Raw genomic sequence first — 484363 nt, forward strand, 5'->3', positions numbered from 1 at the left:
AAAGAAAGTTACGTTCCTTTGAAAGAATGTTGTAAGTGAATGTACAATTGTAACATTTATCCTGATTATAATATTAATATTATTATATTTATCATAATTATCATATTATTATTATTATAAATTATTATATCATTGTTATACACTGTTACTATAGTCATTATTGTATATGTAATATATTCATAGATATACATATTGCATTTCTATATGTATATGTACATATTTACGCGCACATACCTAGTAAGAAAAATGCGCGCAATATGAGCAACACATTTATTCATGTCAGGGGTTGCTAACGAATCCGGCATCAGTTTATATCAGTCTGCATGAGGCTTATGATCTGCCTATTCACAGGATCTGACAGCAGATTGATCGGATCAAAAATCAAGCAGGATCAGTTAAAATATATAACTTGGCGTGCCATACGTTATTATTTTATTTAAATGGCTAAGAGATGAAGATGCTATTCGGTTTCTGCTGCCAATCTGCAATCAGATTGCGCGCATGCAGATCCTGCTCGGTTTCTGCCAAATTCAATTTACCAACTTAATCAGTAATAACAGCTCTTTTACCAAATTTGTAGCCTTTTTACGGACAACAATTTGTAGCAAGCACTTGGCAAGACCTGCCTTCGATAGACTTGGCTACCTGGGTATATATATATATATATATATATATATATATATATATATATATATATACACATTTTTGCATACAATATAAGGCGAGCGATGACGATCTCGTCTAGGCATTAGCATTTCTACCTGATATATACATAATACAACCTAGGTAACTTTGGCAGTATGGACGAGTAAAGAAATTTTTGGAAAAAAAATAGTTATTCGGCGTTCCTATATACGAGCGAAATTACCTAATTATCATGTATTTTTGTTTGTGCTTGTAATATTTGTAACATACGGTTATATATTAGAGAAAGAAAAGAGACGAAACAAAGAGTTACAAATCAGCAAGTTTTTATAGAACACAAATATGGGAAGAGAAAACATATATTTAAAAATATGTTTTATTTACTTCGAATAAACGTCGAAGTTTCGTACATCCAGCTGAAATTATCTCTCGAGAAATGCGCGAACGTCGTATATCTAGGAAATCTAATTTATTTCAAACCTAATATTTAAGAATTAATTGATCTAAATGTCGATCTTGTGTGATGTGAATTTTAGCAAAATATTGAACTAAGCAAGTGTAATTTTAACAAATAATTACCTTCGCACGTATAGCGAAACTGCGCAATAATTGCACTTATAATTAATCAACTATTGATATCGTTATGCGATCAATGGGAAAAATGGAATCAAGTTCTTAATATGTATCATTAAATCTAAATAAATTCATTATCTAAGTATTGTTTTATTAAACTCGAATAATACCAAAATATTTATTATGATAGAATATTTATTATATATTAGTGTATGTATATATATATATATATATATATATATATATATATATATATATATATATATAGTTACCCAGACAGCATAAAAAAACTAAAAAACATCTTAATAATATCTAAAGAATAAGAAGTCTTTAAGTCGTATTTTAGATATCTTGTAGAGGGGTGCTGTCTGGATATAGTTTTTTATGTAAGTCTCTTTTAGTTAATGATTTTTTTACTTTTATTAGAATTTTAAAATCAGAATTATGTTTTTTAATTAAATGATTTTATTAATATTTTATTAATATTTTATCCAGTAATAATTAGAGTATTGTACTCCAGAAAGTATTCACAAGAAATTCAATGATATTTGCAACATACTTGGTCCCATTCTTCTTTAGTTGAATTTAAGATTACATTCCCGATTATAAACAAAAAATGCGACAGCTAGATTTTGATTGTGTATTCAAAAATTAATTTTAATCTCGACCGAACCATTGAACTCTGTGTTATACTAGAGCTAGGGAAGGGGAGGGAGGGGGCTTCTCCTATCCTGCAAAAAATCGGAGCCAGAATTAGAAAGGGACATGTATATTCTTGAATGGATCTCTATCTTTTTTTACATTTTATATCATATGAATTAAAAATATTTCTCACAAGATATTTAGTAATAAAAGTGATACAACGGTACATAGGACTGGAAATCTTTAGGAAATGTTTGCGTTCTATTTATGAATTCAGATAATAAAATTGGAAACGATTGTAAATCATTCATTTTTCTTTCAATATTTTTCTTTCAATTCATAAAATGCATATGATGACAATATTTTTGACTATGATGATTTTGACTATGTATATCAATCAATCAGCGAATTCCTGACAAAGATCCATTCAGCGTGCATGTATTTTTTTTCTACGAATGAAGTGAGTTGCTCCTCTTAATAGCTCGCTCCAGTATGTTACAGAGCTCAATGAGCCGGAAGCATAAAGCTCGCTATATCGCTCTTTCCGACTATGCTGTATTTTATCGCTATGTTTCAGGCAGATCCGCGACAAAACGATCGAATAAACGCGACCCCATACAACAAATCGTTGAATCGAAAAGTTTCGAGAAAAAAATCATTCTTCACAAATTTAGGCTCACATTTCCAAATTTTAAATCGGCGAAGGAAGACAATTTCTTTCCTCTGGAAAGAATATGAAAATTTTCAGATCAATATTTATTTTCAAAGACAGATCCGACGTTCAATGTCATGGAAATTATAATTTATTTCGATCCTCTTTTAATTCACCAATTTCTTGCAGGGATCGCATTTAGTTACAAGAATAAAAAATTATTGATTTTCTCTGCTTTCTCTCTCTCTCTCTCTCTCTCTCTCTCTCTTTCTATCTCTTTCTTTCTCTCTCTGTCTCTCTCTCTCTCTCTCTTTCTTTCTCTCTCTGTCTCTCTCTCTCTCTCTCTCTCTCTCTCTCTCTCCTCTCTCTCTCTCTCTCTCTCTCTCTCTCTCTCTCTCTCTCTCACACACACATCTCGGTATATCTATATAATACTAAATATTATTAGATATTATTGAATCTACGGATAAATAAATAAAAGATTGATCACAGTTTTGTCCTAATGTTCATAGAGAAATAAAAACAAAGAAAATATATACACATAAGCACGTACAGCTGCCCATAGTCGAACTATACACGTTTCGCGCACCATGTCGATCGAAGATTTTCGATTATTATTTATTATTATCATTGTCTGCCTGTTTCGAAACTATATGGAAATTAAAATTATATAATCACTAATATCATTATTAATAAATTTATCTAAATGGTAATAAAAATTTCAATTCTTGCTCAAGATTTGAATTTTTTTCTATTTCCTCGATTTAAAATACACAATGATGTGGATTAAAAAATCTACCATATACAGATTCATACCGACAAGATATTATTTTAGTTTAGAATATAATACATATATTATTCTTAAATTATTCAATTTTTTATATATCAATTTTTCAATACAGCACAGAGAACATTGTAGCAATATTGCGACAACACATAGTAACATTGCCATATAATTTAGTGTAACATTGCAACATTAGAACAATATTGCTGCAATGTTCTTTGCTGTATGGATGCTTAGGCTTTATATATATTTGAAATTCCCTTGGAGATTCTTAGTTGTAGAAAAAAAGTTTCTAGCTATGACGAGATCAGCTTTCCAAATTATTTAGGATAAGATATATGAGATATATGCTTCATCTCAATCAAATTTTGGATATATTTTACATATTAATTGACAATGCTCTTCGATAATCCTCCCCTTATCAACGATTGAGCCCCAGCATGATTAATAATAACAATTTATTAAAACAAAATTGCGCATTCTACTGACGTATATGCGTATTATAGACGTATTATAGTCGATTTATGAACGGAGATTTATATTCAACAAAGATTCTTATAATATGTGCGTTTAATAAAATTTAAATTAAGAGACAATGTTTGTGTACTGAGAATTTTTAGGATAAAAAAGGTCAAAGACCATTGATAAAATTTCATCGATGTCTTGATACCCAGACAGCACAAGAAACTCAGAAGACATCATAAAGATCTAAAGAACAATAAGACGTTTAAATCGTCTTTTAGACGTCTTTTAGGAGGATGTGCTGTTTGAGGTAGATTACAATTAATCGTCTTAAGCGTTATCAAGGATAATTCAGACATAACTTGTAAATGCGCGATCCTTTTGTACATTTCTAAGACAATCGTTACAGTCCTTATATCTATAATTCTTATATGATTATTTATAATATTAGTATTATATAAAATAATTTTTTTAAATATTATTTTATTATTATGCTATGCATCATTTAGATTTTTAATTTTATTACATGTACATTTTTTTATATTAAATCAGATTGTTATTTTAAATATTATGTATATATTATATATATTTTTTTTTCCCAGTAAAGAGTATAAGTGCTTCTTTCATATCGTTAATTGGAAATATTGATCCGTGAAATCAAGAACTATAATATATTGTTATGCAATTATTGGGTGATTTAATTTTACAATGCAAATAAAGAAATTATCGCATTCGAAAAATTCAACAATCCAAATTTTTGAACTATAATTTAATCGCATTGCGCATTATATTTGTCATTATTTTTTAGAATTTATTGCAAAAATTCTAACAGATATCAAATTATTAGCGCATGGACAAAAAGGATCGACGCCGATGGGATTCAATAATAATTCTTCTCTATGCGTTCGTTTATACTTTTATTATATAAACAAACTCTTCTTGATAATACATAATTGTAAAGATATGTCGTTAACTCTTACGTGTGTAAGAAAATGTTCGTCTAATAACTGCTTTACCAATATGACTATATTAAAATTGCACAAGCGAAAGATAATACTACTACTATGAGATGTGTGCGGCGTAACGGTTATCAATCGTCACTCTCTAGTATTCTCAATATTTCTCATAAATCTGCCTCAAACCTCAAATAAATACAATTACTATTATTATTATTGCTTTAACTTAAAGACCTGATATAAAGGCACCTGTTACAGCTAGCCTTATAATAGAGATTTTTTTTAATGTTCTTTTAATGTTAATCGCATTGTCCTTTTCTAATATATATAGAATTAAATTGTATTGCCGATTTCATTTCTTATTATTCTTTAAATTTCATCAATAAATTGTAAATAATTTACATAATGAAAAGTTGACCATGCGATTTACAAAATATTTGTGCCAGCAGTAAAAAAAAAAGAAACATCCTTCTTGAGCATTGAGCTACAATCCAATACTATGTATTCTTTTTCTTGAGCATGAAATATAATTCTACAAAATTTTACGAAATAATATTTTATTTCCGATATATAATAAACATTCATAAAATTATAATTAAAATAAATGATAACGTCTATATATATGAGATATTATATAAAAACTTAAAATCTTAATAGTTTCTAATTGCACGAGAATCTATTTTTTCCTTTCTATCTCAAGAATATCAACATAAGGTCGTATTGTTCTTCTGTTTAAATTACTATTTTTCTTACATCATAATAATACATGATAAAATGAGCATATGCGAACAAAAGTTTTTTTTTTTAATCTTTGATTAGCATATTAATTTTGCACCGTTTCTTATTTTATTAGAAACAACCACTTTGTAAAATATACGAGATGATAATAATATAAATTGTTTAATAAGTAACACTCTCATTGGGATTAACGCGTATTGCAATAATCATAATGTTAAATATAAAAGTACAGTAAAATTCTGTACAGCAAATTCTTTTTTTCAACACATTAAACAATATGAATTCACTATAAATTCCATGTAAGATATTGCACATAAGATAGCAAAAAAATAATGTAGAATTCGGTATTTAAAAATAGAGTGTACCAGCAAAAAAGTTTATCCTAATTTAGTGCATTATTATAAATTATGTACAAATATCTGGCGATGTTTGCAAAGCGACATCAGATATCTTATCGATATATCGATATTGAAATTCGACATTAAAAAATTAGATTTTATATATATGTCATGTCTTTTCAAGCCAATCAAAATAAAACATTCAATGGTTGATTCGATCGATTAAGAATTATCGTAGTCACAATTTCCCAACTGATGTACAAGTTTTATTTATATTATAAGTTAGCACACGCACACACACACACGCATTGATAATATCGTTCAAGGTTTAGTTACTTCGTACTTCGCTGTTCCGTCTTCTGTTGCGGCTTCGACCTACAAAATAATCGATATTGCGCAATTTTGTTATATAAATAAACAAACAACAGAATGTCATTTTCTTATATATATTTAATAATGTTTATGTGTTTTCTATTTGTCGGATATAAACACACAAACAAAAATACATAATCGTAATTTTGAATGTTATAGTTTTAAAACGAGAAAATTATATAATTATTTCTTTTATTATTTAATTGTTTTATCTTCAATTTTGAGTTTGTAGCTTAAGAAAAAATTTCAAAAATTAGATCAAATTATTTGAGATACAAAAGCATAATTAAACATCAAATATTGTTTGTGCTTATATCTGTGTGCTTGCGCGCGTATTTATTAATGTGCGTGCGTGTACACACATTTTATATGCTATAAAAATATGAATAAATCAAGCAGCATCATCTGCATACAGTAAATAACAAAATATAAAAAAAAAAAACAAATGTACTTATTCTTGATGTGTATCCCACACATAAATAAATCAAAATTAATGACTAGTCACTATATTCTCCTCTTGTCAATTGGATAAATATATATCCAATGCATTCAGAATCGTGATAAATAAGCTTTTCATTATCCAATACAAATCATCATGTATTTTAATACTTGCGCACAACAATGGAAAACTCCGATATTTTTATATCTGATTTAATTTATCTTATGTATTCCACATATTATTATAGCAAACTATTGCACACACAAAAAGATCTTCAGGATATTCTATTATAAATTTTCACTACCTCTGCGTATTTGATTAAGGCATGCCAACATTCTGATCATAAAAACCGCAGGTACAGTTATTGTGTCTTTGGTTTCTTCCAACATAACGGCATTTCTCTTTTTCAACTGAAAATAAAATAAACGTATAAAATATCATGTCTATTTCAACTTTTTTTATAAGAAAGCCATATGTATGCTTTTCTTTATTTAAAATATACTATTACTTACATCTTCTGCAAACTTCTCGTCAAAATTCGACTCATCATTGATTGGCGCCCACAATTTCACATCATAATCAATGCCAGAAGTGGCTAACATTGGGAGATACGGATGTGGTTGTAGACAATTTACTACATGTTGATCCGCTTCCAATAGCATACAGAGTCTCGCCGTATCCCTCTCCCACACAAATACGTGACCGCAGTCACTACCCGACATGACGAAATTGTCGCCCCAAAAATTTGCTTCCTTAATCATAGTCCTAAAGAAACTAGAGTCAAAAGTGGAGGAAAGGCGAACAATCAGAGATAATTTGGCGGCATTAATATCGTACAGTCCGCCCAGTCCGCTCGGAGGCTTTTTCGGAACTACATGAGTCAATAATTTGGCGTCCGATCCGTCAGATATTATATGTTGATACATTTTAATTAAACGAAATCAAAGTTATCGTTATTCAAGGTAGCAACACTCAAACTTACCAAATAAATTTGACGTGTATATGACTATGAATTATTAATATAATCCGAATTATAAAAACATTCCTTCGTGCTTTGTTTTTTTCAGCTTCTTGATTTAATTATTTTAATATCTTGTTAATCTAATAATTAAAACTAATAGTTTCAATCTTTTAGAGTTCCTATTTCTTTACTGCAGCCATATTAAACTATGACATTACAAACGAAAAATCATATAAAATATTTTGTTTATAAAATATGTCGAAATTATTTCATATACCACTACTTGTATGTGATAGTAAATTGGTAAAAAATACCGAAAATTTCCTTTCTTTTTATCTTGCATTAAGTGCAGAATTCAAAAATAAAACATTACTTGTAATGCTCATTATCATTACAATCATAATTTTTTGGGATAACTGTATCGCTAAAGGCGTTATAAATAATTTCGTTTGTAATAAAAATAATTAACTTCGAGACATTTTTCGCTAGCAAGTATGAAATTTAGAATTTTTTTATTGTTATTTTTCAAACCTGCACATAATTTTCATGCAAACAAACAGACATAACAAACATTAAATTCTTTTTAAAATTAATAAACAAGTAATTTATATGATTTCTCGTTCTTGATAACCTATAATGTCGATATAAAATCAGAAACCTTAAAAAAATTTTGTACAAACTATCCACTCGAATTTAGAAACATATACATGGGCTATTCAGAAATCTCCGATAAGCTTGTAAAATAAAACAAGAAATAAGAAAAACATTTTATTAACTCAAAAGTTACTTATGTATATATATATATATATATATATATATATATATATATATATATACACTATTTTTCCAAATAATCATCATTTTAAGCATTTCTAACATGATATAATTTATATGCCCTCATCAAAATACAGTAGTGTCGATTTCAAATTGAAATCTCAGCCAACTCCTAGCACTGCTCATCAGCTTCTCGTTGTCCTCGAATCAATGTGTTCCTAATCCCTAGCTACACTTTCATGTGTAAACAAATAAAAATCACTCAATGCAAGATTCAGGCTGTAAAATTCCTATCGGAACTTCTAAAGCAGTACAATGAGAGTTCGAACACCCATCATATAGTGTAGGCCTTGCAAAGAGTAATTTTCATCCATTCACACACATGAAAATGTGGCTAAAAACGCAACGATTCAAAAGCAATGAAAAACTAATAAGTAATACTAAGAATTGACTAAGATTCCAGTTTGGTGGCACTGTGCTCTGATGAGAGCATATAAAAAATTGTGTTACGACAAGTGCCTCAATTCGAATGGCATTATGTCAAAAAATAATGTATATATGTAAATAACTTTCATTTATAATAAAATTTTTTTCTGTTTCTTCATTTGAGCGTAACGAAGATTGATTTCTGAATAGCCCTCATACTTCATACATCATTCTTACTATTGGTTGAATTATTATTTGATAAATATTATTAGGATAGAATCAAAAATAGATCATACCTTGCGTTTCTATGACCCATGTACTTTTGTTTCACACAAAGTTCCGTCAAATACGCATCATCAAACGCTTCGTGTTCTTGCGATGAACGAACATTAGCAATCGCTTCATCCATCTCTGCTTCAATTGGATTCAATAATCTGCAAATAATTACTAAAGATAAAAAAAAGATGTCAATTCTAACAACTCAAATAAACAAGTCTATCAAAAACAGATCTTTCCAATTATCTGCTATAAATTGTTATTAGTAAAAAAACAACAAATTATCAATAAAAAAGCTACAAATTTGGTACAAAACAGGGTTGTGCCATAGATTTCAAATTACGTTTACGTAAATTATTTACATGAGCTTTACAGAGATTTTCATGTAAACTGTGTTAATTATAAAATAAAATATCAAAATATGTAAGAGAAATAGTAAGTCGACAAATTGACGACAAAAATCGAGCAAGATCTACGCGCATGCAATTAATAGATTTGCAATAAAAACGAATAAAAACGAGTAAAATTAGTAAAGTATTTGTTTCTTTTAACTTAATTTCTTTCTTGATTTCTAATATAATTCCAACTATTTAAATAATCTCTATCATAACATTTCAACAAACCTTTCATCTGATTGGACATCTTCATCATCACTGTCAATACATGTAGCTTCTTCAAATTCTGCAAAAATATGCAGAGTATACTATATTAAAATCTATAAAACAATTAACGAAAGTAAACAATAATGATATGTACTTTCTCTAACATCGTTGTAGTGATAGTTGCAATTATTGCTAGGACCTGCATCAACAGTACCATCATTATTACTTCCAGAAGGTCCTGGGAAAATAAACTGTTGTAGTAAAGTCAATGTATAAATACAATATCTAAAATTTTAAAAATCTTTGAAATACTCACCTGGATGACAACTGTCACGAGTCATTTCATCACCAACATCAAGCGATATTGTGGCATTGGTTGAACTTTTATCAGAATATATTAAACTCACAGCAGGTTCACTACCATGTCTATACATTTAATTATATATATTAATTTTTTATGTCTATTTTCACATATTTAATTTTTGCACAGTCAATTATATATATACATTAAAATTTCAATGAAAAAAATATTTTAAAATTATCTTAATAAGAAAAAAATTTTTTAAACATTACCTTTCAAGAAAATCATCTCTCATTGTCGTTAATCTATCCTGAAGATTCTCCATCATATTCTCCTGTTTGCTAGTTATATTAGCACATGAACCTTCATCCTTATTTCTGTTTTGATCATATACATTATTATGCTCGTTTCTGTCATGACTACTTTTAGATTCCGTGAAAGCAATTTGCGATTGCCTAATTTGACTAGATTCAGTTTTAGAAATATCATCGTTTACATTCGATGTATTCAGCAATACTGACTGGTTACATCCTTGTGGTTCTTCAATTTCTCTTGCTTGAAGTTTCTCAGTATTAGTCGTGCAGTTCGTATTTGTACTTTCGATTCTATTACTGTGCAAGCTTGTATTTTCTAAAAATAATACATTAATAGAATCAAACATCAAAATAAAATACTTAAGTAATCTAATTTTGTTACCAGTTGTTCTCAGATGATCACTCTGCTCTATATTCGATTCAACTGATTCATTACTTCTCTCCGCATTTAATTCGGGATTATTCTCAATATTTCGAAAACCTTCTTGTTGTTCAATAACATCTTCTAAACTGTCTTCACCACCACCACTCAAAGCAGCACGAGTGGCTGGATCATTCAACATCCTGCTAAGCACATCCGTCATTCTTTGCATCAGAGATGTATGCAAAATTGGTCTTGCCTGAGCGATTTCTAATAAATAATATACACAAGTGATATTGAAATTACTCAAATAATATATATATATATATATATATATATATATATATATATATATAGTGTATATGTATATGTATGTATATTAATATTATATAAGTATAAAAAAATTAGATATATCATAAAGTCGAAGTGATATGATATATGTCCATAAAGATGGTGTTAAATTAAGAATAAAGAGTTAATACAAAAAAAAATTGACACTGTTATGGCACAATTTTCACATATTATATTGTATTTGAATTATTTAATATCTAAATATTAATTTTTCTTCATTATGGCAAGCAAAACGTTGATTTTCAATTTTATTAGCAACAGCAAATATTTTTACATTAAATGTTTACATTTAATTAACTTTAATATATAAGTTTACCTGTACCACTGCGACGTCCTCCTTCTCTTTCTGGACGCGCATCAGGACCGGTATCAGACCAATCACCGCGAAGTCTTAAGCGACGAACTGGTTGAGACGACCTAACTGGATGTTTTTTTCCTTTTCCTTTTCCCATTGTCCCATCTTTTCGCAATTGCAAGCTGCCTTGATCCTGAATAATTAATTTTAAAAATAAATAATACAATATCAGGAATAAGTATTAATATATATCTTGGAAACAAATACATATTTAAATAAAATGGAACCAACATTGAAAAATAAATGTAAATAAATGTAATAAATGAAGTAAGTAAATGTTATTCCAAAATTATTAACACGTTACTTTGATACTGAATAAGTAGAGATGGTCGCTGCTATAGCTAACAAGAACATCTTGTCCATCCGGGCTATAACTGAGCGACGTAATTCTGTAAGAACTACCTTCAAATTCTGGGACAGTAAAGCTGCAAAGCGGTCTCACTAATTTTTCCGCGTCTTTCCAATCTGGAGAATATGCATACTACTGACTCTGCACCATTTTATAACGTATGTTATATTTCATATATTTAAAAATATAAAATTTACCGGTAGCTGATGTACTTAGAGTTCTTCTATCAAATATTCTTACAGTACTATCAGAACAACCAATCGCTATATGATGAGGCATTACAGGATTCACAGACAAAGCAGTCACAGCTCTTTGACATGAGATTAGCACATCCTAAAATAAAAATTTTATTAAAATAATTAATTTTATTAAAAATTAAAAATATTTCTGAATAGTATAATATAAAAATTGTAGCAAATAATACTTGCCTCTCTACATCTTACAGTGCTACATTTATCCTTCACTCTGAGATCAAACCATCTTACTGTCCCATCCTCTCCACAGCTTAGAAAACTATGTGGTTCATCAGGTATTGTCGCTATCTCATAAGTAGTACCAGTATGACAAGTAAATTGATTATGAAATGTTTCTTTTGTTCTCATCAGATCTGCAAAATATTGACAATTAAAAAAGATAATATATTTGCTCTCATTATCTAATTTACAATCGTACTTTATTAACTTTTACCTGTATACAAAATAATACCATCTCCACTACAAGAAACAATACAATGATCTCCACTATTAGGCAAAAACTTCGCGCTAAAAATATTTGCTCTGTGACTGGTTTTGTAAGCTGTTAATACCTTAAAAAGAAAAAAATTAAAAAATTAACACAGACACACAGTATTATCTCATGTCAAGTTCAAGAGCAACATCAGTAAAGCACCTTATACATATATATATGCGAGTCGGATAGTTGAGAGCACCTTAGATTATCAGACTTCTATAATGGCTAAATCAAGTAAATTCTTAATAGACTTAATCAATAATTTAAATCTCAATTATATAAAGTATAAAGAAAATGTCTTTATTTTTGCTCTAATGTAAGTATTCTATATATAATATGTGCTACCTACTTCTCTTTGACGCAATACTTTATAAAAAAATTTATTATTTTATATAGCAAAGTACATATATAATAATATACAATATATACATGTGTATATAAAATAACGAAAACATTTTCTTAAAATATTAGTTAAAGAAACAATAATTTTATCTAAATAATAATAATTTTAATCTGAATAATAATTATCTGAATAAATCTGAATAATAATTTTAACTAAAAATAAATTAAATGTTATTAATCAATAATTATCAAAATTGAAATTTGAAAAATCTAAATAAAATCTGAAAAAACTAAATAAAATACAAGGAAAAAATACATAAAGATACATAAAGATACAAAAATACATAAAGAAATTTTTTATTTTTCTATAAATATTGCATAATAAATTATGATATAATTGTTTCACTATTTCATATAAATATATTTTATGTTCAGAACTTAGTCAAAGAAAAAAAATTATTGTGAGGATTATCAAGCATAATTACATTATGGAACAGATGATTTTCAAGGGTAAAATTAAAAATAATCTTGGCACAATCTTCTTTAACAGTATCCATAAATAACAAGTTAAGAAAAGTAACAGAATTACTTCAGCAACAATATATGTATGAATTATTAACTGTACAGTAATACTCTAAAATTAAATTTGCATCATATGTATTACTTGCACTTCTATCAAGACAATTGGTACACATTAATGAAATCATTCTAAATATGAGTAAACGCAAAACATCTTTCTAATCTTTAAATCTTGTCAACCACATATAGGCTATGTTCCAAAATTCACTGCCAATACTGGAAATATATAGTTCACATAATGTATATTATAGATTTCCAGTATTGGCAGTGTATTTTGGAACACAGCCATAATAGAATATTTTTACATACCTCATATTTATGTGCATTAGTTAAAACAAGATGCTGATCATCACTCCCAGATAGTATCAATTCTCCACTACCATTCCAGCAAATAGAATTTACACAACCATTGTGGACTTTTAGTCTTTTCAGCAATGACATACGCTGTATCATCTGTAAACTAGCTGTAAAATTATAAGTCAGTGATACTTTTCCAAATACAATAACTCTAATAATGCATAATTTAATATGTTACAGACACAAAATTTTGATTTAACATGATAAAGTGTACAAACATATAATTATTTGTCAAATTCTTTTTTACAATTTCAAATAAATAATAACTAATACTTCAGTTTATGTTTATAACATAAAAAGACATTGTGTATAATTTTCTTTATAAAAATTATCGCGTACTACTACTATCTATGCATATTAAATTAAAGGATTACCTTTGCTGCTAGAATAAAGCTTTAACCTTGTACAATCATCATAGGGCTGATAATAGATATCGCGAAAGATGTTGGAGCGCATCTTGCTCATAGCTGGATCCTGATTGAATGTCTTCGAAAAAAATCTTATGATGTTACAAATCCTCTGGCTCGACCAGACAATATTCAACGGCTAAATCACACAACAGAATTATTGTCAAGATGACAAAATTCATATGAGATTCTCAATTTTTCAGAAATTTTATAGCGGAGCAATTACGCAGCAAAAGTTACGCCTCGATGCGACATGGCACACACAATACTAAAAATAAACATGGTAATACACGATAGTAAATTTACACGATATCATTCCGACCACTAATGTTCATCTAAAATCTCTCGATTTCCTTCAGGCACGGTATATATAGTACCGCAATTCTCTCGTCGGCACCTTTCATGAGTTTCACGTTGACGTATGCAAAAATGAACTGCACATGCGCGGATTTGAGGTAACCAATCATGCTAATATTTTCCATCTCACTACTCTTCCTTTCATAATTTCCTCTCCCTTTCTAACTTATTACATATAAACTACACACAAGTATACAGGATGAAGCATCTGACATTAGAACGTATATTATACAGGGTGAGATATTTGAAATATCTCTGTTACTTTTGAGAATACAAAAAATTTCTAAAAAGAAAAAAATATTTACTTAATCGAAAACCACTACATGTCATCTCACGCTTTCTATTATTCTGTTATGTTATCCCCTCTACTACGATTTAGTGTGCGGTGCGTCCCGAATCTGACATTAGTGTTTGAGTGCCTCCATCGGCATCGCTGCATTTGTTGGTATCTCTGCCCGGTGATCCTTGAAAAAAATGGCTTTATGGAATCGAGTGCTATCCGGATTCGACGCTGACGATGAAACCATTAATTTCGGCGCACGGATAATCACGGAAAACAATGGTTCGCTATACGAAGCGTGTACCGTAGCAACGATTCAATCTCGCGAAAAGGTATTCTGTTGTCACATTGTTTCAATGGGTGCATTCAAGAAACACAACCGTTAGCAATCGTGCGTGATTGGTTCTTACTTCTAGAACCAACAAATCAACGTTGAGTGTTAACAAGACGATGGCTCAACGATTGTGTCTTCTGAACGCACCTAATGTTCTCAGATGTACCGGGTTTTTTTGCGCTCTATCAATTTGACAGTTACACAATTATTCTCTTTTCCAAAAAAAACAACAACGAAACAATATAATTATTCATTAAATTAAGATGAACAAATCAAAATACTTTGCAGCAAAACTTTAACAAGTCATTTTGGTTAATATATAACGCAGTTTCATTTATAATATATATTTTTCCTACAATATTTAAATTTATGTAAAGTGCGCATGCGTTAATTTGTATCACTATGGCGCGTATTTTAAACTGTACTAACCAATTCTCTTATACTATATTATCAAACTGTACTAATCAATTTATTTATATATAGGTATATGTATTAATCGTTATATATAAATTATAATTATTTAAAAAATATATATTATAATATTTTACTATATTAAAGATTATATGTTAATCAACATGTTTTTGTTTAAGGTTGATCAAAAACCAAGTGTTTTAGCATCTCTTCAATATTCTAAACTTTGTATAGCAATTGATAAATCTATTACAATATTTGAAGATGAGATGTGCAATAAAATATTATTCAATATTAATTTTCCTTCCATGATAGTCCGTTATTGCATTTCCAAAGACGGTTCCTTTTTATTTGTGGTACTTGCTACTAGAATTTTATATTGTTTGCATTTATCAGATGGAAAAAAAATTTTTACAAAGTAAGTATCTCTAAATAACTTTTTTAATAAATAATATTTCATCATATACTTAAAAACAAACTCATTGTATATATATTAGAAATATAATTTCAGTCTGTATGAAATAATTTCTGATTGCAGACCTATACCTGATGATAATCAGGATAATGTAATACAGATATTTGTGAAAGCGCAAAGTGAAGAAGCCCTTATAATTCTTGTTATGGATACTGGAGTTATTTACAGGTATTGTATATTTAGAGTTATTTATTAAATTTATATTCTTTTATATTTTAATTCAGAAAAAGTGTATAATTATTTAAAAAATTTTAGCTTCTCCAAGTTTTATCCCAAAACTTTAGAAATTGCATTAACTAATGATGATAAAGCTATGATTGCAGAACATATAACAAATATTCAATGCTCTCAGCTATTCAAGGGACTTACATCTGAAAAGGTAATGTATAATTTCTTTTTAATTACTTATATATTTATATGGTATTTATAGACATATGATTTACACTTAAAGTAAAATTTGTATATATGTAAATTTTTTGTTTTTTCTGTTTTCTATATTACTTTATTATGAATTTATTGTAGTTTCTTAATGCTACGATAAATGAATTGTCAGACAAATTATCAATAACTATGGTTGGAATAAATTCGATATTTATCTGGCCTAACGAACAGTACAATAACTTTTATAATGTATTTTCATTTGGATATAAAAAGATACAATTATTATATAACAGCAAGTAAGTAATTTTTAAACTATACCAAGATAAAATAAAAGATTTTATATTTTTAAGTTATTTATTCTCTTCATTAAGATTGCATGTTATGTAAAAGTTATTTTGTTTTAGTAAAATGCTTTGTCTGCGTACAGATTATACATTAAGTATTGTATGTCCAGACACATTACTTGGGTTGAAAATATATGATGGCCCAGTGTTTGACTTTACAGTAATACAACACAATAATGTCAATCATTGCGAAATTTTATTTTTAACACAATCTAAACAGAATCCCGCTATGTATGTATTACGTCTTATTTCTTATCCAGGTAAATTATATTAATTTATACAGAATAATTTATCTTTTATATTACATATAATATATTAATATATATATATATATATATATATATATATATATATATATATATTTTTAGATTTTGAACAGAGATTGGAAATTACTGTTCCTACTACTATTTATTTATTGGAAGTTTTATATGCTTCTAATAATATATTTTATATAGAAGGTATTTCTACTGATAATGAAGTTATTAATGAATTTAGAGTGAAAACGATATTGGAAAGTATTCCTGAAATGCGTTTAGCGAGATTATTAAGAAAAAAGCAATTTGATGCAGCTGAAGTTTTTGCAGAAAAATCAGGTCTTTCCTTAGAATCTATTTATTGTTCTAAAGCAGCATCATTTATAGAACAATTTGGTTTCTGGGCAAAATCTACTCCTGATTTAATTAGCATAGAGGCACTAATAAATATTCTAGATAAAATACAAAATGTGCAATATGTGACTGAATGTTGTAGCAAACTTCTTATTTCTGACTATATACAAATGAGACAAATATATTTATATGCTCGACAAAGGATAGTGCAAAATATGAAGGTATTTTATATTAATAGTATATAAATAGTAATCAATATAATATATAAACGGGATAAATAAACTAATATTTGATTTATTATTTATAGAATGAAAATATGAATGATTCATTAAATACCAATTTGTCTTTGATAAACGATAGTTTATATAGACTTGAGACTTTCCAGATGATCCAATATACTGGAGAAAATACATTATTAAATTATGGTACAGATATGAAAGAATGGATACGATTTTTGCAAGCAAATTTATTAGAGGAATGTACTACTTATTTATGCATGGTACTGTATAATTATATATATATATATATATATATATATATATATATATATATATATATATATATATAATGCAATCTAAACAAAAAAGTATATTTTTTTGTTATATATTTAATGGTTTTATAGGGTCATTTAAAATCTGCTACTTTAATTTGGACGAGACATTTTCCTGATATAATGAAACATGTATCTAGGAAAACTGTACAAAATATTTTTGCGACCTTACCTGAAGATATATCTCCATCATGTTTATGGCCATGGCTTACTCATTTTATACCTACGTTATTATCTTTACTACCCGATGCAATAGATGAAATTATATCTTGGGGTTTAAAGAAATTAAAACATCTTGAAGTATCTTATTGTACATGGCCAGAAATCGGTACAGACTTTGCTAAGAAGTTTATAAAGTTGCTTAAATTTGAAGATGGTCAACAATCTATATATTTTCACCAAGAATACAGATATCAGAATTCTCTATTGAAGCAGTTTACGTGTTTGCTTCAAGCTTTATCCGATATTCAACAATTGAAGAATGTTTACAGGTCAGTAGTATTATAATTTTAAACAATTCATATAAAAATTAATATTAAATATTCCTAAAATTATGCTACAGATTGAGAGTACCTCTTGATATATACATTGACTTACCTATAGAAGCAATGCATATGTTATTAGATAAAATACAACTTGACCAAATCTCAGATTTTGTAAATACATTTCTTAAACAATATGTACTTAATAATAATTTACAAAACGATGCTGTTCTCTGTACATATATACAGGTTGGTATAATTTTCTTGTTACGTGACATTTTATTTAAATTTTTAGATAAATATAATTAAATATATTTTTTAATAATTTTTTTGTTAAGTAATATAAAATATCTAATATTTTTAGAAAACCATAAAGAATGCAAATAGTTGGTGGTTCAATGAAGAAGCTGCATGGGAGAAAAGAGTTACTATCATAATAGACTTTATACATAATATAGAAGTAAATATTATATATATATATATGTATATATATATATATATATATATATATATATATATATATATATACTGTTCTCACATCATATATTTTTTATATATTATAAGCTAAAATTTTATTTTATTTCATATTTTAATTGTATAGGATCGATTGAAGCAAACTTTGGCAGTTTTAAGAAGAGCACCAGTACCCTGGAGCTCAACTATGATCAGTTTATCAGAAACAAGCAGTAACTTTGATCATGAGTTATCTTTTGAAATTAAAATTGAATGTGAATATGTTCCGATAAAACTCGTCTTAAAAAAGTATGGATATGCAACAATTGGCGTAAATAATGTTAGTATGAATAACATAGCATTATGTTTCTGAGATCTTTATGTATTACATATTAACAAATTATTTATTTTTAGAAATTAATATCACGGATAATAAAAGAAAATCGTGACTCTGTTATTAATGATATAGATATACTAACTAAAAAAGATCAGCAATTAAGACAAGATGCATTTTGTCGATACATAAGTTTTCAATTAAATATAGGGTATTGTATCATGTTTATCTATGTAGTTTAAACAGAAAATAATCTTGCACACAAATAAGATAACTTATTTGATCTATTATTAAACATTGGTTTAGAAATTTGCAGAAAATAATGGATGCAGTATATTTCTTAGAAAATAATATCACTGATGTTTTATATTGCTATGAAGGGATTATTAATTACATTGTTGCAGTTTCTTCTTTTCAGGTAACGAACTTTGATGATATAATACTAAATCAATGAAGAAATAGAAGAGATTTCTTTATTATAATTAATTATATTTAATATTTGTTTTTTTTTTTTTAGAATGTGGCAACATCTTTGACTTGTCACATGAAAATATTGGGTTGTTTAGAATTCAAAATACATGATTTATTAGCACAATCAAATATTTGTCCTTTTCGTTATAACAATATCATCAAAATGATAAAGGATTTAAAATCATTGTATATATTAAAGGAAAATTATAAAATTGATATTTTATTGAAGGATTATCATATGCAGAAGACAATTATACTACAGAACTATATCACAAAATTGCTTTCAAGTAAAACTTTTTGAAAATTTAATTTCTCAATAACTAAATTTTATATACATATTGGAAAATTTTCAATTTATTTTGGTATATTAATTTAATAGGTACAGAGGAGAATGATTTATCGATAATACACAGAAAAGTTGTTAAAGTTGCTGAATTGTTAGGATTAGAAAAATTGTATGCAACTTTATCTTTATTAGAACGGACAAAAAATGTAAATGTATTGCTACAATTTGTTGGGTAAGGATGGATTTTATATACAATATATATGTATATAGAAGTGTGATATATATTTATTTTTATATGCACTTTGTTTTACAGTCATGATGATGATTTAAATGTATTGGATAAATTTAAATATATATATAAAATATGCTTATTAGCATTACAACATGCTGCTGTAAATACAGATACTGTAAAAGTTATCAAAAACTTAAGTGCTTCAATATTAAATATTTGTCAAGACAGTATGTATCAAATCTATATTGATAATTGAAATAGCAATAAATAATCGCAAACTAATATTTCAGGTGACTTAGAATCTGCAGTAATATTATATACTTGTATCAGTGTATGTCCAAGTCTTTTTATTCAATATTGTTCTAATATAAAACAAGAAATTGGGCCACATTCTGGTTGGAAATTATATACAATATATAAATCTCAGGCAATATCTTTAGATGAAAGATTATTGTTTCTATTCAATGATACAATGTCTCTTCATGATTACTTATATTGTTCGAATCAAGTTGATAATAATGAAATTACAAATTACAATGTATGTATTTTTATATATGTGTGCATGGATATGTGTGTTATGCTATTTATAAAAATAGTTAGTAATATATCTAATTATTATTTATTTATGCATATAGGAGCAAATGGATCAATTATTAAATAACTTTTTGGAAAATGTAAAAAAGATGCAACATCAACATAACGATTACTCTTTATTGCAAATTTTCAAGACATTTTTTTTTATGTACTGTAGCATATCAGTAAAAAACGAAACTATATTAATGGAAATGAAATCTCTATTATCGCAATTATTGATGAATTTACTAAAAAAGCTATGTATTGAACGATCGTTTGATCTTCAGTTAGGACTATCTTGTCTCTTTATGTTATCTGAATTGGAGGCGTGCTCCTGGCTTTCTACAACTTGCACATTGTAAGAAAATTAAATAATTTTTTGATAATTAATACTAATAATATATAAAATGTCATAATTAATGATATAACTAATAAAATATATAATTAAAAATATATGATAATCTGATAATAACTAATAATATATAAAAATCTAAAAAAAAATTACAGTTTTTTTCAATCTGATCATATTCGGCATTGTACGATTTCAACTCTGGGATATGAATATTCGCGCTTGGGACAAAATCAATCGTTAATACAGATGTTTGAGGATTACAAGTTACTACATATCTGGGCAAAACAATTGTCACATTATTCAATAGCTTATAAAGGTATGTTCATGCATCAATGAATCTAAATTTTGTATTAAACAAAAATTTTATTTATATACATATATGTTAATGTTTCCCTAATATATAGTATATATAATTTACAGATGTTTTAATAAATGATGCTTCAAGCAAAAGAGAAATTTTAATGCAGATTGTGAATAATAATGCAGATTGTAATAGGGAAAACATAATTCCCTTACTAAAAGACTATTGCTGTAGCTTTGGTTTTAATTTCAATGATTGTCTTTTACTTTACTTGCAAATATTGTTAAAAACATGGAATCCAACAATAATCATTTCAAATAAGAATATAGATAAAGGTAAATAAAAAAAAATGAATAAAAAGGTATATATAAAAATATATATATGTATTTTTATGTGATACATGATAATCTATATTTACATGTCAAAATATTTTTATATGCATATTATATATAATATTGTTTACAAAAATTTGTTACATTTTATGATCGAATATATGATATTTTATATTTTACAGAATTACTTATTTGTAAAAACGAAGTAGATGAATTAAGAAAGAAATGTAACAAAATTGTTGCCGAATTAAAAGATGAATTTATGTTAAAGCAATGCATCTCTACATTATGGGAACAGGTAAGTTAAAAGAATAAATAAAATGTTGATAGAGCTCTTCTTTCTTATGAGATATAAATTTTATATTTAAATTTAGATTACTTTTTATCATTATGAAGTGTTTATCATACTAATGGATCTCGTAGGAGATAAAGATATGAAAAAGAGGAATTATCTCTATTTTTTGCAAAATTACATTCGGAATGGGTAAGTACAAATTACAATTTTTGCGTGAATAAATTTTGACTTTATCGCTCATCTATGCTAGGTCACCTACTCAAATAGAACATGATGAATGGATACAGCTTAATCCAGGACATAGCACATTACCGCCAATAGCCCAATGGAGACTTCCATTTTTGCTTAAAATCGACATTTGGAAAATTATTAGTACGTTTATTTAACTACTTATAAATAAATAATAATTATTTTATTTTATATACTTTTTATATTATATATATTCATTTCTAGCTCCTGAATTGAACTTAAGAACGTACGATAAATGGCTTGATATTGCACCCATACTTAAATTAGAAACGCATCTCATATGTACATTAGCTATTAAGGGTGAAGTGATTCGTGTGTGGAAAAATGATTCTACTAAATCGGAAAAAGCTACATGGTCTCTTTACTCGAAGAATACAACACTGCTCAAAGATATAAAGAAATGTATACAACGCATTACTGATTCAGATGGATTTTATTACGGCACTGCGGCATTATATTATGTTTTAAATCATACCCCTCCTGGTGCCGATTGCGTTGCTGCCGCGAAAGAATGTTATGAATATGCTCAATTGGCGGCGCAAAATTCTACTAAATTTAAGAAAGAAATGTTGGAGGTACGATAATCTCCGATGAATTATACATGTTGTTCAAAAAATGATGTTAATTTCTGTATTCTCTGCATTTATTTTCAGAAAATTAAATACAAATATTTGAGATTCACGTCCGAGCATATTTTACGTACATATGGATTAGAAAAGGATAAATATCTTGCTTTGATCGAAAACCCATGCAAACTGGTACACGAATTATATAATGATGAAAGCATACCGTTACGATATCGAATTACAACCAATCACAGACCCGATATTAATGCTGCAGTCAATGAACTTGGCAAACTATTTTCATTGAATATAATAAAATTGCGCCTAGACTTATTGCAAGAATGGTTACAATCCGATGTTAGATATACTGAGTTATGCCAAAGTTTTACGGAGACAATGTTTCTAACATTGAAAGAATCTGATAAGAACACAGATTATGAAGACAATTTATTTAGGTACACATTTATTATGTTTGTGTTTTTTTTATATTATTTATCTCTAAATTACTAATTTTAGTCTTGCAATTTATTTATAGGACATGTTATATGCTTGAATATGGAGATGTGGAATTGTTTGCACAATTTCTTATAAATATAGGCTTTGGCGATCAATGCGGTCAGACTGAATACAATTATAACATACAATATCGAGCATTACGAGTTTTACAGAATATTGTTGATACTACTACTTTAGAGGAGTTAACTAAACAAGACATATGTACCTTTAGGTATATAAACAGAGATTATAATATATTATTATTTATGGTAATATAGATGAATTATCCTATATTGAAAAAATAATTTTATTTTTTTTATATTTCAGAAAGTATATAAAATCATTACAATATGTTAGTCAATTAGAATCTTTGGGATTATGTTATAGCGTTAATTCGTTTGAAACATGTTCTAAACAAGAGCTTGTTCAAATATTGTTGAAAAATCAGCGCCATTCATCTTATGCTCTCTCTATTATAGCACAGATTTGCATCGAATTTAAGATACATGACATTTTACTTTGGGATGATATTTTGAGTCACATGACAAAGTTACGAATGGTATATAGACTATAATTCATCATGTATTGCCTAAAATTATTCCTCAAGAAACTTTATATTAAAAGAAACTTTATATTAAAACATATATATATATATATATATATATATATATATATATATATATATTTAGGTGAACGAATTGAAAAAAGTTTTATTGCAATCACGAAGCGATAACGTCATCATAAATTCTAATGGCTACAAAATGGGATGGCAATTGATTATCTCCGAACCATTTAGAGAGATCGATGAAAATCCGAATCTGCAACAAATTGACAGTTGCATAGAGGCAATCTGTCTATTATATTCATGTCCTGTAATACATGAATTAAATTTCATCACTATTGTGAGAAATTGTTTCGAATGTAAACAGGCATCTTTGGCCGCGGCATTCTTACCATTTTTAGATGAACCCGAAAAAAAATTTGTTTTGGAGGTACAATTATTATTTTAGATTTATACAATCTGTTCAGATAGATATTATAAAACATTAATTTTTTTTAGATGATTAATCAAAAGTACCAAATGACAGAACTCATGGAAGAGTTAAATCATTTTTCTTCTAAAGGAATACTTACGGTTGCACATGTAAGTTGTAATATATTTATCACAACATCACATGTATACATATATTTTATATACTCTCATTCTTCTCTCTTTTTTCTCCCCTTTCTCTCTTCTTCTCTCTCTCGGAACCGTTTTGATTAAATTTCATTGACAGCTATTCCCAGTGATCAGTACTTGGAATTTTTCCATTGCACCAACCAATCAGAAGATCTTGCATTGAATTAATCACATGAGCAATCGAGCCATTCTTCTCTTTCTTTCCTTCTTTTTTTTTCCTTTTTCTTCTTTTCTTCTTTTCATAGATGTAGGAAGTATTTCCTACATCCTTTTCTTCTTTTACCTCTTTCTTTTCTCTCTCTCCCTTTCTACAATAAATATAAAATAAAAAATACTATTAAAATACTATTAAAATTTAATACACATCTAGAAAATATTTTTCACTTTTATAAACATTATTTTATTCTTATATTTATAGAGTCTTACTATTCTACAAAAATCTGTGTTACAAGGATAAAAACAAGAAGAAAATTTTGTTAATATTAAAAAAATAATCTTAAAAATTAATCTGTTAAAATAAATTGTAATTATAATTTGCAAATTAAAAAAATTAAATTTTTTTATATTATTTTATCTTATATTATTTTCTCTCCTCCCACTACGTAAAATTGTAACAGGAATATTTGCTTGTGTGCGCACGTTATCTCCTCCACTACAATTGCGTGTTGCTAGAGTCTCTCCATTCATCTGGCATCTGGATTAAATCTGCTGTCATACAAGTGAAATGTTGCTAACATTTTGCTAGGTAACTTTATTACTTACCACAATAACACTTACCTATAATATTCTGCTTTATTATACTTATATAATTAATACTGTTTACTGGGATCGAATCAAATATTAAAAACATTTTTACAAATAACACTTTAAATTAATATTAAAAAGGCTAAAAACAACAGATTCTATTCAGTTCTTACCGTCAATCTCCTATCAGATTCTGTCGGCAACAAATCTAATATGAACACAGATGATTGCCAATTTACTGTAAATTTCTGATTAAATTTGTTATCAATTTGCTGGCATATTATATGCAGATTGCTCATATTGGATAGTTTAAACCAGCTGATTAACTTACGCCTTCAACATATGATTTATCTAAATTAATCAACAAAATTCATTAAGTCTTTTAACAAAATGATAACAATTACGTTTACTTCTGTCACATACGATATTAAGATAAGATTTACTTTAACAAACGATCAATTTTCTATTCATTATAATAACATGTCGATCATAATTAAAAATGAAACAATTTAAAAAAAATTGATAATTTTGATTTTTTTTAAAGTTCTGTAATTCTGTATTGTAATAATAACGTTAATAAGGTCTTAGGATATTAATATAAACATATATTTATATAAACATTTTGCTTCTTTTTTTAAGACTTAATTATCTTTCTGCTCAGGTCTTGAATCGCTTGGCATACATATTATATGCAAACTATTACATCCTCTATGTATATAATTGATTTAAATTGTGTTATTATTATTATATTGCGATTTACAGTGACGTTGTAATTATCATTCGGCTTATGTATTCAGTAAAATTTTGAATACAATAGTAATTGAGCGTCGATCAACCAGAAATCATCGTACGCGCGATTCGCTATTTTTAATATCAAAAAATTACAATCAAGAATTAATCTAATTTTCATACTAATTTATGAATTATAATTTATAATGTCCAATAATAGTTCTAAATCATTTTGTATTTATATAGATTTATATTTAATTTATAAGTATTTAACTATAAATATTATTAACTAATCTATCACATGTATAAATTATAGAAAGTAAAAATGATCTTATACACAAGCTTTGGTCAATCATATCGATTAATTATCAAATAACTCTTGATCAATTTTTATTTGCAAGAGGATTAAAAAAGCAAAAGAATTAAAAATGCAAATCGATTTAAGCATATTCCAAAATATTCTAGAATGAAGCTAATACTTTCACTTTGGTTATTATCAATATCCCTTTTTAGATTTCGGTCTACGCCTTTGCGCGATTTACGATTTCAAATTCGTTTTACATTTTTAGTAGACAAGTCGTGTCAACGGCTATATAGACGTTCAGCTTGTCAGTCATTTATCAAAGAATCAAAGTTAAACATAATATCATATTCTAAAAGCGCTACAATATAATATTTCGATAACGATGATCCAAATATCATATATATCTTTTTACGCGATGTTCTTTTTCCAATAAAAATGTTAAAAATATGATTTGATGACAAAACATGAAAACGTTGTTCTGCATTCATGAATGAAGGAAGCTTTTACATTATGACACATGCATTTGATATTTCGGTGTATAAGAAGTCTCAATCATTTTCAATAACTTAATTTAAAAATCTCATATTCACTGTCGTCACTTATGAATATCTATATATATATATATATATATACGTTACACAAATCGCGCATACGTAAAAATTTACAATGCGATGTTATTACAATGAAATTGTGTGTATAACGATAAACATCACATTGATATTTTTTTCTTCACGGCTTCCTCAGCATTTCTTACGTGCAACAAACAACAACAGATTACACGTGATAGTGCCAAGGACGCAGCAAACGACGTTAGACACTGTCTGGGCTGCTGGTCTCTTGGCAGTCTTGTTCAGGTTCCTCCATCTCGTCGCTCTCGTTCAATGGACTTGGTTCTTCCAAATGATACTGATTAAAGCCGCGTGTTAACGCATGATCCGTGTGTAATAGATCATGATGATAGCAATGGCGATCAATGGCATCAATTACACATTGCGGTGGCAGTTCGTCGATTGGTATGCCTCGTGATCGTCGTCGTAGTCTTCGATGGCAGATCAAACAAAACATCAGGATGATTAGGATGCTGCCAACTGCGTAGGCTATCGGTAATGCGTAATTATCTGCTGGTATCGCCGCAATACCTGCAATTCGCGTTAGATATATTGAAGAAACGCTACTCACCGAATTATTATAAGATAATGGTAACTAAAATGTAAACTCTTAATAATGTAACATAAAAAAATTAACATTAACAGGCTAATAAGAGCCAGGAGCACCGTATAACAAGCGCAAATAAAAAGTTTCCGATTAAAAATCTATATAAATATAATATTTATTATATATATATATATATATATATATATATATATATATATATATATATATATATATATACATATCAGTCCTCTTCCGGCCACTTTCAGTCACTGTAAATTATATAAAATGAAATATAAAAACAATGCAATAAGAGCAAAAGAGAAGTAGAACAAAATCATAAAATATTTTATTTGATGCTTATTAGCGGGTACCTGGCTCTTGTTAGTCCGTATCGCTGATGTTAATTTTTTATGTTATTTCATAAAATGTTACAAATTAATTCGCAGATTTTTGAAATTATGATCGTTATTTATTAACTTATATTTTATATAAATTAAAAAATATAACAACTATGTGAGAAAAGAGATAAACAGTTTAAAGAGGAAATGTGTAAAATTTAAGAATAGAAATAGAAATAGAAAATCGCATGCAATCAAATAATTAGAGTAGAGACATATATTGAATTGTACTTCTTTTCGGCATACTTTACGTTTCGTTTTAATATTACTTGTATTTTCGATTAAAATAATATGTATTTCGGTTCTTGATATAATAACTGGGATAATTTCAAATGTCATGTATAAAATTAACTTAATCTTCAAAATTCTCCAGTCATACTCTCTTAACCATATATATATTCCAATTTTAGAAATAAAATTTAAACTATTACGAATTAGTTTTTGACTTTGATATCTGTAAAATAATAACAAGGATGTAATATAAGCATATATCCTATTCAATCCTACTTACAAAGAAAGGATCAGCACTATCCGATTTTGATGGACTTTGGACTTATGTTGTATAGTAATTAAAAATAAGAAATATGTATTTTTATAACAACATTCTAGCACGTTTAGGGATTAAAACAACCCTTTGAAGTTAAAACTTGATATATATAATTTCAATGGAATATCATAAAAACTATACGATATGTAAAAAAATATTTCATTGTCAGACAAAAGTTTTGTGACAATTTTATATATTTCATAGCTACATATTTAGATTTTTTTTTAATATAATAATTTTTAGTTACTTTTCTTACTCCATATTATTTTTACATATTTTATAATTTATATTAAAAAAAAACAAAGAGCATTGAACGTCAAATTCATTCATGTATGATAATATTACTTTCTAAAATCACATTTTTAACAAATAAATTTCGGACAAGGTGTTATAATATCAGGACAGGATATCTCAATGGAAATAACTAAATACATCTCCTAAATTTAACATTATACAAAAAATGTTTCAAATAAAATTTATAGAATTTTAAGGAAGGAAAAATTAATAACCTTGAATTTTTTAACAATAAGATCATTTTTAAAGATCAATCTAATTTTTTTTAAATGAAAGCACCCTAATATTTTTATATGAATCGAATCCTCGCAATATTCGTAGAAAGTTATGAGTAAAAGTTATACTGATAAAAAATTAAGTAATTTGCAAGATATTTCATAGTTTATTTAAAGTTTTAAGGAATTAAAGTATAAAGTTGTTTCAACTTCTAACGTGCGAGAATGCTTATATAAAAAAATATGATCTTATTTTTAGTTATTCTAAAACATATCCAGCATCCATCAAAACCAATGAGGGACAGTTCTCACCGTCTCTTTCCTGATAGTAGAGTCAATAGTAGAGTCATATAGTGGAAGTAATAATGATATTAAAATTACACATGTAATACTCATTCCAACTAGCTGTAATGTGACATGATTGTGCAATATTGTGAGTGAACTCACGTGATAAGGGGAGATCATAACATGCCGGATCATCTGGAAGCTTCATGAAGGGGGCTCAGACGGCCACGAATACAAAGCACAGAGAGAGAAGAAGCATGGCAGAAGAGACCCCAGCCAGTGCTGGTGACAATGGGGCTGATGCTGCACCTGCGACACCATACAATCATTCACACACGCAATCCCATCATTCTCTCACCTTGTGTACATACGTCTACATTTACTACTACTTACCTAGGGAAAATTACAATGCTCTCTTATTAGCTCCGAAACACTATATGTTAATGTTAAATTGTTTATCCCAATCTTATATTTAAAAAACGCGGAAGTGAAATGTAATTAAAAAGTATTTTGCAAATATATATGCTGATTATAGATGTACCAATAGATAATGTTAAATAGATCAAACAGTTGCAGTAGATTGCATATGTTTCTTTTTTTTTTATAAAGCATTTGATATATCTTCTAATAAAATAATGTAAAAATACATGCTCCGTGCAGTATCAATTAGTATAATTTTTGATGTTTTATGTTTATATGTATATATGTCTATATCCATACCCATACAGCATAGAACATTGCAGCAACATTGCGACAATTTTGCTGCAATGCTTTGTGCTTGGTACATACATATATATAGCATCATAAATTCATGTGTTAAAACATTAATGATTCCAAAACCTCCGCATTTTCTTTTAAGAAAAGATTCTTTGGAATATTGAAAAACAAAAATCTTAATACAAAAATGTCGAGACTATAATAGTTTTTAAATTATTAGTGATTAAGATTTACAAATCACACAGCTGTCATTTCGCACACTCAGGCATGATTAAATGACAAATAGTAAAATTCTATCAAAATCATCACGCGTACTATCAACCGAGTTTCTTTAATAGTCGAGATAATCATATAAATATATAATAATATTAAGAAATTTCTGCTTCTGCAGGACCTATTTGTACATTATAGGCATAATTAATATTTCGGAACATATCACAAAATATCAATTCAATATCAAAATTTGTATTACGATATTGTGTATCAATTGGTAAAATAAATGTATTTTTATATGAAATACTTATTACCCTCTAATGTACTTATATCAAATTACCGACATAGATTTTTTTAATAATTATTTTAATAAAACGTTACAAAAAAATTAAAAATATAAAAACTGATGTAAATTACATCAAAACATGTAAACATGTATGCCTTTAATCATAGAGACAATACATCAGATATACACAATTTTTATTTATTTAAAATATAGGTTTATAAGCAGTAAATTATTTAAATGTTTTTAGATTTTGATTTTTTAGGCTTTTAGATATTTGACAGAGTTTTCTCTTTTTATTTGATCAATATATTTAATTTCTTTTTACGTTAAAACAAAAATAGTCTATCTATCAATATTATCATAAAATTTTTCATCATATAAAGCAAAAAAAAAAAAAGAAAAAGAAATTTTTTTTGTCAGCTGACACATCGTGATATCTCGCTACTGAATTTATATTTAGCAATATGTTACAATATTAATTATGCTTATAATAATGCACAAACAAGTTCCGTACAAAAGCAAAAACAATTTTTTAATAAACATACTTTATATTTGTATGTAATCTCGCTGCTGTAAGAGAGTATGTAACACTTTTATCACTTGTGAATTCATCATGCCTGAGCAAACAAAGTGTCTACTCTGTAAATCGTGAACTATAATCGCTAATAATTTATAAATTATTATAGCCTATCCGTATTAAAAAATTTACGTTTTAGAATATTTTAAAAAATCCGCCTTAAAAAAATGCAGGGATTTTAAGATACGCTGTTTATAAATTTTTAAAACTGTTTATAAGTTTCATTAATTTATATAAAATTCAATTTTCAAATTCCTTAATATTTAAAAATATTCGCGTACAAAATTATAACATATGTTCTGATAAATTTTATTATTTGTAAAAAAAGAAAATGTTAAATAGTTTGTTTCATATTATATTATCACATATATTTTTTAATATGATAGAGCAAATAGATGAGAATGAGATAGGAAAAAGAAGAAGAGAAAAAAGGATGAAAGGAAAAAGAGGAAAAAAAACAGAGGGTAAAGAAAGATTGAAAAACGGAATCAAGGAAAGAATCGAATCGGAAGAATCGGCGAATCGAAGAAGAAAGAAATCGAGGAGAGAAGATGCGAAGAAAGGAAGTGGAAGAAAGAAAGAAAAAGGATGATAGATGGAGGAAAGAAAGAAAAAATATGGGCTGGAGAAAAAGGGCGGGGGGAGAGAGAGAAGAAAACAGAGGGAGATTGGTGAAAAGAAAGGAGGAGAAAGAAACTGGAGATACATATCATTTTACTTGATTAATTCGAATTATATCGTTATTTATGTTGACTATTAATTTATGTTGACGATTATTAATTATTAATTATCAATGAATATTAGTGCCCTTTCTTTTACTTCGTAATAAATTGACAAACTAACAATACTGATAAAGGATAGACCTGAAAAGGTGTTACGATACACAAAGACAGTACACTTGGAAATCTTTGTAGAATATGTCTATTGAACAATCCAGAGGAGATTACACTGAATATTAGTAGAGTATAGTTCACGTATAGAGAAAAAATGAAAGGATAATATAAGTCGTAATGGAAGCAAAGTAAAACATTGAATCACACCGCTTTTCGAAATGCTTGCTTCTGTTAACACACGTTGTGTTCTAACGTTAGCGAAACTTACAATTCTCTTCATCCGACGTATCGTCCGGCCCGCAATTATCAATGTTATTGCATTGTAGCGGTTCAGCGATGCAATATTTACTTTTGCTGCATAGAAATTGACCATCTTGACAGTCTGTATTCATGCTCACTTCAGTCCACACCGCCCGAAAGCCTTGTTGTCCTACCGCTTTATCGGCTGATATAAAACTATAACATAATGCCAAAATGTACTAGAAATGTCTTTCAAAAAGCTTTCTTACTCATTTAAGTATGACCAACCTGAGCCGCATATTATTATCTTCCGAAAGAAAATTCCATTTTGTGTCAGGAGTTTTAACGCCACAGAGCTCGTGTGGAGTGGACGTTAATGAATACCATATACGTAATACGGCTGCGGGACAACCTCGTGCTATAAAAATAATTATCAATACATTAACAGTTTCTAATAGAATGTAAATAAATATAAAAATTAATATATGTATAAATTACAATTGAAACTTGATATATTCAAGGCCATTGAAATTTGTGAGATTATTCCTAATATGTATAATTATCCTATAATTTTTAATAAATGTATCAGTTTTGATAATCATACAATTTTTCAGATTTCAAATTTTTTTATTTTTTAATGAAATGCTTAAAAAAATTGGAATGCTATTATCAAGATTGTAATATAACGTAATAGGGAACAGTCTGTGTGGGCTTAAATTTTTATTTTAATTTTTTAAAATCTCTCTTTAAAGTCTCTCTTTTTCTTTCTCTCTAGAAGAGAGAAGACTAGAATCCAAAAATATAGTAATATGCGGATTTCTTGTCATTCTTTAAAATATATAAGAAAAAAAACAGTTATACCAATTAACTGATTATAATAATGAATGTATGTATTACCTAATTGGTCACCTTCCACAGAGAAGGTCTCAAAGTTCAATAATATCTTGTGATTCGGTCGAACTCTTATGAACCAGTTGCAAGTTTTGCTGGCTAAATTTCTCGCCGGACCGTCATATTTATTAGGAAAATTCGGGCTGGTTATTATACCATAATTTAAACTACTAATATTTGATCCACAATCTACGGCATAATAATTTAATAAAATTAATATTACGAATGACGAATTCATAGCTGTCCAAAATTGAATTTCTAATCGTCCAAACCGTAGATAAATAAATCATTTTTATATTTTTTTTCAAACTAAAATGGTTTAAACAAATTTTTTTAATTTAAAATTGGAAACATAAGAAAGTCAAATAATTATATACAATTTTTTAATTATCTGTTCTTTAGCTGCAAGACAAGGCATTCGTACCTCCGAAAATAGATTTAGCGATCTCGAAAGTGTAACGTGCTTTGAAGCCGCTGTACACAAGCTCGGAGTCGGAATGCAAAATCACTTTCAAGCCACGAGCACCGAGATTCGATTCTACCGGACCCGGCGCAGTTACACCACAATACCTTCCTATTAATTTTTCCGTTTCGTCCTGGTACATATTGTAAATTTCAAGCCAATCTTCCTGACATAATTCATGTCTATAAAAAATATTGGAGATGATATATGTTCGATGATCTGGTTCGCTAACAATATATATGTAATTCACTCACCCGTAATGTCCAACCGTCACGTTAACGTTTCTCGTACGAACCTTAAAGTGATCAAAAATCAAAGTAATCTGCTCGTTCGGTGTTGCAATGAAAAAATATGTGCAATTTGTATCACTCGGATAATTACTAGGATATCGTGGAGAATTAAATTCACCGCGTTTGCGAGACAAACTATAATAAGAAAAAGTACAACTGCCATCGGGTGCCGCAGTACCCGGTATCTTGTATTCCGTTTCGAAAGTGTACCTGTCAGCGATGCAACACATATACACACAATCAATATATCAATAAAAATCATATTAATCATACTCCTTTTGTTTTCTATTCTAATATTTTTATTTAAATACTAGAGTAGATCAAAAAGTAAGCTCTTGATATTTAAACTATTCTTAAACAATATTCTATCGCTGCTTCATTTGAAAATCGTTTTCCTTCATAATGTTTCTGCAGTGCCTCAAATAAATGAAAATTAGAAGCTAAATCTAGGCTAGAAGAAGAATGTTTCATAATGTTCTAATTAAATAATTACAAAAATTTTCGAGTTTGATATGTAGATAAGATCTAGCATTATCGTAAGAAAAATTTACAAGAAAGAAACCTGGGCTTTTCTAAAGAGAATATTTTTCTAGAAAAAAGCCCAGGTTGCTTTCTTCGAATTGCTTCTTTAATGCTGCAGCAGAATATTATTTAAGAATAATTCAAGAGTTCAATTTTTACCGCGAGAAAATTTTCAAACTTGTGCCATAATGGGACAAAAGTGCATAAATCTTCTCAAAGAGACTATATTGAAAAATATTTAGTCATTAGTTTCTGTTTTAACACAATGATTCCAATTTGTGCATAAGTAAATAAAAATCGTAATAAAACAGCAAATCTTACTTTTTGAACCATCCAAATATATCTTTATGTGTACTATATTAATCATATCTACACTCACTCAGCTTTGAAACCTCTCGCCTGCGATTCTCCGCTACTGAACACCATCACAAGTCTCGGTCCGTCACTAACCACATGAGTCGGATTGCTCTTGTCACCACACATCTCGTAGTCAAATTTATCATAAGAATCTGTCACTTCTTGGCCTTTTAGATACAATTTTAGATAACCATCAGTACAGGCATTTCTAAACAAATCCGAAAGACACAAACGATTCCATTTACATATCATCTGATATACATTCTGGCATGTTTAATGTACATGCGCACTTACTCTCCGTTCGGAATCCGTATCGAGAATTCCATAAATTCCAATCGTACGCGTTCCAAGTGTTGCGAGTCCTGCATCCCGTAGATAAAATAACGGCAGACAACCTTAGGTACATAAAGATATGGATAATTTGGACTAACTACAAATCCCGATTTGTCCTTCTTACTAAGAATCTTCTGATCGCATTCGGATCCACGGATATGCTCGCCATGATAATATTTTATAAAATCTATGCGATAAAAAGAATGATAAGTATCGTCTAAAATAAGATACAAATCGATAAACGTATATAAATTATTGTCTTACCCAGTTTAACAAAACTCTCCGAGAACTCAAAGATGCCTTTGAAACCTCGATTTTGAGTATTTGCTGTGCGCTTCAATGTAATGAACAGCACAAACAAACTATTATTGGAAGAGTACAAAACTAAGTTTCGCTGCTGACCACAATATGTGCCAATAACGGCAGCCGAATTATCTAAACCATCGTATATCTTTACGTAATCCAATGGACAACTATGAAATAATTTCATTTTTTCTCATTAAATTAAATTAAACTATCATTACAAATAATAACAATAATAAAAATGCAAAATAATTCAAAAATATATCTCTACAAAAAAATGAACGTAAAATAAATTAAAAGAAAATGCCAAGAATTTATTGTACAAAAATAAATTTTTTTCGATATTTTCACATTATCAAAATATTAATTATTTTTCTTTGTTTTTAGAAAATTAATTTCTTAGTTCGTCTATATTATATTTATTATAAACTAAAAATTTTAAAGATTTGAAAAAGGATTCGGTTTTGCATATACGTACTGTGGCCCGCCAAAATATAAATCAAAATCACGAAATTCCAACCGCACACGTTGTCCAGGTGTCCCAATAAATTGATAGCTACAAGTGAGATTTTTCGGATAAGTGCCAGGATAAGTGGGAGATAATATAGTTCCGTTACGTTTAGTTTCCACGTCTATCATGAAAGAGCATGGTGTATTTGGTGCTGGAATGCCTACTTCATACTCAGCTGCAAATGTTACATTAACGATCAATAAACTTATAACTTATTTTTTAAATGCTTTAATACATATAAGCGCGTGTCATCAATGAAACGCTTTAAAATCAATATCGAATAAAACTTACAAGCATTGATAAATCTGTAAATACCACTAAAAATACTCGGCAGAGTGACATTCTTATCAGTAAAGAAACTTAGAGCAATTCCCTGATAAAGAGAGACCCGTCTGCGAGGTGGAATCGGTCCGCAAAACCGTCCACCGAATGGCGTTTCTATCAGCTTAGTCGCATTCTCCGATCGTATCTCGGAGTATATGTCCATATACTCGTGAATACAGCTGAAAAAAATATTTTGCATATTTGATTTTTTATGGCTCATTTCTTTTCTTTTCTGCTCTCTCTGCATACATTTATGCACAAATTTATTTATCAGTAAAAGATAGATAAACATAATACTTCTAAAACTTGTGGCACACGTGGAAGACGATTTTTTCTATTAGCTCGCATACGAAGTAGTAAATTACTGTACCAAAAGAATTTTTTTTTTAATAGAATCAACATATTGACATATTGATTATCAACATTTTCATGTTAAATTTTTATTTTCTGATAAAAATACCTAATTTTTTATTCTATGTAACAAAAAATATTATAGAAGAAATACTTAATAACAAGAATTAATAATAAATATATTGTATAACATAGCGTTAAATTTTGAATCTGACTATATGTGAATATATATATATATATATATATATATATATATATATATATATATATAATTTAACTTATATATATATATATATATATATAAGTTAAATAATATAAAAACATTTTTTCTTAGGTACTATTTATTTCATTAAAAAATAAAATTTTATGGAAATAATTGTTTTTTTCTCAAAATTGCCTAATTGTTTCTAATAATATATATTTTTTGTTTTTTCTTCATTTTTTTTCTTCTGTTTTTAGAATATATTGATATATAATTCGAATATTTCAAACACAAAGAATATATTTCTTTTCTCAAAGAGAATTTATCATCGTTTTATAGCTTATCAAATTTATTTAAATAAATAGTTCTCTCTCTTTGTCTTAATTAAAAAAACTTCAAGTTTTTAATATAAAGAAATAAGTTATTAGAATCTGAGCAGTTTTTTATATTAAAATATTTTTTTTTTTTTAATATAGAAATGCTACATGTTATATAGCACATTTCTAATAATAATTACTGTAACTCGCATATAATCTAGGACGAAAAATCGCACGGTATGTCACACAAATTTTAGTTTAATGTTTATTATAAATTTATTAATACTTACGCAGGTAATTCTCCCACAGCAGATCCACTACAAGAAAAGTATGCATGTAAACAATACACGTTATATATGTAATGTAAACAATACAAATAATAAATATTATAGTTTTTGTATATTTAAAGTGTTAATTTCACATTACCTCTGTAATGTTGATAATTAAATCTCCCGTAAAAAAAAATAAATGTAATTTTTTATATTTTTTTTTATAACATATATACATTTATATAACTATTAAAATTTTCGAAAAATAATCAGGAAAAATTTGTAAGACAAATGGATGCGTCGGCATCCACTACTATAGAAAGAATGACAAGCAACGTTATCAGTTCGTGAATGATAATAAACGCGAGTCCCAATACATTAGATGCGATTACGAAATGAGTAATCGTGAAATAAAATGATGCTAAATAGTAGAAACTCACTCTGGTGGTTTTCCTCGCAGGCCAAACGATTTGAAAATTAATTCCACACGCTGACGTGGCCCAGCAAGAAATGTGTAAACACACTGTTGTGGCTCCCCTTCAGGATTGACAAGCGTTGGTGCATAAAAGGTCCCGTTCGTCGGTCCATCGGGAGTGCTTACAAACTTTTGATCACACTCTATACAAAATGAGATAAAATCACGATTGGCGTTTGATCAAATGATTGAGTTCGAGGAAGGTCGACTTTTCAAAAATCGAATTTTCTACAATTAACGAATACAATAAAAAATACTAAAAGATACTAAGGGGACGTACTTGGTATTCTGGCAGTGGCAGTGGCACCTCCCGGTGGAGGTGGTAGTGATGCAACATAATCTTGTTGTGGCAGTGATGCATCAATTACCTCGCGGGCTGAATTGAGGAATGGTGTGACGATACAAAGTACCCCGCGACAATATCCACCACCACCGGGAACACACCACACCATATATTATAATCGTGATAATCGTGATGTAAGATAGATAACAATATAACACGTGTCTTATGCGCAGAGAGTAAACATGTTTAATATTTTCTAAATTTTTATACGTATTAACAATCTACTTTCAAATTAAGCGCATTAAAAAATAATTATTTTAAATTTTGTATTTTTAAAAAATGTAATTTTATCGATGAAAACAAAGTTAAATTGAAAAATTTTGTGACCAAAATATCTAGTATTTATCCGAAATGTAAATATTAGTATTTACGCTGATAAGCTGAATGTAAATACTAGTAACACTAATATAAATATTTAGTGTAAATACTAATATTATTAATACTAATATGTACACATTATTATTTGATGTTATAGTATATTTTGAAGTAAACACATGCAAAATTAAAACATAAAGTTTGTTAATAAGCTAAAAATAATTGAAGTTAAAAATAATTGAATATAAAATCTCATAATTTTAAATCAAAATTTTTTTCCATATAAAGAAAATGGTCAAGGAGAGTTATGTAAATGTTGAAAATCTCGAGTGTCTTGTAATACTTCAAAGATGTTAGAATTGCATACATATAAAAAATCTCGTAATTAAAATTGTTTGTGTTAAAAAGAAGTCGACACTGCCAACTGATTTAGATATTGTGTCAACTTTTATGAAGCGATACTCTAAGTAATACTAAAATATCTATATATATATATATATATATATATATATATATATATATATATATATATTATCTATATTATACCATTTGTGTTCTTACTGACCTGTGCAATTGTGTGGACAGAACAGTAAAAATAACACGAAAACTGACGAAAGAAAATTATTCCCAGAAGCATGCCAGAATGCTGGAGCCATATTGAACCCTGAGAATAATCATTCATATATCTCTCAATCATTATACTTTAATGGATTCATATTATAATTCTTAAACAATTATTAATATAAATAAGAACATTTTGTCATATATGTTTACCATATCGTTAGTATCTGTCTTGATCACAGGAAAAGCGAAGAAATCTGATCCAGAAGATCATCTGCAATAAACAATTCCATTGTTTTAATTACTACAATTATATATTTGACGAATATATGTTGGCATATTATAATTATATTTTTTTTAAACAATAATTATATACACATAACATCAAGAATAAGATCTTGAAAATGATATTTTTGATTTTACAAAAAATATTTTATATATATAAAAAAATGCAATATATTAAATATTATTAATTTAAGAAATGTTAACTACGCAGTTTGTTTAATCGATCTTTAATATTACTATATTGTATTTTATCGTACTTTCAAATAATTATATCATATATTATATCTATAGCAATCAATAAAAAACTTGTTATTACAACAACGATAGTTATTATTTTTATAGCTATAGTTATATATATACACAATCATCTGCTTAATCGATTATAATTTTCAATATTTTGCGCAGATGAGATGTATAATAATACTTGACCTAAATTTTTCGAGAAACATTTTTTTTATCAAGCAGCAAGGTATCATAAAGACATAATATTGAGGAAACAATGTTTTTTTTTAAATCATAGACAAGAAAAATAAAAAAATTGTTGATACTACCAGAAGCGCGTAAATTTAAAACTTCAAGCTTTAAAATACATTTTTAATTTTTTGTCTACGATGATTTTTTTGCCAAGTTCCAGCGGTTTAAAAATAATCCGATTTATAGCATATGAAATATATTCCCTATTGTTTTTGAGTAATATATATATATATATATATATATATATATATATATATATATATATATATATTACTCAAAAACAATAGGGAATATATTTCATATGCTATAAATATATATAATTTATATAAATATTTCATATGCTATAAATATATATATATGTAGTAGGCAAATAATTATTTTAGGAAAATAGCTTTTGACTAGACAAATGCTATCTGCCTGATCAAATGGTTTTCGCCCGTTTATTTTTGTGTTGAGAGTTATTTGACTGAACTGCTGTTAGACAAATGGTATTCGTTATAATTATTAATAAGGTAATTATTTAGTTTAACACTTTCACTTCAAATATCGATAGAAAAGTGTATGCGTGGAAACAGTGTGTTCCGCTCCCCTACGGGGAAGCTCCACTACCATTAAAATTGGACACATAGGTTTTTCTTGAACCTTGCTTTGCGTGGAAAGTTGTAAACCCATGTAAAATCGTTTCACATGGGTTTACAACTTTTCACGCGAAGCAATCGATATTTGAGGTGAAGTTAAACTAAATAATTATTATACCTTATTAATAATTATAACGAATACCATTTGCCTAAAAGCGGTTCAGTCAAATAATATTTGCCTAGGAAAATAGTATTCGAACACAAATAAATGCATGAAAGCCATTTGACCAAGCAGATAGCATTTGTCTAGTCAAAAGCTATTTTTCTAAAATAACGATTTGCCTACGACATATATATAATGAGAGGGAGAGAGAAAAATTAATATTACCAAAATATTTCCCTATTATCTTATTAGCATATTTAAAAAAAAGAAAAAATATATAATGATACATATATGTGTAATAATATTAGTCAATAATTTTGAAGTATCGTGGCATGGTATATAGATACAAGAATTGGTTTCACTTATAATACATGAATAAGTAATTTTGACTAATCTATAAATAAACAATAAAAATGACAGGTAAATCTAGTACAACAATTAATAATGCATTTCAGCAAAATATAGACACAAGTTCTGCAATAGGATCAATGAATATTTCTCGTTTATATAACGCATTTGTATCAAAGCTAATAACCCTTGTTTCTACATATTATTTAAAACGTTTTTTCGAGAGAAAAGAATATATTATAAAGATTTTTAAATATTATTTTATTTGATTACTTTATCTGTTATATTTATGAAGTTGTATTTTTTAAATATATTTGTATACCTTAACAATAATTATCTATTAATCTGTATTTATTTTTTAAGTCATAATAATTCTTAAATAATAATTAAAAATATTGATTCATGCAAGTTGTTTTTCATTTTGCTAATTTCAGATTAATAAATTAAAAATTTATTGTATGAATACTTATTTAAGATGATTTTCATCTGCTGAAGAAACCAAATAAAATTTATCTCCCTTGTTTTTTTTTATATTTCATAAATAAATGGGAATAATTGACAGGAGCAAAATATATGTAAAACGGCAATATCGTAAAGAAGTAGAACAGATTATAGAATCAGAACCGCACCCATGCGCTTGGAAAAGGATAGCAAGATGGTCAATAGCAGCGCCTCTATATTAAACGCAAGCTTTCTTTAATAGATCATGCTACAAATCATATGATACAAATGTCAAATAAAATAGAATTTCCAATAAATATTCTTAAACGTTCAAAAATAAATGCGTGTTTTAATATATAATATTCTAAACTTTGGAATAATCGTTTTGCTATTATTATTTATTACTATGTTAAAATAATCTATTAACAATAAGTTACATAAAAATAATACTACTTTTTGACTCGGTAAATAATCTATAGTTTTGTCACATTATAATTATCCGCATTAAACTCTTCATTAGATGAATAATGATACTATTATGTAATTTTTATTTGCAATTTTAAAAAAATGCTAAACAAATAAAACCTTTGAAAAGAACAAATAAAAATCCTTTTTTAGTAAATAATAAATTTAGTAAATAAATTTTGACGTTCAATAAATATTCTAAATACTCTTCTTTTATATAGTATTCACAAGATATGCTATATCAAAAATGTAATGAAACAGTTTAATTTAGTTATAAAAAAATAATTTAGATATGTAAGTACATAAAAAGCAAAAAAAAAAACACTGAAAAGGGACTTCAAATTAATTATAAACAATTATGTATTCAGTGCAAAGTAAATAAGAAATGCAATATTCTAGAAACGAGGAGAATATGTATAGAAAATAAAAGGAATTCAACAATTAAAAAAAAATGTGTAAAGTAAAGTAAAAGTATATATTCAGACATCTGATTCAAAAATTGAGATTTAGAAAATCAAGTCCAAGAATTGTTTAGCACGTCAAACTTATTATACTGATCCTAAGACAATTGATTGCCTATTGTATCATTATAACAGACTAACAGTATCTTTCCACGAGATTTTTCTGCAAGTGATCACAAATCAAATTAACATCGCACTTTCACCACCGCGAATCGAATTCGTTAACACTGTAAGTTCATTGATCACGTTTGCGTGAATATGATCTCATAACTCACCATCCCATTTAAAATAAATCTATTATTGCATTTATTTTTAACAATAATTAAACAATAATTTTTTTACGTGTTAAAAACATTAATAGGCTTTAATATAGTATCTACATATCTCATTTCAAGATTGATTCATAATCATTCCTCATCGAAATTCCTCATCGACATTCCTCATACACATCTAACGCTATAAACGTGAATTAATAATAGATCATATGTGATCAAAACTATTACACTCGTTACTGTAACACGGTAATGAATAAAATGAACAGAAAAGAAATTCAATAAAAGATTTCAATATGAATTTTATCCCGAAAAATGTTCTCGACATTTCTGCAATACCTAAACAATAAAGCACGTCAGTATCAAATATTTTAAGAGAGTATAAACTGAAAGATATTCTCTCTTTCTAAATGGAACAAAAATAAAATTACGAAGATTATACACCATGCTTAAAAATAAAATGATAAAAAATTATGAAACATCTCTCTATCCTTATATATGTCTTAAACTCGCGAGTATATAATTTATTAAAATTTGCACAAAAAAATTTTTTAAAGAACTAAATATATATTCGAAATGGCATAATCACGGTATTTCATCTCTGTACTTTCTCTCTCTCTCTCTCTCTCTCTCTCTCTCTCTCTCTCTCTTCACACACCTCTAATGATCGACACGTCCACTGTGTGAGCGCAGCGACGAGCTATTCTCGAAAATCAGCCTGCTTGTTCGCACAAAGCTTCTCTCTCCCTTAGAAAGAAACTCACCCTGCCACAAGGCGTCTCCTCTAAGACGCGATATTCCACTCTTACGCGCACTATTTACACCCTACACGCGAGTCGCGCGACTGTCGTGTGTCACGGCGCCCGACACGCCTTCTGGTTAGAAAAGAGCGACGAATGACGGAAGACTGTGCGCAGGACGCAGTAATTCAGTGGCTATCACGCCGGTGGTGAATGCGACTCTGCATATCGAATGAGACGATATTGCGACGACGCGGCGCGGGGGCGGCGGCCGCGACAACGAGATGCGCCGCGATTATTTTCGGGGAGGATTATTGCGCACGTCATCAGTCCCTGCGCGTGCACTATTATGACGTATAAAGCATCAATAGCACTAATTTATCGGTGTAATTTGCAGGTGTTAGTTCGTCGTTCTGCAGAATATTACAGTTCAAAGGATTAAGCTCGATAAATTCATGAAATCGAGTTTTCTTACTGCAGAGACATGCGCACACACACATGCACAAGAATTATTATACATTTCACTTAGCGCAAGAATCGTCCCAATTTTGTTCATCTTTTATTTACCCTTATCGACTTTTGCATCCACTATAAATTAGTCCTCGTAATGTCAGACGCACTTATCAATTATCATTATCTTTATAACTAAAATGTGTACCATCGCTCTCTTGAAAGTCAATTTGCACTCTTGTTGCTGCATTGTTCCTTCATGGGAATGGAGCTTACTGTGGCCTTGACGGTATCATTATTAGAATCATGAGAGAAAAGAAAAAATGGTTGTTTATTACACACGTTAACAATATACGCGATTCAAAGTCGGCAAAGAAAAACACAGATTTTTATATATTATATTAGATCGCTGCTAACAGCGATACTAAAAGTGATGCAAAAGCAGCCATTTTCTGGGTGGGCAGAATATATATATATAAGTTGCGTAAAATGTTCTCATTGCAGATTATATCATATCTACTGAAACCCAAATTTTATATTTTTATCGCATTGCGTATTTATCAACATATACAAATATATAGTTTAGTTCAAAAATTATATTCCACTTGATAGAAAAGTTTATTTCAAGTTTAAAAAAAAATAAGAGAAAAAGATTGTATATATACTTACTGATGAAATTTGATATTTCTTTCTTTAGGATATTTACTTGCGCATTCAATTGATTGAGATATTCCCTATTTTATATTTGCAATATATCCTTGATAATTTTTAATTTTTTTTTTTTTTTTGAGTGTATGTTTATTATTACTTTATCAAGAGATGGCATATTGAATTCTGCGTCACCCGGTATATGATATTCTACCCTCCTGGAAAATGGTTGCCCATGCATTGTTACATTTCACATGAGACTTAGCTATGTGATTGACAAAATAGTCTTAAAGATAAGCAGCCCTACGAGTACTCGCATAATTTGAAAATTTGCTGCATGCTAATGCTCTCTCAAAAAATATATAACGATCATAATAGAATAGAATAGCGCTCTTAAGGAATGCATCTTACAATGAATAATATAGTACCTATTAAAATGTTTTGTCATTATTTAGAACTATTATCAAAATATGTTGATTTATTATTATTTAGAACTATTATCAATATATCTATATTAATTTTTTAATTTGCAAGAAAAATGCATTTAAAATAGAAAATAGATAATAAAAACTATTTAAACAAAAATGTAAACTGGTTTTTGAAAAAATGTATTTTAAATGCAAAATACAAAATAGACATTTTCCATTTTAAATGCATCATCTATTTCAAATAATGCATCTCTGATAAGAAGTAATTGATAACAATAAAAATGCAATGACTTGAAAAAGAAAATTATTATACATTTATCAATATATCTATAGACACCACATGTCTCTGAAAGTCATCTAACATGACTTAAAGATGTCAAGTTCTCCTTTAAACATCTTTAAGATATACATACACATATGGATAAATCTGTGCGTGACATATTAATATAATAATTTAATATGAACATAATGAAATCAAATAATATATAATACAAATAAATATAAATTAATATATAAATGTAAATAATAATATGATAAAGATATAAATATAAATAATTTGTAATATATTATAAATTAAAATATAAATATATATATATAATATATAATTTAATATAAATAAGTATTATATATTTGTATTTTATATCTTTCAACATCACTATTTATTTATGTATTTGTGTCTATTACCTATTTTCTCTCAATATCATTGTCTATTTATTTAGTTAGCTTCTTGGACATCAATTTTCTAACGCGTGCGAAACTAAAAACTGCATTGTAAAATCTGACTTTGGGGATTTTAAAGTAAAATAATCTGTATAGTTTATACATTTTTGTATTATACATATATAATGTATTTATAATGACAAAATAAATATATTTTATTAAAAAAATAAGGAAAAAATAAGGAAATGTATTCTTTTGTAGATTTTTAAAAATTTTAATTGTATTTTTGATATAAAGTCATTCTATGTAGTTTTCTATTAGATTTTTAGTTAAATTAAATCGTACGGCAATAAAATATAAGAAAAAATCAAAGTCTATTTTTAAAAAATTTAGGAGATTTAAATTTATATTAATAATAATAATTTAAATAGAAAAATTTTTGAAATAATTATATAAAATTTTTATATAAATGTTACGTTCAAATCTGGAAAAAGATAAACCGAAGGAAGGGCGCAGCTTTAGTATTTGAGAAGATTGAGGCACTTATCCATCTTGGCACGAATTTGAAGATTCACTCTGTAAAAAAAATATTATTCAATAGCTCAAAGAAATTTATATAAAAATCTTTAATTCATCAAAACCTCCCTTTTTAATTTATATTGTGAATAAAAAGTTTTTCGAAGAAAATCCCCTTGGTTCGTCGCTCTATATGAGTGGATCGAGATAAAAAACGCGAAAATTAAAAAATTTTATTCTTGATAGTTGCTCCAAAAAATCTTTACATCTCTTTACCTGGAATCTTGAAAAAAAAAATATCTAGAAATTAGAGAATTTTTTTGAAGAGATTTGAGTAGATATCCTGTAAAAGTAAAGGTTGTTAAATAAAGTTAAATAGCACAAATTTAAGAAAGGTAATTCACATACAACTGTTTATTGAGACATGTAGAATACATCTGGTCATACACAAAAATCTTTGATACTTCAAATCAAGCTCTTAGCCCGAAAAAAGGAATCATGTTATAACATTGTTTTTTAAATTCATCATTAATTATTATGTTTAACTACGTTTCACACTAAAGTTAGGGGCAACTTGGAGAAATAAAAATTGCGGGAATTATAAAGCAAAGCAATTAGTAGATAGGAGATGAATAATAAAGAATCCGAAAAAACACAATTTATAATTGTCAGTAATGTAAAGAATTTGGCGATAAAATAATTTTGCACGTCTGTTTTATAGCTACGGAGCTGATACGTAGCGCAAAAAAATATAACATGTACATGTGTCTTTTTTTTTTTTTCCTTTTCGGGGGTTTGGGGGCGGGTGTTTTTCTTACTGAATCCTTCGTTACTATCGTACGATTTCCTTCTTTCTCGTTAATTAGTGCTAAATAACATCACGTCACAAAAATGCATATATTCGCAGAAATATAATATATATTTATATATAATTAAAAAAAACATGTGCTTCGTGGGCCGCTTTGAATTAATGTTCGCAACGTTTCGACCCAAGGATCACACAACATCCGACATATGAGAGATGGCCAACTGCGACATGATAAGCCCCGAATGATGTAATGATGTCTCGAAGAAAAAAGAAATGTGCCGCGAATCATCATTCATCATCTCGTCATTCGTTATTATTATTATCATCATCATCATTACCATCATTATTATTAATCGGGGCGTTGGCCGGATAAAAAAGAAGGGCGCGCGCACGCGGCTACGGCATCGCCAGCCACAGTGTGTGTGGTGCAATATCCTAAAATGCGACCGATAACCCCCCCCCGCCTCTCTCCCAGGCACCCCAGCTGCCATACCAATTATCAAAATATAAAAAAGGATCGGAAGATGATGTGGGTGGGACAAGGAAAAACATAGAAGGAAGATGGAGATAAAAATAGGAAAGGGATACGACAGTAATATATTTGGGACGCCTTTTTTTGCCGGAGCAGGGCCGGGTGGTATTATCGATAAACACTAGTACCTAGATCAGTCTAAGAATCTCGTCACCGTGAACTGTCTCCGCTTTAGCCAAGTTATAATTCCTTGCCCCCGCAAGCCGAACTCTCTTTATAATCGTATCTTTGCATCTATGTATTTGTATGTGTATACATATGTAATATATATAACATATCTTTTTGCTTTCTTTATTTTTTTTCCTTTATTTTTTTCTCTATCATGTTCTTATTATTCCTTTTTATTAATTACAATTTTTTTGCACAGAAGAAACCAGGCTTTTTTTATTATGTTGGAATATTATCATGTGTGTCACAAAAACCCACTCAATTATGATTAGCAATATCATTCTTATCATATTGTTAATATTAATATTATTATACCCTCGATATTATGCTTTTCATAAATAGGGTGTGTAGGTAAGTAGAGTAGGTAGATAAAGATATATAAAATATGGTAAGCGAATAATCAGTAAAAAGGGGCGGTGAAAAAGGGGGCACGAGAGGAATGAAAAGATAGATCACCAATACAAACCGCGATTTCGCAAGTTGTTCGGATTTTTTTTCCTTTTACTTTTTTTTTCGAAACAATGATCGCAATGATTGGGGACAAGACTTAAACAATGATCGCAATAAAAACAGGGAATTTTTCTCTCGTCTAATCATTACTTCCAGATGAATTAAATTCATCGCTATCAGTAAAACAGTATCGATGACAAAGAATTAGACTTAAGTAAAACATGAATAAAAATTAACAAAATGCTCATAATAAATTGGGAAAACAATCGTCATCTAGACATTATGTCTGTAATGCATCTATGATTTCGTATTTTTTTTTTTTTTTGATATTGTGTGTCAGCCTGTAAATTATATAATGATTCCATGATACAATGTGATGTATATGCGATCTTTTATATTCGTGATTGGTCGGTCTCTATGGCATAATCGTTTGATGTAGAATCAGACTCCATATTGTATTACATATATATATATATATCCGCCAATTCTACTATTATATCAAATCCGATTCAGAGCCAATATATTGTTATATATGCGATTATCGTCTCGTTTGGTGTGTGTTACAATAAACAGGAGACTGATATGCAGTTATTCCATTATTACAATATCTTTTTTTTCTTTTTTTTCGTCTTTATGTCGTATTTGTTTTCATATTCCAGGGGTGCGTGTAAAATACAAATTATTTGCATATATATTCTTTTTTTCTTTCCTTTTTCAAATAATCATCCAGAACAGGGGGTGTCTGGGCTCCAGGGACAGGGACCAACTACAGCCCGCACTTACAACTCTTACTAATTAACTAACAGGCTAACAATAACAACAAGTCAACACTCAAAATGTGTGCTGTATGTGTTCATGCATTTGTAAACATTAGATTTTACTTCCTATTTCAATCCGTGACTATCATTATCAAATTCATAGTCAGTCATCTTTAAAAATGTTTCCTCTCTTATTTTTGTAAAAGAGAATACAAAAAAACAAATTTACTTTTTACATAAAATTTAGAAAAAACAATACACTCTTTCTTTACTTCTCCTTCAAAGGTAATAGACTCACCTTCGATATTTACTTTCAACGAACAATTTTTAATGTTTCACTTATAAAAAAGAAACACTTCAACAAATAAATATATATTATGATTTGAATCTGAATTTGTCTTGACTACTTGGATACTGTCATTGAAAAATTTACTGTACAAGCAGATTTCTTTACGATAGTGAGCAATATTCTGTTTTTCCCCTTTTTTTTGTCTTATTTAATAAAATCCTTGCCTGACTGTAACCAAACTTAATCTGGGAGACATTCTCAGAACCGTTGTCTTGCAACGTTTTACCACTCGCTACTTTCGCGAAACTTTGCCTGACTCTTAATAATAATAGTTTCACTGACTGTACACGTTTATAGACCAACAATAGAAGGTCTTGTGGCGCACTTGGCACGCTCCACGCACACATACACATACAAAGACACATTCCGCTTAAAGAAAACTCCCTTTCTCCATTTCTTGCAAATACACGTCTTAGACGCTCATCCATCTCGCATGCTCGCTAAAATATCGCATTCTCGCCCTGTGCCTTCTCTGCTTGCCTAACGTACCTACTACATTTCTTACTTCTTCAATCTTGGAAATTTCTGTCTGCTCTATCTCTCTTTTGTTCCCTAACACTTTTATTCTCTTTCCATGCTACCTATTTCGTTTCACAGCTTATCTAACACACACGCTTCGTCACGTAGATTCATAACAGCATCATGTATTAAACCGCAGGCTTCCATGAGTTCTCTTAACTAATACAAGCCATCACAATCCTTATGTCAACATCACTGATCTTCATCACTTGGCAGTAAACAATGTGACAATGCAGTAGTGGTACTTAGATTAGTATTATCATCATAATAATAATAGTACGGGGTGAGTGGGCAGTCACACTCCGATGTAATAATTAGTCTCAGTGGCACATCACTGTACATAATCACAACAACAGCGGGCGATGGTGGTGGCGCAGAGTACAGTTGCTGCGTATTATTAATATGAAAAAACATTTACAATTACTCGAATTGATTAAGAGCGATAATAATATAAATGGATGATCTTTCCTTCTCTCCGTCTATAAAATTTCTTTCCCCTTCTCTCTCTCTCTCTCGCGCGCACACACTCATGTATACATACACTCCCCTTTTTGATGTTAACTTCTTCTCTTTTCCTCTACTTTCTCTTTCTCGCTTCGGTCTATCATGCATTTGTTCGTGCGTGCGTATTTTTTTATCACAAGCTTGCAGAAGTTAGCTCCATGACTGGTAAGAGTCTTGATACCATTCGTGATCATCACCAGAAACACCGCCGAGCGCGCCAGCTCTATTTCCGAAACTTATGTCACCGCCACCACCACCACTGCCACCATTCACACTCGCCAATCCGTATGCATTGCCCAGTGGTTGTTGGGCGAGGGGCTGGTTTCCCCAGTTGCTCTGGAAGCGACGCTTAGATTCCCCCTGGTTCTGGTGACCCCCGTCAAATTTTCGTTTACCTGCTGTAAAAGATATCACCATCGTGATAAAATAAATATTTATGTGCAAAAAAATTTTTTAAATATTAATATTAGATCGAATGATATCCTTTTTATCATTGTTCATGTGTGACAGTTGGAAAATATTATATATAGGAAGATAAAAGAGAGATTTTTAGAGTTTCTTGTAGTTTCTTGTGTGAGTATATGGTGATGTGTTCAAAAGATATGTGGTCGAATAGTAATATAATCGCAAGCTCAGATTCATAAAAGATTAAATAAAATACACATTATTCGATATATTCTATTTCATATGATTGCAAAATCTTTGAGCAAATACTGTCATAAAAAGGGAACTAACCTACTGCTCTGTTACAATAAAGTAGATGGGACTCGGGTACCTTGGTTGAAAGGTGGATTGGATCGTTTACTGTAAGATGAATAATATGTGAAAAATCTGTGATAATTTAAAGGAATGTGCAATCATGATAAACTAATTATTATATCTAAATAATAAACACTCAAAAAACCTCAGGATGACTGAAAATATCTATCATTCGTAAATCTGTAAAAAGAGAATAAGAATATATAATTAAATATCTCGAATATAAAAGATTTTACATAGTGATCATAACAAATTCAATGTATCACTCCTTTTTGTAGTAATGAATTGCACATCTATTACTTTTGCATTTTAGTTAATAGAAGGACAAGGGGGATAAACGTTCTACATATATATATATATATATATATATATATATATATATATATATATATATATATATATCATCAACATTACGTACATGTAATAACCAAATATTTTATTTTTGTAAAAATGCAAAAGAAATTGATATTATTGTCGACCATAAAAAAAAATTATCCAGAGAATAATTCCTGTGCTTAGAAATACTGTTTAGATGTTGTGTTCAAGGTTTTTTTTTATTTTATTTTATTTTTATTTTATTTTTACGAAACAGACAGAGCAGAGAAACTTATCGCAGAACAGAAGCAGATATCTAATAAAAAGCTGCTTAGCAAAGAGTATTGTTTAAAGTAATTAAGAAAATTCATGGAACATTACGTGTGATGCGATATTGCGATCTGTAACAGCTAATACTATAATAGCAATATAGTAATAGCAAAAAAAAAAGAAACGTTATATTTGCCAAAAAAATGTAACAAATTTTCTTATAACAATAATTACTACTAAAAGAGTCAAGCAAGCTACCAAAAAAATTTTATTATTAACAAAAAGTTGAACTTACATTTGTACTATATATACAGAGTGTTTATCATGTAATGTCCACGACTCTTTTATATATATGTGTGTGTGTGTGTGTGTGTGTAAATATTGCGATAAATTAAAATATAAAATTATCTATTTTAAATTAGCAACAAATAACAGTAATGAAACAAAATATGAAAAATTAATTTTTTTTGACAAAAAATTTATGTTTCAAATGTTATCTTGAGTTTTTTGTTAAATAACCCCTTACTTTACTTTTTAAATAAATTGATTCTTCGAATCATTCGCCACATAAAATTTTCAGGTAGAATTAATAAAAAAATTAATAGTTCAATAAAATGTCTTATATTTTGTATCACAATATATTAAAATATGTTATGGAATATCTTCTAAACTATTAATATTTATTTTTTAATAATTCTGTTTAATATTTTTCTCTGTAATATATTCATATGAATTATACATAGAACATATATCCATCAAGAGATTTATGCAAAATAATTATGAAATTATGTAAAAAAAATATATTATTTTAAAAACTCAAAATGACCTTGATATTTTACTGGAAAAATTTATTGATAATTTTGTTCTCTAGATTATTGGTTTAAAGTAATAATAAGACAATTCTACCTTCATTTTTTTCAATCTATTGTAGATGCGACATAATTCATGGATATTGTTATCACAAACACTCTGTATATAACATCGCAAAAGAAAGAGATTCAACATTTTTAATTATATCTGCATCAATTCCCTAAAAATATATATAAAAATTTACCAAAAATTTAAAAATATATATAAAATTAAATAAACAAAATAATATATATAGACCTAAAAAATATATATATAGATAAAATATATATATATAGACCTAATACTTGAATAACTGATGCTTATATTTTATTTAATAATGATTTATTTTTATATCTTCTAATGATCTTCATTAATATTTTAATAATTCCGTTATTAATATACAATACATCGAATTTTTACACGATGATAGTTACAATGATGTTAAGGCAACTTTCAAACATAAAATATATTATATAATAAATTCAGAATAGCAAACATGTGTATATGTGTATACGTATGTGTGTGTAAATGTAATGGGAATTAAATGTAAACAGTGTAAAAGATGATTTATTGTGGAGATACAGACCATCCTCACCTGGTAAACTTCCCTTGGCGCGGACCCCCCCACGAGCGGCCAGCCGCTGGACCCCACGGACCCCTGAAGCTGCGGGGTTGCGTCCCCCCCTGACTGGCCCACGGGCTTGCGGGCCACCGATTCGGCCACGTGGCACTACTCCACGGCCACGACCAGCCTGACCAATAAACACACACCCAAACTGTTACCCTATCTAATTACATAATTGTTTGCATATATCTGCGTTTCAATTATCTTTCATTCTTTTCTTATTATTTCCTCTGTCCTATATGTAATTAGGATTATATTTCGCAGTAGTGGCCCTTAAAGACGTAGTTAATGAATATATTAACGTGTATTAACGTATCATAAAAATAAAAAAATTAGTCGATATATCATTGATCGGAAAATTTTCTACACATATATTTCACATTTTAGAGATGTACATATATGTACATACAAGGCTTTTATATATACATCATGAACATAGCATAAGAGATTAGTAACAGAGAAAAAAAAGTATAATGAATAAAGGAAAAGGAAGGAAAAAAGAGAGAAAAAGGACAAAAAAAACAAAAAAAAAAGATAAAGCGAAAAAAATAAAGCGAAAAAAAGAAAGCGGAAAGGAAGAACGCGGCAGACGAGATAGATCCTATAACCAAATCTTTACTAACCACGTTTTTACATACAGCAGTAGGAGTTAGCAGAGTTATCCAATGTAGTAAAGCGAAAAGCGAACTGATTGGTTGGCGTAGGAACTTTTAAGCGACACAAGCTATTGCACTGGTAGCTAAAACAAAATTCAACCAAAAGGCATATTATATAAATAAGTGGCGCAACACATTATTAAGCGATCAAAAAAAATCTGGTTTAAGCACGAAAGCTATGATATTATTTTATATACATGGGTGTGGGAACGGCGAGAGCCAAAGCAAGAGTTGTGAGATGTGTTTACTGGTGCTATATACGAGGGACACAATCCTCTCTATTCCGTCATCTATCTTCGTGGTCTTTATCACACCTATACACAATTCACAATAATTTTCAAATGTAATAAAACATAATTAATTAAGTAATACATGTACAATAAATCATTTGTGAATAAATTATATTCACATGGCATCGTCTCTCAATTCAGACATTGTTACTTATAACTTGCGACGAACTTTTCCTCCTGTTTTAGGCAAATCATAACAGTTGAGTTATATGTATATGCACACGCGCGTGTATGTATGCAGTGTGTAAGTATATATGTAAGTATGTGTGTGTAGCATGTTCCACGGGCAGATTAAATAATTATTTATCTATATAAATATAAAACAATGATATATAAATATAATAATCTATATTCTGTATTATACGAATATATCTGTACAGATATACTCCATACTTCTGTAAAATATTGAATTAAAAAAAGAAACAATGATGCATACGCGATTGTTATTTATTTTGTACATTTAATAATACTTGTACAAAAAAGCAATAAATACTTCCAAAATATTGAATCAGATAGTACATAAGATATCCCGCCTAACGTGATCATCCAAAACACCTTTGTTGTTTTTAATGACTAAAATATTACAAAGCGTGTTACACATGCCTTTATTTTTTCTTAAAATAAAATATTATTTAATAAACTTCAAAATTACAAAAAAAAAATATATATTTTTGCTGATTATAGTATAATGAAATAAAAATATATCAATCACCATATTATTAAAATATGTTGCCATTTAATCTACGTAATTATATACTTTAAAACAATTGATTCAAAATAAGCTTGTTACAAATTTTTCCATGTTTCCAAGACAAATTTGATTTAAAATTTATACCTAACACAAATTAATTATTCAATTCAAGCTCCTAAAAATTTAAACTCTATTAAAATACACGATTTCTGCAATAACCGCTATTCAACATATTGTTATAAAGTCGACAAAAATATATATTACAATTTTCATTACTCTTTAAAAGCAATGTATTAAACTAAAAAAATCATATTACTATTAACTTTCTTCGAACTGTCAAAATACGCGATTTTGGCAATAACTGCTCGAAATAAGCACAGCGAAAAAACTAATCAGTATCAGAGAAAAGATTATGCAAAGAATAAACAAATCATTTATTTATCAAATAGGGAAACGCGTATTAATGCAAGTAGTCATTTAAATTTTTAAATAAATAGTAAATTAGTAAAAAGTAATAATAAATTTATTAATTTCGTAAAATTATTAAAATCCCTTGAGAAAAACTGTTTTAAATTAATTTCGTATTCAAGATTATTTGTACAATATGTTATGTCTTATAATTAGAGAATTTTTTTCGATTTCTGCTACAATCTCATTTTAATAATAAATATATAATTTCATTATTTATTGTTGATATTGATTTTAAATCAAAATATATTTCTTTCACAAACCGTATTTCTTTTTAAAAGATCTTCCTGTTTATTATTAAAAACAACAGATATTTTGGATAGTCATGCCAAATCAGATATATCATATTATAATTTATATTTTTTATATTCAAATTTAAATGACAAAATTTGTTTAAATAAGAAAAAAATTATCTCTATTTTTTACTAGAAAAAAATTGATAATACTATGAATATATTAGTAAAGCAAAAAAGATAGAGATAATTTAATAAAAAATTATGAGAAAAAAATCGTAGAACTCATATAGAAAGAATGTATTACGTTGATAAAACCACATTGTGCAAGTTTGAGACAACATAAAAATATAGATCGTTAAAAATATATTTAAAAAAAAGTTAATCTACATATACTTGCTAAAAAACGAACATTATCATCGAATATAATCGGCAATATGTCAAAAATAAATTATAAAAAAGCGAATTGTCGAAATAAGATACAAGATAATGTATGAAGACATTTTAACAATTTGAAAAAGATTTTTTTTGTTTGTCTTTCCTCTAAAGCGACGACTAAGTACGTCATATATATCATATCATGGCACGGGAAACATAACAGTGTTAGATATAACATATAATAAAACTAAATATATAGTGTGTATATAATAATAATGAAATATTAACAAGAGAGAAAGTTGATCGCAATGTAAAAATATGATAAAAGTAAAACGGTAAAAAAATTTTGCGCCTTGCACCCATACACTCTCCTACGTCATATTTGGATAACCCTGTAACTTGATATTGAAAAAGTATATCATATCCGAGCCACGAGACGCAACGTCGCTCTACAGGAAGAAAAAACAGTGAATTTCTCGTATACGGGCATATATATATATATATATATATATATATATATATATATATATATATATATATATATATATGTATATCTGTGTTTGTGTGAATGATTAAGTTAGAGAAAAAAAGTCCTGTACGCTGCTTTCTTCCTACGTCTGGAGTTTTCCTGAAATTGTGCTAGAGTAGCAGTGAGAGAAAAGTAAGATTAGGAAATCCTGCAACAATATAAAAATGTGCTATCTTCTTCCTTCAGAGAATTTTCGGGTAATTTTAAATTTTTATTTTTATTCTATATGTTTTTCTCTTTTCTTTTTTTTTTTTTGATTGATAAATTGCTTTTCCCGGCTGTATCTTGCTTGAAAATTTAGAATGGGTCTACCATGGCTCAGATATGATTTGCAAGCAATTTGAAAGTGGCAACGTGTTCGGATTAAAGGGTTTAATTTTAGTACTAAAGCGTTGGCGTTAATCAGTATAGCATACATATTAAAATATATGCGTGCGTGCGTGTGTTTACATGCGTGCGGGTAAGTGTGGATTTCTATATAAATACAATGCATCACAGTGTACTTTAAACAGCAATTCATTCATATTCATTCACTCGCTCACTTCATTCACTCATTCGCTCTCTCACTCGCTCTTTCATTCATTCATTCACTCGTTCTCTCTCTCTCTCTCTCTCTCTTTCTCTTCTCAAAATTCATTGTAAAATTCTAAAACTCGGAATAAGTGCTATCATTCGTATACTGTGAATGCGGTGCATTTAACAATATTATGAAATCAATATACATTAAAAATGTATAATTCCATTGTATATTAATTATAATCATAATAAACTATCGCATAGCAAGTTAGTCAGCATTAATTTGCACGCTCAGGAAGAAAATATATAGGCAGAGAGTGATCTGGATAAAAGTAAATTGGAAACATGTATAACATTAGGAGAATCCGCGAACACTGTGCCACAGTCAAACTACCGCTAATATATATATATATATATATATAAATAATTATACATAATTTCAGAAACAAAAATGACATTTTTAGAACCATGAAAAAAGGCGACCCACCGGTTGAGGCTGCCTGCCTCTCCCTCTGGCAGGCGGCGGAGGCGGTGCATAATCGAAATAGTAATCTTCGTATCGATAATAGTCATCGTAATAGGGATCACTGTAGCCACCTCGATAATCCCCATAACCGTAATAGTCGTAATCATAATCTATAAAAACACACATTACAAATAGACCCAAATTTAGCCACGATATATCCAATTAGCAGCTTACTAAAAAATAATACTATTTCAATATTATAAAAAAAGGCATGCCGGGAAAAGATAATTTTGAAAATGCCAATAATTAACCAAAACAAAAGAGAAAGAAAAACAAAAACAAATTTAATCGTATATTGGAAGTAAAATGACTCGTGTGAAAAAAAATATTGTTCAACAAACAAAAGACACAATTACATTATAATACGCATTGTCAGTTACAATTATATAATACAGTATCGCACGGACAACTGTATTGATTACCCTATCACCATCATATTTTTTGAAAAAGAAAATTGTAAGATTATTCGAAAACTCCATATACTCCAAATAAAATCTAACTATAAAACAGTTAAATATAATAATTTAATTAAAATAAATACATAAAGTATTTCAAATGTTTATTATATTTAGAAAAATCTAATTTTTTAATTGTTAATTTAATGTTTTGCTATAAACAAAATATATTAATTCTGTAGAGTAAAGATGTAAATACAAATTGTTAAGCACAGATATTCATACAAAAAAATACTCAAAATGCACCTCTCATAATACCATTCACAGTATTTTTCTTTATAGCGGAATTACTTTCAAACTTACATTTAAGTTTTTCTGAAACAAATATTGAAATAATTGAACTAGTTGAGCAGTAGTTGCCATTGATTGAAAGGAAACTAATTGTCACTAATTGTTAGCAATGACTAATTTTAATCTTATTAGCGACAAAAGTTCGATTAGTTGACAATTTCTGGGAATAAATAATGTTAAGGTTTTCCTCTCCATCGTCTATCAATTTCCTTTCTTGCTAATAATAACTGAATATGAGAACAGCTGATTAATAGCAATGGACCGATTGCATAGTTTACAGTTATTTAATTTTTTTTTATTATTATTTACGAGTTTAAATCTGTGGTTACGTTTCTGAAAATTAGACAATAGATTCTCCTATTCTGAATTATCTATTTGTATATCTATTCCTCATTTTTTAATGACTTATCGTAATAACATACACAATGATATTTTTAAAAAATTAGGAATAAAGCTTACAAGTAGAAAATTCGAAAAATAAGAATCTTGTCTATTTATTTAATTTACATAACTCACGGTTCCGATTCGCAAGAAATACATTTCCATAGATAACTACAATTGTATTACTATATAAGAATAAAAGAAATATATATAAAGTTCAATAATAATCTCTCATATCTCCTCGCATGTGCAAGTAGAGCTAGTTAAATCGAGTAGGAAAATCATTTACCGTTTTGCAATTTTCGCAATAATTAATAAAAAATTAATTTTTTTAAATCTACCAAGCTACGTAAGTATAAACATGCGGCGAGAAGAAACAACCCACACTGTTATGCGATTGCTAAGCGCAATAATATAATTAAACATTTGATTAGTAATCTTAAAATGTATTTTTTTAACACGCGTATCTGTGCCTAACGGCTCATATTGCCCTTTATTTAACTTCAAAGAAAAAAAAGGAAAAAAAAGAAAAAAAAGAGAAAAGATTTATATTTTTATTAATAGTATAGATTCAAAGATATTTAATACACAATAATCGTAAAAAAAAGTTATAAATTTCATAGAAAGAGTTTATATTTTCGTATTGGAGAAAATTCATTTTCGATAATCTCGCAATATGAATTTAAATTTATTAAAAAAGCCATTAACATAAAAAAGAAAAAATATATATAGGACTACATATGAGACTCTACAACTGTTGCATTCACCATTCATTATCGCGGCTTACCTATTTCCTTGAGAGCTGTAAACAGATTTTTGAATTGATGATGCACAAAGTATGCGAAATATATACACGCTCATAAAAACAGAAATAAGATAGAAGAATTATATAAAAATTCCTGGCAATGCATGTTAAACTCCGTGCAATGCCACAAAATAATTGTCATTGTAATTTCAGAGCACCAAACAAGAATACAAAACAGATATATACATGCAATTAACTTTCTTGTTAAAAACAAAAAAAAACAGATGTCACACAGAAGACAATACTGGTAAGGCAACAATTTGTTTGTATTATGCTATGCACACATCTAGCGTACATTATGTATTCACACATACATACCCAATGTTATTCAGTTATTCTAAAATTAAAAATGGGGACCAAAAATATTATATTAAATGGCAAATAAATGTTACTATAGTCAAGTTAACTTTACATCGAGTTGATCTAATTTGAATACTTTCTTTCTACAATTTTATAAAACAATTTAATAAAGTACTTTAGCAAAGCAAAAATAATTTATATATTCTTGTAACATAATTTTTTATAAATTTTTACTTAAATATAATTTTACTCATTTTTTTGACATAAGAAAAATTAATATTTTCTGAGAACATAGAGAATGTATTGTGTTGTATATTAAAAAATTTAAATACTAAATTTATTACTAAATTTTAAGTTAATTTGCCTTTCTTATGTCGCATTATTGTAGTAAGAATATAAAAAATGTAATAAAAGAAATTTTCATAAAAATCATGAAAATAAAGATTATAATTAAGAGAACTATCATATATAAAATCTGGAAATATTCAATAAGTATCTCACACATTCAAATTAATTTATCATGCGCATAAGACAAAATAATATATGCGTAGGAAAATAGTGAAAAATTTCCAAAACATGCAAGAGATATTTATAGTATGTGAAAATTATTAAAGATACTATTATTAAAACTATTTAATAGTATATACATTTAATAGTATATATATTTTCTTAATTAAAAAAAAAAAAAAAATATATATATATATATATATATATATATATATATATATATATATATATATATATATAAACACTATTTTAAGAAACTTTTAAGTTTGTTAATTTAAAAAGATTACGTAATATTTGCATTTTTATTCTTTTTATATATAAAAGATATATACCAATAAAAATTAAACATTATAAATTTTAATGGCAAAATTTATATCTTAATAAAAATAATAAACTATCAATTTTCTAATGTCACATACGAAATATTACACGATTATAATATGTATTTAAAAAATATTTTGTGCATGTATATATGTGTATAGTGTATACATATACATGCACATACAAGATGTTTGATTGATAAACTGTTGCTGTCTGTTATCCTTAGTTTAAAAAATAGAAAAGGGTATTCATATACACCGGGTATACACGCACATATACATACACACACGCATGCATACAGAAATGTCCCAAAACGATCAAATTTTCTTTTAATAATAGATTTTTTGCCTAATTTAAAAATGATTTTTTCTCATCAAGGAAACGTCAAGGGATATCATTTTTTGCAAGTTTCCTGTTTTTGCCATCTTAGACAGCTTTGTAACTAAGCTTTAAATTAAAATTTTATAAAATTTTATAAAATTTCTAAAATTAACTGAAGAAAGTAGTTGGTTAATCTTTTAACTTTCAAAATTTACTTGCAAAAAGCCCTTTTTTTTATCAATCACTTATAACTTGGAAATTAATGCCTTAATATTTTCTTGAAAAAAATTGTCTTCAAATTAATCAGAATATCTTATTAAAAAAATATCCGATAGATTTGAGATATCCTGTTATATGTACACGCGCTCGTATGTATATATATACACGGTTTAAAAAAATAATGAAATACTCTGATATTTTTAAAACTGGATTTTAGAAAATATACAAAAATTTTTACTATAGAAATTTTTGGAGCTAAGTCGAGACGTTTTCTCTTATATTAGTAACCTTGTAGACTTTATATTAATTTCTAATAAAAATTTGAATAGAAGTGAAGGAACTATCAATCAAATATTAAAAGTCTTTAAATACCAATCTATACATTACTTTTAAATAATTAAAAAAATACAAATTCTGTTCAGTTTCTGTTATCGATTTGCCACTAAATAGCGAACGCGCAGATTGTACTCGATTTCTGACGCCAATTTGCCGACTTAATCAATAATAACAGTTCCAATACTAAATTTATAGTCTCTTTGCTGAAAGTAATTAGTAGCAGGCATTTGGCAAGATATGTCTAAACAGACTTGGCTAATTAGGAATCAATACTGATTAATTTTAAATTGACTATCGCGGTGCCTTAGAAAAAAAAAGAGAGAGAACACTTAAAGATGTATAATCCAAATAGTTTTTCTGTCAACTTGTCGGTTTCATTCTAAAGATCGAATGTTTGATCTATGTATGTATGTCTATGCTAATATCGGCGGCACCGTAAAAATTCAACAGTTTATAACTAAGAAAGTTTTCAGCAAAAGAAGATTTAATACAATTTTAAAACATCTTGATATAAACTACATAAAAATTTCTAGTAAAAAATGAGGATTTCCATTAAAAAATTTTAAGGTGATCTTTATCTTGACAACGTTATCTAATATCACATTAACATTATCATATAATGGATGACTTAAAATCTCCCCCTTATTCTGGTCTACAATTTTTATATATTTTTTTTAAATTCATAATTTCTTAAATATCAGAATATTCCGTTACTTTTTCCCCATGTTATTTCCATACATACACACACATACAGTAGTCTCATCAATTTTGGCCCTTTGGGAAGATAAAAGCGGAAAATTTTTGAACATAAAAACGAAGCTATCGCCTGCCATCACATGATTTGTCTATTATGGCATGGAGGAAACATAATATTAGTATTCGTGAAAGAATGTATATACAAAGAAGTATTAAAGTTAATGGCATAAAATTAAAGGAGACTCTACTGTATGTATACAGAGTGTCCGGAGTCAATAGCATCACCCGTCGTGTGCAGATAGAGCAGATAAAACTGAGGAGAAAAGTCCTGTACCATTTTTTTCTATATCACTTAGTAAAAGAGTTATTATTGAGTGAAGTCTGGCCTATCATCGCCGATTTTTAGTCAAACTTTTCTCATTAATAATTCTTTTATTAAGCGTTATAGAAAAAAATGGCATAGGACTTTTCTTCTCAGTTTGCTGTACCTACACACGACAAGTGATGCGATTGATTCCGGACACCTACAGGTATATTAGATGTTTTTTCTCCTTCTATTTAATAACATAAATCGATACAATTTGATTCTTATAGTCACTTCGACCAAACACCGATTAATTAAATTATTGATTAACTTGCAGAATGATCAACATTTGAGACAAAATTTCTAATGATATAATTATCGTATATAATAAAAATTTTGTTTTTTATGATTCTACATATTAATCAACGATTACATCAATCAGAATTTGATCAAAATGACTGTAAGAATCAAATTGTATCGATTTGCATTATTAAATAGGAAACATGCATTAAAGCTCGAAAAAGGGATCGGATAATATGACAAATTATTTTGACACAATTACTTGTTATCCGTTTCATATGAGTAAAAATTTCTGAATATTTTTTATAATAAAAGTACATCGTATTCATAAATTTCTAAATTTAAATAATAACTATGTCAATTGATCATAGATAAATAGATCAGCCCTAAAATAATAATGACATTCAACAAACTGACGCGCATACGTTTATCGCATATTATAAAAATATATGTTTATGATTATTTTTTTGATTTTTTTTAAATTATTATTTTTTTTAATAATTCAGTAATCTATTGAAAATGATATATTATGACACAAAGAGCAGAATCGATGCTTACTCATACAATATATAAATAACAGACGAGAGGATAAATGCCTGGATATTTCGAGCTTTAAATATATATATATATATATATATATATATATATATATATATATATATATGTCTGTATGTATGTATGTATGTATGTATATGTATATGTAAATATATAGGGCATCCTGCAAGAATTGTGTCAACGCTCCTGAGCGAATATATCACAGTAAACTGAACAAAAAAGTCCTTTACCACTTTCTCCTATAACGCTTATAATAAAAGGGTTAGTATTGAATAAAGTCTGATTAATTATCGCCGATCTTTAGCCAGACGCACGTCAATGAGCCGCGCGCCTGGTAGTATGCGTAAGCGCTCAGTTGTTACAGAGCGGCTCACCGACGTGCGTCCGGCTAAAGATCGGCGATGATTGACCAGACTTTACTCAATAATAACTCCTTTATTAATAATTACAGGACAAAATGGTAAAGGACTTTTCTGTTCAGTTTACTGTGTTTTATTCGCTCACGAGCATTGGCACAATCTTTGCAGAACATCCTGTATATATACAAACATACAACATACATACATACATACATACATACATTACATACAAGCATACATACATACATGTGTGTCACAAATCTTAGTTGAAAGAAGTATTCAATGTTTAATTTGTTATTGCTTGAGCGAAAAGAAAACATATATGTTCGTTATATCCATATATATATACGTGACATTTATAAAAAATTAATAAAATTTTTATTTTGCCAAAAAATCAAAGTTGCAAGAATATATTCTTGAGAAATACGCGAAGCAATAAACAGCAAAAAAAAAAGAAAAAAAAAAAGAAAAAAAAATTGATACTAACCGTAATCGCCTCGTCCCATCTGTCCACGCATACCTGCACCGGTACCTCGAGGTCCCTGTGCAGGCCCACGAACTGGCATTGGTCCTCCCATCATGCTCGGGTGAGATGGAGATCCACTGTAAAAAAAAATTATATAATACCATTTGATTTAGATTTTCATAAATAAAAGATGTAAAATAGAGCAATTATAATGTAACGAAAGTAGATATAATAAGTAGCAATATAATGAAAAGAGCGCTGCGCAAATAATGAATTAAAAATAAATATCAGTAATAACTTACCCGCCTCTACCCTGCAACATTTGCATCATTCGTCTCTCTCTAGCACGCAGCATCTCTTCTTTCTTCTTCTTATCAGATGGTGGTTTGGCCAACGAAACTTCTATGTGAGATCCACCCATTTCTTTGCCATTTAATTCATTCATTGCCTTAAAAAAAGCGCATACATACATACATACATACACACACATATATATATTAACAATTTACATTAAAAATAAGTTTTTAATATAGAAGTTATCAAATTAAAAACAATATTAGAATATATCTTACTTTAACAGCATTATCTCTATCTTCAAAATGTATGAAGGCATAATCCTTGATTTTCTTCACTCGCTCAATTTTGCCATATTGTTCGAAGCTTTCTTTCAACTTCTCTTCAGAACAATCTTGCGTCAAATTTCGCACGTAAAGCACACGTACCTAAAACAGAGTAATTTGTATTACAATTTAATATATAGCATAACTAATAAAAAGACTATAGAATAGCATAATTATAAGAATAATTAAACTTAATTGTATCACTCTTTACTTTGGACATAGTCTGTTCGTCTGGCTCCTCTTGAGGATCGGCCCAATCAACAATAATATCACATCCCCAAACCTTGATACGTCCAGTACTCAACCTTCGCTTGGCTAAGGAAGCTGCTTTGTGAGATTCGTATTCCAAAAAGCAAAAACCTCTATTCTTCTTTTTGTCATCTGGTGAGCTGTAGATAATCACCTCCGTCAGGCCAGCTATATATCGGAAAAAGAATCATACGAGAAGCGGATGAGATTCGCTTGAAATTTAATTGGCAATCGCAAAATTTTAAGGATTGCTACTATGTAATAAAGAATGAAAATTTTGCAAAAACAAAATAGAGATCTAAGCAATTAATACGTTTTCATATACGATGGTTATCGTAAGCTAGAGATTTGCATTATAATCTCGTTGTAGATACATTAATCACATTATCCGGAATATTCTTAAATAGTTATATATGTATCAGAATTAAATTTATCACAATATTAATTTTTTTATCAAATACAATTATTATATTTCGATTAATAATAATTACTTATACATAAGAGTTTAATTATAAGAACATATAGATATTATAATAAATAATTTTTAATTTCTGATAACTATATTTTTATATGTTCCTTTTTATATATAATGGAAAAAATATCGCTTGTCAGTAAACTAAAAATGAAAAAATAATATAATAAAAGATTGCATCAGTCAGACACAATATTATTCAATTTGCAAGATACCTGCAAGATGCAGCACTTGGTATGTATCTCCAAAACACTTTTTTATTTTTTTAATATTTTCTTTTTACTTATTAATATTTCTATTTTATTATTCGCAGATATTAAATCTTATATTTTCTGCACATTTTTTAAAAACTAATATGTTTAAGATAAAAAAAAGATAAAAAACAAATTAAAAAAAACAAATTAATGAAATAAAATTTTACTAATAAACAAATTATTCAGAGATTAAATATAAAATAAATAAAAATAAGAGATATTACTTCACCAACTGCTCGCAACCTGTCACAATAAAATTTCGAATAAAAAGCTACAGATAACCAAGATTAAAAGAACAGAAAAAATGCAAAGATGTTATTAATAACTACAAAGAGAAAGATTGAAAGCTCTAAATTCTGTAACACACTCTTTTGATATTACATATGTTTAAAACTTTCTTTACTTTTACTTTTACTGAATTTGGATATTTGAAAAATTTGAAAATTAATCATTTCAAGACATATAAATACTATATTATTAAGTAGAATTCTCATGCTATTAGAATTCTCATGCAATAACTCGATCATATATAGAGCAAAGATTGACACTCTAATATTATGTTTTATTCTCTGTCTTTCTAATCCTGAGATGTGGCAATATCGTTTGTATTTTTCGCTCTTTATGATCTTCTAATCTAAATTAACAGATCCTCTCCAAAAGTACTGTAAAATTGTCAAACAATCTGACACTTTCCAGGGGACTTTTATTTCTCTCAATATATTTCTCACACAGTCCTTCTCTCCTTCCTCTCAGTTTAGAAACTATTTGGATAACAAGGCATCCCATACATATTACTATTAATAAAATGTAAACAGCAAATTATTGGTTTTACATATATTAAACTTATAAAGTATATGTAATATACTTTAAAATTCTTTATAATTATCTATTAATTGTATTTTATGTATACGTAAAAATTTTATTTTTAAAAATATAAATGAATGAACTTTCTTCTATGTATTGTATTATATGTGATGTGTAATAATAAAATACTTAGATGCCTTGTACCATTTTATGAATTCTTCTTAAAATTAACTTTTAAATATAATTCCTGTGCCTCATGAATTTAATAATGACGTTTGCCTTTATTATTGTTATTTTTTTCTATTAATCTCCTCTCTGTGTCCATATTCTGATGTTACATGCAAGAATCTTATGCACACACATACAAAATGTAATGATTATCAGACACACTCGTACAATCACACTAATCATTCTCTATTTTATCATTTATATGTACATCATATAAACAGTATGTTTTTTTTTTCATATATTAAATTCATTATCTCTGAAGATATCACAATAAATTTATATTTATTCATTCATGAAATGTGATATATATTCTTATAATAATATTATCTATTTAATATATTGTAAAAATTTAATATATATTCGCGATATATATCTCAGAATATAATAAATAATTAGAAAAATAAATTGTGCAAAACTTTCGTAAAAATATGCAAAAAAATCACATAAGATGATATGCTTATTATAAAATTAAATTTGCTCTTCAATTTCAAATTTTATATCGAAATGAAATATATCTAAAACTTCTAAAAAATGCATAAAATATAAAAATTCGTATTATAAATATATATTGTATGCTATACAGAAGCGCGCAAGAAAAAATATGCCGGACAAATGATTTTAACAGAATTGCAGCAAATTCATTTAGAATTATAGGATATACCTAATTACGATTATCTATTTGCAAGGACACAAACTTTACAAACGAGAAATTATTGTAATTGGAAATAAAAAATAAAGGAATCACACGATGAAGAGTTCACATTTGGCTTATAAATAAATTCGAACGTGTTACCAAATATTTGATGGTTTCCGAAAATGAATAATAAAACTTTTGTTTTCTCCAAAATTCATTACAAAATTTTTTCACATTTATGCAAGAGGGTTAGATTAAACCCACCTGACATGTCTTGGCTAAAAAACACGTGATTTGTTACAAGAAATTTTTGTTCCATCATCTCTCCCATAGAACTTCCATTGGTTACTGCTCGCTGATTTAAGGACAATTGTCAACTTACGTGCGTGCTTTGTAAACTCTTCGAACAAGTCATCTCGGTCTCGATTCTTTGGAATATTTCCCACAAACAAGCGATGATTGTTATATGATACGGTAACACCAATCTTTTTCCCTTTCCGAATCTCATAATCATTCAGCTGTAAGAATAATGTGGAAGGAGAGTGCCAATTAAGCTTGCCATTTATGATTTCACCTGCTTATTGGCTGTCTGAACATGGGATTTCATGAAGCGTCCTTCGGGGGGAGGGGGGAGTACATAAGAGTATCAAAAGTATGATTCTCAAAGGATTGTGTGGATCATATGATAGTTCCAGGATCGATATTGTATAAGAGTGGGTGGGAGTGCCTGTCCGTTTGTTAGCGAGCCAAACGCCCCAGCGGTCCACGCAAATCTCCCATACCCCCAAAGCTTGAGACTTAGTCATGAATCACATTTGCATATTGCAAAATTGCAATGGTGCAAGACAGCATATATTTTTCTGTCAATATATGTGTGTAAAACAATCTAAAAATATAACTTCCACATTTTCTCTTTCCATTTCCTCGTCTCTTTTTCACTTAAAAAAAAAAGAAGACGAAGAAGTATCAGTAATAAAGATTGATTGATCAATTACACAAAATCAGGAACGAGGAAGCAGGGGGATAAGATAATCGCATGTATAGAGTAGGAAGCAGATAAGTTCATAACTCAACCTAAATATATGAGGAAAAGAAGACTTGGACCAGAGAGGTGTTACTGTTCACTAATAAACCGAGAGGCAAGGAGACCAGAACTAAAGGTGCCATAAGGTATATTCGCAGATTATGGAGTCAATATGATCCTTGGATGCTCCATAGTTCCATACCATCTACAACCACTACTTAAAAAACTACCACTCTTAAGTTATACAATACAGGTAGACAGGTAGGTAATAGGTAGGTAGGTACACACGCCTCGAATTCACTTTACCTGTTAATTTACCAAATTCCTCCAAGATCTCCTCTTTGCCTTTTGACTTTGGTATGTTTCCCACGAAAAGTCGTAGATTAGGAACGCTAATGTTTACTTTCAGACTCTTGCCGGGTTTTATTTCGTGATTATCGAGCTGTGGGATGAAGAAAACATACACATGCCTAATTTTGTTCCAATGAATTTCGTAATTTTTAAGATAATTACGGCAGAGATGGCGAAATTTGAAAAAAATTTTTTTTTTAAATGTGCAATTTAGAATACAATCAGTATTAACAATATAGTGCGGATCCACGAAAGCGAGAAAGTGGCATGGCTTTGTCGCTCGAATCTTCACAATATAGGAAACCGGCCTTTCACGTATCATCTACTCCTGTAAACAAATTTTAAGCCTAACATTTTCCAAAATTTTGTTACAAAAATTGTCATTGTCTAATGAGAATTAACCAATTGTGCAATATATACCCCTAACCAATTAGATCACACAATCATTGTAATTTTCGGAAAGGTTCTCCACTCCCAATTTTGCCCACTGAGCAAAGAGGAGAGCTGGAAAAAGAAACTCATCCATAGGACATTAATGCATATTTCTTAATGTGTTATATTAAATATTTGGGATCAGTTGGATATATAACTGCGTAAACATGAATAAATGGTCAGGGACATATGCATATAAACATACATTATATGGATTGTTCTTAGCTAAAATGCACGTTCGCGCGCACACACACACATACCTACATGTGCAACATATATACATATATGTATACACATACATATATATGCATGCATACATATGTATGCACGCACACGCATACATATAGACTTAAATATATACATTTGCGCGCACAGACGAACTCACATATACACATATACACACATACAATATGTCCCACATTTTATTTTTGACACTCAAATATATAAGGCCGTGTTTCGATATTATTGCTAGTATTGAAAATCTATAATTTACGTGGCATAAACTATAGATCAATACATTTTCAATACTAGCAATAATATCGAAACACAGCCTTAACAAGATGAATTTTTTTAAACAAATGTTTCAAACAAAAATTACTTAATTTTAAGGAAACGTACGTTAATCTTTAATTGTGAGCAATCTTACCAAAGTTATATCAAAATTATTTAAATTTTCAAACGCTATAAATATCACTTGATGTGCACTACTTTAAATAAAATGCAAATCGTGGAAAAATTTCCATAGTAATATTGTTTTTTCTAAAAAAAACACTATGTTTTCTTTACACTAATTAATTTCTCTCATTATTTGTGCATAAAAGTATTAAAAGAAAATCATCAAAAAATTTATATTTTACGAGATATATCACGAGATATAGTTTATATAAAATTATCAAATAGTCAAACTTATTATTAAATAGTCAAACTAAAGTATAAAAATTTCATTAATTATTTAATTTTTGGCCATACTCTATTCATATAATCTTTTACGCCGAATAATGTGGCAGTGGTGTCATTTAAAAAAATTAAATCGATCTTTATATATGATATTAAAAAATAATCTTAAAAATTAAAATGATCAACTTTTACCCTCTCAAAATCATATAAATTTTTTCTGATATTGGAATCACTGATCTTGGAAAGATCGTGAAAGTCAAACTAACATAAAACATTGCATCATTGTACATGTATCCTCTTGAAACCAAATAACTTTAGAGTTTAAAACATTTTTCAAAAAAATTCATCTTTTCAAGACATTTGGGCATTAAAAATCAGGTAGAACACTCTGTAATGTATATGCAGGGTATCTTATTTTAAATGATGCATGCAAATATCTTCAAAACTATTGGTGATAAAGAAAAATATCTCAAGCAAAAATTTAATTTTGACAGGGATATAATTTAATGTCAATAGTTTTTTATAGGTGGAAGTATATAAAGGGTATATATAATCAGATTCTTTGGTTTTTTTTCTTTTCTTTTTTAATGGAACCATATACTTTTAAACGCATAAATTGATACAACTCTTCTTATTCATTATAAACAAATATAATATGTATCTATCAAAAAACCATTAGTTTAGAAGATATTTTAATTTTTATGTTGCAAAGTGCTATTCGCGCGCACGCGTTGATTTTAAAATATTTACATGTAGCCTCTATCATCCACATTCATATGGATGTTCATAAACAAACGATATTGTGTAGGATATTTTCAAATGATTGCTTTAGATTTTTTTATCTCAGGAATCCAAAGTTTGGTTGTAAGATTATATAAAAAAAAAAAAAAAAAATTTCAAGCAAAATTATTGATACAATTTTAATATTAGGAAAATATTGTGACTATTGTAACGATATCATGAAAGATATTTATATCAACGAGATTTAAATTACATTGTCATTTGATGTTGTAAAATGTATGCAAAGATTTATCCAAAAATGTCTATCAAAGTCATCGAATTTACAAAATGTTGCAATTATAATAATAATAACTGGAAATCCTAATATTAATTATCAAATGGAATTTAATTTTACTCCACAACTTTTTCAATCAATAATTACAAGAAATTAATAGTATTCGTATCATCTGTGTGTGCATCAATTATTATAAGTGATGATTTTGTTCATAAACTTCAATTCTGGCAATGTGTGAACTCAGCATAAGTTATTCTAAAAATCTATATTTTTTTCACATGTCTTATTTTCTAGCAAAGCTAGTTTTACAAACAGAGGATAAGCATAGACCAGCATGATTATCATTATTGAACTGAACACAATTCGCACTAGCATTATTCTATATACTAGATCAATGTCTTGTAAAATATAATGATATTGTGGATATATTATCGATTCATATTTTCTTTATAGTATACTTATTGACGATAAAGGATTTTATTTGAACAAAAATTGTGTTCTTAGAAGATATCAATCTAGCTACCAGGCAATGAATATGGTTACAACACGAAACAATGCTCTAGCTCATAATATAGCTTAAGCGACATTAAATGAGAAATTTTCCAATTGTTAGATTGGACGAACTAGTCATATCAATTTTCCTTTAAGAAAACTCGATCGGATCTGATATCATTGGATTATTTTATGAAGTTATTGAAAAAATAAAGTTTACATAAAAGAAGAACTAAAAAAACAAGAACTCTTCTATTTCAAATTGAAGGTAAAAGATTCTTCAAGAATGTTAACAAATTTCCAGTAAAATGCTTAAAAGGGTTAATATATCATTTAGAAGATAAAAACTTTTTAACTTTAAAAAGATAAAAATATCATACTACTAATATTATTTAACAACAATTAAGTCAAAATTGAAATATCTGAATAATGGCTTTTCAATGAATACCTAATATTTTTTTTAATAATAAATGAAGAGCTGCATCAATTAATGTTTTCAAAAGTATATGATTCCATTAAAAAAAAAAGAAAGATTTTCATATCTCCTCTGCATCTCCAACTTTTATATATATATAAATATTTTATATATATATAAAATTATGATTCTTTCTAAACTATTCAATTTTTTCAGAAACATTTTCTACTATTAGCAATAGTTTGAAAGATATTCACGTAATTTGAGGATACCCTGTATAAAAAAAAATATAAAATTAATAAAAAAAGATTATACAGATTGAATAAAATAATAAGATGTCCGTGTAATTCTACTGTAAAAAAAAGAAATATAAAATATACAATGCAGAACAAGCCACATAGAAATACATAACAATCATTCGAAATGTTCAGCAAAAAAAGCAATATTCTTAGACACATAAGATAAAATTATATTAATTTAATATATTATTAAAATTATTAAAATAAAATTATGTTAATTTACTATATTATTAATTTCTCAATCAACATTATTATGGCACAGCCATAACATATAAAGACAACATTATGGATCACAATAAAATTCAATATTATATTTCAAATAATTACAATTCAATAATAAAAATTCAATACTATCAGAAATTATTAAATATCTTATGAAACATTTAAAGTTAAACATTTAGAAATTGAGATAGATTTATTTCTAAGCATTTCGAAGGAGTATTATTCTGGTAGCAATACATATAACAATTTTGTAACAATTTTAAAAATTTAAAAAATAAAAAAATAAACATTTTTAAATTGTCCATGGTGATATTCGTAACCAGGGAAAAAATTAAAAAATAAATATGTACATACATTATATATATATATATATATATATATATATATATATATATATATATATACGTGTATATACATGTTTATTTTTTAATTTTATATATTATATGCATACATACATATACACGCTCACGCACACACACACACACATAATAATACTAATAAACATCTGACGAAAAATATATACTGACATACCTCTCGAACAGCCTGCTGTGCAGCTTCCCTATTAGTAAATGTGATAAATGCGTATCCTCTGTTGGAACCTGACATGGGGTCCATCATCAGTCTCAAATCCCAAATTTTCCCGCATTTTTCAAATAACGGAATTAATTCATCTTCATACATGTCTTTTGGAATTTTGCCACAAAATACCTTTTTGCGAAAATAATCAATGTAATAATTTCAAAAAATGAGTAATTTTTTTATACATAAAAATGTGTAAGATATTTTATTTAAAACTAATATTGTGCATATATATATATATATATATATATATATATATATATATATATGTATGTATGTATGTATGTATTATTAAACATTCTATAATAAATATAAATATATATATTTAAATTTACCTCACAACCAGTGCCAGGAGTTGGCCCTTCCCAATTTGGTGGAGGACCACCATATTTTCTTTGTCCAGTGGTTACATCCAAAGGATATCCTGTTCTCTCCAAAATCATCTAAAAATTATAATTATAATTAAATTTTTTACCATTATAAAATACTATTTATATAAGTTTTTAACTAAAACTACCAATTGTGAAAAATTTAAATTATTGTAATCAACTTGTAAAATTTCAAATTACTTTAATTTTGTCCTCATCTGGGGCTTTAGGTGTTGTGCTGGTGCCTGTTCCTTGACCCGCACGACTCTTCTGTCTGTATGTTTTCATTACTCCACAAAGATATGCTGATTTGTTAGATACATGTTCTAGATTAGATTCCAGAAATTGTGTAAGCACATTTAGTGCACCATCAACTGGAAATTCTTTTAAAGCGTCAAGAGCTCTTTCATCCAGATCAACATGAGCCAATTTTCCCGTCTTATAAATCTCATCCAGTTTGGCAGCCACTTTCTCATCTAGCCCATATTGCATAAGTTTGTTAAAATCTTCTGTCCGTTCCAAATTTTCCATTTCTTGCTTTTCTTCCATTTTTATTTCCCCATTTCCTTCTGCCATTGCTGAAAAACAATAATAATTATTTTATTGATCAAAATATTTCTTTATTTATAATATATATAAACTAAATTATATATAAACTATTTCCATCAAAAAGTATTTTTATATTTTATATAATATATATTCCATATAAATATATATTTGTTTTTATATTAAATTTTTTAAATTTATACATTTAAATATCCTATATTAACTATAAAACCTATAATATATTTAACACATAAATACAAATACATAATAATGTATATATTAATAAAATTATTTTATAGCATATTTTCACATAATTTTGTTTTAAATTACAACATTAACCAATATTTACTTTTACCATTTCCTCTGACAATAAATAAAAGATATATATATATATATATATATATATATATATATATAAAATATATACAATTAAAAAAAAATGTTAATATAGAGTTAAATTAATATAACTAAAACTCCAAAATAAATATAAAAACAAATATTCACAAAAATGTCTGCTAATATCAAAAAACAAAAAGCAACAAGTTTTATATATAATATTGTTAAACATAAGCTATTAATTTCTTTTTTAACACTTATTAATTTATTAATAACTCACTCCTTTTAGTAAATTTAAATTATTAATTGCGAGTCTCTATATTATTTTCATTCATCTAAAAAAAAAAAGAAAAAAAAATCTCTATATTGAAATTTATACACCTAACGAAAAAGACTTTTTCCGAGATAACGATGACAAAGAGCTAGCATAAAATCGGTGCACGCGGGAGGGAATCTCAAGTTCATCCGCTTTCGCACTAATCGCGATTCGAAAAAATTTGAAGGCGGAAAAGATAAATAACTGAAAAAAAATATATGTGCACGCGTAATATTCGCATTACATTTAAAATGCGAAACGGAAAATGAAACGAGAGGAAACTTGCGATGTCGCGGCACGTCTCTCGTATACGTTCATTGATGACACTCGTGTTGATTATAGGCGGCGAACGGATCGGTCGCGATGCAATTGCCTAACGTGAGAGAAGAATTCGAGATATATTATTTCTCTCCGCGGCGTAATTCTTTTCGGAGATTCGAAATCGTCGAAACTTCACGGCCGCACTTTTCTCACACGACAGTTCGCCGGCCGGCAAAACGCGATCGCACGGCGGCCGCCGTGCCAAATGTACGATGCACCTCTATATGCACTCACGCGACAGATGCACTTCGCGCGATGCGCGTTTAATCCGGCGTTATTTTTCGTCCCGCGCTCGCGGAATCGAGTTCGCGGCCCGTGTGAGAAAATCAGCCGGTACGGCCTCGATGCGTGGAAAAAACCGCGGCGAGCGATTACCTTGCGAAATAAACGGACGGTCTCTCCTCCGTGCGAGGAAATGGCGACAGACGTCAACGTGATATTGCGGGACTACGGGGTTCACAAAACGACGCGCAAAGATACGCTCGAACCCAGCGACACGACGTTGGCCATTTCTCGCTCGCGCGAATTCTGATTGGTCCGGGGGAGCCGCGCGAAGAGGAAGGCCCGACGAGGAAAAAAAGTCTGCCGCTCTCCGAAACCCCGGCCCCGGCCCCGGCCCCGATCACGAAGTAAATGCGCCCGGAGCGCGCTCTCGGGAAAGAGTTCTCGTTTAATGCAGCGATAAATAAATTCGCGGCAAACGTCTCGCGCGAAATGGAATTATTCCATTGCGAAAGACGCAACGCGAGAAGTTGAGCGACTTTTCGAAGTTGAAGAACTCCCCCCGTAGAAAAATAATTTTACGACGATTTTATATGTTTCTACGAAAAATTAAGATTTTCAATAACAAATCACAAATTTGCGAAAATTGTAGAAATTTATGATAATTTGTAGTGAATTGTAAAAATTATTTACAAATTTTTACAGGTTTCTACAACTTCTTACGACATTTTTATGTGAGCGATACGTAATATATTAAAATTATAAAAGTTGTAGATAATAATTAAACTACATATAATGTAGTTGTAAAAAATCACATAAATTTATGAAAGATTACAAGCATGATTCAAATCGCATGGTTTGATGTAAAAATTATGTCAGAAATAATGTAATCATGTCGTTACATCATTAAAAAAATTATAGTTTTTACATAATTTTCGTGTGACAGATTATAAAATTATTTTCATCGGGAGAGTATAACTGTTAGCATATCAATTTTTCAGAGAAGCCGCGATGACGTATTAGCAACGAAGATTTTTTTTTTTTACGTGATTAAATTTGAACGCGCGGCGGTTGATCTTGCGAAATCTTTGAAAATCGGGAATACGACAAACCACGCCGTGCTATTCATTATTGGTATGATTTTCATGAGCGCGCGCTTTTGCATATGAACACGCTACTACGTATTTACGAACGAATTTGAACAAATATGAGAACGGTAATTCACAAAGAAACGCAATTTTGCTGCATATTCTTACAAATATCGAGAAATCTATTTTATTTTTTTCATAATATATTTAACATTTATGGTCTCTATTATTGTTGGCCTGTATGTAAATTAAGAGAAGTTACACATCATTTTTTAATCGTAGAAAAATTGTAAGAGTCGAAAAAGTTACAAACTCGAATCGTGTATATGAATGCATCGTCTCGCATCATCTCGAATAATGTACATATGCATTCGTTCATTGTTTCGCAGCCGTTCGGCCTACCGGTATATATTTTATTTCAGAGAAAATTAAAATTTACAAATTCGTCGATCGAAAAAAAAGAATAATATGTAATTATCTGGAGACAAAAAAAAATTTCCAAATAATGTATCTTTTTTCTTATGTCTCTGTATCGTATATTATAATATCTCACATGTTAGATATCGCACGAAAGAAAAGAAAAAAAAAAAAGAAATATATCGATGTACCTATTCGATTATTTCGCGCAGAAGATATATAAATCGCAAGAAGACAGAAAGAAAAACAAAGGAAAGAGAGACGGAAAATGGAGCGATATATTCATGATAAAAGATGCGTGTATACCTGTGACAAATTTGTTCTCCTCACCGGTATTAATTTAGCAGATTTGTTGCTTTAATGACGAAGAAACACCAATTGCAACGGCAACACAAGAAAATAGTCAGGATCTCCGCAGGCCAGGTGTCATAAAATTCATAATTAGTTGGCACGCCACAGTTTTTTCGCGAAGAAAGCGTTTCTCCCTACTTCAGGTTGATGTATGATGGTAATGACAACGGTGGCCACAGCAGTGGCGGCGTCGGCGGCAATGGCGGTAATGGTGATGATGGCAATGATAATGGCGATGGAGATGGTGGTGGTGGCAGTGATGATTAAAGTGATAGTGGTGATAATGATGATGATGGTAACAGTAACAGTGGCGAAGGCAGTAGTGGAGGTAAAGGTAGAAGTAGATTTAGCGATGGAGGAGATGGTAGCAATGATGATGATAGTGCGGTGGCGGTGAAAATGGCAGTGGCGATGATGGCGATGATGGTGATGATGGTGGTGATGATGGTGATGATGGTGATGATGGTGATGATGGTAATGGTGGTGATGGTAGTGACGGTGGCGGTGATAATAATGGTGTTGATGGTAGTGATGGTGTTGATGGTGGCGGCGGCGGTGGCGGCAGCAGTGGCAGTGACAGTGGCGGTGGCGGCGGCGGCGGCGGCGGTGGCGGTAGCGGTAGCGGTAGCGGCGGTGGCGGTAGCGGTGGCGGTGACGGCGGTGGCGGTGGCGGCGGCGGCGGCGATGGTGGCGACGGTGGCGATGATAATGACAGCGGCGACGACGACGACGAAGGCGGCAGTGGCTGCAACTGTACTCGCGATTACGTTCACACCGTTGCGCGCAATTGCATCGAACGATATGCGGACGCGGCACGCGCGAAGAGGTAAAGAAGAAACGACGAGGAAAATGCTCGTTTTATTATGTGTGACCGGTGCGTGATGTTTTCAAATCATTTGGATTAAATTTAGTTTGCGTAGGCACTTTCACGTGATTGAGAACCGAAGAATGAGACAGATAAATAGACACATAGATTCTTCTTTTTCTTCTTATTTTATTTGAATCTCCGTCCGTTGAACAAAGTAACACGTTCAAAACACAGATTTTGTAAATTATTTTACTAACAATAACGAGAGCGATGACAGTGACGACAATAACGATATAATGGCACTGATAATAATTGACAACGATGAGACTGATAGTAATTACGATGATAATATATACGTGAGACGACAACGATGAGTTAAGTTTAAGGCTCGGGCGCAGCGTTTTGATATCGTGTAGTGCCTACATAGCCGTGATGCATAAATTGGACTGTCTCACTGAAAGAGCGGTGCAATGGTGCAAACTCCTCAAAACCGAAACCAGTTTCTTTGCGCCCGCCGTCGGAATTGCGCCCTAGTCCAATCCGATTCAACCGCTCACCTCTCTTCGCAGGATATACGGGCTCCGCCTTACTCAGGATCGACACAAACACCGAATCGCCCTGTGCGCTCCGTTTTAATTCTACCCGACGAAGATAACTGTCGAACTCAAAGATCTCTAAATGCTATTCCGTCTTCTATTACGCTCTACGAAGATGCATAGAAACATTTCATACATTAGAATCCAAACATTTTACATGAAAATAGATAAATAGCATTTATCTGTGTATATATATTATATATCATCTCTTTAAAAATAAGTTTCTTTTTAATTTCATTATTTTAAGAGTTTGCCCGTTTTATCTTCCCCCGCACATAAATGGCTTAATATAGGATATAAAGATTTGGAAAAGTCCAATACATAAAACCATTGCATTTTTTTAAATTAATTAAATTAGCTTAAGATTATTCTATATGTTGTAACCCAAGTTTTTCATTCTAGATTATTATCGCATTTAAGAAAGAATTAAGAAAAATTAATATAGCATTTATAATTATATTATTTCGTATAACATTAATATAACAGTTACGTTTTATATGAAAGTATAAAAAAAAAGATAAAGATTACTATATTAAATTTTTGTAAATTTTCTATTCCAAAAATAATTTTATACAATTTGCTCTTTCATGCAGTTTATAATGTATCCAAGTATTTCATTTTTTTATGATTTACATCGACCATGAAGATAAATTGTTCTAAATATTATAAAATAAATTAAAACACTCAAATTGTGTGTCGTTTTTTTTTTTTTACAAATCTAAATATTTATATTTTATAAATCTAAATTAGTTTTTTTATAGCATTTTCGTTGCGCAAAGAGTATTTATCTGTAGCAAAATTTTTACTCCAAAAAATTTCATCATGCAATACATGATCATGAAACTCTATAAAACATGGAAAAATTATTTAGCAAAATATTTTCTTTTATTTAAATTATCATATTATCAAAACGCGCAAAATCTTAGAGATTTCAATAAAATAAAAAAGAGTAAAACAAAAAATAAAATAAGTATATATTTCTTTCTTGCGAGTCAATGGCAAGAAACTTCTTTTTTTTTCTCAAAAAATAAAATAAGAGCTTTTAAAATAAAAGCTTTTAATTAAATTGAAACGGCGATGTTACAAAAATAGCTTCTCTCTATCTATCTATTTTTCTCTCTTATAATCGTGTGAATTTTGCGCGTGAATTGTTGGTGCACATTTGTGTCGTGTGAACTGCTGATGCACATATGTATCTGCAAGCATATGCATATGTGCTCTAATGCATGTTCGCTTCGTCGAAACGGCGATCTCAGCGGGCGGAATCAGCTAACAATATTATACGGTCCTGCGTGCAAATCGTAAGCGGTACAGTGTGGTCCACAACTGAGCGAGAGCAAGAATATGTCGATTCGCTCGCTCTCGCTCTGCAGAAACCTGTTCGGCTTGGAACTTTTCTATTTTCTTGGCGATTATTTTTATCTGGTAAGAATCGCATGCAGGCAAGCAGATAAGCAGGCAGACAGGCAACCAGGCAAGTAAGCAGGCAGACGAGCCAGCCAGGTGTCGCACTACGTCGTGTTGTGCCACATTGGTTTTGCCGGAAGCGGACCATTCTGAAAACTACCAACCAACAGCCGGCCAGTAGGCAATGTTCTTGCTACAAAAATTCTTCTCGAACATCGTCACACGCCGTTTGCTGCGCACCTTCCTTTTCCTCTTTCCCTTATTTTATTCCCCTTCTTTTTCTTTTTGCCTCTTTCCTTGATCGCTCTTTCGTCCTTCTTCCTTTCTCTTAATTTTCTCTTTGTCGTGTTTGCTACTTCCTTCGTTTTTTTCCTGCCTCTCTCTCTCTCTCTCTCTCTCTCTCTCTTGCTCTTTCTTTGTTTCTCTTCCTTTCTCTCACACACACACACACACACACACATTTTTTTTCTTCTTTTTCTTTCTATATTTGGATTATTTGCCGTCCTTGTCACATTAATCAATTGTCTGCGCCGTATGCAAATAATACATCTTTCTACAATCCTCATGCACCATATGATCGATGGAGAGTTGAAATTTAAGCAACATTAACGAATTTCTATTAATTTTTAAAAAGTTCTTATCGCTATGATTTGTGCATATTTACGTACTCGTTTTGCAATGCAAAATGTAGCATTCAAGTATTGATAAAACCATATCATATAAAACAAAGCGCATTAATCATGATTTAAAACCGTAAATTTATAAAATTGAAATTATATAGATAATTAAGATAAATGTATTCATATTTACATCTATTTTAAAAATTAACGAATGGAGTTAAATTGCATTATTTGAACAGACATAATAATAAGTAAAGTTTTTTATATGCGATAATGTAAAATAATTTAATTAAACTGAGATAATGTAAAATATTATTTTATAATAACAATAAATTAGAAACAAAATATCAACAAAAATTAGCACTAAAAAAGTTATGCTAGAAATAAGAAGCATAATTGTTTTTGAGATCGCTATAATATCCAATCTGCATTTAATTAAACTTTAAAAACTTGAAATAGCAGATCTAATATAGTAATATATAATTAAATATGTAATTAAAAATTAAATTAATTATATTAGCTATAACTTTATATTTAAGGATTTTAGAAACTGCTTTCAAATCTAATGTCAGGATATATATCAAAATATATTGTCAAAATTTGAAATGGTAGATCCAATATGGCGATCAAAATGATTAATAATTACAATGAAACTTCGAAATAGTATACTATCCAAGGCTTTAGTTCGCTATAATGAGATTATCTCCACTTCCGCCAAATTCAGGGCCGTAGCGGCTGCGCGAGACTTCCACGAACACGTTCTTTCAAATACGTCGTTGAATATATTGAGAAAAAACATGTCGCCCACGGATCTACGCGCTTGGATCGTTACCTCTATTCACGCTACTCGAGAGTAGCCTAGCACTGCACTATATAGTCTAAAATCTGGAAACATGAAAAATGTTATGTTTCGCGGAAGAAATATAGATTTCGAAATCAAATTGATTATATTAATCTTATTCAGATTGGTCGCTTGTATTGAAAGCTTGTATCGATATGATATCAGAAAAAATATTATTAGCTTTGTTACAGAATTTTTTATTTTAGTTGTGGAGATATTTTAATTGGAAGCACAATTTTGACATAAAAGTTTGAAATGAGAATAAACTACTTGGTATTGCTTCAACAATATATAAAATGCTATGTTGTAGAGATATAGTCGCACAGTTATTTTTTATACGTACATATGTCTTGCGCTAAGTAACAATAACAAACATCTATGCTCCCAAAAGGCAAAAACAACATATTCTTTATTCGAATGATAGGTTTTCGAAAACAATTTAAAAATAATTGATTATATATTCTTTTAAATAAGTTTATTTTCTCCAAAGAAGAATAATAAAAAAAAAAAAATATTAAATATATTCTTTACTACTGTAGTAAAAACGCAAGCGATGTTGTTTGATAGTTTCAAATACCGATGAAATATTGTTGAAACAATGTCAGATACAAGGCTATCAGTACAAGATATATAGCGTGAGCCCAAGAGCATGTGCAGAGAATCAAGTGATGCTCGAGCGCACAGCAGCTGAGAGGACGACGAGAATTTTTCCCGACGACAATACTTAATGACCGCGCTGTGCAAGTTCGGTTTGTTTCCCACGTTAATATCGGCGATCCACACCACGAATGCAGACAGTGAGGAAGATTTTTCTCAGGAGAGACCCCCTCACAAGCTAGCATAAACAGTGTGGCATTAACATCAGCCCCCCAGCAGACCTGCAGTGAGTCGTGCTGCCTTCTCCTTACTCGCTTTCGCGCAAACTCGTTTGCCTCTGAGAGAAATTCTCCCTTTTTCAGGGATAAATAGGGGTGAACCTGTATTACAGGACAATAACCATCGCTTGGCAGAACAGCCGTGCGTAATTCGGACGAAAAAAAGGAGGAGCAGAGGACGTAAAGGCGGAGCCCGGTTTCTTCAAGGGGTCGTTGGACTAGGGCGCTATGTAGATTATCATAATAAAGGTCGCCTAAATGTTATCTCATATTAAGTCATACTTTTGTTTTCTTCTTACGCTTTGGAAACTATTCTTATGCACGTAGTAAGGGAAGTGCATTTCTTTATTTCTGCGCACCCGGTATAATTCGAGAACATATGCAGACACCGTCCTGTGGTGAGATGATGAAACGTAACGCAAAAGATTTCTTTGGATGAAACCGACAATTGAAGAGATTTATTTCAGAGCAACTAATTTGATTGTTTTGAATCAATAAGAATTGGGAACGTGCGTGAAAAATTTATTTTAAATTAGTTTAATAGGCGCGGAAATTTCGAAGATAAGTTAAACTTATTTCATGGAGAAACAATATTTTCCGAAAATGATTTTTTATAAGCAATATTTTTTAATAATATATTAAATAAGAGAAATTTTAATAATTCGTACCGGTGAATCTAGCATTTTATTTCAATCATAATTCTATATATTGTTAGAAAAAGAATATTTAATTAAAACATGCGCAAAATATAAAAATAATTTTTTAGAAATAAATTTTTATATCAAAAGAGATGCGCGGTAGTGTCGCGACATCAAGTTCAGACATACATAAAAAAATGTCTAAACTGGTCGTACAACTATATTCACATGGCATACCGTCGAGATGCTACTAAATAATAGCTCCGAATTCTGATGTCAAATATTTCTGATGCCAAACTTTCAATTAAAATATCTCCACTGAAGTTGTAATAAAAAATTTAATAACATTTTACTTTAATGACAAATAAATTTTCAATTTTACAAACTTTCGATTTCGATCGATTCAAATAAAGCTGATATATTACATTTATACGATAAAATTTTGTCGGTTGGCTAAATAGAGAATTTTTAGAATCTCGATAGAAACTCTAGAGATTCTCTATTCGATAACCAACCACACCACATCTGACAAATTCGTCGTATATGACAAATGGAATATTACCCTAAAATTAGTCAATCCGATTCCAAGATATATTTCCTGAAAAATAAAGGCCTATTCAAACGAATTTGCATAGTCGCATAAGCATATGCAGAAGGAAATTGATTGATCCATTTCCTTATCTATATTTGTCTATGGACCAATCAATTTCCTTATGCATATTTATGCGACTATGTCCGTGGATAGGCCTTTAATGCGGCATATATCGGCGATGACGTCACAATCGGAGCACTCGCGGAAACTTGGAAACACACATTGCCCGTTTGGGCGTTGTTTACTCCGAATGTTCATGTGTGATTCTATCGAAAGATTATAGAAGTATTTAAAAATCGATTCTCCACGCAACATATCCAAAAAGTGCTAAAGACTTTTTGTTATAACAAATATTTTTAATTTATAATAAGAGAAAACAGGCTTAATACGAATTGTAGAAAGGGGAAGGAAGCAAAGATGCAAAGTGTTCATTGAAATTATAAAGTGTCTTATAAAATAGTTTTTAGATGCGACATCACGGTCCAGATTGATTCGATCAAAAAGAAGAAAGAAAATATTCAGAAATGATTACCTTTTTTCGCGCGATGACGCCGATCGTTGTCGCGTGCTGGTTACACTATCTGCTGGGCGTTGTCGTGGTCGGTCAGTACGAGTGGCACACCCGCGATGCTTTTGACGAGATTCGCATGCGAATGGACAAGGTGACCGAGGACAATTGTCAAATTCAGCATCTCGGTGATTTGTACCTGCCGGAAGACGCGGTGTCACATCAGCCCGACATCAAGGATATCAATATCAACCCCGTGTTTCCCAATCGCACGGCCTTGCTGCATCTCCATAATATGGCGCTCAGCAGGAGCTTCTTCTGGAGTTATATTTTGCAGTCGCGATTTATCCGGCCAGCGATCAACGACACTTACGATCCAGGCATGATGTACTACTTCCTTTCCACGGTGGCGGATGTCTCTTCCAATCCATATATCAATGCCTCGGCCATCTACTTTTCGCCCAACATGTCCTATTCGCCATCCTATAGAGGATTCTTCAATAAAACTTATCCCAGATTTGCACCGCGCACCTTCAGAGCAGATGATTTCAATGATCCTATACATCTAGAAAGAATATCCACTAGGAATACATTCACCGTGCAAGATTTAGGAGCATTTCCTATTAGTAGGCTCAGCGATGACTACACTACTGATTTTTATCGTATAAACGAATGGTACAACAAAGCAATTCTTTTTACTAGTAAACAATTACAAAATTTAAAAAACATTAAATTTGATTAATTAACATTGATTCATATATTTTATAGGACATTTATCTTATCCTATCCTATCTTTTATTTATAGGTACAAAAAATGGTTACCAGATAACGTGGATAAAAGACATGATACTAAAACAACTTACCAAGTTGAAATTCGTTATGCCAATAATACAAATGAAACATTTTCTTTCCATGGTCCACCTGGTAATACAGGAATTATGAACAATTCCATCTGAATTTCACACTTATTTTATTTACATTATAATTTACATTGCAGGTGCTGATGAATATCCTGGCCCTGTGAAATGGACAAGGCCATATTTTGATTGTAGTCGATCCAATCGATGGCTTGTAGCTGCAGTAACACCTATAGCAGATATCTATCCACGACATACTGGTTTCAGACATATTGAATATCCAACGTATGTTGCATATAATTAATTATAATATTAATATAATGATACAATAAGTTTATAAATTATAATAAATGAAATATTCGTTAGGTATACTGCTGTCTCAGTGATGGAAATGGATTTTGATCGAATAGACATAAATCAATGTCCCAAGGGTAAAGGAAACAGTGGTCCTAATAGATTTGCAAATACTGCCAGATGTAAAACTGATACTACAGAGGTATATATTTAAATATTATAAATTAAATTACATTCATTAAAAATATATATATACAGAGTGATGAATATATATATTCAGAACCGTTCATCCTTAAAAAGTCGTATGAATTGAAAGACGATTTCTCCTTTATGAGAATTTCGTCTGAAGCTTAGTTTTTAAATTATAAAAAGAAATAGAAATAGAATTAGGGAGGAAGGTAGGTGACGGCGCAATTCACCGTCCGATACAGGCGCTCGTTACAGCTGATACACCGCTGTTGCGTCATCCCTGCTTACTTTCTGCATTCCACCCGTAATTTGCTAACTATTTCTTTTTATAATTTAAAAACTAAGCTTGAGACAAAATTTTCATAAAGGAAAAGTCGTCTTAGAATTTATTCAGGAATACGATCCTTTAAGGACGAACGGTTGTTCTGAATCAACTTGTATATAATATATTGCTCTATCCTATTTACAGTGCGAACCGATACATGGTTGGGGTTTCAGAAGAGGCGGGTATCAATGCAGATGTAAACCTGGTTATAGATTACCAACTGTCGTACGACGACCTTATCTTGGCGAAATAGTGGAAAGGGCGACTCAAGAACAATACTATAATTCTTTTGATTGCCTGCGGATTGGCTGTATGTGTTTTTCTTTTTGCGATATTAATCGATAAAAAGTAACTTTAATGAGAATTTTATTCTACAGGGGTTCATAAAATGCCTGTACAATGGGAAAAAGCAAAATCATATATCAGGGAAAAATATCTCGAACAGTATCATAACTATAGGAATTATTCAACTGGCCCAGCTGCACTTCATGATACAAAGATGAATATTGATCAGGTTCTCAAATTTATTTTAAGCATAAATCCGAGAACTTGCAAAAAGTATGTACTATTACTGCATTTTCTATTATTGAAATATTTATCTTAACTTGAACAATATTGCTACATTGTGTTTCCCCAGTTATGCACCACAAGATTTAGTATTACGCGGTGATATTAGTTTCGGCGCGGAAGAATTTTTTGAAAATGAAGCAAAAATGGCGACTAGATTAGCAAACTTTATCAGTGCATTCCTTCAAATATCCGATCCTTTGGAAGTATATTCAGGTAAAAGAGTAGCCGACAGACCGCTAACGGAAGATCAAATGATGGGAGAGACATTAGCCCTAATACTTGGTGATACAAAGATATGGTCATCCAGCGTTATGTGGGATCGTAATAAATTTACTAATAGAACATTTTTCGCCCCATATGCTTACAAGACTCAATTAAATACGCGTAAATTTAAACTCGAAGACTTAGCAAGACTGAATGACACAGGTAAAGTAAAATTCATATTAAAAAAAAAATAACTTTAGAAGTTAGAATCTATTTTTACTTAAATTTTTAATTAGATTTGTTCCATCAGTAAATCAGATTCAATGCATAAACATTTTAGATATTAGATTAATTAAGGCTTTATATTATTTCCTATATTTATGTACTATATAGATGAAGTATACACAAAGAAAAATTATTTCCAAATATTAAAGCAACGTTGGGCGACGAACTTTGATCAGTTGGAAAAATATTACATGAAGATAAAAATTCGATTCAATGAAACTGGAGAGCATCTAAAGAAGTTTGAACACTACCCGAATTTTTATAGGTAAGGAAGTGCGTATATTGCATTTGTTAATGCAAAATTTATGCAATGAGAATTATATATATCTTATCGATATGCTCTGAAGCGATGATAAGTAAAGCGTTAAAGTATAAAAGGATTATGTCCCGGAGGATAAGGGAAATCCGATCTCTAAAGTACGATTTATTCTAATGTGTGGGAATATAGTGGATGGGTCGTCTGTGTGTAGGGCAGCAAACCTGGACCATGGGCAGTGGACAACTCCATATTTCGATTGTAACGGCAAGGTGAAGAAGTGGGTAATTACCTATGCATCCCCGTTTTTCGGCTGGGACAGCTTGAAGGAGAAACTGGAATTCAAGTAAGTATTCTCGTCTGTGTGCGATCATATGTGGAGGATGCTCCGTAAATATATGTATGTGTTATATATGCGCACGCGCACACAAGAGAGCATATGTATCAGAAAAATTCAATGTGAGAGACAAGCTATGGAGACACGAAACCAGTTCCATAATAAAAACGAGAAGAAACGAGAAAGATCATATTTAACATTAAGATACTTACAGAGGTATTGTAGCTGCTACCATGGACTTACTTCAGGTAGATGTAAACCAATGCGATGATAAATTTTACCGGCCAAACGCATTCAAAGATACGCACAAGTGCGATAAGAAGACGTCATATGTAAGTCATTATTTAAATAACAGTATTATATTAAATAATATAATAGTAATATTTATTGTACACGATATCTTAGGATCACCGCACCATTAATGGCAGATTTTTGAGATCATTTGAAGACGATTTTCTCTCAGTGAAAATTGAATAGTTTCTGAATTATAAGTGAATAAAAAAAAAAAAAAAAAAAAAATGAAAATTAAACTTTATAGTTAAAAGATTATTCTGAAATTTTTCAGATAGAGTTTTCTTTGAATTTTAATTTAAGGCTTACAAGTTACAAAAATAACAAAAATTGAAAATTTGCAAAAAATGATTACTTTCTCTCAACATTTTCGTTGAGGAAAATTCGTCTCCAAATGATCTCAAAAATCTTTTTAAGAAATAATGTGGTGATACCCTGTATAAATTCAAAAATATTAAAGACGATTATATTATTTGTTATATTTCCAAAATATTTTCTGCACATGATAATTTCATTTATATTCGTGAATGATAAATTTTAACTAGTTTATTTCTACAGTGTGTGCCCATTCTTGGAAGAGGATTTGAGACAGGTGGATATAAATGTGAATGTAAGCAGGGCTTTGAATATCCATTTGAAGATTTAATTACATATTATGATGGGCAATTAGTTGAAGCTGAATTTAATAATATTGTAAATGATCAAGAAACCAGGTACTTGTAATACTTATATCTCTTTATAAATATTTGAAAATTATTATTAAGTTGTTATACGCGTTTATCTTAAAAATTATTTATTAATGATTACATTATATGAATAGTGATTTATATAAATTCTATGCATTGTGATTTTAGATATGATATGTTTAAATGTCGATTGGCTGGTGCTTCGTCAATTCAAGCCAGTTGGATAGTTCTACTACCAACTCTGATAATATTTTTTCAAAATCGAAGAAGGTAAATATAAAATATACACACACATACACATATACACAGTGTGTTTGACTTAAGTGTTACGCATATGTGTGACATATAATTATTTTTTTTTTAAATTAATAATTATAAAATACAATTTTAAATTTCATTGAGCTAATAAGAGTTACATGCAGTGATGCATCAGATTAAAAGAAACAATTTTCATGAAACTAATTATGCACATGACATAAGTTTTTTTTGGTGCAACAATTAAACAATCTCAATTCGAGTTTTGTTTTAATACGCCTCCCTGACTAGAAACCATCTTTTATTGCACATTAGTAAATTTGTCAAACAATGCTTGACAAGACTAATCGAAAATTATATATATATATATATATATATATATATATATATATATATATATACACAAAATACCATTTCAAAAAATAAAATTGTGTAAAATAACATTTGTGTAAACATTTAAAAATTTTCGTTCATGTTTCATTATCTAGATTTTTAAATAAAATTTTTTATTTTAATTATTTTATTTTAAAGAATTTTTATATCTATTAAGTAATTTTTTATATCTATTAACTAAAAAAATAATTATGTTAACATTTTATTTCGATAAAATCAAACATATTGTGTATGTGTATATATATATATGCACACACACGCATGTACAATAATACTAATGAAGATCTGAAAAAAAGCATATATATAGTTATAATATATACATAGTTCGTAAGACTCAATATTATGTAAAACTCTCTATTGCTGTATTTCTACATGAGCAACTGTGCCGTCCATTATAAATGTAAGTTATTATTATTAAAAATAGATAAATGAAAAGATTACAAATTAAGTCAGCGAATAAAATTTTTGTAATGGCAATACGAAATAATAACTTGTTATATTTTTATATCTATAATATATTCTCCGAATATAATTGAGCTTTTTATATAAAGATTTTTAAGATTTTTATATATATGTGTATATTCAAAGATATTTACATATTTTCTTATATTAAAAACCTTCCTCCTCCTCCCTCTTATAATGCTAAAGGCAGTTTTTTTTACAAAGTATGTTATAATTCACAAAACTAATATTATAAACATTTTTAATGTTTTAAACATTCATATATTTTAGTGCCTTATATAATTTCAATTATTTAAAAATGCAATTTTGGAAACAAAATATATATTATATTTGTACCATCTCTAGAGAGAGAGAGTAAAAACTGCAATTTCAAAATAATTTAATTTATATATATGTATTATAGATGTATGTATATTATAATATTAATTATCGATATCAAAACTCAATAACAATGTAGGTGTATATTTTATATATTAATATATTTTTATGTGAAATATGCATAATATATTTATGTAAGTTTGTATCTATATATATATATATATATATATATATATATATATAATTTTTATAGAAATTTATTATACAAACTTTAATTTGTGTAATAATTAAGTTCTACATTACATTTGCTAAAAATAATCAAAAATATATAATACATTTAAAAAAATTTCTTTTGAGTGATTAATAATCATCCATTATTTATATAATTATTTATATAAATAATTTATATAAATAAGTTATTTATATAAATATAATAAATTGACAAAAAATTAACAAAAAAAAGATGATTGCAATATGCTTAATATTGTTAATCAAACATTCTTATATTTGTATTTTATATATTTGTACGTTTAACAAGTCTCTCTCTCTTTCTTTCCCACTTCTCTCTCTCTCTCTCTCTCTCTACATATGCATAAAACAATTTTCAATTAATATAATATTATGCTTATTGGCAAGCAAATATCATCTATTTCTTAATTTACTATTCTTTTTTATTAAGATAATGATGCTTAATAAATCTACAACCTTGCGTAATTTGTGCACCTTCATTAACAAAATGGCAGGCAAATAGAAGCATATTGCGTGGCTGCACCTTGATTGCAAATCTCATGAACATTGCTGAATATAAACATAAGGCTGAAAAAGATTAACATAGAATCTTAAAAAAATTGATATTAATAAAAGATAGATATAATTACAGATTTTTCAACAGAGCTATTTTGATAATTTCATTATATACAGACTAGATAAATATTTATAACATTTATTGTCTATTTTATTGAGTAAATTTAATAAAATTAAAAAACAATTTTTTGTGATAATAAAAATATTAATTGTCAAATCATTGTAGTTTCACTGATTTTTTAAAATCTTGCATATAATCTCTATATACATAAGATAAATATCAATCATAACTAAAATTTCTGAAAACTAATAAAAATGTATATTCTACAGGATAATTTTTTAAAATTGTGACAAACAAAAGGATATTGGATAAATTTTATTAAGGCTTCTGGGTCCCACTTGTGGGGTCCTTATTGTAGCACTATATATTGCGTTATTTAATTTAAAGTTCCTGACTTTTTTTATTTATATCATACTGAATTATAATGTTAGAAGTGAGAAATTATATAATTTTTTTTTTTTTGCAAAATCGGAAAAAATAAATAAATTTTATTGGACGCGATAATATCGATTAAATAATTTCAAAAATTCCTTTTTTTATCTTGCAATAATAAATATCATATAATTCGTCTATACTTATTTGTTTATATTTTCAGCGAAAATGGATTTTATAACGATTGACAAAACTATTTATTAATTCACGAATCAGAAAAAGAATTTTCAGTATGTTTTACTTATCCATAAACAATCCGTGATTGAATTTAAAAAGAAACTTCTTTTATTTCGATATATCTCGTAAGAAAAAAAAAAACTCGTGACTTCTTGTGACTTCACGCTTCTGACATCATAATTCAATATGACGTCAGTATAATGAAAAAGGATCAGACAAGACCAGAAGTCTTAAGGGAATTTTATTGGGAAAAAAGGACAGGAAAAATAATTCAATGACATTTACATATATACTTGCTTGTAATCTTGGGCCAAAAAACATCAAGGCAAGTAAAAATTATTAGGTAAATAAATTAGATAAATAAGGAATATTATAAAAATCGAAGAAAAAAATTCCTTCGAATATGTTTATCCCTTTTCAAAAATGAACCGTGAACGTGCGTGCAAGGATCGTTAAACTAACCAAAAGTCATTTTTCCACTGATGTACTTGGGATCCCTCCGGATATCGCTAATGGCAGCAATCGGTATCGCCCAATTTGCGACTGGACCCCAGAAGTGCGTGCTGAAAGAAAAACGTCGTTCGCACGTGCAATTTCGATACGCGTGTACAGTGTATGGGCATTATATAAATAGCGATAACGGGCAACGTAACAAATCAGCAGCACTTGCCTCATAAAATAGTCACGAGTTTCCTTACTCCTAAGGATCTTTACGAAACGATTCATTCTCGGATGCCTGTGTTTCTCGTACCGAAGAGAAAAGAAAACTATTGCTATTTAACGAAATACGTTGTTTAAGAAATTCGATGAAATCGGATGATGCGATTAGAAGTGGAACGTTGAAAAGGAGCAAATCTTTGGGAGGATGTTCGTAACCAATCGCTGCTCGCGGTTAAAGAAGTTAAATAAGTAACATAATGTTGCATAATCGCGAATAAACAATTACACAACAGCATTCCATTTGACCACGTTGTGATTATCCACAGTTAAAAAGCTGGTCCTTGAGAAGGAACTACACAGATCAGCTACGTCAAAAGATAATAAATCGAATAAATTTTAAACTGACCAATCACAGCTATTCTTAAAAAAAACGGAATGTTGTGATTGGCCAGTTTTAGAATTATGGATGTTATTAAATCTATTTAAGAGTGATGTGCAATGTAATCACAGTCATTATATTCTTCAGAGAAATAGGTGTGATTGACAAAATTTAAAACTATGGATATTATTAAATTCGATTATGTATATTAATTACACTTATTAACCAGTTGAAAATGAGGCTCTGCGATTGGTGAATAATTGTCTGGTTACCCTAGGCATTAATCGATATGAGTGGTTGAGCGCATTCAGTGAATTCAATAATTGGGTGGCAATCGAACGTGATTGGTTCTTATTTTTAGAACAATCGAACGTGATTCTTATTTTTAGAACAAATCAACGTCGAATATTGACAAGACGATGCATAACTGTTGAGTCCGCTGAATGTGAACCTTTCCCTAAACATAGACATATAATGTACTTAAAGTATTCGATTCTAAAAATGAAATTATATTTTTGAATATCCTTCTCTCTTTTTATCTAAAGCACTCATCAATTTTTTAACAGTTAATATATTTATGTATTATAACACTTATACTAAAGGCCTCTTTGACCAAACTCCAGTTAATTTAAGCGTTAATTAATTTATAGAACGACCAAAAGCAAAATTTTAAAATTTGTATCTTTCTCTCTCTCCCTTCAATCTTATCTTCTATTTCTTTCTTTCTATCTCTCTCATTTCTCCTTCGCCTTCCTTTCTCTTTTTCTCTTTCTTACTTTTTTTCTCTTTACTTTCAACATAAAAATATATATTTTTAAAATAATGGTAAATATATATTAATTAAAGAAGTCAGTCCAAATAACTTTGACTTTGACATATGGGATGTTTCATTTTAATGGAAATCATTATATATTTCCTATAAACTTGACATTATGCAAAAAACTACTTCAGAAAAATTTATAGAGTTTTGAGAGAGTAAAAATTTGATAATCTTGAATTTTAAGTAAGATCATTTTTCAAAACTGTATGAAGATCAATCCAGTTTTTTTTTTTTAATGTGGAATCTGTAATTTTTTTTTTTTTTTTATAAATCGATTCTCTTCGCAATATTCGCTGTAAAAAGATGTAAAGATTTTCAGCTGTTATACATTTGTTCGTTAAACTGAGAGAATGGGGAAAAATAGGTTGTATGATGTTATCGTAATCTTGAGTAACATTTGAAAAATTTTAGCCGTTTTGTTTATTAAAAAATTTTTAAAAGTGCGTATAAAGTAAGATTTAAATACAGATGTCAAAGAAAAATTTAATATATTCGTGACACAATTAATTTATACGGATATTAGTATACATATATTATACATAAACACACTTGGGTAAACAAATCTTTATATAGAGAGTATTCAAAAATATTTTCTAACTCGAAACGCTTCACAATTTCACAAAAATTTATAGTTTTCTTTTTATTATTCTTTTATTAAATATTTATTATAAAATACACACAATATAACTCTTTCGTTTGTCCGGTATTTATGATGTGTGACAAAATCTACAATTGTATGATGTCACACAGGTTCGACTCTCACATATGTGCTTTCAATGTGACAAAAATTATAATTAATAACTGTACAATTATAGACCTCATCGCATTGAAAGCATCAGGCGATGTGAAATAAATCTCATTATGCGTGAAAAAAAATTGCAAACTTATATAAATCCGTACAATTATTTATAGATTCACATTGAAAAAATTGGAGGATGTGAGTTGGATTTCACTAGATGTGAAAAGTAGCAAATATGGAAATTCCTTCTTCAATCATATTATTTAATTTAAAACATATTTAAATATATGATCCTATATAAAAATGTGTTTATTTATAGGTATTCATGCGTATAGTATGCGCAATAATATTTATATAAACTATGTTCAAAATTAAATTTTTCACGATCTATATTCCAACTTTACTTTATATGGACTTTTCTTAATAACTCTTTAACAACGAATGATAGCTAAAACTTTTCAAATGTTACTCAGAGATATGATATTGACAATATGTATATATATCTCAAGATCGAGATTATTATTGGCGTTGGTTCTCCTAATCGAGAGATATATATACTTCAAAAAGATATCTATAACGATTAAAATCGTTCGTTAGCGATATATATATACATCAGTTCCTTACTGTAAAATTCTTATTCTAAGGATATTAGTTACAAATGGATGGCAATTTCGTTGCAATACATTGAGTTATAATATAACAATTGATGATATAACAATTTAAATGTTCATTTCCATTTCGTTATATTAATTTTGCTTTAACGACCTTACTGTATAAGAAAACTTTTTGTTTCAACTTTCGTTTTAGATTAATTATTAATAAAATTTTCATGATGCGTTGACAGATATGTAATAAAAAAGTTATAAAAGTCGTTTTAATGTATACAATATGCTAAATAAATTCGTAATATTTCTTAGAATTTGACACACACACACAACACATTTTATACACACACACACACACAATATTAAAAACCGTTAAAATGATCAAAAGCTGCATTGAAATATGCGATGAACACATATCACACCCATTCAAAAATCTATACATAAAATAATCAATATTTTAATAATAATTATTTATATAATAATTCTTCATAGAATTTGGTAAAAGATGTTAAATAATGTTAAATAAGTCCGATACATTTAAAAGTCATATATATTTCTAATTATCTTCAATATCACAGTACTTGTTGAAACATACTAAATCGGGTACTTTCGAATGTGGCAGCCAATATAAATGGATGAAAATGGCAAGCAAAATATGTTTTGTTTTTTTTAATAAACATGTTTTATGACAGATCTTTGCATATAACTCGCAAGATATGGGGCAAAATTGTTTGCGCTATGTCATTGGCATCGCGCAAACGTAATTTCTGTCTCCTAACTATGTCTTGTAAGCTTACTTTTCTCTCTTTTTGTGTTGACATTTATTACGCAAAAATATAGAAATTGCTGCCAGCGGTGTGGCCCGGCAGGCCATCCAGTTATGCACTTGCATGTTCTATATATATCATACAATTTCATATATATTTTGATATACATAACTCTCAATTATATGTTAGTATTTCAAGAATTAAATGTAAAAACTAGACAAGAAATATCAAAAGAAAACAAATCGTTCAAATTTTATTTTTCACAATATATTAAAAAAAATACTTTTCATTATAAGCATGTTGTATCGATTTTTTTTGTGTGCGATTATGAATAACAAAAACAATGTGACATTACGATTGTTTATCTTTAATTTGTCAATATTTCTATTTGAAAGAATAAAATGGAAAAATATTTAGATATTCTACATTTATATATATTTTTATTGAAATTATGAATATGATCTGTAAACAAATAAAATTTGAAAATATTCAGACAAACTCTGATACTCTCTCTGTCTCCTTCCCAAAGAAAACAAAAATCATTTTTAAGATGTATCACAATGTATATTGCAACAGAAGGCAATTACTTCCAGCGTTTTATTTTTGTTTAATTTATTATAATTTAAATAATAAAATTTGGACGATCTATATATAACATTTTTTCTTGTTTTGTATTTTACATTCACTTCTTCAAGTATTGACATATAATTAAAAATTATCTTATCTCAATATAAATGCCTAACTATTAACCATTTTGTTTCCTTCCATCTTTCTCTTTTATATCCATATTAATATATTATTATACTCACCGATATATCCAAAATAAATACAATAAAAAAAAAAAATTCATTTCATTGTTCATGTAATCATACTCTGACCATATATTGTAGAATATAAAACGATCACGTATGAAAATATGTCATGCGATATGTACAGTAATTAATGTTATTGAGATGTGTCTATATTGTACACTATTGTTTAAACCGCAAGAGTTAAAAAAATACTAAATTATAGTGAATTTTGCGTAAATGTTAGGACATCATCGTAAATGCCCATTTTTCTCAATTTGCATTTATATGTGTATATATATATATATATATATATATATATATATATATATATATATATATATATATATGCGTAATTCCTTTTCGCAGAATTCTTAAATATAAAGATCTCGTCATAAAAATACAGTACTGTTAATACACAGTATTAATATACAATATAAGAGCATTCATAAAAAATATACATGCTATAACAGATTCCTTTATAATTTTTTCGCAATTTTTAAATACTATATAGATTTATCGATCAGACTGATAAGCGAACTTAATAATGCAAAAATTTAAAAAGTCACACAATACGTTTAAAAGACTTTTTTTTAAACATTAGCATGAACATTTTCGACCGGGGAAAAGTTATAAATCCCGATCACAGTGTGTTTTTCGATTGTAAAATCACTATGCGAGAATCTGACATGATGTTATATAACAAAGATGTGGTTTTATCTTCCAAGAAAAAATTTCTGACAGCTTGCCGAGAGTAGATGAAGGCAAACTAACTACAGTGTAACGTTTTATGAGGTCAGTTATTTTAATGTGAACATCAAATAAAGCTTCGAGATATATCAGCTTTAAAAATTAAGGGTGACGAAATAACTTGTGATTTTATAATCAAGGCAAAAAGTGATCTTTTAATCGGAGAGCACTAATATGCTTTTGATATGCACAAGATTCATAAATCTTCGTAAGCTTGATAGTAAATTATTTCATTGTCTGCTATTTCCCCGTTCGACACTTGTTTGTTAATACTTCTCTGACATTTTATCATCCAAAATATTTCATTCTTTACAACTTTTCGTCCGATATTTCATTATCCAAAATATTTCGCCGTTCATCGTAATCATCTAACACATTATTTTTTATTAAATTTTCTGATTATATAATCTTTTATCGCATCTTCAAAAATAAGCCATAAACTTCTTGATGAATTTCTTTATACAAAAGATCGATTGTATATTGCGTGTATAATAAAAACCACAAAAAATGAGCTCTCGCTCGATTGTATAATTAATAATGAAAATATTCTGTGCGATATTCTTCGCTGCTCAGCAAGTAATTTAATATCGAATTGTGTCGGAATTCTTATTTAAGTATCATAATACATCACATAGAAAGCTTTTAGAATGGTTACATAAAACATATTAATATAAATATATCTATTGACACGCTCATCACGAATAATAGATTGGTTATATGTAATTTTTTATGTGCTAATTAAAAAAGTGACAATGATAATAGGAAAGACGCCAAAAAAATTTAATATATTAAGAAAATTGAGATTAATTTTTCCATAGTTCATTCTATAAATATTTATGGATGAAATATGTACAGAATGTTGATATGAATTTATATATATGTTATTCTCTATATATCTATATATATATATATATATATATATATATATATATATATATATATATATGTATGTATGTATGTATATGAATGTAACCAAAATTTATAATAATTTACAATAAAATATACATGTAAGAAATATAATACATTATATATACATATATAATACTCTTATCATATTTTCTATTTATTTTCATTATTAAAGCGTAAGTGTTTCCAATGACGATCAAATTTTTGTTGTGTAAAACAAGGTAGATACCAATTTTTTTCATAATTATAATGCTTCTTTAGACATTTTTTTCTTATTCCTTTATCACTATATCAATCTTCTTCCTTTATCAATATCTCGATGATTTTGTGGAACATATTGCCGTTCTTTTTACTTTACGTTTTTTTTTTTTAATATTGTATTTTAATTTTTCAAATTCTCCAAGCAAAGTTGCTGATATCGTTAATTTTAATATAAGAATATATTATTTTTTTCTCATATTTTAATTATCTCACTAGATTTCAATATTTTAAAGTTAATCATATCAGCGCCTTTATTTGAAGACTTTGAAAAATTAAAGTATAATATTAAAAAAAAATAATAAATTTAAAGAACTGAAACACTGTCCCAAGAAAGGACATAATCGACAATATTGTAATTTCTTTCTTGTCTCAAGCAATTCAATGTTTTAAATTTAACGATAAACATAACGGTATACATTTATCGAAAAGTATCATGAGATAAAAGTAGAGTATGGAATTAAGAAAAAAAAGTGAATTAAGATCCTCTTAAAATAAAATTAAAGGATTATAAATAAACACGGCAATGCGAGATAGAGGATTTGGCAGTTTTATTTACATATGAACTAAAGAGAAAGAGACAGAGACAATCAGACAATCGAATTTTTATCATTTAATAAACAGGAACGAAGTCTCTTTCGGAAACTTAAAACTAATTATGTAACATCTCTTTTGAAATATCATTCATCACGAAAAAAACTTAATTTTTGTTGTCATTCTGATAGTATGTATTTAAAAATATATTATATCATTAAGATTGTTGATATTTGGAATTGTTTTATAACTTTTTATTAAATAATAAAAATATTTCAGATTGCGTTTAGTCCATAATAAATAAAACTACCAAATGTCCTCTATTGGAAGATATTTTACTTTCCCTGTGTGCGTTTCAAAATAATATCTGATTAATTTCAGGAATTTCCCGTAGGACACCCTGTATATCGAGATATCGTACAAATTAAATCTGTTTCAAATCTCAATTTCTAAATCTGTTTCAAATCTCAATTTCTTTTGCTACAAATTTCTTTATAATATCGTTATTGTAAATTGCACATATAATCAGATTTAACGCCATTTCTTTCAACTTTAACACCATATTTATAAATCTCAAAAAATACACTTCTCTTCTATTTTTTTCCCGTCCATGACAAACTTTATTTTTTTAGAAAATATCCAATTTTCTTAATATCTTGTTATTCTACTTGGGCACAATTCTCCTGTATTAATTTTTCACTAAATCTCATCATTGACATTATCATGAATTAACAAAACATTAAAAGATTTAATGTATCCTTTTTATATCATTCCCAGTTATCTTTAACTTAATTTAATATGTCTCACATACAATCTTCTTTTAAATGTGTTTTCTAACAAAGATGTACTTTTTTATTTACTTCTATTCTTCACATTAGTTTTTCATTTATCATTCTTTTCATGATTTTTTCAAAAAGCAATAAAAATGATACTGATCTACTCTTTTTTAGAGATCTTCGCATGATTAAACTTTATATTATTTCCATTTCTAAACATCACGCAAGAAAAAATGTCCAGATATAAAATCACATATATATATACATAATTATATATAAAATATATGTATATGTTTTCTTTCTATAATCTCTGTCCGTATATATAGAAAAAAATAAGAATAATTAAAAATAATTCTTCATTGTTTTTTAAGGAAAAATTTTAAAAATAAAAAAATTGTTTTATATAATGAGATATAAATTTATATATATTCCGCTTTTTTTCATCCCATAGAGACGAAATTAACGAAATTTTATTCTAATTATTAAATTAAATAATTATATAAACAAAATATGTGCATATATATTATCTTTCTCTTATATTCTTTGTCTAATTATATATGAAAAATAATGAGAAAAATAAATAAAAAATCTAGAATAATATTTTGCATTATTTTTTAGAAAAAATTAAATACTTTCAATTAGATTTATATTATATATAATTATATATAATTATATTTATTATATATATATATGTATGTATATATATATAATTATATTTATTATATATATATATGTATGTATATATATATAATTATATTTATTATATATATATATATATGTATGTATGTATATATATATATATATATATATATATATATATATATAGACAATTTTTTCTAAGTTTCTCACTCAATTTGTCTATTCTTACATTTTACTTTTGAATTTTGACTATTAATTTTGTATGGCTTAAATTAAATTAAAGTTAGAGTTAGATTAGATAAGAGAAAAATGTTTCTAATATGTTTCAATATTCCTAATTAGATAATAATTATGAATGATGGATGCAATCCTGTACTAGTTATTTCCAAATTCTCTAATAGTTATCCTTTTTTGCACGTTTTCGCACTACTCACATTTATTGCATGATTATGGCTGCGATCGGGAAGATGCTAGAAACATTTGATGGCAAACCAAGACAAAAAGTATAGATTTTTTTATTCTGATTGATTAATGCAATGCTTCGAAGCATCTCCAGCGTCTTCCTGACCGCAACCCATTGTTTCGAAAACCCTCAAATTAAGAAAGCAAATTAAAAAAACACGAATAACCATGTGTATCTAGCAAGGCAAATTTCGTTTTTTTACAAAAAACTTTTTTTGTGCCTCTCACTTATTCACCCTACACATAGTCAGTGAAATTAAAATAAAAAAAAGAAATAGTAGAATAGGATATCCAGAAATAACTAATTATTATATTTCATTTGTCTATTGTACTATGGGCTGTTCCATTTAGAACCCACTTCAATCAAAGTTCGATTAATTTTATCATTGATTAACTTACAGAGCGACCAAAAGCAGAAATTTTAAATTTTGTATTATATTATGTACGAGAATTATATCGTTAGAAATTTTTATGGTCGCTCTGTAAGTTAATCAACAATTAAATTAATCGGTATTTGGTAAGTGGCTCTTAGTGTCGTTAGTAGACTATAATTTCATTTTCGTTTTCTATCTATTTAATTTCAATCTTCTATATAGATCGCTAAGCAAGGCAAGGCAAGGGCAGTCATATCTAAATTGCACAAAATATATACATAAGTTGGATTAATATCATAGACTTCTGCTAAGATGGATCAAAAAAAGTAAAATTCCCTGTTTTATTATGACTTTCATTTACAATTAAAGCATAAATTGGATTTATTATGTTAAAATAAAAATTAATGACTACTTTTTAATATAATCTTTGAGAAGATTGATGTATTTCAAGAGGAAATCTTCAAATTCATGTTAGATGGAATAAGTGTACATCAATCTTCGAAAAACTACAAAAATAATCATTAGCTTATATTTTAACACTATATAAATCCAATTTGTGCATAAGTGATAAATAACAGTCGTAATAAAATAGGGAATATTAATTTTTTATTCAACCTAGTAGAAGTATATGATATTAATTCAATTTATATATTCTAATCAATTGAGATATTGTTATTCTTGCATATTACCTTAAACAGTTGTTAGCAATTTAGTATCATATATAGAAGTTTGTAATATCGATGCCATAAAACTCCGATTAATTCTGTTTTTGCAGTGAATTATGTGTTTCATTTATCATTAGAATTATCAACTTGAATTAACACAAGTGTTATATAAATGAAAAGTATCCTATGTATACTAACAAGAGCTTTGGCACTCTAAATAGAAAAAGATAACAACATTAGATACTGTTGGATGCATTCAGCGAGTGTAGCTGTTTTGTAATCATTTGCGATTTTCTATTGAATGATAAGTATTTCATTAAAATGCAATATGTTTTTTTCAGCAGACCCCTACATTTCTAATGCATTAAAAATATACTTTAAGTGCAACGTTAAATAACATTAAGGATTTTTATTCTGATAGAACGGCGATTGGGCAGCTCGTATTGTGAAAAGGATACTCGTTAATTTTTGTTTTACAAAAAAATTTTGTTTTACTAAAAATCTTTTACGTTCCAGAAGATGGAAATTATTAAAGACTACTATATTCACAAAGGTAAAATACTCTGCTATTATTAATAATATATTGTAATACAACATTCTTCTAATTGTTGCATTACACAGCATTTTTTTCTTTACTAAATTGCAATTCTCTTCTGAATTTATAATTATTATTAATTATATTATAATTATAGCATTTAAGCACTTCTACTGAATGCAGCCATTGTCTCTTGTAGTACAATCAGAAATCTTATGTCTTATGGATGTTATGTGTTCATGTGTATTATAGACTTATGTAAATAGATCGAGCGCTTCGATTTGAAGCTTAAAGACAACATTAGTAAGAAAGAACAATAGAAAGATAAGATGCTTTCCTTATCTGATTGATATAAAGAAGGAAAGAAAAGAAATAGCTATCTCTCATACTTATTTTTCTATTCCTTCATATCACCTCTTTCCAGAGCATTAATAAAGAAAACATCTTATATATTTCTGTCCATTGATCTTATCGAACAACTTTGTTCCCTCTCAGCTGTCACATAAGAATGTTCACTCTATTATATAAGTCTATGATGTTTTTATTTATAACAATACTCGTTAAACTTTTAACAAGACTTGTATAAAGCTTTCAATTTGCATGTACTTAAAAAATAATGACTCGGAAAGAGTCTTTCTTTCAGATCACTTCCTCTTACTCAATATTGAATTTAATACAATTTAAAAAAAACTCTTCCTTATATAATTTATATAGAGAAAAAGATTCGAGAGAATTTGAAAATAGATATCTGTGTTCTTTAAGTATGTATTGAAAGCTTTGTAAATCCTGTTAGAAATTTAATCAGAAGTCATTAAATTTAAGCAAACTAAGATTATTTTTCTTTGTACAACGTAAAGTAAACTTTCTTCCTAATCTGTACAGAAAGAGACAAAGATTTCCATGTCACTAGCTTCTTCATCAAATAATATTTGATACATCAGAACTTTTTTCAATTTGTATTAAATTCAGTAAATTTGTTATACAGGATGGATCATTAAAGGTGGTATAGGCTAATATTTCTGAAACTAAACAAGATATAAAATCTGCCTATACAAACATTAATTTTGCATGTTAATTGCAATGTAACGTTCTATTTTTTTCATCAAATGCCTGATACCAAACAGTCATTGGAAAATAAGAATTTCATACCTTTTTCAATTTCAGAAATATTAATCTGTAATATACCTTAGTGATCCACTCTATATAATAGATTTGTTAGACATGCTGATTGATTGTTAGTGTGCAACATGTATTAATGCCTCGGTACTTCTGAGATTTCTTTGGGAAAATTATTTTTTGATCAATCCAGATATTCATGCACTGTAATGTAACTAATTATTCATGCGTAATTAAATAATTCAAAACTACTTTTTTATTAGTAATGTAATATTGCATTAATTGTTTTATCATTTAATCTTATGTTTAATTTTGTAGAAATATAAAACATTTACAAATGTCAAACTATCAGACTGAACTAAGTCATGATGCACGAATATTTAGACACATTACATCTGATCACAAAAATACAATCTTAAAAAATACTAAGGCATTAATAAAATATATGTACATACATACATATATGTATGTATATACCATTGTATATGTACATATGTACAGAATATAGTATATGTATTTATATGTACATTATATGTACAGAAAAGACCCCAATAATGTTTTCCACTTGTGACATTCTTGAGTCAGACAAATAATATATAGATACTCATGCATCATGATTATTAATTCTAATAAGAAAAATTGACAATCATTAAATAGAAAATGAGAAATAAATTATATTACATTCTGTCTTATATTTAATTTTAATGGGTCAAATACCTATCAAACTATTCATTACCAATTTACTGATTCTTTTCAGAACCAATGGTCATGATGGTCGAGAAATTAAATGATGTGTTCAATTCAAAAATGCCAAATTCAAAAGAATTATTGATGTTCCTTGCATATACAAGGAAAAGTCAAAAATTAAGTTCCCTATTTAATTACAGACACAATTAATTTAATTATCATGCAATACTATTCTGATAGAGAGTCGGCAACAGGTAGAGTCATGCTTTTATGATAAATGTCGATTAGTGTTTATATTACAAGGGAAAATTAAAAAGTAATTTTCTATTTAACTGCCAATCTTATACTGCGTATAAGATTTTTGCCTGACATGATACGAATTATCGTAATTAAATAGAGAACTTTATTTCCTAACTTTCCCTCGTAATATATTCTCTGATCAACATTTGTCATAAAAATATGATTCTGTTATCAGAATAGTATTGTGTCTTAAATATCAGCCACAAAATCATCTATATATGACAAAGTATAATAAAATGTGTCTAAAAATAGTCATGAACGGTAAATTATCTCGAACTATAAAATATCGAACGGAAAAAATGATGACAGAGAAGTATTAAACGATAAAATAATAGGTAGCAAAGTAATCATAAATCATAAGTTTAGCCTAATGTCATACGTAAACAGGACCTTGATTATCGTTGTCGTCCAAACTGATTCGACTAGGATACGCAGGACCACCACCGTCATCGAAAAAACGTCTGAATGTGAACTCGAAGAAACCATGAAATGGCTTTCCATTGTCCAGTAACTCATCTGATTTGTTTGAATCCGACGACTCTGAATTGCGTAACTTGTCGGGATCAACGGGATCAAAATTACTCGTGTCGGTCGGATATTCTATACGAGGTATATGTGGGGCCATTTGGCGTCGTAATCCTTTCTCGAAGTCGATATTTGCAAAGAACGGATGATTTTTAACTTCATTCGCATTTTTACCCAATCGACGATCCGCACCAACACAGAGTTTTAGTATTAAATCCATACTTTCTGGTGATAGATTAGCCTGTTTCGGTATATGAAGCGTCGTTTCCCAATTAATGACCTACAGAAATAAAACAAAAACATTTATAAAAAACATTAGGGTAATTTATCTCGAAGCATTTATATAGGAAGGGTCAGAAGTATCCCTCCCCAATTTTAATAAACTTTGTAATTTAATAAGAGATACATTTTCTTTATTTCTGGCCATTAAAAAGATGAAGTGCCCTGAAAAAAGAAAATTAGTTTTTATATTTCTGAAAAAGTATCGTCAAAACTATAAAAAAATATAAGAAATATATCTTTTATTTTGCTGAGCTAGATTATACAATATATTCAAAAATCATAAAAATCAGAAGACACTTCAAACCCTTTCCTTGTTAAAAATAAGCGTTTTTTTTTATCGTATTTTTATGAAACTATGCATATGTTTATTAATAACTTATTTAATAAATGTAAATTTTAAATAAATAATATTGATTAGTTTAAAAAAAATAAAAATATGAAAGACCACACACACACACACACACTAAAGAAACTATGGCTTACATGTTAATCTCTTTTCAGTATAACGAATACAAAAATGCTAAATATTATTGCTAAATGTTACAAAAAAATTGATTTTGAAATTTGATTAGGAGTCTAAATCTCCATTTTTCAGAAAAAAAACAATAGCAATTCAATAGCAAATTCTCAATAGCATTTTAACTACATAAAGAACACATTTTTTTTTACTCAACAGATTTTGATTAGCATTTGCATGTTTTCTAGGTTGCTAATTATAAATTTGAAATTAAATTTCAGCTATTTAAAATGGTGAATAAATTGTAAAAATTTTTATTTCTAAAATTTTTATTTCTACTCAAGTCAAACTTTTGATCCTTTTTGGGATGTTGACTATAAATCTAAATTTAAATTTTGAAAATTTTAAATGGCGAACTTAATACAGGGAAAAAGAAAATGGAAGGATAGCGACATTCTTTTACGTTTGTGCAAATGAAACTTTTATGGATTTTTTTGGATTGTTGATTACAAATCTAAAAAAAATTATAAATGACAAATTAAACGCACATAAAGCTTTTTTATAATAAAAAGCACTTATTTCTCAAAATACTCATTTCCATACAATCAAGATTTTTTTTCAAAAATAAATATAAAAGATTATCAATAAATTATATATTATACAATGAAATATGCTTAACATTTCTTTAAATTTTCGACATTTTTTTGGCTTATAGTCTTTAGCTAGTTTACAAGCAACTGATATAAAAAACTTATTTCAATATTTTCATATATACAATCAAGATTTTTTCCAACAATAAATACAAAATATTTTTAATAGATTACGTATTATATAATAAGATTACTTAATAATTTTTTAATTTTTTAGCTTTTTAGCTTTATTAGTTTATAAATAGCCAAATTACTTGAAAAATATCACATTTTTTATCTCTTTAATTGTTTATAATTAAAAATATATTAATTAATTAATTACAATTTTATTCCAAAAGTTTAAGTCCTGACCCTAATATAAACTTTTGAATAATTAGGTATATAATATCGTAAAGATTGTATATATTGTGCATACCTTATATTGAGTTTCAGCGGGCGTATTGGCAAGAAAGGGTGGAGAACCAACCAACATTTCATACAAAATTACTCCTACACTCCACCAATCGCATAATTGAGTGTATCCTGTACGTTGTAGAACCTCGGGTGCAATATAATTCGGTGTTCCGACCAAAGAATGCGCCAGACACCTTTGATGTTCTCTGTGTCGCCTACGTTCTAATGGCTTCAATTGTATGCACTGACATTCGTTGTTCCAATCATCAGATGGATCCATCGAATCTTGCTTACCATGACCTAAAATCAAACAAGAATGTATATCTTCATATTGCTGTTTTATATATGTGTAATATCAAAATAATTATCATTATATCAAAACCAAAACCGAATTGTCATTATCATAATAATTGTCATAATTGTAGTATTGTACATGTACATTTCTATTATCACTCATTTATTTCTCTGAAAAATATCGGTATTTCGATTAATCTGTTCTTTTAACAGAAAAAAATCGATTTTGAAGGCTTGTATAATCCACTTGTGCCAATTTTTCGTCCCATAACGAATATATATATATATATATATATATATATATATATATATATATATATCATATTTTTCAAACAAAAAAAATACAATGCTTATATATTATAAAAATAAATAAAAGAGATATCTGAGTGTATAAACACATCACCTTTAATTTTTCCGTGAAAATTATTGTAAATTTTTTAAACAATCTAATATTTGAGCATTACTAAGTAAAAATAATTGAAGAATATTTACCGTTTTGTTGGTAATATTTAGAATTGTGAGTCCAACGGAATCCCGTGCAGAGGCCAAAATCGGTCAGTTTGATATGTCCGTCACGATCAATTAAGATATTGTCCGGCTTAATGTCCCTGTGAATAAATCCCATTTTGTGAACGCTCTCAACAGCACATGTAAGTTCGGCGATGTAGAATCTTGCCAATGGCTCCTTGAAGATACCAAGTTTAATCAATAAAGACATCAAGTCTCCGCCGGGTATGTAATCCATCACAAAGTACAGATTATCCTTGTCCTGGAACGAGTAATAGAGTTTGACAACCCATTCATTGTCAGCTTCTGCCAATATATCACGCTCGGCTTTCACGTGAGCAACTTGATTACGATTTAACACATCGGCTTTACGCAAGGTTTTCATTGCGTAGAACTGATTGGTATCGAGCTTCCTAACGAGCGTGACTTCACCAAATGCGCCGACGCCGATCGGTTTAATCTTGGTGAACATAGACTTGTCCATCTTCGCTCGTTTTAATCTGATGTAATTAGACTCTTTCTGCGACAACATTTTCCTCATCATGCACTGTGCTTCCGTACTTAAGCCGATCTTCGCCATCTCCGTCTCTAGTTGCATACGTCGATAGAGGCGTTGTTTATGCGATTTGAGTATATTTTCTACATGTTGCTCCATGAAAAACTTGAAAGCCTGAGGAGAATAGTTTCTCACTTTGCAATCTCTGCGTTCCTCTTCCTTCTCTATGCTCATGGTTTTGCGCTCAGGTATAGGAGATTGATGCTTGATTTTGTAGGATAAAGGTGAATTGCCGCTATGATCGCCTTTAGTGTTGCCACCTTTGGTACCAACGGCAGTGGCCTCAGGCAAGGACGAATGATTATTGTTTCTTACAGACATTGAAGTCGAGGCAACCGGTGGTAGGGATGGTGCATCCATCGTATGTTGACAATTGTCGACTGGTGAGTATTTCCTCTGAAGTGGTGGATGATGAGCAATGGGAGATGATCGCGGCGCACTGCCGCTCTCTATTGTAGAGGATATAATTGATGTGTCTTCAGTGGGAGTGCTATAAGGCGGTGGCGGCAATGGATGATGTATACCACGTTGTGCCGCTAATGCCTGCATGGTCGTAGCATAACTTGGCGGTTCTGTTGTCGGTATATTAGTGGGCGGCGCAGCCACATTGCTCACAGGTGGATAAGCAGGCAGTGGTTGTTGCTGTTGTTTTTGTTGCATAGACGATGCATAAGAAGGAGGTGGTGGTGGCGTGTTGTTGGTAGTAGAAATCGGCTGTGGCGCTGTGGGCGCAATAGCGGTCTGCAATATGGGTTTCTGCACTTGCGTACTTTTCACTGACTGCATGATGATCGGCGGTTGTGTTTTAGCCTGCCGCGCACCCCATGCTTGCAATGGAGTCGGTCGTGCCATCGACGTCTGTGTATTATTGGGCGATATTGTAGACACGGTGATAGGACTGGGCGTACCAGCTGACGTTGGACCTGAATAAATACCAGACGACGGGCTCTTACGGTAGTCTTGCTGTGATTGTGTGGGACTTTGCCGATTTTGCATAGAAACACTGTAAGAAGGCGGTTGCACTGGTTGACCCGCGGATGAAGATGGAACTATAGGATAAGGTGGCGGAGGTTCAATCTGGGTACTCGTATTGCTGTTACTCGTTTGATAAATGCTGAGCGCTTGCATTTGTTGCGTTAATTGCTGTTGTACTTGAGGACCATTTTGCACAATCATTGGCTGACGACTGCCGGAATTGTTAACGCTTGCCACCGGACTAGTACCGCGCTGTGGCGGATTCACTGATGTTGACGTAGCACCGACCGTATTGGATGTTGTCACTGCCGGTCTCGTTGGCACGACCGGCGCGGGTGACATTCGCTTGAGCATTTGTTGCATGTTGGTGGGCACATTAGGCTGACTATATGGCGCGTGAGGCGGTGGTGGTGGCGGTGGCGTGGAACTACATCGAGGCGGCGGAGGTGGCGGTGGTTCACGTTCCACAAAGTTATTGGGCGAGTATTGGCGGCTCAACTGCGGATGTGTGCTAAGTTCCGTGAGGCGCGGACTATCGGATCGCGAACTGCCCGCCCCGCTGTCCAACGCGGGACTGCCGCGTTGCAAATTTAAATCCCTTTCAAGACTCGGTTTCCTAATGAGTTTGGTATTGAGTTTACCAAGCCCGTTCAGAGATTCTCCTTGAGTCTGTTTCAAGTACTCTATTGCTGCATCTAATCGCCATCCTGCGAATTTCATAGCGCGTAATCCTATTTCCTGTGAAATGATTTTAAATGTAAAATATTAATTGTTAGATTTATATTGCTTAATAATTAATAATAGTTTAAAACAACACCTCCGAATATCCCATGGCTAATAATTGTCCCAATGCCTGTCGCTGATCCGGTTTATCGACAGTGGAACCAGAGGCGCCGGAGAGCCCGCTAAGACCCGAGGCGGAGCTAATGCCACTAGTCGTGGATATAGTAGAGATAGTGCTAGCGGCACTGGAACCCACCTCTCCAATCCCTCCGATATTCGCAAATGGTAGTAACGAATTGCGAATCTCAGCTAATGCCTTTTGGTGGTATCCAGAGCCGCGAGTGCTCGATTTGTTGACTGCAGGTGGATTCATAGTGGCCCATGCTAGGCCCTTTAGGACCTAGCTTTAATCCGGTTGTGTCATATATAAATGTATCTATACAGACAAAATAATATTTTTACAATACTTGATTAAAATAATATATATTATAATATATATATATATATATATATATATATATATATATATATATATATATACTGCGTCTAAAATAAATTTTGTAGAAATAGAAATAAAGAATAGAAATGTCATGCATTACATATACAAATACTTTTTTTATATTTTTATATTTTCTTTGTATTAATACAGATGTATAAGATTTAGTGTATAAAAAGAATAAAGATATTGATGATATATTGAAGAAATATTTGATATACAAGAATTTAATTAAATTTATCAAAATTTTAATAGAAATTTATATTGATATTAAAATTTATATATATATATATATATATATATATATATACATATATATATTTAATATATAAAAATCAAAATACACAATTATGTATAAATAATTCAATTTTGTTTCTTTAAAATATTATTTTAAGCTTATTAATATTATTTATGAGAAATATCAATATTATTATACAAATAATTAATATCTGATAAAATAAATATTATTATAATTATTAATGTCTATAAACTCTTTCTCTCTTTTTACGCATATATATATGTACGTGTCATTATATGCATATATTTTTCACATACTTTATATTATATGTTTATTAAGACATGGCTTAAACTTTATTTTGTGTAATTCTATTGAAATAAATAAATTAAGATTTGTTTTCATATTATTTAGATATACATATACATGTGTAAATATAAAAATGCAAAAAATAGAGAGAGAGAGAGAAATATGCACGTATAAAACTTACTTTATGTAACAAGATAATACTTACAGAATACAGATCACTGCTAATTTATCCTGTCGCGGATATTTTCCAGTGTCATGACTGGCGATAGTTATCTAGCTAGGACAGCTAGTTCAGTTCAAAACACGCTCAAGGACTCGGGGATCACTGCCGCTCGAATCATGTACAACATAACATGTATCACAATAATACGAATCACGAAGAAACGAGATATATTTGTCAGATGTATAAAAAACGTGGACGAAGAAGAACGCAAGGTCGACCCATCGAACTTAGTATTCTTCACACCGTCGTAAAAAACAATCTCGCTTGGTCGTTCGCTCCGTGAGATTGGCAGAGTATCGGAAGGCACATCAGGCATATTTCGCATAGCCGCTCATCGGCATCCTCATGCCATGCGAGTGAGCGATTGATAAGTAACTAACCTATCTGCAGGCATACTACTTATAAACTGGTAAAAACGGTGATAAATGGAGATGAGTTTTTAATGCCGCACGCGTTTGTCAACGCACCTGAGACGCTACAATGTGACAATAACGAGCCGCCGAGATCCCACGGGACAGGGCTCTCCTGATGAGGCGACAATGGTGACAGCAGCCGTCCCGAGCATATTCCCGCGGCGCTTCCCCACGTTTCCCACCGTCGCTTTTGGCGAGCGGGATGCCACAGACGAGGTAGACGAGGAACGTCACGTCAGCGAAATGAGTATAAAAACGCGCTAAATCCCCTGGTGCCCACCACCAGGAGCGAGAGCGTACGAGCGATCAAGCTCGAGCTTAGGCAGAGACAGATGAACGACACATACACACGCGTATGCGTATGCGTGTATACATGATCGTATCTACGTGTGTACATCGGTCGGTCGCTCCGACTTCGGGGTTCCTCGCGGGTGCCTCGCGAGAATTCGCACGATTCACACGCGCGACAACAAAGGCAGATTACTAAGGCTGTAAATTACTAGAATAGCCGTGGCAGCCATTTTGAAATGCCACATTCCTATACGCAGCCAGTAAGTATCGCAACAGTCAGGCGACTCGACATTCTTTTTTTCGGAGTAATTTATCATACGGCCGAGTCACCAGCGGCGATTTATGCGATCATGACGTACGGAGGAATTACTCCCTCAATGCATTTTCCCGATATTTTAATTAATTGCAAATCACGGGGAGGGAGCCCGTGCGATTACCGCATTTCGCTCACACTCACACACGCGCGCGCACGTGCGCATACATAGAGAGAGAATTGGTGTCCGTGTGCGTGTGTGTTAATATATATGTTTGTAGAAATGTACGAGGATCGAAATGCCTTGAAAAACACATGAATTAGGCACATGTCAAGATAAATATGGGAAATGCATAATATTTATGTCGAGGATAATTTTTGTTCCTGGTATATCTTATTCTGGTGAATCAATTTTCATGAGAATAAATTCTTTAAAATTTTTTTTCGCTATGTTTGCAAGAGCTCTCTCTTCTTCCTCTTGTCGATTAGAGATAAGTTTTGCTCTCCATTTACACCATAGACATAGACGTATATCATAGGATTTATATAGTTCAGGCACCCTGTGAATTAAAATCGAATAATCAAACTGATGAAGAAAATATATAGCATTTTCGAAATTCGATCGCTCTGTGAATTATAATATCATCATAAACATCATCTCTAATTATTAAACATATACTTATTTATATTAAATTCGATACTTCACTCGAAAACGCTTTTACACCGTACTCAGTACTACATTGACCAATCATAGCCATTTCTCTAAAGAGTAAAATGGCTGTGATTGGCCAGTGTAGTATTATTAGGAGAAACAGTGTGACACTCTGGGAGCTTTTCAGTAAGAACACACATAACATATATAAGCAGAGAGAAGCCTGAGAGCGGTCATCCCGGCGTTTTTCGTGCGGTAGCTCTTGGTCTCGTACAGCAGCGCCTCTACGTCTATTTTACGGCGGCTTGGAATTACAAGGCCACGTCCACTTTCGGGCAGGATAAAACAGCCAATTGGTTCACTTCCGTGCTACGTCCACTTTTCAATTTTGGTTCATGTCTGTGCTATATATAGTGGTAGTAACTAATCGCTAGACAAAGCTATCCACTATCGACAATATCGAAAAGTGGATGTAGCACAGACATGAACCAAAATTGAAAAGTGGACGTAGCACGGAAGTGAACCAACTGGCTGTTTTATCCTGACTGAAAATGGACGTGGCCTTGTAATTCCGTAAGCGGCCGTAAAATGGACGTAGAAGCGCTGCTGTAAGGGACCGAGTAGAGTCCCTGTAACAGAGTCTGGCCACGTAATAGCAACTTTTGGTCCGCATTTATAGCATTTTTTGGCAACTCCCGCTGATATTTGAATGGAAATGACAATAACAGTAAATTGTCACAATTGAAATTAAAAATATACGTAGTAAAAACAATATATACATAAGAATTTTTATTGTACAGAAAACGTGTGAAGAGACAGTTTGAGGAAGAAAATAAAAGGAGATAAAAAAAATAAAGAACAAAAATATTATAATAGTAATTTATTGTATTAAAATATTTATATTTAAAAACATTGTAAAATACATAATAAACTATATAATAATAGAAATATAGAACATGTAATGATAAACAAAACATTTTTTTAAATTTAATAAATTATTGAAAAAACAAGATAAAGGCACATTAAGAAAAAATATTATGCATAGCCATAGATTTGCTATCATACCTACATTTACTAAGCATGGTATTTTTCTTTTCATAAATATGTAAACACAAAATAATAAATCTTCTAATAATTTTGAAATATAATTTATGGCAATTTAAAATGTGATCAACACGAACATCGTTAAATTTAGATATGAGAAATGATTTAAACTTTATATTACCTATATCTAAAAAATATTTAGAATAATGTCGGAATTATTGTAAAAAGGTGCAGCACACCCATCCATTTTGCAGAATTATTCTTCAAATATACTTCTGATCACAATGCAGCACTTTCCATATGTAGCCATATGTAGTAGCAGCAACACTGTCATGCGCATGAGTTCGTTTAGAGTAAGATGGCGTATATTTCTATCTCTCTCGCAGAATTTTGCCAAAACTGCCGTGTTGGCCAGACTCTGTTACAGGGACTCTAGGACCGAGAGCATTGTGGCATTGTGAAAATCGCATGAAAAATCGGGATGGCAGCTTTCAGACTTCTCTCTGATATAAGTATCATATGATTAGTTACTTGTCAAATATAAAAATTTTGGAAATTCTCCGAATTCTTCTCTTTAAAAATTCTTCCTTTAATAACCAATCGCGTAGTGTCTGTTCATGTTTTCTTGCTGAAAATCTTTTTAGCATTCCGTTAGTAGTCTAGTATAATACATAGTCTGTGGCACAAAACGACTTTGTAGTTCACGGCGCTCCACGAGAGGACTTCATAGTCTTTCCTGTTGACGGTTGATCCAAAATTGGTGCAAAAGTCAAAAGCGTCAAAGAGATTGGCGACTCTGAATAATATTGTTGCGTGTTATTATTGTGTAAGGACAAAAAACTAAAAAATAAAAAACTAAACAATAGTGCAACTATGTTAAACCAGGCGGTGGTTGAGGCTCTTTATTCGGCAACATATATCGAAAATTACTTGGACTGTGTGGAAAATCTGCCAAACGATTTGCAGAGGCACGTTTCTCGTTTGCGGGAACTGGATGCCACTTGTCAAAGTAATTTAGATCAAATTATCATCTCGAAATTAATTAATTTATGGATATAATAATATAATATAATTTATCAGATAATATACATACATGAGTTTGAAAAAACATTTTACATTTTTTACATATTTTGAACTATCTTTATTATTTATTTGAATTTGTTTTTCTGTGAAATTATCTTTTGTATAAATAAAAATGTCGCATTACACTTTGCCTGCGCAAATATGGATTTTTTATGAATATTTTTTAAAATAATTATTATAAATCTTATTTATTGAAAAATAAAGTTTCTTTAATATATTCTTTATATATTCTATAGCATATTTACGTGAAGTTGATCAGCATCAAGAAACATTACAAAGCGATACAGATCCTGTGATAAAAAGGAGAGCATTGCTAAGAGTACAGCAAGCTCTGATTGCGGCGCAAGAAATAGGAGATGAAAAATTACAAATTATTCAGCAAGTACAAGATCTTATAGAGAACAAATCTAGGCAGTTAGACTTAGATTATCGGAATTTAGGTATATTATTCTTAATTCTATTGATGTTTAACAATATATAATTCTATAACATATATGTTTCCAATAACTAATTTTTACTTCTTTATAGATTTTGGAAAGGAACAAGAAAGCTCTGAAGTTCGTGAATCAAACATGAACAACAGTTCAAATACCACAAGCCATACAAACAACATAGAACGCCACCCAAAACGTGCCAGAAGAACAAGGACTGAAACCTTGATGGAGTCAGCCCATTCCATGGATATAATGGATAGAATGACAGAGACAAGGTCTTCGACGATGTCTAACATAAGCAATGGAAATCAAAAGAAAACAACAACAGCCACTACTGGTAAGAAAAAGAAACGAAAATCTCGGCAAGGCACTCAACAAAATCAACATCGCGAAGATACACCGCCTCCCCCAGAGGATGATCTTGCAATAGATCCTGATGAGCCAACTTACTGTCTATGTGACCAGATATCATATGGCGAGATGATTCTTTGCGACAATGATCTATGTCCTATAGAATGGTTTCACTTTTCATGCGTTTCTTTGACCACTAAGCCTAAAGGTAAATGGTTCTGTCCCAAGTGTCGTGGCGATCGACCCAACATCATGAAACCCAAAGCACAATTCCTCAAAGAGCTAGAAAGATACAATAAGGAGAAGGAGGAGAAATCATAGCAAGAACACAGAGAAAAAATTTGAGAATTTCGGAAAACGTGATTGGACCTAATCTAGGATTTTATGATATATAAATTTTAATTTTGAACTACATGTGTGTGTATTATGATTGTATTCTTCGAAATATTGATTTCTTCTTTTCATGAAATCATGACAATCTCTTAAATGTAAAAATAATGTTTCTATTGCATTTAAATTGTAAAGGTTAAATGATTGTACCTAATATTTATGCCTGTACATACATATAAAGTCACATTAAACGATTCACAAGTTTTATGTTTAAATGTATTTTCTTTATTGATATTTTGATTGTTAAAGACTTATTGAATAGAACTGGGATAACTTTGGTACTTTTGCACACGCCAATACTAATAGTATCGTTTCTCCATGCTTAAGCTGATCACGTGATGTTTTGTGCAATATTTAATCTCGCATATTTGAAAGCGATGAAAGAGCGTTAGATTTCATGTACGCAACTATGTTATTCGCACAAGGTGTAGTGATTGAACGCTATGATGGAGAAATCAGATAACTCTTCTTTTCCAGGAATTCTCCGCTTATATTGTAAAAGTTATCCGGGCTTTACTGTAAAAAGAATAAAAATAAGAGTTTATGTAAATAAGTACAAAATAATTGAATTATTGGAAAAAATAAACATTTAATATTTAAAATACAATATTTAAAAGATAAAATTTATGTGTGTGTGTGTGTAAAAATTAATTATAAGTTATGTATATAATTTAATAAAGAATTTAGTAAAGAATTTAATTTATATTCTTTATTATTATAAAAATCTGCTTATTATTTTTTGTAAAAATTAAATTGGATCAAACTATTTCATATATTATATATATTTTATATAGTTTTTATATATATTATACATATATTATATATAGTTTATATTTTATATACGCTTTTGTATTAATGAGGTATGATGGAAAGATAGATTTCGTAAATATGATGCAGTTTCTTCTTTGCAAATTGTATTTACCCATTTTATATAAATGATACTCTTTTTGTTTAAAATCAATAGACCAAATCGAACGTAAGAAAAAAATCACTTTTTATTATACTGCATGATAAAGGCTCTAAATCAAAACAATAAACCGTCATATTATTTAATGTATTTTCTCAAGTTTGCCTATACATTATTTATAAAATAATAACAATAATAACATAATAATAATATAATCGACTTGCTCTGCAAAAGATTAATATTCAACGTACGCGGATGTCATTTTTTTTATCCTTTACAAGCACACATAATGCCAAGTTAGACAAGCAAAGACAATATATATATTTAACTTATAAATAACAAATCACAAAAATTAAATGGCAGTAAGTCTGGACCCTACAAAATTGTCTAACTAGTGCCAATAAAAACTGTAAAAGATACAAGAGGTACAAGTTAACAATGCAATTCCATCTTATTCTTCGCGCTGTTGCTCTTTTTTTTCTTTCTTAATTTCTCTTCAACAAAATTAGAATCAAATTGTTGTTGTGCAAATTTGTTTCGTCGTTTATTCTATATAGATTATGAATTAATATCTAATATTAATATGGAATGTCCATCATAAAATATCAAAGGATATTACACATATACAGTTCCATGTAAAGACTATATTACTATTATTTATATAATATGGCGGAGGGTGAGGGGAGGAAACCAATTTTAATATCGAAAAAATTGCGATAGATTTTTTTACGCAAAAAGCAATATATACTTAATGTCAGCGAGAATCCTCCGTGTGACTCTCTTGGAAATTCAGCCAAGATTGTTCAACTACAGTAGCCACTCTTTTCTCATATTCCCGTTTGTTTTCTTGATACAATTGCGCTGCTAAAGAATTGGCTGGCGAATTAGGATTTGGTTCGTCCAAAAGCGACTGTAACATAAATAATTAATAAATTTCCTCAGCACATTACTTCAAATATACTTTGATCCGTAACAAAGAAGTCGGAAATATATAAAAGTACAAGCAGGATAGAGAGATAGGTTGTGGAGAGAATAACGAATACTAGGCTGCAATTATACCAATTATAAAGAGAAATTATGCATTTATTACTTTATTATATATATATATCTATATATAAATGAATTTGTGTGTGTGTATATATACTGAAATATATATCAAAGTACACTAAATTCAATAAAAGTTAATATAATTCTTCGCCGCTCAAAAAATAAAATAAAAATAAACAAGAAAATAAACGCCAAATATATTTTTTTTTTATTCTAAGTTTTAATAACTAATTTCGTGTATCATCAGATATCCGCAATAAATAAATACACAATTTTATAATAGTTTATTATTCAACATTGTAAAAATTCGGTCTAACGTTGCACATTGTCGTGGTAGTACGATAAAGCTCTCAGGAAGAAATATGCCAAATTTTGGTATTTTTCTTTTTTTTTTAGCATTAGCTCCTTGTAGTATAAAGCTACATGTTCTTCTTCCTTGTATTTGATGGTTGTTGATGGCTGATACTGTTACAGCAGCATTATGTTAATATCCATAACTAATCCACAAAACTCTGTTCCACGCAAGCCTTCACTCGCTTCTCGTACTCGCGTCGATTCTCTTTGTATAGTTGCGCTGCCATTGAGTTGGCAGGTGAATTCGGATTCGGGTCACTTAACAGCGACTGCAATCACATAAGTCGTATCTTGTTATATTTAGAAATATGGTTTTATTATTCTTCTAACAAAAGTTTGCATGGTAAATAAATCTGACACGACAATCTGCTCTTTTTTTTCTGCTTTTTTTTTGTCTAATTAATTGATATGCAACAATAAAAAATGTATATCGACAGACAATTAAGGATAAAGTTACCCTAGGTAGCAAATACACTTCACGTGACGTCAAATGACGCATGCATTTGCTACTTGGGATATGTATATAAGGAATTAAGTTAAAGTGTTATGCACAAATAATTTTTAATTGGAATCATGTGATTAGACTTTGCTGAATTGCAACCGCTGTTAAGATAAAACAAATGATCCCTTCACAAACATATTTATCATATAACTAGGAACACAAAAAAAGTTTAAGAAGCAATGTGTCAAAGTATAAATAAAAAATTTTGAAAAAATTGCACATATAATAGGAATATAATGGCAAAAATTTTAAAATCTAAACGAAAGCATTTAATGTAAAATTTAAAAAATAAAGTTGTTTTAATTTGCTATGATTATGAATATTTAATAAAGAAAGACCATACAAAATATATATTTGACTATCATACAATTCATGAACAGAAATATATATCTTTCTCTCAAAAGATATTATTATAATTACAAAAACTAACTTGTTTGCTGTGAAATAATATTTAGTTTTAATTTTTTGATTATATGTTTCATGATATAATAAAATAAATAATAAAATATTCAAATAATACAATCGAGAGCATTAATGGTGTTTAGTATACTTATACTCAATGGTAAAACTCTATAATATTTATAAAAAATATTTTATAAAAAGAAAAACATTTTTGTTTGTATAGATCAAATATATAATAATTAAATAGCAATATAGATTAGCATAAATAAACTATTTTGGTTTATAACAAAATAGAAAAAAAGATCAATAAAGTCATGAAGTTTATAAATATGAATATGTTAAACAGCACTAATGCTTCTGATTATATACTTTAATGTCTTTTTTTACTTTAAAATTTTAAAAATTTATACTTAATTTTAATGATTTTGTGTGTCATATATTAAAATTATCTTGATATCAACTTGATACATAAATATAAAAGTACATTTACTTCGTAAATATAAAAAAAAATATTCCATTTAAACCAAACAATTAAATACAAATTAAAAAAGCTAATAAAATTATTCATAAAGTATCAAAATAAAGCTAATCTTAACTTATTCTTGCACAATTACCTTCTTTTTTTATTCATTAATTTGTTTTCCAACTTTGTATATTTATAAAATGTTAATTTATTAAATGTTATGGGGGATCATTTGTAAAGTTGAGTTTCTTATTGATTACTTAAAATGCTACAAAAAAAAAAGAATGCTAAAATATCTTATAATTAAAAAGATAAGATGACATACCTGTATAGATGTCAAGATGGCTGAGACATCATAAGTAGGACTCCAGCGATTTTGAAGTATATCAAGACAAATTCCACCATCTGCATATACATTAGGATGAAACATCTTACTAACAAATCTCACTGTAGGTGGCTTGTTTGGATATTCTTCCGTAAATTCTATTGTAAGTTTAAATGTACCATCTTCAAATGGAGTGTCGTGTGGTCTTAAAACAGATGTAAACATTGTTAAATCTTATCTGAAACTTAAACCAAATGTTATATCTCTAATGATTAAACACATTTTACAAAGTAAAAAGACTTTCAAATAAAATTTTTTCTTTATTAGATATATTTTTCATTTAAGATGTTTTTTAGCTTGTAAAAATAAAATATAAATTTTGTTAAAGAGCAAATGCATTGTTGTCTTACCCAAATATAACTGCATTCCATATCATAATATTATTGTCTGTTGGAGCACCCGATACTCCAGTTGGAGGATCTTCCTGTAATCTTTTCAAAAAATACAATTTTGTATTACAAATAGTACATATACAAAGTATACATTTTTTTATATATACATATACATACATACATATACATATACATATATATATATATATATATATATATATATATATATATATATAATTATTACAAGTGTTAAGAATTTTTTTCTTCTTACAAATACATTAATTAATAGAATTATTTGTTTCTTACATAATATATATATTAAATTTTATAATGAAATGACACATATACACAATAAAATATGATAATAAATTATTATAATAATCAATATATTGATGCTTTATTGTTCATTATCATAATAATTTATTATCATACTTCATTGTGTATATGTGCATGTGCGCCATATTATAAAATCTAGTAGATCATGCAAGAAACAAATAATTTGATTAACTAATGTATTTGTGAATGAAAAAAATTCTTAATATTTTCATTAATATATATTGAATTTACTTTTATCAAATTTTATAAAATAAGATTTATATATATATATTACTTAATATATTTATATATATATATATTAAGTCTAAGTATTATGGTGAAAATATTTATAATTCAAAAATATTTATCTAATATTATGTACATGAATAAATATATGAATCGTTATTTAAATTTAAACACAGTATCATATGAAGATTCATGGGGACCATTCTACAAATGATCAACTATATCAGACCCGCAACAAGAACAATCTATTTATTAAGACAAATAATGAAATAGGTTGTCAAAGGATGAATGTGGAACAGATGCGATACAAAAGCACATTTTTAATAATAAATCACTTGCATACGTACAAGTCAAAACAAGATGAATAAGATTTTATGCACTAAAAGCTGCTGTACTTTACAATATAGCTTTATGCTGAGACAATATACATTAATAGTCATAACATCAAGTACCTCTTGAAATCCCTCATTAATCTCCTCCTTGCTGGGGTGGACATTCCTTATGAACCGGCTTCCCGGTTAACTTTTGTGTCCAAACGATAACAATGATGAATGATCACACAAGAGGCTCTTTCTCACTTTTTTGGTATAATGTATAGGTATAATACGTGAGCCCTTCTTTAATGGAATGGTAATGGTGATGATGATGGTGATGATGACGATGATGATGATAATGAGAAAGAAGAAGAGAAGGAAAAAGACGAGGATGACAACGGCGACGACGGCGGCGGCGGCAACGACAACGACGGCGGGGATAGTTTTTCCTCTTCTACACTTGGTGTATGTCGTCAGTCAGGAAGATGGGCTCGCAGGAGAAATCACAGTACGTCTTTACATATATAGGTGTATCTACGTCGCGCGTATGCACTTTTCCTTTTCTCCAACACGCGTGCGTATGCACGCACCCACGACACAATGAGGGTTATTTCTTATGAGAGGCCAGATTTGCGACGATTACAACAAAGAGAGGTAGGATTAGTGATACCATGCAAAGAGCGAAAGAGGAAAAAAGAGAGAGAGAGAAGAGAGAAAGTCCGTTGTTTGCGTCCTTTGCCTTTTGTCGCGTCTGTGAAGGTCGCCTTATTCAAGGAATACGAATTCGATCCCACCCTGACTATAGGATGGCTACTATGACGATCACTCTATACTCTCCGACTTCGACCAACTTGAATCGAGACGTATGTGTATGTGTGTATGTATGTACTTGTCAAGATGCGGAGTCGGAAACTCGTGTTTTTTAATTATTGCGAGGAGGCTCCAACGAGACCTTCACGTTTGCCTGTGCGATAGCTTTCGAAGCAAAATTTTCGCTGACTGCTGCCAAACGGTCACTCTCGACAGCTGGGCAGCGGACAGTACGGTGGGGGATACGAAATAAATATACCATCTCAACGTGTGACGTCACCACGAGGTGACGCGTAGCCAATCAATCTTCTGCTATTCCAGAAATAATAGATGCACGCAAGTTATATACATGATTGGCCATGGCGTAAATAGAATTCTTGGCTGTTTTCCAAAGTGTCACACGATTGGCTGTCAGAGGGAACAATTTTTGGAACTTAAGGATCGGCAGGAAAGAATATAAAGATCTCTATCGGCCGATTGTGAATTACAGATTATCTTTTTTCGTATTATAGTCAAAATCAAAGAAAATTATATTATAACCACAATATTCCTAATCAATAGTAATTGTAAGCTTTTCTAAAATAGCAATTTTTTTGGGGAGAAACAAAAAGTAAAAAATAAAATTTCATGAGTTGACAAACAAGAGTTGTAACTTGCTATAAAGTGCTACACCATGGGTTGTAACAACAGGGAGAGGTCATTTAAATACAACCACTCATATCGACAAATGCCTAGAGTATTCAACTCGATTGTCCAATGAAAGAGCTTTATTTTCAATTGACCAATAAGCAGTGCGTTTTATTTCATGCATGAAACAAAATAAACCTATTGTGTCCGATTGATTACATCCATAGTATAACACATTGGATTTGTCATGAGCTTTTACACTGAAATTCTTGTGTATAAAGATATAATTAATACAGAAAAATTAATTTTAATTTAGCAATAAAATATGAGTTTTACGACAGAGGTGACAAATAGCGATGCGCATTATGACACAACAAGTTTTTATATCGGTTTAGGACTAGCGATTAGTTCTAGTGGATTTATAGGTTAGTTATTTAATGAATTCGTTCATAAAGAAAAAACTTAAATGTAAATATTTGTCAATATTAATTAAATTATTTTTTATAGAAAAAGAGTTAATTATATTAAGGAAATAGGAATTATATTAAGTATATTAAGAAGAAACACAATAGCAGATGGAAATGAATTGTGCTTGTATTAATTTAATCTTATTTGTTAATCTATTATTTAGGTGCTAGTTTTATCATAAAAAAAATAGCCTTAATCCGACTTCAGAGATATGGTGGAATACGTGCGTCTTCTGGAGGTTTTGGCTATTTAAAAGAATGGATATGGTGGGCTGGTCTTTTATCTAGTATGTATAATTTGAAAAGATTTAAAATATTTTAAGTGCTGTGTTATTTTTCTATGTAAAAAAAAAACAATATTTGAAATGAATTTTATAGTGGGAATAGGAGAAACGGCAAATTTTATTGCATATGCATTTGCGCCTGCATCACTTGTAACACCATTGGGTGCATTGAGTGTTCTAGTATCAGCAGTATTAGCTTCCAAATATTTAAATGAAAAATTAAATCTATTGGGAAAGGTGAGAAATCTGCAAAAGGAAACTTTAATGATTATTAAATATTTAGTTACAATTTACAATATTTTAATGTGTTGAAATTTATCTTTTAGATGGGTTGCTTATTATGCGTCTTAGGTTCCACTATAATAGTATTACATTCTCCCAAAGAGGAAACAGTTAGTAGCTTAAGTGATCTCATTATTAAAATAAAACAACCAGGTTACATATCGTATGTTTTAATTGTAATAATCTGTACTTTGTTGATTATATTTTATTTCGGTCCAATGTATGGCAAACAAAATATTTTAGTATATATATGTTTGTGTTCCTCTGTGGGTTCTTTAACTGTTATGAGTTGTAAAGGTCTAGGCTTAGCTTTAAAAGAGACTATCTCTGGTAAAGAGAATGCATTCGTCAGTTGGTTGACATGGGTCTTCATATTTAGTATTATTCTTTGCATCATGGTACAAATGAATTATCTGAACAAATCACTTGATTTGTTTGACACATCTATTGTGACACCAATTTATTACGTTTTCTTTACAACTTTGGTGATAATTGCATCTGCAATCCTATTCAGAGAATGGGAAAAAATGAGTGTGGAGAATATTTTGGGAGCCTCTTGTGGTTTTCTCATAGTTATAATTGCAATATTCTTATTGAATGCGTTTAAAGAAATAGACATATATTATGGTAATATTAAGCACATATTAAAACCGAAAAGGGAGATGCTTTCAAATTATCATTCAAGATGGGGTGATCAAGAAAGAGTAACAACTAGATTAGAGTCTCAACATTTGCTAAATCATACTTATGTCAATTCAAATCTCACAAGAACTGTCTAAGATTATTTTTATAAAAATATGTATGACAAACAAATTGCGTTTTAACATTTTGTGTAATTATAATATTATTGTATATAATAATTTTAAAGAAAAATTATATTTATTTTATCTTATATTATTACATATGATATTTATAAAGAAAAATTATTTATTTTACCCTTCATAATCACACATTCGCGTGCACGTCTGTACGGAATTGAATGTATATATTCTTTACATTTCCAAAAACAATAAAGTACAACAATTAAGTATTATATTGTTAGTAGTATATTGTTTATAATATAGTATATTGTTAACAATATAATAGTATATTGTTAACAATATAGTAGTATATTGTTTTAATTGTAAATAATTATATTCTCTTCCTGTCTCTAAAATTGAAAAAAGAAACAGAATTATTAATAATATTTCAAAAATTTATACTTTTTAAGAAAGTTGATATGTGAAGTCTATTTAGCATTATTTATAGAATTGTATACTTAAATATACGTGAAAAATGAACTACATTTACATTATGTAAATCATAATATTTATCTAAATTAACCAATCAGGATAGAATACATAGCAAAAGTCATGTTTGTATTTTAAATTTCGTCCTACTTGTCATTTGCAAGATTCGCGAGCGTCATCTATCTTTCAATTTTCGATAAGTAACAAGGACGCATCAAGCATCAAGTGGAACGTATCTTCGATGAATATTAGACATATTAGATTCGTTGGCTTTTGTCCGCATACATAATGACATTCAATTTAGCTGCCTTTTCATATATCGTAGCATTAATTGGTGACGCATTTTTAATATTTTTTGCGATATTTCACGTACGTGTTTTATGTGTTCACACGCAGTGATTTTATGGCAGTGAAAGTCATAAAAGGCATTTCTATAATAAATTAATACATATAACCTTAATAATGATGTTTATATAGTCATAATATATATACATATATATATATATATATATATATATATATATATATATATATAATATTATTGCTATACGAAATAATGTATTTAATCTTTCAGGTAATCACATTCGATGAATTAAAGACTGGATATAAAAATCCGATTGATCAGTGTAATAATTTAAATCCGGTAAGAGATGCGTAATATACATATATATTATCTATAGTTCATAGTATGTTCAATCATTATATTTTTTTTTTTTTTTTCAGTTAGTTCTTCCAGAGTATATATTGCATATTGCGATCAATTTTTTCTTTTTAATCAGCGAACAATATTTTTCACTGTTTATCAATATTCCGCTGATAGCCTATCATGTATGGCGTTATATGAACAGGCCTTTGATGACAGAATCTGGCCTGTACGATCCTACAAGCATAATGAATGCCTATGATTTGTCCATTTACCAAAGAGAAGGATGGGTTAAACTAGCATTTTATCTACTTTCATTTTTCTACTATTTGTACGGGTGAGTTATTCCTTTCTATTCCTCTTTCCTTTTTCTTTTCCCTCCATCTATCCTTTTATCATATTATATCTAACCATGTTTTAAATAGTTATAACTTTTTTGCTGTAATTATATTTCAGAATGATCAACTCATTGATTAATTAAAACCAGTTAATTGTTACGAAATTAATTTTATTCGTAAAAAATCAATTTTCAATCTTATGCAACAATGCATATACTGGAAGTACAAGTGGCATTACAATTAATTTATTGTACTGGAAGTTTTGTAATAACATATAACATGAGAGGAAAAGTCTTGATTATATTTAGATAAATTTCCAATGCAACAAATTTAAATATTTTTTTTATACAATATATATGTTAATGAGTTTCAAGCAAAGTATCATTTAAAAAGTTTTATTTACAAAATAAAAATTAGATATATTTTGAGTCTAGTAGAATATTATTTATTCTTTTAGACATGATAAAAAAGAATATTTTGAAACAAATATTGATTTTATTCTATTTTGATAAAATTAATTTTATATTTATATTAAAAAAATTCTCGATTTAAGATAAAATTTTTTTCGATTATATAAAGTCAATATTTTCTAAGATAATGTGCACTAAATAGCATATTAAAAAAATATAAATGGTCATAATCAATCGACGAATCTTTGACAAAGATAACGATCCACCAGCATGAATGTATCCTTTTCTATGAAGGCTTTAAAGCTGTATGTAAATCGATCAATCATTCAAGCATTATTACTATATTGCAAATGCTTGATTGCGATTGGTTGAATTGGTTACAGCCTTAGGCCGGGAGCAAAGATTTTCTTCGTAACGCATAAAGAAATAAACCAATCAAGATCAGCAGAACTAGAAGTTAGAATAGAAAGGACTCTGATTGGTTTATTCCCTTGTGTGTTATGCGAAAGAAAATGGAGGTGAAGGAAAACCAAGACCATTGCCTGTGGTCCTGGTTTTACTGCGATTAAGAGCCAATTTCACCACCTTCGGTTAAGTTAACCGACGGTTAAAATCAGCAGGGTGGCAACAGAAAATAGAGGTAAATGAAAACCAAGCATTCTTATCATTTCATTTGCCACCCTGCCGTCGGTTAATCTAACCGAAGATTGTGAAATTGGCCCTATGTTTACACTAAACCGAACACACTCCATATCTCTAGATTTTTTCCCCGTCTGTCGTTAATTATTAAGCAGGGAACACACACTTTTCCATAAGCGCATAACCATAAGTATAAGGAAATTGATTGGTTCATTTCATTAGGCATATGTTTGTGGACCAATCAATTTCCTTATACTTATGGTTATGCGTTTATGCAAAAGTGTGTGTTCCCCGCTATATTTTCAATTCCTATACAAATAATTTGGAGAAAAATTCTACTAATGCTCAATTGAAATTACGCGCCACACGATAGTGACGCTACGGTACGCGAAATATCGGAATCGCGAATCGTTGAAAGCGCCCGTTGTGTGAGGAGAGAGAGAAATAGTTTTTAGGACTCTCGGCGTCGTGTCGGCCATTGTGGAAATAGTGGGTACCGGCTTACGTGAATGACGACGATCGTGCTCTCATTGTTAGCCTTATTGTCGCGCGCGCACAAGTCGTGAGGGGAAAAGAAAAAAAAAAAGGGGACGAATGTATGGTGGTAAGGTTTCGACCGCGCATCAACGATTATAACCGATAGTAGCAATAACTGTGTTTAATCATATGATTTATCTGGAGAGAAAGGATGCAGAATAGTAGTACAAGGAATGACCTCGCATAGTCAGAAAATCCACGAAAAGCAATCCGCTGCAGCAGCACCAGCATCAGCACCATCAGCAGCAGCGAGCGTTCACTACGAAAGTGGGAAGACATCGTCGACTCCAATCATCGAATTCAAGCCCTACGAAATCGGAAACCGAGACCTCGGAACTGCAGCCACTCAGTTATGTGAGTATTTTATACTCAGATAAAATGTCAATTATTCAATGAGTAAAAGGAACGTACAAGTGATATTGCAAGTTCATAACCTTACTTTTAGTATGTGAGTCTATTAAGCGGGGAGCACACACTTTTGCATAAGCGCATAATTATAAGCATAAGGAAATTGATTGGTTCATTTTTTTATGCATACATTTGTGGACCAATCAATTTCTTTATGTTTATGGTTATGCACTTATGAAAAAGTGTGTGCTCCCCGCTTAAAGCACGCGGTCTCGATCGTATGCAGAAACTCAGTTGAATCCCACTTTCTCAGCGGAACGTGCATTCAACTGAGTTATAACGTCATAAGTGAGAATTATCAAAGTTTTGATGTAAATGGAAAGCAACTAATATGATTGCTATGCGCTTGTGGTTCATATGTGTGTGTGTGTGCGTGTGCGTGTATATTGTGTGTATCTTGTCACTGAATGTCACTTCTGCGAATATTGTTCTACCGATATAATTTTATGCAGGTCCTCATCATACTAAATATCGACAACGAAAGTGCCATCATCATCCTCGGGTGATTGTCAGGGCAAATACACGCATTTGGTTTTATTCCAATACGTTGAATCTTTAAATTTTGAATTAGAACGTCTCTCAAAGCTTCACTGAAGTTACACACATACATGTAGAGAGTCTTATTGTAACTTTTCTTCTCTCTCTTTCTTTCTCTCTCTCCCTCATCCTCACTCTCTCTCTCTCTCTTTCTCTTATATAGAAGGTACATCATTGTATCGATAATATCGACTTACGTAGTGTACGCGCTTGTTACGTCGAATCTATTGTAACGATCTGCACGTTATACGATCTATACGCGCGCGTGTACAAGCGTGAGCACGCACGCATATGCTCCTATACCTCTAGGTATGTATTTGTATGAATTCCATACATATGTGTTTACACTCGTATACATGATATGTACGTAATGTACATATTTACATATATAAAAATATATTCACTAGATAACAAAAACTATGAGATGACGATCCTGTGTCATTGTGTTTCTACTAAACGTACAATATAGTAGTCGTATAGCTGATAAAATACGAAATTATCATGAACTAACAGAGTGTTTACTTCCTCCTGAGAAAACATAGACAAACTTAGAATATATACATATATTCTCAGGGATTTTTGTATCTGAAAAATTAAGAACTTGATGAAATTTTATTAGGATATGAAGTTTTCTAAAAAATTGTCTGATAATTTTGGTCTTAGAGGATGTCTATTCTCTGGAAAAATATAGAAAATCTGGAATCCTCAGGGATTTTATTTGTACCAAATCGAGGGATTCTCATTTATTGATATTTGTAAAAAAAACTCCCTTTGATAATTGTGTTCTTATATTGTAAGCAGTTGATGATCCAAGTTGTGAATTATGTGTTCAAAAAATATACAAATATATATATATATATATATATATATATATATATATATATATATATATATCTTAATAAAATATTTAATATGAAGTACATATTTGAAATTAAAAATGAAAATATTATGCAAGTGTTTATCTTATAAAAGTTTTTTATCTGTATTTTAGAAAAAATTATAATCTATAAAAATAAAAAAATAAACATTGAATGCTAATTTAATGTTAAAAATATTTTAACACGTAAAATGAACGAATTTAAGGCATTAATGAGACGAATAAAAAATAAGAATATGATTTTTTTCTTTTTAATAATAATATTTGTTTTTTCAAACACATTTCTGTATGTCTAAAATCTTTTTTTTTCTCTTTAATGGTTTTCAAGCTTTTTTGAGACCACGATCGCCTTTTTAATATTTTTATAAATCAACCTTTCCAGAATTCTATTGTAAATAAAAGAAAGAAAAAATCATACATTTTTTTAAAATAAAAAAAGACGTGAAATTGCCAAATCAGGATAATTTAGCTCAAATTTTGACTGGATATAGAGCTGAACCTGAAACGGATTCTGTAACATTGTTGAAGCAATTTATTTATAGTTCTTATCGAATAATTATAAAGGTTTATATATGTATTTCCCTACATTCAAATGGAACATGTAGGAGAGAAAAGCCGAGATGAATAGATCTGCAAATATATTTTAAAAACCGTGATTTAAAAATAGCTAATATCTAAAATACTAATGCTAATATCTAAAAATACAACAGAGTTTTATGGAATTAGATTTGTAAACAAGAGAAAAACTGGCTATTATTGTCAATCGACATTAGCTTTAAGGATTCGCTATCGCAAGATATTGGGGCACGTCTTCCCTCTTCCATTCTACAAGAGTCTTAACTCGTTGTTTCAATGTTGAGCCAGCTACCAAATGTCTTTCGTCTTGTTGGCAGCTAGGTGCGTAGATGGTTACTCTCGCGTAATGTTAGGAACGAAGAAAAGAAAGGAGGAACATCAACGGAAAATTCGCTCGCTGGGAAAGAAGAGTTATATAACCGAATATATGTATGTATTAATAATATTGTCCGCCGTGGAAACCGAGTTGTCAAAGTCGATCACTCATTTTCGTTCATCTCTTTCGTCTCAATTTGTTGCGAGCCGCAATTTTCATTGTCCCCTCTCTCTCTTTCTCTTTTCTATCTTTATCTTCTCTCGCAATTTTTCTTTTCTTTTTTTTGCTAAAATATAAGCATACGTATCTCGCAACAACTTGATCCTGATGTCTACGAGAGAGCATCGGGACGCGATCGCCACGATGCAGCATTCGAATGCCATTCCTATTCTTCTTGGCATCTCTGCATGTTCCACGAGAGAAAGAGAAAGAGAAAGAGCAAGAGAGGGAATTGGGGAAAAAGGGAAGTCTTGTTGCATTACTGCTTTCTGCCATGAGAGGCTAGAAAGCATTTTCAGGACGTATCTCGGCCATAAAGCGATACGCTAGAGGAAGAAGGACAGCACGCGATTGTCGCTCTTTGTCTGATCATTATCTCTCACAATCGCATCCGTATGCTCAATATATCGGTGTTGTGCCTTCATGGACACTACACACATGTGGTAGAAGAGAGACAAAGATGACGCAATCATCTTTCCTTATCACACCACTGTATGTATTACCGACACTTCGTACACATAGCACGGAACGGAACCATAAATTGTGGACATAGCGTGTTATCCTCTAAGTACATTCGTGCACATTAGCTATGTAGTTCAATGTCCACATTTTTATGTCCATAGAGGGCGTATCGCTTTCAGGGATCACCTAAAACCGGACCGTGGCGTCTCTCAGGCTTCTCTCTACTATCAACGACGTTCGCGTACGGAGTTCCTTGTTCATGCATAGATACTTACGCTCCTCCGTGCATCAATGACGTGGAAATAATCTCAATTTCAATTTCTCTACATCGCCTATCCATCCCTTGTCATCGCGCAAGTTACGAACGTGAACGTCCTCGCGCAGCGTCGGCCGATTATGTCATGTGGCGAGGGGTGAAGAGAGAGCAAACAAATGGGAGTACGAAGAGCAGGTATGCGGTGGAGGGTGTACACAGAATCCGTCGTGGAAGTAGTATCGGTGTCGCGTTCCGCTCCTCCGTGAAAAAACCGTCACGCGCTGAAGTCAAGTGTCAAAGTGCTGAAACGTTACTTAGCGTCGCGCAGTACAATCTTAGCCACTTGCCTCTACACACAAAATTATACTTTATAGATATCGAAATATCTTTACGAATATCTTGTCATACTACTAAATGTGTGTATATGTATGTATGTGTGAGTGTGTGACAGACAAAATGAGTGTCTTCTATAGGGCATTTCTCGATTAATCTGTTGAATAGCGATCAATTTTCGGGATCGGGATCCATTTTATGTGATTTTATACGTCCCTTTGTCTATTATGATATAATAAAGTACAATGTAAGATTACTCCGGCTAAGGTTACACCTTACTCCGGCGCTATCTTGCGCTCGTTGTTCGCGCCGTTGCTAACGCTCCCGCGCGAACGTCATGAAGTCACAGTGACGTCGAGCTTCTTATTGGCCAAGCGTGGTCACGTGATCAAATTAGAATACAACGAATATTAACGGCGTGCAGGCCAGAGTCGTAGTTGAGACACCGTGCACGGTAGGACGTACTAGCTTGGATTTAGAAAGAAACAGGCGAGATCGGTTACGCGTGTCGAGCAAAAGCACCTGCATTTCGTCCGATTGAACCACTAACAAGTGAATAAACCATTTTAATTAAAACGGTGCAACAAAGATTTCTTAAACTCCTTTACAACAAATCCGCCCTAACCCTCACGACAAGCCTTGCATCCTCACAAGATTTATAAAAACCGATATAAATAAATAGTGTAAAATTATATATATATATATATATATATATATATATATATAAAATTAACTTTGTTTTTTGCATTGCTATGTATTTTACCGAGATTTCGATTTTAGATGGAGTATTTCGCGATTGATCAAGTTGAATTGGACGAAGATCATCCTGAATCCTCGAAATTTTTGTTGACTTCTGAGGATACTGAGCGTTCTGTGGACCTTGAAACTCAAGTGAGTCTCTGGGCACTCTCTGCGACAGCTCTTATTGGAAAATTGTCATTGGACGATAGGAAGGACTTGTCCGACCACGAGGTGCTCCGATGTTTAACATCTAGTGTTTCTTGTGGATTGGACGAGGCTGCGGCCGCATTAACACGTATGCGTAGTGACAATCCACGTACGCCGAACGAAAAGCGTTCTCTCGTCGAGACGTGCATCGATGGAGACTTTGGTACTGTTCGGAAATTGTTGATAGAGGGCCGAAGCGTTCATGAAACTACTGAGGAAGGAGAAAGCTTACTCTCTTTAGCTTGCTCAGCTCGTTACTACGAACTTGCTCAGGTTTGGATCAAAACAAGCATATTCTTTCTCTTAAAAAAAAAAAGTTGTACTTTTGTGCCAATCTTTATTGAACTGTGTGGAATAAAGTTCGAAAGATATTTTGTTCGAGTGCATGGCGTCATTGTCATACATGTGGATAAATAATTTTTGATATACATGTTTAATATATTTTTTACAATATTAAATAAAATTTGATTATAGAATTGTCAAATTAATTTTGTATAAATTATTTTTAAAAAAATGCATTAATGTATTCGTGCAAATAGTTGATCATATCATTTATATTAACAGTTAATTTGAATGGCTGTAATATCACATTGACACAGTAATTCTCATATTATACAAAAAATCAGTAGGGAAATATACATAATATAATTAAACTTAATATTTTACTTAATAGTTTCAAATTGTCTTATTTTATATATGTGTGTATTATTATATTACAGTTTAGATATTGCAAGAATATCATTGTTTAATAATAGTAACTGCATAGAGTGACTGCTTCTTAAAAAAACCTTGGAAAACCTTGAATTCTCAAGAATTTTTTTGTATCTGGGAAAAATCAAGGAATTCTCATAGAGATCTAATGTAATTTTGTTGAGAATCGGGGAATATTAACAAAAATTTCTTTTTAATAAGTTTTTCTTATTGTAATTTGTCGATAAGCCAAGTTGTGAATTATGTGTGTTTAAAATATATTATAAATATGTATATATCTATTTCTCTGTTTATATTCAATGTTTTAACAAAATATTGAATAGGCAGTATATTTTTTTATTAATTAATATTTTTAGTGACAAAAGAAATGAAAATATGATTATGCAAAAATATGGTTTTGAAAAATTTAGTTTACAAAAGCTAATAAGTTTTTTTTCCAATACATTTGCCAAAGTAGCATTTAAAACATAAATGTGTTTTTCCTTTGCATGAATAAAAAGCATTAAAAAATGCACACACTAAAAAAGCTTATTTTAGAAAGTTGCGTAACAAAATCTTTAAAATCTTTTCTTTACCTGGAATTTTGAATGAAAATACTTAAAAGATCAAGGATTTTTTTAACAAGATTGAATAGACATCCTATTTAAGCTACTGCTTTTTATTTTGAAAGTAAATATAATTTGTAAGCTATACATTCAAAATCTATATTTGTAATATATTTCTTTCTTTCTAGTCTACAGTTATATTTTTGTGTTACAGGCTACAGGCTGTATAAAACTCGTAAATAAATTTTAATTAACTAAAACTTTTTAATTACTTTAATTAAGGCTGCACTATTTCTTCATTGCAGCTATATTATGACTTAAATGTGAGAATTATTTTCCTTTTTTGAAATAAACGAAATAAGCCAGTTTTTTTAATGCTTTAATTTATATTTTAATATTGATTGATAAAATAGACTAAGAACTTTTTTATTATTTCAATAAATGTATATATAACTCAATCTGCATGAGTAGGAAATATAGGCCGCTTCTAGCCCACTTGCTTCTTAAGAACCAGATGTAAGAGTAAGAGAGAAAGATATATGATAAAGTAAGATAGACCGATATCTCAGGAGAGCAGTGACGGCACGGCGGAAGGACAAGGGGGGTACGTATGGCGAGGGAGGCGTGGGGCGACCGCGCGCGCGCCTCCCCCCAGCCCCTCGCCTCCCTCGCCATATGTACCCCCCCTGTCCTTCCGCCGTGCCGTCACTCTTGCCCAGAGATATCATTCTATCTTACTTTATCATATATCTTTCTCTCTTACTCTTACATCTGGTTCTTAAGAAACAAGTGGGCTAGAAGCGGCCTATATTTCCTACTTGCATGTACCCTACAGTAAAAATAGATTTAAGATTTACAATTATTTCTTAATTCTCGTAAACTTCTTGAATCTATTTATAATATATTTTATCAATTTATACCATTAAATATGTGTTATGATATATGAAAAAATTAATTTTTCATGATAAATTTTGCAACAAAAAATTTGTACAATTATAAAGTAAAACTTATTTATAATTAATTTTGCAAGAATAAATGAAAAACTCATCTATTGCATGTTTTTATAAAATAGGTCCTTTTGGCGATGAATGTCAATGTAGAAAATCGTGGCATCAAAGGGGACTGTACCCCCTTAATGGAAGCCGCCAGTGCAGGACACGTAGATATCGTGAGTTTGTTGATCGCTCACGGAGCAGATGTCAACGCTCAATCTACTTCAGGTAAAATTAGCATTAGTTATTTATTTTTTTATTATATATGATTTTTTTTTAATTATGTGTGCACTAAAGTTTTATTTGCAAATATTATCGAAATTATGAATTTGTCGAGGATAATATTGTTACAAAATATATATATTTGTAATTGAAGGTAATACACCTCTTATGTATGGATGCATTGGTGGACATGATGAGGTTGTACGTGTCTTATTAGAAGCGGGAGCTAATGTTGAAGATCATAATGAGAATGGTCATACACCTTTAATGGAAGCAGCGAGTGCTGGTCATTGTCTAATTGCCAAGATTTTACTTGATCATGGTGCTGGCATCAATACTCATTCCAATGAATTTAAAGAATCGGCATTAACGTTAGCCTGCTATAAAGGACATTTAGAGATGGTTCGCTTTTTATTGGAAGCTGGTGCAGATCAGGTACCAATAATTGTTTTATTTTTTTGTGATTGTAATAAAATAATCATATTCAGAAAAACGATAATTTGTATGATTGTATGTTAATAGGAAATTTGTTTGTCTTTTGTGGATTCTTTTTTTTTTGTGGACAAAATTCTGATATGAAAGATTTTTTACAAATTTCGGAAGATACACGAATAATTAAAAAAAAAAAAAATGCAACTTTTTGGTGTTCTAAATACCATAATAGTAATGTATCTTTTTTTGCCCATGTCTTAAGTCTGTATCAGAAGACTATACATTGAACATTGAGATTGAAGTTCCAAAATTGAAATTTGACCAAACAAGATAATAAAATTTTAGTTCCTTTTTTTCTGATTAGTCAAATTTTAATCTTTAATTTTCAATACATACAGGCTTTAATGTAACATCAGAATGAGGATTATTAGGATATTGGCTATATTTCTAGGGATACAATATAAAGATTGAATTGATACTACGAATATTAAAAAGTTTTTTAGCACATTCCACTTGGCATTTTCAAATCCGTTTGATTGAACAATCATGATAAAAAAGTCTTTATTCTAATTACTTAATCAGATAAATAGATACATGCTTATTGAAAGAGAAAAGTATGGACATTTGTGAGCAATGATTAAAACCGCGTTTCAAATAGCATTTATTGTATCAAATAAAAGTGCAAAGAATTAAATATACCTAAGATTTACTTTCTCTGTTTTCTAATACAAATCTGTTTTCCAAAAACAGATTTCTAAAATTTAATCGTTTTTGAATATAATCAAAGATTAAATAAATGAATAAATAAGGAATTTCTAGCAAAAAGAGAAATTTTTTATACACACACATGTATATTTTATAAAGAATTATTCAAAAACTATACGTGTGCGCGCGGGATAAAGTCCTAATGATAAAATTTCATTTACAATTATTTAATATTATTTGCCTACTTCAAAGAATACTAATTTTGTTCAAGTAATGGTGGGGAATTTTTGTATACTTTAGAGAGATTTTGCGGAGTATGGCAAGCAAAGTTTGCTTGCTTTAACATCTATAGTCCAGCCACTAACTGGCTAGGACCATTATTTTTTTGGAGTCATATACTATATTTATATGTAAAAGTGGAATAAGCTATAAGATCTGAATATCTCAATGATAAGAACAGTTGCCTGAAAATTAAAAAACTCGGATTTGATTCTCAATTTAGTCATTCGCATCTGTTTTTCTAGTACACAATGTTTTTCTAGTACACAAATATTGTTTTTTAACAATTATTTATTAGGCTGAAAAATATGTAAAATTCCTATAAATATTTTAGTGCCTCTGCTAGACAGTGTTTAAAATCACCACTCATGTATACATATAACCGTTCTGAGTCTTTGTTATTTATTGAAAGTTGAACAAAAATAGAACAGGTAATGTTTTTGAACATCATTTTATGGATAGTCTACGAATCTAGGCTCGTGTCATCTTCCATTATATACACACTCCTATTTATTACTTGTTTAATTATTTAAATTAAAATTAATTAATTAAATTATTTAAATTAGTACTTCTGCGAATTTTTCAGGAGCATAAAACTGATGAGATGCATACAGCCCTCATGGAAGCATCGATGGATGGTCATGTGGAAGTTGCTCGTTTACTTTTAGATTCAGGTGCCCAAGTAAATATGCCGACGGACAGCTTTGAATCACCATTAACATTAGCTGCTTGTGGAGGTCATGTGGACTTGGCTATGCTTCTAATCGAGCGTGGAGCAAACATTGAAGAAGTTAATGATGAAGGTTACACACCGTTAATGGAAGCAGCGCGTGAAGGTCACGAAGAGATGGTCGCTTTACTTTTGAGTCAAGGCATGTTAGATGAATTATTAAATAATAAATATTATTGGATATAAATAAATATAAAATTAATAAATAGGTGCAAACATCAATGCCCAAACTGAGGAAACTCAAGAAACGGCGCTTACCTTGGTCTGTTGTGGCGGTTTTCTGGAAGTTTCCGATTTTTTAATTAAAGCGGGGGCAGATATAGAATTGGGTGCTTCGACGCCTTTGATGGAGGCCGCGCAAGAGGGACACTTACAACTTGTGGAATATTTGCTGCAATCCGCAGCGGATGTTCATGCTCAGACACAGACGGGGAATACAGCTTTGACATATGCCTGCGAGAATGGTCATACTGACGTTGCTGATCTTTTATTACAATTTGGCGCTGATTTAGTATGTTTTTTTTTTTTTTTTTTTTTTTTTTTTTTTTAATTCTGGACTTACAATTTTTTTTTATTTTGCTATATTTTTAAAGTAGAATTTTTTTGTCTTTATATTGAAATACGAATTATCTATATTAATTTATTCTGTATTATAGGAGCATGAATCAGAGGGAGGTAGAACTCCCCTGATGAAGGCTTGTAGAGCAGGTCATCTGTGTACAGTTCAATTCCTCATTTCGAAGCGTGCTGATGTTAATCGACAAACAACAAACAATGATCATACTCCTCTTTCATTGGCATGCGCTGGTGGTCATCTTGTAGTAGTTGAACTGCTTCTAGCAAACTCTGCAAATCCATTTCATAAATTAAAGGTATGTTATATTTGAAATATAGGTAAATATGAGTAAAAATCTATATTTTTCATTTATTATATACATATACTCGAATATATGTTTACAAAAGATTAATGTAATATTATTACAATCGACACATTATTATTAATATTGTACTATATTAATAATATTATACCATTATATATTATACTAATCTTTTAATTTGTTTTGTATAATATTAATGAAGTATTTCAATATTTTGTATATAACTTTCATCGATATGTAATTTTAAGTATTTTAACTATTATAGGATAACTCTACTATGCTGATAGAAGCGGCAAAAGGTGGTCACACTACTATTGTTCAGCTTTTATTGGATTATCCTCATAGCATTATGATGAGTGCCCCCCATAATGCTGCATCTGCGTCATTGTTATTACCACAGCAACAACAACAACAGCATATAAGTCATCAGCAGCATGTACCTCATCCTCAACAAACTTCTAGAGGCAGTGGAGGGTACACGAGTTTGTCAGAACCTAATATCTGTCTTAGTCCGACACCAACAGCGTCGACACAAGGAGTAAATGTAACCGAAAGTCAGAAAAATACTAGACAAGAGCATATCCTTCATAAACAACTAATACTTGAGGAATTACAAGTATGTTCTATATACTATTGCATATTCTCTCGATAAAATTTCATGATATCCACACAAAAATTTTAAATTCTTTGATTGACGATGCAAAAAAAAAAAAAGAAAAAGAAAGAAAGAAAAAAAAACACTTGAAAGAATATGTGATACAATACATTTTACAGCTTTATTATATATTATATTTTATTATTGTCTTTCTTTTTTTTAAAATATATAATTACTCTGCAGAGGGTAGAGCGAGATTTGCAAAGGAGAGATGCAGGACATTTATTGTCTGATCCGCGAAGTTCTATTGTAAATCAATCCCAGCAACAAAATTCTAGTAAGACTGAGGCATTATTACCAGTGCTAAATATTGATTTACCGGATCCTGAAGTACGAAAGTACAAAGAAAACGCTTGCGCATTTCTTACTGGAGCTCAAAAATCTAAAACTTCCTCCATTAATGAAAGAGTGTTGAAATTCAAGGATGACCAAGATCTTCCACTTGACGATGCGTTTGAAAGTTTTCGCTCCCTCAGTTTTGATGATGCAGTTGAGAGTAAATATGTTTTTAAACTTGAAAAATAATAAAATTTATTAATAAAATTAATTTTGTGTTCAATTTTTTTTTATATAACAATAGAAGATCAAGAAAAATTTGAGTTAAAAAGATTGGATATGTCGAATAACAAAGAACAACAACGGCAGCAGCAGCAACAACATTTGCAAACTCAAATAGTACAGCAAAGTGGAAGTTCCCATGTAACTCAAGAATATTTCACTAATCCTGTGCTGTCAGTACCGTCGGTCTCTCTATCTACGCTACCATCGCTGCAAGTACCCAGTGCTGGTGTCCAGATAGAAGCCGATATATCAGCGGGCTTACAACGAACACGTACGCAATCGTTGCAAAATCCAGCGATAAAGAATCGTCTGAGAGCTTTCAAGGAAGGATTTCGCCAGGGTAGCATACATTTTCGCAAATGTATGCAACATATTAACAGTGATACCTTTCAGCCTCAATTATTGCTTCAATTCTCTCAAATAAGTATGTTCATGAAATGTCTTTAACACAAATAATGTTGCTGAATTTTTGCTATATCGATTTTTAATTTGTCTCAATTTTCTTATTATTATTGCGTTTCCTACGCAAACATTACCAGCTGTCAATGGAACAACGGGAATAATAGACAGTATACCGCCTCATCAATCAAGCAGTTATGCACAATCTACAACTTGTACCACTAATCAAGTTCAAGTCGTTACCCAAACTCAAGCACCTGCTATTACAACCTCTTCAAACATTGCCGCCGTTGATAAGAAACAAATGTACACTGCGCCGATTACCGGTAAGAATAAGAAGACCAGATATCCTCTCCTGTCTCAACAGCAACAATCTTGCCAGCAACAACAAACTGCCAGTGCTCAACAGACTTCCAATTTTCCGACGCAAAATTATCAACTAGATCCGGCGACAGGTAAGAACTATATGATATACTATAATTTTTGTAACCTATAGTACAACCAATTGATCAATACATAATAATACAATATATTCCAACAGTTGGAGGATACACGACTAACCAAGTTCCACCTACTCCATTCTCATGTATGGATGTTGATTCAGAAACTGACAGTAATCGTGACACAGCATTGACCCTAGCTTGTGCCGGAGGGCATGAAGAGCTTGTTGAACTTCTTCTTCTTCGTAAAGCAGCTATAGGTAAGAAAAATAATTGTAATAAAAAGAATTATAATGTATTGTAATTGTAAATGTAATTTGAAGAAGCAATGTGAAGATTTGATCATACAGATAAATTTGTGATAAGTTATAAAGATGTAAAATCTGCCATATTTCTTGTTGGCAATTAATATTTAATCTATCATTGTTTCTTCTAAATAATTTAATATACGAAAAATATTTATTATATAGAAATATATAAATATAGAATTTTTAATAATTATTAAACGCAACATAATATAGAGTAAAGATATCCAATATATAATATAAAGAAAGAGAAAAAAGATATACATATTCTTGTCACGTTATCAAGTTTTTATGAAATTAATAAGCTGACATATAATTTATCGCAGAACATAGAGATAAGAAAGGATTTACTCCACTCATTTTGGCTGCAACAGCGGGTCACCAGAAAGTAGTCGATATTCTACTTAATCATGGTGCTGACATTGAAGCACAATCTGAACGTACCAAGGATACACCATTGTCTCTTGCGTGTAGCGGAGGTAGATACGAAGTAGTCGAGCACTTGCTTAATCGCGGTGCAAATAAAGAACATCGTAATGTTTCTGACTATACACCTTTGAGTCTCGCGGCATCTGGTGGATATGTGAATATAATAAAGCTGCTACTCGCTTCTGGTGCTGAAATTAATTCTCGTACCGGCTCGAAATTGGGTATATCTCCACTTATGCTTGCTGCTATGAATGGGCATACTGGTAAGAAATTGATTAATTAAAATTCAAAATTGTTTAATCAGTAATCTCAGTTTGTATTTGTATGTGTATAAAAGAAATTCTACGTATATATACATATATATATATATATATATATATATATATATATATATATATAATTTTAATATTAAAAAAATATGTTAAATATAAGTGATTTTATTATAGCGGCAGTTAAATTACTGTTGGATATGGGTTGTGATATCAATGCACAAATCGAGACAAACCGTAATACAGCATTGACACTCGCGTGCTTCCAAGGAAGACATGAAATTGTTAGTCTTCTTCTTGATCGAAAAGCCAATGTTGAACATCGAGCTAAGGTAGCATAATTGTTGTAAGGGAGCATTAATGTTAAAATGAAACGTATAATGTATATGACTTCTTTAATGTCATTTTTTCTTTTTTTTTATAAAGACTGGTCTAACACCGCTAATGGAAGCTGCTAGTGGTGGATACGTTGAGGTTGGTCGCGTGTTACTTAGCAAAGGTGCGGATGTTAACGCAACACCTGTCCCATCATCTCGCGACACTGCCCTAACTATTGCCGCTGATAAAGGTCACTGCCGTTTCGTAGAACTCTTATTGACAAGGTAACTTTTTTTATGCTTTTATTCCATGTTATCGAATTTTTTTATGGAAATGCAGTCTTGATAATTTGTTAATATTGTTTTTCAGAGGAATTCAAGTCGAAGTAAAAAATAAAAAGGGTAACAGCCCATTATGGTTAGCTGCAAATGGCGGGCATCTTAGTGTCGTAGATCTGTTGTATCATGCGGGTGCAAATATCGACTCGCAGGATAATCGTAAGGTAAAGACGTGCTCAAATTTCATTATTAAGAGATCTTATGTTTTTCCTAATCTTGGACAATCATCTTCTGTAACGATTAGGTTTCTTGTCTGATGGCTGCTTTTCGAAAAGGTCACATTAAAGTGGTTAAATGGATGATGAATCATGTAATACAATTCCCAAGTGACCAGGAGATGACGAGGTATATAGCAACTGTTAGTGACAAGGAACTCTTGGAGAAGTGTCAAGAATGCATGAAAGTAATAAGAGCAGCTAAAGAGACACAAGCTATTAAGGCGAACAAAAACGCTACCATATTGCTAGAAGAACTCGATATGGAAAAAACGAGAAGAATCAAAAAAGGCAGACGCTGCGCGAAGACGGGAAAGTAAGAAAAAAAAGAAGCTCGAGAAGAAGGAGGAGAAACGTAAACTTCACGAAGAACGAAACAGCTTTCGAGGACAAAGAGGAGAACGGAAAGAAATCGGGCGATGAGGAATGCGATCGGGTGGATGACAGTGAACACGAGGGTGGTGAGAGAATGGAGAGCGTGCCATCATCCATGAACAGAAGTCCAGAGGATCCTGATAGAGAGAAAGGTGATAGTGGAATAGATGCAAATAGTCACGGAAGTTGTAGTAGCAATGATGTAATGGCAAGAGAAAAGAAGAAAGATAAGAAGAAAAAAAAGAATAATACTCCTAATAACAATGTTAAAATAAAACGTATAACGTATATGACTCCTTTAGTGTCATATCAATTATTTATTTTTTATTTTTTTATTTTTTTTATTAAGATGGGTCTAACACCGCTAATGGGAGCTGCTAGTGATGGATACGTTGAGGTTTACCGCATGTTATTTAGCAAAGGTGTGTTAACGCAACACCTGTTTCCCATTTCTAAAAGCAATAAAATACAACAATTGAGTATTGTTTTAATTGTAAATAATTATATTCTTTTTCTGTCTAAAATTAAAAAAAGATATAATTATTAATAAATTTCAAAAATTTCTATTTTTTAAGAAAGTTGATATGTAAAGTCTATTTACAGCACTATTTATAGAATTGTATACTTAAATATACATGAAAATTGAACTATACTTATATTATGTAAATCATAATATTTATCTAAATTAACCAATCAGGATAGAATACAAAGCAGAAGTCATGTTTGTATTTTAAATTCGTTCTACTTGTCATTTGCAAGATTCGTGAGCGTCATCTGTCTTTGTTCAATTTTCGATAAGCAACAAGGACGAGAGCATCAAGTGGAATGTATCTTCGATGGATATTAGACATTAGATTCGTTGGCTTTTGTCCGCATACATAATGACATTCAATTTAGCTGATGGATAGATTAAGGATGGGTTAAACTAGCATTTTATCAACTTTCATTTTTCTACTGTTTGTACAGGTGAGTTGTTCCTTTCTATCCCTCTTTCCTTTTTCTTTTCCTTCTATCTTTCCTTTTATCATATATCTAACCATGTTTTAAATAGTTGTATCGTTTTTGCTGTAATTTATATTTTAGAATGATCAACTCGTTGATTAATTAAAACTAGTAATTGTCACGAAATTAATTTTATTCATAAAAAATCAATTTTCAATCTTTTGCAACAATGCATATTCTGGAAGTACAAGTGGCATTATAATTAATTTATTGTATTGGAAGTTTTGTAATAACATATAATAGAGGTGAGAAGAAAAGGTCTTGATTATATTTAGGTAAATTTCCAACGCAACAAATAAAAATTTTTTTTTATGCAATATGTATGTTAATGAATTTCAAGCAAAGTATTATTTAAAAAAAATTTTATTTACAAAATAAAGATTAGATATATTTTGAGTCTAGTAGAATATTATTTAGTCTTTTAGACATGATAAATAAAAAAGAATATTTTGAAACAAATATTGATTTCTTATTCTATTTTGATAAAATTAATTTTATTTATGTTAAAAAAGTTCTCGCTTTAAGATAAGATTTTTTTCGATTTGTTAAGTATATATATATAAAGTCAATATTTTCTAAAATAGTGTGCACTAAATAGTATATTAAAAAAATATAAATGGTCACAATCAATCAGCGGATATCTGACAAAGATAACTATCCATCCAACATGACTATATCCTTTTCTATGAAGGCTTTAAGGCTGTATGTAAATCGACCAATCATATTCAAGCATTTACTATGTTGCAAATGCTTGATCGTGATTGGTCGAATTGGTTAGCTCCCAACCATAGGCCGGGAGTATAGATTTTTTTCGTAACGCATAAAGAAATAAATCAATCAAGATCAGCAGAACTAGAAGTTAGATTAGAAACGAAGAACTCTGATTGATTTATTCCCTTGTGTGTTACGTGAAAGCCTGTGGTCCTGGCCTTACTGCTACTACTAAAAGTAACATTTCATGAGTAGTGAAAAGCAGCAGCAATTTAATAACTAATAGCTTATTCGATTTGTTGACTCTACCCGACTCTGGGTCGAGTCGAGTCAGATTTCAAGTTCGATTTGCAATTCTATGACTCTAAACTATCATGGAAAGTGGTTTATGATTGGTTTCGTGATTCATAACCTCCATCAGAGTCTAACATTATTCTTGATCATCATCATCATAGAAATATAAGTTTATATTATATAATAAAAAATAAAAAGAAGAACAAGTAGTAATATTGAAAATATTATAAATAATAATGTTAAAAACCAGAGTCGAGTAGAGTCAACAAATCGAATACGCTATAACTAGCATTGTTTGGTGATTTTACAGAATTGCTGCGCTGCCCATGAAATAGGTTTTAAAACACAACTTTTACTGCTTTGCTGTTAAACAGGATGAACTTCAAATAGCAAAAACTTTCGCCGGAAGTACGTCACCGATTCTAGTTACTTCTTAAACTGCTGCTGCTTTTCACTGCTCATGAAATGTTTTAGATTGCGTTCCGTAATTCATTGTTAGTACTGAAACCTACAGTTTACGTCACGTACACTATGGGTGCGTTCCGTTTCTCGTATGATGCGCATACCAACGCATAAGATCGTTCCGTTTCAATCCATGCATAATTCATGCGCGCATGAGAATGATCTCCATAACAATGCCACGCCATGACACCACAGCGTATGAGAGCGCATGAACTGCCTCATCTTCCGAGGTCGTGTAGTTCATGCGTGGTCAATGCGCGAGAGTTATTTAGGCGGGAAAGAAACTTGCTACAAATTATAAGAATTTGTTATTCCAAAGTTTGTAACAAATGACCTTGAAGAATCTACAAATTTATGTTAATAATGAAATGTGGATATTCAACGTGTCTGGTACTGAAAAGATTTCGTCATTATTATCTTATCCATCAATATCAACTTTGTTGCAAATAATAACGGAAGATATCACATCAACTGATATCTCGGAGTGGATTGTATATCTTGACACAAAGTGAAAATTAGAATAATGAACAGATTTACTAGATTTTAACAAATGAAATCATAGATGCTTCAATGAATTTCCTCACTTTTGTAATTTTTATATTGTTTTAAAAAATTATACAATCAACCTGCTCATTTATCATCTGTTTACAGATAGTCCAAGCGCGCATGAATCTGTTCCGTTTCTCTATACTAAGTGTGATAGGCAAAAGGGAACGAGCCAATGCGCGCATGCATTGCGATTCGTTTCATGCGGTTCATGCGTGAAACGGAACGCATTCTATAGATTTTCAGTACTGGTGAATTACGGAACGCAGCATAAAATTTTCACGTGTTATGCCTTTGCGTACTGCCCAAAATTATGTAGTACAATAAAATTACATATTAATTTGATGTACGCGTCGATTTTCGTAACAGATTCTTTATTGTGTAAATAGGATTATCAATAGTTTAGATAATTAGATAAATTATTTTCACAATCAAAATAATTTAAATTCATTCAGAATTTACAATCTCTTAACCTGAAAATCAATTCTAATATAGATTGTTAATTATAACTGAACAGTGGAGAAATTAAAGGACTTAACAAGAAATTTAATATTTTAATAAAAAACGTTAAAGACATTGAGGATCTGCTTGATTAAATTGAGAGATTGTTTTTGTATAAAGATGCCAACTATTGGAATAAAACGTGATTTATTATTTCAAGCATTGGGCAAAACATATTGTAAGTTTTATAACATTGTAACACTTCTTTATTATTTAAACAAAGACAAATATTGTGAATTTTATGAAATAAATATATGACACTTATTTTGTGTCTAACTTTTATTATAACATAATCATAAATTATATTAAAATAATATATATATGTATAATGCTATCTTCGTATTATTATTATTATATTTATTACTATATATATTAATTTTCTTGTTATAATTGTGTGTTATTTTTATTTATATTGTAAAATAAATATTAAATTTTTAAAAAATATAAAAAATTGAGTTTATGTAATCATATTGAAAGACATATTTTTCTAAAGCAAATTAAAAAACAATTTATATTTCAGCGGATGATGAGTTTCAAGATTTATGTTTCAAATTTGGTTTAGAACTAGATGAGGTGGTAAGTATTGAGCTGTTAATTATTTTATTTTAGTTATATAATATTATACTTTATTTTGTAATAATTACTTGATTATTTATGAACAGACAACAGAAAAGCAAATGATAGCAAAGGAACAAGGTTTTAACCAAGATACAAATGCATCTGAAGATATCATCTATAAAATTGATATTCCAGCTAACCGATATGATCTTTTGTGCTTGGAAAGTTTAAGTGTTGGACTGCTCATCTTTTTGAACAAGTAAATGTACAATTTAAATATTTTTTATAGTTTTTGTAAAAAGAATCTTATTCAAAGAAATAAAATATAAAATTTTAATAAATAATATAAAAACAAGAAGGAAACAAGCTAATTTTTGTTTTATTATCCAGATAAGCATTTTGGATTGATTCTGAATTTGTTTAATTTTGTTTGAATAAAAATGATTTGAAAAGAAACCAAAACATTTATCTGGATTAAAAAAATTTTTTTGCTGAAATATGCTATTTGTGCTTGGCTCTCATTAGTTTGTTTCTTTCTTTTTTTTAAAGGATTTTATTCCTAAAATAGTGCAGTTAAAAATTAATATATAAAATCTATTGCTTTTTTTCCTTGAACAGGATGCCCATTCCACATTATAAAACAATAAAACCAAAGACAGGAATGGAAAAAATAGTGATGAATCCAGAAGTATGTATAATATTTGTGAAAATTTATATCACAATTGTTTGATATTAAATAACTATGCTTTTCAGTGCTTAAAAATAAGAGGCCACATAGTTGCAGCAATTTTGCGCGATGTTACTTTGACACAAGATTCTTACAATAGCTTTATTGATCTTCAAGATAAATTGCACCAAAATATAGGAAGAAAGCGTAGTTTAGTTTCTATTGGTACTCATGATTTAGATACAATTAAAGGCCCATTTTTATATGATGCCAGACCACCATCAGAGATATGTTTTAAGCCACTTAATCAGAACAAAGAATATACAGGTGAAGGCATTATGCAATTGTATGCAGTAAGTATTCCATTTTATTATGTATTTATTAGTTTTACATACATAGAAATTAATAAATATTTATATATAATCACATATATATATGACATGTTATATATTTGTAATTTAATGTTTACAGACACATGCACAACTCAAACAATATTTGCCCATCATAAAAGACAGTCCTGTTTATCCAGTGATTTACGATAGTAATGGAATTGTCTTGTCTCTTCCTCCTATCATTAATGGAGATCACTCAAAGATAACTCTTAATACGAAAAATATTTTTATTGAATGCACTGCAATAGATCTCACAAAAGTATGTACATTATGTTATTCCTAGTCCATACATATTTTTATTTTTAATAACTATCTTTAAAAAAGTTTTTAATTAAAAATACAAATAATTAATATTAATATTACACACACACACACACACATATATATATATATATATATATATACATTACATCACATACATATGTATGTATGTATGTATGTATGTATGTATGTATAGTTTGTATATAAAACAAAGAATTTATAGGCGAAAATCGTGGTGGACACTATAGTCTGTGCTTTCAGTCAGTATTGTAGCAAAAAGTACACAGCTGAAACTGTAGAAGTGGTATACCCTGATAATCAAACTTTTTGTTATCCAAGTTTAAAGTATCGAACCGAAGAAATTGACTGTAATAAAGCGATAAATTATATCGGTATTAAGTAAGTGGTGAAGTTATTTTTATTATGCTAATGATGAAACCAAAATAGTTATATTAAATTTGATATAAAATAAATGATGTTATTTTTTTGTTATATAGACAAACACCAGAACAGATTGCACAATTATTATCAAAAATGTCACTAAAATCTAAGGTGAAGAATAATGATAAATTAGTGGTAGAAATACCACCAACAAGACACGATGTGATACATTCTTGTGACATTTATGAAGATATTGCTATTGCCTATGGATATAACGAAATAGAAAAAACTATACCACATATGTCGACAATTGCAGCAGAAGTAAATTTAGATATTTTTTAATTAAATATAATTTAATTTATTGAGAAATATGTTGCATGTGTGTACTTTATACATGTGTGTATGTGAATTTCAGTTTCCACTCAATAAACTCACCGACCAAATACGAATAGAACTAGCAGAGGCAGGATTCACTGAGGCGTTAACTTTTTCTCTGGTATATAAAAAAAGAAAATTTATATTATTAGCTCTTATAACTTGATTTTACACATTTTAATTATATTGTTTTATAGTGTTCTCGCGAAGATGTAGCTGATAAATTGGGTTATAAAATAGAAGATGTACCAGCAATTCATATATCTAATCCAAAAACTTTGGAATTCCAGGTAATTTAATTTATAATCTCTCGAGTTTTTAAATCTTCATTAAGTTTTCTTTTTCTTAACTATATCAGAATCATTTATTCTATTAATTTAACACAATATATATATATATATATATATATATATATATATATATATATATATATATATATGTAACATAAACAATTTTTTGGGTGTAGAATTAATTTCATGAGAAAGCGATAGAATTTATCATATGATTAAATTATAAATATAAAATGACAGAAGAGCAGTACAAAAAAAGAAATTAGGTTTAAACAAAGATTTAAGTGATTATCGAAAATAAAGGTATAGATAAAAAAGCTTGATTGTAAAATAATTTAAGTCCTATATAAAATTATTTAAAATATTCAAAATCATTGCAGGTTGCACGTACTTCACTTTTACCAGGATTACTTAAAACGATATCTGCGAATAGGAAAATGCCATTGCCTCATAAATTGTTTGAAGTTTCTGATGTTATATTAAGAGATGATAAGACAGAAGTTGGTGCGCGCAATAATCGTCGTTTATGTGCAGTGTATGCTAATAAATCAGCTGGTTTTGAGATCATTCATGGCCTAGTGGATAGAATATTATTATTATTAGAAGTACCTTGGAGTCCTAACAGAGACAAAAGCCAATATTATTTGCGTACAGCTGAGGGTAAAATATCATTTTTTTAAATGTGATTAACATCACAAATTAAAAAAAATATTTTTACACAATAGAGATTTATTATTCATGTTTTTATAGATCCAACATTCTTCCCTCAACGATGTGCCGAAATTGTTTGCTATGGTGAAGTAATAGGAAAAATGGGAGTTTTACATCCCGATGTGCTTTCAAAGTTTGAATTAAATATTCCATGTTCCGCGATGGAAATAAACATTGAACCATTTTTATAATGAAAATGAATATTCAAAAATGATGAATTTATAATGATATATTTATTTAAATAAAAATTTATTATGTCATAAAATGTATTTAAATGAAATTTGTGATAAAAATATATCTATATATATGATTTATTTATTATGTGATCTGTCTATCTGTAATGAAAACATTTTAATACATATAAAAATTTTATACATACATATATATTTCAATTTATCCATGTCGATGAACATATATATAGAACGTGAATATATATATTTATATTTTTTCTAAAATATGGGAGGAAAATGTATATTGCATATAAGATAAGGAGGAACAATCTGGCAATTGTTACAAAATTATGCTCAATAATATACACAAGGAAGATAAATAAATATTAATATTTACAGAGCCATTAAATAATGAATCTGTAAATATGTTTTTTAAAATAGATACATAAAAAAATTTATCTTCGCAATGTTGAATCTCTTAAAGAATATATGTTTCCAATTTATATATAATATGTTTGGTTAAAGTGCACTCAGTCATTTTTTTAAATAATAGGTTTTTTATTTAAAAAATGTCTCAAATTAAAAGTTACTTTGTCATGTGTATGTATATTTAAGATCTATTAAAACTTCTAACTTAAACGAAAATTATATAGATAGTATTTTTTTAATATCCATGATAGTTTTATTTTTTATATAATTTATTTTTATATAATATAAAATATCAATTTAACTATAATTTTATAAGGTATTTTATAACAAATTTGATAATAAAGAGATTTTCAATATTCGTTCATATAAGATATTTGTCACTCGTTACTTTTAAGTATGGAAGTGGAAAATAAATAATAATAATAGTATTTTTTTTAATAACTCTGTTATTTAAAAAATACTTTATTATTATTATTTAAATAAATAATAATCGATCATCTATTTATTTCTTTTATTTATAATAAAATCTATTATTTATAAAAAATCTATTATTTACGAAAAATGTTTACACTAAACCGAACACACTCTATATCTCTAGATTTTTCCCCGTCTGTCGTTAATTATTATTTTCAATTCCTATACAAATAATTTGGAGAAAAATTCTACTAATGCTCAATTGAAATTACGCGCCACACGATAATGACGCTACGGTACGCGAAATATCGGAATCGCAAATCGTTGAAAGCGCCCGTTGTGTGAGGAGAGAGAGAAATAGTTTTTAGGACTCTCGGCGTCCTGTCGGCCATAGTGGAATTAGTGGGTACCGGCTTACGTGAATGACGACGATCGTGCTCTCATCGTTAGGCTTATTGTCGCGCGTGCACAAGTCGTGAGGAGAAAAGAAAAAAAAGTGTTTAATAATTGTGTTTAATCATATGCTTTATCTAGAGAGGAAAGATGCAGAATATAGTACAAGAAACGACCTCGGATAGTCAGAAAATCTACGAAAAGCAATCTGCTGCACCAGCACCAGCACCAGCACCATCAGCAGCAGCGAGCGTTCACTACGAAAGTGGGAAGACATTGTCGACTCCCCAATCATCGAATTCAAATCCTACGAAATCGGAAACCGAGATCTTCTCGGAGCTGCAGCCACATTTTATGACAGATTCGTCGGAAAGCGAGGAAGACAGCGTTTCCGAGGTAAACGAAAGAGATTCCTGATGAAACATCCGTGTGCTCTATGTTGGGAACAGGATGTGAGAGTAAGAGAGAGGTGGATGGGAAGAGAGGATGTGAGAAATATCGAAAGAAAAAAAAAAAGAGATTATGTATATGATTGTCTATGCGTTTCTGGGTGTCGTGTGTGTGTGTGTGTGTGTTATGTATGTGTATGTGTATTGTGTGTGTATCTCGTGTAAATGTTACTTCTGCGGATATTGTTCTACCGATTTTATTTTATGCAGGTTCTCATCATACTAAGGGCCAATTTCACCACCTTCGGTTAAGTTAACCGACGGTTAAAATCAGCAGGGTGCCAACAGAAAATAGAGATGAAGGAAAACCAAGCATTCTTATCATTTCAGTTGCCACCTTGCTGATTTTAACCGTCGATTAACTTAACCAAAGGTGGTGAAATTGGCCCTAAATGTCGACAACGAAATTGACATCATCATCTTCGTGTCATTAACAGGGCAAATACACGCATTTGGTTTTATTCCAATACGTTGAATTTTGAATTAGTATGTCTCTCCAAGCTTCACTGAAGTTACACACATACATGTGGAAAGTCTTATTGTAACTTTTCTTTTCTCTCTGTCTCTCTCTCTCTCTCTTTCCCAGCAGCAGTTGATGATCCAAGTTGTGAATTATGGGTTTAAAAAAAAATATATATATATATATATATATATATATCTTAATAAAATATTTAATATGAAGTAATATTTGAAATTAAAAATGAAAATGTTATGCAAACTTGTTTATCTTATAAAAGTTATTCAGTTTTTTCATATCGTACATTTGCAAATCTAGTGCTTAAAACTTCAGTAACTCTGTTTTTCTTCGTATCAAGGAAAAAGCATTAGAAAACATATACAATAAAAAAAAAACTTATTTTAGAAAGTTGCATAACAAAATTTTTAAAATTTTTTCTTCCCTTGGAATTTTGAATAAAAATATTTGGGAGATCGGGGATTTTTCTTTACACAATTTGAGTAGATATCCTGAATGCAATATATAATGTGTATACAAGGGAAAGGACTTCTTTAGGTAAATTTTTAATAAAAATACTTAGGAGAAGGTTTTTCTTTTTACAAAATTTGAGTAAGCATTCTGAATATATGTATCTAACATATAGCATGTATAAAAGAGAAAGGACTTTACGTGTATAAAACATATGTGCGTAAGCAAATATAAAATTCATATAAAATGGGCGCTTGTTAGCTTTGTTGCATTACTGCTTTCTGCCCGAAATGCCAGAAAGCATTTTCAGGTCATATCTCGGCCGTAAAACGATTCGCTAGAGGAACAAGGACCGCATGATTGTCGATTCTTTTCTATCCTTTCACTTTGCGGTGCGTCCGCGCGAGTGATGCAATGGTGTTTGTACGATATGGACATACACCTATACATCGAGACTGAGAATTTGTTTCTCAGCATTGGTGATTCTGAAAACGGAGTTTCTCATTGTCACCATGTGAGGTCTCCAATCAATTCGAAGTTCGCTCGTCACTCCTGCCGACTCTTAACTTTCTCGTATATACCGATCTCTCTGCGCTCACCGCTTTCTGTGTTTCGTACCATTGTGTATTGTGTACGTATTCATATATATATTTTTTCATTATACATACATGTGTATGTGTATGAGTGTGCGTGTTGTGTATCTGCTGCTAGTCGATGTATTCGCGGAGGCAATCGCGGATAGCAGAGTCACCATATTATTTCGTATCCTGTCAACGACGTTCGCGCACGGAGTTCCTTGTTCATGCATACATACTTACGCTCCTCCGTGCATCAATGACGTGGAAATAATCTCAATTTCAATCTCTACATCGCCTATCCATCCCTTGTCATCGCGCAAGTTACGAACGCGAACGTCCTCGCGCAGTGTCGGCCGATTATGTCGTGTGGCGAGGGGTGAAGAGAGAGCAAACAAATGGGAGTACGCAGGTATGCGGTGGACAGTGTATGCAGAATCTGTCGTGGAAATAGTATCGGTGTCGCGATCCGTTCCTCCGGGAAGAAACCGCTGAAGTCAAGTGTCAAAGTGCTGAAACGTTACTTAACATCGCGCAGTACAACCTTAGCCACTTGCCTCTACACACAAAATTATATTTTATAGATATCGAAATATCTTTACGAGTATTCTGTCATACTGCTGAATGTGTGTATATGTGTGTATGTGTGAGTGTGAGTGTCGACAGAGAGACAAAATGAGTGTCTTCTATAGGGCATTTCTCGATTAATCTGTTGAATAGCGATCAATTTTCGGGATCGCGACGTCCATTTTATGTGATTTTACACGCCCCTTTGTTCGTCTATTATGATATAATAAAGTACAAGATTTATAAAAACTCTCGTGACGAAAAACTGATATAAATAAATAAAGTGTAAAATTATATATATATATATATATATATATATATATATATATATATATATATAATTAATTATGTTTCTTGCATTGCTATGTATTTTATCGAGATTTCGATTTTAGGTGGAGTGTTTCGCGATTGATCAAGTTAAATTGGACGAAGATCATCCTGAATCCTCGAAATTTTTATTGACTTCTGAGGATCCTGAGCGTTTCTTGAACCTTAAAACTCAAGCGTGTCTCGAGGCATTCTTTGGGGCAGCTAGTATTGGAAAATTGTCATCGGGTGATGGGAAGCACTTGGCCGACCACGAGGTGCCACGTATAACATCTAGTGTTTCTTGTGCATTGGACGAGGCCGCATTAATACGTATGCGAATTGACAGTCCACATACGCCGAACGAAAAGCGTTCTCTCGTCGAGACATGCACCGAAGGAGACGTTGGTACCGTTCGGAAATTATTGACAGAGGGTCGAAGCGTTCATGAAACTACTGAGGAAGGAGAAAGCTTACTCTCCTTAGCTTGCTCAGCTCGTTACTACGAACTTGCTCAGGTTTGGATCAAAACAATCATATTCTTTCTCTTAAAAAAAAAAGTTCTACTTCTGTGCCAATCTTTATTGAACTGTGTGAAATAAAGTTTGAAAGATATTTTGTTCGAGCGCATGGCATCATTGTCATACATGTGGATAAATAATTTTTGATATACATGTTTAATATATTTTTTACAATATTAAATAAAATTTGATTATAGAATTGTCAAATTAATTTTGTATAAATTATTTTTAAAAAAAAGCATTAATGTATTTGTGCAAATAGTTGATCATATCATTTATATTAACAGTTAATTTGAATGGCTGTAATATCACATTGACACAGTAATTCTCATATTATACAAAAAATCAGTAGGGAAATATACATAATATAATTAAACTTAATATTTTACTTAATAGTTTCAAATTGTCTTATTTTATATATGTGTGTATTATTATATTACAGTTTAGATATTGCAAGAATATCATTGTTTAATAATGATACCTGTATAAAGTGTTTGCTTCTTAAAAAACTTTGGAAAACCTTGAATTCTCAAGAATTTTTTCGTACCTGGCAAAAATCAAGGAATTCTCATAGAGATCTAATAATTTTATTAAGAATTGCGGAATATTAAAAAAAAATTCTTTTTGATAAGTTTTTTATTGTAATTTGTCGATAAGTCAAGTTGTGAATTATGTGTGTTTAAAATATATTATAAATGTATGTATCTATCTCTCTGTTCTTCATTGCAACTATATTATGACTTAGATGTGAGAATTATTTTCCTTTCTTAAAATAAACGAAATAAACTAGTTTTTTTAATGCCATAATTTATATTTTAATATTGATAAAATAGTCTAAGAACTTTTTCATTATTTTAATAAAGGTATATATAACTGCATGTACCCTAAATATCTCAGTAAATATAAATTTAAGATTTACAATTATTTATTAATTCTCGTAAACTTGGATCTATTTATAATATATTTTATTATTAATATTAATTATTAATATTAATAATATATTTTATAATTAATATATTTTATCAATTTATATCATTAAATCTGTGTTATGATATATGAAAAAACTAATTTTTCTTGATAAATTATGCAAAAAATTTGTACAATTATAAAGTAAAACGTATTTGTAACTAATTTTGCAAGAATAAATGAAAAACTCATCTGTTGCATGTTTTTATAAAATAGGTCCTCTTGACGATGAATGCCAATGTAGAAGATCGTGGCATCAATGGGGACTGTACCCCCTTAATGGAAGCCGCCAGTGCAGGACACGTAGATATCGTGAGTTTGTTGATCGCTCACGGAGCAGATGTCAATGCTCAATCTACTTCAGGTAAAATTAGCATTAGTTATTTATTTTTTATTATATATGATTTTTTTTTAATTATGTGTGCACTAAAGTTTTATTTGCAAATATTATCAAAATTTCGAATTTGTCGAGGATAATATTGTTACAAAATATATGTATTCGCAATTGAAGGTAATACACCTCTTATGTATGGATGCGCTGGTGGACATGAAGAGGTTGTACGTGTCTTATTAGAAGCGGGAGCTAATATTGAAGATCATAATGAGAATGGTCATACACCTTTAATGGAAGCAGCGAGTGCTGGTCATGTTCAAGTTGCCAAGATCTTACTTGAACATGGTGCTGGCATCAATACTCATTCCAATGAATTTAAAGAATCGGCATTAACGTTAGCCTGCTATAAAGGACATTTAGAGATGGTTCGCTTTTTATTGGAAGCTGGTGCAGATCAGGTACCAATAATTGTTTTATTTTTTTGTGATTGTAATAAAATAATCATATTCAGAAAAACGATAATTGTATGTTAATAGGAAATTTGTTTTTCTTTTGTGGACAAAATTCTGATATGAAAGATTTTTTACAAATTTCGGAAGATACACGAATAATTAAAAAAAAAAAAAATGCAACTTTTTGGTGTTCTAAATACCATAATAGTAATGTATCTTTTTTTGCCCATGTCTTAAGTCTGTATCAGAAGACTATACATTGAACATTGAGATTGAAGTTCCAAAATTGAAATTTGACCAAACAAAATAATAAAATTTTAGTTCCTTTTTTTCTGATTAGTCAAATTTTAATCTTTAATTTTCAATACATACAGGCTTTAATGTAACATCAGAATGAGGATTATTAGGATATTGGCTATATTTCTAGGGATACAATATAAAGATTGAATTGATACTACGAATATTAAAAAGTTTTTTAGCACATTCCACTTGGCATTTTCAAATCCGTTTGATTGAACAATCATGATAAAAAAGTCTTTATTCTAATTGCTTAATCAGATAAATAGATACATGCCTATTGAAAGAGAAAAGTATTTGGACATTTGTGAGCAATGATTAAAACCGCGTTTCAAATAGCATTTATTGTATCAAATAAAAGTGCAAAGAATTAAATATACCTAAGATTTACTTTCTCTGTTTTCTAATACAAATCTGTTTTCCAAAAACAGATTTCTAAAATTTAATCGTTTTTGAATATAATCAAAGATTAAATAAATGAATAAATAAGGAATTTTTAGCAAAAATTCAAAATTCAAAAAGAGAAATTTTTTATACACACATGTATATTTTATAAAGAATTATTCAAAAACTATACGTGTGCGCGCGGGATAAAGTCCTTATGATAAAATTTCATTTACAATTATTATTTAATATTATTTGCCTACTTCAAAGAATACTAATTATGTTTAACATCTATAGTCCAGCTACTAACTGACTAGGACCATTATTTTTTTGGAGTCATATACTATATTTATATGTAAAAGTGGAATAAACTATAAGATCTGAATAGCTCAATGATAAGAACAGTTGCCTGAAAAACAAAAAACTCGGATTTGATTCTCAATTTAGTTCGCAGTAGTCGTTCGCATCTGATATGTTTTCCTAGTACATAAATATTGTTTTCTAACAATTATTTATTAGGCTGAAAAATATGTAAAATGTGTACAAATATTTTAGTGCCTCTGCTAGACGGTGTTTAAAAACACCACCCATCTTTATAAAAAACCGTTGTTCTGTGTATTTATTATTTATTGAAAGTTGAACAAAAATAGAACAGATAGTGCTTTTGAACACCATCCTATGGATGGTCAACGAATCTAGGCTCATATCATCTTCCATTATATACACACTACTATTTATTACTTGTTTAATTATTTAAATTAAAATTAATTAAATTATTTAAATTAGTACTTCTGCGAATTTTTCAGGAGCATAAGACTAGTGAGATGCATACAGCCCTCATGGAAGCATCGATGGATGGTCATGTGGAAGTTGCTCGTTTACTTTTAGATTCAGGTGCCCAAGTAAATATGCCGACGGACAGCTTTGAATCACCATTAACATTAGCTGCTTGTGGAGGTCATGTGGACTTGGCTATGCTTCTAATCGACCGTGGAGCAAACATCGAAGAAATTAATGATGAAGGTTACACACCGTTAATGGAAGCAGCGCGTGAAGGTCACGAAGAGATGATCGCTTTACTTTTGAGTCAAGGCATGTTAGATGAATTATTAAATGATAAATATTATTGGATATAAATAAATATAAAATTAATAAATAGGTGCAAACATCAATGCCCAAACTGAGGAATCTCAAGAAACGGCGCTTACCTTGGCTTGTTGTGGCGGTTTTCTGGAAATTGCCGATTTTTTAATTAAGGCGGGAGCAGATATAGAATTGGGTGCATCGACGCCTTTGATGGAGGCCGCGCAAGAGGGACACTTAGATCTTGTGCGATATTTATTGGAATCTGCAGCGGATATTCATGCTCAGACACAAAGGGGGGATACAGCTTTCACATATGCCTGCGAGAATGGTCATACTGACGTTGCTGATCTTTTATTACAATTTGGCGCTGATTTAGTATGTTTTTTTTTTATAATTATGGACTTACAATTTTTTTTTTATTTTGCTATATTTTTAAAGTGTAGTTTTTTTGTGTTTATATTGAAATACGAATTATCTATATTAATTTATTCTGTATTATAGGAGCATGAATCAGAGGGAGGTAGAACTCCCCTGATGAAAGCTTGTCGAGCAGGTCATCTGTGTACAGTTCAATTCCTCATTTTGAAGCGTGCTGACGTTAATCGACAAACAACAAACAATGATCATACTCCTCTTTCATTGGCATGCGCTGGTGGTCATCTTGTGGTAGTTGAACTGCTTCTAGCAAACTCTGCAAATCCATTTCATAAATTAAAGGTATGTTATATTTGAAATATAGGTAAATATGAGTAAAAATCTATATTTTTCATTTATTATATACATATACTCGAATATATGTTTACAAAAGATTAATGTAATATTATTACGATCGACACATTATTATTAATATTGTACTATATTAATAATATTATACCATTATATATTATACTAATCTTTTAATTTGTTTTGTATAATATTGATGAAGTATCTCAATATTTTGAGTATAACTTTTATCGATATGTAATTTTAACTATTATAGGATAATTCTACTATGCTGATAGAAGCGACAAAAGGTGGTCACACTGCTGTTGTTCAACTTTTGTTGGATTATCCTCATAGCATTACGATGGGTGCCCCCCATAGTGCTGCATCTGCGTCAATGTTATTACCTCAGCAACAACAACAACAGCATATAAGTCATCAGCAGCATGTACCTCATCCTCAACAAACGCAATTGCAGCATCAACAACAACAACAGACCATTGAACAACAAACGCAAAATCTTCAACTTAAACATAATACACAAAAGTCATTATTAAGAAAGAATCGATCAGTGACTATGATGCCCGATATGAGCCTTACTTCTGCCGAAGCGCAACAGGTTCGTTCGCAACCTGCAGGAGAACCAGCTGCTATCACCAAGGACGATACTAACATTCTCAATAAAGGCAGTGGAGGATTCACGAGTTTGTCAGAACCAAATATCAGTCTTAGTCCGACACCAACAGCGCCGGCACAAGGAATAAATGTAACCGAAAGTCAGAAAAATACTAGACAAGAGCAAATCCTTCATAAACAACAAATACTTGAGGAATTACAAATATGTTCTATATAGTATTGCGTATTCTCTTGATAAAATTTCATACCCACACAAAAATTTTAAATTCTTTGATTGACGATGCAAAAAAAAAAAAAAGAAAAAGAAAGAAAAAAAACACTTGAAAGAATATGTGATACAATACATTTTACAGCTTTATTATAATTTATATTTTATTATTGTTTTTCTTTTTTTTTTAAATTATATAATTAATCTGCAGAGAGTAGAGCGAGAATTGCACATTAAGGATGCAGGACATTTATTTTCTGGTCCGCGAAGTTCCATTGTAAATCAATCCCAGCAACAAGATCCTAGCGAGACTGAGGCATTACTATCAGGCGTACTAAATATTGATTTATCAGGTCAATCAACATCTCATGGTATTTTTTTAACTTTATTCGTTTATTAGAGATGTTCATACAAATATTTTCAATCATATTTTTTGTCATTTTTTTTAAAGGCTTAGTTTGCAGTACAACCGGTATGACTGGCAATTCGTTGATTTACCAAGGAACTAGCGATGGAGGATTGGTATGCAGTGCTTACATAGATAGTAAGCTAATGGGAATGCAAAGTGCACACTATCCGAAGATGTCTGTAGCCCCTACAATGGAAACATTCCCCACAGATTCTTTTACTTCCTCGCCTCCGTTGTCTCTTGCATCGTTGCCTGATACGACTGTTACTATGTCATTGATTACTACTTCCTCGACAATCACGCCGAGTCCATCTAGCATTTCTACTTCTCCATCATAACCGTTTCTCAATCGCTTATTACTGTAAGCAGCGACGTGAGCCAAAATACTTCTATAAGCGATTGTTCAAAGGCCAAACCTGTGTCCAAGAAAGAAGGAAAAAACATACGAAAAGCCATGTCCATTATGGCGAAATTGCAGCATACACAGGCCACTATAATGGCGAGGTTTCAGTAATATCAGCAAAAGCAATGACAGCATCCTTCTTATCATCAAGTACAACAAGTTCAACAGTTACAGCAACTCAATCAACAATTGCAACTCCAACTGGATCGATTCTGAATTTGTTTAATTTTGGAACGTTTGAATAAAAATGATTTGAAAATAAACCAAAACATTTATCTGGATAATTAAAAAAATTTTTTTTCTAGAATGTGCTATTTGCGCTTGGCTTTCATTAATTTCTTTCTTTCTTTTTTTTAAAGGATTTTATTATAAAATAGTGCAATTAAAAACTAATATATAAAATCTATTGCTTTTTTTTCCTTTGCCAGGATGTCCATTACACATTATAAAACAATAAAACCAAAGACAGAAAAATAGTGATGAGTCCAGAAATATGTATATTTGTAGAAATTATATCATAATTTGTTTGATATTAAATAATTATGCTTTTCAGTGTTTAAAAATAAGAGGCCACATAGTTGCAGCAATTAGTTGCGCGATGTTACTTTGACACAAGATTTTTATAATAGCTTTATTGATCTTCAAGATAAATTGCATCAAAATATAGGAAGAAAGCATAGTTTCTATTGGTACTCATGATTTAGATACAATTAAAGGTCCATTTTTATATTATGCCTGGCCATCAGAGATATGTTTTAAGCCATTTAATCAAAGCAAAGAATATAGGTGAAGGCATTATGCAATTGTATGCAGTAAGTATTCTATTTTATTATGTATTTATTAGTTTTACGTACATAGAAGTTAATAAATATATATATATATAATCTTATATATGTCCGACATGTTATACAGGGTGTGTCAAAAGTTCGGATACACTCAAATCAACTCGTAAACATTACATTTTAGAGAAAAATATTTCAGACAAAAGTTGTAATGCTTAAAAAGGCGCATTTAATGACAGTAATTATTATAACCATAGGTGGCATTGCCAAAGTAAGGTCAAGATCAACTTAAAATTTTCAAATAGAAACCCCCTTTTTTATTACATATTTTTGTAGTTTATCTCGAGAGCTTTTCAAAACACTATAATAAAATATTTTTTCATTAAGAATTTTTTTAGTTATTTTGTATCTTAATCTGACATATTTTAGTATAAAATATAAAATATCTCGAAAATTATTTAGTGTTCTATAATTGTATCGTAATACTTTTATGTACAGAATAATAAGATGAATCAAATAGTGTACAGAAAATAATTTTTTTTTAAAAAAAGTGCAATTTGCGATATATTTTTTTATAACAATTTATTTTTTCTTTACACCATTTGATTCATCTTATTATTCTGTACATAAAAATATTACGATACAATTATGCTACCTATGATCAAATTAATACTGTCATTAAATGCGTTTTTTTAAGCCTTACAACTTTTGTCTGAAATATTTTTCTCTAAAATGTAACATTTACGAGATATTTGAGTGTATCCAGACTTTTGACACACCATGTATATTTATAATTTAATGTTTACAGACACATGCACATCTCAAACAATATTTGCCCATCATAAAAGACAGTCCTGTTTACCCAGTGATTTACGATAGTAATGGAATTGTCTTGTCTCTTCCTCCTATCATTAATGGTAATCATTTAACTCTTAATATGAAAAATATTTTTATTGAGTGCACTGCAATTGATCTCACGAAGATATGTACATTATGTTATTATTTCTAGTCTTTACATATTTTTATTTTTAATAACTATTTAAAAAAAAAGTTTTTGATTAAAAATACATGTATATATATATATATATATATATATATATATATATATATATATATATATATATACATGTATTTTAATCAAAAACTTTTTTATATATATATGTATATGTATGTATGTATGATTTGTATATAAAACAAAGAATTTGTAGGTGAAAATCGTTGACACTATAGTCTGTGCTTTCAGTCAGTATTGTAGCAAAAAGTACACAGCTGAAACTGTAGAAGTGATATATCCTATATATAGATAATCAAACATTTTATTATCCAAGTTTAAAGTATCGAAGAAATTGACTGTAATAAACCGATAAATTATATCGATATTAAGTAAGTGGTGAAGTTATTTTTATTATGTTAACGATTAAACCAAAATAGTTATATTAAATTTGATATAAAATAAATGATGTTATTTTTTTGTTATATAGACAAACACCAGAATAGATTGCACAATTATTATCAAAAATGTCACTAAAATCTAAGGTGAAGAATAATGATAAATTAGTGGTAGAAATACCAACAACAAGACACGATGTGATACATTCTTGTGACATTTATGAAGATATTGCTATTGCCTATGGATATAACGAAATAGAAAAAACTATACCACATATGTCGACAATTGCAGCAGAAGTAAATTTAGATATTTTTTAATTAAATATAATTTAATTTATTGAGAAATATGTTGCATGTGTGTACTTTATACATGTGTGTATGTGAATTTCAGTTTCCACTCAATAAACTCACCGACCAAATACTGAATAGAACTAGCAGAGGCAGGATTCACTGAGGCGTTAACTTTTTCTCTGGTATATAAAAAAAGAAAATTTATATTATTAGCTCTTATAACTTGATTTTAACGCATTTTAATTATATTATTTTATAGTGTTCTCGCGAAGATGTAGCTGATAAATTGGGCTATAAAATAGAAGATGTTCCAGCAATTCATGTATCTAATCCAAAAACTTTGGAATTCCAGATAATTTAATTTATAATCTCTCGAGTTTTTAAATTTTCATTAAGTTTTCTTTTTCTTAACTATATCAGAATCATTTATTTTATTAATTTAACACACACATATATATATATATATATATATATATATATATATATATATATATATATATATATGTAACATAAACAATTTTTGGGTGTAGAATTAATTTCATGAGAAAGCGATAGAATTTATCATATGATTAAATTATAAATATAAAATGACAGAAGAGCAGTACAAAAAAAGAAATTAGGTTTAAACAAAGATTTAAGTGATTATCGAAAATAAAGGTATAGATAAAAAAGCTTGATTGTAAAATAATTTAAGTCCTATATAAAATTATTTAAAATATTTAAAATCATTGCAGGTTGCACGTACTTCACTTTTACCAGGATTACTTAAAACGATATCTGCGAATAGGAAAATGCCATGGCCTCATAAATTGTTTGAAGTTTCTGATGTTATATTAAGAAATGATAAGACAGAAGTTGGTGCGCGCAATAATCGTCGTTTATGTGCAGTGTATGCTAATAAATCAGCTGGTTTTGAGATCATTCATGGCCTAGTGGATAGAATATTATTATTATTAGAAGTACCTTGGAGTCTTAACAGAGACAAAAGCCAATATTATTTGCGTACAGCTGAGGGTAAAATATCATTTTTTTAAATGTGATTAACATCACAAATTAAAAAAAATATTTTTACACAATAGAGATTTATTATTCATGTTTTTATAGATCCAACATTCTTCCCTCAACGATGTGCCGAAATTGTTTGCTATGGTGAAGTAATAGGAAAAATGGGAGTTTTACATCCCGATGTGCTTTCAAAGTTTGAATTAAATATTCCATGTTCCGCGATGGAAATAAACATTGAACCATTTTTATAATGAAAATGAATATTCAAAAATGATGAATTTATAATGATATATTTATTTAAATAAAAATTTATTATGTCATAAAATGTATTTAAATGAAATTTGTGATAAAAATATATCTATATATATGATTTATTTATTATGTGATCTGTCTGTCTGTAATGAACACATTTTAATATATGTAAAAATTTTATACATACATATATATTTCAATTTATCCATGTTGATGAACATATATATTAACATGAATATATATATTTATATTTTTTCTAAAATATGGGAGGAAAATATATATTGCATATAAGATAAGGAGGAACAATCTGGCAATTGTTACAAAATTATGCTCAATAATATACACAAGGAAGATAAATAAATATTAATATTTACAGAGCCATTAAATAATGAATCTGTAAATATGTTTTTTAAAATAAATACATTTATAAAAAAATTCATCTTCATGATATTGAATCCATTAAAGAATATAATCATATCTATTCAGTTTATATACAATATTTGGTTAAAGTGCAGTCATTTTTTTAAATAGTAGGTTTTTTATTTAAAAAATATCTCGAATTAAAAGTTACTTTGTCATGTGTATATATATGTAAGATCTATTAAAATTTCTAACTTAAACGAAAATTTTATAAGTAGTATTTTTATTTTAATATATCGAAGATAGTTTTATTTTTTTAAATAGTATAAAATATCAATTTTACTATAATTTTATAAAATATTTTATAACAAATTTGATAATAAAAAGATTTTCAATAGTCATTCATATAAGATCGATATTCGTCACTCGTTGCTTTTAAGCATGGAAGTGGAAAATAAATAGCAATAATAGTATTTTTTTAAATAACTCTGTTATTTAAAAAACACTTTATTATTATTATTTAAATAAATAATAATCTATCATCTATTTCTTTTATTTATAATAAAATCTATTTATAAAAAATTTATTATTTAAGAAATGTTTACACTAAACCGAACACACTCCATATCTCTAGATTTTTTCCCCGTCTGTCGTTAATTATTATTTTCAATTCCTATACAAATAGTTTGGAGAAAAATTCTACTATTGCTCAATTGAAATTACGCGCCACGCGATGGTGACGCTGCGGTTCGCGAAATATCGGAATCGCGAATCGTTAGAAGCGCCCGACCGTTGTGTGAAAAGAGAGAGAAATAGTTTTTGGGACTCTCGCCGTCGTGTCGGCCATAGTGGAAATGGCGGGTACCAGCTTACGTGAATGACGACGATCGTGCTCTCATCGTCGGGCTTATTGTCGCGCACGCACAAGTCGTGAGGGGAAAAGAAAAAAAAAAAAGGGACGAGTGTACGGTGGTGTGGTTTCGGCCGCGCGTCAACGATTATAACCGATAGTAGCAATAACTGTTTAATCATATGATTTATCTGGAGAGGAAAGATGCAGAATGTAGTACAAGGAACGACCTCGGATAGCCAGAAAATCCACGAAAAGCAATCCGCTGCAGCAGCACCAGCACCATCAGCAGCAGCGAGCGTTCACTACGAAAGTGGGAAGACATCGTCGACTCCCCAATCATCGAATTCAAGCCCTACGAAGTCGGAAACCGAGACCTTCTCGGAGCTGCAGCCACGTTTTATGACAGACTCGTCGGAAAGCGAGGAGGACAGCGTTTCCGAGGTAAACCAAAGAGATTCCTGATGAAACGTCCGTGTGCTCTATGTTAGAAACAGGATGTGAGAGTAAGAGAGAGATGGATGAGAAGAGAGGGTATGAGAAATATCGAAAGAAAAAAAAAGAGATAGAGAGTATATATATATATATATATATATATATATATATATATATATATATATATATGATTGTCTATGCGCTTGTGGTTGTCATGTGTGCGTGTGCGAGTGTGTGTGTGTGTGTGTATATTGTGTGTATAACTTGTGTGAATGTCACTTCTGCGGATATTGTTCTACCGATTTTATTTTATGCAGATCCTCATCACACTAAACGTCAACACCGAAATTGACATCATCATCCTCGTGTCATTGTCAGGGCAAATACACGCATTTGGTTTTATTCCAATACGTTGAATCTTTGAATTTTGAATTAATACGTCTCTCGAAGCTTCACTGAAGTTACACACATGCATGGAGAGTCTTATTGTAACTTTTCTTTTCTCTCTGTCTCTTTCTCTCTTTCCCTTACATAGAATGTACATTATTGTATCGATAATATCGTCGACTTACGTAGTGTACGCGCTTGTTACGTCGAATCGATTGTAACGATCTGCACGTTATACGATCTATACGCGCGCGTGTACATGCGTGAGCATGCACGCATATGCTCCTATACTTCTAGGTACGTATTTGTATGAATTCCGTGCATATATGTTACACTCGTATACATGATATGTACGTAGTGTACATATATACATATATAAAAATATATTCACTAGCTGACAAAAACTATGAGATGACAATCCTGTGTCATTGTTGTTTCTATTAAACGTACAATATAATAATCATATAGCTGATAAAATACGAAATTTTCATGAACTAACAGGGTGTTTACTTCCTCGTGAGAAAACATAGACAAACCTAGAATATATACATATATTCTCAGGGATTTTTGTATCTGAAAAATTAAGAACTTGATGAAATTTTATTAGGATATGAAGTTTTCTAAAAAATTGTCTGATAATTTTGGTCTTACAGGATGTCTATTCTCTGGAAAAATATGGAAAATCTGGAATCCTCAGGGATTTTATGTGTACCAAATCGGGGGATTCTCATTTATTGATATTTGTAAAAAAAACTCTCTTTGATAATTGTGTTCTTATGTTGTAAGCAGTTGATGAATTCCAAGTTGTGAATTATGGATTTAAAAAAAATATATATATATATATATCTTAATAAAATATTTAATATGAAGTAATATTTGAAATTAAAAATGAAAATGTTATGCAAACTTGTTTATCTTATAAAAGTTATTCAGTTTTTTTCATATTGTACATTTGCAAATCTAGTGCTTAAAACTTCAGTGACTCTGTTTTTTCTTCATGTCAAGGAAAAAGCATTAGAAAACATATACAATAAAAAAAAACTTACTTTAGAAAGTTGCATAACAAAATCTTTAAAATATTTCTTTCTTGGAATTTTGAATAAAAATATTTGGGAGATCAGGGATTTTTTTTTACACGATTTGAGTAGATGTCCTGAATGCAATATATAATGTGTATACAAGAGAAATGACTTCTTTAGGTAAATTTTTAATAAAAATACTTGGGAGATCAGGGATTTTCTTTTTACAAAATTTGAGTAGACACCATGAGTATATGTATCTAGCATATAGCATGTATAAGAGAGAAAGGACTTTACGTGCATAAAACATTGTGAAGCATTTTTCAATTGTTTATAAGGCAATTCTTAATTCGCAATAAGCTTAAATAAAACATAACAACTGAAAATCAAATTTAATTGTTTTCAAATCATATAGTTCGAAAATGCGAACAAAACTAATTAGTTAATTAATCTATAGACTAATCAAGATTTGCAACCTTGGCTAAATGTCTGATCGTACATTGTGGCTACATTTGCTCTTCTATGCATCTCGTGAGCATAACCTAAAAGAAGATGTTGAAAATCGCTGATCTAAAATTATTTATTCCGACAAGAACCAAAGCCTATCTGGCCATATTTCAGGCTAGTCTCTTAGTTGAAACGCTTACCTCAATTAGCTTCCTCTTTCTTTTTCATTCCGACAACATAGTTATAATTACAACATATAAAAATTGTCATTAGTTTGACATTATTTCATTTAAATCATATTAATGCGGCTAATGTTGGACTAACAATAAGATTAATTAATCCCATTTGATTTCTTTTTTTCTTATTTATTTGTATTTTAGAAAAAATTATAATCTATAAAAACTAATCTAACAAAATAAACATTGAATGCTAATTTAATGTTAAAAATATTTTAACACATAAAATGAACGAATTTAAGGCATTAATGAGACGAATAAAAAAAAAGAACATGATTTCTTTTTTCTTTTTAATATTAATATTTGTTTTTTTAAACACATTTCTGTAGTCTAAAATCTTTTTTTTCTCTTTAATGGTTTTCAAGCTTTTTTTGAGATCACGATCGCATTTTTAATATTTTTATAAATCAACCTTTCCAAAATTCTATTGTAAATAAAAGAAAGACAGAAAAAATCATATTTAAATATAATCATATTAAAATAATATCATATATTTTCTTAAGATAGAAAAAGACGTGAAATTGCTAAATCAGGATAATTTAGCTCAAATTTTAACTGGATACAGAGCTGGACCTAAAACAGATTCTGTAACATTGTAATTTAAGTAATTTATTTATAGTTATTATCGAATAATTCTCTTGTAAAGGTTTACATATGTACTTATCTACATTCAAATGCAACATGTAGAAGAGGAAAGTCGAGTAGACGAATAGATCTGCAGATATATTTTAAAAATCATGATTTATAAAAATAGCTAATATCTAAAAATACAGCAAAATTTTATGGAATTAGATTTGTAAACAGGAAGAGAAAAACTAGCAATTATCGTCAATCGATATTAGCTTTAAAGATGATTCGCTATCGCGCCAATATATTGGGTCGCGTCTTCCCTTTTCCATTATACAAGAGAGTTTAACTCGTTGTTTCAATGTTGAGCCAGCTACCAAATGTCTTTCGTCTTGCTGGCGGCTAGGTGCGTAGATGGTTACTCTCGCGTAACGTTAGGAAGGAAGAAAAGAAAGGACGAATGTCAGTGGAAAATTCGCTCGCTGGGAAAGAAGAGTTATATAACCGAATATATGTATGTGTTAATAATATTGTCCGCCGTGGAAACCGAGTTGTCAACGTCGATCTCTCATTTTCGTTCATCTCTTTCGTCTCAATTTGTTGCGAGCTGCAATTTTCATTGCCCCCCTCTCTCTCTCTTTTCCATCTTTATCTTCTCTCTTTCATTTTTTTTTTCCTTCTAAAGTATAAGCATACGTATCTCGCAACAACTTGATCCTGATGTCTACGAGAGAGTATCGCGACGCGACCGCCAAGATGCAGCATTCGAATGCCATTCCCATTCTTCTTGGCATCTCTGCATGTTCCACGAGAGAAAGAGAAAGAGAAAGAGCAAGAGAGAGAATGGGGGAAAAGGGAAGGGGAAGGAGAGAGCGAGTAAATGAGACAGTGAGTGAGAGAATGAGTATGAGGGAGAAAGAGAAGGGAAGAGAATAAATGTGTGTATAATAAGTACGCGCGAGTGTCCGTTCTGTGCGTTACATAGAAGCACTGGTACATACTCGCTGTTTAAAGCTAGTATGCCCCGCATAAGCACGCGCGTGTGCACACATATTGCACACGTCCGTCCGGCGTGTATGAAACGCGCGCGCATAGCCACGCAGGAAGCCGTATACAAATATATTTAAATATCATGCCACGCACATACGTGTATATAGACGCAACACATGTACACATTATATGCGTGATGTGTACGCTTATATATTTGTCCTGCTATTACACGAGGGTGTCTACTTGTCCTCTCCCTTGAAAAACATAGAAAACCTGAAATTTTCTGCGATTTCTTTTGTACCTGCAAGAATAGAGGAATTTTCGTGGAATTTTATTGTGAATGTTTAAAATATAGTGATAAAAAAATGAAAATTTTATGCAAGTGAAACATGCTTAATATTTCATGAGGTTGTTTTTTTTTTTCCAGTACATTTGCAAATCTAGAATCTGAAATTTGAGGGGCTCTGTGTTTTTCGTCTGTATAAGCGAGAAACAATATACAATATACAAACGATATACAATGAGAACATTTTAGAAAATGCGTTAAAAAAACATTTTTTTTTATTGGGAATATATATATATATATATATTTTGAACAAAAATATCTGAAAGATCAGAAAGAATTTTTTTTTTACAAGATTCAAGTAGACATCCCGATATCTTGCACACGTTATTACCGTGTTATGTACATGATAGTGTGTATTTATATACACATATATTCGATGCCGTGAGTCGCGACATGCCTGCTACGTTTGTTCACATCTCAATTGGTGCGCTATCTAGCGGATTTCTTGTAATACGTCGTGCTCTCGCGAATATCCGCGAGTATTCGCGATGTCGATTAGCCCGTGTCTGTCGCGCGAGTCAACCTGTCAAGCTTATTAGTTAACTCTCTCGTATATACCGATCTCTCTGCGCTCGTCGCTTTCTGTGTATTCGTGGCATTGTGTACGTATTCATATATATATTTTCTCATATGTACATATTTATGTGTATGAGTGTGTGTGTGTATGTGTGTGTTGTGTATGCTGCTGCTAGTCAATGTATTCGCGGAGGCAATCGCGGATAGCAGAGCCACCATATTATTCCGTATCCTATCAACGACGTTCGCGCACGGAGTTCCTTGTTCATGCATACATACTTACGCTCCTCTGTGCATCAATGACGTGGAAATAATCACAATTTCAATCTCTCTACATCGCCTATCCATCCCTTGTCATCGCGCAAGTTACGAACGCGAACGTCCTCGCGCAGCGTCGGCCGATTATGTCGTGTGGCGAGGGGTGAAGAGAGAGCAAACAAATGGGAGTACGATGCGCAGGTATGCGGTGGAGAGTGTACGCAGAATCCGTCGTGGAAGTAGTATCGGTGTCGCGATCCGCTCCTCCGAGAAGAAACCGTCACGCGCTGAAGTCAAGTGTCAAAGTGCTGAAACGTTACTTAACGTCGCGCAGTACAACCTTAGCCACTTGCCTCTATATACAAAATTATACTTTATAGATATCGAAATATCTTTACGAATATCCTGTCATACTGAATGTGTATATGTGTGATGTGTGAGTGTGAGTGTGAGTGTGAGTGTGAGTGTGAGTGTGAGTGTGAGACAGAGAGACAAAATGAGTGTCTTCTATGGGGCATTTCTCGATTAATCTGTTGAATAACGATCAATTTTCGGGATCGCGACGTCCATTTTATGTGATTTTACATATCCCTTTGTTCGTCTATTATGATATAATAAAGTACAAGATTTTTAAAAATTCTCGTGACGAAAAACCGATATAAATAAATAAAGTGTAAAATTATATGTATATATATATATATATATATATATATATATAATTAACTTTGTTTCTTGCATTGCTATGTATTTTATCGAGATTTCGATTTTAGGTGGAGTGTTTCGCGATTGATCAAGTTGAATTGGACGAAGATCATCCTGAATCCTCGAAATTTTTATTGACTTCTGAGGATCCTGAGCGTTCCGTGGACCCTGAAACTCAAGCGCGTCTCGAGGCACTACTTGAGGCAGCTGGTATTGGAAAATTGTCATCGGGTGATGGGAAGCATTTGGCCGACCACGAGGTGCTTCGACGTTTAACATCTAGTGTTTCTTGTGCATTGGACGAGGCTGCGGCCGCATTAACACGTATGCGTAGTGACAATCCACGTACGCCGAACGAAAAGCGTTCTCTCGTCGAGGCGTGCACCGACGGAGACGTTGGTACCGTTCGGAAATTGTTGACAGAGGGCCGAAGCGTTCATGAAACTACTGAGGAAGGAGAAAGCTTACTCTCCTTAGCTTGCTCAGCTGGTTACTACGAACTTGCTCAGGTTTGAATCAAAACAGTCATATTCTTTCTCTTAAAAAAAAAGTTCTACTTCTGTATCAATCTTTATTGAACTGTGTGAAATAAAGTTTGAAAGATATTTTGTTCGAGTGCATGGCATCATTGTCATACATGTGGATAAATAATTTTTGATATACATGTTTAATATATTTTTTACAATATTAAATAAAATTTGATTATAGAATTGTCAAATTAATTTTGTATAAATTATTTTTAAAAAAAAGCATTAATGTATTCGTGCAAATAGTTGACCATATCATTTATATTAACAATTAATTTGAATGGCTGTAATATCACATTGGCACAGTAATTCTCATATTATACAAAAAATCAGTAGAGAAATATACATAATATAATTAAACTTAATATTTTACTTAATAGTTTCAAATTGTCTTATTTTATATATGTGTGTATTATTATATTACAGTTTAGATATTGCAAGAATATCATTGTTTAATAATGATACCTATATAGAGTGTTTGCTTCTTAAAAAAACCTGGAAAACCTTGAAATCTCAAGAATTTCTTTATACCTGGGAAAAATCAAGGAATTCTCATAGAGATCTAATAATTTTATTAAGAATCGGGGATTATTAAAAAAAAATTCTTTTTGATAAGTTTTTCTTATTGTAATGTGTCGATAAACCAAGTTGTGAATTATGTGTGTTTAAAATATATTATAAATATATATCTATCTCTCTGTTTATATTCAATGTTTTAACAAAATATTGAATAGACAGTATATCTTTTTTTATTAAGTAATATTTTTAATGACAAAAGAAATGAAAATATGGTTATCCAAAAATATGGTTTTGAAAAATATTTATTTTACAAAAACTATTCAGTTTTTTCCAGTACATTTGCCAGCATTTAAAACATAAATATGTTTTTTCTTTGCATGAATAAAAAACATTCAAAAATACATACACTAAAAAAACTTATTTTAGAAAGTTGCATAACAAAATCTTTAAAATCTTTTCTTTACCTGGAGTTTTGAATGAAAATACTTAAAAAATCAAGGATTTTTTTACAAGATTTGAGTAGACATCCTGTTTAAGCTACTGCTTTTTATTTTGAAAATAAATATAGTTTGACTTTATAAGCTATACATTCAAAATCTATATTTGTAATATATTTCTTTCTTTCTACTCTACAGTTATATTTTTGTGTTATAGGCTACAGGCTGTATAAAACTCGTAAATAAATTTTATTTAGCTAAAACTTTTTAATTACTTTAATTAAGGCTGCACTATTTCTTCATTGTAGCTATATTATGACTTAAATGTGAGAATTATTTTCCTTTCTTGAAATAAACGAAATAAGCCAGTTTTTTTAATGCTTTAATTTATATTTTAATATTGATTGATAAAATAGACTAAGAACTTTTTTATTATTTCAATAAATGTGTATATAACTTAATCTGCATGTACCCTACAATAAAAATAGATTTAAGATTTACAATTATTTCTTAATTCTCGTAAATTTCTTGAATCTATTTATAATATATTTTATCAATTTATATCATTAAATATGTGTTATGATATATAAAAGAACTAATTTTTTTTGATAAATTTTGCAACAAGAAATTGTTCAATTATAAAGTTAAACTTATTTGTAATTAATTTTGCAAGAATAAATGAAAAACTCATCTACTGCATGTTTTTATAAAATAGGTCCTCTTGGCGATGAATGCCAATGTAGAAGATCGTGGCATCAAAGGGGACTGTACCCCCTTAATGGAAGCCGCCAGTGCAGGACACGTAGATATCGTGAGTTTGTTGATCGCTCACGGAGCAGATGTCAACGCTCAGTCTACTTCAGGTAAAATTACTAGCATTAGTTATTTATTTTTTTATTATATTTGATTATTTTAATTATTTGTGCACTAAAGTTTTATTTGCAAATATTATCAAAATTTCGAATTTGTCGAGGATAATATTGTTACAAAATATATGTATTCGCAATTGAAGGTAATACACCTCTTATGTATGGATGCGCTGGTGGACATGAAGAGGTTGTACGCGTCTTATTAGAAGCGGGAGCTAATGTTGAAGATCATAATGAGAATGGTCATACACCTTTAATGGAAGCAGCGAGTGCTGGTCATGTTCAAGTTGCCAAGATCTTACTTGAACATGGTGCTGGCATCAATACTCATTCCAATGAATTTAAAGAATCGGCATTAACGTTAGCCTGCTATAAAGGACATTTAGAAATGGTTCGCTTTTTATTGGAAGCTGGTGCAGATCAGGTACCAATAATTGTTTTATTTTTTTGTGATTGTAATAAAATAATCATATTCAGAAAAACGATAATTGTATGTTAATAGGAAATTTGTTTTTCTTTTGTGGACAAAATTCTGATATGAAAGATTTTTTACAAATTTCGGAAGATACACGAATAATTAAAAAAAAAAAAAAAAATGCAACTTTTTGGTTTTCTAAATACCATAATAGTAATGTATCTTTTTTTGTCCATGTCTTAAGTCTGTATCAGAAGACTATACATTGAACATTGAGATTGAAGTTCCAAAATTGAAATTTGACCAAACAAGATAATGAAATTTTAGTTCCTTTTTTTCTGATTAGTCAAATTTTAATCTTTAATTTTCAATACATACAGGTTTTAATGTAACATCAGAATGAGGATTATTATGATATTGGCTATATTTCTAAGGATACAATATAAATATTGAATTGATACTACGAATATTAAAAAGTTTTTTAGCACATTCCACTTGGCATTTTCAAATCCGTTTGATTGAACAATCATGATAAAAAAGTCTTTATTCTAATTGCTTAATCAGATAAATAGATACATGCCTATTGAAAGAGAAAAGTATTTGGACATTTGTGAGCAATGATTAAAACCGCGTTTCAAATAGCATTTATTGTATCAAATAAAAGTGCAAAGAATTAAATATACCTAAGATTTACTTTCTCTGTTTTCTAATACAAATCTGTTTTCCAAAAACAGATTTCTAAAATTTAATCGTTTTTGAATATAATCAAAGATTAAATAAATGAATAAATAAGGAATTTTTAGCAAAAATTCAAAATTCAAAAAGAGAAATTTTTTATACACACATGTATATTTTATAAAGAATTATTCAAAAACTATACTTGTGCGTGTTGGATGAAGTCCTTATGATAAATTTTAATTTACAATTATTATTTAATATTATTTGCCTACTTCAAAGAATACTAATTTTGTTCATGAAATGGTGGGAAATTTTATTCTTTAGAGAGATCTTGCTGAGTATGTCAAGCAAAGTTTGCTCGCTTAACATATAGTCCAGCTACTAACTGGTTAGGACCATTATTTTTTTGGAGTCATATACTATATTTATATATTAAAAGTGTAATAAGCTATAAGATCTGAATACCTCAATGATAAGAACAGTTGCTCGAAAAGTAAAAAACTCGGATTTGAGTCTCAATTTATTCATTCGCATCTGACATGTTTTTCTAGTATACAAATATTGTTTTCTAACAATTATTTATTAGGCTGAAAAATATGTAAAATGTCTACAGATATTTTAATGCCTCTGCTAGACGGCGTTTAAATTCACCACCCATGTATACATATAACCGTTGTTCTGTCTTTGTTATTTATTGAAAGTTGAACAAAAATAGAACAGATAGTGCTTTTGAACACTATCCTATGGATGGTGTACAAATCTAGCCTCGTATCATCTTCCATTATATACATACTCTTATTTATTACTTGTTTAATTATTTAAATTAAAATTAATTAATTAAATTATTTAAATTAGTACTTCTGCGAATTTTTCAGGAGCATAAAACTGATGAGATGCATACAGCCCTCATGGAAGCATCGATGGATGGTCATGTGGAAGTTGCTCGTTTACTTTTAGATTCAGGTGCCCAAGTAAATATGCCGACGGACAGCTTTGAATCACCATTAACATTAGCTGCTTGTGGAGGTCATGTGGACTTGGCTATGCTTCTAATCGAGCGTGGAGCAAACATCGAAGAAGTTAATGATGAAGGTTACACACCGTTAATGGAAGCAGCGCGTGAAGGTCACGAAGAGATGGTCGCTTTACTTTTGAGTCAAGGCATGTTAGATGAATTATTAAATAATAAATATTATTGGATATAAATAAATATAAAATTAATAAATAGGTGCAAACATCAATGCCCAAACTGAGGAAACTCAAGAAACGGCGCTTACCTTGGCCTGTTGTGGCGGTTTTCTGGAAGTTGCCGATTTTTTAATTAAAGCGGGAGCAGATATAGAATTGGGTGCATCGACGCCTTTGATGGAGGCCGCGCAAGAGGGACACTTAGATCTTGTGCGATATTTATTGGAATCTGCAGCGGATGTTCATGCTCAGACCCAAACGGGGGATACAGCTTTGACATATGCCTGCGAGAATGGTCATACTGACGTTGCTGATCTTTTACTACAATTTGGCGCTGATTTAGTATGTTTTTTTTATAATTATGGACTTACAATTTTTTTTTATTTTGATATTTTTTTAAAGTGTAGTTTTTCTTTGTCTTTATATTGAAATACGAATTATCTATATTAATTTATTCTGCATTATAGGAGCATGAATCAGAGGGAGGTAGAACTCCCCTGATGAAGGCTTGTAGAGCAGGTCATCTGTGTACAGTTCAATTCCTCATTTCGAAGCGTGCTGATGTTAATCGACAAACAACAAACAATGATCATACTCCTCTTTCATTGGCATGCGCTGGTGGTCATCTCGCAGTAGTTGAACTGCTTCTAGCACAATCTGCAAATCCATTTCATAAATTAAAGGTATGTTGTATTTGAAATATATAAGTAAAAATCTATATTTTCCATTTATTATATACATATACTCAAATATATGTTTACAAAAGATTAATGTAATATTATTACGATCGACACATTATTATTAATATTGTACTATATTAATAATATTATACCATTATATATTATACTAATCTTTTAATTTGTTTTGTATAATATTAATGAAGTATTTCAATATTTTGTATATAACTTTCATCGATATGTAATTTTAAGTATTTTAACTATTATAGGATAACTCTACTATGCTGATAGAAGCGGCAAAAGGTGGTCACACTTCTGTTGTTCAACTTTTGTTGGATTATCCTCATAGCATTATGATGGGTGCCCCCCATAATGCTGCATCTGCGCCAATGTTATTACCACAGCAACAACAACAGCAGCAACAACAACAACAACAGCAGCAGCAGCAGCAGCAGCAGCAGCAGCAGCAGCAGCAGCAGCAGCAGCAGCAGCAGCAGCATATAAGTCATCAGCAGCATGTACCTCATCCTCAACAAACTTCTACGCAATCGCAGCATCAACAACAACAACAGACCACTGAACAACAAACGCAAAATCTTCAACTTAAACATAATACACAAAAGTCATTATTAAGAAAGAATCGATCAGTGACTATGATGCCCGATATGAGCCTTACTTCTGCCGAAGCGCAACAGGTTCGTTCGCAACCTGCAGGAGAACCAGCTGCTATCACCAAGGACGATACTAATATTCTCGATAAAGGCAGTGGAGGGTTCACAAGTTTGTCAGAACCTAATATCAGTCTTAGTCCGACACCAACAGCATCGACACAAGGAGTAAATGTAACCGAAAGTCAGAAAAATACTAGACAAGAGCAAATCCTTCATAAACAACTAATACTTGAGGAATTACAAGTATGTTCTATATACTATTGCGTATTCTTTCGATAAAATTCCATGATATCCACACAAAAATTTTAAATTCTTTGATTGACGATGCAAAAAAAAAGAAAGAAAGAAAGAAAGAGAAAAAAAACACTTGAAAGAATATGTGATACAATACATTTTACAGCTTTATTATATTTTATATTTTATTATTGTCTTTCTTTTTTTTAAATTATATAATTAATCTGCAGAGGGTAGAGCGAGATTTGCACATTAAGGGTGCAGGACATTTATTTTCTGGTCCGCGAAGTTCCATTGTAAATCAATCCCAGCAACAAGATCCTAGCGAGACTGAGGCATTACTACCAGGCGTGCTAAATATTGATTTACCAGGTCAATCAACATCTCATGGTACTTTTTTAACTTTATTTGTTTGTTAGAGATACAAATATTTTCAATCATATTTTTTGTCATTTTTTTTAAAGGCTTAGTTTGCAGTACAACCGGTATGACCGGCAATTCGTTGATGTACCAAGGAACTAGCGATGGAGGATTGGTGTGCAGTGCTTACATAGATAGTAAGCTAATGGGAATGCAAGGTGCACACTATTCGAAGATGTCTGTAACTCCTACCGCAATGGAAACGTTCCCCACAGATTCTTTTCCTTCCTCGCCTCCGTTGTCTCTTGCATCGTTGCCTATTACGACTGCTACTATGTCATTGATTACTACTTCCTCGATAACCACGCCGAGTTCATCTAGCATTTCTACTTCTCCGACCATCATAGCTGTTTCTCAATCGCCTATTACTGCAAGCAGCGACGTTAGCCAAAATACTGCTATAAGCGATCGTCCAAAGGCCAAACCTGTGTCCAAGAAAGAAGGAAAGAACATACGAAAAGCCACGTCCGGTATGGGGATGGCGAAATTGCAGCAGACACAGGCCACCATAATGGCCGGGCTTCAACAGCAGTATCAGCAAAAGCAACGACAGCATCCTTCTTATCAAGTGCAACAAGTTCAACAGTTGCAGCAACTCAATCAACAATTGCAACTCCAACTGGATCAAGTGCAGGTAGATTTTTACTCTTATCTTTATATTTTATTGTAATTTGATAAATTTTTAAGTGTGGCAGATTATATATATTAGATAATAATAATTTAAAACTTATTTCCTTATTGCAGTAATATTGAATTATGACGTCAGATGCGAAAAATTGTCTAAACTTTTTTGTGTCGTATATCGAAATAAATTTGTTTTTTAAAATGTTATTTATTTGTTTTGATAATATGGATGGCAAAATATGCCAAAAACAAATGGATTTTTTTTATTTTGCATTAGTAAATGTATATATGATTTTTATCTGCACGAATCTTGTTTTTAGCAAAAATAGCTTTTCTAATAATTGATTGAATTTTAAATTTTAGTTACACGATTATTTATTACTCCAAGAATCTTAAAAAAGTGAATCTTATTTTATTTTATTGAATACAAGTGTATATGATAAATAATATAAAAAAAGCACTTTTAATAATAATTTATTTTCTCAAAAGTACATGTAATTTCTCACTTCTAATATCATTCAATATGATATTAATGAGAGATTTATACATATAAGGTATTTTTTTTTTTTAATGGATATATATATATATATATATATATTTTTTTTTGTATAAGATACAACAATCCCAGCAGCCTCAAACGCAACCACAACAATCTCACCAACAACCTCATTCACAACAGCAAACGAATGTAATCGGTAATAATACGAATAGTATTTTAATGCCCACTCAATTGATGTCGCACTTGCATTCTACGCATCATCATTTGCATAGCCAGGTATGTATTCTTAAATCATTACTTGTCGTCATTTTCGTTTACATTAAAAAACATTTAATATACACTAAGAAAAAATATACATTTTTGACATAGCAATCAGCTCAAGAAATTCTTTCCGAGCAAACGGATCCTGATGTACGAAAGTACAAAGAAAACGCTTGCGCATTTCTTACTGGGGCTCAAAAATCTAAAACTTTCTCCACTAATGAAAGAGTGTTGAAATTCGAGGATAACCCAGATCTTCCACTTGACGATGCGTTTGAAATTTTTCGCTCCCTCAATTTTGATGATGCAGTTGATAGTAAATATGTTTTTAAACTTGAAAAATAATAAAATTTATTAATAAAATTAATTTTGTGTTCAATTTTTTTTTATATAGCAATAGAAGATCAAGAAAAATTTGAGTTAAAAAGATTGGATATGTCGAATAACAAAGAACAACAACAGCAGCAGCAGCAGCAACATTTGCAAACTCAAATAGTACAGCAAAGTGGAAGTTCCCATGTAACTCAAGAATATTTCACTAATCCTGTGCTGTCAGTACCGTCGGTCTCTTTACCTACGCTACCATCGCTGCAAGTAACCAGTGCTGGTGTCCAGATAGAAGCCGATATATCAGCGGGCTTACAATTAACAAATGCGCAATCGTTGCAAAATCCAGCGATAAAGAATCGTCTGAGAGCTTTCGAGGAAGGTTTTCGCCAGGGTAGCATACATTTTCGCGAATGTATGCAACATATTAACAGTGATACCTTTCAGCCTCAATTATTACTTCAATCCTCTCAAATAAGTATGTTTATGAAATGTCTTTAACACAAATAATGTTGCTGAATTTTTGCTATAACGATTTTTAATTTGCCTCAATTTTCTTACTACTCCAGCGTTTCCTACGCAAACATTACCAGCCGTCAGTGGAACAACGGGAATAATAGACAGTATACCGCCTCATCAGTCAAGCAGTTATGCACAATCTACAACTTGTACCACTAATCAAGTTCAAGTCGCTACCCAAACTCAAGCACCTGCTACTACAACCTCTTCAAACATTGCCGCCGTTGATAAGAAACAAATGTACACTGCGCCGATTACCGGTAAGAATAAGAAGACCAGATATCCTCTCCTGTCTCAACAGCAACAATCTTGCCAGCAACAACAAACTGCCAGTGCTCAACAGACTTCCAATTTTCCGACGCAAAATTATCAACTAGATCCGGCGACAGGTAAGAACTATATGATATACTATAATTTTTGTAACCTATAGTACAACCAATTGATCAATACATAATAATACAATATATTCCAACAGTCGGAGGATACACGACTAACCAAGTTCCACCTGCTCCATTCTCATGTATGGATGTTGATTCAGAAACTGACAGTAATCGTGACACAGCATTGACCCTAGCTTGTGCCGGAGGGCATGAAGAGCTTGTTGAACTTCTTCTTCTTCGTAAAGCAGCTATAGGTAAGAAAAATAATTGTAATAAAAAGAATTATAATGTATTGTAATTGTAAATGTAATTTGAAGAAGCAATGTGAAGATTTGATCATACAGATAAATTTGTGATAAGTTATAAAGATGTAAAATCTGCCATATTTCTTGTTGGCAATTAATATTTAATCTATCATTGTTTCTTCTAAATAATTTAATATACGAAAAATATTTATTATATAGAAATATATAAATATAGAATTTTTAATAATTATTAAACGCAACATAATATAGAGTAAAGATATCCAATATATAATATAAAGAAAGAGAAAAAGATATACATATTCTTGTCACGTTATCAAGTTTTTATAAAATTAATAAGCTGACATATAATTTATCGCAGAACATAGAGATAAGAAAGGATTTACTCCACTCATTTTGGCTGCAACAGCGGGTCACCAGAAAGTAGTCGATATTCTACTTAATCATGGTGCTGACATTGAAGCACAATCTGAACGTACCAAGGATACACCATTGTCTCTTGCGTGTAGCGGAGGTAGATACGAAGTAGTCGAGCACTTGCTTAATCGCGGTGCAAATAAAGAACATCGTAATGTTTCTGACTATACACCTTTGAGTCTCGCGGCATCTGGTGGATATGTGAATATAATAAAGCTGCTACTCGCTTCTGGTGCTGAAATTAATTCTCGTACCGGCTCGAAATTGGGTATATCTCCACTTATGCTTGCTGCTATGAATGGGCATACTGGTAAGAAATTGATTAATTAAAATTCAAAATTGTTTAATCAGTAATCTCAGTTTGTATTTGTATGTGTATAAAAGAAATTCTATGTATATATATATATATAATTTTAATATTAAAAAAATATGTTAAATATAAGTGATTTTATTATAGCGGCAGTTAAATTACTGTTGGATATGGGTAGTGATATTAATGCACAAATCGAGACAAACCGTAACACAGCATTGACACTCGCGTGCTTCCAAGGAAGACATGAAGTTGTTAGTCTTCTTCTTGATCGAAAAGCCAATGTTGAACATCGAGCTAAGGTAGCATATTTAATGTTAAAATGAAACGTATAATGTATATGACTCCTTTAATATCATTTTTTCTTTTTTTTTTATAAAGACTGGTCTAACACCGCTAATGGAAGCTGCTAGTGGTGGATACGTTGAGGTTGGCCGTGTGTTACTTAGCAAAGGTGCGGATGTTAACGCAACACCTGTCCCATCATCTCGCGACACTGCCCTAACTATTGCCGCTGATAAAGGTCACTGCCGTTTCGTAGAACTCTTATTGACAAGGTAACTTTTTTTATGCGTTTATTCCATGTTATCGAATTTTTTTTATAGAAACGCAGTCTTGATAACTTTTTCATTTTGTTTTTCAGAGGAACTCAAGTCGAAGTAAAAAATAAAAAGGGTAACAGCCCATTATGGTTAGCTGCAAATGGCGGTCATCTTAGTGTCGTAGATCTGTTGCATCATGCGGGTGCAGATATCGACTCGCAGGATAATCGTAAGGTAAAGACGTGCACAAATTTCATTACTAAGAGATCTTATGTTTTTCCTAATCTTGGACAATCATTTTCTGTAACGATTAGGTTTCTTGTTTGATGGCCGCTTTTCGAAAAGGTCACATTAAAGTTGTTAAATGGATGGTGAATCATGTAACGCAATTCCCAAGTGACCAGGAGATGACGAGGTATATAGCAACTGTTAGTGACAAGGAACTCTTGGAGAAGTGTCAAGAATGCGTGAAAGTAATAAGAGCGGCTAAAGAGACACAAGCTGCTAAGGCGAACAAAAACGCTACCATATTGCTAGAAGAACTCGATATGGAAAAAACGAGAGAGGAATCAAGAAAGGCAGCCGCTGCGCGAAGACGGGAAAGAAAGAAAAAAAAGAAGCTCGAGAAGAAGGAGGAGAAACGTAAACTTCACGAAGAGTATAAGAAGAACGAAACAGCTTTCGAGGACAAAGAGGAAAACGGAAAGAAATCGGGCGATGAGGAATGCGATCGGGTGGATGACAGTGAACACGAGGGTGGTGATGAGAGAATGGAGAGCGTGCCATCACCCATGAACAGAAGTCCAGAGGATCCTGATAGAGAGGAAGGTGATAGTGGAATAGATGCAAATAGTCAAGGAAGTTGTAGTAGCAATGATGTAAAGGCAAGAGAAAAAAAGAAGGATAAGAAGAAAAAAAAGAATAATACTCCTAATAACAATGATAAGAATACATCTCCGCAGTGTTCACCCAAAACACTTCTTACACAAAATAACAATTTATCTCAAAACACAGCAACATCGACCAAGTCCCAAAATAATACTTCGGAAAAGTGAGTAAAATCTTTCTTTATTTCCTGTTTGTTAATTTTTATTTTTTATAATTTGAAGATTCTCAGAACTAGTAATATCGAAAGAGAAATTTGTTAGAAGTTTGTCAGAAATTTGTTAGAAAACACATTTTGCATGCAGATATTAAATATTAAATATTTTTATTTTTCATAGTGTATTGGTTGTTACGTAATTTATGATTTTTATAGGCGAATTATGACTAATATTGCCAGTGCAGTATCTGTATCCACAACTTCAGTTATGACTAGGACATCCTCTACCATCAGTTCTGATCGAAAATTGAAAGGTCAATTGGTTTTCGAATCCTCTAGGCATCCTGCTGACAGGGAAGATTTCGAAGCGACTGGTAATGAAACTTATGTTCCTGGGAAAGGAAAAAAATTCAATAATAATCAATATGATGGAGATACTCTAAATACATTAACCAAGATAAGTAACACTAGTCCTAAACAAGGCGGAAAACGCGAGGAAGGATGGAAGGAAGTTGTACGAAAGTAAGATATACTATGTCCTTAGAAGTATTTGTGCAGATTTTCGTATAATTAAAAAAAAAATAATTTTATTTTTATAAATAAAGACGTGTTTTTTAATACATACATCATAATTTTCTAGGGGACAATCGGATGATTCGGGAAGATTTATGAATTCGCCATTCCGTTCCAAAAAGGTATCCGTTCCGCCGAACGCTATTAGTCGAGTGATAGGCAGAGGTGGCAGTAATATAAATGCTATTCGTGTTGCAACGGGCGCGCATATTGAAGTAGAAAAGCAAAGTAAATGCCAAGGAGAAAGAATCATCACGATTAAGTAAGTATTGAACATTATGTTTTATACACATGTATAAAAGATTATCAATTTCTAAATTATCATATCTATTATTTTTAGGGGATCGTCTGAAGCTACAAAACACGCTCATACATTGATATCAATACTTATCAAAGACCCTGAGGCGGATATATTGCAAATGCTTTCAAAAGCAAAGCTTAATGTCATAACAACTTCTTCGTGGGATAAATCTGTTTCCACAGTGGCGGTAAGCATATAAAACGAATCGGTAAGCTTTAACACAATATAATTATAAAATAATTTAATAAATTGATATAATAAAACGATTTAATAAGTTGATTGTTTTCTCATTTAGGCATGTAAAACGAAAGTTGGATCTGTAAATAAACCATCTAATCTAACATCCAGTACTACTAATAATCAAGTTAATAAACCAGGATATTCTTCAGGCGTATCTACTGTAAGCCAATTGGTTCCTCTTCGTTCATCGTCCACTATTAAGCTTGCTAGTGCTTTCTCTACTTCTTTACCACGTGCGACAGCACCTAGACTCGTAGCCGCAGGTAAATTAAATACGAAAAAATATGATATTTTTATATCAAATATTTTGTATAGGTTATATCACAAATAATCACAAACATATGCACGTAGCAGAAAAGCGCGCGCAAGCTGTAGCCGCGCAAATGGCCTCTTCGTCAAACACCAAGACGACGATGTCGTACACAAGTGCAATCATGACTGCTGGTAGAACAGGAACCAAGATCGTTGCGACTAACACGACGCAGACGTTTGCGGCAAAGCTGTCCGAAATCACTGCCTCGACCCATAGCTCCACAACGGTCATGCAATCCACTCACGCCGCACCTGTGAATAAGCAACAGAAGCCTGGTGCTCAAGTCGTGACAGTTATGTCGGCCGCAGCGACTGTTCATACAACCAACAACCAGCAGCAACAGCAGTCTGTAATCAGTACGTCGCCGAAACACTGCCGATCACTGCCTACTTTGTCTGCCCCACCGACAATTAGCGGTTACCCTGGAAAGTCGAATTACCCGCCTGGAACGAGCGTGATTTCATCAGCTACAAATACCGGGGCGATGACAAACTGCTCGGAAAGTTCGATCGTATCAACGTCAACCAACTCCATTCGAATGACATCTTCACCACCTGTATCGTCGCAGACGCAAACATTGCCGCCACCATCGCCAGCACAGCAGCAACAACAAACTGTTCGTAGCACAACACCAATTGTTATGCAAGAACAGCAACAACATCAGCAGCAGCAGCAGCAGCAGCAGCAACAACAACAGCAGCAGCAGCAGCAGCAGCAACTACCTAGTAGCACACCTCTCGAGTATTCTTTATTTAACGATACCTTTACCAAAGTTACGCAACAGTCGATGTGGGGCGGAAGGGAGAACGAAACTCAGAAAGGTATGAATTTCGCGACTGTTGCGGGCGGTGGTGTATCGTCAAATACGGGTTCCAACTCGTCTGCAGCTAAGTTTGACAGTTCTCCACCTCAGGTATGTTTAATATTTTTTAAGCAGTCTTATTTTTTATTTAAAAAAATGAGATTAGGTCAATAATTAAAATCTAAAAAAAAAAAATTGTCCTTTAACGGAAAAATTAAAAATGTTTTGTACGAGTCATAACATACTCGTATTTAATTATTTACTCATAAGTCACCTACTTATAATTATATACATATAAATATACATACATTTTTCTCTTTTTTTTATCCAAGATTGTATTAAGAAACTACAATTTATTGTGTCTTTAAAATTAACAAAATACGTCTTGAACTTGATTGGATAGGTGGATGCATCCAAAGCGCCTGGATATCGTGGAACAACGATGTGTTCTCCAGTTTCCAGCAAGCCAGGTATCACGGGAAACTCAACCGCTAATATGATCGGTAACGTGGTATCATGCTCCGTACAGAACAATCCCATGCAATCTGCACAATATCAATCTTCGACAAGCTATAGCGAGCACCCATTACCGAATAAACCACCGGGAGGTCTAGCGGTAGCTAGACCGATGATGCCCCAGCAGAATATTGATATGGGAACAAACATGGCAGCTGCGCAATACAATAGGCCAACAGTCTTTCAAGGTGACTTGACATCGCGAACCGCGACAACTCACCAACCGACGGCGCATGTGATACCATCCTCTACATCACAGCCGGGATTAGACGTTGGTCTGTTTAAAACGAATAACGCTGGTGGTTACGAGCATCCAAATTCTAATCTGCTGAAAATGGTGCCGAACGAGAACCAGAACGCCGGTCATCCCCTGCTACCATTTCACCCGCATATGCAGAGCTTCGCTCAGACCATTGCGCCAGCCACCTCTGTGATCAACACCACCGTCAGTATGTCGAGATTGAACCCTCGCGCTCCCGACTTTTCCAGCTCGTTACATCTGAGCAATAAGTCGCAGGTAATGTTCAATCCTGCCACCGGATCGGCATTGCACCCGGCCAATATGTTCACGGCTACCGTGCCAGCGCCACCGCCGTCCGCAATGCAATCCAACAATTTAGCGATGCTCGGCAACTTCCCACTGGGAAAGTATCAAGCACCTTCACGTGCAACGCCGACGGCAAATACTGGTATTTCAACGACGGCTCAGACACGTTGGCCATTTGCACCAGCACCACATACTAATTATCCGCCACATCAGGAGCCCATGATGAGCCAGATTGGTTTCTCTAATCACTTGGCCAACATCGGCGGGCAACCTGGCGGTAGTATCGATCTAATTACAAGTTTAGAGAACGGTGGTTCACCGGCTATATCTCCTACATCATCGGCACAAGTCACACAGGAGATGAACCAATTAAAAATCGAGGATCGTAAGGTGCCACGACCGATCGGTACCGAGAGAGCATGGAAAAATTATTCGGCGAACATGGGTCCGGGTGGAGATGCTGATACTATTAGTTGGATGCTCAATGACAAATTAGGTTGGCCTTCTAATTGCAATATGGCGCCCAGCATCGACAGACATCAGATGTTCCGATCAAATTCCACTTACAATCAACGTATGCCCAACGTCGACCCTGAGCTTCATCAGATGATGGAGTCCACCTTTCAGGTAATGATTAGCTTTTGCACGATTAAATTTTATCGATAAATAATTTATGGTACGTGTATATGCATATACTTTATGTAATTACTACACACCTATACATAACATAGATTGAGAAAGAAAGGAAGAAAGAATACGTATCTGTACTACATTTAATTTTGTATGTGGGGGAGGGAAGGCAGGGAATTAGATTTTTAAATTATTAAAAGTACGAACAAAACTTTTTATAAAAATGATACCATGTTATTGACTTTTCTTTATTTATTATTCTTTCTTCTTAAAGGAAATCATACAAATATTTCCTTTAGTTTATTATATTATATTGGATATTACAATATCGAGAATAGTGACTAATGATAGATAATGAATAATACAAGATGTCTACTATTTAGAAAAACTTAGAATTCTCAGAGAAATTTTTTGAAAAATTAAATAATTTTCTTGAAATTTTATTAAAACTCGAAGAATTTTATAAAGATTGTCTCTTTTGAAATAATTATTTGTAATATTGCATTGATTTCATTCTTATATTGAATATATATATATATATATATATATAATCGATAATTGGTTAGTGAAAAGAGCAATCACAAAGCGTACGAAAGCGTACAAATTCTTGCTAATAAAATGTAATGCAAATGAAAAATTCTCATTTTATGAAAACCATTCAATTCTTTTCAATAGTATTTCAAATCTTAATATTCGTAATTTAATTAACTTCACTTTTCCATTGTGATATCGCAAAAATATAAAACTTTAAAAAGTGCACATAATAAATAATTAAATTCATTTTACAGTGCATAAAAAAATTCTCTAAATTTTATTTGGAATTTTAAACAAAATTATCTAGAAAGTAAAAAAAAAATTCAATTGTAAAATTTGAATAAACATTCTAATAGCAATTAAAAAAATAAATAATTATATAAAGAAATAGAAATATGCAGTATTCTTAAATGGCACATCAAGCGTTTTTAAAAAAAGCAAAATTTCTGTATAGCATACGCGATTATGTAAATTATTCGTTATGTATAGGGTCACGTGGATGCCCAACAACCTTATCCAGCTAACGGGAACGCAGCTTTGTCACTTATACCAAACTTGGCATTATTGCCAGGACAATTTGGAACGCCTGGCCTGGCAGAAATCCCTCCGAATGAACAGAATAAGATAGATCCACCAGCGTGGGGAATGCCTGATGCCGTGCAAGACAAGCAACATCAGGTAAGATTTTTTCCTGTTTCCGGTAAAATTTCTTCGATATTATATTTGAAATTTATTTCAAAAGTTAGTGCTATGTTGCAGGAGATTATGTATACGACGACATGTTAACTTCGTTTACTTTCAGACGTGGACTAAATGGGCTCATTAAAAAACCAAATCACGTTTACACAGCTTCAACTTTTAAACCTGACGATGGAAATTTTGCAATTCGTAGTAGTAATAGACTTGAAATCGTTTAATTATTTGTAGGTGCATAAATTTACGATCTTATTCAATCCCAGATTCTTTATATTACATATCATGCTAAAAACATGAAATCCTTAATTATTCAACTTATTGCTATTATTAGAATATATCAACTTAATTATAATGTAAAGAATATAAAAGAGAAACAGAAAGAATAAGAGCTAGTTTACGTTTCTATCCGCAAAACGTAGAGAACGCAGATGATGTGTTTGCAGATTGCAAAAAGTTGAAATTTATTTAACTCAGTGCTCGGAGTTAGTTGCCCTTTTCGAGTCAATATCCCTCCACTACCGTTCGAAGCTCTGCGACCGAACCACGCCAATCGCGCGTGTAACGCTATGCCTCAGAAGTGTCCGGATCTAAAAAAGATATATTGGGATTGTACCTTTCGTCAAATCATTAAAATTTGCTTTGGCTATATTATTATTTCTTAAATATATTATAACATATATAATATATGAATAATAGATATTATTATTTATATATATATATTATTATAATATATATATAAATATATATATATATATATATATATATATATATATATATTTATATATATTATTATTTCTTAAATATATTATAACATATATAATATATAAATAATAGATAAATTATCTGGCAAAGAAAATTTTAACGACGATTTGCAGAAGGTCCTAGCATATTTTTTAGATCGGGACGTTCCTGAGGCATAACGTTACATGCATGATTGGCGGCTCGGCTGTCAATTCTCGATTGATAGTGGGGGGATCGTAGGCGTCGCTTCAGATATCGGCTCGAAAAGGGCGGATAACTAATTCCGAGCACTGATTTAACTTATTGCGTACCGATATACATCGTTCTGCGTCTGCGTTTTGCGAATAGCTATCCATGTGAATAGTCTTTAAATTCAGAAAAAGGAAACAATAGAATGATAGTAATTTGATGGTATGATCACTTCAGATTTGGATATTAATCACGCGGAAGTCGCATGCTCCTATCAGTTATTAATTAGCATGAACATTCTAATTAATAATAATTATTTTTTCTTCTATTGTTGGACAGAATCTGAATTTGCGATATTTAAAATACCTTAAACAAGACACTTCCCAGATCTATCGCGATGAAATCTATAAACGTACATTTTCATTTTTACGCTGTTTAGCTTCTGCAGTAATGATAATTAACTAGCTTGGAATCAATTTAAATTTTTACAAAGCGGAATCTTTTGATTCGATGATTGATATAAATTATGAGTTATTTACAATAAGGGCAGCTGTTCTTTATATCATAATGAATTAATTAATGAAAAGAGGTTATTGCGTTACTTTTAAAAGATTTGCTGTAATAATATGATGTATGAGTATAAACAGTTGTATAAATACTTGCTTCGTAATTTCGATTACTTCCATATTGCAAAATGAGGTCGAAGAATAAGCAAAAACAAAGAAATATAGAAGAATCTTACAGAAAATTGTCAATTCATTAAAAAAAAAGAAAAAAAGAAGAAACGAAAAACTGGATATTTCTTTCCACCTTTGCACCTGTGCTTGAATCCGTAATTACATTTTGCGGTATCTGATCATTTTTTTTTTTTTTTCCAAAGCATGGTGCTGTGCCCAGAATAGATCTGCTAAATAGAAAAAGAAGAGCGTTTTTTTGCGCAGAACTCCCGATTACGTCTAGTCGCACTGAGCGCGTTTATTGTTTAACATACTTCCAATTGTATAGACCTCATTAGCGGCTATACGTTGGTGCTATGTCAATAAACAATTGAAGATACGAACGAAATCAAGACGAACAATATATTATCGAGGTTTCAGTTGTCCAGCCGGCTAGGTATATCTTTTTTTTTTTATTTTTTTTTATGTTATAGGCACAATTATTAATCAATCATTATAATGTTTTATTTCAAGCAGATCAATTGGACAGATTTGTATGATACTCCTAGCGAGTTTTAAATCAAGCACATCATATATACCCAAATACATACAAAAGATATACATGCCACGCATAAATGACCATGTTCTTGAAATCGAATTTATTTAAGCATTATAAGAAATGTCACGAACCGAATATACACTGTATTAATAATATGTGCACCGAATTCCTTATTCAGATCAATGAATATTGTTCATTGTTAAAGTGGTAGTGGGCCGCCAATGCATAAAAAATATAGCTGTGCGTCCCTAATGCGACAGTGCTATTATAATATTATTGCTGTGTGGTGGTAATGTTTATTATTATATTATAGTTATTATATATTATACACACAAGACATAAATATAAGAAAGAAAGAAAGAAACAAGTACACATAGAGAAATGTTACCCGCTATTTCGGCTGGACTTAGTAATAATATAATAATATTATATAGATATATATTCGATATATATGAAATGTTCATTTTAATTGAACATTTGAAAATCTTTCTTGATGGGGATTTCGGCAAGTGTTCATTACATAGCGACGATATAATGTAATTGAAACGATCCCCCAGACGCTATAAGTTTCAATGACATGATGATATGAAGCTCATGGAAATCATATGAGGGCTTTTTGACCTATATTCCAGGGAGCGCTTCAATTATTCACTAAGAGTACATTGTTATAATTTAAAGCCTATTTTCAAATTTGATTTATGATAACTGCGATATATATGATATAAAACTATTATATGACATATAACAATAAAGCAAATAAATAAATATAACGACGACAAATTTATTTTCTCTTTAATTATATTTACACTCCTATCACATTCATGTTTTCTTCACAATTTATTTCATTCTTAGAAATACCTCAAGACCTCTTGTATTTAATATATATATAATTTTTTTTTGAATGTTCATTTTATTCATAAATGACATTATTATTTTTATATTTTTTTATCAATAAATCCTTAACAAACTGATGCAAAAAGTTTCAACTTCAAAATTGCAAGATTAGAAATTTTTATCATGATTTTTATCACGCAATTATTTTAAGGCTCTTGATGATTTTTTATCGATTTTAGAAGAAATCATGAGTTTTTTTCTTGCAAAATAAATATCCAAATGCAAAATATGTTCAGAAGACATCCCGAAGACATCTTAAGAATTGTGTTGTCAAAGTAAATTTTCTTTTTTAATTCCAATATCGTGTATTCGATAATATAATTCGTATTCATATAACTCTGCTAAAATATATAACGATTAATAATTTTAATAGATTTTATTTATTTTGTGAGATTAAAATCTCGTGCATATTGATTTTTGTAGGAAAATATTGTAGGAAGGAAAATAAATATAACATTTTTATTATAGAAAAACGTTTAATTTAAGAGATAAGCTTATACGATAATAATACCGAAGAAACAGGAAACTTACAAAGTTTGTAATAGAGAACAATTTTTTATATATAATAGTCATATTACATTAAATAACAAATTATAAAAGAATGTATAATATTCAAGATTTTATGCTACTTTGTTGTATCGTTGAAAACGTTGAAACATCTAATGTAATATAAATTACATCTCCAATCAAACATATAATCTTTTTGTTTCATTCATCTGATACGATAACAATCGCAAATTATAGTAAAAATAATAAATATTTATATGTGACAGAGTATATTCATATAGAAATTTACTGTACTGCACAAAAAAGTTGATATTGATTGTCAAACTTTTACGAGTTGACCTCTCTCTCTCTTTTCCCCTCTTCTTTTCTCTATCCCCTTTCTCTCTCTCTCTCTCTCTCTCTCTCTTTCGCTGAATCGATTCTTACGTATAATCGTCACTATATAAAAAATATATTTGTATAACAAATATATTTTAAAATGTATATAATATTACATGATGACGCTTCTCGATTAACATGTCTTGTAATCATACATAAAATATCTTTTAAACTTCCTTTTAAGTAGCTGGCGCGCACATAAGTAAATAGTAATTAAGTATATATAAAAATCCCAAAAAAACTAATTTATCATAAATGAACAATAATTATATGTATGATAATTTAAAAAAAAACTAATTCATTTAATATTCGAGATTATATGCGTTAGTGTACATCGTTGATCGCAAAAAATCCAAATTTCCAAAGATTTGTGAAATCACGCAAATCGGGGCATCTGGAAATCCTTTACTTATTCACACATACTCGCGTATGTATATGTATATACACTCGTAAAAAACAATATATATGTATCAAATATAAATAAAAGGAAAGGAGAATTCACGAAGCATAATACTACCTAATCTATCTTCTGTCCACCGTCCAGCAGAAAAAGTGATAGATAAAGATTTATACAAAACGAAAAATAATTCTTGTGTATGTGTGTGTATATGTGTATGGTCTAATCTTATTAAATCACTATCTGTTAGTGTAAGGAACCAAATGCTAGTTCGAGTTTTCTGCGAATTATCGCTGTAGCGAGAAAGTATCCCTGCAACGAAACGATTCTTCTAGAATTGTTTCTCTTGTATAACAGAATAATGTAAAATAAAATCTTATATGCATGTTTAGAAATGTATTATATGTGTTTACTTATCGTGTGATTTATTTATCTCTCTCTCTCTCTCTTTCTCCCTTTCTTTTTCTTCTTCTCATGCGCACATATACATACTTTAACATATTTCATATTTATAATTATATATTTCAAACATTACTCATACAATGCGACAGCATTGAATCAAAGTAAGTTTACGTCCATTGTAATTATACATATAATAAACTTGTACACACAACCGCGTTTTCTATTTCTTACAGATATACGTTGCAATAATAACTTTGACAGAACCGTTTCCTTTGTGTGTATACAAAATGTCTTAATCTGCACCCAGTTTTCGCATTACTCTTGTACATTTTTTCCATAATTTATATGATTACACATGTATTTTTGTTAATTTATGCATCTGCAGCTGCAGATTAATGACGGTTTGTCAAACATTATTGCATCATTTTATTTTAATCTTGTAAATTCGCTATTCTATTTTTTTTCTTCTGGCTCATATAAAAATAACATGCAATGCGAAGCTATCCAACATTGCTTTGTACATTCGCCCGTGCTCCAATAAAACAAAGTTGAACTTAATAAATCTAAAGAGAGTGTTCTCATTGCAGAACTATGATGATTATTTATATTATCGGGATGCAAAAAACTATAAATATAATTTAATGGTAGAATGTGATTGTGGCAACATCGGCCGATAAAGATTTCATAAGAGATAGAGTTATTTATTTATTAAAAATTCGATCAATCTTGCTTTTTAAATTGAATAATTCTTGCAAATACTTTCATAATTAAAAGTATTATAATTAAATAAAAAGCCATATTAAAAAAAAACTTTCTTCTATTTAACAGAAATATACCATTTGTAATGAACTATCATTCCTCTCTTTCTCAAGTTTGTAATGAAAGAAGATCTCGACTAATATTGACGATCTTAATCATAATGACAAAAATAGCAATGCATATAATATAAAACTATCAGTATTTAATTTTTAGTTAATACTAATCTAACACAGTATTAATATATAACCAATTGTTGTTTTATATCATTAAATAAAATATTAATTCTATTATTATTTACCAATCAAAGTACTCTCAAATTAGAAATCACAAAAAAACTATTTGAGGCCCAAATTGTCATAGATTTACCGTTTCAACAAAGAAATTTTCCATATTATTCTGTTCATGTGTACTTAAAATGTAATTACTGCATTCTGATAATGAAAGAATGTGATACATTATTTTCACAAATATGCATTAATTAGATTTGTCATATTATAGCGAAATTGGTTGGATGCACTAATGCGCATTGGTGCACATTTTAGATGTATCATATAAAAATTTATAATATAAATATGAATAATTAAAATATTAAGATAATTATAATAGCATAAATTATTATTATAATTTGTATTAAAGAATAATAATATTAGCTCCTAGTTTAATTAATTACTTTACTTCTTAAATTACTTATGTCATTATAAATTTGGGTACAATTATCTTTATATATATTTATTTGTGTGTAGTGCATCCAATTAAATTCGTTATTAGTTTCTATCTGTTATTTTAGTTGCATTTTCTACATTTCTTCTGTTTTTTTTTTGTTTGTCTTCTTTTATATGATTGTTTAATTAAATACAATGAATATGCAGCAATAAAACTATACAGCCAAAAAAGAATAAATCTGAATCATATAGAACATTACATGATAGATGCATTAATTCATGAGTTGATTTTTATCAACTGGGGTTTAATATATTAAAGATTAATCTCATTTACACGTTATCGCACAATTAGGACAAAATGTTGTGTCACACTCTCGCTATGTCTTTTATAATCAAAAGACAGACTGAAACATTGATATATACATTTTACGAATATAAAGAAGATTAAATAGACTGTATAATTCATATTATAGAATAGTAAGAATAGTACATTAAGCTACAAGCATTTTTTTGATCATTTCCATATATGATCTTCATATAGACAGAAACAATTATTAGTTGTGTCATTAAAATGCCATTCAAGAGAAGGTGATACATTTCATGTATAAGACTAATGATACTTTATGTACATTAGTATGGGTACTGCAAATTTGCATTCAATAACAATCATTTAAAAACAAGAAAAATATGGAGTTTTGTGCTTAACAAATCCCTCGATTTGTGTTATTTAAACGTGAAAAAAATTTCGAAAATATTCCGACTAAATAAACATTAGCAGTTATATGTATGTGCATTGGGCTGTCTACAAGTAATATTTAACATATATCTTACTTCATTACCGAGCCGAAAAAATTGCACTGTTTATCATTCTATATAAATAATCTCAACAAACTTTGATGAAAATTGATAAAAAAACAATGATTGAAACTAACCATTACATAGTTCAGGTATAGTTCCAATTCAATGCTGTTCAGCACTATAAGAATTACTCGCCCATTTCGCCTCATTGTTTTGACTGTCAGTATCAGCGTCTGCTCCTTCCGACAGATCGTCGTCCGCACCTGAACAAACAAAAAAATTATATTAAATAATTAATAAATCAATAGATTACATGAAATTATCAAAGCACAAGTTTAAAAATAAATAAGACTTGATATCTTTGACATAAAATAAAATAAATAAATGAAAAAACTTACATGTTTCTTCTTCTTCATCCTCGTCTTCTTCTCCTGAAGAAGAGTCAGTATCACTATCTGTGCTTTCGGAATTTGCTGAGAGGGAACACTGATCATAATCTTCAGGTTCGGAATAAACCTCCGCACCGGGAAAGATGTATCTACCTGGCGCCAATTGATAATATGAATTTTCTGCAAAAGATTGCAATTAATATTTGTTTAATTTATTCAAAAGTGTCGAAGTATTTGTGATAATAACATACCTGGTAACCTCATGGCGAGGCTCTCTCGAGTTTTTGGTTGCCAGCAATGTCTTTCTAAACTTCTATTCTTCAATTCGGCAATATCAAACTTCTCCTCTGTGCTATCGACACTATTACAACTATCACCTATACCAGAATCCAAGATGGAATCCACCGATGCTTGCCTCGGCTTTGGTATCAATTTGTCTGTTTCGCCAGCATCCATCATTATAGTATTGTCATAGTTGTTTGATTTTCCACAATTGTCTAGCGAATTATATGATAAGGTATTTTCGCTTATAATAGCTTCTGAAGAAAGGGACAATGATACTGGCACTATCTGACATTCTTTGAAATTCTTTTTAGACATTGATGCAACATTAAATCTATTTTCCAATGAAGTCATTGGACATTCAATATTCACTTTTGCCGGTGATATGGAACTTTTCGATTCACATATGCTACCAAAATTCATCCTTTTGGAACTATTTTCTACACTAGTATCACCTGATCGTCTCTTTGGACTCTCTCCAAAAAGATTGAAGCTTTGTTCTGCATCTTTGACGCATTGACCAGCATGGAAAGATGATATACAGCCATTGATTTTTTCTGTATGATGCGAAATTGCATTTGTAGTCTTCAATAGGCCGTTTTGATTTTCAATCAAAGAAGGTACGTTTTGAGGCTTAAAATCAACTTCTATACTGTCCCGTGATATTTCAGTATTGCTTGTTGTATCTTGATTCTGTTCCCACATATCGGACGAATAACGCAATGACAGAAGTTGTGGAGCTTCTTTCAAGATTGTATCATACCAACAGACTTCTTTATAAGTGTCACCCAACCTGCCATAACATAAAAGATTGCGATTTTAATTATCATAATTAAAATTAATCATAGCATTGAATATTAATTAAATAAAAATTTATTATTTATGTGTGAATTTACAATAATATAACATGCATGTAAAATTTTATGTATAAAAAATTAAATAATATTAAAATATATTTAGCACAAATAGGATGTGTAGTCAAAGATTGTAAAAAAAAATTCCCTGAAAACTCCCTGATCTCTCATATATTTTTATTGAACATTTCTGGTAAAAAAATTATTTTTACGCGATAAATTTTTTTTTAAATAAGATTTTTCATGTATGTTTTCTTTTTATTAAAAAAAAAAAAAAACAGGCACATAAGTTTCAAGTGCTACATTTGCAAATGAAAAAAATTAAATAGCTTTCATAAATATATATTTGTTTTGTTAAAATATTCAATATATAAACAGAGGCATATATATATATACACGCATACACATAATTGACAACTTAGCCTATCGGTAGATTGCTGATAGCTTATTAAAAAAAAAAAAAAAAAAAAAAAAAACCTAAGAATTCCAGGTTTTGTCAAGGTTTCCCCCCCCCCTTTTCTCTAGGAAGTAGACATCCTAAGAAAATCCTTTCATATAGAAAAAATGAATTATAAACTTTTTACTTACAAATGGCATATTTGATTTATAATAACGTCACCATCGCCTAATAGTTCAATGTCGAATTTTAGATGTGGCAATGGTTCTCGGTTAATGAGAATCTGTGGTACATGCGACGGAATGGACGATGGAATTAAAGCTACTGGCCGAACTTTCAAGGACGAACCAATAACGATTAGAAGATCACAATCGTCTTTGTCTTTAGCCATCGCATCGTGAAAAGCATCTGGAAGTCCTTCACCGAAGAAAACGATATCTGGCTTCATTATACCTTGCGATACCAAGTCTGAAAATTTTAAGCACAAGATAAAATTTAATTTAATTAAATAGTAATTACTTTTGTTTACTTAATAAATAATTCTTTTAAAAATGGCGTTGTTTTTTTCTTTTTCTTTTTTTTTTTTGCTCAATCGTAACACACAATACTGTCAAATCGAGGAAATGGTAAACGACAAAAACCGTTGCTCTAAATAGCCACGAAACACGGCACTCACATAAGTAAGTGCAATCTTATAAGTTTACCTTTATGTGCTTATTAACAAGCGAAGTTTTATTCGCAGTTACGATTGATGTACCGACTTATGTGTTGGATCAGTAACTTCATTTAGTTTGAGACGTAGAAGAGTAGATAACATTCTCTCATTGGCCATCAACTCGCGACACTATAGCAAAGGCTTAAATAACGGAAAACTATCACTAAAGATAGCTAACTCTCCATATCATATTGAAATTGATAAGCCGTTACGAAAGACTGCAAATAAATAACTATCAGCAAGAATTATACAAAAACAAATTTTTTTATTTACCTCTGTAATTCTCGCTGCAATTAATTTCGGATAGAGAAGGCAACGCGTTGATACGGCATTTCGGGCACGTAGGTATCCTTTGTGCGAAGATATCTTCCCTAACATCATCTGCTTTCACTTGATATTTACATCTTGTACATGATGCAGTGGCAAAAGAGCCTTTAATAGAAAATATTAAATAGTTATAAAACACTAAATACAAAATGTAATCTGCATAAACTTGACATTTTTGAACAATTTATTGTAAATGCTTGAAACTGATAAATAATGCTCAATTATCTATTTTTATTCTAGAATCTTAGAATAAAAATTTTTTAAATTCTTATATTAAAACTCTCAATTATAAAACATATATTCATTATTTAAAGTTGATGTAATTAAATATATATATTTAAGATTATATAAAAATTAATATCCAAAAAAACATTTAAATGTGTAAAATATTACTCAAATATTCTTTATGTAATAAACAAATAATAACTTACCATGGCATTCAATTACATTTTTAATACCAGCCACTTGTTCCAAAGTGTCAATATTTTGTGAATAGTTTCTCAAGAGCTTCTTCTGCTTCTCTAACATTTTGATGAACCTGTGACACGGACTAGGTTTAAATTGTCCTGGATAGATTTCACAGGCAAATTTGTAAAATGGTCTGGGATCTTGGCTAAAATAATTAATGTCAAACATAGCCTGAAAATAAATCAGGAAATAAAAATTATATATAAATTTCATTTAACTGTAAGATATATAGTCTTGAAATGTTTAGGATATTAATATATGATACAGCTGTTTATAATTCAAGAATATTAATATTAAATATGCAGCTATTCATAACTCAAACAATTATAAAGCTGAGATTTAAAATTTTATTACCTGTGGGTCTGGTAAGTCTGGAAAATCCTGTGCTAGTCTCGAATAAATACCATCTTTACTTCTAAAATCGGGAATACCACAACTAACACTAACACCCGCGCCAGTCAAGACTATAATTTTCTTGCTATTACGAATTAATCGTACTGCATCCGATAAAGTATTTATATGTCTAAGCTTTTGCCGCCTCGGAGGTTCTGACATCATATTGATTATAATCTGAAATTAGTATAATTCATTGTTATATATATTTAATTATCTTTTAATTTTAAAACTTAAACAGGGTGTCTATTCAAATCTTGTAAAAAAAAATCCTTGATTTTCCAAGTATTTTTGTTTAAGATTCTAAAAAGAATATTTTAAAGATTTTGTAGTGCAACTTTCTAAAATAAGTTTTTTTATTTTTTCTAATGTTTTTTATTAATACAAAGAAACATAGAAGCATTTAAATTTACAACATTGTTCACAAAAAGAAATATAAAAGTATTTAAGTTTTAAATATTAGTTTTGAAAATGTTCTAGAAAAAACTGAATAGCTTTCGTAAAATAAATATTTTAATAAAAATAAATATTTTTTATTTACATCATATTTTCATTTTTATATTATATTATATTTAAAACATTGTTAAGCATATTATAGTTAAACATATTATTGATAAAACATTGAATATATACATATAAACACAGAGATATATATTTATAATATATTTTGAATACATATAATTCACAACTTGGCTTATCGACAAAATGCCGATTGCTGACAATATAAAAAAAAAATTATCAGAAAATTTTTCTTTGAATATTCTCAATGCCCAATGAAATTCTATTAGAATTCCCTAATTTTTTTAGATATAAAAGAAATTCCTAAGTATTCCACAGGTTTTCCATATTTTTTCAAGAATTGGATACTCTGTTATATTATCTTATAAAACTACAAAATATATTCTATACCTTCCATAATGTAAGATCATCAACTTGCTCAGGAATCAATGTGGAATCCATAAGAAGATGATGTAAGAGATCCCTTGGATCTGCACCTGTCAACATCTGCTTCTGAATCCATGAAGAAGCATTTCTCCATTGATGACTGATCTCTCCATCTCCAGAAAGATCAGACAAACCTGATAAGTCTGATAAATTTGAGACAGTAGAAGACATCTCATCTTTCTCGTCTGTAGTATCAATTCTGAAATATTATATTAAACAATATGTAATTTAAAGATAAACTAGTTTTTTATTTAATATGTTATATAAAAAAAAGTAGACTATTTTCTATGTGTATATTTGTAAACCATTATCACATTATTGTTTTTCATTTTATTATTTTTTTTTTAAATGATAATAAAAATAATTATTAAATTTAAATAAAGTTATTAAATTTTCTCAAAATTTACTAGTTAATAATCAAATTTTTCATTGGACTTGTATAAATTAATGTCAAATGGCATGTAAGTATGGCATGACAAATTGGCATGTAAGTATAATTACAAATTTGTGAACGTGTTCTTTACAAACTTAATGTTGCAAACTTTATCATTGGCCAAGTTTGATCACTTATAATTTAATAATTTGTAGTTTTGATTTGTAGTTTCTGTATTAGAATTTACAAATCTATTGTGTTCTTATATTACATTATTATAATATTGTATAAGATATTCTATGTATGTATGTGTATGAATATAAATATAAATATGTATAAATGTTTTAGGCAAAAATATAAAATAATATTTGTAAATAGAACTTACGTGTAACCAGTACCATTACTAGCAGAATCAATTCTAGATGATGGTGATTGTAGACTTATAATTGCAGGAGATATGGATGTAGATTTAGATTCATCACTCAGTTCATTAAATCCGCTATCTGCACCAAGTATTTCTGTATAATACAAAAATATTATCAACATTTTACATTATAGTATATTAGACCAACTTATATTAATATATCGCATAACCAGTAAATATAATATATATGATCAGCTTAAAAAAAAGCAAAAAAAATATGATTATATTTTTTTCTTTATTAATTTTCTAATTTCCATCCTTAATCTTATTTCACGTAATTTATTTCATGTAATTTATTTGTGTGTGGGTGTGTGTGTATGTGTGCGCGCGCGTGCGTATATATTTGATATTAAAATATATATATATAGCTAACAGTAGAAAAATAATTATATATTTTTCATTGTTTCATTATCAATAAAATTGTGTAATAATAATAAAATAATTGTAAGCAAATAAAAAAATGTTTAAAAAAATGTAAGTTAAAAAAATTTGAAATTTAAATTTCTTTGAAATATGCATTTTACAAAATTTAAAAATTAATTTTTCTTTCTCCCTCTCTCTTACTATAGTAATAAAAATATGTTTAAAAAAATGTAATTTTCTCTTGATATAGTTATATTTCGCGCCAAGTAATATTTAAACGAATATTCTGAAACATCTCGCTTCAACAAAATGGCGGTAGTGTATTGCATGTAAAATCTGGTAAGATGTAAGAAATTTGTTCTTCCTTCGAGAATTCGAGAGCTAGGAATAGGAAATTTATTCCATATCAAATGCGGAAAGTATTACTAAAACTAATTAACGAAAAAATAAACGTCGCAGAGAAAGAGCAACGAAACAGAGTACAGAAGGTGCAGTTGAAACAAACGAACATACGAATGCCATCTGTGAACATCTTAATGAGGACGCGATGACTGAGCGCGTAGCCAGCAGTTCCGAATACGATCGATTTTATCGATCGACTCGTATTCCTAAAGAGAAGCATCTCGATATTTCGAATAAAAACAGAAAAAGAAAAAGAAATATATCAATCGGATCATAGCCTGACGGAAAATGTACCATCGTTGATGAAAAAGAGGTGACTATAAAATTGCGACGCAGTAAGCCGCGACTGTCATGGCGGCCACATAACGCGGAGAAGGATCGAGAACACAATGGCGAGGCGAAAAGCGTTCAATGGCTGCCATCTTGCGTATCAGAAGCACCCGCGAATTTCGCGATAATCGCGACGATCGCGTATAATCGTTATTAGACGATTCTGATACCTTCGAATTCGTCGTGCGAGCTGTCATGTGGTGGACCGGTGAACCGCGGTTCCTCCAGAATCGCGACGACGTTCCCCCCATGATCGCCGCCATCGATCTTACGACGTTTCACTGGGGACGAATATTCCAGCAGCTCCGAACTCGACGCCATTTTCGACAGCAATGCTGAGCAATGCGACGAATAATGTCATGCACTCTGGCTAGTCTTTCGCTCCGCCAGAGGTCGCCCCAGTCTTCCCGGCTTTCCCTTTCCCCCATAGTTTCTTCCTACCTATTTCATACGCTTTTTATATGCTTCATATATAGCCGTACAAGATATTTACATAAGGTTTATTTCCTGGGAAATTATGAAAAATCTGGAATTCTTATAGAATTTTTTTTCTGCAAAAATCGGAATTTTCACAGAATTTTACTCGACCAATTTTTTTTTAAATTCTCTAATAAATCTCTCATATTATCGTAAGCAGTCGGCAATCTATCGATAAGCCAAATTGTGTGTTTAAAATCTATATTATAAATATATATTTATCTCATATATTCAATATTTTAATAAAATATTGGATATTTTTTTATTGTAATTTATAATGATAAAAAAATTAAAATGTTATGCGAATAAAAAATCTTTATCTTACGCTATTCAGTTATATATATATATATATATATGGAAAAATCGCTGAATAAAAAATTCTCTATCTTGAAGTCTAATCTCATTATAATCTCATTTTAAATGCATGAGCTATAGATACGGACCTAAGGTTTTACCCTTATAAAAAAGTTGAGAGTTGATTGGCTATCGCATTGCCTTTTGTCACGTGACAAGCATCGCCGCGACCTATGTGCAGGAGCCGTAATAATTCTATCTAAAACCGGATGTTCCCTACTCTTGGGAGCAGAGATGGCGCTGAAAATCATCATTTTTCTTCTAAAAGGAAATGTGCACAACACTTCTCAGTTCTCCTGCATCCAGAATCTTTCTTTCCACCATTGGCGTTGCTGCGAGTAAGACGTTTCTTCTTTTATTCTCTTCGTTTCCGTAATATGTAATTCTGTGAGAATACTTGTTTTTATTTAATCGGGGGCAAATTTTTCAAGCTACTTTGCTTCGTCAGTATTTTCTTTTTTTTGCGGATTAAAAACAATTGATCAAATACGATTTTTTTATGGATTTCGTCGTTCATTTGTAATCGTCATACACGTGGATCTTCGTTTAGTCTTCGTAATGTTCCATCTTTACAATCAAAGCATGTGCAAATAGAACATATTTGTTTTTTTCATATTTTATATAGAATAAAAAATTTGCTTTATTTATCGCATAAGGAACTTAAATATATTTGTGAGCCACGATTAAAGTCGACTTTTACGTGCATATATACGTGATTCTATATGTAGTTTTAGTAATTTTCAAATAAAAAACTATTACTTGTGGCTGCTTCTAAACATTTTCATTAATTATGCTAATAAGTTTATTAGCTAAAGTCAATCAAGAATTCCTCTCATTTTGGCATGCCTCCGTCTCGTATCTCGATGGAGCATGAATGCTTGTGGGAGGTAGAGCAAAGAGGGAATTTGCCTTCGGAATCCACACGATACTGTCTGGAACCGTTTCTCTAAGTTCCCAATAATTTTTTAATTCTTAAATATTGACATATATTCTTGCAGGTTCTAATTGCGTACAGAAACTATATATAGCATTTTTAATGATTTTAGGGCCAGATAAGATATAAATCCAAAAATTCTAAATGTTTTGCACATCTGTCTGAGAACAATAAAGGAAAAAGATTTGATTAAGGAGAAGAAGAGTTTCAAATAGAAGAATGCCAGGCTTTATATCATTGGATAAACTTGTCAAGCATTGTGTGGTATTGATAGAACACATATGGACTATCTATCATACAGTTCACATGATTCTTTGGCATTTTCCAACTTGAAGAAGGAAGTCGGATATTAAAAACATTGATTAAAAAATGAAAAACATCTATAGCATGTATTTGGGAAGCTTGTTGGAACATTGTAACTGCTATTTACAATATTAAGAACAGCAATATTTTGAGAAAGAAAATCTAACTCTTGGTTAAAATGATTAAACAAGTAAGTTTACATAAATTATATATATATATATATATATATATATATATATATATATATATAATTCTCTCTTTAAAATAAATTATTAAAAACTTTTATAACATGATGATATTAGCATATGATATGATTGTGATATTACACACATTTTCCTCTAAGAAGAACTGATTTTATAAATTGCAGCTTTCTCTTTCATAATTATATATAAATATCAAAAATAATTCTAACATTTTTTATATCACTTTAGGTTACAAAAGCTATTGGTGATTGACAATCAAGATAGTAGTAACATCGCAAGGATAATTACAGGATCAACTGAATAATCTTTTGCAAGAATAATTTTGTCAATGTGGAAAATCAATGGTTGATCAATGAAGAAGTTATTTATACTTGAGGAAAGACAAAAAATTTTGCATAAATGACATGACAATCATCAGGATAAAAAATTTTAAAATTTAGTACAAAGATAATGCAAGATAATAGAGTCAATTATGTAAAACAATTTTAAACAATCAATGACATTATATTGTGCATGATATTGTATATCAATACAAATTTTGAAAAATTTAATAAATTTTTTTATCTATATATAAGTTTAGTGTTACAAATTTAACCGAATGTTTGCAAGAAATTAATTTATGAATAATGTAACCTATAATCCCAACATTTTGCAGATACTGTGATATATTCGCGCTTCCTCTGGTTTGTCCAAACATCCGTAAAGATTGTTTAGCTTCAGACAATCAATTTTACTCATCGCTTTTCGTTGGCCGATCATAACACCAGATATTTTTGGTGTCAGGGTTGGTTTCATAGGATCTATGCTAAAAAAGTAGTTACCGTAATGCATTATGCTATCGTATCCGTACTCGTAACTATATGTCGTGTTCTCCGGCGATTGCTTGTTGAAGTTTGATCGAAATCCTAATATACAAAAGAAGCGACCGTTAAGAAAACAAAAATATTAATCCCATAATTATATAAGTTTGTAAATTTAGGAATAATAAATTTTTTTTACCAGGTATAATATTTTCATAATGTACATTTATATATATATCTCTATCGGCACGACTGTGTTCGTGGAAGATACCGAGAGCGTGCATCAACTCGTGTATCACTCTTCCCTCGTTTTCTAAGCAATTGGGTCCTTTCTCGTCTGGTGGTTCCAAGGAAAGGATTTGAGCTCCACCGAATTTACCCACAAATGACCAGCATCTGCATTAATTTTTTATATATGTAAAAAAGAAATTAGATTTAGTTTTTAACATTGTTTTTAAAATGCAATTCAACATTGCGTTTGACATAAAATGTAAATATTTACCCTTTAGGATACATTATTGGCCAAATCAGCAAGAAATCCTTGACTTTACCATCCCATGGAATAAATTTGATACATGTCATATAATTCATATATAAGATTGCTTTATATATTTTCATATAATCCGTAGGATCTGAAAATAAAATATTATTTTTATGTTCTCATCTTTATTTTTTCAAACAATATTGAATGTAATATTTAAATGTATTAATTAATTATTTATACATACGTACTATATAAAGCGCTAATTATATAAGGAACAGTTCTATTTTGCCACAGTTTATCCGGGAAAACATCCCAACGTAAACCAACACGCCAATAATTGAAATACTAAACATAAAAAACATAATATAAAATATTATATGAGAAATATGATAGGGAAGAAAGAGATAATAATAATTATACCTCACTAGTCACGGCTATGTCTCCTTCAAATAAACCGGGACGGACTTCCGGATCTTGCAATGATTCGTAAAGACGCAATAAATCATCTTGGTTCGATGTTCTAACTGTATAAAAGCAGTTTTATCTTGTAACATTTGCATTCTTCGACATTATAATGGAAAAATTCTAGTTTTTAACATAGCAATATTTTTTAAGGAGAGATAAGAAATCCAAAGATATGCAATTATAAGTTCTTGATAATATATCTGTACACTCACCTATATTAGGTACAATAGGATGTATCGCGTTGACAGAAGTGTTATTTATTGGTAGTGCGATCGCGATCGATGCGCAAAATAAATATGTGCATGTTAGCAATTTAATTTTCATAATTATTTCTTTGTATCACACACTTTTGTAACACTAGCAATTGCTACGAGACGTTGTTCGCGGTTTTTTTTCAAAAAGGAATGCCTTGACACGTGACAGGCAAAGTTAGGTAAAGTCAGATTAGATTAACAATTGATTTATGAGCTGATTGATGAAATCAATGAAAGTTGATGAAAGACTTCAAAAAATTTCGAGGTTTTCTTACATTTCTTCAAGATGAAATTTGATATTAAAAAATGTAAACATATCCTATTCATTTTGTTAGCGTTTCCATAAAAAATGTATTTAATATTTAATTATTAAAGTAATAAATATAAATGATAGCATATATATATAATAAAGTGATTAATGTTGAAGATTATGGGATTTTATTATGGGAAAAACGACTGAGCCAAATTTAGATCATGCAATTGCAGGAGCTGCTAGTGGATTTATAACGAGATTTCTATGTCAACCTTTAGATGTTGTAAAGATTAGATTTCAAGTAAGCTTTATTATATAAAATTTGTGTTAGATATTTTTTTCTCCTCGTGCAATTAGATAATTATTATTTCTGTTACAGTTACAAGTTGAACCAATTTCAAAATATCATATTAGCAAATATAGATCTGTACCACAAGCTTTTTTATTAATCTTGAGAGAGGAAGGAATTTCCGCTTTATGGAAGGGCCATGTACCTGCACAATTATTATCGATTACTTATGGGATGGCTCAGGTACAGAATAAAATTTGTCCAATAATATATTTTTTATGGCAATTAATATTAGTTAATTTAAGGACTTTTTATATCATATTTATATATATTATGTTTTTATCTCTTTTGTAGTTTTATTCTTACAATATGTTTAAGAAAATGATACAAAGAGTATCAAAAATTGAGGATTGGAATCATTCAATGCATTTTATTGCTGGTGCTGGTGCTGGATGCATGGCAACTATCGCTTCATTTCCTTTTGATACAGTAAGGACTAGATTAGTAGCTCAGTCGAATAATCATCAAGTGTATAATGGAATGTTACATTCTTGTAGGTGAGTAACAGAAAGATTATTTTCAATTCACATTAGTACTAATAATAAAAATTATAACAATATTTTTATTAGCATATAAATATCTTGATATAAAAATATTTTTATATTTTAATAATATATATTTAATTTTTTTCAGTTCAATTCTTCGACAAGAATCGCCAAAAGTTTTTTTCTCTGGTCTATTCCCGACTTTATTGCAAATTGCTCCACATACTGGCTTGCAATTTGCATTCTATGAATTTTTCACAGATTTCTATAAAAGATTTACTTCTGATACCGATACCAATTTCTATAATTCTATGCTATCTGGTAGCGCCGCTGGATTCATTGCGAAAACAATAGTCTATCCGTTTGACCTTGCTAGAAAGAGGTTGCAGATACAAGGTTTCCAACATGGTCGTAAAGGATTCGGCAAGTTCTTTCAATGTAATGGATTATTGGATTGTTTGAGACTGACTATAAAAGAAGAGGGAATGCAAGGTCTTTTCAAAGGTCTAGTACCAAGTCAGATAAAAGCTACCATAACTTCAGCTCTGCATTTTACCGTATACGAACAAGTTTTATTATTGTTAAGAATATTGTAATATAACAGCGAGTTCAAACAAGACGGATTTACTTTAATATAAATATATATATATATATATATATATATATATATATATATATATTAAATATACTTTTATTGTAAATATACATTAATTTATTAATATAATTTGTATGTAAATTAATATATTAATTTGTACTCTTTGTAAAGATTGATTTCTCCAGTATATATATTTTTAAATAAAAATTATATAAATTCTTAATAAAATAAAGTTATTAAATATATAAATCATATAAGTTTATCATTGATTCTCTATTCTGATATATAATTAAATATAAATCACATATAAATATATATCACAATATGAATATTTAAAAAAAACCAAGATTATACATTTCAGTCATATTAATAATGTATATAGCTACAAATTAAGTTGTGCAGGCATATTTTCAGGTGTTCCCTCTAGGACAGCTATAATATTTCTCGCTGTAATTTTGGCCATTTCATCTCTAGTCTCTATGGTAGCACTTCCTATATGAGGAAGAACCACTGAAAAGATAAAAATTAAAATTAAAATATAATATATATATATATTATTTTGTGTACATACAATTTCTCTGTGTGTGTGTGAGCTAATCTACATTAATAATCTATACTAATATACTAATCTATATTAATATTATCTAACTAATCTATATTAATTAATATTAATATACCTACCACAATTATCTAATTTTAAAAGTTCATTATCTAATGGTATTGGTTCTGGTGTTACAACATCTAAACCAGCTGCTGCAATTGTGCCACTCTTCAAAGCATTTATCAGCGCTTCTTGATCCACCACGTCTCCGCGACTACCATTTACGAATATAGCTGTTTTTTTCATTTGCTTGAAGGCCTCAGTATTAAACATATGCTTCGTTTCTGGTGTTAGAGCTATGGTCACTATGACAAAGTCACTGTTCTTGAGTAATATGTCAAATTCAACTTTTTCACCACCGAATTTGGACGCTTCCGGTTTGATTGCTTTGCTCGTATACAACATTTTAGCAGTGTTGAAACTTTTGAGCAGCTCTGCTACCCTGAAGCCGATTCTACCTAAGCCGACAATTCCTACAGTTTTCCCTGACAACCCTGTGCCACACATCCATCTCGGCGACCAAGTTTTCCATTCGCCCCTGTAATAAATAAAACAATATGTTTCAGTTCATACATTGCAAAGATTATATACACTTTTGTAATGTATTCTTAATATTCAGCTTACTTATAAATTGCTTTATTTGCTTGCAATAAATTCCTCGATGTGGCTAATAAAAGACCTACTATCAATTCTGCAGTTGCTTCAGTCAGAACATCAGGAGTATAACCAACTCTAATATTTCTTTTCTTTAAGGCATTTAAATCTAGATGATCAACACCCACTGACATAGATGCTACAACTTTCAATTGTGGACCTGCAGCTCTCAGAACCTCATCGTCTATCTTATCCGTTAACACACAATACAGAGCATCTACTCCACGAATGCTAGATAATAATTCTGATCGTGGTATCGGTTCAGGTTTGTCCCATAATATGGTCTGATATCTATAAAAGTAATATAATAAGTGCTATCTATATAATAAGTAACAATTACATATATATTGTGTTATTAAATTTCCTGTGATATGTGTTTCATGATACTGTATAATTATTTAAAATTTACACATGAAATTAAATAAAGAAGTTAAACATATAAAATTATGTAATTATAAAAACTAATAAAATATAAAAGAATGAGATAATAAAAATCACATGTTTTACAATACAATAAAGTAAATTGTTTTCAGCAATAAAAATTAATTGTAAATAAAATATTCACCGTTGATGCAGTAAAGATAAACCTGCAATAGGTATGTCTGGTCGTGTAATTAAGATTTTAGGTTTATCCATTTTGGCAGAACTCATTAAGACTTTCGGATAATTGCAAATCGTTGGGTTGGTCCTGTTCGAAAAAATAAATCCCTCGCTTCGCTTAAGGAAACTGATAGCTTTCCTGTATTGCATTATGTATTATCATTTATTATGTTTTTACTTTGCACGACTTGTTAAACGAACTAACCTCTGATTACTAATCTTGTAAATCTCGAGATTTTTTTGTAGAAAAGAGACGAAATGAACTTTTTCCTTCTTTGAATTAAAAACTCATTTATATATAAATAATATAAATAAGTGATGATTTTTGGAAATCTTTTCAAGTCAACAAATAATAATTTATGATTCTTTTTTTTTTTTCAAGTATTTTTATTTTTCATTGTGTTCTCAATTTTCTAAGATACACAATCTTTTATTGAGGCACTAAAAATTTCACATTTCAATATGGAAAAGTTTTCCAGCAAGTTAGACAAATTAACACAGATGACACAGTGTAATGTACACTGAATACACTCAGTAATACGACCACGACTGTGAGCCTAAGTGCTCAGTGAATACTATTGAAGCAACGTTTTTTTGTGCATCTATTTCTTTTTAGAGAGATAAAATGTACATTAAAGAATGATTCTTTCTTATATAATATTTTTTTTTACATAGCCATTGACTTAATGCTTTATTTAACAGTTTGCAGCTTTGATGTGTGATGTATTGTATTTCAAACTGGTAGATCTAATAAAAAAGAGATTCAAGTACATACGATCATTGCAAAATTAAAAATTATATATTCAAACATTCTAGAAATGAAGGATTTCTATTAAAAGCAACAGAAATTAAAAAATACTGAAATTACTTATAATATTTATTTATAGATCTTTCAAGCAAAGTATGGTGGCAAAAATAAAAATTATAACAAGTATAATTTCTCATTTAAATCTATAATATAATTTGCCTTCTCTTACACATGTGCCTACTGCAATTATATAATAACAAATTTACAATTAAAAATTTGTTACAATCAAAAATACTCATGAGATAGAGATTTGAGATACACAAAAACAGTGGCTATGAGATTTGATTTATAAAGAAAGAAAGTATAATATATTTAGTTATAAGTGTAATATATTATATATATATATATATATATATATATATATATATATATATATATATATATTATTAATGCAATTAATAGAAGGCACTTCACCACAATTATATATAAAATATATAAAATTAGCAAAAAAATGTGTAATAAAATGTATATAAAAAAAGGAACAGGTTTCATTTTTTAATATTTTTTTTTTTATTCAATTGTTATACATTGTTGTTATTCATAGTGTGTTTCCATTTCCTGATAATACTGTATAAATTAATAAAACGACTTTACATAACTTCCTTTGTAAAAATAATACTACAGATTACAAGAATCGTCAAATAAAAGACTATTATTATACTGGTTATCAATTATACTGTGTATCAAATGCTTTGCTATCTTCTAAACGATCGGACTGATTCACGTCTTTCTGATTTCTCATAGCGACCGTGACTGTGTTCTTCATCAGCATCGCTACCGTCATAGGGCCCACGCCGCCTGGGACCGGTGTAATATGTCCGGCGACTTTCTTTACACCATCGTAATCCACATCTCCCACCAGACGAAATTTGCCATCTGCCGTCTTCACTCTGGTGATTCCCACATCAATTACGCAAGCGCCCGGTTTTATCATTTCCTTGGTGATCAAGCCGGGAACTCCAGCCGCCACCACGACTAAATCCGCTAGTTTCGTAAACTTTTCTAGTTCTGTGTGAGGAGTATGAATATGGCAGATTGTCGTTGTCATATCCAAAGCACCCGTTTCGCCTAAAAATAAAATACATGACTAATTTGGAAAATAACAGATAAAAGAAAAACATATAAAAAGTTTGATGAAATTCATATTATTTGTTAACAATATAATTCTATATATAAAGAAAAAAGATATTAGAATATATATTAAATAAAGAAGTATTAAGTTGCATAAATTTATCATTGGTTGATTAAACTGATTAAACTCTATTTTTATATATTAACACAATTTTAGTAAATTAATATTACCTTTGCCATCTGCGTGAAGTAACAATGCAATAGGCAGTCCAACATGTTTTGATCTACCAACCACCACAGCATTCTTTCCAAATGTCTCAATTTTACTTCTAAGTATTAATTCCTTGACAGCCAGAGGAGTGGCTGGCACAATACCACTCTTGTCCAATGTCAAATTGCCAAGATTTACTAAATGGAAACCATCTACATCTTTTTTAGGAATTATTGCTTGGCATACTTTTTTGTCGTTCATGCCCTTTGGCAATGGTAATTGAACCAGAACACCATCAACAGTTGGATCTTTGTTCAGATTATCAATTTCCGTAAGAAGTTCCGCTTGCGTTATGTTTTCTCCCAAATGAATGGTGTAACTTTCAATTCCTGATTAATGAATGAAATATTAGTATAGAAATTTGTGTCGATAGTTATTTGTCAGAATCGAAAATATATTTACCTACTACTTTTGCAGCTTTCATCTTTTTACCAATATATGCTTTGCTAGATGGATGATTCCCCACTAAGATTGCTACTAGCTTCGGTCTTTTTTTTCCTGCATTTACACAAGTATCTATAACAGCTTTCAACTCTTCTTGAATCTCATTTGCTATTTTTGACCCATCTATTATCGCAGCTTCTTGCCTGCAAAGAAAATTCAGAATTATTTTATATACAAATCTATATACTTTATATTCACAATACAATTAATAAATTTTTATTTTTATCAAGATTTTAATATCAAATATTAAAAATTCTTGAAAAACTTATCTTTTTATGTATTATTTGTGTAAATTATATTAAAAAATATTTTATAATTTTATTATAATATATTGTTTTTTACACACATACATATATATTGAGATATTATAATTTATTATTAGGTATATATTATTTGCATCGCAGATTTAAAAAAATTATATATCATGCAGATATCTGACAAAAGAAAATTATTTTTGTATTCACCGGATTTTTGACAGGTGCAGTTTTCTCACAAAGTTCTGCGAGACGACGGAGAAGATTCTCCTCCGGGAGAACATCGTTTGCAGTTGTTGCTTCGAGGGATTCAATCAGTCTTCTGAAATACATATTATTGCATACTGCTAAAAACCAAAGATGTGGCAAGGAGTTTCGGTTACAAAAAACTTGTGTAATCCCTATTACGTTCGCGATAATAAATTGATAGTGTCATTTTCAAACAAACAGCTGTCGTAAAAACAATATAGCTTGCAGGGGGTCGATAATACTGACATTTGACGTTTCGATAATACTGACGTTTCGCGCGACGTTTATTGCGAGATCGATTGAGACCGCGAGTGAAAGGCAAGATCGAACCAGTCTCGCCTTTCTCTATGCGAGAAAAAAAATAACCAGCCGGATTCCGATGAAGTCACAAAACTCATGTTCGCGATTAATGTAATCTCAAGTATGGAAATGATAGGCATAAATATTATCCGTGGAATAGTATAATTTTTGATAAAATTTTTTGCGATAATAACCCAGAGATGACGCCGCGAATTCGTTTTTGTGTGCGCAGATGTTTTACGTCACCCTTAGATGGAGCTGGATGATCAGAGCGCGCTGTTTTCATGTATTTAAAAAAGAGGAAAAAGTGTAGTGAACAAGTGGTTTTTGATATATCAGAGATACCGGAATGTATAGAATGGTATGTAAATACCATAAAATAATTTATTTTTCAATTTTTATTTAATTGAGGATTTTATTTCAAAATGAAATTTCGCAAAAAATTGCTGTCACTTCGCGTATCGTTAGTCGCATCAATTAATTTATTTCATTTTCCAATGATAGGGTTATAAAATGTTATAAATGTTATAAAATGTATTCTTAACAAATTTATTTCCATGCTAAATATTTTATCATTTTTGTTATATTAACAAATTGTATTACCTATGAATATTTAAGATAATGTAAAGAAAGAAATTCTTGTGTGTTTAGAGATTAGAAATTGTTTATTAAAATAGATATTAATTGATATATAAATGAGAGAGATATATTAAGTGTTTGATGTTAAAATATTGATGCTCTGATTTTTTCATACAATTAATTCGATAATAATATCATTAGCTGTTCTTATCATTAACTTGAATATCTGATAAAAAAGAAACATTTTCGCCAAACGAAATACATAATGTATTAGACGCACAGAATGATTATATAAAATTATTGGCAACTTTCGGGCCCGGAAAAGAGACGCGCGCTTCAACGACCAAGTAATATCACGCTGGAACTGTATTAAGAACATGAAATATGAGCGAACGTACTCTCCTAGCGTGCCGAGCGTATTATTACACCAATCCATCGTGTCGTAACTACTGTAACGTGGCCTACATAGTAAATATTAAACATGTTGTTCGATTATACGCTCGTACATTGCGAAACTTGACGGATATACAGCGTGTTCAATTTAAAAGAGAGAGAGAGAGAGAGAGAGAGAGAGAGAGAGAGAGAGAGAGAGAAAGAGTGTAAAAAGAATCATTGATGTATAGAATAATATAAACAAGATCGAAAAAAATGTAAGAAATATAATAAGATAATAATATAAAAAAGATAGTAAAATAAAGATAATAAAATAAAGATAATGAGATAAAAAGAAATAGAAATTTATTATTATCAGCGAGAAAAATTCTACATGATGTATTCTATCGTAATTTTATAACAATGCATTGTTTTACCATTTGGTTTGAAAATAACGATCTGTCAATTATTACCAAGTATGTCGGTGAGTGTGGGATACCGGAAAATTTCAGTAGATCCCTACGGTATGGCCGAATATTTAGTTGGCGCGCATAGGACGCATACTTTCCGCGATATTATAAGCCGAGCTTGAGCTTCCACGATGTGCAACCATTGATCAAATAGTTGGTCTCAGTTGCGACCCCAAGTGCTGGTATGTGTGAATACGCGTGAATTGCTAAATCTTGTTGTCAAAATTTCGATTTATCGACAAATCGATTGCAATATGCCCAACTGAAATGCCTAACGTTGCGATGAGAAATATTTCCGGTTATATCTTCGATGACGGGGAAAAATATATGCAATATAATTTATAATATGATACACTTTTAAAAAGAATTTCTTATATTTATGTTTATTATATATATTATATTTATATTTATATTTATATTTATATTTATATAGTTGTAATATTAAATCTTTGTAAGTCTCAAAGGAAATTCTTTTCTCTTTTATGATTTTTTCCTCATTCATTTCTTTTTTCTAAATGCAATATATCAAATTCATGGTAACATAAAAATTCTGTACATATATGCTAAATAATAATTTTACTTCAGTAATAATAATTTTATTACTTTCTACTCTTTCTTTGGATAGATACTAATTTGTCTTATTTTAATATAACGTTTTACCATTTTCAAATATGCATAATAAATTGCGATCTCAATGTTGAAATTAAATTCCCAAGCACAAATTCTTAAAACAAAGTTTTAACGCACGTATACGTCATAAAGATACAATATAAATCACAGAAGGTATGCTCTCTCTCTCTCTCTTTCTCTCGAAAGCTATTTTTCTCTCACAAATATTTAGATTTATATTCAAGAGGAAGAGAGAGAAAGATGCAACTATGTCACGCAGCTCAGCTATTTTAGTCGGCGCTGATTAATTCCGTCGAGTTCTTTTCGCGTGTGTCCATGCGCCGCTTAAATTTCCTAAATTCACAGGCTGGTTTTGAGCCCGGATCTCAGAATTCCTCGGCACTCGACATTTTAACAATTCGGCCCCTTCACCACCCTCTCTTTCCCTCTCCCCCCCTCCCCCCATCATAACTGCAACACAAGTATGATAATTATGCGTCTCCCCTTTAACAACATCATTTCCTCTGTCATGGTTCCTTGTGATTTTTATGTTTAGAGCGTTATCTCTTCATATCATTCTACGCTATAAATTGGCTGAATTTATTTATTTTATTTTTTTTTTCTTTATGAAGTCAAAGAATTACTCTCGATATTTTAGATCGCGATTGGAGAACCGTGTGTAGACTGCATTATGCAAAAAATCATACGCCTCCGTTGAATGAATAAATATGTATTCCTGTCTCGTATACGCACTACATCCCTCGCCCTTTGTCCTTTTACCCTTCGCCCAGTAAGCTTCGCGACAGCGCTCATACATAATTTATCGTCCGTAGAATCTGCGCGCTCTCAGCGATAAAACGTTTACTGTAATCGGTATACATTGTTATCACTATCGACGCAGCAGGCGGACCTTGCGTAAACGTGCCCTCTAAATTTGTCTCTCTTGTCCAAGTATTGTTTTTATCATATTCTTAAATCTCTGAAGAATATGAGGTTGTTATCTATTTCCCGGTTTTCACAAATAGATTTATTTAAAATTGGCTCAAGATATACGCCATTGAAATATGTCCGAGTAAAAAAATATCTTGGGAAAAACTAATTATGAGTTAGAAACTGGCCAGTTTTTACAATTTTGAATTTAATGAACAATAACTAGGTTTATGTCTGGGTAAAAAGATTATGTTTAGATAAAATTCTATTTGAATGGCTACCTATTGATTAATATACATATATTGTAGATAATTTTTAATAATAATAAAGATAATTTTTTATAATTTTTTGTCTTAATCAATATGTGCAATAAGTCAATTTGACAAATATTTTTATTTATTTAAAAATGTAATAATTTCTCTAATAAATAAAAATTATATTTTATTTTTTAGAAAGATTTTGGGAAAACCTAGATAAAAATTCATTAGAAGAAGATAATCACAAACAAAAATTTCTTAGAAAAATTAATTAAATTTGATGAAGAGCCGATGACTAACAATAAGATGTAAATAGTAATACTGGTAATACCAAATATTAATTAACTAGAATTCTTTATTATTACGGCTATATATATTTTAATTTATTTTTTATTTGAATAATACCCTTTATTAAAAAATAACATCGAATTGATGAAATTATATGGAACATATTCTACTATAAAGAAAATACTATTATACTTGTCATCACCAATGGCAATAAATTGCCGATAATGTTATCTTTATATATTTTTATTGTAGATATCTAGAAGGTCTTGTCAAATCCAGAAAAATACTGTGATACTGTGCAGATACAAATGAATATATTGAGAATATCGCCTGCAACAAGAAGTCGTGACGTAAAACTAATCACTTTGACGTTTCTGGAAAACAACAGAGATGTCGACAGATGGTTGACGTCAATAGCCTACATATCGGCTTGCCGCGAGTTAATTTTTCCAATGAATATTCGTTTGCATACGATGATGATACACATTGTTGATACGGCGGTTATTTTGATTGAAATTGCGCGTGACGATTACAGTATCGTTGCAACACGTGCAGCATGATTGCTGTCAGTTTTTATTATTGCGTCATTAATTCAGCAATAACGTTTAGTCAATATTTAATTATATAAATATTTGTTTATAAACGCAATAGAAAATTTGTGTTGACCTATATAATGGGAAGAATATTTTAATAATTGATCAAAATTTTTAGATGTAACATATATGCTCGCTTACGTAAATCTTCTTTTTTTTTAGATTATCTTATATAAATGCGCTGTCTCTCGGAAATTTTTCTCCGCAACTATAAAGCGCTGGTCATCGATTTTTGACATTATTTGCAATCTCGCTATATTTAATGAGGCAACGGCTTATTACGAAATTCCATCGGCCATTGATTGCCACTTATAGTGCGTGCGTAGTTAATTAACCTTTTAATTTAATGCAGGTGGGGGACGCGTAAATTCTGCGATTTCTCAGCGGGAATGTCGGACGTGTTCGTTTCGATTATCATGGAAATCTGGATTTGCGGTTTCCATCAGAATCTGGACTGGCGGCTGACCACATTTGCGGTATTACTACTTGCCGAAAACACGGATTCTCCGGACCTTGAATACCTGTTACCAAGAAGATATGTGTATCATGTAACCAGCGGGATATATCATTCGAAACAATACACGACTATTAGGTATGTAATATTAATTTTATACATATAACTGTTCAATTTTTTGACTCAGATTACGTGAATCTGTTTTGCGCGTTGAATGAAGAATTTAGAATTTTGAATTAGCTTTAAAAAGAGAAAAGAGAGGGGAAGGGGAGTTACAATGAAATTATGTTTAATTAAACAAGTATAAATATAAATATACGCGACATATATTCAAAGATTATTTATATCTTTTTTTTTTCGATAAAAATTTTGATAAGTTACTCGTAGCATACAATTACATAACATCGATGTAATTGTACGCACATTATGGATATAGTTCAAGTTAAAAGAAAACAATGTATTATGTTGCAATGGTAAATAACAATAATGTACTACGCTTCAATAGTAAATAAAAATATGTAAAATAGAATACCGGCGATATGCATGCTATATAGTTTGCTATGCTATGATAAACACAATTTTGTTGTAAAAATTTGAATACGCAAACTATCTCCCGCTTTTGTTGATTTGACTAAAATGTATTGCGTGTGATTAAAGTATTTTTTTTTTTTCAAATAAGCAAAGTGGACTAGCAATCATGATGTACAACCAGGAAGAAGTTGAAAAAATAGAAATTTTTTAAACTAAATACATTTTTTATTTCATCTTGATTGCCGAGTCACATAATATATCATACATTAGAGCTCTTTTCATTGTTTATACATGTATTGAATATTATATATTATAATATATTATAATATTATATATTATATACTATTATATATACATGTATTATATATTAAGTTAAATTATGATTATCTTTGCAAATTATTTTCTTGCAATTAAAATAGAATCATATTCTACTAAACTGCGTTTTGCTGAACATTTGCTGCAATTTAAACTTTATTAATAAATGAGTGAACAATAAATATAAAATTTAAAATTGTATGAGAAATAAAAGATTTAAAAATCTTTAAAAATTGAAATAATTTTGCAATAAATGCGTGTAAATTGCAATATTTTTAATATTGTAATCTGTTTAAATTTGCAATTTAAAATTTTGAGAAATTAAAAATCTTTAAAAATTGTAATATTTTTGCAATAAAGACAAATAACACTTCTCAAAATTGCAATGACGTTAGAAAAGAAAAAATGCAGATTTGGTCTTTTGACGCTGCTTTATCTTCCGTATTAAGAAATCGTTATTTCAAAAAGGCGCTTTATCATCACTAAATCCGCGCTGCTCGTCGCGGCTGCAATAATTAAAATATTATTTTGCGATAAAAAAAGAGGAGGAAAATGGAGCGATAAGCGTAACGAGCCCATCATCGACATAAAAGCGTTTCCATTTAATTACAATCGATCGCAGCAGGGATCGCCTTCGGCTCCGTGGGTGGGGAGAGGGTGGGGGTTTGAGGGGAAGCGGTTTTATCGGCGGTCAGCCACGGTGGTTCGTACATCGGCGTTAAAACCACCACTCAAATTTGCAGGACTTTTTATTTGTCGCACCCGTTCCAATCTCTAACCGATTTCTCCTCTTTTTGGGAGGCTTTTCGAGGGGGCTTAAAATTTCAGGGAACTTTTCTTTGTGACTCTCTTCTTTCTGTCTTGTTCTTCTTCTTTCGCTTCTCTGTCCCTTTCTTTCATTTGGTTAAGAGATTTTTTTTCCCGTTTGAGAATTCTCAGTAGGTCCCCGATCCCTGCGAGAAGGCAACCAACAGAAAATGTTTGATCTACTTGATGCGATGCTTTTAACAGCTCTTCCGATTCCTTTTTTTCGAACGCTCGATTCGACTTTTCCTCGTTATTTCGGATTTCGATCTTGCCGGCATTCTTTCTTCCTTTCAGTCCCGTCTTACGCTTTACTTTTGCGTTTCGTTGCATAGCTGTAAATGCAAATGGTTGCTTCAATCTTCAGTTTCTCAGAGACCACTGAAAGATTCAATTTTATCTGATAAGAAAATTTTATCTAGTAAGAAAACTTTTTACTCGCGCAAATTCGGTAAGATTAATAGAAACGGTGAAGAAAACCGTATATTTCCGATCCATATCTAAAAAAACAAAAACAAAAAAAAAAACAAAAAAAAAACAAAAAACAATATTCTGTGTTTTAGAAAGATTTGTAAAATAATTAATATATAAAGGGAGCATAATTAAAATTATATAGAATTCGACGTTATGATAAATTTAGACACGACGGATTTGTCTGCCTCGCGGTTGCCTTGCGCTTCATCGTTTCTCGCAGCTTCTTGCGTGCGCTCGTTTGTCATTTTTTGAGCAAAGTTCATTGCTTCCCGGACCATCGGACGTGAGCTATAAAAAATGTAAGAAAAAGAGAGAGGAAGGAATGTCGGGGTGAGAAGAAGAGATGGGAGAAACATTTTGAAGCTGGAGCGAAACTTTGGAGCTGGCGTTATTGATGTCTTCGAAAGACGTGTGCAAGCGAGAGGGATGGGGAGGGGGAAAAGGGAGGGGGAGAAAGGGGGGAAATGGGGTAGATCGGAGGGGTAATCCTAAGAGCAGTCTGAAAGGCTAAATGAGAAATACTTTTCGATCGGCAGTAGCAGCAGCAGCAGCAGCCCCTGTAGACTCGCTGGCTAGGCTTAAGACCTCATATAACGCCCTCTGATCCTCGACATCTTAACCGGGAGTTGAGATTTCGACGCTTTTATTACATAACTGCCAATTCTTCTCGGACCCCTTTAAATGATTTAACTTTCGTTTCCGTTATTTCTGTACATGAATGCGAAATTTCGCCGACTTCAGAGGATGAAAGTATATTACATATACAAAAGCATTCTAAATATATATATATATATATATATTATAGGTTTTTGGGAGATTTAATATTAAGTCTAATATCGGTATATTTTTTTTCTACGCGAGTACTTAAGGTTAATCGGTTCCGTAAAATTTTCTATGCGTCTCTCGCAAATTTTAAATCCCAGGCACCATGGATAATCGAGGGGATAAGGGTGAGAGAAAAAAAAAACTGTACGAAAAAATTAATTACAGGCACATAACGGGCTGTAACGATATAACGGGTCGGTGTACCGAGCTACACGAGGGCGTTCTGTCGGCAGTAATAGTAAATTAGGCAATAAATAATCATGTTTAAGTGGCAACGTAATTTCAACTCTGGTAGTCTTACGGCTACCATTAAGGCCATTATTGCGAATCTCTTAATTTGCGAAAAACACTGCCTTCTCGCAGGAGAGAAGGGTTGAAAGGAGGGGGCTCTGAGCGCTCTCAGAGGTGCTAAATGAAGCGCCGCGAGGTTGAAACTGTTCGCCGCATGTGTCGGGGTATTATTCATTCTAACCAACCGGCTCTTGACCTCCTTTCGCCGGATTATATTGCTCTCGCTTTTCTTTCTCTCCCGCTTTCTCTTTATCTTTCCCTCGGTCATTGCTACAAACAACTCCGACAGTTTATGGCTATTTATCGCGCACTTTTCAAGCGATAACAAGATGATTTTCTCAAACTTTGTTTAAAGTCGGTGCCTAAATTCTTCCTTTACAACAATTTCTAAATATTAATAGCTTTTTAATTATAAATAATTAAAAACCTAAAATTTTAAGATTTAAAAAAATGATTAAAATATTGTTTTTTAATTTTAATTTGCGATTCGATTAGCAATCGTGAATAATGCAAACATTACGACAAAATTGGCATCCGATCAAATTTTTTGCCGAGAAATTATAAACTCTGTTGATTGATTAAAGAATTTTCTGATGAAGTTTGGCAGATTTTTCTGGAATTATCCTGCGCAGCAGCATCTTACTTTTATTTTCATATGTTAATACGAAATTACTGAAGCAAACAGACAAGGCAGCCTCTGCTTTAAGTTTGTCTTGTTCTTCCTCCTAAAAGGCGGATATACACTAAGACTCCCCGGGAATACGAAATTTTCAAAGTTGCTTCCCGTTCCAGTCAATGTCTTAAGTCTTACTCCGCTTTGGGTACAGTTCACGTTCTCCGCGGCATAATTTTACATCTTTAGACCTGAATATTTAAACGTAAGTCTGCCATCGCGTTTGAGGATTCGCGGGCGTAGAGATTCGCAGGGGCTGCGCGTAACTTTTACACGATGTTCTATTGTATGAGAATACCTAAAGATTTCGCGCAGCAACGCCGCGCGAGACCGCCGCGATACGTAAAACACGTGCTGCAGCCTCCAACAATAGCGATTCTTAGCGCACTATTAGTATGAAGAATAAGGAAACAGGGTTTCTTTTTTAGACGATAACGTTCTGGCACGCGCTGTAAAATTTTAATTTAAGTCTTTATTAAAATATATTTTATATATTTTACTAAAATATTTGACGCGCTAAAACCGAGAAATTTATGAGAAGAACAACAATTGAATCAATTTAATTAATTTATTGAAATCATCAAAATTTTTATAAATTGGATAAATCTGTGATACTTTGTATAAATATTTAGAGCCAACAGTTTTTCCTTGCTAGTTTTACGTTACGTTTCAATTAGAGTCATATCTATAATCTTCATGCGTATTTTGATATTATCTGTCACAGTCTCTCCGTAATGCTTTTCCTTTTACGCCCCTCATCCCCCTCTCTTTCGACGCCTCTCGCCCCGCCGCGGGACTGCTAACAACGCAAGCTGTTAATTATGATTAATCATGTCTCGGAAATTAAAGCGATTAATCTTCCTGTTGTTACCGGCTCGTGAGAGTGCGCCTGTGCTTGTCTGCGCGCATATGTCCAGCGCTTCTGTTTTCCCTGCGAAAGTGGTGGGGTGGATCTCCCAATTAGTTGGACCGCTAATCGGCCCCTTAAGACTTACGACGGTTCACGTACGTCAGATAACGACGGTAAGCCGCTCGTTACTGTGTAACGACATATAAGTTACATCGTATTATATATTTGCGTTTTGTCGTACGAGAAACTTTTCCGAACGATTCCAATAGAGATATCTTTCATTACATTTTTTATGTTCTAAAAAAAATGACATTGTAATAAATATCTATTATTTCGACAAGTCAGAGAAGGGCTTAAAAAAAAAAGAAAAAAAAATGTATGAAATTTGAGGCACAAAGTAACACAGAGAATGGACATGCATTGTTTACGCTTGTCGCTTATCGCTGTATCGAGGGGAAGCTAATTGAGTGGAGCTCATGAGCAAACTTGATAGAGGGTCACCATCAACCAACTGTAAAAGCCACATTATTGAACATTGTTTAAAAGTATCCGCATTGAAAAAAGAAAATGACACGTCGAATGAAGAATGATATTTCTCGAGATTGCAAACAGAAAGAATAGGAATATTTATTTCGTCATCTTTACGGCGTATCTTATGTTAGTCGCCGGATAGTTTCTGGATAGCGCGTTTTTGTGCGCTTTTCGTCGCTTTTGATGTGAACCAATGGTGTGAACAAAGGACTCCGACACGGTGGTGACTAGTGGCGTAAAAAAGTGCGAACTATCGCAAATAAATAACCGATGGAGAATGGTCGGGAGAGGTTGGTTGGTTTTTAAGTGCGAAATAGGAGTGCACGATAGAGAGGGTGTAGTAAGAAGGACTCGGGGTTGGGGCTTGAAATGAATGCGCAGTGCACGAAATGGGGCGGTTGTCGGTGAATAGAAGTGTCGGTGGTGGAAGCAGAAGGAGATAGAGGGTTGGGTACAGGTCCGAGAGCGTGAAAATGCGGGGGCGGCAACCCCTTGTAAAAGAAAAATATATAAACTCGAAAGCCCGATAAAGTCAGTGCCTGCTGTTACAACAAGCCCTTTTTTCTCTCTTTCTCCCTTTCATCCGATATTGATTGAATCGCTTCGATGTCTTAAAGCAAAATTAATCGACGTCATATTCCTATTGTTGCAAGCAGGCCAAAAAAAACAAACAAACAAAAAAAAATAAAAACGCGAAATTATGTTTTATGCACCCATTAAATATGTCTTTATTTCGTTGGAAATAAACGCTGCAAAATATTAGTAACTATAGATACTCAAACAATAGTTGCACGATAATTAAAAATAGAACATTTACGAAATAATAATACAATAATAATACGAATAATTATAAATCAAACATTTACACTAATAAGACTCGACCGCTCCTTGTGATTTTTAATACAAGAAGTATTTATAAGTTTGACTTTCATGAAATAACGTGATAACTGAATGCCAGTATAATTAACGGCGATTTAATGAACGGAAAAATTTATCTCTGTTTCGATCTCGGTGGTCATCTCGAGGCAATATAAGATGAGTTAAATCTCTTCTCCGTCTTTAGCCGTACAGTTGTAATTTCGTTTACATGACCCACTTACACACGACGTCTTACTGACACTACTGGTTTAGGAACACATCGCGCTGGGTGCTAAATGTCGCGTAAATGTTTTGCGCCGATGTTATGACACCGGTTTACGCTAAATCTGTCGGAGAACATGCTAAGCCTTAAAGACAACTTTCGTGCTGCGCGTAATACTCCGACAAAATTTGTGTTCTCGTTGCTCGTGTCGCGCGTACGATTACAGGGAAAATAGGCGGTTTCTCAATCATATTTACTTGCGTTATTATCGTCGTAATTCGTAAAGGATTTGCGTGCAGAATGGCTGATGAGAGAAATTGAAACACGTATGGACATAGACATTTAGTGAAAAGGCTACATGAAAAGTAATATTCACTATTTACAGCGTCACGTCATAGAATTTTAAAGGATAATATCATCAGGCTGATTAAAACGTTGTAAAACTATTATTTAATCAATTTATTATTAATTAGTTTTATTTATTTATTAATTTTTTTAATCGTCGATGATTCCGAGACAATCTCTCAGATTTCACAAATCAAATCAATAGTGATGGAGTACGCGAAAGTGTTATGTGTATTGTCGAATGTACTGTATCGTCTGTCGCAGTCGTTTTGTCGAAAATCTGGTCGAATTTGCCGGGAAATGTATTTACCGCAACGAGACGATGCCTGTGTGTCGTGACAAAGTCGTTCAATCAGACGACGTCTCAGGGCCGAGAAGGAGGCGAGAAGCGGTTCGAGAGGATCGACAGCGTCAACTCGCAAGAATGGCAACGGTAAAGCGATGGTGTACAAACTCGGAAGAGGCTGCCGATAAAGTCCACGGACTACAGCCCCGGTTACTCTCACTTCGTTTCGCGTATATTCTTTCGCATTTTTTTTTTCTCTCACCCGCACATTTCACCCTTCTTATCTCACTCGTTTCGTTCGGATTCTCCTTTGAGGATTGTACTAGAAGGTGTTTTATCAGGTCACGTGCAAATGATTAAACAGCGTATACAGAATGTTTCAAAATAATTTTGATATATTTTCTAAAATTATTTAAAAAAATCTCAATTAGGGTGTCTACTCCCTGAAAAAATATTGAAAACCTAGAATATTTTTATTTTTTATACATTAGAAAAATCAGGGAATTCTCATGAAATTTTATTGGAACTCGGGGAATTAAAAAAATTCTCTTTCTGATAATTTTATTCTTATACTGTAAGCAGTCGGCAAATCAAATGAAAATTATGTGTAAAATATATTATAAGTATATATTATAAATATATATTATAAATATATATATTATAAATTATAAATATATCTACCTGTGTTTATATATTCAATGTCTTAACAAAATATTGAATATGCAGTACATATTCTTTATTGTATATTTTTAGAAACAAAAAAATTAAAATGTAATGCAAGTAAAAATGTTTATTATATGAAAACTATTCAGTTTTTTCCAATACATTTGCAAATGTAGCATTTGAAACTTAAATGGCTCATTGTCAATATTTTTCCTTTGTAAGAATAAAAATATTTAATACTGTATACAATAAGAAAAACTCATTTTGAAAAGTGACACCAAAAGATCTTTTTTAAGCAATTTTAGAGAATCTTTTTACAAAATTTGAATAGACATTCTGTTAAAATAATGATTTTGATATATAAAGAACAAATAATATATCCAAAAAGTCCTTGTTTTTAGAGATTTAAAAGAATTGTGATTTGAAGTATATTGAATTTCAAAAATAATTTGTGTTTCTAATTTGTTCGCAATTGCAAATTCTCAATTTATAAAACTCTTTCACACAAGATACAGATTTCTCTCTCATTATTTCTTATTTTAAACTTGATTGTATAGGAATTTTTTTTATAATTCTGCAAAATATTTCAGTGTCAGTATTACTCTGGCGGCATTCTCGAATTTAATATATTTACAAATTCAAGAAATAAGTTTATCAGACATATTCACTAACACTTGTACACGTACACGTTCCTTCGCACAGTCCTTGGTAATGTATGAAGGGAAACAAAAGAGCTGAGTATGCATGAGGAAGAATGGCCACACGGCTATTCAAATAGTAACGCCTCGCCGATGGTCAGCATAGCGACTTTACACTTTGTCCGTGTTTAACTCTTATCATACCGCCGCGTAATGATAACGTGGCGATTGCATTATCGACAGAAATCATTATTTTGTTTAAGCAGCATTTAAAAAATATACTTGTGTGTGTGTGTGTGTGCGCGCGCGCGCGTGTGTGTGCATGGACGCAGAAAATTTTAAACATTTAATTCGTATTAATCTAGTTAGATGTATCAATACTATTAAATTATTTTTTTAATTATATAATTATTTTTCTCGCCTACATTTCTTCAGAAGGGTAAAAAAAGGTTATTAGAATTCTCGAATTGAAATTTATTTTTTCTTTGTATGAGAAAAATTATTTTTTATGAAACTGACGCGTCTGATTCATAAAAAATAATTTTTCAATGAAACTCATTACCGTACACAATACATGAATTTTCGTTAGTCTCATACCAAGAAAAAATAAATTTCAATTCGAGATTCTAATAAACCTTTTTTGATAGCACACGTTAATTATTAAATTAATTATTATACATGTGAAATACATAGTCACAAATAAGATTTTCATTTAATCATTATTATGTGGCCTCTTTCTCTCTTTCTCTTTCTCTTTTTTTTTTTTTATTAGTACTACGTCGCAAAGTTCACCGAGATTGATTTGCGAAATGCATTTAGAGATTTTCGAGACGCAGATAAAGTCATTAAATCGTAGAGAGAAGTACGGCTAGTCCATTAATTTTAGCGAAACAATGTAGCAATAACAATGGAGAGCGTTGCAATCGGGCGCGAGAGATCTCTCACTTGAAGCGTATCTTCTAGTACGCAATGCAGCGTTAATCCGCGAAATTGCTCTCGTCACTACGGAAATCTATAAGTTTTAAACGCTTCCACTTCTTACTCTACAAACGATTGACTGGCGTGTTGATCGAAATTAATTTTTTCTTTATTAAAAATATGACATTCGGTATAAGAGAAAATATTTTATTATTTTTTTCTTAATACTATGGCAAAATATATTTTTCGATATTAAAATATTTTGCTAGATGCAAATTATAATCGAGATTGAAATTTATTATAGATGAAATTACGCTATATTATACTGATAAATAATAATACTAATGAGTCATAATCCTCGATTGCAATTTGCATCCATAGTGTAATATAGCTTTTCATCGCGTATTAATTTGTGCATAGTAGAAACAGTTGTGTTTGTATGTGTGCGTGTGTCCTTTAGAACTGTCAAATAATCTCTTATTAATAACTATATTTAGCAGAAGTCTCCATTTGAAAGATAAATAATGTAATCCGTCTTTGCAAACTGTTTCATGTTTGAACCGTCCCATTACGTATTGATCATCGTTTGTACAATCAGTCGTTTGGTAGCTTGCAGAGGTTCTATCAGTAATAATCAATAATAATTTAACATTTGCAGAGAAAAGATATGTGTTTGATATATTTAACATATGTCCGGAAACACATCTACAAATTATAATAAGTAATGCTCTCTCGCTCTAATTATTCTAAATATAAAGTCGTAATTTTATATATATTTTACATTTTAAATAAATAAATTATTTCTGAATCTTCCTCTCCCTTTCCCTCAAGTTATCTTGAACAAAATTCATTATTAAAATTAAAATTGAAGATTTTTCGAAACATAAAATCTATAAGGCTGCAAATAAATTGCGCTGAGGAATGTATTGTTTCTCGAATGTAACAATACATTGAATTTGCGGAAAAAAGTGGGCATTTTTGCGAAGTGCGGAAATATTGTCCGCGCACGTCGGTCCGCACGGCAAGCCGTAAATAAGAGATACATCCTATATATCAGCCGGTCATATACATAAAATATCCGTAAGCAGTGGGAGTTGGAATTTGATCGGACCATAACTCTCGCTATCAAACATTCATTCACCATTGACTAATAGATGCGACGGTGTGCCTGTCGAACCAAGTAGCGTTCCACTGGATGCAGAACGCGTCGTGTGCAAAATGCGCTCCAAGATGCGAGGACGATGTATTAAAAGAATAACGACAATATTATAAACTTGATATTATTTAAAATTATTTAAAATTGCAGTTATATATAAAAATAGGATAGCATAACACAAAAGTTTAAATACTTAAATAAAAGTTACATCAAATACATATAAATAAAAATAAAAATAAGAATTAAAATCGAGAAAACTTTGATTGTAACTCATTGGTCCCTTAAAATTAAAATTACAAGTAAAATCAGACTTAAAATTAAAATTAAAATTAGAATTAAAATTAAAGTTAAAATTGAAATTAAATATTAAGTATTAAATATTGCAATTTAAAATATTCTAAATCATAAGTTTTACACCTTTACTTTAAACATCTCGGCAACCAATTATTAAAGATTTGAATAAAAATTGATAAATTAACGCGTTTCGATATCGTTTGTCGTAAGAAAATATTTTATTATTTTTTTTAGTATTACATAAAAATATATTTTTCCACGTCGATATTATAACGTTTTGTTGGATATAAATTATGGAGATTATTTATATACAAATGTAATAAACTTTTATTATATGTGCAATTTCTAATGTATATGCATGTACAAAATATAAAAATAAATGATTTATATTAATGTTATAAGATAATTAAAATAATCAAATTTATTTTGATGAAAACAGAAAACAAGAATTATACACGAGTTATATTAAAAATTTACTTATGGGAAATAAAATTAAATATTTTATTTACCGTAGTGTGTGTGTGTGTGTGTGTGTGTGTGTGTGTGTGTGTGTAAAAAGATCGTTAAAATGACCTAAGAAAATCATTCAATCTTAATTTCTAAATCATATATCTCATGCTTAAAATGATTTTATTCACAGTGTAAAAAAAACTTGATTGAGACTCATTTTTTTAAAATTTATATAGCAAGAGCTTTATCGCGCTCTGATAAAAAGACTTCATTTCTTCTTTTAGGGATCTTTGGAAATCGCTTTCGGATAAAGAATCGAGTGAAACATATTCGGACCGTTGCAAAATATCTGTGCCGGATATTGCGGCAAAGTCGATATCTCAATATGAGGCAAGCAAAGTCGATTTCATCTCTTTATCCTTTTATTGACATCCAGAGAATGCACTGTGTGCATCAGTTGAGTTAATACCCAGTCTCCAAACATAATCCCGCGTCATCATTTGTTGTCCATTTTGCAAAGAAATAGTGACGTTATCTCTCGTGAGAAAATCTTTTTATTTTTTTCTCATTGTATGTTAGAAAAATTTATATTTTTTTTTTTAAATCAATTTTCTGCTGAGTTACATCAAAAATGATTAACACAATAATTTGCTTTATTTATAAAAAAAATGAGAGCCTTATACAAAGTTATTAAAACACGCGGGAACCACCATGCACGTGTGTGAGTAAGCTATTGTTTATGTTATGTCGATTATCTGGAAATTGAATGTACTATCTTATGTTGACAAAAATCGAGTTTTCTAAAGTTTTCAATATCGAAGGGAAACACTTTTTTTCGGACAAATTAACAGGTTTAAGCGACGATCGATGCTTGTAATGTTTTTATTACCTCGCATACCTGCGTCAATTTAGCGACGGGATTATATCGTTATATGCGATCATCATTTCATTTTAACGCTACTGCCGATAGATACGATCCCCGCGAGAGAGGAGCTGCAATGGCCGTTTCGTGTTTCCTTTTTTATCAATCACGCTTTTACTTGATGATCGTTGTGCTATCGGTTTTCCCAACGGTAGCCTATTGGCGACATCCATTTACCTAGCCACCATCCGATGATGTACGGAACGGGATGCTTTTTTTATCTCGCAAATTTTTTTTACGTTTTGAGCGTCGGCTGGGATAATTTATCCGCTTTTTTCTCTGTACATTTTTATATGCGTAATCTTATATTTTTAATTTTCAATTTTAAGCTTTGATTAAAAAAAAGGAGTATAAGCATTCAAATATTAATTTTGAGAAGTAAAGAGAGTTTCCGAGAAAGTTAGATCTGATAATGAAAATTGAACATATTTTAAATGACAAATAAATTCCAAAAATTGCAAACAGGATTAAACTTAATAGGCGTTAAATATGCGTTTTAAAATAGGATTTTCCTCTCTCAGATAAATCTTCTAGACAGAATATTTTGTTTTAGGGATCGTTATGCATTTTTTCAAATGTGTATGTATAAGTTTTATTTCTCGTATTTTCTTTTCAATAATCAGTATTAAATATATTTATCAAATTTGTATATAGCAAAAGTTTATTACATTTATTAAAAATATTAAACGTGGAATGAAAGTTTGTCATTCATTTAAGATTTAAATTACAATCCTTTTAAATAATGTGGAAAAATCACATATTTTATTTAGAAAGTTGACAAATTGTTTTTACTAAACAAAACAATTAACCCTGTATGCCCACGTTGAAAAATTGCTCATATCGAAGAGAAACGGAATGTCAAAGAAATAGTTTATTAAAAAAAAAAGGTAAAAGAGAGGAATAATTGGTTATATTTGCGCGTTCACGATTGAAACAAAAACTTTCCAACAACGCGCGGAAAATTCCTGCGCGCCGTTATGTACCCCCCTGCTTGTAGTAAAGTCCTCTCCCTCGCAAAAGGTTGGCGGGCACAACGAGAAGAAAAAAACATCGAGAGCGCGAAAAGAGAGAAAAAAAGAGAGAAAAAGAACAGAGGGAAAAGCGGAGCATTTTATTTCGAATTCCTACGGCCACTAAACAAATTCGCTCTTTCGCGGGGGCGAGGGGAGGGGAGGGAGGGAGAAGGCACCGTCAACCGTCAAAAAATTTATTGGTCGTCTCCACGCCGCTTATCGGTGACGTTTATCGCGCCGCAATATTTTCCTCCCGAAATACAGCTCGCGCGTCCCCTTCCTCCCCTCTCGACCCCTCTTTTTTTTTTGTCAGTCGTCGACGCCGTTATATCTGCGCGGGCGCGCGTCTCCCTTCGGTGCCGCGCGGGGGTCCGTTTCGCTTTTTTTTTCCTTTTTTTTAATTTTCAGTAACCGCGTCAGAGCCCTCTTGACCTGTCGGGAAGCCAAAATTGTGGAGGATCGATCGATCGGGCCGCTCGAACGCTCCGGCAGCCGTCCCACGAGTGTTTCCGCGCGAAATCTAGTTAAATACAGTACGGTCACATTTTCGATCGTATGCAAATGTAACGTGAATTGAAACATGATTCTTTCGACCATAGGATATCCGGGGAGCAAAAAAAAGAAGGGTGACATTGATGAAACGGAATTATCTTTCACGTGTTATTACGCTATGTATGCTTGAGTGATTGCTTTCACGACCGTTTCAAGACCGTTTTTATTATTTTCTATGAAAGTAATTATACAAGCGTGATAAGATATATATACAAAGTACCTGTATGATTATCTTGAAAATTATATTTGTGACGAGAAAATCCTATGCAGAATCTTTCTGATCACCAAAATATGGCGCTTAACTAGAGGGGTAACTCTTAATCCTTCAATTTTCAACGTAATTCAGCGATCCTTTAATTTAAACTTGCATAGATATTGATAAATTTTCATCATCTATGTAAATTTATAAAACCTGTGCATTGGTAACCAAAGGTCTGATGGGTCTGCGTATCTGGAGATATGAGATATATGCAAAATCGATTTTGTTCTTGCTAGAGTTTAGCTAGACATACATTAGAACATATAATTTATCTGATCCTATAGCAATACGATATTAACTAATTTATTTTCAAAATGCAGAATAAAGAGTCAATCGCTGTTATTATTTCTGCATTTATCTCTATTTAAGAAATAACGTGTGTTTTTCAGATCGAATTTAAGTCCTCGTATAAATGATAAGTGCGTTTGTATGTATTTTAATTAAAAGGTCTGTACAATTTTCAGCTTCACTGGTTGGTTACATCGTTCGGAACACGATTCTTTTGGTTACGGAAAACGAACCAACAGTATCGAATAACGTGAAACTAGGAAAATTCGATTTTCTGTATTTTGTCGGGTTAGGTGGAACGATGGATTAGTTTTCAAATTTTACTGGAGATACTTTTATGAGACGAACTTATTACGAGGCGCGCGCACACACACACATAGATAAATATTCGAAAACTGAAATTTTAAGATAAAAATTCTTTATTTTATTATATAAAAAAAAAATGTATAAGGTATGATATAATGTAATAAATGATAATAAAAATATTCGTGCAAAATTATTTTTAATTGGCAAAAAGAATTTGACTGCAAAATATTCTATTAGTTTGAAAGATTGCGTGTACGCTTGACACTGATAATTATCTTGAAAATACCCAAAGTTGGAAAGTGATTTCGTTTATTCGCGCGAAATAATAGGGCGTACTGTCATGAGCAGAAACCGACGGTGACGTAGCGTCATGTGTTCGCTAAAGCGTGCACGCCAATGGCAAATTCAAGCCAGGCCGCGCGATTGCGAGTGTTAAAATAGAATAACGTACACGCGCTAAAAGTTATATAGAAAAAAGAAAAAAGAAAAAAAAAAACGGAAAAAAGAATGAACCGTGCAGTGGATTCTTGACACCAGCAAATCGTGCGTCGGTGTCTGGTATTTTCCGCGCTGCGGAGTAGAAAAAAAGTTACGCGAGTTTCGAAATAGACTCGCGAAACACGCGAGATATTTTTATGAGATTATGCGTGTGACAATTTTGAGGAGGAGCAACGTGCGAGATGAACTATCGTCGCAAATACTGAGAAGAGAAACTTTTTTTTATTTGACTTCGATAAATTAATATTAGCGAAATGTGTTTGCACTATATACTCTTTAGCATGTGTGCTGCGTTCTCTATTTAAATTTAAGAAAGTTAATTAAATTAATTGAAAGTAATAACATATAAAATACTTTCGAGTTTAATTATTTCTTGAACTAAGTTTGTGATTGCGCAGCAATCTTAAATTTTAAAATTGTTAAACTATCTGTTACTCGAATTCTTTATTGCTAAAATAAAATTTATTTTAAGCTAAAGAATTATCAATTATTTTAAAAGCAAATTCAAATTTATAATTTTTCAATTTTTAAATCATGTAATCTGGCGATAATATAAATAGCAAGACTCATTTACACGAGATTTCTGCGATAGAAAGGTTGTATTATTCAAGTTATCGTATGCGCGCCATTAAACATATCGAAACGTGAGATTTTCATCGATACCCTATCACGAGCAAAATGATCCGGAAAGATGAAAACTGTTAAACGGTAATTATGTGGAGAATAAAAGCCGTATAAATGCGAACAAACATTACGATGACGTCTGATTAAACGAGCCAAACTCTCGATGATCAATGGCCTTTCGGCAATCGAATCATTCTCAATCCGTTTGCAAACGGAATTGTTTATTTCAACGCGTCATTTGTATTGTTCGCTTTATATGTTTTCATCGTAATGAGCTCGCGGAGTTTCCTGCATGGATAATTATAAAGTGGAGAATAACCATTTATCCGCGCTTAAATGTTTGCGATAATTGGAAGGATGTTTCGTTTCGCGTGCATTTTAATGCTTATAAACTATTTTACCTTCATTTTTTCATTTGCTCCGTTGCTACATTTATACTGTTCTGTGTTACTTTATACATTCTGTTATTTTTATTCTATTTATATAGGAAATAGCTTTTTACGTGTAATTATTAATATATGAAGGGGTTGATGGAACTCTCTTGTCGCGCTATCCGATCCTCCCTAATCCAAATGTTTACGCATCGAGTAATAGAAGGAGAGAACTGAGTTTCTTATCCCCTCGGCAGGAAACAAGACGGGAGTAGCGAGAAGAGATGCAACAGTAAAAACAGAATAACAGAAGACATCAAATTATGTTTCCGGACGAATCGCGCACGAGATAGGGCGACGGAGGAGGGGGGGGGGGGGGGGAACGAAATTTGAAGAGGAGCGGATAGAGTGAGAGCGAAGAGAGGATGTAGAGAAGAAGGGATTTCTTTCAGAGCGCGAAGGCGCAAACGTAAGATACGTATAATAGGAAGTCTGATAACTTTTTCTCTCTCACGAAAGGAAGACGCGCTCGTTCTTTTTCGCACTCGAAAAAAAAAAAAAAAGGAAAAAAAGAAAAACCGCGCGGATTATCCGTCCAAGTTGAGTACCGCGGCCGTGTGATTTAATATTATATTATTTTCGTCGCTTTGGCAGAGCTCTTATTGCCGAACTGGATGAGAGAAGAGGCAGGTTGTAGAGCCTCGACCTAAAGTCGACAACAGTACGTAACAGCTGACGCCATCAACTTTGAGTGCAGCGTTCTGCTTTCCCACTCTTTTCCTCCTTCTCTCTTTTCCACTCCTCACCATTACCACTTTTACCTCCTTTTCTACTCTCTTGTCCGGTCTTCTCGCACGAGTACCTTCGTTCCTCTTGCCGCGCTCAGCTAGTACTTGAATACAGAGCTTCCGCACTTCAATCCATCTGTCTACTCTTGTTAAGAATCAGCCGTCCCATCGGCCGACGTATCGAACATACGGCGTAGCTGAGGATATTACGCTCGGGGATTAAAACCCACACAGTGGTCGTTGTAAATAAACTCGGTTTCGAAATCGTGTTATTTAATTCTGTGCCGGTCAAATACTCGATGGAATATCTTCTATCACGATGGCTTTTTTTCCGAGAAATAAAAATATCGAGAATTTATTTATTTTTTTAATTTAGAAGATTAGACAGCTAATAAAGATATATTATTTCTCGACGATTGTGCATTATTCAGTAGAAAAGCTCTACGTCATATTTTTTTTTTCAAAACTGCCTTGCGTGTTCTTTCTTTCTCGGTTATTTACAGGCCTACTTCGAAGAATATCGATAAATTATATACAGCCGCTGTTTTATGTAAATTAATAATTAATTTGGCATATTGTATGTATATGTATGTGTGTGTCTGGGGCGTGATTTGTTAAATAGCAATTACTCAAACATGCTAGCTGTTAATGGAAAAATTCAATATTTAATTGTAACAAAACGCTGATGTTGATGCCAATGAGCGAGTTAATTGTACATGATTGCCAGATAATTTCAATGAAGGAAATATGTTTCTCATTCCTGTAGTGAATTGCATATCCATGTAGTGATTAAATAATTTATTTACTTGTTTATTTAAATCATGTATGTACATTTTGTATACGCGCATATTCTGCACGCTAAAACGCCGTTAAAGTATATTCAACTTAAATTAAAAGAAAAATAAAAATAAGTATTTGAATACTTAATTAAATGTATCCAAATACGAAATAATTTTATTTTTAAGTACTTTTGTGCGCAATCATGCGCAAAATTCATAAAAGATTAATTATAAGGTCACTTATTTTCACGGCGCATACTTCTGTACTATCGAAAAAAGCAGAAGTGCAAATTGATGTTACTTGACAATTTGTCAAATTCATAATGGTAATGAAGCTTTACAAACGCGCAAAAAAATCGAGATAGTTATACATCATCGAAATTATGTAACGTTAATCTGTTTAATTATTAAATGTAATTCATGATTCTTTTTCCAGCAAAATTATGTTGCATTTTTTTTTCGATATTATCAAAGTACTTTCAATACTAACGCATTAAATATCGACAGATATTTTCGAATAGAAGGGCGGGGCCCTTTCGTCGATTGACGGCTCGGAGTCTAAGTTTCATTAGCTTTTATACGGAGATTCGCCCCTGCGTAAAATAAGCTCCGTGAACCCGTATAATACGGTCCAACCGCAAATGACAAAACTTTACATGTAATCGAGCATATGGTGGATGGTCCGGTGGAGGGTGCGCGATAGGGCGCACAACCCTTCTCTCTGGTGTTCTCCTACTCGCACAAAGGTCTTCGGTAAGTCTGATTTAAGCGTCAGGGTATATAAGGGTCGTAAAGTCGATACGATATTCCGCACTCGCGAATAACAGAGGGACGACTTTATTACCCTAGAAATATGGAGCAAATCATGCCGCACAGTAGTTCTATTCTTCTATTCTTGCATCCTCAGACCGCCCCTTTGATGGAGATCGATCCTTGACCTTAATGCGATTTTCAATAATAATAATTTTGCTGAAAAACTTAGACAATCCATCACTATTAAATATTGTACGTTTTGATAATAAAGCGGATAAAATTCTGAAAGAATAACTTATTTAAATAAGATGGTGAATTTAAATACCCGACATTCTCCACGTAATAGAAATTCATTTCTTTTTTTTTTTATAAAATGTGAAAACTAAGAATAAATGCAGAAATATTCATACATTTAAAATAATATTTAGAATCTTTCACTTAAGGTTACATTGTGTTTTCTTCGAAAAACTTGTCGTCGAAGAAATATTTTAGAAAAAAATGTACAGAGTTTTGAGCAAGAAAAAAAATATAAAAATATAACAATCTACATGGTAAAAATCCTCCCAAATTCCTCAGCATCGTGTTCATTTTTAAAGAATTACAGAATCTTCGATATATCTCACTTCTTAAATAAACGTGTCACGTGGAAACGAAAATGGACCACCTTTAATGGATTATTTCACGAGACAAGGAATGTATCAGATATTTTCTCTCGGACGTTGATATGAAACGAGAATTGCGCAAACGCGATTTGCGCGATAATGACAATTGCTTTATTCGCGCGAGAAAAAGAAAAGAGATCACGTGAAATTTTTTCCGCAAGATATTGCAGTGCTCGCTACTTATTCATCATATGCGCTTCTCTTGATAATCCGAGTAAATGAACATCTGCGTGCGAGAACGTCACCGAGCTGTCCCGACGACGCAGCAGCGGAGACGTTTCAGACTATAAATATGCATGGCATTAACAGAATGGTAATGAATTCGGTAAACTCTCCCATCTCGGCCTCTACCGTCTCTCTGCGAGAACATTGCTTTCTTTTTCTCTTTTCTTTATTAAGAGCGCGGGAGCTGGACTAGAATGCATTAATTAAGCGAATCTCCACTTTGCTTCAAATTGATCGATGCGGTAAACAACGTCGCGTTTCTTTTTTATTCTTTTCCCGTCATGATTATCCGCAACGCAATCGGGAGAGGAGGATTTCAATGAAATTGCACACTTTGACGCAAAATAGGATGAAAGGGCAGGTTTTATATGCGTATAAACGTAAATACGATTCTCTGCTCGGCTTACATCGTACGCCGGAAATCGTATCTGAACTTAACAGTGTCGCGGAAGCGAACTCAAATAACGTAGCCTCTCGATGAGGGCGGAAATTTTCCCCAGTATCGCGTTTCGCACAAATTGACTAACGGAAGACACGTTCAAGGGTGGAATCGATAGATATAATCACGCGCGTATCATATCTGACGTGTGGTATTTCTCGATAATTTCCTTCATTGCCTGCCTCGTCGATAAAACCCAAAACCGACCGGTATGCAATTTCAGCTGACGTATAACTCCGCAATGAAATTTCCTATATCGCGCGCAAGGGAATGAGGCTCTGTCGCTGCCGTCTCCCATGGCACATATTAAATTTGTTTTTCCCGGGATATAAGCCGAGAAGGAGGAGAGAAGTTACTTCCCTTTCCGGGAAGTGGGGAAACATGGCGAGCGCAAGAGGGAGAGTGGACCCGGCGTAATAAATAAATAGGGGTCGATGGCGTTATAAACGTCCGTCGTAAAGTGATTTAGTCACTTCGTTGGCTCATAGAGAGTTAAGTGCAGAGATGCAGACTACATAAATGTACGTGAGATTCACTCTTCCCCACCGCAATCTCCTGCCCTTCCTCGTTTACCACCTCTATCTCCGTTCCCTCTCCCCTTCCCCTCCCCCCCCCCGCCCTTTTCTTACCCGCGTATTTTTGCTCTCTTTCTATCACGGGACGCACGTGTAAATCCCACGGTGTCCTCCCACACCTGGGTATCCTTCGGACACTCTACTTTCCCGCGCGGATTCCTCGAGGGCGTAAAACGCGTCTTTATTTTTACGTCAGATTTAACGGCGGTTTCACCGCGGATCTTGGATACGATCTCACAGCCGCCGACGCGGTTTGTGTGTCAATAACGTCGCTTCGTAGTCACGTCGCATCGTTTACTGTAGATTCGCTGCAATTTAACCCATTAGCGTCTGGCGCGTATATCAGTTGAGAGACAATCTGTTTGCATTTGTCTGGGAAATTCTAGCTAAAGAGCACAAAGTAAATTCTTCGTGTGGCTGTGAATCACAGTTTACGTTTTATATTCTGATGTATCTCTGACGATATTTTAAAATCTTTATCTTACAGATAGATGGGAGAAAATTAGTTTAAGCAATTGCATATATAGGTCATATGAGGCTACTTTACGAGATATTTCAGGAACATAGGACGGTCTGACCAATTACTACTTCTACCACTTTTTCTGAAACGAGTTTGGAATGGTTTGTTACAATTTTTACAATGTTTATTTTTGTAAAAGATTTGTAAAAAATTTAAGTTTATCAAGTTTAATCTATCTAATCTCGAAGTCTAAAAGTTATTTATTTTGACGTATCTCTGACAATCTTTCAAAATCTTTATCATACAAATAAGAGACGGCAGAAAATTTATTTGAGCAATTGCGTATAAGAGTGAAATGAGGCTATTTTACGAGATATTTCAGGAATAGATGATCTTATCAGTTACTATTTCTGTTACTTTTTCTTTGAAACAAATTTGGAATCGTTTGTCAGTGACAATTTTTGCAATATCTATTTTCATAAAAGATTTATAATCTCTCAAGTCTTGAGCAAACAGCCAAACTAAAATCTCCATTGATATAAAATTTAATTAGAATTTACAAGAAAGAATGTTTTGTTGCCATTTAGCGTCACGTAATCGACGGAATACTCTTAGATGAGAATTTTTAAACGAAGTCACAAACGATGGCTCGTCGTCGTCCATCGAAGTCGCACTCGCGAGCAGCTTTCAGACACAGTTTTCTTTAGCTTGCTTGAATCGCGGCGAAGGCACAACTGCGCTGTGTGTTTGATAAAAGGCGCAACGCGATTTTCAAAGGTCTCCCATCTCTCCCGTGTCGTCTAGATAGACCGTGGAATTGGTGTGCGCGCGCGATTCTTTACTATCTTTACGGTTTGCTCTCCACCGTGTCGTCGCGGGCCATTTTTCTTACTCTTGTCACTCTCATCCCCCTTGCCCCCCTCGCGACTTTTATCTTTCTTCTCGTCGCCTCTCGTCCTAAGTAAGAGACGCTCTTTCTACTCGCGCGAAAACAGGTTTTCCGCGGATTTAATACAACGTTATGGACGGTATCGGATTCTCTATTAAACCGCAATTTCATTTTGCATAAATTGTAAGTCATAAATATTCATTTATTTGCTGTGAAAATGGTACTCGAAAAATTCGCACGACTGGGGAAGGACTGAACAAACTGGCGGGAATCTCGGGATTGGCCCGTCAACGTTTTGGTCGAAAGAGAATTTCATGATATTTATGATAGATATGAAAAAAATCGAAAAAGATATATCTGGAAACGTGATCTTTTTTTTTTTTTTTGCAGATGATTACATAATAGATTACATGGTTGTAATAGAGTTCATGATTCAATTGCTAAATCACTCGCGATTCAATTACATTTTGTTAACGAGACGTACACGCCGAGCTTACATATAATTCCATTTATCCGCGAGATTCAGAATCCGAGCATTTAATCCCGATCCCCGGATCGCTCTTCCGGTCGATTGCGGTGCAAAACCCTGAAAAAATCGTCAGATAAGGGACCATTCGTAGGGAACGACGGTTATCACCGATGAATCTTGGTCGACGGAACAACTTTCACGGCGGCCGGGCTTGTGCTCGGTCCGAATAACGATGTTCCAATCTGATCGAGCCTGTGTCGCGGAGGAGGACCGGCAAAAACCGGCGACTACATCCCCTATCGCGACCAATCCAAGTTGAATCTAATTCTCCTTTTTTTCCTTAAGTGTTTAAGCAACATGCGCTTTTGTTTCGCTGTAAAGCAAGATCAGATCGGATAAGATCGAAATCGCGATATGAGGGGGAAATAAATGTATAATGTACGATATATCGAATTATTGTCGCCCTCCCCTTCTCTCTCTCTCTCTCTCTCTCTCTCTCTCTCTCTCTTTCTGTCTCTGTGTCTCTCGCTCGTTTCGTAACTACTTCATCTCTCATTTCCTCATCAGGATTTCAGCGTAGTTAAGCAATTTTAGGATGTAATTGGAGTTCAATAGTTTGGATTCATTAGCGCTGAAGCGGCATTATCTCAAGATCTAATTCGTGATACTTCGGGTCGAGAGGCAGCCTATTACTTTCGAGGACTTTCAAAGAATTCTCCTCTTTGCTCGCGTCTCTACTGACGTCGCTCTCTGACATCTCGAAGAGTTTTACTATACATATACGTGCCATAACTAAAGAATCTTTATTACATTAATTTTATTATTCATCAGAGAAATTTTGCGGCCGTTATTTACTAACCTTCTCTTTCTCTCTTCTTTTCTTTCTGATTTTCTTAGAGATAAAATTATTAAAAATATCTACTCAATGTGATTCTATCATAAAAGAGATGATGTTAGTTTTAATATCATTAAATTGATGCGAAATATTTTATTGGTCAGGTAAAGTTGAGAATAAAAAATTGCACACATTATTTCGGGATCTATCAATTAATAAATTGTTATTATTATAGCTTCTTAATATACTTTTTGTATCTATGAAAAAAAAATGTCCAACCACTTTTTTAAAAGCTTAAATCAGTGACTTTATGTATAAAATAAAACCCGATAGAAAAAAAGTCTTTTTTCTGTCAACTTAAAGTCAACTTAACACACTTGAATGTATCATATTAGAAATATATTATTAATTTGACCTATTTTACAAATCTCGCAACTCGTATTTACTAATAGCCGTTATTATCTTTTCAATATACTTCTTGGATTTATATAAAAAAAAAAAAAAAAATGTCCAACTACTTTTTTAGAAGCTTAAATCAGTGACCTGATTTAAAATAAAACTCGATGGAAAAGAAATCTTTTTCATGCATCAAATTAATACACTTAATTGTATCATGTTAGAAATATATTATTAATTTAGCCTACTTTCTATCTATCTTTCTCGTGATTTGCATTAGTGTAATCATTCTGCCGACGTTTCCACTATGAAGCGTAAGAACGTCGCGTTAATCGGTGTGTAACGTCGCATAATGCGTACGCTCAGACAGAGGTAAAATTGCAAATCAAACGTAAAACGGGGCTTCATCCAATTACAACTTCCTACAAAGGGCGTTTACGTAAAATAATCGCATTAACGTTCAACAGACCGGACTAATTACCTTTCCTCTAAGCAAGAGGGAACACATAATTCTCCCGGAAACGACAGCGGCCAGATTGGAAACTCCTTGCGCTCGCTCGCTCGCTCATTCGTTCGTTCCTTCCTTCGTTCGTTCGTTCGCTTGAAACGCTGAAACGATTCAGGACGTCTCACGGTACCTGCCAAGGCAAGCGGAATGGATTAGTTTTGCAAATACACAAATACGCGCGCATGTTTCGCGGTCGTTACGCCTAATTTAGCCAACACTTCTGTCTGCCGTTGGCAGAACGGAAGTCAATGGCCTGAGAGTCAACCTGAGAATCAGAGTAATTTGGCGAATTTGATAAATTTCAGACGAATTTGACTGACGAGATAAGATGGCAAATAATTAATATCACGCTTTTTATAATATAATGCCAATGGTAATATATTCTATGCGTGCATGTGTTGTATATCTACATATTGATATGTAAAAAAAGTCGGGGATAAGAGTTACTTAAATTAAAATAAAATTTTAAGCGGATGATCCATTGAGATTTCTCTTGCTACATTAATGTTTCACATATGTTGATCAATATAGAGATATGGAAATAGGAGCATTCAATATTGTAATTGAAATGCGTTTCTGTTTAAATTATGGATAATTTTAAAACATTTTTTATAACGACAAAATATATCTTCGCTTTCAGACGTAACGACTGAGTGCGTCCTGTCGAGACAATCAATTCTCAATCTGCGTTCGAGAATTACGAGAGATATCGCCGCGAATGCTTGAGGGTGGAGTACATCGGCATTAAGTCTAACTTCCATTATAATCCATATCCAATCACTTGGAGTCGATTACCGGGCTGGCAGGAAATGGCCCGCGCCTTGTTTCGTGCCGACCCTTCTATTGCTTCGCCGAAAATAAATTGCGTTTTGTATTCCCGTTTCGCATACACTCTTAAGATATTACGTTGAAAAAGAGCAACAGTGGTGGGTAAATATATTTTTCTGTATTAAATGTATGTTGGCGAAGCCAACCACGCTTTTAGATCAGCAAACGCAGATATCGAAGGATAAATGTACCGGATGAAAAATGATTCATCCGATAATGTTAATAAATGTTAGCATACGAGCGGGGTTGAAAGATCCTATATGAATAATTCGAGGATATAGAATAAGCTTTTTTCATATTTCGTCTTGACGGATAGAAATCAGAAAAGAAAATATTAGAAATTTTTAGAAATATACTTAAATAAGACATTTAATTAAGACAACAAATCTGCCATTTAATTTAAAATATTGCCAACAATTATTTTAAATTTTAGACAACGGCATTGCCCGTTTCGATTGCAGTCGAACGCAAGTGGAAGCTGTGTTCTTCGCGTGGATCAGAACGCGCGACCGTCTTTCCGGGTGAAATTTTCGCCGGATAATCGTCGATGCTCGCGCCGATCGTTCCGAGACGTCGACACGTAGCCGGAAAGGCTACATTCCCAGGTACAGATCGGAGACGCTGGACGCGATCGTTTTTGCGAGGAGAGCGACGCGCGTGAGCCGGTTAACCAGAGGCTCGTTTCCAGATCTGATCCTAATCGGGCCAACCCACTGCCAAGCCTGACTAGCTCTGGGCGTAACCACTGGATAGAATCGGAGATGCCTTCCGTGGCGGCGACTGCCACAGTTCTCATCCTCTCTTTTTATCGTTTTTATTCGAGATGCGAATCGACGAGTTTGAATGAGAATGTAAGCTCACTTTTACGGAGATCCACATTTTTTTCCTTTTCGTTTTAACGTTTAATTGATAATTCCTGTGAAACTTGTTTAAATTAATTTAAAAGTCTGTGAAGTGTAAAATAAAGATATGATAAACTTTTTTTTTTTACGTAATGTTTATATATTCTATTTTAATTAAAAAGAAAATGTGAAAAAGAGGATAATTCTGTCGCCGAGAAACTCGCATATTTAGAGTGGACAGCCATTCTTGTTCGGCGACGAGGTCGGACCTTGGGAAGTATTGCTGGTATCCTTGAAACGAACACTTTGCCGCAGGAAATTACGAGAGATGAAATTATTTTTCCATATCAGGGGGATATGGTACACGATACACATACGTACGTGCGCCGTCCGGGAAATGCGGTATACTGGTTATTTTCCATTTGGAAAGAAAACATTCGCCTCTGCACTCAACTTACGGCGGATCGCCTTACAGCGGGAAATTCGAACTCCGCTCTCTATATCGGATTGACTCGCGGAAAGGGCGGGAGGAAAGGCAGGGGGTGGCATCCGGTTACACGTCAGACAAGTGATGGATCGGGAATAAATGGGGAATATTGACTGGAAATATTAGAGATATTAAAAAGGAGCCGCTCACACGCTCCTTTCCGCCGTATCTCTCTCGCATATCGAGAGATTGAAATCTGACACTCTCGTATTATCCGAATTGAACAAAGGGCACGTTCGACGGGGATATGGAATGTTCGCGTGATACTCTTGCTCCTCTGCGCTTCGCGAGCTCGTTTCGGGAAAAAAAAAAAAAAACGCAAACCAGATTACACGTACAGATATATCCCGAAAATCTAATAAAAAGAATCTGATAGAATTAGATAAAAAAGAAATCGCTGCAATATATTAAAAATCTCGTTTTTAATTCATAAATATCAGATTTCTTGTCTGATACGTTTGATAAATTATCTTTTCTCATTCCGTTTTATAATTGCATACGTGTCATTCATCGAAAATGATTCATTTCTTCATCTATGGTTTAAATTTCTGTTTTTAATAATAAAATATTATTTTTTCTATCTGTATATTATACACAATTTCTCTATTATGTGAATATTTATAAACTTTTATAACTTTTAATGAGTATGAATATGTGTGAGGGAATAGGAATATTCAATTTTTATAAATCTTTGAAGATTTTTAAGAAACTCAAACTAAATTAACGAAAATGTGTCAATGATTTAGTGAGTATTTCATTAATCTTTAAAATCATCACTCTTTGATCCTTCGTCTTATGTTTCACTGACTGGTAATGGTAAGATTTCACGGAAAAATCAAACACTATCATTAACCGATTCCTCTCAATGAGATTTTAATGCTATATTTGCATAATCACACTTGTGAAAGCATTGATAAACAGTGCTTTCACAAATATGCTTAAGTTTTCCAGTTTATAATGCATTAATTCCATTTAAGAAAATGAGCTCCATCTAAAAACTGAGAAAGATAAGATTCGAATACACCGAGCAAAGATATTTGCATTCGTTTGTGATTATATAAGGAATTATAGCTATATAAGTAGCTTAGTAAACATATAACTATTTGTTTTATAGTTAGCAGTAGTGTCTTTGTGTGTGGAATTCTCTTATAGAATCTTGGGGACATTCGTAGTTACAGAGAACATGTCTCCGACTGTCTTTCTGTGAGCGGATCGGTCTCGTCCTTAAACCGCTTTCCATGACAAAGGACAAGGTTTCGTCGCGATACTGTCGCACAAATGCGACGCAATCTTGCGAAAGACAGCGAGGGTAGCCTAACTGTGATTAGGGTAAGAAAGCGAGGAAAATACCGCGCAGTGTTTCCATCCTCCTTCTTCAGCACCTCTTTCTTTCTCTCTCTCTCTCTCTCTCTCTCTCTCTCCTTTTTTTAAGGAACCATACGATGGGGCTTAATTTCAGCTGGATTTCCGAGACGACTTGCTTCCTCCTTTTTTTATGACCGGTACTAAAGCCTCGTACAAAGAGACAGGGCGGCAGACGCGCGAGGAGGGCGCGGAAAATGCGGGAAAACATCCAGCCCGGGCGAGATTGCTTCTTTCCTAATTTATAACTAGGCAAGGTCTCGCCTTAACAATTTACGCTGTATCCGTACTTCGTGCCAACCATCACCCTTCTCGCCCATCCCCCAGATTCCGAAACGGTTACGGACCTATAGAACGAGTCCGAGGCAGTTACGACGTCGCGACACGAGATTGCCGGAGGGAGGACGCCGTTTCTTCTATCGGTCGCCGTTGCTCTTCCTCGCCCTATTCTCCGTTTTCCGAAGACTTACGACTCCTCGTTGACAGAACTCTCGATTATGATTGACCCATCCAAAATAATATTGAAAAAAACAAGATCTAAGATACGTAAAAAGAGTGAGCCCCTCTGATGACGAACTTTGCATGCATTACTTTTGCACGAGGATGGATCTGAGTATTAAATTTGTGTGAAGGTTACCATGTGATGATCTTGAGGACGACATCCATTGACAGTACCTACGTCCTTTCTTCTTCGTGGTGATTATTAAATGATTAGTCTACTAATATTCGATAATGAGTATGTTATAGGATGCGTTCCAAGTTTCCTCTTGAAAAAGTTGGTAATGTCAATGCAAATACGAGAAGTATCTTGCCTATCTGAATTGCAAATTTCATTTTCTTAATGGTACTGAAATGTAAAACACGTCTTTCAACCTTGAAGAAACTTTCAAACATTCGCTTCTTAACATATAGATGCGATTTAAGAAACCGAACGATATTAAATTATTATCTGTGCAAAAAGAAGGTAATACTTATCGTCTGCGTCGATATTTATATCGGTTTTATCTGGTTTTTTTTTCTGATATTATTATCGATATGATTGCAACAATCATTAACATCAATATATAGAAATATTTGTGTCAAATATTTGTGTGGTGAGAAAAAAAATACAAAAATGTAGCAATTAATTCTTTTGCGAACGAAAATAATTAATGTCAGATATAATTAATAACGATTTGAAAAAATATAAAAGAAAAATTAATATTTTAAATAATATATATATATATATATATATATATATATATATAATAAATAAAATATTACAACTCTGAAAAAAATAAGAACTTTGTAAAGTATCGAAAAAATATATATTGCAAAGGAAAGATAGGAAATTTTGTGCAGTATAGTTAATTTGCGCGATGGACATTATTTAATTAACATCAAATTTTAGAATTGACCCTTCTTGAGCGATCCTAAATAAAAATATTACAATTTTCACAAAAGTATCGCGATTTTACATACGAATGCACGTTATACACCTGCGAAGTACTCTCTCTCTCTCTCTCTCTCTTTCTTTCTTTCTGCGCAGTACAATACATATAATATTCCAGGCAATAAGCCATGAAAACTTATACAATCAAACCTTAATACCGAGAGAATTTTCCTGGAGGTTTCAGTTCCCGGGCGCCAACCAAGGAAACACTAATTATTTCGCAATCTCGACACTCACCCCATTTCGCAGATGGTGTTGCATTAAGAAAATTAATTTTTTACAGCCGGCCCCGTTAAAGGGGATGTGCTTCGCGTCCCCTGCTCCTAGCGAATTGATCCCCCGGAAGAAACGATAGCAATCGGATGTAAATTGGAGATTATGCCATTAAGAAAATTAATAAATAAAAACGAAATCACACATACACATGCACTCGCGCGACCATTAAGAAAATTAATTTTTCTGCGACTCGTAGAGCTCGTGTAAAAATCTATGCATTCTCCCGCTGTAGTTGCACACATAAGGTTCTCTGCTGCAATTCATTCATCGCAACTTTTTATATTTAATCCTCAATATTATCATTTCTCCATCGAAAAAGTTGTCGCATCTTATGTTTCTTATCTTATCTTTCTTTTTGCCTTTTATCCAGCTCAGACGTATCGCGATCTTCCTACGTCCATTTCGAGCACTACTACGTATCATAATTGAATCCACGGATGAGGACCCAAGTAACGTCCTTAAGGGAAGGATCTTTCCGCATCGTTACGTAAGAAATGACGGACGAATACAATACGATCGAAGCCGAAAAGATCCCTATTCTTTGGACGATTCGCCCATCGAGATATGTGTGGCACGTTCTGGTAGGGTAAATTCAAATGATATAGGAGAAGGCGGGGAGGAGGGTGTCCACGGTTACGAATTTGTCAGGACGCTGGCGAGATGTGTCTGTCGCTATCTCGGAGAGATATTATTCGCGATAGTAGAGCGAGATGGAGGTGTCCCGCCGGTCCGCGCGAAAATGGGTACTTGGACAGTTGGACAGTTCGTGGTCGCCCAGAAGACGAGCGTCGTCGTTGTCGTCGTCGAGATCTTTGTGAGGTGCCAGGAACGCGCGGGGTTCGGCGGACAGAAGATGAGAAGAGAAGAGCGAAAGGGGAGGCTCGGTGACGATAGAGCGGCTGCTGCTTCTCGCGAGTCACCCTATTCTTGTCACTCTGAGTTTCTTGACGGCACGATGACGTCTCTATCGAGTTACGGCTTTGTTTTTGGGTTGGCCGACTCTATCGGCACTATCGGCGGAAGGGTGTAGTCTGGGGACTTTCTCCCATGTCCGCGTATTTCGCACAAGAATGACCTTGGCTGGTACCATATGTCCGTTATATTGACGATTGCAAATTCTTACCTCAACAATCTTGAATATGTTCGAACTGTACGTATTGTTTTGAGATGAGTTTCATTTTGGCGAAAATTTGGGGAAAAAGAACAAGATTATTTTTGAAGAATTGACTAAAGTATTAAGATTTTTAAGTGAATGTTATAGCTGAACATCTGGAGATAAAATGTGACATAAAAATAAGAAGAAGAAAGTATTACTGTATCTTTGATGTTCCATTTCTTAGATTTATCCTTGGAAATGATTTAGCTTTGCACAGACGGGTCATACCACAAGGCTATCAATTTCACGAATGAATTTGATAGCACTGACTATCTATGCTACACGATCACACGACTTGGTGCTCGGTGCCATATCTGTAATTTACGCCGCACGTGCGTATATATCGTGTTGTAAGTTCACGCCGATGTCACCATGACTATTCTATCGCACAGCGAGAAATTCTTTCAAGTTTAAGGAGCGAGGGAGGTTGGAACTCGTAGTAACCAATAACGAGGAAGAAAGCTTTCTTTATCTAGGTTGCAAAATCAAATTGCTACCCTACGCCGCCGTGAGCTTCCCGCGCTCCTTCTCTTTTCCACCTCGCAACCCCATCCCTCCATCCGTCATCCTCTTTCCCTTTTCTCTCTCTCTCTCTCTCTATCGTTCTTTATCTTTCTCTTTCTCTCGCGCAAATTCTCACACCTTTCTACAGCCACTCACCGAGTCGAGTTTGTGAAAGCATTACGTTCGAGCACCCGACCGCTATTCAAACCCCACACCGAAGTTAAGAACTCGCTGATGAGGTAAATCAAACGTTCCTCGAGAAAACAATTCTTTCGGCATTCTAATGAGCTTTCATTTAAAAATTTTTCGTCCTGCGAAAAATTTTGATCGAAAGCCTGGAGAGAGAAAATTCGTGAATATATTGGATGAAAAGGATAAAAATAATTTCGCATAAAATACTGACTTATTGAGAAATACGACGTACATTTTGTGCGCAAAGAAAAAATCTTAAACTTAAGAAAAGTCTGCTTTAAGTAGCAAAGATGTTCCTTTGAGTGCACCGTTCGAAAACGAAAGATTTTACACAGTGGAAACAATAGTTTGACCCATTTTCCTAAAAACTTGCAAAAATAAATCCTAAAGTTGTTAAATTAACTTAAGGTTATTTCTAAAATCGGGTTTAGATTTGCTTTTACCGTTCGTCTGAAAAGCGAGTTGAAAGCCACTGTTGCATTGAACTCCATAATCAGTTTTGCGAATTTGTGTTTGTATTTCGTGTACAATGTAATCGAATTTTACCCGAGATTTAAACATTTCAATCGGGAACTTCAATCGGAATATCGTATATCGAAATTAATTGCATATGTAATTTCAGAAATGTCTAATTTCTGACATCACCGGAGAGCTTCTTCCCGCAGCTTCGCAGCGTTATCAAGAGAAGCGCGCTTTGTTCAGGCATTGTTCAGGCACAGGCAAGAGTCGACGAGACCAAGTTTTGCAGTAAGAACATCCAGCGAGAATTGTCGTCAACTTCCTCAACAGTTTGCAAGTAGCTGGCAAACATCGGCGTGGATACGTCGACTCGCGCATACTTTGCGAGCATTTCTTTTCACTGCCTGGGAATCGCTATGGTAAGCGCTATGCATTCACTGAATAATACGTCGGATGACGTAATGCATAGCAAGTTTAGTTTTTCCTGCGAAAGAGTACACACGCTGGAGAAAAAAGAAGAAGATTTTGTATAAATTTGTAGAAATACCGGCAGCTGTGAGCAACAGATAATGCGATTTTGCAGTTGTTGACATTAAACGTTTATATGGGAGTTGAAAGTTGCATATTAATTGATCATCAACTTACAAGAAAATTTAAACGCAAACGCAGCAAATTATCAAATTAACAAGGACTAATATATTACGTAAATATGTAGCAATTAAAACAAATATTAAAATAAATATGCTTTGTCTTAATTAAGAATATATGCAACCAAATATCTTTTTTTCTTAAAGCTTAGCTTTTTCTTAAAACTTGAAATATTTTCTTTTACAGCTACAATTGTCCGAGATGTTTTTAATTGTTACGTTTCAAATGTCTTATCCGGCAGCAGAGGATATCTATATCCATATGTAAAGGAAAACTGCGTTTCTCAGCATCCGCAAGAGAACAGACTGACAGGGTGACTCGGCTGATTCGAGTAAGGATGCAGGCAGGCAGACAGGGTAGGAGAGGGAAGATCCGGGAAGTAACTTAAACAGCGGCTAAAACAAGAAGTAGCAAGTCATAATTGAGTCGGGCAAGTATGGCGGGGTCTATGTCGGTAGGTGGAAAGCGCCGCTGCCGACATACCTGACCGGAATTCGAAAACAGGAGGAGGGTAGCTCTCCGGTCTCCGGGTCTCAAGATGGTTTCCGTTAGTTCGCCGTCCATCGAATGGAATCCAGATGTTTCCCAGCATATTAATGCTGCACGCGCAAATACAGGAGCTTAACTTCGCGATGAAAGAGATGAGCGTAATTGTGAACTTTGGGCAAGCTGAAAAACTTGAAAAGAGAACTATTATAGATTTTCAGAATTAATTATTTAGGGACGTTTCAATACGCTTTTCATTATAAATTTCAAAAACTGTATACATTTGCATCTTTTAAATATTTTAATTGAAGATGCTCTACTTTTTTAAATATTTATATCTATTTATAAGATATTTAGAATTAATCATTCAGAGACATTTCAATACGCTTTTTATTATAAATTTCCAAAATTATATACATTTGCATTTTCTTATTTTTTATAATTGAAGACGTTCCAATTAGAATTTACATTTATTTATCAGAATTCTTATAATGTAAATCTTGTCAGATTTCCTTATCTATATTTCATAAACATATCTCTATTTCTATATTCAATTATTCAATTATTTAATTCTATGATTCATCTGCTGCTTCGCGTTCGCCAAGAGCAAATGGGATCGGCGAGTCACGAGGTTCTCCCTCGGTGAGGAGAGGCTTGCGGTCAAAAGGACACGCTCCTGCCGAGTATTGGATCCCTAGATCGCTCGACAGACGGCGCTCGTGTAGCGTCCAGAATCGCCCGATTGCTGGAATTATCCGGCGGAGTAGGTCAATGCCAATGACATTGACGGACGAGAATCGGCCAGGATCCGATCTATATAACGGGCGCAGGACGAGATCGATGCGAGAGAATGTCGCAGGGCAACTTGCTGCAGGGCTACAATTGTGAGTAAAAATCACCGTCGACGAGCCGCGAATGATGATCCGCGAGCGGGAGCGATCGCACGCGTCGCGCCGTGAAAAATGAGCTCTGATAATGGCGGCTTTCGTTTATTTAACGCCGAGACAAAAAAAGCCGAAATCCGAGAGCAGCGAGTCGCGATGCATCGTGACACCTCGGGAGGATCGGTTATCGTGCGTCTCGATCTGTACAAATAGATCCGGTGAATAAAGATATCAATACAACGTCGCCGTCTGTCTCTCTGTAAAAATTTATTGTGCATCGTACGTTACGCGAGCATGACTCCTGGATTTTCGGAGTCATCGCTGCTACCAGCACCAACCTTTACAGTACGCCTTTTGACATTGTACCGTAGCATTTTTTATCATTCGCGAATGTGGCTATGCCTAATAATCAGGAGGAAAATATATATATATATATATATATATATATATATATATATATATATATGTATATACATATATACATCTTTCATGTTAAAGTAAATTACTCCGAAACAGAAAAAAAAAGATTTGACAGTAATATATAAATTAAGGAGATGTACAATTAATAAATAGATTATAAATTGAAGAAAAATTTTAGGATTAGATATATTACATTAACTATAAATATTTAAATAGGTCTCTAGATATTTTGATAAAACTCTTTCTCTCTATGATATTATATTTGTGATTGTTTCATAAAACGATACGATATATATCATAAAGAATGCGTAAATTGAAATTATGTAACGCTATGCATCGTCGCGGACGTGCGTGCGTGTATCGATGGCGAGCGTCGTGTTATCTCGTCTGGAGATGCTAACTGTTGATTAGCTGGTTGGGTTACTAAAACAATGGTACCTCCCCCTCAATGAGTTTAAATCAGTGGAAAGTTTTCGATCGAACTTTCACAAACAATAATATATCGCACAGATATTTCTTTGCGAGCAAATAAATATCCTATGGGTATTGAGATGAGAAGTTTGGAATATTTTCATCTTATCAAAACGCAAAATTTGATTGATGAATCCATAATAATGATAAAGATAGAAAATTTAAAGAAAAAAATATTTCATCATCAGGAAGATACAAATTGTGTAGATTGTAAAAATAATTAAATGCATGTTTGAGAAGAGAGTAAATCTATGTAGTTGCAAAATATTAAATATATTTATCAGGGACAAAGTATAATTCTTGATATATAATTCTTGGTATCTCTACGGCAAAGAACGCGTACCGTAGTATATATATATATAATTAACTTTAAGATAAGACAACACACAATTGTTCCATAAACGAAAATTACTTTTCGATTTCGTAGGGGAAACTCAGTATGACGATCCGCAGGTGCAATTTCCTCGTCCTATTCCGGACGAAGTTATCAGGTGAGCTCACGATTGTTCGCTCTAGCCAGCATAAGCACGACTGCAAATCATTTTCTTCTTGTATAAATTTTATGTAATATCATACTTTTTATATCTACAGGGATGTAATATTAACACACACATGCAGTTTCTCTTGGATAAATTTTTATGTTTATGAAAAGAAATGTTAATTATAAAATTTGTTATAATCCCACGTGCGCGTTGCGCGTTTGTTGCAATTCTCTTACTAATCCTCTTAATTTGTGAAACTCCAATGTGGCGACTTAGCGTTTACGAGGTTTACGTAAAAGAAGAGTCGGGCCCGGACTCGAGGAGCGGCGATACACCGGGTGTGTCGGGATTAGGATCCATAGCCGATCAGCAATTGATCCAAGTAATTAATCGCTGCGAAAGTTTTATCAATGAGAATGATTTGCGATCATGTAAAATCACTTTCAAGGATGACTGCATGGACCTGGATGCAGCCATAGATTCCGAAGTGATCAATATCGACGGCACCGTCACGAAACTCCTTGGCAAGGATGCGTTAAGGTACAAAGTAAGTGCCAAAGTGAGGTATCTTAAATATTTGTCGAACTATTAGCGCGGGGCAAGTTGTTTGCCGAAAGCGAGTATATATCATTACAGCAGCAGTTTACATGAAATATTTCATCTTATCTAGAGTTCGCCCCCTTTCTTCTTACTTCGAAGAATTTCATTTGCATACGATTTTTATAGTTTTATGTACCAAGGATTTGCCTATCTACATCGCGATGTGACATAATTATGGAAGTATTGTTGGAAACTGCATTTTTGCGCAACATTCTTGCGTTGCGTTTTTTTCAAAATTGCGACAAGTATAGTTTTATATGCAATTTAATCTTACAACGTAATCGTAGTATTCTTTATCGCGACTGATAAATTTCCTCTGTTTTTCGCATCTCATTGGTATTTTCGTTAAAATCCCAATTTCTGATCTTTCAGATTCTCGAACAGAGCGTTAACACGCCAGACGAGAATGTAGTTGTATATTCACATCCTGTTGCTGAAGGACCTTCGTCCACGACAACGCGACTTATCGATAAGGATGATCCGCGATCCAGACTACATTTTGTAAAATATCTAAAACGCGACGGAAAAACGCTCAAAATCTGGGAATGCGGCATTTGTATGTAAATTTTCTCTAATGTAATATTTCTTAAATTTAATTAATAGAATAATAATATTTTTATACGAAGAAAGTAATATATATATATATATATATATATATATATATATATATATATATATAATTTTATAATTATTAATTATTAATTACACACACACACACACACACACACACACACACACACACACACACACACACACACACACACACATATATGTAATTATTAATTAATAATTATAAAAAGAAAAGAATCATATACTTGGGCATAAAACTGAAATAAAAATGTCAATTTTATTTTTTTTTTTTGTGAGATATATCATTCCGAATTCTCGATTTTAGCGTAGCTAGTAATTACTTTTTAATGTTGCCACTGGGATTTGTTTTCGTTATAAGAAACTTTTATGTTTAATATTCGAATCAGGTTCAAAAGAGTTCCGTCACCAGTATACCCTGATGAGACACTTGCCGACCCACACTGACGAGAGAAATTTTAAATGCGAGGCTTGCGGCAAGGCTTTCCGCCAATTGTCAACATTGAGTCAGCACAAGGCTATACATAGCGATGCTAGACCCTACGTATGCGAATTCTGCAAGAAAACGTTTAATAGGTCGGAAATTATCATTTTTAGATTTGAATTTTATATTTAAACGCATAAAATCTTACATAGCACATAAAAAAAATTAATATTAAAATCGAGTTATATCGGTTAATTGACATTTCGAAGTAATTCAAATTTCAGGGTGTCTACATTAATTTCTCATCGAAAAACGCATTCCGAGCACAAGCCGCACAAGTGTCACGTGTGCGGTAAAGGATTTCATCAAAAGGGTATATAACACGTATTAATTAGGCAATGATCTATCATTTTCAGCAGACCTAAATTCCTTCTGAAAAAATTTATAGTTTTGTAAAATTTACTTTGTTTCATTTTTTTTCCTCTAAATTTATTAATACTTATTCCTCACATTGACTCAATCATTCCTTTCATTGTGCTTTATTGCACAAATTGATGTGAAACGCGTTCATCTGTCAACTTGAAAAATCCGGAAATTAACATTAATTTTTTCATTAATATTAGGCAATCTGCGTAATCACGTATTCACGCATACGAACGAGCGGCCGTACAAATGCGAGCTCTGCGGCAAAGGTTTCAATCAGATGTCAAATTTGGTCTGTCATAAGGTGAAAGCGCACGCACACGCCGACAAGATGCAATATTCATGCGGAGTCTGCGGAAAGGAATTTCCGCGTAGATTCGCCTTGCGATCGCACGAAGAGTACAAGCACGGTATAAAATATCGAAGCACGAGCAACGCGCAATCTGCCGTAAACGAGCCCAGTACCACAAAAAGGTATGTAAAGAGGCCACATGAAGTTAGCCGCGATGTATAATGCGTAACCAATAATAAATATTTAAACAATCTGAAAAATCGTTGAAATTTGTCAGTTACTTTATATAAATATTTATAGAATACGAAAAGAATAAAGAATAAAATTCCTAATTAAAAAATCAAATCTGTTATAGACTGTTGTTGATATTTTCATATTGGATAAGAGGGAAGATTCTGCAAAAATAGACGAATTAAAAGGAATTAGTTAAAATTTTATAAGATAAATTTTTCTATTGATTTTTCTCTTTATTAATTTATTTATCACACAGATTGGGGAGACAATCAGAGTGCTTATATATATTCGATTATTATTTTACATAATGCAGAGTTGATTTAATTATAGATATTTCAGCGCGTGATATGTAATTATGCATTTTCAGCAAGAACGTTAGGATCATACAATTGTTCAATGGCGATCGAAATCAAACGAGCGAAAGCAAAGAGAAGGATTATTTTGGCTCAGTTAGTATATATTTGATTTGTGATAAATATAATGAGTATTATGGATTATGTAATTAGTTTTGGAATCTTGTTTTATGATAGTCGGACTTAATAGATAGCATTGTGATAGACAAAATCGAAACAAAAGCGATGGAGATTGCATTACTTCAAGGCCAGACTCCCTTTGCTCTTTATAGACCCATTAAGGGTATACCGGTACTTGTTAAAGTTTTACCCACTGCAAGTAATAAGCATGTAAGTATGTATATTTATGGACATTATTATTCTGACATATATAATTAACTTATTTTAATTGTCCTATAATTTTATCTATATTTTATATTCGTACTTATATATATTATTTTTAGCGAAAAATATAAAATATGAAATTTTCAGATATAAATCAAATAATAAATTTATATGTATAATCGTAAAATACAAAAATTTTGAAAAGTTATAATAACGTTAATTTAAAAGTTTTTATTACTCTCGTTAGAGTACTTATTATTTTTATATACTAATACATTGATGAGAATCTCGACTTTTAGTTGACTTCGCAAGAGAAGTTTATTAAAAGTTATATATCCAATATTATAGTAAGCAGAGAAATTCGATGTTTTGCGGATATACTTGTTTCGTTTATCTTGTTGTCGGTAATTCCGACAGCTTTTATAAGCATGCTCGACTGTAACAGAATTCGAATCAATAATAATTTCAAAGTATATTAATTAATATTAATATTTAATAACATTTAATTAGTTGAGAGAATTAGAGATATTGTTTAATAATTATGTACTGTTTATGTATAGATACTTACACCTGCGACTGCCGAAGATCTGCGAATGGCGGGGAAGATAACTTCGAATTCTACCGAGTCTTCGGATGCTGATGGCAACAAGGCTGTTCAGGTAAAAGTACCAGTAGTTGCCACAGTAATACAGAATATCGAAACCGATGGCAAATCCAGCTTCGTCATCGAGCCTCCCGGAGCAGAACAGGAGCAAGGTAAGCTCTTCTTGTCAATTCTATAAAACCAGATGTTTTCATCGAAGCGTTTCTCTTTATCTTCATATTGTTGCCAGATGATCTAGTAACAGCGTTAGACTCACAATTCTCTCTCTCTGAGTTTCATTCCGACGAGGCGGTCCGTCAAAACAGTGCGAACTCAACTCCGTCAATGGACGAGTGTAACGAGTTGCTGGAGCTGGCTGCGCAAGGTGGAATACAATTCGTTCGTGCTACGGAGGACGGTCGTTACGAAGTAATATAGAAACGATTAGCGCATTCACATATGAGACTATGTTAGTGCTTGCAAAGCGTGTCTGATAATGGTCGCATGTGAACAGGATGATTTTCCTTGTTAAAACTCGAAAAAAATTCTTTTTTCTCTATAATTTATAATCTAATTATCTCTGTAGTGTATTTTTGCACAGCTTTTAAGAGCTCTATAATTATATATTTTTGTAAAAATATCTTAAATTCGATACTGGCTAGAATATAACATGATAAAATCGAAAAAACAATGATTGTTGATATTGCGGGAATTTAACTTAAGAAAACAAATTCCACGATATAAAATGTCGTTCTTCGACATCTCTATCTCTGAAAAGGCGACGTACTATTCCACGCAAAACTGGCATTATAGTGTCGAAGTCAACCTACAGTATGCGCGACATATTCTGAGTATTCACGTCAGGCGCCTCCGTCCCTTTACATAGATTTCTTTATTTAGAGAACTGTGCAGCGCTGTCGCGTTTACGAAACGTGTCGTATAACGTTTTTATAGAAATGGCTTTCGTGTTAGAATTTATCTTTGGCGCTCTTCTTCCAATTAGCTTCAAGAATTTGATTAAACTTAATATCTATTAATGAAATCGGAATATACTCCAAGAGTCCTATATAAATATATATATGTATATATATATATATATATATATATATATATATATATATATATATATATTTATAATTAAATTTCACGTAAAAAATTCTTAAAAGTAACTTCAGAGAAAGAGACAAAAAAATTTTACTTAAAATCATATACAATCTTTCTTGATTAAAATACCATTAATTTTCTAAAGTACTATTATTATTATTTAATTATTTAACTATTATTATTATTTTTTTGATAACACTATAAAAGTTATTAAAATTTCAAAATGTGATAAAAACAAATCTGTGCATATGTCTCATAGTTTGCATTATTGTAATAAATTATTCCGATCATGACGAAGCTTTAAAGCAGTTCAATACTCCTATCGTTTGTGCGCGTTATGGCTCCAGGTTATGACGAGCAGCGAGGCCCGCGACTTAATGGCGCAGAATTCCCACGACGTAACGATTCTTGACAGCGAACAGGCGGATGCCATCAATCTTGTGAATATACGCAATAACGGTGACGTCATCATCGGCGACAACGATAATCAGATCATGGTGCTGGAATCTGGCCAGAAATCCAGCAGTATGTCAATGGACGGTATCGAGATTCTCGAGGACAAAGACATTAGGATTCTCGAGGGTAAAAGCCTCGACGATCGTTTCGCGGATGGTATAACATTCCTCTCTCAGACCAAAATCGATGATCTCCTGCTAGGTCCCAAATCGCTGGCTATCGACGGCGATAGCGCCCTAGTCGGGCACGACGATGGTATGTGAATTCTTGTCACAAACAATGTCTCAATTTATAAATATTCTTTAAGATATGTCTGTCGCGTATTTATATATCGCAAAATATAAATTAATACATTATTAATTCTTATATAAGCAATATATATAACAATATATAAGTTATATATATATATATATATATATATATATATATATATATATATTGTGTGTGTGTGTGTGTGTGTGTGTGTGTAATTATTTTTAATAATTTAAACAATTTGTAACTAATTTAAAAATTTGTTTTACTCTTATTAATGTAAAAAATATAATAAAAAATATATAACTATATTAATTACACCAAGTTAATATAATGTTAAAAGATTCGTTTTAAAATCAATAATGTATGTTTAATTTTTGTCATGGTTGCCGATTTTAGCCATGGTCGTACCGTCAAGTCAGCAGGATCTAACGAGTATCTTGGGTCATTCTTCGAATCTATCTACTAGCTCTCAATCCTCATTATCGTCTCTATTAATGAAGAACCATCCGCCATTGTCGTTGTTGAACGAGACATTCCCGTATCTGAAGAGCAGTCAGAGCTTCGCGGACGATTTAAACATTCTTGGCGTGTCTCCTGTGACAGATCATCATTTGGAGTACGATTCAAAGATGAGACTGTCCTCGGTCTTTGACGACGATTGTGATACCGGCTTAATATCGTTTGGTCAATCGGACATAAAAATGCTCGACTCAGGAAATCAATGCATTAAGGTACAAAGTTGCCTAAAAATCATGCTTAAGTAATTCTGATTGATAATAATTCTTGTTACATGACGAATTTTATAGCCTTTCAGTGACAAGTTTTGTTTGCCGCCTCCCAAGATGTTCCCCGGTCTGAACGAAGTGAAAATCTTAGGGCCGAAAAATCATAGTCACGAATTGGTCGCCCCTCATTATCAAGATAATAGACTTCTCGGTCCTTTTGAGCAATTCCTTAAGAACACTACCATGCAAAATAGTAATTGCATATCTAACACTATCGACGCGTTCGAAGGATGCAGAAAAGAAGTGAAGATACTCGGTAAAAAACTCGGCACTGGCATTATTACTACGACCGAGGAAGGTGATATTGTCAAAGTTGTCGATGACAATTCTAAATTCGTAAGTACACATAGTTGCGTTTTAATTATAGTTAATATATAGTTAATTATAATTTAATTAATTATTAACTTTTCACTTTTTTTCTTTTCTTATTATTCAGCTATGAAATGTAATAATATTCAATATTTGTTGATTAAAATTTACAATTATAAGCAGCGATTATTATTAATGAACAGAAAAATATTAAATAAGAGTTTAATGCCTCCTGATACTTGGCACAGGAAACGAGCAGCAATGCAATGGATCTCTGTGACAACGCTTTACAGCAGTGTACGACCATGTCACCGAGACAATTGCACCGGCAGCCGTCGATGGAGAGCGATGTTGCGGATAGCTTCTTGCTCCAAGTAAAAACCTTTGAGAGTAATTACGGTAAAAGCGACGAAAAAGAGAACCTTTCTCCGAACCTGCGCAGGCTGGCAGCCCCTGCTCGGATTTTCTGAATTTCGGCAATCGCTTCGGTGGCAAGGACCTGTCGCCTGAAGGTCATCTCGATAGGGGTCAGAAAGACGATCGCGAGGAAAATTTCGCGCCCGGAGAAATGTTGGATCTGGATTGACAATGCGCGACGAAGGCCTCTGCAGAAATGGCCTTTACTTCTGGGATTACTTGTTCTTTGCGTCGTCATTCTCTGCGATTCTCTTCTGAAGATATTCGTGCGTTGCTTTGGATTCTCTTCGGTGCAAGAGAATCCGAACAAAGAGTTACAGGTAATATGCGATAAAGATAATTAAATTACGCATCGAGAAGAAAGGTGCATATTGGTATTTTTATAATTTTTTGCTTACAAATGATTGCACTGACTTAAATACCGGGTAGATTGTATTTATATTTATGTATCTCTATTTGCAAAATATTTTGCTGTTAAATAATAAGTAATACCATGTGGAAATTGGATTGGCTAAATTTTTGAAAATATGCAATCAATTTGCAACAGATTTTCGAGAATAAGAGGAAAAAAAATGAATAATATATCCTGTCGCAATATATTGTGAATATGTTTTTTGGAATGTGTTTGTAAATTTTGAAGTATTCAATTTCAGATATTTATTTGTCTCATTGATCCGAATTATGCCATATTGCACTATTTTCTTTACACGATTGTATAAAAATCCAATCGGAGTATTTTATATCCAGATTTGCATTATATTCAGATTTGTTGAAGAATAAAATATATAAATATGCATTTCTTTCTGGTTTAATTTTGTTAAACAGCAATATATATTCGTTAGATAAGGAAGAAAAATCATCCCAGTATTACTGTTTTTAATAGATACGTGGGATAGAGATACGAAAGACTGCGGTATTCCGATACGAAGGTTATTTAGATTTATTCGCGAATTCTCGACCCGGCAATATTTTCTCCGCGTGCCAATACCAATAGGTGGAATGGTTAATACCGTCTGCCCTGGCATCCATCCTTGCTACTTGATAGTCAGCTCCCATTCGGAGAACCGCACTGTCTTATATAGTAACCTGTACAAGCAATCTGCCCTCACGGTTCGCAAATTGTGGAATTTAGAAATAATGTGAAATACGGATTATATTTTCTTGATGACTCTCGTGCTTAAAAAATATATTCATACATTCATATTGTATATAATTTTAATCATTTACTGATATCTAAAAAATTATATGCTAAAATATTTTTTTTTTTTAATCTGATTAATTTATTTTTCTCTTTTTATGTTATACTTTGTATCGCTATATTCCGATAAGTATTCAAATCCAAAGACAGTGATATCGATATTGGTAAGTCATGGTACATCTATCGAGTGATATCTTATAGTCTGACTTAGCATTTATCTTCACTACTTGGTAGTCAGCCCGTAGAAGCCTCTCTACATTTAGATACCGCGCGGGAAAGACTTGTAATATATATTCTAGAAACCACAAGATCCAAATAAACCTAATAAATTATAACAGAAAAGAGCAATGCTTGCCTTATTGACAAAGTAACGTAGAAATTTTCGATACAGAATGCTCGGCACTTTTTCTTTTCCTTTCCGCAAATTCTTTGATTATTCTTTCAAATCATTTTCGCCTCGAAAATTTTATATTACTCAATTATCAATCGCATTTTCAATTTCTAGATATCTTTGTTGACACAATATATAACGAAAATTTAATTTAAACTGTTCAATGCGTTTTTTTATTTTGATTTATAATCAAAATAAGAGAGAAGTATTGGGACAAGTAATAAATTAATAAAATTCTCCGACTTAAATCCGGTAACGGTAAATTGTAGCTTACGAACCCAACGCATGTGCGCGAGCAAACGTGTCGGAAAATTTACTTTTCTTCCGCAAAGCCAGCAGCAGCCCGTCGTCGTCGTCTTCGCAGCTCGCAAATACGCAAAAATTAAGTTGTAAAAGTCGCTTCGAATCGCTCGCGCTTTCCAGCCACGTCTGCCGCGAGGACGAGCGAATCCCACGGAAATTCCATTCGTTCTTTCTCCCTGCCGTGCCCTGTCCTCCCTCCCCCTGCCCCTGCTTCTCGGGGGAGCCCCTCGGGGGAAATTCACGCCTTTTCTCGGCTGCTTTGCATCGAATTATTTAAAAATGCACCCGACGTCCCGAGAAACATCTACTTAACTCGAAGGCGTCGTTCTTAGCGCGTCGGGAGTACCGTGAGAACAATGTCGTTAACGACGACTCGTTGTAGGTCTACGGCATCTACAAAAGACAAAGAATTCGAAATCCTGAAAAGCCAGAGGGATGTTTAGAGCTTTTAACCTTAACCGATGTTTCCTATGATGCTGAGGAATTTTCGTCGTCGGATCGGCATAGCTTTGTATCTCTTATTATGAATTTCTCGTTTAGTTTTTTTCAGTATGTTTATTGCTGGAAAAATGTGACAAATCTGGAATTCTCAGAGATTGTTTTTATACATGGAAAATTTAATATTTATAATATTTTGTAATCTTTAGTGATAAAAAAATGAAAATGTTATTTTATGCAAATGAACAATGTTTATCTTACGAAAACTATTCAATTTTTTTCAGTACATTTGCATAAATTATTAAACGTATACAATTAAAAAACTTATTTTAGAAAGTTGCATAAAAAAATCTTGAAAATTTTCTCTTTATCTGGAATTTTAAACAACAATATCTGGAAAATCAGGGATTCTTTTTTATAAGATTTAAATAGACATTCTCTTTTCTCTTGATAAAATTCTATTATCCAAAAAAGAGTATAAGAATTAAGAAGAATTTCGAGTGTTTGTGCCATTTTGATAAACGAATATTTATCGAGTAAGAAAGATTAGCGAAAGCAATTGAATTTGGCTCGTCGAGAGCTAATTGCATTTTCATAAAGAGCCGAGCGATGAGAACGATTGGATGAGCATTTTATTTGCTTTACAACATAATTGCGGCAGAAAGTATTCCTGCTGCTAGATCATTCGGGTACATTATAGCCCCGCGGCATACCTATGAGCGGGGGAAAGAACACGCTGGTCGTTTTCCACCACCGAGATTTCTCCCACGGGTATAACTTTGGTGAGCGAAACGGCTCCGCGGATTATCTGAGGAAGTGCGAAGAGGCTTTTAACTCGGTATAATTTATTTAAAAGCCGAGACCGGGAGAGGATGAGAGGGGAATCTCCGAAGAAACAGCCTTAATTAGCACGGACTTTCTTACTACCGGCAGATTCCTCCTTAATTTCGCAGATGAAAACCGCGCGATCCACTTCTCTGCGCTTTTTCTCTTTCTTGACCTTCCGTTTTTCCCTTTTTCATCTTTCTCCTTCTTTCTCCTTTTTTACGATTTCGTTTTCTCCTTCGAAATACCTTTATTCCACTCAAGCGTGTTTGACAATTTGCAATAAAGGGAAGCCCTTTCGATATTGATTAAATTCTGCAATTAAGAGGAGCGATATTTGATTGAACGTGAGATAGATAGTTCAAGTGTAATATGATTTCACTCGATTCCGCCAATTTTGCATAAAACTTGTCCCACACTTATCGCTCCGTGTAATATACAGAATCGATTATATCTCAGTGAAGATTTGATGGAAATTCTAATTAGGATAATATTCGGCATTACAGATGAAAGAATTTTCGCAAGTTAAAATTCAAGAGTGAAAAACAGAGTTTGCTTTGCGATTAATCTCTAGATTTTACTTTGTCAGAAATTTCATTTGTATATAAAAATGTATGATATTGAAAATATTAATAGGCAGTCCTTTCTTGCCAATTGTAAGCGCGATTATAGAGAAATAAGATTTAATGTTTCATGAATTAAATTCTCTGTTGTCGCTGGGATCCACTGATGTCACTCTTCGGAATAGAATATCCACGGGATGAATCGCAAAATTTTTCTCTCTGCAAAATGGCTAAATGTGACGTCCGCGCTCACGTCTGACGACAGCTATTCTTCCTAACAAAGTCAATTGACGGCGCTGCCGTAATGTGCCGCCTACTTTGGAAAATTTACTTTGAATTTCGTTCCCTTTTACGAGCTCTTCCTTTCTACTTTCCACGGGACATTACTTCGTTCCCACGCCCGCGTGCTGGTGCCCTCGCGAATTACCTCGTCAGGAATTCAACCCTCATACACAGCCATTTCGCAAATTCGATCTCCCTCGCGGCTACCCTTGCTCTGTCGAGCTACTTGACAGAGAGAAGGAGGAAGAAAGAAAGCACGTCAGCCAGTGATGTAATATTAAATTAAACCGACTCGCGGTACATAAAACCGCGTATGCTATCTGATGCTATAGCATTGAAGGTTTGATGCGATTAAAAATAGATTATGTATAAAAATCTTATATCGTGTATATGTAAAACTATTTCTCTAAATATCTATATTTATTTTAAAATAAATTAATTTATTACTTAATATTTGAATTATATATTTATATCTGATAGATATTTAATATTTTGAAAATATTCAGGAAAATAATGTTTTGATTTTTGTAATTTAAATAATCCATTTTACTTGTTTGCTAATTTATTCAATATAATAAAGATCCCTTTCGACGAAGAATATCAAAGTTAAAATTGAAGAGATAGAATTATATCTGCGCGTTTATTATTAAATTACTTGCATTGCGTTATATTGCTAAAGACTGTTAAAGAGAATCGTACAAAGACGAAAGGAGATGGCGAGCCGTTCAGTCAAGCAGAAATTTTCCCAGGATACTTCCTTTTGTTTTAAAAAACGACAAACACGAATCTGACCTGACCCAATCCGATTTCAGTCTACTCGAAGGACTACCGTGCAGACATAAGGCTTGTTGGCTACAACAGAATAAAAAGAGCATGGAGCATTGAGAGATATGGAAGGTAAAATACAAAGAGAGGGGGAAAGGGAGAGAGAGAGAGAGAGAGAGAGAGAGAGAGAGAGAGAGAGAGAAAGAGAGAGAGAGTGAGTGAGTGAGTGAGTGAGTAAACCGGAAATGAAGCTCCAATCTGCTACGACAAATGTTCCTCGTCATTGGTGATTCTCGAAGTATTATTTATTGTGTTTGATAATTTTCCACTTCAAAGATCGATAAAAATAAATATGAAATAAAATAGCATGCGACTTTTCACTATATTTTTGTTAGAAAAATTAATATTGTGTTATATAATAATATTGTGTTACAGTTGCTGCAATATTCATATACGCGTGAATTATTGCATATGAATATGTTTCATTAGAGAATATTTTTCTTTTAAGAGTATATAACAGTCGCGCTTTTTTAAAATTCATTGCTTGTTAATTTCGCTGACATTTGATTATACAAACTAAATTCAGACTCAGCGATTTCTTCATCGTCGTACTTCCCATTTAATATTCGTACTTTACTCGTCGTAGAATTCAGGTAAAATTTATTAGATGAATGTTGACGTTTCTTCATTGGCCTCACTTTGGCTGACCACGAACATTTCTTATCGCTTACAATCGGATGAAATTGTAGAATGGTACTTCTCACTGACGATAGCACAAACTCAGTTTCCTTGAATATTCAATGCTGTGATTTTGTCGTTACATAATATCTCGTGTTCGACAAGAAGGATATTGCAAATGGAAGTTTAAGAATTCTTGTTTTAACTATTCACAAATTCCATCTTTTGTAAAAATATTTATAATGAATATAATATTTCTAATAAAAAGCTAAAAAAGTTTGAGTGATTATGCAAAATCAATTCTCTCAACTCGCTCTATTAATTGAAAAACGATAATGTGCATTACTTAGATAAGAAACTCTTAACTTTTTTATAATAAAAGAATAGTAAATAGAAAAGAAGCAAAAATATTGTGCCTTGATATTTTTATTTCTTTATCCGAAATTTTTACAAATCTTACATTTTCAGATCCTTAAAAATATATGCGTCAATTTTAACGCCAGGGGCTTTCGGTATCTTAACAACCGGTTCGTTGCAGCTTTTTGTGAGGAATGTCAGATATAACATGCCGGGTCTGTTACATAAAGTGCATTTTCAAAGAATTTATGATGGAACTCAAAGATGGAATTTTATTGCGTCATTAAAATTCCATAAAAAAACCGCCAAAAAAAAGGCGATGAAATCTGCATGAGAATTTTTAATGCACGGATAAATAGTAGCACGTGCATTAAATGTACGACGAGCAATTGGTGAAATATACGGAATTATCGAACCACCGATTTCAGTAGCCGGATATATGAATCTTGGATATTGCTACGACCCGCTGGGACAACATTATCGAGTAGTTAAATTCAGCGGTGTAATATATTTCCGAGTATAGTTCGCGCGCCGAGCACCGGTGCCGTGGGCAAATTAATTAATAAAACGCATTGTTCATTAGCTAATTGACCATTGGGCAAAGAGCTTCGCTGAGAGATCTCGTTTTTGATGCGACATACTAATCTGTCAGTCTTAACGCACATGCGTGATTTAATACGTAATTATAGAAGGTACTATGAATGTTATATCAAGTGCTCACGTTTTACGACGATTAAAAATATTAGATTTTAATTTTTTATCTTCTCGCATGTCTTGCGGGATGTAGCAACATTCACGCGCACAAGTGAATTTTCGCGATAAGAAATATTGTAAACGCTTATGTAGGAATTATATTGGAATTCCTAAAAAATATGAATTTAAAATTAATAGAAAAAAGTATTATTTAACGTCGAATTGTAATAAATAATAATTTAATCATTATTATCATTTACTCTAATTTGTTGCAAATATGATAAATTTTTTGCTCGACCAAATTTGATCCAATGTCGTTATTTGTCAGATACGTTAAACACGCAATTTATACTTTTATACGGACACGTCACTCTCGCGTTATTTTGACGTGGGATTTCACGGGCATTTCCAATACTCTAAACCATTTTGCGTCATCATCGAAGAACATATTGATATATTCTGTAAGCGGGAAGCCCATTAGTTTATAATTTGTATTTTTATCGCTTTGATTTCTACTTGAAATAATAAATGAATAAATCGCGAGAAAAATAATCTTTGATAAAGACTTATCATCGCGATACAATTACGTATTATTTATCGAAAGTTGATTAATTGTTAATTAATAAATAATGATCATAGCGAATTATGTTTCCAAATATTTGTCGCAATCGCATTTCGAAAATGAATTCGACAACAAAATGATCGCGTACATTAATTATAATATGCATTAACTATAAAATAATAATTAAAACTAACACAAGATTGGAACTATAGAAAAATAAAATAATTATAATAGAATAGATTTCCGCGTTTTCGACATCATAATTTTTCATATGTCGTATAAAGATATATGCAAGCATTGGATAAATAGAAATATGGATAAGTAGATTCTTTTTGTATTTCCGATTTTTTTCATTAAAGTCTTGTGTAGCACGCCACGAAATATAAAAAAAATTCTTAATTTTTACTATTAATTTTTACACTCTAATCAATATTGCAAAAGATATTGCAATTTTTTTATTATTTTTGTCTATTATTGTTTATAAAAATTAAATTTTGTAATATTTTATATAACACACACATACACACACGCGCATAATATTCTAATAATGTGCTGTGCAGTCTTCGTTGAGATATCTATTTTTAAAAAGGCATATTAAATCGATACTGGCGATATTGTTACCTCTTTTTCGCGATGCTGATTGGTTATCCCGACGATGCACTGTGTATGAACATTATTTTATATCAATAAAAGCTTGTCGTAACTAAGCGACACATTTGATAGTTTAAATATTAAGTGGGTGTGTAATTTTTATTTAATTTATTTTGAAAAAGTAGAAAAGTAGAATTAATATCTAAGAAATTACATACACATAAATATAAACATACACGTAAAATAAATGACGCGCGAGTAGCGCGCGTTTATAGTATTCTAGTACATTAAAATAATCATAGCGTCATCGTTGCGTTCATTGATCCAAAGATTTTATTAGATTAAAAATAATACATTATTTAATGTTTGATAAAGAAAAGAACGATCTTAAAACTGGAGAATGACTAGAACCTTGTTTCTATGTCAAGTCCCGCAGGACCGATCCGCGAAGGAAAGTTGAACGATCTATCGAATGTAGGGGCCGCCCTGAAGGGAATGAATCTTGCGTTCTCGATAGCAATGATTTCGACAATAAATCAACGACAATTATCGTCCTCATTTTCAATAAATATCAGCATAAAATCGAAATTCGAGTGAAAAACATATTTTTCCAGCATTAATGAAATATCTCTTTTTATTGAAAAATAAACGAATATAATGAGATTTTATATGGAATGTAATTATGAGTGTTATGTAATTATGTATTTAAGGATAATAAAATAAATGCATGTGCCTTTGTATCATAGCTTGTTAATCAAATATATATGCGAGTATAAATTATTCTCGGATAGCAATTTCTCAAAACAAATATCGAAGTCGATATCAGCAAAATTTTGAAAAATTTTACACTCATTTATTGTGACGTAAAATTATCAATCTTACATGTTTCTATAACATTCAAATATTTTAGTTTGTCGAAATATGTATTTTAATTAATCTTACTAATATCGGGATATCCATTTAACCTGTTTCGAATTTTTTAAGTACTCACACATTTTACATTATGATTACATTATGAAGAAATTAATTGAAATTGCTGACTTAATAAAAATAATAAAATTTTAAAATTTATCTACACTAAAACTTATTTATAACACTTATATATGTAGTTTATATAAAACTAAAATATTGGATTCGCATAATTTAGCAAAATAAATAATGATAATATTCATCGCTTTTTCTCGATGGTAGATATATCGCGCTTAAACGAACTCGGAAAATTATTAATAGTAATAATCCGAGGTGCGCGTGTATGCTACCAGATGGTGAGTTTAATAAGTCAAATTAAATTGAATTACGAGGAGCCGTTCGCACGATGCCCAAGGATTTTGAATATTATACCTGGAGTTTTCTCTGCAGAAACAGTTCTGTAGTAGTTCAGTTACATCAGTCGGAATGAAAGAACCGTGTTGAGAGAAAGGGATTGTTACACTGTGTCTAACGCGTTTTTAATTAATGCTGATCTTTTTATTAAACTTTGTGTTTGAACAAAAAATTTGAAGATTACTTAATATGAACTTAATGTAATATCTCATTTATTGAAAAGACATTATTATAGCTAGTCACATAACTACACTCTCCCTCTTCTTCAATAATCAAATAATTTATTGTTTGATATTGGATGAAAAAAATTGTTCGATATAATAATGATGTAAGTTTTGATAATGTCTACAATAAACAAAATAAATTTCTCAATTTCGATTTTAATGGTATAAATATTTATTATTGACTTTATTTTCTTCTAAAAAATAAAAAAAAATTATTTAATAAAGTTTCTCTTGTGTGTGCAATATTTGGGAAATATTCGCTAGAATTATACGCCTAGTTGTTTAAATGTTTGACATATTTTTAAGTAAACATAATTTGTGAATATTTTTGATTATAAATCGTGAATGCAGCATTAATTAATTACGCAGGATTAGGCTATTTGAGATAAAAGGGGTTGACAATAACATGCAATAATACGCATTCCTTTATTTATTATTAATAATGCGTATTTCGGAGGCACATGAAACTCGGTTGAAAATAGAGTATGATGATACACGCACGTCCATATAGTATTACGTACGTGCTTTTAGAAACAGGCGCGTGCAAACGCGTTACATATTGTAACGGACGCGTTTACGCGGGCAGACACAAAATCCCGAAAGCGTAAATTAATTTCTCCCATCCCATCGTTACCGAGGAGAATCCGCGAGCCGGTGCATAATTTCGCAATTAATATTTACCTTTTTTATTTCTAATTATATTATAATTTCGTTTCGATCATATTGCGAAAATTTGCATTCCGATAAATCTGTGATACAGGCAACATATATTTCGCAAAAAATTAGCTTGTCCGTTTAGTCGAAAAAGTGGTTGGGAAAATTGAAACAAAAAGGAAGAGGTTTCAACAATTGACGTGTTTTCGTTAATTGAATTTTCAGCCGCTTCATTATCAACGCCAATTGCTCCGTCCGTTGATATTTTTTCCGATTCCGCGTTTTCTCCTTCATTTTATTTTATTTTATTTTTGTTTCACTGTAAACGAACGCACAGCCAATAATTAAAACATAGAAAGTGGATGCGAGTGTAGAATCGCAAGAGGCTATGATCAATGAAATAAAAATATATGACAGAAAAATATATACTAGATATCTTTATATTAAACTCGATTAACTGACTGAACTGTATTTAAATATTTTGAACCAATTATTTTCTCGATCAGAATAATCAAAGAATTTATCTAAATATTTAAATTAAAGCCGATTACAGTTTTAATCTGAGCATTAATTTTCAGGCTATTTTATGTTAAATAGATTTAATTTAAACATGTTCAACGAAGCATTTAATTTTGTTTTGCTGTTTTTTCTTTGACATTAATTTTCTTTCGCATTAAATAATAGTTATCATAGAATATAAATATATATAATGTAAAAATGTAATAACATTTATTAAAATAACATTTATGATTCAGTATAGAATCAAGTTAAAATTGTCGCGCAACGATTGTTCCGATGTGAATGTGAATAAAAGAAATCGCGCTATAAGGGGAAATATACGGTACACGTTTCCCGAATTGAGCAATCACCGTAATGTGTGTTACACCATAGACATTGCACAAATACGATGTTAATGCAATGTTGTGTTACGCCGAAGCGGTGCGAATCACGAAGCGAGAGCGACGAGCGTCTCGCGAGTTTACCCGATCAAAATCAATTTTTGCTCTCATCTCTCTCCTGTTTCGCGATTCATAATTTTTCTCTTCTCGAAGAATCGCTGAATGTGACGTGACTCGAGTACGTTGATGCATAATTACGGAATTGTCGTTCGCAATTTTATCCGCGTGAAAAACGTTTAAATGCAAATTTGTACCCGCGACACGATCAAGACGAGACTCGAGAGACGTTCGCCACTGTCACTAGTTTCGATCGTAATCGCGCAACGATACGCCACGGTTGTCCGACCATATCAATCACATCAGAAGCGGCCCAGTCGATTCCGCGCGTTACCACAATAGTGTTTCCACGGGATTATTGCCACGTTGCATCGGTGTGCGCGAATAACACCCGACGCATTTTGACGATACACTTTATCGCAGCTTGCATGTGTGCTCTACTGTCTCAAATCAAATAAATAAGAAAGAATCGACGTAGAGTTGATTTAATTATTTTTGGATTGTGTTTTTTTTTTTTAAATATTAAAACACTATAAGCTCGCGCTTCACGTTATATGATAATTTCTAATAATAAAGCACACTATCGAGAAAATAAAAAAAGAACGAGCAATATGTCTATTTTAAAAATAATATAAATAATAATCAATTTATATAAATTACCGTATATCGTTGATCTGCCCGTCGTCCAAATATCTTTTTCCTCTTTTACTCATCTTTCGCTGTTTCATCGTCACACTCACACTTACTCGCGAAAATACGATTTATCATGGTTAGTCGCAATAATCGCGAGATACTTTCCACGACACTTCCGATCGCGAAATAATTATAGAAGATACGTACTTTATTATAGTAAAAAAGAGCAACCCGAAAAGTAGAAGATTTACTCGATGTTTATACGAAGCCAAAATCATGCTACGTTATAATAATATTTATTATCTAACGTACAGCAAAGTAATGCATAGCGCAGTATCGAGATAATAAACTGCATTAGAAAAAAAGACAACAATATTTGTGGGTATCGATTTAACATTTTTTAATAGTGACATTTTTTAATAACTAGCATACAGCGCACACTCTACTTAGCTAGTGCTATATTAATATAAATATTATTTTATTAAAGTACTTCATTTTTATTTATTTTTGACGAACTATCTTACTTACTGCAGGATGCAATTCATATGTCGCCCGATGAAAGGTATTGTTAGGTTTTTGCAAAATATTATAAAATCGCGATATCTCCTGCAATATCTTCTGCAATAGTTTTTTTTTTATCTCGCGGGATGCTATTTAGAACTTTAAATAAAAAGCCGGAATGGCAAAAAAATTTATCTTAAAAATATTTAAAATTAATTTAAAATACTTGTGTATAATTTGTAAGATTAATTATATTAATTATAATAAATTATTTTATAATACTTGTGATCGCATTAGAAAAGAGATTTAACGGAGCGTCTCACACCATGACTTTCTTATTCAAATGTTGAGAATGAATAAAGAAAGGCATGTAAAGGATAGCGCTCTAATGTTTACGCTGTCGAGTACCGAATATCATTGATAATTCATTGTCGAAATATATAGTATATAAATAATATATAAATAATGTGGTATTGGCCTTGGCGGTTGGCGGCGTGTAGCTCGCCACTGTTTACGTTTTATATAGCTTTGTTATTATTCACGCGGCGACACTGAATAGTACTGTAATAGTGGGAAACGTTACGTCACAAATTTTTTTCCTATGATACTTATAATCATTCATGCGACGATAGACTCGAACAGAAAAATAGTGCGAGACATTCCTTTTCCAAACGCGATCGCGTCAATTAGGAATAATTTGATATGATTAATGTGATTAATAATTAATTATCTTTGTTAGATCATGCGTTAATTATACGGCAACGATAAATTTTGAAGCGTGTATTTTGTGTAATTTATTTCTTTAATTTTAATTAAATTTTATTTTATTTATTCAAGTAAGGAACGTAGTGATAGAAGTCCGGAATGATAAATTATCATTTTTTGCTATCACTTTTTATGAGCAATAATTTTTTCTCTAATAAAATGTATAATTTAAATATATAATTTAAATTCTTTCTTTCATAAAATATATAATTTAAATTTATATTAAATTTAAATTAAAATTGGTACATAATGATTGAAACAGAAATCCGCTATTTTCTTATGATAGTCTAACATTTTTTGGGGAAGTTTAAAGTGTTATTAAAGCATGTCAAATTGAGATCTTATAATTATTGGTACAGATTAAAAAAGAAAAAATGTTTCATGTGCATATAATTTATCACGTATTACGTATTCACATTTTTAATGACAATTTTAAAGATAATTCTCTCATTTGTTAGATATATCTTCAATCATGGTTTAAATTAAACCAAATTAGTGTTGCATAAATTTCATTAATGCAGACTTTTATAATAAAGCACATAAATTATATATATTATAATATTATAATTATATTATAATTATTTTATATATATATATATATATATATATATATATATATATATTATATATATAATTATATTATAATTATAATTATATAATTATATAATTATAATTATAATTATATATATATAATTATATTATAATTATTATATATATATATATATATATATATATATATATATATATATATATATATATATATATATATATATATATATATATATATATATATATATATATATATATATTTAATTTCTTTATAATTATATAATATTTATTTCACATATTATTTTAAATTCTAGATCTTAAGAATAAAATATCTCTTGAAAATTTATGTGCTTTATTTCAAAAGTGCATTAATGAATTTTATGCAACACTTTGGCTTAATAAATAAATATATATATATATATATATATATATATATATATATATCATATTATAAAATTATATACAAATAATATAATCCTTCCACAAGTATACCTTGACGTGCTGGGAGGACTCAGTATTTGGACGGCACATACATACATATTTATAAAATTACTTACATATTAATTTTAGTTTTCCTTTTTCTTTCAGAATCAATTAAATTAAAATTATACACACATACTTAATATTTAAGCTGTGAAATACGTGGCTAACGATAAGCTACTTTGATAGATCTTTATTAATGTAAAGTAATGCATCGCGGAAACAACAATACTTGCGAGTATCGATTTAGCATGCCTTTTTTAAGTATAGAAGAATGGATTATCGGCTTAATAATTTCTCTAGATTCTTTCTCTCTTTGTCTGTCTTTTTTAATTATTTCATCAAATTATTTTTAATTATTAATTTAATATATTTCGACGAGTATATTATGTATGATGTAATTTCTATCAGAGTTATATTGTTATATAGTTTCCGCATACCAGATGGTAGAAGAAGATTTTCACTGAAGAAAAGACTAGCCATATCTCTATTAAAAAATTCCAAAACTTCGAAACGGCGAAGCTTCGTTCATCTGAAATTCTTGACGATGCGAAATAACTTATAATAACATCGTGGATAAAAACTCACTCCCCCCCCCTCCCCCTCACTTTCACCGTTCCTTTTGCTCGCTCGATCGTTGGAATTATTGACGAGCCGTGAATTATATCGAAGGCACGAAAGGGTCAAAGGTCCCAGCGCTGGGAAGGAAGAAATCCCGCGCGGCGGGGGTGGGGGGAGGGGACGAAAAAAAGACGCGCCCTTAAAAAAATAAGGGAACAAAGGCGAGGGGAAAAGGAGGAATAAAGCGCGCGCCTCGATAGAAATAGCGGCTGCTTGATACACCGTGCACATCGGATAAATTTTCAATCGGACAAATTCTGAAAGGGTCGCTACTACACCCTCCCTCCCACCCGATTCCTCCTCGCCATCCCCTCCGGCATACGGTCGAGCAAGTTTAAAAATCGATGCAATCCCGAGGTACCTTCCTCGTCTTTTTCCTCGTGCGTTTCCTTACCTTCTCCTTCCCTCATCCCTCCATCTCGATTTCGCGGGGGCGAAACCACCCTTCCTTTCCTTTTATCGGATTTCCTTTTCTCCTTCTTGTGAATAGGAATAGAACGTATACACATACTCTGGTCGGAGGTGGCCAGATACGCGTATGGTGGACGACATAAACTACGAAAGCGATAAGCGTGCCCTCTCTCTTTCGTCGTTCCAATGCGATTTTTTTTTTTTTTTTGGTAAACACGATTGGAATTCGAATGTATGTATGTAAAGTCCTAGCTCTTATCTTTATTTTTGTTAGGCCGAAAAGGCGCTGGATAAAACGCAGCGAATTGTCATTAATTAATTTATATTCAAGTTAAATGTAAAATCTTTCCTTACATAAATTAACAATTTGTTTGTTGTCGAATAAATATTTCAATTGTATTTACATCCACTCATTTCAATTATAGACTGAGAGCATATGAATTATTTTTACGATCCGCTGCCCCAAACCGCCAATCTGTATTTTTAATGCTTTCCGGGCGAACCTTTGGGGATATTTCCGCTTTGATATATCACGTGCGCGCTGCGCGGGATCAGAAGCCGCAGAATTGCAAATCGAAAATACGAAATCCATTTTTTCTCCGAAACCTTGAAGCTTCGCCTCGTGTCTATATGTATACGTATCGTGCCGATGTATACGTGCGCTCCGTGACGGAAGGGCCAGGGGAAAGGAGGGCGAGGTGGGGAGTGGAGGGGGGCAGTGGGGCGGAGGAAAGGGGGTTATATTGGATATGGGTTCGGGGGCGCCCCGAAATTTCGAATGCGGGCCACGTAGACGCTAAAACGCCCCCATGATTCAATTCGCATCAGCCATCCTCCTTTGCCCCCCGCCCCCGGTTTTCCTCTCTCCAGCTCCCCCTCCCTCCCCATCTTCCCCCCTTCGTCGTCTCTCGGCAACCTTAGAGCGCATCTTCGGGAAGCTGCCGGTGTGTTCCAGCGTTCGCGCGAAGACATTCCCGGAGCGTGTCAACCCGTGCGCTACTTACCGCGATTGTCTGCTCTCCCCGCACACCCCCTCACTATCCCCTACCGTCCCCTCCCCGCGCGGCGAGAATTTTCCTCTTATTCGCGACGACCGGGGCGGGACGGGCGGGGAGAGGGAGTAGAAGGGGGAAAGGAGGGGGGGGATGCAATTTCTATTTTGGAAGCCGATCGAAATGCATTTAGGCGGCTGCGTCGAAGCCGAGCGAGCGAGCGAGTGCAGGCTTGCCTGGAGTGATGGGTGGGAGCGAGAGAGGAAACTCGCTTCACAACTCTCGTGGATCGATTCGGCAGCTCGGACTCGTAAACTATCTCTGTATCTGTATAAGCGCGCGTTGGCTCCGACACTTTAAAGCTCCTCGAAGAGAGGAAACTTGGAAGCGACAATATGCACATGCGGATACGGCGCGTGATGTGACTTTAATTCGTAACAAAATGTGCACGTTAGAAAGGGAATTGAGAGTCTTTGTTTTTTATCATCATCTTTATCATATTTAATAATCTTTATTTATGTCATCAATATTTAATAATCGTGATAACTGAGTGGCAATTCAAATTTCTGTTGGGATAAAGTGTACTTCCGAATAAAGCGACAAACAATTCTCCATTCTTCTCCATTATTTTGCTTCATTAATTATTTAAAGCTTAATTCGCGGAAAGCCTTTTATGTTCGACGACTTGTAATTCAAATGCTATTATAAAGATTTGATATTGCATATAATGAAAATTATCAAAGAAACATTACAAAGAGAATAACGCTATAACTTAATTTTCTACATAATTATTTTTCAACTTCACGATTACCTTATATGGCTTCATATTTTAAATCTTACATGTATTTAATCTTGATAAATAATCAGTTTATTAAAAACAGACATATCGGAATATTGTGGCTCGAAAAAGTGAGATTTTATTTGCATTTACATTCAATACACATTTGCATTCAATGTTATGATGTAGGATGTTATAGTAGAGTAATTAAACATTAAATATACGAATCACGCACACATGTTTAAATTAGATAAAAAATTAGTACTTTATATAAGTGATATGGTTAGTTAATTAATTATGATAAATGATCAATTTGATAATTAATTAATTGAAACTGGATTGAGTCGATAACGATGAAGTTACGAAGATGCGACGTACGTGAATTATGTAATACAAATTGAATGTAATTAAACGAACTAATATGTGGGTCATCAAAATTGGCAAAAACGTAATATTATTCGCCTGTACATGAGCGAATCACATTTTGGATATTAATGAAAAAGTTCCGTTTGACAGGCGTACATATGTATGCTCGCCGGAATACCGTACGTGTTTTATTAAACGTAAAGAAATCTCTCATTCCCCGATAATGGATATGACACGCGTGTGCATTACATTGCACACGCGTGAGGGAGATTTCCATTTGTCGGAATAATTAGAGTAAATGTGTGACGCGAATTACACATATATACGCGACCATTTCTCTCTTTTCCGTCTTTGTCGAAAATATATTATATATTCAAGCTTACGTTATTTCTACGCGAGCAATTTTAACGTTACATTCAATTCGAAATTTTGCGATAAACGACACACACCGCGCTGCAGCGAAACGAATGGATTAGCTTCCATTCTCCGTGTATAGTAAAAAGAAAAAAAAAAAAGAAAAAAGAAGGAGCAAACGCGTACGGAATACACGTACCGGCCGAGTATATGGAACTCATCGTTTCCAAGCTATTTCGCAAGTCCGCCCAATCGTAGAACTATTTTGTTGTACGTGGCTGGATTCAGAATGAAATTTTCCTTACTGCCGGTGCTTGTCAAGACGCCCGAAACTGTTAAGATGAGGTTACGCGCTAAATCGACGACGGTATTTACAGAGAGAAGCCTTTTCTCTCCGAGAAATGCGTTTCTGCGCGCGAGAAACTTTGCCAAGATCTTGTCGTTAATATTTTCGGGGATGTCTCAACGATATTTCGATATTTTTTTCAACATCGCAATTAATCTCGAGTGCGGTGCGTAAAATTCATCCGTCGAAATTGATGGAGAATTGCGAGTAGTTCGATATATATCGGGATTGTAATACGAATCAGCGTATGTTATTTTGGTCGTAAGATAAATATTGTTTTTCGTGGAATTCGAGATAGCAGAACATATTTCAAGGAAAAAAGCGCAAAATTTATTCGGCAATGCTGCTGCGGATCTGAAGCATTTTCTTTATGCAAACGTCGCAACGATGCGCGAAATTGAGATACGAGATTGTTTGATAAATAGAATGCTTAATCCAATCGATGTGTGAAATTTATTACGGGGAATTGTTTTAAAGAATAAAAGAATCGAATTTTTTTGTTAGATTTTCTCAAAGTATGATGTCTGAAGAATATGTCTTTTAAATTTTATTGAAAAATTCGCAAAATTAACAATGTTATAAGACTTAATAGAATATCAGGCAAGTTTTCAAATAAGTTTGTAAAACTTAAAATGCGTTTTTCTCAAAAAACTCAGAGTTTCAGAGTTGGTATGATGGATATCTTGAAAACTAATGGACCGAATAACTTTAATATTTTTTAAATAAAAGGCAACACTTTTGGAAAAATACTTAATCTAATTAAAATTTAAAAATTTAATAATTAATATTCTTCTGGCTTTCAAGAAATAAAAAAATTTCAGCAAAATTAAAACATCTAATTTGAAAATTACACTATTTTTTTATTTTTTATTTTTTTTTTAAATGAAATTAGATTCAGATTATATTCTAAAAATATCCTACGGAATAAAGCTAGACCAAGTTTTTTTTATTTCTGACAATTACAGGAGGAGCAGGTATATTACACCGTCGAATCATATAATTTTGAACACGTTTTGCGACTCGTATTGAACAAAAAAAAGTTAAGTCCAAGATTTAAAAATACTGTTTAAATACCAATAAAAATATACATAAAACGTCAAACAAATTAATTTCTAATATTCTTAAAAAAAAAAATTATTAATTTTTTCAAATAATCAAACTGAAAATTATCAATTTTTTATAAGCTGGAGTAGACTGCTTTTAATAGATAGGCAATGTTAAATAAAAAAAGAGTACATGGAATGAAAAAATCTACGAACGCACAAGCTTTGCGACAGGCGGCTTGCTTGTGGAAATTTCCAGCTATGGAATTTTCTTTGCTGTCTGCAAAGAGGCAAGAAAAAGACTTGACGAGACGATGACGATGACGATGACGAGGATCGAGGTCGGAGGTGATACGAATTGATTTGTAGGGGGACGAACGAAAGCACACCGAGGTCCCGTGAAATGGATGAAACGCAAACTTTTCAACGTGCCAGTGTGAAGAGGGCGATTTCTTCCCTATCGACTCTCTATCCCCGTCCCCTTTACGATCTTTCCAACCCTTTTGCACAAACGACGTTCTCGGATAGACTTCTTGAAAAGAGCAACAATATTTCCCGACTTCCCTCTGTACAATCGCGTTACCTGCATATTAAAATCTCGTTAACGCCGTCGCTCAAAATTATCTTACGCCTTCCTTTATTCTTCTCGCCGATTTTAATGCATAGCCACTGGGTAGGTTGTATAATCGCTGCAACACTGGTGTACATTTTTTTGTTTTTTATTTACCACCCTTCAACAAGTGTGTGAAATTGCGATATAATTGATTTATAGAGAAAGCATTAAAAAGTAATTATATAATAAATATATTAATAAATTCTAATGACTACATTCTTCTTGAACAATCGTCAAATGGTAATTAAAAGTCACAGAATTATTAATTCTGCTGCTGAAAAATACATATAAAAATCTGGGTTAATTCTTCATTAAAAATGCATATACACGCCGTCATGTATATTTCATAAAATTGTTAACGAGATGCATAAAAAAACGGCATGTTTGATTCAGTACAACAAGCGTTTCCATCAAATTACAGGACGCAAATGTCACCTGAATTCTCCACGTCCTATTACATCGTGCGGATGTGCACGGTACACATATTATGCCGGATAACATTCTCTGAATACGGGCTGCTTGTCAATTGATAAGGACGGTTAATCAAAATTAATGCGGCCATCGTTAACGATGATGGTGTCGAACTTTCCTCAAGATCCATTCGTCTCTTTCGAGGAGAATCGGACTTGACCAGGTTTCGAGGGAAACCCAACGAGTCCTACCGCGGGAATATCCAGACGTTTGTCAAACGTTTTCTTGCCGCGACTTGTCGGAATCGGCCGCCGACAAATTGGCTGGCCTGGCAAAAAGCAAGACCGAGCTTTCGGCGTGTGTCTGTATATGTCCCACGTTACGGCTGTTACGTAGAGGCGAATCCCTTTCCTCTCTTTTTGTCGGATCTGGCAGAACTCTCTCGCAGCAGTTTGCGCGCAAGATTTCTCTATTACGCGTAATGAAACGACGCGGTTACGTCCGAAAACAGAACGGTGGGACGGATAATTCATAGCGGCCGCCGAGAATAGACGAGCTCTGGCTGTTTTGATACCGCTGGAACGACGAAAAGCTCGCCGAGGAGTTAAACGTACAATTATAGCCGCGATTATGCTCCATTGTGACGTTAACAAATATTGTGATAGCCTAGTTTTCGAGAAGATATTATAATGATATAATACTGATTTTTTAGAAATCTAGGACAGTTGGTAAAATGTTTCATTTGTCTGAAAGTTATTTATCTATATTTAGAAAAAAATAATTAAATAAAATAATAAATAAGAAAATTAATAAAAGTGAATAAAAGACTAAATCTTTTTTTTTTTTTGAAATAATACAATTGTCTATATATTTATATCTAATTATAGATTTATCGAAAGTTTACTAGTAATTTTTTAAAACTTCTTTACGTGTATTTATCTAAGCATATATCTTTTATATAGCGTTCTTTTTTTACGCATCTTTTAAAATTCTGTCGAGCAAAATTTATGTCCGTCTAACTTTTAATAGCTGATATTGATTAGTTTTAAATCAATTATACATATATGTAGTTTTATATCCATTGTATATAAATTATAAATAAAAATTTTCTATTATTCTAATTTTATATTAATTATATATATATTAATTATATATATCTTTTATATAATTTTTTCTTTTAAAATTCTGTCAATGAATAATTATTTCTGTAATAAATAGGTGAGATAAATATTTTCGGATTTGTCAGAGCTCAATATTAATTTATAATTTAATTATCACTTATCAGATGTTCTTTGAGATGAATTTTCTATCGATTTAGTTTGTATCAATTTATAAATTATCGGATTATTATATATTATATAGTTTATTGCATTAAATTTATAAAATATTAAAATATAGTAAAGAAATTTGATTTAATTTTGGAAAACTTTTTGGTATATTAAATATTAAAAAAAAGATGTTAATATCTTAATAAAATTTGCTATTTAAATAACTTTATAAGGAAAAGAAAATTTCATTATGCCAGAAATTTTGTTACAAAAAAGAAAAAATAATTATACCCTTCTATTGTCATATGTTTAAGTTTCAATACTTTTGAGAATTATTAATCCTCCATGAATTCGAATCAGACTTGCTATTGATGAGAGTATGAATAGTTAAGTTTTCGAATCCCCTGATTGTTAGGTATCAATCGATGTGAGAGTGGAGAAGCCAAACTGAAAGTAGGACGATCTTATAAAAGCGAGGAACTATGCTTATAAAAGTCCACTATGAACTTTGCATTTGAGATCGGCTCGAGTTCGGTTTGACACATCGCAGGAAAGTTATAATTCGGCTTCAATTTGGCACATTTGACCGAAGAAGAAGTTGGATACCGCGCGCTTCTCGGAACACCGCGGAACTTTATATTCACGGTCGATGTAAATAAAATATAAGCGTTTATTCCGACGATGTTTGAATTAATAATTCTCGTCCCCGATAAGCGACCAACCGAGAAAGTCGGAGAAAGTTTACCAATTTCTCTTCTGTATCGCTTATACATATATCAAACGTACGCTGTCCGACAATATATAAATCAAAGTCGAAAGTTGTAATTCTTGTGAGAAAGTAAGATATCTTTGTTCAGAAAGAGAGTTTTCACTAGTATATGTTCTATCATATTTTCCTTGTTTCAAAATTCATCACCGAGAATCTCCTCTCGCGCTTCTAAGCGTCGGATAATCTCTTGAAAGCGTTACGGCTAGCACATTTTAACGATGACTTATATTCCTGGCCGCTCCATTTATTTTACACTTGCAAATTTATTACGGTTGACAAATTTATATCCGCCATGACAAATTTCAAGTGGATGGATTCTACGCCGTTTGTGCCAAAGATTTGCGTGCGGTCCAGTGCGGTCCTGTGTTCCGCGGCAGAGAAGTCGTGTGTGCATGTCGCGGCGCACGTGCGGCGACTGTGAACGTGGACAAGGCTTAATAACGGTGGAAGCTCGCGGCTTAACATTCCAACGTGACCGCTGGCATATGCGGTTAGCACACCTGAGGGATTTTGAGTTATGGTCGGAAACGAGGGCGGTGGCGGTGGCTCGTGAGACGCAAGGGGCGACGCAGGTGAAACGAAAGGGCGACACGAGGATGGAAGAGGAGAGAACAGGAGGGTGTCCCATCCTTCTGCCGTGCTGGCAGGACCGCGCTTAGGGATTGCGGATGAAGGAGCGGGTCGAGGACGCGGTGACGCGTTTTACGTGTCACTTGCGAGGTGGCATTAATTATTTCATATCTAGAACTCAATTCTCCGCCCGACCAGAGTTGATTCTATCCCTCAAAGGTTCGTACGGATTGCAAGGTGACATTAACGACGATTAAATTGATCCTCGAAGAAAAAGAAAGATAAAAATATGGAAATTATTCGCAAATTATGCGAATGTGATATCCAATGATTAGTGAAAAATACATTTGTGTATTTTGGAAATTATGTAATTATGTAGCATTGCAAACTTAGATTATTCATTGAGGCGTCCGAATTATTGACGATGTTACATTTTTATTTATATGCGTGAGATGTGATTTTTAGCTTCTAGCAAAAAAATTGTTTTATATCAGTAAAATCTGCCGACGAAATTGAAATTTAGAAGCGGTCTCGGTGTCGTCGAACTAATTACGTCTGGCGTCGCCGATGTATCGGGCGTCGTCGCCGAATATTGCAGCTATCGGAGCTATCCGGAATCGGCGACAATTGTTGGGTTGATTGTAAGTATCTTCGCACGTAATTGGGCTGTCAGTGAAGCACCGGTTTTCCAATTATTGTGGAAAAGACACGATTGAGGTATCGCGTCGCTCCTCGAATTTTACGCTCGCGTGTAACTTGCGGCAACAAGTAGATTTTATTTCGAGTTATATTAAGAAATGTTGAATGTTAAATTGAGTGAAAACAGCTTAGTGCACGTATGCAATTTATCGTTTAATTTTAATTTAAATTTAAAGAAAGAAAAAATAATAAACTTACAAAAATATATAATATAGATAAAAAACTTAAGAATTCAGTCTATTCTACTAATATAAAAAATAGATGATTTTTAGTAATTTTTTTTTAAGAATATTATAAAATTGATCTTTTTGACATTTTACATATATAATATTTTTATTGATGTTTTGGCAGTACATCAATATTTTTAAATCTTGGATTTTTAATTTTTTTTGTTTAACTTATTTCTCTTTGCGTTCTAGAATGCATGGTTTGATGATGTGACATGCTTCTCCTTGTATAATTGTCAGAAATAAAGATAATTCGATCTAGTTTTATTCCGTAAGATATTTTTGAAATAAACCTAATTTTATTTAAAAAATTAAAAAATAACAGTAGCGTATAAAGTAGCGTGATTTTAAAATTAGATGTTTCAATTTTGTGGAAATTTTCCCGTTTTTTTAAAGATCGGAAATATATTAAATATTTAATTTTAATTAGACTCACTATTTTAATTTTAATTAGATTCACTAATTTTAATTAAATTCCCCTAAAAAAGAGGACTTCTTTCGTTTAAAAAAAAATTGAAGTTATTCAATTCATTAACTTTCAAGATATCTGTCACATTAACTTTGAAATTAATGTTTTGAAAAAAAAAAACGCGTTTAAAGTTTTGCAGGTTTGAAGATGCTCACGCTATTTTTAATTCACCGTCAATTTTACGAATTTTTCAATAAAATTTGAAAGACATTATACTTAAAAAAAATGTAACAAAGAAATTGATTTCTCTTTCATTCTCTAAAGTAATCTAAGGCTCTTAATTAATCTGGGGAGAAAAAAAGATGCAAGGTAATGTTTTTTTAAAGAATGCTTCTTTCGCGCGCGACGATACGAACACAATAGTCGCGAATTTCATTATCACTACATTCGTACTTGAAAAATTTGCCTGCTAAAAGCCGTCGCCGTCCTTTTACGGCGGATCATTAATGATTAATTACCTTTCAAGCTCGGCGGCGAGGGATCAATCGATCGCGATCGGCAGGCAGGTATACATCAGCCCCGTCTGTGCTTCTCTCACTCTTCGTCCACCAATTCGGCTCCCCTCGCATTTAGCACTGATGGTTTTGCACGCAATTTGGAGTCACGCCAGGATGTGGTTTCCCACGACCATCCTGGGAAGAGGATACCGAGCGGATTGTGAGATGGAACAGAAGATAGGCAGTCCGATCGGCTTCTGGACGCGCAGATGCAGTCGTATTTGAGCGGATTGCCAAGTGGCTGGCGCATTCCATGGAATCCAATGGTCTGCCATTAAGTTCTTGTCCAACTGCATATCAAAACTTATTTCCGCGAATGCGTTTTAAAACCATTTAATATTATAATTCAAATTTTATCTGTCTTTAGGTTTTTTTAATTTTACTTTGATTTTTATATTATTAAGTACGGGGTGAAGGAGATTTATTTTGAAGATCATACGCTTAATAAGTTATACTTTTATCCTTCTGTCTAATTTTACAGAGAAGATATAGTTGATAATAGATAGAATTGTAACTGTGTAAAAAAAAAAAAAAAAATTAAAATTTCTCATCGATTGCAGATATACTTTTCTGAGAAAACCCATTTATTTGATATGTTATCTGAAGAATCACGTGGGAAACTTCGTGAACTAACTACTTGGCTCCAGAAAAGATTTGAACAAGAGCTTCTCGTTCATATATATCGTAAACCATTCAGAAGACTCTTGCGTATATGTAATGTTTTTACGAATGTTCAGTGTGTATTTACGTGACTCGCCTGTGGCTATAAATGTTCAAAGATGTGCTCTTGCGCTTACACGACTTGGTTTATTGCGAGTTGCGGACGCAATTTAGTCACAGAAAACAATCGTATTCCAAAGCCATTAAAAGCTAACGCGCGATAATATATTAATTTTCCCTATAAAATTTTCCCTTTTATTGTTTTCAAGATTTGCATCTATCTTTATTTTGCAATCAAAAACAGGTGTTATAAACGGTCTGCGACTCCGACCACATTCTACCGATCTACTTCTGCTTTGAGATCCACGTTGGTTTTCATTCTCTCATTGCACATGTAGATCTATGCAAACTAACGTATGCGTATTCCGGAGACAAAAGGAGGATATGAAACGTCCGGTGACGGGGATGAAATTGTTAAAATGCCGTCTTCTAGTCTTCTTGTAGGAATACCCTGGCTGAGTTATCATTCCACGTCTCTTTTCTTGCAAGATTATTTTTCTTACGGGTGACAAAATTTTATGACGATATGAAGTCCGTAACAAGTGCTTACAAGCTCGTTCGAAGATATTCGCATATTATACCGATTCAATGCGCAATGTCGTCCATATGTCATCGTAAATTTTCGTCGTTGCGATGATTAAGCTGTATTATTTTCAAACTTTTTTAAAATTAGTTTATATTTATTTTGTTAATTTTTTAATTAAACGATTTAATTATTTCTTTTAAGTTTCATGATGATAATATACGAAGTGAGTCATAAGTTTATTATTTTAAAATTTTGTGAGCGTATTCCTGAATAAAAAATATGAATAAATGTTCCCATAAACATTTATTCATATTTTTTATATTAAGCCAGATTATTTAACATTAAATTTAAGACAATTTAAGATTAAATTTTTTTTCTACAATATTGTGTCTCTAGTGTTTTGATTCTGAGATAGTATTTGTTTATCAACACACGCCACTATGGTTTATTAAGAAAAAAGAGAAGAGGATTTTAATGTAGGCTTCCTTGAGTATAATAAGAGAGAACGTATTTACAATCAAATCAGTATACTTGAGGCAGTTCAACCGAACGGTGTATTAACATTGAATCATTAATTTACTCTAAGAGTATATATAGAGAATGATTTTATTTAGAAATGAGTGATATCCACATACGGTAAAATGCAATACCTATTTGTCCATTATTTCGATAACAAAACATTACCTATTATTTACAAGAACATTTGTTCATACTTTGTATTCAGGAACACGCTCACAAAGTTTCAAAACATACTTATGATTCACTCTGTAGATCGGCAGTCAAAAATATTCTGTTTTATTCATTCTTATAAATTATTTCAAATTTTTATTCAATTGTTTCTATAGAGAATTTTTTTTTATAGAGTTTCTATAGAGAATTTTTTATATTACTAAAATATTACTAAATGAATGGTACTAATATAGTACTAGTATATATCTCCTCGAAACGCGTCAAAAAATAGAAAGAGAGCTGCTGGATTACCAATCTATCTTTGTCTAACGATACGTGATAGATAAAGAAACCTTACTCGAATGGAAAACAGAAAAGTAGAGGAGATGAAAAAACGAAGAGAGAATGGTGATATGAATGTAGATACAAAGCATGCTATCTCTGTCTAATATTTCACATCCCTTTTTAACACCCGGTCTAGAATCTAGATATACTATGTTTATGTTTATGATTTCAACTCGATTCACGTAGTATCGCCCGGTACTAAAATGATGTTGGCGGCATTTCTTGGTCATTATCGAAAGGCCACGGGTATGGAACGGATCGATTACGGAGCGCGGTCTGCGACGCGTTTAATTAGCAAGTAATCCAGTTAATTAACTTAGTATTTCAATATCTATTAATTACGCGACATAAATTCGTAGGAAATTCAGAGCGATAATTTGTGCGTTGAGATGCGTATAATTCGCAAAATTTATATAGAATCGAAATCTATCGCGCGACCAGTTTTTCGAATATAATATATATTCCGATATATATCATTCATTAAAATTTGCATATTTATCTATTTATATATTAATAATTGCCTCCAAACATACGCGAGTGTATAGCGTTTGTAATATAAAATGCGGCGAGTGTACGAAAATACAATTCCAGAGCAACAGGTCGCGGCGGTAGTATCGCCGTAGCGTGAAATTAGCCGCGCAATTCTCGAGTTTCCTCTAACGTTCAAAATTCGTCGCTTGCTAGACGTTGTGGCAGTCGTGGTTCGATTCGACAGCCAGTAATCGTAATAGTATTTTTTGTAGTGTCGTTCTTTTGTCGCGATATAATAAAACGCGAGCCGTAGGTGATAATAATATCGGGGGTGTCGGTGATGTCGGGAGTGCCGTATAAAGATTTCTGATTTTTGCGTACTACGAAGGAATGAGAGAGAAGGAGGAGGAGGAGTCATCGGGAAGGCATCAGCGGAGCAATCCGTGAGGTGAGCAAATTAATTAATATTATTATCTATATATTATATAATTATAAATGATTATTTACCTATTACTGATAAAACAAAATGTGTTTATCTGTGTGATAGAATATGCTATATAATGTATATAAAATATTTTAGATCCTATTTTCAGATGTAAAAATCTGAAAAACTTTTTAATAAAAAATTGTAATGTTGTAATGTTAAATATTTATATGAAGGCACATTTACGCACGAAATATTCTAACATGCATACATTTAACGTTTATTATTGTTTAATTTATATAAAAATTAGATGTGAGGTGATTGAAGTGACGGATCCGTAGATATTGTAGATGCAAATGTAGATTGTAGATTGTAAATAGTCCGTTGTCTCAAAATGGATGGGCTAGAATAGATTACATCAAATAACTTTCAATAGACTTTTTTAATACACATTAAAACATATTAGAAATATAATTTAAAATATAAATTAAAACAAATAGTTGAAAAAATATAAAATATTTTTCTCAATTAAAATTTTATTTAATTTATTTAATGAAGAAGGCGCTAATAATTTTATTTCTTATATAAAATATTGATAATTATTTTGATGTTTCGCCAATTTTGTCATAATTTTTCATAGCCCATAATTTTTCATAGCCCATTCTTTTTATCTATTACTATATCAATGAAAGCTTTGATAGTTTGTCAAGTATCGTCGTTTTAATATAACTTTACTTTAATCAATCTAATGCCAAGTTATCAATCAAATTTAATAATTGATTGAAATAATAACATTTAATCTTAATTAATTAAAATTAAATAAAATTATAAAATTATATAAAATATCGCAAAGGGCATCCTATATTACTATTATGTAAATATTATTATATTATATATATATATATATATATATATATATATATATATTAAATCTTATATTATTATATATTTATTATTATTATTATTATTATTATTATTATTATTATTATTATTATTATTATTATCATCATCATTATAATTACTATTATTTTTATTATTATTATAAATATTATCGTCAAACTATCCATATGACACATAAATGTTTTATTAATTTTATTTTATATAATTTTATAATTTTATTTAATTTTAATTAATTAAGATTAAATATTATTATTTCAAATTTTGGATTTCTGCTGGTTCAATCAGCAAGTAGGATTGTTAGGACTATAGGAATTGTTAAGAGAGAGAGAGAGAGAGAGAGAGAGAGAGCATTAAAAAAAAATTAGAAATAAAATTACAATACATAATAATAATATCCAACTTAAATTTATTCTCAAAAGCGATTTTTACGCGATATCATTGATCAAATTTGATTACTTATAATTATTGTGAAATTTTTTTATTAGAATCTTGAAATTAATTTTGAAAATATGTTATACAATGGTCGAGAGCCTTCCTATAAATCCCAAACCTTGCAACGCGACCAGGCTTGTTTTGTCCTGGCAAACCTCGGGATACGCCGGTGATTTATTAGCACAGGCAAGCAAATCCTTGTTGCATGCAAATAAAATAAACGAATGGAAAAAAGAACCGCGCAAATGATGTAGCCGCGAGCGTGTTATAGGGCGATAAAAGATTACTGGCGGCGGTACAGGATGAGTTAGCGCGAAAAAAAAAAAAAACAAAATTAAAAGCCACGACGAAAATGTGCAGAAATCGGAGATGAAATCAATTCGCGCGGTAATTCTACCATGTGAAAACACCGTGTGTATTAATTTCGTTTATCGAGTTTTAGTACAAAGCAAGTTGCATAGAAAGAGAACAAATTAAAGGGCTTTGTACACGTTGCATATCTAAAACTTTGCATTATCTCCTCTCACATTCTCTATATCGAATAGTTTTTGATAATTTTATATATTACTAAATCTGTATTAATTAAAAAAAAATAGATTACATAAAAAAATAAATAAAATTTGCGCAAATGCTATACAACGGTGATCGACTGATTGATACGAAAACGTTTAATACAAAACGCGAACTCTCTCCAAATTGCAAATGGAAAACTTGTTTGATTAGATTCGCGCCGTATATGCAATATAACTCTTACGTAAACGCGTCGTGGTTTATGCATTTCTCGCCGCGGGGCCGATCGTCGACGCGTTTCGATCCGATAAACTCTGGTGGCGGCGGCAAATGTAGCACCCAAGAAACGATGTCGCGCTGCATGCAGGGCGGCGGAACGATAGTCCGATATAATGACGATAATGACGAAAGTAAGGACCTACGATAAAGGTAAACGACGATCTCGTCACATCTTTCAGCCGGATGGTGTGGTGAACGCTCGCTTTTTTTTCACCCTCCCCTTGTCGTTTCCCCGCGCGCTGTCACCAGGCCGTACTTCGGTCGCTCAATTCCCGACGAAATGGAATATCGATACGCGGGATATCCCGGGGGAAGTGTAGCGAATATTGAAAAATTCTTGCCTGAAAGAGAAAAAGACGCGGGAGAGCGAGCGAGAAGAAGAGAGAAAGAGAGGAAAGTGTGCGCGTTATAGAGTCGTTTGCATTTTTGGAAAATATAATCGACCGGCTTGAATTGATCGGCGCACGTTTGCTTTCGCTCGAATTTTCGCTGTGAAACGCCCATTGCGGAAAACCGCTGATCGGCGCGACGCGAAGCCGAAAGAATTCAGCTTGGGATTTATTCTCACAACAATCTCCGTGTTATTGCAGTTCTCGATTTGAAATATATGCATCCCCGGCATCGGTCCGCACGATGATTTCGATCAGTGAAGAGAAATACTTTGTTTTCTGAATGAATTGCGTTTCTCACCGTTTTATCCAGTGAATATATTATGAACTGGATCAATAATAATAATAATAGTACCAATAATAATAATAATAATAATACCAATAATATTTTGGTTAAAAGTTTGATTAAAATTGTACGAAAATTGATCGGCGTTGTGATTTTAGACAAAAAAATAACTTGGAAAATCAATACTTGTTTGGTATATGATAAATTTTATTGTACAAAAGATTAATAGCTTTCCCAGTGTATTGTTTAAACTTTCTGTTCGGATACAGAAATCGCTTTGAAAATTGCACAATTCCGGCAGGAAAACGTTACTGGTAATTTAGCCTCGAGTGCTTCGACTTTTGAAGCCGTTCGTCGCAGGTGCCAAGTCCATATCGGCTACAGAGAGACTTTTTTTTGTAAGCGCATTTGCGCGCGACAGGGGTGATTGCTGCAGAAAGGGACGTTTTGAGGAGGGATGGTAACCGGGGATAGATTAAACGTACATTTCAAATTTCGATTAAACGGGATTTCGATACACACACGGTGTGTGTCCCGGAGGGAAATTTACTGAACGTAGTGTCGGTGGCCGGATGGTAACGCGAGGAGGGGGATGCAGGTTTTCGGACAGTATGGAATCATTGGTTAGTCGTTGGGAAGGTGGGGAGGTGTAGTGCGAAAGCCGGTATAATGCGAAATGAAATTGTCACAATAATCATCCGCGAGCGTATATACATTGTGGCCGGATAAGCTGCGATAAATACATACCGCGATTGTCGGTGCACACAATTATTATTCCCGCGCGGAGTAGGTATGTTAAGTGTAAACGATGAGAATTCTCTCTCTCTCTCTCTCTCTCTCTCTCTCTCTCTCTCTCTCTCTCTCTTTGTACACAAATTAATTGGCCAACAGACGGCTTAATTATTGTCGGCCGCGTAAATTGATCGTCAAGACTCGTAAAAGACGTCGGTGAGAATGAATTTCTGATGTACGCGAATTACGTATTTAATGCGATACTCCTTTATAACTAAACTAGACTTATAACTGTTAGAATGTTAATTTTATCGATTAAAATGCGAAAAGTAACGAGCAGAGATAATTTATTATTAAATAGACGCGAGAAATACGTAGGTGCGATTTGTGCGCGCGGCTGTGATAAAAAAAAAAAAGGAAAATTCATCTGCACTCGTCAAGCGTAAACCATCGCAATTTTATTCTCTGCTATTGACACTTTTTTATTACTTCTCGTTTGCTTTGGCACCCCGTCACATTTCTTACGGAATTATATAAAAAATGCGGTTGTCCTTTCTTTTTCTCGCGTCTGTACGCGCGAATTTCCCTTTATCGGCGCGCGACGAGAGAGAAAGAGAGAGAGAGAGAGAGACAGTTAATGACTAGATCCTTTCTTTCATCTTCTACTATATTCCACGCTAGACTGAGGATTGGTCCCGGGGGATGAAAGGAGAAGGGGGAGAAGGGCGCGCGTGTACTAAAGGATCGAAGAAACGCAAAAAGCCGGAAAAAAACGCGGGATATCGATATGCGGGCGGAGTAAAACAGAATCGAAATGAGACAGTGAAACGTCGCTTTGACGGTACGCCGATCAAAGCGCGAGACGATGGTAGACGCGAAAATCTTTTTGCACGGAATTCATCTTCGTTCCGAGCGTTCCGTTCGATTATCGCCGCAGTCTGTTAAAATCACCGTCCGGAAAAATGTCGACGTCTTTGAAACGCGAATTAAGAGCGCGAAGAGATAGTTATGATTATTCATACCTGAAAAGTATCCCGTAATTATCCATTTTATTTTTTTCCTCGTCAAGTATTTCCTATTTATCGCGAGCCACACATCGAACGGGGCTAACGACATCGCGAAGAATATGCTTCTGTTATCCTCATCGTTTGCTTTGTGCCGCGAGTCAGGCAGCGTCAAGAGGATCACAAACTTAATACTTTTTCTTTGAAGTTGAAATTCTTCCACTCGTGTGGACGCCAATTCTTACGATTCCACGTACTTGGCTTTGTAAACATTCGCTTCCTTTAGAAGCTGAGAGATGCTTTTTCGTTAACAGACTTTGTTCTTTGCTTCGTCTAATGCATTGTCTAATTACACACAGTTGCACAAAGAATTTTATATTATATAGAGGAGTGGCGTATAAATATAAATAAAAAAATAAAAATATGAAAATATAAATAGGAAAAAATGTTAGTTAATATACTAAAAAATTTTTAAATTTGACTTATATATTATTTTGTATCACACACACGTTATCTAATTAAAAGATTCGGAAAAACGTTAGATTAGAGATTAATTTGAATACTGGAAATTCCATTTGATACTTGATTTATTAATTTATAATTAATATATAAACTCAATAAATTCAATTATCGAATGTTATTTAGCATAATATTCCGCATGGAAGATTAACATTTCAATTCACAACGCCGTGCATTAATACGTGAATCAGGCAATGTATGTCTGGCGATACATGCGTTTACTACAACGTTACTGCACATAGTTATTGAATAATTATTTATGTCTCTAGAGACACGGCTCTCTTCTATTCTAAGTTCTACCACTATGTGAATTAATTAGAAAATTACTGTAAAGATCTTTGTACCAATTATGCTTTAATATCAAATTGCAAATTAATAAGAGAATGCTGTGTAAATAATACGCTAGAATTGAAAGTCTAATTTCTAAAGAAGTAAATTAATAATAAATTAATAAAATAATGCATTATAAATAAATATTTAAATTTCATGAGAAGATGTTAGAGAATGTTATGTATGACACACGCATGCATATATGTACTTTATCAATATTTAAGATTTAATTTATAGCACTAGGCCCACTATCGGGATCTTCGTAAATCCGTTACGTTGAAATAACATATTGTCTCTAAATTCACGATGATAATTATTCGAAGGCAATGTACGATGCGGAGAGAGATTGCTCTCGATTCATAGCGTCGCACCATTGCTGCTGGCGGGCGATCGGCGAGCATCGAGAAGCGACGCCCGCACGTAGCCCGTCGCCAGTAGTACGATGCGGTAATTTGAAATGCACGAGCACGTCGCGCATTATATATTGACTGCACTACTAGCGCGCCGGCAATGTCGCCGACATTTCCGAAGTTGTCTCTCACGAAATCCAGCGGGGTGGCTGATGGTCCTCGTCGTCTCGCTCGATCCTCCTGCCCGTACTTCACGAGTGCTTTTACTTTTACTTCTTTCCCTCTTACTTTTGCCACTCTTCCCCTTTTACCAAGTTTCACGTAATGGAAAGTAATTTAGAGAGCAACGATATCCACATACCGTGGAAAGAGTGCGGCGCGATAATTAACACAAAGAGAATTTAATTCTCTCTCTCTCTCTCTCTCTCTCTCTCTCTGTGTGTTTCTCTCATGCATTAAGTTTTGAATATATCTGGCGATATCTCTGTTGTAATTTTTAACTGTCTACTCTGCGCGCACACACACACACACACACACAGACAATACGGTGTTAATAATAAAGATAATAGCTCAGATGGGTTAGATAATTAATTTTTTTTTTTTTTATTTTATTTCAGTCTTGAAAAACGTGAGGCACTCTGCATAATCTTTGTATAATCTATGATATAAATATGTATATGAAAAAGTAATATTATTATATTTATAATCATCACTCTTACAATAAAGATTCCAAAATAAGTCTACGTTAGAGATACATGTGTAACGTTGAGACTTGACTTATGTTTTGCAAAATAATATTTAACTAACAATGTCTAAATAGCTAAACATAATTGCGACATTATTCAGGCAACTGACAATGAGTTAAACTATAATTAATAATAGCTATAATTAATAAAATGTTAATAATAACTATAATTAATAAAATGTTTTATAAAATATGTGGTATGTTTGCATTTCTCTCATTCTATTAATATTTCATTTATAAATTATAAATTTCTACCAATTCTATCACACATACCAGAATATAGATTCTTTATAAATTATAATCATATATATATATATATATATATATATATATATATATATATATATACATATATTAGAATGTACAGAATAATTGTGTGAAACTTTTGTCAATATTTTCAGGATATATTCCTATATTAAAAGAGTAAAAAAAGTTTATATAAAAATGTATGTTTTTGTTTATGCTTCAAAAAGATTTTTTTTTCAAATTAGAGTACTTTTATCTATGAAATCTTTAATAAAAGAGCAACGCGTCATATCTCACGATATTAATTTGCAACCACAAGCATAGGAATCAATCACAAAGTGAACAAGCCGTATAATGAATCGATAGACAATGCGCGTACGATTTGCCTTGAATCAATCAATAGACAGATGATGGATAGTACTTGCGTTTCGAGTCTGGTTAAAAAATAGTTGCGCGCGGATAGAAAGGACACAGGGATAGTAGTCGTGGGAGAAAGGAGGATTAAGGGGGCTTGGAAGGAGCGGAAGGGGGAAGCGGGAGTGGATAGACCGGAGAACTGCGCCGTTATACTAATTTGGCAGGCGCTCGTTAACGACCCCTTTGAGGTCATAACTTTTGCCGCAAGCTCGACGCGTATGCGAGGACGGCTAGTGGCGCGAAACGCGCGCGCGATGTACCCGGTGTGTCCATTCTGCGCCGCGTCGCGCCGCGCGCGTCCCCGTTCCCCTTCGGTCTCTTTCTAACCGCGTTGTCGCCCCCACTACCGGCGGTTTCAACAGCGCTTCAACACTACTCGGCAGTCGGTACTCCAAAAGCATTGCGGTGCTTTCGGTGGTCCCCCTTTGCTCCCCTAGTGAACCCTCTCTCGTCCGGCGAGCGGAAAGGGGGGCACGCACGTTACTCGGCGAGCTTTCGGGCGCATGCTCGGCCAATCAGCGCGCACGGCGCGCAACGTAATCGCGCGTTCGAAGGTAGGGATGAGAAACGTGCTCTCATCTCGCGGACGTTTCTCGAGGAGCTTTTCGGCAAGCTCAGTAAGCGCCGCGAGCTCACCGTGGCCGGAAGCGTCTCGCGGTTGTTACGCGCTGACACGCAAGGTTTGATTCTCGCTCACTCACGGTGGCGAGCGTGCCATTATTTGCAAGTTCTGAAATTTTACACGGAGAAAAGTTCTGACGAATCGTGATATTTTCGTCATTCTCTTCCAATTTGCGCGATTGACTTGCGTCAAAGTACAAGATATATAATCGATGGTTCTTTAAAAAGTTACTTTACGGGGGTATAAAGGAATTATTTCATTAAACTCCAGACAAAAGTTGTGACTTTTTGAAAAAAATAAAAAAAGGAGAGAAAGACAATTAAGTCGAAGCCTCGTATTGAATCAACTCTTTGATCAAAGATAAAAGTTTGACTTATTCGATGAATAGAAGGAACGTCTGATTGCACTAGGAGGCATTTTAACTTACTTCGTAAGTTACGTCAAGCGTATTGAGGAATCGCGAGGTTGCTTTCGGCGAGTTGACGTCATCGAGAACAAGCAAGTAGATCGAGGATTCACGGCGGGGGAGAGTATTATCTCCCAAGGCTCTAAAGAAGCCGAAGGCGAAACAGTAACAGCCAGCAGCCGGAAAAGGAACAGAGAAGTGAAAGAGAAGGAAGAAGAGAGACAGTCGAGAGACGTTAAAGGGAGCATCAAAGACGAAGAACGGGAGCAGGAGGAGAAAGCTCGGAAGCTCGAGCCTCGGGGTTATTAGGAGAGGCAAGTTAGACAGACGAGATAGAATTTCGATCGAGCCACTTTTCGGCCACAGTGATTAAGAGTCGATTAATGCGATCGGTTTTAATTAACGATCAGCTATTTCGCAGTCGTAACTCGCTTTTCCATCTGACGGTTCTGCATAATTCCGGACATTTATTAATTGAGACGCCATCGGAGGAGAAGGAAGAAGGGTGAATCGATCTCATCTCGATGCCGACTCGAGTAATTTTCGGTGCCACTCAGATTCAATGATGAAGGACGTAACATTCTCGAGGAACGTCTTGATACTTGTTATCGATTGATTGATCAAAGTGGCTGATCAAACGAAGAGTCGATTCCAACGTATTAATCGGACGATGCTCGATAAAAGCACATAAGAATCGCATCAGTTTCCTTACGCTTTTCTTTCGCCGAGGGAGACCTCCTCCAAGGGGAAGCATCTACAATGTGCGCGAGATCATTGTTGCTGTGCGTCCTCGGTATCATCGCTGTCGTCAACGGTAAGCCCGTGACAACATTACCGTTACCTCAGCTTCGGAAGTTTATTCGCTCGGAAAAGTAGTTTTCCTTCTCGCGTGCGAGAAGGGAAAAATTTTATAGCAAGACAAAGATTCTCTGTAATTCCATATTTTTAATCAAAAAATTATCAAAAATGTTTCTGTGATTTATTTCTTATATAATTGTTTGCGGTATTGATGATTATTGAACATATTTGCATGATTATTTTTTAAATGAATAAGAAAATGTCACGAGAAAGGGCGCTTTCTGAGCATACTTTCAACATTCTTTCTCAGAGATAAATCGTGTGAAGATTAATTGAGAATGCGATGAAGATTAATAAAGGTGTAATATTAATTATAATTTTGCAACATAATCTGCGGTAGATTAAAAAAGAGGCTTGTTTTTTTTTTACATATAACTAAACTCTGAGGCTTCGAGAAAATCATTTGTCAACGTGGAGTTTTTAAGCTAACTCGAATTTCGCGTGTAAATTTTACGCCCGGCTCCGGAAGCGTAAGTAACGGCTGACCCATCATTCTTTATGTTTCTTGTCCTCCGGTGTGCTTTTCTCCGCATGGCGTGGTGCGGTATTGACGGGCGACACGTATGGACTTTGCAGAAAAAGAAGGACGCGGGAGAAAGAGAGCTGACGAAAATGCTCGCTCGTCGGGCACGCGGCAACACGACTGTTTTATACATGGCCGGTTTTTATGGGCGTACGCCATACGCGCGTGCCGATGGTCGTAATCTATGTGCTGAAATCGGAGGATGACGGAGAGAGACGGATAGCACACGGGGCGAGTTTAATACGATAGAGTGAAAGAGAGAGATAGGGAGAAAAACGGACATTCTCGCGAAGAACGAAGGAAAGATGCGAAAAGAAAGAGCAACAGAGAAAGAATGCGGGGGTTGGGAAGAAAAGCGGTAAAAAGCCGGGCCAGGTTGAGGTTGTTAACGCGTGCTAACGGAGCTCTCGTTGTACAAACTGCGAGAAAAAAAAAAAACGCTGATATTTTCGCTGTTTCAACGTTCGGCAACAAAAAACGCAAATGATCGACATGACGAAAAATTACGAGAGTAGAGAGAGTAGTATTATTTTGTGCAGAATAAATTGAAATGTGATCGCGGATATATATAATTTTCTTTTTCAACGTTTTCGAATTACGCGTTCATATATATATATATATATATATATATATATATTTATTTATTTATTTATTTATTTATTCCAGTTGCTTGTGTTCTTTTTCCATCATTTGTTTTAAATTTTTTTACCGAGCGAAAAAAGTCGCGGCGTGTTTTCACATTCTGCGGCAGAATGCCCGCTTATAATTGCGATATTTTAAATCACTCAAAATCGCGAGTTTTGTTTAGCAAATTCTTAATAAAACATCGTAATTTTAACAACAAAGTCTGTTAATTAGATAAATTAAAATTAAATTAATATCGAAAATAATTGCACAAAAAAAAACAATTGTTAAAGAATCTTTGCGATTTACCGAGCAAATATAATATTTTGGTGACTTTGGGATATCGTATATATTTTATCAAGATATTTTTTCCACTTGAAAGATTGTTGTTTAGATAGTCTGCGGTGTGACCGCATTTATATTAATTAATATAATCCCAACGGGCGTGTTAACTGCGATTTGTGTGCGCGCGGATGTTACTGCGTGAAAAAGTTAATTTCGTATATTTGCAAAAGAGGAGAGGCGAATTTTGGATACATGTAACAAAAGTATCAGTGTATTGGTTTAACGCGTAAGACATGCGTGTTGCGCTTCCACCATTGTTTGAAATCCATGTAATTAATTTATCATGACGTACGCGCGATATCACAAATATTTGAGATAAAAACGCATAACTGTATGCATCGAGCATCGTGATTAATAGCGGAAATGAATACTCGCTATATGTGTACGCTATTGAGAGCAACCAAAGGAAAAATTGATTGCGATTGGATAAATACTGGAAAAATAGGAAACATTTATTATCGAAAAGTACTATAGTTGTGCGAAATTAAAGAAAAACATCGGAATAATAAATATCATATTTAAAAGAATTTAAGATAAAAATATTTAAGAGACATGCAATATATAGTATTTGAAAACAAAAAACTATAATTAAGACGGTTATATATTGTACTATGCTATTTTTTTCCAACGCACTTTTTGTAATATAAGTTTGCACCTCGTTCCTCATGTCACCGCGAGTGTGAGAAACGAACAACGGAGGCCAAATTTCAGTCGCGCGATTTCATTCCCTTTCGAATCCCGCACGAAACTGTCGGATATTGTCGGATTCGAACCAATCATCGTCAGCAGGCTGCGCGAGCGTGATTCCAGGCGATAGAAAGCATAGAGCTTGCACGTTATATCCGTCGTCGCCGGAAATCTAGTCCTCCTCCTCGTATTGGCTATCGCACGAAATCGACTATCATTCGAAGACGATGCGCGATTCGATGACGATCGGCTCTTCTTAAAAGGCTCTTAAGAATGTATCTGGAAATTGAACGCTTTTAATATTATACTATATTATATACGCTTTAATATTATACCATTTACAAACGTAAATCGCGTCTTCGTCATACGTTGCGTAATATAAACGTGTACAAACTATATATATATATATATAGGCTCTGCAGTAGAAATGACTCAGATTTATGTACATGAGGGGTTGTGACGATGTTGTAGCAAAGTAGATCGTGACGCGATATGATGATAATGACAACTCACTTATTAAGAAATGATTAGCATAACTTTTGTCGCTTGAATTTTGCATCACACGCTAACGGTTTCGTGTAAACTTATCATTAAGGCGTCAGTCAACGTCGACGATTTCAAGTATTTGCGTGCTACGATCCTTGGCTATGACTGAAATCAGCCGCGACGGCAATATCTGCATCACGCTGCGTGCTGTGTATAGGTAATGTCTTTGATGACACGTGCGCATCGGTACGATTGACAGTTTGAGTTGCGCCGTCAATTCGAGTTGTGCCAGAAATAACGATTCGTTGGAAATCATCGAGAGCATTTCAGGCGATAAGAAAAACGGAATAAATATCTGGAATTATTGTGTTGGAATAAAACAATTCATATTTATAAGCATTATTATAGGAAATTACATGTCAGTTGAATATAATTGCTGGAAAGTTAATGTCAAATCAGTTGCGGCGCACAATATTAGAACCTTATTGGATAAATTAACGGATAAAATCTAACGAGACAGACTCAATTATACCGCGGTTTAAATGTAAAGTAAAACGATAATAGATATTACGCGGGGCGGGAAACGATACGAGTAATTTGAGCGAACTTACTTGAATTCTCTGCCCGTCGCGACTCTTCCGGTGCGAGAATTCCACCTGTGAATTTTACGATGGCCTTTTTCCACTTGGCAGATTACGAGCGTACATCCAGGTGAATATGCTACCGTTGGGAACGCGGTCATACACGCGGCACAGGAATATTATTAAGAAACGTTATGCAGACAATATGTACGGAATGCGTAAAGGACCGTGAGAGATCGCGATAATCCTTTCTGCAGAAAAAAAATTGAATCTTAATTAATTTGATAAACTTTAGGTAAACTCAAATATGAAAATTTTCAAGCGGTAAAAATCAGCGCAGCAACTCAATGCTCATTAACGTTGAAATTAAATAATGTTATTCTTCTGCGACAAACCTCGTTGATTTTTCACGTGTTTTTAAACGAGTAAGATTAAACAAAAACAAACGTTATGCATGATATTTGCTCTGGTGATTTCCCATACCCGCTCGAGAATATTAATCGTCAAGCTAAACACAGATGTGGGAGTGGCATTTGCATCCGATTAATTATTGATACATGAGAATGATAATGACATGGAATACTTGTCACGCCATAGTCATCGAGTTAATCATTAAATGAATAGCTCGGGGCGGTAGTAGCACGATAAGCCATGAGAGCCACATGAGAATAAACTGCTGCGTGATGCCCTTAACTCATATTCCCATTTATTAACGAATTAGTGGCACGCATGCAACGCGCGTCCCACGCCCGTGTTCCGAGCGTCCGTTTTCACGCATTCTTGCGCGTCATGGGAAATTCTCTAGAGCGATAAAACGTTGTATGTGAAATTACGCGGAAACGCGAAATAAAATCAGCAATATTGCGCGTGTGTCGTGCGTTTTGAGAAAAATACGAGGCTCGGCCGACTGACAGAAATTATGTACACACGGTGACTGATAAATTGAAACGCGCGGATAATTCAGACGAGGGAGTCACCCTCTCTTTCTCTCTCTTTTCCTCTTATTATTCCGTTTTCTCCCTAAGCGTACAAAAACCTCGCGAAGTACGGCGAAGCAAGACAGGTTGATTAATTACGACACTGACGACGTGTGTGCACTCGCGCGTTGTATCGGCCTCGACGACGACGCGACGACGTCGAGACGACGACGAGGACTCGGGCGTCTTTCCGCATGACATACTATGAGCATGGATATTCACGAATCCCCGACGCTTCGCATGTACGAGTATTGCGAGAAATGCGGCGGTAAGATGACGCCTGCGGGTGCAGAGGATGCATACGCCAGTGCACTCGCATATTTACTCGTGTACATATGCATGGTACACGCGTGTCGAGGAGATGTGTTAACCGTCGTCTTGAAACGTCGAGTTCCCTTTGATAGGCATTCGTGAAAATTGTGATTAATCAAATTTTAAGTGAAACAAGTATCACTGATTTTTATTTGCAAAGAGGAATCTTATTTTAATCGCAAAGCATGAATTGAAAAGCAATAATATGTCAAAAGTATATTTACATCAAGATATAAATTTCTCTCTCTCTCTCTCTCTCTCTCTCTCTCTCTCTCTCCTTGTTTTTATCTATAGTTCGCCGATAAAAGTGCGCGAGTGAAGTCGCAAGCTGGATAATATGGGTACTTTTTATCTTTTTCCTATTCGAATGTGGTGTAGTGCATTGGATTATTTATCGGTGCGATGCGGTTGAATTAGGAGGTGAAACGCGCGGGAACATTCGACGATTTGTATGTCCATTCTTTGCGCGCGTTCCCCTTTTTTTTCTCGTTAGCATATCCGGGACGCTTCAGCGCTGGGGATCTCGCTCGAAAATGAAAGGGATTTTGGAAAAAAGCGTGCTAAGCCGCGATGAGGGAAGGCGTATATATGGCAAATTGAAAAATACGCGAGTGTGCCGCGTAAATGCTGTTTTTCTCTTCCTTCTCTCTTTTTTTTTTTTTTATCCGCAAACGAGAGAGAGTTTCCGGGCGTCGGCGGTGGCGCGTATATTCGAACGTCGCCATGGTTTATTCAAAGCATAATCCAAGGAACGGACGGGTGAGAGGTCAGGAAATAATTACTTTACTGCCAGATTCACTCGGGTTATATTTTCACGGTCGCTCTTCTTTTTTTCTCTATTTTTCTTTTTCTCTCTACGAAGAATGAAACATGGGCGGGTATGTGATCGATAATGCTGTCGCCGCACCGTCGCGACAAAATCAAAAAACGGAAAACATGTTTTTTTTTAATCGAATAGACAAATTTAAATACACGCAGCATATTTTTACGATTTAATTATAAACTTCGATATTACGACATATGTATTGTGGTGAACGTTATGAATACTTATAAATTTAATTCTGTATTATTAAAGTGAAAGTTTTAGATTTGTGGGACGCATTTTGTAAATCATTCCATGACGCACGACATTTAAATCACGATGGCCGGTTATAGCCTTGGCAATAAAAGCGCACGAAACACGGTAGCTGTTTAGCAAGATGAATAATTTCGCGTAATATTTTCAAATAACGTGGAAAATATTTCGTCGCTGCAAATCGGCGTTTATTGCGGAGCAACGTGTCCGCGTTGCGTGTTTATTGTGCGTTTATTGTGTTATTTCGTGCATTTCGCTAAATGCAATAGTCGCATAATTTTCCTTTCTCTTTTTAATTTTCGACATCACGTTGATATCGAATGAAAAAAACCGCGATATTACTTTGCATCCGAAAGCAATTCAGTCGACATGTCGGTGAAAATCATTTTGCAAGTTTAATAATACTCCGTTGTAAATATTATCAACAGAAACGTCGGAAAATAATTTGCATCTCGAGTTTCCTTGGAATAAATAAAATACCTCACGTTATATTCAAAGTGAGACACAGATATTTTCATTTACTGGCAACTTAAAAATAGTTGTAAAAGTAAATGTGAAAGTTAATAAGGCGGTGAAAAACCGTGTTTTTTATTCCGGTGTCTGCGTTTAAAGAGAGAGAGAGAGAGAGAGAGAAAGAGAAGAAGAGCTGATGAAAAATTGGTCGTACGTATTCGGATTCTTCGTCGCTCGAGGTCGTCGCGATTAGGACGTTAAATCAGAATGTTATTACGATTTCACGGCTCGGCCGAGGTCATCCCGGAAGGACAGGGATTATGGCTGCGGATATAGGATAATAAGGATCCAAGGAGGTAAAGACGAGAGCTTGGTCGTACGTGACTGGAATCGCGTGTCGAAGAAAGCTCGAATTACTTTGACAAACTCCGCGGCGTACGTGCCCCGTCTCCTCGCAAAAGAGTCACGCTTGTTAGAAATCAGCGGGACATACGTGCGTATAACCGAATACGTAGGGATACGTAGGAGTGCAGTCGAAACTGAATTAATTTCTGTTATGGCTAGAAAAGGCCGTTATGGCTACCTTGCGGAGATGTGCGAAACCTATACTGTATTTCGCAAAGCTCGCGGTTACTCGACGAGACGCCGAGAAAATTGCATGTCGCGAGTAAAATTCGTTTCAATATGGAAGGTGAAATTTCTCCGTTGCATCATATACACGTCATTGGATAATGAAATGTTTAAAGATGAATATTGGATATCTTTATTTTGATCTAAACTTTCACGCAAGCTTGCGAAGTAAAAATATATACGCTTCTTTAATATATGTGAGAAGAGTCATAAAATTATATTTTGGTGGAGTTCCTCTATTCAAGAAAGTATATATTATGAAATAAACGAAAAGGGGAAGAAAATAAGTTTCGATCCTCGTGCTTTTCGCGACGATGCGCATTGTCTGCCTCTGCCGAATGAATAATTCTCGCATTTCAACCGTGAAAGTCGGGCATTTTCGAGATGCAATACGACGAGCCGAAATTCGAGATGCGCGCGAAAAGAAGCCGATGCGGAAATACATGTAACTTTTGCAAGATATTGTCGCGCTGCATCGCGACGTCGGCCAACTTTTCCCGCCGAAAACTTTTCGCGAAACAATGACACGGGGAGGTTTACATCCTCTTCCGTTATACCGTGCGGAATTACGTTGGCGTGCGCCGTCTATATCTATCCGACGCCGATAGCAAGTTTACATCTACGATAGTGGTTCGAAATGTTCTCTCTATCTATCCCCTTACTTACTTTTATTCCCGCCATGCCTCGGGACGGCGACCTCTCGCTCGGCGGTCCCTTTCGCCGACCCGATAGTGTATCTATCTACTACTCTCAGTCAAGTTACGACTCGGCCGAGAATGTGATCCTCGGAATCCGACTTTCCTTGTTTGCCAGGATCGACCAGGAGGAACGATGAAGGACCGCCCGTCGGAATCGGTAACCCGATATCAATCGAATCGGTCGATATCATTTCGAAAGGGTCGTGTCTCCGCAAACGGAAATTTTATAGGAGAGACAAGGGGACGGTAAAGTGGCTTTCTTTTCCAACTGGGACAAAATTAATCAAGTCGCTGTGACTGCGGCGATGTGGAGCGCGTCACCGTGTATATAGCGTGCGAGATCCTCAGACGAATTTTATGCTCGCCTCGTTTTCCAAAATGGCATTCTCTATCTTTCTCTTATAAACGTTTAAATCGACGTAACGGACGTCCCTAGCATTCTGTACACGGGGCAATTCGTGTACTTTAAATCGATTAATCGCGATGGGAACTGGTTGCGTGTGTAAGAACATTTCCGGGGGATCGGTGGCGATCACTTGAAACTTTGGGCAATAAATGTCGAAGACCTATTACGCGAAAATTACACGAAAATTTAGTTTCGACAATTGAAATTCCAAATCATTCTTCTCACAGGCACGAAAAGTTTTATCGCGCGTTCGATTGTGCGCGTGTTCGCGTTGGAGTTATATAATTCTTTCACTGTCTAGAAGAGCCGATAATGTAACTCTCGATATCTTATTGTAGAGCCTTCACGTCTCTTGTTGTTATCAATATCATCGCTAATCTTACGTCATCCGACTTGCGACTTATCCTTCAATCTGATTTTCTTTCAAGAAACTAAGAAAAGTTATGGTTCCAGATAGATATTCGTGGATTATCATGTATGAAAATAATATTTCCAACAATGTTTCTTATTATTCAATAATAATCTTACATTTTCCATTTTACTTATCGATTCAACATAATAATAATAATATTGTAAAAATTTAATCTTCTGAAATAAACGATAAGAGAACATGAATGAATCTAATTTACGTATAAATGTAGGAATATAGAAATATATAAATCAAATTTCTTTATACCCACATAATTAATGTTAGAAATTGGCGGATGGAAAAATTTTAGTTTGTTGAATAAAAGATATCAAAAACTGACTCAAAGAATTCAGATAAAAGTTTGTTTAAAGCTACGTCGCACAGCCGCTCGTGTAGATCACGTTAAACTTTTATTCGAGAGAGCCGCAAGTAGTAACGGACAAAACTGGTCAGCCTCGCCTGAACACGCTCCTTCGGTGCGCATTCTATCGACCTGGATGTGTCCGTTTCCTTTCAGGGCGTTTCGAGAAGTAGTGACAATAACGGCGGAAGAGCATAATAACGTCGTAACTGAAATAAAAGCACACTGGCCGGAGATGAAATGAGCCGGCAGTAAAACTGCGGAATGTGCCGTGATGCATATAAGTCCTCATTTGTTTCAATTTGTGACGCTCGTTCTCGCTCGTCCGTCTCCCTTCCAGCTCTTGAAAGCTGTGCCTTTCAACAGCTTTTCCTCCGTTGATTATTGTTGCTCGACTGACAGAAAATGGCATCTCCGCGCATTATTGTTAGCCGGCTGCGAGGGCGGATTTTTGGCGTATAAATTCCAACGAGCGACCTCGCAGACAATACGCTTTTCTCAGATTGTAGCAGAGGCTATGCCTGCCTTAATCATACGTAAAGAACAATTTCTTTTATGTTTATTTTTTTTTTCTGGCTGCCTCGACTAGAAGCATAAACGGGCGAGAGAAGTTGTAAAATACTAACACAGAAACTACCTACAAAACTTACTTCCACTTCACGTTGCGAGATTTCTCAACTCTAATCCATCTATTTTCTTTAAGAAAAAATTTTATATTCTATATTAATTAAACATAAGATTAAACTTTATGGTTGTCAATAATAACATTTTTTTCTTTTTACGTGAAAATATTATTTAGAAAATAAAGAAGTAAGTTTTTTTATTTAAAAAGAACGATATATCGAAAATGCATTCGTGAGTCACGGTGAGTCACATCGGGAAAACTTGGGTGTTAAATAAACGCGATCCCGCGGGTATTGCGATCGGATGATTCATGAATATCGGCTATCGTCTTCGCGGTCACCGCCATTGTGGAAGCTTGATGCATCCATCCGCTCGCCTCTTCCCTCCCCTCCCCTCCCCTCCCACCCCTTCCCGCCGGCTAACAACGTCCAACCTTTCCCGAGGATTTTATTTTGCCCCATTACCTCCATATCGGAACGAACCGGCGCTGACGTCATCGAGTTCCATCAAGTTGCCAATTTTGCACTTTTCTCGACCCTTCGTCAACCCTCCCCTGGCATTGCATCTTCTACACAGAGAGCTCCCCTCGCAGCTGCTCCTTTATCTCTTAAAGTCTTGACATTGAACATTGTTCCTCACTCGAAATAAGTATTGCTCAACTTTCTGCTCTTGTACTAATGACACATTCAATTTAATCGTCGAATAAATATGCGATATTCTTCGAAATTTTGCGCGAGATGTTACTTTTTTTTTTAAATTAATTTTTCATATATTATATATAATTACAGTAACATGTATAGTATTATATGTATTATAGTAATTATATAGTTTAACAAAAAAAATTTTTTTTTTTTTTTGAATAAAAGAAAGATAATTTTCCATAGTTTCTTTTTTACGATGCATACAATATAAATCAAATTGCTTTATCACGTCACAATTTTGAGAAATTTGCAATTAGAGTAGCAGTTATAATACGATAAAATATATTAAAATGACATTTGACATTTCATGCAACTTTAACCACAAATTACTCAAAATTATATTGTAATTGAGCAATTTCGACAACAATTCCGCTCTGAATCGTATCCAGCGTAACAAAAATTGGCGGAAATTACTTTCTTTTTGTGTCCCTTTTGTTAAACTATGCTATAATATATCAGGGCCACTGAAAGCGTAATGTTATCGCCAATTTGGCGTGTATATTTGGCGTGTACTTAATAAATCTACGACCCCCAGAAAATCAAGATTTAGGATCGAGTGTGATAAAGCTCGTCTGTGTGTTATTCGAAGATACATTGCGCACTACAAGGCAATAACTTCCTCAGGTTTGTTTATGATGTCTCATAGACGAGCTAAACAAGGATAGTGTTTCTTGTTTGGGAAGAAGCTTTACGCATTTTCACTGAAATAAATTGCGAGCGTTTCACCGAAAAGGACACTGCGCACGTGATGTAAGGGGAGATTTAATGGGTCGCGTGTCAATTTAGACTGACTGTTCCGCGAATAACTTTTTCCGATTTGGAATTTGTATTCTATTTTTACGCCTCTTTGTGTACATTGATGTAAAATTATCGTTTTTTAGCAGATTCTGCCGATAAATGTGATGTCAATCTTTTTTGATCGAAATTTTTACGAGAATTTGAAATGAACATTTATTATTGAAAATCTTAAGAAACTTTGTAAGATTCAGTAGTGTAAAGAATCAGATAAGAAGATCTGACTGTTCCAGTTGATTCCACGCGAAGTCTGTGAAAAATTGAGGCAAAAGTTTTAATATCGAAGAATTAAAAAGTTGCGATAAACTACAGTCTCGCATTAGGTTTTTTTTATTAAAATAAAGTAGATCTGCAACTTTTTTTTGACGGATAATTTGCAAAATTGCATATTAGCATTAAAATTGATGTCACATCCGGGTAAGATTGTTCTGGAACAATTTTTGCGAAAGTGTGCGACCATTAAGGTACGTGTTGTTCTAAAAATATTTCCGCGCGAGGAGCATTAATCTCTACTGCGAATCACCTTTGAATATTTTATCTTTAACGATCGACTCCGAGGTTAAAACAAGACTTATCGGCATTAAACAGCTTCGAGCGCTCGTTAAAATACGAATTTGAGATCGCGGAGCACCACGTTCTCTTCTAATTATCTTTTCCTAAGAGGGATTCCGCACAAAATTTTGTTTGGAGAAAATCAAGCGAATAACTTTTTGCATCGCAAAATCGCAGATCGTACATGTTGCACATGTGTCTGACGTACTTTCATCGGCTATCAACGATTGCTGATAACAAGGAAATATCTACTGATCGAAAAAAATCATGCTTGAGAAAGAGGGAACGCGGTTTATTCCATTACCGTGTATATTTTTTCTGCTTGCGTCTGTATATGCACGTGCATGTCCACTTGTCATTATGGATATGCTCTGTACGAGGCTCACGAGATAAATGATAAATGGAGATATATTCGCGAAGAGAGAGGACGGCGGGGGTGGGAGGGGGTAGATACGGATTTCGAGAGGGAGTCTGCGCGGGGAGGGGGGCAAAACAAGGACGGTCGCGTTAAGAAGAGGTTCCGTTTCAATTCAGATAGCGACGTCAGCGTAGGACGCGTCAGCTGGCAGGCTTTCGGGGCAACGGTCACCTTCTCCTCCCTCCTCTTCTCACTCGAGCAATGCACGGCAAAAAGCAGGGACAGGGGTGCGAGGAGGGAGCTGAGGGCAACCTGGCGAGCAGATAACGCGGGTGAAATGTGCACGGGCATTATTTTCCCGGGTAAATGTGGCGTAATAGAAAAAAAGAACAAGACTCTCTGGGGGGAGATGGGAGGGATGGGAACGGCATGGCGGTGCACGCTCCCGAGTTATCCGGACTTTATTTGGAGGAGGGTGGAGGGTGAAAAGGGAGGGTTCAAAAGGCGGGGAGGGAAACTCTTGCGTCGGGCAATTCTACTTGATACCGTTGGACGGGAGTGAGCGCAATGATTGAAGACTCTCCGGTGCACAAGAATCAGGCAAGTTTGCAAAATGTTAGGAGCGAGATTCCGATCGGTGGCGCTTCATTGGAAATGGATGGCGTTGTCCGATGGCTAGAATTGAATTTTAGCAAATGTTGCGGAGATTAATTTTGTTAAGAAAAAAGAATTACCATAATATTATTTTTAATATTCTCCGGTGCATCACGAAATATAAGGCAAGTGCCACAGTTTGAAAACTCGAGCGATAAAAATTGATAAATGCTTGTGATGCACTTTGACAACGAGACGTAGGATTTTTATTTATGCCGCGAGATTCTTGTGGATACTTCTCTTTCATAATATCTTGATGTTTATATTTTTTTTTTTTTTGCGAAAAACTAGCGAGGTAGCGTGGTTCAAGAAGAACGACAAACGAGTAAAAAAGCAACTAGGTGTCGTAAAGTAGAAGGATAGGAGGTAGCTAACGGTACACACAGGACGAATTTCTGAAATATTTTTGGCGAGAAAATTTCGGGAATTCGTTGCTGCAGGATGCCATGAATTCTTCCCAGAAATTTATGGATCCTCGACGAAGTCTCGGTCGGGCTTCGTGAGAGGCGAGATATAATTACGATGGGGTAAATGGGGATGGATAGCGCGGGCAGGAACGGGGGAGGAGTGGAGGGGCAAAACGTAAGCGAGGCGAGGTGGTACAGGGCTTGCGAAAGGTAGTCTGGAGCTGTCCGTTAATGTCGACCACGAATTATGTACACGAGACTCGAAATAACGAGCGTAAATCGATAGCTAGGAATACGATATAAGTTTCTGCTGATTGCGCAACAATTATATTGGTTAATTATGCTCTAATGGTGAACCATTACTTACAAACTTTTCACCGCAACTCATCCCTCTCTCTCAACAAAGTGTTGATAGAAAGAACAATTGAACGAGAGATAGAGACATTTTTTTTTTTAATAATTGACGGAAAGCGTCGTCGTGTTAATTATATTGTATGAAAGATTGAGGATACTTATTATAAGGGATACTTCTGAAAGATACTCATAATTTTTTTTATGAGAATAGGAAAAAGAAGAGAAAAAAAATTATTATACAAGTATGAGTTTATGTATTATTTTAATATTTTTGTATTGTCATTTGATATATTTTCAAAACATAATAAAAGTCATTATACGCAAAAAACGCGTATAAATTACTAGTACAATTACAATTAAAATTCATTACAAATAATGTATATTAAAATAATGATAGTAATAATATATCATTTTTGTAATGTATTAAATTAAAGAGCCCTTTACGATAAGGATATTAACAATGACAAAGAATTATCTATAATACATCACACATCATTATCGTGATCAAACAGGTGTTCTCAGCGATGTAATTTAAAGCAATCTTATTAACCTTCGAACTTTTCTATGAAGATTTTCTTAACAAGACTTGGGTCAATCATTTAAAAAATGGGCAGATAGTTGTAAAGGAATATATATTTATATTAGAAAAAATGGTTAATTATTTTTAAAAAAATATGACTATTCAACAAATAATCTAAATCTTAATACAGTTAATCTTTTGGTATTTCCATTTTTTAAATGATAGCAAGTGTTCTGACTAATATTAGTCACTCAAGCAGGATTATAAGTTTTTATTACTTTCAGATACGGTTCTAGAAAAGCGCTGCATATAATAATTTCTGGTACAATGATACATTATTCCAGGAGCTGACGTGACAGCTATGCAACCTTTTCGCGAGAATGACATTATCACGTGGCGCGATTAAATTCCGTATATGATCTAGAAGCGCTGCACATTGCGTCGCGTCATCACGAGGGGTTTATCGATTGCAAGTATAATGAATAGAGATTTACAGCAGGCGAGAAGCTCGTCACCTGCGATGGAATAACGAATAATATTTATAAAATATTTTTACTACGGTATCGCGCGCATGGAAAATGCGCCTTCATTCCAGAAAAATTATCGATGTTGTTTAAGCGACGAGTTAAATATCTCATATCATTTTTTATGAAAGATTATATTTCATATATATACTTTTTTATTCAATAATTTTGTTTATTCAATGACTATTTTTTCTCGAACGTCTTATTTTTCCACAACACGCACATCAGTATTTTATTTATTTTATTTTTTAATGGAATATATGAAAAATTATATATAATAAAAAAAAAATTATAAAAAATTCTATAAAAAGTTTGCTTTAATTTATATAATCGTAAATATATCTTACATTTTTCATATAGCATCCGGATTTCTCTCTCTCTCCCTCTCTCTCTCTCTCTCTCTCTCTTTTAAGAAAGAAGAACAAAAGCTCTGCTAAAAATATCGAGGTGTCTACACTTATTGTATACATTACAACACCTCACACGCACGGAGGACACTCCAAGAATGTCCATTTATGTTAGGTAGAATCGCGAGAGGCAGCGTGACGCATATGTTACAATGGTATGAGACCAGTAGCGCTTCGCAAGCGTGCTTCACGTTGTCGCGCCGTTTTCCACCTGTCCAAGCGTTCTCCCTGGCGAAATAACGAAGGTGGACAAAGTGTGCCGCCCAAGGATGAGTTTCATCGCGAGCGCAAACTACGCGCATCGGTCACCCGGACGGGTGAACCCGACGGGAAGTAAAGCGGCACCGCGCAAAGATGCAGGGAGAATATTACTGGAGATGTGATAGGGGAAAATGTGACGCGAGCTAGGATTACGTTTCATCTATTAAAAGTAATGCGTTCAGTTTGATCGATTCGCTCTCTTTATGAGTCCTCTTTATGATCAACCTGGTCGAAATGAAGGCGAGATGAAGTAATGTCTTCGAAAACTCTCTTCTCTCTCTCTCTCTCTCTCTCTCTCGATAGTTCGTTGCATAAAAATAAGAATGTCAGATGTAGTTGGAGGGTACGAGAAGTATTGTTGATTGATAATAAAGATGTAAAAATATATATTATTTATTTGTTTAATAGAAATTTCTTTGGACAATATGTACGGATTTTAATATAGGAAGAGATATAACTATTGCGTGCAATTTTATTAAAATTCAGAAAGATAGCGGGAACGCGAAATCTGCTGCGCGCGATGCACATAAAAGTCGAAAAAGAGGAACAAAAACAATGTCGCTCTTCTCCCTTTTTACGAAACGCGCGAGTGTTTTTCGCCCGTGTACGGTATTGCATGAATGTGTAATGGAACAAGCGAGTGCACGCACTCTGAATGAAATATAAACGAACATATTTCACTCGCAGTGCGTGCGTTCGGTTGTTCCTTTACAGGTCTGTATGGTAATACGTATGAACGACACAGACACTTGTGTACTTTGTGCAAAGAGAGGCTCGGAATATATGTAGCTTACCCTCTCTTTTTTATCTTTCATATACTTCAACGTTCAACGATGTTAAAGCAAACAATCGCCTCGATTATTCTCTACCGTATCTATGATTTTGCACGTTTGATAAATTACATATTGAGACAAATCTAAAATTAATTGTGCGGAATAATCGCAAAATTATTCATATATCTAATCGAAATAATTATCTCTTGTATATCATTTAATCATTATTATTTTGTTGAAAAATTGTTGCCATTTATTGTATTTGAACAGAGATTGGTTGAGAGGCCGTTAAATTAGTGGATCGCAAACTACTAAAGTGGAGCATAATTATTGCGTCACGTGTTACTGAAGCAGGACGATAACATATGACATAACAATCGCGCGCTCGCCGGTAGCGAGAGCGTAATGACCCCGTTGATTATGTTAATTATCCATAAAGTACAGCGCGGTATTTCGCGGTTCCCGCTTTGTCAGCTACTTCCATTCTACGTTGCCACGTATTTGCGAATCGCTTTTAAAAAAGAGCACTTCAGAAGCGGCAAAAAAATATATATATATATATATTTTTTTTTGAGGCGCAGAAAAATTTAATTTAGATATTATTTATCTTTGAAATCAATTTCTATTTTTGTGACAAGAGACTCTTGTGTTTCGTTAGTTACTATCAAACGTCCGCGTATGAATTACACGCTTCGCGTTATTTTACAATGAAAAATGCGGCACGATGGCTATGAGTAATGGAAAGACGGAAGAAAATAAACGAAACAAAAAAGACGATCGCGTGCAATAGGTCGTGGGGCTGCGGTCGTAATGGCATAGTGCTGGCAAAGTGAAAACGAACGACAAAAAGTGTGGAGGGGTAGAGGGGGGGGGAGGGAGGGATCGGAAGGTGGTCAGCTTAAGAGGGAACGTCGTGTTGCGTCGGCGGAACAAATCGTCACTAATACACCGTGATAAAAATGGACATTGGTCACGTTGTTCGACGTACAATAATATTTTCTGTACAGTGGTCTTAAGAGATTGCATTGTTAAAAAAAATTTCTACTAATGCGCGAAATGCGACAATCTTACAAAAACCGGGGCGTCAGGTGGGAATAATACAAGCGTCGTTTCTCAGCTCGTGACAACACCGTACATTGAAAATCGAATGTCGACCGTTGAAGGTTCTACGCAAATAGCCGACCTATGTAAAAAGTAAAACCCGTAATTGTTGCTAGAATTGTCTAAATATTTTCTAAAATATTTGCACGACCTGGCAGGTTCACACTTCGGCGATTTGTGGGACGATTCTTTTTTTTTTTTTTTTTTACAAAAATACGTGATATCAAGCTTTTATGTAGCGTTAAAATTTTTTTCGCGATGTAAATGTCAAAAAATATCGTATAATGTCGAAAAAGTTAATGAGTCATAAATCCCATTATAAAAAGAATTTTGTTCATTTTAAGCGTGTCAAAGTTTCTTTCGCATATTATTGGACGACGTTGCAAATGCAAAATGGTACCTTGACAGTTCTTCAATTTTGCCATTCAAATTTGATTGCCATATGTCTTTTTATTGCTTACAAAATGTGATTTTATATATACTATTATAACTTGTATTATAACTTGGCGATGTGCATCAATACATTTATCCTATTTTTCGATGCTCGTTTCGTGTGCACTTTCTTCTGCATATGGATTTTTTAATCTTCAATAATTTGCATCGCGTGATGTTCTAAAAAATGTATATGATCTGTTAAGTACAATGTGTGACCAGAGAAAATTTGATCGATATCGCGCCAGCAAACACGAGCGACGTTTTGTATAAATATTTACAAACGCCGGATCAGATGAGCTAATGGTCGGTGGACCTTTTTCTATCTCGTCGTATCGCCATGCGACGTGACAATTGATGGACAAACTGTTTCCGAAATGCGATACGTGCTTCCAAATTTTTCAGAGGCGTCAAAATGGACACGCTATTAGAAGAAAGTGCAGCGACACGTGAGTACTAATTAAGGATGATCGTTTGAAAATGAATCTAGGAGACAGGGGAAGGGAGGTGAATGGAACATATCGCTAAAATAGAACGCGTCGAGGAGGAAAATCAGTAACGTTCGGCGAGTTGACTGAGCGTTTGCAAGCAACACAGGTAGCGTCAAAGGCCTGCCAAACGAGCGGAGATGGGAAAATTAAAAAAAACGAATCAGCGAAAAAAAAAGAAAAATATATAAATCCACGGAAGCTGACCAGGAAGAGCTCGAGGGGGTTATTGTGCACGAGGGAAAACGGCTCGGTACGCGAAACAGCAAGCGAGAAAGAGGGAGACGGGGGGAAAGTGATAGGGGGATGGGATGAACGGGAGACGAGCGGGTTTTGGTGAACGAACGAGCGAGCGAGCGAGCGGGGAGGATACCTCCGTCATTGCGTGTGAGTGCCTGCCATCACGTAGATGGACTAACATTTGCGTGAATGTGCGTGCACGCGTACAAAAATCGCGCGCGCGCATAGCGGTCGCGCCCCGGGGGAAACCTGTTTGAGTCGGTTCGCAAATTGAAACCGTGCCGGCGCGCCCGGGAGCTCTCATCGAACGTATTAATTCGACCAGAAAAATCGGAAGGGGAAAGGGTGGCTGATTGAGGGGAGGAAGAGGAGGGGAGGGAGGGAGAGACAGTCGACTAGGGCGCGGGGGTTCCTTCTGGCGGTCACCGGCTAGGATCTCTCGAATGATCGCGATGTACCACCGGTTTGTTTTATAGTTCTCGTTTTAGTTTGTTTCATATAGTTCTTGCTTTAGGGAAAAGGGAGAGCGAAAGAGGATTATTCTGCCATTTTCGTGTATGAAATGTAGAAAATTTTTCTTTCTTCCTATTATTTGGAGATTCGAGTGATTTTTCATTAAAACGTAGGAGCGAAAAAAAAAAAATGCTACGATACGATAGCATGATCAGATTCTTAGGTTTATTAATTTGTATTGTGCTTTAATCTTGTTTACGTTCATGATTCATGTCTAGTAGTTCTTCTTAAATAATATACTTTCAACGTAAATAATATATTTAAAAAAATATTAACATATAGGGAAAGATGTACGGCGGTAAAGTTATGATATTAAATTTTGCTGAATTAAAGAAAAATGTATCCATTTTTCTGTACGAAAATATCGCGAAAATTGTTCCGCTCTTACAAAATACTCGGTCGAAAATTCTCTTTTTGTCCTGGGAACACTTTCCTGGGAAAATTTCCCAATGGCGCATTCCCACATCGGTGGATAAACCGAGCACGGTTATTGCGTGATAACACGAGTTTCGCTCACGATCGCTCGAATTTTCCGCGAGATCGAGGTTCGTCGAAGCTTCCTTCATTCGGGAAAAAGAAAGAAAAAAAAAACAAAAAAGAGAAAAAACAGTCGAGTAACTTCGGTTTTATTAAAGAGCGAGAACTTTGGACTTGCGCGAGTAGAGAAAACGATGTAATATGTCAACGGCATGGATAATGAAGCCGAAGAAATAACGTCCACTTCTGCTTCCGCGGCGAGTTGTCAAGTGCGGAGCGAGGCGGGGGAGGGAGGGAGAGGGAGGGGAGAAAAAAACGGAGAAACTTCCGCTTTTATCTGCTTCGCATAATAATTCCCCAGAAATGAGTTTCGTGTTACTCGCAGCTCCATTGATTACATTAATTTTTGTGAAAGTTAGATATTGAAGAACGCGAAGGGAACTGTATGCCGAATGAATTTCATCGGTTTTCGCGAGATAATAATTATAATATAGTACGAATGGGTTCCAATACGTATAAAATTCACACTAAATATATCTTGAAATCTCCTAGATAGCGGAATATATAAATTTGGAGAAAAATAATTGTCTGACACTCCATCGTATGCCTTTTAACTCATCTTAATAATTAACAATAAAATTCATAGTAAGTAGTTTATTTAAAGCTTAGTTAAAGTTAGTTATCTCGTAATTTATAGCGATACAAAAAAAAGGAGAGCAAAATTCTTGCAAGGAACATATATTCCTTCGGTCATCCCTTATAAAAGGGATCGTAAGGAGGGCAATGACATCGCGGAGGGACGACGTATCGTATGCATTCAGATAAAACGAGCATGTCCATCAGTGGCAGCCAACCGGCGAGCGGTATCTCGCCACCCGGTATCGTCTATCGGCTCGGTATTATCTCGCTCGCGCAAATGGCGCGAACATCCGCGAGGCTCCTTCCTAACTTATCGTCATAGGAAGTGACTCACTCATCCTCCTTACCGACGAGCTTGCCCTCTTCCTCTTTCTCGAGCAGTCTCTTCACCCCCCGTCAACCCCGCCGTCGTTCCTTCCGTGGTGCGAAGTAAAAGACTCTCTCCAGAGTCTCCGGGAGACTACCTTCTTTTTGCAAAATAGGTAGGTTAAATCTCGCGAACGAAAAGGATATCGTTTTTTCTTGTCTCGAGAAAAACCAAGATCCACTTCAAAGATCGGAGACTTTATTTGGCCTTGTGCGCTATTGAATTGATATATCCTTCGGAAGACGTGTGAGAGACGTATAGTTTCTACAAATTACCATAGGTATTTCCAATCGTAGAATTTATGATAAGCTTTAAATGATCTCTTATCTCTCTCTTTTAAAATTTTTGATTTTAACAATGTGAGATAGTATGTTTGTTATATTGTAAAAATATTACTTTGAAGTAAAATAAATATAAATAACTGCAAAGGAGCCAAAGTCCCGGTTTTTGTAAGTAGAACTAGTCAAGCTGGGTCAGACTGAGTTGACTTTTATATATAATATTTTATTTAATATATAATATTTTATTTGAACAAAACGCACATATTCTTACGAGATACTGACGGATGGCTCTCAATATCACCTGTTATCAATTTCGAAACGGAGTTTCATTTATCGCATATTAACTTTTGTATTCTCGTCTTGTTCCGTAATTTCGACTGTCGTGTTCGCTGATTTTTCTTTCGCTTCTCGCAGCTCCTGGATCTTTTTCGCAGCCTCTCAATACTTTCTGCTTTCAGCTTGTCGCGGATCATCCGGCTTATCGCGGTTTGATCAAAATCTCGACAAAGACGTAAACGTTTGAGCTATTACTTGCTCTAGGTATAAAGTAAAAATTCTTTTATCTCTCGCATATTAATTATTCATTATCATTATCAATTCCTGAAAAAGGAAAAACAAAAATATGAATCATGTAAAATACATTTAAGGAATATATGTTTGTACGTTATTTTATAAGACGATAAAGAAGATTTAAATTGTAATAATATGATTCCAATGACGTCGCGAAAGTGCGTTCACGTGGCATTCTAACGGAAAAACACATTTCGCGCGGGATATTTCGATAAATCGAGTTTACGCTTGACGCTTATTACACAGGACCCTTTATCCTATGGTTTGCATTATCGCGGGATGTGAATTACGCCGACGGTTGCGCATTGCACGCGCACGTTCCCCAATGTGCATATGCACGCGCGTAACTTGTAGGGGGTTGATGTTGACGATGGGATAAAAGGAGAGGCGAGCGAAGGAAATGCCTAAAAGTTCACTCTGAGCGTGAATCCGCGGGGAGCAACAAGTGGAGAGAGGAGAGAGGAAAAAAAAGAAGGGAACTATCACGAGAAGAGTTGCCACACGCGTGCGCGAGTGCAGTTTTAGGAAAGTGCATCGCCGGGAGTGCGTGCCCCGGGAGAGAGAGAGAGAGAGAGAGAGAGAGAGAGAGAAAGAGAGAGAGAGAGAGAGAGAGGGAGGGAGGAGAGGGCGAGATAAGTGGGTGAAAAATCAAAATGGATGAGTAGGCGGGTGAATAAGGGAAATCGAGGCACGTTGCGAAGGCGAAAAGGAGATTCAGAATACATCGTGTAACAGCCATTTTCCAGGAGAAACCGTGCAAAGTTTGGCACAGAGGCTCCCTTATTCCGCGCGGTTCGACGAGAGTTTTTCACCAAAGTGAGTCCTACTTTCTTCCACTCTCGTATGCACTTACTTAGCCAGAAAAGTTTATCGGCACGTAAAGGAAACGACGAGGATAAAAATTCATCATGTTTATCGTCGCGTATTATATAAAGGCAGAATTTTATTTTTATATAACATACGTTTTGCTTCAACAAATTCGTACTTATTATTATGGATTCATTAGAATTCGAGATGCTCATTCACAGTTAGCGCTTATATTGCGCTTATATCGCAGGCGGATGCAATAAAAAATTGGTCCAGCACACACGACATTAAAATAAAATATCGCGAATAGGGGTACACGAGCACACACACTGCACTTTCGAGGTGAAATTCGATCTTGTCGAATCGAGAGCGTTTCCAGCGATACGGAGCGACTCTAAAACCATCGAATAATCCGATTAAAGCATTTCCGAGGCGCATGCATATACGTGCGTTCAGGATACTCTCTTTTCATCACGTTCCTCCCCCCCTGTTTCTCTTGTCGTCTCTCTGTTTTATTCTTCCAGTTCGCCGCTCTCTCGCTCTCTCTGTCCAACGTTTATGGGTGGTCTCTTTCTATTTCACCGCTGCTCTCACTCATGCGCGCCATCCTTGCAAATAGTCGTCAGTGAGGTGAGACCCCGAGGTTTAGCATCCAAATGGTGGCAATTTGCAGCAGGTGATAAAGGTGATAAAGGTGACACGGTGGTTGCACAAGCCTGGTACCAAGCTCCCCCCCCTTTCCCTCTACTAGCCGCGCTTTACCACCACCACCCATCGACCACCCTCTGAGGTGTTAAGCCCCTAAATAGCTACCCCTTCGCCGGGTCGAGCTACCACATCAGAGTCGATTAGCTAGCACCGAGTTGATAGTAACGGCTACGCATCACTCGCGTGGTCGAGATAGTAAGATGATCAGAACATTAGCCTTGAAAGAATTAATTATCTCATAACATGTGAAAGATTAGTCATTTATGGCGTTTAACTCTCGCAAGGCTGTTTTCAGGTCCTAATTAACTAAATGGCATTTCATAAAAATTAGAATGGAATTAAACGTGAAGATGATCAAATATGTAATATGTATATATGCATTTTTCACATATGCTCAATTAAACCAAAGGACTTGGCGTCAATTAATGTAAATCATTAAAAATTTATTTAATTTTCTCTCAATGAAAATCGTTAGACGATTATTTAACCAAGTCTCAGTTCAAATATCTGAGCATAAAAAAAATAAAGACAGTATGTTCATGTGTCCATATAATTTAAATGATATTGTTTTTAAATAAGCTTACAAATCAGCTGTGAATAAGCCATGTGAGATTATTTTATGGTTATACACTTTAATATATTTAAAAAAAAAATATATATTTTTAATAGAACTTAACGATTTACATATAATATATATAGTTATAATATTATTTCACACAGGAGCGACTAAAAATAGACATAATTATTGATTTATTGAAGTGGTCAATGCAATTGTTCGCTTCGAGCGCAACGCGAAGACTTCCTCGTAGATCGATGCACGAGGGTGAATACAGAAACAACGTGTATATATGCGGACGTGAGTGTATGTGCGTCTGGTAAAGCGTTGAGGCGAACGAGGGGTAGCATCGGCTAAGGGCGCTCTATATCGGAAAACAATTCGCACCTGCGGGCCGGTACGTGCGAATTAGGCTAACCCCTTTTCCCCTTCCCCCTTCCCCTACCCCTTCGTCGCTTCACCGCATGCATCTTCGACTATTCTCCGCTCTCGTTCACACTGATGCGCAATAACGTACAAACCCAATATCCGGGGGCTTACCTGGCTAATTAAGGGGCAAGCCTAATGACCCCTGTACCATGTGCGCGTCCATAATCATCCTCTTAACTGATAATCAAGTCTGGCTTCCGAGTCAGGACTGAATTCTGGAAAGATGAGATTCGCACTTAAGGTCGTACAGCTTCGGTAAACATTATCAGCAGCGAGCTGTTCTCGCTTATCATTCGGACACACGATGGCCCGAGGCTGCAGCGAGATTGGGGACAGTCTGAGTTCAAGCTGGACCACAAGCTAATCTGAATATAAATGTTTCATATGTAAATGGAAGCGGGGGTCTAAAAAGAAATTTAATAATGTCTGTATAATCATCGTGTACACGCAAATGTTATTCCTTGAATTTTATCAATAATTAATAATGATAATCCGAATATTTTTGAATCGTTTAGAAAAATGTGAAGTAGAATGCACTTTATCCTTTACCATTGATCCCTGTATCCGGGCGATATCAATTTTCTTCTTAGTACGATACTCAATTTACAATCGAATTGTTGCGCAACTATTATTTTTATCACGAGTTTTAGCAAGAAGTGTTTAATTAATTAAGAGCAGAAAGAAATTTAATAATTTGCTGTTGTCAGGAAAGCATGAAATCTCTCGTATAATAATGCTTTTGTGTCGTTAATAAACAGCATGCAGCAAGTGAAATATATTGCGCGCGAAAGAACGCTAATTATGAAATTAATTTCCCGTTCCGCATTGTTTCTAATATATTGCCTTAATCAAAGTTGGCTAATGATCAAAGGAATTTAAATTAGTATCTAGTATTATTAACGCGGGAACCAAAGAGAAGCGTGCTGCGGTGGAAGATGTATATATATATATATATGTAGAGGTGCAGATTGCATTTTCAGAAGCATCTCGATGTTGCGAATTCTACGAATCTCACGTTATCTTAGAGAGACGAGACACCCAGTTAAAGAGCAGGTTATGAAGGTATAAGCACCGTATGCATAATAAATGTGTTTCGAATCCAATTACCAAACTTCATGTTCTACTACAAAGAATATATAAATCTAAGATTCAAGAAATAATATTTTAGAAACAAGGATGTATATGTGTATGTTTACATTTCTCTCTCTCTCTCTCTCTCTTTTATATATATTTTAAATGTTGTTTATATTTTAACGAGAAAAACAGCGATCGCAAAAATTTCGCAAAAATATCGAGAGGAATTTTTGACAAAATTTGAAATTTATAAACAAATACTCGTATCTGTATTGTCTTTTGCATTTTAGCACGGTGAATAGGAGAGCAATTTTATGACATCGATATTCCACAGGTTAACATGCTTACGTAAATAGGTAACGGTGATTGAAACTCACGTGCGGATTTCCGTGCTTACACCGTGAATCCGTAAGTTGCACTGAAGGAGGTGAGGAGGGGAGGAGGGGAGGGGGCTAAGAATCGAGTGCGGTGAATTTTATCTCCTCTCGGTCGGAAGCGGAATGGCGTTGCGCGGAGAGTGCACGTCGCTTCCTGCCGCGTGAAATGAAAGCGGAATACGAAGCGCCGAGCATGCCGTTACGAAATTATGGAGGGGATGACGCGATACCGGGGGAGTTGAGCGAGGAACGCAGGGAAGAGGGTGGAGGAGGAGGAGGGGGGAGAGGAGCACGATGTCGATGCAAACGCGCTTTTCGTACCGGTGCCCTCCTGGGAGCCGAAGTACGCGAGGCATCCAGGTTCGCCCTCGGGCAGGCTCCCGGAAGTGCGAAATGTTTTTGAGAGCCCGGGATAAGGCCGGGGAGGGCTCTCGCCCTGAAAGCGCTATTCGCGCCAAATAAAATTCGCCCAGTACGTAGACGATGCGAGAATGTAAATCGTAACCGTATGTGCAATACCGTCGTAACGAATCGACACTCTCGGCGCGGGCTCAAGCAGCGATATAGAATGTTACAATAAATTAAAATCAGGATATCTACTACCTGGAAAAACATGGAAGATCTAGAATTCTCAGGGATTTTTTTGTGTCTGGAAAAATCAGGGAATTCTCGTGGAATTTTATCGGGAAGTTTTTTAAAAATTTCTCTCCTCGATAAGTTTGCTCTTATGTTGTCAATAGTCGGCAAGTCAAGCGAAAATTATGTATTTAAAATATATTATAAATATATATATATATATATATATATATATATATATATTTATATATATTCCATAAAATATTGAGTATGCACACAGTATGCAGTATACATATTTTTTATTTTTGGTAAAAAAATAAAAAAAAACTATACAAGTGAAAATATTTATCTTACGAAAATTATTCAATTTCTTTGTTTCAGTACGTTTGAAAATCTAGCACTTGAAACTTGAGTAATTCTGTGTTTTTCCTTCGTATAAATGAAAAGCATTAGGAAAAGTATATAATTATAAATCTTATTTTAAAAAGTTGTATCCAATAATGTTTAAAATATTCTCTTTACTTGAAATTTTGTTTCCAAAATCCTTAAAAAATGAAAGAATTTTTAGAGAATTTTTTAACAAAATTTGAGTAAATACCCTATAAAGTAAAATGTGTCTACATCTAATATATATGTATGTACATTAAATGTGCGTTTATAAAGGCTAGATAATCGGAAGGACAGATAAAAAAAGAACATTTTTATTATCGCGGAATATAAATTATTTTTGAAAACACATTTATATAACGAAACTACTTATGAATTCATTTACACAAGTCGGGTTGCTATATTTTATATTTTTACATTGAATATGTTCACTATACGTACACGTTGCCATACGTTAATTTACTGAAAACTATAAAAAATGCGAGATTGTATGTCTCGAGATGAGAAAAAGGAGTCACGGCAAAGTTCCTCGAAGACACCTTAAGTAATAAGACATCTGACATTTAAAACAAGACTTTAAATAATGCACAGCTATGCTCGTTTTTAAACGAGCACTTTAAATAATAAGCATGAAATATTATTGCAAAAAAAGCTTGCCATTTCTATCTTTAGAAAAGTAACAAGAATTGTAAGTTACTCGAATTGTATGAGAATTGACGAATTCCAGGTACAAAGATATGTCCTCTTTAAAATTGTGAACAAATTTGATGCTTTAAATGTGAAATTTTTCGATGAATTTATTGCAAAATTCTTTATTAATATTGCAATATCTAGATTATTAAGCAAAAATTTATTAGATAGCAAGGAAAGAAAATTTATCAGACATTATATATTTTTTGACAATTTGCAAACATAATATTTTTTTAATTCACAGCTGGAAATAAGCGAGATCCTTTATTGTCACGTGCAAAGAAATATTATTTTTCTGTACATAGACAATACATTTTCGAATGTCACTTATTTAGAGACATTTATTTGATACAACATTATTTTTCCAAACAAAGAAGGACTTGACGCGCACGACAGGAAACAGAAAAAAAAAACAAATCCGAGATCGTTATTGTATATTTTTACGCGTCAAATAATCCGGCGGTTGAAAAAAACTAGTTTACAAAAATTGCTCGCGTATACATACATGCGCGTGCGCTTTGTATTCTTTGCAATAAAAAAAATTTTTTTCGGTACGCTCGTACGTGGTTGTAGCAAAATAAAATAAAATAAAATGCTAGACTTTTTCAATTTGCAAAAATGTGAACAATATACTTAAGTACTAACAAATGAAATCTTTATTGGTAGAAAGATAGAAATATTGTTGATATTTAATCAAAATATTTAAGATTTTTTAGAGACAGAGAAAGAAGAGAAAACAAAAATATTTAATATTTAAGAGAGATGAAGATACATTTTATAGACAAAAATAATTATGGAGCCGTGATTCTTTGCTTCGCAGATTGTGTGCTGATGTTTTCCAAAAGAAAGATCTCTATCCGAGTAATCCATCTATCATATAAGATCTTTTTGAATGTATCGGACTTCTCCATTTTTTGTAGAATCGGTATTTTTAGTGAATTGTGGTGCATCAAAAAGCCATCAGAGGCTTTAAGTTTTTGCGTTCGATCCGTTTGATCCAAAGCAGCAGCGCAACGTCACTTCGAGCACTCGCTTCCCCTCTCGTCCCTTCCGTTCAAATATTTATCTCGCTTCTATCGTCAAAGTAATATCAGGTAATTACAGGAAATTCGAGCGAACTTTGGCAAGCGATTGACTATTGGCTTTGCGCTCCGATGCGATCGAATCGATCAAATCACTATGAACTCAACGCTTTGTATTCGAATATCTCTCCTAAGTCTTTGATTTCTCATCTAATGGTGATTAGCTGATGCGATATTTGCAAATGTATCTTTTTATCGTGCTAATCTTTTGTATAGAATATACATATTTGTAGTTTACAGACTGTCTCGAAATATCATATTAGTTCATTAAATCATCAATTAACTTGCGCTACTCTCGTACGGAGTAACTAGTATCGTGCATCGAGCTGCAGAGATAACGCGATCTCAGACGAGCCATTCATAAACTTTGCACTTGCAACTATGATTATTATTTCCGCGTTATTGCTGGCGCAATTATTTTCGCGGCTTAGCCGAGGTGAAGCTGACGCCGTGTAAATAATTACTCGGCAATTACGGCGTAATTAAGGGAAATTAATAAAGCGCTTGAAGATGCGCAATTCTTCTTGTTGCTGTGCGCGTTACGCTCTAACCGAGCAAGCAATTAAATATATGTGACGAGACACTTTTCAACATTAGATTCATGCTTAAGGATTAATAGAATGTTTAATGCGCGTAGAATTTTATCGAGAAACAAACCCCCCCAATTTCACCATCATAAGAAGTAAAATGTTAATAAATTTGCATATATAATTTAAAACACGCGGAAATATTTTTACCCATAAATACACTTAAAAGCGTGAACGCGACATAAATATTGAATATTGCGCTATATCATTAATAAGAAAGTATGATATTTGGAAAAAAGACTGTCAAACTTGAAATGAACGGTCACCGAAGACGGATAGTAACAAAAATATATAGTGTGACTCGTAAAAATTCTCCCTCAAAATTTATACGATATCATATAAACCGGATCGCTGGCAGACGGCTATTGCCCTGTAATCAAAAAGTGCAGTTATGATCTTTATCGCGTGTCATTCTCGTAGCACTACGTGCATACGATAGCGTTGGCGCGTCGTTAAAACCGCATCGCGGTGAATTACGAAATTCGACCGATTTATGGTCTGCAAAAAAAAAAAAAAGAAAAAAAAACAGTTTTCGAATTTTGAGCATAGGCGGATAGTGAGACCGTAACGTTCAATTACTCGTGGTAGATATCAACTAACGTGTGTCGCCGTTGGATTAATAATTCAATTATTTTAATTAAATATATATTATTGGCATATTGAATTTAATAATAAAAGCCATTTATGAATGAATTAAGATAGATGGAGATAGAAATAGAAAAATATTAGTTTTGAGGAATATATATATATATATATATATATATATATATATATATATATATATATATATATAAAACTTTGCACACACGGGGATGTATTTATCAAGATTAATTTATTTATCAAGATTAAGTCAAAAATGACATGTGCAAATTTAGATAGGATGACCTGGATTGAAATTAGAGAAACGCTGAATGTTAATTTTACTGTGAACGTTTTATAAATACTTTTTATAATCTCCTTACAAATAATATATTTGAATATTCATTATTCGAGGAATATTTTATATTATATATTATTAATTTTAAATAGAATTATTAATTATTAATTAATAAAACAAAAATAATTATGAAACAAACATGTTATTTTTATCTTAGTTCAAGCGATTTGCTATGCAAGTTGCAAATGCACCCATGCGCATACACATACATATGCACCGTGCATCATATGTGTATAAACATTATACTTTTATATTTTTTTTTATAAAATATAGAGAGATGCAAGAGATATTTTTGGAGATATTTGTTACACATTTTATACAAAATCGAATGAATAAATTATTTCATGTCAAAAGAAAAATAATAAAAAAATAATTTTGTATTAATATTATAAAATAATAATAATAATAATAATTGAACTGCTACGATTTTATTTATGTGAAATTTAGCTAAAAGAATATTTCGTCGCGTATATGCGGAATGAGCTCGAAAATTTTATAAAGTTGTCATCTTACACGTCAACTGAAATTTCAACGCTAAGTTTTGTCAGAAACTAGGAGTTCAGAACTACGTACGGAGTTTGACATGTGAGTCCTCTGAGCAGGTGTAACCGTACTTTAGTCTCCACGTTTCACTTAGAGGGAAGATCACCTTGTCTCTTGTCCTTTGAAGGATGCCTCGAATAAATGCACCAGCTGTCCGGAAAATGAGACATAATTCAATTGAACATAACGTCGCATAAATTGTATATATTTCTGTTCTATTTCTCTTTTTCGTTTTCAAATAAATTTACAATATTATTATTACTTATCGTACATTTTTATTATTTTTTATTATTTAAAGATGTAGATTATACGTGTGATGTCTCTCCAAAAACAATGAGCTTCTTTTCGCTATTTAGAAATTGGAATATCTTCAAAGTAAATCGACTTTCTTTCTCACACTTCTAGCATTCAAGGACAACATTCAAATTACTTAGTTGGCATCGTTGCACAAAAGCCTGTGAAAAGCAAAGATCCTTTTAGGAGGATGCACGCTTGCCAGCTATTAGGATCAAAATAGATAATTCGAAAGTGAAAAAGAAGGAAAGAGAGACAGAGAGTGAAAGAGAAAGAGAGAAAGAGAGATATATGGAGAAGATGAAAAGGAGAGATAGATGGGAAATAAGAGGAAGAGATAGAGGGAGAGATCTCGTATAATGCTATCGTTGAATGTTCTTTGTGTCAAAGTTCGACGAGCGGTTGGGTGAGAGAGGGAGGGAGGGGAGGGCGGAGGGATGGAGAGAAAAGGGCTGGCAAAGGGCCCCGGTCCTTTTCGGCGTATAACTGGGCTAGGTATTTGAATGCAAATCCAATCGCGCTCTAGTGAATTTTGCAACGTGATCCTCCGCCGAAACCGGGAGGGGTGTCTTTAATTCATGAACGATTCGCACGCTAAAGGCATCGAGGCTGGTCAAAGTCTTTCGACAAATTAAGCTGGCCCGCGGAATATTGGAAGAAAATCCGATATTGTGAGGAAAATAGTGCGCGAATACTGTACAGATACAATATACATGCAGTGTTAAGAGGAGAATCTTTTATAGAAACACGTATTGCGTTAACGTTCACAATCTTGAAACACTCTCTGTCAGAGATTGCAAATGCCAGTGGAATATTTTTACTTGCAATGTATTTTACGTAGAAAATAATTGTATGATTACGTAACAATATATATAATTTTATTAAATTTTTTAAGTCTGCATAATTTATATCTTATTTAAAATAATTTAGTCTTCTAAATGTGCATGTGTGTATAACGCATAAAGAAGATATTCAACAATATTTGTAAAATTATTTTAATAAATACTTTTTTTTTTTTGGCGTCATACACATTAAAAATAACCCGGGTAATACGGTAGCATTGATTAAAATGCAATAAAACTCAAAACATTTGTATTGAACTAATGAATTGCGTATTATTCCTTTGTGAGCGATGTAACAATCTGTATTTAGTCAAAGTTGCGAATAGTCAAAGGGCTTAATCGGTACTTGTCAGCGGTGCTTCCGGTTTCCGCATTAACAATTTCGAGCAATGTGCAATCGATGAATGCGACACTATTGTTGCATATGTGATTGCAGGAATTCGTACGTTAAAATGATTCTGATAATAACTTTGTTACCACGATATTTTACAATTTTTTAAAGAACAATAATACGCCACATTGCAGTATCTCATTATAATAACAATCTCATAAATGATACCAATAATTATTTTTATATTGAATTTTTGCACTGGTTATCGCATTATCAAAGTTACACGTATATTAATTCTGACCGAGCTTTCATATCGTATAAATTCAAAATGTATGTAGCAATATTTGTTTGTTTAACAATGAGTTTTAATTAAATTGAAATTACAAATACTAAAAATTTTCCGCTGTCATTGCATCGCTTCTGTTGAATCGTATCATTGATTCAAAAAGGTGCAATTGCGCGGAAGCCATTCAGATAGCGGGGGGGGGCATAAGGATTAAACCAAAAACAGTAATGTACGATACGATAACCCGCTAAAATATTCACGCGATATTATTTCGAAAGAGCGCAGAAGCGAAATGTGTATCGCGCATCACCGCCAATGACTGGCGGCGATATATTCATGAACTCGTAATTTTGTTCACTCAGATTGCCCGGACGACAGTCTATACAGAGGGACAGATGCGCATTGAACGGACAAGCGTAAATTTTTCGCGCATGTAACATCGCACCGAATGCGATAGGAGAAATCTAATTATATACAGGGTGTCCTAGACCACCCCTTTTCTTTCAAAAACTAAGCATTTTAGAGAAAAACGTTTTCAACAAAAATTGTATGGTTTTGAGGGGAACATAAGATGGTGTCATTGGTTTGTCCTTGGATGGCATCGTTAAGGTCAAGTTAAGGATACCTTTAATTTCTTAAATGAAATCCCCTATTTTTTATTGCATATTCTTATAGCTTATGTCGAAAGATTTTCAAAACACTATAATAAAGTATTTTTTCACTAAGAATTTTTTGATTTATTTTGTATCTTAATCTGACATATTTTATAAAATATAAATTCTCTCGAAAATTATTTAGTGTTCAATAATTGTATTGTAATACTTTTATGTACAGAATAATAAGATGAATCAAATGGTGTACAGAAAATAATTGTTTTTAAATAAAAGTATGCAATTATTTGCAATATATTTTTTTATAACAATTATTTATTTTTTCTTTACAACATTTGATTCATCTTATTATTCTGTACATAAAAGTATTACGATACAATTATCGAACACTAAATAATTTTCGAGATATTTTATATATTATACTAAAATATGTCAGATTAAGATATAAAATAACTCAAAAAATTCTTAATGAAAAAATACTTTATTATAGTGTTTTGGAAAGCTCTCGACATAAGCTATAAGAATATGCAATAAAAAATATAGGATTCTATTTAAGAAATTAAAGGTGTCCTTGACTTGACCTTAACGATGCCATCCAAGAACAAATCAATGACACCATCTTGAAAACGTTTTTCTCTAAAATGCTTAGTTTTTGAAAGAAAAGGGGAGGTCTAGAACACCCTGTATATGTGTCAATATATATGTAGAACGTAGAAGAAAATTTCAATTATGTACTAAACAAAAAATACAAAGAAAATTAAAATTACTATTATTTGTATTATTTTTTATACAAAATATTAATTTATAAATTGCTCAAATTTATTTTTATAAAATATTTATCTTTTTGATAAGTCGATGAATTCTCTGGAGTCGAAAATATTGAATTAAAACTTCAGCTTTGCTTTCCTTCCTGCGCTCTAAATTGTATAACTAATTAAACCCAATGACTTGGAGATATTCTCGAAAAAGAAAACTTGAGAGAGGGGGGAGGGGGGGGGGACTGTGAACTTCAAAGATACTAGGAAAATGTATAGCAAATGGGAAAATCTGCATAAATGCAATTTCCGTGGATTTAGTGCTTTTCTTTGAAGACACCAAGTCATTTAGGATTGAGAAAGGTATCAATACATAGGTTACTAAACTTGATGGGATTCGATTGGAACTATTTCATAGTCAACCTTGGATAGTACGAGAACGAAGAAGCATCGATATCTCCATTCCATGTATATCTTGCGATGTTACTTGCGAGAGAAGCGAGCTGTGTTTCAATTCTGTTTTCAAAGCTCTACAGTTTGTTTTGAAAATTGTTAACAAAACACAGAACGATCTTTCTCAGAATCGCACCGGGTTCTCTTTTAGATTCTCAATTTTATTTTTCGCAATCGAGAATCATGTGCGAAGAAGAATCTCTCTTTCTTTCACGAAGAATCATTCATCCTGGTGATATCGCGATATTTATTGCTTGCGCGATATAAGTTATAACTACATCGAAAAATATCCCTCGCTCGATGATAGGAAAATGTCGATCACTCGCGGGAACGATGATAAAACGGCACGGCGGATCTCCTTCGTGCCGTATATAAGATTCCAGCGCGCTACTTCCCGCGCAATGCTTTTTCGCAAATCCATGGCTGTCCATCGCTCGGAACGAAATCACACGGTTCAATTTCACGGGCCAGGGCTCTTCACGCACGTGAAATTTCCGAGCGACGTCAGTACGGTCTGAATTTTTACAGGCCGCCGCTACGTGCTATAAAAATGTAATGCGAAAATATTAAGCGCATAATATCTACAAAAATATTCGAAGATTTATCTTTAAACAATTTTCTTCATGCAAACATATTTATTTTATATAGGGAGTTACATATAAATATATATACGTATTTCCTTTTTACGTGTATAAAAAAAAAAAATTATTCGGGAAACAACATACATTTTCAAATTTAGCAATCATTGTCTCTTGTGAAATTTCCTTTTCAAAGCGATCGATTTGATTAATATTTCTTTGTGCGTGAAATTGAATAAATTCATTTCACTTTTGCATGCCGTCACCGCCGAGGCCCAACGAGACGCTCTTATCGCGATATGAATCGCAAAGGTGCCGAATACGTTTACACCCTATGCCACATCACGCTTTTCCCCTTTTTCGCGCGCTGTCAATCGAGATCGACGAGTTTTTCCTCGGGGAAAGATCACAATTTGTAACCGGGCGAACCTTTCAAACCGATTGACAACTGCTCTCTGTCGCAAACGCGACGCAGCGAATCGGAGAATCGACGGAATCGTAATGAACGACTCACGCGCAATGCCGTCAATTTCCCCCTTGTCACCCCTTCCAAACATCCTCGGCCATTTCCGTGGTGCCCCTCTCGTCCGCACCCTTGTTCGCCGATCAAGGGGTAGAGAGTCGCGTCGAGGAATTCACGATCACCCGGAACATTTTCATCGGATTCGGGCGTGCCTCGCTCTCCTGTTCTTCTTTTTCTCCCCCCTTTCTTTTCCCTTCACCTTTTCGCGGGGAGATTCATCCTCAAATCGATGGACGCTCTCCTCTCCGCGTTCTCTTGTTCCTCGTTTTCCTTCTTCTTCTGCTTCTACTTTTTATACGTACGGCAGGCGAAAGAGATTTGGCGCGACTAAAAGCATCGAATTTAGGCCGGTAACCGAAATAACAAGGCAAACAAATGGAAAACCTGACCAGCTGCCTGGCTGGCTGTTTGCCTGACTACATTGCAGTATTGAATCGGGTATATCGTATTACGGCGCGTTTTTATATCTAGACTGGGAAATATGGAGAGCGTGCTCTCTCCCGAACGGCGGCAAAATGACAGCTCGCGCATATTTTCCAACTGCAGTCGTTTATTCAACTTTCTGAAATGTTATAACAATGGAAATGAATAATTTTGTTCAGATTGAAAAATCAACGAGGGAATATTAAAGATATGAAAACATATGAGTGACCACTGGAAATATCCGCTTACGATCACAATTATAAGATATTTTCTCTCATCGTTAGAATTTTCCTTTCTCTCTCTCTCTCTCTCTCTTTCTCTCTTTCTAAGTGTAAATTAATTTATTGATAAAACAGAATCTGTTTGTTTGTGAATGAAGAAAACAACAACTTAGACGGGCGTTTACCAAAAGCGAATTGATTTCAATCAACAGGCTCTCTTCTACTTTTTAAGAAAATCGAGGAAAATTGAATCTCATCTTCTTAACCGACTAAGAAAATCGAAGTGAAGCAATGAATGATAGACAAGCCTGTTTTATTCTCTAATAAAAGTTTTGCATTTATGTTAGAAAAATTTTCGATCCTTTTATTTAAGGCTTTAATATATGTATTTTGAGAAGTAATATTTGGAAAAAAAAGTTAATATTAACTTTCAAAATGGAGCATATATTATGAATTGTATTTGTAACAAGGCCGCGCATGAAAAATTCAATGCGAAATCCATCTGAATAGCATAGTTGAAACTCTCAAGCATAACTGAAAAATATTTTAATGGCCGACTCGTATAATCGTAAAATGCTTTCACATCGAATAACCGCTATTTTAGCAAAAATCCGCCTCATTTGATCAACTTGTGCGAACAAAGTTCAGCGCGGAATTTTATTATTATAATTTTACTATTCGGCCGCACCGTCACGCATGCTTCAAATATGATGTAGTTAATAGGTGTGCACTTTCGCGGATTTTCGCGTTGGAGATCGCCTAAGGCTCGCCACGAAAATTTACTACGAGCTTCAATGCATAATTACAATGTAGCAAAAGTTAGCAAAACATATAATAGAATCTGTGCGACTGCGAACAAAGTACGAAAAAAAATGTATTATTTTAGAATAAAGTTCTTCAACGTACATTATATACTTTAAACTTTGAAAATATTTTATTGGAACGTAAAATTTTTTTATGAAAAAGCCAATATTAGTACATATTTAATCGTATCATTTTCTCTTCAATTTGTTTAGCAGTGCAGAAATACGAAATTGATAATAGAGGCTAATAATAATAGAAGAACAAATAAAGAAGGGGAAAAAAATAGAAGGAATACGAAAAATTGGAGTACACCATTGAGCGGAGGGTCTGCTTCTGACACACACACACACACATACTGCGCTCCTTTCTCTTTCTCTCTCGAAGGCTACCAATTTAATCGGAAAAAGAGGGTGAAGGATAATTCCTCTTTCTCCGCTTTCTACCACCTGCAGCGCCTATTCGTTCTACCCACCATCACCCAACGCTACTGTCGGCTTCGCTGGTCGTCTATCTGTCTGGTCTAACCCCGGGCGCGCACCGGGCTATCTGTCGAGGAAGTATTTGCAGGCGACTGTACAGAAACCCAATTTAGTCTGCGGTCGACTAATCCTATCCTACTACATACCATCAGTCGATAGCTCGGGGCTCGACCCTCTCTTTCCATCCTCTTTCGAGCGCACTTCCTTCTCCGCCTCCTGCTTTACTTCCTGCTGCTCCTCCTGCATCTCCTCCTCCTTCTCCTCCTCTTCGTCCGTTCCTATCCGGCAATCCCGATAAACTGTCCGAAACTATTCGATCGTCCCAGAAAACACGTTTTTCGAGAACTCCGGATAGTGATACTTTGCACGTGTGCGAGAGAGAAAGAGAGAGAGAGAGAGAGAGAGAGTCTCTCTCTTATAAAACTTTGCCGATATAATGTCTAGCTATCAATGTTCCGGAGCTTGGACAGCAATAAGGCTTTATAATGATAGAACGTTGGCGTTTTATTTAAGGAATGAGACTGTCTTGATAATAGACGGCAGCTGTTTAATACTTGTTAGAGAACGCACAAATCTATGACGTTTTATAGATTGAAAGTAGGAAAAAGAAAACATTGATAAGCTCGATATATACATACTTTCTGCTTCCGAGGCTTAACATGACATGATCTGTTCAAGCGGCGAGCTGACGCGCGAGAAATTCTTGTTTGTTGGACGTGCTTAATCCTCTACGGGCGTAATTAGTTCCCTTTCGAGAAGAAAAGTTGATAAAAGCAAAGCGATAGTGGATCCTAGTTTCGAAATAAAAATGATATTATTTGCGTTCATGTGTCTCTTTAAAATAGATCACAACAGGGGTGCCATTTAAGTCCTCACTTCAAGACCGTAAATATACGGTGCCTCCTCCATCAAAGGGATAATGTGGAGATACGCGTCTCACGATATCAGGACTATATACTTTTCCGTTTTGATTTTTACTTGCCTCATCCAGTAATTTGCAAGAATCTCGCACGAAACTCGCACCTAGATATATCACAGCACACATACACACAGATGGCAATAAGCGTTGGAGGAATAAAGCGCCATACAACTCTTGCCCACCGACCCTATTCTGGACACGATGATGCGACATAGTTGGCGAAACGCTGGCGAATAGTTTCGCCAACAATTTTGCGCAGTATTTTACCTGTATGCTACGAGGATCGTTCCCTGCTGGCGCGTGTTAGCTTAGGCCGCCGTCGTATCGAGCAACGCGTTCTTTCCTGACCGACAAGTAGTCTGTGTTGCGTGCCTTGCCGACTTTCGAACCGAAAAGAAAATAGAAAAAGGGAGGGAATAACGTGCCGTGTGTACGAAAGGCGGCAATTTAGTGAACGTAATCCGAAGCGAAATAAGCGCGAGGCAATCGCGAACCGGCGCGAATCGAAAAGTTTACTGGCTGTTTTTCGCTATTGCAATATTATTAGCTGGTAGATAAGGCTTCTCATTAATATCTCTTGACTAAATCGGGCCCTCGAAGGTTTCTCGAGCTGCAAGAAAATATTGTCAAAATGAATATATAAAAGGAAATCCAACTGGCGTATTTCCGGCAATAAAACGGGGATTGTATCAGCGAAGACATTGCCGTAACGGTGCAGATTCGTTCGCATTTGGCCGGATCCATTTTTCAAAGGGACAGATCACGGCCGTCTAAATTTCTTCGCGACGGCAGCAGCGCAAGCCGTTCGTCTTTCCGGGAGAAGCGACGACTCTTCTCCCGGTAAGGCGGGTAAGAATAACTCGATCCCCGCATTTTGTCCTCGTTCTTTATTTTTTTCTCCTTTTCTTTTTCCCTCTTTTCATTTTCCCCTCTCTTTCATCCTACTGTCCGCACCGAGGGCTGTGCCCCCTTCAACGGATTCTCGTTCCCCAAGTTTCGACACAATGTCCTTTGAATTCTCACTGGTCGGCAAAGAAGGCACGCAGAAGGCAAGTGTAATCTAAAGTTCGAACTCTCGATTAACAAGAAAGAGAACGAGAGGCTCGAGGGGGAGCGGGGGGAAGGAGAGGAAGAAGGTTGGCGGCGAGCAGATGGACGAAGACGAAAGGGGGTGATATGACGGGCGGGTGGAATCGAAATAATATTTCCTTCCTCGTTCCGGCAGACTGCAGGACGAAGAATTCGGGCGAGGAATAACTCAGTTGGCAAGTTTTCCATCTTCGCCCACTCCCTCGACCTTTTCCTCGATCTCATCCCCCGTCGATTCGCTCAGACGCACCTTGTACCTTCGATTTCTTTGAGTAACTTCTTTCATTCTTCTGGGGGAAGAAAGGCGGATGTGTGCAGCGCATTAGCATCATTATTATCGTTATTATCCCTCTCTAAGCAGCCCGTCGTGGAAACCATCTTTCCACGGTTACTCGAGGAATCCACCGGGAATTTATCAGTCGGGAATGCCGAACGAGGGAAATGAAGGTGAGAGAATAAACGCGCGGACCATGTAGGGCGGGAAATGGGAGATAAGGAAGAGATAACGGCCTGCGATCTTATTTCGAGGCAGTATTCGCATTTGCACACCGGTATTTTACGAGAAGGAGAGAGTAAAAAAAGACAAAATTCCGTGGAGGTAAAAATTGCGCGTGACGCAGGTTGTCGATTTTTTATTCGGAGAAGATATTTTAATATCGATACGGATTATTGGATATTGAAGCTGCAGATATTTCGGGCATCAAACTCCTTCATCATTATTTATGTCTATGTGATGGCATTCAAATTGATAATAAGTTGACTAATAAAGATTATATTGTAAAAATAAAAGTACAAATAATAGATTTAGGCGAGCAAAGGCAGATTGTTTATTCTCGAAAAATAAAAATTCAGATAATTATCAAATAAGATTGTCTTCGATATGAATGGAGAACGTTTCGACATTAAATGTCTCTCCTTAACCACGGAAAAAAAAAAAGACATTTATAAAAATCAATGATGAAAAATAATATAAGTTTAAAATGTACATGGCGCAGACATTGGAAATAATAAATTATTCCTCTCGCCCCATTAAGTTTGAATTAGCTTTTAATTTCTGCAACGCTTGTGTTGTATCGCTCAATCCTATCGAATGTGACAGTGAGAAATGTGGAGGAGGAGATCGAAGCGTATCAAATTTCGGGCATGCGCTATTAAATTCATTCCTCCGATGACGTTAAATAATTCCGCGATTCCGCGCTCGCCATGCGAGACCAATGTATGTATCTCCTCGCGCGATTTGTCGGGCGCGATAACAATTGGCCGGTTGCATAACTTCAAAACGGGCGTAAACGGAGGATCGGCCACTCGGGACCATTCGGTGATACCGAAATTACCTGCATTCTCTCGTGCAATCAGCGATGGATGGGGGATACTATTGGGAGGGAGGATGGAGGGGGGGGGGGAATCCTGCCCCGAAATAGTCGTGAACGACAAGGTCCTCGCAGAAATTATCCGGCGTTTCGGAACCCTTGGATTACCCTTATCGCGCGACCCAAATTCAAACCCAGTCCCACTGATTCCCGCAGCGTATTACCAGGCCTCCCCCACACGTGCGCGATGTAACGGATTCCACCAGAAATCCCAACATGCGAAACATCCTGCGGCGGGTTATGGATACACAATGTTGACACACTCGTACGCATCTGTGTACAGACACGCCGCGTAGATATCAGCCGACATAAATGTGTATGTGTGCGCGAGGTAGCGGGGTCGGTACAACCGCGATTGCGGAGCTGCTGGGATTGAATTGCTCAAAGTAACGTATGAGAAGTCGAGATGCAACAGACTACTTCGTATATGTGATTCTATATTAGCGCTGCTTGAGTTAATCCACTTTCGTCGAATATGTAACTCGAATATTTGAGGCACAATAATATGCCAAAGTACGTAAATAAAATTTAATGAAATTAACCGAAGAGATAAAATTTCTTGATGAGACCGACATCGATCTTTCTACATAGATTCTAACGTTTTTCCTTTCGTAGACTTTACTTTATAAATCTTCAGATAAATCTTCTTATTAGCAAAACTGTGAATGAATATTATTTATAAAAATTTAAAAAAGAAGGGAGAACATTTATTAGAAAATAAATTATTTTATTTAATTACTTATTTATTTAATGATAATATTTGCATATCTTTACTTTGTTGAGTAGGAAAATATGTTGGGCGTAATGCTCGGTATTAACTTATTAACAAACATGCAGGTCTGTATATTTGACTTAATCTGAAGGGTATACGCATATACATAGTGGCGCTATCGCGTGATATCCGATATAGATAATTATCGCTTTGGTCCACTCGGTATTTGTCGGTGTCGTACATTTCCGGAATAATACAGATGAAAATTCTGGATCTCTCTATAATACTATCTACATTTCGCCGCGGATCTAATTGCGTTCGCAACAATCGTATACAGCTAGCTGTATTTATCCTATCTGCGTTAAATATCTGGAAACATGCCTTCCATGCGTAGGATTAATTTAAAAAGCGACTTGTGTATTACTCTCCGTATGTCTGATAACGCTATAGTTAATGGTACATAATATAATAATTAAAACGTCCATAATAATTTAAATAATATATTTAAATAAACGCCATTTATCTAAAGATTATTAAAGACATTTTGAGAGAGAGAGAGAGAGAGAGAGAGAGTAAAAAATAAAGAAAGAGCCAAAGAGGATCGAGTCGCTTATTGATCTCGTGAACATTTTAAACTTGGCGTAAGCAATTTCCGTTCCGCTGACGAAAGAAACGGATACGTGTCAGAAAGAGAATGGCGATCTACTCACCCTATATACAACCGCGGTGATTTTAGCGACGTCGATATGCGGCGTAAATAACATCGGAACCGTTTGTATCATATGGCTCATATCGAACAAATAACCAGGGACGTGCGGACGTGTGCAATCGCCTGCGGATGCGTGCTGAAACGCGTATCGAGCGAGGTCGCAGGTTACGTCTCCCTCGCGTCCTAAATGCCCATACACACACACACACACACACACATATGCATACGCACGAGTATAATTTGTAAACGCATCCGCGCGCCCGCCTCGATTTCCGCACGCGAGGACGAGAATTGTTATTGGGTGTCACAGATATTATTCCATTAAACGCACTCGACTAACTGGTCGAGAGCGAGTTTGTCATCGGCAAATACGACACGTGCTGAGTTACGTCGCGTATAATTCGTTGACAATAGGCGGAGTGACTGACGTCGGTATTATTTGTGGTATTGATGGTACGTTGGTTGAGAAGTTCGCGGAATTCTACGATTTTTCTGATGTTATTGATAGGTGAAAGTACAAAATGACATTATTTATAATAATGTCCCATTAATTAATAATAAGAGTTGTGTATGATAATCGATTTGATAGAATATAAAGTCACTACTGTCGCACGAAGAAGATAACGCGGAGATTGATTATATACAGCAGTTTGTGCGCCTTCCTTCTGCCCTCCTTCCTTTTCCTCAGATCCCTTTTATTAAATTAATTACAAACGTAAAGGAGAAACTATGCAGTCCACCGAATTATTGTATAATAGTAGAGACGCGCCGGCGCTAGTCAAACTAATGAAAATCTACTCTAAATTGATAAGTTATGGCATGCGCTAGAGAGTCTATATAACGTGATAAATCTGAAATTAGCATTATAACTATCTGTTTAAATCCTCGCCTATTAAATATCCTAAATGCGTAACAATTTAGTGTAAAAGTTATAATTATAAATTTTTAAGTAATTCGATTAATGTTACTCCATCTTTACGCGGATAATTGTATCATTCTATTATTATTACAAAGAGTTAAGAACACTTTTTTACAAATAATATATACATGTATAATTATTTATAAGCAATCTAATCGAACGTAAATTAATTTTTTTTTTCTATAGAAAAAGATTGTTATATATTTGTCATTTATTTCGTGATATTCCATGGGAATTTACGTGACGATTTTTGAGGACGAGGCGTATCGACGGGAATTTATTAATGAATACGATCGACATATTGTCATTAAGGAAGGACACGGGCAACCTCCTGGGTTTAATTACCGTGCATGCCTTGTTCTCCTTGTTATTATTACCTCGGACTATTAAGGTCGGCCTCCGTCAAGCCGTTCTCTCTCGAGCGGAGACGTGTCGCATGCACCTGGCCCAAAACGATTCTGCCCAGAATCAGATGGGCAGATCGATCGGCAAGCGAAACCGTAATGCGGAAAATGTTGGCGCACGAAGCTGGCATTCAGTGGATGAATATAAGATGAAAGAGGGGCAGGGGGTGGACGACAAGTAAGATGGCAGAATCTGTACGACTGTCTCGAAACGGAAAACGAAGTACGGTACGGTCTTCCGGAAATATGCACGAAATGTAAAACGCGATGCAATATTCCGGCCTCCTCGCTAGAGAGAAAGAAAGAGAGATAGATAGAGAGAGAGAGAGGGAGATGAGAAACACTTTCTTGCTTCGCTTAATTATACTGTGTTATTTCTCAATTATCGTGAGACAGTGTTTGAATATTGTACAGCGCGGCATGAATATTTGGCATCTCTTTTTCATCTCTCTGCAATGTACAAATATTTTCTTAGCAATATTCTTGAAAATGGATGTGATTTAATTTTTTTTGGTATTATTTCGAAAATATATCTATAAGACAAAAATTATTATTCAATTAAGGATTGAATTAAATTTTTATTTTATAGAAAAGATATAAGGAGAGCGCGAGGAGCAAGTAACAGATGTATAATATTCAAAACAGAAATTTATTTTATATTAATAATATATTTAAACTTGACCGATTGTCTTTATTACGTATTATCTGACAGTATTGTCTGACAGGAACAAAGAAAATTTTGTACCAAGCGATATATATATATATATATATATATATATATATATATATATATATATATGATATAAAATGTTATTAATTTGTAACATAAAAGTTTAAAATTTTTTATAAACTGTTTATATTATAAAAATACAGAAAATGATTAGAACAATAGATAAAATTATTACAAACATTTTGACAAATCCTTACAATTTGCAATATTTGATTTTATAAATTTATCGGACAACCTTTTTCATAATCATATTATTCAACCTATCTGAATTAATTTTGTTGAATTAAATTAGATTATATATCGCCTCGATTTTTCGCTAGAAAACATCAAAAACAGAAACGGTGAAAGTGAGAAAGAGAGAGAGAGAGAAAGAGAGAGAGAGAGAGAGAGAGAGTTAGTTTATGAAAATCTGAGATTTAAGTCTCGATAATAAGAATAAAAATCAACAAAATTATATCTCTCAGAAATGTTACGAAATTTTCTCAATATAATGCTTCGAGAAACATCGACATGATCAATATAAGATCAAGATCAGATCGAGATCGATCAGAGAGAGAGTCGGTGAAGGAGAGACGAGGACAGGCTATGCCCGCGTGGCTAAAGTGGATTACATATTGCTGTCCCACTCTGCAACATGTTGTACACTTGGCCGTACCGGCCTTCCAGGTAAATCGAATCACCGCTAACCTGAACGAAGTTACCTCTCTCACTCCTGTCCCCCTTGCCGCTCGCCTACGCCAATCTTCTCTCCTAAGTGCATACGCACTACCAGCGACCCTCGGTTAGAAAGTAAACGCCGGTTATGCGCGCCCTAATTTTTTTCCGCAACGGAATGTGGGTTAATGAATTAAAAATCGCAAAGATATACATATATGTATATATATATATATATATATATATATATATATATATATATATATATATATATGTATGTATATACAGGGTGAGTCTATATTATATTTTAAAACTTCGTGAGCGTGTTTTGTGGATAAAAAGTATGAACAAATGTTCCTACGAACATTTAGGACAAAAATGCTTCGTTATCGAAATAATAGACATAAATAGATTTCATAATGACTGAGTTACCAGAGACCAAATTGTTTCTTTTCACGATGTTGTGTCTCTAGTGTTTTGATTCTGGGATAGTGTTTATTTACCAGCACACGCTACTACGACCCACTGAAAGAAAAGGCAAGGGGGTTTTAATGTAGACCTTTATATCTCAGTACAATACGGAGACAACGTACTTTCGATCAAGTCAATATGTTTAAAGCAGTATTGATTTATTAATTGACTGTAACGGCGTAGAGAATGTTTTCACTTGAAGAAATGAATGATATTGTATAATATTTTTTTATAATATTATTAAATAGATATAGCATTTATTTGTCCATCTTTTCGATAACAAAGCATTTTCGGCCTAATGTTTATAGAAACATTTGTTCATACTTTTTATGTAGAAACATACAAAGTTTTAAAACATACTTACGACTCACCCTGTATATATGGAGCGCGACAGCTCATTTGTTACTTTTTTTATCTTTCTCTTTTCTTAGACATATGAATTATGAAAAAGATAGAAAGAAGCGCTAAGGATCGATATATTAATTTTTACCCAGTTTGCCTGGAAAATATACGAACGCAAAATTAAAAATGTCAAATATATGATTTCCAAGCGCAGCTATAGCAAATAATCTAATATTGAAACTTTATAATGAATGGATTAAGTACACATCGTCATTTTCTTTTAGACTTGCACATCTGTTCAACGAAAGGATTTTTTTTTTTTTTTTTAATTATGTCAATATCTCAATTATGTAAATTAATATCGATAATATTCTTTATACATATATTTAAATATTGCAATATTGAAAAAGAAAAAAAAAAAAAAAAAAAAAATTATAACACATCGTCGGCCGGGTGCTTCTTTCTATTCGATGAGAAATTCATGAAGCACTGGTTTGTCGCGGAGTTAACAAAATTCACGGATCAAGCCGGAATGCTTTACTCGCTCGCATCTCGGAGAGGGAGAATGAAGGTGCCATTTGCGACGTAGCTCGTAAATTCTAAGCAGCTTAGAAACGACGCGTGCAACTCAAGCTCTTTCCCCCGTTCGTTACGAACCCCCATTCCCACGGGCTTAATCCGTTGCACTTGCATTCGATGTTTCCTTGTGCGACGAGCATTCCGGAAGTTAAGGACACTGATGAACGGCGCCCGGCGCCGCATCTCTCTCGAATGACACGTATATGCGCTTTCCCGGAAATCAAATATCGCCGATGGAAAGATCGTGCTTGTCGCAAGGAGAGACAATATATTGCGTGCAAACTAAATTATATAATTATTATTATTACATTAAAATAAATGTGTTCAAAGTTATATGAAACGTTAATCTCATTTAATGAACGACAGGTTGGATATGTGAAATAAAAATGCGACGATATTAGCTGCGCTTTATTAGTGATGACAGAGCCTTCGCCGTCACGTCTACGTCGTTTGAAGAGTATTATAAAAGCATCGCGCTTCGCCTCACGGATTCATTATGCTACCATAATTAGGAGCCAGCGCTGGGAAAGCACTTGCGCTGGCTGCGGTGGATGAGAGGTGGAACGCGATATTAGTTCATTTACGTGTCCTAATGCCGCCACGGGGGTACGTGTTTACGAGGGCGTATTTACGAGTGCGGTGCCTGCGCTCCTCGTTTTCTCTCGCGTAAATTTAACGTCAGTGGCGTAGTCGACCGCTCTGTCTGTCGCAACAAAAGGATTGTAAAGCTCCGCTAAACGCGTTTCGCCTATACACATAAGCGTATGCTTTGCGATAGCGTAACGGATAAATATTACAAGCTACAGGGAATCAGGAAATGTAAAATGATAGGCTGACAAATTGAATTAAATTGAATTTTGGTTTTAAATGATATTTAAAGGAAACACTGAATTTGCATCATTGAAATGTAGTGAGAAAATTGAAAGGAAATTAGTACAAGTATGATATTAACCATTATATCGATATTTTAATAATAAAATATTTTGGTCTTAATTTTAATTAAAAAAATGTTTAAAATTAATTGTAGTTGCACGTGAATATTTCTATAAATGTTAAAGAACATGTATAAATTTTTGTAGATTTTTTTCAAATATTTTAAGACATCTAAAATTGCGGGGGGACATTGTGATTAGGAATAGAGCAAAAAACATGTGTGACGTAAGGATGAAATTGAGCTATCTTCTGAAAAATTCGTACACTGCACGGATGGATCCTCGTTGGCGCGCGATTTCGCTAAAATCGCACACACACGTCAGCCTCGCGAGCGTTATTCGCATATATTACGTACTCGTAAAGTTTTATGAAAGTTATGTACCGCGCGCATACGCCGCGTATACGGTAAACGGAAAAGGGAGAGGCTTTTTACGCCGCGATCGACGTCGTTTATCTGAAAAATCTTTTTCGCGAGTGGCTTTCAACCGTGGGTTTAAAGGAGCTATTGAATCGAGCCCCGGTGAGAATTTCACCTGCCACTTCGATTGTCCGCTAATCCCATTGGCCGACCCTCGAGACGAAAAAGAACGTCGGCAGGGGTGACGAGACTGTTTGATTCGGCCCTGTGTGCCGTTCCCGAGGCAATAGTGCTCGATTCCGAAGGGTGGGAACGATCGGGCGGGAGAAGAGGAGGATAGCCGTAGAACCCTCGAGTAAACAAAGGAGGAAATGGGGTAAATAAAAAGCAACCGCCGAGGAAAGGACCGGGCGCCGCTGTGTGCACGTATTTACACGAGCGCGCACAGTCGTGAGAAACGAGTCACTCTATAGGGTGTGCCCTGAAATTTAGACAGCGCTTAAAAATCTGATCAGAGCTCTACAATATATTGAGTATATTATTCTTACATGTATAGCAAATCTACAAATACATTAATATATACGTAACATTTTTATATAATCGTATAATAATCATGCTCTTGAAAAAATGGAGTTTTTGCATTTTGGGACACCCTATAGACAGGTCCGGTATCACGTGTGAGTTAGACGCACACGCGCGTTTCTCGATTCTGGATTAAGCCCCGGAAGTAAGAGAGCGAAGAAGCGCAAGGAGCTTTCGTAGGAAGAAAGAAGGAAGGGGCAGCCGAGCGAGAGGCGATGAGAGGAGTGGCCGTGGGAATGAGAACTTGCGGGAAAGTAATCCGGATCGGCGAGCGCGCTTTATAGTTTTGTTTATTCCCTCGCATACAATTACGCTGATGACGCGGAGTAAGTGCGGGCTGCTCTCGCAGCCCGCGGAACCTTTTTATCCCAAGAGAGAGATCGTCTTCCCTTTCTTCCCGCTCGTTTTCATCCCCCTTTTTTCCACCCTCGCGCCGGGAAATGGAAAGGACGGTGGTGGTTGCGCTAAAGCGCTCGTCGAGCGGCGCCGCGGAAGATGAGGGCGCCGAAACGAGACTCGGCGGCGCCTGGTGACGCGACGCCGCCCGTCGCGGCGCCGCATCGGCGAGGAGGGATTGCAGGAGTAAATTCGAGGATGAATGGTGGAACGGGAGTTAGGATCAAGAGAAGATCCTCTGTGCGCGTATTTACGGCCACGCTTATCCGGAACGTCAGTCGTCAGTTCGATATCCTTTCGCGGCACGATGTATTAAATTAGTAGTAAAGGTTTATGTTTTGTCGGGCGTTTGAACTGTCAAAGGTCGGATCGAAATACATAATCGATGAACGAGAGAGAGTTATGGATGTCGATGTGCGATTTTGAATCGAGATTTCGCATCGCGCATTAATATATCTATAAATATATAATAAATAATTATTTAGATAATAGATAATATATATATATAAATATAGATATAAATAATGTAGATTATTTAGATTATAAATTAGATAGAAATATAGAGTATGGATAAGATAGAGAGAAATATAGATTATAAATAAAGAAATATATTATTTAGATTATATATAGATAATAAAAATAGATTATTTTATAAATAATAAAATAGAGAGTGCGTTTGTCGCTATGATACAACATAATATATGTAATCATTAAGAATCAAATTAAATTATATTTTTTTTTATTAAACTATTTATTTTAGACATAAAAAAGGGAAGAGGGGGAGGTCATTAAAAGCGCCATTTGCGTGAATTATGCGTAAAAAATGTAGTCTGCAGAATCTACACTTAGATACACGAAACATTCACACCTACTCACACGTAATTTTCAATCGCCGAGAATTCGCGTGCGCGTATGCGATTTATTGCCGCTGTCGCCGCAAGTGCACGGCGATATCAAGCTTAACGAATCGCATCCGTTCCGCTGAAACTACACATTAAGTGAATATCGATGGAAGAAGTGGTGTACGCTTTTCACCATGGTTTTTTTTCATCGGCTCTTCATTATCGTAAGTGTATTACTTTCCACGGAAATCGCGTTGCGGTTAAATGGATATTTGATTAGCTGCAATCTAAATTAGTCTAATTTTAATATTAATTTTCTTTTTCGAAGTAATCAATTACACTATGATTTAATTGTGGCATATTGATGTAATGCCGGAAATATACGTCTTGATCTATCTACTCTCTCTCTTTCTCTCATTTGTTTCTTCCGATTGGTATTTTAAATATTTAATTATATCTTATATATAATTAAAGAAAAATTGACTCTTTTTCTCTGGCTAAAAAATTTGCTATTAAAAAAATTTCCAAAGTTTTTTTCGGATATATATGTGCACCTATTATCGCAGTCTCTAATCTAAATTGTATATACTTACTATTTCTAAAAATTTCTCTCTCGCGCACTTTACAGGCTTTCTAAATATAAAATTCTAAATAATCTAATTAATAAGATCTTGTCTCTCTCTTTTGCCTTCTATTTATAAGTTTTTTCTTTTTTAAAAAAGCATACATTTATTTCCATTTATATAAGTATGTAAGATATATTATGATGAATAAAAAGTCTACATAATGTTTCTCAATTTTCTGAAGACGATGAATCACATATAACTGATGTTTTAAATACTTCTCATCTACGTTTCTCATATTTTATTTTTTACTCTTAAAATTCACATACGTATAAAATAGATAAAAAACATATAAAACAGCAAAAACCATATATTAAATATTATTGTGTTTGAAAATGTCGAGTACTTATCTCGAATACAAAACACAAATTTCAAACGTCACAATCGATATCAAACAAACTCATTAAGCTTTACATTGACTAACGTGGTGACGAATAGAAAACGACCGCGCAAAAAAAAAGAAGCGAATAATATTCATATAAACCGATTAGCGCTAAAACTTACGCTAAATTCGAAGTGAACTGCAGCTACTTCGGCGAAATCAAATAGCACCTTTGACGGGAGTAAGGGAGGGAGAAAAAAAAAAAAAAAAGAAGGGAAGAAAGGCAGGGTCGGTCGGTTGTATGCGGGCTGAATTGTAAACCAGACTGAACTTTTCGCCTTCTTTCCTTCTTGGTCGTTGCCCGAGGATAGGGACGGCGAGCGAGAGATGAAGTTCGCTCCTTCTTTAAATTACATTTGGCCACTCGTTTGGACACCCCGGCTCTCACCTTCTTTCTCGCTTATCTTCTTCCCTTCCTCCGTATTAACCCATTTCGAGCGAACGCCGTAGTTCTACACTCTATTCGCGAGCAACGTAGATAGCAAAAAATCCGTTTATGATCCGTTTCTTAACCGCTATTTTGCAATTAAACCTAACTTTGTCGAAAAAAATTTATACCATCTTTATATATTGTACATTGAATTAATGACATTTTCAAAATGCTTTGGTGAAAAGATATAAAATACTCTTGTTAGTTTCTATTGTGAAATTATAAATCGTCTTTTTACATATGCTTTTGTAATTAATAGGATAAAAAGGATTATTTTTATTTATCTACAGACAATTAACTTGCAAACTTTGTAAAGTAAAGCGTATTTGCTCGTCGAAGAAAATACGTACTTTCCTTAATTTCTTATGGAAAAACATGCTTTGGAAAATATGGTAAAAAGACCGAGACTGAGTATTGCATTTTTATGGAGATTTTTATGTTTCGAAAAAACTTGTTAGCATGTGAAGTTGACCAGCTTTTGTAAACTAAACTCCATTATGAAGGAAATTTACACGCGGGTCGTTTAAATGCACGAAGGAAAGAATACTGTCGGTCATTAACTGTCTGGTGAGTGTACGCCGTCGTCGCTCGTACTTCTTTTCATCTTTTAATCCGGCAGGCTGCCGTATATACATATATACGCAAAGTCCATCCGGCCCTTTAGAGTCATCCGTGTCGGGGGCTCTCGTCCCGGACGAGCGGCCCTTTTCGGGCAAAAGTTCATTTACACTTTTGTGCTGCTTCAATTTGAATTTATCCGTTTATACGGGACGGCTCTCTATGCAAAAAAGCAATCCTTAGCTGTGTGTGGCCGCCGTTATAAAGACGTATGGATGAATATGCATGTATTCAGCTCACGAGTGTGGTAATATGGTAACGCGCGGGCGCGCTGTAATAGAAGAATAAGTATTAGAAAATTAGCCTGGTTTGTGGGGGGACACGATGATCTCGTTCCGCTTCCACGTCACGTTGTTCAAGGGGCCTGGTAATTTCGCGCCGCGTATACGAATAGAATTACGTGAAATTATAACGTGCCGGGAGATTGCTGGCGCGTGCGGGCTCGTATCGATTAAACCGTAACGCAAATATCGAAATTCCCTCGGTATGGCACGAGGGATTTATTTTTACTTCTAAAAAAAACTTCTGCAAAAAGGCTTTTTTAGGCCCAGTCTGCTTTAGTATAAAAAATTGATAACTTTTAGGGTTTTTTTTTTAGAACATCAGAAATTGATTTCTTTGCAATTTTAAATATATTTTTATTGAAATACTAATTTTTATTTAAATACTAATGTCTTAGTATTTTTGAATTTTGAATATTTAGCTTTTTTTGTTCAGTACAAACTTTTGCGCGTAACGTGTTCAAAAATATATGGTTCGACGGTATGACATTTTGCACTTCGCCTATGATTGCTCAAAATAAAAAAACTCGGTCTAGTTTTCCGTAGTACATTTTTGGAATACTGAATCTAATTTCATTAAAAAAAAATTGAAAAATAACAAAATAGTGTTTTTAATATTAAATTTAGAGATTTCAATTTTGCTGAAACTTTTTTGTTTCTTGAAAATCAGAAATATATTAAATATTAATTTTTTATATTCTAATTATATATTATATAGGTTCAGCATCCCCAAAATATCCAAGATTAAAAAAAAAAAAAAAAACTGATCTAATATTTAAACATCAATAAAAACATATAAAATGGCAAAAAGATCAATTTTTAATATCTCTTAAAAAAAATTTCCTAAAAATCATCAATTGTTTATATCTCACGAGACAGCTTAAAATATTTGCCTTCGTGGATAAAATAATCACGCCAAACACGAGGAGTTTCTTATCATTTCAAGGGAAATATCCTTGGGACTCGCGTTTGTGTCCAAAGTTGATCGAGATTTCCATTAGTATCTCAAAAATATTTCGTGCGCTATGCGCCCGATCGCGGAATAACTTGAACCGCGATACGGTCTACGGTGCTTAGTTATAGACTTATTTGATATGCCCCTTGATAAAAGAAAGAGGCAGCGGCGATAGTATCTGCACACCGTTATTTGCCCAGTCTTATCTTGCGAAGCGGCGCGCCGGCATTTGTGTGGACTGTAATTTCGTATGGCTCCGCGCAGCGATCAATTTTAATGTTTAATCAGTATCGGGCTTACGTGCCTTTCATTTATATCACGAGAAATATTTACTTAAATTATCCGCGCCGCGGTGCTTTAACACACTCTCGCGTGCGTTAGTTTTCGCCCTGGATAACCCGGGTGGTCCGCACCCATACGACACCACCAGCCCGCACTTTCGAACCGTGATTCAATTTTGTTTCACTTTGTTCGCTACACACACGTTACGTGTCTTTGCTCCGCGCGCCTGACCCGAAATTAATTTAGCGCAAACACTTCTCCCTGATTCGGCAATATCATCTATCCCATCGCGTATCGTGGGATGCCCGCAAAATTGGCTTACTCGTGATATCGTTCGTGGTAAAATTCGAACGAGGAATCGATTACTTGTGAAATTACTTGCACGACAACGTTAAGGATGGAAAGCATTCGTTTATTCGAGAAAATTTACATTAAAATGCGAGTTTTCATCCTGTGTGTGCAAAATAAAAATTTCTAATATTTTTACCAACAAGGACAGGAAAAAAAAAATAGAGAAAGAGATGAGAGAGAGAGAGAGAGAGAGAGAGAGAGAGAGAGAATTGTATACCTTGCAAAATTAAAATAAATATCTTGATTATATTTATAGAGATTAAACTCTCCTCCGATAAGATAATCTCTTGTTGCGTATTTTTTGAGGATCTCGTACGTGACATGAATTATTGAAAGCTTTGCGGAAAATTATTCCAGCGACCTCGTTATTCCGATGCGTGTCAGGATACGCGGGTTCTTTTTCCCCAATGGGAAAAGGGTTTGGGAAAGCGGTATAATGCGACGACGGCGGAATAGGCGTTCGATCGAGCACTCTCCTGCTGTCAGATGGACGGCTTGCCGCCGAGAAATTGGCGTAGACGTTACCCCGAGGCGAGAGGTTGGCTCTCTTTAAACCGCGTGGAATTTCCCCGACGCATGCGAGGCTGCTTTTGAGTGCATTCTTGCAGCCCAGCCGCGCGACTTTTATTGTCCGTATAATTGCGTAATTCTTATGTGAGCGACTGTGCAAACCGACCTCCCTCTTTCTCTCTCTTTTCTATGCAAGAGAGAGTTTTCGCATGGGAAATTTTATTCGAGAACGCAGTAACGGCATTTCTCCCTTTAACCGTCACTGTGGCGTTTTATTCTTTGCTTTGAAACTACATAATGTGCGAATTGGATTGCTACCGATTTCACGAATTATTGTCGCGTTTGTTTGATGTTCCTATAACATTTTCGACATTTTATATTTTACAGAGTACGATTACCGTTTTTGATTTTGTATGTCGGTGTAATTGGAAGCTGAAAACATGTTTTGTAGATAGTAACACACACACACACACACACAATATACAATTTTTTACTAAAAATGTTATTATTGTCAGTTTTATCGTGAGACTGTTATAAAGTATGAGAAAAATTATTTTGTAAAATGTAAAAGAGAATCTTGTAATGGCATATATATTTCAAAGGTAAAACTACAAATTTTACAAGTTAATAAACTATAAAATAAGTAAAAGAAAAATATCTTGATATAAAAAATAATAGAGGTTCAAATAAATTTTGTTGTATAATTAACAAGTATAATCTAAAGTTTATTTATATCTATATTTTTTTCTGTTTATTCTTGTTTTAATTCATCTAGATGTATTTTAGAATTAAAAGAACATTCAACATTAAGCGAACATTAATAAATTTATGTTCAGAAAGATTTTATTGATCTTGTAATCAGTCAGTGTGTGAAAATATAATCAAAAAGATACTGTTCGCGGTTGTCATACGATAAAACATGCATTTATGAGATAAAATGTGAAAACGAAAAAAGCAAAAAAAAAAAAAAGATACGATGAAAAAAAAAAGCGAAGAGATCGAGATTCACTGGCCGCGCTTGTGCGTACCGTTACTACTTAACGTAAGTAGTTCGTCAGAAGCAGGTCAGGCATCGATGCATGCATCTCATCTAAAGAGGAGAGTCTAATACAGTCTCGGTGCATTTCTGGGCGCACTTGTGATGGGTCGTAACGCGATTATCGAAAGTCTCTCTCTCTCTCTCTCTTACTTCGATGAAGTTTGGTGGTGGTGGTATCGAGCACGATTGAATCGCGAATCGAAAGGAAGTTTTACGGTTGCCTCGCGCCAATATGGAGGTCTTCCCGACGATACGTTCGGTTATCGACACTTTTGCGTTAAAAGCGTCGAATAAAAGTGTCGGATACTGTGAGCGCGCCCGATGCAAGCGCGTACGATCCGCGCGCGATAAACGCTATCGTATAATCGAAATGGCTTCGGCAGGAAGCGCCTCCTAAACGTATCCCCGCGTATGCGAGTCAGTATTAAATGATAAATTCATGGGGTTTGCTCTAACGAAGTTATCGAACTTTCGATTTGTCATCCTGTGACGTATGGTGCCAGAGAAAGATCGCGCGCAAAATTGAAGGTTTGTGACAAACGACTGGAGAGAAACTGACTCTGAAGTATTCTTAGCGTAATTCTTATTGAGCTTGATATCGTAAATTACGTACTTTCTTGTATAAGCATCTTTCTCGTCGTTAAATCGATTTAAATATAAAGCATGCAATGAATGATGGGTTGAGGAGACAAGTTTAGGGCAACATTGCAAATAAAATATTCATTTAAGGCGTGTGGCTGGCTTAAGATATCGGACGCTGAAGAAAATGTTGTGATCAAAATTTTAGTCTAGATTACGAGATTAATAAATCTCTTTACTGAGTCGTGACGAAATGCATCTGTCGAAAAATTGCGAAAAAACTGTCCTTTTAATAAAAAATGTTATATCGAAACGAAAAGATGTCGGAACAGCGCTGGGCAAATCGATCTATCAAGAGATGATATAAATCCGACTATAATTTTATTAATTAAATTAACTTCTGTGAAAAATCGATGGCTACTTTTATCATTAACGTGATCATGATTTGATGTAACTGTATTAATCAAAGAGAGATTTGCAAAATAGCGTACAAATATCGCGTTCGACTTGTTCACGTTCCGTTTTCAGTTGGACAACGATCCTGATACCGAGTCCAAGACTCGCAATATTTGCGAGCTGATAACATCATCCGTCGAACATGACAGTGACAGGCGTCACTATCGATTACGCACGATTGTCGACCTGCCGGTCGTTCCTCGCGGGCGCATTCGCCACGATCGCGTATTCCATTTGTATTCGTACTTGACAACCAAAGTTCGCACGTACGTAAGGGACCGGATTTCACGCGACGACGCCGCATCAATTTCTCCGCCGGTCATTCAACACGCGAGCGCGATGGCAGATTTCGCGAACCTGACGCTCTCACCTTGAACGTTTTCGGACATACAAGTCATTTATCTCGAAGAGGTGGGCAACGAGAATTCAGTCTGGCACCTGCCAGCTGATCCATTACAAGATACACACTGTCCAATCGGTGAATACGTACATGTGTCGCACGTTCGTAACACGCGGTTAAACAAACGCGCCGCGTCAGATATCGTAGACACGAGTTCGGTAGCCTGTAAAATGGCCAATGGATCAGGAATGCCGAAACGGAGCAGATGCTATAAATATCTCGCGGTACCGAGAAGGGTGAGTTGAGAGAGAGGCACGCCGGCGAGAGGAACTTCGAGATTGACAATGGAGAGAGGCGAGAGAGAGAGAGAGAGAGAGAGAGAGAGAGAGATCCTGGGGTAGCCCCGAGAAAGTTTTCCAATTTGAAGCAATTAGTTTGCAGTACGGCGCTGGATGGCATGCATCCAGATAATCGAATATGGGTCAGCTTCTAAAGTGGTATGGGGTCGATCGAAGAGGGAAGAGAAAAGAGAGAGAGAGAGAGAGAGAAGGAGAGAGAGCGAGTTTCCCGTATGTTTGCACGTGCGATCGGGTCAACTCTGTCGCGCTGCTGGCATGTCCGACGCGCATAAAACCACGTGGCACGAATCGAGAACCGCTGCCTTAGAATTCTCGCTCGCGGTAATCGATTGATCGATCGTTCTTCCATTCGCCCAGTCTCCCACGATCTGCAATTGATCGATGCACCGGTCAGTCCGACCCGACCCGCCCCCCCATCTTTGGGTGCAGTGATAGAGCTTTAAAGTTTTCCGCCGGATATGCATGTCTGCGGAGTCTCTCGGGCTTGCGAGCGTGCGAGATAAACGGAAAAGAAAATTGCGATATCTCGCGGATCCAATGCGCGTCGTACTTGAATTGACAATCGCTCTCGTGTGTTTGCGATAACAGTTTAGAACGGTTAAGCTTGAGTGGCAAGTTTGACAAAATATCAGACAATTTAAAGATACGATAGAGCAACTGATTGTAATTCTTTGTACTTTTGCTTAACTGTCATTAAAATTTCATATAATTTTTTTCTTTTTTTACAGAATCCGAAGCCAGCTGGGAGGAATGGTGGACGTACGATGGTATTTCCGGTGAGTAATCTCTTCTCCTTTTTATCTATAAATTAAATTTTGCAAAATTTGATGAAAAAATGAAGCTGCTGTGTCAAAATGCTTGACATCTGTTAAATCCCGTTACTTAATGCGCGAATTACTAATTATCGTTATTATGACTCTTTAAATGGCCGTTATTTATTTTCGTCGAAAAAGAGAGAGAGAAAGAGAGAGAGAGAGAGAAAGACGGTTTGCTGAGTCCGCAAAATTTTTTCACTTCTCCAACGCTTTTATGCGTCGCATAATTTCCGTGTTACTCCCTTTTTTTTTGATATTTCCGACTGTCACGCGGCGTGATAGACAAAGTAGGAAACTTAACCGGTTCGTTGCGCCAAGTTTGTTCATCTCGGGCAAAATTCTCGTAACTTTACTACCGAACAATCTAACGGGACGTTAATAGCAAAATTAATGTTATCCCAAGAACGTGCAAAGTATATATTACTTACTTAAAATTAATTGTCTAATACAATATCTCTTACAAACGCACATAAACCAATCTGTCACGCGCGTCAAATCTTTACATTTTCGATGCGATTAAATTACGATTAAAATCTAGTTTAGTTTGCACAACAAATCTAGTTTGCCAAAAATTGCTCGATAAAAGCGCGGGAAGCGAATGTGTCATTCGCGATGTGATTATTATCAAATTTCTGAGAGAAAGCAGAGGATAGGTGTTTCGCGTGAGAGCTCAGCTGGTCGTGCAGCTTCCTAATTTTCTTAATTTTAAGTTACGAGGCCATCGAGTGCCTCCAGGCACCGGTGAATTTTTTAATCTCAGCGCTCTCTTCTCTCTCTCTCTCTCTCTCTCTCTCCTTCTCTCACCGTCGTAGTTTTTATTAAAAATAAGGCGAGCACCGATAAGATCGCGCTGGGTCTTGAGTTTAGTGTTGTTCCGCCCCATGCGGGCCAGCTGTCACACGAAAAAACAATGCCGTATACTCGGGCGTTGAGATGTTCGCATAAAACGCCAAAAATTTCGCTTCTTCAGCCCCCTCTCCCCTTACCGTAGATCGTCGTCAGGCTCGCCCATTTCCGCATTTTCTTCCTTTTCCTATCGCGCGAACTCTACGAATTTCTCGTCGGCCCGTTGACATCGGAGAGGAAGTTGTTGATCCCATTTCGGAATTTACGAGCGCACACAGAATTTCGTTATCGATTAGCTCGAGTACCGCAACGAAATTAAATTCGTCCTGCCAGTAATATCGTTATTGCAAGCGATATTCTTGCAACGGCAAACATGAAACTTGTCACATTGTTTTTTCTCTACTAGTTGCTATTTGGCTTCTGTGTATAATGTGGGTTGAAAAGAGAAAGTTAGGTTAGGTGATAATATCGTTTTAATGAAATGAGAGAATCATTAAATATTAAGTTTAAATGCTATCTCAATAATTGATTAATATAAATTATAATTTATTAATTTATTATTAAGCGTATAAAATGTACTTATATATTTATAATTTTATTAGTCTTGACTTTTTTAATTGAAATTTAATTTTCTAGAATGTCGGAATGTCAGATATAAAATATTTCTTCATCTAAATATTTTATTCCTTTTAAGATTATCTTATAAACAATCTAATCGCGCAATTAAGGCGGAAGAGATTTTTACTCAAGATAATCCGTACTTTAGGCACACCCGGTACGCGCGGTATCGGCTGACTGACTTGTTACCGTGATCGGTAGTGGATACGAGTCGATTTTTAGGGTTCACGGATGTCATATCGCGGGCAGATGGGCTTCTCGTTTTACAACCAATAAGCGCACACGCCCTCGGTCGCGCACTTTGAACTGTCGTTACGTACTTCGCTTTCTTCGAATTTATACAGGGCTTTCCCCCTGGGGGTTTTACCTCGCCCTCTTTCGTCTACGAAATCTTTTGACATATTTGGAGGCGAAGGTTTTCCTTAGAGAAAATTTTATTACTCGCCGCTTTTTCGCCAAACCTTTTTTTTTTTTTGGCACGTTTGTAGTATCTCATCAGAAATTTTTTAGCTGAAAATATACTGTCAAAGAGAAATATTCTTGAATTTGACTCGGAAACGGAGATTTCGTTACCTATCCTGCGCGCATCTCCGAATTTAATTTGCCGGACGCATGTAACAAATCTCGAAAATTTGATCTTAAAAAAAATCAATTGCCATTTGAAGACAAATAGAAAATTTCACGTGATTTTTTTTAAGTAATTTCAATAGATTTCTACAGTGACGTTACGTGGTTTACTGTGAGTAACAGTAGACTGGAAGGCTGCCAATTTCATAAAGTGTGCGCGAGCGCAGCGTGTATAAGCAATTGCATTTGCGCGTATATTTACGCGGTAGCGGAATAATTTGGTTACGTGGCAGCGGAGATTGCGCGATGTGCAAGTTGAGCACTTATGCTTTTTTCGACCTCGAAATGCACCGTTGCGGCACAATCATGTTTACTTATGGGGAGATTCTGATTTTATGAGCGACGCTGTCGGTACATGATACGCCTTTGATTTCGCCCCTAGGGGCTACCACAGTATGGCCGAACTTTGTTTTATATTATAAATGCGAGAAGAAAAAAAAGTTTCTAGATATATTGCTTCGATTATATATTCGCCAACGTAAGATTCGCGTGCCCCAGAGACTTATCGCTTTTTTCTCCTCAACTACAAATACCTGAGAGAAGGGATGTGAAAATAGCTGGTTTAAAATAGCGATTTGTTTTGTAAAATTCCATCGCTAATCTTCAACATTGGAGATTGTTGATAATTTTATTTATACAAAACATTTTTTTAATGTATGTATAAACGAAATTTAATTTTCTCACTTATTTTGCCAAGATAAAACGTTATTTTATATAATGACAATGCATTCAAGCTGTGTGTAGACATATCGATTTTAAAAGATTAAACACAGTTACCACGCATACACTCACACACACACACACACACACATTCATGCACACAGCTCGGCGGCAGATTCCATAATACGTGGGAATACTCGTGGTTGCGGAAATAGGTCGCTGGGATTATTAGGGTCGAGAATTGCCGCGGTGTCAAAGTGAATCATCGTACGAATAAAAACGCGCACGGGGCAAGAGAAAATCTTGGCGAATGCAAAACTTTTCCACGTCGACGACGACGACGACGGGATTAAGCTCGGGTTCTCTTTTGCTTCTCACCGTGCAACTGGTAGCATTGGCAGGGCGCTGCCACTCTCGACGAGCAGTTTCTTAAGCTCGTCGAAACGGGCAGATACGCGAGGCTGAAGATGAAATTTTCCCGGTACGGCGAGAATGTGTCTTTCCGACTAAAGATGCTAAAAATGTGTAATGCGTTTCCCAAAGAATTGTATATTTCTCTCACGCGTTGCGATTCTTAAATTTAGATGCGATAAGTGTACGAAGATGATGCATCTGTATGAAAATTTATTTTTTTACCAGCATTTATTTAAGATACTTTATGAAAATATAAATTTTTTTTACTTTAATAATGTCAAAGTTAATATTCTGTTTTTTTTTTTTTATTTATCATCTTTAAACTACGCTTTGTAAAAGATGAACATATATTGATGATATGGTGGAGAACAGAGAATGAGAGAATGGTAGCTTAACGAAATGAAAAATTTCAGTGAATTGAGAAAAGAAGCGGCGGTTTTCTTGGCGGAAATTGTGAACAGTCTGTTTCCTTTTTGTCATCCAAATATTTATTCGAATGAATGGCCTTTTCAAACTCTCGGCGTTCTCGGGCCAGGTTTGTCTGTTAAGTTTTGGGTAGCAACTGAGAGAGCCCGACTACCCGGATATTTGCACATCCGCGTTAAATCACTAACACTAATGTATTTATGAGGGAGAAGTTAGACGAACCTCCATGCAATACGATAATTGAAATTACCGCGCAAACCAGTTTACCGACGGGAATTGCGGGCTCCTACGTTCTAAATATTCGAAAGCCTCGCGATATTTGTACAGCTATACGTATAGAGGATGTTTGCCAGTCGATGGGACAACCGGAAAATAAGTAATTCCTCTCTCTCTCTCTCTCTCTCTCTCTCTCTCTCTCTTGCCGCGAACTAAGTCACCTCAACTCTAAATACACTTTTCTTGTTGTGAATTTTAGTCAAAAACGACGAATCTTTTTAGACAAGAAAATCCATAAAATAATATTAATATAATTGTAATAATAATGTAATAATAAAATTGTAATATCGGTATAATATAAATATATTTCCATAAAAATACATTAATTGTTTGCAGCTTTTGCGACATTTTTTTCTTACGATACTAAAAGACAGGTAAATTCTAGTCGGAATATATTTTTTTGTTTGTTTTCAATATCTATAGTTTGGCAGAAAAAAAAATTAGAAATTTTCGAAATTCTCATTCCCAGCGAGATCGGTAGGAATCCTTATCCCAAATTGTGGAGTTGTCCGCTGTTCAACAAGCATGAAATGACCGGACTCGACGTTCGGATCTAAACGTGAACAAGGCGGACGGAAATATCGAAATACGAAAACAAGCAGCAATTTTACAAATGGTTGCACGAATACTGAATGTCCCTTAACAGCAGAACACTGCGTGGCTTTATATAACTAAAAGAAATATGCAAAAGAGACGCAAAATTAAAAATCATTTTCGAGATATCTCTCTCTCTCTCTCTTCTAAAGATTGAAGAAATTATTAATATATTTGCAAATTATTTCTATACAACGAGATAATCCTAAAGTCAAATTTTCTCTTTGATAAAAATTAAATAAAATTGTTGTAATCTTTTTTATTACGTCCTTAACTTCATATTCTAAGCGCGCTTTATATTAAAAATTGAAAGTATTAAAATTTTTAATCATCTAATGATTTTTAATGATTCTACAAGCATTGCGGCTAGTAAAGCAATATATATTTTTAGTTTGCTCCAGTATTAAAGGAAGTGCATGTTTCTTGGGATACGCTATGTACAATGCAAAAATTCTTTGATAAGAATAGCATCTCTGTGAATATTTAATATCAACTTTTGAAATATTCACCGCGTGTCCTGCAGATCATTCTGTAGGTCGCGCTTACCTTTCGTACCGCATATGAATATTTCGCGACACTATCTTTAGAAAGTTAAACGAATGTAACGTGTGTGCCCTGTCTTACATTACGTACTAAATCTGGGAATTTCTGATATATGTATACAGAATATTAAAATTATATTTAAGAATCACTGGATGAATTCTGTCAGTTTAATGTTTATCTTATTCCGTAAAATAACTAAGCAAAATTTTATAAGTTAAATATTCTCAGCGCGTATTATATATAAATTTAACGTCTTACCTAAATATAATTTCCTTTACAATTCAAGGAACACTGAGAGAATTTCAAAATTTTATTTATTACTCCAATTTTTTGGCTCAGTTTTCTTATAAACATCTATATTCAAATCGCTGTACAATGATATAATTCAACAATAATTCGTGTTCTTGTAGTGGCGAGATTTATGCGAGATAGATACGAGAAATTTACGCTATATTTTAGCTATATCGGATGAACACAGCTGCTTAGACACTAGAGGCTGCTAGCCTCTGTGGTAAGCAAGTCGATCATTCGGTCAATCAAAGTTTGCCCGAAACTATTCGACCAGCCAGATTACTAGACGTATACGTGTTCGCGGCAACGGGATGGCTACTCGCGTGCGTAAATCCGGATTCCTATTTGGCATGGCCGTCGAGTGTACCGCCCTAATCAAAATCGTCTCGCACCTACATATGCAGCAGCTCACTTTCTCGCACGCCACTCGGTCCCAGAGGGAATGCATCATATCCATTATTCCGCGAGCGGATGGAGAGATGGCTTTCACGAGTACGATAGTTTATCAAATCTTCATATCTAATCTTTAAATTTCCATTACTTGCTGTTGCCTATTTATAATCGAGACATTTTTAAAAAAATAATATTAGACATCCAATACAAATTTATTTCATGGATGTTAATGAGAAAAATTCAGATTTGCATATTGCGATGTGTTCGCTTAAAATGACACGTCTAAGATCACTGAGAAATCTGTAAATTCGATCTTTTTTTTCTCTCTACGAAAAATACAGCGCAAAAGTTACACAATATTCACTTCTGAGGTGGATGTGCCAGATAAAGGTAGTGTGTTTTTATTTGTAAAATGACGTTAGATCGCATTGTAGCTCTCATAACTCTCATGCTATTTTGATATTTTTCACGAGAATAGGCTAAAAAAAAAAAACTAACTTTTATCGAAGAGGAATGAATGACGCTTTGTAAAAAGCGATAAAATTGATCGTTTTGGAATTATTATAAATGTCGTTATTCCTCTGTGAGAGAACGCATACATCGGTAAAGAGATTTCGATAAAGAGATCCATCGAGAATGTAATTGATTTCTCGCGGGAAATATTATTTCTGTTCGCGATACAACGCTATACGTATGGCCGAGGTGCCCGGTGCTCATTAATGCAGGTGTAAAATGGATCGCACGTTTTTCGCACGAGATGGCGAGAGCGTAACGAGGTCATAAAAATTCTCGCAGGTTTGAAGATTTATGCCCTTTTGACCCATTCTGCCATTTTTGCGTAAAATGATGCATTGATCTCCCCCGTGATGACCCTTCTCCCCCTTCCCCCCCCTCTTCCCCCTCCCCTTTCCCTCTCATTCCGCACGATATGTCGAGCCGTAGCGTCAGGGTCAACGAAATTTTCATCGTGATCAATGGGTCTGGGTCGGGTTAGGGTAACTACGAATTAGAGCGACACTTCGCAATGCGGGTCAAGGGTCAATCTATATACATAAATCGACGCATTTTTCTCACACACACACACTTTTCGCGGGATATATTTTTCTCATCTTCGTCTGTCTGAAATTTCGCTCATCCACAGTCACAAATACGTACAATATATACTGTAACTTTTAGAAAATTGTAGGGTTCATGTAACTCTGTTTTTGTTTTTTTTTTTTTTTTCCCATATGTACGGGCGACCGGATTAGCCGTCGAGTAAAATATCTGAAGCCGGACTTTGCGGCTGACAGATTTTACATGCGTAAGAACGCTAATGAAATCCTGCGGTTCGCGTGGCGATCGCGTATGCATCCTCGGTCCGACCGAGGAGAGGGAATTTCTCGGAATTTCACTAATTTGCGAAATGTCATGGAATTTGGCCACGTCATCATACCGCACGTGTCCGATATCTGGTCAACTAGTTGCCGAAGCTAGTATGTAAGCTCATGTATGTAAGCTTTTGATGGTCAGAATACCGGGCTTCCAACGAAAGTGTTGATTCTATGTTTAAAGCTACGTAGCATTTCTTTCTTTAAATTGATATACAAACTCCTTTCTAATTCTCTTCACCATATTTATGAAAATATATCAAAAGTTTCTCCACATATAATTTCTATCTATGTGAGAGAGAGAGAGAGAGAGAGAGAGAGAGAAAGTTTGATTAAAATTAAATAATGCAAAAAATCAATTTGTTTAGAATTTTTATTACAAAAGTGCTTTATCATACAGTGTAGCGTTATCATACATTGCATGAGTAGCAATTATCATACAATGGAACGTGATTGAGAAAATGTTTCACACGTTCGATTATGTTCGAGAGGAAGTTCTGGGCACGGATTAAATCGTCGCTGTCGCGCGCGAATTTTGGCACGAGAAATCAAGTCTCGGATAATTAACAAGCCGAATCGGAAACTTCTAATGGCTTCCATTTCTGGCTGTACTCGGCGGGATTAACGAAACGGGTCTACGCAGGCAGAAACTTGGAAGGAAATAGTGGTCGGCACGTTGTACATACATTTCGCGTCGTATAGAGAAGTTTGCACGAAGATTTCGAACGTAAGCGCGAATGTATCGGCGAAATTCTTGCATCGTTGCATTTAGATTCAACGAAATCAAACATTCGATGTCGCGAGTTAGTCGAAGGTGGGCTTGAATCAAATTTGACGAAAGCCAAACACGGGAGACAATATAAGAAGCTACCTTGACTTTTCGAAATTAAGTGAAAATGTACGCGATTAGTCAGACGCAAATGGCACTTCATCTCTTATCACAATTTTCCGCCGACGAATTTAATCGAAATAATGTTTCGGCGAGGAGAGAGAAAATGGAAATAGATATAAAATGACTTATGTTATTTGTATACAGGCTGTCCTATCGACATTAATCATGTAATAGAAAGCAATAATCGAGATGGCAATCTAAAGCAAATAAAATTTCGCGTAAAAAGAACGTAGTCAAATGGATTCAAAAAATTATTAATATTACTTATATCCAAAATACCTTCAAAGTACAAAGCATGGCCTTAATCGCGTAATCAGGAGAATCAGTTGTACACATCTACGTATTGTTTGCACTTAACTTAATATAAAATCGATATTCTGTTGTCATAAAAAAAATCCTAAACGTATGCTACTTCGACGATTAAATCCTTGACCTAAGAGAAGAATAACATTTTCCGGTTTGCCGCGCTATTTCTTGCCACGTGTGTGTGTCATCGCTGCTTTCGCCCGAAAGTGAAACAGATCGGCGCATAACGCGGCGTCGAATGAATATTCCAGATGATCGAGACTCTCTCGGTTAGAGAGATACGGTGAACCGAGCAGCAGCAGCAGCAGCAGCTCGATGGAACAACACACAATAAGATCCCGCGGCTTTTGCGACTCGAGGAGAGGAAAAAGGGGGATGAATGGCGGCTCTTACCGCGTATATTTTTTTGCGTGTGCGTTTCGCGCGCAATTTGCCGCCGCAGGACGACGTGGAGAGAAAGAGCGGCCGGAATTAAAGAAGCGGAATAAACATGCAAATGCCGGCCACTTTCCATCTTTATCACTTCGCGCTGAATGCGAGTGCGCCGACTTAACTGCGCTCACACCGGCGACGAGATGGAAAAAAACACGGGCGACTGGAGAGGGGGAGATTTTCTTTTCTTCCACATTCTCTAAAATGTTACGCGGTCACGAATGGCGAGTAAATTGGATGCGGAATTATTAAAGAATTTATCTTTAAAAAAGCGTCTTGGATCTTTAGAAAGTACTTTCGTATTTTTCTAGAAAGTATTTTTGTTATTTTTAGAAAAAATTACGCGTTCAAATAATCTGGTCGATTCGATAAAATGAGAGGAGAAAATTGTCAGATAAAGTAAGAAGAGAGAAAAAGATAGCTGCATATTTTTTTTCTGAAGCTATTTAAAGTTATCTTCCTTCTTTCTTTTCCTTCCCTTTCCATGTAAATACAGATTTAAAGGAACTTTTTGGAAGGAAATTTTTCGACGGACGATTCTTCATATCGATCGATACAATACGATTAGAAGCGTGCTCTCAGAACGACTCGAAAGTAAATTTGTCACATCGCAACTCTCTCGGTGAAACGTATTTTCTAGGAAGCCAGATTGCGGGGTAGTAGAGGATAACGCACGGATAAAGCCGACGTATGCGCTATCAATCACGTTGCCGCTGGTTGCCGTTGTACATCACTCTTTGCGATGAGTAGTCACTCGCAGGCGACACAATCGTGTCGTTATCGCGTTACACACTGCCATTGTGATTTACGCTCGATATCGCATCTTGACAAGTTTTTTTTTTTTGGCAAAACAAGTTTGTCGCTTGTAAAATATCTATAGAGTGTCTTTTCTTGTATTCTATCTAGGTACGGATTCTTTAACAATGATAAAATAGTCAATGTGATGTAATTTCATTTGAATTACATCAACCTGATCTAATTTTAAATTGCAATTATGAAGGACGAGATTTTATTATGCGCGACTTATTATGCATTCATGCAATTTAACATTCGTCAAGCGAAATATGAACCAGAGCCGAGAAATATTAATGAATGTGACGTACATGATGGTCGGCGATATAAAAACGTACATTATTCGTTTAAGGCTATCCTAGTCTATTTTAGCAATATGAAAAATTGATAATTTTTAGGAATTTTTTTCGAAAAATTTTAGAAATTAACCTTTTTGACGTTTTTATTGATGTTTAAACGTATGTCAGTATTTTTAAATTTTGGATAATTTTTTTTGGATACTTTTTTTTTTAATTCATACAAGCCTCTACACATGGCGTGTTCGAAAATGAAGCTTGATTTGACATGATGCTTGTTGATACTCTCGTGTAATTGTCTGAAAACTTTTGAAATGAATAAACTTGATCTTTTATTTTGTATGAGATTTATGGGACCTAATTTTATTAGAGAAAACTTAAAAATAACAAAGTAGTGTAATTTTAAAATTAAATGTTTCAATTTTATTGAAATTCATTCATTTCTTGATGATCAGAAAAATATTGGTTATTAATTTTTATTTAGATTTAGTATCCTTAAGAAAGTGTTCTTTTTTATTAAAACAAAAAAAAATGAGATTATTTGTCATACGTTAAAAACAGTGTTTTGAGAAAAACGCGTTTAAAGTTTTGCAGGCCCATTTGAAGATCCGCTCGCTATTCTATCCAAAGCCTTCTAACTTCGCCAATATCCCGAATTTTTTAATAAAATTTCAAAAACATATTTTTCCGAATTATAAATATAATATTTCAAAAAATGTATAATAAAAGAATCGATTTTTTTTTTTACTCTTTAAAATAGAAGGAGCCCTTGATTATTACGCTTGCCGGCAAATATTCGACAACAATGCTGACTGAATTCGTGGGCGAACGTAAAGCCATCGGTGGGTATTTTTCGGAATTTCGGTTTTTTTGTCGGTCTGTTAGTGTTGTCCGGAAATTATATGAAAAAATATTCTTCGGGTGCGGTAGACGGCTCGCTCCAGTTCGGATAGCTGGAGGAAGTAGAGCAAAGAGAGAGAGAGAGAGAGAGAGAGAGAGAGATAGCGTAAGCCGGAGAGGAGGAGCAGAAGGGCCGCACAGAGATTAAACGAAATTATTTAAATGCCGTAATTTAACATCCCGACTACCGGCGACCGGACTTGCTTCGCAGGTGTTGAACATGCATGTATGCATAGAATATGTTTCCGGAAAACCGGACTCTCTCTCCACTTCGCTCCGCAAATCGGGTCCGGCCCGGTCGGCTGGTAGACCGGATGGTCGGCTGACTGTGGAGTGTGTGCGTGCATACATTATTATAGCGGGCGTGTGCCCGACCGGAGAGAGAGAGAGAGAGAGCGACAAGAGCGTGGATTTCAAACAAGCGGGTCCCTCATGCGCTCTTTCGTTATACGGTGGTACGTGTCTGTTTATCGTGCACGCGGTCCACCTTCGCGTTTTGCCCCCCCCCCTCCGCCTCCCCCCCCTCGTGTACAGGAAGTTCTAATTAAACAGGAAATTAAGCGCGTTCGCGCTTTCACTGATATCACGCGCTCTCAGATTTAGATCTCGCATACACGTCGTATTCTCTGTCGATAAAATTTCGTGTATTTTATGCGTGCGATAATATACCTCGTGTTTTATATAACTTTAAAAAAAAAAAAAAAAAAAAGAGATTGCTTTTCTCGCGCGTTTTGGCAAGCCAACTATATATAAATTGAATCAGATTGAAATCAAAACGTGTTAGCACCTGCGCAGCTCGATGATCGCGATGCTCCGCTCGAGTTCTCGCTGCATAAAATACATGGAGATTCGCCGATTGTATGGTCATAAAAGGACCCATAGAGCATGGCAATAGCCGAAAACTGTAATAAGGTATACATTACGCTGATGTAAAGATTGTGACTTTTGCAATGTTGCGATGTTCGCCGATTTGCGAGATTTTATCTTTGTCCCAGGCTCTCTCGCGTACCTGTGTTATAACGGAATTTAGGCCAACTGGAGACACGAAAATCGATTCTAACTCGACGGTTCAAACATAAATGGGCAGAGGCGAAACGAGTGATCGCGTGATTGATTTTGTAACTGACGTAGATAGAGCGCGCGGCTCGTAATTACCGGTACATTGATACATTACCGATAATTACCGGTGAAGGCTTCTCGGCCTCCAATCGTTGATCATGTTATCACGATATGAATCGCACAAGCGTTTTTTTTTTTTTTTCAAGCTTTGCTAAATAAATATACGGAGAGACTTGCGAAGCGCTCAAATTTCTGCAAAGTTTTTTCCACTTGATTTTGAAAGATATCCGATACAGATTTCCTTCGTTTGACAAAGCCCACGATGACAGAAAGATGAATTTCGCCGAATCGATTAATTAATTAATCGCGAATATTCCGCGGTAATATATTGAGCGAAAGGACATAATGAATGCTCGTGTATTGGTATTTACACCCGAGAAGCTGAAGGCAATAACGGCATCAGTGGTGGAATTACTAGGCTCCCGGAAAAAAAAAAAAAAAAAGATCCGTGAACAAACGGTCACGCGACAGGTGCTATAGCAGCTGATTGCAAAGTTTGCCTCCTTCTCCGCTACCGTTTATACAGCAGCACGGATATTCAAATGAAGCCTTCAGCTCTCTCTCTCTCTCTTTCTCTCTATCGCGCTTTTCGAGGAATTACTTGCAATATCACTGATACGAGCAATAAAATTATGACCCGAGGGTAAAAGAGCGCTCGCGCGCGGATCTGCTTTTTTCTCTAACTCTATCCCTAACTAAATGTGTTTCCTTTTTTTCTTTTTGCCGCGGGCTTTTTGCAATCACGCGCATAAATCCACGCGATCGTAAATTGTAAGCCGTGCGATAGGAAACTAGTAGTCGATATATCGACAAGCGATAAATAAATATGTCCTACTGGCATAGATGCAAACTAATAAATCCGCCGTGTCTCCAAGTTAACCGGCGAAATTTCGATCGATTGCGAGTCTCGTAATGAAGTCGTCTCGCCGTCGTCGTCCTCCACGTCGGACGAAGATGCGAGACAGACAGCTGCGTTATTCACACGGCGTAAAAGCTTCGATTAAACTTATACGAAGAATACCTATATAGAACGCCCGCGTTCTCGTATATCTGTAAATGCGAATTAGCCGACTAATCTCAGACGGAGAAACGGAAACTTGGAAATCGATCGCGTGCAAACACCAATCCAAGTTCACCTACAGAGTCAATTGCGAGAAAGGTATTTCTTCTTCCGAGAATAATAGCGTTACATTAAGCAAGAGAAAATAAATTTATTTATATTTGAAAATATTATTTATCAAAATGATACACGTGTTCCAATATTCTCTTCATTTTCCAAAAAAATTGATATCCATGAAATTTCTTTTTCAAACAGAGAAATGATAATAGAGTGAATTTACAAGTGAATATAAAGTACTCGTAAATATATCGTTAATCGTGTTCGAACGATTTATTAATCGTGCCCTCGGCGCCCCGCCGTATCATACATGTTACGCACTGTTTAGGATTGAACGCATTACAGAAGCAATTGCCTTAGTTAATTAACGAATTTCCAACTATGCACGCCGGCGGCCGCGTGAATGCCACTCTCTCGCGATATCGTTATCGTACGTTGATGCTGCGTGTTAAGCTCTGTTACAGTGTTAGAATCCGCTTATAAATTGCCGTCGCGAATTATACACGGCGGTGTGCCGGAATGCTGCCATAATTGTTACGCGCGCGAGAGCTTTACAGCTGTATATTCTTTCATTTTTGTTTGAAAAGGATCCATGGCGCGCGACCCGCGTAAAACGCCACAAAATTGTTTTATCTCACGCGGCGAAAACTATACACGACCGTGTTTACTCGCCACTTTGCCGCCTTGATTAGCGTAAATATGGATGGAGGGAGGCGGGGGAAGGGGGCCGCAAATTTTTGCGCAAGCCAAATGACGAATTACTGAAACTGTAAAACGTCATTATATTTGTACCATGGGTGAAAATGGCAATTTACTCTGTTTTACCGCGGATCGGAAAACTGCAGACGTATCGAGGTTGATTTGGAAACTCAATATGTAAATTACAATTTATATTACACACTGCCGCGGGAATGATTCTATTACACACAGTAAGTTCTTCTGAATATAATTATTTGTGCGAAGGGAAACAGAGAGAGAGAGAGAGAGAGAACGATAATTCCTTCTCTTCATCGTTTGAAAAGAAATAAAAAGAGATTTTATAAATTAAAAATATCTTCATAAATATTTATTATATCACAAAAGTATTAAATATATAACGCTTTATAAAAATTGCGAAATTTTCCTTTAGAAAAATGGTAATATTGGATCGCATTAGCCGTCGCATATTCCATCGCGGCGCATTCTCGTTAAGATTTTGAAACTAACTCGATTTTTTTCTTCGAGGGATTACATGTAATGGTGAATTTGCGCGGCTGCGAAAGCCGATGAAATTTTCAAGCATTCCGAACACCTGATCTGCCATAGCAGTTCAGTGCGCCGATGAGGGAAAATTCCCGTTCGTATTTTAGCTCGATGCATTTTGGATAAACTCGTAGTCTCGCTGGACTACAAGTGGTCCATTAGCTTAAGTGAAATATAAATGAGTACGGACTTTAAAAATAATGAGGAAGACAATTAGAATCGTAAGTTTATCATCTCGTGTGTTTACGGCGGTATACATTTATCGCGATATCAATCTCTCAATTTACAGAGATAATAATTTTTGGCTGTAAAAATACACAGGGAGAGGGACTCTGAAACTTTTATCATCTATTCGCACTTTCGCGGATTAACAATTTATCGAAACTCTTTAACTTTAAATCATCGAGCCCTACTCACGGTACAGATTATTTATACGCATAATGGTCGTCCGAATAAATTACTCTTTTCTGGGATAATATAGTGTCCTAAAAAAATAGCAACGTGCCAAATCACGCCTACAAATCGACGTGGACGTCGATGGCGACGGTAACTTTTTAAAATCAATAACGTGGCTTTTTAATATCTCGTCGCGCGTGACAAAATATTTCACGCGGATATTTCAAATACTTTAATCGCGCCGGGATTTACGCGCCGTAAATCTCGCGAACGGTGTAAAATTTAATTCATTTGCCCCGTGCCCAGTGCATTTTTCACTCTCCAGACTAAACTCGTTCTCCCCGGCCGGTCGTTAAAACCGGTTGCCATTACGACGAAACGCCAAATATCGGATGTACGCATCCGTGTACATCCGAGATAATACGCCGATGCTATATTGAAATTAAATGTAATTGTGTACGTATGCGCGTGTACACGCACGTGTAACTCGTACGAGCGGCACGCGCGCCACACTATGTCATTTGCGCTGGACGTGACGTTAAAACAGCATTACATTATTACGAGGTGCGGCATTATATCCGCGCAAAGCGTTATCATCCTCCCGAAATCCTTTTGAGCCCTTTTAATGAGAGAAGTTCCGAATGCGAAACGAAAAAGCGTGACACGTTGGAAACTAACATTCGCGACGGCGCGTTATGCATCAGCACTTAACTTTCCTGATCTTCTCGCGCGGGTATCCTCGGGGTGCACTTAACGGATGCAACGAATGCGGTAGCTTCAGTTCAGTTTACTGGAGTTCTGACGCAGCATGCACTGACGCTCCACTGACGCCCCAGGGCGTTTGTTTACGTCGCACGTGTGTCGTTTATTATCTGAGCGAAACTATGAAAGCAGTCGGCGCGTTTAACGCTGATTTCGTACAAGTTATATTGCTTGTAAACACGCGATATTTGGGTTCTAATGGATCTGCCGTCCGCGGAATTACGGTGCCATTTCGTACGATATATATATATATATATATTACATTTTTTCTTTTGCCATTCTTTTTACGATTAATTCTCAAAAATTAAACAATATTTGAAATTAAATAAGAAGGTACTTTTATTGTGAGTTATATGTAACATTTTTTTCAAAAGATGAATCTTTAAACATTTTTTATTTCCTGAATTTATTTCCTATTGTTTTTGTCTTCACATGTTTTTATTAAAAATGAAATTTTCTTCAAATTGATCAGATAATATTTAAACCAATTTTCCGGTATCATGCGAGTAGAGAGAGAGGAGGGGATCTATTATTCTAAATTGAAATACGCCGATCTCTTTTTGACGTCGATAGATTTTGGAAATCAAAATAAAAAAATAAATATTACAAATATTTAGGATAAGTAATCAAATTTTTTCATCACTAATGAAAAAAAGATTATAAATATTAATCTCACTTGAAGCTCTACATTTTGTACATTGAACGATTCTTAGATTTTTTCACACGAATTTCTAACAGCAGTGAGAAGGATAGAAAATCAATAGGATTTGAAAGATCCAGACGCGTCATTAGAGAGTTTGTCGTGGTTGACGTGGATTAATGCGGAGAGAAGCGCAGAGAGATTTTCAGGCCGAAAAGAGCAGCAAACCCAGAGCCAGATAGCAACGAGCAAAAGGTAACAAAAGTGAAAACTCTAACAGTCCGTTGACGTGTCCCGACATCGTTAACTTCGCGGTCGCGATATCTCCCCGTGTTGTGTTCGTCACTTTTCAACGTCGGTGGGCTCATCCCCCATCGACCCATCGCGACTTCACGCATTTTGGCGCGCATCCCCCTATCGGCTACAAATTTACCTGCGGCACGCCAACCCTTATACCATAACGAACGGGAGAATCATCGGCTTCTTTTTTCCCCGGCTCTGAAAAAATATTTCTTCTTTCCGATCCCTCGATCGCGAGAATGCATTGCGGCTTCTATCTCTCTCTTCGGTTATCAACGAGTTCCGATTTTAAATGGTGGTAAATCTAAAGGTCTCCCGTACATTCTTTTAGTCAATAAAAAGTAAAAGTTTTTCTTAACAAAAATTTGATTAAATATTTCCTTTTCTTGAATTTTTTTTTTTTTTTACAATTAATTCATAGAAATTAAATTATATTTTACATTAAATAAGAAAATACTTTTAATATTTTTAGTGCCTTTACACATTTTTGACACTTTTTATTTTCTGAATTATATTTGTGTCTTTGTGTGTATTTTTTTTTTTTATTAAAAACAAAATTTATTTCGAATTGGTTAAAGAATTTGTACTGATCTTTCTGTATCAGGTGAACAGAGAATAAGAGAGAAAGAGAGAAAGAGAGAGAGAGAGAGAGAGGGGGAGAGAAGGGAGATTTGTTATTCTGGATTGTCGGTAGAGGAGCGGCTTAGGACAGAAGGGGCGGCTTAGGGACGACGAACAGTAGGGCGCGAAGTCCAATTAAGATGTTTTTCAACGATGAGGGGCTTTTAGTCCGCAGATATCGGTCGTATCTAGGCGCCGCGTCGCCTCGGCCTAACGCGAGAGGAGAACTGAATTCATATGCATATATGAATAGATTTCGCTGTTCCCCCAATCAACCTATTCGTGCTCGTCCCGCCGGCGGCGAAGCTATTGTCCGCGGATTGCCGTACACCGTGGGCAGATATTTTTTGAAGGGACACACGGGGAATATCCACATGCTAATGAACGGCTACCCAGTTTCTCCATTTCGTACCTTTTCTCGGATTATAATCCTCGTTAGAATCTAGGAGAATGAACACCCGAGGCGCCTAATTATGGATGTCGTAATTTGCTTGATTGGAATTATAAGACACATGGTAGCTTTTGGTGATAGTCGCGAGCTTATTTTAAATCGGAAAACTGGGGAATCTAATAAAAGAATTCTAATGATTAACCTAACGTGTGTTTATTGAAAAACGATTGCCTGAATATTTATTTTAATTACAAAGTATTGAATTTATTAGTGCTTTAATAAATTTATATAAAAGATGATTTTATATAAAATATTTGATTAGAAAACCCGAGTACATATTCGCAATTAAGCAAAAAGTGAATCGATTTCTTTTTTATTAAATTATATTTAATTGTTTATAAACGCAATTTTTTTCAACAAGCATTTTATTAATAGCGCGTAATCGATTTCATATTCAGCAGAATATATGCAATTATTAAGGGAAAAAAAGAAAGACACTAATGACACCTTGATACATTAAAGTATAATTACATTATGTATTTTTTTCACGGTTTTCTCTCCGTCACGAAATACTCCGTCTTTGATGATATCGTTACACAGTTCGATTCGATTTGTAAGAGAGGCGATGTCGCAGCGACATTGATTAATTATACAACGGCAATTAATTTGGAAGTGATACGACAGCTTTAACGACGTCGAAGCTGAAGCGAAGACCCCCGAGGTGATGTAATTTTCGGACAATAAGTCGTGAATTCTTAATATTTGATCTTTACGGTCCCTCTTTCATTAATCATGATGGATATAAATATCGTTTTAAAAAGTGTCGTTATTAATGACACGATCCGCTTTTAAAAAGTGTCTTCAATTCTAAAGCTGAACAAGTTATATTAAACAGCATCTATCTCACACGAGAATGACGGACGATAATATCGCAAGTTGGTCTAAAAATATTTTGCGTTTAAAAAATAATGCTTTAACCGAAGATTCCACGATCGATTCTATATTTGACTTTCTAAAGAAAAATCTTAACGGTCGTGATTTATATTTTTATCAGAAACGTATCTAGAGACTACTTTGTTCGAACGGCTGGTGCGAATAACCTCTTATCGTTGGTGAGAAAAAATCGCGGAGAATAGTCGAAGGTTGCGTCCAGCAGGAAGAATAAGGGACTAATTCTTTCCGGCTTTTGTACAAACTTCTGATACGTCGAAAATACGCGAATAAATCTCGTGGGAGTATATCGTTGTAAGCCGAGAGAAACTTTTTATCGATAAAATCATACTTCAAAATATATTCCTCTTTCTTGGATTTTATGTGCGTGCGTGTGTGTGTGTGTGTGTGTGCTTTTCAAACTTTAACTTTTTAAAATTAAATTTGTAAGTAAAAAAATATAGAAGAAAGTTTATGAAAAATAAATTACGACTTGCGTTTTTCTTTATCAAATTATTTTCTATACGGTAATAATTAAGATCTTGCAATTTTTTCAGCGCATACTTGTAGCCTAATTAATTTTATCCTATCTAATGTACATTAATCTCTCGGCTTTTCTCGGGGTTGATTAGATTATTTTATCTTTTTTCAAACTTTTCAAGAAACTTTTCACGCCCCCGTTTGAGCCAAATGCATGCAATTTGCTCTTATTACTGAGAATTCTTATCACTTCTCTTTTGAGACCGGCCACATTATGATATAAGCGACTTAACGATCTGGTGGAGAAGCTAGCGGCTATGAAGGAAATAAAATCAAGCGTCCTTGGAGAAGTTACACAACTTATGGAGGACCTTCGGCGTCATTATATTCCTTATATCGACGACCTTTGCCGCCTTCGTGGCAAAACTCGACGGCGCCCGATGGTCGGTCGCGACACTTTTCATGTTCTCGCAGGAGTCAATAAATCTTCCATCCGTTTGGTGGCAACGAGAGTTTCCCGAAGAGAACTCACCGACAGAACTCCCGGCCAAACCTTTTGCGATATATTTTTTACAGCGTGCTCTGGAAGAATTTTCCACTGTTTTCACCGCTGTTGAGCTCTTTTTCACTTTGCCGCGGTAGCGTAAGCTATCGACGAATCAGATTGAAAACCCGTGTTACGCCCGCAACTTAACGGAATTCTTACGTAAACTTCTCGCGAAAAGTCAGTCGCTCGGCTCGTTTATTTGGTCGAGTTTACTGTGCTTTTTTAGTAGAAATCGCCAAATCGTGTCCGTAAAAACCGCGACATTCTTCAACTCAGTGACAATTGAAACGCTGCGAGAGATTTCTATTGTATACACTATATGGTTAGATGTGATGTTTACAATGTTAAAATATATAATTACGAAAAGAATTTAAAATAAGATATAGAATAATATTCAATATTTTTTGTTCTCATTACATGGCGCTAAATTTGACAAATAATTTTAAATTAAATGTTGAATAGCTATTTAAAAAAAATGTTTATCTTCTAAAAGACATAAGAGTATTAAAAAAAAATTTTATCTTTTTTTTTAATGTTTCTTGAAATTTTGAATTAATTTGTTTTAATTTTTTAATGTTCTATCTAATTAATATTCTATTCTAGCCTCTTCTTCCTCTTTCTCTTATTACATTGTTAATTTAATAAATTAAATTTTTATATCTTGAATATAGTTAAAAAATAGTTTTATTATATTTTATATTTATTGTTAAAAGCTTTTCTTACAGACAGATGAAGTTTTCACAAACATATGACTGATTCTTTTTACTTTTTGACAATTACTTTTTAAATTAATTTTCAGAGAATTATTTAAATAAATACAAAAAGTTGTGTTTGCTTTTATGTACATACTTTGATATTAATCGGCATTCAAACTACACGCTTCAATGAAAGTACGAACGCACATCGGATTTATTAGAATAGTCCGCTGTATATTCAGTAGTAGCAACCCGGGGGTCTTTGCTGACGCGTAAATATATATGCTAATGAATAGCATGCAAATAACAGCATCCTACTTTCCCTCAACTTTTCTCTCTCCGGGACGCGCCATTAACACAGTTTTTACAAGCATTTGGTTTTTAGATCTTATGCGCCGTATCTAGCGTTGTTACGTCCTCGTTGTATTAAGCGAGGCCAGTGGCTGGTGAGTTTGTGCGTCACGATTTTTCGCGAAATTTAAATGTCGCAGCGAAACACACGTCTCTTTCCCGCCTCGTTTGCGTTTCCGCCCACGCGAGTTTTACAATGTTCCGAGACCGGCTGTTGAAAAAAATTGTTTTACACAATTTCCCATAATACCATTCTCACCGCAAAACAGACAATTTTATTTTGAAGCGAGTTAATATTCTGCGTCGTAATTGCGTAATATGCATTAAATATATTATTTACCTCATCCTGGGATATTTTTATGATGAAGCTCATATGTCATATATACATAAAAGCATTTTTAAAAAGGACATGTTAAATCGATGATGCTCGCAAGTATTACTGCTTTTTTTTTCAATGTTGATTGATTATCTCAATACTACGCTACACTTCACATTACTTCATATCGATAAAAGCTTATTATGGTTGCGTATTTGACAATTCAAATTTTAAGTATATGTGCATAATTTTGATTTAATTGATTTTGAAAAAAAAAACAGGTAATATATATTATTATATTACATATAACTAATTTTATAATAGTCAGATATGTATTTTATAATAGATGCGTGCCCTAACCGCGTACCCTTGCATGCCCTACTCGCGTGTCTTACTCAAGTGCCCTAATTAGCATGCCCTAATAGAATGCACCGTAGACTGCTACCATTGGGCCAGTTGGACTTACCTTTCGTTGATCCTGGCCATATTGATGTCTGGCTACAGCAAGCCAGAAATGTAGTTTCGACCTCTATCACAGGTCGATGAAGGAAAAAAATTCCTTCCGTTGCCGGTTAATTATTGTCGCCGCTACATGAGCATAATTTTATGCTCCTTTATGACATGACAGTTTGTCATGCATCGTTTTAATATAATATTTACTTTAATCAATCTAATGCCAAGTTATCAATCAAATTTAATAATTGATTGAATAATGTTTAATCTTATAATAATATATAATATTTATAATAATATGTAATTTATATTAAAATAAAATTAATAAAACGTTTGGGTCATATAATATAATATATGGATAATTTGACTTTCAGTCGAAGACTTTAGTCAAATATTAATTAATTGAAATAATAATATTTAATCTTATAATAATAATGTGTAATTTATATTAAAAATATTAAAATATATTAAAATTAATAAAACATTTATGTATCATATGGATAATTTGATGATAATATTTATAATAATAATAATAATAATAATAATAATAATAATAATAATAATAATAATATAAGATTTAATATTTATAATAATAATATAATAATATTATAATATTAATATTGTAATAATATTATAATAATATAATAATGTTTACATAATAATATAATATTTACATAATAATAATATAAAATACGCGTATCAAATTATCCATATGACACATAAATGTTTTACTAATTTTATTTTAATATAAATTACATATTGTTATTATAAGATTAAATATTATTACTTCAATCAATTATTAAATTTGATTGATAACTTGGCATTAGATTGATTAAAATAAAATTATATTGAAACGATGCATGACAATAAACTGTCAAAACTTTTATTGCTATAATAATAAAGATGGATAGGCTATGAAAAATTATGACAAAATTGGCGCAATATAAAAATAAATATTAATATTTCATATAAAAAATAAAATTATTAGCGTCTTCTTCATTAAATAAATTAAATATAATTTCAAATGAGAAACATATTTTATATTTTTTTCAACTTTTTGTTTTAATTTATATTTTTAATTATATTTCTAATATACATTAAAATAATATGTTTTAATGTATATTAAAAAAGTCTATTGAAAGTTATTTGATTTAATCTATTCTAGCCCATCCATTTTGAGGCAACGGACCTATTTACAATCTACATTTGCATCTACAATATCTAGAGATCCGTTATCTCAAATTAAAATAAAATTCACTCACCGACGGCACTGATGCGCAACAGCGGATTTGTTGATTTTCAGGCTACGTTGTCTGTAACATACAAAAATAAAATTCAAATTATAGCAGCGCCCAAAATATAATTAATATTTCAAAAAATTATTATTTTGTCTACCGAATTTTATTTCGGATGCGATAATAAGCAAATACATAAATATAAAACAACTTTATAAATTCTAAAAAAATCTTTTTTTCACATAAAAATTTTTATAAGATTTATGTAAAAGTCTTTGTTTCCATTTTTTGTTTGTTTTAATTAATTTAAATAATGAGACCGGATTAATGCGTATATATGATTTTTAACAATCAATATACAAATAATAAATACTCACCCTTGGGTTGCTCCGCTAGTGCAAGACGCTTTTCCTAGGTCTCCTTCTCCTCTTAGAATGTCAAGGTAGCTATGTTGATCTGTAACATATAAACAGAAGATTCAAATTAAAGTAGCGCTCAAAATAATTAATAATTTAAAAAATTTATCATGAATGTATTGAATTTTATATTCCATGTATATAATAATAAGCTCATCGATAAAATCATTTTAAAAATTTTGAAAAAGAAGCTACTAATAACTCTAATAATTTTATATAAAAGTTATGATCTAAAAGTAAAAATCTTTTCTTCTCTCTTATTTAAATCATATAATTACAAAATCAAATTACGCGATTAATTGTTTTTTTTTAATTGCACGTACGCAATTAATAAATAATTCATATACAAATAACAAATTATTTACTACAGGACTGCTCCACCGATGCCTTTCCTGAGTCTCCTCCTTCTCTCAGGTTGATTCACACGCGCGATACTTTCAACGACACTCCCGCACTTTCGAATTTCGGCACGATCGAACCCCGTTTCACATGAGAATCATACTGCGAGTCGACAAGTCGGGAATTCATCGATTAGATTCGAGCAAAGGAAGAAGACGAAATCGATCGATGGAATCGACGCTCAATTCTTGTCCGCGCTTGCCCTCATCGAGGGCCGACTCGAACTTCGTTAGGAACGATTTCATACGAATCACCAAGTTTCTATCATACAGACTGAAACCGGCTTATCATAAGGCTGAGAGACGGGTCGAGAATGAAGATACTCATGTATATATTTTGAAATTAATATAGATGGTAAATAGAAATAAATTATTTACCACACGTACCTCTCCTCCATCCATCGTCGGATACTTTTTAGGATCTCCTTTTCTTTACTTGTTCATCTCTTGTCTCCTCATGACATTCACTCGCGAAAACTTTAATTACTATTAGTCGAATATGACGATGATCGCGGCATATTTTACACTCCCGAGAACAATCATATGAGACACACATTTCATTATATCGTAAGAGAAAACTCGATAGATACTACTTTGTTCGACATTTACACGACGCTAAAATCATGTCTCATTCGTTACAGCAATGCTATCTCTATTGCTGAATTATTTCGTTTTAGTTTTTATTTTCAAAAGTTAATGAATTGTTAATTATAATAATCATAGAGAATTATATTTTAATATTTGTCGCTATCGCATTTAGAAAAGGAATTCGACCGAACATGTCGCACCACTTTATTGCTTTATTGCTCGACCGTTGCTGTATGAATGATAACAAGGCTATAAGATGTTAGCAATAGCAATGCGTTAATGTTTACATCGCCAAGGCCGAATACAATGTTACGTTTTGATAATTCATTGCCGAAATATTTTCCGTATTATATTTGACGTATACACAAACGGAATAGTAAATTATACATGTATTTTAAAGAAATAAATTATAAATCAATTATTAAATTAATAATTAATATGTCACGGAGTTTATCGTTAATTACTCGGACCTGCAATTCAATTATTTTATTGCATTATCTAAATCATATTTAAACCGTCGAAATGTCGAACGATAAAATATTGGATAAAATATATTTAATTTTAAATAATATTTTATTAAATTATTTATTTATTTATTTTATTAAATTATTTCTTTAAATTAAATTTAAAGAAATAATTGTTACTTAGAGAGAAAGATAGAGGGGGAAAGGGAGGAGGAGGAGGAGGAGGGAGGGAGGGAGAAAGATAGAGAGATGGAGAGAGAATCAATTATCAAATTATCTTCCAATCCTTGTCGCGATCGGGTTTAAAAAAAGAATTTTACGGAGCATTTCGTATTAACTATATCATTGTTCGCCGTGCGAATGATAAATGGGAAAGGAATTCAAAGGAACGTTTCTCCCACTATTACAATACTACTCAAGTGTCACCGTACAAACAATAACAAAGCCATAAAACGTAAACAATAGTAAAATGTTTGCGTCGCCAAGGCCGAATATTATGTTATTGTTAATTCGCTGCCGAAATATTTTCCATATTATGACGTTTATACAAACGAAATATTAAATTATACAAGAATTTTAAATTATAGATTAATGATTAAATTAACGATTAATATATCAGGGATCATTAATTATTCAGATCTGCGTTTCGACTATTTTATTGCGCGTACTCAATTCGAATTATGTTTAAATCATCGAAAAATCGAACGAGCATCGGACAAAATATATTTAATTTTTAATATTTTTAAAGAAATAATTGTTATTTAGAGAGAAAGAGACAGAGAAGGATGGGGAGAGACAGAGGGCAAGGAGGAGATAGATAGATAGATAAATAGAGAGAGAGAGAGAGAGAGAGAAAGAATTATTTATTAATTATGTCAAATTATTTTCCGATCCTTGTCGTGATCGCGTTTAGCAATCTGGGTTTAGCACATAATAATATAAAAAAAACTTTTAACATTTTTATGCTTAAATCAATATTGCAAAAGATATCGCAATTTTTTTTATTATTTTTGTGTATTATTATTTATAAAAACTGAATTTTATATTTTATATAACACACACATACACACACGCGTATAAAATTCTAATAATGTGCTGTGCAGCCCTGATTAAGATAGCTACTTTTAAAAAGGCATATTAAATCGATATTGGCAATATTGTTACTTCTTTTTTGCGATGCTAATTGGTTATCTCGACGATGCACTGAACATTACTTTATATCAATAAAAGCTTGTGATAATTGAGCGACATTTGATAGTTTAAATGTTAAGTGGGTGTGTAATTTTTATTTAATTTATTTTAAAAAAATAGAAAACTAGAATCAATATGTGAGTAATTATATACACATACACGTAAAATAAATGGTGCGCGCGAAGTGCGCGTTTATTCTAGTTTTTTAAAACTGAGAGAAATACGAAAACCCAAAGATTCCTTTTGCGTGCGTGAGTTTATTTATTTATTCTTTTATAATTTAGTATAAAAAATATATTAAGTAAAAATTTAAATAATTGCGGACTAGTAATTATAATATTAAAATTAATTAAAATTTATTTATGCAATGATAAATTTTTCACAGAATATAAGTTTTTCATAAAAGTAAAATTATATAACATTATTGTTCTTATATTATTATATCTTTAAAATATATAAAATAAAAATATGCCGAAATTTTAAATAATTAATAGTCAGTTTTGTATTTTAAATAATTGTATCACAGCATAGAATTGCCATTATGAATTTTCCGCTTATCCTTGTCGCGGATTTATCGAAACCTATAAAACTTTTTATTTCGATCTTTGTTAATACGAAGAACCCTATCACGATTATTCAATTTTTTTCGCGCCTGCGGAAATCATTAAAACGCGGTTCAAAGCCGATCCGATCCCAGCATTTTTCAAACACTCCAGCCGTCGATTAATTGTTTTTATCGAGGCGACCCACTCTGTAGGGGCTAATCCATCCTTGATTAATCCCGCTGCCGTTCTCAAGTGGCGTGTTGCTTCTTATCGGCGGAAATCTGAAGGCAAGGGAAGAAATTCGACTCGACTCGGCTCAACGAGAAGAGGAAGAAGAAGATCGGGGCAAGATGGAGTGACGAGCGAGAGAAAGGACAAAAAATTGCTAGCAATTATTGCTGGCGTCCGTTAGATTATAATTAGGTCGGTTAACGAGAATAGAAAAGAGGCAGACCACTCTCTCTCTCTCTCTCTCTCTTTCTCATTAAGAATAATTAAAATAGGCGTTTAAGAGCTATAGCCGCATGATGACGCCGTAGAGGAAAGGGGAAAAAAAAAATGTTACGTTATGATGGGTTGGAAAACTGCTCAAGGATCCGCCGGATTGCTGTGCTCCGAGGGGAAATGCGGACGGGAGGGGGCACGAGGGGAAGAAGGGAGAGGACCAGGTTACGTTGGCTTCCACACTTAATCACTTTTGCTAATTGCAGAATGATTGCTCCGCGCTTGAAGTTTCAATAATGGGGTTGTTACACCTTCCCCGTCAGGACTACCTTCGTAGCCTCGGTTATATACCAGGAGCCAGGGGGTGCCCGGGTGTCTGTTCATACCCTCCCTTCCGTTCATCTTCTCCCCGCCACTTGGGGGCTTCCGCCTTGCCGTCGTCGAGCTCACCTCCTCAGGTTCCACGTGATAAATGCTATAATAGCCTACCTGCCCTCGGGTGATAAGAAAGTAATCATTCCATCTGCCCACCGTTATTTCATTATCCTCCCTCCCCCTTCTCTTCCGGGCCTGTCCTAAGCTTGTTCCGGGAATGGCCACCCCTTATCCGTTGCACCGGTATCAGCAGCGAACCGCTTCTTAATGATGGCCGAGGAGGTAATTATGCAATTATACGCAGAAGTAAAATTCGCAAACGGCAAAACAAAGCTGTGATCCGCAAATTTAAACATTGCATTTCCGGCATGGAAATAAAACCTCATTAAAGCATGCGCTGTAATATTATTTCACTGTATTATCAAATTATTGTGGGATGCTAAAAATGCTAGGTTAAAAATTTGAACAAGAAATTAGAAAATTGCAGTAAAATTTTGTAATATATGATGGAGATGATCAAATTTTCTCTGTAAATTATCGATGAACAATTACATGTTATTCTGCATCTTGTAATAGTATAATGTATTTTAATTTAATTTAATTTAACAATATAATTATATAATTATAATAATAATTATATAAGTTGATCGAATTTTGTTTAAAGAATTAGATACATATTACATTTCTTTCTATAATATATGTCGCATTTATGTAAAGGAGATTATATATTAAATATTATATATAGAATTATATATTATTATTATTATTATTATTATTATTATTATTATTATTATTATTATGAATTATTATATTACATTTATTCGCGAATGAGATTTAAAACCGAGTGACAGTAATCTTTATTCAGTTAATTGTCTCTCAAAGTTATAAGAACTTTGTAAATTACATTAGAATTAATTGAAACGTATTCTTTTCTTATCATTACGCATAAGTGAAATTATTGAATAAATTTAGCTCCTCTTCCATCCCCTGATAGAACAATACGATCGAATGTATGTGATCGATTCTAATTAAGTCCCGTGGCTTTAAATTGGTCTGTTCTCGGACTGATACAACGTAGCCCTATGTTCGCGAAGAACAATGGGTTTAATTTAATAGAATACGGTCCGATGTGGTTTAGATCCGATCGTCCGCTGGTGCGAATCGATTTAAACGCTGCTCATGTAACTATAATCCAATAGTAGATTACACGTCCGGTACATACATATATATACGATGCTTTTCCGCGAGCTAATAATTCGTTGTCACGCGTAATATATCGTACAATAAAGCTAATATAATATACATCCCGGTGGCGATATTTTGCCGAATAATTTATATTCCCGAAACACACAGGTTGCCTCTTACGAGGGACTTTATTTCTAGAAGTGTAACAATTTTATCGCTATATTAAATACGTAGACCAACCTCCCGCTGGAAAGAAAAGGAACGAGTCCGTTGATAAGTTTACGAGTTAATAAACTGAAAATGTTTACGACGGCTGCGAATGTCGTAAATGAAATCGATTTGAAACATTTTTATTTCTCGTGGCATATATATATATATATATATATATATATATATATATATATATATTAGAAAGTACTTATAATTATTTTATGTTCTTCGAGTACGTGCACCCGCTATGTAAGTAGTAAGTAGCCAATGTAAAAGGATCTGAGTCGTAACAAAATATATACTTTAGGATCCCAGTCTATTCTAGCGGTATAAACAATTAATGATTCCAATTTTTTTTTTTTTTTTTTGTAGAATATTAGAAAATTGATCTTTGTAAAGTTTCACATATGTTTTCATTAATTGATTGATTTGATTCTTAAAGAGCACGTTAATATTTTTAAATCTTGGATATTTTTTTTTTTTGCTTTATACGAGCCTCTACGAGTGGCATGTGCAAAAATGACAGTGTGACATGCTTCTCCTCATGTTAACCGTCTAAAATAAAAAATCTCAGTTTAGTTTTTTCTGTACAATATTTTTGAGATACTGAACGTAATTAGAATGAAGAAAATTAGTTTTTAACATTAGTATTTAACATTCTTCTGATTTTGAAGAAATAAAAGGAATTCAGCAAGATTAAAGTATCTAATTTTTAAATAAGAAACGTCAGAAAAAAAAGAAATCAATTTCTTTAAAAAGAGATCCCAAAAATCATGAATTTTTCATATCGCTAGAGTAGAGGTGACTCTAGATTGGATCCTTCAGACGTCGCATGCGTTCTCGCACGCATAATCGGCGGGCTCGTGCGTTCGAGAGCAACTTAATCGAATAAATCGCGGATCCATGTAAGTAGATAGGCACAAAGAGGTATATCTCGGCATGGCTGCGTATATACGCGATAACGAAGAATAGTGGCGAAGATTGCGATTGTGGATGAAATCGGGTGTACCGCAGCGCGCAAATGTTGCACAACGAATCGACCGGAATGAAAGTGGAAAGCGTTTACATATACAAGCGAAGCGTATGCATGCACCGTATGCGTGCGTCGTTTAATAAACTTTTGCGTGGCTAGCACGATGGCGTGCCATTTCCCTCGACATAAATTCCATCGCGGAAAAAGGCGAGAACAACGCGGGTAGAGAGTATGCGCTGCGGAATTGCAGTAGCTACTATTTCTCTCTCTCTCTCTTTCTCCCATTTTCTCGCGTTAAGAAATCAAGTGCGCGATTATTTCACGTGCGAGGTGAGTTGTAAAGAGCGTGAACCGCGAAATGTGTAACTTGACCGCACAGAAAATAATATCGGAGAATAATAATCTCTCCTCGTCGTGTCAACCTGTTTTTCATGCCGCTGTAATCAATCGAGACCTATGGAGCCAAGAATTTAATAATTTTACATTGAAATCGCAAGTGGATGTAAATACCTTTAACGGCTATTAAAATCAATTTACATACTTCTTTTTATGTATATTATGTGTGCGTATATTATAATAGGCAGGCGTTTTATATTCTTGGACAAAATGACGGTCTCGGGAGAGACCGACTTAGTACATACATACGTCACTTTTTACAACCTTTTAATTAATGAGTTCCGATGAAACGAATCACGCATGTGGTGCGCAGGCCGCTCAACGTGACGAGCGATGAAAGGGGATGAAAGAAAATTGTGGCGCGAGGATGCTAATTACAATGGGACTAATTGCGCCGCTGTTACGATGATACTAAAGTGTCCATGTATCCGTGTGTCGGCGTCGCACACGCGTGCGACGTGCATACGTGCGTGTGCTCATAGGGCTGCTTGCACGCCGTTCAATCGTTACGCACGCGTTTATTGGGCTCGTAAGTTTTGATTACGTTTGCGCGCCGAGATGTCATTACGTGTCATCCCCGTTCCTCCCCCCCCCCCCTCCCCGCTCCCTCCTACCCACGATGGATTCGGAGCGTTAGCTTGCATCGAGTTCGCATATCTGTTTCACCGCTCGTGTATATATGAGGTGATCCGAAATTTACGGTCTTGTACAACTTTATGTTGACTCTCACGTCTAATGTAGGAATATATCTATATCTAGAGCGAGAGAGAAGGCATATGAGGATGATTGTAACGTTACATGACAAGAATTTAATGATTTTACTATTATATGAATATGTAACTATTATACGTTTATGTAATATCTTTGCTTTCCTTTTATATATTGTTTTTAATAAATAAGAAAAATGAAGGAACTTTCTTTCGATGAATTTGATAAAATTTAAAAACTTTTTTTGAATTTAATTCTTACAATAGTATTAAAAAGATATTTTTAATTGTATTAATAGGAATATCATAGTGTCACATTTATTTTAGCACAATTATCTGAATTGATTGTAACTTGAATCATGTAAATGATATTTGTGACAGCTTTGCACATGAATTAATTAAGATGCAAAGTTAAACTCGATGCAAATCTGTATTTTTAATATGTTCTGTGTACAAATAATATATCGGGTAGTATCAGCGTGTACATCTCTCGCGTGTCGTTACACTGTCAGATTCTCGCGTCGACATGTCAAATAATTCATTGTCCACTCTTGTATTGCGAGTGAGCTGCTGTCTCGCGAGAATCGTCGATGATGGTCTCGCAAAAAAAAAAAATATATATATATATAAAGATATAAGAAGCGTGAGAAGCTCTTCGCTCAAGGCGAGAATATTTCAGGAAAGTCTGTTTGCTATTCTGTGCGAGGGAGAGACGAGTAGATTAAGAGGATGACTTATAACTTTTGTTAGAGTTATGGAGTGTAGAGTGATAAATCGTGCCCAGTTGAAGAAGATACGCGTATATAAGTACACAAGTAAATATGAGTGAAAGTAAAACTTTGAGACGTCGATTTTTCCATTTAATTATATTTAATACTCGACAATTCTTCTCCTTCGTAGATTTTGAATTTTATCCAAACACTTCGGCAGAAAGTGTAATTCCTGTTTGTGCTGCGTTTCGCGAGAGAACGTGAGGCTCCGCGAGACCAAGGATTCGTTAAGCCGGGCTTTTTCAGGGGATATCGATTCTTGCGGACGACGTGAAGAAAGTTAAATTTCTCAGAGGAGTGCCGGGAAACGCGAACGGGTCGGTTGCTCCCTAAGACGAAAGTATTGGAGGGGAAGTCGCGCCGGTCCCTGGCGTACAAACCTGGCGAAACGAGTTCAAAATCCCTTTTGCCGAGCGAAACTTGACGCGGACTGGACAAGGGACGGGCCGGCCGGCGCGACCAGCTGGAAAAGTTGGAATTATAAAAATTTCAGATTTCTGGACTGTTGACACGTGACACGATGACTCGTACTCAAATAGAGAAAATAAGAATCTTATCTCTTGGGACTTTACGACCGAGTTTCTTCCGGATGTTCTTCCGGCGATACGATACAAGTCCAAAATTTCTGGATGATATTCTTAGATGAAATTCATCCAATTTCCTCTTCTAGATATATCCTTTCGAGCACTATTTATTTAATAATAATTATGTGTATTTTAAAACTTTTTCTGCTTCTTGATTGAAAAAACCTGTTTTTAGTCAATTTTGGTGCCCTAAATATCTGCTCTCAAATTTTTGTATCACGTTAAGTTTTTGTAATTTCTAAAAAAATAAACTTAAAAAATTAGAAAAATCCCGCAGAGTACGTAAAAGTTTTTTTGAACTATATTTTTTAATGTGATTAAACGTTAATAGTAAAATAAACGTTAAAAATAAAAAATATATCCCATATAGATCTTGATAATTAATTTAAAAAACTTACTTTGATCCATGAATATCGTAAGTGGATAATCTATTAGATCATTCGAAATCTTGCGTCGTTTTGACATTTAAATTATTAGCTATAGCTGCTTAATGTAATAACAATTAAATTGTGTAACGATATCCTTGTTAACGATCTTAACAAATAGACACTTTCAGAAATTCTGAAAAATCTTATATTTTTCAAAAATTCGACTTGATCAAACAAAACTGAATATGACCTTTTTGTTTACGTATAATAGAAAATTATAAAACATAAACAATTTTTCTGTAGCAAAATCACATTTTATGTCATTGTTGTTCAATTGCGATCCTTTTTTCTAGCAGAATTAATTTTTTTTTTTCATAAATAACGCACTACAAGTATCCTCTTACCTTTTTTTAATTGTTGAAAATAGAGAGTCCTCTCTTATTTTTACTAACATGTTATATTATATTGCAGGACCTTCGTTTTGGGGCCTGATAAATCCGCAGTGGTCCCTCTGCAGCAAAGGAAGGCGGCAGAGTCCTATCAACATCGAGCCGGACAAGTTACTCTTCGATCGTCACTTGAGACCGGTGCACGTCGATAAACACAGGGTAATCCACTCTTTCAGTTCGCTAAATAATGCCGTAATTCGCGGGTATCGCTCACCTCTGGGAGACACGAGTATTCGATGAAATCAGAATTTCTTGTGTGAAGAAAGCCGATATGCAATTTTCTATTTTAGAGAAGTTTATTAAATCCTTCCCTCTAAAAGATTTCGAAACTTTTATCAAATTAATGAGTTACAAAATATTAATTATGCAGAGTGTCTCACTGCGCATGCATGTCATGTATTTATACGGCGTTTTAATTTTGCAAAATGTCCGCAAAATGTCGCGTTAAATTTTAATGATAAATGTGAAACTTATTAGTAGAATAATATAATCTCGATATATTAATAATAAATATCTCAAAATTTTTAATCTAATAAATATCTTACATTATTAAATCGCAATTTTTCAATTTTCAACAAATTAAGATTTAACGCGACAGAACATCGGGCAACCAGTATATCATCGTGCGCTCGAGTATGATCTTGGGAAAAGGATACGGACAAGTTAATTTGAAAGTTCGGTCTCGTCTCGTGTGCACGTCCACTTCAAATGAAGACGAAAGAGTTGTCTGACGGACGCTCGTTAGTCAAGCGGAACACATACTGGGTGTCTCTCGGGATCATTAAATTGCTCTGGTTTTTGCGTTTGGCGGACAGGTAATGAGAGGGATCTCATTGATATTAACGATTTGAAAACGCGGTAATTCATTGCGAGCGTATGATGCATTGTTTGCTCTGAATACGTTCGATTGTTGACCATTACGTGTAATTATGCGCATCACAGTCGATTTGCTTTTATCGCACGGAATAAAGAATTCCGTGTTTTATATAATTAAAACAGATCGGAATAAAATTATATAACGCTATGATAATTTTAATTATATGAAAGCCGGATTTTGCGCATTATTGCAAATAAAATAAAATACAAATGGTATTGAAGCTAAAAAATTAATGCAGCAGATGTTAATGAAATTCTACAATTACACGATGTAACTCCGATTCATATTATTGAATAAATATATAATTCTGTTTAATATTATACATCCAACGAAAATTTTTATTTACACACAATTTTGTAACTTTTATTGTAATACGTGTGGTAGAATTTTACATTTTTTATTTTGGCAAATGAAAAGGATATTATTTTATATGACATATTTCCGTAACTTTAAAGAAGAATATACTAAGTTTTACATTTTTTATTTCTTTATAAAAATATAGCGATATAATTGATTCAAAGTCGGAGCGCTATAAACTCGATAAGAATTTACATCAGGTGATTAAAAGCGGCATTTCATTAACACTGGAGGACTAAGTTAAAATTAGAACGTCGGAAATGATTCATTTTGCACAAGACACCTTTCGAAAAGCAAGTAGAAAATCAGGTTAGTAAAAGTATTCCCAGAGCTGTCGCGTGATAGTAATGGATTTGGAATTCACCAGCGAGAGGCACTTTTCCGCTGTCCATTTTTCACTGGGCAAACTCGTTGATTCGATAATAAAACCATTAATTATGAAGCCATCTATTTAACGCTGATTTCCGTTTCGTTCAGTGAAGATGCTTCGGAGAGCCTCGGGAAAAGCTAATTTTCTATTAAGAAAACATTTATTCATTCCCCTATCCGTTCGTCCACAGCTATTTGATTTTCGATCATGGTTACAACCTTTAATAATTTTCTTACGAGATAGAATGAGAGGAGACCTCATGAATATATAAATTTCTAGAAAATAATATATATTTTTATAAAATGTAATATTTCACAAAAATTTTTATTTCTATAAATTTTTTTTATTAAGAGCAATATGATATTATATTCACCATGTATATTCGGTATATTCGTTATTTTGTACTTTGGTCGATCTGCATGTACAAGTGATTCATGCATGCACTATGAGCGTATTGAAGAATATATTGAGAGGTCGAAAGCCGTTTATGAATGCATGAACGAAAAGTCTCTGTGTGAACTTTCGATATACATAGAAGAAGTATGAACTTTTGATGTAGAATGGAAGAACTTGCAATGCGCTGCTCGATTTATTCTCTCCATTTATATTCTCATTGATACCTTTTTGCATTCGGGACACAACTCAATAATTTGAACGAGAGAATAAAGAAGAGACACATGGACGGAGGTATGTAGGTATAATGACGGGATTTAATGAAAAAGAAAATTGTAACGACTATTTTAACGCATATCATTTCTTTAAAATATTGTAATTTATACGATTTATGCAGTTAAACCGAGAGAAACTGTTTTAAATAAGTTTTTAAATAATTTTTTAAATAATTTTTAAAATAACTTTTTAAATAATTTTTAAAATAATTTTAAAATCATAGATCATTTTTTAAATAACTCTGCGATTTAAAACTCATTTCGCAAAATCATATTCGATACATATTTCATCAAATATATGAATAGAAAAAAATACAAACACTTGAAAAAAATTGCGGGCGATTTTATATATTAACAAGATTTTCTATCATCTACACTATTCATATTAATCTCGTTTTTGTTTATCATATACGCTCCATTCAATTTCATCGACGTATGTTTGTGCGTATTTCACACCTAGATACTGTTATCACGGCACCTATGGTCACCTCATGTTCAATACGTTCCCTCCATTTTCCACGGAACATGCACCGCGCGTTGTCGCGGTCGCGGTCTCGGGACGGTTATTCCTGAGAAACGCGAGCATGAAAAATGCCCGGGTACCGTGGGTACAATGCCTTCCTCACGGATACGGCATTTGATACGGGTCGGTCTCGCAGACGGATACGTTTGCTCCGTGTATTTTCCCATGCGAGACGCTGACCGAAAACTCCGGCGAGCGACGATATTGCCCGCGAAAGGATACAATAAATACACGACGCGCGATCGCGACAATAACTCTTTGTACCAGATGCAAGCGACCAGAACTGGCTGGCGACGAAGATATTATTGCGCTGTCCGTGTCTCTCTATACGTTGACTCCTTTTATCGCGTCTCGCAGCATTTTTCGCTGTGAAATACGTGCATACGTTTTCACAAGCTTTTACTATTTTTAAATAAAAGATAAATAAATATAAATAGAAAAATTAATTCAAAACGCTTTAATAAAAAACTGATAAATATGTAAAATGTTATTTGATACTGCAAAGATTTATTGTAAAATTCAGGATAAATATTTTGCTGTTTGCCAACTGATGAATGTAATAAGAATTTTTTTTTTCTGCTTTTGTTCTCTGCGTTTCATTTATTTCATCGCGATTTCACTTGTTCGCTCGTATTATTCAATGCAGCCAGCTGCAGTCTTGCCTATCTACGGAAGTCGTAGATGCGATATCTGCATCGCTTCCTATTCCTGTTTCTTTCGAAGAGCAAAAAAGAGGGAGAAAAATGCGCATTCATCGACTTCGCAGACGGACCACAAAGTGTCTTCCGCGGAAATGCACGTGAAAAGGTTTAAACGCGCTTCCGAGGTATCGTTTGCCCTGTCCTTCCCTCCCCACCCTATGACGAAGTTCCGTTTCCATTGCTCTTATCCCGTTCCCGCCCTAGAGTCAATCTTTCTTACTACTAACGGTAGTAGCTGCGCCGGTTCTCACGAGCTGCCGTCGTCCGATGCATTCTGCCGCGCTTTGAAACGAGCCACGAACGGGACTCTTCATTGTTTGCCTACCCTCCAGCTAGCGACTCCTCCTCCATCTCTCTTTAGCACGGCAAGCGCTAAAGAGAGTTCTCTCAAGTGTCCTCTCTCTCTCTCTCTCTCTCTTGCCTTTTACCGCGCTCTTAACCGCACTGACAACGGCATCCTTATCCTCTTTCATTGAAACAAACGCGGCGTGAAACCACGCCGAGAAATCGCACGCGCGCGTGTCTTGAAATTTTTGGAAAATCCTATTTACAAGGGAGATAGAAAATGTCGCTCAAAAATTTCGATGAAACAAGAGCGAGAAAATTTTTACATCAAAACTTTTTCCCTTTTTTTTTTCAAATACATTTCTCGAGCAAAATCACCTCGAGCCCGAAGTGTCTCGAAGTGTCAGGAGGCGCAGGGGACGAAAGGGGGCTGAGCCTGGCGCGACGGAAACCGCACTGACGTCACACCTGGTCCCGCGCTATTTAAACGCGGTCTCGGACCGTTTCATAGCCGACGCCCCATTGGTACGACCAAGTGGTGCGAGACCTCGGTAGGGAGCCTCGTGAATTTATACGCCGTTTAACCCGGTTAAAACTTTGGCACTTAAATTAAACAATAGAACGAACCGCGCGCCCCGGCACCCTTTCGAGTCGAACGTACGTCTTCGGCTCGGCAGAGCTTGCTCTAACTGTTTCATCCCTCTTCCCCTCTCGCTTCTCTTTCTCCCAAGTCCGTTCGTGTGGCCAGTTTGCTCGCGAAAACGCATTTATAGATCGCTTCGCAGAGCGATAGCTTAGTTGTAGATACCATAATTTTATTGTAAAAACTTGTATTTTTGGGATGAGATTTAGTTGTTCTCGCTGTTTCATAATTGATAATTTAATTAAAAAGAAATTTGAGGAATAAATTTTACATAGCTTCAATTAAAATTATTAATATTTTATTATAAAATTATAGATAGCTGATATTTTATAAAAAATATATAACATACATGTTATACAGAGAAGAATCTTATAAATATTTTAAAATTATCGTATATATGAAAAATGAATGTTTAAATAATTAATTCGACAATATGCAAAGATCGGGAAGGGCATAATATTTTGACGATTATCTCATAAATTTAGATTGGAATAAGAATTGCTTAAAAATTTTGTGAGTTATTGTCGAACCATCCTGTATATCGACGCGCTATTTTGCCGTCGTAATTTTATTGCAACAAGTGATCGAGTAGATTCCGGTGGGGAATAGCCTTTACGAGCTATTTCTATCTCTCGCGCACACTAAAGCTGCCGTTAACGGCCCGTCGATAGTACCTTTCTATAGCACGAACAATCCCTTGCGAAACCGGCCAACTGTACACCTCAATCGTATGTATATGTACAGCCTGTTCGCCATAATCGAAGCTGTAACGAGCGCGTTCTCTTACATCGCGCCAAAATTGCCAATTCCCGGGCGTATCCTGGTGACCGCGTGCGCGCGTTCACGTTTCGATAAGCACGATCATAGAAACGTTGTAAGAAACTGTTTCGGCGCACAAATCGATGTAATCGGTGTAATACAAATAGAATTGATTGTCGATTAACCTGCGTAAAAGGGACGCGCGGGCGAAAGCGAGTTCTATGAATTTCACAGAGAACGTAAATCGCTTGCGGACACGAAATTATAATATCTAATTTTAAAATGACATTATTTTATTACTGTTCAATTTTTTTCCATGAAATTATGTTCAGTAGCTCATCAATATTTTAATATTACTACCAGTTTATTTATTTCAAACAATTATACGGATAGCAACATGTCATATCATTGAACTATGCATTTTTGAACCAGCGCTACGCGCCGAGGCTCGTATCGCCCCAAAAAAGTTAAATATTAAAAATTTTAAAATACTCCCGTACTGTTGAAACATCAATAAAAAGGTAGGCAAAACGTCAAAACATATAAATTTTTAATATTCTTTTAAAAAAATAATAAAAGTTATGAATTTTTTATACTATAATATATATAATTTCATACTATAATTTTATCACATAAACTGAGCTTGAGAAAATTCGACGTCCACGCACTCTTTACATCTCGCTATCTTTTCTCACTTCTCTCTTTCAATCCCGGTTCCCTCGTGAATTCTGCAGTCCTTACGGGAACAAAACGCCAGCCGACAGAATGTGCAATGACGATTGTTCGGACTAAGGCGAACGACTTTCCGGGCGAGAGGGAAAGCTCAGAACGGGGGCGTCAAGATGGAAGGTGATCTGAACCCCCGACCAAACTTTGAGTTTCGTGGAAAGAAAGCCTTTGTGAGCCTTTCGTGATGATTCAAGATCGCATGGAACTATCGTGTTCCGCCGCGAGTCTTCCCTTCCGCTTTCCCTCTTTCTCTCCCTTTCTCTTTCCTCGAGTCGCTTCCATTGATCCAAGTTCGAAGACGATGGTACGAGGCCGAGGAAAAAGGAAAGAACTTCGACAGGCAAAAAAGACGAAAGAGGGGGGAGGGGGGGGGTGGCGGACGAATTATTCCCGGGGGCAATCGAAGGGGTGGAAATCTATCGCGAAATAATGAGTTATGCGCCATTGACTCTCGCTCTTCTACCACGCGAAAAGTCGTCGCGCCGCCTGCTCGTGTTCATTTCTCTCTGTCATCGCGAGGAAGGAAGGAAGGCAGTTTTGCCGATATCTTAATGAATTCAGAAGAAAACAACGAGGAGAAATTTTTCAAGTGAAATTAATCGTGAAATTGTTTAATTTAATATATAATATTATTAAAATCTTTTTTTTTTTATATCTTTCTATATAAAAGCAATTATGCTTGTTCTAAACAATAGAAAAATCTTAAAAAAATAATATTATAAAAGATTATTAAAATATATTAAAATGTATTGTAAAGTTTAGCTTGTACATCACAATATAAGCGTTTTTTTTTTTAATGCATTTGTAAAGAATTATATTTTGAAGAGGTTGGTGAGAAGCTGAGATGATTCTACATTAATCTATTATAGAAAGATTGCACGAAGGAATCTACTAGGAGAAAGAAAGAAGACAAGAAGGAAAGGGGAGGCGAAAAATCTATTGCAAAATAATAAGTTATCTCTCGACGACTTTTGCCGACGTGTCTTTCGCGGCTGGCTTCTCCCCGAGGTTACCTCATTATTTCTAACTGATGATGCCATAATTCAGGTTCTCGGCGACGTACAAGAAAATGGACTTCTCCTCGGCCTCGTCTTGCACTTTGCCGAGCTCCTGTGCGACATGGCACCGTGTCTGGTTTTGCTATTCCATCCAATTAAATGCTTAATCAATTATCCCACGGACGACGAGTTGCCGCCCTTTCTTGTAGACATCTTTGCACAGCCGCGCTCTTATGCAGCTCATTACGATAAAGTGAAAGTTATTGTTCGCGAATCTCGTTTTAAAGTACATGGAATTAACATGAAAAATCCTACGTATTACCATTTTGTAAAAGTTTGATTTATATTTAAAAAAGATGATTAATTTATTTGAACGTTATTATTCCTTTTGCGATTACAATTTTTATCATAAACTTAACAATTTGTTACTTTTCTAAAATATTGTCAATTTTTTGCGTATTGTTTTCTCTTAAAAGCAATAGAATATTTATCGTTAAGTATATTGATAATGTTTAAAAATACTTATAATATCAAGAAATATTTGTATATACATTGCGAGTATTTTTTTTTTTTATTTTTATTACCTGTAGCTGATGTGATTATCGCAATTTAATTATAATTATTACATTACATATAATATATATATATAATTATTACATTACATATAATTGCATTGCACTAACAAGCTTCAATTTATTCTGCTTTCAGATTTCCGGAAATTTACACAATACCGGACAGTTCCTAGTGTTTAGAGCGGATAGAGAGGCAAAGGTACGAGTCAATATAACGGGTGGTCCGCTTGCCTATCATTATCAGTTCGAAGAGATATACATTCACTATGGATTGGATGATGGTCATGGTTCCGAGCATCGTATTAATAACTATGCTTTCCCCGCTGAGGTGAGTAACATATAATATAAAAGTGTTACAAGATCCCGCGACTTAATTATATGCAAATTAATAATACTCAATTATAGCGCATATTCAATAAAATTGTCAATTAAACCTGCGCCTCCAATCAAACCTGGAATCTCATAATTAATTATCACTAATTGATTTTAATAAAAGAAGCCATATACACACTTAATTATATGAATAAAGTTTGTTATAAATAAAAAAAAAAATAAATATGTAATAAAAAAAAGATTTTTAAATTTTGCATAAGATACAAAATACAGACAAGATCTTTTTGCATTCTCTGGTTACATTTTCTTTGCGAAATTGAATACGTAAATCAATTCTTTCCTACCTATAAATAACGAAGATAAAATTAATGAAGGTAATAGAAACCATTTTCGGATTAATAGTTAATCGATTCGCAGATTTCCGTCGCGTTTATTTAAAAGTGCTTGCATTTTTTAACCGATAGGTATCTACCATCCACGTTAGTAATCCATTTAGAAATAAATTCGAGTATTAATTGCAAATTTATATATGTTTTAATTCTCATATTGCTCATAATGAATTCTCTTTTCCTTTGAAGAAATCTATATGGGTTTAGAACCGCGAAATAGCATTTGATTATCGCACTATATATCGTGAATACCGAACATCGTTATTATTAATTTGTTGCCGAAATATTTTATTTACTATAATATATATTTATATGCGAAATATTAAATTATATAAGCATTTGATATTAATATAACAATCATCATCGCGGCAAAAGAGGCAACATTACTTGCATGCATCAATTTAACATGCCTTTTTTAAGAATAGATTATTAAAAAGAAGAACACATCATTTTGTCGTAAATAAGTGTGCTGATTTTAAACATCAAAGTTGCTTTTATACATAAAGCAAAAGAAATTTGCGAGTTTCATGAAACGTTTGCGTATATAAATTTACGTAATTGCTGGCGTTATTAACTAATTACAGTTTATTGTATGCATATCTGTGCAGTAAAATAATACTTACAACTGTAACACACCTCTCGGATTTTCGGTTACGCCAACCACAAACACACAGTACGGACAATCATGAAATTCTAATCACGCCATTATCCTAGCAATCGCTTTACAAAGCGACAAATAATTAGGATTATCGTGTAATTTGCAGTTTGCCAATTAATTATAACCGCAATGTAGTAGTCAGGGGACCCGTCTGTCTATGACACAGAGGCGGGCGAATCTCTTGTATAAAATTTTACATATTGGCGAACGTGATTTTATTCGCAAATGAGTGGAGACGCAAAATCATTGCCGTAAAACGAGAGCGGAGGATGACCCGGGAGTGACGATATAATTAATTGAAATTAATTACGTGCCGCCATCGTAACGAGACAAATTAAACATTCGTTAAACGGGACATGACGGCGACCCAATTAACTGTGACCCGTTTATTCCTCTCGAAAAGCCAGGCCACACAACTCGCGCCGCTTCCTCTCTTCGCGCAATTCAATTTTCTTAAATCCACAAAATAATGTGGCGCGATCCGCCATCATCGACGCGCAAAGCTTCTAAACCGGAATCGCGACGACTTTGCCACACCTCGTTACCATTTTCGCTTTTCATCCTAACAATCTAATATATATTCTAAAGTTTTTATTAAATATTTTATATTAAACAATTTTTGTTTAAATATTATATACATATATATATATATATATATATATATATATATATATATAATATTATATATAATATTAATTGTTAAAATGATCTATTTATAAATAAATTCCGTTTTACGAAATATTTCGGAAGAGAAATAAATATGATATCCCTGAGATGATAAAAAATTGAAAATGTACGTAATATTCTTGGAAAATTGGAAAAAGATGGAAAAAGATGGAAAAAAGGTCGCAGCAGAATGTTAACGAAGGGATCCCACACGAGAAAGGTATTACCAAGTCTGGTAAAAAATGAATCTTGCGAGCGCGCGGTTGAATGGACGGAAATGTAATATCGATTAGTACTTCTCGCAAATACAGGTCGGAAGATACTTCTCCTGTCTTTTTTTCTTAATGACTAAAAAAGGCAGATTAATGAATCCGCGCGAGCGGGGGGGAGGAAGGGTAATTATCGAGAATCGATAATCAAGAAGTCTAAATGCATTTGTAGGATGTCGAATCGGTGATACAATCTCAACGCGGATCTCTCATTTATTAAAACTCAGTGTACGTAAAATTCAATATGCCAATAATAACCAACTTCTTGATCGCAAAATTTCCTCAGGTGATAATTCCTCAAGGGATAAACGACTATAGTTCAATTCGAATATCACAAATACAGTTAAGTAAGCAAGCCACCAATAAAAATCTTATTTAAACTTGCAAGATCGCTTCTATCAAAGCAATTAAAGTTTCTTTTTTATTTGCTGAGCTATTATTATTAAATAGTGTGCTAAAACATACTATTTACTTGATTAATTTTAAATGAGAATTAATCTCCTATGTCGTATATATATTTGGATAATTTTATCTCTGTTTTTTCTTCTATAATTTATAATTATAATTATTTCCTACTTGCTATTTCTTAAAGATCTGTTTGAAATTAATAATTTGAAAATGACATAATTTAATAACAATTTTGCAAATAGCTACCTCTAATGTAAGTTTTTTAATACATAATGCTTCGATAATTGATGTTGTTAAATGCGACCTTCTTCAATGCAGCATTTTATATAGATTTTAATTTGTAAAGAAGTTTTGTGATAAAATTTCTCTCTGCTCTCTCTATATAAAGGCACAATAAATAAAATAAATCCGTATAATTGCGACACCGGATACATAAATCTTTTATCGAATAACATTATCAAGAGAAACATTTTCTTAATGCTAACGTATTTTACAGTCATTTATCCATTATCCATTTTCAACATTGTTTCTATTTGGAAATAAGATTCAATTAGGTCCCAAAATCTGACATGAGATATACGTCACGAAGTGAATTCTCAATATATCGATTTCTTATATCTGTTTCTAAATAATGTAATATCAGGCGGTAATATATGAATGGAAGAATATCGAATATCATCTACAAGATATAAAGAATTTAGATATGTAGCTTCCAACTCAGGGGTATATTTTTATTTCGACATGCATAGAAATCCGCATATACGTAGCTCCCATCCTTTGACGCGTCGAACCTAGATTTTCCAAGAAATCGCGCGTTCAAGAAGAAGGATGATCGTATAGATCGCAACACAACATCCTTCTTTCTTTCACGTCTATTAAAATACGATGCGCCGTGTGATTTAGAGCTCTACGCAAGAGGTGGTTTACGAATTTACATGGCAAGACACCGGGAAAAGCGCCGAAATGCGGCCGCCCATTATATCCTCAGTGAGGAACGAGCTTTCAATGGCGTCGTGAATCAAAGCCAGTCACGTACCATCGTACGGTCTCTACCAACTCCTCGTCTACCTTACGCTCCTCTAAATCGAGGCTCTACTGAGACTCTACGCGAGCATATGTGAATTAATTTCGCAGCCCCGCAAGAAGAGCGGGTCTGATATTTTTCCACTTGCCAAATTGATTTTGATCTCAAGTAAAAGAGGGTTTGTCGCACCCAAGTCTTGGTAGGTGAGAAAAAAATTAGACAAAATGTGCCAGGATTAAAAACTATCCAGAATTTGCGTCAATATTTTTATTTAAAAAAAAAATCTCCTTTTATTCTTCATTAGAGGGGATTTTCTCAAATATTTATTAAGGCGAATTGTATTCGAATTTCGGGAACATTGAAGAGATGATTAGAAAGGTGTGAGTGTTGGATAGATAAATGCAAAACGATAATTTGCGCGGCGTGTAACATTATAGTCAATAAAGAGAGCATAACATGAGTATTATCATTAATTCAGTAATCCCCCTAGGGGGGAGCAAATACAATTATAATCGGTATCGCCATACACACAGTACATTATGCTAGGTGTACGATAATACTCAATAGGCATCTGTGTGTATTCAGTGACAAAAGTTACTCGCTTAGAAGAGAGACTGCCTTCAATGGAAACAAACCATTATTAGTGAATCAAAGTTGCAAAATTAAACGCCGAATTTCTCGTTCATTATTGTCCCTCGTGAAATGAAAATCGAAATATTTGATATAATTGCGACTCATAATGCGCACACTAACTAATCTAACTAACAATAGAAATAGATAGAATATTCCTTTTATTTTATTTTTCTCTCAATTACAGTCACGCTTCTGTCGCGATGGAATAAGTATATTTTTTTTTTACCAATGATCCATCAAGCAGAGCTCACAGCTCACGCGTACCACACGAGTTTGTTACACGATTTGCATTCAAATGCAATAGTGGCGTCGTTAGTAACGGCAACGGCGCGTTAAAAAGCTAGGTGATTAATCAACGGCGGTGAAGGGCTCGCATAGTTCCGCAGCGTCAAAAGGACGCGAATAATTCAAGCTGCGAAGCGGCATCTTGGCTGCGTAAACACTGCGCTAGATCATGGCTGTGTATTGGTAGCGCGCATATATAATGAAATGTGCATAATACGTGTTTCCAGGAAATTCTGGGAGGGAGGGAGGGAGGGAGGGAGAGACCGAGAACAGTCGCGAATGAGGGGGTGGCTGTTGATGCGGTTGATGGTTTAGCCGGGGAGAAACGGAGGAGGGGGAAGAAGGCTCGGGGTTTGAAAGCCGTAATTCCTGCAGGACAAGAGAATTCCAAGAGCCAGGACGCTCGAGCAAGTCTGACCCGTAATCGTGCGTGTTTGAGGGACGAGGCGCTTTGATGCCGAGAGCCTACTGAAGGAGCCAGCTGATGGAGTACCTCGAGCGCGGCGCGCTCCTGAAATAGGCTCCGTCCCCCTTATTGTCCCCTTCGCACCGCTGGCGAAACCGATGTCCGGGAGTGTACGGCTATTTAGCCGTCGGACAGGCCCCTGTCGAGACCCCTGTTCGCGAATTTATGGCCGCCGTGCCAGGACCAAATTGGACCAAACCGCGCGCGCTGTCTAGTATTGTCCGCCATCGATCACATAAGAAACGTCTCGGGGTGCGATTTTACTTCACGCACACGATCTCTTCGAGATTGAACTGGAAGGAAATTTATGTTAAAACGGCGTACAAAAAGTATATGGATCTTTACGTATCTGTGTTGAAATATAAATGTTGAAAATAATCTTTGGAATAGCCGAATTTGCGCAGGTCATTATCATTTTTTTTTTCTTCTTTTTTTCTATGCGAGTTAAAATTTGTGACAGTGCTCGATAAAGAAAATAATTACTGAGAAACTTTATTGTAATTTGCATTGCTAGAATAATTTAATTAAAAGTTTTCAATTTTTACAAAATCGCGTCCATTTACATGTAAATGGTGATATAATATTTTACCATTACTTTTTATATAAAAAAAATATTTTGCTTTTTAAAAATATATCGAGAGAACTTGTCGTGCTGATTTGATATTAATTGCAAAAAGTTTAATTAGCGAAATAAGAGCCTGAATAAAACGGTTCTCTCTTTCACAACAAATTTTTCCCTTCTTTCGCTTTGTTATTTCTTTTTTTAATTGATTTTATAATTTGCAGAGCGAATTTGAAAAATTTACAACAACCGATTAATTTCAGCATTGAAACCGAAATAGAATGGTGGCAGTGCAAATGCGACGTAGGGATGCCGAGGGTGCTTTTGATAGGAGCGGCGCTCTGACAGCCGGTATACCCACTAATGGTCAAACAACGTGGCACGGGATTCGAGTGCTATGATTATGCCACCGGAGCGTACACAAATTGACAGGCATAATTGGTTTAATTTCTGCATGGCGTCCAGCTTGTGGAACGCGGCCGTTTGGTATTGTCTAGAAGGACGCTAATACCTTAAAGCCTGTCCCGTCGCTATCAATGCACTTGATCGCGCAAATAGGAAACGCGCCAAGATAACAAAATTACCGTCGCGTACATTAACTTACATTTAGCATTATTAATTAACTACCGACATTGATGCTAATAACTAGTACAATTAAACGGAAGTTGCATGTGCAACATTATTTCACGTGAAATCAATAAAGCACACAACAGATAGTATAATTATCTTCCTATAATTATTTCCTATATATATATTTTAGCACTGTATTTATATATATTTTATATATATATATATATATATATATATATATATATATATATTTTAGTAAGAATTAAGAAGATAGAAATAGAAGATGAAAAGATTTCACGGATAGCCTTTCTCAACCTGTTAATTTTAATATATGCATACATTTTAGTAATAGAAAGATTTCACAGCTCTCAACCCGTTAATTTTTCAGCTTTGTCATTCAGTTTATAGCGAAACTTTTTTTACTAGGGAAACGACTCTACGCACGAGAGCGCATTGAACGTATGGAGAAATAAAGAGAAATCCGAAATGGTAGCGGGCGTATATTCATTTAATTATTCCGCGCAGAGCTTTAAACAGTCGAGAGGCCCTAGCGGGCGTTTCCGTAATTGTAGTGGTCGTTTATAGTTGAATGACCCTCGTCGCGTCGCGATTGTGTATTGTCACGAGTCCTCTCCTACTTCCGGTTTGTGTTAAAAGGTCAGCGGGGCTCGAGGATTACCACCCCTCTTTTCGCACTCATAAAAACCTCTCGTCGGGATCTCCTTGAACGTTATTAAAATTTTACGACGACCGGCGTTACATATTAAAAGCGGACTCTGTAAACTCCGGTGAATAAATTAATAATCACGATATTGATTCGACTTAATTGGATCGCGGGACGGTGTTAACGTGTTACGAGCCGGTTGGTCGTGTAGCTTCGCTACCTTATTAATTAATTTCATGTTTGTTTTACGCATATTATATGCGCAAATGATGCGTTGCCTGTTATAACGCCCATATACCTCTTCGTCCTTATTTAATAAAATTTCCGGCCGTCCCGTACGCGATAATTGATTTAATTGAAACAAAAACCACCGATAAGCGGCAGTCACTGCCATTATCATGAGTGCCATTCAATATAATATTATTTGAAATGATGGGAAATTGGAATATTTTGAAGAAATGTATTCACACATTGACATTAAAATGCAGTGATCGAAAGCACTGGACAAACACAGGTAGATGATAATTTTGCTGCGTCTCGAGGAAAGCTTTTTACACGCCGTACCGCGAGGTTAAATCTTATTAATGATACTAAAATGTAATTAGCAATAATTTGAAAGTATAATCCCCTCCCGCGTTCAATTAACGTCGACGCGACATCACGGACGGTAATGGAGTACTTGGTGCTTTTTCGAACAAAATGACGCAAGAAGACGTATCTACATATGAATAGTAGAGTCTCTTAGGATGTCTTCGTGCGCACATATATATATATATACGCATCTGCATATTAATGCACACGTATCCCAGTGTGTATTGTCACGTCGTTGTGTCCGTATATACATTCTGTGTGTCTGTGTGCAACCAGCACTCGTAGGTTATTATGGAGAGTCGGTGGGTGGATGGGTCGGTGGTAAACGGAGGGAGGGAGGGAGGAGGAGAGGATGCGCGGCATTACAGCTGTATATCTATCATACTAGAATAGCGCATTGTGCCAGAAATCGTGATGGCATGCCCATAGGCCGCAAGAACGTCATAAGCGTACCCTCTAATGTGTGAATTATCCCTGATGCGCGCGAATATGGGAAAAAAGGTATAAGTAAGGTTGCATCAATGTGCGAGATTGCGGGCTCTGATGGGCGTAATCTTGTCTAAGGAAATAAAAACGATCTATTAAGTGCATCCTCGCTTAAAGGAGTCGACAAGACGCTAGAAAGAGACGTGTTGTTCCAAGAGTTCATGTATGCAATTTTTACATTTTATAATTTCCAGAAATTTTTTAAAAATCGTGAGATAAATATATTTTACCCTGTATATTTTTATATAGTAAATACACGAGAAAAATGTGTCAAGAGGACGATAGCCAGATGGGACAGAAAATTGAAGTAAACATTATAAGTGTTGGCGAACGGACAATCGATACGCGCGGGGCATGAATTTTCATTGACGCTTTAATGCACCTGTCAAGTTGCGGCCATTTTACCCATGATGTCCCATCCATTTCCTGGATTCGTTTATCTTCGGCGTTAATGAGAAATTAAATTTCGCGAGTATGTAAAGCGCGAGCGGAGTTGACTTTTAACGAGGCGCCAAATATTTCGTCACCTGTTATGTCGCTTTTATGTCTCTTTCTCACCCTTTGCTTCGCAATACTTCACGATTATGAAAAAAAAAAAAAAAAACACTGCATGCGCATTTTTTACTTAATTGACCTACAGTTTATTTGATTACTGCTAATACATATTACGATAGTTAGTTGTATGTAAAATCACTCTCATAATTATAATTCAGAGAATTGGATCGCGCGAAAAATTTAGACAATAAGATATTTTATTCAAGTTGAATTGCGACCTTTTTGATTTATCAAACATTAACTATACTAACAATATATATTACAATTTATCGAGTCATTATGTTTTCCGTTTCGAATCGAGTTATTTTAATTTTTTAAAGTTCCAACCTACTTATTGAGAATTTAATTTTCAATATTTCACACAACTGCTCAGTCTTTTTCGCATTTTTGTGCTTAAATTGAAGTCGGGGAAGAAATCGATTCGAAATTTGATAAAGATATTTTACATCGCTCAGCGAGCGCCTTATATATCCCCGACCTTGCGTATCTCGAGGTGCCGATTTTTCAGTTTAATACGCCAAACCCCCTCGCGATTGCACTCACTGATTTCACACTTGATGCATCCAGCGAATGAACCGCGCGTATCGAATATTCATATCAGCCGTGACTCGTAGAGCGTTATCATCTGCTCCCAAAGTAGAGGCACAGCCCAGCATATAAAGAATACGTATGACGCTATGAATACGAAAGCGTATCACCCGATTAGGAAAAATAGATTTATCTTTTATTCTATAATTTTATTTCAAAAAGAGAGAAATTCTCTTTTTGAAATTATATATGAATGTACATAAATAGAGCAGTATTTAAATACAAGTTGATGTATTTAGCGTATTTTCTACTAAGATCACTGTGTGCAAGAATGCAATGCGCGCGATGCAGATTGTTTGTAATCAGATTTAAATAAAGTTTGTTTGCGAGGCAATTTCGTGCATTTAATACAATGCGAGCAGCTTACATTGCAATTACAAGATAGCCTTAACAAGTCGTGATTAGGATAGGATAGGTTCACTAGAATAGTCTGTACTCTATTGCTACGTCACTTACGTCTTTTTCTATTTGAATTTAATAAAATATTTCTCAAATTTAGCGGCTTTCTTTTGCCTTGTATAAAATTGAAATATAAAATATCATTCTAAAAATTACATTATTTATTAAATTACGGAATTGTACGAAATATATCGCTTTGTACACAGTGCAAGTGTATTGAAAATATATTTAGGTCATGTCGCGCTTAATGAAGTCGATACATGAAATGGACATGCTTTGTCACATCGCTAATTGAATCAAACAATTATAATATAATTTAAAAACATTTATATATATTTTATAAAATCTATAGCTTTTTATAAATTAAGCATCTTGTCTAATCTTACGTCTTTTCCCATTTAAATTTGTTTCAATAACATATCTCTATAATTTGCCAACTTTCTTTTGCGTATATAAAATTAAAATACAAGATATTATTTTAAAAATTGTATTACTTATTAAATTACAAAATTATATAAAATATATCGCTTTGTGCCATATAGGCAGCAAGTATATTTAGGCGACGTCGCTCTTAATGAAGCTGATACACGAAACGGAAGTGGTTTTGCTATTTCTGGTTAGCTACTGCGTCAGCGTTTAATTCCAGATACGCGTAAAAATAATTTTCGCCGCGACGGTGTCGCCGGAAGCACTTAAAGAGAGGATAATGCGTTTACCAAATGCGCGTCTGTGTTTGCGGGTCGGTCGCAATCTTCGCAGCGCGGTGATTATGCTCTAGTGGCGAGCAAAGTGGCGGGTAAAGCACGGGGAGGCGGTCGTGAAAGAGGCATCGGGCCAGGATGAGAGGCAGAGTGCAGAAGATACGATGAGATCGGATGGTACACATGAAGTGTAGGTGCTTAGAGGAAAAAGAGGGCCAGCTCGGCACTTCGCGGGTTACTCGCGGTGAATTCAGAATTTCCAGGGCGTAGCGAATTTCAGGAAGCTCGACTATATACCGCCTTAGAGCTCGGTCGTCAAGTAGGATTTTGCTCGCCCGTGACAACGAATTTTAGGATCGCCGCTCGTGGCTAAGAACCCGCAGAATTTTACCCACAGACTCTCTCGAGATAGTAAAGGGACAAGAGGCGGTACGCAGATTCTACTTTTGGCTAGAAGAGCTCGTACATGTTTTACAATGCAAATTATACATTACAGATTTTTATATATTACGCTTTTATATATTATTATTATTTTATATATTATTATATATTTATATATTATATATTTATATATCTTTATATATTATTTATATATTCTTCTCTTTATAAAGAATTTAAAATGTTATTTAGCTCTATTGACGTAAAACTATTTAGCTCAAGTATAAAGTTAATTAACTAAAACACACACAAAGCTGTAAATGTCGACCGTATGTTGACCACATTTTATGTGTATGTTGCGTGAAATGTTTCATTTTCTGGATAAAGAGAAAGGAGCTTAAGATAAAAAATATTTTTATTATGGCCTGTTTTATATAATACTCGAAGGGGTAAACTTGCAAATCAGTAACATTATAACAAGCACGTTGAAAGCTGATTTGTTACATACTTGTTAAAAATGTATTTCTATCTTCAGCCGTATTGATTGCCTGAGAATCTGAAGAAAAAAAAGTAGTGAAGGGAGAATTTTATTTATGTAAAATTAGATGTAGCTATATTAAAAGAACATTCGAGAATTTACTTTGATGAAAGATCAAGTAAATTATACGGCTGTGTCGCGTATAAGCCAGATACGCATTCGCAAGATTTTGAAATTTATCATCCTTGAAGAAAAAAAAAAGAGAGAGAGAGAGAAAATATGGATTCTGTATATCTTAAAAAGATCGTTTTAAAACTTTTACTAATAAATAAAGGAGTTAAAAGAAATAACGTATTAAAACGCTTGTATATGATAATGTTACGTCTCTTTCCGGATATATTGGTAAAAGTTGCGGTTATAGATGCATACATGTACTTCTTAAAGCCAGTTGCGGGGAGATAGCGTCTTGAAATATATTCATGCATTAAATTTCATGAAGTTTAAATGAATGCTCTCTGAACTCTCCGCAGACACTGTTGTTTTCGTACCTAACTTCCGCTTCTGTTTGCCAGCGATAAATATTGAAACTTTCAGTTTGCGTGTAAAAATTGTCAATCAAACGTTGAAATAAGTCGTTTCGCCGATTCACTTAAATTTTTTTTTTTTTTTTTTTCTTGAACTCGTTGAAAAGTTACGTCAAATACAAACTTTGCTCTTGTTTCTACATTACCACGTTTACCTTCCGCACCTAAAAATTACAAATTGAGAGATAACCGAGAAAATCTGAATGGAAAATATATATTGACAATAACAATTAATATCTCTTATTAAAATTATGAGTTATTCTTTTAGTATAGAAGAATGGATTCATAAACATGTCAATAATGTTATTATGCGTCCATAAATATTTGAACATATAAATGAACGATCAACATTCTTAATTGCTCGTTTTATAATGCACCAAGTGAGAGAGAACACACAAAAGTGATATTTTAATTCATTTCCATTCTCTAAATTCTCAAAGCGCGTTAAAATATGGACATGTAATTTTATTCTCACTTTGTCGATATTATGTCAATAAAGCATCTGTCGCGACTCGCGCGCGATTGAAATAGAATCGCGTTTGAGAAGGTACAAGATTTTTCGATGCTCCACGTGACGACGACGGCCGGGGGTACCTTACTTGGAGCGAAACGCCACCGAGAGAAAAATATCTCGCTAAAAGGCAGAGAAGAGATGAAGGGACGTGCTATGTGAAGAGAAGTGTGGGGAGGGGAGCGGGCGGGAGGGGAGGAAATTTCACGAAAATGAAAAGAAAGAGAGAATCTTTCTTATTCCTAGTAGTACGAGTCGTACTTTGATCAGACGCAGTGGATTTACACTCACTCCCGGCAATCCCTTCCCGGCCCCCTCCTCTCTCCTCTTCCCGCTATCTTTTTCTCTCTTTTACCTCGTATACTTCGTACCTCTTTCCATCCTCCCGTACTTCATATCCTCGCCCCCTTCCAGCGGCATATCCGCCGTCTTTGAAGAAGAACTCGTCACATCGCGGGCATTTCAGATACCCTTAGGCATAACCGGAAGTGCCGTGGCAATGCTATTACCTAGTAGAAAGAAACAGATATACGGCGAAAAAGGACAAGCTGGAGAAAATACAAGAGAGCGAGGGGTAGGGAAAAGGAGTGGCGGGGAGGGGAGGGGGAGAGGGGGAGAAAGACGGGGATATGTCAAAGGAAAGCGATCGCGGCGAAATCCTTTTCTTCGCTAAGAAGACACGTACATACGTCGTGTCTCTTTTCCGCGTTTTATCCAGCATACAGAACTTATAGCAGGTGACATTCGCGGGGAATAAGACACGAAACGAGATGTATGTCCCAAAAACAAGATATACATTTCACGAGCGACTTGCTTTCCGTTCCTCTATAAACTGAACTCTCCTGTGTATGCGCCGATGATAGATCCGTCTTGCGACTTATCTACCATACCGTAGATATCATTGTGAGTTCTAAAAGAAATTACAGCGCGTATTTGTCATTAAGTCTTATCGACATGACAATTACAGTGAAATATAGATACTTGTATCGTAATATAATATAGCTCTATTTAATGTATTTTTATAAAAAAATGTGAAAGTAGACGAAAATGTGATCAGATATCGAAGAAAATCTTGTTTTTGAAAATATTTTAATATTTCTGCAAAAATTCCACACACACACACACATGTATATATGTATATATATATATATATATATATATATATATATATATATATATATATGTGTGTGTGTGTGTGTGTACATATATAACATTAAAGAATATTTTTATTTACTAAAAAACAAAGATTCTAACATGAAAAGAGGCGCACAAAAATGCCAAAGGAAAAGTGCATATACAATATGGTATGCGCTTAAGAATCTTGGTGCTCTCTGAAGTTTATATACTCGCATAAGAATGTGATTTAATAGGTATGTATCCGATGAAAATATTTGTAGAATATTTACCTAAAGCATACAATATGAAGCCGCGAATATCTCGCTTAGATCATATTCTGGAATTTTCCATCGATCTCTTCACATTTTAATATCATCGGGCATGTGAACCAAAGAATAGCCAATAAAAGAATTATAAATAATAAAATATAAATTTTTCAATTTTATATAACTCTTTTATGTTTAAAGAGTTTGCTAAAAAAATTTTTAAAAATTAATATCTAAGAAAATGATAAACTTTTTTTTCATTAAATAGATATTCTTCGCGGATATAATATTATAAAAAGTTATTCGCGCGGATATTTAATATATCGTGCTCCGCGTTTAATTAAGCGCAATAAAGCCGGCAACTGTCTACGTGAGACATGATTGCAGCAAGTCGATCTCGAGATCAGATAGAAGTAAGGAGCAATGAGGAGAGAGGGGGGGGGGGAGGAGGAAACGGGCTAATACGAGGCATCGTCGGGCACGAAATGTTCTAGGATCTAAACTCCAAACTCGAGAATTTGTTCGTGCGAGAACGGGAATTTGTCGGCGTTGATCGAGAGATACACGGTTATGCTCACGATTCCGCCGAGAAAATTTAATTTCTTTGTGATTTCTATCTGTTGCAGATACAAGTCTACGGCTTTAACGCCGAGCTGTATCATAATATGAGCGAGGCGCAGCATAAAAGTCAAGGGCTGGTGGCGATCTCGTTAATGGTTCAGGTGAGTGAATTTTTCATCGAGCGCTCTCGCGCACTCGACACCAAAGTTTTCGTCCATTTTTCAAATTCTTTTAATCCACGACAGTTGCCCCGCGCTATAAATTACAGCCGTTTAATTTTGTACACCATTAATAAAGACGTAATTAGATCGCGCAGATCTAAGGGGGGTTTGCCATATAATTAATATCATATATAACAATGTATGAGAGAGAGAGAGAGCGTGTAAAAGAAAAGAATGTCTCCGTATTCATTTACGCCATCCTTGTCGATCTGATTCTATGTTTAATCCACCGAACGAAGCGCGCAAATTAATAATTATGTTGGCAGTTAACACCTCCGTCGTTTCCCATCCCACGACTCTTGTCAAGCCACCGTGTTATAGCGAAGCCCGTTCCTAACAGGGCATATCGTGATACTAACTTTCGACTTTGGACCGCACTTAGCTTCCCCTTTACAAATGCATTCGGCGTAGCAGAGATTACGGTAGTTAGCGGCGTGACAGATGCTAGCCAGTCGCGCTAATAACGCTTGTCTCTCCCGCCACGAAATAAATGAATATATTTGGATAGACAAATTTCTTCTCAAAGTTTATTATTATAGTTTTTTTTTATAAGAATCTTTACTGGAACTGGCATCCACACAAACGAATATATCAAAAAGGTATTTTAATAGGATTTGATAAATTTTGTAAAATTTTCTCGAAACTAATATGTAATGAAAAATGTGAGAGAAAAACAGAGAGAGAGAGAGAGAGAGAGAGAGAGACAAGCGTTTCCGACAAAAAAAATTGGTCCTAAAGAAACTCATATAAAATTGCTTTCAAAGTACGCGGTATATAGAACAGTAAAGTTTGTTAAATAAGCATTAATTACACCTCGACAAGAGCGAACATTATCCGTTATATTTTCAAACAACATGCCCTGGCAGCTCTTACATTTTCAACCAACAATATCATTGTTATGGCATAATTATTTCGGTCGAAGAACTGCGCGAGAACAAGCACGCGGTAACTTTTACAAGACGCGTGGCGCTTAACACAGGAATAAATTCAGCAAAGTTTTGAGAGGAACCTTCTGGCTCCGCGTGCCAGTTAAATCTGCGTCGCGATCCTTCTATTCCTCGTACATACCTATCTATCTCTCTTACTCTCGTCGATTTATTCCTTCTCTTTCCTCTCGATATAAACGCCGAATCCTACTGCTGACGTATATTCCCTAAGGTAGACAATCACGATGTTTGCACGCTTGTCGGTTGGATGAGAGCACAGTAAATCGCGATAAATCAACAAGTTTATAAATTGTACACATTTATACAATTTAAACCAACACATCTCCTTCATAAATAATATATATATATATATATAAATTTTTACAACATAAATAGAATTTTTTAAATTACAAATTCTTTTATTGCATGAGATGCATAAATTTTAATAATAAATTACAAAGTAAAATCATAAAAATTCTCTCAAGAAAAAGCTTCTTTTGTTAAAATGCAACAATACGATGTATTTTTGGAGGTTTACAAATCATCAGTGTGTTTATAATAAGAAAATATTTGATTTGAATATAACTCACAAATATGTAATATTTGTAATACAATTTTCAAATTACATTTACGTGATATTTGCATATATATTAAATTACTCAATGTATACTGTACATTATACATCTTACAATAATTGGATTTATTATATTTTTTTTTCGCATCGCAACAGTATCGGATACGCGAAATGTATGCATGAAGAATAAATCGGATTGTGTCGATCAAAGCGATGCGATTTTAATATACAGAAAATAACGAACGCATTTCCCGTCCGCATTTTCCTCTTCGAGTAGTAGAATTATTACCGGGAAACAATTATCTTGCTTCAACGCTCATGGATAACTGTTTCCAATAGCTTCTTTTGCAGATCCGTCTACAAACCAAATTTGCATCCCTCGATGGGAAAACATTATGTCATATTTTTACTTCTTTCCTCATAAATTTTTCTATTTTACTGATAAAAGAATCTCCATTTTTAAAGAGAAAGAAAGAAAGATAGAGAGAGAGAGAGAGAGAGAGAGAGAAAAAGAAAGAAATATTTGTTATGAAATTATATAGAAATATTAAAATTAATGTATAATATATAAGAAAAATTTTTCTAAATAATATAAATTTGTACATAATACAAAAAAGTTGAAAACTAAAAGTATTAATCTGCAGAAAAGGATTTTTTCGCAAAAAATAGAACATTTAATGGATTAATATTTCTAATAGTGGATTTTGAATAAAATTTTACTCCGAGTAAAGTTAGATGCAGAATTATGTATTTATTAAATGCATCTTTTGTTCGTAGTAAAAGCCACGTGTGCACTGACAAATTTTTCACTGCATTATTTTCGAATAGAAATACAAAAAAAAAAAACGCGAGCAAACTTATTCCCACATTTTTCGTCGAGGAGAAGGCGGAGTATTTTTCGCGCATATCACAATCTAAAATGAAAGAGATTATCGTCACGTAATGCCTCTCTCCTTTCTCTCGCGATATAAAACATGCAATAACTACTACCAACCCGACTGTGTATTTACCTTCGGAATAACTTTGAAACTTGCAACGACGCGACCTTCTGTCTCTCTCGCGAACAGCACTCGCTCGCATCCTTTTTCAGGGCGCGTCTTTTTCATCCATTCTCTGTTCTCTTTAGCAACTTACCTTTCGAAAAACGCGGCGACCAAACGAAGACGAAACGATGAAAGAAATGAGAGAGAGAGAGAGAGAGAGAGCTTATATGCATCGTAACATACTATAGGACGTAACGATGCACTTTGACTCGACAAACGACAGCAACTTTTGAATATTTTCAAGGGGATGTTTATGAGAGTACGCTCTAAGGCAACGGTGACGGCTGGGAGACGATGAAATGAGAGTTTGTCGACGCGATAATGCCGAACATAATAGCACTTTTTCCGCTGGAGTTTACAGCCGCGACGCTATATACGTTCGCCATTACATTAGCTCTCTCGTTGCCACAACCCGTCCACTGATTAATATGGCAGATAAATTATAACTATTCAATGCAGCTTTTCGAAAAGATATACTGCAAGTGCAGAAGATTTTTGCGCATTTATACACGGTGTCAAAAAGAGTTGGTACTAAATTTTAAAAGTATATAATACTCGTAGAAAGAAACAAAAAAATCAGTAATAAGTAATACTCCAAAAACCATTTATTGCCGAAATAAAATATTTTCTGTTATTAAATAAATTCAATCTACAGCAGATGTGTTCAATGTGTCCTCCGTTCATTTTAACACACCACTCGACACGCTTTCTCATTGAAGATCGAACACGTTCAGAGATTCCAGATTTATTTCGTATTTCTTGACTCAACAGTTTTCAATTTTCTTTATCAGTTCGTCGAATGCATCAACTAATTTATTGGACGTAGCGTCATCGTACTGTTTAAGTGTCTTCATAAAATTCTAAATTAAACAAACTTGCCGATCTTAGAAGCTTATGAGAGACGAATGTACGAACGGTCGCATGTAAAATATCATACAATACATACTCAAAGTGAATTGTATCTAATATAATAACAGAAAATGCTTTACTACTCAGAAATAAATGGTTTTTGGAATACTATTTATTAAGAATATTTGATTTAGTTTATTTTTATGAGTACTATATAAAATTTAATATCACCTTTTTGAACACCTTGTATAATTGCGGTATTTAATCTTAAATTAAATGTTTCAACGCGCAGAGAGAGAGAGAGCGCCGCGCACGATTTTATTCATGATGAATGAGAGAAAGTTTTGCGTCAACATCATAAATGAAAGTCTGCGCATAAATAGGAAATATTTTGGGTGACCGCGAAGTAATTTTCGCTGCGAAATTTCCTAAATTCCAATGAGGCCAAAGTATAATTCGGATAAATACGCGTCCGAGAAAGGTCAGCGTTTTGAATAATCCCAAAGCGTACGCTACGGCATCATCCTTTCTGGGAACCTTTAACAGGTGCTCGATCTCCCGACGAATAGATCGTAAAGGCGTGTCTGGAGGCAACGGGGTTGACGACTGTAATTCAAACGGATTATACCCTGGGGTGTCTGAGGGATGAGATCCAAATGAGTCCGGTACCCCAGTGATAGCGTCGGTACTTCTACAATCTAGACTTAGAGTACTTCGCGCCCGACGTTTTAACGCGATGTACTGAAAACTTTGGCGCCAAATAGATTTCTACGGCACGTCAATATGATACGTTGATTGATAAGGGAGACTTTGTAATACAGTTTTTTTATTTTACAAACTTCACTTTTAACGACTAGCTTATTACAATAAAGCGGTATAATTAAAGAACACCTATTATTGCAATTTTTATAATTTATACAGTTACACGATAATTGGCATAAGGTGTACGTCACTTAATTCTGACCTTGCAACATATAATTGACGCGCGTCACCGCTGCAATGGCTTCATGGAATGTCGAAAGGTCAGCGGGGAGAAACTACACGAACTATGGTGATTAAACGGAATCGAAAGTTCCTTGGAAAAATATGACCGTAAAATCTATAAAGTATAAACACATGATACTGGAGAACTATCAGGGAGAGGGGGGGGGGAAAGTTTCGGAATCCCGTGCTCGAACAGAGAGTGCGGATAAAAAAGTTTATTTCGCCACACGCGAGTGCAGCGACTTTATTTCCAGCGCATTTACTTGTGATTCATGGGTGAGCTAAATTACATAGAAACACGCGTCTGTTGTGTTAAGAGAGCAAAATTTGCATGTAAAATATGTAGTTAATTTTTTCTCTCTCCTTCAAAGTGAAAGACTTAACGCAATTGATTGTAACAGTGTATGATAGAGGCATCATTTCCTTACATTTAGTAGACAAATATCCCTTATCGATACAGCCAAGTGATGATTAGCACAATCGGTTGTTTATCACTTACATGCCGCGAGGAAATTACTGATCCGTAATTACGCCATGCGTCAATTTAACGCGATTGTCAGTACCATCCTGATTTAATGACAAAAGACGAGAATTACGCGCTATCAAACGGAAGGAGAAATTCGGTTGACATGAAGGATTCTGTGTCGTTGCCAGAGGGAAACAGAGAGAGAGAGAGAGAGAGAGAGAGAGAGAGAGAGAGAGAATCAAACCTGCTAATTTTCCACGTTCGTCGGGTGGATTGCATAATATGACGCGAAGTCGTGTATTGGCTATTCCCTGCACCGGTTTAATGCAATATCCTTTATCTGTGATCACTATAGTACAGTCGAGGGAGACTAGAAGGACAGGACTCTCTCTCTCTCTCTCTCTTTCTCTCTCTCGCGCGCGCGCACGATCGATACGATTTCAGGACGGGGCGTCGTCGTTGTAGCTTGTTTATTGCCTGACTACCGCGGAAATTACGAAGCTACAATTACAAATTAGTGTACACTTGATTTGCCAAACAAGTAGCAACACGCTGACGGCGTAACCCGCAATTGCAGACCGGATTTAACTAGATAGACTTTGGCCCGAACGACGTTGGGATTTAACGCAGCTGATTTTGCAGCACTTCATATATGCCGAGCATTGTGACTGCGTTAAGTAAAAAGGCGGATTAATGAAGTGATCGCATGCATGTATAATTAAAAAGATTAATTTAAGCAAAAAATAAAAATGAGAGACAATATACGTTACGTTAATTTTAATTTTTTCGATACGGAGGGGGAAAAAATATGCTCTTATTTTTAATAAAAATTTTGTATATCTGTATTTTTTTTTTTTTTTACTTTGGAGAAGTGGTTGAGTTTTTGTGATTATTCGAAAAATAATCAGTGTGTTTTCGAATATTTTTCTCGTATCTTATGATAAAAATATTTTCTTTCAATCAAATGAATATTAGAAAATGATTATCGCGAATCTTCGGCTAATTTTATTCCAGAGTGACAAGATTAAGAACGTTTAAGGACGACCGTCATTGAGATTAATTCTCTTAGCTCATAATTAAGATTAGGGTCCCTTTATTACAACAAATTTAAATGGAGATTAAACCGTCGACGTCCGCTTGCCCGTCTCTCGCAGTCTGAGAATCTTTATTACGTCCCGTCTAATTCTCAAGTATATATCTGGATTGAAAAATAAAATGGACGCTATTTCTTTATCACCCGACATACCCGTCCTTAATAATCGCAGTATCATAAAATGATAATGAAAAACGTAAAATGTCAGAGAGACATATAAGAATCTAATTTCGCGAACTCTTAACAATAACTTTCTCTCGAAACATTGAATTCGCAGCGTATGTGATATTTTTCAAATTTTAACGATGGCACATTTATCGCAAAAGTACATTTCATCTAAACGAGAAGATAACGGAGGATTATAATAAAAACATAATATAATGCATTTATAAAATGTATTTCCTGATTTATATACGATATTTTCTTTTGATGTGACATAAACATTGACAATTTTAATTAACGCGAGAGCACCCATAGATCTAGATATACCGAAGAATATCCTCACTGGATATCTGTGCCATTCTATTCGCGATCGTATTTCGTTTCCTTTTTAGTCCATCATTATATCCCCTGGTTTACCCTTTATTTACGGAACGCGCGGAGCGACGAAGAGAGGCGGCGATAATTTTACCCCACGGGATGGGAAACGGCGAAACTTTTGATCGACGGCAGATCCGTGGCCGGATCAACTTTTATTATTTATCGTTACTTTAAAGTCCGCGGTCGGTTTAGTTGGGTTTTATAGTTACCTTTAATGGCGCGCCCAATGTAGAACTTTCGAAACGACTCTTTGCCCTCACCTCTTTATACGGTGCACTTAGCAGCGACCGAACAACCTCTTTTCATGAGAAATCGATGGAAAACATATCAAGGCGAAGAGAATGGATGCGGACAGAGAGAGAGAGAGAGAGAGAGAGAGAGAGAGAGAGAGAGACAGGAGATGCGAAGGACACACGGTCGACGCGAATAGTGCACGTGTAGTAGTGAGTTGTCACTGTCGTTTAGCCGGATACACAAAGAAAGCTGTTTTCTGTTTCAGCTCGGCGATACGTTAAATCCTGAGCTGCAGATCATCACCAGTGTGTTCAACAAGGTCATACATCGAGGTGAGTATCTATCACGTGGTGCGCCGTGGTGAAGGGAAGCGTGAAATGTTCCTTTTCCGCTGCTTCCCTAAATCAACCTGGAAATTCCACCGTCCTTTCGCCTCTCTATTGCGTAATATCACGCTCGGTTGTATCTCGTCCGACGACGTGATAACTTTTTCTTCAACATCGTAATGGTAAAACGGAGTTCCATCGGCTTCCGTGATAACATCGCTCGCTTTTTTTTTTTTAAGGTATCCATTTGACTTGGTATCTCTTGGTAATCCTCTTTTCTGCACTATCTTGAGATAACATTAAACGCTCGAGATTTTAATCACAGTTTTATCTTGACAAAAATCACGTAAATCCTGTCTTTTCACATTTTATTATTCTCAGATTATAAAATAATTTTATGAGTAATTAAGAAAATAATTGACATAAAAATAAATTATGCATACATATTGCTGCACTATTAAATAATTTATGAATTTGTAAGACGCTCTAAAATTGACAGATAATGTAAAGGACATCTAAGACATTCGAGATGCTTGGCTTGGAATAAAATTTCGTATTCAGCGCATTTTACAAAATGGCACCGACATTCTGCTTCCTTTGAACGGCAGTGAATAGTCGGTATGTCATTGACGTCGAGACGAATCAAGCGGCGTGTAATAATTATCCATTCGTGATCGCTCTCGCGTTCGTGCTTTTTACATCGTACGCTGGGCGACAGTCGACGTAACTACGCCGTATTGTGTCACCGGAACGTAAATCCTGAACAAGTTTCGAATGCAGTAGCTCGATACTAATTTTCTACAATATTGCCTAAATGCGTCTCGGCTCTCTCCCCGCGTTGACAGCTAATCTACACAGATACGTACGTGACGTCACTTGAAAGAGAAAATTTCGAAAAAATGATGAGATATCCGATTGTCTCGCGCAGATTCGTGCGGAGAGATCTCCTCCGAAAGAAGCATTCTCGTCGCCGAAAAAAATATCCCGCAAAAATAGATTTACGTAGCCTCGCATTTTTTCAGGCATTTATTTTTTTCTCTCCATTTTTACGAAATTTTTACAGTTTTTTTTTTTTAAACACCGATATCGCGTCGATCGTAAATGCCGATACGACCGATCGCGAACGCCCTCATAAAACTTACTCGGGTCAAAGACATCTAAAGGGGTCAAATGCAGAAGGTTTCTCCGAGCTAAAAGTGTCTAGTATCGACGGTAACCGAAAATCTCGGCTCATCCGACACGGCTAGAAGTCCTGAAAGACGAAGCTGCAATTAGTCGCCCTCAAAAGACCGGTCGTCTCTTTTAAAGAATGCAATGCAGGCAGATCCCAGAGGGAGAGATACGCGGTTTCACGCATCAGATATTCGCGGCAGTCGAGCTTCGAAAGCTTGGCCGGATGCTGCGGTCCGCTGGAGTTAACTGCGGATAATAAATAAAATGTCGGTGTGGAGAGAGAGAGAGAGAGAGAGAGAGAGAGAGAGAGAGAGGGAGAGAGGGAGAGAGAAGAGTGTGTCGGTTTTCTGCCGGCGATATCCGAGTGAAGCTTAAGAGGCGGCGGAGACGACGGTGGATGGCACTCGAGTCGCCGAGTCGAGAGAAAAACCTCCTACGGAGAGGAAAAGGCGAAGGGGCAAAATGACTCTCTTAAGATAAAGAGTCACTTCGTCAACGGACGAGTATTCGCGCCAACGGACGCGTCTTCGTTGTTTGTGTCTGTGTCGTCGTGAGATGGGGTAGAATGCACTTTTTTCTTTCTCAGATTGGCATTTATATAAGAATGCCTGTGCGTGTGTGTGTGTGTGTGTGTGTGTGTGTGTGTGTGAATTTTTTTTCGATTCCATTGACTAACAATAAGTAATGGACACTCCGCTTTCCCGGAGCCGCTCAAACAGTCGTTAATAACGGGATCCGTTATGTATCTTTAAACTTTGAACTTTGGGATATTATTTATTACAGTCGATGTGTTTGTAAGTAAAACATCTTTGAGAATTTATTCGCGAATCGTACATAGAGACTCTCTTTAAAGAAATGATATCCCGAAAGTCATTTTTCTTATGCGCTTGATGAAAAATTATTTGTATCGTAATACAAATCGTGAATTATAAGTATGCTTTCCATTAAGAATGACAAGGAGCAAAAAGAAACGGCGCGTGAGTATGAATAACGAGGGAACATTTTAGCGGAGAGTAAGAGTAATGAAGAAAACGCGAACCAACGGTGCAAATTACTTACAGCGATGCTTTCCCGTGAGCATTTAAGTAAGCGAAACAATGTTGCTAGACAAGTAGTTAATAAATTTCCAGCTTTCTAATTGCCATAGAGTAATTAGTGTACATCTCTTTTGAAAAGAAGAAAAAAAAAAAAAATATTACTATGTGAAAATTCGAAATATTTTGCAATGCTTTTCAATAATAATAGGCGATATACACAAGAAATATTCATTTCATTTTCTCTGTTCATAATCGCTATACCTATTTTCTAAAAGAGTACAATAATATAGAGAATTATATAATATAATAGCTATAATAATTGTAATAATAATTTATAATTATAAAATAATAGCTACATAATAATAGCTATAATAATTTCATTCACAGCACACAATTTCGTTTACTCTATCTACTAATTTTATCGTTTTCATATCACTGTGTATGCATAGATAGGACAAACATTTATGCAGTTATGGTTTATTGAACTATGCGAAACACCGAAGTGGAAGGAAATCGTAGCATTGTCAAAGCCCCCCGATAACACGCGTTACACTCGAGCGTGAATCGAATCATTATCCGCGATATATTCCATATCATTGCGATCTGCGATTTTTCACAACTTGTCTTGATGAATTAATGACTTCTCTCTCTCTCTCTCTCTCTCTCTCTCTCTCTCTCGCTCTCTTATGATAAATTAAAATTAAACGAATAGCTGCATGAGGCAATCCTCGTTTGACGCTTAGTGAGACGCAAATTACGCCCCGATGTAAAATCGAAATACGACTCCCTTATATCTCTCTCCGCTCCAGGTTCCATATGCGCCGGAAGCAACTCTCTCGGCGATTTGCATCCGCCGTTTGCGCTGCCGAGAGCGACAAGAACGTCTTCAACTTGCGTGGCATAATTCGGCGAATACCACGGCTGGTCGCATTGCTCGACGAGGAAGAAAATAAACTTTACGACCAAGTATTCTCGGGGATGCGTTGAGCCACGGGAGGGAGGGAGGGAGGAAGGTGGCGAGAGACCGATGCGCCTCTCCGTTGCATCCCGAGGGACTTCGGTCGCGGGGGTACCCCGCGTATAAGAGTCGCCCCTCGTTAAACGATTCGACCTGGAAGCGTGCCTAGCGCTTTTTACACGATTAACACGATCCACGCTCTCGGCGAGTATTGGGAGTATAGGTGAAGGCGGGGGAGGGGATTTACAAGGGACGACGGTGTCACATACTCCGGTGTGCGCATAAATCTGTATGCACGGCCGGGCACGGCTATGTGTGTATTTTAATCAATACCCTGTTGACACCGCGACCAGGGAACATAAATCATAAGACAATGGAAAATGGCGCGTTGGGGGAGGAGCGCAACAGCGGGGATCTAAGTATTCCATTGTCGTGTACGCGCGCCGCGAGAGAGCGAGAGAGGCATCGCGTTGCGCACACAGTGTGGCACCCACGATAGTTGCTGCGTCTCCCCATCGCGGGAAATTTATTTAACTCGAGCCTTTCATTAGCTAAACATGTTTTTCCCTCGGCGCGCAGAATATTTGATAACGAATGGCTCTCTGTTCTTTTCTGAAGAGGAGAGGACAATGATATCTTAGAAAAAAATTTTCTTATCCAACACGAACAATTTTGAGACGCACAAACGTATTTTTTGAGTTGGCGAAATTGAGGAGAGAAGAGTTCTTTAAAATTTATTTTAAAGACGCGTTAAGTAACGCGAGTGAAGCGGTAAAATAATTTTTTTTTTTTCACCAAACATTTAATATCGAGTATTTAGTACACGTATATGTGCAGTGCAATGCAAAATAATCTGCGTAGCTTTGAAATATAAAATTAATAATGCTTTTACGACAATGTAGAATCGCGAGAAAGTAAGTATCTTTTCACTTATTCGCGCACAATATTCGCTGCAAAATTGATTTCACCGGTATCATTAATAATAATGTCAATGATCTCTCTGACAAATCGATCTCGTGAATAATGCGTTTTTAAACCTTGATCAATAATGCGTATGACATAATCAACCGTAATTACGATCGGAGCAGATGAAATGGAAAAACGCGACGAAAAATATCGAGGGCTTTATTGAGTGTTTTTGAGGCGCACATCGTTTGCTTGCACATTAATTTCCATAATCGTACGAATACGCGTATTGTAATTATAAATTTTTTATCGCAACTGCATTTTTTATAAAGCACTACATCAAATCTGCATCTGAATAAATTGTTCAATGGAGCATGTCCATTAACACCTTATATAACAATAATTTTCACTCGACAAATGTGAATTTCGAGTATTCGTACATTTGTCACGTATGACATGTTAAAATATGTATTATATTTGAAATGCGTATGTAAATTGTTTTAAAATTGCGATGGATGCAAGGACATGCAAACAAATGATTTAAAAATAATAGTCTTTCGCTCGTAACGTTTAAAAATGCAAATTCCTCTTGAAAAATATTTGGCATTGATTTAAAACTTTGATGTGAGGCATAATATCTATCCACAGCTTTATAAGACATGTATTTTCACGCAAGTCGTCAGACGCGTATAATAAACACGCGTAATTAATGTCAATCTAGGCTTTCAATGTCTGTGTCTTCTTATTTCTTGATTACCGCTGGCTTTTGTACCGACCGATGAATTGAAATGCGCTGATTTATGCGACGATATACACGCACGCACGCACGCACGCACGCACAAAAGGGATGCTCCGATCTATAGACGTAGTAATCCGAAGGGAGCAAGCATGCGAGTGCGCGTGCGAGGGAGACGAAGCTCTCGAGGAGAATATTCGCAGTTAGGCTCCGCTATACGTACATACATCCCCGGCCATTTACTCCGCGCACACCCGTTACACGAGCCGCCCGGCTCGAATGCCTACGTATCTACTGCGAAATGTAGATAATAGATGAAATATTTGCGCGGTATGCGTGGTATTAAACCGACACCCCTGAAATTGTATTTTATAGCTACCCTCCCTGCCATCCTAGCTCGCTCTCGCAACCCCTTCGGAGTCTTGATCCCCCGACACCCCCATTTTCCCTTGACTATCCAGGCTGCATGTCTCTCCTTCTCTCTCTCTCTCTCTCTCTCCCCCTTGTTCGCAGCCTGTCTCTCTCGCGCACAGCTGTACAATCATATACACAACGTCGCAATACCGGTGGTAGCAAAACCGTCCCTTTCATCCCCCTCCCGACCCACCCCGTCCCACCAGACGTGGCGTTTTGCCATATAACGAAACGCCAGAAGCCAGTTTGCAGATCTGGCCGTTGGGAGGCGCGAGATATCTTTCACCCGAAACGTTTCTATCTTTCATGGGGGTTGCATCGCTGCCCCTTCCCCCTCTCTTTCCCGACACAACCCTGCCGCATCGTGATCGCACTCTTTCTCTCTCTTACTCTTTCTCTTTTCCCCTTTTTTTTCGCTTTTTCCCCTACGCCCACGATCTCCCTAGTCGATAGAAATATTTTTCGCGGCTACAAGAATTGGAGGCAGTGAATTTATCACACTGACACCAACCTCTCTCTCTCTCTCTTTCTTTCTCTTTCTCTGTCTGTGCCGAGAGGGCCGGGAGCAATCCACTTTTTCGGTTTTCTTCACACACGGCGCGAGGAAAGTTAAGAACTATGATACAAGCTCTGATGTAACGATGATTGAAAATATAAAAAAAAATAGAGTAACTTAAATAGCACATATTTTATTTTCTGTAAATTATAATATTATTAATATTCTAATAACAAAGAAATAATATATTAAAATCGTATAACGCTTCCATAAAAGCGTTTCCAGGATTGTAATTAATGCTCGTAGCTATAATTACAATGTTTATAATTATAATGTTTAAACAAGGAAGCGCGTATTAAGTATGACGTACTTTACAGTGTTATAAAATAATGCAGTGACACGAAAATCATGTGTAATGGCCAATACGATGGATGTAACGATAGCTTATGTGTGCAGCGTGGTCTTATATATACATGCTATTATTTATCGATATGTTGTTGTAGATTTTATATCGGGGTTGCTACACGCTGTTTACGTGATATACTATGATGCTTACCTTACTTTCAAATCAATTCGAGATCGGAATATGTTTTTGCCGATATGAAATGTGCAACAGCTACTATGAGTTCAGATTATGGATTCTACATGCATAAATATAAACAAATGTATTTTATTTATTTAATCGCAATTGTATATAATGACATTTTCAAAACTGTTAAATAATAAACTATTAAATATTATTCTTATATAACGTTTTATTATAATTTTATTATGTCAAAATGTCATAAATTCAATTTAAAAATAATTAATCATTGAATTAAAAGGTCTTAAGAAATTCTAAACAATAATATTAAAAAATTAATTATTATGCTTAGTCCAATAATAACAATTGTTTGATGAGATAGTTTCTCTCTAATTCATTTCTCCATACCGTACTGAGCTGTAATCGAGAGAAAGAAGGAAAATAATTATATACCATCGTCCTTGTTTAACAACACACTCGAAATGATACAAGACGGAATAAATAAACTAGCTCGCGAGAATTTGCTCAGCCCCAAGCCGGCATTACATCACTCGGCAAACAAGAATCTTGTTTCGAGAAATCGACGATCCTAATGTAGCGATAAAATCGACCAATTCGACAAATCCTCGTGCAATCCAAATACGCAAAACGCCGACTTTCGTTAGGTGCGTGGAGGATGTTCTTATATCGCGATTATAGCCGCTGTCATCATCATTATCCCGCCGGTTGTGTGCCGGCGCCATTAGGCATGGTCAATTTTCCTAAGAGCGCCTCACATTATTCCCGACGATACTCGACTTCCACGCGACGAGCGTGGAACATTATTCCCGGCGAGAGAGCGCGTGTTGTGCGTGTGACCCTCGACGGAAATATCAGCGACGCGAGCGGCCGCCGAGACGCGGTTCGATAATAGATAATGGCGCGTCGGCACGGATTTGCGTCGACCATGAATTATTAAACGGGAACGTATCCCCTTTTCATGTCGAAAATCGCTGCTCTTTCACGGCGTACAAGACTCGATGCGGCTATTATTATATACGGAGCGTCCGGTAAATTTACGGTGCAACTGGCGCGAGGGAGCGAGTTTTCTCTCCAGAAAAAAAAGATAAATAAAAAAATGTGAAATAAATCATTTTGGTTCGTTTAAACACGTTGTTTTCGAGAGAAACGATTATCGATATGAATACGATGCTCATCCATTTCATCGTGTTTGCCTTTATATGCGGCAGTTATTTTTTTGGTAAAATGGAGTTTCCAATTCCTCTTTCCGCGCGCGCGTAAACCTCTACTTTTCTTGTAACGGAAATTTAATTTACGGCTCGTATTATCAGTATACGTATCAGAAGTCGATGTTTGAGAAAACTGCGGCGAACGACAAATTTCCACCGAGCTTTTTGAGGAAAAATCCATTTTCAACTTTTGTCAAAAGGAGAGGACGCGGGGAAAACTTACGCGATGCGATCCTCCTTGTGTAGCAGTTCTCACAATATATAATACAAACCGCATTGCCTCGTTTAATCTCGCTTGTATGCGCGAGAATGTATCAATAGCAGCGGGGCGGGGCTCTTTTCTCACAGGCTCGCTCCTCTCTCTTTCTCGGGCAAGGAGTTAATGCATTTCATTAATCACAAGGAGGACCTTTCCATTCTCCATCCCCAACCCTGCTCAACCTACGTGTCTCGTTGGCGCAAAACGGTACGAAGCAGTTGATATTTCCTCGTCCTCCTTATTATTACTTGTCATCTCGCCGGATTTCTTTCCTCTCACCCCCTCAAGCTCCATTTAATTTCCCCTCCTCCGGTTCGCCGACCTCGTTTGTCGGAAGGGGATGAAATCAGGACGCGACGATAAATAAAAATAAAACACACACGCACGCACAATACTTGTAAGACGACGTAGGTGCTCGTCGTCAAAGGGGAAAGGGCGCGGAAAGGGAGCACCAAATGGTGGGACAACACGAGAGGGGAAAGAGATTAGCGACGTATGCTTGAAGAGAAGCTTGACAGCTTCTACTTTTTGCTATCGCAATTTCTGAATAGCGACGTCCTAAGAATATCTCGGCGGGGATGGGGCCCAGAAGCGGATAGAACGAGGGATATCGTCGGAAGCCACCCCCGACACATTCGGGTCGGGGGATCGTTCAGCTCCCTTGTGTCGGATCTGCCATTTGCGAGAGCGCGTTCGACCATCTTTAATGTCACGGGCTCAATACGAGAAATAGACGGCGAGTATATATATATATAGCGACATTTTGATGAAGAGCTCAGCCTAGTAGCATCGGAGAACTTTCGTCATGGAAACGATATCATCGTCACACGTTACTATTTCAAAGCAACCCGTTAGAACGTTAAATGCATTTAAAGTGTGTTGTGTCGCGAGGCAATTTATTATTATACATATATTAATAAATTTTGCGCTCTCAAATTTAACAGCTGGTATTCCAATTTTTTTTAATTTACGTGCGCATCTAATTCTTCGCTACAATAAAATAAGAAAAAAGAGAGAATGAGAGAAAAGCTTGAACATATAATATCAAGAATCTTGTTTTTATGTTATATTTTTACTTGTAAATGTATATGTTGATGAAGCAAAAAGAGAGATGATAGATGTGGCATTTGGTGTAGCGCGCATATAATACACGTAATCTATACGATCTGAAAAGTAAATTTAACTGTCCCGTAAAATCGAATAGATGGTGGATTGTGTCTGCTTGGTCGAGCGCACAAACATAAACACTCACGTGACGTCACGAGGATTCGAAGAAATAGACGCAATATATATATATATATATATATACATACAATATATATACGAAGGATATACGCAGAGCGAGTGAAGTTCGTGTTTAGATGTTAGCTACGTAGGACGGCGCTATCATGGATTATATGTATCCCTTTATTTGTGGATAAACTGGCGCGGGCGTGTAGACTCGGTTCAAGCCGGATTCATCTCGTCCACGGAACGAGATTCGCGTAATCTTATGTACGTACCCCGAGAGACGTATGTATACTATGAATACCAGTGTCTTTTCCGGTGTCTCGGAAATGCCGAAGGGATTTTGGCGATTACATAAACGATTCATCTGGCTGTAGGTGTAATTTTCACGACTGAAGGAAAAAAAAAAAAAAAAAAACGATCGATATATATGCAAAAAAAAAAGACACGGGGAGGAGATACTCGAACGGAATCGAAGGTTTTGCGCGGTAACATACCACCCGGTGTCCGATAAATACGAGCCCCCGGCGCGTGTGAGCGTCGTTCACGGAGCGAGAGATTTATTTTCACCGCGCATTCTGAAATGATGACCTTTTACGCTGGATTTCGCCCCGCGCACGTTTCGTAGGAAAGATACAAATCACTTCGGGACGTTCGTGGCGGTTACGAACGGCGCGCATCCTACTGTATATATGTATACACTCGAAACCCATCGCTCGCTCTCTTCAAGAGTAAATTCCGTCGACGCATATCTCGGATGGTGCTCGAAACATTCATTTCGCGCGATGCCCTCATTCGTCAAAATCGACATGGCTGCGTATAAATATTTAATTAAATTACAGTTACAAATGTTCTTGCTGCTTCCGTCCTTTTTTAATCTCATTGTCTCGATTTTTTTTGTTCTACTCGCATTAATCTCTTTTCAATATTCAAATTTCAATATACAAAGAATTTTGTATTAAAAACGCTCTCAAATGTACTTTTAATATTTGGAAAAAGAATATTTTTTGAACTATTTAAAAAAAATGTTTATACAAATTCGCGTATAAATATTTAATTTAATTACAATTACAAATATTCTCGCTGCCGCCGTTAATTTTGTCGTCTCCGATTTTTTTTTCTATTTGTATTACTGTTTTATTCAATATTCAAAGAATTTTGTATTCAATACACTCTTTTAAATGTACTTAAAATATTTGGGGAAAGAATTAATATTTTTTGAACTATCTATATTCAAAAAATGTTCATATCACTTCGTGATTTTTTCATATTACAAATTCCCTCACGTCTAATAATAATCATGTTTGTTTAAGTATAATTGTGTTTGCGAATGGCAGCTCATGGCTGAAACGCGCAAGTCCGCCGCTGTCGATGGAAAGTTATGCGAGGGTAGTGCATAATGCATTAGGTATACACATTCTGCATGAGATGCAGATATTTGCGGAGTGACGGCTTACAAGCGAGTCGCATATTGCTTGTTCTTGTGTAATTCTACTATTTACTACAGGTTATATGATACATTTACACGACGCGTTCGAAATTATAACTGCCTGAATATGCAAAAGCAACGCGGCTGCATTATTACTGCGAGAGCATTACGGCTTAAGTGCAATACCATTATCTCAATGGAAATGACATTTGCCGATAATGCTCTCGCGAGGTGAATTACGAAAAAGATTGAAGAACTCATAAACACATCGTTATTAAGCTTAGAATTGCGTCTTTATTACTTTTTACCAGCGGAAGCTTAAATTTTACTGTACACATGACCAAGTTATGGGTGCGTGTCAGCATTTCTCTGTACGAGTAGATGTGTGTACAGGAATACTGCGTACATAAATTGCACATAACATATATATGGCCGTTTTCTACACGATTTACGTATGTTTGTGCGGCACGAATCGTGCCACGGGGGCTTGCTTCGTTCCTTTTTCCTCGTTTGTCGCTCTTTTCCGGATTCATCTTTGTTTTTCCGGCCTACCTCCCGAATGCCAAAAGTTCAAAGGCGGGTTGGTTCGTGCGAATTCAATCGCGAATAGTTTCGTCCGCCTACACGAAAATGGTCTCGCGTCGAATGGTATCGCCGTCGTGGATTCCTTGCAGCGAAGCATTTGTATCGAAGAGCGACGCCTTTTACGCTTCATGACCTTCTATAAATCCGCATACGCGTCTGTTATCGATAAAAGTAATACGAGGCTCGTTTTGCACGCGAGTGAGTAATCGGTTGAATTTATAGGAATGTTGCTCTCTGAAATGGTTATTGAATTTTTGCGACCGAGTCGAGTGTCAAAGGGCGATGGAAGCGTCTATGAAGACGGAATAATTCGTAGCGACTGAACGCTTTGCCTTGATATACAGGGTGGAAAATAACCATTTACTAGGGATTCAGAGGAAAAGTAGAATATTTTATTTAATAAGCTTACATGTCAGTATGATGCCTTTCCCAGCCTCTCCCTTAATCTTCTGGCACACAATCTTAACATTTATACAATTCTTATGTTTAATTTTTAACATTTTAAATGTCGCCAGTAGATAAATTAATAGACAAGTCTTTATACGACCAAACTGGCAATTTATTGTTTGATTGTTCTATCACAACGTTTCGACCATATGATTTTGGTCCTTATCAAGTGAAAGTTATAATTGAAAGGTAGGAAGAGAAAAATCTTAAAAGTAGAAAGAGAAAAAAAGAGATTTTTCTCTTTCTACTTTTTAATTATAACTTTCACTTGATAAGGACCAAAATCATATGGTCGAAACGTTGTGATAGAACAATCAAACAATAAATTGCCAGTTTGGTCGTATAAACACTTGTCTAATTAATTTATACAATTATTTATACAATTATTTTGAAATAACTTGGTATTACATTTCGTTTAACGCTTCTTGGAGATGTGCAAGCAAAGTTACTCGAAAATATCTGTTGCCATGTCTTTCTTATCACGTGAGAATCTCAAATATGTTTTTTAGAACCGATCTAAAAAATATGCATAATTAAATACGTCAAGTATCTCATCTGATCACGAATTTTGTTTATCAGATATTTCTCGCGCGATTGTTATCTATAATTTCGCTTCCGGTTTATCGTTAGCATTCTGCATAATGTACAGAACTCGCGCAGGCCAACTGCATTAACACCGTCCTTTAATCTCCTGCTTCTTCATCTGAATCTCTTAATCTTGAAGTACATACATTTCTCTTTTACGATCTCTTATCAGAAATCTTAATGTCTAATTAAACTTTTAAAGGCATTTAATTCTTCAAAATCTCTCTAAGAGCCTTAAAATTATCGCTAACTGATCTCTGATCTTTGGTTTGAAGTAATTTCACCTTGTATTCTTGGAATCTTTGGATAGCTTTAGTGAGCAAACTCGCTAATCGATATTATACTCGGGCTTGTCCAATTATATCATTGCGTGACAAATCTCATTTCGCGAGCGAGATAACGAAATCTGTACTGATACCCAAATAGCACTCCGTAACTAGCTCTTACCCAATATTTTATATTTCAGGTGCCACCGCACCTGTCCGCTACCTGTCTCTGAAAAGCCTTCTTCCGGATACCACCGGTTACATGACTTACGAGGGCAGTACAACGCATCCGGGATGTTGGGAAACGGCCGTGTGGTTGATCCTCAACAAACCGATTTACATCACGGCACGAGAGGTAAACACATCGGCGATCTATCGTTGCCCATTTTTTTTTTTTTTTCACGCAATATATTTTTTTTCCGTCCCGGAACAAAATCGCGGAACAGACTCGCGTGTCTCGCGCAATCGTAATCGGATCATCGGAAAGCAACAAACGCGAGACGATAAGACGGTGATAGTTTCATCGGATCGATCAACGAATCGCATTATTCTCACGATGTGCATTATCTCTGTCATTAGCTGTACGCCCTAAGGAAATTAATGCAAGGCCCTTCCACTACGCCGAAAGCGCCCCTCGGTAATAATTCCAGACCGTTGCAGGGTCTTCATTACAGAACTGTGCGAACGAATATCGATTTTGCCAAGGTAATATAACACTGTAATTATGTTATTCGATATTCTCGTGCAAAGAACGCGTAGTATCAATCAGATTAATTATCATATTATCTACAGTAAATGTGATATGATATTTGCATTACGCAATTATAAAAAAAAAATATTTGTAATTTTCTCTCTCTCTCTCTTAAAATCATTTTATCTAAAAAAATTAAATTATTGTTTTAATGATTATAAAAATTAGCAAAGATTATAAACTTTAAGTAATAGTTATTAGCTTTTTTAAAGCTGTTTCTTAACAAATATTAGAATCGTAAAATTGTGATCGATTGTAGAAGAAATCAGTCTCGTCAGAATTTTCTTGCGAAGCTGCAACTTAAATGTACTTTCCGTGTTATTCCGGCAGCGGGGAAACGCCAAGTGTCCATCGATGGCGCAGGACATGCATTATAGAGGTAACACACGATGTTAGCCAGGCTCCAGGAGCCCCTAAACTTCATGCTTCAACGCGAAGGGATCGTCTCGATGAGAATTTGAAAAGATGACTTTTTCCTTCCAGCCAACACGTGGCGGGACGACGGTTCCCTATCACACAACGTAGTCTGAAGCCGTCCCGCGGTACGACCACGAGAGGGGACTTTTTTCTAAAGGAGTTCTGAAACGAGACGAGTTCACATACAACGCGATACGAGGAGGGTAAGGCAGAGAGCTGATTTCTAACAACGGGAAACGAAAAATGGTTTGCCGTGGCTGTGCGAAAAACGGACGTAAATATTTCGAATGGTTGTGTAAACTAAGGGGTGAAATAAAAGTACCGATAGCGATTCCTGTGTTTCGAAGCGAACCGATCGAGTGTCATGCAACCAGCATTTCGTCACCAAAAAGATTACGTATTGAATCTTTAGATAAGGTTTTATTGCGAAAATAATGTATGAAGAGAGATTTGAATTTTGTTTCATTCCCCGGAGCAGCAAGGACAAAGTTGATGCGTGTGTTGCTACAGCACTAATGTAATTCTCATAACACGAGTGATGAAAGGAGCTTTAAGTGTCTTGGTGGGATACAAATTTTTGTTTAATGCTGTTTGTAAGTTTACGCGTATGAAGATTGTAACAGTTATCAGAGATGGGCGTAATATAATTTAAAATAATATCTATTATAAACTAAACAATGTAATTTTGTAAAATCGACAATATAGCGCACGCTTTCAGCTGCTGAATGAATGATTCCTATAGCGAGACGATAGACATTGTTTCTCGAGATGAGAGGAAAAAAATTAATTTAAATGCCCATCGCTGATAATCATACCGATTCGTTCTGTTTTCACGTGCGAATCTGCTTGAATAATTAATCCCGCTGATAAGCCTGTAAATCGGAATTACTTGAGGTTTTGTCAATTATCGCGTAGCCAATGGCGATACGACATAAAGCGATGTAAAGCGAAAATCGTTAGGAAACGCGGGGAAGGGAAAATGGGATGGGAGAAATGAAGCGGAAGAGCGCGGGAGGAGACGATCGTGATGGATCTCGGTGGGAGATACAGAAGAAGAAATAGCCGGTATCACGATGGAGGAAGGAAGGAAAGGAGAGGAAACGGGGATGGAGAGGCAGAGAGCAATTTCGTAATAGCTTCGGGATAGAGAGGAGTAGGTTAATAAAGAAGGAATGGTTCGGAAAGGGAAAAGATTAGGATGAAGTCATGTAGTAGATCAACCGCGCGGAAGAAAACGCTCTCTCTCTCTCTCTCTCTCCCTCCCTCTCTCTTTCTCTCATAGCTTACCCGATGGACAAATAATCCGGCGCGCTTTTGTATATATAAACACAGATACGGAGAAAATGTTACACGAACAGACATTTACCTAAGATAGACGTTAAGCAGTGAGAAAGACGAAAGTCTTTTAGGGAGATGAAAAAAAAAAGCGTGTGTATAGAGAATAAAGTTGTATCATAAACCGAAAAAGTGAACGTTTAACAATTGTGGTTAATAAGCAACAATAAAGGCGACGTTATATTGTACAGCAACAGCGGCCGCTGTGTCTCTCTCTCTCTCTCTCTCTTTGGCAATCATTTTTTTTGTGTGGATATACTTTACATTGATTATAATCTTTCTTTTTATTTTTATGTATATATATATCACATTCCCATTCCCATCCCCGCGATCACATTCTATCTTCTTTATTGAAGAGACATCTAAAATAATCTCGTTGAATAATATTTGCACGACATCGTACATCAACATTACAGACGTTAATCGAAGTGGCTGCTTCGACGATATAAATTAATAAAATTTTGACAATACTCGTTAATTTCCGAAAGGCGGAGAGAAAGTTTGGTTCGGCACGCCTCTACAAAGTTCGGCATTACAAATTTCTTTGTCGACGTGCGTCAAGGATAAGTCAAAGTTCCAGCTCGACGCTCGCGAAAAGTTTCGCGCTCTCGAGCATCGGGATGTGCTATGCTCGATCCAAAAATTCGAGCGGGCTGACAAATTATCCTCGGGACAAAACTGGGTTGAACATCGGCCCAAAGTTCATGCCTCGGCCGGCGAGACCGCGTTTCATCCTTAATTAATTATTTCTCGCAACTTTTGCAGGACGCCTTCCTCCCCCTCTCTCTCTCTCTCTCTCTCTCTTTCTCTCTCTCGAGACTAAGAGGTAAGTAGATTCTATTTTATCAATTTGCGGAATAATTTATACGCGCGCGCTAGAGAAACTGATTGCCCGTCAGGGCGCGATATTCTTCACCGTTGGCGTCTTCACGCTTCGCGTCTATTATACAATTTGACGTTGTTGCAATTTCATCACGCTTGAAGGACTGCACGCGACGCACCACTCAAACCAGGTCACCCACTATATAATTTGACTCAATGTACGGCCAGTAATTGGTCTTTGAAGACGAAGCACGAGTAATGCATTATCATCGTTTTATAATAACGATAATTGTTAACTACTTGGAAGTTCATTCTCTTAACAATTTATCACGTGAATGAGACACATAGGTATGTCGAATTTTATTAAATTTGTCAAATTTTATTAAATTTATAAAAATTTATTAAAAATAATTATGCGACATGGAATAGTATATGATGACGGAGTACTATGAATTTTTCAAATACATCCTGAAATTCAGATTAGCGTGGTAACTTTGACAACTCGTACGCTCGCTCGAATTGCGATATAATTGCCGTATCATTCCGGATTTTGCTATTTTGATTACGCGAGCAATTTTTCCAATCAAATCACACCATCGACCGTCTCTCTCGCGTCCGTCTGCTTAAACGAATGCAACGAATTTAAGAAAGGGGAAGATTCGCCGAGAATGTGCTGAGCGAGTAGCTGGGCTCGGGTTGCACGCAGCAGCAAGAGGATGCAGAGAGATATGCTTACCGAGCTCAAAGTCCTTTGAGGGGGGAAAAAGGGAGGCGAATAAAGAAGGTGGAAGAGAGAAGCCCGGCGGTCACGTGACGTCCTCGATTGAAGAAGCAGACGACGAGGGGGGGAAGAGGAGTCCTTGCACTCTTTTATGGAAATTAAGGACGTGATTTCGGATTCCCATGAGTTTCTACCTCCATCTCCTTGTCGCTTTGTACTCTCCGAGGACGCTTCGTGATCGCTCGCGGTATAACCCCCCGTTTTTAGATATGTGCAGCGCACGCAAAATCGATATGAAACACATTTATATGCATTTTATATTTAGAATTACGAGCGTTTTCTTTTTTCTCGTTCATTTGGCTTTCTTGAATTAATTTATACTTTAACGAAAATTTCATCGAAATTCCCTTGCCTTCTCGCTCTTTTCATTTCCAAGCTACGGAGACTTGTAAATCTTTGAAACATTTATACCGTACGCGAGATATGCATATCTATTTCCACCACCAGATGCGATCTGTTACTAGTAAAAGTTTTATGGGACGGCATAAATATGTCCTGCATACTTCGTATATTTTCGCCCATCTTATGTCTATCACGTTGAAAAGCGGCTCGCGCGTAGCCTACATTCGCGGAAGCGTTCAACCCGGGAGCATTGAAACACGCCGGATCTAAATATGAAACAATTTCTTTGAAGCTCAGCTATATTGACAAAACGCGTATCGAACACGTACTGTGCAGTGGCAATTTAATCAGACGTTTCCTTCCGCGTTCGATATCAGGCGCGGCCGTTCAACCGCGCCAAACGCGGTTAGATGAAATGGAAGTTAGGAAATAATAACCGAAAGTTGAATGCAAGTTCATTTGGCTGAAACCGCTTTAACGTGCATGCGATTGCAATATTCCCGCCTTATTCCACGAATGCGAGATGGCTTAAAAGTTAGCATCCACTTACACCCTCTATCTATCTCTCTCTCTCTTTCCTCTCTTCCCGCTCTTTTAAATATATGTAAATAAAAAATTTATTAAAAAAGACAAAACTTGACGATACGCAAAATGTAGAACGCGAAATAAATAATGTAATTATTTTTGTTCACTCTTATGGATCTACTTTAGCAATGTGAAAAATAACTTTTAGAAACTTTTTCCGAAGAATATTAGAAATTGATCTTTTTGGTGTTTTACAAATATTTTTATTAATGTTTGAACAATACGTGAGTATTTTTTAATCTTGGATATTTAGCTTTTTCTTAGTTGATACGAGCTTCTACCGCATTCGAAAATGCATACGCGTTCAAAATTTGACGTGCTGCTTCTCATGTAATTGTCAAAAATAATCGGGCTAGTTTTATTCCGTAGAATATTTATGGGATATTAAGCCTAATTCCATAGAAAAAAAATAAAAAATAATAAAGTAATGTCTTTTTAAAATTAGATATTTCAATTTTGCTGAAATTTATTCATTTCTTTAAGGTCAGAAAAATATTAATTATTAATTTTTTAAATTTTATTTAGCTTTAGTATTCTTTAAAAAGTGTTTTCTTTTATTTAAAGAAAATTAGAATTATTTGGTCCATTACTTATTAAAATATCCGTCACACCAACTTTGAAAACAATATTTTGAGAAAAAAAAAATGTGTTTAAAATTTCGCAGGGCCATCTGAAGATTCGCGCTATCCTATTCAAAGTCTTACAACTCCTTTAATTTTGCAAATTTTTTAATAAAATTTGAAAGACATCTTGAGAAATCGCACTTCTAAAAAATGTAAAAAAATCAATCTTCTTTTTATTTTCTAAGATGGATTGGATATTTAATATACTTTTATCAAGAAAATATTAATTTCTTAGAGAGCATTTCTTCGCTTATTTTCTCAAACTTCTGGACATCGGCATTGCATTTATATTTGCGCATACTCGGAGAATTCTATGTTGAAACTGTTATTATTTCGTTTTAACACAGTTATCGCCGATGTCGGCTCTCATGTTTTAGAAACGTTATTCCCATGCGAACAGCCGACACGTACAGCTACTTTGCTCGAGGAGAAGCTAGAACTTTCATAAACGCGTTTACGCATTGCTTTAAAAAGTTTAATTGATAATTATAGGATCTCGTTGCGCTAAGACTGCTTAAAAGAGCAAATATAATTTAACTTTATATTTCACTCAGTTTTCGTAGAAAGTTATCGATTTAACTTCAAAATTAGTTATTGCCACTCTACTAAAATCTTTTTTATTACAAATATATGATCCTTAATCGAGGCGTCGCTATCTTTGGAATATCCGACTAAGCGGTCGTAAGAATTAAATGTCAACGTATTAATAAGATGAGATTGATGTCTCTTCTCTTTGATTATATACTGATAACGGAGCGGCTCATCACGCTCGTATCAGTTCATCGTAAACGGAGGACTTTAATTCGCCAAGTAATCGTGAAAATAGAATGACGGATCGTCTCGAGCGATAGAGAGGGAAAGAAAGAGGACGATCGTTCGAAAAAAGATAATCGGAGGGAGGTGGGCGGCGACGTTAAAACTTATCGTCGCTTTCCTTTATGCCTGCCGTCGATAGATGAGACCGAGACGGTGCGAGAAAGGACGAAGATCAGAAGGAAAACCATCGACCATCGGTCCGCGGCCACGTGAAGGCGAGTACCAGAGATGGATGGAGTAAAGGGACGGCGGCGGCGGCGGGGGCGGAGGGAGCTGGGGGGAGGGGGGAGGGGGGGAGGCTCGATCATGACCGCACAGCGCGCCAAGGAATTATGGATACCATTATGCGAGAAAGAGAGATTAGAGGTCCTCGTAATATTTTTATTACCTCGTCTCACACATACATACACGTACGTTAGTTCACATAGGATGATCCTCACACACAGGCAAACACGTTCGCGCGAACAGGGACACAAATTGCCGCGAGGTAGATCGCGCCTTGAAAGATGGTGATGTGGCCGCTCCCCTTAGTCACGCATTAAGAAAATTATCCCCAACGACAAAAGAGACTGTATCGCAATAAAGAGAATTTGAGAAGTACAAATCCAGTCTATCTTAATATTATGTTGCTAAAGAGCATTGTGGCTAATTTAGTTAAATATATGTAAAAGCATTTATTTATTCTCAACCCTCGAATTAACTCTAAATTCTGTATAAACGCAAAGCGTTTGACAACTTGTTTTTTATTTATTTCTTATGTCTATCTATGTGTTTATTTATTTATTTTATTTATATTAAACGATGATGAAAAATTAATGTGAATTTGCTTGTAAATAGTGATGTGAAATAGATAAGTAAAAGATTCCATGGGAAATTGTAGGAAACTTTGTACAACAAAAGCTTAATATTATTAATAACATTTGTGTGATGTGCGTTCATAAGCCACATAATGCAGGCGCTTTGTATATAATTACATTTTTCCGGCTTCGGCATTTATTATACCCGTCCGCTCGCGTCGAAGCCCATAAAATACAATGGCCGATTATTAATTTGCCTAAACCCAGAGCGCATACCGATAATCGACATTTTCCGATTGGATTCATGTACGACGGCAGATGTAGTGCAATTTTAACTCATCATATCATATATTTATACATAGTTTCTCACGCGACGCGAGACCGTCGAATTATTTTTAACCGTCGAGCTATTTCTCTAAAGCGGGCGCAATTATATCGAAAATCATAGAATGCAATTAAATTGCATTTAAATTATTCGCATTCCAGTGCAAAATGATTGAACTTTTTTCCCGATGACCAACAGACCGAGTAGATTAAACTGAAATATGTCAGACAGACGAATGGTAAATTTAAAATCTCCGTCATTTCATCGCTGGAGCGAGAGAGAGAGAGAGAGAGAGAGAGAGAGAGAGAGAAATGCAAATCTGCTGTATTTTTCCGATTCGTCGCTGATGGTGTGGCATAATAAAAATGCGATTCAGTCATCCTTCGAAATTTCTACGGCCATTGCGGGACAAGGAATCGTTTTCATTCAACGACGAAGAATCGGCTTACCCGCCTTACAATGGCAGGCGGAGAAACGATTTTTCCCCCGGAATCGAGAAAGGGAGCAAACCTCCATAACGGACTTACCACATCCGAACAATCCGCGACGCCAGTTTGAAAGACTTTATATCCTTTTCACCGACATTCTACTGCATCTGATATACTTGTGTCATCCCGCTCACGCCGACCTTTGTTGGCTGCGTACATAATTGTTGCGATCAATAATTTTCTTTAAATCTATAGTATATATAATTACATTTCTTTCGTTATTATTCACTCTCTCATGCAATGCTGAATAAAATGTATAAGATATGTGAATCTGCGATAAATATCTTTATGTATTGTTTATTCCACAAATGTATTTCTTTTAATCAATACTTTGCGGATTTTAGATTTTCTTACTTTAGCACGGTGTATACTAATTCATATCGCTTTAATTAATTTCCCGTGAACACAATCTTGCATGCGACGACACTTGACGCCTGAAAGCAGAATATTGGGAACGTCGAAAATGTCGACGAAGCTGACAATGCATCCTCTCCAAATTCCGGCTAACAATTCACACGGCTTCAGCAATAGCCCCTTGATATAGCCTTTGTGCATATCACTTGTAGATGAATTAATATTGCCCGTTTGTCACATTTGTCACATTCACTCGGGCTAATTTAATAAAGCAGACAGCCACCGAATAAACTTCGATCAACCTGACGTATAGAGCACGAGGCTCGAGATAATTGATATATAAATCCGATATACGTCAAATCGAAAAATTTTAAAAATAGATTTCCAAATATCCGCATTTCCTTCGCGCGCCTGCCTAATTGTAAAAATGATATACGTTCATTCAAACAGTTCGATGTATTTTTTTCTTTTTTTTTCGAACACCCGGTGAATAAATATATTCCCGAAATACGATCACAGAGGCCTTTAAAATTGCAATGATATTCGATCGCGCCGAGATGATATTCGGATACGCAGTTGATGCAGAGGATGCACGCAATTGGTAATTACCAACGTAATTAATTACAGGTCTAATTTGCCAAGAGCATCTCTCCAAGGAGACAATGATACAATAGTAGTAGGACAATGGGACGATTATGGAATTACACGGTACGCTTCTTACGTATCCGATGTAATACAGTACGTGCGTCTTATCATTGTTATCGTTAACAATGTAGATCGCAAATTTTACGAAAAGCTCGCATTAAAACTCGTGGAAAGGAATATCGAAGGATGTGGCATGCTTAAATAAGCGAGAATTGGCGAGGAGCATTTGCGATTTTCAACTGAAAAAAGAAAAACACTCAAAAGTTTTGCAAAACACAAATACAGAAGAGAATACGTGAACTACATGAGGATGAACCGAAGGCGAGACGAGAGAGAAAATAAAGCAACTTTTTTCGAATTCACTTCACCCCTCAAGATCCGTGCGTCTTCGCTTCTCTCTTTGTTCCGTCTCTCCTCAGCCCTTCTTCCTATACAGTAAACTTTACGATATCGCGCCGGCTGCCCTCCCCGCTTGTTTTCTTGCAATCTACGTTCACGTGAATATTTTACAAAAACTAAAAGAAACGAGTGCCGGCTGGACGATATTACGTTTTGGCGTTTTGCCATCGTCAAGCGACACGTGACACGCGCGAAACTTTGCGGAAAGAAACATAGAATTTGCCATTAATATGAAACTCAGCTAAAAAAATATTTGTACAAAACAAAAAAATTGAATTAGCTCTCTCAAATGTCTTATTTAATTCTTAACAGTATATATAATCGATTTTATTAATTTTGATACATAAAAGTGCATTCTTTTTTGCAATCATTTTGCATAAATGTGATCCATATAAGTGAGCTACGAAAAGGTAAAGTACGCCACTTTCTGTATTCTATTCGTGTTTCTCGCGGCAAGAACATTCGAAGAAATGAGAGAGACACGCTCATTTACATAACTGCGTTAAAGGGAGTATATTTTATTCCGTTTGAGGTAAAATAATGCACTCGGTGGGCCGGGATCACGCGCGGCTGTTTCTAATCTAAATAATCAGAAATATTCTAACATTATTGAATTTATCGCTACCGTAGTAGACTCGGCTGCAACACGATAAAAGTGGAACAAACTTAACTTTCCCCTCCCATTTTCCTTCAACGTGCGCTCGATGCATCACGGTTTGCACGCCCCGCTGATTCTGTTACGGTCCTTTTTTTGTCCTCCGACTAAAGGGAGAGACTAAACTCTATTTACTCTTCATTACGGTCTAATGAGCGATACATTAGCAAATTTCAACATGTACAAGAGCATAAATAAAGTCATTTAGCTTATGCGACCACGCTATCAAAACTGTGCGACTCAAGGTGTATTATTTTGCTGCGCCCATAAAAAAAAAAAAAATTTTAATTACCCAAGATTGTATACAAAATGCGATCTATTACTTTGATTAAGTCAATTATAATATATTATACCTATTCTATTTTGTTAATTTACATTTAAAAAAATTATTTATTTTAAATATATATATATATATATATAATTTGTAACACGTCTATTTGATACGATAAGCAAAACGTTGCAGATCGTACAAATGTTATTCTTTGCGTAGGAAGCATCATACGCATGTAGCATTCAAGGCTCAGTGAGGCTGAAACAGATAATTCGGATACCTCTCAAATAGTTTCATTAACTACTCCGGAACTGTGTGTGCTTGGCGGAACACATCAGAGATAGCGACAGTTTTAATATAATCATCCGTTCATTAACAATCTCGTAATTCCTAGCTTAATAGCTCAACGTTTAACTTGCGTTATTAACTGTAAATACAGAAAACACACGTTATAATGAGTTTCTTTAATCGCTGTAATGTCATTTGCATGCAATAGAATTTTACGGCGTTGATAAAATTTTAAATAAATATCGATGTGTAATAGAGAAAATTTAAGCGCTCTCTCTCTCTCTCTCTCTCTCTGCGTCAAATTTATTTTTGTGGTGTTTACATGTAGGTATCTCTCTGACACAACTCTGTTAAATGCGGATGAAGTTGAAACATTTCGCCGCAACAACGACAATGGCAGTTTAAGCGCTCGCGTGAAACAAACGATAAATTTCTGCCTGACGTCGGAGTGAGATTAAGCGCTATTTTTATTTTAACATAAGCCGAATGGAAATCTTTGACGGACTAGTCGCATTCAATTCGATTCACGTCCGACGGCTGCATAAATTGTTTGATACCCGGACTTGTCACAAAACGGGAACATGTTTACGGCCATCAGTCTAACTAAGGCTTGATGAATGTGCTCAATTTTATCTCCACCACATGACCAATCATATTGATTGTGAGCGCTATTGATTGGCGAGCGAGATTCGCGTTGCTCTTGCGGTGCTTCTCCAAACAATAGTACAAATATCACTATATTTCAGCTTCTGCAATATAAATGTACACGTAAACGTTACGTTACATTATATATTGATTATTATGAAAAATATATTTTTTTAAATATATATTTATTATATATATTTTTTATTTTAGAATTAAAATTATATAGAAAAGATAAGAATAATAATCCGAAACAATAATTTCGTTAAAGTACATTTGTCGAGAAATTTCTAAATTTAAATTTCTTAAATAATATGATGTAACGCATTATTCTGAAATATTTCACGATCAACTTTCGCAACATGTTAACAAATATCGGGAAGAAAACTACACACGCAGATTACGCGTTCGCTATTCAAACGAGAAAGGCATAAATTACGAATCGAATTCTCGCTCCGCTTCATGCTTAAGGAAGGTAATGGAAATTTAATGTCCTCTCCCCGCGCATCGACAATAATAAATAACTCGGCGATAAGGCGCGCGATAAGGGCGCCAATGAGCAATATTGCCCTTTAGGTTAAGGGATGAAGAGGACGAAGTAGATCGGAATGGGGCTCGGGGGAGGGGGTAAAAATACACGACAGAAATCGCGCTTTCTCACTCCTTCCCTGAAGGAGTGAGAAACCACCGCTCGCGCTAGTCGATGCACCGGCTTCTCGAATGACAAGCAAAGATAACTCGAATAAATGTAAAAGCGAGTGCCCGAGTTTTCTCTAAGTGAAAATCGATCAAGTTTTATTGTGTGTGTTCGGGGGGCTGCAATTCGCGCGCCCTTCACCGCTTTCTCCCGGCACAAGTCCCGCTCCTCTCGTTTCCTTTCTCCCTGTCTTCCTGTATATATACGTCGCTTTCTTGTCCGAGAATGCCGCCTTTATGTCCAGATCCCATCGTGTTCTAAAACTAGATCGAAATCCTGCAGAGCGCCCCGGCTACTTTATTATATAGACTCCCGGCACTTTGAGAACCCGTATTTGCGTGCAATACAGAGCGTTTCGTAAGTTTCGCCTTCAAACTTTGGCAAATCTTCTCTTTGATAAATTCTCTCGGTGTTTTAATCGAAAAGTAAAATCTCTTTATATACTACTTTATTTTTTTTTGCAGTTTGATCCGTGAATTCTCGATATTAAATGCCAGACGTTTCACGAGATTTGCATTTTCGGAAATTTTCTTCATAATTGCAAAGCCGACCTCAAGTCTTTCTCTCGCCTTTTTTTTTTTATGTAAAATATTTTACAAAGTATAATTACGCAGAGTTATTTAAGAAGAAAAATTATATAAGTATAAAAAACATTTATGTAACTATACATTATACAGCTTCTAATGTACATAATATATAAGGTGTTTCGCGCGAAACATTGCCACTTTAAACCGGTGGTTTAAAGATATTAAATATTATAATAGGCATATTTTTATATTACTCTATACTATTAATATAATTGCATTTCTGATAAAGAAAGATATACTTTTTTAACATATGTAGCATTTTTATAGAACACTATGCAAAAATGTATACTTTTGCGCGGAATAAAACTTTTTGATAAAGTTTAATAATGTGAACGATGTGACGTAAAATTATTTATCGAACCAAAAAATAGAAGGGACAATAAAAAAAAGCGATTGCGGGATCTGGCTTCTCGGAATATTGGAACGGAATATTTCTTCAACTAAAGGAGTTGAAGACGAAGAGAAAAAAGGAGGAGAAACGGAAGAACGTGGCTCGTAAAAATTTTACGACAGCCGCATTGTTTCGCGCGCGAGTGTGTAGGTGTGTGTGTGTATCGGTCTTTATTTACCCATAAAAGTTTCACGGTGTTATCACACTTCGCTGCTTGCCGAAGTAGGGGACGACCTGTGTCATTGGAAAATGTTCGTGCCACTTTTATGAACCGGCGCGGTTTTTCCCTCCCTGAAAAAGATCCTGAACCACCGTCCACCCGATCGGCCGAAGTTTTCTTATCGCCCGCGCGATATGTTACTTGCATCGTCGGATAATTCAAAATTACTTTTAAAACCGCTCCACACTACGCTCGCTAATCGATTTTGTCCCAAGTACCGAAACTAATTTTCTCTTGGTAGGACAGCTTGCGTTGCAGTGTGAACATGTGCTTACAAGTGTGTATATATGTATATATAATATAAAGTATATTTCATAAGCACAGAAGATAGAGCGGAGCATAAACACAAAGTAGAAATTTTAAACGAAATATAATCGACTTTCTTTGAACAATTGTAGAATTTGCGAATTTCTCTGTGCATATAATATTTTAAATTCTATTTAGCTTCAATATTTCAAAAAAAAAAATTTCTTTTTTATTTATATAAAAAAAATTTATATAAAAAATTTATATAAAAAAAAATTGAAGTTACTCTATTCGGTCCATTAGTTTTCAAAATACCCCTCATACCGACTTTAAAAACAGTGTTTCGAAAAAAAATGCATTTAATATTTTAGGCTCATTATGAGATCTGCGTGCTATCCTATTCAAAATTTTATAACTCCATCAATTTTACGAATATTTTAATAAAATTTGAAAAACATTTTTCAGATACCATATCTTCAGAAAAAGAATTTTTCAATTTTTTTACCTTTTAAAGTAGACTGGGCCCTAAAAGATTGTAATGAATTTTCGATATCGCGCGACGTAAATGCACCGACAAACCCGGTCGCTTTCATTTGCACGCGTTTGTACGAGCGAGCAGCATCTCTTTCCGTCGTACGTCATTACCTGTTCGCGCTTCGCGAAACTTGGCTTCCGGTTAACGAACAAAAACTCCGTCGCGATACGTGCTCGTGGCTTCCTTATACGGAGGGGGCGGAGATGGTGATATATCTCCGCACGTAGTCCGTGATACCGCATGCGGCACAGCCGCAACTGACTCTCGCGGCGGACACGCCGCTCTCTCGTATATAAAATATCTACTTCTTCCTTAGTTCATCAATTTCGTATAAAGTGGCGGATGCGCGAGCTCTCGCGGGAACTTTTTCAGGCGAGAGTAGAAGAGAGTAACGGCACAAACTTCCGAAAGCGGCCATCAGCGCGGATCGAGATGAAATATTCCGAGAGGAAAAAACGTGGGCGCATCGACAATCCGGGCGAAATTTTTAGGCTGCGCACGTGAAAAGTGCTTGCAGTAAAACCCGTTTATCCGCACGTTTGCATGTTTCTTGCATTCGTATGTAAATTACAGTTCTTCGTAAAAAAAAAAGAAAGAAAATATCTTTTGTCGCGAACTTTTCAATAATTTGTTGTCTCGAATTATAGATAAAGAAATTTATAATATAATATACTCAAATAACATTTTTAATAAAATAAATAGTCCCTCCGCGTAATCTTGTCAGTTCGCTTCGAAATGCCGATCTCCGAGCTCCTATTTCCTGATAATGATATAACGAACTCGTAACGACAAGCGCAAAGACGAAATCACGTCGCCGGTACTCGAGGCAGCAGAGGCATGTCCTTATTGTATCCGTACAATAGCGAGGCTACCCTTCCTAAAGGGCGGGGCTAATAAATCGCTCGGCGTTTTCGCCCTCACGTGACCTGGCCGGGGATAATAATTTTATTAATGCCGTTAAGATATCGCTTTGTCCCTCTGCGTGCAAGCCGGCGATTTATTTCTCCGCCATTGTACCTCTCTACCCCGTTGTTTTTATACGGGCTCTCGCAATGGTAGCCCGAAAATTTCACTCGGACACGTAGTACTTTCCTTAATAGGGCGCAATTTCCTCCTCCCCCCACCCTCCCCGCTCCTTCCCCCCTCCACGAATGGAGAGGGAGCGAAGCGTTTCATAATTGACGAGTACTCGCACTTTAACCCTCGTTACCCTCCATTCTCCCTCTCGCTTTCGCTTCATCCCTGCTCTGTCTGTCTGTCTCTCTCTCTCTGTCGCTTTTCTGCCTCATCACTCAAACTAATACGCGCATATACGAGCTGACGTTCTCTCCACAGTTTGGAAAATCCAAAAAGTCACGTTTCACGGGATAATAATCAAGCAGGCACTTATTACCGTGCGTTTAATTGCACGCGGGGCGCCGTCTCGTCTATTAGCGTCCCGTTTCGTTACTTGTTGTTGTTGTTGTTGATATTACCGAAAAACATGTATTGCCCCGAAGCTTGGTTAACGGAATGTTTGACATCTGATATGTTGATTTTGAAACGTGGAAAGAAAGCGATAAGATGCAATCTCCCCTATTTCTCAAGCGAGTTTTATAATTTCGCAGAGTGATATCGAAACACTGTAATGCACCCCCAATTAATCGTGTACATTAGATTAAGCTTAAGTAATGTACAGTCACGTGGAAACGAGCAAGTTACTCTTTAAAATTGTAACAAGACAAGTCGAGTGAGCATCAGCGAGCTCATTCAAATTGGACGATATAATGCGAACTGCATAATGCGAGCACCAACCCCCCTCCCCCTCCCCTTCTCTCTCTCTTTCTCTCTCTCTCTCTCTCTCTCTCTCTCTCTCTCTCTCTCTCTCTCTCTCTCTCTGCAAAATTTTAAATTTATACCTATGGAAAAATTTACTGCGCCGTTTACGCGTTGTGATGCAGGTAGAAGTGAAACGTGGTTACCGTCTTTTTAATAAAGCACAATTTGTTTAAATTTCTACAACTGTTTTAACCTAAATATAACAGTGTAAAACTCTAGATATATCGAGAGAACGTAAACCTAGCTATTGCTTTGTAAACTTGTAAACAATAACAATATTCGCGCGGTAGATACAATTTATTCTTGCATGCATCTCTAATCAGTTTACACAATATATATTGCGACGATTTGATTTGCCGAAAAAAAATTTTAAAGCCCATTTATTTCAGTCGAGTTCAATCTCTCTGGGATTATTACGCTGCATAATTTCTGACAGTGTAATTGATGTATGTGCTCCGTTATATCGACTATATATATTTATTAACTATATACTAGGCGGAGAAACAGAGTGGCGTAAAGCGAGTATCGACGCGCGAAAGAGTAAAGGTGAAGGTTGCGAAATGTATCGATGCAGATTAGCGCGTGTTGCTTCAATCGCAAAACAATCGTTTTAACTCGCATTAGAATCCTCGTGCAATCCACACGAGCCCGTGTACACATACATGATTCAACGACGCCCCGTTCATAATTCAGAAATATCCGTCCGGCGGAACGGAGAGGCCAGCTCGCTGGTTTAAAACCGTCGGAAATGTATGCATGTTTTACCAGTAGCCAAGAGTCGGGTAACGTCAAAAAGAAAGGATAGCATAGGAGCCGGGCATAGAAGATAAATGCGCGAAGTTTTGGTAAGGTAGTATAGAAGAAAGACGGAGAAAGAGTAAGAAATTGTGAGAAAATTGTGGAAAATAGTGTTGAGCAAAAAGTACAATAGATGCTACAGGCATCTTTGGCGAAATATAATTTGAATTTTGAATTTTCTTTCCGAAATTTTGAAAAGTCAACATACATTCGCAGCGTGACAAAATGTCAATTGCTCATGAATAATTTAGTGATTATATATTTTGAAAAACGCACGGTATGAGTGCGTATCCTGCTTCCTAATTTCTTTGTTCCTTCTTCACATTTATTTATTTGTACTTATTTTATGAAGAAAAAATATATAAGAAGAAGATAAAAACCGTGAGAAAATATGGTCGCTGCAAGAACAGAAAGGCAAAGATAACGAATGTACGCTACTTACTGATCGAGGTATCCGCCAAGTATCCAGAGTCCGGATACCGATAATAGCACTGAAATTTCTGTTATAGACTGTACATGAGTCGGTAACCCCTCTACACAGAATATAAGAGGGTAGATATAAAGTATCTCGCGCCACGTTTACGATGTGCTTCCTCTTTTTCCGCTCGATCCTTTTCGAATGTTCAGCGCACCATGACTCCGCTTTCAAAGATCTATTTGCCAATGTTAGTTTCTGATAAATACGCTGCGTGCTGTCAAAGTAGTAAACGTTTAAACTAATCAAAATGCCAAAATTATTTGCGCGTTTTAGTTATTTTCTAATTTACGTTAGAATAAATATCTAAAAAGAAAGTCTTCGAAAGCAAGAAAAAAGGAGCGAGAGGTATAATAACGAGTATATATGAATACATAATATTATATATTTATTCATCAAGTATTAATAGCGTCATACGCGCGGCGGCAATTATACGAGATATTACTAGAGATAAGATCCCTCGCTATCGCTCTAAATTTAAAATCGGTTTAATGCATGCTACATGCATGTATGATGCATGAAACGAAACAGCAAACGTTAAAGTATTCCTTTAAAATGAAAATTAGCGCATAAGCAATGGCTCTTCCGTTATCGTCGTGATAGAAGTCAACGCAAATAAGAGCCTAAGAGAGATACGCCAAGTTATTATGAAGAGTTACTTCATGCGCGAAGTTAGTAAATTCATATTTGCATTTTGCTAAACTGACAATGAGACTACCGGACTACGTATCTCTCTGGCATTTATATATATATATATATATATATATATAACATACATTAAAAAAATAAAAGATGCAATTTTTTGTATTTTAATTTACAAAAAATTGTTCCTTTCTAATGATTCTTACATTATTTTCTTTCTCGTATCCATTAGTTTTATCAAGAATCATAAAATCTATTAAATTATTAATAAACACTCTACCACTCCTGCAATGAAAATAATTTCCTTTTAGACTATCCAATAAGTGGATTAGTACGCGATCGATAGTAATCTATTAGTAAGACGATTAATTATCTAACGAACGCTACATTCAGAAATTCAGTTCAGTATTATCTCAGATTAATACAAGTAATATATCTATATTGTTACACATAACGTCGTCATTGACGCAACATCTGTCAACATGTCCCTTGGGCATCAGCTGACGCCCATTTGTCAACCCCGCTAATTGATTTATCTGGCGACAAAAAAAATCACCCAAAAGTCAATTTCCGAGAACTTTCTATTCTTTTACGAGCGATTGTGAATGTCCCGGAGATGAAAAGGCGACACGCCGACGGCAAAGTGAGATCGTTTATCGACGAGGAACGAGGAGGTTGTACGACAGTCGAGGAGTATCTCTGGCGCCACGATTGCGAGACGCTCGGCGTCCTTCTGTCTGGATCCCGCTGTAACTGGCGCCAACCTGACTCTCTTCTCTAGGGAGGGAGGATTAAAGTCTCCTTCATCCCCTTGTGGAATCCCACACTACGGTATTGCATCCAGGTCGCAGTCGATGACGTTGCTTCTCGGCTCCGTTCCTCCTATCCAAACACATCCAGCACGGGCGGTAACCGTCGTCGTTCCTCGACAAAACGAAATCTCGAAATCTCGAGCTAAATGATCGATTACACCGGCGATCTCACTCGACCTTGTCGCGACGGAGAGAAGAAAGAAAAAGGATGAAACTTAAATATAGAGATTTATTTTTCAAGACTCATATGAGCAACCTTAAAAGAAAAAGATGAAATATTCTTGTGCGCGATTTAATATATTCTTATATTATTATTAAATTTATCTTGTTATTTTGTAAGATGATTATATTATAAATGCAGATACAAATTAAGGATATAATTCTTTGGAATACATATAATTGTTTTATATATATATATATAAAACCACTTTAAATTTATTCTGCTTTTATAATATATTCTGCTTTTTATATAAAAGCAGAATAAATTTATTTTCATCTCTTTTATTTTGCTAATATTTAAAAACTCTCCAAATAATCGCAATTATGGTTGATATAATATTTAGTTTTATTTAATATTGTACAATATATAAAATATATATAACTTTAAACTATATATATATAATAAATTATTATACTCAGTATTATCTATTTTAAGGAAAAAATTTCAAACATATTAATTTATTGTATTATTTATTTTTAGTTTTTCTGAAACAAAAATTACCCCAGAACTGCATCACTTTTGAAGCAGTTTTGGTGACGAGCATCCGGGGGGAGCATGACATGTCTATTAGTCATGAATTTCGGTCGAAGAATCTGTTTATCCGAATTTCCACGTCGCCGAGAGAAAATATTTCGCGTACGTGATGACGTTCGCTCGCGGGCTCTGCTTTCTCGCCGCTCTGTAGACGACAGGGCGCCGAGATATTTCCGCTCCATCTCGCTTCGCCGCCGCGACCGGTCGTTTCCGGTCGAGGTCGAAAACAATCCGGAAAATTCGAACGACAAGTAAGTTTTGAGAAAGTTTTCCGCACGAGAGGGACTTGGAAGAAGACGCGTTAGAACCACGCGTGTTCGCCGCGAAAGTGCAATATAAACTTTCCAAGTGGATCATCCGTTTTCTCTTTTGGCCGCGTTATCTATACCCGCGTCTAATCGTCGAAAAAAAAGCGATCGCAAGTTTCCGCGCGAGTATTTCATTCCTGCGAAATTTCGTCGTCGCAAATTTCCGAAATTCGTCATCGCGTTAACCCATTGTGTTTACGCCGCGACGAGAGCAAGAGAGCGAACGCGTGCGTGTTTTCGAGATTGTTGTCCGCAAAAAAGGACTTGCCCGAGTTCTCGACATCGATATCGTTCGTCTAACGTTGATAAAAAATATTCGAGCAGAAAAACATGTTTACCATTTTCCGCGATGTTCACACGTGATCTGGTTATGCTGTCGATATCGAGACGCTGATATAATGATAGGATTATAAAAGATGCGCTATATATATATATATATATATATATATATATATATATATACATATATAAATCTTGCGTCCACAATTGTGCGATAACTTGCGATCGTTATTCTGTCTTTTAGCGAGTGATATAATCCCGATCGTTGGCTATAAAAGACAAAATGAACGAGCTGGGGAAAAACAGCGAGTATCGAAGATTAAAAGATATCGTCTACCGGGATTGGTTCGTGAGGATAATCTGACGCTTAATCGGCAAGGAGACCCAGATACGAGAGATCGCGAGATCATCGAACTAGAATTGGTGCGACGAGTTTACGAGCAAAAGCATCTCCAGGCAAGAAGCTTACAATATGTATATATATATATATATATATATATATATATATATATATATCCGTGTGTCGATAAATGTGCTTAAAATTAGTGTATGTATGTTCTGTAGTTGTTATAATGCGGGGATCGCGGTTTGCATAAGGGAAGAAAAGGAGATATCTTGTGGGGAAAGATGGCACGTGGATAAAATTTAGTTCGCAATTCTCATATTTACATGCTTGGTTTATACTAATATATTTAGGCAAAATAATCCCATATACTTATGTAGATATATCTCGAAAATTATTATAATTAATGTGTAATAAAAATAATGTGAGATAATATAGGGTACAAAGTTATCTAGGAGAATAAATCAATTACAGATATTATGTGGCATATGGAGAGGAGGAAATTTTTTGAAATTATTTTCTGTCTCTTGATTAAAATCGTCGGCAGATTGATTCAACATTGACAGACTCATTCATCGACGGACTCATAATTTGTTTTCCGTGGGTTTATGCAAAAGATGTGAAATATATGCAGATATGATTGCCTCTATAGAGTCGCGTTCAATTGAAACATTTAATTACTTCTAATTCTGCAGCTTGACAGAGAAAAATTGAATTAAGTCCTCCGTCTACTTTAAAGGATAAAAAAAATCATTTCTTTTTATATTTTCTGAAAATATGTCTGAAAAATGTTTTTCGAATTTTATTGAAAAAATTAATGGAGTCATAAGATTTTGAATAGGATAGTATGCGAATCTTCAAATAGACTTGCATTTTGAAGACTTTTTCTCAAAATACTTTTTTAAGTTGATGTTAGGGATATTTTGAAATTGAATGGATCACAAACAACTTTAGCTTTTTTTTATTAGAAGACAAGATAACTAAACCTAAATAGGATTTAAAAAATTAAAAATGAATATTTTTCTGAGATTATTAATATAATTATTATAAATTATTATATTAAATATTTTTCAAGAAATAAATAAATGTTAGCAAAATTGAAATAAATATATAGATTTAAAAGAAAAACATTAAAAAGATCAATTTTGCTAATATTCTTCAAAAAAAGTTTCGAAAAATGATCAGTTCTTTATACTGCTAGAGTAGACTCTGCCCTTAAAAGGACTACACTTTCTAAAAGTCAGCCGCAAACCGACTCTTTTTCTCGACGACAATTTTACCCATTCCACTTAAATTGTTCGCGCACTTATAGGTGCTAGTGTGAATCCATACATTGCACTGGCGGTTGCCAAGTTTCATTCCAGCGCACTCGACAATCGTATCTTTCGATAAATCACAAAGGATTTCTCCATTGCGAGAGCCGATCGCTACTTGAGCACGAAAGCCGCACTTGTATCAGTCTCGTGCTATTTAACTATCGGATCGATACGTAAGTAATGAGATACTCTATCCGTAATAAAGAGTTACATGGCTAATTAACGTCGTACCTTTCAGCGAGGATTAGATCCTCGGGCGGAGGAGATTCATTTATTCCGATAGAGTATTCAATTGCACTTGATATATTTCGCAAATGGAATTATTGACGAGCGATTAAAACACTATATAGAACTATTCAATGCATTAAGGATGTGTTACATGGAAATCTCATAGAACGAAGTTCATCTGAATTATTTAAAACTCTACGTGCACGTGGAAACTCTTTATTAAGTCAGCTTTTCGATACATATAAAATCCAAGAACGATTAAAATAATAACGATTAAATATCACGATAGCTAAGAATATGAAGCAACGGTGGAATAATTGCGAGGCAAACGGAAAGAGGTTTACAACGAGAGAGAGAGAGAGAGAACACGAGATGGTGGCCGACTATGCTACGATAATATTCCTTGTGCGAATTCCCACGAAACTCGACCCTCCTTATTCGCCTTAGTGAGACGTCAGACACGAAAACAATGCGGCCCACGTACCGAAGCCGAGGAATCAAATGGCGTCGGAATACTAAACACCCCGGAATACTTTTACCTACCTGGGCCACTCGTGGAAGGTAACACTCGAGTAAGGTCCTCTCGACACTACCCTCGCGCACGTGACTGACTCTTTTCGACCGAAGAAAACGCGCCTAATTTCTCAACGAGTACAGACATAAATGCGAGAGCGGGACTTTTATCTCGGACGACGTCCCTGATAGTCTCTTGCACAAATTTCTCCTCCTCGTATTCAATTTGTTTGAAAGACAACATAAACTCGCGAAGCTTTGCTGTCTCAATTAATTTCAACATAATATTCCAATATATTCTCTTGATACGATCAATTTCTTTTTTCATTTGCTGCATGTCGTAATGATTGCCCATTGAAGTAATAATATTGTCATAATATTACGAGTTATATCTTCTTTTTTAATAGTATTATTATTTCTATTTATCTGTACGGTTGTATATTAATTAATTTTTTCTTTTTTAATTTTTTTAATCTTTGGAATTATATACAAGGGAATTTTTAAATGTGCGGCTCTTCACATTTTTTATTAAATTATTTATAACGTCTGCGTTTCTGTTGCAAATATCTTATTTTATTATTTATATTAATTTTATTATTTATTTATTTATCTTACTTTCTTTATAATTCTCTAGATATGAAATTAAAGAAAGCTGGATAATATTCGTTCAAAAATCTAACAAAACGAATGCAGCGCAGAGTTGAACTTTTCAGATGTAAAATGGTGGTGTTTAGGTTGTGAGGGAAAAATACGTGTTCGTTCGCGAACCAATAGATCGTTTCTGCTCGGCGAATGTTCCGTAGGTCGAAGCAGTGTCACGAATATGATTGTTTCGCCGAATCTCGACGCCGCGCGCGTACGAATGGTCGAATGCACGGCCAATTTATTCGGCGAGCACGTGAAAAGAGCTCAATTAACGCAAACGCGGCGGGCGTACGGACGCTATCGGTGCCTAGCGCATATCAACAAAAATAACGAGCAAAAATAGCGGGGCCCGCGATCTTTTCCTCGCCAACGGACGGATCGGCCGCGCGGAATACAAAAACGCCAAACAAGCCGACAGGCAAGTGGAAAGAGAGGAAGAAAGAAAGGGCGAGTAACGAGCGAGTGTAACGGAGAAAAGACGCGAGATATGCGATATATATGTAGAGACGCAACGAATAATTGTGTACATATGATCGAGAAAAAAAAAAAGTTCACCCGTTATATTCATTATTCCGTCATTTTCCTTCGCTTCTCTGTTACACGGGGAAAGTTTCATCGACGTGTGCGTTCACGGTGGGATTTAATGGGAAATGCGGCCGTCCATTCGGGTTGCGGCGAAACATGACAGTAACCAGCGTCAAACACTGTAACGTCCGGTCCAATTACCGTCCGCTCTCTATGTGCTACGGTTCATAAAATGCAGTAATTCAATACAGCGCACATGCGTGCCGTGTTTGCCGACACAGAGTGCGAATTTTGATGTTTCGTATACTTGCCGTTACCCCTGTCGCGATATAATATTTAATTTTCCTCCGCCGAGAAAGTTTGCTTAATCATAGTTGAAGACGCGGAAAACCATCCTGACGACGCGCAATTGACGTAAACTAAAAAGTACACCGACTTTTTATTCAGAAACTTGGATAGTGAATAATTCTATGGTGCGGAAGGTAACTCGCCAGTTGAATATATAAAAAGTTATGTCTCTCTCGTGCAAGTATTTTTAACGAACTTATGTTCTCAAACGTTCAAAACCGTAAGAGAGAGAGAGAGAGAGAGAGAGAGAGAGAGCCGTTTAAGGAAACACGCCGGAGACGACATGAAAAGAAATTATCTGAACAAAAATAGAGAGAGAGAGAGAGAGAGAGAGAGAGAGAGAGAAACGCGAACGGGGGGGGGGGCGAGTGAGCAAAAGGGGGATGGGGTGCACCATGGCAGAACGAAAGATGGAGAGAGGCCGGGCCGAGATAACTTGCAAAAATAATAATGGCCGTGAATATTCGTTTGCTGGCAAACTTCCTCTCCCTTATCGACTTTCGCGTTGGCGAGAGGGAAAAAGAGAGAGAGAGAGAGAGAGGAGGTGCAAGAAGAAAATCCCGTAGACCGGCTATACAAGATTGTACCTACCTCTCGCAGCTATCGGTGAAGATATTTGCCGCAGGGCGACGCGCGCGCGCGCCATCATTAGAATCTACCCCCAGGTATCCTCGCGGCCCTTTGTACCCTCCGTGAGCGTACCCACCCCCTCCGATCCACGCCGACAGATAGCCTTTTCCGACACACCCGTCTCTCCCCTTTACACCCGCGTCCACCTTGATGCGAATAGAGAATTTCTTCTCTTTATCAATGCTTTGAAATCTCGACGCTGTATATATACATCTAAGACAGGAGATGATTTCGCGGGTGGTGAAAAGCGGACGATTGGAAGTGGCGCGGTTACGTTTCGAGAATTAGATTTGTTAAGGACGGGAGGCGCTGCGGAGAGATGCGAAAGAGCTCCCATAAATTATCCTCCAAAACAGTAATGTCTGTGCGAAAGAAAATGTCCACCCTGTTTTAACGTTCATTTATTTATAAAACGAGTCGCGCATGCAATAAAGACTATTGGTCACATTAGAAATGAACAAAAATTTCGAATTCTGGAGAAAGTATTAATTGAAAATTGTTATAATAATAACACATATATATATAAAATATTACACCTGCTATACTTCATATATGTATATTTTAAAATATGTTATTTTATTTTATTCATCATTAAATAAAATTTTCGATACAAATAAAACATTATTACGTCCATAATTATTATATGAATAGAATAATTAATGATCGCCAATGTATTTGTTGTGTTTAAATAATTCGAGATGTTAATTAAAAACATTAATTAAAAATGTAGTCTTGCGTAGATTGTATAAGTTTTATATAGCAACACGTCCGCGCGTTTATTTCAATCTTATTAAATTTTACACATTGCGCACTCCAATATTCCGATGATGTACTCGATAAGTTTTATTTTTTAATCTTTTTTAATATCTTATTAGTATTATATATACCAAGTGTTTCAAAGATCATCGAAGTTGAATTTGGCCGAGAAATATCGTCAGGAGTCTCGTGTGTTACAATGTCGCTGTCGCAACAATTTCTAATAAATACTACGAGCGTCCTTGCTGATGCAAATCGAGAGTATTCAGCGGGAGGATAAAAATGGGATAGATAAAAGCGGAAGCTTTTTCGCGAGCTCTTAGAAAATCGAGTAAAACGAAGCTTCTTGTCGAAGACGTTACTCTGAGATTTATTTAGAATTTTCTCTCTACAATAGAATCAATTATTCGAGAAACGTGACGCATTAAATTTAATCCTATCCGAATCCATACGCATATATGATCACGATTGGATAATAAAATCTACGGAATTTGCAAAATGTTTTCGGATCGTGAGTGTTTTCCAATGGCGATATGTCGGTGTGAACGAGCAACGACAATATAACGAAAATTCGCGTAATCGGCCGCTCGGAAATTCTAGGCGATGGGGGAGCATTAGTAAAGTGCTGTAATGTTGATTAGTTTAATGGCTTTTGATTTAATGGCCGTTTGCAACACCATGGACGCACGGCCCATGTCGATATATACGTTCAGCTCGGTAATCGGCTGTCGCATTGTATGTGACGTTGAGCGGAGAACAATGCGAGCTTTTCCCTAATACGATCCGGCCGCATCGCTCGCGATTACACAACGGTGTACAAATATTTATTAGTTTATTTAAAAAACGTTTTGGGCGCGACGAGCTCGAGCGCTCGTCGGACAGTGTGTCGTTAACAATGCGACAGCGTCGCATCAAGCAGCTGATTCATTTCGAAACGCTTTTCACGGACTTGCTCGCGCGTCGTCATTCGATTTGTGATTTCGTTTCAATTTCGTCGGTGCGAGAGCTCTCGAGCAACTCAAACTACAATTAATATGTAATAAGTTTTTTTTTTTTTTTTTAATTCCCTTGAAAAATTGCACGAGTCAAAGGTAAGGCTCGATAAAGATCGGCACGTGCCAGCCGAGGAGATATTCCAAGGAACGTCGTCGCTCCGAAAGTGCATTCTCATCCTTCATCTTTCTCTTTCTTTTTCTCTCTCTTCGACTCCCTTCGACGGGCCTTCGACACCCTCTTCACCCCGCGCACTTTTTTTTTTTATTTACCCTTTATTTGACGCCTGACACGCGACGCGCGTAATAGAATAACGGCCTCTTCGACGACGGAAGTGGCGCGCGACGATCTCCTCTGACGGAAGACAAACTTCAATCAATGCCGCCGGAGACAAAAGACGTTCGAGAGCGGAAAGACGACGACGACGACGAAGACGACGGCGACGGGCTGCTCCACAGATTTATCTCATGAGTGCCGTCGATTTCCCTCCACTTTCAAACCTTTCCGCGAAATTTCGCCGGAACTCCGAGGAAGATTGGCCGGTGACGCGTTTAGCTTTCGATATATTTTATGGATATCGAGTGATTTTGGCGTACTTTCTTTCGCGTACATTGGTCTCGAACGTTGGAGCCGAACCGTTCCCATAAAAACTTTGCAGACGAAAAAGATTTCGTATTTTTTTTTTTTCTTTTACTCTGTGCGAGAATATCTCGAGAGAATATTTATGAGAATTTCGATGCAAAATCGTTAATCGATATAACGTATAATGTATGAAAAAATTAATAATATTTTATTCAAAAATTTCACTTGTTTGAACGTTTTAAGAATAGCTACAGAACCCATAGATTTTTCATCGCGCATGCTTGCCATAATATTTTACTCTCGGCAATACTCTATTAAGACAAATTGCCAACACGTGATTTACTCGCTATTGGAGATTATGCTATACTAGATAAGAAACTTTTAATCTGATTACTTATTTTCGCCAAGAATACCGAGTATGATTATCGTCTAGAATTTATCTCTAAACTTCTTATCTTGATTTACTTTCGGCTCGGCATTTGCATTTGTGAAAAGGAGTTGCTCATGTAGGTACGAAAGGATTTATTTTGCATCTCTGAGCAAATTGTCAGTCTTGATCGCCCATAAAAGAACACTTAATTTCCAACGCTTTTTATAATCGCGTCTGTAATATAAGATTTTTGTGAATATAAAATGCTCGATTAATTTTCAAATGCGTGATTTTATGCAAATTTCGTGATTGAAAATAATATATATTATTTTGCAGAGGATTGGCTAAAAGATAAAATCTTATAAGATATCGATTTTAAAATATCGTTATAAAAAACTGTGTTATCGCCACATCCGGTGAAAAATAATTGGCTCAATGATTTGATCAGATCAAGCTCCCTCCACCAGATAACATGCCGATTAATATCCGACAAAAACAAGAATAATCCTAAAGATGGAGAACGATTAACTTCTTGCTTTTGTATCGGAAGATCAATCCGCAATGAAAAGTTAAATAATCCATTGAGTATCAGGGGCCTCACTGTAGAAGAGAATAAACTCCGGATCTTCCGGACTACTCCCAATAACAATGATTTCGGTAATGAATCAACGATAGTTATTCATCATTTTCATTATCTTCAATTCATCAAATAGATTTATCTTATAATGCAGATAATTTGATGCTGATAGCATTTACTTTAAATTCAAGTTTATATAAGTTTACATAACAATATAATAAATATATACACAAGTTTGAGAGTTAAAATAAATATAACAAATTCAAATAAAATACAAATTTAAATAAAATATAATAAATATATATATAAGTTTAAATAAAATAAAATGTAATACTCATGTATATTACATTTTTATTTTTACATAATAAATATATATGCAATTTTTGATTTATTAAAAAAAAGTGTCATTTCTGAAATTTTTTATAATTCTAATTTTTCTACAATTTAATTTCTAATTTAAATTGTAGAAAAATTAATAAATTTTAAATTTATTTTTATATATTTTTATATATTTTTATATATTTTTATATATTATTATATATTTTATAATATTTTTATTAGTATTTAATTTTAATATTTATTTTAATATTAATATTAATATTAATATTCTCATCAATATTTAATCGTTTCAATATAACTTTACTTTAATCAATCTAATGCCAAGTTATCGATCAAATTTAATAATTGATTAAAGTAATATTTAATCTTATAATAATATATAATATTTATAATAATATGTAATTTATATTAAACATAATAAAACCTTTATGTGTCATATAATTTAATAGATGAATAACTTTTAGTCAAATAATAATTGATTGAAGTAATAATATTTAATCTTATAATAATGTTATAATAATCTTATAAATATGTAATTTATATTAAAACAAAATTAATAAAACATTTATGTGTCATATGGATAATTTGACGATAATATTTATAATAATAATAATAATAATAATAATAATAATAAATAAATAAATAATAATATAAGATTTAATAATAATGTTACATAATTTTATAATAATAATGTAACATAATATAATATAATAATAATATAATAATATTTACATAATAATAATATAAGATATGCGTAGCGTATAAAATTATCCATATGACAAATAAATATTTTATTAATTTTATTTTAATATAAATTACATATTATTATTATAAGATTAAATATTATTATTTCAATCAATTATTAAATTTGATGGATAACTTGACTGGCATTAGATTGATTAAAGTAAAGTTATATTGAAACGATGCATGACAATAAACTGTCAAAGCTTTCATTGCTATGATAATAAAGATGGATAGGCTATGAAAAATTATGGCAAAATTGGCGCAATATAAAAATAATTATTAATATTTCATATAAGAAATAAAATTGTTAGCGTCTTTTTCATTAAATAAATTAAATAAAATTTTAAATGAGAAAAATATTTTATATCTTTTTCAACTTTTTATTTTAATTTATATTACAAATTATATTTCTAATGTGTTTTAAAAAAGTCTATTGAAAGTTATTTGATTTAATCTATTCTAGCCCATCCATTTTGAGGCAACGGATTTATTTACAATCTACATTTGCATCTACAATATCTACGAATCCGTCATCTCAAGATAAAATAAAATTTATCACTCACCGGCACTAATGCGCAACAGCGGAGATTTGGTTTACGTTGTCTGCAACACAGAAATATAAAATCCAAATTATAGCAACGCTTAAAATAATTAACATTTCAAAAAATTATTATTGTACGCATGGAATTTTATATTCAATGCGTATAATAATAAGCAGGTGTATAAATATGGAATAATTTTATAAATTATAAATAAAGAAAGGACTATTTTTTTCAAATAAAAATTTTTATAGTATGAATCTCTCTTGTTTAAACTTCAAATAATGATCGAATCAAATTAATGCATGTACGGGATTTATAATAATATAAAAATAATAATAGTCACCCTTGGATTGCTCCGCCGGTGCAGGATGCCTCTCCTAGGCCTCCTCCTCCTCTCAGAATGTTAGGATCGTTAGGTTGATCTACAACGCAAATAGAACCAAATTGTAGCAGCGCATAAAATAATTAATATTCCAAAAAATTTATTACTCATTGAATTTTATGTTGGATGCATATAAAAGTAAACAATTTAATAAAATAATTTTATAAATTTTGAAAAAAGACACTAATAACTAATTAATTTCTAAATATAAGAGCTATAATTTAATAATGGAAACTTTTACAAGATTATAGCTTTTATATAAAAATCTTTTTCTCTCTAATTCTTTCTTGTTTCAATCATATAAATAAAAAAATGTAATTAATTGCTCTATTTAAATTGCACGTATATAATTAATATACAAACAACAATTTACTTACCACAGAGTTGCCTCCACCGGTACCCGATGCCTCTCCTAGACCTCCTCCTCTCAGATTGATTCACTTGTGCGATACTTTAAACGGGACTTTAAACGCACTTTTATTAAAAGATACTTCCGCTTGTACGCGCGATAACTTTCAACGACACTCCCGCTCTTTCGGCACGATCGAATCGCGTTTCACACAAGAATCGACATACGAGACGACAAGTCGGGAATTCACCAAACAAAGGCTAAGCGAAGAAAGGAAAAAATTTCGATGGACCGTCTCGCACCACTACTTTACTGCTCGAGCGTTGCTGTATGAATGATAACATAGTTATAAGTCGTAGTCACCTTAACAATAGCGCGCTAATGTTTACACCGCCGAATGTTTACAAAGCGGAACATCATGTTACTGACATTTCGCAACCGAAAATATTTTGTGATACTATGACATATATACGAGCAGAATAATAAATTATATAAATATTTTAAATTGTAGATCAATTATTTATTAAACGATTAATATATTACGAAATTTATGTTAATTACTTTTACTCGCGATGCGACTTTATTTTATTATGCGTTCTCAATTCGAATCATCAAACGAAAATGAACCGAATGAAATATAATTAAACTTTAAGTATTTTCAAAGAAATAATTATTGTTTATAAAGAAAGGGAAAGAACGGAATAAACCAAAAATTTATAATTTTGATTTCTGTCACTTGTTGATTATATCTGTTGACATATCACGCACGAAATACATGCCTCGAGATTTATCATTGCGATATAATGACGTATTATTTAAGATATTATGTAAAAGATAATTAATATTTATCATATCAAATTATTTTCCAATACTTGTCACGATTATATTTAGAAAAGGAATTTGACAAAGTGTCACGCGCTCTACTATCTTACTGTTCGAGTATCGTCGCGCAAATGATATACATAAGATATTACATAAGAAAGGAATTTGAGGGTCTCACTCTATTACAGTTCTATACAAGTATCTCCAAATTAATAATAACAAGGCCGTGATACATAAACAATAGCGCCAATGTTTACGTCGCCAACATCGAATACCATGTTAGGTATTGTTAATTCGCTGTCGAAAAATTTTACGTACTATAAAATATATATATGCAAAATATTAAGTTATATGTACATGTATATATTTTAAATTATAGATTAATTATTTATTGAATCACTGTGATACATTACTTGTTTTATAAATAATTATTGTTATGATAATTCAGTTATTATTCTTAAACGAGTTATTGTTATGTTAATTATTCGATTTTGTGATTCGAATGTTTTATGCGTTCTTAATCCAAATTACAGCTAGATCATTGAAAAATCAAATGATGTAGCATCATGGGAATATATATTTGGCTCTATGTGTTGTTAAAGAAATAATCATTGTCCGTAAAGATTGCAATGAAACAATAATTTTGGTTCTTATTATTTTAATTCTTATTTGATTAAATAAATAAATTTTAGCGAATATGCGATTCGAGATCTATCGTCGCGATATATATATATATATATATATATATATATATATATATAGTTATATATTATTTATAAATATGAATTAATTATTAATTATATTATAATAGCAAATAATTTTTTGATCGCGATCGCGTTTAAAAAAAGATTTCGATGAAGCGTCTCGCATGACTACTTTCCTGCTCGAGTGTCGCCGCACAAATGATAACACAGTCGAGATCGAAATACGTAAATAATAGCGCGATAATATTTACGCTGCCAAGGCCGAATACGTTATTATACAACAATACAACAATATCACATTATTGTAATGATTCGGGGACAGGAAGAGGAGAGCAAGAGGGGGAGAGAGAGAGAGAGAGAGAGAGAGAGAGAGAGAGAAAACAAAAGAAGGAATATAATATTAAGTAATAATATTGTTCAATTTTTAATTAAATTGTTAAAGATTATCAGTATTATGAAATAATATTAATATCATTAATGTTATTTAATTTCATTAATGTTATTTTATAGAAAAAGAAGAATATATAATATTAAATAATAATATTAATATTATTTAATATTATTACTTGGGTTTAATATTATTACTTTTTATTTCTTTTTTAATTTTTAATTTTTTTTTTTTATTTTTAAAAGTAAAGTCTTGTGGAAAGCGCGCTGCGAGCTAGTATTCTAAAAAATGGAAAGCAAGTAGAGTTATATCGCTTCGAGTGAGCTTTTAATTTAAAATTCGACTCGTACAATTTTATTCACAGTGTTGCACGTCTTTACAGAAGCGAAGGAGAAGCACGTGCACAGTTTCTTTCGAAGTCTTTACAGCGATAATGCGCATCCATCTCTTAGGGGTGACGGGACAATCATTCCTTTCGGGATGTGTCCGGGGCATTCCTTTGTCAAACGCGCGCGCGTTTCCAGTTCGAAACGTTTCTACGACGATGAGACATCGTCATAAGCTGTTTTTATCGAGCTCTTAATCCCGTGAAAAAATACGAGAGGTAAAAAAAGCAGCCGTATATGAGTCTATGAATCCATTTGGAAGCACACGCGAGAACACTTGTACGTTCCACGACACGAATCTTGCGACGTTCGCTTTTAGAAATCAAGCTCTCTTACCTATCCTACATACGCTTGGCTCCTATTTCAGTTGGAGACACCGTCGAAATATGAAAGCGCGTATCCCGAGATGTTTCCTTTAATATTCTTTCCCATTTCTGCAAGCCGACCAGCTTCATCGTCCCTACAGAAATGTAAGAAACGAAAATATCAGACGAGAATAAGAGAAAGAGAAGTAAACGTTTTATTATGTTCCGAATGTAAACCTAGCATGAGTGACATAGCTGCAGCAATTGCGCCATAGTTACAGTTGTTTCAGAATAAACTTGAAAAGGAAATAGAGAATAATCGTGCAAAAAAATAATATTTGAAATCTAGAAATAAAAAAATTTGTAGAATAAAAGAAGAAAGAAGAAGAAGAAAAAAAGAAGAAGGAGAAGAGTGTCACATGTAGCGGGATAGAATAGAATTTATCAATCAATTAAAATATTAATCGAGATTACAAGACAGAGATTGATTTATAGACACACAGCCAGAGCAGATATAAAATTGTACTCTGCTCACGACATGTAATTGCGTAGCGATATAAAATATTTCTATCGCGTATTGTTCGGGAAGCATCTAAAAAACAATCTCCTGTCCATCGCAAAACAATTAAATGTCCATATTTGGCGATGGTATACGATGACGTTAACTCTCCAGTTTTATTTCAAACATGGTATTTTATCGTAATACTTGACATTTACTTCGGCCGTATTGGTTACAGGCAGACAAATAGTTGGACAAACTGCACGCTCGTGACAAATTTGTTTTTCCGTATTGCAAAAATCGCCAATTTATATATATATATATATATATATATATATATATATATATGCAAGTATATTGGAGCAGAAAGCTGATTACGAATGTTTTAAGTGATAAATGTTTTACATTATATACATATCACTATCTTTATTTTATAAAGTAAAATTAAATATAACTTTATTTTTTTATAATTATATCATATGATTATTAGAAATTTCTCAAGCATATATCAAACATCAAGAAAGAAGAATCATATTGATTCATTTTATTTGATTTTATAAAATAATTCGTTTTATATGTTATAATGTAAAGCATGCAGCAAAAACTTATATTTTGCTAACAATTCTGCGAATAAGAAACAATTACCACGTTTTTCTTTTATACCATCGAATGGAAATGCATCAATTCCGTTTTGCGTAAACCTCGCTTTCCTCTACTCTACATTGCTGCGCCGAAAATCGCTTTAGGGCTGCAACTTCGCTTTGACAGCTTAAGCGTTCTCGACAGGCGAAACGTTTTGCCATGGTCACTCATTCTGGAAATCGTCCCTTTTTTCCAACAAATCATTTAATCAATTCCTATAAATATATCGCGAAAAGCGTATTGCTATAGTATATAAGATTATGCGCTTTTAAATCGTCATACATGAAACGGATGCATCGAGAGATAAACAAATTGTCGAATTTACATCAATTTTTGTGATTGCACCGTGAATAAAAGATAAGCACCATTACATACGCAAACAAAATTATCTCCCGAAACTTTAATAATATTTTTATAACATTTTGTTCAAGTATCTCTTTGATGAGAAGCGGACAGCGATGATTGTTTGTCAACTTACGCTCAAAATAAGAAACGAACGTCAATCATCAACTATTAAATTAAAGCTTTTATTAAAGCTTTAAGATTTAATGTATTAAAGCTTTAAAATTTAATTTCTCTCTCTCTCTCTCTCTCTTCGGCATATTTTAGGCATATAAACATTTCGACGGCGCCGAATTTAGTTGCCCCAATGCGTGCATCCACAATGTGTTTTCCGCCTGCGACTTTTTTTAACGTGTGCAAGTGCACACGTGCAATTTTGTGTACAATATATATATATATATATATATACGTATATACGAAAGAATTTCAGCCAGTGTCACAAGAGGACAAGAGGGAGGGTGAGAGAAGAGGAAAAAAAGGAGAGACGAGGTCGCCGTGTGAGGGGGTGAGCTGGGTTAGATGGGTATTTTACGTTTGAGGGGTTAGTAAGCCCCTGATGTATTACTGGCTGAACCTGCAGAGTCAGCGCTGCCGGTCCAACAAACCGGACAATCCGATTTTTTCCTCCTCCACTCCTCTTTCTTGCTTCCTATCGGCTCGCTGCTGCATGGAAAGAGACCGGCAAAAAAAAAGAGAGGAAAAAAAAAAAAAACTGGATAGACTTGACTCGGCCGGGCGAAGATGGAAAGGGCGACCGAGGTTCTTCATTTCTTTCTCTTCTACCCCCTCTTGTCGCATCGCGCACGCGTTTATACGCTCTGCGCGTTTTCGTAAAAGAATTTTTCAACGATTCCCTTCCGGAAACGGTACAGATTGTAATCCTCGTCAATTGGATTGAGATATTAACTATACGCGTTGTGCGTGTATGTGTGTATCTTGAAGTGCAATCATCATATTGTATTTCATAAAATTCTTTGAGAAATGGCCTTCTACAAAAATGTCTATTTGTATTTTTTTTATCTTTTCTTCTATAATAATTTAATTTTTCAAACGAATATATATAATTGCCGGATTATATAATGATCACAATGATTATCTTATACCGTAGGTTTTTATAATTTATATTATGATTATTGTATGAAAATTACAGAGAGTTTAATTATACATATAACGAAATATAACAAATCATAATTCGATTTGTAATGATTACCATACGCTTCCGCATTATGCGTAAAACTAGATAGTATAGATAATTATACATTTTCATGTGAATATATTAACATGTATTAATGAAGAAATTCTGCCGTTTATTATATTGGGCAATTACAGTCATTTATTAGAATACCCGTACGATTTCGGTAGACAAATCGGATCAAAAATTGTATATATGTAATTGTAATATATAATTGATTAAAAGTAATTTAACGTTAGACATATATTATCAGCTTTGTAAGAGAAGAAATTGTTTTTTTAAACAAAGATTACATGTAAGGCAACTTGAGGTTTATCAGAATAATGAAGGCAATTCTCAACTTTTTAAATAAACACACTGTATAGACTTTCAGAAATCTTTATGGAATATAACACGCGTTCAAAATAATTTTTACATTCCTTTGAATTATATTCTAAGCAGAAAATATGAATATATGTTTTCTCGACTAAAGCTTTCGGGGCGCGCTGAATGTTCTAAGATAATTAAATCCCAAACCTCATTTAACGAGAATCCGCGCCTCTGCAATGCCGCGACAAGATGGTACGTTGGGGAAAACACACCTGCGTGCCACTTATTTTTTTTTAATTACATTAATGTAATATAATATAATGTACCAAGAAAAAGAGCCACTGTTTTATATAAATTTTAAAACAATATTTATTTATAAACACGCGTCTATATATAGTTTTTGGAATAGTTACATTAATTTTCAATTTAATCGAGATATATTTTTATGAATATCTTTTTTAGAACAAATTTTTATATTAAGAGAATATAATTATACATTATTTTCTCGCTTTCAGAATGTTTGGTAGATTTTTATATCTCTCTCGCTGCTCGAATTAAATACTTCTATGATAGCTAGTAAAAGAGAATGGTCTTGACTTCGATAGAAATTTGTCGAATCAAGAAGGAAAGCGGTGGAATGCACACACAAAGGTTGCCGGAGCAACGATGTACTGGATCTCGTAAGGACGTACGTAGGTGCCATGTAAGTAGAAAGACTCATTATGTAGTCAGCCCGCGCGCGCAAGAGGCATCTTCAAAGGTAGAATTCCGGTTAGGTACTTCTGTAAATCACGGAAACCGAGGTCAGGCGCCGTTTCTCCAACTCTGTCGGCAACCAACGACAACAATAGCGGAGACACCACCCCGGTTGTGGTTACCTTAGGCTCATTGTCATCCAACGGCCGGCGCGAACAGCTCGTCGAACTTCCGTCACGGAAAAGGAAGTTTGGTTTCGCAGTTCCCGCGACGAACTTTGGAGGAGAATACAGCGAGGAAGGGGCTTTCCTTGTTTTCGTCCAGACACAAAATCAACATCTAATAGATGGAGAATTGTCGCGAGGATTACTCGAATTGTTGAATTTCATAATTTTATATAAGATAATAGTTTAAGATTTTTCTTTTTTTCAATATAATCCTTACATATTTTACAACTGAACGTACGAGAACAGCAACCACAAAAATTCTCGCATCAGCTACAACGAGAGATCAAAGTACGTTACGTCTCATGATCCTAACAAACACGAGGATGACACAGACGTCGCCGCTCATCCGCTCGAGTGAGTAGAAGAAAATCCGCATTGATAAAAGAGGCAGGAGCGAACGAGACAGGCCGCCTGAATTGGATATTGAAAGTCCGCGAAGTATTGCAATCAAGACCCGATTAATTGCGTTCCTTTGATTTGCACACAGCTCTCGGACAAAGTTATATAAAGTTAATCTGGCCGATTTCGAAGAGAGAGAGAGAGAGAGAGAGAGAGAGAGAGAGAGAGAGAGAGAGAGAGCAAAAGAGAAAGAGAGAGCGAGTCGGAGCAGGACAACGCAGTAGTAGCAGCCTGTAAAGGGGGACTGAAACGAGTAGTGGAAGGCAGGGAAGAGCCTTTCAACTTTTTCCTGGAGCCTCAAAGAGAGCGCTGCTTTTCAAGGATTGGACGTCGATCGCGAACGTCACGACGTCACGTCTGTTAACACGAAGAGAGACAGAGAAACGGAGACGCGATAGAATCGTTTAGATAGAGCAGCTTTTCCTTAAACTCCGGTGTATAAACGTCTCGCTAGCAAAGATGTCAGACATTTTTTCCATGACCTGGACGAGGAAAATGTTTTTATAGTGTATACAGGGAAAAGCGACACAGTGTATCCTCCTATCGCGACACCGGTAATGACTTGAGGATTCTAGGTCTTCTCCACAGAGAGAGAGACAAATTTACTTTTGGAGATAATTTATTCTGTAGCGTAAAATACACACACTCTGCTTGATTTAGAAGCAAGTTTAACGTAGAGAATTTACGTTCTCCTCTCGTCGTATGGCGATATGATCTTTTCCCTCTGCAAGAAAACATTTTAAATAATTATTTTCTGATTTCTCACGAGATAGAAATTTCGAAAATTTCCCCTCTCCCCCTTTTTCTTTCTCTCTGACAAGCACCAAATTGTTGTATCTGACTACTCGACGTCGCAGAATAAATTCCCAAGCGACAAAGGACAGAACCAGCCGTGTAATTTCCGGCATTTACCGCGACACGATGTTACACGGAGAAATCGTGCCGCGTATGCACGAAGCAGCAAGTATGTCAAGTATTCCGCGACTTTGCACTGGACGTTATAGAGATCGCGCTTGAAATTCAATATCGTGAAAACACGTCGCCGATCTTATGATATTTCTAAATTCATAATACCGAGCGAATAACGTGGCAGAGGAATGACGTGGAATCCGCGACAGGATCGGAGGTGTAAGGGAACGAGAGAGAGGGAGAGACAGTCTCTCGTAGAAGGAGGCTGGGAAACCGTGGTCCCATATTGAAAGATACCTTTAATACCAAGTCACGGAGCAGTTCCATAGGTGCGCAGCACAAATATTCCAAATATACATCCAGACATAGAGCCGTTATTATAACGGATATTCTTAGACTTCGAAGATATCATCAATTTAATTCGAATTTTGTTAACGTAATTTATAGATTGTATATATATCTATATGCAAAAATGATAATTACATGGTCAAAAATCTAATTTAATTTTTAATAATTTTACTGACTTTAGAATATCATATAACTATAAAAATTATAATTACGATTTAAATCAAAATTATATATTTCTATTCTTAAAAATTGAAGCTCTTTTAACTAGACATTTTTTCTTTTCAAAGAGATGAAGGAAAACACAAGATATATTCTTTTTTAAATGATATACTCTTTTCCCTTTTTTTTATTATTATGTAACAGACATCCGGACTGTATAATCAATCAGACCCGACTCACCTGAAAGGACCTGATTATATCAGATCGAGTTATCCGGATGAAAGGACTCCCTTCAAAAGTCGCAACACGTTCTCCTCTCTTCGAACGGTTAAATTCAATTTATCCGTCGCGGTACACGGGAGAAGACACGAGAAGGACCGTGGCTATTTCACCTGACAGATGCCTTTATAGCTGAAACGTGCCGCGATAATGTAACGCACGGTGTGGCGGGTAAATGGAACTTATGATATATCATAGCGACGAAGAGATCGCGCGTATAGAGGAGAAGATGATCCTCGCTCGCGCTCTAACATCGTAATATCTTTCTGCGAAGAGTGCTCTCTTTCTCTCTCTTTTCACCCTGAAATACAACATATATATATATATATCGCGCCGACGATATATATATATATCCACCGCACTAAATTAAAATATGTCAGCAATATCTTGGTCGTTCTCCGCGTAAGTAAGTGAGGATATTTATTATTTTTTTTTTTTTTAGACGACGTATAACGTCTTTTGCTTCTTATAATACAGCATGACGATGGAGTTTTATATTGAGCCTCAATTTTCTATTTTTACGAGTCCGTCCGAAACAAAATTGATCTTAATTGATCCCTAATTGACCAGAATTGGCTTTTTTAAATTTAATTTATTTTAATTTTGCATGTCTTTCACATGTGGTTTAAAATATTAATTTGCAAAAATACATCTCTTGCTTTTTAGCAAAAATTTAATTTTAATTTCAATTACATCTCAAGTGCAACGAGAGTTGTTTTATATCTCTTTACGTATTTTTTTTCATTTGATGAACATCGTTATTGAAAAATTAATCCTGCGTTAATTATACAGCGTAAAGCACTACAAGTTTATTGAGTCTTAAGATTTGATTGTTTTAATTATTTAAACGGGTTAATTTAAATCACTGAGATTCTCGAAAGGCACTCCAAAAAAAAACACAACGCCGGAAAAATCGTTAAAAATATCCCCGCCACCCAACCGGGAGATAATTTTACTGATCGCAGGAAGGATATACCCGGTATCCGCTGCTCCGCCGTCGGGTCGGCAAAAAAGAGGGCGGTTTCCGAGCGAGGAACACATCCACGGGAACCGAGCCTAATGGGAAGTGGAGGCTTAATTACAGGTTGAGGCGGATATTAAGGGTATGCACGGCAGCTCGGCATAAACGTTGCAGCTGTCGTGTGTGTCTATCGACCCGAAATTGACTCGTGCACGACAGACAGAGCGAGATGAGAGGAGAAACGCTCTGACAAAGGAGGAGAGTGGCGAGAGAGGAGGGGGCACCTTTGCGAAGATGGTCGAAGAGACATTAAAACGCCATAATTCAAATACCTCTGGCAGCTCCTAAAATAAACCAATTAGAACGTTCTATAAACGGATATTAAGATTCTCATCCCAGATACAACACGACCTCCCGTGCACGTGTGTGGACGCGGCGGTGCATCATCTCTCCTTAAAGCGCTCCCGTATACACGTCAAACGGGCATGCACGTTTATCGTGGATTCCACATTCCCGCTCTTCGTCCCTTCGTTATGCGAGAATCTGTCCTGTCATGAGTAAGCTACTGAGCCGTTTGCCCTCAGCCAAACTAAGATATTACGAGCATTTTGTCGTATAGTTCTGCAGGTATTGCTTGACCTCAAAGTTATAAGCTATCAAGAAACGACAACGAAAAAGAGTCGCCATAATGATTGAGATGCTAAAATTAAAATGTGTATAAAAAATTTTACGTGATAAATAAACTATAATTTTCTATCTTTTATCCATTTTCTTTTAAGCAGGATAAATTGACAAGATTTGAAAATAATCTGTCAAGTGTTTGACAATTGTGGCCATCGAATCAACGAGTTACTCCTTCGCGGACACCCGTTAAAGCCTGTCTCCAGACGGAGAGTCTCTTTTAGGTCCTTGCTTGTGTATTTTGTGGTTCTGACGGTCGGTCAGTCACGGGCCGGCGCATAAACGGTATCGGCAAATCCGATCTGAGATCGTCCGAGTCACGCGACAGGCAAATCCGAGAGAGATTCTACAGACGGCCGCGTCACACACCACCATAGGGCCAGCCATTTTATTTTCTATGCAAGAAAATGCAAGCATAATCGCTCAAGCTCGGCGATGCGCCGACATGCGATGATACCTTCCGACTTAGTTTGAAATTCTATGCATGCACAGAAGACAATGAATATTCAATGCGGCCAAAGACGGCGGAAAGCAATTCAATTATGCGGCTCAATAATTGCGTATTATTAATTATCGAAAACCACATATCATAAGAATATCTCGATATCGACAGGCATTTCCGTGATTTCAAGTAGAATAAAATCCTTCCGAAACAGAAATTAAGAAATTGAAACGAAAGCGGAAGAGTCCCCGTGGCGTTGGCATAAAGAGAGAATAAAGGGAATGGGATGGACGGATGGGGAAGGGGGTAGGGATAAGAACAAGGACGAGGAAGCGGATAAAAATTACAGATCTGGGTCATATATTCGCCGTTGAGATGGTCTGCCAGTGACTTCTCCGCTCGGGGCTTGCCAGGCTCACCACTCGGCAGGAGTAGTGGCCGCATACGTCAGACGGGCCTACATATGCCATAGTCCTCGACTACTGCGTGCGAGAATTGTCCTACTGTCATAGCCAAGCGTTATTTGCCAAGTCGCACTTCCCTGACCGCGATTAAGACTATATGCATCTGTATTTAAGTAATATGGCGGTGATGAATAATTAAAATTATTATTGCATTTTTATTTTCTATCAAGCATAAAATATAATCCCGTCTTTCATTCGTTCTCTTTTCCGACTTTCAACTATCGATAAAGATTACAGATTCTAAATATTATTGATTCAGAAGAAAATGATGTGTTACGAAATAATTAAAAATTAACAATATTCTTTCTTTATTAAAAAATTATTATTCTTGTATTAGAATATTTATATTCTTGTATTACTTTTGATCTTTTATTCATATTCTTGTTCGAGTTAAATCATAAGTTATCAGTTATGTTTCGCATCTCCGCGAAATTTAAATCAGCTGACAAGTCACTGCAGGCAGAAATTAATATCCTGTCCCGTCTCAGATAGAATATGAGAATAAATTTTACATGACGGATTTTAACAAGATTTGTATTGTTCTAATGTATTTAAGATTAATAAGCCACATTTGTTATTCTCTATTCTCCGCAAGCTTTTAAATTTTCGCGTGCTTTGTATTCATACACACACACACACACATATATATATATATATATCGGTACGAGAGTTTGTTATCGTGCCATTACTCTAGAAATGGAACAAAGATCTAGATATATCAAAGATCATACATTCGAAAACTTCTAAAAGTGAGCGCGACAGTTTGACAGTAAAATTTTACAATCGAGTGACATAGGAAATAAAAATAGAGAATAGATATTTGCAGAATGTCGCATTGTTGATCATCAATGTGATCTCACAAAAAGGATGAACTTCAACGAAGCAATTTTATCTAGTGTGTCAATTTTATTTTCTATTGTTACACATGCATATTTTCACACATGGCACACAAAATCTCTATTACATAATGGATATGCAATAAATATTAGAAACTCATTTTTATTGTAAAACAGATACAATTAATCACAATATGTTTTTCAAACGTCTAATGTCATTTCCAATTTTGCTTCTAACTTTGCATCCTGATAAAAGTAAAGAGTGAATTTTTCACATCAAATTAAATCAAACTGTGTCGATATAGATTACAACAAATTTTTTTGCAAATATATAAAAGCTAGATCAATAGTATCACGTAAAGACACACACATACTCATTTCTAATTTTCGTCGCTAATGGCTTTTTAAATCTATATCGCAAAGTTACGTATAACCACGTACCGACTATATCACGGTCCACCTTATATATCAAAGTCGAAGTCGTTATACGACCACACGAAAAAGACTCTTCGGGATGCCTCTGAGTCCTCTCCGATAAGCGAAGGCGAGTAATGAGTAATAGGCTGCTTATTTTCAAAGTTCCCTTGGCGGAGGCCAGGTTAGGCGAACGCTAGGCAGAAAGCGACGGGGTTGTGATAGGAACGATAGCGGGAGGGTGGGTTGGAAGTGCCAGTAGATAATACTATTAATTTACTTCCAAGAATCGTAAAATTACGATGAAACTTTAAATTGGATATTTTATCTGAGAATCTCACGCCGTGCTCGCCGCCCGTCCCGACTCTTTTTCTTACTCGTTTCGTCTCGCTTTCTACCCGTTAGTCGAAATACATCTCTCTCTTTCTTTCTCTCTCCGCTCTTTCTCGATTTATCTATCTATCTATCTGTCTATCGCCGTCTCCTTCCCACCGTCGGACTTATACTTCATCCCGTTGTTTTTCCCTTTCCTTTTTAGCTCGGTGTGCACGCCATTCAAGGGAACAACGTTTCCATTGAACGAGCTGACTAACCAATAGCTCTTATCTAGGATATATCGCTCGCGAGTTCCTGTAATGTTTAACGGGTTCCTGCAATCCTCCCTCCTGTAGAAGGTGACCGAAAAATAATGCACACCATCACGCGCAAACAAAACGCAATTGCAAAGTTATCGCAGTTAATTATTTATTTCCCTTTTATTCGAATACTTTTACTTTTTTAGTTTCTTTCTCTCTTTTTATTTGACAATTTAAATTCCTTCTTCTTTTTCTAACACTGTGCCGGAAACGGCACAACTTGTCGAGAACATCGTGAAAATATGTGAATTGAGGGAGGATCGTAAAGCAAGACACGGGTCGGAGCCGGGTTAAAGGGACAGGGTCGGCGAGATAATCGCCGAGTTAACCATTCAAATCGACGGAAACGAGCGGGCTTACAAATCGCGCCACCGCAGAGTTAAGCTCCAATTCATCCATCGTTCGACGCTTATTCCGCGGACTCGCCGTCTCCTCTCCCTCTCACCGTCCCCGGGGACGTGAGATCCGGCGTCACCGTGCGGCTTTAGGGAGCTTTAAGGATTTTCACGGAGGTGCGCGAAACGTCGCCCTCTCCCTCGCACCCGCGCAGCCTATATTCCGCTCGTCTCTTTTTATGCCTCTGCGCGGCAAATTTCGCCGTATTAACAGACCCGGCCCCGGGTTCGTGGTAATAAAATTTGTCGGCCACGTAAAACGCAATTCCGCACCGGCATAATAATGCGAGCTCCCCGGACCCGGCACGCGCGTGTCACAAAATTATGCGACGCAATCCTTCCTCTTCGTAGGAGAAAGTTGGCGGACGTGCCGCGAGAAGGAAGATAATTCAATCGATGCGATATCTATTGTGTAATCCGGCTGTATCGTCGCGGAGTCGTGTAAGTAACAGATGCAAATTGAATTAATTCGGGATATGCCGCTAGCATAATTCGCGAGCGGAGAATTTGAGAAGCGCGGGATGTTGCGTAATATCATGCGCGCAGTTCCCTCAGCGCCTACTTGTTCACGAGAAATTTATGGAAATGTTATAAGAAAGGTTTTACCGTCGCGCTCTTAATTCCAAATGCAATTTTCCAAGAAATCTACAAGAGCGCTCGTATTACTAACTTTCACAATGAGAAATCATTTTTTACGTACGGGATCAGCGCGCACGCACACAAAATAAAATTACAAGATAAAATTTTTATTTCTGCATGAAAAAATCTATAAAATATTTTATATTAAAAAATATCTTCCAACAAGGATATAATAATAAATTGCAAATATTTTGTAACAAGAAATATAGAATTATTTGAAAAAATTTAAGATTTTTAAGAAAATAAAGTATCGTTTAAATGTCAAATCGTAATGGCAAGATTTAATAAAAGTTTGTTGCACCGCGCGTTTGATAAAATCCTTCGCATTTGAATCAGCATGAATGGTAGCGAACAGCATAATCAACGAAAGTTTGCGAACTGAAAACTTCTGCGTCTCACGCTATACTGCTCCATCTCACTTGTACACTGGGAGAATAATCGTTCTCTTTAATAATATAACCAACTTCTTGGGTGAAATATTAAGTAAAATTATGCGCGTACAACGAGGTGGTACCACGTCAATTCCAATTGTACACATATTATTTGATCAATATTTTTTTACCACATGTAAATCCTCTTTTATAAACCGTCTTTTTATAATTACATACGCGTCATTTAATTTAAAACAATTAAAATTTGTTATTGAAGTATGCTCCACTGAGCGCAACGAAAACAATTATTTTATTCTTGTGCCAATACGTGAATAATTAAAATAATATCTACATTACATATTATTGAAATTCAATTATGGGTTATCACAAGTTAATTAGACTAATAAACATGTTTGGATATAATGAAAAAAACAAAAAAAAAAACAAAAAAACAGCAGTTCCTTTGCAGCCAATTCCATTTTTACCATTAATTGTTTCCCTTTTTCTAGGAAATCCAATGTCACGACGCGCGAAATAAATATATACAACCAGCGTGACGAGAAGACATCTCGTAGAGTAATCTTGCGCATCCTGACGACAAGCGGTACAAGCAGCACCTCTCCGGCCTTTGGAACGAACCGCAGACAAGTAAGCGGTGCTTTCAAGCCCTCGGCATCCTCGCGGCACATTAACCTTAACGACCTTTTAGCGAGTTCTTTTTTCAAGCGTCGGAGACGGGGAGGGGGGAGGGGGGGATTTTTTCCTGCCAGCTCCTGAGATTGCCGTGTCGCCAGCTCAGCGCCTCTTAATGTTGGCTTTTTCCCGACCCTTTTTGCTCACGCGACTTTCCCCAATCCCGTCTCTCTCGCCGAGCGCGACATTCCGACACACTCGAGTTTTGATATAGGACTTTAGGGCTTTTCGTTAGCACCCGGGAGTACACAGTGATTACCGCGAAAGCGTCTTCCGCGAATGGACGAAATGTTGTCATTTGTCCCGAAAGAAACATTTTTTTCTTTTTTTTTTGTTTTCAAGGCGTTTTCTGTTTTTCGGACAAATTTCACGTCAGCTCGGAGGTATACATAATATCTGTTGATCTTCTCGAAAGGAGAGTTGTTGATGTGGTCTGTCTGATTCGGAGAAGTGTAAATTACAATTTCAAATTATATTAGTCCTGAGCAAATAGATCCACCTTGGTTTGCGAGGAGAATGAAACATGTATATATATATATATATATATATATATATATATATATATATATATATATATATATGGATGGATAAACTCCAGCAACGTGAAATTCGGTCATCTCTGAATAAAAATCAAACTGCGATATTAAAACTCTTTTACGGGATACTTTTAACAGTTTATTGTGTATCTGTATGGCGAGAATTGCGTCCACGATGAAGCAATTACGAGAGGAGAATCGAGATTACATCGATCAGAAAAATCCTCACAATGCGGAGTCGTAACATGTCCTAAGGCGTTTCGCGCAGCGCGTGTTACGTCCGTCTTTACGACCTTCTTCTCGCCGATCCACTGAAATTTTTTCCCACCTCCTCTTTGCCGGTCGAAATCTCGTTTGCAAGATACGCGCGCGGAATATCGAGGAACGCTTTCGTCGAGACGAGGACGGACTATCCACGAGGATCTGCTGGAGTTAACTGCGACGCCGTGACTTACAACGATTTGGGGCAATCATGTGCGAATAAACGGGGAAGCATTTGTGCGCCATACTCCGAAAAATTCTCCCAAGTATGCCAATTTAAGGGCGACACGCCGGTCGATTCAGCTGTATGTAGAACGTCCCAGAATTGAGGCAACTGTGTAACATTATTTGTAAAAAACCAATTAAAAAAAAATCTGATTTTTAATTGGCAAACTTATCGTATAATTTGTTGAATTCAGGGAGAAGCGTCTGTTCGTATCGTGAAAGATAAGGGCGAATTTGCGTTTACGGTGATGCGGCGTGATAAGACGGGGATGGAAACAAACACGTAGAAATTAGAAGGCGGCGCGATCGCATTCCGTGGTATTGTATGTGATGCGGAACTGTAAAATGAGCGGGTTATCGCTGCATCTCCGTAAGTCTGTACCGAAGAGGATAGCTCGGCGAGGAAAGCGAGATTGTGAAATCACGGTTTCGGCGAAAACGAACTAGAATTATGCAAATCGCGAAGGAAATGATAATGGCCAGATTGCACGGAAATCATAATGGCGAAAAATCGACGTAAAGGCAATAAAGACTTGTGATCAACTTAATCTCACTTTAAAGAAGCAAAACTGAGAAATACGTATATAATAATATTGTAAATGTCAAATAATAATATGAAAAAAGGCGAGCGTGATTTAATTACCTTCAGAAAATATTTATATAATCGTCGGATGTGCCTGTTTCAAGCAAAATAATAAAACATCTTGTCGCGGCAATGTTTTTTTCACGCGAAAAACGACCATGTTCCCTTCTTCAAATATATCGATAATTCAATTAATCAATTTTTAGAGCCCAGAGCTGTATCAAATATGCGCGACAGCCACTACGATCGTTTGCACTGTCCTGTTATAACAAAAAAAATGTATATATATATATATATATATATATATGTAGAGATATACAACGCTGAATTAATCCAATTGCAATCGGTCGCGTGACACTCATGCCACACGTGTACAAGAAGCGTAACTCAATTTCGATATATCGCGGCTTAAAAAATATAATAACAGCACGCAACGCGATCGTGTATAGACTGATTTATCAACTTTTTTGATAAACCCACGAAATTTGCATATATATATCGGGATAATAACTATAAAAAATGTATGTCCAACGATGAACATAATATAAATGCAAAAAGGCAGAAAATACACACACAACGCTCTACTTATAATTCGTAAGTGGTACAACATATTCTTGAGAAAAAGCTTCGAGATCTGAAAAAAATATCCTTCAATTAACTAAATCGAGCGATGAAGCCTGAAATTTAATAAAACAAAATTAATGAAAAACTGAAGGAAATTGACCTCTTCTCGAGAAGTAATACTGATAACTGTAAAATAAATATCTCTTTGGTAAATGCAAGTATCCTGTATAGTTACTCATTACCGTTTCATCCTTAATGAAAAATATTACAAGTTATTTTTTTTAATAAGCATCTCGCGAATCATACATATATTATACATACGTTGCATAGTCATATAGCGTGCGTATATCATACATATTTTGCATAGTCATATAATTTTAATGAGAAAAACGAAAGAAGAGAAGCTTTTTTTTCATTGAGGAAATGTGAAAACACTCTCTTTAAATTAGAACTCAACCAATGTAATAAACTCTACAATATTTAGATTAATATATCATATATACGCATTAATAAATAATGTCTGACTAATAAGGATATCTATATATTTCTGTAAAGTAGCAGCAGATATTATCCTGCCATTTACCGAATTGTTATAATATTTCGCGTCACTCATTACCTCGCGCATAACGCGAATTAAGAGTATCAGCTTTGCAATTTTTTACACAAATTCGCGGAATATATGTGCAAAAAAGGAATATGAATATTATACGGATATTACGGCCGAGATTAGATTAATCCCTGGTCTAATTCACCCCACGTTAATGCCGCGAGGGGCATTAACCGGGCGGCCGGATAGCCCCCGGTATTGACAGCACATAACAGCCTACGCATAAGTAGTCACGCCAGACGCATCGAATATTCCGGTGCACGCGTCGTGTAGCGGGTGCCGAGAAAACAGAAATCGGACGCGCGCGAGACAGAAAGACCGACCAAAGAATTACGACGTTTCTCCCCGCCCTCCCTCCCCCATCGTTTGGTGTAGCGAAGTGTACCGTTCGTAGATAAAGCCCCGACCCGGGGCTTGCAAAAAGGGATCGCAAAAAGGAAGCCGAAATTCTGCAAAGTCGGCGTATTCGCCCTATCTGGCCTCCGTTCGCCGTGTTGCACCCCCATTCCGCCGTGTAAATTTTCCATGCGAACGCTGCCCGCGTAAACTCGCGCGCGAATAAATTCGTTCGTTATGAGAGGAGGGATGATGGGGGAGAGGGGAAGGGGGAGGGGGACAACGCGCATCCCGGGACACGCACGTTATCGGACGCAACGCGTCGGAATTGCTTAACGAAACGGAATCGCTCGCTCGCGCGGAGGCCACGATTCGTCCACTCCATCCACCCCTTCGTATTCATCTGCGTGTTGGCGTTTCTCTCTCTCTCTCTCTCTCTCGTTCTCTTTCGGCACTATCAGACGAGAGATTGGTACACGCTATTGCTATTCGACAACAAATTTTAATTATCATACCGCGACTGAACCCGCTCCAGGTTACCAAAATTAATCGCGACACCGCATCCGTCCTGTAGGTAGGTTGGTAGGACCGTAACATTGTAGAGATGCGTCGCTCTCAGCTACGCACTGCTTCCAGCAATTTTTTTTTTTTTTTTTTTCAATGTTGTACGTAACTGCGATTCTCTATGTTTTGTTTCATGTACCCGAAAAATGATTACAGATAGATAAAAATTTTCATAATAAATTTTTCACTCCGATGTATATATATATATATATATCCCATGCATTTACTCCTTCTTACTCTCGCGTTATCGCTCGCGCTATTGATGACGCCTACGCAATGTAGCGTGAAGAGGGAACACGGTAAAGGCGAAAGAAGTCTTAAGGATAACTCAATACCGGGCGTTCGCGGATTTATCCAACGTGCTACAGCGAGAGCAGGATTCCGAGTCGCTTCATTTGACGCAATCAGCCAGGACGGGGTGTATGCGCGCAACTCCCTTTTCTGTACACCGTATGGCGAAGTAAACATTATTATTCATAGGATCGTGCCGTATTACGAGGAATGAATTCTACCGGCATGTCCTGTTGCGTTTCTCAGCTCGTCGCGAGAGACGGACGACGGCCACGTACGTCGGATTATTAGATGCGGAAATAAGAAGAGCAGCCGGCGCGCGAGGCGCGGGATTGAACGACGTCGCGAAGGTGACGTGCAAGACGCAATGGTGAAATGAAAATGTGACTACGGGGTGAATCAAATTATTTACCCTGTCGCGCGACTTTATACGTGATTCTCAAACGCGAGAATTAATCTCGCGCGCGAGCAAAGGGCCTCTCATCGGGCGACGAATTCGGAGAGATCAATTTTATTTTCCGCCCTACAAGATATTAATATATTTACTCCTCTTTCCAAACTCATTTTGTCAATTTGGAAGTAATATATTTTGCGAGCGAGAACCACGACCAGAGTTCAATCTGAATCAAGACCAGCGATTTAGTTTGAAATTAAGTAGACGTTTGTGTGCCGAGAGTAGACTCAAGCGAGTCTCGTCTAAAGAGCAACGGAATCTTTGCATAAATTCGTTGTTCCAGACTATCCATATTTTATCCATTCGATAATACATTTTCCGCGGGAAGAGAAATAGAGAGAGAGAGAGAGAGAGAGAGAGAGAAAGGGAAGAGGTTAAAGATATAACCCGTAACGAAGTTTTCCAAAGGATTGCGCAATATTCATGGAATATTCGGGCCGCAGTCGGTGCACGTGCGAAGCTGAAGGTAAGAAAAGCGCGAAAGCGGCGAAAAGAAAGGGTGCTCAAGCACCGTACTTTGTCTATCCTGCCGGCAACAAAAGCGGTATCGCGCCGAGCAGGCACTCGAAATAACCAATCGGAGCTCGCAATTAGGAACTCTTCGGCTTGCCCGGTGAGAAGTGGAAGAAATTAAAGGAAAAAGGGGAGACTTCTCTCTCTCTCTCTCTCTCTTTAGAGAGAAGAGGAGAGAGAAAAGGAGTATCTCGCGCGTTGGCGGTCACCACCTTAACCAACCTACCCTCCTCCCTGAATTTCCAATGCAGATAACTACCAGAGCCACCGCCGTCACCTCTCCATCCCTCTTCACGGAGAATAACGAATAATCAGAAGAAGTGAAAAGGGAAAGGGAGAAAGAGAGAGGGAGGGGAGGAGTGGGGGAAAGGGGTAGAGGTTGAGCAAGAGCGATCGAGGAAAAAGGATCGACACGCAGGATCGGGGAGAGAAACTTTAATGACATTTCTTATTTCCAGTCGGGACGGGACTTACGGAACGTCGTCGATGCCTCCTCGTCTTATATCTTCTCGTCATCGACGAAGAGCGAAGGGGGAGGGCTGGGAAGGTGGTGCTCGATTCGTACTTACCGCGTCTCGTTATCATCCCCGTGTGATCTCTTACACCGAGCACGCGGTTTCTCCACTTGCTTTATTTGCTCTCCAAGTTTATGCGCCTCCCTATGATTAGTGTAATTTCCTGATATCGCGAGCGCGATATCGATATCGGAAATTTGCATAAATTGCGAAGCGTGAACGCATAGCAGCGCGTGTAGATTGGCAAATTTTTTTTCAGATATACCTTTTTTATTTTAATATTTTGTTGCCAAGGATAATATTGTACATGTATCTTGCTTTCTTGGCATAAATATTCTTTAAAAAATCGCGACGATCGTTATTTCAGAATTCAGATTTGTAGTTGATTGTGGTTAAAGAACGATATTTCTATAGAGAAAAATGCAAATTAATACGCGGAAGTCGCGAGGGAGGTTCTTAAACGAAATTACGAAGGGTGTGATTGGGAAAATCTATAAGATTTAGCGAGGACCAAATAAAAAAAATAAAGATGGAGCGAGGAATGATTAAGAATCATGAGCGGTGTATATATATATATATATATATATATATATATATATATATATATATATATATATATATATATACAGAATGCCTCAGAAATATCATGCGCCTTCCTTAAATTAAAATAAATATCAAAATTTTAATTAATAAATTTATTTTAATAAATAAATTTTTATTTTAATTTAAAAGATAACGTTTGTTTTATTATTAATATTTTAATTACATTTTGTAGAGATAAAAATTGATTGTTACAGGAAACTTTATTCTTCAATTTATTCAAAGTCGATCTTATTAAAAAAATCTTTTTAAAAAATGTTGCTTAGTGAAATATTTAATTGTAAATTAAGAAAGTAATATCTAATCTAATTTTCGCGCGCGTGTTAATCTTACGAAAATCGTGCGAAAAGCTTATTTAAATTTACTTTGATAAATCTGTGAAAAGAATAAAACTTTTTGAATCATTCTGTATAACAGAATCCATGATTAAAACAGGAGGCGTCAGTTATCGAGGATGAATCGTTACAGCCGTATAATTACAGTATCATTATATAAATAATTGAGGAGATAAAATCTCTCCGTTTGGTTGTCAGGTGAAAAAAGAACGGTAGAAAAATCACAATGCAGTAAAATAAAAGAAAGGGAATATGATAATAATACTGTTGGATAAATAGCGCAGACGAATTTATGAATTTAAAACATAGGAATTGTTGAACGTTTCGATCATTCGCGTAAAACTGAAACACAATTTTAATATCAGATTTAAAAAGAGGAAATATAAGAAGAATAATATAAATTTAGATAAAATTTGCAAACTCTCTCTCTCTCTCTCTCTTTTCTCTCCCCTCGTTTTTCTTTCGATTTTTTCTACTCTTTCTTCTCTTTATACAATAAAGAGTAAATGCAAAACTGGAGCCGTCACGCATTTTAGCTCACATATAAGTATAGCAAGCGCAGATTCCTGAGCGACTTTCACGGGAAAGTCAATATTTTCCTTTGCAGTTGCGCCTACCTCGAGGCTCCATGTGGGTAGAATCGTGTTTTATCTAGTCCTCCTTTCAGTGTGTTTGCATGGTTCGACATAGGAAATAACAAGAAAGGGGGAAAATCACGTATAGATATCGGAAAAAAAAAAAAAGAGAAACGAATGCAAGGCGTCGTAAATGAAAACAGACGGATAGCCAATTGTACGACAATTCAACGAGCAGAAAAGAAAATTGATCGGATATTTTTTTTTGTTTTACTGATGGAAGAAAAATGCCAGGGATATAATGTGTTACTCGCTTATTCATACTTCCATGACAATAGCAGATACTAGGAATGAAGTATTAATAGTTAAAAAAAATAAAAAAAATAAGAGATAATTTCGCATTATTAATTCTGTGTTATTCGGCGACGAATCGTCATAGGAATATTTTTATCGACATTAACGTGATACCGTGTTGATCAATGTGAAATTTATACATCAGCAAAATACAAAAATGCATTGAACAAATATTGGATTCTTAATGCATACTGTACTTCATTTTCCAAATTCTTCTCTCAAAAATTTTGATAATATATTAGACGAGAGTCGTGTTGATTAAACGACTTATATTCATTCCTCGTGCTGCGCAAAGAATGTTCAATCGCCGCTCGATAATCGCGACCGAGTAAATAAATGTTTGCAGTAACCGGGAATCAAGCGACGGCATAGCAAACTGCAGTCTCTGCCGCGCAAAAACCTGATCCAATCGATCAAGTAAGGCGCGGCTCGACTACGCCGTTAAGATCCCAGAAAACCGCTCAAACTAACGTGAATGAGAAGCAAGTTCACGGCTCGTTCGCCTCCCAATCTCTCTCTTTTCCCGATCCTTGTCGTCCTCGGAGCTACGTTCTCGACTAACCGTGGATACCTAGGCGAAGACTCGACACATAATCGATATTCAATCACATACGACGACATCTTCGGGGGTTGCCCCAGTTCCGAAACAGGCTGCGGGGGTGCAAGTATTTTCCAGCGTAAAGAAGGGAACGAAAAATCCATGAAGGAAGGAAAAGAGAGGCAGGAGGGGAGGGAGCGGGAGGGGGAGAGGTGGGGGGATAAGATAGTGAATTCTGGAATTCCAATATGTCTCATAGCTATGCCCTACGGCGTCTTCTCAATTTCCTCGTCGAGCTATTCCACGATGAGGCCTCGGAGGCTGATCTGGATCTTTCATAGACGGCGGTAGAACCAAAAACGAAATCAAAATGTCTTTACCGAAGAGGAGGCCCGACTACGCGTTGCCACTGAAAAGCCCGGTCAGTTTAAGCGACTATATGCGAGGAAATGTCGGTCTTCCATTCTACGTTTTACTTTTACAGGGATAAAAGAACGGTACTTGTCTACAGCGCGGTCCAGCGAAACTTAATTCTGGAATTAGCTGTTTTTTTTTCTTTTTTTTGCAAACTAATTAACGTGAGGAAAGTTCGTTGAATGAACTTGACCGTACATTCTGTGTGAATATGTTTCTGAATAGTTTACAATATGATACGCGTAAGATTGAGAGAACAAAGAAAAAAATTCTCCCATTTTATTTGTTAAAAAAATATACAACAGAATACAAAAAGGCATAATTTTTTTTTCTAATTGTACAACTTTTGTAGAATGATTACATTTTAATGATAACATGTGTGTGTGTGATTTTTCGCGATCACCATTTATTTTAATAATTCTTCTTAGATAAATTGAGATAAAAGGAGAAAGAGAGAGAGAGAGAGAGAGAGAGAAAGAGAGAAACAAACATTTTAGCAAGCCGAAATTCTCTACTATCGTGTGGCATAAATTATATACATAAAGTTGTTATTGTTCGAGAGCGATATAACCGGCGTTAATTCGGGTGGCAAAAGTTCTACACACAGTATCGTTACGGTCTTATCCCGTACTCAGTACGTTAAATGGAACTCACCCTTTATGCTAACTAAATCTAACGCAACGTACAATTCACCAGCCGGCAAACTCGGCACCATCGTGCGAGCTCCGTGTGTACGGGCACACATCGGTCACGTTCAGTTGAACAACTTTGCAACTGCTGAGTGATTTACTGCTGAGCGTTCTCCCGCGGCGCATTTGCTATTTCGCAACGTGCTCAATAACGTGCCCGCTATTTTTGCAATGTCCGAAAAGCGGAGCCTTATAGCGCAACGTGACGATTGACATTTAGGATAAAGATTATTCCGAGGATTTGGAGTTTGGCACGAAAGGTCGAAACTTCTATGCACTCTAACATAAAATATTCATACTATGATATAAAAATATCCTCTGTTAAGTATTTAATTTTTTTAGATAAGCTGTTAATTTTTTTTTTTTTTATATATATAGAAAAAAAGCGAAGATCTCTCTCGTATCGAAAAGCGAAGGCTTTCAAAAACCACATGTTTTCCAAATTAAATAAATTTTGATTTTTTAACTTTACTTTTCCGAATTACCTTGATTTCTAATATCTTCATATACAGTTTCTTCATCTTGATCTATCGCTTGTCAGATTATTCGATTGCTTTTCTACTTAACCAGACTCTTTGTTCCGCCAGTATTAATTTTCCACATTGCCACTGGCTTCGTTGATTACTGATAACTTTCGATAGTAATTAGTGGAGTGAATTATGCGACTCTCTGCTCATTACACGGATAATAATAATTACAGCAGTTACCGGCGTGTAACGTCACTCGGTGCAAACAATCTTACAAGTAAGCTGTACACTTGCGCTATGTATACATGTATACACCGGCTGCGTTAACTAAAGTACTTATAGCGCAACAGCAAGTTAGCGACCGTCCGACAACAAGCCAGTGGCTAGGTTGCCCCGGCTCTATTGATAGTTTCGGTTATCCCTAATCTCAACTCTCGCTCTCTCCTACAAACTTCCCGCTACCGACTGTCCAAACAGTTAAACAGTCCCGGCCCGCTAATCCTGGAGATCGAATCGTAGATTTCTTATCTCGCGTGCCGGCTTTTTGTCGATCGATACCGACAATACCGTGTTGTAAAATGTTGGCGAACCGCAGAGATTTACTACAGAGTGCAACGCCCTACGTGACAAAAATATCGCAACTTTCTTCAGTTAGGCATATATATATTTTCTATTCTCAATGTATTTTTTTCATATTTATATATATATATTTTTTATTACAAATATATGTATTTATATATATATATATATATATATATATATTTATTTATTTATTTATTTATTACAAATTTTAATTACATTCTATTTCACATTCTTCTTTTTCACACTTATATTGTAAGAAATTTGCTTATATACGCAACGTTTGGAAAGCTTTAGAGAAGAACTCTAGAGAATATTTTTATTCGACATTTGCGAATTAGTTAGATAACAAAACTAAAATTATCACAAATGATTTCACGTAATATTCTATCTGTTCTCATATCATGCCCCGAACCAGGAGCAAGAAACGGTCAGATAAATTTCACGATGTTCCGACGGTTACCTAGTAGGTAGGTACGTAGTTCGATGTCCCTTATCGGCGATTTCTAAACGATAGTAATCGACGTTTGCGGAACAATCTTAATTAATTCCAGGTGGATCGACCTCCACATATATTACATCTACCCGATAGCCATCTACACTCGTTCGCGGTGAGAAACCGATGAGTAAGTTAGATGAGAATAATCCTATCACGTTCCTGTTCAATGGGAAGGGCGATCGCAATTAAAAGTTGTAGATCTGATGGACATTAAATAATTCTTTAATATTGTTTCTCCTTATTACAGAAATATATAAGGAATTATATAGAAGTATGGAAATCTAATATTTACTTTAAGAATTGAATAAAATTACTTAATTAATTATCGACATAATAACTAAGTTATTTCCGATGTGTAAGATTAGTGAGATTTATTAAATTATACGAAAGATTTAATATTTTGTGATATTGTTAAAAAAAATATTTTAACGAAAATATTTTAAAGAAGATATTTTTCAAAATCTTTGCATGACCATGTGCACGCAATTCTCTAACCGTGCATAAACTTCTTCAGCGTCGACGTGTGGACATTTTAGTAAGGCCATTTACAGGTTTCAGCAGAATGTTGCGGTAAGACCAAAGTACTCAAAGGACTTTGCGCATAATGCACCAGCAAAGTTTACCTATAAACCTGGATATTTTAACCGCGTTATTATCGCGGACATCGTAATGCGTAATGTTAATTTCTCGAGAGAAATATGCTGATCATTTGAAACGTAACATACTCGTAACGTCTGCTCGTCTTCGACTTTTATGACAGAAGGATATCTCGTCTAGAGATTTTAAGAAAAGTCTTTCTCGAGATTTTAAATTCAATTGTAACTGGTGAGAAAGAACGACTGCCTCGAGAACAGGGCGCGTTCAATAAATCTGGCCACCCAGCGTCAACTGTAAGGGTGGCCTGTCCTCGCGACGTCAAGGCGACGTCTTCGCGTCTTGCTGCAAGAGTAACGGTCCTCCGCACTGCAGAAACAAAAAGAGCAAAAGTAAAGAGGAGAGGAAAAAAGCCAACGAAACGCAACACACATACATATACACACACACACACACACATAGGGTGAAACCGGGTCGGCGGAAAGAAGAAGCCGCAATAGCGCCGACAAAGCCACGGTTTCCAATTTAGTGCTTCCACTTTGTATACAGTGCGGAAGGCTCGAAAAGAAACAGAAACGATGAAGAAGAAAAATTCCGCGAGGAGGGAAAATGTCGGCGAGGGAGGGAATCGATGAGCGAGAGAGAAAAGGAGAGAGGAAAAAAAAAACAGGACAGATGAACGCGAAGAAAAAGGGCAGACGAGAAAGAGGAAGAGAGAAGAAGAGGGAAGAGAAAGATTGGAGCTTGCGAGTCGACGGTGAAAGCCCGCAACTTGAATAGTTTGCGCTTTACCCTGATTGCCGTGCAAAAGTCCCGTCACTCCCACCGCGTTTTGCACGGGTCATTGCAGCTTCCGTCGCCATTACTGCTTTTGACAATGACGTTGCTCTCGCTGGCTTTTCCATCGACTCGCCAACCGAGTTCTTAGATTAGTAGCGAGAATCGGTTATGACAGTCCCTCCCCCGAAATCGGTTTTCGGTTTTAACGCTCGATAGCGAACGTTTATTCTTTGCGATGACAATCTCTGCCACGTGCACGCAATTTCGATATATTTACAAGATAGGTCGTATTTAAACTGCACTCAGCACACGATTGCTCTATCCCGATAATCGATAGAATCTCGACGAACACTTCTTTCCGTCAGAATTATTCGGAATAAAAACATTTCCTTCTCCTCGGTAAGAACAATCGCGTCGTCTGAGATAAACTAAGCTTGATATAAAAAAAAGTTTCGACTAAATATATAAAAACAATTGAAATGTTGTTTAGAGAAAAAAGAGAGAGACAACGAAGATTAAGATTCCCAGAAGTAAAAGATACAAATATGTATATTGGTTTTTGTTAATATGTTATTTTTTTCTTCCATTCCTCTGCGAGCTCTGTCGATATATTTCTGTGACGGCTTACTAAATAAAGTACCTCCTTATAAAGTGCGACCGAGAGACGTGAGTTTCGCTTCTATGAAGCGGAGTCGAGACAGGTGGAAGGACTCTGAAGACGGAGATAAGATAGGTGGATGAAAAAGGCGAACGAAAAGAGGAAAAAGTTTGAGGATACGTCTTTCACGTGGTCTAACTTAATTTGAAGACACAAAGAAACTTCCTCCGCTCGGGAAATAGGTGAGGACGTGTTTTTCCATGAGAAAACCTTCGTTTCGCCTCCGTCAACGCTTGCTTCTTTCTTCTCTCGCCGAATTCTTTATCCATCCGATACACTTCAAGTACGACTGCACGACTCTCTCTCTCTCTCCCTCTCTCTGTCTCTTTCTTTTAATATTATATTTTCTACTTTTTTTTAGCTATGTAAAAATGTCACATAAATTCTATATTTCGCGCGCTCGTGATTACTAAAAAAGACTGCTACGTAAAACTATCCCTAATTATCAACCGTCCCGTCTCGATAAAAGTTGCTTCGAAATACGGACGCAATTAAAAAAAAAGGCAATTGCCAGTTTTAAGTCGTGTCGAGATGGGACGGATACGACCAATGTAATATACGGATTCGTTTTACAAATCCGCGGTATAATGCGCCGTGAACACGAATACGCGAATGTAGATAGAGCCTAACTCCCTAACGAAGTCCACCGCTACCTTTCCGCGGTACTAATTAGCGCGCCACGCGAAAAGGGTAATAGGACCGCGAAATTTTCCCCGGGCCGTTTCCCTCGCTCCGACGAGCACGAACGGATACGCGGCATATAATATTCGCGGAAATGTTATATCTCGCGGATGTCACGCGACACCGTCCGGACGTCATTGACACGCGCGGCTTGTGGATTCGGTAAGAAATTTCTTTTCTCTCGTACTAATTAAGGGCCCAGTCTGGCATGAAATATTGATATAATAATTTTTAGGCATTCTTTTTAAAGAATATTAGAAATTTATCTTTTTAGCTTTAAGAAAAAAAAGAAAAAAAAGAAAGCTGGATCCCTTTTTTGCCGCTTTTCTTACAGCTTAGGACAAGTTTTGAGCCCGGCATTGTCGACGGGGATATTCCGTTCGCGATCTGCCGTTTTCGGAATGATTCCCACGTACCGGGAAATCCGCTTGAACCCCGCTACGCCGCTGCTCACGTCAGAGAGACTCAAACGAGATAAAGTGCGAAGGAGCTCTCTTGTAACGAACCGTTAAACGGCTTCTCCGATAAGTTGTTTTGCGAGAAAGAGATAGATAGAGAAAAAGATCAATTCTCTATCGGTGCTATTATCCTCCAATTTTTGCGAGGCACTCCATCCGTTGGCTCTCTCTCTCTCTCTCTCTCTCTCTCTCTCTCGATACGCTTTGATTAACAAAGATATAAGAGTGACAGACAGTTAAACGACGCCAAGTGAAATTTAGGGAGTTTTCGTTCCATAACGCCGCAACGGGCTTTCATCGATCATAATTAAAACGATATATCCTACTTTACTTTTCGCAGGAAACCACCCCTCTTCACCAGTCGCAATTGACAATTCGCCGGACATCCCTGTACGCGAATAAGCATTTTGGGATAATTTATCTATGTTAATACGTATAACTAATTTATGTCAACGCGTTACGTAACAGTTGGCTGACACATTGATTTATTTTGCCAACTTAACCGAGGCGGGCTAATTTCACCACTTTCCGCAATGGATAAATTGTGTGCTTTCGACAGATTATTTCGTTTCTCCAGTTCATTTAACGATTACATATCGTTACCATGGATTTCGCGCGCGATGCCGCGAGTGCATTTGTTCGAAATGCGTTTGCTCATTGTGATTTCTCTCGGTGAATCTCAACCAGAGCAATACAAATGTCTCGAAGGAATCGAGAATCGTACGTATACAATACATACACAAATACGTACCTCGAGCTTGAGAGTCATTCACGTAAAGGATTAATGTAGTTGCTCCGCGGGGACGTTACTGCACACTCATACTGCATAATGCATCATCCGTATGAAATCCCTCTTTTGAAGTTGATTTCAATTCAAATCCCGGAATATATTTAATCAAAAATATTGTACTCTTTCTCGAGAAAAATTTTTCCGACGAACCATTGCATATACATATGTATGTCCAATTTTAATTTCGAATCTTATATCTAAAATCCAAATTAAGGATTAGTATTAGAACTTTTTTTTTAATATTATAAATTGACCTCTTTCTGGGGTTTTTCATATGTTTTTAATAATGTTTGAACAATACGTCAGTATTTTTAAATCTTGAATATTTAGCTTTTTTTTGTTTAAAAATGTCTCAATACGTATAACTTCAATGGTATGGCATACTGTTCCTCGTCTAATTGTCTGAAATGAAAAAAACTCGATCTAGATTTTATTTCATAGGATATTTTTGGGATACTAAATTAAATTTTATTTAAAAAATTGGAGAATAACGAAGCAGTATCATTTTAAATTTAGATATTCTATTTTTTGCTGAAATTTTTTTACTTCTTCGAAAATCATAAAAATATTAAATATTAATTTTACAGGTTGATCGAAAACTGAAGTCACCTTACAAATTTATTTTATCAAATTAAATTTTTCGGTATACATATATGTATGTATTGAATTTTTATTTTTATTTTTATATCTAATTAAAATCCAAATAAAGTATTTGTGCTAAAAAAGAAAATATTTCACAAGTTGATTGAGAAATTTCATTACAAATCTATTTTTTCAAAATTAATTGCTTAGTTTTTGATATTTTTCCAGAATATTAAATAACTCTTAAATCTCCACTCCTAAAAAAATTATTGAGAAAAGATTGAAGAGAAAACGCGCGCCGTATCGATGAATATATCTCTCACCAATTTCCTTTTCAGATGCGTGTATATAATATTTTATTAATAATATTTTCACTCACCAAACCTTCTCTTTAATTTCGAGACTTAATCGCGCCG

General features: G+C 33.8%; 23 protein-coding genes and 2 long non-coding RNA genes across 67 annotated transcripts; 13 read left to right on the forward strand and 12 right to left on the reverse strand.

Moving 5' to 3' along the window:
• Positions 1-4662: 4662 nt before the first annotated feature.
• LOC126848922 (DDB1- and CUL4-associated factor 6-like) lies at positions 4663-14417 on the reverse strand. 2 transcript variants are annotated; one of them, XM_050590278.1, is made up of 16 exons: positions 14053-14417; positions 13631-13785; positions 12359-12476; positions 12100-12278; positions 11869-12004; positions 11627-11787; positions 11284-11455; positions 10638-10886; positions 10214-10571; positions 9957-10066; positions 9795-9878; positions 9662-9719; positions 9059-9196; positions 7114-7366; positions 6906-7011; positions 4663-6165 (listed from the first exon to the last, which is right to left on the reverse strand). In XM_050590278.1, the coding sequence occupies exons 1-16, from the start codon at positions 14141-14143 to the stop codon at positions 6119-6121; spliced, it is 2415 nt and encodes an 804-aa protein (XP_050446235.1). In that variant the 5' UTR covers positions 14144-14417; the 3' UTR covers positions 4663-6118. The 2 variants fall into 2 exon arrangements, with proteins under 2 accessions (XP_050446235.1, XP_050446234.1); XM_050590277.1 differs by having other exon boundaries at positions 10214-10886; positions 14053-14194.
• Positions 14418-14898: 481 nt separating this feature from the next.
• LOC126848910 (kinetochore-associated protein 1) lies at positions 14899-24991 on the forward strand. Of its 2 annotated transcripts, XM_050590243.1 has the most exons (31): positions 14899-15054; positions 15647-15885; positions 16006-16110; positions 16198-16321; positions 16465-16619; positions 16728-16927; positions 17036-17496; positions 17583-17774; positions 17898-18316; positions 18388-18556; positions 18672-18767; positions 18909-19100; positions 19175-19305; positions 19401-19512; positions 19612-19852; positions 19945-20083; positions 20165-20310; positions 20374-20621; positions 20719-21014; positions 21164-21324; positions 21429-21644; positions 21824-21939; positions 22016-22125; positions 22187-22308; positions 22390-22760; positions 22839-23203; positions 23284-23475; positions 23571-23802; positions 23933-24235; positions 24304-24387; positions 24842-24991. In XM_050590243.1, the coding sequence occupies exons 1-31, from the start codon at positions 14917-14919 to the stop codon at positions 24878-24880; spliced, it is 6114 nt and encodes a 2037-aa protein (XP_050446200.1). In that variant the 5' UTR covers positions 14899-14916; the 3' UTR covers positions 24881-24991. The 2 variants fall into 2 exon arrangements, with proteins under 2 accessions (XP_050446200.1, XP_050446199.1); XM_050590242.1 differs by lacking the exon at positions 24842-24991 and having other exon boundaries at positions 24304-24834.
• Positions 24992-25775: 784 nt separating this feature from the next.
• LOC126848920 (tolloid-like protein 2) lies at positions 25776-43368 on the reverse strand. Of its 6 annotated transcripts, none has more exons than XR_007687325.1 (18): positions 42933-43367; positions 39001-39061; positions 38792-38890; positions 37849-37944; positions 37534-37711; positions 37115-37141; positions 35922-36133; positions 35598-35805; positions 35081-35289; positions 34778-35003; positions 34506-34691; positions 33569-33814; positions 33276-33496; positions 32858-33040; positions 32249-32378; positions 31989-32176; positions 29257-29403; positions 27198-27339 (listed from the first exon to the last, which is right to left on the reverse strand). XR_007687325.1 is itself a non-coding variant. In XM_050590274.1 (17 exons), exons 3-17 carry the CDS (start codon positions 38880-38882, stop codon positions 27011-27013), a joined length of 2730 nt encoding a protein of 909 aa, XP_050446231.1. In that variant the 5' UTR covers positions 38883-38890; positions 39001-39061; positions 43039-43367; the 3' UTR covers positions 25776-27010. The 6 variants fall into 6 exon arrangements, 4 of the variants coding, with proteins under 4 accessions (XP_050446231.1, XP_050446230.1, XP_050446232.1 ...); XR_007687324.1 differs by lacking the exon at positions 27198-27339 and adding an exon at positions 27986-28207; XM_050590274.1 differs by lacking the exon at positions 29257-29403 and having other exon boundaries at positions 25776-27339; positions 43039-43367.
• A 2733-nt stretch (positions 43369-46101) lies between these two features.
• Positions 46102-76602, reverse strand: LOC126848929 (heterogeneous nuclear ribonucleoprotein R). 11 transcript variants are annotated; one of them, XM_050590296.1, is made up of 13 exons: positions 76457-76602; positions 73082-73458; positions 72848-72955; positions 72465-72641; positions 67169-67304; positions 64357-64562; positions 64098-64247; positions 63828-63973; positions 63547-63662; positions 56871-57019; positions 52584-52749; positions 50540-50608; positions 46102-50202 (listed from the first exon to the last, which is right to left on the reverse strand). In XM_050590296.1, exons 2-13 carry the CDS (start codon positions 73454-73456, stop codon positions 49955-49957), a joined length of 2046 nt encoding a protein of 681 aa, XP_050446253.1. In that variant the 5' UTR covers positions 73457-73458; positions 76457-76602; the 3' UTR covers positions 46102-49954. The 11 variants fall into 11 exon arrangements, with proteins under 11 accessions (XP_050446253.1, XP_050446254.1, XP_050446256.1 ...); XM_050590297.1 differs by having other exon boundaries at positions 76433-76571; XM_050590299.1 differs by lacking the exon at positions 76457-76602 and adding an exon at positions 74775-74933 and having other exon boundaries at positions 52593-52749.
• A 221-nt stretch (positions 76603-76823) lies between these two features.
• On the reverse strand, positions 76824-77237 carry LOC126849184 (uncharacterized; the record flags this gene model as incomplete). The annotated part of the gene is made up of 1 exon (XM_050590804.1): positions 76824-77237. A coding segment is annotated over one exon (414 nt), but the record flags the coding sequence as incomplete, so codon positions are not given.
• A 5824-nt stretch (positions 77238-83061) lies between these two features.
• Positions 83062-88281, forward strand: LOC126848924 (uncharacterized). The gene is made up of 12 exons (XM_050590281.1): positions 83062-84037; positions 84168-84286; positions 84360-84504; positions 84586-84715; positions 85172-85337; positions 85405-85585; positions 85665-86023; positions 86195-86351; positions 86557-86688; positions 86894-87011; positions 87529-87683; positions 87825-88281. Exons 1-12 carry the CDS (start codon positions 83379-83381, stop codon positions 87928-87930), a joined length of 2427 nt encoding a protein of 808 aa, XP_050446238.1. The 5' UTR covers positions 83062-83378; the 3' UTR covers positions 87931-88281.
• Positions 88282-89351: 1070 nt separating this feature from the next.
• On the reverse strand, positions 89352-91580 carry LOC126848956 (mitochondrial pyruvate carrier 1). Its single transcript, XM_050590360.1, has 3 exons — positions 91229-91580; positions 91021-91121; positions 89352-89900 (listed from the first exon to the last, which is right to left on the reverse strand). The coding sequence occupies exons 1-3, from the start codon at positions 91282-91284 to the stop codon at positions 89746-89748; spliced, it is 312 nt and encodes a 103-aa protein (XP_050446317.1). The 5' UTR covers positions 91285-91580; the 3' UTR covers positions 89352-89745.
• Positions 91581-102883: 11303 nt separating this feature from the next.
• LOC126848916 (serine/threonine-protein kinase Warts) lies at positions 102884-111092 on the reverse strand. The gene is made up of 6 exons (XM_050590257.1): positions 110411-111092; positions 109926-110327; positions 108775-109116; positions 106412-108695; positions 105648-105925; positions 102884-104123 (listed from the first exon to the last, which is right to left on the reverse strand). Exons 3-6 carry the CDS (start codon positions 109051-109053, stop codon positions 103692-103694), a joined length of 3273 nt encoding a protein of 1090 aa, XP_050446214.1. The 5' UTR covers positions 109054-109116; positions 109926-110327; positions 110411-111092; the 3' UTR covers positions 102884-103691.
• Positions 111093-113031: 1939 nt separating this feature from the next.
• On the forward strand, positions 113032-115461 carry LOC126848945 (inhibitor of growth protein 1). Its single transcript, XM_050590345.1, has 3 exons — positions 113032-113605; positions 113916-114119; positions 114208-115461. Exons 1-3 carry the CDS (start codon positions 113470-113472, stop codon positions 114783-114785), a joined length of 918 nt encoding a protein of 305 aa, XP_050446302.1. The 5' UTR covers positions 113032-113469; the 3' UTR covers positions 114786-115461.
• Positions 115006-121156, reverse strand: LOC126848952 (ubiquitin-conjugating enzyme E2-17 kDa). 2 transcript variants are annotated; one of them, XM_050590353.1, is made up of 5 exons: positions 120260-121156; positions 119265-119345; positions 118855-119059; positions 116510-116671; positions 115006-115370 (listed from the first exon to the last, which is right to left on the reverse strand). In XM_050590353.1, exons 1-4 carry the CDS (start codon positions 120301-120303, stop codon positions 116516-116518), a joined length of 486 nt encoding a protein of 161 aa, XP_050446310.1. In that variant the 5' UTR covers positions 120304-121156; the 3' UTR covers positions 115006-115370; positions 116510-116515. The 2 variants fall into 2 exon arrangements, with proteins under 2 accessions (XP_050446310.1, XP_050446311.1); XM_050590354.1 differs by lacking the exons at positions 115006-115370; positions 116510-116671 and adding an exon at positions 116837-117431 and having other exon boundaries at positions 120260-121147.
• Positions 121157-121406: 250 nt separating this feature from the next.
• Positions 121407-123491, forward strand: LOC126848937 (magnesium transporter NIPA2). The gene is made up of 4 exons (XM_050590333.1): positions 121407-121983; positions 122190-122312; positions 122404-122546; positions 122636-123491. Exons 1-4 carry the CDS (start codon positions 121884-121886, stop codon positions 123368-123370), a joined length of 1101 nt encoding a protein of 366 aa, XP_050446290.1. The 5' UTR covers positions 121407-121883; the 3' UTR covers positions 123371-123491.
• A 494-nt stretch (positions 123492-123985) lies between these two features.
• On the forward strand, positions 123986-142507 carry LOC126848953 (protein cornichon). Of its 2 annotated transcripts, none has more exons than XM_050590356.1 (4): positions 123986-124189; positions 124395-124463; positions 124544-124800; positions 142201-142507. In XM_050590356.1, exons 1-4 carry the CDS (start codon positions 124109-124111, stop codon positions 142223-142225), a joined length of 432 nt encoding a protein of 143 aa, XP_050446313.1. In that variant the 5' UTR covers positions 123986-124108; the 3' UTR covers positions 142226-142507. The 2 variants fall into 2 exon arrangements, with proteins under 2 accessions (XP_050446313.1, XP_050446312.1); XM_050590355.1 differs by lacking the exon at positions 142201-142507 and adding an exon at positions 124920-125229 and having other exon boundaries at positions 123991-124189.
• On the forward strand, positions 126255-141761 carry LOC126848913 (ankyrin repeat and KH domain-containing protein mask-like). Its single transcript, XM_050590247.1, is given in 20 exon segments — positions 126255-126741; positions 129944-130233; positions 131152-131592; positions 133648-133795; positions 133944-134224; positions 135792-136077; positions 136145-136446; positions 136592-136807; positions 137079-137429; positions 137652-137964; positions 138049-138453; positions 138569-138883; positions 138970-139128; positions 139500-139865; positions 140049-140203; positions 140298-140473; positions 140559-140691; positions 140772-141016; positions 141018-141107; positions 141109-141761. Coding segments are annotated over 18 exon segments (4938 nt in total). The 5' UTR covers positions 126255-126741; positions 129944-130233; the 3' UTR covers positions 141665-141761.
• LOC126848958 (uncharacterized) lies at positions 136142-156805 on the reverse strand. Its single transcript, XR_007687329.1, has 2 exons — positions 156659-156805; positions 136142-136193 (listed from the first exon to the last, which is right to left on the reverse strand). It is a non-coding gene; the product is annotated as an uncharacterized LOC126848958 (long non-coding RNA).
• Positions 144361-148579, forward strand: LOC126848934 (phenylalanine--tRNA ligase beta subunit). 2 transcript variants are annotated; one of them, XM_050590328.1, is made up of 13 exons: positions 144361-144478; positions 144628-144811; positions 145154-145209; positions 145296-145450; positions 145810-145879; positions 145945-146211; positions 146330-146509; positions 146735-146910; positions 147009-147213; positions 147308-147388; positions 147465-147557; positions 147938-148217; positions 148308-148579. In XM_050590328.1, the coding sequence occupies exons 2-13, from the start codon at positions 144754-144756 to the stop codon at positions 148457-148459; spliced, it is 1773 nt and encodes a 590-aa protein (XP_050446285.1). In that variant the 5' UTR covers positions 144361-144478; positions 144628-144753; the 3' UTR covers positions 148460-148579. The 2 variants fall into 2 exon arrangements, with proteins under 2 accessions (XP_050446285.1, XP_050446284.1); XM_050590327.1 differs by having other exon boundaries at positions 144387-144811.
• On the forward strand, positions 149638-189622 carry LOC126848908 (ankyrin repeat and KH domain-containing protein 1). Of its 18 annotated transcripts, none has more exons than XR_007687323.1 (29): positions 149638-150070; positions 169795-170235; positions 171925-172072; positions 172222-172502; positions 174047-174332; positions 174400-174701; positions 174827-175042; positions 175306-175950; positions 176172-176331; positions 176406-176995; positions 177599-177760; positions 177854-178061; positions 178140-178550; positions 178642-178980; positions 179067-179225; positions 179596-179961; positions 180109-180263; positions 180343-180518; positions 180605-180737; positions 180818-181554; positions 181762-182067; positions 182186-182380; positions 182459-182606; positions 182715-182922; positions 183011-183885; positions 184178-185464; positions 186491-186679; positions 186804-188740; positions 188821-189622. XR_007687323.1 is itself a non-coding variant. In XM_050590234.1 (29 exons), exons 1-29 carry the CDS (start codon positions 149825-149827, stop codon positions 186825-186827), a joined length of 9357 nt encoding a protein of 3118 aa, XP_050446191.1. In that variant the 5' UTR covers positions 149638-149824; the 3' UTR covers positions 186828-189622. The 18 variants fall into 18 exon arrangements, 17 of the variants coding, with proteins under 17 accessions (XP_050446191.1, XP_050446181.1, XP_050446182.1 ...); XM_050590234.1 differs by having other exon boundaries at positions 175306-175467; positions 175504-175950; positions 186804-189622; XM_050590224.1 differs by having other exon boundaries at positions 186804-189622.
• A 2073-nt stretch (positions 189623-191695) lies between these two features.
• LOC126848923 (NAD-dependent protein deacetylase sirtuin-1) lies at positions 191696-200622 on the reverse strand. The gene is made up of 10 exons (XM_050590279.1): positions 200472-200622; positions 199168-199300; positions 198374-198608; positions 197426-197641; positions 197035-197242; positions 196550-196708; positions 195753-196029; positions 194280-195103; positions 194038-194208; positions 191696-193902 (listed from the first exon to the last, which is right to left on the reverse strand). The coding sequence occupies exons 1-10, from the start codon at positions 200620-200622 to the stop codon at positions 193802-193804; spliced, it is 2475 nt and encodes an 824-aa protein (XP_050446236.1). The 3' UTR covers positions 191696-193801.
• Positions 200623-201361: 739 nt separating this feature from the next.
• LOC126848957 (uncharacterized) lies at positions 201362-203166 on the forward strand. The gene is made up of 3 exons (XR_007687328.1): positions 201362-201470; positions 202179-202559; positions 202801-203166. It is a non-coding gene; the product is annotated as an uncharacterized LOC126848957 (long non-coding RNA).
• Positions 203167-203181: 15 nt separating this feature from the next.
• On the reverse strand, positions 203182-204735 carry LOC126848946 (hatching enzyme 1.2-like). Its single transcript, XM_050590346.1, has 6 exons — positions 204534-204735; positions 204277-204380; positions 204105-204201; positions 203875-204004; positions 203572-203768; positions 203182-203477 (listed from the first exon to the last, which is right to left on the reverse strand). Exons 1-6 carry the CDS (start codon positions 204643-204645, stop codon positions 203206-203208), a joined length of 912 nt encoding a protein of 303 aa, XP_050446303.1. The 5' UTR covers positions 204646-204735; the 3' UTR covers positions 203182-203205.
• Positions 204736-204816: 81 nt separating this feature from the next.
• On the forward strand, positions 204817-206280 carry LOC126848943 (mitochondrial thiamine pyrophosphate carrier-like). Its single transcript, XM_050590342.1, is given in 5 exon segments — positions 204817-205014; positions 205016-205129; positions 205208-205360; positions 205472-205674; positions 205811-206280. Coding segments are annotated over 5 exon segments (939 nt in total). The 5' UTR covers positions 204817-204993; the 3' UTR covers positions 206259-206280.
• Positions 206281-206397: 117 nt separating this feature from the next.
• LOC126848938 (glyoxylate reductase/hydroxypyruvate reductase) lies at positions 206398-208718 on the reverse strand. 2 transcript variants are annotated; one of them, XM_050590335.1, is made up of 5 exons: positions 208318-208717; positions 208078-208251; positions 207483-207803; positions 206939-207396; positions 206398-206767 (listed from the first exon to the last, which is right to left on the reverse strand). In XM_050590335.1, exons 2-5 carry the CDS (start codon positions 208161-208163, stop codon positions 206640-206642), a joined length of 993 nt encoding a protein of 330 aa, XP_050446292.1. In that variant the 5' UTR covers positions 208164-208251; positions 208318-208717; the 3' UTR covers positions 206398-206639. The 2 variants fall into 2 exon arrangements, with proteins under 2 accessions (XP_050446292.1, XP_050446291.1); XM_050590334.1 differs by having other exon boundaries at positions 208078-208718.
• Positions 208719-209406: 688 nt separating this feature from the next.
• Positions 209407-454079, reverse strand: LOC126848940 (bifunctional methylenetetrahydrofolate dehydrogenase/cyclohydrolase, mitochondrial). Of its 2 annotated transcripts, XM_050590337.1 has the most exons (9): positions 453797-454079; positions 453381-453459; positions 453059-453098; positions 372854-372932; positions 372504-372554; positions 211171-211282; positions 210665-210849; positions 210223-210591; positions 209407-209988 (listed from the first exon to the last, which is right to left on the reverse strand). In XM_050590337.1, the coding sequence occupies exons 6-9, from the start codon at positions 211242-211244 to the stop codon at positions 209588-209590; spliced, it is 1029 nt and encodes a 342-aa protein (XP_050446294.1). In that variant the 5' UTR covers positions 211245-211282; positions 372504-372554; positions 372854-372932; positions 453059-453098; positions 453381-453459; positions 453797-454079; the 3' UTR covers positions 209407-209587. The 2 variants fall into 2 exon arrangements, with proteins under 2 accessions (XP_050446294.1, XP_050446295.1); XM_050590338.1 differs by lacking the exons at positions 372504-372554; positions 372854-372932; positions 453059-453098; positions 453381-453459; positions 453797-454079 and having other exon boundaries at positions 211171-211624.
• LOC126848955 (uncharacterized) lies at positions 211714-247607 on the forward strand. 3 transcript variants are annotated; one of them, XR_007687327.1, is made up of 4 exons: positions 211714-211870; positions 215960-216199; positions 240438-240727; positions 241059-241523. XR_007687327.1 is itself a non-coding variant. In XM_050590359.1 (3 exons), exons 1-3 carry the CDS (start codon positions 211794-211796, stop codon positions 247506-247508), a joined length of 327 nt encoding a protein of 108 aa, XP_050446316.1. In that variant the 5' UTR covers positions 211714-211793; the 3' UTR covers positions 247509-247607. The 3 variants fall into 3 exon arrangements, 2 of the variants coding, with proteins under 2 accessions (XP_050446316.1, XP_050446315.1); XM_050590359.1 differs by lacking the exons at positions 240438-240727; positions 241059-241523 and adding an exon at positions 247499-247607; XM_050590358.1 differs by having other exon boundaries at positions 240438-241523.
• LOC126848919 (uncharacterized) lies at positions 249092-258618 on the forward strand. The gene is made up of 15 exons (XM_050590272.1): positions 249092-249353; positions 250672-250735; positions 251003-251273; positions 251699-251882; positions 252304-252490; positions 252623-252711; positions 252962-253235; positions 253655-253736; positions 253818-253970; positions 254525-254720; positions 254798-254976; positions 255999-256362; positions 256759-257093; positions 257169-257483; positions 257705-258618. The coding sequence occupies exons 1-15, from the start codon at positions 249320-249322 to the stop codon at positions 257924-257926; spliced, it is 2949 nt and encodes a 982-aa protein (XP_050446229.1). The 5' UTR covers positions 249092-249319; the 3' UTR covers positions 257927-258618.
• Positions 292968-426378, forward strand: LOC126848942 (carbonic anhydrase-related protein 10). Of its 2 annotated transcripts, none has more exons than XM_050590339.1 (10): positions 292968-294174; positions 350119-350166; positions 382562-382698; positions 390158-390349; positions 404228-404323; positions 411358-411424; positions 423889-424043; positions 424268-424393; positions 424770-424818; positions 424905-426378. In XM_050590339.1, exons 1-10 carry the CDS (start codon positions 294120-294122, stop codon positions 424967-424969), a joined length of 990 nt encoding a protein of 329 aa, XP_050446296.1. In that variant the 5' UTR covers positions 292968-294119; the 3' UTR covers positions 424970-426378. The 2 variants fall into 2 exon arrangements, with proteins under 2 accessions (XP_050446296.1, XP_050446297.1); XM_050590340.1 differs by having other exon boundaries at positions 424923-426378.
• Positions 454080-484363: the final 30284 nt, after the last annotated feature.

Source organism: Cataglyphis hispanica, chromosome 4 (genome assembly GCF_021464435.1).
Source record: "Cataglyphis hispanica isolate Lineage 1 chromosome 4, ULB_Chis1_1.0, whole genome shotgun sequence".
Lineage (NCBI taxonomy): Eukaryota > Metazoa > Arthropoda > Insecta > Hymenoptera > Formicidae > Cataglyphis > Cataglyphis hispanica.

Bases quoted from the DNA above. Each gene is read 5' to 3' on its own strand.
- LOC126848955 (XM_050590358.1), top strand. From the start codon at position 211,794: ATGTATTTAAAAAAGAGGAAAAAGTGTAGTGAACAAGTGGTTTTTGAT. The intron at 211,871-215,959 runs GTATGTAAATAC...AATTTAATGCAG, and splicing joins ATACCGGAATGTATAGAATG to GTGGGGGACGCGTAAATTCT.
- LOC126848942 (XM_050590339.1), top strand. From the start codon at position 294,120: ATGTGCGCGAGATCATTGTTGCTGTGCGTCCTCGGTATCATCGCTGTC. The intron at 411,425-423,888 runs GTGAGTATCTAT...TTTATATTTCAG, and splicing joins CAACAAGGTCATACATCGAG to GTGCCACCGCACCTGTCCGC. The intron at 424,394-424,769 runs GTAATATAACAC...TTATTCCGGCAG, and splicing joins CGAATATCGATTTTGCCAAG to CGGGGAAACGCCAAGTGTCC.
- LOC126848934 (XM_050590328.1), top strand. From the start codon at position 144,754: ATGCCAACTATTGGAATAAAACGTGATTTATTATTTCAAGCATTGGGC. The intron at 145,451-145,809 runs GTAAATGTACAA...TTCCTTGAACAG, and splicing joins CTGCTCATCTTTTTGAACAA to GATGCCCATTCCACATTATA. The intron at 148,218-148,307 runs GTAAAATATCAT...ATGTTTTTATAG, and splicing joins TTATTTGCGTACAGCTGAGG to ATCCAACATTCTTCCCTCAA.
- LOC126848940 (XM_050590337.1), bottom strand. From the start codon at position 211,244: ATGTTCTCCCGGAGGAGAATCTTCTCCGTCGTCTCGCAGAACTTTGTG. The intron at 210,850-211,170 runs GTGAATACAAAA...TTTTCTTTGCAG, and splicing joins CTGCACCTGTCAAAAATCCG to GCAAGAAGCTGCGATAATAG. The intron at 209,989-210,222 runs GTAATATTAATT...TTTTATTTTTAG, and splicing joins ACTTCACGCAGATGGCAAAG to GCGAAACGGGTGCTTTGGAT.
- LOC126848923 (XM_050590279.1), bottom strand. From the start codon at position 200,622: ATGGCGTCGAGTTCGGAGCTGCTGGAATATTCGTCCCCAGTGAAACGT. The intron at 196,030-196,549 runs GTAAATAAAAAA...TAAAATTTTCAG, and splicing joins TTGCAGCGAGAATTACAGAG to ACTTGGTATCGCAAGGTATA. The intron at 193,903-194,037 runs GTAAGTTTTTTC...TTGTTTGTTCAG, and splicing joins GGATGAAGAAGAAGAAACAT to GTGCGGACGACGATCTGTCG.
- LOC126848920 (XM_050590274.1), bottom strand. From the start codon at position 38,882: ATGGCTCCAGCATTCTGGCATGCTTCTGGGAATAATTTTCTTTCGTCA. The intron at 37,945-38,791 runs GTCAGTAAGAAC...TCCTCAATTCAG, and splicing joins CTGTCCACACAATTGCACAG to CCCGCGAGGTAATTGATGCA. The intron at 37,142-37,533 runs GTGAGTTTCTAC...CTTTTCTTGTAG, and splicing joins CTGCGAGGAAAACCACCAGA to TGGATCTGCTGTGGGAGAAT.
- LOC126848946 (XM_050590346.1), bottom strand. From the start codon at position 204,645: ATGAAAATTAAATTGCTAACATGCACATATTTATTTTGCGCATCGATC. The intron at 204,381-204,533 runs GTGAGTGTACAG...GCTTTTATACAG, and splicing joins TCCTATTGTACCTAATATAG to TTAGAACATCGAACCAAGAT. The intron at 204,202-204,276 runs GTATAATTATTA...TTTTATGTTTAG, and splicing joins ACATAGCCGTGACTAGTGAG to TATTTCAATTATTGGCGTGT.
- LOC126848953 (XM_050590356.1), top strand. From the start codon at position 124,109: ATGACATTCAATTTAGCTGCCTTTTCATATATCGTAGCATTAATTGGT. The intron at 124,190-124,394 runs GTACGTGTTTTA...TTAATCTTTCAG, and splicing joins TATTTTTTGCGATATTTCAC to GTAATCACATTCGATGAATT. The intron at 124,464-124,543 runs GTAAGAGATGCG...TTTTTTTTTCAG, and splicing joins AGTGTAATAATTTAAATCCG to TTAGTTCTTCCAGAGTATAT.
- LOC126848908 (XM_050590224.1), top strand. From the start codon at position 149,825: ATGCAGAATATAGTACAAGAAACGACCTCGGATAGTCAGAAAATCTAC. The intron at 170,236-171,924 runs GTTTGAATCAAA...TTTATAAAATAG, and splicing joins GTTACTACGAACTTGCTCAG to GTCCTCTTGGCGATGAATGC. The intron at 178,551-178,641 runs GTATGTTTATGA...TTACTACTCCAG, and splicing joins ACTTCAATCCTCTCAAATAA to CGTTTCCTACGCAAACATTA.
- LOC126848922 (XM_050590277.1), bottom strand. From the start codon at position 14,143: ATGAGCAAGATGCGCTCCAACATCTTTCGCGATATCTATTATCAGCCC. The intron at 11,788-11,868 runs GTAAATTTTATA...CATATTCTCCAG, and splicing joins TCTAAGTACATCAGCTACCG to ATTGGAAAGACGCGGAAAAA. The intron at 10,067-10,213 runs GTAATGTTTAAA...TTAAATGTATAG, and splicing joins AGAGATGATTTTCTTGAAAG to ACATGGTAGTGAACCTGCTG.
- LOC126848956 (XM_050590360.1), bottom strand. From the start codon at position 91,284: ATGAATCGTTTCGTAAAGATCCTTAGGAGTAAGGAAACTCGTGACTAT. The intron at 91,122-91,228 runs GCAAGTGCTGCT...TTTTTCTTTCAG, and splicing joins ACTCGTGACTATTTTATGAG to CACGCACTTCTGGGGTCCAG. The intron at 89,901-91,020 runs GTTAGTTTAACG...AATCTTTTTCAG, and splicing joins CAGTGGAAAAATGACTTTTG to CCTTATGTTTATATTCAGCA.
- LOC126848916 (XM_050590257.1), bottom strand. From the start codon at position 109,053: ATGAATCCACCTGCAGTCAACAAATCGAGCACTCGCGGCTCTGGATAC. The intron at 108,696-108,774 runs GTGTTGTTTTAA...ATCATTTCACAG, and splicing joins TAGCCATGGGATATTCGGAG to GAAATAGGATTACGCGCTAT. The intron at 105,926-106,411 runs GTAAATATTCTT...GTTTGATTTTAG, and splicing joins TAAATATTACCAACAAAACG to GTCATGGTAAGCAAGATTCG.
- LOC126848929 (XM_050590296.1), bottom strand. From the start codon at position 73,456: ATGGCAGAAGGAAATGGGGAAATAAAAATGGAAGAAAAGCAAGAAATG. The intron at 72,956-73,081 runs GTAATTTGAAAT...TATAATTTTTAG, and splicing joins CAGATGAGGACAAAATTAAA to ATGATTTTGGAGAGAACAGG. The intron at 50,609-52,583 runs GTCTGTATCTCC...TTCATCTTACAG, and splicing joins AAGTTTACCAGGTGAGGATG to TAAACGATCCAATCCACCTT.
- LOC126848919 (XM_050590272.1), top strand. From the start codon at position 249,320: ATGTCGCAGGGCAACTTGCTGCAGGGCTACAATT. The intron at 253,236-253,654 runs GTATGTAAAGAG...ATGCATTTTCAG, and splicing joins GAGCCCAGTACCACAAAAAG to CAAGAACGTTAGGATCATAC. The intron at 253,737-253,817 runs GTTAGTATATAT...GTTTTATGATAG, and splicing joins AGAAGGATTATTTTGGCTCA to TCGGACTTAATAGATAGCAT.
- LOC126848937 (XM_050590333.1), top strand. From the start codon at position 121,884: ATGAGTTTTACGACAGAGGTGACAAATAGCGATGCGCATTATGACACA. The intron at 121,984-122,189 runs GTTAGTTATTTA...TCTATTATTTAG, and splicing joins TAGTTCTAGTGGATTTATAG to GTGCTAGTTTTATCATAAAA. The intron at 122,547-122,635 runs GTGAGAAATCTG...TTTATCTTTTAG, and splicing joins AATTAAATCTATTGGGAAAG to ATGGGTTGCTTATTATGCGT.
- LOC126848938 (XM_050590334.1), bottom strand. From the start codon at position 208,262: ATGCAATACAGGAAAGCTATCAGTTTCCTTAAGCGAAGCGAGGGATTT. The intron at 207,804-208,077 runs GTGAATATTTTA...TTACTTTTATAG, and splicing joins TTATCTTTACTGCATCAACG to ATATCAGACCATATTATGGG. The intron at 207,397-207,482 runs GTAAGCTGAATA...TATTTATTACAG, and splicing joins GCAAATAAAGCAATTTATAA to GGGCGAATGGAAAACTTGGT.
- LOC126848924 (XM_050590281.1), top strand. From the start codon at position 83,379: ATGATTACCTTTTTTCGCGCGATGACGCCGATCGTTGTCGCGTGCTGG. The intron at 86,024-86,194 runs GTAAAGTAAAAT...TGTACTATATAG, and splicing joins AGCAAGACTGAATGACACAG to ATGAAGTATACACAAAGAAA. The intron at 87,684-87,824 runs GTACTTGTAATA...TTGTGATTTTAG, and splicing joins GTAAATGATCAAGAAACCAG to ATATGATATGTTTAAATGTC.
- LOC126848952 (XM_050590353.1), bottom strand. From the start codon at position 120,303: ATGTCCACCCCAGCAAGGAGGAGATTAATGAGGGATTTCAAGAG. The intron at 119,346-120,259 runs GTACTTGATGTT...TTTTTTGAAAAG, and splicing joins TTAATGAGGGATTTCAAGAG to ATTACAGGAAGATCCTCCAA. The intron at 116,672-118,854 runs GTATGTCATCTT...TTTATGTTACAG, and splicing joins CCATCTTGACATCTATACAG to TCGCTTTTGGACGAACCAAA.
- LOC126848945 (XM_050590345.1), top strand. From the start codon at position 113,470: ATGTTAAACCAGGCGGTGGTTGAGGCTCTTTATTCGGCAACATATATC. The intron at 113,606-113,915 runs GTAATTTAGATC...TATATTCTATAG, and splicing joins ACTGGATGCCACTTGTCAAA to CATATTTACGTGAAGTTGAT. The intron at 114,120-114,207 runs GTATATTATTCT...ACTTCTTTATAG, and splicing joins CTTAGATTATCGGAATTTAG to ATTTTGGAAAGGAACAAGAA.
- LOC126848910 (XM_050590242.1), top strand. From the start codon at position 14,917: ATGGCTTTATGGAATCGAGTGCTATCCGGATTCGACGCTGACGATGAA. The intron at 16,111-16,197 runs GTATTGTATATT...AAAAAATTTTAG, and splicing joins GATACTGGAGTTATTTACAG to CTTCTCCAAGTTTTATCCCA. The intron at 23,476-23,570 runs GTATATAAACAG...TTTATATTTCAG, and splicing joins CAAGACATATGTACCTTTAG to AAAGTATATAAAATCATTAC.